Here is a 576,716-nt window from a genome sequence, read left to right as displayed (position 1 = left end):
AGCCACCCCTAGCAACAGATGCATTTGGAAATACCATACAGATGCTTCTGAGAGCTGGAAGTTGAGATGTTAGTGCAAAATTTGAGTTTTAAATTGTGATGGTGGTGTCTGAAAAAAATTATACATGATAATTAATGTCATGGGCTATACAAGGAACTCTGACTTTGCCAAAATATCCCCAGCAGTTAGCATGGTCACTAAGCACAAAAAGACCAAAAATCAGCATTAGCACATCTACATACACACACCCAAGTCCAGAACATAGCTGCTATATGGATGGGTTTAAAGTGCAATGAGAAGTCAATACAAAAGGAGTCTGTTTGCTATCTGTTCTCTTTTCTGAGAACATCTCAAGAACACTCAGGGAGAAAGATGTAGACTGGATTAATTACATTGGTAACATCTGTCTCCTCCAAAAAAAAGCCCTCTTTCCTAGGGCAAATGCAGAGTGCAAAAGAATTTGCTGGCATGCAAGTGTAGCAGAGCACATAAGGAATAAATTCGAAATTTGGAAAGAGTTACATTTCTCATGCATGCACTGTACTCTTGTACATAAACAAAGCACGTACACATACACAGAGCAGTTTTATAGTGCAGGAGATGCAACTAGAAGAGAGAAGAGGTGCAATTTATGAAGAAAAATGTTAATCCTGCAGAGGACTGAAATTAGTCTGCTGTGGCTATGAAATGGCTTGCATAGAATAAAGCACTTTCCAGATTCCAAACCAATTGGCAATTCCGATTCCAAAGGCTATAATTAAAGTTCAGCTTCACTCTGCAAAAAGTAGTGGAGCTGGCACAGTACTTGTCATGCTTTTAGATTATCAGGAGAGCAAATATGACAGAATAAGCAAAGAAAAATCTATGGAGAAAGAGAAAGTTGAGACAGTTTTTAAGATTACTGAATTATGAATTACTGACAGACAGCTGAACTCCTAAAAATCCCACTGGGGCAGTACAGGACAGTCACTATGGAAAGCATGGATAACGCTGATTGCTTTTGAAGAATCTTGCCCATTGAAAATGTAATACAGGAAATGTAGAAAAAGTCATCAGGCATGTCGGTAAAAGCCAAAGCTACATGTGATAAATACTCAATGCAAAATGTGAGCGTGGTAGAATTCTGTGGGTTTATATAGGATCTTCACACAACTCTGAGACATTAAAACTGGAATAACCAGGACTTTTGCAGTGTTTAAGTTTTAAATTGTCATCATTTTCAAATTAATTATGCAGTAACTTGTTGCAAACTTCAGTAAGTAGCAACATTGCAACAGTTTAAGTTTATACTAATTCTTAAGGCATAACAAAACCTTCTCTTGAATTTAATAGACTTAAAATGAGATATGCATGACATTTTTACAAGTTCATTCTATTATCATTTGTGTTCTATTATCATTTGATTATCATTTGATTTGATTATCATTCTATTATCATTTGATTTCTGTTAATTCTGCAAAATACTTTTCCCTAGATACAATATTTTCATTTAAAAAACCCCCAAACCTACTAATTAATGTCTTTTTTTTTAAGCAATCTAAACTCTAATCCTTCCTATTCCAAAATAAAACACATAATTAGCCATTGCTTATCTACTTGAAAATAAATACAGCTCAGCTTTGGCAAATTGAAAGGTTAGTGACAGGCACCATGAAATCTAATCCTTATAAGAAGTCTTTATCAGTATAATAAAATGTTTCCATTTTTGTCAGACCCTTTGCTATATTGTTATGTACCTTCACCATCAGAATATCAACATGCAAGAATAAACTTCTTAATAATCTTCATATTATCTGTAGCTCCTTAAACAGAGTCTCCATTTTTTCAGACTGAAAGCTTATTCTTACCTTACCACACATCTTTATTGTCACTGAATTACTGTGGCCTGATTAAAGTTTAATGACATGGCTACTCTGGTGATGAGTCTCTAGAGACCATCACTTACTGACAGACCCATCTAAGTTTCAAAGACAGCAGAAGTGCTAAAAGCAGTAGCTGTACAGTACAAGTTAGAAGCACTGCCTTCTTGGAAGACATGCAGTGCAGCAAGCACAGTCTGAGCCTCTGATGTTATTCACACACTGCTCAGGAGGCTGCTGGCCACAGAGAGCTCTTAAAAAAACAAAAACCCCCAAAACAAAAAAAACCCCACACAACAACAAAAGCCCACCACCTAATGAAGTTAGATTAAAAGTTACACAGATCTTGATTATCAATAGCTAGAATTTCTTGAGAGGACTTCTAAGAGCTTTGTCTTTTAGAGCTCCACTTCATCAATTTGAATAGCTTCTTTCTCACATAACTAATTTCAGTTGTACTATAGAAATCTCCAAAGTGCAATTTAAAAAAACATTTACAATGGCTTTCTGCAGTTACTGGCCTTATCTTGTTCATTCATACTAGAGCAAACTAGTGAAAAACTAGCCTCTCCAAATCTGTGACAAGATCCCCTTCTACAGCAACTGAAAACACTAACCAGGATCTGTTAATGCAGACGCAAATTTTTACATTTGCATCAGAGAGGATAACAATGGTATTAACATTACTATATTCTTAAAACACTAGAAAGTGGATTCTAGTGTTTTAAGATTCTTGTTTTAAGACTTCCAGCCCTTCACCTAAACCAAATTTCTTAAGACTCTGAGAATCCCCAAGTACTGTCATCTGCCAGGACAGCAGACCTTGATAATGCCTTAACGTAACCACAAATAAAGAAAATTCCAGGGAAAACAAAAGAAAAACAAACAAACAAAAATAGACCTAAAAAACCCCAACCCATCACCAAACTAGGACTCATTAAATACCTTCTGCAGATTTACTCATTTCTGGGAATGCCTAGCCATGCCAGAAATCTGATTTTGTCCTGTTGTGCATCTTATTCCTTTGTCCTCCACAAATTCACAACATACAACATGATCAAGACTTTGGTCAAACAATTACAACTAGCATTCTAAAAGCAGTCTGAATTTATTGTAGTCCAAAACTTTCTGCAGACAAAAATAATGATTTACCATTTCTCTTTGTAACCTTCTCTTCCTGTTTACCAAAAAGCAGGGGCACAGGGGGAAATAAGGTGTTTCAAAATTTTTCATGAAAAGACAAACATTATTATTTCACCCATTCCTCTTTCTATCATAAGCAGTTCATCCAATTCAAGTGAAGTTGCATTGAGCAGCCACATGAATCACTCACTTATCCCTAGATGAGTTTTCTTATATTTTTAAATGAAGCATCTCTGGCTCCCGCTAATTCTGCATTTAGTAATTAGAAGTCAGATACATAGCAGAAGTACATGTGCCTTGCTTCATTTTTATTACAGTTTCCTATATCAAAATGTAACTTAAACGCTGAAGTTCAGATTCACGGACAGAAGTCAAAAAGCATATATTCAAAAGCAGAGATTTGTGAAATGAAACACCTGCTTTCACATGCAGTTATGAGATCCTAATGTTGATTTTTCCTCATAAAACAGAAAATTTCAGGACCTCATCAAGCTCTAAACACTCCCCCCTTCTCCCCAAATCTAGATAAACTCTTTTATGCTCCTTCAGACCTATAAATGAAATTGCCTTTGCCTTCTTGAAACCTTCCCAAAGTGTGCCTTATTGTTAAAGTTATACATCTGTCTTATTCCTAGGTTGCTTACAAGCAACTTTTCATTCAAAAGTGTTTAAGCTCTTGCAAGTTTAGGCTTTGGTGCAATCCTGGTTCTCATGGATATCAAAAAGTTATCCTGTAACTGGCAATTTTACAAGCTTTCTGATAAAACACAGAGGATTACTGGTTCAAGGACTGTGTTATTTAAATATCCTCAGAAAACAGAGTAGGCCTGAACTACGTTAAATGGGCTGTGCAGAGAGGCTTTCATACCTGTGGCTCAACTGTACCTGTTACAGTGGAAATACACATTTCAGTTTAACAACTGGTATTTATGATTCTGGAAATACCATTAGCTACTATGGTGATGCAAATTGATTTCATAGTAATTTTGAAACAAACTTTTAACTCCATAGGATTTTGTACATGACTGTAGGCATCTATTTACGATCTCCCCTCCTGCAGCTATTTAAACAACTGTACCTGGTAATTTAGCAGCAGAAAGTATAAAAAACAAGAAAGGTCAGTGTTTTCACATCTATTTCAGTCCTTCTGGCTTGCACAAGGTTACTAGCTTTTTGGTATTCTCTTGAGAGTTCAGCCAGAGAAGTCCAAAATGAGATTGAAGGACAGTGTACAGTCAAGAAGAATTTTTTTTTTTTACTTGTAGTAGCTGCCCTGCTCTTTTCCACACCTGCATTTCATTGTCAGTATATCCTGTCATTTATTCAAATAGATTGCATGAGCAATTTCTCACATTGCATCTCATGAATATATAATCCACCCAGAAAATTAACACACAGCAGTTGGTGTATGCCTACATGAAAAATCTACCAAAAAAGTAAACCATTTTCCTTCACATTTGAATTGTATGTTCTCACCATGCAATTTTAATGCCTCGATAGCCATTTTAGAAAGCACAGAACACTATAGCTACAGAGTACTGCATCAAATCAGACTTTCTGCATTATCATTTGTCTTTGAAAGACCATTATCATTGGTCTTTGAATTTCCTTTTTCAGCCTCTTTCTGACCTCTTCCAATTTTTCTTGTTTTCTCCTTGCCTGTCCACATGAGGAAAAATGGATAATTCTTATTCATAGCTGCTATGAGGTCTTTTTAGTATGTCTTTGACTTGACCTCTTCTTCTAGGGACATACAAAATATAATTCCTATTTAAGAACTAACTGCTCCCAGCACTTGAAAATTTCACCAAAGAGAACAGTCAAAAATATGATGCCTGAGGGAAACACTATCTTGGAGGATCACAGCTAGAATTAAGATAAAACTTCCAAAAACAGTTTAGTAATGAAAAATTCCAGTGATTTTCAGGAAGACTCAGAATTCCAGATCCCATTTTCAATAATTATTCAGAAGAATTTTAAAATTCTATGTATATTCTCAAAACAAAGCTGACTCATATAGTCACTGTCTTTCAAGTAAGTACCAGCACTTTGAACAACCTCTGGAGTTGTAGGAAGGGACAAGAGTGAGCACGGAGCAGTTGTACAATATATTCTCACAGCTCATGTGACATTAAGTTTAGAGGCTCAGAGAACAGGGGGAAGCCAAAAGCATCTTTTCATCTTTATCCAAAAACCCAGGACAGCATAGATGAACTCACTTTAGATGCCTAAAAGATTTCAGTTAATGCTACAGAAGATGGTTCATTGCCTACCAGCTGGTTATTATTATCAGCTTCTAGCCCAATTCTGAATAAAAGTGAGTGCATTAGTTTTGACCTAAGAGGAGCTAAATGGCTTAGTTTGTGTTTATTACAAACACCAGCTTCTTTCCCTGTGGAATAATACAGTTGAGATCAGCTGAAACACTCTTATAGGAGCTCTCTAGTTTACTGGAATGAGACTGACAACAAACCATTCAGAATTTCAAAAATCTGGGAATAACTTGAATATTCTTGATTTATCTTCCAGAATTTAAATGCAATCTCCTTTCCCCTTCTCTTCCGGGAATGCAGTAGGCTGAAAAGAGAGTATAGGTTTGGGAGCTAGAGAGAGACGGACAGAGCAGGTTTGATATTTAACTTTGTATATATTAACTCAAAAATTTTGAGGTTATGTTAGAAAAAATTATCTTTGTAGTTACAGATATGCATACAGATGAAAAATAAATACACCTACCACCCATGTTTTATGGTAATGATCTGCATTTATTAAATGGGGATCCATGTCATGCAGTCTGGAGCTAGGTGACAAACAACACTGATAATTCTCTTTTGACTACATCCAACAGCTATCTTTGTCAGACCATATTCCTCTCAAGCTTCTGGCCATTGCCAGTGAGAACCTTGTGAGCTAGATCTGTTCTAATATAAATTAAAATAAGTCATGCTACTTATTTTTTGCAACTTATTATGACACCTCTTCAACACTGGTTTGTTAACTGAGGGTGCTTTAGTCACAGCCCAAATACCCATCTCAAAGGGAAAAGGCCTTTGACTGACAGAACAAGATTTTGTAATTAGATCACCAAAACTGTAAAAAAAAAAAGTATCAGACAAGAGGCTCTTTGTCCAAAACATATTAAACCTAACCACCTAATCTTCAACACAAACAGTTTAACCAATGTAACTCTACAAGCAAAACACACCTGATATTTTGGGTAAGAGATGTGTGTCCATCTATGGTGTCAGAACTCAACCAATGTATTGAACAACTACATAAAGAGAATTATGCAACTTCATCAATAACCTGATAGCACATGAGGTAATAAATTATGTATAATAATCAACTGCACAGTAACATAGTGAACTGTAATATCCATTTCAGTAAACAAACATCTAGTAGACAAACATAAACCATGTTAGATGATTTCTATTTTAAAAAACTTTTCAAAATAACCACAGAAAAACCATGTAGCACCCCTTTTACATTCATTGGAAAAGGGAGTTACTTTAGTTGTAAAGGAATAGCTACACATTCATCAAGACAGTAATCTGTGTGCACACACCAACTGCACAGCAAACATGGACAAGGAGGATAGATAGAGTTACACCAAAAACATTGTTTGATTAACACTAGTGCCCAAAGGCCTTTATTAGGATTAGGACCTGGTTGTCCTAACTGGATGAAAAATTTTATTATGCAAGAGAGATGATCCCTGTATTGGGGATTTGCCAATATCATATTTATTCTGGAAATATGATACCTCTGCCCAGAAAATGCTAAGATGTTGAGAGCTTTTTTCATCCTGCTTTTGTAAACATGCACCACATGCTAAGCTTTCCAGCTCTATTTGTAATTAGGAGAGTTTTGTAAAAAGCAGCTCATAGGACAAGCAAAGGGAGGTGAAAAGCAAAATACTGTTTTCCCCAGTTCCCTACAACTTTACAAAATCAGTATAGACTGGATATATTTCCTGGGACAAACCAAGTCATGCATAAGCACAGTTTTCAAGGACAGTTTTTTACTGCAAGTGAACAAAACTTCAAAGCCACAGAAGTACAGAATCACAAAAAGCACAAAATCACTTAGGTTGAAAGGGACCTCTTGAGATCACTTAGTCTAACCCCCCTGCTCAGCAGAGTCAGCTAGAGCAGGTTGTCCAGGACCATGTCCAGAGGGTTTTTAATATTTCCAAGAATGGCTGGAGCCAAATCAAAGTCTTAGTGTAAGTTTGGCTCCCTCTGCCTTTTCAGGAATGATTGACATATTTTCTCATGTGACAGTCAGCTCTGTTTGGTACTATTGTTTCAGTTTCTGTCAGCTCAAACTAACAACTCTGCACCAGTTTATTCTGCCCATCTTCCCAACAGAAGGGCTGATTAATTATTTTGGCTTTTTATAAAAGTCTAAGCCAGCAAAATCTTAAGGCAAACAATTGGAATAGCCTGTATCCTTAAAATATAAGAATACTGTATTCTCTGTCCATGACTTTCTGTTATCCAGTATGGGAACAGTGTCCTAGGCTGACACGTAAAAGACAGACTGAGCTAACTAAAATGCCACAGTATTCTCTTCCTGTTGCCAATTCATATCTAAAAGTCGAGGGAGAAATACACTCCCGGTGACAGCTCTGAAATAAGTCAATGTGTGACAGTAATCAGTTCTCTTCTGTCAAGTCGGGTTCCAGGAAAAAGGAATAGGTTTTTTAGGCTATGTGCCAACATTGTCAAGGAATAAGAACAACAGCACAAAGTAGTACTTGGCTATTTCCCTCAAAAATAAAGACTATGGGCTTTCAGCAAAGAAGAGAGCCAGCTACCTGAAGCAAAGAAGTTTCTGGTAGATTGTGAAGAAATCAAGCCATAATGGCTGGCTCAAAGAAGGGCTCTGAAACAGTGAGAAGAAGCAATAGATGAGCCCATGTCTGTAGAAGAGAGGAGGAATCAAATTACAAGATGAGAATCAGAGGGCTTCACATCAACTATAAGGATGTAATAAAAATCAAAGCAAGAACCAGTATGTGAGTAATCTCAGTGCTATCTGCTGGAGTAAGGGACAGATGAGCGGCAGTGTCTATGATGGAAAAACAATGATTCAGAGCCATATCACATCAGGGAACAAAAAACAAATGTAAAGGCGAGACTAAGCAACAAATATCCCCACCTCTAATGAGGGAGAAACCTCTCTTCCTCTTTTTCTGTCACAGAGCTCTTCCCCCTGACAACTCACAAGAGCAGACAATCTGAAATTAGAGTGGAAAACCTGTTATGAACTTCTGGAGTACAAACATCACTGACAGAAAATGGTCATTTCCTTTCTCTGAACTGTCCCTAGCTGAAGGTCTCTCTGTCCTTTTCCTTCACAACAGAAGCACAGCATCTCAACAATACTGAAGAAGCTGTTCTGAAACCCAGAAACAGGAATGTGAAAACCATAGCTATAAAGTTAAAGGACTTAGAGCAGAACAGTTGAGAGGGCAAAAGTAAAGGGAGTAAAAGAAGTAAGGGAGAAAACAGAAAAGATACAGAGAGAAAAGAATGGCATGCTGCTAGGCAAAAGGAGTGTAACAGAAGAGTTAAGGATGGGAGATGGTGTGAGATAGTCAAACGGAACATCTGTAGGCAAGTAATGTCTGAGTCTCTTCTCCAAAATCTGTGAAGATAAGTAAAATATAGTATCACAGGGATAAGTTAACATTAACAGTCTTACCCTTGGTGGTGACAAGGTTTAAGTCACTACCACACATAAAACCATGATACTAAACAAGGGATACACAGAATGAAGAGAGGCTGCGATGCTCAGGATGTGTTCAAGGGAAGGCATCAGAGAGGTCAGATGAGAAATTTGAGCATATTAATGACTGAAATAGACAGCCATGTTACATGACTGGTAGTGTCTGTGTGTACTATGTCTATGCGTGTCAACAGAGCCAAGCACAGCCCCGTGATCAGTTGTACTGTTTAATTGTTAGTGTTTTCTGTTCAGAAAAAAGCCACACTGGATGAGATCATGCTGCTTTAAAAACTAAACCTATTCTGTGCCCATGGGGCCAGAGAACAGGCCTGGACTAGCTTTAATTACTAGCCTAAATGCAACCTAAGACACACCTATGTAGAGTCACAGGTGGACTCAATCTGAGGTAATAGTAAATATCTGGGGAAGAAGAAATGCTTAAACATTGACAGAAAAAGGATAAGATAATGACAGCGAAGGAGGAGCAGACAAGCTACTGAATAAGTAAGAATGTGTGAAAGATTAGAAGCTCGGTGGCAACAGCATTGAATTTATCAGTGTGCTGTAACAAGGAAGAGAAAATAGGATACTTCAAATACAAAACTGGAGATTTGACACAAAGTCATGTACAAACAACTTAGAGAAGATAGGTGAAATTAAAGTAACTGATCAAGTGGAAGCTGATAGAAAATATTAAGCACTACATGGGTAGGGCAATGGTGTCTATTAGAGAAGAGCTGATGAGAAACAGAGTCAACAGGGCTGAGGGACAGAACAGACCTGGGAGTCTGAGTTACCCCAAAACATGGAACATGCGTAGAGAACTGAGGAGGAGGAAAGGGCATTACAGCCTGTTTCCAGGAATGAAGGGGTGCAAGAGCATTGGAAGAGCATGAGAAAGGTATGGCACAGTGCTGAGGGAGTCATGTCAGAGGGCTGACATTTAAGTATTAAACAGAGTGGGTAACATTTCATGCAGACAACCAGTTTCAACGCTAACCTGGGCTTGCATTTAAGCAGCTGAAGTCTCTGGTTTGTCTGGCTCTAGATTTCAGGAGTTCCCACTCACTCAGAGCCTGGAAAGATTCCTTGGGTCTCTGTGCTGTTAGATGGGCTGGCTTTAGGCCAGCATATTTCAAGTGCTCCCCTAAGAGGCTGCTGTGTCTCTTCATTTTCCCAGCTTCTCCACTTTCCATTTAAAACCCAACACTTCCCATTGCTTTGATTCCCATTTACCCTTAACTGCCACGATGTAGCTATCAGCCTTGCCATCTCTCATTTGTCACTTCACAAGTTGACAGATGACTGTGACAACAGCAGGGATAATCCATATCCTTAGCGCAAAATCTTAAGAGATATTTAAAAATTAACATGAAACTTTCTCCTCTTGGTTATGCAAAAGTCACCAAGAACAAACCCTTCAGGTAGCATTTCTTAACAATTAAAAAAAGTGTTGGTTCAGTACTTAAATGATACCATGCCTCTGGCTGTAAAGTTGGTTTAAGAAATTTCTGCACTGTAAATTGGAACAGAGAACAAAACCTGATTTAATATATAAAATTCCCCCCACATGCCCCAGGCCCTTCCAAAAACTCACTAAACTTCATGATTTCATAATGTTGTGCCAAATAAAGGGAATAGCAAAGTGTAGAAAAGACACAGGAATGGCGCATTTAAAGGACAGAAACACCAAATCTTTCTTGCAGAAGAAAAAGATGGTTGTCAGTGTCGATTTAGTTGCCCTCGCCACCTGCCCTTCCTCTTTGTCTTTGAATTCACTCAACAGATCTCTGAACACAGCAATGACTAAAGAGCAGGGCTCACCATACATCAGTCAAGCTTCCAACAGTATTTGTGGATATGTAGAAGTTCTTGCCATGGTTTTACTGCTGAATTCCTCTGTCAAGCACACTGTTTCCTACACAACTAGGAGAAATAAAATACTCGTCACCTAACTGGACAGAGCAGACCTTGGGCTCTGACCTAGATCATAAATGTATTGAAAACAAATCTTAGCAAAAGGGGGATCTTGCCAGCAGCTACAAGGTGATGACAGTTGTCTCCAGCCCTGCAAATTTCACACCTGAGCCAAAGGACTCCTACTGAACCCAGAAGGCTCTGCATACGCTCTAGCTCAGGGTTCACAGATAACTTGTTTGTGCCATGCATCACCTGTGACTCAGATGCTTTTAATCTCACCTCTCTGTGACGAGAGACCAATTCTAATAATTTGTACTGCACAGATTCAGACGTGGGTGCACAAACACAAAGCCAAGCCACAAGACATTTAGTATTTTCTTGAAAAGGAAAAAAAAGAAAAAAGACTGCCACAAGTAACCATATAAAACAGTCTAAAGGTGCTCAAAACAAGACATAAGTTGTAGCTAACTAAGCAGGCTCCTTTCTAAATTCTCAAGTCTCACATCTAAGACAGAAAGAAAGAAACCCTCGTCATTTAAATCACATGGCTTACAGGGCTGGAGCTCCAAGAACATCATGACATTCATAACGAGGAGTCAGCAACGATCGCCTGTTTCTTGGAGTCACCCAACACCTCTTTGTCACGTCCCAGTTCCCACACCACAAACAGAGCACACCACCAGCAACTTCTTCAGGCGTCCTGAACTGGGTGCAGCCCTCTACATCGCTTCAGCGAAGCGGAAACCCCGATCAGCTGCCTCCTGCCTGCCTGCCTCCCGTCATGTTCCGGCTGGGCACCCGCTGCCAGACAGCGGTTTGCAGGTGAAGAGTCCCGGGGACGGCGCTGCCGTGGGTGACCGCCGTTCGCCCGGGCCTGAGGTGCCGCTTTCGGACCCGCCGCAGCGCGCACCGCCCCGGGCCTGGGGGGGAGGGGGGCCACGCCGACCCCGGCCCGCCGCCACCGCGGGGCCCGGCCGTGAGGGAGGAACGGGGGAGGCGGCTGGGGCGGGTAAGGGAGGAGTGAGGCAGAGGGCAGGGCCGGGAGGCGCCGCGCTGCAGCGCGCCGGGGCCGCGCTCTTGCTGCCCCGACACCGCCGGAGCGGAGGGTCCCGCCAACGCCGCCGCGCCCGCCATGGCCGGCCGCCCCCAGCCCGCCGCCGCCGAGCCCGGCCGCCCCCCGCCAGCCGCTCCCAGGTAGGGCCCGCGCCCCTCCCCGCGCGCTGCCGCCTGCGCGCGTGGGGCTGCGCCACGTCGCGAGGGCTGCCGCCGCCTGTGGTGAGTAACGGCTCCGGGTGCCGCCTGCCCGGCGAGTAACGGCTGCCGCCGGTCCCTGCCCGGTGAGGAGCGGCGCTGGGCGCCCGCGGGTCCCCGCTGCCTGCCCGGTAAGTAACGGCTCTGGACGCCCGCCGGTCCCCTCCCGGTGAGGAGCCGCGCTGGGCGCCCGCTGCTGAGTACCTTACCGCGGCACGGGAGTCGGGAGCCCGCAGGGAAGGGGTCCCCCCCCCCGCCTGAGCGCGGTCACGGAGGAGCGGGGACACCGCGGAGGCACCGCGCTTCGTTTCTGCGGTACCCGAGGGGGAACGCGGCCAGGTGGCCGCGGGGAAAGCGGGTGGCGGCCGGCCGTGCGGAGCCGCTGCCGGCGGGAGCGGCCGGGCCGGGGCTTGGGGGCGGAGGGAGCAGCCGAAAGGGCACCGCAAATTCATGCTCAGCTGCAGAGGGGCTGGGGATGTGCTGCTACCTGCCAGAAGGTGGTCAACCGCCATGGCTTTACTCCTACACGAAAAGCAGAAATTAAAGGGCTTTTCTTAAAATAGGAGAAAAAATTGATTTTGTAATCTAATTTTGCTATAACAGCTGGTTTTCATACCATAGCACCTTAAGAGAGTCAGCAAGTTAATTACTGCTTAATAAAAGCACAATATCCTAAATGTATTAAGTCACTTCAACACATGTACACTACCTGGTAAATCAGATTCTTTCACAATGAAAGAAAAACCTAAAAATCACTGTACTTTTATTATCCCAGCTCCACCAAACATGTATTTATAGCACTCTTGAACAACAGATTAGAGCAAACTTCCTTCAAGACAGAAATTGATGCACAAATAGGAGTAGCCTACCAGAAATGCAAGATGTGGTTAAGCATAATTTTCAACAATCACAATAAATTGTATTTTGATGCTAGCAGGCAGTATTATAGAAATTGTACCATTTAAGTATGATACAGACTATCAGAGATAAAAAGCATATGTTGTAAATTATTACAATTTGGTTTTAGTTGCTTCCAGTGCAGTGTCCTAATGAGAGATGAGTGGTAAAAATGATAGAAGTAAAGTTCAGAGAAAACACAGCCTTAAAAGGACAGTAGTAAAACAATATATAACTACCTGAATACTCAAGAGGAACTGGTTTGGGGAGGGAGGAACAGATGATGACACTTAAGTGGATAATAATTACTTGCAGGAAAAATTGCTTTTATTTACTTGAAGGAAACAAAAAGCTTTAAAGCAACCCCTCAAAGAAAATTGACTTAACAGTGTTTCATATCAATAAGCATTTACTGACCAAAGCTTAATAATGTTTTTGCACTTTGGTCTGAATTGCCTGATCTAGAAATAGCCCTTCCCGATTTTTTCCGTTAGCATTCAGGGGGAAATGAGCAGGATTTCACTTTTTTTGTTTTTGTTAATCATGACTAAGTTTTCTACACAACTTTTACACACTGAATACCAAGGTCACTATATAAACTTTAGTCTTTTATGGGAAGCCACAATTTGAAAGTGAGAGGGACTCAGAGTTTAAGATCAGGGAGACTTTTAGGTTCTCTGATCTGACATCCTATATTTCACACTCTACAAGAAAAATTGGGTAGAATGCAATCTTGACCCCAGTAACCTGGGTCAGGATAAAACAGATATTCCAAAGAGACAGTCTTAAAGATATTAAGAATTAGACAAGCTGCTGCTTTCCTTGCTTATGGTCTTGCTTTCATTTTTACACGTTTACCTCCTCATAGGCATGCAACCACCTTCCAACTCCACACAATTGTTGCTAGGCTTTTCATCACCATATAAAACTGAGGAAACCAGTCCTACTCCACTCCAGAGCTCTGCCATCTGGTCATCTCTTCACCCCAGCTAGGCCTATTACCCAGAAAACATTCTCTATTTCTGTAGCAAGGCCAAGGCTTATCTTCTCCTGTGAGCAACATACCTCTTTTTTATTCCTGAAGAGCAAGATGTTTTCTCTCTGTAGCTTAAGCAAGTCAGACTTCCTTGCACCAAGAACTACAGTTCTCTTTTTCATCTCTTTTATCTCCTGCAGCTGGTGTGTTGACAGCTGCTTGTTATTTGTTAATCAAGATAACCCTTTCTTTGCTGAACAACTATGTAAGCTTCATACTTTCTGTCTGTGAATAAGGGTCAGAGGACTCCAGGAAAGAAGGTGACCAGAACAGTGAGTAATTTATTCAGGCCATTTCTGTCTTCACCAGGAAACCTTGGGAAAAAAGCACACCTGGGAAGCTGTGGGACAAATAACGTGTCCTCGTATACCTTCAGCTCATCATGCCCACCATACAATATTTGGGCAACTTTAGTTGGGAACTAGTTACAGCAGCTGTTGAGAAATACAAACAATGAATGTTAGCATTTAGGAGTTAGCTTTACAGACCTTACCAAAGGAAGTTTTCACTGTCAAACTGTTATAAATCAAATAGTATTTCGCATCTTCCCTACAGAATCACTTCAGGCGTTGGCCTGTTTCTGTGGCTGTTCATGCCTGATCTTACTCACCTACATCCAGCTTCCTAAACCAAGGCCGCAGCTCTGCCCACCTTGCTGAGTCTCCTGTCACACACTATGATTACTACCTGAGTTCAGCATAAACTCAGGGTGCACGTTAATTCCTGCTCAATACCTTCCCTTGCTTTGGCTTCTATATCTGAAGGCAAAAACATAAGCCCTGGGTCTGGATGCCTGCAGCCACTGTGGAGGACAGCAGAGCAGGCTAGTGGCCTTTGGGCATCCACTGATAAATCAATGTTTCTGGCAGTAGCTTCTTGCAGTGAGTGCTTACCGTGGGGATCAGATGAGCAGCTGCAGAGAACTGCACAGAACTGGTAGCTGTCACTTTTTCTTCAAGCAGCTAAAAGACATTTTGGTGCACATTGCAGTTGGGAAGCTGGAACTGGGTTTATAAAGATTCATTGTTTTTTTTATGGTGGAGAAACAAAACCACATTGAGACCTTAAATATACCAGCTTGTACTTTGCCTCTTCAGGTGAGAGGCAGGAAGAAAAGTACTTGATTTTTTTACATATGAGCCAGGAACTTCTGTGCTTCTGTCCCCTGTGTAAGCCAGTGACTATTGGGATGCTGTTGCACAGCTGCCTAAGGACATACAACTACTCCTTCCAGTAAAACTGCAGTTTCTCTGCTCAAGCTTATGAAACTAAACCTATACACATATGCAATTTTTGGCGAAACCTGTATATCTGAAAGTAGTCTTAACTGACAAATAAGAGTCTTCAGACACATCTTTTAGATGGGCACGTGCTTTCAACACACCTTTTGTGTGAATACTGGAAAGAAAAGGAGGGATAATAAGTGTTCTTCAGTTCAGAATTAGAAGCAGCACCAGGGCTTAGAAACAACATTGGACTGAACCATAATTCAGAAGAATTAAAATGCATATCCACCCAACAGAGATGAGAAGTAGCAGCTTTTATGTTTTAAACAGTGAAAAGACAAGCCCAGAGAATGTCTGGCTATTTCTCAGAAACTTACTCTCCATGTAGTACAAAAAGTTTTGTATCACCAACATGAAATGAAATATCTTTGCTACATCTCAGTAATATCTGGCATGGCAGAGAACTTAGGCACATAGAATGTCTAAGAAAAGCCTTTCTGGTTTTATAGGGTCCTGTTGGAAACCAAGCATTTTTGACATTTGATGAATATGCTAGGGCTGGCCACAGATGCCAAGAGGTAAGTTAAGATATTCAAAGCTAAGAAGAGATCCAAAAGCTGCAGCTGTATCAGACCTTTCTTACAGATGGTAGGCATGTGGCACATGCTCATTGCTGTTGGTAACTTACACAGTAACACTAATGTCACAGACTTCAGCTGACAGCTGTTCTTGTGGTCCAGCAAAGCAGCCCATATCTTGTATAACAGAGAAAACAGATTTGGTGGCTTTGTACTAAGATGCTTTTAGGAATTAGTGAAGTAAAACTTTGATCCTTTAAGGAAACAAAATTGCAGGCAAAGACCCAAATTATGAAGTTCAACAGTCACGGGACTAAGCTAGAGATAACAGTTTCTTTGAAGAAATCATTAAAAAATAAAAATAAAAAAAATAGAACTGCAACAAAAAAAAACCCAAACCAGAACAGCAGCACATAAACCAACAGGAATCAGTACTAAGAATTTATTTTGAACAATTGTCAGTGATGAGTGGAATGAAATAAGCAAAGATAACTACTCAGGGAGTGATGGGTGGTATTTGGTGAGACTGACCACATAGCTTACAGATCTGTTGTCCATATTTTTCCACCTCTGTGAGTAAAAGAGGAACAAATGTATTACAAATCTTATTTAAATAAAAGAGGGCAAATGAAGAAATCCCCTGAACAAGAGTGTAATGTCAGAACTTTCATTATCAAGACAACTGCATGCATTAGAACAGTAGCTGGTGTCATATATGAGGATGAAATTTGTTTTTCTGTACTCGTGCAGAACCAGTACTGCAGCCCAACCAGAGGAATCAGTTTAATACTTGCTGGGTATGCTTTTCATTTGCAAATTAGCAGATGAATTTACCAGATGTTTTGAGTGGAGTGGCCAGAAAACTTATCTAATGCGATGTGATAATTTTGGATATTCACTACCTTCTTACAATGTTAGTTTGATTGTCAGTGGTGGGAATTCTTGAAATGACATGCTGCATCCTGTTTTCATGGGGAATTACTTTAAACAGTTCATTAACCTGGCTAACCTGTGTTGTCAAATATAGGCAACAATTCTCAGAGATGTTTTACTTCAGTGAGGGAGGTCAGGGGAGAAAAAGTCCAGCTAAAACCAGGAGGAACTTAAATTGTCAAAGGTCATAAGTCTGTGGATGAGGAATCTGATCCCTTGAGGAGTGGGACTGTGGGTGACAGGAAGAGGGAGACTTGCAGAAGTAGTAAAGAAATGAACTATATAATTTCCATGCTTTGTTTCACTAACCCAGTACGCACTATAGTGACAAAAACCTATTGCTTATTTCCAGACTTGCATCTGCACTTCTTCCTTTATTTTACCAATCTCGTCTGTTTTGAATTCTTTAATCCAGGCTACCCTAGCCTCCCACATGAACTTCACACTTCTTTTCCTGAAAACATCCATTAATCTCCTCTTTCAGTTCCTGCTCTACTCCCATACCTCACTTCTTCCCTTTCTGACTGCAGTGCCTGTGATAGTGTCAGTCACTGTTCACAGTGCTGCCTATATGTACCAACCCTTCTTCTTCATCATTCAGTCCTCTCCTCTTTCAGATGTCCTTCCCCCAGGATTGACTTGAGAAATCCTAACAAGTATCAGTGGCAGTGTGAAATGTCCATAATTTGTTGCTATGCTGTTCATTTTGTATATGATTTAGGCTATGACCTCCTTCCAGTAATTATTATAAGCACACTTATTAGGTTAGCAGGGTTTTGCCATCTCCTTCCTCAGCCCTATGTTAATTACTTTACTCTTTCTTGTTACCTGGAGTTTGTTAGGCTACACCCTGAGTAGAAGGGAAGGAGGCATAGTTAGGCTGGTGGGAGCCTTTATCTGCAGTGTGAATAAGGAACACTAACACTAAAACCTGCTTCAGGTCACTCCCTCATGCAGCTATCATTCCCTAGCAACCTGGGTCTACGAACATTGTAAATTAGAGCACCCTCTAAAGAACAGTATTTTAAGCCGTGATTGGCACCTGAACATCCAGAAATCAGAACAGTAAGTCCCATATTCAGACAGCAGGGTGTCTTGTGTGCTAGAGGTGCTGAGGAGCAGGAACAGGCTGATAGGAGAGGCTGAGAGAGCTCACTCCAGTGAGGGTGCCAACCTGGGATCACAGTGATCCCGGCAGTGGTCCCTCCAGGTACACTGCTATATATTACATTCATTCAAGCTCAGCTGGAATGCTGCAGCTGCCTCTCAGAGACAGTATTTATTATTTAACAATGGGGAGACAGCTTCAACGTGAAGGACCAGGAACCCAAGCGCTAAGAGCCAAGTAGTTTTGAGCATTTACCCAGAAGTGGAAAAGCCAGTTTTAGTTTTCTCTTGGAAGAAGAAAAATGAATTAAACTTCTACATCAAAACAATAGCTTTAATTACCAACTCACTGGATAAAATGCAGCAGCAGCTCCTCCTCTCCCTGCATGTTGTGCAGGCTCCTGGCTGTGCTCTCTGGGGAGGAGCAGGAAGGGAAAGCCTGCCTAGCACCAGCAGGGACAATGTGCCTTGAAACACTTTACATATATCAGGAGCTCAGTGTCAGAAACTTGTGGGGGTTGTTTCCCAATTTTTTAATCACCTCTTGGCTTATCAATGGATTAGATAGTGCATGTACAGACTGCATGTACAGTACACCTTCCTCTCCTCCTGCTTCACTGAAAACAGAGGGAAAAAATTATACTAGATATTTCTGTTTTTCTTTTAGTAATAAGTACAGATTTAGTATGTGCAGATTAATACTATGATTGCTAGGATTTATTTGGTGCCCAGTATGAATTTTAAACCTTCTTTTTTAGTCCTGTCAACCTTGGATTATTTTCATTAATCTCTTTAGTTTACCTCATTAATTTTCTTCACTTCAAGACCTGCCTGATTATTATTAAATATCTGGCTGCTGCCAATGCCCATGACACATAATAGGTAGTCAGTGTTTTTTTATCAAAGCTATGTTTTCTCTTGGTTGTAGCATCACAGTTTATTATATATCTAATTATTCTTGACTGCTACGTAAGAAAGTTTCCTTTCTAAATCTTGATTAAATTTAATTTATGGCTGAAAGAAAAAGGACTTTTTAAAAAATTCTAACACAGAACCTGATGCTGCAGTGCACATTTCTCAGCTAGTGAAACTCAAAACTGGTCAACAAGTCCTGTATAACCCTAAGTGGTCACTTTTAAGACTGGGACCTACCTTCTACGCTCTGTTCTGAGCTGGCTCCATGTACTCGCAATAACCAGCTTCTGAGTATTACAGGAGTTTTTTGTTTTCTGGAAAAGTTTTGATTTATTATATGAATTGCTGAAAAACTGGCATTCATTGAACTAAGGCATCTCTGTGTTACAGTTAAACTTTTTAAACAGAAAGATTCACACAGTTTAGGATGCCTAGACTTGGTTAATAGTTTAACTTCCATGATTGGCTTTCCCAAAGATAGACCACACACCCATGTGGTGGGATGTTGTATATAGAGTTAGTTATTTAGTAGCAACTATGTAACCAGTTAGATTTGTAGGTTTTTTTCTTGCATGGAGGTTAATTTTCTTGTTGGAGTGGCAGCACAGGGTATATGGGCTAGGTAAGTCCAGAAAGCTTGAGTGTACCCATTCAGCCCCCGGACAAAACTGTTGTAAAAGTAAGAGTGTTCAGCAGGCCAAGGGGGGGTGCAGTGCTTGTCTGTGCAGTAATCTTAAGTTACTTGGGTACTGTAGTTTCACTTCAGCGAAGGCTCAGTTTACTTAGAACATCATATAGGACTGGACTTGTATTTTCTTTCAGCAATGAAAAACTTAGGTGGTCCTCACGTAGTCCTTGTGAGATTGCATAGTTATCACCATTTCATATACCAGGCACAGCGCACCTCCACCAGCAGTGGAGCTGTTCATTACATGCAGTGGCTCTTCAGAATATTAAAGGGAGAAAGAAAAGGTGTCTCTTAGTTTTCAGAACTGTGTTTAAATTAGGTCCGAATCCTTTTCCCCCAAGATTCATTTACAACTGTCTATGCTATTTCAATTTGAAAAGGGAAGAGATCAAATCAGCAGGGTAACAGTTCAACAACGTGCTTATAGATTGTTCTTCTTCTGTGTTGTCAAGGCAATGTCTTCCTTCTCAGTGAAAAATGTGTATGACCATTGTAGACATCCAATAAAAATGAACAGCTCATTTATTTTTAAAAGGAAAAGATTTGCATGCTGTGATATTGAAATGAAAAACCCATCATCCTCACACAAATTCAGGAATAAGATCCTCCCCTCAACTAGAAAAAAAATTGTTTCTTGAATATGTAAAAATACAGAAGTAATAGCACGGCTATTAAGGAGCTTAGTTAAATGGTCACATTGTACCTGCCAATAAATTCAATCCTAAGCATAATATATGCCATAAATTCAGTGAAATCCAATGGTCACGTTATTCACATTCTTAAAAGTCAGTAGCGTATATGAACTGTATCAGTGGTTTGCATGATGTAATTTAAATGTTAGTATAGTTACCAAATACAAAGTTTTGATACTTTTAAAAGTACAGCCATATGTCTAAGATTATGGGAATCAATACTGTACATTATGGAACAGTACATCCAAGTATAAGAGAGAGGTGTCTTTGGGTACTACCATCAGTAGCAGATTTTTATTTCATACAAGTAAAATTAATTCATAGGTGAGCAAATATTTGCTGACTGCAACAGAGGATTTTTCTCATTCAGAAGGCATTGCTTTTAAGGTATCATGTATTAGAAAAGTAATTGAGTAACTGCTGAAAAAATATAGATGGACTATAAACAAATAATACAAATAAAAATAATAATCTAAATCCAGTAATTTAAAACAACAAAAAAAAGAGGCCATATGACAAGGTTTACTTTGACACGGATTGCTTTTGGGTACACAGAACTAGACCTCTCTATTATACTGTATCTTTCCCCAGCTGAAGTTGTTACAGTGATCCCCCCACTAATAAAACAATAGTAATTTTGCAAAACCTGGATTTAAGTGTATACCTCTTTTTTTGTTCCTTTGAATCAAAAGAACTTAGACTTTGCAGTGCTGATCAGGTAAAACCTAAACACACCCAAAGACATGAAACAAGAGGCAACCTCTGCTCTTAATGAAGTTAATAGGAAGAGCATGGCTGCTGCTAGGCTCTGCTGAAGCAGGGTAACATCCCTGCCCCAGAGACAGTGTGCACCTTCAGCTTCCTTTGTGCTGTGAGTTATGGTCATTTGGCACTTTTGGGTGCATTACAAAATACAAAAATTTTATGCTGCCATGTTATTTTTATTTTTAAAAAACAAGCATGGACAAGCTAATGGTTGTGATACAGATGGTTGATTTAGATACCCTTTTTGTTCATCACGTACGATCCAACTACATGGTCAGCTTCACTGAGGTTATTGTAGGATCATTCCTAGACTATGGTGCAAGTGAACTTGTCTGTATGTGAACTAACATCTAATAGAAACACTTCTATCTGCAAGGACCAAGCATGAAAAACAGCAAGTGCATCAAAGAGCAATTTAATGTCTCTCAGATTCCCTGCAACCAAATCTCCTCTTGATTTCTGAGTGGATAACTGAAAATCCATGTCTACACATAGTCTGGTCTATATTTTTGCATTAGGTGTAAATGCAAGAATACTAATTTAGCAAGTACTAACGTAATCACGCTGCAGGTAATGATAAGGTTATCTGAGAGATTAACCTGAGCTTAGTTGGCAGTGCAGATAGTCCTGCTGGACCTTGTGCATCCCAGCAAGAACAAGTCAAGTATTTGAAGCCCAGTTATCACAACAGTTTCATAGTTACTCTGAAGTTCATTCCAAAGCAGTGGCTGAAGAAGCTCTGCAGTTTATCTACATCATGCCACCAAGGAAAAAATTTAGATTAATTAAATTAATAACTCATTGATCTGATTCACTTTTAGACTCTCAGAGGTAATGTCCTATATTCCTTATTTATAGTTAGAAAGGCAGTAGATTTTAGGGGGTAGAAAGAAGAAGGATTGATCTTGCCAAAAAACCCTCAATCATAATTTCTTGGACTGAAATCTCATGCTTTCCTTATGCTGGTATAAGCTGGGAAAAAATTGAGAATGTTGCCTTTATACCTACCACTCAATCCTGTTAATCACATTACAGTCCATGGAAAAAAAATTTCACAAATTCAAGCAAGCTAAACCAAAGACAATGTTTGTACTGTCTCGATAGAATTACATAAAAGCATGTTTTATCATATTAGAAGCCAAGATAATTAGAGGCAGCTTCATTTTGTTCACATCTCTGACAGTTGTTATGCTTTTAAAAAACCCCATACTTTTAAACAAGTGGGGTTTGAGGCCTTGTTTTCTATAAGTTATCACAGATTGCTATTTATTGACATATTAAGCATCGAAATTGATGCGGTTTGTGTTCCTTTGGGATATTAGTAGCAAATCGTAATTGTTCAGGAATATTTCAGGCATGCAAATTATGTTAGAATAAGATTTGTTGTGAATAAGCAATGAAAGAATGTATTCTTTGGCATTAAAATAACTTCAGAATGTACCCTGACATTTTAACTAGATAGTTTATGAATATAACTGCAGGTGGTCATAGAAACAATACTGGATTAAAGAGAATAGGAAATTTCTGTGAATATTTTAGATGAAGACACTTATTTTTAGACTATTGTTTTACTTTTCTGGTATCATTAGTTAAGGTAAAAACATATTGGTTTCTGAACACTATTCTAATCCTAAACAATGTTTTGAAAGATTTAGCAGGAATCTAAACCAATTTGGCTGTCTTTCAAATAAAAAGGGCTGGAAACCAGAATGGAGTTGAAGAAATAATACATTTACTAGATAGGTACTTTTGAAAGTACTTTAGATACTGTTAAATATTTACCATAATGAAATAGAGTTTACTAGGGACCAACATCACAACTACATAGAGTAGTTTTGACCAATTGTTTTTTGAATATATAGAAGTGTTGGTGAAGCTGCCTGTCCAAGGAAATGAATGACTATAGACTATGAATTGCCTTCATTTTTACAGCTGTAGAAATGATTTTACAATTGGGTAATGTTATTTCTGAGAACTGAGGAAGAAGGATAGACTCTCCATGGAAGAATATCTACCAAAGCTTCCAGCTTTGCTCACAGCAGCAAAGTCTTGGTTATCTCGGGGGTGGGCAGAAGGGAGGAGTTCAAGCAGGTGGATTCAAAATACCTGCTTAGATCTTCTGTTCTGCCAAACAGAAGATCAAAACGTCTTTGGTGGCTTGCCAAAATATCTGCAAGGCACCATTATGTTGAGGATGAGGGTGATCTGACCATTCCACTTAACACGCTACCTCCTTCATGAATTAGAATAACCACACAGTCTAGCATGTTTATTTGGTGGTAGGAGGGATCGTTCTGCAGTAGCACTGTCCCCGTGTTATAAAAGGCTTGGCATAACACCAGTTCAGCTAGTTGTATGCCACACAGATTCCTGATAATAGGATCATCTCACCCTTTTCTTTCTCCCTCTACTCTGATTGACTTGTATCTCAGAAGTACCCAAAAAAAAGAAAAAAAAGGAAAAGAAAAAGAGGTTGTCATGCTTTACTGATTAGTTCTGTGGCTTACGGGTGGCTGGGGAGTCTTCAGGCATTTGGAATAAATATTTTATTATAATTTCCTTTAGTATTCAGAAACATTAACTTCTGTGATGTGGAAAAATGCATCTGCAACTACGCTATGCTGAAGACAATTCTAGGATCTCATGATTTGGAATAAAGAACACTATACAGCATGATATTATATCCTCTCGGCTGGTCATATACATGCATACACATACTTTTTTTCCAAGACCTCAAACGGTTCCATAATTCAGATTCTGTGTTTAAAAATTTGGTTTTCCGGTATCACCAGTCCCTTTTCACTAACAGCTTTGCCCTTTACCTTTTGTAAAGTAGCTAAAAGTGATTCTGTGACAGTAGGAAATTCCCAAGCTTCTCCCTTAAATGTCTGGGGACAAGTCAGCCCTTTGTTATTCTCAGATTTCCAAAGCCAGATTTATTATTTCTGAGGAGAGCTGGTACAAAGAATTTCAGAAAGTCTGCCGAACATTAGAAACATGTGATCCAAAACATGAAAGTGATGTTCACCTTCCTATCACACACATAATCCTGAGTACCTACCACATTTCAATTACACTTTTACAGTCTATTTGATTTGTAATCAATCTAAAAAGGAAAACACTGGAACAGCTAGCAAGTTTTGATTAGCTACATGCATTTTCTATTCAAATAAAATCATGACATACACATTTACTTCTAAGTTACGAACATCTTTGTCACATTTCTCTTCCTTTCAGAAATACTTAGTATCTGTCTTGAATTTGATTAATGAAAAGCTTTTATAGAGTAGATTTGAGATCTTTAAAAGGTAATCTTTAACAAAAGTTGTCAGTGAAATACTTGATTGCACGTGCTGCGCTTTGAGGCCTGTTTTGTCAGTATTTGACTATTGTTGCTTTAATGCTCAGAATCAGAAACGCACTGCATGGGTCGATTGCAGAAGCTGGTTGAGAAGCTTGAGTGTGAAGTTTGGCTATATAATATAAAGAAGATGCCAAAAAATACTTAACAAACTAGTTAAGCCAAGATTAACATGCTCCACATGAAATCACCCGTTTCTTCCTATGTCATGTTCCACTGGTTCTCCTGAAATGTCCACCTGACAGTTTGTGCATAGCAAAAGGATGAGAAGAGCAGTCAGAGAACACAAGTTGTTTGTTAGATACAAGAAACATTTAAAACAGACTTTTAAAAATTACCCAGTGGTTTATGGCATGAAAGCCTAATTTGCAACATTTTTTACTTCATCTTGAAAAATGCTGAGAATTTCCATTTCTAGTTGAAATCTGTGGGAGCTGCTTGCGCATTTGTTATGTATTTAATTTGGACCAAATTTCACCAGATTCCAGCTGTGTCACAATGGTTTTTTCCATTATCTTTAAAAGAAGTAAGATCAGATAACATCGCACACTTGGAATATTACACTGTGCTGCACTAACAACATAATCTATATTAAAAATAGGCATTGCCATCAAAAGTGCAGTAATAAAAGTTGCTTAATAAATACACAATCATCAACATTCTTGTTTGAGAGGAAAAACAAGCATTTCCTCTTTGTCCTCCTTTCTACAGCACAAGGACAAGTGCTGTTGTATAGTACACCTACATATGCTAAGTGAATAAGGGATTTTTTGTGGGACATCTTTTTAGGAATATTGCTGATTTTATATTGCTTCTTGCTGACTTAGTAGGCTTAAATAGTAGCAAGCCTATTGCTTTGCTGTAGAGGAAATGAAACTGCTGTATTCTGTTGTTTCTGTAATACCTGTGCCTGGATATAGGGAATTCAGTCTGTATCTCTCTAAAATCATCTTCCTGATCAGCACTGCCCACTTAAGTTATGTACATACAGACTAATTAGTTTGAAGAATCCTTCCTTTAACAAGATTTCTTATCTTTTCTGCAGTCAAACCCTCAACAGTACCTTATTTTCCCACCTAGCTGGCACTCCAGAGCTGAGTATAGACTCCTTGCTTTTCGGGCAGAAAAGCAGTCTTGGCTATCTTTCAGTCCATCTCTGTAAAGTGCAGCCCTCCCTGAATTTAAGGGCCTGTTCCTTAATCTTTCTCAGGTTCAGTCATTCTTCCCCATCAGACCTTGTCTGGTCCCTAGTTGTTGACCCAGGGCTTCTTTTTATACCTTCTAAAAATCTTCCAAATCAGGAACTTTTCAAAAATGATTGTTACCAATACTGCATCCTACATATCATTCCAGGCATTTTCTTTCATTGCCTTATGCACTCTACTAGGAAGAGATGTCATGGTTCCTCATGTGCTTTTTCTGTAGTCTCTTCTGACCAAGGTCCAAGCCTGTCCTTTCTAGGAGGTTTCCTTAGTAAGTAGCCATTCTACCAGCATAACAAAGGTCCACCTGGAATTGTCCTAAAGTCATATCAAATCCAGGGATAGGAGGGAAAAAGGCAGGATGCCTATCAGCTGTATGCAAAAGCCCAGTCTATATTGGGTTGGCTCTCTGTCAGTAAACTACTGAAATATAGTTAATCATCAAACCCCCCCCCCCCAACCCAATCATCTGTCATTCAGCTCCTGATTACCAACTCTGATTTGATTGTCAGCTCTTTTATGAGAGTATACCCTGCCATAACTATTGAATGTGGAGAAGTTTGTCAGACTTGCACATAAATCCTTGTTATATTTCCTTTAAGAATTCAATCAGTAAATAAAGGAAGGAAGGAATATTTCTAATTAGATCATATAAAATTTAGTTAGTTTGGTTTACATTTATTCTTCAGTAAAACTTCTCTGTTCTTTTATAATATTTTTAAAACATGATTTGAAAGAAGGCTGATCATTGCTAATGCTTGCAGAGACTTCTAGATTTGTTTGCTTTTTTTAATTTGGAGCAGAATAAAGGGCATTCACTCTGTGAACATGGAAGGAAAAGGCTTTTTTATTGCATGGTGTACCATAGTATGGGTTGTCTTTTCTCTGCTCCTGTTTTTCATTAGCATGTAGCTAAAGACCTGGCCTTTTTGCAGCTGTATCAGTGATAAAAATGAAATGTAGATCAAGAGTACGCAATAGACATTATGAAATGAGCAATCTGAATATAAAGCACTTAAACTTCTACTCTTTTTAGTGCACTGATCTGTAAAACTAGCAACCTGTACCTGTTAGACTGCATAGACACTCAGGTCTGATAATGACAGGAAGTATTCAGTATTTTAAGTTCCCAGTGAAGTCAATAGCAGCCAAGGGAGACTGAAACAAGTCTATGAATACCTTACAAGATCAGCCCCTGATATTGCCAGTGATTATATTCTGCACATGGGTTTCAAATCCATAACAAAATCAGAAAGACATTTGTTTGAGGTATTTATAGAGAGTCTGTTTGACTAACCATCTGTGCTCTGATTGAAGTATACACATGGTCCAGACTGAATAAAAACCAATTCTGTGGATTAAAATAGTAACTTTGACACTGTTACATCTAAAGATTTTACTGCTAGTGACATTGTTGACCTGTTTACATGTAAAGGTAAATTTTCAAACTGTAAAATCTGAAAAGTAGCATCAGGAAAGAGTGTGACTAGTCTGTCCACTTCAAAAAGGCTTTGAAGTTAAGGGATGCTGTTTGAATGCTGCATGCCTTTCAAAACTGCTGCTTGCTTAGGGTCTGGATTAAGCTAGCTGCCTTTCTCAGTTTCTGAGTAGCTTTTGGGTTTATTTGTGAGTGTAAAGGTAAGAATATGCTAAAGTATTTTGCCATGCTTTCACTTGTCTCATATTTTTATTTTAAAATGAGATTCATTCCTTTTTTTGTTGTTCATGGTGTTCAGTACAAATATTAGCAAAATATTAGAAATGTAGCCGACTATAGCTTGGAGTTAATTGCACTGAGAAACCTCACTGTGTTCATTCAGTTTGTTTCCTTCATCAAGATTATCTTTTTCATGGATCAGTATGTTTTGTATGTTCAAAATGCTGAGATTAGGAATCGTAATGAAAAGATGAAAATCACTAGGCTATAATGGGATTGGTTCAAAAAGATATATAATGGTCACTTATTCATTGAAATTGCTCCTTAGGAACGATTATTGAACAACAAGGTTTTGGAAGCTGGTTATGTTCAAGATGGTAGGAAATTGAAGTTTCTGATATTGTTTCCCAAGATTAATTTTCTGTAGTGATAACCTGGGGAATTCTTTAAATTACCTCTTAGTTGATGTAGCACCATCTGCCACATCTGCAAAGAAGATCATTATTTTTAGGAGCAGCTGTGTTTTTTTGATTAAGTCTTGAGTCATCAAGGTTGGTATTTTTTAATTATTCAATGTAGGAAAATAGAAGCAATTGTTTTGCATTTTGGTCAATAATAAAGGATGTATTGTTATTACAGTTAGTGCCATAAACCTCATAGCTATTTACTACAGTCCTCTAATTTCCACGAAATCTGTTTGCATTCTTCGTGAGAGCATTTAGCTTTGTAGGAAAATTCTTTGTAGGAAAAGTCATAATTCATCAATCAGGTAGACAGCACCTGGTGGCAAATAAGTGACTGTGGATATTCTTCTGTTAATGGAAATATTAAAGTGAAAATGGCGTACTTCTTAACACTGGGTCATAGGTCCAGGTTCCCAGCTTCAGTTTCAAAAGCTGAATTGTAAATTAGGATCTCTCCCACCAAAGGAAAAATCCCCAAATGAGCCATCCTTTAACAGAGATTCCTTGTTATGCCTGTGGCCTTCCGTGATAGCTTTAAATCAGATGGGCACATCTAAGTCAGATGAGCATTCTCCATCACATAATAAACAAGGGGAGCCAAGCAAAGGTGAGAATTAGGACCTGAAACCTTCAACAGCTTGCTTTATCTTGTAGCAAAAAAGCTCCAATCTGTTGCAGATGCCTTGAAAGACTAGTGCTTTGTGTAAACTCTTAATGTGAAGCAACAAGTATAGTACGTGAATGCAGAGCTATTAGTTGATGACGAGATGGCTACATCTCTGCAGCAGTTTCTTTCAGCCTCCTGCTGTGGAGGAACTAATGAGAGCAGGCAGCTTCTCAAAGACAGAATAGTTTTTCCCTGGGGAGTTAATGAAAAGTAGGTTTATCTTACTGACTGCTACAGAGTGAAGGTGGCAGAGCAGTATGGCCTGAGGGGGGTCTCTTAAGAAATCACATACGTGTTGAAAATTAAAGCTTAGAAAGGGTGCCCACAGGATAACGAAAGAGAAGAGGAAACTTTGATCTGAGAGATGAGATAATTGAAAAAGAGATGTTGAAAAGCCAAACCTGTGTTCTATGTTGAAAGAAAGATCTATGAATCTGAAGGTATCTAAAGAGAACCTCATACGCTGCACCTCCTTGAGTTGTGGAAGACTCAGGTTTGCAACATTGGATGCCCAACCTGAAGAAGCTCACCTAGGTGCTAATTTTTCCATCGGTTAGTATGTACTGCTACGTATTTACTTTGTGTGATACCTAGAGGTGTTCATGTAGCTGACCATCAATGGTGGCCAAGGGGTGGCGGTATGTGTTTCTCTGTACTTCTTTTAGAAATTGCGTACCTATAAACTCTCAGAGGAAAAGGCTGTGGAGTCTAAAACTGTTTCCTAATAATTTCTCTCATAATTTAGCATGTCTTTGTTAAAATTATTCTGCTTTTCAGTGACCGTGAACACTGCCTGCATGAACCTGTTTGCAAACAGTGGGCTCCTGGAGTTCATATCACTAGCACAATGCTAGAGTTGAACTGCAATGCAGCATGGAGAATAAGAGTTCTGCTCTACAGTTACAGCACAGGAAACGTGAACCCTAAGACAAAAAAGAAGCTCCTGAAAGTGTTACAGATACTCGTAAATGAGTTGTCCCTTGTCCTGTGAAACACAGTTGCTGATTTTACCTGTGCTCTGAGTAATCAGCTGGACGTGAAATACAGCTCTGAGGACTGGGATAGCTGACAAGAGAATTTAGGTTTACCAGATTTCAGTAACACCAAAGACAGTTGTTGCCTGTCTGAACTTCAGTCTGAGATGAAGCCTTTTCTCATTCAAAACATTTAATGGCATTCTACATTTATTTCACTCATCATGTACTTTTAACAAGCTTTTCTATATTTACAAATGAAAAATGGGTTTATTTTGGAAAGAACACATTTTAAAGGATTAATAAGATTTTACAGATCTTTTTGCTTTCCACATGACTAGGAAGACAGCTTACTTCTGTATGGAACACATAATGTGCTACCCCTTGCTGGATTATCATCCAGAGATAGCACATATTTGTTAATACTCCAGAACATGACTCCTCAACTATATTTTCCAGCTATGTTTTAATGTACTGTTCTATTTGTACTGTTTAATTAAGGTCCAAAAAGGCCTTCAGTTAGTGGCCATACTATCATCTTAGTTGCTTTTAGACTCAGCAATGCTTTTTGCACTAGAAGTTCAGTTCCCTGCACACAGTATAACTGAAAGCAAATAGTCATTATCAGCATATCAACTCCCTGTAGGGCAAAGCAGTGGCAAAGCCACTCAGTCTTCCTCTCAGTGAAGAGCAGGAGAAAACAATGGGCCTTATACTTCAACCTGCAGGTCAGACTTGATCTGTAATTTACTTTTAGATTGCACAAGTGATGCATCTTATAAAAAGAGGCAGTGTGCAGCTTCTGCTGGGAGTACTGAGTTGTACCTAGTACAGAGGCTGCATCTAAATGTGGACTTATCAAGGAGGCTACTTAACTTACACAGTATTTGACCCTCTGAATATGAGGTTCTTATTTTTAATGAAGATATAAAACCAGAATAACTTCATGTGTTTAATGTCCCTCATTCTGTTAAAGAACTCTGTATAAGGCCTATAAAATGCTATTTTGCTTTGTCAAATCCCAGAGAAATTACTGCCCAGAAGTGTTACTGTTTATCTATATAATCTGAGCAATGGAGCAGAATTTTGTAAACAGACAGAAGTCTCCCTTCTAGATACAAATGATGCTGGTATCTTAGAGGGTATTAGGTGGTATCACACTTCTCAAGTGAAGTCAGTTAACCTTCTGGTCTCACTTGTGCATCTGTATTCAGTCATCCCATGCAATTCATGAAGCTTCCCCCCAGTTAGCAATTAATAAGTGCTAAGGTAGTTTTATATTTTTCATTCACTCTTCTAATTCCAGCACATATAGATACTTTTTTTTTTTAATAATTATGGAATAGCACCACACACATCAGCAAAATTCTTACTGACAAAGTTACTTATCAATGGGAGTGGATATATTCGTAACTGGTCCTGAGCAGTATCAAGTGAAATATACATACATGAATCTTTGAGAGAAAGGTAGCCTTATTGATGTTTGACTGTGGATTTGGGCAAAAAGTGAAAGTAGCCTCCTCTTAACATATTGGCTTAAGCTCCAGTGAAAGTGACTTATGAAAATGCATTTTAGTTTTTAATTGAGCATACCAGGAAATTGCACATGGTCTGTTATCCCGTTGGAACTGATGAAAGTTTATTAGTTAAGCCAAGGTAACCTGGTCGCTTGTTATGGTCTATCACAATGTGTTCCATGTCTTCTCATAGATGACTTGCAATAAATTAAAAGCACTCTAGAGACCCAGTTTGGGAAGCAGAACTTGATCGTGTAGGATACTCTTTCCCTAGTACATTTCTGGAGAAATAGCCCTTTAGCACTGTGTGGTCTTTAATTGCCATCACATCATGTCCAGAGAGAGAAGCGTCACTAAGCTTGCGACAATTTGATTATTATATGGTGGGAGATCTTACAAGACTGGCCTGAACTATTCCAAAAGAAAAGTGTGAGGGGTGGTACCAGCTGTGCATGCAAATAACTTGGCTGGGGGAGCTTGTTTTTATGGTTTTGTATTTCACATCTGCACAGTCCCAAAGTAAATATAGTTCTGTTGTGTACAACTGACTCGCAAAACAGAGTATGTGCATGACTTACCTTTGCTCTAAACCTACAATGTATCAAGCTATTCCATCTAGATTACAGAATTCAACCACTCCTGTTGTGTTTTTTACATTTTAATCGCTACCCCTTTACTTCCATCCAGGCAGGTAAAAATGCAGCAAACGTTTATTTTGCCTACCAAGCTGAATTAATGCAGCAAGTATTTCATTTGCTGCTCCAAGCTGCCTGCTTATGAAAACTACCTAGTACCACTTTTTACAGTGTCATTCAAGACAGGCGGATGTGATTATAGGCAGCTATATGCTATCCTCTAGTCTTCAAAAGACATTGGTCGGCTATTTTATATCCAAAGTATGTAGCTCAGGAGAGTCTTCCAAAAAGGGAGAATTAATAAATAGACTAGTAACGTCAGCAAGGAGAGTATAGACAGCTTCTTGTAATCTAAGTTACATCTCTTTACTGAACTGTATTTTGGTATCATTTGAGTTATCTATGTAGCTGAGTCACCGGAAAGGTTTTTGGGGGTTTGTTTCTTTTTTGTTCTTCAGCAACTTTGAATCTCCACTGATGCATGAAGTCCCAGAGCACCAAGGCAGCAGCACGGACAGTTCGGCAAGCAGTTTGGGAAGCTCTGTCACAGCATGTAAGAAGGTAACTTCTAAGTTTATGTTATATTCAAAGGCAGATACATCCCAGGTTATAGCTTTGCTTTTTAGCTTTTGCCTTTATTGGCGAATACAAAATTTAACTGATTGCTAAAAAAGAAAAGGACTGATACAGAAAAATAAATTCTGGGTGCTGTTATGGTATCTTGCAATTTTGTCTTCCTGGTCTATACTTGTCTGGTCCCAAAATATATTATATATATATGGGAGATAAACTTCCCCTGAACATTTATATTTTTCCTTATTATCTGACAGGAAGAAATAAAAGCAGTGCAATAGCGTAAATAGCTTCAGAACTGCTCTTCAATAGGTGGCAAGTTTCTGGGACCCAGCCTGAGGGTCCAGAGCTTTGCTTCTCTCAGGCCAATACAATGGAGGGTCCTTCATGAAACGGCTTTTCTGCCTTCCCTAGTATCTAACTGTCTAACTGGAAGGGTTTCAGCAACCCAGGAGGTAGTATAGATTTGACCGTTGCTGGTTTTGTTGCCTCAAAATGGGTTTATATGTAGTTATTTATATATAACTACATATGGGGGGGGGGGAGGAAGTAGTGCCTGTGTGTATATCATTAGGAGTCAGATATTCAGATATGACTGACATTATTTTATGCATGTACCTAATTTCAGTACAACTGAGAATACACAGATGAAGACCATGGATGCTTCCTTTTATTCCTCCTCCCCAGGGTCAGATTATGGTAGTACAGTCCAAGGGAAGGGGGCACTACCAAAGACCTATGGAGGAAGACAGGCCATCTTTCATCTCTCACTTTGCACTAACCCTCGGACCTCTACTGTCTCCCACAGGCATAATTCTAGAGCTGATAAGAAAGCATTTGTTCTAACACAGGAATGTTATAAAACTTCACAGTTCATTCAGTTTTCCCATAATTCTTACTTTTTTTTCTTTTCCTTCCACTAGTAATAATAATGCTTTCCTTTTTTTCTTTTTTTCAAACTAACAACAATACATATTTATATATGTAAGGAGAGAGAGAGAAAGATAAAACATGTAGAAGATAAATATTTATTTTCCTCATCCTGAAAACCACACTGTGGGTGTGTGGCGTGAATATTGTCTGTCTACAGAAATTTTTTTAAATGTAAAATCATTGATATAAGAAAGAACTCAACAGACTGATGTGTATGCTGGGACTGGGCTTCTTCAGCTCACCCCAACATGGCTAAAAGACAAAGTGTCAATATTTCATTTGATCAAAGGGTTTGTTTATTTGCAAAATACCTGATTTTTAAAAAATGCTGCTGACTGGAATCTTCATATAGGCAGAAATAGGCAGAAAATCCATTGTGTGGGAAAACATCTTAAATTTTCATTTAATCTCAGAGTTATCTATTTTATGTAAGACTGAAGGACAGTGGCACAGCACTGAAAAGTGCCACCACTGTGTTTATAAATGCTTCCAGCTTGGTCACCTTCAGAAGCACCACTCTTTTAAAGGCTAGCCTTTACCACATGATTTAGAGCTGCTTCACCTGTCTGATCCCTTACATTTGAACTTTTCATTGTAAAATGAGTCGATTTTGATTGTCGGCACACAAAAAGAAGTGATTCACTTCTGCCAACACTTCTGACAAACAGCAGGATATTTTGGGCTTCTTTACAGCATTGTCACTGAATGTGTTACCATTCTTTTTTTGTGTGGAAAAGGATAAAGAATTACCAAAAATAGGCCATTACCTTCTCTTTTAGCCTCTGTTAGTTACAGTGTTTTTTAAGTCAGGTGTATAATTGGTGGTGGAGTGAAACACTATGGGTTCCTGCTGCAAGGGAACAGTTTAAACAGTTGACTTACAGGTTTGAGTAATTGTATTTGGCATGAATGGCTCCTGTCAGGAACCATATGAGATGTGGCCTGTTACTACATAGATGAATCTGAACAAATGCAGAAGATGTGCCCCTTGATATCTCGTCTTATTCTGTATGTCCCACTTTCATCTCTTTTTTGATGAGTAGTAATTAACCAAAGCAATTAAGATGATCAGCCACGAAGATGCAGATGTTTCATTTGCGGAGCAGAGCCTTTTTAATGTTGTCTCGGTTATAGATATTTACTGTAGTTTAATGTCTTGTGATCTAAATCAGGGAGCAGGAAGCTGTTACACTAAACTCGTATGCAATATTTTCCTCTGGGAAAGAGTGACTTTTCTAATCCACACTCTGCTAGAGGCTGATTTAGTTCATTGATTCACAACACACTGAGTAATGCTGACGGCTGAGTCTCTAGATGAGAGTGGAAAACTTTTTTTTAGAACCATGAATTACTGCTGATTTCACATTTAGTGCATGATGCAAATTCATTCTGAATTATTTTCTGAGTGTGATGATCCTACTCTGAACCACATATACAGCAGTATAGTGTGTGCAGCTGTTACACATAAGTATGGTCAATGAATCAAGTTCTGCTTTCAATTGTACCATTGCAAATCAGAAGAAACCTTGCTGAATTCAACAAAATTGCTAACAATATATGTCAGCGGGATTGGCCCAGAACTTGTTTCAATTAGATAAGAATGAAGAGAAGTACAAGATAGGTGGAGGGAATTTTGGCAAGTGATACTGTTTGCCTTAAAAGTGCAGGCTATATAAAAGAAGGATGCTGACTGACAGCTGAAGTAGTACAGGTTTAGGTTTCTTATCCTTTGGTACATACCAGCTCAGTATATTTTGAAAATATGCGTAAATGCAAAAATGGCAATCAGAATGTACTGGTAGAGCTACATCTCTGAGGAATACCAGTTCTCACATTGCATTTGATTAATTAATTAGCCCTGTTAATTTAGGCCAGCTCCTTCAAGCTTATACACTTTTGATCATTGCAGTCATACATTATTTTACTATAAGGACTTCAGTATATTCCTTTAAAAGCATGAATATCCCAGCAAGTTTTAATACATATGCAAACTCCCACTTTATATAAACACATGCACCTACTTAACAGGGAGAATTGCCTTACAATAGCAAGATGCTGTAAGAAGTATTACATTCATTCTTACTGTATGTTTGTCTTTGACAGTGATAATATTGTTGTCTGTTACCAAAGAAATATGCCCAAAAGCTCACATGGCTTCTAGATATGCATTTTTGCATAGCAGGTATGTGTAACCCTATTGTGATAAGCATTGCGGGGTGGCCCAAATTATCCTTTCTCCAAAGTACTAATGGGAAGGTTCGGAGCAATAACATGGCTGTAATGGTCCTAATGCAGAAATTTGCATTTCATAAGGTAGTGTTTAAACTCATCCAAAGTTTAGCCCTCATTCCTGCCACTGGTTACTCAAATGTCACTTTCCGTCTCCTGAACACCATTCAAATATGTGTAAAACCAGACCATACGCAAGGAGGCCTCTCCCACATGTTCCTGCATGCCTCCCTTTCCCACAGCACTGTCTTTTCTGAGTAATTTTGAGAGGCTTTCCAGATGACTTTGGGTCACTGTGTATTCCTTAGATTGCTGACCTCCGCCAGCTTCTGCTGCGTGGACTCAGGTGTATCTGGTTTTGTTTTTCTCACCTGTCTTCTTCAAATGCAAATTGCTGCAAATTATTTTCTCCAACCTCCAGTAGTAAAAATGTTATGCCTATTGCACCCTTCTTCACACTTCTGTCTGCATTCTCAAGTGCATGTGCAGAACTACTTATGCACACATGAGAGCAGAATCTGGCCCAGGGAAAACATCATCCTACTAATGTTGTTCATCTTCTTGAGGTTACTTAAAAGTCACATGCTGTCCAAAACTTCCATGTAATAATTTCTACCCTTGACTTCAAAGTCTATTATGAAAAGCTGCATACAAAAGTTAAATGTACTATAAAGCCTTGCAACTTATAAACCACCCTGGAGTGACCCAAGCTTGGCAACTATGACCTGACCTGACTGAAACATTTGTTCAGGAGAGTTGTTTCTTCTGCTGGTGCTTTACCAGTATTTGCTTCCTGACAAAAACATCCTCTGAAAGAAACATAGAGCTACCAAGGGTCATTTAACATCCCACAAAAGGAAAACTAGGTGAAGTTTGGACTGCCCAGCTCATTTCATGTGTTTATCATCTACAATATGTAACTGCTATGATCTAGCTGTTCTGAAATGTTGGGTGTGCACACCAAGTCCTCATGAGACAAAGAGTAGTACCAAGGATTTCTGAAGCTTGTTTCTGCATGATAATTTCTGTCTATTCCAGTTTCTCAGAAACTGTCTGAGATTTGGGAAAGAAAGATCTAAAGTGATTAAGGCTGAAGACAAAGACACTGTGATTTTTAAGGAAATGAAACAAGACTGCTTGTTACAGCAAAAGCTATTTAAGCTAAAGAGAACTGTTTCCTATGTATGCAAAATTATGTCTTAACAGGTAATTAGAACTTCACCCTTGAGGATGAGAAGATCTAGAATCAGATGAAATCTGAAATCATATATATATGTAGATATATATGTGTATGTGTGCGTGTATGTATATGTTCAATTCTTTATGTCTTCATAAAAGCCTCGGAGGATGGTAATTTTGGAAAAGAAGAAAAAATTGCTTAATTCTAGATTTTATCAACCAGTTTATACTGGTTCAGTATTTCCACATTTGAAAACATTTCTTAAAAAAAAAAAAAAAGAACCGTTTATAACACTAACAGGAAATTGTTTCTTTGGGATATGAAATATATTATTTTCCCCATTTAGTATCAGTGTTAGTTATGGTGACAGGAATCTTTTTGCACTGAGGCAGGAGGTTATAAAATTTATTGAGTGCAGAGTCATTCAACTAGTAAACAAGATTAGCTAGCAGCCCCCAAGAAGAGACTGGTGTTGCTGTGAAGCATTCATGAGCCTTTGTCATTCTCAGAACAAAGTCTTTGGGCACAGTGCTTTTTCTGAGTATTTTGTGAACCCTAAATTTGTATTCAGAAACTCTTTAGAAGAAAACCCATAGCAGGGCTGGAGTACTGAGAAACAACCACCACAAAGGTGCAAAGCCTTTGTGGAAGGTACCGAAGAAGGGCACTGAAGCAGGCCAAACTTATGGACTGTGGTGATCCCCATTACCTCCTCATCCATCTTCTGCTGACTTTTATTCAGAAATCAATATAGAATAATACAAGGAGTGCAGTATTAACTATCTAACTGGCTTTCTGCCAGAAAGATAAAAATTAGAGTGGGTGTTAGTCTGTGGGTGGTAATAAGCTTACTTCTGGATTGCCCCTGAGTATTAGAAAATTGTGTCAACTGGCCAGATCAGCTTTCCACAGTCATTCATCTTCCCTGAGAAATGAAGAGGCCTCACAAGTTCTTCTCACTTCTCTTCCTAAGGAAGGGATCTAGGCTTATGGATCAAGTGTTCCCGAAATAGGACAAAGGTGTGTTAATGCGAAACATGCAGTAAGGTAAAGGAAAGTACTGTGGATAGATTTTTTTTTCCCGGTAGAACAACAAATTTATATTTTAAAATATCATTATTAAAATAAAAGGCTAAAGAGCTAGAGTACAGCCTATTTCCATGTAATGCAAGAATTGCAAGAAGTACAAATAAAATATACATCCATTTCACAAACATACTTCTTAACATTGCTGCCTGGGGAAGACGATAAGCCATATAAAATGTTCTATAAGTAGCATCATTGTTGCAGCTATGCTTTTCCTGCTGTTACCTAGTTGTTTTAAAATACTAAGGGTCCCTCTTTTTCATAGAAGAATATTAGTGCAGAGGCAGCAAGTAAGGAAATCATTTTGATCTAAGGATCAGACTTGCAAAACTGGCTTTGCCTGTTTATAGTCTACAGATATCTGTAGCCCCATTTTGGTTTTGTTTGAGCAAAGCTTGTGGCATAAGCTGTAGGACTGAGTCAACACAGAGAGATTAAACGCAAAGTTTTGGTCTCAGGGTACTGACTGAGCTCAGTACTCATTACAGCAGGTCTTAAGTACTTTAGCTTCTCAGAAAGCAGAAAAATGTGTTTAAGAAGAAAGTTTGTAGGCTAGGCAGTCCCAGAAATGAGGCTGCTGGCAGAATGAATAGTACTGATCTATTGTGGCGAGAGATACAGTAAATCATAAAGGCTGCAAGTTTGTGCACTCTGGTATGATTAAATAGTTTTCCCAACATCTATGTTTATCACTTTATCACAAAACAAAACTCCTAACAATATTTTCCAATAAAACTGTTGGGTTTAGGCATCTCCTTCAAGTATCTCCAAGGATTTTCAGTTCTGAAAGAAAATAGGCTAATACTTTAGGGGATATATAAATCACTTGATTTAAGGTGCATTAACTGGACAGGTCCAAAAGGAACAGTGGTCCCAGTCTTGCCCCCCCAAAATTTTGTAGGCAAGATTTCCTTTGAGTTACAACAGTAGAGTTCAGCCCCCCAAAGCACAGTAGGACTGAGTACATTTTAAAATTATTTTAACTATTTTTAACTATTTTAACAGATTCTCTGCAGTAACAGTCTGCTAGAATCAACAGACTACTGGCTGCAGAATCAGAGGACACCATGCCAAATCGGCTTTCTGGAAGACAAGTCAGAAAGCAACTGTGCCTCAGTAAGTACTCACTGTAACCTCCTCTGGGGAAAAGTCCATTGAGAGTTATTTGGGTAGGGTGTGGGGCCAACCACAGTACATGTGGTTTAAAAAAAGTCAATAACTAACTGACACTGAAATTATAGCAATCTATCTGTAGTTTCTGTAATTTCCAGCTTTCTGTTAAAAGCAAACATACAAAGCAAAAACGCATACAGATTTCTATACAGAGCACATTAATAAAGATTACTGCAGAGGTTTCCCCACATTTGGCCTTCAGACTTTGTGGCCCTCCGTATTTTTTTATGTTCATAGTCTGCAGCTGACAAGAGAGAAAAATAAGCCAAAGAGAAAATTATTCCAAACTGTAAGTTGTTAAGCGGCAGGTTAGAAAGAGCAGATGTTTAAAAGGCTGCTCAATGTTCTTGAAGGCATAGAGATACAATTAAAAAGAAAACTCTTTCCATATTAGATGAGAAGCTTCTAAAGAACTCAAACAGAATTATTTTACATTTGAAATGAAATTTAAGTCTCACTATTGTGGGTTATAATGCAATTAAAAACAGCTTTTGGTTAAGAGCGTACATGAAGAAATAGGAGTTATTATGTTGCTTTACACACTATCTACATAAAACTGGATGGAAGTACATTGCTGTGATTGTAATAGTGTTTTATTTGATGAAGGACTTGGGAGAGCAGATCCTTGCTCGGAATCCCATTTGATTGCTACTCCCTGGCCCCAGTGAGCCAACAAGGGCTTTAGAAAAGAGCAGTTTTATCTCAGGCGAAAGGTTTCCAGCACTGCTTGTGCTGCACACAACCTAAAGACCAGCTGAGGGCTCTTATGGAGTCTACTGGGATTCCCTCAAGGACATGGACATTTCAGGTCTAGCTGATGAACCCAGGCGCCTGCTATCAAGAAACTGAATCTCCATCCCATAGTGGTGATGACTGGAGGCTGTGTGTCTTGCCTGAGGGTGATGCAGCATGCTTGAGAACAGCAGAAGTGATACAACAGTATAATTGCAGCAGTTAAAAGTTAGGAATATGGTCAAAGGTTATAGGGCTCAATTCACTGTCATGCTGTCCACTGGATTATCAGTTTCCACAAGGCAGAGTGAGCAAAATACATAACCTCATCAGAGTGTGCTAGTAAGCAACCATATAAAGTATAAGGTGAGAAACTAAACAGACTCCTATGTCTATTTTGGATGACGCTGGGTGGAACAAGGAAGGGGATAGTAAGGAGTAATGTTTAGTGATACTAATTTCCTAGATTCACAAAACTAGACAGACAGCAGTCTCCTGTTCTTTGAGCATTCTGCATGTATTCTCCCAAGCAAAAGGGTTGCAGTATTAGGAAGTACATTGTTCAACTACAGCTGAAATGCTGTCACTTGAACAGTATCCTGAATACATTCTTAGCCAGAACAGGGTCATCAGACAGGTAATCAGTGGTATCCTTGTTGTTTGATATAGGAAAGGATTACTACTTTTAATGCAAAAAACATTGACCACAGTCACTTGGTTTTACTATTTGGTATTTCATATCCTAAAAAAAGGCTTATTTTCTCAGATGAAATGAGTACTCCAAATAATAATATGAAAATGAATTATGACTTGCTTTTTGATATGTTGAGCTTTGACTTTATTCTTCATGTTTCTTCGAATCTTATAGGAAATTATATCTATCTCTGATAGGATGGAGCTACCAAGAAAAGACAGCTTGTTAAAGCAAGACTATACTCAGATTTGATAAAAATACCCAGTATAGCTGCTTGATACACCCTTTTCCTCTTGAAAGCACAGATCAGGTTTTATCTAGGCGTGGTCAGTCGCCTTGTAGGGAAAATAAGCATTACTCTTACCACTCTGCAGTTGTGAGACAAGAGGCAGAAGTACTGAAATGACTTTTCATTACAATCCCAAAAGGAGATACTGAGATAAGGGGTTTCAGCAAGTCACAGACCCAAATCTCACATGTGATGAATGCCCACAATTTTCCCTGGCAAAGTCATGCAAGGTGATAATTTTCTTATAATCCCCTCTTTGTCAGACAAGACAAGACAAAGAAGACAAAGCTCTTTCCTAAGAAAACAGCTTGTGTTACTATAGAGTGATGGTGTAGTTCTGCTTGTAGGGAGAGGGTGGGCAAAGGTGCTCCATGAGGCTTCCAGGATACAGAACTGCCCCACAGTTCCTAAAACCATCCTAAACTACAAGACCCTGACTGACTCCTTTCTTACATGGGAGGAATATTAGGATATGCTTTGAAACAAGGTCTGCCAAGTCATCTTCTCCCATCGCCTACTCCTTGCATAGTGTGCATATAGGACAGTCAGCTTTCCCTGTATGGCTTTCTGAATACAGTGCCAACTTTACACACACAGAAAGTTTCGCAATTTTCGAAGCAAAATTTTAGTACCTAGTTGATTCTGCAATTTATAGTTATCACTATAGAAGAAAAGAGATTATATTGAAATAATTTTTTATTAATGAGATTGAAGTGGAATGCACAATAATATATTGAGTTAAATTAAAATATCATGTATAGAGACCATTAATTTAGAAACTAAAAAATTAAATATTATTTTGGAACATCACTGTTTACATCAAGAGAAAAGGCGTTTGGTGGCCTGGAAGCTTAGTTCTTGATCTGTCCCTGGAAGTTATGCTTTTGAGTTACTGTTAAATAGTTACTCATAATCTTTTATGAGCATAACTGACATTTTCTTCGTATTCCTGGTTAATTTATTCTGAGTGGTAGTATAGTACAGAATTTTAATTTGAGTGCCTAAAAAGCTGCACAACTAATGTAAATACAAACAGTAAACTAGAAAGCTTTAACATTACTCATCAAACTTGATATGTGGATCAGTGTGTAAGCACATTTTTTTTTTTTTCCCCCCAGAATTGCTCTACCCACCTTATATACATAGGTGGTTCATTTGGCTGTGCACAATACATGAGCAAACCAGGGAACAGGGAATACTTAACCACTGTGCAAGGCTTAAGCATTAGTTCAGTATCATACTTGGAACCTGCAAAGCATTTCATTGAGTCCTTTCCAATGACTGACACTAAACAAGCAGAAGCTGCAGGAATGAGGGAGGAAGAAGGGTATGAACATGGAATAGTTTCCCCAGTTTCTCAATTAGCAAGCAAACCAGACTGCCCGTAGCAGACAATATGTTCTATCTTCTCTTTCATGTAGAGGCTTTTATAAATTGCTGTTGCCAATGGTGCCAGAGATGTTTTAATCAAACTGCCTCTGAAAGTTGTCATTAGGTTTGCAGAAGGAAAAAAGAAATCTCAAATGTACTATATCATTAACAGTTGCTTTTCCCAAAGATAGCTGGTAATACATTTAGCTATAGTGTTCAGTTTTCATTTGGAAGAGTTCATGTTTAGTTATAAGGGGTCTAATCTTACTGTAACTAAAAATGCAACAAGACCATATGAACATAGGTTTTGTAAATGTTATATTCATTATGTCCCATTACAGATTAGCACAGTTAGTACAAGTAAAAATAGACTCATGGCTGTCCTACATATGCTCACCAAGTATACTAACATTGATTTATTAAAACACTAAGCATTTAACTCAGTCATAGCAGACTACTTTTTCAAAGAGAGAATTTTTTTTAAGCAGAACAGGTATTTTGGTACATGTAATAGTCCATTCATTTCCAAACCGGTTAATGAAAATGTAGCCATTATGATATGAAAATAATAAATTGTGTTAGAGGAACAGTATTTCATATTTGCTTAAGTTGGAAATCTCCTGAGCTCTGAAAATTGTTATTTCAAATTCTGGTAGCCCACCATAATAGAAGAAATGCTAGTGTGTTCATATTTAATCCAATGTTTCTGGTCTTCTGCAAAGATGAACAATAGAAATCATACAGAGAAATAATAGCGAGATGTGGTGTCTGTTCTCCATTTTTATGCCAACTTAGCAGTACGTTGGTGAGCTGTCTATGAAAAGAAGTGTTATATGTATAATGAATGAGCATGATGTGAACAGAGTTTGAAAGATTGTCTTGTCCTAACTTTCCTTTTCTACTTTCTGTACATACTGTTTTTGTCCAATTCTGTGTTTACATTTAGGAAATCAGATTAGGTACACTGGGATTGAGTCCAGGGGAACACGGCTAACTGTCTTATGTTATTAGGGCTTTCTAGGGAGACTTCCTGCAGAGGCTAGGCAGGAAGGGGCAGCTGAAAGAGATTTCTGTGTTCTTGAAGTAAAGGCACAGTGGGAGAGAGTGAAGGTAAATCCTAGGTAGTAGCACTGTTTGTTTTCATTTCTGTATTGGAATAAAACATCCTACCAGCTCTCTTTAAAACATCCCTGAGTTGAAGTGTGCTACCCTCCTTATTTCAGAAGACCCTATCTGATTTTGCCATGCTGTCTGCTTAAAAAGGTTAAACTCCCTCAAAGAACTTCTTCTTCTACACTGATGTTTTGAGTGTTTTTTTTCCTCTTCAGAGACTATTTGAGTAATTGCTAAATATTATATTAAACTTAGTTCAATTAACAATTATACTCTTTAGCAGCAGTTTACTGCTGCAGATTAGAATACATAGTTTCATGCTAATATCATAATTAGATAGTATAAATTTTAAAGGTCATTTAATTATAGAGGTCTTGTTTTGTTTGTTTCCACTGAATGATAACTTCATCAAAATCCACCTAATAGAACAAAATACATGGATTCATGAGACATAATCATTCGTAAGCTGCACATAGTGACTTATAAATCTAATTAAAATATCTGTAATGTGACATTCTTATTACCCCAAGGAGATACCTCATCAAATAAATGTAGTTTCACATAAATATATATACCTTTGTCCACTCCATTATTGCCAGCTATCTTTCTCTGGACCTACATCAAATGTTCCCTGCTTTGGATGCGGTTTTAAGCAAACCTCATTTGAAAAGAAAAAAACTGATAGATACGTTGTCCCTACTTTCCCTCCAAAGATCTAGATTATTTAATTACCAGTGCTGAACATTTGTGGTTGGCTTATGTTAGTAGAAGTTGAAGAAAGTGGAAAAGTCTTAATCTTGCACACAGAAAAGTCATTTATGATTCTTCTTAGAAGTTCCTAAGATTTGACATTTTCTTTCCAATGCCTGTGCAATAAGCATCAGCATGATTAAGGTCGTATTGCCATGCTGCTCAAGATGTATCTTAATTGTCTTTTAAGAATTCTTGATGAAAAGAGTTATTTCGAAAAAAGTACAATACAAAACAAAACCAAAAAAAGAGATGGTATTATAGTCCTGCAAGACATTCAGCATTCATTTACCTCAAGATGCATAAATCATAGCAGTGAATTTTCCAGAAATGCTCTGGACTTTCACACTCTAGACCAACAACAGATAGAAAGGCACTAGAAATTATATTTGCACTGAAAAAAGATTTTCTCTCAAAATGGACCCAGACTCCAATAATCTCCCCACAAAATGCAACCTCATGCCCTCTCCTTCTTCACATGACCATCCTGTCCCAACATGGAGGCTGGGAAGCAGGCCTTGCTGCTCCCCACAGCCTAACAAGGAATCAAACTTGAGAACCACTGATCTAGGAAAATACACCCTTCCCTTCCCAAGCAGTGTGCCTCCATGTGAGGGGTAATGGGATTTCCAGACTTTGGCAGAAATGCTGCAAACGTTTTGTCAAGTATCCTGGAGAAGTAGAAACACAAACTTTACACCATTAAATGGCAGTGATAGATATGGAAGGCGGAAAATCCCTGCTTTTCAATTAAAACAAGGCAATAAAAAACAGTGCTCATTTCTTACTTTAGCATAACAAGATACCACTTTTTAAAGAATCAGGATGTGTCAAGGGCCCTAAAGCTCATTTTAAAATCATTTTATGTCTCCCTATAGCTGGAAAAAAAATTGGCTTTGCAGGCAGATGGGTGAGAGAACAGTTTCAATAAAGGATTTAAAGATTTCAAACATTCTTGAAATAGTCCAGCAACTTTTCTGCTTGCAAGTACTCCTACTCTGTAACAACATAAATGCTCACACCAGAATACTCCATACAAGTATGCATATAATGTAGGCTATATGCATAGACATACGCAGTTGTATATTGGTTAGATCCAGCCCAAGGGAGCAGCAGGAACACATTGCCAGAGTAGAGGGAAAGGGGAAGAACAGCAGCCCAAACTTCAGTCAAATTCAGTCTTGTTAAAGTACCCTCTCATTTAATTGTTGGCTGCTTTTGTCTGTCTCCATGCCATTTGCACTTTTTCTCCAAGTCATCTGATGAGTGCTGGTGGTAGAACAAAGGAGAGTGGAGGACAACGTGACTAGGGAAGTGGGGATGGTGGAGACAGTAACCAGCAACTGGGTGGGCTTATGCCACATGGAAGAACCCTAATCCATCCACAGCACAGGAGGAGGAAGAATTGCAGCTTGGGGTTGTTAGCTGGTTAGTGGAGTACAGGAGAACATACCCAGTCTAGGAGACAGACGTTAGCATCTCAAGGAAAGGAAGCAATGCTTATATTAGTGAAGGGTGGCAAGGCTGTTGCTTTGGTGAGAAATAAAACAGATAGTTAAGAAAGCAAACAAGTGATGTAGTTATGGATCACATTGTCTATGATCTCTCTGTTTACTGAGGTAATGAAGAATGTCATTTTGCCATTATAACAGCTGGATTTTCAGAACTGGCTGCTTACCTTACTACTGCATAGCTTTGCTATCCTAAGCAGGTACCTAAGCATTGTCAATTTCATTGCAGTTTAGCCATCAAGCTTTTAAACAGATTCAGGAGGAGGTTAAGGATGCCATTAGGCACTAATTTGAGCTGGTCAAATCAGGGCTTCTGTGGTCTCACCCCTCCTCCAGCCCCTACTTCATCTTTTTTACTGCCCTGGCATTTGTACAAACATGCAGTAAGTCGGTTCAGAGAGAAAAGTAACTGTGAAATTAAGAAATTAGTTTTTCTGGACAATTCTTCCTTGAATCATCTCATTGTATTGTGAGACAAATGCCAGTGCTCACTCAAGTGATGGAACAAAAACATCCAGGAAACAGCTCCCACAAATTAATTCAAACTGAATGCTAACAGATGCAGAAAGGAAAATCCTTGGCAAGGTGTATTTTGAGGGGAAAAAAGAGAGCAGCTTTCAGTTGAATTAAAGTAGATTATGAGTGGTTTTCATTCATTTCTTCACCCAAGTCTTTTTAAAGATTTGACACTACATATCTTTAGATGTTTAGGTACAAATATACATATTTGTATTTAACATCAGTCTTTGATACTAGAATTACTTCCAGGTAACTTGCTAACAATAGTGCAGACACTGGGTCAGGGTGTTGAAATGCAAGCACTGGGACATTTTGTATTTCTTAATCAAGGCCTCTATCTCCAGTATATTCTCCAGAGTCTCCAAAGAATGAAAGCATGCCCTTACTGAAGGGTGGAGCTCTAGTCTTACAGGAGTTCAGAAAGGAGGATGTTTCTTCCCAGGATTGGTAGTAGTCAACAAGGCTCTTTATACAGCCAAGTATGGAAGTGCAATCTTGAATCCCAAAGGAGGTTTTTTTTGTTTGGTGGGTTTTTTTAAATCAAAACCATATGTGTGTTCCTGAATAGTGACCATACATAGCTGAAAGAACTGTTTTGTTTTATTGTGTTTGAATGAAGATTTACATTTCTAGTAATCATAGCAAAGTCCTATTTATCTGCATAAAATAGACAGACCTACATGCTAAGATGTTTGCCCTCCCTCATGAGGTTGCATGCACACTCTCAGCAGTATGTCATATAGACAGGGGATTACAAGAGTGTTTATTTTATCTTTCAATCAGTAATTACTCAACCATCTTCAAGAACAGCATTGTCTCTTTCAGAAATCAAAATCCATCTGTTGCTTTCCAGATCTAAGCCATAATTACTAGAGGTATTTTTAGTTTTAAGTCCCATCTTCCTATTCAGCCTGACGATACCTTAATTATATCCTGACAAGGAGCAAGAATCAACAACTGCAGGCTAAATTGTGGCATTGAGTCTTAGTCCTTTCTCAGGCATGTGTGGGTGTTCATGCTGCTGTGCTAAGGAATTGTACCTTCCAGAGAGCCCCTCTCTCACATGCAGAGAGAAATAAAAACCCCTCCTCTTCACCAATTACTCTCTGCCTTATGGAGCCCAATGCAGGCAGATTGAGCACTAGTTTAAAAGACCACTGAAAGGATTACTTGTATAATCTGTAAAATATGTTTCACTTTTTGCTCTTGTACATACTTGGCTCTGAAAAATGTATCTTCACATCTGAGCTAATGTTAAGGCAGAAATTAAATATGCCCTTAAAGGGTTGTATTTCCACATTTTCAGTACCACACAAGTATTTTATACAGCATCCAAAAGCTGCCTCAGCTGCCAAAATATTCTGGGGTGAGGAAGATTGACGATAGATTTTCTTCTCTTTCCTTGTAACTTCAGACTTGGACTCTTCTGTCTGGATCTCCCATCTTCTTTCCTGTCCCTCTGTGATACTGTCATACAGCAGTGTTTTTCCTATCTGTATTTAAGAGAAGCGGATGCTTATCCTTACCCTGACAAAGCTATAAATAAACACTGGGAGGATCAAGTGTGTTATTGCAGCTGTATCCCCTTCAGCATTTCACACTGGCATATTCTCAGTGCCTCCATGGTCTGCTTTATCAAGAAATGGGATTCTTGTGCTACCTCCAGAGTGGACATCTATAACTGCTTGCTGCTGTTATAACCACAGGCTCCCTCTAACATGAATTGCAGTGTGAGGCTTATAGAAATTTGGTAAACATTAAGTATACAGGGCACCAGAGAAAGCAGATGGTGCATGTGGCATAAATATTTATTGGCATATTTTCTTTAAGTCATAAGTGACAATTAATTACATCAAACCCAAAGGAATAAGCCTTAATGGGAAGAAAATATTCACAGCTGTTTTTGAAGCAACGGATTATGAAGAGATGACTCGGAATGATTCATTAATGCAGTCCAGCCATTAAAATAGGGATAGTCTCTAAAATATCAAGACCCATAAATCCACCAAGTGATCAAAGATATGCACCTTCTGAGGAGTAATTGGAACTAAATTTCAGGTACATTACTGCTAAAAATGCTGGAGGGAGAGCAGTATAACACATCTTTCTGACAAAGTATAATGTGTACCTAAAAAGAATTGTGCCTGGGCTGGGGAGACACAGTAAAGTCACATCAGGACCTTATTTAGGTGAACTTGAGTGACTCACAGAAGATAGTATATACTGGGTTGTCTGCTTCTGGAAATGCTCCATTAGGGCTTGCAAGGAGAGCAGTTGGAAACCTCATCTGCATGTTAGCAGTTGTGCAGCTCATGGGAGAGATTTTTACATAGAATCTGAAAGGACTAATGTGATTTTTATGGCTGTCCTAGTGAAAATACAGGGCAAGAAGGGGAGAAAAGACTTTCTCCACTCACAGCTAGAGAGGGAAATTGTCACTCTCTAATCATGTGAAAGACTTTGTAACAGAAGGAAGGCCCAGACTTGGCTTGAAGTTGATGTTTCCCCAACCTGCCCTGCATCCTGTTGAAGTTCTGGGCAAAGAAACTGTCAGTAGAGTGCCATGGTCCTACTTTGACAAGGATGGATTTTTTGATCAGGTTTGCAGTAACCTGATCTCACTTTGGTGAGATAAGGAAAGTACCACCGTATAGCTGAGGGATACCTGTCATGAAGCCTTTTGAGTTATTTAGATTACAGTGCAGAAGGTGTGCCTGAGATTCTTCATACTCTGCGGTTATCCCTTGTAAATTCTCTCACTTGTGTAATACTGCTGCCTTACACTTCCATTTGTGTACATCCTTTTGCAAGCAGCTACGTGGCATATCCAGTACTTCCAAATGAATATTTTTATTTCTACATTTCACAGCTGGTTCCTCTGCCAGAATCATTTTGGCAAGCATGGAAATTAATGCGAGACAAGCACTGCATCCAAATGTTAATGGATAATTAGCTCTGTCTTCCAGAAGATGCTTTTTTATTCGGAGTCGCTATCAGGCTATTCCAAACACCTCATATAAGACATATTCCAACTCAAGATCCTCTTTAACGATTTAAATATAAAGGATTAAATTCTACCATGTCTGGAGGAGAGAGCTACATCTCTTATACCATTCCCAGTCTCCTATCTACCAAAAAGTTGAGCTATGCATATTCATGATAACTGTTAATGACTCCAAAAAGAAGTGATGAGAGCCAATGGCAGGGAAAATAAGTCACCAAAATTTAGTCAATGGGGGAAAGGAAATTGTAATCTAAAAGCAAGTAGCTGCAACATAAAAGCAACAACTGGTAATTTTCAGTTTCCTTATTTCTTATGAAATATCTCAGATCTCTACAAAAATATGTCAATCCTTATAACACATCCTTCTTCAGTAGGCATTTATCTCTATGCTCAGGGAAGGGAAAGACTTGGGAATTACCCAATTACTTTCTGCCATCCTATAACAGCACACCAATTCAACAGCAAGGCAGGAAACAAAATCCTGCCTGCTTCCCAAAGAGACTCAGAGGTGGAGCAACAGGAGGCTAAATAACAGTAATGACAGAAAAAAAAAAAAAAAAAAAAGGTGGGAGAACACTCTATAGACTATTACCTGACACTCAACAAATTTCAGCTAGCAGTTTGTGAACAGTTGGGATCTCTCTCTTTCCCAGAAACCATAGGAAAGTGTAATTTCCTTTATACTGTAGGTATCACAAGCCTCACTGCTCTGCGTGAAGGCATTTTGAAGAAGCACAGTATAAAACCAGAAAGAAGCTGAATGAAGGTCACATGTTAAGCATTATGAAACTCTATGCACAAGAAAGCCACACGTGCACACTCCTACTTCAGATAATCCTCATTTCCTCTTCATTAGGGTGTGTGTGACTGCACAGTTATATCTTTAAATAGCTGAGAAATTTGTGAGTGGGCCTGAAGTGAGTGCAAAGACCGTCTGCCCCCAGGCAGCTTGTCTAATTGCCTCTGTTCCAGTTCAGTCTGCTGCTGGCTGCAGCAGTAAAGCTTCTGTTAAGTAAAATGAGCAGTTGTTTATTACACAGATAAACACACATGCCCAATGACAGTGTAAGTGAGAACTTGAAGAACGTACTAGGGTTGGAACTTCTGCGTAGCTTTGTGCTCTTAGCATTCAGAGCATGAAATCTAACTTCCACTGTAAGTTGCACCTAATTGCAGTTGAGTGTTTTGCGCATAGGTGTTTTCTTCTCCAGAACTCAGGACCTTGTATAGACAATGTTTATGTTCATGTGCCCTTTGAACTGAAAGGTCCACTACAGCTGTCCATACAACATCCATTTTACCATCACAGTGTTAGCATATGGCTTTTTTTTTTCCTAGCTACACTAAGAAAGTTACCAGGGGTAAGCAAAAGCAGGAATAGAGATTTCTGGTTTGTAAAGATATTTACTTTCTCAAAGTATCAGCGTAAGTTAGATAACAGTCAGGAACCACACCACATAGTGTTACTGAAATTACCTAAAATGCCACTCCTGATAGTATTGCAGGAAACTGGCTCAGGCTGAGGTTTCTAGCTCCTTTTCCAAAAAGATCCAATCCAATCCTCAACTGGATGCCAGGATTTCTCATCTCTTTGCTCTTCTGCAAAGAAACTGGGAGCTACAAAAGCCCTGACTTTAATCATCACTGTAGGAGCTTCCAGACCCCTTTCTGAAATATGAGCCCAACGTAGGGATGATGCCACAGAAAGCATGTCAGGGAGCCTCACAGTCCCATTTGCACCACTGCTCTGGACCTACAGGTTTAAGAAGGCTCTGAAGAAAGCAGATTTTGTCCGGGTAGAAGCTTGTCTAGGGGAAGAAGAAAGTTCAGACCAGAAAATCTTTTTAATTTCCAGCTTCCTCATTTCAGATACAATAAATTGAAAGCTAGGAGATTCTTGCTTTATTTAAGGGGTTTGTTCTAAACCCCTCAAAAGCGTTATTCAGATATTTTTTCTCCAGCCACATATACAAATAAGTATGTGGAATGAACAACTCATTTTTTAAACTGCAGAGCTTAAAAATGGTAATGATAAAGCTAATAATCCAATTGACTCATGGACAGAAAGATCTTTATTTCTGTCTGCTGTTATTTAACTTAGTAGAAAACCATCCATGATTTCAGCAGCTGTATGGTCTGGCTCTGGGAATACAGAGCTTGTGAGAATGGGAGAGTGTGCAGAAGTACAGGCACCTCTGCCTGACACGCAGGGATTAGGGATGGTTTTGATAATTCTGATGCGGTGGTTGCCTCCTCCAGATTGTAGCAGAAGATGTTTAACTGAGATATTCCATGCTGTTTTTAACTGATGGTATGTGGGTAGAGTCATATTTTTCTAAGTAGTTTTTCTGAGCATTTGGGAAAATCAATATCAAATCCACCAAAATGAGGTTTCCCGGTTAAAATCTCTCTATGTATCATGAACAGTTTATAGAATTTCCCAGCTTGCTTCTTAAACAGTGTATTTGGGTAAGATAATTAATTTCATATCTGTACCTCCCCGCCGCCCCTTTTTTTTTCTCCCCTGAAAGGTGCTTGAACAACTCTGTGAGAGGAAATTATTTATCTTTACTATTTCATACTGGATTCTGGAAATCAATAGATCAGACTTCAACTGGGGCAAGACCTAAATCTGTCAAAAACTACATGTAATTAGGCAAAACATTGTCCCAATGCAGCTGTGGATTTGTGTGCATAAAAATAGTTTGACAAACTAGTTGAATTAGATTTAAATTAGTTTGATTAAATATTTTTTTAAGAATCAAGAGAACACCTAGTATTACAGCCTCAGTAAAGAAGCATAATTATGGTTTCTGGTTGCCTGTTTACCAACAGAAATAATTTCAGGCTCAACTGAGAGCAATGAAAGAGCAAATTCAAGTTGAGGGGAGGGTAAATAAAGGAGAACTGGGGGAAAAAGTAAATTTCAAAGTTCAGTTAAGGCTTTCTTTCTAATTATGCAGTGGCATTTAGGGTTTTGAGAGTATATATTTAAGATGTCAAATTAACTGACTTGAAGAATCTTTTTAATGTGACTGAACAACACAGTCTGCAAGCATGGTAGGCATGGTGATTCATGATTTCATTTTCAAAAAATTTGTGGGATCCGAGATGGTGGTATCGTAGAAGACACTTTTTTTTTTATGGATGCTAACACAAAGCAGTTCTCTAAAAATAGGCAGAGAGAAAGAGAGGGCAGCACCAAAGTAAACCCCTATTTATGCAAAAGCAGATGGACCTACAGGCCCACTCCTTTGAGGGACACATTTGGCAACAGAGCCTCCCCCAATGGCTCTGAGAGGCTTAAACAGAAAGACAGAGGAGTCCGGTGTCTTGAAGGAGCCATGTCAAACAACCTCCCACAGCAACAGACGCCATTAGCAGAAGTTGAGCATTGGGCTTCAGCTTTTTTCAAGCCAAATTTTAAGCCCTGATGGTCTGTGGGAGGCAGGTGAGAAGAACAAAGAAGACTGGAGGGTGGGTAGCTTTGATAAGGAGGCAGACTGTGTTGCCACCAGTGCTGACAGTGGGAGAAGGAGGAACTGGTGCTTCTGCCCCACCAGTGTTCTTCTTGTGACTCCTGCAGTTTGCAGGAGTCTGGTATCTGATGTGCTTGACATGCCACACAAAGCTACCATTCTGCATGCTAGAGATTAGATCTTCATTTCCAATCAAGACATAGCTTCTGAGTACACGTGGTCAAGGTCTCCATGTGACAATCTGTAGTCACTTTCAAACTTGCTGGATGATATCTAATTTGACAATAGGCCAGACATCCCAGAGGTAAAAGCTCCTACAGGTTTCATGAATATAGATGAAACTGGGAGACTGTAAGCGCACCAGCTGAGTGTGAACTGAAACCTTGCTTATACTACAGGGAAAAAGAACAAAGCCACGCCTTCATAAACACTCTACTGAAGGGAAAGTGGCAGTCAGAGCTTACACCTCAAGATGCTGAAAAATTAACCTTGAAATGTTAATACATAGGTGAGGTTGTTTCAAAAATGAGTCCCGTTGTCTGACTCAATTCTTTCTGGGGTGCCATGTCGCCACAGGACTTGCTTTTCAAGGCCCAGGATAGTGTTCCAGGCGGTGGCATGGGGCACAGGATATGTTTCCAGCCATCCGGTCGATGCTTCCACCATTGTAAGCACATAGTGCTTGCCTTGGCGGGTTTGTGGGAGCGTGATATAATCGATCTGCCAGGCCTCCCCATATTTATATTTCAGCCATCGCCCTCCATACCACAGAGGCTTTAACCGCTTGGCTTGTTTAATTGCAGCGCATGTTTCACATTCATGGATAACCTGTGCAATAGTGTCCATGGTTAAGTCCACCCCTCGATCACGAGCCCATCTATATGTTGCATCTCTTCCTTGATGGCGTGAGGTATCATGGGCCCACCGGGCTATAAATAATTCACCCTTATGTTGCCAGTCCAGATCCACCTGAGCCACTTCAATCTTAGCAATCTGATCCACCTGCTGGTTGTTTTGATGTTCCTCAGTGGCCCGACTCTTGGGTACGTGAGCATCTATGTGACGTACTTTTACAACCAGGTTCTCTACCCGGGCAGCAATATCTTGCCACAGTGCTGCAGCCCAGATGGGTTTGCCTCTGCGCTGCCAATTGTTCTGCTTCCATTGCTGTAACCACCCCCACAGGGCATTTGCCACCATCCATGAGTCAGTATAGAGATAGAGCACTGGCCACTTTTCTCGTTCAGCAGTTTCTACCACTTGTCGTATAGGACTCCATACAGCAGCTTTCCATCTCCGATGTTTTCCTACAATACGACAGGACCCATCAGTGAACAGTGCATATTGCTTCTCATTTTCTGGTAGTTTATTGTACAGTGGGGCCTCCTCAGCACGCGTCACCTCCTCCTCTGGCGATATTCCAAAATCTTTGCCTTCTGGCCAGTCCATAATTACTTCCAAGATTCCTGGGCGATTGGGGTTTCCTATCTGAGCCCGTTGTGTGATCAGTGCAACCCACTTACTCCACGTAGCATCAGTTGCATGATGTGTGGAGGGGACCCTCCCTTTGAACATCCAGCCCAGCACCGGCAGTCGAGGTGCCAAGAGGAGTTGTGCTTCAGTGCCAACCACTTCTGAAGCAGCTCGAACCCCTTCATATGCTGCCAATATCTCCTTTTCAGTTGGAGTATAGCAGGCCTCAGATCCTCTGTATCCCCGACTCCAAAACCCAAGGGGTCGACCTCGAGTCTCCCCTGGTGCTTTCTGCCAGAGGCTCCAGGTAGGGCCATTCTCCCCAGCTGCGGTGTAGAGCACATTTTTTACGTCTTGCCCTGCCCGGACTGGCCCAAGGGCTACTGCATGAACTATCTCCTGTTTAATTTGTTCAAAGGCTTGTCGTTGCTCAGGGCCCCATTTGAAATTGTTCTTCTTCCGGGTCACTTGATAGAGAGGGCTTACGATCAAACTGTAGTTTGGGATATGCATTCTCCAAAAACCCACAATGCCTAAGAAAGCTTGTGTTTCCTTTTTGCTAGTTGGTGGAGACATGGCTGTTATTTTGTTAATCACATCCATTGGGATCTGACGACGTCCATCTTGCCATTTTATTCCTAAAAACTGGATCTCCTGTGCAGGTCCCTTGACCTTACTTTGTTTTATGGCAAAGCCGGCTTTCAGGAGGATCTGGACTATTTTTTTCCCTTTCTCAAAAACTTCCTCTGCTGTATGGCCCCATACGATGATGTCATCAATGTATTGCAGATGTTCTGGAGCTTCACCCTGTTCCAGTGCAGTCTGAATCAGTCCATGGCAAATGGTAGGGCTGTGTTTCCACCCCTGGGGCAGTTGATTCCAAGTGTACTGAACGCCCCTCCAAGTGAAAGCAAACTGTGGCCTGCACTCTGGTGCCAAAGGGATTGAGAAGAACGCATTAGCTATATCAATTGTAGCATGCCATTTGGCTGCTTTAGACTCCAGTTCGTATTGCAGTTCCAGCATGTCCAGCACGGCAGCACTCAGCAGCGGCGTGACTTCATTCAGGCCACAATAGTCTACTGTTAGTCTCCACTCTCCATTAGACTTTTGCACTGGCCATATAAGACTGTTAAAAGGTGAACGAGTCTTACTGATCACTCCTTGGCTCTCCAGTCGATGAATCAGCTCATGGATGGGAATCAGGGAGTCTCGGTTGGTGCGATATTGCCTCCGGTGCACCGTTGTGGTAGCAATTGGCACCTGTTGTTCTTTGACCCTCAGCAACCCCACAACAGAAGGGTCCTCTGAGAGACCAGGCAAGGTGGACAACTGTTTAATTTCCTCTGTCTTCAGGGCAGCTATACCAAAAGCCCAGTGGTACCCTTTTGGGTCCTTGAAGTACCCTCTCCTGAGGTAGTCTATGCCAAGGATGCACAGAGCCTCTGGGCCAGTCACAATGGGGTGCTTTTGCCACTCATTCCCAGTTAGGCTTACTTCGGCCTCCAATACAGTCAGCTGTTGGGATCCCCCTGTCACCCCAGAAATACGGATGGGTTCTGCTCCTGTATAGCTTGATGGCATTAGGGTACACTGTGCACCGGTGTCTACGAGAGCTTTATACTCCTGTGGGTCTGATGTACCAGGCCATTGAATCCATACAGTCCAGTAAACCCGGTTGTCCCTTTCCTCCACCTGGCTGGAGGCAGGGCCCCCCTAATCCTGGTCACAATACTCATTACCCGTTTCTTGTATATACGAGTCAGGAGTTTCTTCATTATAATCAAGAGTAAGATCAGCCCTTTTACTCTGTCTGGCGAACTGTCCACTGGAAACTGGAGCAGCAATTTTCCTGGAAGAACCCCCTTTGGTGATTGTTTTTCCTTGCAACTCACGTACCCGTGCCTCTAGGGTTGAGGTGGGTTTTCCATCCCACTTCCTCATGTCCTCTCCGTGGTCACGCAAGTAAAACCATAGGGTGCCCCGTGGTGTGTACCCTCTATATCCTCTCCCTTGAGCAGAGGAATGCTGACTCCTAATAGTTGAGACACTGGTCCATATAGGTGGGGAGTAGGACATATCTTCTTCGAGTCGCTGGACCTTCCGGGACAGTTTCTCCACAGCTGAGACAAGGGAGGAAGAGATACTTTCTTTGTATTCCCGGAGGTTACTAGCAGCTTCATTCACTGTTGGACCATCTCCGTCTCTCCAGGTCAGTATTGCCAATGAGTTGGCACACGACGGTGGTGCGTTCCATACCAACTTTCGCCACATAGGTCTTGTGCACTGGACCTCATCTGGATCTGTGGGTGACCGCACATCGTCCAGATCACCATAAATCACTTCCAGCACAGCTAATTCCCTCAGGTACTGGATACCTCTCTCTGTGGTGGTCCATTTCCCAGGGCAGTATACAACATCTTCCTTGAAGGGATACCTTTCCTTTATACCTGACAGGAGTCGCCTCCAGAGGCTGTGGGCTGGTTCCCCTTTTCCAATCGCTTTGTCAATGCCCCCTTCCCTAGAAAGGGATCCCAGCTGCTTGGCTTCCATACCCTCTAGTTCCAGGCTACTGGCCCCGCTATCCCAGCATCGGAGCAGCCAGGTGACAATGTGCTCCCCTGGACAACAGCTGAAATCTTTTCACATATCTCGCAGCTCACTCAGGGATAGGGATCGGGTGGTTTCCGTCTCATTTACGAGTTCTTCGTCTTCCTCTTCCTCTCTCTGTGATGGCCCTGCTCCTTCATCTTCCCTTTCTAAACGAGCTGACTTTCGCTTCCAGGATTTCTTTTTATGTATAGGGGCGACTGATACTGACACAGGTTGGTTCTCTGTCTGAACCGCAGTGCTTGTAACAGAGTTGTCCGGAGCAGCTGCAGCCGCAGTGCCTGTCGCAGGGGGGGCTGGAGCAGCCACAGTGCCTGTCGCAGGGGTAATCAGAACAGCCGCAGTGCCTGTTGCAGGGGTAGTTGGAGCAGCCGCAGTGCCTGTCACTTTGTCACCAGATCTTTGAGGGTTCTGAATAGTGTTGAACAGGGCTCGGTAGGCATGGGCCAGACCCCAGCACATTGCAGTGATTCGTGTCTCCCTAGAATTGGCAGGGTGACGGCATACTTTTTCCAAATATTCTACTAATTTTTCAGGATTCTGCACTTGTTCAGGGGTGAAGTTCCAAAACACTGGAGGTGCCCAATAACTTAGGCATTTGCCCATGCTATCCCACACACCCTGCCACTCATAACTATCTGGCCTTGGGGCAGATCTCTGGATGATATTCTTAAATTGCTTACTAATCTTGGACAAGATCGAAACAATATTCCCAAGCAATACCAATAGAAGTATCTTAACTACCCAAGGATGTTCAAGATACTGAAAAGTTATTGCAATGAAGGAGGAAGCATTGTAGAAGAAAGTAGTGAAGGTACAATTCTGCATTTCCTCCATAAGGTAATACCCGACATACAATAACGGTTTCAGTACAGCACTTAGATAATACCAAAATAAATCCAAGATCACTGTTTTAATAACAAATTTCACAGGCAAAACATCACCAATTAAAGCAGAGCACAGAAACAGCAGCGATGTCCTGGCCATCTGCCAGCCCAGGCGCATGGCCATTGCTGTTATCAAAATGTTCCCAGGCACAGCAGAATAAGGTGATAAGCAGCACAGCAGCACGGCAAGCAGCGAAAGCAAAAAGCAGCCACTAACGAGCCCTAGACTCTAATATACAGTAAGGAAAGCAAGCCTTATGACAAGCACAGAAGCCTGCTGATTAATAGCTAAACAGCAATAACAGCTATAAATTCTATCATCTAGCACATTCCAATCAAATCTGCCATTATCTCAAACCCTTTGTGCCCCACATTGGGCGCCAAAAAGAACTGTCGTGGTTTAGCCCCAGACGGCAACTAAGCACCACGCAGCCGCTTACTCACTCCCCCCCCACCCTCGTGGTGGGATGGGGAAGAGAATCGGAAGAGTAAAAGTGAGAACACTCGTGGGTTGAGATAAGGACAGTTTAATAGGGAAAGCAAAAGCCGCGTGCGCGAGCAAAGCGAAGCAAGGAATTCATTCACTACTTCCCATGGGCAGGCAGGTGTTCAGCCACCTCCAGGAAAGCAGGGCTCCCTCACGCGTAATGGTTGCTTGGGAAGACAAACGCCATCACTCTGAATGTCCCCCCCTTCCTTCTTCTTCCCCAGCTTTATATACTGAGCATGACGTCATATGGTATGGAATAGCCCTTTGGTCAGTTTGGATCAACAATCCTGGCTGTGTCCCCTCCCAGCTTCTTGGGCACCTGGCAGAGCATGGGGAGCTGAAAAAAGTCCTTGACCAGTGTAAATACCGCTCAGCAACAGCCAAAACATCAGCGTGTTGTCAATATTATTCTCGTACTAAAACTCAAAACACAGTACTACACCAGCCACTAGGAAGGAAATCAACTCTATCCCAGCCGAAACCAGGACAATAGGTAAGGAGACTTTTCTAATCCCAGCACTCACATAGCCAATCAGAAAATCAGCTGTTTTCCAGACCACTTCGTAAGGACAAGAATACGTAATATTTCTTCTTTTTCAAGTAATCTTGCTGCTTCAGAGCTCTACCTATTTATAACATGTCTAACAGCTGGGGCAGAGCTGCCCTGGAATTTGTAAAGCACACGTGAGCGGACAGATGCTATGCAAGTGTCGTTCAGCAGAAACAGTGGTCAGTCCCAAAAGGTTTAGTTTAAAATGACTGAAGCTGTTGGCAACTATATGTTATCTTTATTAGAGAACTTTAGTCAGAAATCATGAAGAGAGAGATTGGTGAGCCACAGCAGGAACAAAGCCCACAGTGAAAGACTGAGCTGGTGAAGTTGGGCAATTAGCCTTTTATTTGAAGCATACTGTTAAGAGGGGACACACAAAGCAGGGGACATCACTGCTGTTCTGGGCTAATCCTCAACTCTGAGAAGCCTGGCACTGACATTTCTGTTTTTCTGCTTTCATGTTACTGTTTTTCTAGTAGTTTGTGTCTGATCTTCATTGGCCTTTGTGTAACTGAACTAATGTAGGTTAGTAGATTTCAGGCTGTATTTAGAGACTATGAATTGCTGAATTTAGAGGCTATGCCATGTGTTGTGAACTCAATGTTTAGGACAGGGTATGTTATCTTCTGAATTGCAGTGGAAACCACTAGCTAGTTGCTAAGAGTTTGTTTTATGTGAAAAAAAAGTCTCCAAAGAACAAACTTGTTCAGTCACAGAATAAGTGGATTTTTTTATTTGTACTGTAACTTAATCTAGAGATTTCTACCGGGTGACTCTGTTAAACACTGACAACAAAGTGCATGAAGCTAAGAACGCTGTCACCAAACCGTATCCATTATAAAGCTGTAATTTCTGTTGTTTGTAACACTGGCCAGCTGTAGCTAGATCTTTTGTGTGCAGAATGCAAATAGTGTTAAGGGAAGCATAAGGCATTCCTTTTCAGAGGGGAGAAAACATGATGGTCTTGGTTTAAAAATTTAATCTTATGACCCAGGAAGCAAGAAGAAGCACTGAGGCCAGGATGGGCTTGGTGGGGAAAAGGAAGAGTTTAGGGCATTATCCTGATCAGTTAGATTTTACAAACCTGATTTTTATTCTTAATGTCTATATTGATGTGTATTTATCATACAACTGAGCTCAGTCAAAACCCATCATCAGACCTGTGTGTTTCCTTCGTTATCTCCCACCTCATTTTCTCAAAAGTGGAGAGAAAGTACAGAAATGTGTGCTTTTACTACAGAAGGATCTCACTAACCAGTGGAGCAAAGGGGCCTGTTTTTAATCTAGAGACAATAGTTTCTGACCCACTGGATTCAGTCCTGAAATCCTTTCTACAGAAGGCTTTGAGTAGAGATTTATCAGGAATCGTTTCAAGAGGTGTGACAACCATGGAGCTGCTGATTTTGTCTGCTGCCCCGCAAAGTACCACCTCCCCATTCCTTCTTCACCCACTGTAGTGCACAACAAAGGCACCCAAGACCAGGGGTCATCAATATGTAGCAGACCTGCCCCACTGTGTGGAAGACAGTATGAAAATGAGAAACATGGGCTAACTATTATTCACGCTAACATTATACTACGAAAGAGGGAAAAAAACCATAGTGGATATCATAATGAAGTGATAAACATTATTGAGTAGTAGAGGCAAGGAAGAAAGAACTAGCTCACTCCGTTTAAAAAGAACGAATACACTTTTCCAGATATTGCTGCTTTAGCTTCATATCTAACAGCTTATATCTAGTTGTATAACACACAATTTACTCCTTCTATTCAGCTAGTAGATATACTTATGCTTTGGTAAGACTTGCTCATTCATACACCCCAGAGACGTGGAGCAGGTGGAACTTGAGTCTGATCATTCTCTCATAGTCACTGCTATGGAATATTTTCACTTGACATCTTTGTTTAGCAAAATTATTTGCATTTTTAAATTAGGCTTAGCAGCATTTACTTCCTCATCTTTCTCAAGTACTGAAAATGCCTGTAGAGCACCACAGAGCTGTTTGACATGCACAGATAAGCAGAATGGATTTAAATACTTATAACTTTTTAATCGCCTTTTTTTGCTTCTACGTGACATACAAATGTCTTCAGGAAAAATAATTTATTTTTATAGTAGTTTAGAACAACAATGTACCAAATGAGATTATCTAGGTGTGTTTAAAAAATAGTAGGCAAATACTCAACTGTCCCAGAAATCTGAACATTCATTTAGTAATGCACCATCAATGTTGTCTTCTCCATATATCCAACATTGTGATAATTCCCTGCTTCGGTTGCTTATAAGATTAAAGAATACATCTGTTTGGCTTTGTAGACTACAGACAGTTACATTTCTTGGCTTACTGAGACTGGCCTGGGCAGAGACTGCCAAGACAATCGGAATTTAGGGCTGCAGGGAGTCAGTCTTTCACCTCAGTTTCATTGTTAAATAGCTAATTTTTCCAAACCATTAGATATTTTACATTCTTTGGTGCAGTTATTTAGCAGAATCTGGCCTATAGTTAACCACAACAGTTAAAACTTCACGGCCTTTTGACAACTGAAAGTTTCAACAATTTCTATGAAATCTTTTCCCTAGAAGTGTCTAAAATTTGGAAGTACTGTTTTATAAAGTTTTATCTTTGTCTTTCTGGAGCAACCTGGTCACTGACATATTGTTCCAGACTGCTGATATTTGGGTAGCAGGCATCAGCCTGCCCTGCTGAGCAGGAGATCAAAGGAGGCAGGAGAAGGGGAAGGAGCAGGACTGGCTTCTGTGCAACCCACAAACTGGTCTCAGGTTCATACTTTTTATTTTGCTGAGGAACAAATCCTCCTTGAAAATAACATCCCCTGCAATGGTCTGATGGAACCATAATTTTTCCGTACCAACAATCTTCAAATACAGGGAATGGGAAAAGACAAGATTAACTTGAACAAAGCTAAATGATGGTATCAGTTATGGTTTATTGGTTTATATTTATCATTGTTTTATTCAGACTGGCCTTGAAATCAGATTTCTCAGTTTTGTTAACTGTCACAGTTACATTATCTAGTCCTCTGAGATTCTACTTGACATTTAAATGGGTACAGGAAGAAAGAAAATAAATAAGCATAAGGCCTAGCAAAAAAGTAATTTAAGGAGACTAATGCAGGCACAAAAGGTTTTACAGAAATGTACATTAACTTTGTAGACTTGCACAAGCAGTCATACTTTCTATTCATTCTGCAGCAAGAACTACTTTTGACCCCAGTCTGTAAATTAAAATGGTGACAGAGAAACATAAACTTGTTAATGGTAATGAGAGACAAGCAAAGGGTAGAAATATTAGGCTGGATATTGCTTTTGGCCTTGATGGATGCAGAGTCATTTCTGTGAAGTAAGTTTTGCATCCAACATGTGCATATTCATTGGGGCAGCCACTGAGTCGTTGATAACAAGATTCCTGTTAAATGCAATGAATTTGCCCAAGACGTCAAATTTCTGAAGCTGCAATGTAGGGAAACTTCTACTCCCCAAAGTCTGAGTCACAGTGAAAACCCGATAGCAGCTTTTCAGCACATGAATCAGAATTATATTGTACAAATTGTACTGAGAGGTGCAGACATATTGGCCTCAGGTGTCAGTTATGAAAGTTTTCTTTTAGTAAATAATTGTGGTGAAATGACCAAAGCCACAAGCTTCCCAAAAAATTCACACAAGCAGCCTCCTTTCAGGCAAGTCCTGCCAAACCTAGATGCTAAAAAAATTCCTCGGATCTCCAAAATTATGAGGTAGGTTTTTTAATTATTAGCTAAAGGGTTATCTCATGTGACATTTTAGAACATTTATTTAGAAATCATCATTTTACAGCTATTTTGTTTGTCTTTCTAAAAATAAATAAATAAATAAATGGTATTTGAAACTCTGTTGGGATTACAAGACTCAAGAAGCTGCAAGTTTAAAGAACAGAGAGGTCAATAATTATGGGTCCTTACAGACAGGTGTTCTATATATCTCTCACAAGAAGTCCAAGAGTTTTTATTTGCCTTCACATTAGCATAAATAATTCAAGTGAAAATAAATACAAGGTTCTTTTGGGGAGCTTTGCAGAGCAGCATTTTGATAACCATCAGAACAAATGATCTTGTCATACAGACAGAAAAAACAGGTGGCTGCATTGCTAGAATCTGCTGGAAAAGGCATTTTATGCCATCCTAATATAAGTCAAAAATATGTGAATGTTGCCGGTCATTTTCAAAGAGACAAAGCTCACAGAAAATTTCTGGACAAAATATGGCATGTTGCCACTCCTTTGGTATTTCCTGTGGGTTACAGTTTCCTTTGTCTCAGATGCATGGAGTAAACCAGTATTTTTTCCTAGGGCTTTCACTGACTTCAGTTCCTAAGGGAGCATGACATGCAGCTGTACGTTCTATGAAATAGACACTTACCATTTCAGTGAGTGATGCCTTGGAGTAGCTATATTTGGTTATTGTGCTGTGGGGAAATTATGGTGATCTAAACTATCTTTCTAAAGGCAGGAGACTCTGACTTTGGTCTAATAAAAGTTTAGAGCAACTGTATTGTTTTTCTACTTTTCCACAGATGAAATTAGGATGAGAATAGGGCTCAGAATTTCAAAACTGCCGTCCCATCAGAGTTATTGCTGAGAGCAGAAATGAATGAGGTCAGACACTCCATTAAATCCTTAAAAACAACTGTCATAGCAATCATAGTTGCTGCAAAATTTCAGAACCTTCTTCACAAACTGTATCTTCACAGTTCTACATTTAAAGAAGGGATAAAGTGTTCAGTGGCATAATAGCATATAAGAAACAATACACATCCTGAGAACAAACAATACCGGCCCAAAATATAGAGGGGAAACAATGTGGAAATAAATGCCAAGCCTTTAATTTCTCAAAGGATAATGCTAAATAATGAGAACATCACTGCATTAATGTAAGATGCATGTCACTCACATTAGGCACAAGGAGCGAGGGAAGATACAAACAAGCACAGTCAGATGCATATTGATGCAGATGCAGATAAAAATCACATTGTGAGAGTTTCATACCTACGTCACCCAAACCAGGACAGAGAGGAGACAGCCAACTGCCCTGACATACAGCTGCCTTCCTGCTCCCACCACCGGACTCCTGTCAGCAACAGATGCTAACATTTAAAGCAAACGAAGTAACTACTGAGTGTAATTGGGGAAAGCTTAAAGTGCAATGAACAGCACAGTTTGAACTTGCCTTTCCTGCTGTGGAGATACAGTCGCTGCTTCAGTTCTTTGCCCTTGAGGACTGCATTCTCATCAGCGCTTCGGCTGGTTTTATATACGAAACTACTACCAGTCTTGGGCTCAGCAGTCACTCAGCCTTCCTAGGCCACACAGTTGTATCCCACACGTCCTCAGGCTTAGGCATTTAAACTACGTTTTTCCTTTGTACCCAGGAACTGCCTGCTCAGAATTATTTTCTCCTGCGATGTCTCCTGGCGCCAATTATCTTTTTCACTTCTGTTTGTAGGAAATTAAACAAGAGTTTTATGGGCAGATTGCAGTGCAGTCCCAAACCAGTTATTCCCTCTCTCTCTCTCCTGGGCTGTCTGAATTGGCACCTTGCATGTCTAAGTAGACTTGCTGTTGTGACAGAAGACAGGAGAGAGGGTGGAGAAAGCAGAGCAGCACAGACCTGGGAGACACCTATAAAGACTCTATAAGCTCAGTTTCCAGACACCATTTACATACTGACATACCAACCAGAACAGCACAGAACACTGTGAGTTCTGCACAATTCCCCTGCAAATCCACATACGTACACAGAAATTTAGCCTATGCTGAGGTGTATGGCACCAAACCCAGCTTGGTAGTGACACCTAGGCCAAAGCTGATGAGGATCAGCTGTATGGATACAGTGGTAGAGTGGCAGGGATGAAGTGGTTTGTGTACCTGAATGTTGTCCTGCCACCATCTTGGCATTTTGATACTGTCTTTAGCTGCATGGCTGTAATCTACCAACTGACATAGATTAGAAACAAAGAAACCATGTTTAAGAGTGTCCTTTAGATTACAAAGTCATAAACTGAAGTGTTAGAAAATGGCAGTTATACAGTTCTCTGCTTCTTCAAAATTCTGTACCTTTTTGCAGTCTTCCTGTTCATTGAATCATACGAGGTAGAATTAAGGTTGCACGAGCCATCTGTATATAGTTCTAATTTTCAAGTCTTGTCTCTTCAGTTTAAATTCCTTTCTTTTAAAATAGATATTGAAATTTATTTGGGAGGATGGTATATAATGTATATGTATTTGGATTTTATGGGGGGAAAGAACAAACACCTCCTGTAGCACTTTAAACAGCTGTTGATCACAGTCCTTTACAGTGCAGAACACAAGACTATGGCTCTCACTTCACTTACCAGAGTAACTATATCAGTTAGGTGCAAGGGACAGCTATTATCCCAGTGAGAGGGAGGAATACAGTGGATTTTCAATTCAACTTCTTTCCTAAGAAGAAGCTGGAAGAACTCATGCTTCATTGGAGAAAAGGGACCAAGCATTTCAAAGCAGTTTCTCTTCTCAAAATCTGCTAGCAGCTCCTAGCCATTACAGCACTGTGCAAGAAGCTACTACTATTGTGGCAGGATGAGCCCAGCCTTAAAACATCTCTGCTGAGTTAGTATTTTGACATAGAAGAGGATTGGAAAACAAACAGATTTTCTTCTTAATTAAAAGAAATAGTAGTTTAACAAAAAAACCACAAGCTAGGGCTTGTTTTAATCTTACCAAAAGCTATAAGATATTTTGTAGGACAAAGAAAAAGCCTTTCTTTACTGTCAGGCATTTATACAGACAATAGAAAGAGGCATTAGCACTTCCTATAACAGAAAAAAGTAGTTTTGCAATCTCTTATCTGGGGAAGATAGTACAGAACTGATAAACACTTCACCCTAGACAGACACTTGGGAGAAATACACTTTTTAAAAAATTACTGTTGTTAGTATTATACCTCTGAGACAGTGTTTCTTTCTTACCATCAGTGTGCTTTTTTATCTAGGGAATATTAAAATGCCAGTAATACCAACCTTGGTTAATACAAGCTGAAATGAAAGCAATAAGGAAAATATAGACAATACCATATCTCTTTGCTTGCCATTCAGCTGTTTGCCAGCATCAGTACTCTGAAAAAAAAAAGAAATTGCTTTACTCTTCCAAAGTCAGAGAACAGTGTTATGCTTTTAGCGATTCCCTGAGGCCATCTGTCAATTAGTAAAATCTATTGTGTGTATAGTACATTATATCCTTAAGTGCTTTATAAATAAATTATTTCTTAACATGTAGTTCTTTTAAGAAGTAATATTCTTCATTTGCAGACAGTGGATGCTGAGGTGTCTGCATAGTTTCTACACCTTCTCAAGAGTAGATTTCAGGACTTGAAATTGTTGATCTAGAGAACTTACTCCGTACACCTCTTACCAGTCACAGAAATTATCATACAAAATAGGGAAGAAAAAAAGAAAAATAGAAGTTTCCCTATTTGCTTTTTATATGGTCCTGGGAAGTAAAGGCTTCTTCAAGATCAAAGCTCGGCAATTTAGTGATGATAATCTGCCTGGTACTGTCCTAGTAGAAATGCTTGGAGAGTTCTATGAAGAGGAGGCTTGGGGGTCAGACCCCAAATTGTGTTATTCATGTACAAGAATCTACATAGTCAAAGGGTTGCTATGTAGAATGTGATTGTGTATTAAATGGTTTCTGGATATGAAGCATACTGCTTTCTGCCAGTATTGAGACTCTAGGTTTGAGTGCAGTGGTACATGTTCACCAAAAGAAAAGTCTTGTTCTCACTTGAGCAAACAGGATTTCTACACTGGAAACACTACTGAAACAAAAGTAGATATTAGCATCTAACAGGGAAGTTGTGGGTGACTATCTCACTATGTAAAGCAAGAATTTGGATGGTGGTTTTTTTTCCTATTTGTATTATGTAACACCATTTAATTTTTGTTGTTTTCTCCCCCCAAAATAAATATTTCCTAAGCCAGAAAAAAAGGCAATATCTTGATGTTTCTGCATGGTTTCTAGACAGTAGCTCAGTATGAGTGGAGAGCAGACACATTTTGGAAGTGAAAAGATGTTTGTGGGAAGACAAGGGTGTGAGGTGTAAAGGAGAAGTGTATGGGAAAGGACTGACATTTAAAGATACTAGGATTAGGACAAGGTTAGGTTCTAGTTAAACTAAGCTAAAATACATTAACCTGCATCTGATCCAAAGGAAAAAAAGTTGGAATTAAATTGAGGTTAACAAATGCTGACCAGACCTTGGCTCTTTCTTCATAATCTATGCAATATTTCCCTCCTACAGATTATGAATTATTCTGTAGTGTTGTTTTGCGTTGTTTTGATGGAGGTGTCTCTGATAATTACTAGAAGTTCATCATGCAATGCAAACTAGTGAGAGCTTAAATTTTATATTATGTAAGCAGAAAACAGTGAGAGATTCTTCAGATGGATATTTTTCTCTTTGAGCACCTCTAGCGAAGTATGTCCAAGAAAAATATCCTCACAGTGAACTTCCTAGAAGGTAGCAGTAGTACAGAGCCTGCCAGGATGGAGCTGTAGAGTTAATTTATGATTCCAGTAGCCATCTAGTCCCACCTCCTGCTCAAAGCAGGGCTAATCTCAAAGCAAAGAGCAAAATGGAAAAAGTAAATGAGTTCTTCAGTGTCTTTCACCAGTGCAAAACTATTTTTGTGTAAAAATTGCCTGTAATTAAAACTGCAAAATCCACAGAACAGGAAAATGCTAAGGAAAATAAAAGACGCTAAGAAAATGCATTGGCAGTGTAATAAATCAATGTCAATGGAATTTGACAAGTGTTTTTGGAAACTTGATTCAGTACTGCTGTAGGTTTTATAAGTTCGTTGGGTTCTGAAAATAAATAAATAAATAAATAAATAAATGTAAAAAATAGAATGAGACTTCAAATAATAGGTATTCCTGCTTATACTGTTATTTCTTCTACTGAGGCATTAGTGAATTATGTGCCATCCACGCCACATGAAATAGAGATGATGATTTTTTGGCTGCTCAGAAAGGGAATACCTTTAGGATGTTAGTCGGTGTCACTGGCAGGAGTGTCAGTGTATAACACAACAAAGACATGTACCATTGTACCAACACGTAGGTAGCAACCAACAAAACAAGGTTTACCAGAGAGTTGAGTGTTTGGCTGGAAAGTATGCCCAGACACGACTGCTCCTATGCAGCTTTTTCACAAAGCTTTCACGTTGAATCCAGTATAAAACTAGACCTTACCACTCTGGCATGGGGGCTTGGAAACAAAGCTGTTAAGTAACAGCCCTACCTTCAGTACAGTAGCGAACATGCTTGAGAGGACTAGAAACTGGACTGATACCTTCCAGCACTCCTACCCTGGTTGCCAAATTAATGGTCGCCTAAGCAAATGCACCTCCGTGTACCTGCAGACTCATAACCACGTATTCACTGCGGGCATTGGGCAAGAACACGTGCAAAATCAAGAGCGTAATTTTCTAATGCTGTGTAATAACTACCTATTGCTGATATGTAAAATGCCTACGTGTAAAATCCCAGCGTAAAGTAAGACAAATTTTTGTCTGTATAATTAACTGTAGCATGTTTAGGACATTGCATAACTGCCACATTATATTGCTAGAGGGTATTTTTAATACTTTATAGCTTAGAAATTTTTAGAACTATTTCTTAAAAAGTTAGCCAGACATAAAATGCAGATGACAATGGCATATCTTGATTGTTGACATTGTCACGCAGAGAAATATTTTTCCTAAAATTGTAAAAATGTTAGAAAATATGTTTTTAAGTTCATATAAAGAGGCTATTAAACTTTTTAAAAGGGCAAAAAGCTTTCTTTTTCAGTGGGGTTTTTTTGGTTTACAATGGGAGCTCTGGATCGATCTTTCCATCTGCTGTGCTGGCTGTTACTGCAGATGGTCATAATCTGTACATATGGTCTGTGCACATATAAACTGAAATCAGTGTTGTCTTGGGGTAAAAACAAGCACACAACAGGAGCTCAGATGCCTCACACAACAATATTGGTGAAGGGGATAATTTAGAGCATTTTATTTTTCTAGAGGAAATTTACATACAATTAGGGAAAGAAACATTTACTATTTGCTGGAAAAGAAAAAAAAAATGACTCAGCACTTAGAAGGTAAATTCTGAATCTGCAGTTTATTTGGAATCAGGTGTTGGCTTCAGCTCAGCCCTGAATCTGTGCCAGGTTTTGGTTTAAATTGAGACAACACCAAACTCTCACAAACTTCTAAAGAGATATCCGCAGCGCTCAGAAGTAGGACAGTCAACCTAGCTTTGGAGTCCCTGCTTCTAATTCAAAAATAAAGCTGGAGGAGGGATTTTCTTATTTCTGAAAATTAGAAAATGGCCTCCCAATCATGTAAAAAAATGAAAGTCTTCAGAAATGAAATGGTCTTTAGATCTGAAGTTTCGGTTTAAGTCAATCTCGCTACCATTAAATGGTTGCTGAAACTCATAACGATCAGAGAAGGGGCCAAAGACCTTGTCATTAAAAGTAGTACTTTCCAGTGAATCACATGTAAACTTACTAGATAGTAAGCTGTTCTGCCACCTATTGTAGTGCCTGGTTAGCACTGCTGAAAACTTCTGCTTGCATATTGGCTCATGAAGCAAGGTTAAAAAAAATTATTTCTATAAAGTCTTAAACTTCTACTTAGGAAGTTTGGAAAGTTAGGAAAAATACTACAATATTTATGTGATGTGGAGAAAACTCTAAAAGCAACTCAGAATTTGTTCATATATCAATACTTGCACTTATGAAACATTTAGCAACAAGTGCCTGAAAAGAAGAAATCATTGGAAAAGCAAGATATGAAGAGTTTATCTGATACACAATCAAATGCATTTTTAACATTTCCTCCATCTTTTCTAATATCCTCTGTATTACAGTTTATTGGCAACATTTGCCCATTCATCAGACAAGCTAATCGTCAGAGCAGTGTCGTGGTTTAGCTTCAGTCGGCAACTAAGCACCACACAGCCACTCACTCACCCTTCCCCCCGGTGGGATGGGGGAGAGAATCGGAAGAGCAAAAGTAAGAAAATTCGTGGGTTGAGATAAGCACAGTTTAATAATTGGAAAAGGAAATAATAATAATAATAATAATAATAATAATAATAATAATAATGAAAAGGAAAACAACAAGAGAGTGAGAGAGGAACAAAACCCAGGAAAAAAACCCAAGTGATACAACCACTCACCGATGCCCAGCCAGTTCCTGAGCAGCGATCGCTGTCCCCCAGCCAACTCCCCCAGTTTCTATACTGAGCATGATGCCATATGGTATGGAATAGCCCTTTGGCCAGTCTGGGTCAGCTGTCCTGGCTGTGCCCCCTCCCAGCTTCTTGTGCACCTGGCAGAGCATGGGAAGCTGAAAAGTCCTTGACCAGTGTAAGCCCTACTTAACACACTGATGTTTTAGTTGTTGCTATCAACATTATTCTCATATTAAATCCAAAACACAGCACTCTACCAGCTACTAGGAAGAAAATTAACTCTATCCCAGCCGAAACCAGCACAGCAGATAAAGTGATGCCTCTTACTTTTGTTCCTTTTTTCTCCTTTCTTAATATTTACTCTGCTATTCTCTTTGCTAACCTTTCAGTCTTCCTTGTACTAGGAAAAGGCTTCACATATTCAGCTTCAAGGCTAGAAAAGGAACATATATGGAATTTAAAAGAGTTGCTGCCATTCTAATATGGTTTTATAAGCTACTGTTTCTTTTTCTCTCTTATTACAGGTTTGTTTTGTGAATTTAGATGCAAACAGAGATGATTGCAGCGATGAGCAAGTGAAACAGGTAACAATTTAGGTCTTAATAGCATGCTCAGTGGGTCTCATCAGGTACACCAGGACTGTCCAATACAAACGCAGATCAAAATTCTATGGACAAATCAAAGCCAGCCCTAGATTTTTAACCCTTACAGAGAGCAATGCATCAGGAATCTGAAATTTTCTCAACACCAGGCCATATTTTATAGCTTTTCTTACTCCCATCCCAGAAATATCTAACATTGTTGCAGCCTGTGAATTCAGAGCAGTTATCATGTGAGTGGACTTCTTGCTCAGCCTTGGTTTTATCAGAGAAGTGAACATGGATATGTCATACATCCAATTTTTTAATTTGACATAATACTACATAAAAATAATTTCTGATGTCTCTCTTTCCTACTGCCAAAAAGCCTTTGAGGATCTTCTACTCGTTTAGGTCTTATTTAGCTGACCAGTCTTACTCAGTCAAACTCCAGATAGTTTGATTATGCGGTCTTGAGGAGGGGTCTAGATAAAACAGAACTAAAGGTGTGTTTTACCTGTTTAACTGAAAGTTTGGAGGGTAGAAAAAAGGGATTAAAAGAAAAGAAAAGAAAAGAAAAGAAAAGAAAAGAGCTTGGTTATTTTACAAACACTAAGACAAACTACATCATGATATGCTATTTAAAATACATACCATTCCAAAAAAACCTCAAATCTGAGGAAGTCACATTTTAAAGATATGGCCTGGTGTCAGTTTTGAGTTTACACCTTCCTTTATCAGTTCATTTTCATCATCCTGGCTTGGTGCCTATGATCAACACAGCAATATGGCAGTAAGTGAACAAAGGTAGGATCTCCTGACAATATCCAGGGAGTTCCTCAGTAAAGCATTACAGTTAGTGTGCTGAAACCACTTTTAGCTCATGGGAGGACAACCAATGCTGGGACCTTGTTGCCTCCTGCAAATCATTTATTAGCAGGAACTGTTTTTCTCTGCTGTTTTCTGCATCCTTGATCTGTGAAAATTCAGATGTCAAAAATAAATTCGGCTTCTTGCAGCAAAATGATTTTTCTGTTGAATCAGCAGGTTGACTGTGTGGAACAGACTGTGAGGTTTAACCTTATTGAATCCACAGAAGCACTGGTTATTTTCTAATAAGCAATGGTTTTACTGTTATTTACAATGTTTATTAAGGAACAAAAGCTATAGCAAGTCATAAGGAAATACCAAAAGTTTCTCCCTCAATCTTAGAGACAGATATCTGTAAAAGCCAACTTAAACTAGCTTTATGCAGCTACCCTTTACAATGCCTGGAGATTAGATTACTCCCTCACAAGCACAAATCACCTTTGAAAGTAGCTGCATGATTTTTACCTATCAGCCCTACAGCTGTGGTGCATTCACCGCCCATGCGCTTCGCATAGCCCTAAGCTCTTCCTTCGCATCAGAGCCCAGTCGGCTCCACGAAGTGCTGCACCTGGACATGCTCACAGCTGGCATGTGGGGGGACTGGTAATGGAGAGACCGCAACGTTTGGCCACATTTTAGAAAGGTAGTTTCTGGTGCAGAGTCAACACATTTATTAGCCATGACTGGGAGATGATACTTTTCTTTTAGTTTTCAGTGTAGGAAATAAAAATTCACTGCTAGCACAGATACTCTGTATTCTTCTCTAAAAGGAAACTCACTCATCACAAATTTTGTGTATAATAGGCAGTTTGTGTAAATTGGCTTTGAGTGGGGTGGATTTTTATACAACACACTGATGTGGTGAAAGCATTCCATAGAAGAATTTTAAAGATGTTAGCTTAGCTGTTGTTCATATGAAATATGTAACTATTTACTAATAGGTACTGTTAGGATTTTGCATTACCCTTTGAACCGTGGAATGGGTAAAATGGGGTTTTTTTGGAGTAAAATAATCATCTTTCCAGACTTTTCCCTTTTTATTCTGAACAAAACGTAAGGAACTGAAGTAAAAGATATACAAAATGCCATGATTTCCTACCTAAGAAATCTGATAAAATGTGGCAATTTAGGCAGTAGAAAAATAGCTATATGTAGAGAAATGTATGATAACAGAAAGGTTATAATTTGAAAAAAGAAAAGGATGAGAACTTTTTTGTACTATACTGAAATGTCAAACAGAATTGAAGCACTGAATTTAGTTATGTCAAATATAAATACTTAGCCTCATCTGAAGATCAGTCTACAGAAAAATTAATTGTTCCCCAAAATTGAATTAGATTTGCTAAGCCAGAAAGTTTTATTATATCTAATTCAGTACTAATAACAGTACTGCAAGCTTATTATTTTGAAGAGGAAAAGGAAAAAGTGAGGTATCATTGAATTGCATAGTAACTGAAGCATACAGCTGGGTGCCTGAGATCTGCATTCCCTTAATGGCTTTGCCATTTGATGGGCTGTGCTAGTGCATAAAATGGATGTGGCATTTACTCCCTCTGTAAGGGGTCATCCTTGATTCCCTGTTCATAAAGCAAGCACACTGAGATCCTTGGCAGAAAAGAATTGCAAGCACTCTTAGAGTAGGTATTGTCCTTTTGGTCTGGCCGTTGTACACAAATGAGCACAGATGTCTCCTGCCCATCCGTCACTGGGGACTCCTAGCAGTATCGTAATACAAATCTCCTATGCTACACAGCATCATTGATGTTGTGACTATTACCACTTTTGGCTCTAGCAAATACATAACGGGTAGAAAATGGTTGTCTCATTACAAATGAAAGGTCATGAAGGTGTCCAGTAGAACAGCAAAGAAATGCATATTTCATCTGTGTATTAAATACTTCTGTTATTCCATGTTTAGTATTGCATCAATTTGATCAGCAATTTCCAGATAACTTTCCCTTTAGTTTCTTGCTTGTCATATGCCTGGAGGAAAACTGGAAGATTTGCCCTGTTCTCATTACCATACTTACTGAATCTTTTCTGCTTTAGACAATAAGAGACACAGTGTTCTCAGTCTCTTAGAAACTCACTTGTAATAGGAAGGCCAAGCATTTAGATGCACAAATACAATCAAGCTGTTTAGCACATGACAATGTAGGGGTTGACAGTAGATTGTCCTGCTGGACAGTTGTGCAGAAGTTTATACTGTCACTGTCTTGCCTGGTGGCTCAAAAGAAAGAATGTGCATTTTAATGCTGCCAGTTCTATTTTTAATCAACTCAAAGTAGTAAGTTCAAGCAAGCTTTCTAAAGGGATGCCTATAAGTGGTATTTCATTTTGATATTTATGAATATAACTGTGCAACTCAGACTTCATTACCTAAGAGCAAAATCTATCTTTCATACTACAGAGGCTGATCAGCGTCTCTCCAAATCTCCCCAAACTCATCAGTTCGATGAATGTACAGCCACCAAAGGAAAATGAAATAGTCCTGCTGAGTGGATTAGCATCAGGAAATCTTCAGGCTGATTATGAAGTTCCCCAGGTAGGAATCAAATTCATCTTTAAGATCATATCACGCCTGTGAAGGATAGAATTTGGAAAAAGGAAAAAGGAAGCTGAAAGCAAAGACCTTGCACCAGTTTAAGAGATGAGTGGGAGTTTGCAAACATAAAAAATAAATCTGTCTAACGAAAGTCTGTTAAGTGTGTGTGGTGGTGGGGGGGGTGACACAAAGATAGGAGAGAGATCCTGCTATTCCCTGTAGATCCTGTGGATGTCTGGGTTGCAGCTGATAATGCTTTAAGCCATATTAGCGGTTGATCCTTCAGGGAAGGCAGGCATTGGTGGCAGAGATGATTCATAAGCCCAGATTTCAAGAGTAGCAGGAGTCAGAAGGGCAGCACAGAGGGGGAAAAGGAAAGATGTAACACTTTTTCTGTGCGCGTAGCTAGATCAGGGCACAGCTCCTACAGACTCCCTTTCAAGTGAAGTCTTGCTACTTCCCACTTTTGTTCCCAATCCATCTTCTCCCACGCGTGCACCTTGGAAAAGAGCTGACGATAGGACTTGAAGATCCTAGAGGCTACTGTAAGCCTGAATGTGACAATGGAAAATACCAAGCTACATTAACCATATCAGAGCTGATGCCTCATTTAGCTTCTGTCAACTTAAAAAGTAATTAATGAATTAATTAAAACTTAACATTTAAAGGAGCTAAAGGCAAAGTTCTCATGCTAACTCCTTCACTCCCATTATTGCCAATGAAATGTTCCCTATCTGTGATCTGGAGGCCAAGAATTCCTTGTACTGGCACCACATAGATAAAGGAAGCAAATGATAACATTTGCTTAAAGGCATTTTAATACATAAGTTCCAGAAGCTTAACTCCTTATTGTAATAAAAAGCTTTTTCTTCCTTTCCATTTTTGTCATACTTTATGCCTGTTCATGCCTGTGTAAAGAAAGAGAATGAAAAATACATTGGTATTTTTTGGCCTGATTCTGATCTCATTTGGCCAAGCATGAGTTGGGAACAACTTCATTAAAACTGCAGAGTTATCCCGGAGTACAAAACTTTCTCAGAAAACTTAAAACATGAACAGCTATCTCCATTTTTATCTGCTGCAGAAAAAAAAAGCAGAAAACTTTTTTTCCACTGAAATTAACCTGTATACAAAAGTCTTCATGAAGCAGGCCCTGGAACAGCTATATTGCAAAGATCATTTAATTTTATGTTATACCAATAAGCTGATCTTTAAAAAGAGAAATTGCCTGGTTATTGAGCTTTCTTGCCACTTGTGACTAATGGCTGAATTTAGAAATATTTAAAAAAATAAGAGCACAAGCCTGTGGTGGGAGCAGTGGAGCTCCAAACCCCAATTCCCTGGGGGTAAGCTGCTGCAATACACACAAGGGTGTTTTGAGGCCCGAACAAGATGACTCAAGTACCCAAGTCATTCCCATCTCCAAAAGACTGTGGCCATTGAGACTGGCAGCCTTGTCAGAGAGGGTGCAGGCAAGAGACAAATGAGAACTAACCTAAATTTCTGTCTTGTAAGATGAGTAAAGCTTTGCGTTGAGACTGGGTAAGATTTGTTGGCCAGATAAGCACATGCTATGTTCATCTTCACATTTGTTTGGCTTTCCAGAGAATTTCATTTGTAAGGAGACTCGCATAGTTTTCATACAAGGATTTTTATTCTGCTCCCCCTCAGCCCTTTTCACAAGTACAACCCTGCAAACTGTGGACTGGAGAAACAGCAGGGGAATGTTTGATCTAAGGCTGCATCTGTTTTTAATAACGTTTTTCACAGTACGGTGTATGCTCAAGTCTGATTCAGCAACAATTTCTTAGCAGCCAGTTCAAAAAAATCTAGCTTTTCTGTTTTAACACTAATTTATCCAGTTTTCTGTTCAGACACATTTTTTAGGTGGAAAGGAAGAGCAGACTAATAAAACATGCTATTCCAACATAATACTCATCCCACTCCCTTTATTACTAGATATTTGCTTTGCACTCACACTGAAAGACAAAAGATCTAGGATGGGGTTACATTATGCTAGATACTGTGCAAATGCACAGGGGGTCCAGGGCATCTTTTGCATAGCTTAAAATCTACCGCCTCAATCCAGAGTTATTCCACACAAGCTGGCTCCTTTCTGGGGGCCTGGAGTTAAAGCATAAGATCACAAGCTGCAAAAGCTTGGCTTTGCTTCAGAGTACATCCATACCACAAACGTAGTCCCATGCAGAGATATCAACTTAGCTCTGTGGTTGTATAAATATCCAACAGTTTTAATATCAATAAAATGAGGATAACAAGAGTTCCTTTCTCTCAGTTTCTGTCCAACTTTCAACTTAATTGTACAGCTTCTCTGGGTAAGATAGTTTTATATAAAGGCTCAGCACAGTGCGCAGTGGAGCCCCATTTCCAGTGGGAGGTTATACTGGCCTGAAATAATGGGGCTTTGGGCAAATAGGTAATGAGAGGAAGAAGAGCAAAGAAACAAAATAAAACACTATTTTAAAACAGTCTGTAGGAACATCTAAAGGTGACTTGCTCTTAACAGGTCACCTTTAACAGCCAGTATTTACAGGGCTGCCTTCAAATAAGCATTGCAACAGAAATTATCCTGACAAGGAAATCATGATCACAAACGATTCCCTCAAGAGACAGGTAATACTGGGTGGTGTGAAGCCATTAATAACAGTATGTCAGATGGCTAACTCTGACATGGCTAAAAGCAAATAAGCCTCTGTCATTAAAACAAGAAGTTGATTGAAAACAACCAACTTGGTAATTTCAACAAAATAAAGATGCCCCTGTGATACAGCTGGATTCTCTACTAAAACGCTTGTATAACAAAAGCTGTCAGTCCAAACGGTCTTATTTTGGCATATATGTAACTGCACACTGTGTTTCAAACATCTAAATGACAAATTGTATTGCATCTTTGCAACAGAACATTCCTAAGATGTTTATAGAGAGGGAAGCTTAAAATAAGTTTTATTTTTTAATTAAATAACTATTTGAGATTCTTTTCCCCTCTAGTGTCCTTGGCTGGCAGATGTCTGCTTGGTTCAGTGTGCAAGGGGGGACAGGAAAAACAGCGCAAGCTGCATCATTTTTGAAATAAACAAGTTTCTGATTGGACTTGAGCTCGTTCAGGAGAGACAGCTGCAGATAGAAGCTCATGTCTTAAAGCCCGAGGATGACACAAACTGCTCAGTGTCCTCAATAGAAGAAGATTTCCTTACAGCATCTGAGCACCTCGAGGATGACAACGAGGCTGATGAATATAAAACTGGTAAAAGCAATGGGACTGAGAATAGTTCTGCTGCTGTTTGTACTGCAAAACAGCCATGGCAATGCTCACAGAAATTGCACTTGATGATAATTCATGTATGTATTTATTTGTAATTTAGCAAATGGACAGCCATTCATATTTTTAAATTGTTGCTCAAAGACAAGGATGCATGGTTGTGCAGTAGTTTTACAGAGCAGTAATGCATTACACAGTTGTGCAGCCTTCTTCTTTTTAAAGTTACAGGGTACTCTGCAAAAACTAATTTATTATTTTTCTTTTAACAGGTCAGGAAAAATTAAGTGTTTCAGAAGCATCTTCAGACATCAAAAAAAATAAAGGAAAGGGATTTGAAAATCTCCACTACAGAAAAGCCAGGTTGCCCTTCATTCTTGAAGGGAACTGCATTAATAAAGATAATGCAGCTACTAGAGTCTCTGAAGCTGTGAATGTTGTGGCTGAAGATGGCATCTCACAACCTGAAGATAAGTCAGACCAGGAAATACTGTGGCAGAAGGAATTAGCTGGAAGAGCTACTTCTTCCTTTAGTACTACTAATTTGACTAGTGAGGTTGAAAATTCCTGCTCAGCGCATGTGTTAGAAGATGTACCTTTAACCAAAATGGCTAAAGAGGAGCTGGGGCCTCTGTATGACCCAACAGCAAAACACAACAGTAAGACAGACAGAGAGGATTGTGCAGGTATCAGGAAAACTGATCCTCCCTCACAAAATGAGCAGGCAACTACAGGTCAGTATGCCACAAATTTAGCAGAATCTGTTCTGCAAGATGCGTTCATTAGACTGTCACAGTCTCAACCCACTTTTAGTGAGGAGGCTGCAGTCAGCATCTCCGTAGGAAGCTCCTGTAAGTCAGAAGACGTATCTGCTTCCCGATCGTGGAACGAACTTCCAAAGATCGTCATAGTGCAAAGTCCAGACAGTTCTGAAAATATATCTGACTGGCCAGGGTCTGCCTTCCCCAACCTGTGTCACTGGACTGAATCAGAAAGTTCTGCTGAAGTTTCGGATTACTTTGAGGAAGAACATTCAAATGGACACAGCCAGAGCACACTGGAAGTGGCTCTGGCTTGTGCAGCCACTGTTATTGGAACCATTTCCAGTCCCCAGGCTGCAGAAAAATTCAGACGGGATCAAGAAGCCGCAGACTCTAAAAGTGCAGCAGTTGGTAATGAAAAGCTACACACAGCATCTTCACAGCTCCTTGGTGACTGTGCTGGCACAGAATATTCATTTCCATCTGCGCTGTGTGGCATGACACAAGTAGCAAGTGCTGTAGCCATCTGTGGTCTGGGGGAAACAAAGGAAGAGAAGTACCCCACAACTTCGAGTGGACTTCTGTCTGCTGCTCAGACTTCTGCAGCCATTACTCTTCATTGTAGCATAGCTATAGGAAGCAGCATGGAGAAGCTAAATGATAGCATTGCAGAGGCACTTCTCAAAGAGGCATCAACAATTTTGACAAAACCCAACACATACAAAAATGTAGGGCATTTTATGGAATCCATAAATGGTAAAATTATTGAGACAGCAGCAAGGCCACGGATTCCACACACTGATGAAGTAATCAGGGATGAACTTGCGCAAAACTTATCCAATATTATTCTACGACATTCTATTGAAGAGGTTAGGAAGAAGAGACAGCTGCACCCCCGTTCAGAAAATGGCTCAAGTACACAAGACATTTTCATGGATACTGCAAATGAGTTGCTTTTTAACATAATATATTTCACTTGCAAGAAGATGAACGACATAAGACAAGTTGAAGAGTGTTCTCCTCTCTTTTCCGAGGGCACAAAAGCAGAGAAAGTAACAAGAGCAGAAGGATGGTCAACACAGGCAACAGCACGTGAAACTTCACACAGCCCCCTTGATCGCTCTGCTGTTAAGCCATTTGGTACATCCTACAGCACTAGTGCTAGGAAAGATCTTGGAAATGTCACAAGCACTAGGAAAAGTAATATGAAAGATGTAAATAGCAAGGAAAGTACCACACTGAATTCAGAACCAACAAGTAGAGCTACAGGGCATAACGCACTTGTTGCAAAAACATCTCCCAAGAAAAGATACCTGAAAAGAACTGCACGAGACTGTTACAAATCCCCAAATCAGAGTAACAATCATCAGAAGAAGAAAGACTACAGATCATTTTCAGACAGAGAAAATACCCTTGCAAACAATGAATGCAGGCATGGTGTTCAAGAACAGCTGCCTTCCGGTGCCACCATGAATGAAGAAAACCAGGCCAAGCATAAGTGTGATGCTGTGCTAAATAATGATGTTCAGGTTAGCTTGTCCTTACTAGGAAATCATGTCTTGCTTCCTTCTCAGCCTGTGCTACAGGTAAAACATTCAAGGGATACATATTGTATAACAGATTTTGCAGAAGAATTGGCAGAAACAGTTGTCTCTATGGCAACAGAAATAGCTGCCATTTGTCTTGAAAATTCAAGTGGAAAGCAACCCTGGTTCTGTGCATGGAAGAGAGGCAATGAATATCTGGTGGCCCAGAGTTTATCATGCAGAACCATGAAAAGGAAAAAGGAAACCCATGCTAATGGTTCAGTTGTTCGGAAACACAGGGCACCTAGACTTAGTGAGATCAAAAGAAAAACAGATGAGCATCCTGAGCTAAAGGAAAGATTGATGAATCGGGTAGTAGATGAATCTATAAACCTTGAGGACACACCAGATTCAGTCAATATCTTTGCAAATGAAGTGGCTGCCAAGATCATGAACCTCACTGAACTCTCTATGGTTGATAGCATCTGGCAAGGTCCAAACCACCCCAGGAACAGGCTGCACTGTGAAAGATGGAGCCGAGCCAAGGCCTCAAGCTGTGAGAGCATACCAGAGGAGGACTCGGATTCCAAAGCCTCTTTCAATACCCTAGGCCTAATGAACACCTTTGGTCAGCCTGTGAGCCAGACAAGTTCTGTCTCAAAGCAGTCTAGTTGTGAAAGCATTACAGATGAATTTTCAAGATTTATGGTGAACCAGATGGAAAACGAAGGAAGAGGTTTTGATTTACTACTGGATTACTACGCAGGAAAAAATGCAAACAACATCTTAACTTCTGCTTTGCAACAGGTAGCCAAGAAAAATGGTCATCTTAATGTAAGACCAAGTTGCCCATCCAAACAGTCCAGCACAGAAAGCATAACAGAAGAATTTTATAGGTATATGCTAAGAGAAATAGAAAAGGAAAATAAAGATAACTTATCTTCCCCTCGGAATTCAAAGGACTGGTGTGGCAGTTTGCTACCACCCTCTTTACGATCACCTTTTTGCTTTAGGCAGTCGTCAATGCCTGACAGCAGATCATCAGGCTCTAGGCTAACAGTTAATATCCCAGTTAAGGCAAATTCATTAGATGGATTTGCCCACCATCACCAAGATTCCTTAAGCGTACAGCCAGTCAGTATCGTGGCTTCTTCAGGTCTTTGCAAGTCTGACTCATGCCTGTACCAAAAATGCAAGACTGACCAGATAACAAATATGTTGATTCATGAGACATGGGCAAGTTCTATTGAATCTCTAATGCGCAAGAACAAAATCATAGCAAATGAGGCAGAGGCTGCAGAGGCAGACCAGTTTCACAGTGATTCCCCGCCACATGTGGAACAATACGCAAACAGACTGGCTGCAAATATTGTTGAAAGTGGTAAAAATTTAATTGTTGTCCAGCAGGATTCCTTTGATTATACAAGCCGAGAACATGTGCTGGAAAGCAAACATCCCCAAAGCACAACTCAAATTCCATCAAAACCCAAAAGGGATGGAGTAAATTTGGATGAGAAAAAGGAGCATATGAAGAGCCCTGGATGCCTCCCTGCAGGTCAGCACAGGGAAGTGCCTTTAATTCAGATAGAAACCGATCAACGAGATGAGCCAGATAAAGACTCAGAGTCCTTAACTTCATGTGGCCCTTCTCAAAAGGAGCATCAAAGCAAAGAAAAGGCTCCAGAAGCTTTTGATGGGAAACACATGGTTTCCAGTTCCCTACTAAATAGGTAAGTGACAAAATAGCAAATCAGCACATTACTTTGGTGTTTGTTTTAATTTCCCAAGAAAAAACATTTTGATAAAGGAAGGAGATAAGAAGAGAAGCACTTTTAAAGAAATAAACAGGTTAAGTTCTGACTACAGATTTCTAATGTCATAAAATCACCCAATCATATATCACAGTGCCAATTTCTGGAGCTAACTTACATTGAATATGACAATACTATGGTTCTGAGATTCAAATCTAATACAGACAAGTAAGTTTTCCCTCTACAAATATTTAAGTCTTCCGTAGTCAAGACAGGAAAGATGGACAAAATTTGAACCTTCATTTAGCGCTGGCTGGTATCTCAATTAAAAAAAAAAAAAAGCGTAAGTGTAAAACAGAAGATAGCATAATTTGAGCTGTAGTTCTCTGCTATGCTTGTTCGTATAACTAATGCTTTGTGTACCTGGAAGCAAGACCAGACTTCCAAGAGCTTGAAGTTCAGCTTTGTGTTTACAGTCTGGAGCTACAAGTAATAAAAATTCTTTAGTGGAAGAAATAAAATAGTAATTAAAAGCACCCCTCACCTCCTTTGGTTCAAGACTTCTCTGGTAGAATTTAGATAGAGAAAAGAATAAACTTTCATTTTATTTTAATTTCATTTCATGGAGTTTATACCACAGTTTACGACCCTCTCCTTACAGCTGTACTTCTTTTGTTGAGAAATCTGCAACTTGCTTTGGTTAAGGCAAAGTACGAGAGTGCAGTGCAAATGTAGAGGATTGCCGTGGATGCTATGAGGTTAAGAGCAAGGCTCTCTCTCAAGGCATTGCCGATTTTTAACTATACTTCATCGTATCTGTTACTTTAATGGTATCCAAACTGCCAATCACTTGGAGCATTGCAGCACCCTATTATCTCAGAGTGCTAGAAAGAGTGCAGGTGCTAGCATCAGAAACAATTTTGTGGCTCATTTTATTCTAGGCATTGCTCTGTTTTGGCTTTTGACAAAGCTCTGCTTGAAGTGACGAAGCATGTACTTTCCTGTGTATGGTAGCAATTAGGTGTAATTAACAGTGTCGCTATTCTTTCATACTGACTCTCCCCGACTAACCTTCCTCTTCCTTCAAACACAACCTGCTTTTAATAAGATACATTTAGAAATCTACCTATTTGGAATCTTGACTGTTTGAAAACGAAGTTATTTTCATGCAGTTTATCAGCCCTTTAGTAACAATTTTTCTACTGCCTTTGATGCGGAGTTCCCAAAGTGGCTACGGGAAGTTTAAAGCAATAGGATTGGTAGGGCAGAATTAGTAACCAGAGGCTACACCTACATGCACATTTTGGTTCAGCGATGCAGTGCAGTTCTGAATCAACTTGTCTCCATTTCCATGCATTGGCTCTGTTTGCAGCATGCAATGCAGATTTATGTTAAAGGAATCTCAATTAGAAGCTGCACAAGTGTGTACCAGATGTGGTCGTACCCCTACTGGGAAGGCAAAGCTTCCAGTGGTTCTTCACATGGATTTGAACCACTTGTGGCATGGCTGTCTGGACCAAGTCTAAGCTGAAGTAAAAACCTAAAAATATATAATGTAGATATAAAAGCGGCAGCACCAATTGCTTTAATCCACTCCTACTGCATGAAACTACTTGCTAGTGTAGATGCAGGCACATAGGACTCCAGGCAAAATATCAAGCAGACATATAATCAATTAGGGGGAAGGAAAAAAAAAAAAGCTGTGCAGGCCTGGGGAAGAGGTCTTCAGCAAGGAAAAATAGTTGTTTCTTGTATGTAGGCAGTGCAACAGACCCAGTCCTGTCACAGATCCGCAGAAGCTGTTCCAACTGACTGTTCAGAAGTAGGGAACTGTCAGTTCAAAGCATTGCTAGTCTGAGATGTAATTGCATAATGAATCAAACAAAACCCAAAATGCCAAGTAACAACGCCCACAAAAATCTCTTGTATTTTGGACTAACCTGCCCTGTATTAAAAATCTGAATAACACCACTACCCTGCGACCTAGCTGCTCAGTGCCTTCATGTTACTACAGATGATGAGTTTTGTACCTGAGGGGTCAGGGATGACAGGCATAGTTATTTGACAGATGTTGACTGCCTGGTAGAGCAGTGGCCCTCAGGCAAACAAGTCCCTTTCTCCCTGTACAGGAGGCTGCCTCTCTTTCTAGCATCCAGCATTAATGCAGCAACTTCTCAGTTTTCCTGAGAGTGAGAGCATGGCAAAAGAGATATCCACAATGTATTGTCTCAGTATATTCTTAATCAAGTTAATTGCTTGGGAGCAATCGAATTTTTGGGGTGATCTCTTGCTCTAACTGAAGACAAGGTGCCTCAGCCATAACTATAGATAGAAGTCTGAAGGCAACAACTTCTCTAGAGGGATCCTGCAGAGGGTTGCCAGTACACATTACATCATTGTTTTAATCACAAAGTTGCAAATGCAGACCATCCAGTAAATATAACAAAATTACATTTTGCTCTAATTGTTATTCTAGTGCTGCAGCAATATAATTAATTCTTTCTTATCATCCAAAAAGGGAGGGGGGGGGTATTATTATATACTTTTCTGCTTGCATATCAAAAGTCCCATGGTAAGTCTCACGAAGTCCAGTTTGGCTCTGAAAAGTTACCATAAATACAGTTTTTATTTTCTGTTTGTGTGCGCATTTGTGGGAGTGTGTGTATATGTATATGTATATATATATATGTGTGTCATATAAATATGTGTGTGTGACATATGTCAAGTGTGCAGAATTATAAAGCAATTTTCCCTTAACCCTGTATTTTCTAAACTCAGTCTGGGCTCCATATTCAGTCTGGTTTCTGACTACCTGTTGCACACCTACCTAGAAAAAGAATACTTTGTCCTTCCCCAACCTAAGCAGCAAAGATCCTAAGATACGCAGAAAGCTAAGCATCATGAGTGATTCACAACCCACAATACTTTCCTACTTTTACTTCTAGACCTCTTTTGAATCTACAATGCTAACAGAGTAGAAAACCCTGGCAAGAAACTTATTCACCCATTAGTACAACAAGGATTTAGTGACAATATATATTTCCAAGAAATGCTGTCATTCTCCACTAACATATAGCACATATTTCAACCACTGATTGACTGAAGTGCATTAAGCAATAGGCCTATGCAGTGAGCAATTATTTTTGTACATGTAAAATCTTCTTGTACAAGTTAAACCTTTTCTGTGCATATTTCAGTATAAGGCTTACTTTGTTTTGTGTTTGTAGCAGTCATAAGAAGATCCTTTTTTAAGAGCATCTCAGACCATATGTTCAACTGGACTTCGTGTATAAATTATAAGATTGTCCAGTCTCTTGCATCTGTATAATTTTGCAGCTTGGTTGCCTTTAATGAGCAGCATTGTCTGGAGATTGGTGGCACCAGTTTGTTTGCCTATATTACAGTATCATGTGCCTTTCTTATCACCCTACCAGCAACAGTCCTCAGAGCAAACCGGATGCTGAAGTCATAGAAGAGACTAAAACAGCTGAAGAATTTCCAAACCATCTCAGCAGCAGTGAAGAAAGCACTGGCAGCTGGTCCCAGCTAGCTAACGATGAGGACAACCCTGATGACACAAGTAGCTACTTACAACTCAGTGAGCGATCCCTGAGGTACCCATATTGTCTGTTCTCAGTATACAATAGGGTCTAATCAACCAAGCCAATGATTTGACTACCATGCATCAGGAATGAGGGTCAACACCTCGAGATTTATTCAGAATACTATAAAGAAAGCCTAATGACAGAGTTCATCTCTATTTTTAAAAAAGGAAAAAAAGTTAGCCACATTCTGGTTCTCAGCCAGGTCTTTATGTTATTGGTGAGCAGCTAGATTCAGACAAAGAAAAAACTTCCTGGCACCACTCAAGTGCCTCAGTCCTACAGTGAAAGGGCCATCGGACAAGCTAATTGCTATGGCCTTTCCTTTGATTTATGTGCTACTATTTGCATAATGTTTATTTTGGCATCTCCTTAGCTGAGATTGATGTGACTGCTATTCCCACTGGGTATCTGTGCACTGAGAGCAGAGATAGAGCCCTGATCTGCTTAGACTGGCACAAGGGAGCAGATCAACAGAGGATGACCAAGTTCCCCCTGAGTAGGCATGAATTCCAGAGCTCCCATTGCAACGTGCTGCTTTTTGTTCCTATTCAAGTCAGGACGTGTTTAAAGATGTTATCTAGTCCTTAGAGGTTATATAAAGTGATGTTACTTTGACTTCAGCCTTTTCATGAATTAAAATTTAGCAAGGTTTTTTCTTCACGTGCTCTTAGATTAGGTTTTAAAATATTGTCAAGTAATTACATCTGTCTCTTGGGTATTAAGACGACAAGGAGGGAAGACAGTATGGTAATGAAGCAGGGAAGAGAAAGAGGCTCTGTCAGAGCGCACTGTTGGCTAGTTGAAAAAATACTGAACAAAATCTGTCTGTCAGCGTGGGTGAACATTCATCCCATTATTACAGTATCAACCTTTAACAAAGTCCTTGGTCTGAGAGAGCTAATGTATTGTGCCTTTTGGCTCTGCATTGAAACAGAAAGTCTGAATGCATGGCGTGCTGACACTGACTCAGAAAAACCTGATGGGGAAAGGAACTGTCTAGTCAATCCTTCTAATGTAAGGAAAAATACTGTTAGTTGCTTTTCCAGTAAAAACTAAGTGATTCAAGTTGACTCGCCACACAGAACTTGTTTGTGCTAATTGACTTGCAGCCAGCAAATTCACAGCCTGTTCATCAGACTATTACAATATCTGCATAAACATTCACTGTCAAATTTATAATGATGTTATAAAGTGAACTGGTACTATTTTTTCCAAATAGTCTCAGATGTAATACTTCATTCCTGTGAAGAAACCCAAGAGAATACTTCTACATATTACTGGTCCCAGTGACCACTGGCTTTAATTAAAACCTCAGTCTTTCAGAGTAGTCAGAAATATAAGGGGCCATCACTGTACCTGTGGGTTCCATCAGATCCCTGATAGTATTTGGGGTATGATGTAGTACACTGAAACTGCTGCTGCTTACAGGCATGGAGTCACGCAGGTAAGTACTATGGTGGGCAACCAAATGCCTTGCTATAACTCACAACATTCAGACGTAGCTGAATCTCTGCAGATTTTTTCCAGGACATCTCTGTACCTGATAATCCTTCTTTTCAAGGACTCATGCAACTGTTTTTATGTTTGAGGCCAAATGTTCATTGCATAAGCCATTCACAAGAAGAGAGTCCACTTTTTTTTCCCCCCTCCAGTTTACAGCATCACTTGATACATGCTCCTTCTAGAACTATTTTAATAAAAGCCTCATTATTTTGAGCAGATCAGTGTACTTCATTCTGGGAACCACTTGCCTAGCACAACTGATTTTGTGGAACTCTGTGTAACAGGGGGCAGCCTCCTCACTTTGCTTTGTACGTAAATAAATTTAAAAAAAGATGTATGGAGGCATGTTCAGTGCAGCTTGGCACTAATATTCAAACTTTTGCTTTGTCAGCAATGGCAACAGCAGTACAACTAGCAGTCTTGGAATTATGGACCTGGAAATTTATCAGGAGAACATGCCATCTTCTCCTATGATTAAGTAAGTAGTCACTGAAGTGAGACTTGATGTTTAGTCGAATTTTAACTGCAAATCATTTACGCCATCTAAAATGTGCCAAGCCCTGCTTTGCACCTGCTGCTGAGCCTGCCGTTAGTTTCAGAAAAAAGCACATGCAGTTGTCTGTGCAGAGTGACAGCTCTAGAAAGCACTAGTGAAAGATTATAGGAAAGCCCGCCCAGGTGGATCTCTCAAGACAATATGGATCCACCAACCGCTCTGCCTAAAAGACAGTTTTCTGCGGTATCAGTTTCCCATTGTGTGAACTTTCTTCTCCGAATAACTTCAAATATTCAAACTTCAAAACTTCAAAACTTTACTGTAATAGAAAGTAAGGTCAAGCAAATAAGGATCAATTAAAGTCAAAGGAAAAAAATACGATAGTATTCTTTCCAAGAATAATAATAATTTGGCCCAAAGTACATCTTACCTATTGTTTCTGGGCATGTTTCTACTGAGCATGCAATAAAATTATAAAGGGATGTGCAAGTACCTGCCTAAAGATTCTGGTACCCTGAAACCTGGTATAACCTGCGAGCTGGTGAATGTCACGATGCAGTCAGGGCATGGCCACTGCAGAAGTGTATGGACTGTACATCACACGTTGAACAGGGGAACTTTGTGAAGTCGCTGACATCAGAAAATCTTCACAGCTCATTGCCAGACTATACTACAACTTTCAAGAGGCTCCTTTTTTGTAAGAAATCTGGGCATTCATATTTCTGTAGAGATACATCCATTCTCTCTCACCTGCCGATTCAGAGACTAGCCTTGTTAAAACATTCCCATCTTCACAGCAGGCAGTGATACCTCCTATACACATTCCTAAAGATGACCCCTCTCCCTTATCTTTCTGAGGACCAAAGGGATAAATTTCTGACACCCCTTGTGAGCTTTCCGGGGCTAGTCTCAGGTGTTAGCCAATAGGTGTGAGAAGTTTCTACTGCCACAAATCAAAGTCAAGGCACAGAATACATCTGCTGTTCAAACAGAAAACTGGAAAAAAATCTGATGGGAAGGAAGTTATTAAGCACCTACGATTCCAAGTCATGATGAACCATACATTGCATGCTGCCATTTTACTTTCCTCTCACATCTTGCAGTAACCACTGCACGAGTATATATAATCTTGATTCTTTGAAGCCTTGGGGGAGATTCTGAAATCCTGTGAATGAGGGTAGCAAGAGTAGCATCCTTCCACGCTAGAAACAAAATCTTACACTTGCAGCGTTCCCCCTGATTGAAGGCAGAATGGGACAGTCTGAAAATGTGTACTGTAAGTGCTGTCCCTCCAGGAGTGATGAAATGAATGCAATCACTGTGACATCAATAGTGAATTTGCAGTCTCCTGCCACATGTACACGAGCATGGATATTGTGTTTAGAAATGGAAGCTGAAGCAGTGACCACATGCCAGGAGCTTGTTTCCTGTAGTTTAACAAGAAAGAGATGGTAGCTAAGAAATGAAGATCTTTGGAAATTTTTGCACGATGTAAACAGAATTTGTTTATCCAAACAGCTAATATATTTAAAACCAGCAGTAGTTGAAGTCATTGATAGTTATGATTGTATTTAACTATGAAAGATTAAACCAGAAAGCAAGACTGGAAAAGATTCAGCCAGGGAGTATAGCACTGCAAAATACAGGCATTGGAGATTCAGTATTTCCCCCCAGGTTATGAGACTTGCTGTGTCTTACCACAATGTCATTTGCTTGTCATTATGTACACTGTAGATACACAGATCCTGGTGAAATGTAATACACAGTGTAACCAGTACAAGTACTTCATCCTGTTATGGGAATAATGCTGCAATTCCCATAACTTTTCCTGATGTACAGATTAAATAATTGAAATATATTCCACATTTTTTCATCCTATGTGACTTTTTTCTTGCAGTTTTCTAGGTCTTACATTGAGGGAGAAGTTTATCCATCATGAAGCAATGTTGTAGGCTGTTCCTAAATATCACTAATAAGCTTTGTTGTTGTTTGTTTCTAAGTGAATTAGTAGAAGAAAAGGTTTTCCTTAAAGAACAGACAGAAAATACAGAGGGTAAGTTGAACCATATCAACTAAAGCATACAGTTTAAAGTTAACACAAGTAATTGCACAGTAACTGTTGGCATTATTTTTCCAGAAAGTACTTCTGGGCTTTCAGTAGGAACAGCCAATTGTCAAAAGGACCTACTGGTGATAAACTTTGATCTGGAACCAGAGTGCCCCGATGCGGAGCTGCGAGCCACCCTGCAGTGGATAGCCGCTTCTGAACTTGGAATTCCAACCATCTATTTTAAGAAATCTCAGGAAAACAGAATTGAAAAGGTAGTATTTACAGAATTGGGCATACTATTAATTCACTTTAATCACAGTACCAGTTATGATTTATTGAAGTTATTGAGCTTAAAAGCTGATGCAAAAACATCTTCATTACAGCAACATGGCAATGCTACTGTTTATTACAGAAAGGGAGGAGAGGATTAAATGTGTCAGAATGTAAGGTATGTGAAAGAAGACATTTAGTACTATGTCCATGGCACAAAAAATAGTATCACCGTGAGACCTTCTCCAAAGCCTCTATAACATGCTTTGATGAATCTGTTCACTTTTTCATATGAATGATGCATTAAGTATCAATACCTAAGGCAGAATTAACAGAAAGAGTCCTTTATGTGGCTGCATTTGAAGGGTTGCAGGTGGCTTACATGGAGTTTAAACATGTAGCTTAAAAAATAAAAATAAAAATCACTCCAGTGTAGACATCACAAAGTTCTGCTACTCGGTGACAGTAAGAGCTGACTATGATGCAAGACGTAAGTTGTACTTAAGATTTTCAGCTTTGAAATTCCGTAGTCGTTATGCAGGTTCTGCCTTGCCTGCAACACTGATTGGGGGAGCCTCAGGCAGGTCTGAACTTGTGCATGGCTGTTCATAAATTGCTACAGCTGGGGGTACAGCAGGGTACCACAGGGGCCTGACAGTTCCTCCCACATTTATACAAGCTCTACCATGGCCAAATGCACTGGCTTTATAGTCACTTTGTGCTGGCAGAAGATTGCTGCTCACCAAGGAATAGGCCCACTGCTCAAATGTACGGAAGAGACTAACTGCAAAATAAAGATAACCTATATTAGGTCAGGTTCAGTGTCTTGCGTACCAAGACTACAAGGCTTCTGCACCAGAGCTGATCGAAAGTTCAGAGGATAGGCAGGATGGACCAATCTGTGTGGGCATATCCTTATGTTATTATTACCCTGAGAGACAGTTTTAGCCCAGGCAGTGACCAACCAGTGCTTTCAGTGGAGCCATATTTGCAATCACACATCTGTTACTTGGAAAATTAGACTGACTGATTGAAATATTTTGCATCATTGTATGGAAATTATGAAGCACCTTCCCTGGCTTAGCAAAAAAAAAAGTGCTATGTGTACCAGTACTCTTTTGCTCCTGCTCAGGTGTAGCTTAGCCTCTGCCAACCACCATTTTGAAAGCAGAAATCTGTTTCCAGAGAGAGGCAGACATAGACTACCAGAACTAAGAAACCTTCCAAGGTATTAGTCCAAGCCAGAGCACCAAGAGCAACACCGAAGTCTAAAATGGCCACAAGAAGGGCAGACTGTTTCTATTCCTGAATGATTAGTTAGTGCTCCGTTGTAGACACCACCAGACACATTTGGTGTGTCTACAACGGAGCAATAACTAATCATTCAGTCTACAATGTTGTAGACACCACCACCTACAACATTTCAGGAATAACCAAAACAGCCCCTTTTCCAAGGTCAGCAAGAACGGCTCAGACCTTAAGGCTTACAAAAAGTGTCACAGTATTCAAATCAAATAATGAAAAAAGTGTTACAAATCAGTATTTTGGTCTTTTAAAATAAAGTCTATGGGAAGATCATTTTGAGTAGCAGAGATATTGTTTGATTTTCTTGAGTACATGCATTTGGGAATCATAAACATAATTTAAAATGCATTCAGCAGCAACAGTCCAAATTGCATCTAATTAAAGAAACAGCTGTCAGCTTTACCCATGTGCTTTGGCAAACAGTTAATTCAATTGCAAAAATACACTAGAGAATAATGAAGCACATCCTGCCTACAACAGTGCTCTTGGAAATCGCGTGCCTATTAAATATCATTAAAATACATATTAAAAGTTTAGGCTTCAGTATGTAAATAGCAAACAGCTACACTAACTAGACACACACAATATTTTCTTGTGTGGTTTAAAACTGGAAACGTAGAAGGAGCAAGCTAATTAGATATTGATTGTGAAATTCAAAGAAATGAAAAGCTTTGATTTTCATTTATGTGCTTCAGAAAAAAATGGGACCAGATGTATGACACTGTGAAGCCCATTATTAAGTACAAAGTGGACAAAATTCAGGATTTTTTACAGCTGTTTAAGAACATATATTTAACCTCTGGTTTATCTGGAAGTTAAAAAAAAAAAAAAAATTATAGATCCTCTCTGTGATTCAACCACAATTGTGGCAAATGTCTTCGTGTGACAGAAGTTTACCCAGAATTCCCTCTCACCAGTACTATGTGAATATTTAAAATACTGTGGGATGTATATGTGGAAATACAGAAAATTACATATAAATTAAAATATAGCTAATGGTAATGAAGAGGGATTTTTTTTTTCTTTAAAATGGATAGTCCCACTTCCATTATTTTGACAGCGAGTTGTCGGTAACAAGGAAAGTTGTGATCCTTTATAAAGCTCACTTTCACTGTTCTTACTTTCATTGCAATAAATAAGAAATAATTGATGAGAGCAGCTAATTTAGAAAATGTCATGAGATCCGCCTAGTCTTTGGGAAGCTATGAAACTTCAGAAATAAAGTTTTATAAATAGAAAGAACCTTTACATTGCTGTGCGGTGAATTGTGTCCACTCTCATACAGCAGTGCATTTACAAAGGATGGTCTTACAGCAGTTTGTGTGTATTCGTTTAACAAAACCTTAGCAAAATGTTAACCAAATCTTAAGCGTGTTTTGTTTTGGTTTTTTTATTTAGTTTTTAGATGTTGTGCAATTAGTTCAACGGAAGTCCTGGAAAGTGGGGGATATCTTTCATGCCGTGGTGCAGTACTGCAAGCTCAGTGAGGAAGGCAGAGAGACACCAAGCCTGTTTGATTGGCTTCTCGAATTGGGTTAAGAAAGTTCACCTGTTCAGCATTTTTGTTTTATTCCAGTTTAAATAAGCAGTGGTTTGTGTAACGCTCCGATTTCTGAACATCACTGAATAAAATGAGCAAAGATATACAAACTCTACAGCACACATCCGTTCCACAACTGAACAAGGAGCAAAGTGAAGCCAAGGTGTATTGTATCTTTCTGTGTCATGAGGGACTCTTGCTATACTGTGCTATAGGATGTACTGTACTAGGAAGGGATGGATTTTTAGCCTTCTGAATTAATGGACTACACGTTAAAGGCTTAATTATCTAATATGTTCCATTTTCATCAATTTGATTAAATCGATGGGCTAAAATGGGATAGTACACTAACATTCAGTTTTAAAACACCAATATTTGTACAGTTTAACTATTAGAGCCAGTGTGTTCCAGGATGCCTAGAGGCACCCATGTCCCTAGATAAATAATTTTTTTGTTTGTAAATCCCCATAGTCTGCTAAAGGGTAAAAACGTCTGAACACTTAAGAACTTTGCAGTTAGGCAACACAATAAAAAGCTGCTGAAAACACATTTTTAGTTTCTTTCCCTGTGATTGTTGCTCTTCCATAGCTGTTTCCCATTCCTGTCTTCTTCTCAAGGAAATAAAATCTAGACTCTGAGTTATTACCCTTAAAAAACTCATTCCTTTTCACTTGGAGGCAGTGCACTTCAGTATAGCTACACCTGGTATATCCCTGGACACAGCTCTGCAAGTCGGCAGCAGGTTTCTCGGCCCCAGCCCACCACAAACCTGCCGCGTGACCTTGGGCGAGTCATTTCACCTCTGTGCCTCAGTGTTCCTACCCGCTAAGAGGGAGTAATGATAGTACATTTGTTACCTAAAGTGCTTCTGTTTAAAGCACTATGTAACATGCTACATATCAGTTAAAAGCAGTGGAAAAAAATACTATTTTAATTTTAATCAAATCAATTGTTAATAAGGTGATGAAATGCATATCTGAAAAGAGTACCATCGCATTATTAAAATCTTAATTTTTGTAACTTACAAGAAAGCAAAATGATTATTAAAGTTTCAGCAGATATACTTGTTCATTTTGGATGTAAGTGTTTGGACTATATGTGATAGTTCACATTACTATAACATTTATATAACTGTTTGATAAGATATACTATGGTATCGTCTTGTTGAGATGATCTGTTAGTATCATGCACTTAATGATACATTCTCTTGACTCTGCCAAAGAGTTTGGTTTTGAATTTAAAGGCAAACATAACTTATCACATCACAGCTCTTCTGCCTTTTGTTTCTTTGAAAATATTTATCTTTCATCTCTCCCTATCCAAATAGCATAATAGAAAACCTGCCTGCTTTTCCCAATACAATATTTAAAAGATGTTTTATTTTCCATATAACAGTATATGCTTCTGTAATATTTCTTGAAAAAAAACCCTATCCTTTTGCACTGAATATTTTTGAAAACTTTGAAGTAGTTTTAAATAATTTATGAAAAAGAGCCATGTTCTCAATTTTATCTTTAAAACCATTCCTATACTTGCATGATTGCATCACTCATTTGTTACGAAATACAAATTGTTAGTGAATCAAAATCTAACGTGGAACATTAAACAATATGAGTAATTCTACATCTACTCTGCAGTACACACAAAACAGTGAAGGTCACTTTACTGTCAAGATAAAGGTCAATTTATTGCATACACTGAGCGTAACTGTGCAGTCACTGAGCCTGCTCCTAAGAATTGCTGAACATCTGTAACTCCCACCAACATGAGTGGCAACTCTGAATGCTCAGCAGTTCTGAGGCTGAAAGTTAATAAAAAGCACCAAGTATTGTAGACTAAAAGTGCTTTGTTTGAGTTAATGGGAAAGTGTATTTATTTTTAAACCAAATACAGTTAGTTGTCAGTATACAATTTTTTGCTGTGATAGAATAAATATTTACTTATCCTACAAAGCACAAATATCATGACAGAATTGTAAGTGTGATGCAGCTTCTCTGTACAGTAGTTCTTAATGTTGCAATTTATTCAGAAATAAATTTGTGTTATAATGTGTGTCCTCTTTGCCTTCCTAAAAAGTTCGTGAATGTGCTGTGGTTTTTCTGACCTATTAAATGCTACGTGCCTGCCATCCCCGTATCTTCTCAAAGCTCTGCTTCTGAACGAAAAATCTGACCCATGGCCCTAACCAAAACAGGGCAGAGAAAGCTCCAGGTCTTACCTCAGTACCAAAACTGTGGCTTTACTCAGGTTCCACAATTCGTTCAAGTGATACAAGGCTAATCACAACATTTTTAGTATCACAGTAAAATAAAGAGAAATTACATGTTCATTGCCCAGAATTAACCCCAGAATAACTCCTAACATACTAAATATCTATTAGTGCTCACTCTAGCTGCTTTCAGTACCTGCAAAAGTGGGGAGAGGGGTGGGAAGACAGAAGTTCAAGAGTTTCTTCTGCTTATTTAAGTTTGCACACATATTTACTGCCCTATTGCCTAGGTGTAAAGGTATTTCTACTGCTGAACAGAAAAGGAAACCAACATTTAGCTGAGTAAATCAGAACAGGACTTGTCCACCATTAAAAAAGGCTGAAAAAAATTAGTCAACTTTAATTACACATAAATGAGAACTTCATACTACATACAATTTTAGGTAAAAATCTGAGAGTAAATTATGTGCAGTTCAGCCTCTCTGTATACATGAGCATGATGCAGGTTGTTAATATCACGAGCGTGTGGAGAGGGTGGCTGTTCACTATCTTTCCCAATACAAAAGCTAGGACCCAGCAAATAAAACTCTTACGAGCCAGATTCAAAGCAAACAAAAGGAGGGGATGCTTTGTCAAATGAGGATGCAAAACTTGTACATAGGTTCAAGTGGTTCAAAAGTTCATTTGCTGCTGCACACTTCCTTTCTTCCTTTTTTCCTTCATTCACCACACATACTTTGTTCAATCCTACCCTCTTTGCCTCTTCTGCCAAGGCTGCTGGAAGAGACCAGTCAGCTCTGCTCCTTTGCTACTCCACTGCAAAGAGCAACTGCAGTTTCAGGTGCTCTGCTTGGAGGTGGAGAGCTCTGCACAGGCGAAACCTGTTGGCAGTTGCTGGCAAGAGGTAAGCCTGGGCAAGAGCTCATTGCACAGTGAATAACTTGCAGGAGTTCCTCATCCACTTCTCAGTTTATGTCATGATCCTTGGCTCCAAATCTTTGGTCAGTAGAGTTTCTTCATGCTGGCCATAACCTTTGGGCCAGGATTCAGAGTTGGAGTCACCACCCATATTATTTTTTTTACCTCAGGTGAAAATGGGAGAATGAGGGATGAGCAGAAAGGAGTGGAATGAATGGAAAGATGTGGGCAAGTATGAAAGGAGGCTGAGCGGGATTTTAACTACAGCATACATGCAATAGTTAATAGCAATGCAGTTCACAAATGGTTGCTGGTTTTATCCAGAAATACCAAGTGGGACATTGTATTACAATTAGCGAAACTGGCATTTTAACTCAATACTTTATTATACAACAAAAAAAGTAATACAAAAGTACTCAGAGCAAGTGCATAACACCACCCCTTTCACACCTGAGAGTATTATAAGGCTATATTTTTTTATTAAGAGGGTTACAAGTTAAAAATGACACACAAAGAAATGGGGCCATCCTACTGGATTCATTCACACTAATCATGATTTCTCTCAGGTGACTGAGATAACAGAGCCAGACTCTTCTTAGTGGTATCCAGTGAAAAGGCAACATGCACAAATTGAAATACAAGAAAACGTTCCATTTAAATATAAGGGGAAAAAACCACAACTTTTTTTACTGTGAGAGCGATCAAACACTAAGCAGGTTGCCCAGAGAAACTGTGCAGTCTCCGTCCTTGGAGATATTCAAAACCACATCAGTCCTGGGCAGCCTGCTTAGTTGACAGTGCTTTGGGCAGGGGTGTTGTACTAGACGACCTCCAGAGGTCCCTTGCAACTTCTACTATTCTGTAATTCTGTGATTCCATATCTACCAGACATCAGCAAAGTCAAAGCTATCAAAATCTAGGTAACTTTTCTACTTCAGCAAAGCTGAAGGCTAACAAAGAGGGTAAAAGAAAGCAGATCTGAAAGACTGAGTTTATTGGCTATGAAACTCACGAAGTAGGCATATACCAAACTGGATCTTTCCTCCTCTTCAGTCAGTGCCATATTCTACAGGTGTTATCCTTGCTCCCTAGTAATAAACACACATTGTGAAAGAATCATTTAGCTGTATCACACAATTTATCCCTTTTTGTTAATACCTACATCAACAATCTACCCAGAATGCTGAGGAGCCACAGAAATATTTTTCTGTCCATGACTAGCAAGAGACAGCAGAACCTACAGCAATATTTTTAGATGAGATCATCCTGCATCCCATATTTTGGTAGTTCAGTCAAAAGACTGAAGCAATCGCAAACACTCTGTTCACGTCTTTTCCCACTCCCATGACTTTTTTGTCTGAAATGAAGGAAACCTGAACAGAGTTCAGTGCCAAATACACAAAAGGTGTGCTCCCATTTAAAAAGCTTTGCCTTTTGCTCATGCAGATCTCCCTCACTGCAATGCATTGTGACAAAGTGGCTTAGTCACTGATCTGGTGCTAGTATATGCCCACAGGAGAGATGGTAGGGTATGCCTGTGCCTTTATACAAGTTTGTTCACGGCCATATTCACTTAAGCCTTAGTTTGAAAGTGAGTTTCTAGCTTTTCTTGACTACATTTTAAGTCACTGCTGCTACCTGCATTTGGGATATGGCCCCAGGAAACTTTTCAGACTCTCTATTTTTTTTACCATAACAAGATTTCAAATGTCTCTCTCAAAAAAAAAAAAAAAATTGGAATATATTAGTTACCTGTAATGATTATATCACCTTTGTAATTGAAAGCGCAGGAGAATATCTCATCAGTGTGACCCTCTAATATCTGAAGGCAGTGTCCAGTAGCAGCATCCCAGAGTCGAGCTGTTTTATCAGAGCTGGCTGTTAGTATACGATTGCCTTTAGGGTTGAAACATACCTTTAAAAAAATATAGAAAATAGTTATATTACTTAGTAAGTCAATATGCCTAGAAAAGGAAGCATATCTAGTGATTAAAAGATGAAAACAGAAACGAGCAACTCTTGCATTCAGCTTTTCAGCTAAAATTCAGGATAGTATTGCACTAGATTCACCCTGGCAAACTTTTGTGGCTGAAAACTTTGTGTATGTACAAAGGTCTACATACACTGACCTTACTATAGGTTCAAGACTTCAGAATATTATCCCCCAAAACCACAATTGCTCTACAACTGTAACAACTTTATTTAAATGTTATCATTATTCCAACATAAAATTTATACATATTTTATAGAGTTCCACATTAAATACCATATGTCTCTATAATATCCAAACTCCCACTGAAGGCAACTTATTTTGTAGTATGTCTTCATATTTGTTAAAGATTCATTGCCAAAATTGCATGCATTTCCAGATAATCAGATATATTTTATAGCACTAACTGGACAGTACTAGGTTTATTATATAATGCAAAATTGTTTAATTACTGAGGGCAAAATGCCTGTTCCCCAGAAATCCAATTTCCAAGTAATAATCTTCCCAAGTGATCACAGCTACAAAGAACATCTGCAGAAATAGATTGTCTTTTTGACATGCTCCCAGATGAGCAGATTCCCACTTCCAGCAAAGAAATCATGCCAGCACTAAGGACCCTGATGGAAGCTGTCCCTAACCCACCCACATGTCAGCATGTATTCAGACTGCATTCCTCAGTGCATCTACACTGAGTGTGAAATATTGCACTGAGAATATTAAGTGAAGAAAGACTGGCCCTTCTGAACTTAATATTCTCTTAGTGGAGTGATTATAATAGCCAAATCAATACAATGGATGCACGTGAGTATTGTTCACTAAGAACCATCCTAGTTTCAAAATATTAATATTTCAATTACAAAATACATCAAACAAAAGCAGCACAGACTTGGCATACTAGCCTGGAAAGTAGTGAAAACTACCCATTTGAAAGAATAATGAAAAGCTGCAAGCACTAAATAACGAAGTTTGAAAAATACGTACAATTTTGGAAGTAAATAAATGTATTTGGAACTGAAATTTGGCATTCAAAATTGAGTCAGACAAGACTTCCAGCAAAGTACATCAGCACACTCCTCATGACTAAGTGATTTTTGAAACAGGCTTTATACTTCCAAGTCCCTTATGCACTTTGAAAATTAGACTGTGCATGTATTTTGCCACAGAAATATGTTTTTTCTGCTCCGTTCCGTAAATCGGATGTGCAGAGAAATGAAAAAGAGTAAAGAGGAGCAGATCTGGTAGAAGCAAGCAATAAGGGTGATGGTAAAAGTCTCAGAGGCAATGGCCTTAAGATATCATAAAGAGACTAAAAAAACTTGGTTTTATCCTGTCAGAGAATCTGGGGACTCCAAGGGTGTAATAACACAAGTACAATTTAGGACAGGTCAGACAGAAGCTCCATTAACTATGATCATAGTGAGAGAACATTCAGACAGCATCACCCTCTCTTCTCCCCTGTTCTCTGCCAAGCGATTGCGGAGACCCAACCTATATACTGTTTCAGAAAAAGGAAAGAGGTAAGGAAAAACAATCATTTCAATGTTAAAAAAGCCAGGTATCCATCCCTGACAGGGATGAACTTCCTAAGTTTCTTGCTAACTGCCACAATTCTAAGGAATCAAATAGTAAATAACATGACAATATGGAGAGATGGGTCTTGGTGGACCCTATAGGAGTGGCACACCCAGTATTATCTTAGCTCAGAAGTGGGGAATTGGAAACAATCATTGCCTGATAGCTTTTAGTTGAAAGGAATGTTCTTTTAGTAAAGATAACTTCTTTGCCAGACCTCTCACTCTTAAATATTAATGATTTTACCACCACATTCTTTAACAGTATTCCTGTGCCATGGAATAAATGCTGGATTGGATGTCACATGTAATCAAATAAAAAAAGGTGCAAACCACAAACAACTTACCGTTGAAATTTCACCTCCATGCCCTTCTAGCTTTGCAATGCACTTTTTTGTTTCTGCATTATAGACTCTTGCTGATCCTGTTGCAGTAGATTAGGAGCCATTTGTGATTATTATGCTTAAGCATGCATTTCAATAAGAACATTTTAATAAGGTTGTAAGGGCCTCATCCTCAGGTTTGATTTCAAAAGAGATAGAAGACAATCTTAACACAGTTTCCCCCAAGGATAAAGTATGTCAATAATCTGATTGGAAAGGTTGACTTCTTAATGGTTTCTTCTGGAAAACTTCTAAAAAGTGAACACAAATGTCCACATAGAACATGGAGCACTGAAGTCTGTAGTTTCAGAATGCATGTACAATATATTCAGAAAGCTTTCATTGTATGTCAAATATTAATTCTATTTAATAAGATATTAGTTATATTTAATAAGCTATTGATTACATTTTAGGAAACTTTTTACATTGTCTTCTGTCTTAATTTAGCAACTACAGCAAATCAGATCTAAGTAGTGCGCCCCATCCAGTCTGGTATCCTGTTTCTGAAAGCGCAAATCAAAATACTTAAGTATGTAAAAATAATATGGTATTGTCATTATGCGCTATGATTTAACACTGCAGGTGAATATGAAAAACTATTTATTGTGATTCCTAAAAAAATAATAAGCATGCAAAAATGCTGCATACCAATAAGAAAACAAAATTTCTTCTTTCATTACCTCTTTATTGTGTATTCTCTTGCTGTGCATTTGGAAAGCTTAGTAGCAAATCCACCATTAAAATTCCAACTACTTTTTTAATTTAAGCCTAAATTTGAACCATCCAAATCAAACTTCACTCAAAAGCTACTTACCTAAACATTTAAAATGCATTTCCAGCCACAAGTGAAATATCTCCCTACAAGTTTGAAGTTAAAGGGGAAAGACGTATTGAGTTGATTAAGGTGTGAAAAATAAAATTTTCACTGAGGAAAACTTTTTAAGTTTAATGCCAAACTTTCTATAATGCAACAAACATTGCTTGATCTATAGTTTTGAGTCATGATACTCCTCTTTCATCAAGCTACATTCAAAGCAAAACCAAAGGAAAAGGACAAAGGTGTTTTGTGCTACCATTGCAATTCTTATAGCAGTCCCCGTCACTTCACTTACCATCAGCGGAGGCAGTTGCAATACGCTGGCCAGCATAATCAAAGCAGACATCCAATATTTCATCACTGTGACCTGTTAAAGTTGCTATATGTGTCCCAGTCATAGCATTCCACAGCTGCATAGATAAATAAGGGTAATTTTTTTGCTTATTTTGACTAATTTACTTGATAGATATCTAGTTGATCCATAAAGCAACATGTATAGGCCCTTTCTGATGTCTGACTGAAGGTATTAACATGAAACCTGGATATAAATCAATAAAGAGTCACTGTTTAGTCAGTTTAATGAAGTCCTATATATTTTTTATTTCAGTGTCTTGATTAAACGAGCCTTAAATATACATATAGTTATTTAACTGGACTTCACTGAAATGAATAAGCTTATAGGTTTTGCATTTAGTTGTAAAATCTTTAATGAATTACATGTAGTAGTTTAAAATAATGCTCTTCCATTTACAAAAGATACATTTTTATATATCAAGTGGCTGTATTCAGTACATACTCAACCTTCTTACCATGCATGTTTTGTCCATTGATCCAGTGACAATGAGAGAACAGTCCCAGTTGAACTGTGCACTACTGATCTCTCCTCGGTGACCTATTAAAGTGTGTAACATCCTATAAAAAACAGAATTTACATTTTTAGTGTGTATTTTGATACACGCATATAAATTATAGGTAAGTTTATAAAGTGGTATAGTTAAGGTGTCAAGTCTTCACCATTTTATCCATTAAAGCAATTAAATGGAGTCGTACAGCTCATTTAGCATTCTAGCGCTACATCAATTCAATGTTTTCTCTTTGAGACAAAGAGGCAGTAAGGAATAAAATGGAAAAGTCCTCCTTTCTCTTTCAAAAACACTTTACTGAGTATATTTCCAGTGAAATGTGATGACTTTCCAGTGCCAGGCACAGATTTCTTGTCTTCATCTACATACAAAGCACATACAGCAAGTTTTTCCACGTTACTCTCCCATTATCCTACTTTGGTGAACTGTAAACAGTACATCTTTAAAACTCCATATAATCTAAACCTTTTATAAACTCCACTGAAGATCAAATGGAACTTAATCAGGTACTTAATGTGAACACGTTCCCAAGTAACAAGCAAATGACGGCCAAACTGAAATATGATTTCTAATCCTCATTAATCCTAAACTTCTTGCTGCACAAGGACTGACAATACTAGTTCTATTGAATTCTTCAGCTGAATAGATAGGGTAAAATTAGCCATTATTGCTTCCTACAAATTAATGGCCTAAAAAGCAATGAACCCTAAAAAATATTATTTTTTATATATATATATGTGTGTGTGTGTGTGTGTGTGTGTGTCTGTGTGTATAAAAGGATTAGTAAATTAGGATATTATCACAATGCTAATGTAACGGTATCATTAATAGAAAACTGCTTTAACTAATGGATAAACTAACGATTAGAAAAACAACTAAATGAGTTTAAGTAACTGAAATATTTTTAGTCATCGCATAAGATATAGAAGGGTGGCTAAATTAATATATATGCTAAATGAACAGCAAAGCAAATCTCCTGAACAACTGAATTTTCTATTTGTTCATGGTAAGAAAAACTTGATTATACTCATGTCATTTTATAGAATTACTCCTTTTACTTTCTAACAATGTAAGGCCTGCACTGTTGTAATTGTGCAGACCTTTTTACACTAAAACCAAAAATCAACAAGCAGAAAACTTGTGGAAGTTTTACCAAGTTTTCCAACAAGTGGAAAACTTCTTAATTTTGTGAACATATTATTTGCCATCAAGACTGCTGTTATTGTAATACCTAATACCCAAAATACCTAATTGTGGAAAAAGTTTTAATTTAAAATTTAAAAGCTTTAATTTCCAAATTTTGAAAAGGCGGTCCAGACTTCAAGCTTCAATGTAAATATACGATCAATAAGAAGAATAAATAGCAACATGTGGAACATCTCACAGAAACCACAATATAGCAGATACACAATTAGAAAGAACCCAGAAAACAGGCTTGTGAAATGCCATAAAATTTTTCCATTTAAATTATTTAAAAAAACAAAACAAAACAAACCCAGCTTCAGTTATGATAATACTTCTTTAGCCTTCAGTTTCCAGTGAAATGTAATATATGGATGCTCTAATATTTGCACCATAATTGCAAGTAAGAAGAAGCTGTCTCTCTCTCTCAGCATCCTGGTGTCCAGCACTCCTGACCCCAGTTACAGGCTGTTGATTTGTCAAATGAAGCTGTGAAGACACCTTCAACTAAACTATAGCTGGCTGTATCTGCCATTGAGAAATTATTGATGAAATACAAACCTATATTACAAAAGCATGTTCCCCCCCCCCCTTTTTTTTTTTTAATTTTAACATCTTATGAAGAAAATCTTGAACCTTCTTGAGACTTCTTGTTCCTACATCAACTTCCCTCAGGACAATTCTGGATACCTCCCCAGAAAAAAAGTGAGGAACACAGACAACCATCAGAGTCAGCTAGCAAAATTAAAAGAAACTTCAAGTTCAAACTCAAATTTGGAAATACATGTTTCTCATGTATTTCATATGTTGAAAGATGGGCACACACAACCTCACCTACAAGATTTTTGCAAATCTACCTGAACCTGCATACAGAAGAGTATGATTTGCTCACAGTCTTTCTGACTGCAACTTTTCATTATTACTAAATGTATACATGCCCAACTGCCATCTAAAAGGCTGAATGCTGGCCCTGGCACAATTATATTGCCCACTAGCTAATTACCAGAGCTGCCAGTGTTTAAACGAGAATTTTCTTCTTCATATTCCACTTCCTCGTATTGACCCTGATGCGAAGTCCACATTCATTTCTTAGAAAAAAGGAATGCTACAGGAAAATCCCAAGACTTTGACTTCACTGTAGTCTCAGACAAGAAGCTGGAAGAAGAAGCTGTTTTCAAACAAAAATATTTGCAAGAACACCAAACTGAATAAAGTTGAATCCAAAGGTCCAATTTGCTGAATGAGTGCCTCCTAAGTATTTACATGCCAAACACTAAACTGCTGATGTTGAATAAGCTCAAAGCTTACAGGATCAAGCCTTAAATGACGTACTATGTGTACATTGTTTTTTAAATCACATGATTACTCTCATTTTGAAGCTATACATATTGTTTATTACCCCAAGATATCACTATACACACACTTTCCTTTTATATATAAATTTCAGAGATATTTCCCTTGCTCTCACAAAAAGAAAAAAAAGACATGACATCTGAAAACATAATAGAATGGAACTTTGTCAGTAATCAGGGAAATCATTTTATTGTTCTACTTATACTGAGTTTCCTGTTGAAAAAACAAGTGGATTTCTCAGGACAATACGACAAGTTCATATTTAGCTACTACAATACTATTTGTTGGTATCATAATCAAGATGTTTTGTTCTCTGCAGTCACAGGGCCAAATTTTCTCCTCTTTATAAATTTATACTGACATAAAGGAAAACAGACCCTCTGTGGTTTATAAACACAATGTGACCAGACTAATTTTCTATGACACAGCATATACTTTCTTTCTACTTAAACAGTCTGTTCCATCTAGAAATTCTAGACACCTTCCAAACCATGAGTTTCCATGCTGATAAAAGATTTTCCTGTTTGGAGAATTCATCAGCAAGAAACACAGGATCTGTCCGTTCTGTCTGCCTCCTCAATGCTAATAAGATGGAAATTTAGAACAAAAAACATATACAAAAGCATTTTGTGAGCAGCATTCCTTTTCAGAAGAACAAAAGGAACAGGAGTAACAAATGATAAGATGAAAGAACGCATACTCTAAATGAATCAAAAATACAAGGTCTGTAATTTGTAGCTCAGCATAGTCTCTTTCATTTGTCATTAAACCATGCAATGTAAAATGATATTTATTAGTACTTTAGTACCTGCCAGTGCCAACGTCCCACACTGCTACTGTATGGTCAAAGGAGCCAGTGATAATCCTATCTCCAGTGGTGTTGAAAGACAATGCAATGATTTCTGCTGAGTGCCCCTGAGAGAATTTTTAAAAAGGACTATGAGAAAGCAAATTATGACTTTTCCATTAATGTAGTTCAATATGTAGCTTTTTTTCAGCAGCATAATCCTTCTATAACCCTTCAATATATTCTTTACTGTCTTGTCCAATATATCATAATTTTGACAGAAAGATCTACTGGACTGTGGAATAGTCAATATCCCAACAACTGCAAAAAAACAGGCACATCACTTAAGCAGTAAGCAATTGTCCAGTGATGTCACCAGTGCATATTTTCCACATTTGATTTAAAAAGAGTCACATTGTTCACCAATACATATGGGAATCAGATGATTCATTTACAATAAACTACAGTACAGCTTGTCATTGCTGTTGGTGGAGAGGCTTGGAAAAATGAATGTAAACATACTTATAAGCAAAAGATTCACACATTCCACTGTTCTTTGCTCTGCTCAGGGCTCTGAGGAAGAGAAAGTCAAGGAGGAAGAAAATGCCTTCCCCGCTCTATAAGCCACATACACCAAAGGAAGCTTATGCACTACCTGTTATTTAGGAAATACATGAGAGAAGTGCATTGAAACAGCACAGGCCAGTCTGAACCTGTGGAATCCCAGCAAGCCACATAGAGCAAAGAGACATCACAATCTAGAGGTAATTGAACAGCTTTCCTCTGCTGATGTTTACAGAAAGAAGATCCACACAGATGAGTGTCTGACATTAATGTTCTCAGACTTACTTTATGTTAACGCAGAGAAAGCCATAATTTACGGTGTAGCAACATGTTTTAATGAGAAATGGGAGGCATTCTGAGCTATAGCAGTAATGTCACTGAAATGAGAAAATCTGTCTTTTGATAAATAGGCCTTCTTATAAAACACCATAGCTTTATCATTCCCTTCAAGATTTCTTGATCTCTTTTGTAACTGCAGTCACTGTGGGCCCACCTCGTAACAGAAACCCTGCAAGTTTTGAAACTGTTGTAATGGTTATACTGTTATTTATCTCAGTTAGAAAACTAAGAAAGCAAGGAACACCTTTAAAAACATAAGGAAGGCAAACGTACACTTAAAGTCACTATTTCTTCTCCTTTCTCTATATCCCATAATTTGGCAGTGGTATCCATGCTTCCAGTTGCCACTAATGTGCTCTGAAGATTAAATGATAAACATACCTGTAGCAAGAAATGTTGAATGGGAAAAGTGGGAAAGGAGAGTATTTATATACATTTTCTCAAAAACAATGAGTCAGGATTAATATTTTTAAACAAGACAAAAGTCTGACAATATTTTATGGCATACAGAAAAATTGCAGAGTTCTTCTAACAGTTCAGTAGAAGAGCAACAAATCCTTATCACATAGCTCTGGATGACTACCCAAATCAAATGGACTAATTGGCTGCTTTGCAATGGCAATGCATTAAAAAGACTTACTGGAAGATTTCCTGTATTGCTTTCTGAGCCTGGATTAAAATTAACTATTTAGGTGCTTCATTTAGTGTCACAGGGAGAAATTATTTAGTTCACAAAGTTTTCATCAAAATCAAGACTGAAGCAGTTTGTTAATTTATTAACAGCGCATACCTGGCAGAGAACTACATATGCAGTATCAGTAACTGTAATACAATAGATAAACTAATGCAATCTTAATAAACAGCTACAAATTTCTAAACTGCCTCCTATAACTCCAAGATGTTTTAATCACACACACACTTTCACACTCTTGCATGCACACTCATTCCCTCTCATGAGAGAGGTTACAAGGGCAGCCCCCTTTCCTAGGAGTATGTGTTCCCTACTTGCACCCATCTCCCCTAGGAGACACGAGTGCTCTAGCTTTTGTTGAACCTGTGCCACTTCCTACAATCTGCTGATCCACACGCCAGAGAGAAGGCATCCAAATTCACACATGCACATCTTACAGGGGGGACAAGGGGGCCTTTTTGTTGAATCCCTTACTGACAATCCACTAGCCGCATGCAGATTCCTCATGGTGTCTCCAAAAGGAAGGCTATGGTCTCTGGTATAGGCAGAGATTGTGATGCCCAGGGTGACTTCTGGAAGCACCAGAGCAGGTTTTGACAACTACTGCTTTCAGACTAATGTCTCCCCCACCCTGTTATAAATTGTGTTGATTCTTTTATGCTTCTTTTCAGGCTTTTCTACTTCTTTATTTCAAAATTCTCTTTGAGATTCCCCAGTTACTGTTCAATCTGACTAACAGTCCTCCCTAACAATATCATTTGGTAGGCTTCCTCTTTAACTTGATCAGTTTGGGGCAAAGACCCTCCAGACAGTTTTGTGTACCGACAAACACACTCTGTACACTCACACTTTTATCTTAACAGGTGTCATTATCTAGACCATTTGCCAAGGGCATCCCCACAACATCATATTTATTTATGAAAAAGCAAGAACAAAAGCTCAACAACTTCCTTAACTTATTTTGCACATTAAAAAATCATGTAGTCATCTTCCCATTCTCTGTAATTATTCAATATGATTGTTCTGCTAATAAAGGAGGTGTCATGTAAAAAGGAAAACAGTAGCTGAGGTTACTGGTGCATTTTCACTATGTCCATTTCTTTTTTTTTCTTTTTTTTTGATACTGAATAACTATGGACATGCCCTTGCCAGCAATGTATCATATGCAATAATGGCCTTCTTCAGAAACAGGTCTCATTCAGAGAAACACATAATTTTCTGCCTGCTATTATCTTCTATTAATTACTTGCTAGCACAACTCATAACATTTTGGGTCTAATCTAACCCCTACAGATGTCAGAAGAAATTGAGAGGCCTTGAAATATTTAGCTAACTGATTTGTGGAAGCAAAATCACTACAGCCTGTCTCAATAAGCAAATGTGTTCTCCATGGTAAGGGATAACTGTTTCAAAGTATCCAGAGCATCAAAAACCCACTAAAACCAACCTCACCTTCCACCAAGGTAAACCACCATTTTCTTACACTAGTTATAGGCCTCTCAATCTACAAATTAAATTCCAATTGTTTCCAGAAGCAGTTTCCAGAAATGCTTTATGTAATAATGATTGTATAGCAATTTTTGTTAAAAAATACATTCTGTATTGAAATTAAGAGTTTCAGTGGATTTGCCCTGATCTTTTAAATCAGAATGCTGTGCATCAAGATATTTGCTATTGCTAATAGGACTCCTAGTTCATTGGAAAGGAAACCAACCATTTTTAAGCTTAAACTGTTTTCAATTCATATATCTTTGACATTGCAGCATCCCACATATTCCCAGTTAACACACTTAAAATTTCAGAAACTCATTCTTCTATGGCTCCAGTTGGTCCTGTACGTGAAGTACAGATCTCAGCGTGAAAGACAGCAATACAAGCAATGCTGTTCTTGTGTATTTATTTCTGCAAATATGAGAGGCAATGCAAGATATCTAGAAAAAAAATGGGATATATAAACAAATCAAGGAATAAATACTTGCAATAAATTGAAAATTATGATTGTTATGGTATTTTTCAAAAATGTTTTAATATTTAGCAAACAAAGGAAATTGGAACAAACTAAAAATAAGTTACTTTTAAAACTGTATACAACATTTTATTCTATTTCTTAAGAACTGTCAGACTATCTTTTCTTGCAGTGCAGAAATGTTAACAATGTCTGAATGTGTGAACGGATGCAGCAGAATAGCTGCCCCTTCCAATGTCAGCTCACAGGGACTTGGAACGCACAGCCATCAATGATGGTGTGTGGAAGCATAAAGGAATAAGAAACGTCCATCAGTACTCACTATTTCTGCATTATGTCCTCTGAAAGTATGATAACATTTTCCTGTTTCTGTACTCCACAGTTTGCAGGTTTTATCAAAAGATCCAGTGGCAATCTTGTCACTAAATGGAAAAAATCCTGTCATTTTTATTTAGAAAAAAACTTCTGACTTCAAAGACATTAAACTCACAGAAACAATACCCAGTCATTGAAGCTTCCATGCATTTTGATGCATTCTGCCACACTACAAGATCCTGGAGCAGGATTTAACAAGCAGAAGTTACATTAAGGGAAAAAATTAGCAGACATAATTAGTTTCTGAAACAGCCACTGTGCCTATCTATTAGCACAGAAGTGTTCATAACTGATGACTAACCTACACTAGGGATGAGGTTATCTGCTGTACTTCCAGATGTATTTAAAAGTTATGTCATTTCATGAGATAACATCTGTTTGTTTATCAACAGTTATAAACTCTTTTTATAAAAAGTAGTTTATCCAAATTTCAGAGGTCAAACTCCACTCCCACTGAAGTCAGTGGAAGCACTGTGACAAACTGCAGTTAGAGCAAGACTGAAGTGAGGTACCCAAAAAATGTAGCAAGGGACACTGTATTGAAACCTAAAGATTAGCAAGAAAAAAAAAAGTTCTTTTTTTACCGTACTTTTAATTTAAAAGTAGCTCAAGGTTCTCATCAGATTTTTGCTTGCTATATATTGCTTTCCACTTCTATGTTACAGTCTAGTTATTGATATTTGCACAGATTTCTGTCATACATTAGTTTCCTCAAAGTATATAAAAGTTTCATTAATTGCTTTTTCAAAGTAAAAAATAATATCAGAATTTAAGGCATCGATATAGCGACTTCTAAGTTGGATAAAGGCTTTTCATTTAGAAGGAAATGATGATGCGTAAAATAGCATAAGAACAAGTCTTTAACATTTATTTCCTGATGTAACCATGTATTGCTTAACTGATAAATGGGACATCTGACAGTCAAAGTAGTAATGTGATTCAATATAAAAATAGGAATTAATTTCTCTTATTTTGCAGAGAAGTAAATTATTTTACTTACACACGACAGCTTCCTCAGGAAGCAAATGACAATGAAACTTCAGTAGCTAACATGTAATTCCCTTCACCTAACAGGTGGCAATTCTAACCTAGGGCAAACAGTTATTGCAGAAAACAAAACATGCACAGATTCATATTTGACATTCGTATAGCGGCACCCTGTGGATTTTATAAAAATTACGCAACAGCTCTGACACTTCTCAATCACGTCCTAAATAATAATAAATGTGTAATACCAAATGGAGAAATCCACTTTTGTTACGATAGAAATGTTCTTTCTCTTTAACTGAAGCCAAACGGGCTGTCATAAGTACTTATATCTCACATCATGTACAATCACATAGAGGCAGTAAAGAATGATTAACTTTCAGAACACAATCTGATCATGTAGATATTATTGAAATAAATCTGTGTTTCAATATATTAAACTGACTCATATATGTGTTTTTCAAGACACTGAATACATAATGAAATTTATGCTTTGCATTTCTAAATTCCATTTTAAAAAATTATAGCAGAAAACATGCTTGAATGTATCTCTTATACAAACTATATACAGTGTCATCCCATGGTGATTAGCTATAATTGAACTTTACAAATTCAGAATTTGAACTCTTTCAATTTGAGATAGTCTATTTTATGTTAGTTTGAGTAACAGTTCTGTATTTGCAAAATAACATGATAAGCAATTTTGATGTATCTCAGAGAAAATATATTTACCCATAGGGATTATTGAAAGCTATTGCATAGACAACGTTTCCATGTCCCTCCAGCGTACGTAGCTCTTCTCCTGATGCAGTATCCCATACTTTGCAGGTTCTGTCATAGCTTCCAGTGATAAAGCTAAAACAAAGAAATTCATTTCCGAGTACGGTAAATATCTTACTGGTCCTGGTGCATAGTCAAATGAGTTATTTCCATGGATTTCAGTTAGCACTGTCTCAGACCCTAAAGATCTTCTTTCTTTCAAAAATATAAATTAATGACCATAGAGGTTCCTTTTCTTTTTTAAAAAAATATTACTCAAAAAGAACTTGTTTCTAATCTTTAATGTATTTCAACTAAAAAGCAAGTTGCTGCTTTCAAGACATGAAGGAAAAAATGATTAGGCGTATGCCCACAGTGAAATCAATTAACATGAAATTCCACTACAGTAAAAGTCCCAAATGAATTTATGTCAAAGACTCATTTAGCTTTTAGTAATATTCACTTTATTGCCATAAAGGTGCTTCTCTCTGAAATATGGTAATTGTCAACAAACTATCACCTTGGAAGAAAAAAATTACATAAACTGTATCTCACGGGCTACTTTTTTGCATCTCCCATTGGTTCTCCCACAGAGGCCTGAAATCCAATCCCCAGTCATGCTTGAAGCTGCTTATAAGCAGCTCAGCTGAATTCTTTTTCCAGCAAGGTAAGTGCACTGAAATTCCCTTACAATTCAATTTACAAATACAAGACTTCAATTAGTGATTATGTATTTTGACTTTGAAAACAACTTACCGGGAACCAGATTTGTTAAATGCTACGTTAGTCAGTGGCAATATATGGGCTCTAAGTACCTGAAATAGAAGTGGGGGAGGGAGAAGAAAACAACATTTGATGCAATTAAAAAAAAAAAAAAAATTGCTCAAAATACTCAATAGGTTAATATTTTCTCCTCCTATCAGATAAGCTGTTACAGCCCTAATACATTAATCCCTAACTAAAAAATCCCCCATGCCTCAGCAGGTTATCACTGCACCTATTATATAGTATTGATTTCAAATTTATATTTTTCTTGAATGAACTGTCTTTTCCCACACGTTTGCTTTTTCTCCACCTTCTCTGAGACCAGCAAAGTAACCCTAGACCAGAGCTGAAAGAGCAAAACCAAATGAGCGGGGATACCAGGCCTGGTGAGATTACTGATTAAATAAATCCCAACTAATATTAAGCCTTATATAGTGGATCAAGAGATCCAGCTGAACCGAATATTTTGCATCTTTTAGGTTATGAGATACTTTCAGCTAGTATATGATTTTGTTTTAAAAAAACAGGAAGAACAGAAATAAGCTACATCTATGTCCTGTGAGGTCATGACAAAAAAGGCATGCAGAACCATAACAAAGATACTTATCAAGACAAAATTCAAAGAGGGAATTTCAAATTTGATGTCTGCCTGTATTGTCTACGTTATGAAGGTCACTGTTTTTCTAACATTGCTTCTAAGGTCCTTTAATCAGACAGTATATATGTTTAATGTAAATTACCTCATACCCATAATAATACACATTAAGGTTTATTAAACATAGGTGAAAATGGTTTCAGATACTGCCAATGAAAGTCAGCGTGCCATGATACTTTGAAAATTACAAAAAAAAATATAATCTAGTTTGTGTTTGAATAAGGTGGCTACTGTATAACAGGGTTTGCATTTGAACAACTATCACCTATTAGAAGCTGGCTTCTGCTCGAGTCTAAAACATAATAAAATCATAACCTGGGAAATCACAGCAATTGCTGTCAGTGAAGTAAAGGGATGTTAAAAATACAGCAGTGGTCCACTAGGTCTTCTCTTTAGCATAAGAATGAAGAAGAAATGATTTATGAACAATGCCATTTAATCACTGACATATTACCAGAGCTTCAATTCTGTGTTCTTATCTCTAGCTTTCTCAGCTGCCTGTCTCCAAAAGGAAAATGAAAGGAGGTCAGAGATCTTCTACTCAGAAGAGTAGGAACTGATCAAAATGGAAGAGAAATAACAATGGTCAAGTGAAGGACTGAGAAAGAGAGAGAAACAGAAAAGGTATTTTATGTTAGAGAAACAGCAATTTCTGTTCTCTAGAGAAAGTAAGACAAGTTATACTTTCAGCTGCAGCAGTGGGAATGGGCAAGCAAGACATGGAAATGACAAAAATATTTTGCTTTTTTTAAAACAGCCACAGTATACAAATATCTGTGTATGAGAATGGATAATTACGGAAATTTGATCCATGACATCTTTAGGGCTACATGCAGGCAGCTCTGAACAATAAACACCTTTAACAACTATGAAAAAAAGGGAGGAAAATGACATGGGTTTATGTTCAATTTCAGATCACTGGACAAATTCTGTTCTTCCCAGTGCTTCAGTGTCTTCATCCACAGAACTCTAAGCCAGCAAGAATTGCTTGTGCAAATGATACAATAATCAACCCCTAAAGCAAAATTAAAAAAATGTACCTCGGTTCTGCAAAATCTGCTACAGCAGTGCCTACAATAAAAATCTGCAAATCACTACAGTATACCATTGCTATGTAATAGTTTAAAACCTGAGAAATTGTTACAAAAGCTTGTTTCTCTGCAGGGTGCCTAACACGACACCATCACCACAATTACTGGAAATAACAAAAAGATGGGTTTATACACTCATTTAAGATTATGCTCCAGTGCAACAGGAAAAAATATTCATTTCCAAACAATGCAAACACATGGAACATCATTTTGAAAGAAAAAAGATTCTCATTCCCACCCACCTCTTGTATTTTATTAGTATCTCAGAAGTACCTGATACTCATTTACAAGTATTAAATGGAACTGAAATATAAAACAAATTCTTTTCACACACTTCTAACTACTCTTGAGTGAAGGAAATAAGCCAGCACTGACTGGATTTGCCTGCTTCTAGTATTCCCAAATACAGAAGCTCAAATGTGGCACTATATCCAACCAAGAAGAAAAGAAGAAATACATTATTTACACTGAAATTTAGACAAGCATTTGATGATTTGTCAGTCTCTGCGATAAACAAAAAATTTTAAAAGCTTGTGAAAAGCAAGGCATTATCTCAGGTGAGAGCATACCTTAAAACAGAACAGAAACTTTTAAAATTTATGATGTCTTATTACATAGCTCTGTTTTCAAGGTTAAATACACAGATCTTTGCAGAATTCACCCAGATGCGTACTGTTGGTCAAAAGAACCCAGGTTATATCTAGCAACATGTAAGGGGGGTTTTTTAGCCAAACAAACCAACACAAAACTTCTCCCTTTTCTCTCTAAATTTAAGGTACCAATAACATAGCACTGACCAGCAATTTTTAACAGCTACACATTGCCATCTGCTGACACAATAAAGATACAACACTTAATTATTCCAGATTGCAACATGCAATTTCTGGAAGCAATTTTATTTTTATTTCCACAATTAAATACAATTAAACCTATTATCTTCTGATAGACTGAATCCTGGATTTGAAGTCCTGAAAGGTCTCTCTAATAATTGTTCTTAAAAATCTTACTCATTTAAAATAAATTTACAAGGTGCTGTCTGCAAGCTGAAGATCAAACTGTCAATTATCAAACTTAACAGTAATGGCAGAAAGTAACAACAACCAATATTTTATGTAGCAGAATACCTAAAATAAACACAATTTTCACAAAATGAAGAACAAGTAGACAAGGGTATGAAAATATTTTGGGCCTTTCCCAGCGGCTAATTTACTTGGGGTCTATTTACAAGTTTTGTTTAAACATAACTATGGGTGTTGCTGTTCTACAGAGTCTTATTTTACAAATAAGATAATAATTTATCTCCATCCAAGACACACCCTTGTACATAAGCATGTGTAAACAGTGTCTAGGAATAGTTATACCTCCCAGCCTTTTGGGGGAATTCCTGGCAGACATAACCAGACCAGACTCAGTCACTCTAAACAGTGTAGAGGTGATTGAAAAGAGCCAAGAAATTGGTCATAAAGTCTAAATTTTGCTCTTGGGCACAATATGCAGCAGTAGAAACATACTCACAACATCACAACTAAAACCCCCCAAAATCCCCCAAATTATTTTAAAGATGTCTCTGACCTTAAAAAGATGGAACTTGTGATCCTCTTTTTCCCCTAGCTTCTCTTGCAATCTTTGTACTAAATGTATGACGTGTTCCTTGCATGAAGCTGTGATGAGAGGTTCTCCTTTTCGAATTTCTTCTACTAAGGCTATGGCATCTGTGCTATTTATGAGAAAAAAAACAACAGCCACCACCAAAAACACAAACCCACCAGATTTCATCCTCTGGCAATAACTATGATTATAAAAGCAATAATATTATTTACTTGCAGAGAAACTGAAGTAAGCAATTCAATGATATGCGCTTATCTCATTCTGTAATGGCTCAAAGAAACATGGATAAATCTTTCTTGGTTTCTATACTTCCTTCCCTCTCTTACTAAAGTTGTTCAGTAAGATTTAATTTTAAAAAATTTTAGCTTGGCAAGAAATTTACCTTTTCAAAGGGTTTCCACAGAGGGTCAAACGTGGGAGATGTGTATCCAAAACTTATAGTTTAGGAATAAATATCTAAATTAAAGTGGAATTTCATAAATTCCCAATGAATTGCCCATGAAGTAGCAGCAAAATAAACTATATATGGAAAGTGTTAAAATTATCTCTGTCTGTGGCTTCACAAATCTATGCCTGTTCCTATAACTCTTAGTTATGGTAATAACTACCAAAATGTGGTCCACAGTCTGATTCCTGGCCATCCATGAGAAAATGGGGGTTAACAATACCTGGAAGTCAAAGCACCAACATACACTTAAAACTGATCCTAGCAAGAAAACCTAGCATTTCTGTTAGTTTGTAAATTATTGCAGTCTAAAGGGGATTTTCTATATCAGTCCTCTAAATGGGAGCCACTAACATCCCCATAAATTAGTATCCTCTCAGTGTTTATACTCCTGTTAAGTAATACCAGAAAACTTACTTCTTTCATAAAGTGACTCATTAGGTTTTATGCAGAGTACTGAGCTGGATGTTTCCAGGTAGACAAAAAGAAATAATTTATAAATTTGGATTTTTCATCTTGCATGTGCAGCCTACATTGTTTACTAACTTTGGCCCACATGCAAGGACTCTTCCATATCAATGTTGATATTAAGACAATCACATTACTTCATGCCCTTTTGCCTAATAAACTCCATGGATTTGGGCAGCTTTATTTAATGGTGGCATTTTTTTCCTCTTTCCTGAAGCTATTCCTACCGGCTGAGTAGAGTATGTAGGCTAGCTACTATGACCAAAACCATATTAAGGTTCTCAGCTTTCTTTTCTTTTTCTTTTGGGTGCCGAGAGGAAGACATTAGCTGGAAGAAAGCAGAAGATATAGTTTGCGAGCTGCATAAATCCCAATAATCTTTCCATGGTGTTTGATACCAGCCAAAATGTTCTGTCAAAAAATCCACAAGATATGACAAGCAAATTTGAGAAGTGTTCCATACTTTTTATGTATACAAATAACTGACAAGAGGAAATGAAGTAGAGGGAACCAGACTTTTCTCAGTACTGCCCACTGAGAGGACAAGCATAAAGGAGCACAAATGAAAAAAAATTCCATCTGAACACAAAAATACACTTTTTTGCTGTGAGGGTGATCAAACACCAGAAAAGGTTTCACAGAGAGTCTGTGGACTCTCCATCTGGGAGATATTCAGAACCCAACTACACATGGTCCTGGTCACCCTGCTCTAGCTGACCCTACTTTAGATGGTCTCAAGATGTTCCTTCCAACCTAAATGATTCTCTGATTCTGTGACATACCATTATATTCTGTCACTGAATGCACAAAATAGCCAGTCAAATAACCTTTCAAGCACTGGTGCATAAATTATACGTAGCAGTATTAAAGCTAATTCAGCATAGTAACTTGTCAAGTCAACATTCTCATTACAACAAATTCATCCTGTTCCTCACGAGGAAGACATAAGAGAGTTTCAGGCTAGGGCCTTCCAACTGTCTGAAAACCAGAGCCAGATGTGACTGAGGATTGTCCTCCACATAGCAAGTCTCACTTGCTTCCTCACGAAGTGACCTCTGCCTTCCATCTTACCTAATGATATCCTATCAAACTTAAATCTAAACTTGACTTTGAAATACATTTTATTTTTTGTTCTTCAGTTAGGCCAATCCCTGATTTTTAGATGTATCAAGCTCCTGCAATTTCTTTCATCATCCGTAGGAGACTAGAAAATCAGATTATGCACTCTTACTTGTTCTTTCAAAAGACCCAACTGCAATTAGTTTTGCAACAAAAGAAACCAGAAAACTTCCATTACTTGCAACAGAAGCAGATACTTAGTTTCTCCACACAAACATATGGGAGGGACACAAACATGGAAGGGAATCACCTAGTTGCCTGTCTTGCACCACCTTACCTATGGTGGTTATGAGGAAGAATTAATTAACAGGAGAGATCCAAACTGATGTCTAGTTGTTATTTTCAGTGATTTCAACAGAGGTCATTTAAACCAATGTAACTGGGGGCTGAGTTAGACACAGTTTTTGAAAACATTCTGAAGACCAGAAATACTATTACAGGACCTAAGAACTAACTGTCATTCATTACAACATTAAGCACTGTTCATTTCTGCTAGCTTTGTACAGGCATCTTGATAATCATAACTGATAATCATAAGCACAAAGAGGCTTCACCTCTGAACAGAAAAGCATGATGGTAATAATCAGCTGGAATGCAAGATTCTGTGTTTAAAATAGTAGGAGAATGATTTCACTATGTTATTTTATTTTTTGTGTGTGTATTTTAGTGAACAAAGGCATAGCTGACCACAACTATGTTTAAAACAATCAAATAGAGTTGTATCTGAGCATGCTATAAAACAGCAGAGAGTGCTGTTATCTGAAATAATATACTTACTCAGGTCTAAGATTGAGTAGATCTATAGATCTGGTCTTTGTCTCACCACCTTGTACATATTCCAGAATAATTCCTTTAAAAAAAAATGTGATAAAAAGGTCTTAATTAGATGTCAGGGAATTTATAACACGCCCTGTAGACTGCAATGCTTCCACTTCTATTGCTCCACTGACTTCAGCAGACCTACTTCCAGTTCTTGAAACTACAAGGAGGTTGGCTGTTCTTGCTGAGAGTTAGCAGGGTGCTGAACAACTCTGATGTTTTTCTATAATAAAAGATATTAAACATTATTATTTATGAGCCATTTTCTATTCTGGAAATGAACAAGCTCTTTTTTTGCCAACAACTTTTTGTATGATTTCATCAGCTCTATTTTCAAAGAAGCTGTCCTGAAGATACATGCTGTAGTTTGGTGTTCCAAGAAGCCTGGAAAACATGTTTTACAAAACCTTTTATATGTATTTCAGTGTTTGCAAAGGCCTGTATGCAGTAATGTATAGAAAATCGTAACACACTTTCAATTTCTAGGTATGCTCTGGCACCTCTGCACCTTCTACTGAGATGAAATATTAAAATGTTTAACCGCATTGCTTCCTGTTTTGAAACAGTTGTTAAAGAGTTCTGCTCCTTGGTTTTCTGTGGGAAAGGATAATTTAGATGATTTTAATGTCATTTTGCATTTTACCAAGTCTGTAAGAAAAATATTTAATTTGAAAGAAAGATCTGTTATTACAATACACTTCCTGAGCTGGCCATCTCCATCTTGTTTCACTTGTGAAAATTCATTAAGTCTCCTGACTGAGTTCATAATGATAAAGACCACTAAAGACCAATAAATGATAAAGACCACTTAGCAGAATAGCTTTTCAAAGCACAGTTCTGCTCAGAAAAGTCACAAAACAAAGAAAGGAAAAATAAGAAATGGGGCAACCTTTTGCTAAACAGGCCTTTTGATAACACATATACATTTTTTGGTGCCAACAACTGCCAATTTTGACTTTTTAAACTCCTTACTGCAATGCGAATCAGACTGCCTTGATTTCAGAATGGTAAGTCATTACAGCTCCAATGAGCTGCTTCCAGCTGGAAGTCTCCCAACCAACGCCAGTGCCAAAATACCCACACCTGAAGTCAATCCAGCTGCAGCTACGCAATCCACCAGCTTACTCCTGCCCTAGCCCATGACAGAGGTGAGGAAAACCTCCATTACAGGAGACCCCGCCACACACCCCGCGCCTCCCTGACAGAGGAGCCCACCGCACGCCCAACGGCAATCCCCACGCACGGCCCCGGCCCCGGCCCCGGCCCCGGCCCCGGCCCCGGCCCCGGCCCCGCCGTGCCGGCACAGCCCCTGACGGGGCAGGGACCCGGCCCGGCCTCCCCGCGCCCCGCTCCGCACCCGGCGGGTAGTAGCGCAGCAGCAGCCGCCTCAGCCTCATCCTCCGCCGCCGGCCCCGGGCTTCGGCCCGCTACCATGGCAACGCCCAAACAGCGCCTGCGCGCATGCGTCCCCCTCAGGCGGGAAGGGCCGCTAGGCGCTGCGGGTTGCCGGTGTGGCAGCCTCCAGTGACGGCTGAACGGCTGGCGCGCCCTCAGGCCGAGGCGGCTGTGTCAAACACGGCAGTGCCTCTTCAGCCCCTCGGCCCGGCTTTTGCCATCCACACAGCTGGAGCGGCAGGGAGGCCCGGTGTGGAGAGCTGACTGCCGGCCCACGTGGCTGCGCAGCCAGGGCCGGACGAGGACCCGGCTGCGCAGCCGAGGCCTCCCCTGAGGGAGCAGGACACCGTGAGCTTATGTGGCAGCAGGGCACTATTTTATTTCCTACTCTCAATTCTTTTCTATGAATTCATAATGTTCAGGGCTTTTTGCTGTTATTTTATTTCAGCAGAACTATCCATTATAACTGCAAGATGGTACCAGAGTAGTAATAGCCAGCCAGAAGCCCATCACTATTTATAGAAACTTAGGTTTGCTTTCTCCCAGATGCATGGATTTATGGTTATCCCCGTTGAATTTTATCTACCTTTTATTGTCATTTCACTTAGTAGTGCAAGGCTTTTCTACAGTTTTCACAGTCAGCTCGACTACCCTGAATGCCATCAGCTAGAACTGCTCGCAGTGTAATTCATACGGCAGTGCAAGGGCTTTAATTTATGCCATAGAAAGGAAAGTATCAGATCTTCAAAGGCTAGAGTGCACTAAAAATGATAAAATTCAGAGTGCTAAAGAGCCACAAGTAACGGCATAACAAATATATGAAAGCTATTTGAAAAGCAAATAGTCAATTACTAAGGAAAGCAGGTAAAAATTTTAAAAAAACAAACTAATAAGCTTAACTTTTAAAGAGAAACTCGGGACAGATACATGAGTATGAAAATACTGTTTCATCAAAGACAGAAGAAAAAATATATTTGAAAAGAGATAACCAACATGGAATCATTAAAAGATAATGTATTAATAGAACTAAAAATTTGAGTCAAGCTTTATGCAGAAATGACTATAGAGCATCATAGGGGGGAGCAGTGAACACATTTTCATTTAGCAAATCTCCTCATAGCCCACATTGTTGACAACGGGTCAACAGAAGACAGTCTCAGTCAGTGTTTAACAATACGTGACTTTTCCAAAAACACCCATATGGCTCCCTACAGCTTCACTTTGAAGACAGTCCTTTGGTTTTTGAAAGACAGGAAGTAAAATACAATGACCAATTCCAGATTTACTTTGGGACATGACTGGGGGACAAAGTGGTCTCTGGATTTTTCATTCCCATTTGTTTGTTGAAATCTTTTGTCGTATTTGTATGTGGAAAGTCTTGAGGCAGATAAGAAATATTTTTATTGAAAACAAATAATCCAAACAGCTTTCCAACTGGATTGACTTACTTGGACCAACCCTATTAAAAAATAACTTTTTGAACAACCCCTTGTCTTGGTGGTCTCCAGTTTCTTAACAGCTTTTTGTATTTGTTTAGCATAATATGTATCCACCCAGATTATAATTTCAGAATATAAATATTTTTCTGTTCTTTTAACTTAAGTGACGTGAACAACGAGCATGGCATGGACACTGCTTCCTGCATTAACACCTTCTTTGTTCTTCATAAACATGAATTCGTGCAGCCTTTCTGGTGCCTTTAGTATTACTTAACCCAACTAGATGTGCTACATTTAATTTTTTAAGTCAAATTTAAAGGCTTGATACTTGTCTACAGCATAAATGAGGAGTATCTGCAGTTCAGCTATAACTTATGTAGTAAGCATCTCATCAATTCTGTACTTCAGGGTTGTATTTGCATCATTGAATCAATTATTGCAATATTCTTGAGCAATCATTTTTTCAAGGTTTTGCATATCATATGCCAACAAGCTTTTTTTTGTTTGCTTTTCATGAGACAGAAAGGGAAAATGCGGCCCCAGCCTAAACAGGGGAGAGGGAAGTGGAAAGGCTGCAGAGCTCCATGACGCCAGTACCAGGCGGTTTACCACATTCTGTCCTCAGTTTTTTTGCTGTAAATCTCCATCTGAACATGCACGCCTCACAGCTTGTCATCACCTGGGTTTAAGAGGCAATAACGACACCGGAAGATGATAAATCAAATCAGGCCTGAGCTCTTGCCTCCTTTCCTTACTTCTGTAAGCAAAAGATTCAGGAGCAGTGGAGTCACGACACAAGTCAATCCCTCTTAGCTCTGTGCCTGCTATCCAGACTGTCCCAAAGGGGCACTGGCATGATGGCCTTGTTTGCCCTGTTCCTATATAGTAACTAGAAAAAATTGCTGGCCACCTGAGCAGGGGACAAAGAGCTAACACTATGCTGAGATGAAGTTTTTCCCAGAGTGCCACCCAGGACAGGCCTGTCTGCAAGATAAATATATAGTAACTAACAGTATGTCTTTCTGAGAAAATAGAACCAGAGTTGTAGCCCAGGTAGGATTACCTAAGGAGACTTTAGGCAGCAAAGGTAAAAACTGTAGTGAGGGAGCAAAGGGAGGGACTTAAACATAGCTAATTACTTGAGGACTAGTCAAGCAGCAACTCTGATGATACAGCAGACTGAGCTGAAGTCCATACCACTAAACCTTGACTGTTAAGCAGAAATGCAACTCTTTTTCAAGTTCAGGGAAATGGGCAACTAGTGTATACTTTTAGAAGGAAAATTTTTAGACTACTGGAGCAAAATTGTTGCCCTGATATTTTTTATCATCCAAAGAGCACACACAACCTCTAAGCCATGAAAGGCCAGCTTCAAAGAATCTGCATACACACCACAGAGTTCAAAAATATCTACACTGGAAAGAAAAATTACATGCTGAGACATTAATCCAGGATCTGCAGCAATTTTTATCTCTGGATGAGATAATCAGCTTTTATGTATAGAGATCAAAAGTATTGAGGTTATTAGCCTGGAAAGGTACCTTATACATCAGTTGCTCCCTGTGCATTTTTGCTTACGTCAGCAGTTTGCAAGGAGTGGCAGAAAGTTAAGATACTATAAACCTCACTATCAGTCAATATTCCAAAGCCTTTGAAAGGCTGCAATATACACTTATCTAGAGTGCTGGAGACAACTGTGTTGGACAGCACGAAGCAAAATTAATACAGTTACAATGAAGAGCTTCCTTTTGAGAACCTTGGGTTCTTCCTGCCAACACAGGTTCTGAAAATCTCTCTTTTCTTGAGCCAAAGTACCATCCTAAGAAGGATAACAAGAAGAAAGTGTTTCTGACTCAAACACACTCTCGCTTGCAGAGAAGAGTGGGTTTTAGGCTTCCTGATTTAAAGTTGTATCATGACCCACTTGTTCTGAAGTAGGTCAGTCTGTGGTATGCTGAACTAAATCAGAAAGGCCAGCCCAAGAGTAGTCTGAGTTAAGGGAAAGATGTAGAAAGCCACTTCCTATTTCTGTTATGTTAGAAATGGGTGCAGTGAATTTTTACAAAGGGGAGTTTTTGCATGCTGTCCTTTCTCATAATTGTCAAGTCTGTCAGATGCAGAAGGATTGTGCTCTGATATTTCCTTGTTTCTGCTTGGTGAATTAAATGGGTTTAGGTAATTTTTTTCAAGGTTGTTTTATTCTGGTGTAGATAACCTGCTTCCCCTTGCCTGAACAGACACCACTATACACATAGACTTCTCTGTGCATTGTTAGAGCTCCTTCTCACTTCTGTTCTGTTATTTCCAATATTAATCATGACAACACAGACATTAAAAATGTTAAAACTATATTACTTGTATAAGGAACATGATCTTCTGGGAGTTTGCTGTTTGCTAGGTAAGAGCTATTCTGGGAGAAAGAGCTGTCTGTGTTATGGAACAAAGTGCTCTCTTTCCCAAAGGTTACTTTTTATCTTTGCATGGCTGTTTTCATCAATTTAAAGTTATCTCGAATAAAAACAAAAATTAGTAGCTGCTATTTGCCTAGAAAGTGTGTCACCTACAAGTTTCTGTTCACATGAAGAGATACATGTGTTTTTTACCTACAGTGAGATAACAAGTACCAGAAAGGAACAGTAGTTCTCTTCTTTGCTCTTTTCTTCCATCTTCCATTCCTGACAAACTGCTTACATATCCCATGCAGTCAGGCAAATTCCCTACATTCTTACTTGTTTCAGTCAAATTTTCACTTAGCTGAAAAAAGTTTTTCCTTGCTGTCCACTTTTTAAGGGAGAGCCTCTCCTCTTAACCTTGCCAAGCTGATGGGTAGACCTGACAACAAAAAGCTCAATGCAAAAAAACCCCAATAAAATACATTTATCTTACCCTCTCTGAGAAGAACTCAGAAATGCCTTTAATCTTGCTTTCCATGGTCCAGACTGTAGGGGGCTGAAGACCTTTTGGTTAAGGAGAACTCTGTATCATCCAGTCAAGACAGCAAAGCTATGGTATCAGGTAATTACGCAAGTTTTCTGCAGTCAGATTGTCTGAGCTGCAAGATGAAAGCCAGTGAGTTATCCGGATGCACCTAGTAAGGAAAATAGAGGAGCACTTCTTCTACATATACCTAACACACAATTGAGTCAAACCACTTTGAGTCAGGAGGAAGCAAAAAGCTCCTGACAAATAACAGGATTTCTAGTAAGTCTGTAATAGAATTGAAAAAGATAAGTAGTGAAAGCCACTTTATTTTAGAAAGCACAGCTTCATTAAAGTGAAAGTGTGCTCATCTCACCATTGTTTTTAATAAAAAAGTAAAAATAACTCATTTGGGCTTTTATATTTCATTTTTGTAATGCCAAAATTCAGTAAACATTTCATATAAACCATCATGTTTTCTACATATCTATATGCCTTCACTAAGTGTGGTAGTCCTATTGCGTTGTCTCTGTGTTTCTTGTTTTCTAAGTTTCTTTACCATCAATTTGATGTACTTCATATGGATGTGCAGAACAATATATACGTATATCATCCATTCATTGTAATTAGCATTAATACAGCACTACCCACTTTCAAATTCAACAAACATTTTTGCCTACTCTCCTACCAACTCTATAGCATCCCTGTAGAGTGAGCAACTCTGAGATTTGGAGTATCTCAGATATCTTTGAGATATTTCTCACCAGGGAGCCCAACTGCTGGGCCACACTGTTCCTGTTTCCAGAAGCTGATTTGTCTCTCTCTCCCTCATTCTTACCATGAGCACGTCTGACGAAGTGAGGTATTCTTCACAGGCTGAGAAACCCCCAACTAACAGAAAAGCATATCTGATATCTTATTACAACTATCTATGTGTGTTCTCATTCACCATGGCACAGGAAACAGTTAATGTTAGCTCTTGAGCAAGCTAAATCTTCACTGAAGCTTGTGGGCCATTACATCCATCTCCAGCAGGAAAGAAGTGAAGGAGAAAAAAAACCTATAAACCAAACACAGAAAGAACACACACATCTTCAGCCTCAGCTAGAACAGCAATTTTTTTCACTGAAAAAGTGGCTCAAGATCATAATTTCTGATAACTGAAAGTAGTGTTCACTGCAAGAAACATGGCAATAACCTTCCCTTTAAATTTCACAACTACAGCTGCTACTCAAAAACGTGAGTCAGATATCAAAACATCATACAACTAGCTTAGGTGTGAAAAGCTGTTGAGATGTTCTTCTTCATCTTTTGTTTTCCAAGGCTTTCTCCATAATTTTGAGGGCTAGAAAAAAGAATCACTGTGAAGCTTAGATTTTTAGGTAAATCAAGATACTCCAGGAGATGGAGCTTTGTGAAAACCAAGTACACTGGAATGCATTGTATCCAAAGGTCACACATTTAACCAAGAGGTTAGGTTTGTAAATTAATACATGTAGGAATTAATGATATATTTAGTGAACCTTAGTGATTGCATCTCACATGTTCCTTGGACACCTCTCCAATAAGAAGAATATTAACAATTGGGAAGGAACCAAATTTAACAGAACCTGAGATACAGACATTTTATCCACAGAATAGATACCCATACAAAGTCAACTCCCACTTACATCAGTCGCTTCTGAGAGTCGGGTAGCTCTTTCTCCTTGGATTTTCATATCCCTTTGCTGGCACTGTTAGTCTAGGAAAATCTGCCATGTGCAATCCCTCTTTTCCTCACTTTTGTATGTGCAGCTGTGTGGTCGTGACGGTAGATAAAAATCCTTCTAGTATAGGACATGCATTGCAAGTGTATCCAGCATTATTCCATATAAGGACATTATATAGAGCATATCTGTTTTTTCAGGGGATCTCAACCCAGACTATCGATTGTCTCCTTGATACAAGGAGAGTGGAAAAAAAAAATTAATAGAGTTTTCAGTTTAAAGTTAAGGAGTAGCAAAATTTCAGGAACATGGAAATGTAGATGCAGATGCTTACAAATAAAATTGTTACTTTATTTTGTGGGTATAACTGAAGTCATATAGGCAAAACTGTAGAAATGCTGTTGTAAATTTAATAGTAACAATTAACAATTGTATTTTAGTCTCTACTTTTCCTGTGACATATTTGCTTCTTAATCATACAGTATTCTAAATTTCATCTGGTGCTTTTACATTAAATATGTATGTTGGATTGCATAATCTTTGAATAATGCTATAAATTCAAGGAAGCTAAAAGACTATTAAACAAGTGCCTGGTTTTATTTATGTTAGTAGCCACATGAGCAATACACTATGCTTAATATATAATAGCAGCCACAGCACCGTATCTATTGTATATCGTATTTACATGTTCTAATGCCAGCAACTCTTGGTAAGCTTTGACTGGAAGCTATCTGCAACTGATAATGTAGAAGGAACAAATACAGCAATTTAAAAACCTTTAACAGAGTTCGGACTGCAATATGGACAGTTAAGGCTGACACCTCCCAGAACAGAGCAACCACAAGATCATAGGTACATAGATCATAGTTTTCCATTTATGTACCGTCACACAACTATAATCGCTTAGTACACTTAGCAACACAATGCACTGGTTTTAGTCTGAATATTAAAAACTTCTTTTATGATTCATATTTTGGCAAAGGATGTTGCCTGTAGCCTGGTATTTGGAACAAGACTGCCAGAGTGCAACACAGCTGAGAGCTCAGCATACAGAAGGCTTGTTACAATTGATCATCTGTATTGTTTTGATGTTTATCCAGCTGGGTGTATGCCATTAAAATCAAGTGACAGTGTCATAAGCCTAAAGCCCTTCTTGGTTCATGGATTCCCTGATTCACTTCTCAACAAAATTACAGCTGAACAATGCATTCCAGTACATCAGGAGTGAAGTTCAGTTACATGTGGGCTCGTTGGTATTGGTAATTGAAAATAACTGACCAATTATCAACACCCCTATGAAAGAGCTAAAAGTGTCATTGTCACTAAGGACACCCAGTAATGCTTGGTTTTCAGATATACTTGAAAACATGCATACCACAGGCCAAGAATGGCCTTCACCCATTTGTCTCTTGGGTTTGCACATGCTTTGCAACCCCCCTTTGCGTGGAAGGTGGAAAAAAACAAGAGATGAGGAACAAAAAACAGTCTTCAACTGATAGTTAGGAGCTACCATCAACTGAACAGTAATTCAACAAATAGCTTGTTAGTACTTGCCCAGCAGATGAGATGTGGCAGGTTTTATATTTTAACAGCAAAATTAAATCAGCAGAAGGTTTGCTATTCCTTACAAAAAAATCACTGTCCATGCAATGCTAAGTTATTTTGTTGCTTTGTGCTGGAGTGGGAGAAAAAATATTAAGAAATTAATAAATCTAATTATGATTCCATATATGAAAAGAAAGTTTTCTGTCAAAGATACCAAGCTGATGAAATGCTGCAACATCCTGACTGGGAATGGTGTGAGACTACTTTAGGAAAAAAAAAAAAAGGAATTAAAAAAGAAGCAAAAATAAAAATTAAAAAAAAAAAAAACAAAAAATAACAAAACAAACCAACCAACCCACAGAAAGAATATGCACAAACAGGATTCAGTAATAATACTCCAGCAGGCAGAGGAATCACTGAGGACTGGTCTCAATACAGTGAGAGCAGGAGACTTTGGAACTGAAGTATGAAGTTGTGCTGAGACTTTGAAGGGAAAGCTCTCACACCCATTATCTAAATTATATCCAAGCTGTAATAAAAAGCCTTGTTGGCATTTTGCAAGAAAAAATAATATTTTTTTTTTTTAATTATATAAATGGAAGGGGAAAAGTCCCCAGATGACCATCTAATACTGCCTCTCAAATTATTCAACAAAATTGCATATGCTGAATTAGGAGCTGAGCGCCGAAGATATAGAGGAAAAAGAAACTTACCTACACAAATGCAGAAGAGCCCCACCAAAGTAATCAGGATTCAGGTTTTCCTAGAAATAGTCATGATTTTCAGAGCTGTCAGAACTTTTAACTGGACACTTAAGGTTACTTACAAAAATGTGTCTCTGATCTGATGATTTTGGAGATACAGCACTCGCTTATAATACCTATTTGTATCCTCAGGAATGCATGGAAGGACATGCTATTTTTACATGGAATTTCCTACCAGTAACATAACAACCTTATCAATCTATGTTATTGAGCAGAGAAACCAATTTTCAATTTTTTTTTCCCTCCATTGAGGTTGGTTATAAAAAAATATTCAACTAGAATAAGAGGAACTAAAAAAATATCCCACGAGTCATAGCTCTGTGGATGAAGCATCCAGGGTTTTGTGGCGATGGAGCCATGGCTGACAAGAAGAAGGACAAGTTACAGAAGCAGTACAAAAACTTTTAACAGGCCCGACCTGGGAGTACAAAGAGCCACCCACAGAATTTCACACATTGGTCTTCACTTTCTTATTTTGCTCCCCTGCTTTGAATTCACTAGCTTGGACTCCAGGCTTTTCTGCACCAAGTTCATATACAGCTCTGGTTCCTAACATCTTCACTGATGCCTGCCTATTCCCAAGGTAGGTTTGGGGAACCTCACCTTCTGACACTTTTAACATGAATCCATTCATTGTGTCCGTACCATTTTGTTGGTGCCTGATTTAGCGTGCGAGCTCTTCGAGCCCAAACAGGAGCCCGCAGTAGTGCTAGCAGGTATGAGGCAGAGCTCTGCAGTTTTGCCTAGAAGTTAGGGGAATCTCCAGGGAATGCACTAGGTAATTACTCCTCCCTAGAGGGTTGATAGCTTCTTACATGATATCCTTAATATCAGGGACATGGAATCCACCTGCTGGAAATTAAAGCCAATTAATCTTGCTCCTTCAGAGCTTCACCCACAGAGAATTCCCAGTTCCCAGATTTGCAGAGCCACAAGCAGATTGCTTAAGTTCTAGCAAGTTTTGAAACTAGAAAATAACAGCCTTGCACTCATGAACACCATTTAAAAAACCCAATACCTCTCAGCTCCTCTCTCAAGGACACAAAAAATGCTTTACATTTAAGTTTAAATTAAATTAAAATTAATGCTTCTGTCTCTATGACTAAAAGGTACCAAAAGCCAAGGCATGGATTTATCTGCAAGACTCTGGTACTGATAATGAGAGGACTACACCTACACAGCCTACTTGGTCACATCCCTGAAGTCCATGTGGGCCGTGTAATAGTACCTAAAAAGCTGAGCAGCCTTCCCTATTCAACCTGCACCCATGTCCTACCTGCCCCATAAAGTCCCATTACTTTTATCAGGCATCATTTGTACTGCAGTAGTGTCTGCAGACCTCCATTGAGAGATCCTGTATCAGGAAAATCTCATTATGCTAGAAGTCATAGGATACTACAGGAAACGCATAAAGGGGAGGAAAGCACTGCAAATTTCTCCTCTAGAGATAGTCCTTTATGTTGAGAGCAGACTGTGTTACCATAACGATAATCCTTCTCAGTGAATGAGCTAGAAGCTTGCCCTGTGACAATATGTGTAAGTTTTCTCCTGAATAAATAGAGAAACTGGTAAGAGAAATTCTTTCAAGTCCGATTAAGATGAAGTTGAGCTAAGAACAGGTCTTCAGGTTAAGAAAAAGCTTCATATATAGCAGCTGTCTGGGGGAGAGGAAGGAATTATAACCTATGGAGGTCTTAGCTACCCATAGGGCAAACAAAGTGAGCAAAGTGGAAAGTGGCTTTAACAGGTGTGAATACATTTGTGTAATTGTTTCAGCTGGAGGCTTATAAGCAAAGAAATTCATTTCAAGGGGAAGTCACCTTTTTCAATTAAAAAATAAACATATCACACAGAGAGTGCAGATTTTAACTTTTTTTTTTAAACTCCAATTTCCATTTTTTCCACAAGCAGACTTTGTTTAACAATAGTTCAAGTAGTATTATAATGCTAACTACAGTTAAAAGGAAACATTTTGGCACAAGGCAGTGCCAAAGAAGTAACAAAATAAACAGGATAAATAACCCACTTTACACATGCTGAACAAAACAAAAATAACATGCAATAAACTTCACAAAATTCAGACTCTGTACAACAGCTTAAGGTAGTCCTTACTAAATAGTACTCATCATATTATTAACATACACATATTAGTAAAAATAGAAACTATACAAAATGCTTAATTCAAGCAAAACAGAGATGCAATATGAATCAACTCAAGAAGTTCAACGGTTCCAAAGAAGCCAGAGATAGTGGTGAGTAAGCACACAACAGTGTACAAGACGACAATCTCAACCAAGGGGTTGAACCTAGTGGTTCTTCAGCCACGTCTGTGTTCAGTTCCTTGCTGGAAACCGTATCACATTGACATCTTCTTGAGCTTATGGCTGTTAAAAGAATGAGAGAACACACATAAATAATTACTTCAGCCACAGGTCAATTATAGGTTTCTCTCTCCAAGATATAGCACCTCCTGAGAGAATAGCTCAGGTAGAAAAAGGGACATGTGACATGACTCTCCCTGAGAAGGCTCTAAAAAGGAGTAGCCATGTCTGACAGGAGGTGGAAAGACAAATGTGTTCCGCATTGCTATCAGAAGTGGCATTCAGGAGATGTAAGAAATGGGCTTTCATACATTCTGTTTTCATCAGCCTAATAGTATTTAGATTTTAAATTCCTACCTCAGGAAAAGAAGATGCTTCTTCACCCAGCCTTCCCTAGGATTTACACAAGCATTCAGCCCGCTGTAGGTATGGAAACTGGAAAAGAAATAAAGATAAAGACATCAGTAAATCACTAGAAATCCCTGCTAGTAAATACTGTGGAGATGCATTTGGCCAAAAATATGCATCATTGTTACTCTATATAATAAACAATAGCAACTGCTTTTGTAAATGACAGTTAGATATGGGGATGCTCCACAACCCCTCCAATACTATATGAACAAAAAGAAACACCTAATGAAATGTAAATGTAATAGCTGCTTCAGTCTCAGGGATCATTTTTTGCACCATGAAGTTGTGTTCAATTTATTTGAACTATTGAGACAAAGAACTTTGCTGGATGCCAGAAATAATTTGTGAGAGTAAGCAGAATAGTTGCTGTGAAGCTAAGGTGACAGATAAACATTTAGGAGGGCTAAAACCTTGTGGAAAAAAAAATCCGATCTCTGAGAATTAAGAAAACTCTTGTCGCTTATGTGTCTCTTAACAGGCTTTGGCAAGGGAACATCCTGTGTTGGCTAGAGTGGCCCTCAGCTGGAGACAAAGCATGCCTTTCTTTGCACAGCTGACTCCTAAAGAGTCAGATTTATTATTTACATTGTACTGCTGTACTATGAGTTAGTGGTCCCTATCAACTAGAGGCTGTGAATTTTGTTTACAGGTATTACATGCAGTTTATTCAGTTAACTTAATGTTTTGAGAAAGCAAGAAAAATCATGCTTATAATGTTCAAATCATTGTTTCTGCCCAAACAGACATCCTAAGGTCAATACATGTCAGAAAAAACAGAGGATATTCTGAAAAGTAACTTACATGATCGCATGGATATCACAGACTTCACTGGAGAGTTGTTCAGTATAACCCTTTAGGGCCCATCGAGGCAGACGCACTTTGGTATAAGACAGGCAGCAATCCTGGTTGCTTTGTGCTGGAATGAAGGAAAATGACAAAGTAAATAAACCCTATTTGGACCACGCTGCTATGCTGCCTAGGGTACTCGCTGTTCAGCCCCCTGACTATCCAGCTCCCCATCAACAGAAGAGGAGGATTAGGCATCATACTTTGCTGAAACAATTCCCTTCCACCTCAGCCTTGTCCTGCTGCCAGCATGCACACCTTGGCGTGGCTGGTGTGCTGCGGAGCGGCACCGAGAACCCCTTCCTGGGGCCAAACGCCCGAGCTTACTCACCTTCGGAGGTGCCGCACAGGAGCAGCGCCAGGAGCCCCAAAAGGGAAACCAGGACAGAGCTCTTGCTGCTAAAGCCAGCCATTTCCACTCCACGCAGCAGCTGTGTTCCAGTGAGTGCTCGCCTGCTGGTCTTGCTAGCCTTGCCGCACCTCCACCTGCTTATAAAGGGGTGGCAGGAGCTGCGGAAATTCACACACGGGCGGGTTCCACTGTCATCAGCGGGTTTCCCCACGGCAAATTCCATCATGCCCGATTCGGCCCCAGCACACCTTCCTGGTGCTATAACCAGAGATAACAGCATGCTGGGGAATTTTTTTTTTTTTTTTAAAGTAGGTTAGAAGATTCAGCCAAAAAGAAAAGGAAATAAAAGGCTGTGAGGTGGTGGTTCTGTGGGTGAAGCATGTGTATTTTTAGGGGTAGGAGTGTGGGTTGTGAAATGAGGAAAGTCAGATGTAGGTAAGTCTCGATGTTACCTACAGAAACTGCGTATCTGCTGTGCTCTAGTTTAATAAGCCCAGCTTGGGGTCAGAGGGATGGGGGCCTGACCCAGCCAGATTCATTTCAGTATGGCATGCTCACAGCAGCTGGGTAGCTATCTGCAATAATAGCAAAGCACTACATTAATATTTACTGGTTGGCCAACACAGTAACATCAGGCTTTCCAGATTACTGCTTTCTGAGCTCTAGATTGTAGTAATGGTGGGGACACATGAGCAACATAGATTATTCATGGAAATGGGTTTCTTTGCCATATATATCTTTCTTTGCCATATATTCACTGCCATCACTATCTGCCAGTTTGTTACACATCTGAACTATTTCATCTGAAACAGGTTAAAAGCAACTTGAAATGGGGTCTGTATTTTCTACTGAATCTGTACTGTCCAGAATGCATCAATGCTGTTTCATAAGCAATAGCTGTATCTTGTTACTTTCCCATGCCGAACTGTACCAGCGTACTGTGACTCCTGAACATTCAATTAAAACACACACAATCTTAAAACTGCCTCGCATGGCTCGGGAGAGACCCCCGGCAGAGAGGCTCTGTTGTCGCTGCAAGTACACTGTTTGAACTGCTACTGAAGGCTGTTACTTTCCAATGCCGTTTAGTGACCTGTGTGAAATGAATGTGATGGCTGCAGGCCATGTCCTGGTCAGCTGTGTACACAGGAGCTGCTTCCAGCTCCAGGTAGTTACAGAGTAACCTAGGCTTTAAGTAGCTTCTCTTAAGGTAGAGCTCAGGGACACGGTCATAGTGAGTTCATAATTACATACCTTCTACTCTTCACAGATTGCCAGTACCTCTCACGAAGGGTGCATTCCTATTATTTCTCCCTAGAAATGTAAAAAGTTTGAACTCTAGAACAGATTATTATTCAGAGAAATTAATTTCTCTATTTAATAGCCAGAATTTAGGGAAGCTCAGATGGCTAGGGTACATATGAGCGGCCTTGCAGTGTGCATGGCGTCACATATGTTGGAGATGCTTCTCCTCAGAGCCACTGCCATTGGCCAAGGAACAGGGGAAGAGGCAATAAAGATCCCATGCCCTGATGTATGCTGCTTTTTGTAACTGCTTTATGGATCATAGTGAAATGCCATAAAAATACATAAAGATCAATGCTCTCAGTATGCAGCTACTTCTGAACTGTTTTAAGGACTGTCTGTAAGCATTACGCAATGACACAAAATAGCTAACTAGAATGATAACACCTGAAATGGTGGAAGTTTGGCTTGATAGCTTTTTCCTTTCCATAAAGAGAGGCGTAGTTAAACATGAATCACTTACAACTATTTCTAGATTGACAGGTATCAAGAAGCATCAGATTGGCAATAAGCAATTCTCTATCTCCCCCATCAGCACCACTTTTTTTTTTTTTAAAACTGGCTGTCCAGTAACAACCTGGTATTTTTCATTTACTTATTATTTTTTAAGCAGAAGTTCACGCCATCCAGTCTCTATCAAGCAACTGCCTTTAAGAAGGTATGAAAATTAGGCACTGGGTTATCAACCCACATTCCTCCACTTCCACCCTCCTATTTCACTCTACTGTCGATACTAGGAAAGTCTCCAGCTACTTTAGAAAGAGAACTTTCTAAGATTGTCAAGACAGGAAGTGTATCTTCTTATCCATGGATTAGTATCAAGAGCATCAAAAGCACTAGGCAAAAAATAATTTTAAAAGTAGCTAACAAAGCCTTCTAAAAAAAGAGATCAGTTTGTCTCCTGTCTTGCTAATGTACTTGTTGCTCCTGAAGTTCCCCTCTCCCCCATTAGTTTGGAGACTTGAGACATAACCGATTAGGATGATTATAATGTTTATTAGGTAGCGCATATTTTTTAAAAAAGCTAATACCTTAATTGACTAATAAAAACACCACTATTATTAGCAATTTTACTTCACAATTATATCACTTCAAGTAATATTGAGTTACAATTCTATTGATTACTATTAGTATTGATACAGTGGTTACATTAATATATTGGTTAAATTATTATAAAGCAAACTGAAAAATCACTAGTAAGTGCTATTAAATTGCAATTCTGCCGCCTTGCCTCGTGCACTGAGTATTAAGGTGCAAATCTATCCTTCCTTACAAGTTTATCCCTTCTTACTCCCCCCTCCTGCACTGTCTTTCAGACATAGACCTGGTGGAGAGTCTGGTGGGTTGTCCACAGGGGTTGCCCCCTGCATCCTAGGGAGCTTGGGCCCACAAGTCAGCTTCACCACTGCCTGGAGGCAGCCACATTCCTTCTGTCACAAGATCCTCCCATTTCTTGCTCTCCTTCCTCATTTTATACCTCCTTCCCCATTTTTTCCTTTTCTTGAACCCACCTTTTCACCATCCCTGCATCTCCTTCCCTCTGCCCAAACTCCCCCCAAATAAACAACTCACCCCTAATTCCTTTTCCTCATTGATCCCAAACCTATTACACCCGTACCCAACTTTGGTGTTTCTTATGCCATTTCTTAGGCAATTACAGCTTAACACGTGATTACTGATACTGTTATCTAGATGGAGGTGGCCTTGCATTTCAAGTCTCCCTTCTGACTCTACAGCTCTATTTCTTCTCCATTCAGTGCTTTTTGGACAGAATCTTCTCAGCTGAGCTTTGACACCCCTACCTACTCCTAACTAAGCACAAGCAGTTTGGATACCAGAGCAATGACAACACCCAGTTAGTGCTCACCCCATACTTCTGCCCTTAGGCAGTTTTCATCGCACCTCTGGTTCCCACCAGAGGCCATGGCTGGTGGTGTGCCCCATGTCGCAGCAGGTCTCTTGCTCACGGTACTCATTTTATGTCATGGTTTGTTTGATTTAGGAAATGAGGTTAAGATTTAGATTTAGAACAAAAGCCATCAGGAGGGCCTCAACTTCAGGAGCACTGTCCTTTTGTTTGTACTTAGTGTGTACAAAGTACCTTCAGTTTATTTGCACAAAGTAATTAAATAAAAATCAAAAAAGGTTTAATACAAATGGCTGGAGAAAGTTGCCTGCTAGGTCCTGATATGACTCATGACCATATCTTATCAGTCTTTACTTTTACAAGTCCATAATGCAAACAGAAGGCAAAAAATATAAAAACAGGGAGGTGCTTATGTGTTCAAGGGAAGTGATTATTCCCTGCGGACAAGGGGATGGTGACTGTTGTCCACCCTGACTCAATGAGACTTTCATCCTGGTTTCCCTTAGCACCTGCGTGACCAAATGGGGCCATATGGACTGGATGGGGGACTGCAACACAGGTGAAGGACTGGGCCACGGGGCTCCAGGGTGGCAACCAGCACCGCAGAGTCTGTTCATGGGCCAGTTTCGGTGGTCATTGCAGGGCCAATACATTGTGTTTAGTGTTCTAATACTGATGCAATTAGGAGGCTGCACATGAAGTGGGGGTCAGCTAGAGAGCCGCCAGGTCGAGGGAGGCCATTACTTCCCTGCGCTGGGGCCCACGAGGCTGCGTGGGGAGGGCTGTGCCCAGAGTCTCCTCAGAGGGGCAAAGCCGAAGCACAAGAGGCAGCAGCCACAAGTTGTGGAAAGGGAAATTTTCATCAGACATAGTGAAAAACTCTCTTCATAGCAAGGAGGGTGAAGCACTGGGACAGGTTGCCCAGGAGGGGATGTGAAAGCCCAGTTTGAATACCCTTGGAGATACTCAGACCTCAACTAGACATGTCCCTGCCCTGAGCGTGATCTTACACTTGGGTTCCTTCCCAAGCCACTGTCAAGCCCACATTATTTTTTTCTGGTTTTGTCATGTCTAACTCTCCTTTTCTTCTTTTAGTTTCCTATCTTATTTGTCTCTTCCCGACTTTCCTTTGCTGTAAGTTTCTCAGCTTCCCACCCTTCTCTTTTCCCTCCTTAGATCCCCTCACAAACCCTGCTCTCCCTCCCTGTTGCTGCACTCACAGTAAGACAATGCACCAAAACACAGATTGACAAAGTTTTCGGCCCCTCCTAAACCTCCCCTCCTGTTGTTCCAGGGGCCAGAGGGAACAGGCCAAACACCTCCTGTATGTATTATAAAAGATGAGGCAAAGGTAGCCTAGGTTCCAGTGCTGTGAAGCCGTTCAGTTAGAACTGTGAAAGGAGAGGAAATGCATCACAGCAAAACTGAGCCTTTTCCAAGGTAACATTGGGAAACCGATAGTTCTGAGCAGTTTGGGGATGTTAAAGAGGAGAGCTAGGGAGTCAGACTGCTCTCAGATACTGGCTGGAAAGCTACAGCCTCTCTGTCCCTTCTTTCCCTGGTCACCAGGCTGCTGTCTCCTGGTAATATGCTTCCTCTCTTTTATTCCAAAGGGCTTTTACTCACAGAAATACCTGCTGAGAGTCTCAAGTGAGTGAGCGCTGAAGGGACTTAATAGTTCAACCTGGATAAACACCCCTGTACCAGTGGAAAAATGGGCATTATTTCTGGGGGATGGGATTGCTCCATCACTCTTCCCATTGAGGAGCAGCACAGAAGCAGACCGCCTGTTTTCCAGGTACACGTGGAGTTGTGTCAATAAAGCTATGTCTGTTTTCATGCAAAATCTTGCATATGAGAAGCCATATGCACATGGAGAAGTCAGAACTGTACATGATTGGGGAAACAGTTTGGAATGCTTTGAGACTCTGGCCCCACAATGGTAATCTATTTGACTATGCAGCTCTGCTATGAGATCCCAAAACGGTTATACAGATGCAAGGCTTAAAACACTCCATTAACTTCTGAAGAGAGATAGAGAAGGAATTTCATAATCATTAACTATTTGATTGATAGACTACAGCTTGTAGTCACTTCTTTATCAGTTTAGGTCTAATATTAAACATGAAAGATTTTAAAAAAAACCCAACCAAACAAACGAAAACCAAACCATCTCTTACCTACCCTGATGTTAGATGCTGTCTAGAATATCTTTACCTATCCCCTACAATAAGACAAGAAACATATTGACAGTTTTCAATTGACCGGCAGCAATTTACCAACATTCCCATTTTTATTCATCCTTGCAAAGAGATGTTGTTTTATTACATATTACTGACCATGTCCAAACTGCTAAAATAAAGCATTATAGCAATACAGCTGATCAACCAGGAAGGACAGGACCAAACAGGGGAAATTCCCTTCTGTAATTTCCAATGGTTTAGGACACCTTTGACAGAGCAAAGAATCGGAGAAGGCACTAGTTCAAAGGAACAGGGCTAAATGCGGGGATTTAATCATTGCATATCTCTGATGATGAAATACATAATAAATCCCAAGCACAAAAGTTCCATCGGTAACTTGCTCAATATCTCTGGAGCTTTAGAAGCTGTGATGCAATACAGTGATTTCATGCAGTGTAACACTTGCATGACTGACAAAAATCCTTATCTGAAGGAAGAAACCAATTTTCACTAATTATACGTTGCACTTCATAAGGAAGAGATCTACAAAAACTATTGAATGACACTGTTTTGATGCAATGATGGACAAATTATATGCCTGTTGGGAGAAATGAACCTCTCATCTATCGAAAGTGCAGGTTATGAGGAGGCTGGTGCATCTGCCTGGAACATCCCAGCATCCATCCTATCACTGCTGGTTGCTTGCTGCTACATACATACAGGAGCTGAATATCTGGTGTTCTGAGGGCAGATTTCTCTCTTTCGGAATTAACCCTACTCTGTCTATAGCCCCTCGTGGTAGCCAACCACCTTTTCACAGAAGTGGACCTCTCAAAGTTGAAGGCAAAACCTATAGTTGGAAAGAAGGATGAAAATAATAGTCAAAAGAAGAAACAATTAAAAGTTGCCTACCAGCTGAGCTCAAGGTTACATTAGATTTGCTTTATTACAGCTCTTCTCCCTTCCAATCTAAATTTGTATGTGCCTTTAGCATAATAAACACAACAAAAGAAACATTTCAACTACTATGTTTCTGACCGTTAAAGAAGTCGAGAAGCGCCAATTTTCTGCATAACTTCTACAAAGGTGGTGAAGAAGGGAAGGAATCACTTGAGAGGATACAAGATGTATCTCCTGCAAGGGACTGAGACCACCAAGTGTCATTTGCGGACAAAAAGAAACCTGCTTACAAAAAGGAGTAATGTGATTTACTATGGTCTAACATCCTGGAATCTTCACAAAAAAGGCTGTCAGCAACCTTTTAGCACTAGGGTCTAGCACTAGAGTTTTAGCACTAGAGCACCCATTGAAATTAAGCCTGAAGCTTCTGGTTTTCTATAGCCCCCACCTCACCACCTCTACGCATGTCGGTTAGTGCTTCTCCACTGCTGTGGTGTGGCTGAGAGTTTCTCAGAGATGTACAGATCACAAAGAAGGTCTGGAAAAGAAGAGTGACTGGGCCAAAATCCGCAGCCTGAACACCAAGGCACCTTCCAGTACTAAGAAATGAGGGTTTGCACTTAAAAAATATTTAATTCAGAAGGAGGAGAACAAGATAGTATTCCTTGGCAATTATGAGAGAGATATATGTGACCTTTTCCAGACTTTGACAATTAGTAGACAAAAACCGAGGTGGGAAAAAAACCCCTGGCACTTAAAAATTTCATTAGAAATGCAGTTTTGGGTGGGCTGAAGCTATTCATGACATCAGTTGAAACATAGTGAATAGTTTTATCTAAAAATTAGAATAATTTAGAAAATGTGAAGCTTCTTTTTATCTTGTGTTCTATATTTGCTTCCTTAAGTTGACCTAAAACAAATAAAACAAACCCTAAAAAGAAAAGAGAAGAAAGAAGAACTCAGTGACATGAAGTGGTAAAGTTTTAAGTTGACGAAGAGAACCCATTGACTGAAGGTTTTACTAAGTCACGCTTGACATATAGAGCACTTGATCACTCTGGACTACTTAGTACATGATTAACACATGGCATTTTGTCATGTATTACTTGAAGACTAGCTTAAACATATCCAGTAACACCTGCTTATTTTGGATTGCCAGACAAAAAACAAACAAGTTTGTTTTTAATAGATAGTAGTTAACACTATTGAGTGGCTGTGTCATGAACATTGGCAAAGTAGCCATGGACACAGGCCTTCTCAAGGCAAGTGCTGCAATCACTGTAGCTTTTCAGCACTGTGCAATTATGTTATAGGGACTTTCCTGTGGGGAGATTTAAAGCATGGTTTCCCAAACCAGCCAGCTTGGACTTCCCTCTGTCCAAGAGTCTGGCTCTTTTTCCAAGGAAACCACAGCCCTGGGTCTTTCCATCCTGACTCTTCCAGGTTCTTTTGCATAACACAACTGAGATACTGCCTTTCTTATTGTCCTATACCCTTGAAACTCCTTTTCTGGACCTTAGTCCTCACCTCTTGATTTCTGCAAGAGGCATTTGGGGGCCCTAACAAGGGCAGTCTTGCCCTAGCTCCCATGAAGGAAATGTCTGCCAGGGTCATTTTTCCTCTCTTTCTACAAGGTTCCCCTTGGCTGCTTCAAGCATATCTTGCTTTTCCTAATTTTCAAAGTCTTTCTCACCTTACTGCTGGCCCAGACAACTCTAGTCAGCCCACTGGACAACTCCAGTCAGCCACAGCACTGCTCTCTTGGTTAGGCCCTTGGCCAGGGCTTTAAGGAAGGTGCTGTTCCCAACCACGCAGGACTGCTCACAAGCTTCAGGGGCTCCTGTAAACAGCAAGGGCTTGTTCTGTAAGAACCAGAAAAGCTGCTCAAACACAAGATGTTTTAAGCCAAGCAATATGGGCTTGACAGAAATCTGCTATAACAAAGTGAACTGTGTTTTACAAGAACATTTTCGCCTCGAGTTACTAGACTTAGCCTTCCTCACATCAGAGGACGGTCCTTTTTTTATTCATGTTTGTACACGACCTAGCACACTGTGAGACCTGGGAACCAGGGCCAGAGCTTCGGGATATGACACATACACTGTAACTGCTGCCTTTGAAAGGACTAACAGGAAGATGAAGGCACGTGGAGAAAATCTTGGACCACTAAAAAAAAACCCCATTATTCTTCATGAAGGGGACAAAACCCAACACACTGTTGGGGAAAAGAACAAAAACAGAACCCCCCCCTCCCCTAGTACACTGCAAGTGTTTGGTGACTGTTATCCAAACTCTTCTGAGCTAGCAAGAAATCATGGTATTAGAAGAATCCAGGACATTTTGAGTACAAGAATTTTTACTGTCAGGCAAACACTATCAGCATGATGCATTTATTTTAAGTGCCTCTCAAATGTTATTAGAGATTTAACATTAAATGAAGCATCCAGCATGTGCGCTTGTCAAAATGTGGCAAACGTTCTTCCAGCAGGAATTTACACTACCTGGGCTGTTGCAATGACTCAAAGCCTCCCACAGTGTCTGCAATGAGATGCACCTTGAGGGCAAAAAAAAAAAAAAAAAAAAAAAAAAAAAAAAGGTAGAGCAGAGGTGCTAAGCTGAAACCTCCTACACACAAGAGTTGTGTAAATGCAAATTTGCATCTCTGAAACGAGATGTCCATCCATGACGACAAGGCAAAATCTGCCACTAGTGGGAGGTTTGTAGGATAAGTGTACAAGGAAACACGCCTCAGAAAGTGATCTTCCAACACGAAAAGTTACTTAGAAATCCTTTCAGGTTTTTCCTTTCGTCTCACTTTGGCAATCCACGGTAAATCACCATTAGTCACTAAAAGTATTAACCAATTTAAATGAGACTTCTTTGACCTACATATCATTTCCTTTTTGTTACTTAACTAGAGATGAAGAAAGTATGCAATCAAAGAAAGGCTAAAGCACAAGCTAAGAGTGTGCATTGAATTAGATTGTATAGCATCATTACAAAAAATACAAATAGGATGGCAAAGTCACCAGGTCCAATCATCAAGTAGGAAATTTGGACATATTGGGCTTTTTGGTGCTGGGATCTGCATACTACACGCATCCATCCGTGACTGCAGTGCCCTCCAAATTCTAAAGGTGAAGCTTAATAGATTCTTTTATTCTCTTCCTCATCTCCTAAAAGCATGGTTTTTACTCATTTTTTGTTACAGTGTTGAACAATGATTGCACTGAATTAAAAAGATGAGTTTTTTCATTTCTACCAAAAAAATCAGCAAGAGTTGGCACAAGCTCTATATCCAGATACTACTTGCCTCGTGGACTTTAGCTGGCTCATTGGTCATGTGGAGCTCATAGCTGTCATGGGAGTGATCTGTGGTTGGCACTGATGAGAAAACAGGCCACAACTTTTGGAGCATTTGGTACTTTATGAAAGCGATTGTTTCATTCTTATATGTAACATGTAGCTCATATCAAGGAAGTGTTAAGCAAAATGTTCTTATTAGCCACAGAAAATACACGTGTTTCTCCCAGCCACAGTTTGCAGAAGTGAAGAGCTCAAAGCCAACTTGTGAACCACACTGACAATCTTAAAGTGATGGTGAAAGATAGCTTTGCAGTCACAGCAAAATTTCAACCACTTCTTTCTCGCCAGGATCATTTATCCTCCAGTTCATCCAGAAATACCAAACTGCTGTTCTTCCTTTAAACACTGATGGCTTCTATGCCATTAGAAGAGCTGACAGACATGCTGTGTGTGGGGCGAAGGGAAACTAGAGCCCAGTACACCCACCCACAGCCAGTGCTTGCATGAAAGTTGGCTGCGGACCTACAGCAACCACCACAAAATTTTAAATAAAAGGAAAATCCCCAGAGAATCCCACTGACAAAGTAGTAGTTTCTGTCCTCCACTGATGATCTGGAAGGAAAATGTAAGGAAAACAAAAGGAACTACTTAAGGTATAACCTATTCTTCTGTAAGCCTTTCTGCCCTGCTATGACATTCATTGAATGCAACAGGACGACTTTTTCCAACTTCCAGTAAACTTTGGATCACACTATTTTTGGATTTCAGTTCTCTTTTAAAAGTTTCAAGACAGTATTTTGCTATTGGTACAATTGCAACAGAAATAAATTTGGCTGCTAGGACTAAAATATACCCCGATGCCAAGAGGGAGACCATACATAAGATATAATTTGTCTGCTCAGTCCTGGAAATGTTATCATCTATTCAACTTGCTTTATTTTTTGTTGTTGTTATTGTTCAAAAGTAGTTTTGAACCATAAAAACCAAGGTTGAAAATGTTAACATTTAATTTTCCAGCATTCTCAGACATATAAATCAAAGAGGAAGACACCACCAAGCTTACAAACAGCTTCAGTTTGAACAATGAATTTTGTAGCAGAACAGTATCAGCAGATGCCTTCACATGATGGACTGTTTTCTGGCTCGGCTCTGTGGCTCCGCTGGACCACACTGCTTTGCACCCCTCAGCTGGGAGACCAGAGTGTGCTTTGTGCCAATCAGAGTGAGAAAGTAAAAGGGAGATCTTGCTCAACTAATAAACCTCAGACAATGTGAAACACCTTTATTTGGAAACCTACCAAAGTCTCTTGGTAGGTGAACACCAGGTATTCACAAGAGACACAGAGCAAATCAGAGAGCTGCAATGCAGGTCACTGTGACGCTAACAGGGATGTCATACATCCCTGTAAAGTCTTGGCAATGCTCCCAAGGGCACACCCACTGTAAATGGGATGCTACTTCCCCCGCCTCTCACAACTATGGAGTTGTTGACCCGTCACCAACATTTAATTCAACAATGAAACTGTAACTAAAAAGAGGAGAAAATCCAGCCAGTGACTAATATTGCAGAAAGCTGAAGATACTGAAGTTTCTTTGGCCAATAACAGGAGATCAAGAGGGTAAAGGACTCCTTTCAACCCAGCACTGGCCCAAAGTTAGCAGTGTACAAAAGGGGACATAAAGCATGGTTCTGCAAGCAAAGTAGGTTCAATCGGTCTTTATAAACTCATCACAAAACCTTTACGTGCTCCACGCTGTGTTGGTAGTACATTATAGCAAGAGCTCCAGGCCTTACTTATGCAAACATCCAAGCGTGCCACCACTAAAATGTTGCCTGTAAGAAAAAAGAATTAACCCCCAAAATGTCCCAGAGTGGTGATTAATGACACAGCTGTTAGTTCCAGATCCTGCACTGCTACCAGCATCCACTACCCTGCACTGTGCAAATGGCAATGCGCATTCTAGTGACATGAGTAAGAAGAGTGACTGGATAAAAAGGAAGGGCATTAGCCTTGTGTAAGTAGCAGTGTAGTGAAAAATAAGGTTATGTCATTACTTTTTAGTAAGGAAGTACTCATAAGTCTACATTTAAACTAAGTACCTGAAACATTAGTTTGGTTGAATGTATTCTCTAACTTATCCCTTGGAATAATGCACTTAGTACTTTCTAGCTAAATATTCTAAACTGGACTTTGCATAAGCATTTGTCTCAGATGAAAAGCATTCAAGCCCAGCATGTGAATGTCTCCCCACCTTGGGAACCCTGCATGAGTTTCAGCTGAGAGGCAAGTATAGAAACCCTCACCCACACACCATGGGGTTCAGGCTCAGACTGCAAATGGCAGCTTGCTCCCAAAATGGGCATGTAGTGCATGAGAAAAGATTAAGATCTGCTTATCCATAAATCAAAAAGTGAACTCGCCCTGTGAATACTCCTGGGTCTGTGGAATCCAATAAAGAGGCAGTTTAATCTTCTTAACTGCCATTGCAGCCTTTCTGTGCGTGGGTTGTATTTGACCACCAATTGAGAAAAATCTCCGGTGTTAGCCACGGTAAATTTTCTTTGCTATCACTCTTTCTTTAAGGGAGTACAGTACACATTCTTCAAAAAGTATAAGCCTTCAGTTTGATTTGCAAAGTCGCTTCTCCTGAGTTAGGCAGATGTCAAGAAACAGATGTGATTTGGGAGATGAAAGTCAGTGCCTAAGTCAGCACCCAACCAGACAGTTCGAGAGAAAGAGACACATACCTCACACGGCCGAGGTGAGGCTCTCAGCCTTGGTGCCATCCTGTGAAGCACCAGAGAGCAGAGAGAGCAGGAGGGGCAGGAGAAGGTACCGGGGTGACAGAGGTTTGCAATCTTGTTCTCGTACTGCCTTTCCTTCCCCTTCTCAGAATTTTCCTGTCTCCTTGATACATTAGAGACCATATTGCATTAACTCTTTAGGATACACTACTACTATAAAACTCACCTTTTCTCCAGGTCTTACAGAGTTTTTCCTTTCCCATCTGAACAGAATTGTGATGCCAACTATAAACAGATCTCCTAGCCCACCCTCCAAGTAGAACACCACTTCTGCTTCTGACCAGACTACATTCAAACTCAGCGTAAATAACACAGTCCCCTTCAAACCCAGTGACTAAGCTTTGCTGCAGGCAGCTTATCACATAGGGCTCAAGTTGACCAAAAACTTGCATAAGCCCATCATAGTTTTACTGCCTTCCATTTGGCATTCAGATGTGAATCTGTGAAAAAGGATGAAATTTTAGGTACAAAGGAGATGGACTAAAGAGTGTGTGAAGAACAGCTAATAGAGGATAAAAGAGGATCTGAAAGCAGAAAAAACAAATATGAATAACTGGAAGTCACTGAAATCATTCTTTCTCATTATGACATTACAGGAAAAACATAGTTTTGGGTTTTTTTTCCAGTGCCGAGAAATTTGAGTTGGATTCTTACTTCAGATAAGTCAATGCAAACCCAGAGTAATGCTATTCACTTCAACAGAAGTTCCCTGCATTTTAGCAAGAGCCCTTGAGAATAGAATCGAATGCAGGTATACACAGTCTCCTCTCAGATGGGCTGTCACATCCTATAGCTATAGGTTCAATTAAACATGCAGTGAAGTAGAACCAAAATAGCTCTGGAATCAGTGTCAGACAGTGACTGGCGGCTGGGAAAGCGCCAAAAGGAATTATTACATCCCCTTCCTGCATTAGTTTCACATACATCACAAAAGCTCACACGAGTATACAGCAGTGTCCCAGGCACGATTAGATGGATGGACAACATGGTCGACAAACAAATGATAAAGGCAATAGGCAGGGATGGCCTCTCCATCATCACTAATCCCGTAACTTTGAGTGCTGAGCAGTAGGAGGCAGAAAGGCTGCAAAATGTGGCCCAGGATGAAGGCAAAATACTGGCCTATCTGGGCAACTCATCTGACCCAGCAGGGAATTTTGTATGTTTTTCTTATTCATGCATATCTCCCTATTCCAAAGTTACTGTACCATTTTACTGTATATGAACTAAGAAGCTGCCTTCCTCTGAAATTATTGGATAATTAACTGTTATTTACAAATTTATCATTTTCCTACTGTATTGGTCACATTCCTAAGTAATTACTATGTCCTTCATTCCAGTCCTATATGTTGTAGGACTGGGATGGGCATGGATCTAGATTCTTAGGTACATACTTTTTGTGCAAATCTGTACATTTCAGATAGTATCCTTCACTGTTGTGAGTCCCTCAGGATCTTCTGAAGATGACTATAAGGCTGTCTCCATCTTCAGTAGGACTGTGAGAACCTGTCTAAGCAAAAGACCTGAGAAATTTCCTAACAAACAACAGTCAAGGGAAAGCAGAGCAGAGTGTTTTACTTTTTAAACCTGCTAGAATAGTATGAAACCCCATGTATTCAGTGGGGAAACATTTAAACCTTATAACACTGGTATTTGTTCTCCCTCATCTCTGTCATTACCCATGCACAGCTACTGCTCCATCTTTAATATAGACCAGTTCCAGGCACAGGCAGGTCCCAAGCCACGTACACAAAATTCTTTGAGAACAGGATTAGCTCCATTGCTTTTGTGCCAGTTAAGCACCAAACCCTTAGTTTAGGTCTCAACCTACTGCTGCATTTAGGCAAGGACAGGCCAGGATTATCTGGCTGTTCCTTTAAGGGTGCTGAAAGTGGATGCTGAAAGCAAGCCAGCTGGAAATGTTTTCAAAGGAGGTGTCATCAGGGCAAGCTGAAATACCAGAAGAACAGGAAAGGCACAAAAACCAAGTAGAGTCCAGTATCTGCAATACACGAAGGACAGCCAGAAGAAAGACGAGATACTAGAAGGGGACCTTTCCCTTGGAAGTAAAAAAGGAAGAGCTCCAGCAGACAAGGTAAGGTTATATAAGAACTTCAGAAATCAGAAATCCTGCAGTGATAGGTGAAAGAGGGAGGAAAGAAGAGAGCAGTCTGGTGGGGAACTGGGGGGCTGGGTCAGGCTGTGTGGGAGAAGAGCTGGCAGCTCCAGCATTAACTAAGAATTGATGGGAGAAACAAGAAGCAGAGGAGGTTTTGCTTGAAAATGACACCAAGGCATCCCACCATCTCTCCAAAAATGAAGAAAAACGCTAGAGTTATAAAAGACAAATTGATGATAAGGGGCGACTGAATGGGAACAAGTTGGATCCCCCTTAAGCAACAAGGTACAGATCTTGTTGTCAGAGGTTTGTGGTTATGCATGCAGAAAGGAGCAATTATACCAGCAGCCAGCAGAGCTGAGCTGCGGCTGCAGCAGAGCCCTTCACCATCGGCGAAGGGCTGGGGTATGAGGTGAGCACACACCCCACTGCGGACAGAGCAGCCCCCACCTTCCACTCTCCACGGGCAGAGCGGGCTGCCCCTGAAAGCCTTCAGCCCACTGCATTTCCCAGCTCAGCACCAGCGGCAGGTTTTTCCTGCACAGCTGCTTAAATGAGGTGGGAAACCTCTCGTCTGACTTACCGGCCAGCCTAACACAGGTGCCTCAAAGAGCAAACCTCCAGAAAAGAGGTCTAGCAGAAAACCCCAAGCAGGGCACGTGCTGCGGCTGGAGTGATGCAGTGACCAGGGCACACCTAAAGTTTTTCTGTATATAGCTCAAAACAGAAATTACTGCACACGATGGCAGAACTCTGCCACAGATGGGCAGCATCAGAGGTGCAGCACACAGCATCCTACAAGCACAGCAATTTGCCCCACTCACCTCCCAAGGTGCAGGACATTTTGAAAGGATCCGTGAGACCTGCTGCGTTTGTGTCATGCAACCTGCTGGGGCGAGAGCAAACATGGCAAGACCTGAAACAGATTGGGGCAGAGAATCTAGGCTGGCAAGTGAAAAATATAACCTGGCTAAGTCACAGACCTAACTTGTACAAATGTACTTCATTACAGTGCTAGAGATGTTCTTCATCCCTCCTCTTCTTGATGCCTTCCTCAGAACCTCTCAGTACCACATGAGGCATTCATGTGGCATTAGGGTGCTGTAACACTTGAATGATTATCATGTGAAAGGAGAGCGAGGGGATGTTATGGTGACTGAGTGTGATCCTGGGCAGGGCCAAAACTGGTCCTGCCAAAGCCATGTCTGCAGCAGAAGCTATTACAACAACTGGGAGGAATGAGGGGCAGAAATGCTTCTTTCCTTGAGCACTCTGAATGTGTCTCACATTCCTCCCATACACATTTTTCCTTTCCTGGGGTCATCTTGCCCTCTAGTGGTTCACACTACAGAGCTGACACAGAACTAAGTTCATTTCTGCTGTGAGTCCTGTAATGTCAATGGTTTCAGCTGTTATGCATAAAACTAAATAATTCAAATTCCCCTTGATCTGCACCCATTTCTTAGTGCACCAGACCATTAGTAAAATGTGCCATCATGGTGTGAAGTTAGAAAAGAAGATGCATAATGCCTGCTGCCTTATATATTATATATCACATCCTATAAGAGGATTGATCCTCTGCCCATCCATTCTGGAGTGATGTAGTCAACAGGTACATGAGTATTTTTGGCTGGTTTGGAAGAGATCTTTCTTCAGCTTTTACAAAAAAGTTTGAGGAAAAACACTGCCTGCAAAATACTTAATTTTTAAGATTAAAACTTTTGCCTGAAAAAAACAAAAGTTCTCAGGAAGTAAATAGGTAAAAGTCAAAAGCAGAGTGATGGAAATCCCAGCTGGTAACAAGCACCCTCCAGAGGGCTCCAAAAGATAAATTGTACACCTTTAGATTCCTGACATTGCCTATACCAACATGAATATGGAGTATAACTTACTGTCTGTTTCCTTTGCGTGCCCCCCATTACACCCATTTTGACTTCTCTTTGGGCTTTGTCCAGCAGAGTTGCAAAGTTTAATTTATTCCATAAGTCTCAGCTAGAGACAAGAACAAAAATATCTGCTTCATTTCATTTTAGTGTGAACTATTACCTTCAGTGACCACAAATTATTTTTATAGATTGCAAATAGGATGTCTGTATCCAAACTGGACTTCTGATGCAGTTAATTCCAGCCAAGGATCTGGCTTGACATCTGTATTTATTTCTGTATTTATTAGTGACTCTCATCTGCTAGGCTCTAGAGTTACCAGCTCTCCGTAACAGAAAAGCCATGCACGTCTAGGAGGCGAAGGAGAAAAAACAGCAATTGTGAACTAGTTACTTCTCATTCAACAAGGTGCTTGGCTGTGATCAGTCATGGTGTTGAGTGAAATCTCAGTACTCAGCTGTCTTCAGGGACTTTTGTCTAGAAAGGCTTTTCCTGTGGTTAGCTTGGTCGGTGCAGATTGAATGGCAGTGTAATTCGTCTCCCAGTTAAAGATCTTCCAAGTCATTCTTTATATACTATCTACAAAGACAGAGAAACAGCAGACAAATGTAAGGAAAAGCTGTTCACTTTAAAGTTATGAAGAAAAATGTTTTCCAACTGCCAGCCTCTAAAGAGCACTCCTTAGCATTAGAAACCACAAAATAAATATCAATTACAAGACATCTTTGCGCTTCTGTGGGCAGTATCATACTTCTAACAAACTTCCTCCTCGGCTTTGCTGCAGAGGCCATGGGCTGCTGGAAGCAAGAGAAAAGCAACACTTGGACTTTTCCCACCCTGATCCTCTGCCTCTACGGATTCTTCTACATGATGAAACCATCAGAACCTTTCCTAACACCCTATCTGACAGGACCAGACAAAAACCTGACCATAGATGAGGTATGGTTTTACGCTGCCTTTTCTTTTATATGGAGCAGCAAAAATAAAAGAGTAAAACATTGAACAAAGTTTTTAAACAAAGATAAAAACCAAAAAAAGCATAACTGTAATCAGCTTTGACAGGTTACCATTTGCAGCAGATGGCATAAATAAAAGATCCATTTAATGGATCTAAGATCCATTTGTCTGCTCAACAGTCACATGCCGCTTCAGTGTGGTTATATATTTTATGAATTCCTTCAGAGCAAAAACTTCCCTCTAAAAGCCATTTAAAATAAATGAACTTCCTTTCCCCAAGAACAACACAGAGATTTCCTCTCCTCTTCTAGGTTACCAACCAGATTTTCCCAGTTTGGACATACTCCTACCTTGCACTCCTTTTCCCAGTCTTCCTGATTACAGACTACGTGCGCTACAAGCCCATCCTCCTCCTCCAGGGCGTCAGCTTCATCGTCACCTGGCTCTTGCTCCTCTTTGCACACGGAGTGGTGGCCATGCAGGTGGTGGAATTCTTCTACGGGATGGTGACAGCCACCGAGGTCGCCTATTACGCCTACATCTACAGTGTCGTCAGCACCGATCACTATCAGAGAGTGACGAGCTATTGCAGAAGTATCACTCTTGTTGCAGCCACTGTTGCCGCCGTGCTGGGACAGCTGCTGGTTTCCTTAGCAGATGTATCCTACTTCCACCTTAATGCCATTACTTTGGCTTCCGTGTCCCTGGCATTCGTGTGTTCGTTTCTCCTCCCAATGCCTCAAAAGAGTATGTTCTTCCACAGGAAAGATGACTCAGAAACTCTCCCAGGACCAGATAAAGTTGTGGCTACAGTCAGCTCTGACAGGCCACCGAGCTGCCAAGAGGACAAGGGCTCTGTATCTGCTGACAGGGGACCAACACCTGAACAGCAGGCCGATAATGCCAAGCCCCAGAACCATGTGCTCAGAGTACTGGTGCAGCTGAGCAAGGACCTGAGGGATTGTTACAGCTCCAGGAAACTTCTCTACTGGTCCCTGTGGTGGGCTCTGGCTACGGCAGGCTTTAACCAGGTTCTGAATTATATCCAAGTGCTGTGGGACTTCAGAGCTCCCTCTCACAGCTCTGCAGTGTACAATGGAGCTGTTGAAGCAATAGCAACTTTTCTGAGTAAGTTAGTGTCTAAGCATCAATCACAAAAGCAGTCTCTGAAATTTTACTTTAGAACACTTTCAAAGTGCCATTCCATTGCAGACACTCCAGGAAGCCAGTGTATACACTGTGCATTCAAGACCTAGTTCTTTGATGTACAAAACAGTTCCAATGCAAGCTGCGGTATTTTTCTTTAGGACTAGGACACCCAACTTTATCCCAGCAGTATGCAGAGAGCATACAAGTCACACAGACTTTACATCGAGCTGCTAATTCCATTCAGAGACACCCATGTTTCTTTGGATGAGGTGGTGGGGTTTTTTTTTTCCCAAACAAGTATTGCACAGTTCCCATAGCAATGGTATCAGCTTACACAGATGAGAGAAGTTTTTCATAAGTATTTTACACAAAAAGAACATAATCCTCTCATTAAGATCTTTTTCTAGTGAAAGACTCTTGTGCAGCAGGATGGAAAGAAGAATTTTAGTCATTCCAAGACACAGAGATTTGCAGAAAAAAACCTTGTTGAATTCATTATGCTACTGACGTTAACCATTACACTTTTGGACCGGAAGCAGGTGCCCACACCACATAAGCAAAGTAATGTTGTCGAAAGGTAACATCAAAGGATACCACCGTGACTTGGCAGTGTTTCACATATTCATATTGTGCTGCTGTGGAGAACTTGCACAAGACATTGGGGTGTGATCCACCAGGGAAAATAAACATGACTATGTCATACCTGGTCATTCAGGTTACCCTTCAGTCATTAAGGAGAAACAGATACTTCTAAGATTAAAAATTACTCTCGTCTTGAGGTAGGCAACTAAATAGACCAACTGAATCGTGAATTAGAAGCACTTAATTCCTGTAGTGTCTACTCCTTGGTGAATTCCTCTTTCTCATGGAATTGCCTATTTCTCAATGTAGAGGTATAGGAGTTTTAAAATTGTATGAGACCCCTAAGATGGACAGTCAGGTGGCTTACTTCGCAACAGATGCGTCTTTGTAGCAGGCCCACCAAAAGCAAACAGTGCCTATCCTTTCTCATTTCCCTAAATATACTCACTTGATACCTCACAAAACTCCCTTTTTTGACAGCTTAGCCCCTTTATGAGCTGCACAGAGCTAAACTGTTAAGACAGAAGGTTTACTAGCTTAGCTATAAATTAAGCTAGTAGAAGCTGGAAGAATTGTTCTTCTTGAGCTCCAAACCATGTTCCTAATTCTCTCCCTGGAGATACATGCTGGGTACAGACAGCTAAATAATGAATCCTTCTACATAACAGTTTATCCTGTGAAGTGGAATGAAACATTAAGAAAGGAATGGCAGAGACTTGATTTATGCAGTTGTCTAAAAATTACCAGTCATCTGCACGATTTCAGAAGTGATTAGAAATGCTTTCAAAACACTTCAGACCTACTGTGCTTCATTATTCACCGTTGCCTTTTGGCATGTGAGGGTGGCAAGACTTGATGATGTAGACTATATCACCTATAGATGCAACATTTACATGTTTTTTTCTCTTTTTCTAGGCTCGGTAATATCTTTCGTAGCACAATATATGAAAATTAACTGGGACCTTTTTGGAGAACTGGCTTTAGGAATCTTCTCTGCAATAGATGCTGGGTCTCTATTTCTCATGCACTTCACTACCAACATCTGGGCATGTTACGCTGGCTATCTCATTTTCAAAGCATGCTATATGCTCCTCATAACAATAGCAACGTAAGTATAAAATCTTGTGGTGCTGCTGTTATGCACAGAATACTAACCATACTTTACATTTACTTTGGGCATCCCTCCTTTTACTCAGAGGTAGCTGATCTAATGCTAGACATAACTGTTTAGGTAAAGACAAGGACACTTAAATGTCTAGTTATGTTGTTTTCATTCTTCTGAGCAACCATAGAAGAAAAATTATCAAAAGGACATGGAACATTTACCTAGGCAGAAACTAAACAAGGTACAAGGTATCTTTATTACTGAAGGCAATGGTAACAGCAAAACATAGAAGCTATTTTCATCTTTGCTGGCATGGAAGATGCAAAGTGAACAATAAGGACAAGCATGCCTTGACAACCATCCTTTAAGATCCCTTTATTCCTAGACCACCTTGCTGATTTATTCCTAGACCACCTCACTGAAACGCAGACAAGATCTCACAGGACACGAAGCTATTCTGTTGTCAGAAATAGAAAAATAAAAATAATATAAATAACAAAGTTAATATATAATCTGTGTAGTAAATATGAAACATTTTTATTACTCCAGTCATTTTATTGATTGGAATGTCTTTAGACATACCACACCATTTCATGAACAAAAATACCAGGTGCATTTTTATGCCAAAACCAAAAATTTTTCAGATACCATTTTAAAAAACTGGTAAAACTATAATGCATGACAAGATTATGCCTATCTTGAATGAAGCCAACTGAATCCTCTATTTTCATTTTGGTGGATTGTTAGTACACTATAGTGGATCACACCTGGACTATTACAACATATTCTACCAAAAAAAAAAAAAAAGTAAAAGCTTGCACAAAAAAACCCTGCTAAAAATCAATGAAAAAAGTACTACAGGAATAACAGCCTTTTGTTCAGATAGAAACTTGGGAGGTAAATATTGCAAGGAAAGATGTTCTGATTATTGTCAAAAAAGATATTGCAAGGAAAAATCTACAGGCTCTTGACAGAAATAAACAGTATGCTACCTGCACTGTCAAGCCTCAAAGCAAAAAGTGATTCACACCATCACAGAAAAGTTGGTTAGAAGATACCCGTAGTGACCTTCTAGTCTAACTTCCCAGCCAGGGCAGAACTCCTGCCAATGCCAGATCAGGTCATGGCTTTATCTGGCCAGGTCTTTGAAAGCCTCCAACCATGGAGACTTTACAACTTGTCTGGCACAGTCTGTGAAGGTAGAGAAGGAACAAAGGGGAAGGTTAAAGGGATCTGATATTCTACCAGATAAAGCAGATCGCCTCATAACATGGTTTGGAAAAGCAACACAGACAAGTACAAAAACATCAAAATAGATGATAGTCAAGACATTTTTTTTAGAGAAAGCAAGGAAGCAAACAAACAAGTGAAGCACCATTTACTCTGTCCTTGAGATATCATCTGCATGAATCGTTTCTCTTCATCAACTAAATGGAAAGCAACAGCTTTTCACCCAGTGTGAAGTAACTGACCTGCCAGTCTCACATTAGATTCCAGATTGCAGTCAATCTGAGCATGGAACGCTATGCCTTGATGTTTGGATTCAACAACTTCATTGCACTGGTGATTCAGACCGTTCTTACAGTAGTCGTCGTGGATCCAAGAGGCCTGGGACTGGACATAGTGACTCAGGTAAGTGCTATTAACTTACTTTCTATTTACTGCTTAGCCAATTCATCTTCAAAAGTTTACCAAGAAAGAAATTGGTATGCTAAAGGACAATTTAATTCCCTCTTTCTTCTATAGAAATCTAGACATCTTGCTCTTCCCTTGTGTCAGCCATCACTCTTCCCTTTTGCCTTTTAGTGCAGCATTTAGAATTACAGATGCTGGTCTTTGACTTTTTAAAGGCAGATAACACCAGAACGTAAATAATCAGGCCCTGCTATCTGACCAGCTTTTGCTAATTAATAGGACACTGAATAACATCCTCTCTGCCCAAAAATTCAGGCTCGTTTTCTCAGATGCAGAATCAACATAACCACATGTTGTTAGGGGAGTTCAAGACCATGAGACACAGCCTGGATTATTGGAGTTATTTCAGCTCAAGAGAAAAGGACACCTGCCTTCTAATTCGAGCTCAGGAGCAAACCTGGTCTGTATCTCAACGTGAATAATAGAGTTTTCTGCCCATAGTTTGGGCACTTAATTTAGGGTGGGTTATCCTATCTCACAACAGTGTCCCTAACTTCAGTCAGCCCAATTCCACTCATGTTGGAGTCAACTGAAATGTACTGACTTCTGCATTTGCTCAGATGGGATTTCAGCTGGGGCAGCTTCCTACCCCACAGATTTGAAGAAGACTAAAGCTATTCAGATATTCTGCACAGAGAAGGCAAAAGTTACTTTAAAAGATTAAATTAAACACTACAAATTAAAACTTTAAAATTAAGGACAGCAATATGTAGGACTTTATAAATAGCCTTCCCACTGTTGTTGGAAATATTGATACAAAGTCATGGCATATTTACTGAAGCCACTGTGATGACAGCACTGAAATGTACAAGTAGGAGCAAAAATGGACCAACTCAGAGTCTTCGCTTACATTATTCATGACTATGTGGGCAATGAAGCTACTTCTACATTTTGCACTAATAGAAAAAAATCCTGTTCCTATGCCTCCCCCCTCTGATGTTTATTAAGAAGCATAAGGATTGGAAGCAAGGGGTAGTTCTTCATTCCTCAAAGATCTGCTGTTGGCTGGAAAAGCTAGGATTTTGCTTAATCACAAAGCAAAAACTTGAACATAGAAAAACTGTGCCAGAACACAAGTAAACAAAATAATAGAGTGTCTGTCATCTCCAGAAGCAGCAGCATTTCCCTACTGTGTTTTTCATTAATTCTTCTGCCTTTTTCTCTCCCCCTCTCAGTTTTTAATTTATGGCAGCTACTTTGCAGTCATAGCTGGGATTTTCTTGATCAGAAGCATTTGCATGCTTGTCTCAAGCAAATGCAAAAGGAAAATAGCAAGATCTTGCAAAGAGCATCTGAACCATGCTGGACACGAATCAAAAGAGCAGATTGTAACTGTCTGTATGACATGGCTGTAGGAGTCAGGCAGACAAGCTCACGTGGCCAGGCCCTCGTGGGAGAAGAGCTCCTACTGCAGCATGCAGAGGACAGCAGTGCAAGATGAACATACAACACAGCCCTGAAAAGCTACGCTGAATCATTACAGCACTTCATTACAACATATGCCAGCTAAGAGATCACCATAATGGCACTGTGCCAAGAAGAAAAGATAAGTTGCTTTAGATCCTTATTTACTTGCCTATAAATAGCTTAACAGCAGTAATTTATACACAAGAGCCGAGCAACCACCCTGGCATCTCACCGTGCACGATGGTAAAGATCAGAGTTCACCCTACCTTGCTTGTTCTAGCTCTTGTATACGGTGTTGGCAAGCTGTTTCCATGCACATTTGCTCATGCATGTGGGTGAAGGCTCTATCCCCGCCTTTGCACATACCTTGTTCTGAACCAAGAGAGAAGGGATTGTGTTTGCATCATTATATTCTTTCCTACCTAACTACAGGCAATTTGGTGACGGACTCCTCCCTTCTAATTTAAAAGCCCACATCAGAAGCGGGCCTTTTGCACACAACAGTGCAGAAAAGCAGGGTTTGCACAGCCTGTCTGAGAAGGTTCACTAAAACACTGCTAAGCCACAATTGTTACTTGGCCCACATTTGAAAGCTGCAACCTAAACACTGTACTGAGTCCATAGCAATCTCAGCCCAGAAGGGAAAAACTTCGGAGTCAAAACAAAATGAAGGAGCCCCACTCCTTTCCTTGTGCTTCCAGTAAAATTAAATTCAGGACTGACTGTCTTCCTGTTTCAACAGGAAAAGAAAAAAATATCAAAGGGATTGATTAGTATGGACTAAAACCAGAGAAGTACGCTGTGGAGAAATTTGGCTGATTCCACGCAGGAAAATTCCAGATTAACACGACTATCCAAGAAGATATATAACTGAAACAAAAAGCTAGCATCATGTGTGCTTTTGAGTGCCAAATGAGGGAAGTCCACTGACCTTGGCCAAGGATTTGGCAGGGTCGGCATCTCAGAATTTATCAAGAAGCTTCAAGGCCTATGGCTAATTTAGCCCAGCACAAAGGACAGTTAGTCCAGAAGAAAAAAGATACTATAAATGAGTTTGCATAGTGAAAGCCTAATTTAATATAAATTATATCCATATGTTAAAGTTATTTCTGTACTGCTGTTTGCTTCTAGCTTCCAATACCTACATCTAACTAATAAAAATAGAAAATACTTAGCATTTACAGAAGAATATTTTTCTTGTAGAGACACAAGCTATCATTTGTACAGACATATGTGCTTTTCATACAATTATCACATGCTGCAACTAGACAAACTGCCCAGAGTTGAGAGCAGGCAGGAGAAAAGCAATTTGTTTCAAGTCACAAGAAGAATTGGTAGGATTTGACCAAATGAACCCAGCTAATTTTCTAGGCTTTTTGTTTACTGTTGTGCATTGTGTGGACATTCTCTGTTGTAAACTGGCTTTAAGCAGAACAGCTTAACCAATGCAGTTGTAAAAGCAGGAGATGGACTTAGTCTCCTCTAAGCACTGAGTATCTTTTATTACTGCAGAACTGAGGGCTCGATATTCCTGCCTGAAGAAACAGGGACAAAGTGCACTAGAGAAAAGACTATTTTGTTTTACTTTTCCTTGTGAGTAGGAATTTCTTTTGAGGCATTTAGTTAAAGAACTAGGTGCCAGTCCCGGACTAGAAGCTAACTAGAGTTTGTGTTTAAATGAAAAAGAGGAACTTGGTATTTCCAGCTCCACAGTCTCAAACTGCCTTTGGTACAGAAAGTTAACAAATATTTCTATGTAGCATTTGACAAAAGGAAAGGAATCAGCAACATGTGAAACTTTTTGCTATTGTAAAACAAATAATGGCAGTAGTAAGCTGCCGGAAAGGAGCTAGAAAAACTGGTAGAAATAACCATAAAAATTCTTCTGTTCTGAACTGGTCAGAGCTCACTGCCTTCCATGTATATAGGATGCCACTAAGGAGCAAAGGAGCCAAGCAGACACAATGTATTTGGTTTGCAGCTGTAGAGAATACTATCTTCAGAAAAACACATAAGACTTTAAAAAAAAAAAAAATATTCTTATTCTCTCAAATTTCCAAAAGAAAGATTCTGAGGTTGGGAGTTGGGGGGAGCACTGCGGGGGGGGAATAGGGAAGGAAGAGGGCAGCTCTTAGGAGTGTTAGGAAGGACATGACACATTGGAGGCAGAAACAACAGCAAGAGAAAGGTAAGGCCTTACATTACCCTGGGTTTTCAGCTGCAAATCAGAATTAACCTAGCAATCAGTTAGAGATTTCATCCAAAACAGTAAGATGCAGACATCTACCTGTGTGTTCATGTACATACACACACACTCTTTAGAGATGAGATAGTTGAGGCTTGGCAGGTTATGAGCGAGGCTGGAACCACAGGCTCTCTAGTTCCGCGGGAAAAGGAAACTCTGAACAAATCCACCTCTCCTTGCAGCATTTATTATTAAGTGTTTATCTTTCTCCCAGCATGCTAACGGATTCCATGTAAATATGAAAATCCAGAGCTGAGCACATCGCCCCCCATAGCTACAACCCCCTCTAAATACAACACTACCTTTGAAACATTAGTGGTTTGGGGCACAAGTCTTCCATGAAGATACAGTCCAGCAAGCTGATGAGGCCACTTCTGGCCAACAAGGCAGCATACAAATTGTATCTTTGTATTCAAAGCAAGCAGGTATTAAACCAAGCACTGTGTGTGCTACCAGAGAAATGCTAGTCAGCAGCCACCTTTCAGCAGGCCAGTAGACCTACCCAGCAGCATCTTCCCCATGGTTCTTCTCCTTTCTCAGAAGCCATTGGTAAAGAAAGAGAATGAAACACGGAGGCAGAGGCAAGCCTGGCTTCTCTGAACACTTGCCTGCCTGGTCGCACTACGCTCTAGAAGTAGTGTGAGGAGTTTCCATACCTGTGGAAAAAGACCAGGCTCTGTCCAACTCACAAAGCTGCTCCGGGTAGCACTTTGGGCCCCTCCTGCCAGGGCCGCAGCGTTTGCTCCCAGTGTCAACACACATCCCACCAGCAGGCTTCAGGGTCAACTCCCTCCTCTGATGAACCTGGGAAGCTGGATGGAGCCCAGTCTAAAAAAATGGGTAAAGGAAAGCAAAGCAGCAGCATTTCTCTGAAGCAGTTCCGTTTTGATTTTTTAGCTTAAAAGCTAGATTTAGAAGCTGCTTATCTTCTTGTCCATTTGCCCTTAAGTGACAGATTGGTTCTTACATAGAAGTAATTCCTGGCCAACTAATAGTACGTGGTATTCGATGTCCTACCTCCCTGCACCCCCAGCAAAGCCAGGACAGTTGGCAGAGACACCATGAGCCCAGAGGCCACCGCACTGTGCACAGGGGAGGGTCAGTGTCAGCCCAAACTGTAAAATGGGTGCTGTGCCTTACCCATGAATCAGAGACCAGAGCTTTTAAAGGTATTTATTAACACAAAAATGCAATCAAGTCTTTGCTTTCTTGCCACGTCAGTTTTTATTAATCATTAGCTACTATGAGTCTTAAAGCTTTATCTTAAAATTAGAACTCAGTTTGCTGATGAAACCTGTAAAGGAGAAACCTTCCCCTGCAATCTTCATGGATAAGTTCTGCAAGCAGAAAGAGCTGTGATGAAGAATTATTATTATTATTATTATTATTATGATGTTAACATTTTACCAAGTTTAGAAATAACTTTTAGGAAACAAAAAGACACAGAAATTTCTTACTACCTCCAATCCTAAAGGGTTGTTTCTGACTTCTACAAGAGAGAAAGTCACCCTAGGAGGAAACTGCACATGAATCCACAGCATATCCACCACAGCCACAGCTTTGACAGGTAATTTATTACCTTCGGAGTTATTTGGAAGTGTGCTGGCCACTCACTTGTTCAGTGCATTTGGAAGGGATGCAAGATTTATGCTGATGTCATTGATCCGTCCAGGGTTTAATATATTTTTCTTTTGAAAAGATAACAGATATCAAAGGATTTTAAAGCAGATATAAAGAGTTAAGGATTATACAGGCTATTTTTTGTATATAGATGCAATGATTTGTAAGAGTAAGATGATAGTCAGAAGCAATCATTTGAAATCAAGTTTCAGGGTTAGGGTTGGTTTTTGTAACATTCCTCTGAGGTCATAGAAATACTGCCTTAATAACATACTATTTATGCTAAGTTTTAATAAAAATAATCTCACAGTGCTAGTAGAAGTACTTTTGATAAAGTGCCTACTATAAAATGGAATTCAACAATTTAAGAAATAGCTTGTAACAGCTTGATTAAACATTAGTCAGTGCTTTGCTTTCATTCTTTTACGGTTTCAGAACATTCTTGTTTCACTTGTTTTCCAGGAACAGTGGAATTGACTTTCTAAAGCAAAACAAGTAAAATAAGGTTTAAAACCCCAAACCTCTATAGACTTTTTTTTGCTGCCAACTACAGTGAAGAAACAAGTCCCATTCTTTTCCTTTTGATCACTTGCAAAAGTGAAGTCAAGATTCCTCTTTTCTAAGTCTGAGCAGGTACCATGAGCAGATAGTTTCTGCATCTTTATTTACCTACTCAAATGACTGGAGTGCAAGAAATATGATGAGTATTAAAGTATTTCGAAGAAACCAAGTTCACAATGGTTGCGAGCTGGCTGGTGGCTTTTATTGTCTGCAAAAAGGCTTGCACTTCTATTGTTCCACTTGGCTCTCAGGCTGCAAATCAACAGAAAAAAGCCTCCTTGAGCATGCTGAGAATGAGCTTTAATCTCACAGTTTGCCCACTCATTTATTCAGAAATGAGACTGTAATAGAACTTTATTTTTCCACTACGATACGTCCAATCGATTCTAAGTATGTCATTAAGAACAACCTTCGATAGACGATACAGAGACTGAAGTTTACCACCACCAATGCACCTTGATCCAAGTAGTTCATTTACAAGCTGCATCTGTGATCACTGGCAGGTTTAGTGAAAGAAACATTAGCTGAAGTAGGGCTAGTTAGAAAGTAAACTTACTCACACATTAATTTTTACCAACTGCGAAGAGCATCTTTATAAATTCCTGGTGTGCTCATTTCTTCACTACCTTTTTTTTAGGTAGACTATGGATTGCTGGAAGGGAGCCATAGGCCATAGCTGGATTTATCCCACGCTGATCATCTGTGCGAATGGATTTTTCTCCACAATGAGGCCATCAGAATCTTTTCTCACTCCTTATCTAACTGGACCAGACAAAAACCTAACGATTGAAGAGGTATGTAACTAGTCTCTTAAGTAATAATTAAAATGCTTAAAGCATTAAAGTCTTACAGCAATAACTGAAGGGGAGATAAAGTGGCTAATAATACAGGTATATTTTATCTAGAGACTCATATTGAAGATGCTTCTGGAAAAGAGTAAGGACTCACCTTTTTTGCAGAAGGTTAAAACTTTAAAGTCCCTACATTCTTAGGACTTTGAAACCACTTTGGTGGTTGTTTAAGAAATGGATACTTTCAGCAAAATCAGGTCAGCTAGTTCCTCTCCCCACCTAGAACCCCAGAGAAGGAGCAGCATTAAGATTTATTTATACTTATTGTGGAACTGATTACACTGACAGTGATGTAGTGATTGCAAATCATAAGAAAACCAAGCAGACTTCCCCTTATGAGCTGTTAGATTATTACCTATGTTACAAGATTGTTTTATGCATTCATTACCCTCTCAAGGTCAGATTCACATACCAAAAAAATTTTTTTTACAAAAGCATGCACTGCAAGTTTCCTTGCTCTGCTCTTCTGTTCAGCACTGGCTCCTTCAGGAGTACACTTCCCAACAAAAGGGGACATAGTTAACAAGTGGCTGAGTCATGGAGCTAATGGTATAATTAGAAAACACAAGCTTAGTACACCCACATACAGCTAATACAAAAAACAGTCATTCCTGATGTGCAGTAGCAAATGTTAAGGCAGAATCTGCTAGCATAGTGTGAAGCCAAGGTTTCTTCCGAAAAAAGGTATTTGTGGTTTGGGTTGTTGTTGGGGGGGGGCCCCCCTTTTTTTTTTGTTTTTTTTTTAACCATAAAGGTAATTTTCTCTCTTACATGAAATACACAAATAGCATGATAGGATGCCTTAATTCTGATTTCAGCAAGAAACCTTAACTCAGAAATAAGTGTAGTACAGATACTAGCTCTTTCAGCCAAACTCACCTCTGGTTAGCTAATTCCGTAAGTTTCAGTCAAACACCTACAATTCTAATTAAAGTTCAGAGAAACAAAAGAATTCACCCAGAAAGATATAGTGAACCTGCTGCTCACCATGCAACTCACTCCAGTACCAGTTCAGAAGTAAGAAGATAACCAGCTACTATTGTTCCTCCAGCATTTGAAACAATTCCTTTCTAGTCTAATTGCCTAAGCGGAGAATGAGCAATCATGAATGGATACCCTAGTAGGTCCAGCAATTACTGGGTAAGACCTCCCCAAAACCAGGCAACTTGCACATCACAAAGTGAACTTTTTCTGTGACTGTATCTAAAAGAAGAGGATACCCCTGCTGCAGCTGTAGCCAGGCTGCTGGGCAAGCACTGAGCTTCAGTGGCGACAGTAAACAGCACCTTCTAACCTGAATGCAGATCAGTTTTAGAAAAAGAGAAAGAATTTCTTTTCAGAGCATCTATGCATTGAAGGCCAACTGAAACTTACCAAACTACTATCCCATAAAAGACTCACTTACTTCTTACACATTGAATTTGAAGAAAATGTAGGTGAAGATAGCATGGTAACAGCTACACACTCACTACGTGCAGTTCCAGTTCCCCCATCATGAGGCGTATGCATTTTTTTCTAATTCTAACAAAGGAGAGAGGTGACCAAAGGTATACAATGACTCATGTAAAAGTAAAAAACTAAATAGGCATTCATTTTCAGCTACTGTGGAGAATAGGATTTGATGTTAGACAGACTTTCCTCTGACACAAATGCTGTTATAACCACTTTGAACAGCTGCACATCAAAATCTGCCTTCTTCGTAGGTCTTTACTAGAATTATTTTTTTAAGCCAATCTACCTGTTTATGTAGTGGAGCCTACCATCATTATCTTTGCCTCTTAAGGAGTACATTTACAGTTTTGTAATTTAAGGCAGTTTAAATCTGCACAATTCACACAATTCAATGTTTCCTGTCACCACAACTGTGTTCCTTCAATACCATCATCAAAAAGCTTCAAAACCAACATTTGAAATGTATTTTTAGAAAGTATTTCCTCTTTTATTCTTTTCTAGGTTACCAACCAGATTTTCCCAGTTTGGACATACTCCTACCTTGCACTCCTTTTCCCAGTCTTCCTGATTACAGACTACATGCGCTACAAGCCCGTCCTCCTCCTCCAGGGCGTCAGCTTCATCGTCACCTGGCTCTTGCTCCTCTTTGCACACGGAGTGGTGGCCATGCAGGTGGTGGAATTCTTCTACGGGATGGTGACAGCCACCGAGGTCGCCTATTACGCCTACATCTACAGTGTCGTCAGCACCGATCACTATCAGAGAGTGACGAGCTATTGCAGAAGTATCACTCTTGTTGCAGCCACTGTTGCCGCCGTGCTGGGACAGCTGCTGGTTTCCTTAGCAGATGTATCCTACTTCCACCTTAATGCCATTACTTTGGCTTCCGTGTCCCTGGCATTCGTGTGTTCGTTTCTCCTCCCAATGCCTCAAAAGAGTATGTTCTTCCACAGGAAAGATGACTCAGAAACTCTCCCAGGACCAGATAAAGTTGTGGCTACAGTCAGCTCTGACAGGCCACCGAGCTGCCAAGAGGACAAGGGCTCTGTATCTGCTGACAGGGGACCAACACCTGAACAGCAGGCCGATAATGCCAAGCCCCAGAACCATGTGCTCAGAGTACTGGTGCAGCTGAGCAAGGACCTGAGGGATTGCTACAGCTCCAGGAAACTTCTCTACTGGTCCCTGTGGTGGGCTCTGGCTACGGCAGGCTTTAACCAGGTTCTGAATTATATCCAAGTGCTGTGGGACTTCAGAGCTCCCTCTCACAGCTCTGCAGTGTACAATGGAGCTGTTGAAGCAATAGCAACTTTTTTAGGTAAGGAAAAGATCATTAGCAACTACTTCTAACCCATCCTGTGCTGATGGCATTCTTCAGCAATGTCTTTGGTGCCATTCTGTTTATTTCCTGTGAGGACCAAGGTCAACAGCAGCAGCCTCCAATATGTAACACCCAAACAAATAGTGTGCAAAGCGTTTTTACTGTACAACTTTACCGGTGGGATCTTCAAAAATAATCTGTAAAAAATATATAGATATAAGCTTTTCCCTCTTAGGGGAGCCTCATTCCACCGAAGTGTTTTAAGAGTTTAAGTTCACAGCTCTGTTTAGACCATGAATTTAACTCCAAGTAAGCAGTTCAAAAACCCTGTGCAATGACACCTTGCCTATTCCTCCCTCAAATACACCTTAAGCTAGGTGGTTTAAAAATGAAAAAAAGAGCATACTAACAGATACACTGCTCTAGATGGTCTGTTTAGACAGTCAATTAAAGATCATTTCAGGATGAGTCCTCCTGAACAAATACTCTGTGGCTGTGTCTGTAACCTGATCAATGCTTTTGCCTCTGGATGTGACATCCAAGGAGAGGCTGAGAGCACTGTAATTGTTTAGCCTTGAGAAAACAAGGGATCTTATTAATGTGCATAGATACTTGAAGGGGAGGAGTAAAGAGGACGGAGCCAGACTCTTCCCAGTGGTGCCCAGTAACGGGACAAGAGGCAAGGAGCACAAATTTAAACAAAGTTCCACTTAAACATACAAGAACATTTTTATTGTAAGAGTGATTTAACACTGGAACAGGTTGGCCAGAAGTGTGGACTCTCCATCCCTGAAGATGTTCAAAACCTGAACACCATCCTGAGCAGCTTGCTCTAGCTGACCCTGCTTTTAGCAGGGCTAGGTGATCTCTAGAGGTCTCTTCCAACCTCAGCCATTCTAATTCTCATTACAGTTACTTGGTCCATCCAAATGACATTCCCCTTTGGCCACAGAAGAGAAGGCATATGGGTAAAGTGCACCTGCTTTATTTAAATAGCTGTACAGTACCCCGATGGAACCTCATTTTTAAGCTCACATTTACACAGCTATGTCTCCTCCTTCATACCAGGAGCTTTATCTCACATTTCTACAGGGAACTCTCAGTGTAATCTTCCTCCCCGCAATCAGCATGAAAATGCATTTTACTGAAGCTACCCCAAAACTTCTCAGACTACTGGTTTGAGCAGTATTCCCCAGGGCTTTCTTGCTTTTACACCCTCTGGCACTTGATACTATTTCAGAGTACAGAAAGCACTCACCGTACTAGGAATCTCTGGTTATAGCACCGATGGACCAAAGGAGTAGGCCTGCTATGACTTTTTGAATTCTGATGAAGAGCACATGCAACCAGCAAATGAAGTCTAATTTTGCACTAGTGTGCTAGCCTGCCTGAAAACACCTGAGCAACTGGTACTTTCTGGACTCCAGTAACTCACTGCTGTATAACCTGCCTGGACCAGACTTCTCTGTGCATTTGAGCTACTAACCTCAGCATGTTGTGTTTCAAAGAGCTTTCATAAACCCACAGGAGCCTCTGTGCTAAAGGAGCATAAAAAAAAAAACCAAACCACACAACAAAAAAACCCAAACAACATTGCTGGATAACCTTCTTACATCAGTAAACGGTATCTCTCCAGTGTTGCGTTAAGAGTTACTGTCATGTAGGAGTCTGAGGAGTGGCTGAGGGGGAGGGAACCCTCCCGTTGAGTCACGAGGTTCAGACAGGACCCCCTTGCTTTCTAAACTCCTTCTCAGAGAGGAGTCTAGGTGCGGCTAAATCCAGTCCTAGTCTCAGACTTGGTCAACGGTTATTTTCTAAGGACTGTATATGCAGCCATTCATCAGAGTAAAGGCAACAGCGTTAATTTAGACGCGCTGCACCCCCCAGTCTAGTCGTGTTGCATGGACTATCACGGCCACATTAATAAAGAGTGCAGTTTATTAGAGCAACAGATACACAGATTCTTTGGATTACCAGTGATAAATTTACTGTCTGCAAAGCACGTGCAAATACCAAGAGTATGAGTGACACTGCCGGCTATAAATGCGTTAAAGATGATAAAGCAACTCTAGAGAGATTTCTAAGTTTCCCGGGGAGGCACTTGGAATAACCAAGTGTTCGACTCTTACCCAAAGGCATCCCGATGGGGGGGAAGAGAGGCTCAGCCTGTCGACTGATCCCAGAGGTCAGCGTGGTACGCGATGGTGTCTTCCCTAACATTCGCTTTCTCTTAAGCCATTTTATACTATCTTTCACCTTTCGGGTGGAGCTTGAGTGACTCTAGTCATACATCTTTGTTTAGGATTGGTGTAAAGTTTTCTCGCTTCGCTTTTAAAGGTATAGGCTAGGAAAAATTCAAAGCGCAAGCTCAGTGAGGAGTGGTCGCACCTTGGAGGCAGGTAGCTTTTGGGATGGAGGTGTGTTTTGGTATTATAATGATGTTATAATGAGCAAAGTTCATCAAAGGACAGCATTTTGTCAGAAACATGACAGACTGTTGGCCCAGGATAGCAAATGTGCAGCTTACTGGTCACACACAATACCTTTGAGTTCCCATTTAATTGCAGAGCCTGGCCGCAGCATCTCCACACCGCTCCACTCTCCGAACAGTACCTCCTTAGAGTCAGTACACCAAGCTTCCCTGGCGTCACTGACGTCTAAGGTTACAGGCCTAGGGAACTTCCATGGAATGGCCTTGCATGTCAGCTGCATTCCACCCTGGAATCTTCTTCAATGCTGTACCTTACCTAAAAGTGTGAATATAAGTTTAATTTCTAACTCACCTCCAGCTATTATCCCACATCCAGAATTGAGATGGGTAGAAAAGTAAACCTCATCATTATTGCAGAGATTAAAAAAAAAAAAAAATAAAAAAATCAAGGCACTGGAGTTTGTTATACCATATTATGCTCAAGTAAGGGCTTTTACTATATGTGATGGTCCATAAAGCATTGACAAATGCAGTTTCATAAGATTTTTCACCAGAAACTGAAAAAGATGCTTTCATAAAAAAACCCAAAGCATGAAGGAATGCAACAGATTTTCATTTCATAAAGATCTTTACATGAAGGAATTAAACTCCATTGTGCATATTTTGGCAGAAGATGCTTGGTGGGATTGTTGTTCTCTGCTCACAGTTGTCAAAAACTGGAGTAACAACAATAGACTGTACACTGCTGCCTCCAGCCTTAGGCATGAGGCTCTTTCTCAGAGTACTTCAGTCTGTAAAGGCTCTGTAAGCAAGGAAAAAACCCAAACAAACAGAGGACTCCCACACCACTAATAGAAAATATAAGCCACATCATCACCAAAGCCCATTGTGGCCGTAACAGTCTCAAGAGCTCCTAGCATGATCTATTCACACAGTTATGCAATGGCTCTAGAAGGATGATAATGTTTCAGAGTTTTAATTATTACTTTTAAATTTTTAGGTTCAGCAACATCCATGGCAGTTGGATATGTCAAAGTAAACTGGGATCTTTCTGGAGAACTGGCTTTGGGAATTTTCTCTGCAATGGATGCTGGTTCTCTGTTTCTCATGCACTTTACTGACAACATCTGGGCATGTTACGCTGGTTACCTTGCATTTAAAGCATGCTATATGCTCCTTATAACAATAGCAACGTAAGTATAATACACAACTGTTCTAATTAAATTGATTTAAATCAGTAAGTGTCACACTTTTAAATTTATCAAAATTTTACTGAAAGTTTCCCTAGAAATGAGATTTTTAAATAGGTCATGACAGCAGCACATATTATTTCTAGCTTATATAAAACTATGCTTGAAATTATGTGACCTAACCATTACAGTAGGTTACTCCAAGTCAGAAACGACCTTACTCTGCATTTAGCTGTTCAATGATCTATGTACAAGTATTCTCTAAATGATCAAACTAACATACGCAGGTCTTTATTTAGCAAAAATATCCACTCAAATAAGTAAAAGGTAAGTAGGATGCACAAAAGTGCCAAAGCCAGAAAAACAAGGGATTTCTGCCAAAATGAAGCTGTTAAAGCTTAATAGCCAAGACTGAAGAGACTTTATCCTATGAAGAATCTACTGTGCACATTAAATTCTTCCCAAACTTCCTCCCATAAGTAAATTGCAAGCATCCATGTTCTCCATAGTTTAGTTAACCTGTACATTCATTTTCAGGTTTCAGATTGCTGTCAATCTAAGCATGGAGCGTTATGCTTTGATGTTTGGCTTCAACAACTTTGTTGCACTGGCGATTCAGACAATTTTAACTGTTGTTGTAGTAGATTCAAAAGGTCTGGGACTGGATATCAGCACCCAGGTAAACTACATTACTTGCACTGCTCCCAGTTGCCTTACTCTCCTCCAAAAGGGGGTTCTACTCCAAGATTAGCCTTTGGGAAGATATTAGGTAATGGGCTAGCTTTGGACAGTTACTCACTTGAAAAACAGGTTCGTTTAAAGTGAACTGGCAGTAGCTACTACAACCTACTTATCCTCTAGTCCTGCCAATTTTGCATTTCTGCAATAATCTTAAGAATATTTTCATAGAGCAGAACAGAAAGACCATCACCTATTACTCAGTTTTGTTTTTTTATTTAAAGGCTTACTATTCACAAGTTTATTGTCAAAATACCCTGAACAGAAGCAGGAAGCAAGCTGAAAGGCGATCTATGGGTCTATTACTAGGGTAATTCTAAGTTAAAGATGCATCCAATGAAACTATAAGTTACTGTAATTCTGAAAATTAACTAATCTCATGATTCCCCACTAAATTTCTAGATTTAAAGTTTAAACTTACATACTGAATGAGGTCCAAGTCTCTAGCTTTCATCTCTTCAGAGAAGAGCCAGAAAGTGCAGGGCAGCTGCCCTTCTCCCTTACTGAGGTGGGGAGAGGAAGCATTTAACAGTGTATTCTCTCCACCTCCTTTTATAACCGCAGACTTCCCGCAGTACGAAGTCAAGCAGCCAGACTTCTTGAATTCATTCAAGATGGGATCATTTTGGGGCATGGGTGACAGGGAAGGGAAGGTGGCAGTGGAGGGACACTCCTTAAGTTATTACCTAACAGCAAAAGCAGTTTTTGACTCTCCCTCCTCCTTCTTCCCCACCTCCATTTCCCAGTTTCTCATTTATGGCAGCTACTTTACATTCATAGCTGGAATTTTCCTGATCAGAAGCATGTACACCCTTATCTCCATCAAATGCAGAAATACCGGTGTGGCTGGTGAAAGCACTGATCATTAACAAAGGAGACAAAAAGAATAGCTGCAAGCAACAGTGCAGAAGGCTGCATCATCTGAACAAGGAATTAGGAGAAAGTTAATGCTCAATCAAGCAAGACTGGTCAATGGTGAAACAGGCTGTTTATAAGCCTACAGCATAAAGAGCTTTGTCAACAGGATGATGTATTTTGGCCTGTTTTCTTCACCAGTAGTTCTAATACCAAACAATCCTCAACAAATCTTCTATTTCAACTCAAATTTAATGATCTGATACCAAAACTTCTATTAATGCTCAATAAGCACAACAAGCAAGTGCATACAGAACACAGGGATGTTATCTCACTGCTGAGCAGTGCTTACACAGAGCCAAGGCCTTTTCTGCTCCTCACCCCACCCCACCAGCGAGGAGGCTGGGGTGCACAAGAAGCTGGGAGGGGACACAGCCAGGACAGCTGACCCCAACTGACCAAAGGGCTACTCCATACCATATGGCGTCATGCTCAGCATATCAACCTGGAGGGAGGAGGAGGAAGTAGAGGGACGTTCTAAGTGATGGCATTTGTCTTCCAAAGTAACCATTATGCATGATGGAGCCCTGCTTTCCTGGAGATGGCTGAACACCTGCCTGCCCATGGGAAGGAGTGAATGAATTCCTTGCTTTGCTCTGCTTGTGTGTGCGGCTTTTGCTTTACCTATTAAACTGTTCTTATCTCAATCCCTGAGTTTTGTCACTTTTACTCTTCCAATTCTCTGACCCATCCCACCAGGGGAGAGTGAGCAAGGGGGAGTGAGCAAGCAGCTGTGTGGGGCTTAGCTGCCAGCTGGGGTTAAACCACAACACTACGGAATCTAAAGAAGCAACATGATCTGTTGGAAGGCTTGCCACAGAAGCCTTTTGAAAACTTAAAACTTTTTCAACTGGAAGTTGTGAAATGCATTTTTAAAGCAAGTTAACAAATAGCAATAAACCAGTTTTTTCCAAAAGACACTACTTCTGTATGTTCAAAGGTAGGTTACTACAATGCTATATAGCATAGCAATACTGTGGCTTTCATTTACAAATGGCCAAATACAGGCATTTCAGAAATCTGAAATGCACTACAATGCACTCCTCAGAAATCTGAGGTTACAGGACTGTAAGGAAAACACATCATTATATATGCATAAACTGCTACTGATGCAGTGACTGCTTTACTGTGAATTTGTTGAAGATGTACGAATACAACACACTAACCTTCCCTTTGAGTGTCTGTCTTGATAATTATGTCTGACAACTGCTATGACCCACACACACTTATCTTTGGAAGCAAAAAAACCTCCTAAAGTTCTTATTTTTAAGCCATGAGGAAACACTTAGATTTCTATACAAGGCACTCTTACTTAAATAACACCACTTAAAAGTTTAGATATAACTAAAGCTAACTAGGGAATGTTCTTTCAACTGTGTTCAATAACGTCCACTTTGGAGTCAACTATATCAGATAGCAAATTCCATTGTGTTCCTTTACCACAGATTTGCCAAGAGTCAGAAGTAACTAATGTTTCCCCCAGTTCAGCTCACAAGAAAGTAAAAATCATTAACTCCTTTAAAAACATACTTTTAAAAGCTGCTTGAGCTTGCCTTTATGCCCCAGTAAGTTTTCCCTTCAAGAGGGCAGAATACTTGCATCATCTATAGTTCTATTTCAGGAATTCCAACTAAATTTAGTCATTTTCAAATTAATTTCTTGCCTCAGCATTTGTTTCAACACAGCGCTTGGGAGCTTGTGGCCATTAAATAACTTTGAACTGCAGAAACTGGGCATCATATCTGCCTTGTAGAACTCAGGATGTACCTCTTACAGCATCTTCTTACACACATATTAGGAGTAAAAGTATTAATCTAGAAGGTCTCCAAATTAATTTCTGTTAAGAGGGCTAAAGTTAAAGTGAAGTGCTTTGATGCTAAAGCAGAAGAGGATACTGAAAAGCTAGTGGAAGTATAGCTTTTTGGCAACTATGCTAGTTGCATGAGCAATTGCGTGAACAACTTCAGAGATTCTAAGAAAACATTTGTAATCATGGGTGAAGAATTCATTTTGTAAATATACCTATTTTAAAAATCTAATCAGCAAAACAGCTATGGTGTCAGTTTCTGCTCAATATAGAGACTCAAAACAATACAAGATCTTCAGCCACTTGTCTGGAGTTTGACAAACTTAAAATTAGTGAACATACACTAAACAGATGTGGTTGTGTGTAGTAAAAGTTGCCAACCTTTTATCTACATTCAAGCTGGTTATGAAAAATAAGGTATTCCACTATTTCTGCAGCATAATCTAAAACTGCATGCCTTGCATACTTAAATGAATTTCAGTATCTCTTAGCAGTAATCAGCTTCATTTGATTCAGAACAACAATTTCAATAGATGCTGATCTCATTAGCTCTTGCCCAAAGCTTAATTTACATCAAAATTTAGGTGAGGGGAGCACAGGATTGTTCTTCCACAAGGCTATTCCTCATCTCATTGGTGAAACATTTGGCTGATCCGGTCCAATTCCCTGCAATAAGCATATTTAAGCATTCCACAAGTCCTTCTGAACCCTTGCAGTTCCCCACTCTCTATTGCCTTTATGTGTTACTATCCCAAAACAGGTAAGGTCAACAACAGGGAAAAACTACAGCTATTTATACTATGCTAAAAAAATGGTGAGAGCAAGGGCATCTCTAACATCCTGGAAACCCTCAGTTACTGGGGATTTGTTCAGTGAATTTACCAGAGAATCTTGGGAATTAAACCATACACCATACTCTATCCAGCAGTCCTCATCAGAAGGCAAAGACAGACTTCGAGTCTGTTTTAACTTTAAATATGCCAACAGGACAAAACCAGACATTTCAGTGAGGAATGCTACTATAAGCAGTTATTATATAAGCTGCCTGTCCCCTGCTTTGGGATGTCCAAAGCTTAAAAAAAAAGCTAAGATACAGAAATTACTACCATCCCATAGGCTGGCAACAGAAGCCAAAAGCACTGGCATAAGAGTGTTTTTACAAGCAGTGGTCAAGTCTTTCAAGCTACCCTAGAAATAAACAGATCTAACATTCAGGCAGTCAATTACAAGTGAAATGTCTTGCCTTCCAAGAATTTTCACATTTGTCTCAAATGGGCTTGCACATCTTTCTCAAAAACCATCTGACATAATCTGATCTTATTTACTCCTGTTATCCTGAAAGCTGTTAAGAGTTTTATTCTCCAGCTGGTCAGAAACCTTTTTTTAAGCTTGCAGTTTATGTACTCATGATATATTTACATTATTTGCTTAGTTCCAGTATTACACTTGAACTTAAGCCAAGTTATCTCTCTGTTTAAAACACCATCACCAACTACTTTGATGCAGAGTTATACTTGAACCTTCTTACTATTACAGACTAGACAAGCTGGATGTTTTTCCGCCCCTCTACAAATTGCATTCTAGTATGACAGGAAACATTCCAGTAAATAAAAAAGTAATTGACAAATTTAATATTCCACATGAGGTCTTACTAATATATATCAATTTTTAAGAAAAGAGTGCTATTACGTCTGTGGTACCTTGGTCTGCTATTACACATACTGTTCTGATCACAACTAAGTCTTGTTCAAAGACTGTCATTAGCTACCCATAATTACGTGTCTTTTGCAGCTAACCATTTCTCAAGTAACTACCCTTCTCTGTGTTTCCAGTGTCCTTCATTAAACAGCTAGTCTGTCAAAATAATCCAAGTTCACTTAACATTTTCCTGTTCGATAGGTCACTTCACTTGAGCTAGAACAGCAAGCTTAATCACAAGGACAGAGAAACATATCCAACTGAGGCATGCGAAAAATTTAAGCTTAGCTCACCTTTAAGCATATTGCTTTTGATAACTCGTCTGTGTATGAGACTCATAATATGTACATTTTAACCCAATAAAATGTTACTGCACAGAAATAATGCTACACAATTGTTTTTTCTAATATTTATTTTTTTCACCTGCAAACTGTAGCAAAACATGATCAGCTTTATTATGCAGACAGGTATCCCTCTAACATTAGAGATTTAGGCATGTATAAATAGAAGAGCTCTTAGGAAAGGAAAACATTTTGAGAAATGAACAAACCTCCAATTTAACTTCATGACTTCCAATACCAATGGTTAAAATGATGTAGCTCATTCATTCCAAGAGATACAACAGCACCTTAAAGTGGCTGATCTATTTCCCAGTAACATTTTTCACATAACAATGTGTTAAAGTTACAAATACTGATATGCACAAATAGCTATTTTCTAAGAAAAATATGTACAGTACTGCAGCATAATGAATGTGGTATCTGCAATAACTTATTAGCCAATTTTAATATACATGATACCGCTACTTTTTACCTGCCAGTTCACAGGTTCAAGGATGTTACCACAGCCCTCTGTTTTGCACGTTATTACCTGGTGGGGGGGTTGATTTTCTTGGGTTTTGTGTATTTATTTTTTTTTAAATTTTTTTTAAAGGTACACAATGCAGGCTTTTATTTTTACTTCTTAAAGACTTCTTTTGTGTTTAAAGCTAATATCAGTGAAACAAGACAACAGTGCAAGAGGCGCAGAGATGTTATGTGACCACATAAGAGTTCTTTTGGGTAAAGTGTCTATAAGGCTATAAGAAAGGATTGGTTGATGAGCTTCCTGTTGGAAATTGTCCTGTTGGTGCACCAGCCTAGGGGAAAATGAAAGAAGAAAAGTAAGACAAATATTTTAAGATTTTTTTCTCCATATTGTAAATCATAAATGCAGGATATATAAAAAAGAAAACAACCTATTAGGAAATATTTCTGGTTTATGTTGCAGGGGTTTTTTTGGTGGTTCTCTGAAGTTGTACTACTGTAAGAGCATGGTATACAAGTACCTCTGTTTTGATTTGAATAGCCTTACAAATGCCATGCAATCATAATAATGAATTGTATTTAGGAGATTCATATGCTGCCTTCCCTTACTTGAAGCAAAAAAAAAAAATCTTTGTATGTCTCTAAGTTAAGTGTTACAGATTATGCCTCTTCAGACATACAGAAGTTATTAATATCATGCAACAACTCACTTACCATAAAAGGGTTACTAGATACTCCAACAGCTGCAACTTGTCCAAAAGGAGTTACTACAGGCTTTGCCTGTCCAAATGCAGCAAAACCTGCTCCTTGGAAAGATAAGTGAAAAAGATTAATACTAATAACCAATCTACAAAGATTTCCTTGTTGCAGCTCCCCCACAAAAATAAGTGGAAGCTTGGACTGCACAATCAGGAGGACTGATCCCACTTAAACACTATCAGGAATGTAAGCGTAACAAAAAAATATGGGTAGGCTTTTTGTTTGTTTTATTTTCAACTGTTCAGAACCAATAAATTTCCAATTTCTACATATGCACTTTTTTCAATATTATTTTATCATTTAAATTTAGGGAGAAAGTACTTTCCAATTTTCTCTTGCCTGTGTTCTATGAAGTTAGAGAAGGTGTTATAATCTGTTGCAGACACTCCAAAAATGAAGACAAAACAATCCTTCTTGCATAAAAAGCCTTTAAGCCTGGGAATACTAATAATTTTAGTATCAGGTTATGGTAAAATTTCAGTTATGTCACTGCACACAGCCAAGTCAGAAAGCTCAACTACAGAGCCAAAACAGAGTGTGGGAACCCCTCATCAATATTATCATCAAGTTCATATAGAAATAAATACACACGCATTATTGCTAACTTACAGACAGATCATTTTCTCCATGTTTCTGATTTAAACAATATTATCTAAAACGTGTAGACCTACCATTTGGCTGCTGAGCAAAAGCAGTCTGTGGAGGGAAAGCTGCCTGGGTTGGGAACGTGGGCTGCTGGAAGTTGCCACTAAAACTAGTAGGAAGACTGTAGGAGGCCGGAGTTCCAAATCCTGCAGGCATGCTCATGGATGCAGTACCAAATGCTGCTGATAGGCAAAAGAACACTATTCAATTATTTGTAAGAAATAACTTTTTTAATGAGACAAATTACTATAATGCCACGTTAAGAAAAGTCTCCTAATGCCTCAGTGGCCATATAAAAGTCAGGTTCAACTTCTACAGCCACTGAACTGATTTGTTAGCTTGGATCACCACCAACTAGGTGCATAATTTACTTTTGCACTTTAAAAAAATTAAAGAAATCCTTTAAAATTTACTAGATACAGCACATTCAGATATACTTTCTGAAGAGGAAAATTTTTTTTTACATTCTCTACATTATCATTTACTTCCCCCAGAGTTTTTCTGGTAAAACTGTACACATCAGAAGCAAGCACTTTCAGGCAGCATAAGCCCCTCTGTTTTTCTCCTTCTGAGAAAAGCATGAAGAGATCTTCCTACTTCAAGCTGCACATTACAGGAAGTTAGAAGTCAAACAAAGAAAGTCATAAGGGATACATGCATCCCCTCTCTCTTCATCCCAATCTTAATGTCACTTTAAAGGAAATTTTCACCATGCACATTATTTGCACACAAAGTTCCTATTGCAAACGCTCTTACTGTTGAGGTAAGACTTAAAACAAAAAAAAAAAACCACACCCAAAACTTTTAATCTGATTCTCTGCTGAACATTTCAAGTAAAAAAACACACAGCTCATACACTATTCCACATGCCTTCAGCAAATAAACAGGAGCATATCAAGTGCAAAAATGTAGTAACAAAACCATTATTCAGTCTTTTGGGAGTTATTCTTGAAAGGAGAAGCATATAGAAGGTTTTTTTGTACAAATACAGACACTGGGCATTTTATTCTAGTTAAACATTAGACAGGACTTCTGAAATGTTACAAGTTAGATTTTATGCAAGATCAACTTTAAAAAAATTAATATATTTAATGAATATAGCTTAATTATCAGTTGAAAAATTTACCTCAAAAATATTCAAGGCCAAGACATTATACATACATAAAATACTGACAAAGTACACACTAAACTAATGTACTAACATTGTTGTCAAGTTTACAGATAGCAGAGAAGCTATTCAACAGGAAAACTTGCTAAAACAGCAAACAAAAGCACAACAAAATGAGCAGTGACTTGGGATATCCCAAAAGGCATCAAGCTACTGTTGGTAGAAACTTCAAGAGTCACTCAACTTGCTAGCATTATGTTGTGACCATGGAGGATATCAATAATGGTTTTGTTTTAGTTGCTTAATAGGTTGCCTATGTATGCTCTTCTCTCCCTTTGCCCGCACCCACTCCATTTTAAAACACAGAAAGTATTCCAAAATTCTATGTGCAGAGAACCAGATAGCTACCAATAAGCTTTTACAAGCAAGAACAATTAGCCACAAGAAACTTGATACCAAATGTGGCCACCTACCAAAATGAGCCTGAGGAAATATGTGAGAGTGCATTGCTCCCGAGAGGCCTTATGGAAGCCACAAAGAGACCAGACAACGTCAAATCATTTATACACTCTTGAACAGTCATTTCTTAGTTTTTCATATATATAATATACACATGTATATGTACCAAACAATATGCCCAATCAAATAGCATGACCAGCAATAGATTAAGTTAAGAAAACCATTAGAAATAAACACTACAAAAGAGATCTCCCATGTAATAAATAGCAAAGTTCATGCAGAAAGAAAGCTTATCATAAAAGGACAAGCTACAAGTTTATACCTTACACTGAAAGGGGTAGAATATTATCTTTACTTATAGTCATTATCTCTGTTACCTAGTACATAACATCAGTATAGCTGCCAAAGGGTTGGAACCTCTGCAAGCCAAGGATAACAGTTTAGAAGGTGGAAGGATAGAGTTGCCATATTCGAACAAATTTATCTAAAGAGGCTACAAGTTCTCAGCAATGATCCAAAATAGCACAATTAGGAATGAGATTAAAATAAGGAAAAAGATATTTGGGGCATTAAATAGCTGAATAAGTTTAACTGCATAATACCTCAAAAGGGACTGAAAACATAATTCATTTTAGTAGAGGACATGAATTTGATCAATTCAGTTTTAACTCAGCCTGATCAGTTTAATTAATCTACTTAAAACTTTGAGCAAAGCACAACTCAATGTTAAAATGCATACATCAGCAAACTTAAGTCTGTGGAAGTCCAGTTAATAGATAAAAGTGCCAAAATTTAGCAGTGCCTTTGGAGAGGAAAATTACCATAATCTAACAGTCATCTAAATCCAGGTTCAGTGTTTCAAAGAAAAGTACAAGTGTGCTTTTTAAAAAAGTGATTAAGTTTTTGTCTATGGAATTATGATTCTACAGAATCCTCCCCCAGAAAATTAATGTAAACCATGAGTGTAAAGATTATATTTAAACATATGCTTTACTGTTACAAAAGAGAGAAATAAAGGACACCCCCAATGTACTGAAAAAGTGGACTGGTGAGGAGCTAACAGCCCAAAAGCCTTCTTTCCTGGTTCTAGCCCCAGCTCTTTGGTTTTGAGGGCCTTCAGGACTTTGAAATAAAGAAAAAAAAAAAGATAGTGTACCAGCTTAGCAGCAGGGCTTTCAAGATCCCTGATTTTAGGGCAACCTGCGATGAAGCATGTTTCAAAGCCAAGGTCTTGGAAGGTACCCAACTGGTAATACACAGACTACAAATAACTTAGGTAGTATGAGAAGATCTTAAACAGATAATTTTGACATTTTTCATGGCCACCATTTGAAATCCTAGGATTGGGCCAGAATTGGGAAACTAATGTCCTCAGCCCAATAAAAAAACATCACTTATCTCAAAAAAAGAAAAAAATTAAAGTTGATTTCTGCAGCCTATTCATAAATATTATACTCTACATTGAACACACACACCACATGTCAAATAGACTAGAGACAGATAATACAGAAAACCTTGAAGGAACAAATTACACACTATGGAGAAAAAAAAAAGAATCAATACAATCCTTGAAAGAAAGTTTCTCAAACACTCAGGGCGCTTTTTTCCTAACCTGTTGCTCCTCGGCTATTGGTCTGGAATGGATTTGTTGAAGGTGCCACTGGGGCAACAGGGGCAGCTACAAATGGATTTGTGGAAGGTGTTGCTGAAAGATTAAAAACATTTTATTTAAAGTCTTTTAAAAATAGTCAATCTGACTCACATTAACTTTATACAGCTTTTATACAGATACATAAATATCTAAAATTACAGGAAAAATTAGGAATTGATAATAAACTGCTTAATTTGAAATGCATCACAACAACAGTACTTTTTTGGCATCTTTTAGTAGCTTCAATATCACTAGTGTCAAAGTATAGCACTATCAACTAAAACTTAGTAAGATATTTGCTTACAGTTCACAAAAGGTGTTAGTAACACTTATATACCTCCAAATGGAGCAGGCACACTCGAAGATGCAGGCTGTGTCTGTGCAGTAGCAGCCACAGGTACTGTTCCAAAAGCATTGCTGAAAATAATTCATACATTCAGTGAAGTCAGAATTGCTTGTTTAACAATTAAATACAACTTACAATTATTGTTGGCATGTAAAAGAACAGAAAAGGAACGCCTACGTGCAGTTTGCAAACTGCAATGTAATTCACTGAGGCCAGGAATTGAGCCCCTGATGCCAGGGTCAGAGACTGTAACTAGTGCTGAGCAATGAAGTCTTCTCCAGCAACAGCAGGAGAAAGAATATTGAACAGAGGCCATCAGCATAAAGGTTGCAAAGCAGAAGCTTTTGGGGCACTTGCAATACCAAGCAGAGCTATAACAGGCATTTGGTATTTATTACTTTAATGATCTAAAAAAGAAGTGGTTGGCACCATTTACATTATAAATATCTGAATAATTTTTTTGCCAGGGATGATGCTATGATTTTCAGTATGCATGCAAGTATTCTGTACAGAAAAGTGTTACCATCCAAGAGGTTTAGCATGTAAAGACTAGAAAGGTGCAGAACATTCTGCTGACAGAAAGTATTCTTAATTTTATCTTATAATATCCTATCAGACAGTACTGCTATTATTTAAAACAAAGGATGCAGTTTCAGTAGTACCTCTAAACTCATGCAACATTTCCCCATTTAGATAAGAAATAAAACCAGAGTTGAGAAACAGCTTCGAGCTACTTTTCTGCATGTTGCTGAAGTCAATGTAGAAAGTCAGCTACTTCTAACAAAAGTACCTGCTAGCGTTACTGGTGGAAGTATATGCATTACTAGAGGTTGCTGTGGAGCTGAACACACTGTCCAATTCTGCTAGAGCCGCATACTTGTCTGAAGACGCACTTGACTGATTTGGGGCTGACAATGCAGGACCTGCTGGTGCTGACACTACTGTACTGAAGCCACTTCCTTGCTCACTACCACCTAGAAAGAAAGAAACTAGATTAAAAGTGATGAAGATGGTTTCACTTGCTGCCCTGCTAATGTTGAAAACTAGATGAAAGTTCATGTCCAGTTTAGGTTTCGGACTTAAATATTACAAGTATGCACTAGGGCATACAAGGAAAAAAAAAATGTTTAACAAGCCATTAACTATTAGCAAAGTGTCATATTTCTATAGATATTCTGCAGCTCCAGAGAGCCTCTGGTTTCCCTGGAAAATGAAGACTCAATACTACCGTCATTTTCAACTAGAAAATTTAACAAAACATATACTCTCAAATTATCCATTTCGGAACAAAGCTCTACATTACAAACCAACAGAAGTTTTTATACACCATTTGAGAAGAAAAAAAAGTTACAGAATAACTAGTTTTTTTCTCCTGAAGTTAAAATCAAGTAAATCCAAGTATCACTGCTACTAGTTTATAAAAAAACTAAAGCCAAATCTTTGTGGCAGAGAGGTAGGAAAGCTACTCTGGCAGTTCTCCATAACAACTGTAGCTCTCCATTCAAGAGCTTTCACTATAGGTTTTAGCACAAATATAAAATATATATTTATATTTTTATATATTTTCACCATTACAGTAATAATTATTTAGATATTTCCACTTGAGTTATTCATCTTGATAGCAAGTAGGTTCCCAAAAAGCAGTCTTCTGATGACATCCTTTTGGAGTGATATTAGTCTTAAAACTTACATCTTTCACATTAAGCGTACACTGACATGAAATTCTACTGATAACTTAAAGAAAGGACATTTTGAAATACGGTTACTACTTTGACATGCACAGCCATCCTTGTGGTACGTATACACATGTAGAATAAGCACACCAAGAGTAAAGTTTAATACCTTGCCCTGCGCTGAAGATATTATCTAAATTAGCAAGAGCTGCATATTTGTCAGCTGACTGGAGATTCGGTTTATTCACTGCAGCTTTACTGGCTGCAGTTGCTGTTGTGTTGCTCTGAGAAGCATTGAAGGCTCCAAAATCAGCACTGGAGGATTTGGGGAAGTTATCAAAGTGAGCAAAGTTAGCATTCACTGATCCAGCGCTTCCACCTGTAACAAATTAAGTTAAACATGATCAACACTCCAAAGCTAGAGAAAGTCTCTCCAACTGTAACTGATGGCACAATAATCCCACCTCTTTGCAGTTACAAGAGGCAACATGTTTCCCCCCCCATCCCACACGTTTAAGAGCCTTTCCCATTTCCTTCAAAGTTACACTGGGTCATCAGAAAAAAATTTTTTTTTTTTTTAATGTTTTTCGGTCTACAGATCAGGGACAAAAAAACCCCAAGCTTCAACAGCTTAAATCACAGTCATAATTTGATCTTGAAAAACTTTATGCTATTTATTAGCTGTTAAAGTAATTTCAACAATAATATTTTACTAGAAATATAAGTATTTGTCTGAATCTTTAATATTCAAAATACAGAAGCTTCATTTTCCTGTCATATGTGTCTAATGAATAGCTACCATTTGCATTACTTAATGGTACAATGTTTAACCATTTCAGATGTTAGTCATCATTCTAAGCAAAAAACAGTGCCTAGAATTCCAGAAATAGTATGATTCCATGCCAAGGTTGAGAGATAGTTTGCTTCTCTGTTCTCAGATTTTTAGACTACATCCAATCAGGAAAGAGGTGATGGGGAAGACACAAATGCAGTTCTTTTTGTACCAAGTCTCCACTGACATCAGAGATACATAAATCAATTTTAAAAATCTGACTTCGGTCCACACAACTGAACTGCAGTTCAAATATGAAACCAAGAGCTTCCATCTCTTCAGTGTCCAGACAATTTAATCTAGGCAGGTCACATACTTAAATTTAAATGAGTTGTTCCATTAAGTGTATCACATTTTATAACAGTTGGTTGAGGATTCCACTCATACTACAGAACACACAACTTTAATAGCATAATCAAGAAGTTAAAACATACGCAACAGTAAGAATGAAAATGCTATACTACAATGGCATAAAATGAAGCAAGCTGAGTTTTCCACTGCGTGGAACTTACTGTGTACAGCCTGGAGAGGAAAAGCTGAAGTAAATTCACCAAAACTGCAGCTAGATGAAAGCGTTCTGAACGCTGGACAGCCAGAAATTGTGTGTGGGTTAAAGTTAACATAAGAAGGGAGAAAGAAAATTTGAAAAAAAGTTTAAAACGACACCACACTCAAAAGAAAAAAAAAAAGGAAAAGAAAGTCAGTCAGCCAAAGATCTAGACAAACAGCAAGTGTAAGCTCAAGCAGAAGTTCTAAAGCATGATCAAATTAAAGGAAAGCAAAATAAATCTTAGCAATAGGCTCTACACATGAAGTCAAACATACTGAAGTGTGTGCATATGTTATACATACACAGACACACACTTTTTTTGGTACTGTGAGGTGCTTTTGGGGCTACCGAAACGCTTCTCTTACAAAATAGAGAGTCAATTCAATATTTATCAAAAGCAGTATGGTTTACTCTTTTCATAGTTATTTCAGGTGTAGAGCTAACAAACACATAGTGCCATAAATCAGACTTCTGAGTAGCATTAGGGGAAAAAAAAAAAAAAAGAAAATCAACACCAAACAGAAGGAATTCATTTTGAGTTTCCCCAGAGCTTCAGATGGCTTGATTGCATTAAAGCAGGCAGATGCAAGAAATAAACTCAACTTAAGTACCTTCCAACATAAAGGTAAGGATTATTTCAATTAAGTATTAATCGAAAGTGCTAGGAGTTCTACCTGTATTTTGGGGCTGAAAAGAAGACTGACTTGCTGTGGGGAAACCTCCAAAATTACTCGAGCCACTAGACTGTCCAAATGCATCAAAGTTTGCAAAACCTGCATTTGCAGAGTTCTGCGCTGTAAATTGCAAAGGAACAAAACATGTTAATGGATATGGGAAATAAACACAAAACCAGATGTATTAACTGAATTCATGGTCATGACAGCCTCCGAGGGTTATGTCCTACCTTGTAATTTATTTTTACATGAAAAAATTATACATGATATTCTACAACTGAAAGCTGTCTTTGAACAAGCTTTCATGAATCACCTTCACAGAGCTGTACCAGTTAATGTTAATTCTCTCCTCCTCACACATGCTACTACTCACAACTGCATGACCTGATGAAATCCAGTTCAGCTTAACCCTAGTGTTTGCTATGGTGGCTGGTCAGAGAAAAACAGCCAAAAAGTACAGAATACCAGATGTATACCTGTAGAACCCAAACCAGGTATCATTCTAAATGCTAGTTTCCAAAACTAGAATTTGTGGACTAACAGAACATTTATTTGGGAATAAAAATTAGAAAGTATTCTTGTAATATATTGACAACTTGAACTCCTCATATACAAAGTGCTTCTTCCTTGGGTTAATTTAGTTTGGCAGCACTTGAATAGTTTTGGCTAGGTTTATAAATTCATTTCACTGAAAAATTGAGTTTTTAAAAAACTAAGCCAGAGTACAGAAATATGGAAAATCAATACCAATGTCAAGAAGATAGCATTCATAGAGTGTATCCACAAAATAAAATCCAAGGGAATTTCAAATAGAATTTCAGTTTTCGCCTTCCTTTCGTGCCATACTATAGGAGAAAATAAAAGTTAACACCCATCTAATTTCAAACAGCTGGACATTCAAGCATCTATAGATTCAACAGGAATTGCATGCCTAACTGATAAGCTCCACAGAAAGTCTTAAACACTGTTATAAGCAAGGAGTAAGGGGAAAAAAAAATGTTTTTAATCAAATGCAAAACAAATCCGTATATATAGGTAACCTGAGTTACCATCTAAAGAAAGCCCACAAAACACTTTCTAGAATAACAGATGTAATATACTATATTTTTAGGTCAGGATTTGTTTCTTCTGGAGGGATTTTGCAGATTAAGTATATACAAAAACAATAAATTATGCCGATTGTTTAACCACTGTTACTTAATAGCCAGATAATGCTAATAAAGAGTTGCATTATTTCACTTAATTTCCATTAAAAAAGCATCTGTACTACAGATTTATGAGCTAAAAGGGCATTTTTATACAAACTACTGTATTCCACAATGCTGCTAATATAAATTTAAGTGCAAGTATTTCCCTTCACAGGGGATACTGGGAGAGAGGGTGAGGTTCGACTCTCCTTGATATCACTTATTAGAAGAGTGCATGCATATTGGGCTTACAATGCAGAGTTTTGGTAGTGGAGGGCTGCAGGGGTGGCCCCTGTGAGAAGAGATCAGAAGCTGCCCCCATTTCTGACAGCCAGTTTCAGCCGGCTGCAAAACAGAACTGCTGCTGCCCAAAGCTGAGCCCATCAGCAATGCTGGTGGCACCTCTGTGGTAACAAATTTAAGAAAGAGTAAAAAAAAACCAAACCACAAAAAACACCCCCATGCACCAGCTGTGAAAGAGAGGAGTGAGAAAAATGCAAGAGAAACAACCCTGCAGACACCAAGGTCAGTGAAGAGGGAGGAGGAGGATGTGCTTCAGGCACTGAAGCAGAGATGCCCCTGCAGCCCATGGTGAAGACCACGGTGAAGAAGGCAGCTGTCCCCCTGCAGCCCGTGGAGGACCATGGTGGAACAGATATCCACACTGCAGCCTGTGGAGGACCCCACACCACAGAAGGCAGAGATACCCTGAAGGAAGCTGGAGCCTGTGGAAAGCCCATGCTGGAGCAGGCTCCTGGCAGGAGCTGTGGCTAATGCAGAGGAGCCCACACAGGAGCAGGTATTCTGGCAGGAGCTGTGATCCTGGCAGGGGGCCCACACTGAAGCAGTCCATGCCTGAAGGACTGTACCCCATGGAAAGGTCCCATGCTGGAGCAGTTCTTGAAGAACTGTAGCCTGTGGGAAGGGCCCAGATTGAAGAATTTTGAAGGACTGTATCCCATTGGGGGAGGAGGGATCCCACAATGGAGCAGGGAAACAGCATGAGGAGGAAGGAATGGCAGAGATGAAGTGTTATGAACTGACTGCAACCCCCATTCCCCTTCCCCCTGCACCGTTCAGGGGGAGGAGGTAGAAGAGTCAGAAATGAAATTGAGCCTGGAAAGAAGATGGTTTTAATTTTGTTTTTATTTCTCACTATCCTACTCTATTATTAACTGACAATAAATTAACTTAATCTTCCCCAAGTCGAGTCTGTTTTGCCTATGATGGTAACTGGCAAGTGATCTTCCTGTCCTTATCTTGACTCACAAGCTTTTTCATCATATTTTCTCTCCCCATCCTGCTGAGGTGGTAAGTGAGAGAGCATCTTGGTGGGCACCTGGTGGCCAGCCAAGGTCAACCCACCACAGCATGAGAGTCAACAAGAACAGGGGGGGAAGAAATCAATGAGAAAGCAAGGTCTTGGGAAAGTTCTGTCCTAAAATTTTCACCTTTAAAGTGTGCAAGGAGAAAAAGTTGACACAAACACATTCTACAGACTTCAACTCCAGGTTCCACAGTTTGTTTTTTTGTTTAAGCCAGTAGCTTTTTAAGAGGAATAGATTAAGAATTCAATTGCACCTTGCTTTAAAACGAAAGTGATGCTTTCATCCTGAGGCATCAGTTGGATAGGAGCTAGATACTTGGAGACTGATGTTTAGTTGACCAAATAGGATTAAGTACATAAATGCCACTCCTGGAATTGTGACAAAATTTTTCATTTTAACTACTCACACAAACAGAATACTATGTCAAGATCTTAAATTAAATATCTTTTGAGTCTAGATTAAAAACTGGAACATATTATATTACAGGCCACTTAAGAATTTTATTGCATCAACTGACACAAAGTATGATTTGCAAGTGGGCCCATGTTAAAACGGTAGAGCTATAAAGACTCTTCTGCAGAGTATTCAGATGTTAATCTCACTTTATTTTATGTGGTAAAGTTTAAACCTATGTAAAAGTGGCACAAAGGTAAAGACCAGGTAAGACTTGTACTTTCCTGTACCTGAACAATATGTAGACTGGCAATTCCAAAATTCAGGTCTCCACACAGAAACCCAAGAACAACCATAATTAAGTTAAGGAACTGCAGTGGATTGCAGATTGGCATGGATTTACAACTGCTGTTGTGACTGCTGATCAATGAGGCAGTACAAAAGCTAGCTGGCTAAAGCTAGCTCCTGTATGACAGCACCAGTCATGGCAATGCAAGCTGCCTGTACAATCTTTGCATAGTTTCTTCTGTGAGGTTTGCACTACCTAGTGTGGAATAAAGGCATGAAACATTGCAAAACCAAAAAACCTAAAATAAAGTCCACATATATTCAATTACAAAATTGAAAATAGTTATCTAGAAGACAATAACTATGTTGTACTATTTTATTTCTTCCAGGTAAAGCCTCACGGGTAACCCTTTTTACCTGTGATAGAGTTGTGCTGTCACTACACCTTTTTGAAATCTTTTGTGCAGGTCTTCTATTCCATTAGTTTATAGAAAGTCTACATGCCAAAAATTTTTATCTTTTTTGTCACTACTACCAGTCTGTAAACTACAGACAGAGAACAGTTACCTACCATCTTCAAAATCTCATCATTTTGCAGAAGTTATGGAACTTTGTAAATTAAATACAGACAGTAAATGTAAGGTCAGCATGTTTCCCCTTCGACATGCAACAGTGTCCTGAGCCAGCTTAGTACATTAGAAAACTCAGAAAAAAGGAACATATCAAAAGTTGCACTTCCTGCATAACTTTCAAGCTTTACATCTACACTTTACAGATCACAGCACAAGTTCGTTAATATTTTTCTGTCACCTGCTGTACTCAGTTGTGCCTTAATTGCAGAAACAGTAACTGATACTGGAAGACCTTAAATTTGATGGTGCTCTTCAGTGATTTCTTTAGTTAACCATAGTGTACATGAAGGGAAAGAGAAAAGTCCATCCCCTGTAGGCATAGCTAAAACCAAGCCCTAAAACAAGAACACCAGACCATAAACTTTGAGAAAGTAGTGCTGGACTAAGTGCAAGTTCTTCCATCCTCTGCTGTAGTGTGCAATTACTAACAAAAATTACATGTTTATACAGCTCCTTAAATGAGCATTTAAAACTCAATTTTGCAAAGCTGGTGGACTGATCAACCCTCCTTGTGTTCCAAAGGGAGGAGTCTGTAACATTTCATTATTAGTTTCAGTTAACACTACCCTGTGGTTACTGCACACAGAACAAGCCTTACAAGTGTTCTACCCTAGCAAGTCAGAAAACACCTTCAGATAAAACAGTCTGCAATACACATTCAACTATCACATGCTCAGAATTAGATTTTTGTCTTTTAGAAACTGATTTACCAGCCCTAAAACTGTTTTGGGTTCTAAAACTTATGGAAAGGAGTCATGGCAGTGACCACAATGGTTAATTATTGAAACAGAAATCTAGTCAGTACAGCTGAGTATTCCTCTCAATTTTGATTTTCAGCACTTATTTCAACCAGAAATTAACAGACTCTTTCATAAGATTTTATTTATTCTGAAGTGTTCGTATTGCTTTTTATCCTTTTAAAAATTACCCAGCAGAGATGCAGTGGAATTTTATCTAGATTTGGAACACAGTATTGAAATATTGCTTTAATGGCATTTTCATCTCCTGAAACCCACAAAGAGTAATTAAGCATATATAAATGTAGAATCATTCAGCAACAAGTTTGGAAAGAATAAGTTATTAGAAAGAATTAAATATTTTTTTTTTATTTAGCAGCCTCTTCAGTAACACTGTACAACATTGGCCAGTCAGCACAAGTTCTCCCAGTTAAATATACCTCCGAAAAGATTATTAACATGAAATCATCTGTTAAGGTTTTTACAAAATACACTGCAATGGCAATTCTTATTCTGTATTACTGAATTCAGCCAATTATTTAATTTTTTTTTTTAAGGTTAACTTTGAGAAAGCCTTGATACTTTGCTCAGTTCCTCAGGTGTGCCTTAAGTCCCCTCCATCACACTTCCTCTCAGCTGCTAACAATTTCAGGACTGATTTGCAAGACATATCTCATTCTTGTTGGCTTAGCAGCATCACAGTTTCTCTCAGAAAAACTAGATGAAAAGCCTATTCAGACAAGGCAGGCAAAGGTACTTTCCCACAATTACAATGCAAGCTAGCAACAACATACTTCAGTGACCACAGAATCAACTTTTTCTTTAGGACAGACTTCTATGGCTCAAGATCTTTGGCTGAAAATAAACCCTGAGGGCTCAATATATTTTAGTGAAGTCATTCTTTAAGAATTCAAGGCCTACTCCCATCCTCAGTCAATACATGTGCTCAAAGCTTGTTTATTCTTCCTGAAACTATAGAATACTACCCACATAAGTAGTATTCAGTTTTCAAATAGACACACACACACAAAAGAGGAGGTCATTCTTTAAAACGAGGAAGCCTTTGTTTTTCTTTTAACAAATTGACAGTTAATGTCAATGCATTTGAACTCCCTTAAAGTCTCTATATCTGCTTTCTTTCCATGAATGCTCTTCCTAATAATTTTCAGAAAGAAAATTGAAGGTCTAATATCAGCTTCTCCCTACATTCTGTTACTCATCCTCTCACTCTCCCCCGAAGAATTTAAAGTTCTAGTAGTAGGCAGAAAGTCTAATCATACATATAATAGAAAATAGCTATAGCAACTCCCACTTCAGAAAGCAGGATTATCAGCCTTTGTGTCTTCAACCTTTCTTTAAAAAGATCTAAGGGAAATCTTGAGCAATACAACATTTTCAAGGCACAGAAATTACATATACCTCATGAAGAAGTTTAAAGTCATCAAAAATTAAAACTACATTTGATACATTTAAAAGGGATACACTGCTCAGAATACTTACCTGTGTGACTGTTGAAGTGTGCAAAATTAGCAAAATTTGCTGTAGCAGTTGACTGAGGAGGAGCAGCAGCAAAGATATCTGAGCCAAGGTCACTGAGGAGGTCAAATTGTTTCTTTTCTTGTTGCTGCTGTCCTTGAGATCGAACTACAACAGGAGACTACAAACAACATTTCAATTAGCTAATACAGAAAAGCTGTTATTTTAAACTGACTTTTGCAAAATACTAGAAGGATAGCCTATGCATATTTCTTTAAACAAGCCATTTATTCCTGAAGTTTAAGATGCTGTATACTGCACAGACCCTCGTCTTACAGTATGAGGAAGACTATTTATGCTACTATGGTGGCTTTTAAAGGAACTCTGCAGCAGATTTCCATGGATTAATAGGGTCTAGAAGAATAAAGTAGCAGCAAATAAACTTCAAAATTATGTATTTAAAACTGTAAATACTGTACAAATACAAGCAATAAAACTTAATTTTACAAGTTGGAAAATAGTTATTCACTGCATTCTGAAAAAAGTCTTTAGAATTCAGTATAGGGAGAGAAAAATTGAAGAATTTCATAGCAAGGCTACAACTCAAACTTCTACTGTTTGAATCTTAAGAGGCCCATTCAAATGTTGCCTGTATTCTAAAGGTAAAACAGCTTTTCAAAAAACTGTCTTCCCTCCAAAAGCTAAGTACATGATGCTGTTTGGCTTTACATAACAGCATACAGACACTCCCTGAAAGCCACTTGATAAGACAGTTACAGAATGCATAGCAAGTAATAATGAACATGCATGCTTTTCATCCACATATTCACTACTAATCTCATGGTTAACAGTATCAGCCGTTTTATTGTTTTCAAATAAAAACAACCACAAACAGGAAGATGTATCACATTAGGTTCAAACTTCAGAGATATTAAGCAAAAGATAATCATAATTCAACTTGTCAATCACACTGGAAAATTCTGCCTACTGAAAATAACCATTAAAAAAATCAATTTGGTCAACAGAAACAAGCTTAATTTAGAACCTGATCTGCAAACACCTGTATACTTCAACAAAATAAAGTTGTCTTTAGTGACCATGTTATTAGGTAACAGTTGCTATTGCAAGAATTCTTGTGTCACTAAAAGAGAAAAAGTACTGCTGAACAGTTCTGTGCTCTTCAGCTCTGTCATTACTCACTTGACTAGGTGTGCCCTTGTTTAAGTGCAGTGTGGGTGCAGCTTCTCCCAAGAGAGATTTGAGTGGCTTCACCTCAGGCGTGCTGCTTGTACTACTGGCAGAAGAGCCCGATATGGATGCATGGACTGATGCCACCACCTTTGCTTGCTCTGGAGGAACATACCTACATTCAAAAAGAGCAATGGTTTTTACAAGTTTAACATGAAAAGTTCTGCTCAACATTCATAAGACTCAAGCATGAGAACTGGTAGATCTCAGCCTTGCTATTTTAACCACTGACCCTGGGATAAATTCTATCAGTAGTCTGCAAAATACCCATTATTTAAGTATGCCAGATTTTTTTTTAAATGGACTAGAATTCCAAGTCATCAATATTTTATAGCACTTATTAAATACAAACCACACATGTCTTCCACCTCCTAATAAAAGCCTGCAAAACCCTTACTTTACACTGTTGTTGACATCCCCTTAAGCCATTTCTGTTCCATCAGTATGAACTACACATTGAGAAACTTCTTTCAATAGTTTGGCTTCCTGCAGGAGCTCTGAATAAAGTCCAGAAATAATTTTACTTTATAGAGCTGTGTGATCTAGTCCAAGAGCACACAAGAAGGAAAGCACACTCAAGAATGTGAGGATAACAGTCCATCTTCACTTCTTGTCATACAGGCAATCTTTATAATTGTAAAGCTATCTTACCATCTTTTCTTTTCATATTTTTCCTGTAGAAATTCCTTTACTTTCTGTGGATCCCTGAAGTCTGGAATTGCTGATGATCTATCATCAAATAGGCCTAGCCAAATCTGTTTGCACACCTTATAAAAAAACAATCACAGATTAATCAGAGAAAATATCTTAATTCAAAACCTATTTAAGTTTATAATTGTTAATACATCAAACCATGAAAAAGTGTGGCTGCACATTTTTGTTCCAGACTGAGCTGCTTTAACAACTGACTGGTGCACCATGTACTGGTCTAAATACTTAAAGTTGAAAGACCATCTGTCACAGCAGGGCAAGCAAATCCTAGCATCCAATTTCACCATCAAATACTACTTTTACAAAAAATTTGTAGTATGTACTCAGGAAGGGGCAATGCACCTGATCTTAAAGCACTTGCTTTAAAGGCAACGCACTTGTGATCTTTAAGACTTTTCACCTATTTCTGTACATCCCCTTACCTGTACTTCAGGGTTTAAACTGTTTCAACAGATTCCATATGCCATAAGCCCCAGATGGTAGCTTTTAAAGCTTATTTATACTCATAATTACTACTTGAGTATAGGAACTTTTTTTAAACAGCCTTTCTTGCCATGATGCAGTTTCTATGGTATCATATACATTTAATTTGAGTGAGGGCACAAGAGAAGGGGGAAGTACTCTTGCTCTGCTTTAATTTTCTAATTGTAGTTGTGAGTGAGCAAAAAGTTGAAGCAATTGCAAAATTCTCAGTATGTTCAGCTTCAATTCCTGACCAAAACAAGAGGAAAGGTGACTGTTCTCAAAACTAAACAAGACACAGGAGTTGTCACACTTAAAACGTTTTCTTTAAGCACTTAAGGCTACTCTGCAAGTAACCTGGATATGGACCCAAACAACATACCAAACATTATCTACCCTCTAAAAACAGACTCTGCCATTTTAGAACATGTTTCTTCTAGAGAAGTGGAGTCAAAAAAGCTTTATTTTTATGATACATACCCTTTCTTCCCACACCCTTTCTGAAATAGTCCTGACTATCCCTCTTACATGCCTCCTACAAACGTTGCCCTCTATCCCTGCAATAGTGTCAGGTTTTCAGCATTGTCCCCATGACCTTTGGAGGAAGCACATACTCTGACAAGCAAGAGCTGCATAAACTGATTGCCCTGAAAGCTGGCAAATCAAGGTAGCAGCTGTGATATTTCCACTACATCATCTTCCCCAGAGAAGTTTTCTTCTTCTTTACCTGGCGAGCTATCTTCACCAAAATTGTAGCAACTTAGCATCTTCGGGAGCACTAGCTGTCAAATGTGATAAATCTTATAGGTCATTTCAAAGATTGCTCAGGATTAGAGAGATTAGACAGACAGCATAAGTATGTATTTCATACTTGATGTCTTGATTTTATATAGCCTGCTTGCATGTCCAACACTTCACCGTCCTCATTGTCGTCTACCGGCTAGAGACAAACGACAACAATGGGAAACAGATCTAATGATCAAAGGATAGCTCTAAATTAGTGATTTAAATACTCATCTAAAAATAAGATCAGTAGTTCCTACTTCAAAGAAACTCAGCTATTCAGCATTCATTCAGCAATTGTACTCCACAAAAGGGTTAAGTTCAATGCACTGATTTGAGTTTCCAAATTTAAACAGTCATTATTTGCAGTATGGTAGTAGATGAAATGAAACTGAAGCTATTTAATACTTATTCATACAAAGTTAGAAGATGTAATCTTGGTCAAAAAAGTCACAAGTCTGTTCTAAAATAAAAGCCAATAGCATGAAGCACTATTTTAATAGTAGCAATCTTTCACATAAGCACTACTTTTTGCTGACAAAATTTATGAAGTCAGAACATTTATGGGTATAGCTTTAAATATCTGCAGGGGATAGTCTGATGTGGGCCAGCAGTAGTATTTCTATACTTAGATTTGTGAGTGTAACTGTACCAACTAGTAGTCATATGATTGCTAGGAGCAAGAGAAGTCCTGTTTATGGCTAGTTACAGAATACCTGGCAGCAGGAGTTGGTGGTGTCTGAATCTACACAGTCCCATTCCACCCCACGCTCCCCCCCACCCCAATGTCTGTATTGGGAGGAACATCAGGAAACACTGAAGAAAAGAAAAAGCTGTGCCTAATTTCAGACAAGCAGAAAGACAAGTGTTAGAACAGCCCCTACGTGATCCCGCACCTACCAGAGTAACACTCAGGGCTGTACCATGATGATCAGTTTGCATCCAGCCTGAGATGTGCTAAGTGAAGGAAAGAGGAGGTCCTCTTCCACACCCATATCAGGCCATTAAATTACTCCCCCTTCTCCTACCACCCAAAACAAGTCAGATCAAAGAAACTCATCACAATTACTATGTCACTAGTAGGACTGAAACCTGTACTGAGATCAACTCACAGCAACAGTCAAATGACAATCCGGTTTTTCACCTTTCTCCCTCCCAGTTTTCTGCTTCATCTTCACCCTGAAGTGCATAAACATTCAGAGGGGAAAAAGAAAAAAAAAAAGCCAACTCCACGTCAAGTAGTCTCAAGCCTTCCTGACCACTACAGGCAATTTCTAGGGGAAATCAGAAAACAAGGTCCTGTGTGACTTCAGATCATTTAGCAGCCATGCAGCTATAGTAGATAACAGTTCCATGAACACGCAAACAGGTATGAAGGAGGACTCTGCTGTCCAAACTCATTGCTGGTTTAAAATCATGCAAGCTTCTTAAAGGCATAAATTCTTGCATTGCAATTTTTGCAAACCTTCAGAAAGCAGGCTTCCAAAAGCATTTCCTGGAACAACTCATTTCTTCTAAATACTTAACACAAAAGCAGTAACTACTGAAATATGCCTTAAGTCACTATTACAACTTAATTAAACCTGCCAGGTACTCTTTATTGGTTCTCTATTACTGGTAGCAGAGAGAACAGTATTACTAATGGGCAACACACAAACACCAAGCAAAAGAACCTAGACTTAGTCGCACATGCTTCAGCAAGAAGTTGTCATTTTAACAGAGTTTGACAGTAGTAGCTATACAAACACAGGTTAAAACATTTACCACATCAGAAATGCAAATTAAATTTCACATCAGTTTCTTTAGGTGAAGACTTCTCACAGAAAGTACAATTTCTTAGAAGTCTTAAATACAGACAAGTCCTTTAGAAAGCCAAATTTTAAAACTTTAATATCACACAAGAAACTACTAAAAGGCACAGTTTTGTCTATTTCTGTATGAAGTACCACACAATGCTTTGAACATCAGGACCCGTTCCAAGCAAGCATTCAGAACACAATAAAAGGCCCATTGTCTTTCCTTGTTTGCTGGTGACCTGTATGCTCTTTCTAGCTATACTTTTGTTACTATCATCTGACTTGACAGGGATCCACAATACTGCATTGATTATGCTTCAAGCGAGCCATAATACACAATTTTCAGCTATCTACAAAAAAGAAAATGGCAGTGTGCTGTGCAATACTATAGGATAAAATCAAAATTGGAAATTAAAATTTAAAACTATTATTGTCAGAGACAGAACTCACATCATCATACAATTGTTTTTTGAAATAGTTATCTTTCCATAGTCTTAAAAATAAGTCACTAACAGTACTGAATCTTCTGCAAAGAAAAGTTTGCTGTGAGAAATGTGAGTATTTTTACTGATCAGGCCATCACATTTTTTATTTCAAGGCTATTTAAAAGTTACTCTTATGATAAAGATCAAGGAAATTTATGCCATACAACTTGCTGTTGAGTTACGGTGGGGAATGATCACTCAGCATTTACATATTTGGTACCCTGATTATTCCCCACTAATCACAGCTTTTAAATCCACTATCTGAATTTGACAGCACTTGAAATACTAAAAGATTAATGGTAACAAAAAAAAAGTGGAAATGTAGAAAAATCAGATTGGCAACTTTAGTTGCCAGTACTTCAACATGAGCTTCAGTTCTATGTTCTGTCTGGCCTGACAGCTGCCTAGGCAAGACACCTGAACAAATTAGCACACAGTTATTCATAGCATGTGCTGACTCTTGCCCAGCCATTACTTGCAGGACATGGGGAAAAAAAGTGCAAAAAGGCAGTAAAGGGCATATAAATCTGCACAAAAACAAGCTTTAAGCAATCAGTCACTCTACTAAACACCAAGTTTTCTTCTTAGTTTCCTAATACAAACTTACTATTTGAGAAAAAAAAAGAAGAGAAACAAGGAAGTAATTTTCAAAAGCAAAAATTCAGAACAATACGTGCTTTGAGAATTTGAATTTGATATCCCAAAGACCATGTATTTCAAAACACCTCTCTACTCTAACTACTCCATACATAAATCAGACTTGCAGAGCTGATTCGTAATATGCTACTGCCCAAGTTTCACGATACATCTTAAGTTCCATTTTAACAGAATTACTCATTCTTTTGCTTTTACAGATAATACATGAAGAAGCATCCCAACTCACCATAAAGTTACACATTACTATTAAGGTACCGGGCCTAAAAATTCTATGGCTTTCTGAAATGCTTCTACATCACACCACCTTCTTGGGGATACTCTGGTTCAGCCATTTAATATTAATATTGTTCTTTTTGCAACAGCAGCACAAATAAGCCGCTACTCAAAAGCTCTGTTCATTCACCAAAAGTCTTGCTATACTCCTCCTTTTGACAACCAAAGCTCTATTAAACAAAATGCTCTGCTTAGAGAAGAGCCTGGCAAGCTGGGGCCAAGAGTAAACATTCAAGTTATGTGGAAGCCCCTAGAAACAGTGGAACATATCCAACAATCCATAATCATTGTCCACTGTCCCTGAAAAGTATAATTAGTCCATGTCCTACTGGTTCACCAATGCAGCAAGAAGAAAAAAAAGACAGCATTGAAGTCAGAATGATTAAGCATATACAGCATTTGAAAGTACTTTTGTTGAAGGGTTAACAGAAGCAAGACTTTGAAGTTTCGCCTGCCCCGACTACATTGTGGGAGCTGCAAAGTGACAAGACAAAGCAAAGTTTTATCTTGTCAGATAACACCAAGTGGAAAACAAGATTCAGCAGTTATCCTCATGAAATTTAAAAGTTCACAACTGGTTTGGGAAGAACAGTACCTGTTCTCTGCCAACAAGCTCCAATCCTGCAAGGGATGTCATTAGACATTTGGCAACTAGATACTGGGAAGTTCAGAATTAGATCAGTTAAGTACAGCATGAAGCAAAGAGGGAAAGAGAATCATAACCAGCTTCAACCTACTCATCCTGACCTAAATAAAAACCCAGGAGGTAACAAGGCAGAAACTGTGAGTTGCCATAACTTAAATATATCTTTGAAAGAAGAAATTGGGCCAAGTGCATATTGTATGTTATAATAAAGTCTTTACCTATATTTCTCTTCATACCATTGGTTTCCCTGAATATGCACTCAACACTTATTCTGTTTGAGGGAGAAACTGTTTTTCATAGAATAACTGCATTTACCCACCTTGTTTTCCATACACTATTTACATTTGTAGTCCTACAGTTTGAGTAATTACTCGTTTTCAGCTTTAACACAAAGGAACAAAGAACTCATCCCATTCATTGCAAATGTAGTACTTCACAAAACAAAGTTGACCAGAAAGGCTTCTGGTTTAAAACCCAGCCTCATAGTGACATTTCATGCTTTCAGGAGTTCCAGGCAGGGCTCAAAGGAACATAGATGTACCTGTTTTCCACGAATGTTTAGCTTTTGGTTTTGCTTCTAGATTTGTTGTCATGTTTTGGGGTTTTTTGTGTGTGTGTTTACAGAGTTGGGAAGGTGAGGAAGGACAGGAACACTAAAAAACTGCTAATAAAGAAAAAAACCTCAGCAGTACCCATCAAATTTTGCAGAAAGCCTGAGGCAATCTGAGGTTTCAGTTATTTCTATTCCAATGCTACATATTTCAACTACCAAACAACACTTGACCATGTCCTAACTATTTCACTGATACAGATCTCCAGTGTGTGTGGGAAGGTGGATATTGGAGAGACAAAGGCCATCTGCTTGCACAACGCATTGAGCCACCACACTTTAGAAACTCCTTTTAACATAGTTGTGCTAGTTAGAATAACAAAAATTCAGTTAAGCCAGCAAAATTAAGTTTTTGCTTATGAAGCCACCTTCTCTTATATGCAGTGAAGGCAGCACTGCAAGGAAAAGCTACAATAGGACAAGTTCTGCTGGTAGAAGCTGCACTTCAACTAGAAAAAGCATACTACTAGACCTACAGCAATAGAGCACTTCTTGTTTAGACCCAGACATACCATTGCATAGGAAGATTACACATGTCAGTCCAGTTTAAAAAGCTCTAATGAGATATTACCTTTCAGAAGTCTAGTAAATGCCAAATTAGATTTCTTCTTCTCCCCCTCCCCCCCAATAAAATATCCTCAGTTATGCACCAAATGTAATGCTGACAGTGCAAAGAACTACAGATTACCACACAACAAAACTATGTTCCAAAACATAACACTCACCACAGGAAGAAAGATTTGGAAACAGTTCCCTTATGTAAGCAAGTTATAGCTTTGTTTAGTAATTCAGCACTTCTGATGTCAATATTATTCATTAATGTCTGTAGGTTAAAAGAATTTTATAATGCCAGTATACTGATTTCAAAGCCAGTTTAGGTCCAGAAGCTATAGCTGCTTTCATAAGCACAGAGTCCAAGCTAGTAAATCCTGCTAACAAAGACATTGTTCTATACACAATCAGCTCATGTATCTCTATGTCGTATTAGCAGAACCAGGGATGTACTACAAGGACACCTGACTGCACAGCTCATGCTGTCAGGACTCATCAGCTCCAGCTTAGTACTGCTCTTTCCACTCCAGGGTTTCTAGGCCACATTCCACAGTAAAGGAGATTCTAGGAAAGCATTTTGGTCTGAACCAGCCCCATACTGCTACTAGTTCTGCAATTGTAGGTTCTCCTGGAAACTGGTAAAACACTTGCACGGGTGCTATCAAGAATCAGGAAGACTGGCACAAAAACAAAATTAAGCACTGATAAACTAATCCCAAGCAGTTGAGCATACCCGCATAGCATTCTACTCATTAGCTCAGGTAAACATGATCTTTGCCCCTCGATGAACACAGATTTTCCAAATACAAGACCATCCAAATCATTTTCTTCCACCATATGCATATTAGAATAGGCTATTTGGAAATGTCATAAAACATATGGCACTTTTCAAAAGTGTAGTAGAAAAATTAACTATGTAACTGGTTTGCCTCATAATACTATTTTTCAGCTTCAGGAGAAAGCTTCTGAATAAATATTCACAGCTATAATGGCAACATGAGATGAGCACCACCTCCTCTTTCTGCAGCGAGTTCACTTTCTACTATCATTGCTCTACTGAAGCAGAGGCCTAATCAACGTTAGCATCATTTGATTATGACTATTCAAACAGAACCATCTCCATACCACTCTCCTCATTATTCCTAACATGAAAATACAGTGTGAAAACACACTGCTCTTCATGAAGAGAATGAGGAGGGGGGAAATCCTACCCAGCGAGTCAGAATTGCCTTTATCCTTCAGAAGGACTTCAGAAAGGACTTGAGGAATATCAGTTTGAAGATGTCTCCATTCTTGCTGCAAAAGTGAGCTAACCCCAACATTAGCAAAACCACAGTCTGGACATCTGTTTACACCTACAGATGAGTAAGCAACACCAGAATATAGATGTTTTCTAATACAGTAAGAATATTTAAATCTGTATTTGAAGCAATAAAAACTCATCTGAAAAAAGTTCAAGTTACCTGTGCCAGAAAGACATTCCTTGGAGGTGTATAACCAGGGAAGAAGATGGTGTCTCACACCTGAGAAGAAGCTGCTCTGAATAATCTTTTCCCAAAGCAGTCGCTTTGTGGAAGTCTTGTAGTAACTGAATGTTTTACCCACGTGTGCCACAAAGATGACAATTTGTGACAACTGGGGAAAAGTTACTATTTCGGAGATTTGGAATTTTATTTTTTTTTTTAAATTAAGAGAATTTCAACCTCACACAATACATTTTGCTTATAGATACTTTTTGAAGGAGAGTGGAAAACTACTTCCTCTAAGAACAACTCACCACCTTAATAACTACCTTATCTCAGGGAAGCTTTCTTGCTATTTTCCTTTCTATTCAAAATAAGTTCCCTATTGTACACCATGATCTACCCATCTGGAAGCAAGAAAGCTTACCACAGAGGCCTTGGCCATGTTGGAAAAAGACTGGGAGGACAAAGTGGGAATGAAAGTCTTTTACAAGCTACAGAAAAATGGAAGTTAAACATACTAGATTGCCAAAAGTTGAGGTTTTTATATATGTATATATAGCTGCAGAACTAAAACAACTGAATGTCACAACATCTAAACAATTCAGTGATGGTACTTTGTTTCACATGTCCACATTCTAAAATGTTGGACAGTTCCACGTCTGAACAAGTTCATCCTAGAAAATTTAATTTCTTAATATATACACAAGAACCACCTATGCTGAAGAGCAAGCTAAGCAAAGAAGGTTTTTCGTGAGGTCAGACGAACTTCATCTGCCCAATACTTTATCTTATCAGCAGGTGAGTATTCCAAAGTCCAATACCAGCAAGAGAAAGCAAAATGCTTATTTAACTACTGCAACATACAGAATGACAAAGTGAAAACACACTTAAGTTTTAAACTTCTAACAGTGTTGAAAACAGTATCACTTCTGTTCAGTATTTCAGCACCTGTTAAATCTACTATCTGCAATTACAAACATCTATTCAGTGTTACTTTAGAATTAAGGCAATGCACTGCTACCCAACAACCCAAAACTAAACTCAGGAAGACATCTTCATTTATAAGGTAGCTCATTTAAATCATTGCAGTACTTTAATTGGAGGAATAAGTACTACAAACACAAACTGCTTTTGAAACATAGTATAGCATTGCAGAGATCTGTGAACATCTTTTATGTCAATAATAAATTATGTAACAACTAAATCATTATGATTGGCAGACTACTCAGGTCTATAATGAGAAAGACAACTACACTAATCAGCTGAGTAGGGATCACTTAAGGTTTCAGATCAGTGAAAAATGAAACTGGTAGCATACTGTAGCCCTTGCAGATTCAGTGCAAAACTGAAATTAAAATAGATGTGGGGAAGGAGGGAGGGACACACACACGTTTTCCTTTACACTTGTGAAGCTTAAAACAAAACTGGAGTTTACAAACTAATCTTATGGAAAGAGACTCCAACATACTATATCTGAACCCACAAAAGATTCTCCCTATGCAAAAAGTCAGCAATATGCTATATATATATGTACACACACATACATTTATGTACATATATATACGATGTTATACAGCTTTAACATGACAAAACAATTAAAAAAAACCTAGTCAAAGCCATTAAGAGTATTTTATAATGTCTGGAAGAATTTAGACCTTGTTCCAGCTCTGTCTAGAGGAATCATCTACTAACAGTCATTTCAACAAATAACACATTTACCAGGACAGAAAAAGAAACTGCTACTTCTATTTTCATTCTTCAACCTGATAGTTATGAATGGACCAAGTTTAAGAAAGTTAAGTATCAGCATTTTAGCTCATGATGGTATTTATCCCCACAAAGTTTCACAAGAACATGTTAAGACACTCTGTAGCCTCCAATCAATAGTTCTACTAAAACAGAATACAGATCCAATCAAAGTGAAATAGAACTTTTTCCAATTCAGAACACAAGCAAAAGCTGCCTCTAAAATCCTCAATGCTATAGCATGGTACCAAAATCCTCAATGCTATAGCATGGTACCAAAATACAAACTTCATCCTCAAATTGAAGACAGCAATAGCCACATCCAGGGTTTACATGCTCCATGTGTCCCCAGTAGAGCCAATCCAACATTTACCTAAAATTTAGTTTTCATCTATTTAAAAAAAACCCAAAAACCAAAAAGGCAGTACACTAGAACTTTTTGTCTTCAAAGCTGTCCCAAGCCACTCTAAACACATAGACACTTATTAGATAATGATCCTTAGAGGAAAGAAATTCTCCCTTTCCTTCCTCTCTTCAAGAGCCTTCAACATTGATATACTTTCGTTAAAGAAAGAGGCTATTGAAACTACTAGAAGACTTTGACACCTACTTCACCTACTCTGAAGAAATACAGATACAAGCAACAAATTTATTTTTGTCACAGTACACTCTTTCAGGAAACACTGCTGCAGTCAGTCTCAAGGTCTGAGCTTGCAGGAAAAAAAAAAGAAGAGAGATGCATATTGCCTTACACAAAAGCAAAAGAAAACCCAATTCAGAAGCACTGATCATGCAAATCTAGATTGTCTGGGTTAGGCAATAACATGTAACATTATGATGATCAGCTACCTAAGTGAAACGAGCTGTTTAGAAGCATCACTTCAAATGATGTTGGCTTCAAAAGACTGTCTACTTTTTGCTACCAAAAAAAATCAAGTTTTCCTTAAGTAGTGTTTTAAAGTTTAATACTAAAGCACCAGAACCACTTGATGTTCTCCAAATAATACTCACTTCATTTCCATGTTTCTGCAGAAATTCTATTTCCTGTTGTGTGAAAGTAGTCATTGAAATTGACTTCACTCTGTGGGGTGGATTCAAGCCCCGTCTAAAAGCAGAAGCAAGAAGTATTTTGTCAGTATTCAGGAAATATGTCATCATACAATCACATTTAACATTACAACCAGAAGTCAGTCAGTTTTAAACTCAGGAGCCATCTCTGTAAAACACACTCATTTTGGTACTGCATACAACTTAAGGCTGTGTAAGCTCATCCCAAAATAACATTCAGCATGCAAAGTCAAATAATTGAGCTTTAGGGGAGACCAATATTTATAACTGCACATGCAAACTCACTCTGACCCTTTCTATACAAACTTATGAAAACATAATTAGACTTTTTTAAAAATCCTAAACGGCTTCCCCAAACTTGTTCACCCTTGCCTCTACCCTGCATCTCTCAATCTTGGCCCCCTGTGTTGTAGTTTTCTTTCCCTCCGACTCCTCCCTCACTTCAACCTATTTTTACTACAACTTCTACCCAACAACTAGATTTCTTCAAGCTAAACTCCCCAGCTCAGATGCTTTCTCTCTGGCTTTAACCTATATTTCCTGTTTCCTCCCAGAATCTTTTTCTAGTTTACTTTTTGCCCCTCCATCCACAGGTCTGTATTCCTCCTCCTGAACACTACACAAGCAACAGCAACAAAAGCAAAAAGACAATTGTTTTATTGTGCTCTCAAATGAGAGATACCATTACTAATGCAATAGCTCAAAACTTCAGCAGCTCTGCCTTAAGCAAAGATTGGCACCATTCTCACATCCACGCCACAGACTGCTGCAGCAGAGCTAACAAACTCAAAAGTCACTTGTGCTGCCAAAGCCTGACATTGTCAAACCCAGTTCAGTCAAAACCTGCAAGCATAGAGAAAAATCCTGCTGAGCAACAGTGTGAGTATAAGAAAAAGCTCGCTTTCTTTTCAAGCCCTTTCTTTAAATACATGCTAACTACTGCTTCTTTTGCCCACAAATACTTACAATTAAAATCAAGCCATGTTTTGCTCAATGGAAACAAGAACATTACATCCTACATAGTGTCTCCACTGTTTGACATAACTCAGGCAATACAATGGGGTTACTTTAACACTCAATCAGGCCTGGATTTTTGCAATACCATCTTAAAAAGAAATTAATATACATTAACTAAGAGATATCAAAGAACACTAAATTCTGTGGTTATGTATATGAGGAGAAAGTTTCCAGAAAGGAAGTTGGGGGAAACTTTCCGGGCATGTAATATGGGGCTAACAAATTGCTGACAAATCAACTGATAAGAGTTAGCTTTATTGTTTATATTTGTTACTTTGCTTTCATTAAATTTGGTTCAGATTGCTTTTAGGAATAAAAAAACCCCAACAACAACACCAAAAAAAATCACTAACATCCAATTTAAGACAACTAGTAGTAATTATTCCAAGAACACTAAACATAAATTAAATTGTTATCCACCAAAACAGCAAACACAAAAATCTGATGTTCCAAATATTAACACTTTCCACTCAACTTTTAAATAATGTTTTTAGCACTTTGAATTCCGAGTAAGTATAATGGGAAAAAAAAGTTGTTGTGCATTTAGCTTGCAAATTCACCTTGACACGTAAATTCGCACTATACCTGTAAGACAATTCTGATCCTATGTGAAAAAAATTTCCACATTTTTAGTTAAAAGTTGGACACTGATTAGAACACTAAGCAGTAACCTAAGTTTAGCCTAAGTTTCATTTAAAAAACCCAACAGATTTAAGACACGCAATGCTTGAAACACTTGGATAAAAATAAATGATTAATTGTATTTTGCCAAGAAATGCAATGAACCTAAGAGCACCTTAAAAATAGAAGTCATATACAAACCTACTGGCATATGAGAATTAATTTTACAGAATGCTGTTTGCTCTAAGCAAATTTTTCAAATCTGAGTGTCTAAAATTAGACTTCATGGTTCAGCACCTCAACAAGGCGGCAGAAGTTTTATTAAGGTTAGTGAGAGAGGTTTCAAGATAGTTTATTCAACTCAACCATCAGCAAATTAATTTGTCTCAAAATGTTTAAATCCCATGGTAAATTGAAATTAACAATTTAACATCTTTCATCTAGTTGTAAATCAAATCCACATTTACATTACAAATAAACAACACTTATTAAGATACTGTACTATTATCTAAGACTTTTTTGAGGTAAATACTCATTTTAAGATGATGCAACTTCAAAAAAATCTGTACGATTTCTAGGCAGTTAAAATTCATTGTTTCAGAGCTGGTGCTAGTATTAGGTTTGGTTGTTTGGTTTGGGGTTTTTTTTTTTAAACACCTTCTTGGTCTGTGCATGTGAGTAATTACATTTCACAAAGCAACACCATAGAACTGCGTATTAAGTAACGCCATAGAAACAAAGTTGGCATCCACCTGGCATTTCACATAAATATGCTCTATCAAATATTATATGACAATCACTGTCCCTTACTTTTACAGTAAGTATAAGTGGTTCTGTCTACCTCAGTCTGTTCAATTTACTCTCCTCCTATTAATTAAGAAAGAGGCCCAGTTACATACTTGTAAACAATTTAATGACTGTTTTAAAAGCTAGGGTTATTCACTAACACATTCACATGTTTTTCAGCACAGATAGTGTATCTAAACTTTCACACTATCTTCTGCTGGAAATTAATTTTTACAGGAAGCATAGTTTAAGTGCTATACTGTACCTGTGTTTGCTATTTAAAGGGACTGCACAAGTTATTTAAGCAGTACCTACTCTACATTGATCTACTAGGGCTCTTCAAAGCATTTACATCAGCAAACGTGTATCTTCAGTTCCGTTAAGCAGCAATATTAAATGTACTGAAAGCATAGACTAGATTCTGTTTAGCCTAACTAGAGACTTCCTACATGCTTCTCTCTCCAGCGAAGACTGCTCTAGAGTTTTAAGGTTCAGGTTATAAACTTCCCTGATTTACACATTATAACCATGATGTGGGATAAGATGAATTATCATTTCTTTTACACCCTCCTGCTAACAGAAGATTACATGCCCCACTCCTAAAGGTCAGATCACAACACAGAAGTGTCACATGTCTTGCATTATGAAAGAGAGCATGTCACCACACTGGTGGTTCAGGAAGATTGGAAGTTCTGAACATAACTTTAATAGCCATAAATGCAAAGTTTAGTATCAAGCTGCAGTACTATACATACAAGTAATTTTTATCTTTATTTAACATAGCAATGGGTTGGAGGAAGCCTATGAAAAGCCTCCTCTTATGCTAAAGCAGTGTAAGAAGTTGGACTGGAACAAGGAATTCAAGACAAGAGGCTGTATTATACAGTATACAAATACAACCCAAAACAAATGCATTATGTTCCTTGGATAAGTTACTTTGATTCTACCATTAGAACAGCTAAAACCCTAATATTTTTTTTTTATGATTTCTAACTAGTATGAGCCGCTTTCAATAACATTATACCCATGAACTGACTAGAATCTCCCTAAAACAGAGCAGTTGCTGGATTTATGAAGCAGAACTCAAGAACCAAGCCTAAATACTAAAGCTACTCTTACTTCAAAATCCTAAGTTATTTTATACCCTTCCTTATCTACAGAGATTACTTGATGACCCAAATGATTCTCACAAACAACTCATCTACATATGGGGGAAGCTTACTGGTAGACAGCCAATTATCCCTTATGCGGAATTAACAAAACCTTTTTTTTGGGGGGGGGAGGGGAATGTATCTCCCACTTGCTTTGTTTCTTTCCATGTGTTTGTCAAGTGTTTTGCACAGTTCTAACGCTTTACAGTATTCCCTATTTAACAGGAGACAAAATGGATTATAGTCCCTTAGTCCAAATTAATAATGCCTAAATTTAAATTGACCCTGAACAAGTATTTGCAACCTGCACCCATGCAGCTGCTACAGAGTTCCTGAGGAAGACAGCAACCAAACACTACCTCAGCACTTAATCCAGATCACAGCTATCTCCTAAGAGGCCCTTGGGAAAGATGACCGAGTAAGACTATTCTGTCATCTACACTTATCCAGCACACCACAGCTAGAACATCCCACACACGGCTCCTACTCATCACTGCCAACTTCTTCATGCTCAGCAATGGTTATTTCTGTGGAATAGCACTGTGACCAGAACTTCCAGCTATGAGACTATCCTCCACTGACCCTTCATTGAATCAGTCCAAGCTTCTAGTGACACAGCCTATCATAGGGGCAGCTACAGAGAACATGAGATCTCTGTTCTTCAGAGAGCATTGTTAAAACTGGTGCTCTCACAAACAAAGGAAGCTTTAAGGCCACTGACACAAGATTCTGAAGTCTGGCAATTGAAACATTAAACATTCAAAACACTGTCAACAAGCACTGAACATTTGTTACTAACATAATTTAGTAGCAAATTATGGTTGAACTTGTGATTGTTGGCAGAGCAGCCATTCCTGCATTCATCTCAAACAAATGTTGGCAAAGTTGTCTGCAAAGGCCAAGGCTGGAAGGGGGGTGTGTGTGTGTGTGGAATTAAAGAGTGGGTTCTGCTGGGATAGAGGGTCACTTCTGTAGGAGAAATGGTGGGCAGACAGCTATTCAACATTGCTAGTGTCCCCCTGTATCAGATTCGAATGTGATCTCAAGTCTAAGCCAGTAAAATCTGATCCCTTAAGAAGCAGGAAGTTAATGAGGTAAGTCAAATGCCAAGCCATCATAGAGCACTCAACCATCCCCAGGTGTCTGGAAAACAAGCTTTAGAAAACCCAGTGTCACAGCATTCGTTATTATTTCTATGGTATTGTTATTAGCAAAAGAGAATATAGGCAGTACTGGCCACTCCTGATACTTGCAGGCCTCCCTGGAGACCCTCCACCATCTCACAAGCTCATTTATTTTTAACAGCAAAAGGCTCACATACACATTTAGAAGCACAGTCAAGGTTAATTTAACTTTTTTCTTAAAAAAAAATAATTCCTTTCTGAACTGCATAGTATTCACTGTGGTATAGACATTTCCTTTGCTCTCCAGCCATGACACTGAAAACAAGAAATATAGTAATATAGGAAACACCCTTCAAAAATACATATATATACACACACACACCCCACAAACAGAGCCATTTTCCAAACATGCTCCAAAGGAAAAAAAGGACTGGAAAGTCATGCCAACACAGCCAGAATCACCTTCACTCTAACACTGTTTGTTTAGACCATTTTAATTTCTGCAAAACTTCTTTCAGGGAAAGGGACAATAATTTACCACCACTGCAAAGATTTATTTTTTAGTTTGTTACTAAAAATAGTATCTGCCATCAAATACTCCAATCTGGCTGATACAGAAGTCTCTTAACCAGGAAAATTTTAAACTTAAAATTTCAACTAGTAATATTATAAGCAGCCAAAAGAAGGCCATGTGATCTGATAATGGTAAGAAATAGCAGAAAAGGGCTTTAGCATTCCCCACAGTAACCATATGTTCCAAACATTCTTTGTTGCTCCTTCCTGACACAAGCCAGAAGTGCACACATCTGAAGAGACTTCCTCAGTAAGTTGGAAGAGAGGGAGTAAAGAGAGCAGCAGTGAGGGAAAGGGTAGAAGGAGTGTCCTAATTAGGACATTAGCAGATATTAAAAAGAAAAGTCAAGATTAAATAAAAAAATTTCTATAGTACAAAACTTGTGGAAGTGCACTCTTAGTCAAACAGGAATATTTTCCATTTGATAATTTAAAAACATGTTAATTTTATGAAAGGTAGGAGCAGGCTGACGAGGACTGGTACAGAAGTGCTTGAAAGCAAAGATATGCACAGACAGCTGAGAAGCAAGGCAAAAAGGCATTTGATAAGACAAAGGGAAGGATGTCACTGTCAGCAAGACACATGGTAGCATCCAGAAACACAACAGACACAGCTACCAACAGCAGAATCCTTTCAACCAAACAACTTCTGTCAAACCAAAAGAATGTCTCTGCCAACATTTCCCAAGATGCAGTTTTGTCATAATAAAGAGAAATCGTCTGGTTTTGTATTACTGTAATACTTGACCCAAGAATTGACTGTAATACTTGACTGCTCCTCTACAGCATCTCCTCCCACTCTCGGGGAAGAAAAGATTGTGTGTGTATTTATACATATCCCATATTTTTGTCCAACACCAAAAAGCTGAATTAGGCACAGCTTGTGTGATGCTAGTATGCTTTTTTCCACATGAAGAGAAATTAAACACAGGGGACAAGCAGAGGTATTTTACGAGGAAGCTACTATCCACACCACTACCCATCAACTTTCTCCTGCATGCACCATTTTGCACAGCAAAACTTTTGCTCGGGCAAACCTAATCTGATGAGAAAACTTAAAACCTAGGTATTACAGAAAAGGGCCTCATCTATGTTATTCGCACTTTTAACTTGCCAAGACTCACCTTCAACATTAAAGTCAGAAACAGATCTTTTTCGCAAAGTCACTAGTTCTCTCATCATTTTTAGCAGTACTTGAACAAGCTAGCCATAGTATTTTTGGAAACAGTTAAGAAAATGGTAGTTTTTAAAAGCCAAATCTAGTAATAAATAGCATCGCTCTCTTTCTACACATAGAATCATTAGTGGAAATTAATGATGGATCCAGAATGAAGAGTTTTGGATTTGCACAGACTGTCCTTGCCAGGATAATGAATAAACATTTCAGAAAACTTGCAAAAAACCCAGGTTAGACTTCAGTTTTTAAAAGTTTAGAGTCAACTGTATCTAGAACAACATGCCTGTCTAAGATGATACCAATGTTAGCAACCACTTTTAATTAATTCAGCAACCTTTCTGAAGGAGACTTGTTAGTATACTAGTATTTTAATCTGGCATTGGGCACTTCACACTTGAAAAAACTGGTCTATTGGACTCCAAGAATACTTCCTGTACCAGATTAGAAAAAAATTAATTAAAACAAGAAGCAAGACATTCACATAGCATACAAACAAGATGAAGTAATAAGATTATTAAAGCCTTACAGTAAAGCAAGTATTATGAGGTAGAATGCAAGCAGCCATTAAGCACTACAGAAGCAGCAGTACTTTTACACTTATTTGCCATTATGGGGTTTCTTCCCAAGTCATTTCCCTCCACTGTGGAATTCTACAGTGAAAAGCATTTGGAAATAAACAAGTTGTATGAAGGACTATTCTGACAGAAGTGTTAAAAATAACATTTTCTAATTATGAAACAGACATGACCTATCTCTACACTAAGTCTCATCACTGACAAAAATATCCCACTGGCTAGGTTCTAAGGTGTTAACCAATACATATGATCTTGGACACACAATTTATGAAAGCATTTCCAAGTCAACATGAAAGAACGAGCCCAAATTTATTTCAGAAGAAAGCTTCAAGTCCTCTTAACAGTCCTTTACTCCAGCTTTAAGTGTAGGTGTTACTAGCTGTAACAACTAAAAGTGTTGTTTGTGGTTTCTTTTTTATAGCAACACAAAAACACTGCCTATTTAGAATGAAAGAGCTATTTGCATTTTATTAGAATACCAATACATTAACAACTGTTCTTCAGAAAAAGCCTTCCTCCTTTAAGCATGTTAACATCCAAATGATGGCCAACTTAACAGCAAGTGACAGCCGTCCCCTGCTTACTAGCTATTTCACTGCATGTACATCCTTTTGGTTACTGTAAATTGGACTATGGACTTTAGTAGTCCATACCTCCCAGCCAACAGATAAAAGGAACAAATCCTACTGAACCCATGCAAAACATCTCAGCAGCACTCATGATATATTTGTCTATTAAGGTCAAGAAGCCTAAAGAATAAAGGAAAATATTCTCATGGAGCAGTTTCATCATGCTCTCAGTTTAACCAGAAAGAACATGTGCAACCATTAAATAAGCTATGTGCAGTAGCTTAAAATAGTTTCACATGCCAGCACAAATAACAGTTTGCTAACAGAGCAAACAATAGCCAGAGCTGGCTGATTAAGTAGCATGTATATGTCAAAAACTAGAGTCTCTTTTCAGTTCCACAACCTGAAAGTATTTTCAGTATTTGCGTCAAGCCTGTTCAAAAGTCTACACAAAGTAAGAAGGAAAAAAAACCCCAAGACTAATCAGCTGTCTAGTAGTATAAAAGGCAGCTTGTTCCATGTAAATTCAGCACAGAACTAACGTGTTTGCTTTGGTTTGAATCTCAATATAATTACCAACTTTGTTCTAAAACACCAGACCTTACTTGGAAGGCCTGTGTGGGGTACTTAGTCCTTCTTAGTAAGGGGACAGAAATTAGTTCAGGCTCCTGAACGCCTTTTATGAACTCAACGCTTACAAACACAAATCTGTATCCTTTGACATACTATTTATTACTTACTTGGGCCACTCTTTGATTCTGCTCCATTCCATAAGCACAGTGCCACAGAAACAAACAAGCAAACAGATTTAGCTACAGAAACAGTAACACTGAAGACAGTGGGTTTTTTCCCCCAAGTTATGTATATGTAACTGAAATTCAGAACTGACTGATCTCAACTCTTAGTTTCATACACACTACCGCAGAGGAGGAAGGGTGGAAAAGGGAGGGGGAGGCCCATGCAGGAATGAGGAACAGGAAAAATGCCATCCACTTTATCAGAGCCAATCCCTTTCTAAGGTTTATATATATAGGAAGTAATAGATGTAAGAAAAAACCTTCTACTACTTTTTTGATCAAGTATATTAAACTATGAAGGCTCGAGTTTATCCTCTAAGCTAGAGTTTAGAGAGTTGTCTTACAAACTACTATCAAGCACAACTTGATACACAAAAGGCTAGGCCGGTGATCTAACTTAACATTAAAGTAAGACTGTTAAACGTTAAACTCGGTATTCACAATAGGGTTAGTCTCCCCCACGTCTTCAAGAGTGTAATGAAAGTGAACTGTTCAGCCATGTGCCCACCTTCCCTTTCCACAAGTATTCTCCGAACACTTCAGTAACTAGACCCTCAACGATCTCCAGGGTGGTGGTGCTCCCCGCTTCACGTGCGTGCCGTAGGCAAACGCCTACACTCCCTACGTGCAGGAAAACGCCTCCCCAGCAGCAGCTACAGGACGAACTCCGGACTGCTGCTGCCCGCCGGCCTCCACGGCTGCCGTGCTCCCCAGCCCCGCACACACACACCCGGCTGGCAACCGCCATCTCCCGGACCGGGGGCTCCGACGGGGATTTTTAGCGGATAGCCCCGGGAAAGCCTCCCGACTGCCTTCCCCTCCCCCGGAAAGCCCCCCGCCTGCTCCCCTCCGACGTGGCTGAACCAGCAGCCCGGCGCTGCCCTGCGGCAGGGAGGAAGGGCAAACCCAAGGGGGGAACGGCCGGCGCAGCGAAATCAAGGGCTAGGCGCTACGCCCCGCGTAGCGGCTCGCTTCGCCGCCGCCGCCCCAGCAGACGCGTCTCCCGGCGGCGAAGCGAGCCCAGAGGCCGGCCAGGAGCGGAGGTCACCCCGCCGGCACCGGGGCCGCCCTCCCCTCCCGGGCCGGCTGGAGGGATGGAGCCGTAAGCCCCCCCCCGCCCGCACTCACAGGATGCCGGAGCAGGAGGTGCACACGAAGCTGCCCACCGTCATGTCGGTGTAGGTGGGGCCGCGCTGGTCGCAGTCGAAGCACTTGCGGTTGGGCGGGAGGCTGCTCATCTCCCGCAGCAGTTTCAGGTGCTTCTCCTCCTGCTTCCGCTTGGCGCTCGCGGCCATGGCCCCGCCGGCGAGGGGACGGCCCGGCACGGCGCCGGGCCCCGCTCACACCCCGACGGCGGTGGCGCTCCGGGGCCCGGCCGGCGGGAGAGGGGGCCGGGGCGGGGGGGGAACGGAAGGGGAGGAAGGGGCGGGGAGGGCAACCGGCGCCCGCCGATGAGCCGGGGCGGGAGCGCGGTCACCGCTCCCGCCGGCCGGCGGCACCGCGAGAGAGGGCGGGGTCGGGCCGAGGGCCGCGGCGCGGAGGAGGCCGGCGGCACCGCCAGGCCCGGGGCGGCTGAATGACGAGCCCAGGCGGAACCTGCGCGACACCTTTATGAGATCAGAGAAGGAGATGGCGGCGGCGGAGCGGCAGAGCCGAGCGCGCTCGCCGGCGGCAGCGCCCCCTCTCGCGCGGGAGGACGCACTCCCCTCCCGCCGCGACCCCGTCCCGCGGGAGGCGGCGCCGCCGCGGGGGCCGTGTCACCTGGCCTGACCCGGCGGGGCGGGGGGCTTGCTCCGAGGAGCGGGGAGAGACGCGACCCCGGAGAGAACGTCGCGGGGGCGGGGGGAGGCAGTCCTGTGGAGAATCCTAATGGAAAAATCTCAATAAAAGGTACGGTTCGCCTCTTCTCAGGGAGGAGGGGGTCGCCCCCTCCCCGCGGCGTGCTCCGGGCGGGCTGTTCCGCCACGCCCTCCAGCGACGCCCCCGGGGGCGCCCTCCCCCCCCGCCGGGTGAGCGCTAGGCGGGGCCGTTGGGGGCTGCGGCCGCGGGTCTCCACACGCCTCTCAGCCCCACGCGGTAAGGGCGGGCTCAGGGCAGCTGGGGAGGGGAGCCTTTTCCATAAAATGGCAAACAGCGACCTCGCCCCCCGCCCTAACGCTCCCTGCGGCCCTCTAAATTGCTCTCGTGTCCCAAAAGTCTGAAAATTCAGTCATGGGAGCTCGTGAGAGCGGAGGCTGAGGCGAAGGCGGTCTTGTAGGAGGCTCAACAAAGCCTTGCCAAACCGCCTGAGCTGGAAGCGTTTTCCCGACAGGGCTGCCAGGGGGTCCCTGCCTGCTGCGGTGTGACTCCCAGGGGACGGACTGGTGGCTGTGGTGCTTCACAAGGGCTCAGTGAGAATTGTCAGTGCGATTTTCACAAGGCGGCGGGACTTGTGAGGAGAACATTGTTACGGGTCTCTGTCTTTTTCGCTACGGAGATGGAAAGTGCACAGTTTCCCCTTGGGAGTTTGGCTGTCGGTGCCTGACTGGACACTTTCCTCATCAAAGGAAAGAAAACAGAGCCAGCAGTCACGTATATCTGCTGATATCCTTGAGGAAACCTTGGCTCTGGCTTGAACTCAAATCTGCCACTGATCTACAACATACGCATTTGTTCTAAGCTTACAAAGGTGCCTAAAGGAATATTTTTCAACAGAGCACAAAAATAATTTTAAAGGAAAAAAAAATGCAATGTACTTTATAATTTGGTGATTTAATTTGCAAAACTGCCTAGCAACACTATGTATGATTAAAATCTTTTAAGGTTTAATGATTCCCAATGCTGTGTATTTAGGGTCAAGTTTTGCACCTCTGACGTCAGTACATATGTTAGCACTAGCTTTTGCAGGAGCAAGATCTGATCCGCTGTATTTTCCTCATAGTTTTAGTTAAAAAGACCTAGGACTAGGTGTTCCGCATCAGTAATTTGGCATTCCTCCTCTGATTCCTCTGGATGTGCTGATTTACATGAGCTGATCAACCAGTCCTAAGTTTTAAACCCAGAGTATAGTGCACTGATCTCAAATTTTTCTAATACGGATGGCAGGAGCTGTTCATAGTGGTCAGAGAAAAAGAAACATCATAAAGTAATTAAATAATCACAAATGCTTAAACAGCATTCTTAAAAGTAAACATGAAATATTTCCAGTCTTGTAAGGGCCAAATTCTCACTGCTTCCTCTAATTTTTCACTTCTCTCTGAAATGCTGACATTCTTGTATTTCAGATTTCAATTTTTTTGTCCTGTACAAAACATGCTAACATTGGAGATTTGCCAATGACCTAAAGCAGATGACCTAAATTTAGAAAAAAAAAAGTTTAAAGGTTAAAAAACAAGGTTTTTTCCTGGAATATACTTTGGAGAGCAATGATTGGCCACAACACCTGCTGTAGTAGAGACTTGCTACATAGAGTTGGGTTTTGTTTCATCGAGAGTCAAAGGTGCTTTGTAATTCAAGCGAGAATGTCCAACTTTAATTGCTTGTGTCACGAATGTACTTACATGGATAGTTGTTAATAAAAACGATACCATTGTCATTGAAGTTGTCATTGTCATTAAAATATGGAACGGAGCTCCCAGGGAAAATCCTAGTACTGATTAAGTCAATCACGCAGTTCAATAGGAGTCTTATGGATTTCATATTACACTAGAGCAGGCTCTAAATTGTTTCATGAAGAAAGTTCTGACATTATTCATGGTCAGCACCAAGATGGGCTTACGCTAGTAGATAAATGACCTTTATTAACATTGATTTAGTTTAGAAATCCCTTTTTAAAAATACCAAGCCTCTCCATTCTATATCTTATAAAGCCAATTTACCCCAGGAAACTACATAAAGAGACTTCAGAGGGTTGTGTGGATACACCCCTTTACAAATATCCATAAGCTCTGTGGGATTTGGATTCTTTTAGAGACTGTGAGGACACTGCTCCAAATCCTGGGTTCCTACAATCAAGTATCTAAATCTTACCATCTTGTTTCCCATAGGAACCGGTGCTTGAGAAATACAACTAGCTATGTATAAATGTATGTGTTACACTGTTGACATATATAGGTCTGAAAACTGGCTACATTAACTTCCAGCCCTGTTTCACCTCCCCGCAAGCAATAATGTAACTTGTGCTGCTCTTCCACTCCCTCCTTTTCTATTTTTTGCTGCTCACAGCTAGCGTTGATTTCTTCGAAGCAGATGGCTTGTGTTTTCTCTAAATTACTGAGGGAAAAAATCCACAAATAATACACATGAATAAAAACTACTCTTCAGCTTTACTCTTTGGTTTTCTTTTTACTGATATATTTTTCTGTTTCTTTATCCTAGGACCTGAATTTCCTTTCCTAGAGATTCTCTGTCCAAATTTGTTCTTCATTCTCTCCTCCTAATGACCAGGCTTTTGTGGTTGGAAATATACTGGCCAGCTGTTTATTCCAAAAGTGCTTAATCCCTGCTGCACCTGCTACAGCTTTTAGCACTAAAATTAATTTCTTAACAAGAGGTAAAACAATGATTTCTTATGCTTGCAACATTTCTCTTTACATAAAAACCAGAACTTAAAAGTTAGCCCAGTCATGGGTAATAATTTCTGAAAGATGTTGCTTCAGTAAGCTCTTAAATATGGGCTAATAGGGTATAAATCATAATATACAAGCACATAATCTAGGGGACTTATTGTCAGGACCAAAAGAAACAAGATCCTAAGAATGTACATTTGGGAGATGAATAAGACATTCTCCGTTTGTCACTAGGATCAAGGTCAATAATGTCCATTTTAAAGCAATTAACCCAGCAGGCTAAGTGATGTGAAAATTATCGTGCTGAAAGACTAATGGGCTATTAAATCTATCTTGCTTCACTACTGATGGGCATACAAAATTAATCCTGGGATTAGGTACATCGGCTCTGTGGTAAACTGCTACTGCAATATTTGTATAAGAAGGGTCTTCTGAAAATGGTAAGAAAGAACACAGCAAGTGTATCTGGCAGGAATGTTCACTGATACGCTCTCTTAAAGATTCAGTCAACTGAGCATAAATTAGCGTGTCTGTGCCTGGCCTTATTTAAGCAGTAGCTTTTTGTTAATGAATAGATACATTTTAGTAAGAGATCAAAACAAGAGAAAGTCATAGTAATGTTTATATAAATCATTATTGATTGTTGGCAGTTATTTAAATCTAGAAAATTTAACTGCAGGAAATGGTCAGACAAATATGATTGAATTACAAAACTGGTTTTATTTGAAATGCCATTTCCCTTTCACATTTCCCACCCACTGCTATGACGTTAACATAGTAGAAAAGGTAAATGATCGATAGCCCTGCCTTCACCCATAACAGCTGTTTGTAGGAAACAGACCTCACAATAAAGAGAAAGGCACAGTCACATCAGCTTGGGTTTTTTGTCATGCACGTTAGTGGTCTTTATTTTTTTAAAAATGTCATGTTTTATTAGTGTGGCGTACACCTAATTTGTTTAGAGTAATGTAGGGTAGGAAGTGATTTTCAGCCACCACAGCAACAAAAGTCTGCGATTCAAAGCAGAAGTGCTGGCTCTGAGGATGACATGGAGGAGGTTGCAGGTATGGGGTGAGAGACAAAAACAAGAGCTAGCAGAAGAGCGGGAAGTATCAAAAAGACCAAAAAACATAGACAGAAAAAGCAGTTCTTCTTTAGACTCCTCCTTCAACAGTTTATGACCTATCTACTATATCTTTATTGATAGAACAGCTTTTACAGTTTCCAGGTGAGACAGATGGAAGCTGTGTAGAGCCAGGTATCAGGCATTAATAGCAAGACACATACTCTCCTTCCTGCAAAGTAAACTAGAATTTTCCTCTTAATCTGAACAAAACAGACAGGTTTTAAGAAGAGGACCTTAAAAGTGTAGAATGCCTTTCCAAAGTTAACACAACTGATCAACATCAGAGATGGTTAAAAAGCCGCAAGTATCTTTCCTCTTAGCTTAATGTTCTGCTCTTGATGATAATTGCTAAGAATGAAGGTTCCATTGTAAATAATAATTTAGATGAGCTTCTTGTAGTCATTAATTTTTTCTAAATTGTTTGAGTGGAAAATTTGAATTGAAATGAATCAAATCAGTGACATCCTGAAGTTAGTGTTGTTAAAAATTTGGTTCCTTTTGTCTGAATTAAATCTATTACCTTGTCGTTCAATTGAATCTACTTGAGGTTTTTCAATGGGAAGGACTGAGATTTCCTGGATGGACTCTCATGTAGCACTAGTTATCCTCTACACCTACCTCTTCAATTTTTCAAGTTAACTAAACTATTAACATCTCTCCCATGGAAATATTCTCCTTAGGCTTTCATCATCTTCCACTTTTGTTTTCTTCTCTTAAAACTAAAAAAAAAAAGTACATCCATTGATGAGATAAAAAAATAAATTCTGTTATTGAATTTTAGCTGTTCAGAAAGTTGTTCAGAAGAGTGAGCAGCTTGTGTGTTACTTATATTGTGCTTACAGATGTTAACTAAACACTGTGCTCTCCTGGCTGGACTGGAACTACTGGGGGACCTTGTGAGCCTGTCTTGCCTAAGATTCCAATTGTTTTACTGTCTTAAGATTTACAAGTCTCTTCAGGCACCCTGCTCAGTGAAGAACAGATTTTATATTTTTTCAGTGGGGGATTTTTGAGTGCAGGATTGTCCCAGCTCATAGCATAATCCAGTCTAGTTCAACAGGAGGTTTTCATATCCAGGGAGGACATTTCAGCAGATTGACTTGTTCCAAAGTTACAAGAATTTTTCATTTTTTAAATTTTAGTGAGAAATTTTGATAGCTGAGGCATTATTCTCTTCCTGCTTTCTAGCCTGGTCAGTGATGTTGAAAGGTTATCAATATTTCAACCTTGCCCCTTTATTTGACACAGCTCTTGAATTTCCATCGTGCCTTAAGTGTACAAGATCATATTCCAGTTTGTAATCACAGACTAGGTAGCAGAAAGAACATGCCTCTATACAGTTGCAGTGAAGGCAAAAGATCTGTCATAGGAATATCTTATATGTGAGGTGAATGTGTTTTATTTTTAAGTTAATCTTTACAGTACCTTTATTTTTAGGGTATGTGCCAATGTTTCTGTTACTGATTTTGATTAGTATTGGTTTATCATTATTCTATAAGATCCTGCAGTTGAATGATGCTTTATAAACTGTACCACAAATCACAGGACTTTTTGTAAAATGATTGTTTCATGCATTCTTTCTGAGGAATATTCCAGAGGAGAGTGGAACCCTTTAAACTGAAAATGGAGTATATTCATATTTGATCCTATAAACAGCAATAGAAAAATAATGGTAAGCCATATCATATTTTCCATTTGCTGGAACTGCCCATGGGAATGTTAGCAATACACAAAGCAGCCTAGAGCCTATAGGTAGAAGAGAGAGGTTGTGAAACCCATATGGATAAAGCGCGAAGGAAGCAAACAAATGACCTTAGCAGACAAAGAGCTGAAAGACAGACCTTGATGGTGAAAAAACAGTTTAACTCTGCCTAACTTTTGGTTCTAAATTAGAAGAGGGGTGACAGAATCTAAACAGATATTTAAACCACCAACAATTTCTGTGGTATTTGGCTACATGAAGTACTAAACCTGGAAATACTCTCCCAGCTCTCTGACCAGGAACAACTTAATTTTCACATTAAAGTTTATATAACATAACTTATTTCTTGACCTGTGAATGAGATTTGTATTGAAAGCCCAGCATATTCTCAAGTTCAATTCTTCAGTACCTTTTCCACTTGATGACGAGCATTTCCTGCCTGTTTTCTGTAAAACTCCCATGGGAATGAAGGAGGCCTTTGTTCCTTTCCACTAATGAATCTAAATTATTGATTAGTCAGTCTAATTTGTGGAAACTACTATTGGTTAGTGCTGTCTTAGAACTGCCTTAGTTCTAAGCAGTTCTTAGCAGTTCTTTTCTTCACAAAAAGAATTACAGGTAATTTGACAAGCATCTTCAGTGAGGGAAACACATATTAAAATAGACAGAAGTAATATTTTCAACCAGTGTTCTTTTATTTGCCCGTGCTTTATGAAACTCACATATTCTCCTTCAGACTTCCCTAAAATTTTAATTCTTTTAATAAACATCACTTGAGGCCTGAACACTAGAGTAGAATTAACCCTTCTGACAGGCATCTTTCAGTGCTTGTGGTAATCCTGAAGCAGTGTTTACAACTGGAATCTACACACAGAAAACAGGTCCAAAACTTTCTAATTCTCTAAGTCAACCTGAATATATAAAGAATGAAAAAGCTCAAAAAGGAAGGAAAAAGTGGGCTGAGTTTAAGATGCCAAGACAAGCCACAAAACGCCTATCATGCACTCCATTATCTGAAACACTGAGATGGTAAATCAGTGACTCCAATATAGTAGTGTTTGAATCTTGCCTGATAAACAGTTTTGTACACTGCACTGAACAAATCAATGAATATAACAAGTATCAGAATAACTAAAAATAATGGAAACATCCATTTGGATTTGAAGCAGGATGAAAAAGAACAGTATCTTGGAGTAAAGCAATGGAGATGGATGTAACAAAATAGGGAAATTTGGGAAACAGAGCTTTCAGATGTCAGACATTCAAACAGAATAATAAGAAAATAAGCTATGTAATGTGAATATGGGAAAATTAAGTTCTTCAGTCACTCCGTTTCTGAAAGAAAATATTTTAGAAGTGGACTACGAAAGGAAACCTGATCCTTCAAATTTAGTGTAATGTTTCTCATTACTGTAATTTTAAAATCTGGGATATTGCCACCAAGATTTTTTCCATGAATCCCTGAGAATTTGTCTTGTCCAAACTGCAGAGAGAAGGGCTTTATGACTGGTAGTATTAACAGGTTAAAAGTAAAAGCACTAACAAGATGCACAACAAACAAAAAACCCCCGGAGAATGTAGCACAGGCTAGTGCAGTTGCAGTGAATAGATATGGATAATCCCTGGTAGCTGCAAATATCCTCTTAAGGGAGGCTTTCTGCAGGAGAAGCCTAATCTCAATCCATACATGGGAAAAATACTGCTAAAACTAGTAACATTTTAGCACTTTCTCTCCATGTCATTTAGTTTGGAAGTAAAGGGACAAACCCTCAAATTGTTGTTTATAATAATTAATTTAATAAGAAAAGTTAATCCTCTGACATTAAGGCCTCTTTTACATCCTGCTGTACAGCAAGAGCACCTGCAGTTTCTTGACTTGAACTGACTGTTTTCAACATTGCAAGCCATAGTTGTAGATACAAACAGCTTAATATTTAAGATTTCTTTCAAGAATGCATTCTCTGGTTAAGTGGCAATGATGGGCATGTCTCTTTGAAAAAATGTGTGTGAATTTCAATTGAGAATGCAGATTTTGAAAGCATTTCCCAATTAGAAAAACTCTTTCTTAACCAAGAAGAAAAAGAGAAATGCTCTTCAGCATGTGACTTAACCAAAATGACTTGACACGAAAAGGAAGCTTTTTCCATTACATGACAGGAATATTTAATATTTATGGGTTACATGCTTAAATAAATTAAAAAAACCCAAACCCAAAACAAACAAACAAACAAACCTCAGAAACTAATTAACAATTAAGGCATGGTAGGCATAGTAATATTCCACATACTGTGTTTTGGCAACTGGAAAAGAGTAAGTCTTCACAACATTATTGCAGCCTGACTAGAACAAAACCTTGTTTTGGTTTGTTTTTTCAGTTTGGTTTGTGGACAAGGGAGTTAATGGAAGAGACTGAATAAATATTCTGAAACAGCACAGTGAATGAAAAGTTTGGGATAATGTCCGCTCAGAGCAATTATTAAAGTGCAGCGTCTTACTGACATAAACACATGAATTTGAGAAATACAGCCCCTGATGTGCAAGAGATTTTTAAACAAATGAAAAAAACTAAAAGAAGTTCCTCCAGACTACCATGGATGAGGAAAATTGGCAGGGAAAAGGAACCTGACAGTTAATAAATCATCACAAATATGGAAACAAAAGTATTACAGAAGCTATTAGGTAAGCATAATATTTCTTACAACTTAGGACTTTTAATCAAGTCTCTTGTAATTGTTAGAATTTGTGACACTGTTAGTATAATTTCCTTAGATCTCTCTAAGTTTACCCTGACTTTCCTAAATTATCAAGATCCATTTTATGAACACACAGGGGTTGTTGCATCCTGCTCCTCTTTGTTTGGGGCTGTTTCAGACCTCAGTACTTTACTGCTTAAGGTCCAGCTTTCCAGTTTTTCACGTTAAATGTGTTCATAGCCAGCTTATAAATATTGCTCTAATGCCAGAAGTACCCTTCAGCTTATTTTTCCCTCCCTGCATGTACCTTTGTGCACACAGATAACTGCCCAACTGAAATGTCAACACATGCAGGCAAGAGATACAGGAGGTGCGTGCCTGGCTGTGCTGATTAACTAACAGCTGCCGTTCAGTGCTGCGCAGTGGGCTCTAGGTGCAGACCACAACTTTGGTAATTCAGAGTTAGGATTATGAGTGTAATCATTCAAAAATAAAACAATTTAAGCAAAGTAATGATTAACAGAGAAAGGTTTCATAGTAATTAATGAAAAGTTTCCATTGTTACTGACCTAGACATTTGCCAGGATAAACTCTTGTTTACCAGGGTACACTCCTCTTTCCATCATTGATAGAGGTCACTGTACAAACCCACCTGTCAAAGGGTTTAATGCTTTCTATTTCATTCTCATTATAAACTGAGAACATAACAGTCCATGAATTTTTGGAGTATTGTCCACAATCTCAGCTTTGCTCCAAAGTACCATGTGTTTTCTTTCTTTGCTAGAGCCTCTTAGCACTGCCAGGCAATGGCCGCAATTGCCCTCGATCCCCTCTACAGCCAATTTCATCCCCTTGTATAATGAAACCCAATAACCATTTGTCAATGTGAACTCTTTGGAATGACATCTTCATGTTAAAAGGATGTCTTCTTATTCTTCAAAAATGGAAATTATGTTGAAGTATGAAAAGCATTCATTGCAGGTTTCAAAAAGAATCTGGTAAGAGTCAGATAATTCAGCAGTGGATTCTGTCACTAGTGGCAAATCCCTTCTGCAATAGGGGGAATTTTTCTCTAGAGGAAAATTTTGAAGCTTATTCCAAATTTTATAATACATTATTATTATTATTATTATTATTATATTTTTGTCTAGTCCCTGATGTTTTTGGTTACTAGGAGATGATGAGTATAGTATTCCAGTTAAGAAAAAAATGTTCAAACTTGTTATTTTTAAATTGCCCGCTTTTATCTCTCACAAGGTAATGAGATCAACCAAATTCAATCTGATCCATGATCATCTCCTAAACACTTGATCTTACAGCCAAGCTTGCAGTAGGCAGTTGAAATAACCAATTAAGAACTGACAAGTTCAAAAAGAATCTTTCAAAAAAATAAACCATGAAATAAATTACCTAACTCTGAAACCTGGGAACAATCAACAGTTTTGCTACTAGTCTAGATTTCCATGAACTTCAGCAGCCTGCCTGCTGTTCATGCGGCACACAGACTGAATCAAGGAAATTATCACAAACCTCACTTTGACATCATGCCTGAAGTCACAGGACACCGAGTGTCAGTGCAGATTCCCAGCAGCTGGGGGAAAAACATGCAATGCCATGGGTCTTGAAGTGAAACTATATGGGTATGTGCATCTAGGGTAGGTTCATCCTAAAGTAATAAAAGCAGCAATAGGAGCAATAATGAATTGCCATGTGGGGATCTGCTAAATGCCAATATGAATGTCGTCTTTTTTTTTTTTCCCCCTCTAAAGTGTCGTCCCATTGCCTGGCGGATACAGGTTGTTGAACATATCTGCCTCATTGAAAACATGCTGAAACAGCATCACATGATATTTGAGATAGAAATATTTAACATATATTTCTACTGCAAAAGAAACATAAAGGCAAAACTGAACTGTACTCTGATATTATAAACAGAAAATGACAAGTAAATCACAGAATCGTATAGGTTGGAAAAGACCTTTAAGATCATCGAGTCCAACCGTAAACCTAACACTACCAAGACCACCACTAAACCATGTCCCTAAGCACCTCATCCAAATGTCTTTTAAATACCTCCAGGGATGGTGACTCAACCACTTCCCTGGGCAGCCTGTTCCAATGCTTGACAACCCTTTCAGTGAAGTAAAATCTCCTAATATCCAGAATCACTAAATCCTAAATATCCTAAATCACTCCAATCTAAAACCATTAGAGCCCTAGTGATGAAAGCCTAATCAAATTATAAAAGTAGGTCTACTCAGCTCATTGTCACAGTCATTACTTGAAGCAGGTCTGTGTTATGGATTAAGCAACCTTCAGATACATGCTTTTAGATGAGGCAACCATTTTTTTCAGATGGACTATAAAAAAAAGTTATTTTGTAAACATTTTCAGTTCCTATCACTTGAAATTAAAGAGAATAATTTCCATTAGCGTTCAACGAGCACTCAACAAATGAAACCATTTTCTCTCTGGACTCTTTTCCTCCTTAAACATTCTCTGATGTTGGAATTATTTCTACAAATCATTTTGTTATGTAAGCATCCTAAGCACTGATAATTTTGCCAATAACTTAGAGGATAAAGCTGTGCCTCCTAGTTCTTTCTATTGAAATTATCATTAAAGTAACCAAATTTCCTTACTGGACCAAGCCAGAATTTTTAGAAAAATTATTTCCCTCTGGTGGTGGGAATGCTTCCCCCTGGTTAATCCTCTGCTCTTACAGGGCTAATTCTGTAACACTTCCTCAGTTTCATTAGTATTTTCATAATTACATAGGGCTGCCTCCATGAAGGAGATACTCCACCAGAACAGATTGCAGAATGGTATCTTTGAACTCCAGTTACTCTGAATTTTCTCTCATAGGTTTAGGTCTAATGTAGGACAGTGGTGCTCCACTAGTGTGCTTCCTTCCACCTCGAGGAACACGTAATGATTTTTCATTCAACTAGGCTTAATTATTTGTTTGATCTGGCAATATCCCCTGCATTACCCAAGAAATATTAATCACAAATCTAGATATGTCCCCACAAAACTGTCAGCTCAATGTGGCAGTGGGTCTGTGATCACTTACTATGTACTGCGTAAATGGTGGCACCGTTCTCTAGAAATGGTCAAATAAGCAAGAGCAGAACATTTCAAAACTTCCAAACCTAGAAACGTTAGAAACTGATCTCCCACATCAGTCAAAAGTATTTCTTTTCTCACTTCTCTAAGGTGGAAAAATTGCCAGTGGCACTTTCTTCCCCCCACCTAAGTGCTAGCCACAGCCTACAGAAACAGACAAATACACTGGCATTGACAAACCAAAGATTTTATTCAATACTTATCTAAATATGTGTGAATCATGAAACTATAGAATCTGTTGCCAGAGGTGGAGGACTATAGCTAACTATTGTCTCTCTCTACTGAAACAACTTGCATTAAATAGTGTTGAAAAGTTTCTTTGAAGCTGGACATCAAAACATTCTTTCAGAACTTTTTTTTGCAAGTATGCATGTTTTTAAGATTTAGAAATGCTACATAAAAATTGGCCAAGTCATTTGAATGACTATTGAGAATACCTTTTTTTAATAGGCACACCTACCTATTGATGTGATTAATTTTGGTTGCTTATATAAAGTACCAAAATTAAGTACTTTAAATCTAAATCATGCCTTCAGGACAAAGAGTATTAAACTACAAATATCAGGTAATGATTAATCTAAAATATGTTACTCAAGTTATAAAAACAAATGTTGCTCTGATTTATATAAGCATCCCAGTCTAATTAGGGGAAAACTTAGGACTGCAGAGCTATCAAGATGCCCTATAAAGGGGAACTCTCAAGCACATTTGAAACTCGATGAAATTTTCGTCTCATTGGAATTAAATGCAAAATTCTCCCAACGTCAATAAAATCAAGATTTCTTCTGATAAAGAACACTGGTATAAGAACAAGTGAGCACAACTGGCAATGAATACTTACAGAGGTAAGGCATAATTTTTAATTTCTGTATCAGAACAGTGAGGTTCTGTAATTGTCCCCAGCTGGAGCAACAGGAGCAAAAGATCTAATGCTTCTAAAATGGAGCTCAATCTGTTTAGGAAAAGGATCACATGACATAGCTCTGATGGTGACGGATTGTCTTCATGATCCAGGAGGTCCCTGATAGTTGTACAATACCTGCAATGTAGTAATTCAGACAACATATTTGAACATAAAACTGGAAGTTGAAGAGCATAGTCACAAGCATAGCTGCCAGACTGGCAGAAACATTACACTTACACAAAAATAGGAAGGGATGATAACGTTTACCTTCTCCCTAGAGCTACCCTTTTCCCAAAGAAGACCAGCCCCAGTTTTTAGGTGCACCACGAAGAGCTGCATTGCAGTATGCCCTGTGATTTAAAGAATCACCAACAGCCTTCAGTGCTCTGATTCTGTCACACAGATCAACTGTGTTTCCACTATGCAACTTTGTACTATGACAGTGGCTATTTACTGACCAACTGGTGACCATTTTATCTTCCTGATTTATCAACAGTTCTCAGCTGAAATGGTAAACACACAAAACTAGTGCCATTAGATCAGTGGAATTAATTTGAAAAGATAAAAACAATCTGCCTTTAGATGTTTGCTTCTCTACACTAAATGCATCTCTTTAATATTAAACTTCAAAGCTCAGATGTAAGAGAAACCAAATAGTTTAGAGCCTGTTTAAAGTTTACCACAACACTCAGTAAAGGACAAGAAAAAGTAGGGCTCTTCTAATGTTTCTGTACTGCATCATCCCTCTCCCCCTGCCCTGCAAAAAAGAATGACAACACATCTTTTGATGTTTTGAATTCCTCATGGCTTTTTATAGCAGCATAACACCAGAGCATGTTATTTAAATTTTTGATTTATCATAAAAACCAAAAGAGTTTGATGTAAGAAATTTCAATAAAAGCTTTAACTTTTCACCAGCAATTCCAAACTCTGAATTAACATGGAGATAACTGTAAAGTGATTGTATTTTAATCTCCTGCCTTTAAGTCACAGCAACAATTAACACAAGAGTTATTCCTGGACTTCTTTTTTTTTTTTAAGAGAAAATGACAGCAAAATATCTGGTTATTGTATGCAGAAGAAGCTGCAGTTGAAAACAAGGAGATAACACAGAGTGTTCAGTCACATTACTGAACAGCTTGAGACACACGAGCAAAAGCACATACTGAGAACAGAAGCAACTTAACAAAAGTGCATAAAAGCATATGAAGAAGTTTTTCTCCAATTACTTAGCTAGGACCAATACAGTAGAACTTCTCTACCCTTCTCAAAATAAAATCACTTAAAACACTTTCAAGAAAAAGACAAAGGATCTGGATTACAGAAACTGAGTAATCCAAGACTATTCACACATTGAGTTTATTTAAAATTTGGAGTAAAATCAAGTCTAGACCAAAATCAATAGCAAAACTGCCATTGCTTTTAATGGATTAATGACTAATAGTCCATTTATTCCATAATTCAACTTATATCTACGTCTAAGCATATTAGCATACTTATGTGAATTAATACAAAGATCAAGAAGGAAAAGAAAGCTAAACAAAACAGTTAGCATATAGTACTGTACTTTTGTCAAAATGTAGCTGTTAGTACACACATGACATCACCTTTTAAGTTAGTGCAGAAATATTGTTATTTGCGTTCCGGTTTATCAATTATAATTTTCACTTTAAAAAATCTTTATTATAAGGTTTGAATGAGTTAAAGGAAGGATAAATGCAAATACAGTAACAGAAACATCTGCATCAGATAAGGTTAAAAAGTAGCATACAGAAAAGCATAATCAAAGTTGACTCTTGAGATGATGTTAACCTATCCTAAAATTCCATAAATGCTAAAGAACATATCCTTTTCTACTGTTAAGTAAGTTTAAAAATATAATATTCATAACAATAATCAATGAGTTGTTCAATGGGTTGCAAGAATAAACTGTTGTGATTCTTTTCTGTCAGTCATTATCGACAAGCTGCTTGATCTATTTTCTCTGAAAGATAAATAAAATGTGATTTTTAAGAGAGGAACAACCACTGGGAGACGTAAATGCACTTGTACGCAGCACCTGGGTCAGAATCAATGCAAGTAGCTTTCAAAGTACTTTTCGGACAACAAAACTACTATGCAATTTCATGAGCAATGTTTCTAGTAGAAGAAAACCTGGCATTTTCACCAGACTTTGTAGATACTGATTTCTGTAAATCTAACCAGTCTTTTAATGCCACTTGGATATTGTTTATGGCTACTGATTCAGGAAAAAAAAAAGAAAAAAAAGAAGTTATTAATCTGAAGTATGTAAATGATCCCACTACTACAATGGTAAATCCTTAAATATATGCCTGAGTGCCAGAAATTAAAGCACAGATACCATATAAAATGCTTTTCTGACCTTTGGAAGCTTGAAAATAGGAGACGTTTTCTTATATAAAACTCCTTTTTCACTCACACCTCCATAAAAACCCAGTCCTTTCTTTCCATGTCCCCAAACTGTCTTTCCATTTGAGCTCAAGATACTCCATACCTGTATTACACAATAAATTGATTTATCTTGCATTACTCAGTTTTTTTCCAGCACACTGTTCAGTAATCCACTTCCTCTAGGACTTATGCCCATATTGCAAACTGTAAAGCCACAGCAAGCAGATATTAAATATTCTTTTAAGGTAAACTGCCAGAAAATTGCTTTGTTCTCTCTCTCAAAATACATCAACATGTATATAAAAATAGTAGGTAGATCAAACTTTGGATGCAAAAAAACCCACCTTCACTATTGTCCTTTTAAAATAGGTAAAGGTAAGAGAAATATCTCATCTGGAAACTAAAAATAGCAGGAGTAATTTCTATCCTCTTTTCAGATTTTGCTACTATTCCCCTGGAATGTAGTGACCTTATTGGCTTTGCTTATATAAGCAATAACAGATTACCTAGCTGGAATTTTTCACTTAACACAAGCAATTTTATCCTAGACTCTTCTTTCTGCTCTCCTTTTTATATTCAAGCGTTCACACATGTAATCTCCCATGCCAGAATGCAGAAGAAAGGTTTCGCTGCTATCCAGCTACGTAAGTGTTTTATACACACTTAAGGCACAGGTTACACCAAATACTGATGACACACACGGATTGCAGACCACCAGTTCTTCTCCTTGAATACGCTAATAAATCTGTTCCCATCGAATAGACCAGAGTCAGAACTTATTCAGGGAATGCGCCACCTGCGCTGTACCACAGATCTGCTTAGCAGCCACGACTGCAGCCCAGGACCTTTCGCTGCCAAGTGTTCTTCACATAAATCCATCCCAGGGGCTGAAGGCAATGGATGCATGTTACTACAGACCGTAACGTCAAACCTGTCTGAATGGCCACCTGCATATTTTTTTCCCCCCAACTAGTGAAGGCACATTTCCCTGTTGTCTTTTTTCACAACCAGTGCTCACAATGGGATAAGGCAGGAAACACTTCTTTAACCACTGTCCTACGCCCAGCTTCCTCCTTTGAGGGCTCAGTCCCAGTTTGTAATAGACTCTCACTCAATTTTAAAGGAAATTACTCCAAGAGAGTCACAGTCTTCATGCATCTGTTGTCTTCTGGTACACATACTGAGTTTCTATAACACTTAATAGGAACATCATGCAGGTACCTGAGTTATTCCTAAGTGACTTTCCATTTACTTGGAGTTACATTAGAACAGCTACAGATGGTGCAAACAAAACAAACACTGATTTCACTGAAGTACCTGAACTAAACAGGAAAAGTACCTGAAAGAGGGAAGCGGGGGGGGGGAAGAGAAGGCTGTAGCTTGTCTAATAGCCTATCATTAAATCATACTCTCCAATTTCTTTGGGTTCAGGCCTTCATGATCCTTATTTTCACTTATTTCTAGTTTTGCAATAGAGAAATTTTTACAAATTTTAAAATTAAAAATGCACCCTCTTTCAAGCGTGCTCCAACAATAGAAACCAACGTGTATGGCAAATAAAATTTGTATGCAAGCAGTAAGACCTCAAAAGTGCCATCTGCACTTTTTTTTTTTAATTGCATCACCAACAGTGTCAATATCATCGACACCACATTTGATGTTTTCACAAGGTCAAGGACAAATGAATCCAGATGCAATCTAAAGACCGATGTTGCATATGTAATTCAACTCATCTTATTAACAATATCCTTCAAACAATCTCCACGGAAGCATTCATGAAACCTTTTTCTATACAGCGAGATTTTGTCACACGGTATTAAACATCATCAAAAATGGTCTCCTGTGATGTATGGAAAAACTTCTCAGCCAAAAGGTAAAAATTCAGAATAAGAGTACTTATGTTTAGGAAAATGAGCAAATACTAAACACTGTGCAAAAGGAAAAGACTTTATTTACTTTAATACTGTATTCGATTTCAAAATTTCAAGCACTGAAGATCAGAAAACCAAACTGAATTTTGCTTTCCTAAACACATCTATATTCAGCATGGAAGCCATTAATTCCTAAGAGAAACCAGAAATGTCTTTTATCATCTAGTTACTGCTGATAGCCTTTTCAGCTGCCAATCCTTGTTTGGGTTTCGAGTAATCCCAAGGTCTCCTGTTCTCTGTATACCCATACAGTTTCCGCAGTGCCACGCGAGCAGCTTCTTCCTCTGCAGCAAGCAGCGTTTCACCAGGACCTTCAGCTATAATCTTCTTATCGCTGGGGGGGGGGGTGGGGAAAAAAAAAATTAAAAACATTTTCGTCATGAAATGCTGAGCACTACTGTGTATCATGGATAAGGCTGCTAGATTTTTTTTTCCTCCAATGTCTGTGAATACCAAAGATAATTTCTGTATACACATAAACGTAAACATTTCCGTTGGTCTTTCCTGCAAAGATAAGTGACTGTACATTCAACAATGGAAACTCAAATCAGAAATGCGTCCATTTCCTGGAAGAACACTATTCTGTTCCTTTAGATTCCTAACATATCATTGATTCTTTACAGTGTTCAATTTGTTAGCCCTGTTAAAAATATGCGGATTCGTTACTCTGGTTAGCTTAAACAAAGAAGTGAAATGCTTCTGTCTTTTCTCCTCCCCTGGTAAGAAAGCATTTTAAAACTTCTTCAAAAGGATTCACAGAAAAGTTCACTATGTTATGAAGTATGTCCTCAGCTCTGTTTAATCAACATCTACGGGCACTGAACAGGAACAGTTCGTGAAAGGACACCAGGGATTCCAGAAGAAAAATAATCAAAGTTCCATTCTTTTACATAAAATAATAAAATCTTAGAAGGCATATAAACCAAAGCCTGATAAACTAGAACAAGTTAAGGCAATCTTCCCATGCATTTATCTGCAGCTCATTTAGCAAAGCAACAATGATGTGGGTTTTGGTGGAAGAAGGTCCTGTCCTGCTCCAGAGGAGCAATGTTACCCCTCAGCAAGAGACCAGGACAAGCACTGACGACGCCCGAGGCAAGTGCACCAGGGATGACTGGCACTTCCTAAGTCTTGTCAGGATACAGACACTCCTCTTGCCTAGTTCACAGTGCCCGTGATTTGAAAACTAAAAAGCTTCTCTGGAATACAAAATAAGTCTCTCCAATTCCAGCTCCCTTGATGTTTACATCTCCTTACCCTTTCCTAAACCCTGGATACAGTTGTGGTCTCTCCAAAGCCATTCAGTTATGCTATCTGCAAAGTTCCTACATCAGGTCACCCAGAATATACACCCAGACTCTTTCGTGAGCCCGATTTAGACTTTGAAGCCCTTTAGTCAGAGACCGTCCTTTTATGCATCATTACAGAAAGCTACGGCCAACGCTTAAATGGCTGATTTTATATGGAAGTCACTGTAAGGTTGCTTTTCTGTAATAACTTGACCAAAGAGCACGAGTAGGAAAGTAAAAGACCATCCTCCCTCCTCCCCTCTCCCCCAGCTTAAATCCATTTCACTTTAAATTAATATTGTACTAACCAGTACAACCCAACAAAGTACAGTGGCAGAACCGTGCTGACTCCCAACTGCCTGGTAATTCTTGGTTCTGGAGAAGAGATATTCCTCTTGGTCAGTTCTTCCACTAGTAAGCCCATAGGATTTACAACTTCCCAGATCTCAAACAGGTCTTTTCCAATCAGTTCAGGAATAAAAAAATCCTAAACAAGAATATTTAGAAGTTACAATTAATGGGATAGGTAATGAAGGCTCTAGCTTCTGGTGTTTCCTGATAAAAACACAATATGAAGAGGCATTAATACAGTTGACAATAAATTGCTGAAATGAATGATGAAACTGCCTCAGTGCTCCATCACAGCTAAGCACAGCTAAGCAGCGTTGCTACGCTCGGCAGCTCTGGTTCCAATTTAGCCACTGACAGGATGTGCACCTTGGGCAAAGTCAACCACCCAGACCTAAAGAAGGAACAGCAGCCGCCTGAGGGAGGAGTTATAACAACACTTATGCAAAGCTCTGAGCACAAGGTAAGCAACTCAGTGCTGCTTCCAAGCAAGAAGTTGTACATCAGAAGAGTTCTGCAAACAGGTTGAAGGGAACGTGCAAACCCACGGGACTTTCACCTGTTCCAATCACTCTCTTGCCTGTTAACTGCTACTTGTCTCACAGAGACCTCTCAACGGTCTTGTATCAGAAATAAGACTTTAACAAACATTTCTCCATTGCAAAACTAGAAATAAGTGAAAAGGACAACTGAAAGGACAGGAGCTGCTAAAACTACTTTGTTACACTGCATTTTAATTGAATATTTTTGTATGAAATAGCTTTAGGTGCTTGCACTCCTACATGCAAAACCTATGAACTCAGCCCCTGCTTTATATAAAACGTTTTTTTAAAATAGAAGATATATGTGACCTTACATGGAATAATTCCATTATTTGATAGTATAGTGCATGCAATATAACGCTTCCCCTTAGCGAGTGTCAGCAAATACTAAAATATCACCATTATAAACCAGAAGTATATGATTTTATGTACTTGACCAGCCTGTGCTTCTTAAAGAAAAAAAAAAACCCCAAATAAAAAAACCCAAAAACCCACAACCCCAACCCCCCCCAAAACCCCACTCGACCACCACCACCAACTAACAGATCTCATTGTTAAATTGTCTTGTTACAGGTATTGTCAAACTTCTGCCAATCTCCCTAGGTCTCTGGCCATCAAGGTACAAGACAATATTTAATTTTTTTGCTTTTTTTTTCCCTATAACTTCCAAGACCCTTAGATGTTATTGTTGTCAGTACAAAAATATATGGTAAGTAATGACTTACCCTGACAAAGATGCCCGTTTTCTCAGGCCCGCTGCTATCGAGCAAGGCTCCTATTACAGCAAAGAACGTCCTCTGTAGCACATCTGGTGGGACGGGAAACTCTTTGCAAAGTGTCAGGTCCTGTATAGACAGGTTTTGAGCCACGTAAGAAACAAGTTCCTGACTGGTAAGAAAATCAACAAGTGCTCCTATCCCTTTTGCAGGTAAAACTGGGTAGGCATCTTCAAAGCACTGCGTCAGGTAAGAACGTGAAAAAGACATCCCTTGTTCAGCAAGTTTACTATTATCTTGTAGATTAAGAGCAACCGTTTCTTTGTCTAGCCCAAGTTCTCGGCGTCTTGCCTCTTCACTTTCAATATAACAAGAATTAACAAACGCAGTCTTGAGAAGATTCAAAGAAAAATTTTCATGTAACCGGTGGCTAAAAGCTTGTATTTCTGCATGGTAATCCCAGTTGGGCTTCTCTGATCTACAGACGTGGAAAAGAAAACAAATTCAGAAACAGAACAAGAAGTTACCCGTACTGCAAGCACCATGCCTTTCAGATGATCGAAAGGAAATGAAAAACTGAATTGTTTTTGAAGATCAAAACCAGGGTTCAAAAACCCTAGTTTGTCAAACACTGTCGATGCGCGCATCGCCCTTTGCCTGCCACAGGACGGGCCCCCCGCCATGTTCAAATCCGGGGCTACGCTGACCTGCGGAGCTGAAAACATTCTGCTCCGAAGCGTGACGAGAAGGTGCTTAAGCGGCTTGATTCTACCTATTTCTCAGCCTGTTGCACCCCCTTCCCCCGAGCCCCGCCGACACCGTCTCCCGCCCCGCCGCCCGCCCTCTCCTCACGGCCGGGCCGGCTCTCACCGCCGCTGAGGGGGCGCCTCCAGCCGCTGCTGCTCCAGGTAGGCGCGGAGCCACCGCTTCTTGTTGCGGGGCGGCGCAGTGCTGAGCACGACCCGCCCGGCCCCGGCCCCGGCCCCGGCCCCGGCCCCGGCCCCGGCCCCGGCCCCAGCCAGCAGCCGCCGCGACGCCCGCAAGAGCAGCCGGGCAGCCATGGCGGCGAGTGCGGGTGGAGGAAGAATCCGTCCCGTGTCCCCTCCGGGAAACGGTCCCCCTCCCCGCTAGCTCCGGGCGGAAGCGTTCCTGGCCGGGGACAGTACCGTGCGGACCAGCAGCGGCGAAAACCACCCTCGCGACTACCGCTCCCGGCGGGCCGCGCTGCATGCTGGGAGCGGCCGCCGCGGGGGCGCAGCCGTGAGGCGGGGGCCGCAGCCGACAGAGCCGCCCCCGCCCTGGCCACGGGAAGCGGGGAGCTGCAGCGCCGGGGCTCCGCGTCCCGGGTCGGGCCGTAGGGGCATTGCGGCACGCGAGTGGGGAGCGGCGGCTCCGGTCCGCGACCATCTGGCCGGGCTCCCGCCAGCTCTCGGGGAAAGGGCCCCTGGGAAGCCTCGAGCAAAGCCGCGTCTTGATCTATGAGCTGGCAGCTCCTTCAGTTGCAGCGAGTCGCAAGCCAGCATCCCCCGCCGAACGTGCCCGAAGGCAGCAGTGTCGGGCGTCCCGCTACGGGGCGATGCAGGAGTTGTGCAAGTCTCACCTGCCGAGGCGGGGCGTGCGCTGGCCGGGCCTCTGCCCCCACCCGCTTCTGCCAGGAATCCACTCCATGTAGTTTTCTTCCACTAACCGCTCAGCCGCCACAGTGCACAGTTTGAGATGTTTTTAAAATGTGCTCTTTATCTGTTATTTGGGTTTCATTTCCACTTGCAAGACCACGTCTGTTCCCTTAAAAGAAGCTTTATTTTTTCCTATTACCCATACAACTCTGTGAACTAGTCGCTCTAACCCTCGTTTGCATCATCAGAGTTCATACAGTACACCTTTAGCTTAAAGGTCACGGTATAAAATCAGTGAAAATACAGAAAATGTGCAAAGCAGGCCCTTCCCTTTGTATTGTCTTTCACTAAGAGACAAAGGCACACACTTTCAACATTCACGGTAAGAAAACATGCACAGCAAATGCCCTGAATAGCCAATGGAGTCACGTAACAAACGGTGAACAAAGCTCAAAAACAATACACGCAACAGCCAAATCCAGAAAAGCGCAAGGAAGCAGGCACAGCAGCCTGTACAATAGTGCAAAAGCCACATAACACCGGGTACAACACCCTATTTAACTTGATAGCACATGAAATGTATGAGAGCAGCATTCCTTAACCAGGCACTCAGCAGCATACATATCAAAATCCTCGGGGCTTCTCGTGCTGCTGCTCCGTGAACAACCTGTCCTTACCAGGGTGCTGCTCCACCACCGCCAAACCCGAGCGTGCAGCCACCGGCTGCCCAGGAGTGCCAGTCACCCCCCCAGCTGGTGAGGGTCTCTCTGCACAAAGGTAGCCCTGGTACTGTTCCGTGGCCTCTGCTGCTGCAGGGTGAGCCGAGGACATTGCTGAAAGAGGCCCCAGGTCCTTCTCTTCTGCAGCCGTTGGGTACCATCACCTCTTCACCAGTCTCTGTACTTTTACAGCCCAGAAATGGTCCTGCACAGTGGTCTAGGTCTAGCTGTTCTAGGAAAGGTCCCCTTTGAAGCATTGTTTTGATATCATTGCACATTCTCTCATACACTGACACTATTAGTTGTTTCATATGCCCCCCAGGGAAGGGGTTGTGGCTGCTACAGCACTGTGCATGAGTGGAAGTGGCAGCTGCAGCCATACAGGGGCAGGAAGCCACTAATTCGCAGGGAGGCTAAGGTCTCCCCAGCAGCACTGTGTGAGGCTCAGCACTCCCTCAGATAGTAGCCACAAAAAATGTAGTAGATTGTGGGACTGAACAGGGGATGTTTAAACTGGTGTTTAAACGTGGGGTGTTTAAACGGTACGTGGGGACACCAGGCTAGCTTCCCATACCTGCGTACTCACCACACGCACCAAGAACAATCCCACAACATGCGGGGGATGGTAGCCTGTAGCAGGCTATTGGATGCCCACCTGCTACTTTTGAGTTGTTCAGTCCATCACTACTACTTACTTCAAAGACTGATAGTTTAGATGAACCCTCAAATAAATTTTCTTAAAATAATATTAAACAATGGTTTGGGAATTTTTCTTGAGAGAGAGTTTTATTAAATATATATCAGTATCTCGTACTCCATAATCTTTTGATCACTCATAGACTTGACTTGCTTAAAAATGTATTTTATAGAAAAACATCTTCAAAATTAAAGCTAAAAAAAATTACATATTACACACCTCTGGACAATCTGCATGTTAGCAAAGAATACCTTTTATTATTTGACCTGAACATGTGCTTAAACAAGGAACATACTCATGAAACAGGACACACTCCTTGAATATGGCACACCTCAAATTACTCAGACTAAAGGAAAACTACTGCAATCATGTTTAATTGCATCTAACAACAGAACAATAAAAACTACTTTTTACTCCTTTGTTTTTATATTTTGTCCAAACCCATTCCATTTGTTCTCTTCCCACCACAACAAAATATCCAGTGGTTATTCCTGTAGATCACTGTCCTTACATTGCATGAAGCAAACTTCATATCGGCTGATCCATATTTACATTGAAGCATGCAAAGGAGGATACTGCAAGTATTTGCAATGCAAATCTATTAAATACATTATAACTGAACAACAAGGTGTCCCTTTAACACTGCAATTCTATAGCCTTTATCTGTGGTGGAAGTTTCCAGTGTATAAATTATAAAACAGCATACAGTTCAGAAACAGAAACAAAGAATTTCGCAAATTGTATTTTCAACTATTAAATCTTTCCAATAGCCATGTCTAGCGCCGAAACCAAAGCCAGCTATTGAGTAGCCAAAAAGCTACAGTAATCGAATACATGATCATTTCCCTTTTAGCACGCTCTTTGTTTTCTTCTTCCAGAAGTTGTAGACGGCGATTAAGTTTGATTATCTAAAAATAAATAAAGGCTTTTAAAACTTCATTAAAAGTTGCCAGTCTTTCTAGAAGCCTTGAATAGCCATGTAAAATTAGTATCTCAGACAGATAGATTTTAAACACTTGATAATTTGACTTTCTATCTTCAATCGCTAGTGATGGGATCTTGCTGTCCCTAGTAAGTAGGAACAGAAATGGAGTCTGACTCTCCAGATTCCCAGAACAATACAGCATATGTGAGGGCAGTCCAGCAGGGGTACAGAGAGGATCTCTCATCATATCTGTTATGGATACCTTTGCAGCCACACAGAAAACCTGTTCCCCCATTTTACCACTACAGCTTTTTCTTAATATTATCAATTACTGTGCTTTACATACCTGTCTTCTTAAGGAAGCAGCATCTACAACTGTCATGTCATCTGGTGTTCCCTCAAGCGTAGTGTCCAAGTTGGAAAGACCATATCTATCAAATAAGGGAGATAGCTTAGCTGTCTCATCCATGCAAAGATTAGCAAGTACCACATTTTATCAACATACAGTAGATGTATTTTTTGGTGGTGATGGAGAGAAGAATTATAAAACTTTTTTTCCAGCTTTTACAGAGTCGTCTATATCAATAGGAACCTAACTGAATAAAGCACAAACACATATGAAGTGGGTAGGTGCTTGACTGAATCTGGGATTATTGCTCTCCACACTTAAATATTTTTGAAGATTCTCCACGCAGACAGACTTCTTGCTGTCACTTGGTCTCTCAAAAGACTGTTTCCAGTTATTTAACTGATTAACGAAACCTGAAAATTGCCTGAGCTAAAATGCCAAAGTTGCAAGAGACCTGGCAACAGATTAGAAATAACCAAATGAAGACTTGGAAAGAATTGGGTGTCTTATGCTCGGTACCTACTTAAATATCCCAAGCGGACACTTACTGAGATTAATGATCTCAGTCACATTAATGTCAGTATTTTAGGCAAAGAACCTTGCAAATAAAGAGTCTAGTGCGGAGTCACTGCTTGCTGAACTTTGCATGCATTAGAAAGTTTGTTCCCAGAGCACCTCTCAGTTTTCTTAATGTGGCGATTCAGAGAAAGCATTATTCTAACTCCAGGGCAAGTGAATTAAATATGGCACATTTATTATCAGCTGGGAAGTGGCAAAAAGTCTACATAAAGTATGTGTTTTGATCATCCAAATGCTACCTCTTAACCAGATTCTTTTCCAACAACTAACAGGTAAAAGTAGTTCCTGATGCTGCACCTACCACTGAGTTTCTCACTTCCTATCTTAAAACCCCAGTTTCCAATATTAGTTCCCCTTGACTTGCTTTCTCATTAGGACATATGAACAACTGCTGCAAACAGCTTAGGAAATGGAACAAAACAATGTCAAGGTTACCAAATTCGCAACAGAATACACCTAAAAGAATGTTTAGCATTTAATGACAGTTAATGGTCAACTTTGACTAACATGAATACGAGTAGAATTCCTGAAGCTTGCAGAATGCACTTAAGTGCAGATACTACTTTTGCACTGCATGTTCTTTCATCACTTTCAGCAAACGTCTGTAGAATGCCCTCAGCTCAGGCAACCTCCCTGCCCCAACAGACAACTTGTCAAAAGTTTCCCTGTATCATTGTTCATTAATATATTGTTTCTAAAAAAGAACTGCTGTTTCTAGATGAGAGTTGCATTAGTCTGGACTTAGATAACAATGAGATCCTTGAGCAACACTGTATAAAAGATAGGAAGTTAATTACATTTTGATCTGTGGTTTTTTGGGTTGAAGGGTATACAGGGAGAGGGAAACCTTCTCCAGGTGAGATCAGGATAAAAACAGCTTTTAGTAAGGGAACAGTCACATAAGCAATTGTCTGTCAACAGTCATAGCTGTTTCAAAAACACAGTATGGGACAAAAAAAAAAGTTTTGGCAACTCCTTTTGTTAGAAAAAGATTTTCTCATTAAAGCTATTATAAATATTTTATTCTAAGGAGACTTCAAACATTCACTTAACTATAATTTATGCTATTTACTACTTGTAGTTCTTTCAGTTTGGACAACATTGAAAAGACTGAAACTGTTGGTGGTTTTTTTTTTTTTATTTCCTCAGTGCTGTGAAGCTCACATTGCTAACTCAGCAAAGGTAATTTAAAATAAACCCAAGTTAATTATAAAACAATTTGAACTTTTCTACTGTTAGAAAAAGTCTGAAGCTTTGCACACACACAAAAATAAATCAAGTTTTCCTTACTACTACAGGTCCTCTGAAAACCAAAGAGATTTCTGAGGAGGGTCTTTCTGTAGCCATTTTTTTGATTTGTAGTAGATGGTAAAAAAATTAGAAAATCCCACCAGATCCACAGCAGAGCTGTCTCTCACCATCTCTTGGGAAAAGCATAGAGGCTCATAATTTCAGTGAGATGGGCACACATCCTTCCCAGGTCACATAAATTTAATATAAAGTCACAGTATATCACTGCTGCTCTACCAACTTCCAAACCATTCCAGGTATTAAATCAAGAGGGTTACCAGCAAGAAATCCCTTGGGATAATCTCCTGGACCATTACAAAAACTGAATTCCTGAGTTAGAGGAGAATCACCTGCTTGAATCCAGTATATACTTAAGCACAAATGTAATCTCCACTTCAATGAAAACACAGAAGTGTAGTAGTAAATAAGAACAACAGATGTGGAAGGACTATTTTTTTTCCTTCATCCTGACCATGAGAATACGTGTCAATCTTATATCCAGTTCCACTGAAATGATGTCAGTCTGCCAAGATAATGGCAGTGACAAGGCATCCAGCTACAACTAACAATCACAGGCACGTTACTGAGAAGACCTGGAAAAAATAAGGTGGTGCAAGGCCAAATTTTCTAGCAATAAAAATATGAAACTCACCACTAAATAGAAAATACTTGAAGTATACTGCTAATGTAATTTAAGAGCCTCCCCTCGCACATTACTTTGAGTTAGAATTCTGCAGCACATTGTATCTATTAGACAAGTAAGGTCTTTGTAGGTGACTTGGATGGGTAAGGAATACAGGCCTGAAATATCTCAAGAGTTGAGAGGGAGGATAGAAATGAGCATTGTTTTAAAATAAGGACACTAGAAATAGGGAAACAGACTTCTGAATTTTAGAATCTAAATTAGTGGCTCATGACTAACAAACAAATACTCTTTACCTGGTGTTGTCATGATGAGGGTTAGAGGAAGTGGTAGCAGCTGACCCACCACGTAACACTGGCCTACAGCAGGTTTTTGTAGATAGAAAGGACATGACAGAAACAGGAAATGACAAACAGAGATAAGAGGTAAAACACACAGAACAAAGGAACATCAAAATACTTCCACTTATATTGTATAATGTTTCAATACAATATAGTATCTATTTATTTTGTTGTAAATTGCACTTTCATATTTCTCTTATTCAAATTTAATCAACACTGAATGTTTATGCAGCTAAGACATGTAGGCAAAGTTTTGATGATATATATAGGTTCATTTATGGAAGACAAACTGTTGGAACAGAGATTTGGGTGGAGGTTATCAGCCTTATAAAATAACCATGGGAAATCTCAGGTTTAAAATAAACCCCTCCCCCCCAAACCAAAACCCCACCCAACAACAACTGAAAAAAATGTATCTACACATGCTTATAAAAGTCTTTTTAATCATCCTCTCCTCCCTCTAGGGAAAGGGAAGATTTGTCTTTTCGTTATTCATCTATGCTAGATGTAATTCAGAAAACCTGGGCTAGTAGCCTAAGGGCCATATATAGTCTGAAGAGAGATAGCTCTCTCCAGGAAGAAGTGACTAAAAGCTTTGAGTAGATGGTATGAACATCCTTATAAGTGTTGCTCTTTCAGTTTCTTTTCCTTTTCTTTTTAGGCAGAGAGGAAGAAAAGGTAGAACTTTTTAAATTGCTGCAACTATATAATATACATTAACTTTGCAATAAGAAGTTACTGTGTCCCTGTTTACAGAATACGTGAATACCAGCAGTACCTTCTGACAAAGCTGGTACTATGTCTTTTTAGTCCCTCTGGTAATGAAGCATTAGTGTTCCACATCTATGATGTGTAACAAAGTGTTCAAGAGCCTGAGACCTTTTTTCAATTTCGTCCATTTTCCCAATGCCAACAGGAGGTACTTGTACCATGCATTTAACCCATGTATACTCCAGGCTATAAAATTAAAGACAAAGAGAATGCAGGTATGAATATCTTTACAGCAAGCACATATAGGAGGCAGAGGCTTGGTGCTGAGGTGGCCGGGAGGACACTGTGGCCTGGCCTGAAAACGAGCAAGAACCATGCAAAAATACCACAACCACTAGTTTAATTTTAAACGATCAGGATCCTTAGGAGCCTGGAGCCTTAGCAAACTCTGCTACCCGATACAATACTTACTGGGACTAGGTCCTACTCTAATCAGCACTGTAAGTGCATACCACAGTTTTTCCGTCTAGCATGTGAGATAAGCCAGTATGATGTGTTTTACAAAACAGAAACCCCCATTCCCAATACATACAATAAAAGAATATTCTTACCTAAATGCATGAGGTCTTGCAGAAAGTTATCAAAAAAGGTATTCCTATTTTTTAATCAGAGAAATAATTCAGCTAGTCTAAAGTCTAGTCTGACAGATGCTACAACTAAATACTTTAAGAAAGCATAAGAAGTTCAGCAAACAGCAGCTATAGAACAGGTCACAGAATTTCTCGGCAAACATAAGTCACCTGTAATTAATTGGCAGATATGTGAATGCCAACTTGTCAGTACCCAGCAGGCATTTCCCACGCCATCTGACACAGGACAACGTTTGGATTTTGTGTAAGGAGAACGGTAAGTCTCAAATGATCTCTGAACTCTTGGCCTCTGTGGTATTTTGTGGCAAAATTTTACAGCTGTTGTAGAACTAATCAATACTAACTAATTCACACTACCCTTCCCAAGGAAAGCTACAGGCTTGGAAGTAGCTGAGGGCTACAGCAAGGAACAAAACTAGAGCACTCTGGGATCTGTGCAAATCAGGAACTCAATCTAAACTAAAGACAAGTCTTTAATCCCACTTCCCAACACAGCCAGGCTGTTAAGAAGCTGCACATGATTTCTTCCTTTTCTTTGCAGTTCACATTTTATTTCTTTACAGGTGGACCCAAAAGGATCACCAGACTATTCCCCTGCCTCTCCCACACTTTTTACTTGCTTGGTTTTATATATCAACAACAAAATTCATTATATAGATCACAGTTGCCTCATAACTAAGATCACCTTACCCCAAAATCAGCAGCAAGTTTTTTGGTAAATACAGAATGCACAAGTATAATGTAGTCAAGCTATTAAATACATGGCCTTCTTTAAAAAACTGAGTAAGAGTACATTAAAACTTTGAATTTTCTGGCTACTTCTGTCAATTCCATCCTAAGCATTAATACATGATCAGAAGAAGCCATAACTCCGAGGCCATGTATACTCAACACTTAACTATTTCACTGCAAACACAGTGGCAGCCTGAAACATGAAGGGAATGCAGAGTAATACAATTTAATAACAGTGGGAAGACAGGCAATAAGGCAATGACCAAATTAATCTGGTCTGTCTTCCTCTGCTTAGAGCAGAGAATGCAGTGGAAATACCACAGTAATGATGCAATCATAAACACATGGTCTGGGAGGAAAACAACAAGGTGTGGACAATCTAGGTACCTGGATCCAACTTCCATTGTTTCTGTGCATGCACACAGGGGACTAAGGCCAGCACATTCTCTTTGTTCAGCAGAGGTAGCAGCTATGTTCACCTCTCACTGTACTTTAAAACACCTCTGGAAATCTCAGAAAGGCCGTAAGAATGAGCACTAGGACTTTATGGATGTGTTCTGGACGTAAACTGGGTAAGAAGCTCAGCTTCTAAAGTACAGAAATGATTGGTGCATTGAAGAATCAGTGACTGGATGAAACCGCTCTCCTCACTTGTCTCGGTGCTATAAGTGGTTACTTCAATAAAGCAATAAGCTCCTCTTTTTCCCAGGCTCCTTCACATTTGCAGACGCATTTAATTTTCTTCTGAACTATATTACCCCAATCCAAAGTCATGTGTAGCCCTCTTTGATGGTCTTAACTCACATCCCATTTTATTTCTACCATGAAAAATATCATTAACTTGCTTAATATAAAAAGTGATCTCATAACACCTCAACATATGATTATGTGGGTGAAGTTTGGCATTTAAGAAGGATAGTGGCTCTTTAGAAAGGGCTATCCTGAAGAAAGGAAATAGTAATAAATTTCCATACTTTTTTTCTCCTAAATAAAAAAGGTATTGACCCAAGAGATGAAGTGTTCAGATAAAGTACAGATTTCGACACAACTCTATTCAGATATGAAATTGCCTTTTTTCCTGCATTTAAGACATCACTAAAATCTCCTTAAATGTAGGGCTTTTTTTTGTTTTTTTGTTGCCTAGAGCATAAAAGATCAGTCTTTAAAAGACGCTAGGTATAAGCCCTACAGTCATTCGACAGAAATTGAAACAGAAAAATGGTTAGAACTGGAAAACCAAACTGACCTACTGTCCTTGTCCAAGCTGAAGGAAATGCAAGAGTAAACAGACAGTGTAAACAGTGATCATTAAATTGTTGCCCATTTAAATAACCCATAATGCGAGCAGTGCTGGCTAAACTAGGCATAATTTGTTATCTGCAGCAGTACAATCAGTACCTACCGTTAGCAGTTTTAGTAGACTGGAAAATATTTTGGGGAAAAAAAAAAAGGCAAGCCATGAAACAAGTAAAAAATATTTCCAGTGAGTAACACATAGTCAGATCTTGTTCATTTTAAAAGATCTCTTCTAGTATTAAGTATATAATGTTAAAATAGATAAGGTTTTGAGATACAAAGCACATTACACAGAGCAAAAGAACAGAGTGCAGGTTTGGAGCAATTTAAAATGAACAATATTTTGCAACCATGCAAGTGGATCATCCAAATTTCACATTCCTACGCCAGCTGTAGAGTAATGGTGGGTATCTAAACACCCAACCACAAAGAATACACTTTCATCTTATTGAAAAGTTCATTTTTTTGGTACCTATTTGTTCATCGGTGATTAGAAACAGGTTTCCCATTTCTTCTAGGAAGGTTAGTAAGAACACCTCAAAAATTAACCCAAACCAGGAAGAGTAATGCAGCTTTTGAAGTATTCAGAACCCTAGAAATTTTCTGATAATTGAAGTAAGTTGAAAGTGTATGCATGCATATATGTATGTTTTCCAGAATCCAAGAAAACATGGGCAAGAACATGCCTAGTGGAAGCCAGGAATAAAACCTGTTAGCTTCACTGCAAACTGGGGAAAGGGCTAGAATGTCAGTCTATATTTTAACAAGAACTCTTGGCACAGTATCTGTAAATCCTATTATTCACAGATAGCAGAATTCCTCCTGATCTGGGAGCTTTGATTTTGTAAAACAAAACGAACTTGTAATTCCATGTGATTTTTAATATTGACAAGGAAAAAAGGTATTGCTGTCCAGCTGTTGACAGGCATCAAAATTTTAACAGCTACAGCCTAGAATTTCAGAGTCAGGGTTAAGCATCCAACTTGCGGAATTTCAAGGGGAACTATGCAGCTAATTTCTTTTTGGTTTTTTGTTTGCTTTTTTAAGTCCCAGGTTAAGAACATAAAGGCCAGCAAGACTGGAGTTCTATACAATTCAGGAATGTTAATATACATACTGTCAGGTCAGCAAACATAGTGAGCTACGGGAGGTGCCAGTTTGAAAAGTGACTGCAAACACACAGACATTCACAATAAGATTGGCTTGATAGTCACATTTTATTACCAAAACAACTAGAAAGCAAATCATTTAACTTCACACTACAAAATATTAAGACTGCTGCTGGGATATTAGCAACCAGAGGCAGAGGGCAAATTTCAAAGCACTTCCTAGCACAGGCCACACTGAAGGGCTGCAGGAGGAATGAGCAGTTCCTCCCAACGTTCTTGCCAATTGTCTCCTCTAATTCGACCTCTTGGCAAGCCCTAGAGGTCTTGGCTAGCCCTACACTGTAGAGACTAACTGTGTGCAATTTTTACCTGAACCTCTGTGCTAGCATACTCCTGAAATGAAAATTGCTTTTGGTAAATTCACCTTGCCATTATTAGTCTTTATAAATGTTTTTGTAGTGTTAAACATGCCATTCTCATAATGCTTAGAAGTGCCAAATCAAAACAGTCCAAGGATACATCAAGTGGGCAAAACTCCACTAAAGGAATTGGAAATCACAGAATCATTTAGGCTGGAAAAGACCATTAAGATCATCAAGTCCAATAGCTAACCTAACACTGCCAAGTCCACCTCTAAGCCATGTCCCTAAGCACCACGTCTACACGTCTTTCAAATACCTCCAGGGATGGTGACTGATTGCCATGAGGCTTGTGTTGGCTCATTAGCTCTCAAAGTATCACCTTATCCATAAAAACAGAGACAGCATTAATCAGAGGAGCAACCAGCTTCTCAGTATACATTGCCTTTCTTACTCTCAGCATCCAGCAAAGTGGGCACCATCAGTCATGTATCAACCAGAGATAACTATTCCTGATATAAACTGTAACAGACTAAAGTCTTGCCATGTTATCAAAAGCAGTGTCTGCAATGCCTTGCATAATATTCTACCCTGTTTCTGCACATTTGTTTTAATGCTTTATGACAACATCAACCCAATCTTATTGATTTGCACCATTGCTCACCAACAGAAAAGCAGAAGACAAGGCTAATAAATTTGCAGGCTCAAGGTCAAGTATTAATTGCAGAAAACACTGACAATCTGGGAACAGCAAAATCCCTTGAAGTCAAAGACTAACACTTCCTAGTTTGATTTTTATTTGGAAGGAAATCAAAACAATGCTGTATTTGACTGAAACAGAAGCATTTTGAAATGTGAATTTTGGACAATTACATTGCTTATGAATAGTGAAAGCAAAGGAAAGCAAAAGCAGATAATTTCATCTCATTATTTTGTAAACAGAAACCAAATTCTACTAAAAAGGAGGAAAAAAAAAAAAAGCAGCAAAAGCTGGCAGAATCAGTGACAACCAATCACCTGCGGTTTTCATCCAGCACATCCAAGACCTGCTGGTAAGCCCTACGAGTGGAAGACTGGATAAACGACAAAATGCCACGAGCAGAGTAAAGATTAGTTCCATCTTCAGGTAACATATTGGGAGGACAGACACGAGCCTGTTGCAGTGATGGTGTCACACTGTTTGTACAAGCATAATAAATGAAGAGAGAAATACTATAGTCAGATTTTAAATTAAAAAAAGCTTTTCAGATAGACCCCATTCCAAAATGCTTATTGCTTGCTTTTGGTTTACCCTTCTCCCACCACTATAAGGTAACACTCCCAAATTCTAGTAGTGTAGGGATCATTAGCTACATTTATATATGTTCTTCAGAAACAAACGCAAGTAATAATTCAAGGACACAGTTTTGATCTGTTATACAAGTTAGTTTTAGAAAGTCCTTGTCAGCTAAATCTGTGCCTGTTGAAGTCAGTATTCAAGTCCTCACTGACGTCAATGAGAAAAGTTTTTACAAACATTGGCATTTCAAAAAAATCCTACCCATAATCTCTTTCAAAACACAAGCCTTTTTCAATAAGGAGAATCTCACACAGAGCCTCTTCAACAAAAATTCTTCTTCAAGATATGACTAAAGATCAAGATAGTATTTTGATTTGCATGTGAACAGAGTTTAAAGGCAACTTGAAGAAATTCCAAAAAAAGCACAGAATTCATATCCTAGTGACAACAAATTACATGCTCTGAGTTTTTGACTATGATGCAAAAATATTATTTAAAATACACAGGATTGAAATTCAAACACGACCATTTCGATTATACAAACCTCATCTCTATCAGACAGAAAATAGCTTTGATAAACTGCCTTTGATTTGCTTGTGTTTCTTTACATTCAACCTGACTTTATTCACATTGTCCTTCACACATCAAGATATTTTTAATTTTTTTTTTTTTTTTAAATCAGGAACTTTAATTAAAGGTGAGATGCTTTTTTAATAGGAAGTAATTCGTGTTAACTTAATTGTAAATATTAACACAAATGCAAAGCAAAGTGTGAGTCACTGTACCCTTTACATCTTGGGATAGTTTTTATTCCAAGATTAGCATCCATAATTCAACATATTTCCTTTGATCTTGCCATTTCTGCTTTGCTCCAACAGTTTCTGGAGTTAGCATTCCAATCTTCCCACTTTTGGCATTTTTAAGAAATTAAGCAAAGCATTAGTGGCTGAGTGCTTGGAAGCTGGTTTCATATTTGGATAAGGTCTAGATGGGTCATAATTCTATGGATACTCTTATTTTGAATAGAGTTGCTCTGTGACTGGCTGGCACCAAGATCACAAAACTGAGTAAGAAAGAAAATTCAATTGAAAAGACAGATTCAAAGCATGTTACATGGATGTCACCTCACCCACAGAAAAGTTCAGCCATCCTGTGTTTCAAAAGACATGCAAAGACAGCAGTGGCTGGTGCTTGACTGATATTGGTCATTATTTATTACCTAAACTGCAAATATCTTTTCATGCTGCTGTAGAGCACATTTGGACAAGAGAAAGTAAAAAGGAGAAGGAGACATCAATAAACATCTACTTCACTTCTTTACAGCTTTTATCGTTCTCCAAGACTTGTAGGATCCATCTTTCTTGTACATTAATGATGACTTCTACTTGCAGTCAATGGTAGTGGTCACATCCACACATTTTACTCTTGAATTGCACTGGAAATGCCAATATTCACTAGAAAAATATCAAGAAGCAGGGGCAGGTATGGAAATATTGCCACTAAAGTGAATTTATGAGAATTTCTACTTGTTTGTGGATTTGCTGGCTTGAGGGAAATGAGGGAAGAGGTGAAGGCTTGAACTCATAGTATGTTTTATATTAAAAGTAATTTTTCCTGTTCATCACTTCAGAGATTTACAGAATAGGCTGAAAGACAGCTTAAAAAAATGTAACAAACAGTATTTAGACATATTGCAAACTAGAAGATATTGTGGAATTCCTGTTGTCCAGAATGGTATTACTGTAAATACCACAGTAATGTTATTGGCATACAAAGTCTTTTGTAGATACTGAAAAAAAATCCAAACAACTATTTAACTAAAGCTGCACAAAATTCTCTAGAAGAAAGTTACATGTGCTGATTAAATGGAAAGTGTATACAATAAGGAAAAATCAAGGTGGACTTCAGAACCAGGTAATTCCTAACCCCATGGTCTAGTCCCTGGACTACTTTATGCTCATTGTGTTATAGGTGGCTTGTAAGAAAAGGCAGTTTCAAGAGATTACTTCATTCATTTAAAGATATTATTTAATTCTTACTTAAGAGAATATTTAGTTTCTTAAATTATTTAATTATTTAAGAGATTATTTAAATCTATTTGCTCCTGGATATGAGCTAAACTGTACAGCTACATGAAATTACTCAAATTTTCTCCATAAAGGCTATTGCTAATTTTAATAGCCTTCTAAAGTGCATAGTTTGAGAGACCTCTCTCTTCCTTTCTGTCTGAAGTGAGAATAATTCTATGAAGGGCTCAAATGTCAGGATTAAGGACTATGGGGGCGGGGAGAAAAACCAAATAAGAAGCCAAATTTTTCTTCTATCCTCCTTTTTCAGGATTCAAAATTATTGTCCTGTAAACATGTGGTAGTCCTTTGGACTATGTCAGAGACCATGGAGAAGAAATACTATGAAGCAAATATCTGATATACAAATCATCAAAGATGACATAAGAAAAAAAACCTCTAACATAAGGAAAATTCTCTAACATTTAGTATGACTACTTATCATTAGACACTGTGGCTATCCCCCTTCTCTCCTGCATTTGTAGTTAAATGGTCTTAGTCCTAGGTGTAATTTTGTTTCAAATTTCTGAAAAGAATTCTTATATACAGCTCCAGCCACTTATTTTAGCACTCCCTGGTTACAAACACCAGTCAATTCCAGAGTTTGGAACCAAAACAAACAACATGGAATTACAGAAATTACTACTGAAGAGCACAGTAACATTCTACTATATGCAGAGTTTTTAGCTTAGCAGTAATCTCCCCTAAACCTTCTCAAAACATTTGTGATGTACACAGGGTTTATTTCAGATATTTCTCTGTTCTGGAAGTATCAAATGAGAGGTAAACAGATTTAACTAATCAAGGTTACTTTAAATTCAACCACATAGACAGACTGTATTCTCATTAAAGACGTGGACACCATTATCTTTTCCCCCACAACTTGCATGAAGAACAGAATTTCTCAAACTGTGAAACTGAACTCTCTAGAGAGATGTGCTTTTCTAAGGGAAAGGCTGGAGCAGAAAAAAAATTAAATGCTGTCCCCTTTTCCATGCACTTGTGGTGGTTTGTTGACTTCCAATGCAGAAGTGGAGTCCCTGCATTCAACATTGGCTGGCAATGGCCAACAAAAAGCTTTGTTTCTCCAGCTATTCAAAAACAGCCAAAGAACAAAGAATCAAACAAACTAAATCTATTTTGAAATTTAGTTTTTCTTTACCAATCAGTTCTTAGTTGAAGCTGTCTCTTTCCTTTTGCCGCCAGGTATTTTTCCCTATGTTCTTTACACAGGGAAACGATTTGGCAAAGTTTGAGAAACCCTGAAGCAAAATTAGAAACCACACATCCAGTGTAGCAAAGGCTGTTTCAAATTTTATATTCTAAACTACAGATACTTAGTCAGAAAATTAGTATTGCAGAGAGCTACATAATTAAACACACTCTTGATTTTCATATACCAGGTAACATTTAGGCTTACGTGCAATCCTTAGTTGAAAGAAGTGACTGGAACCGTGGCATTTTATTTCTTGGGACAGTATCTGATCTGTGCCACCTTGAATAATAATTGTAATCTTTTAAGTAAGCATCCTTATAAATAGAGGGATTGTAATTTAGAGAGCTGTCATTATTGCTACGCAGATAGATAGTTATTGTAGAAGCAGGTGCCTACTTGTTAGTCTCAGTTTTTTTAAAACATTTGAGAATTACTGTCTTTAGTGAAGCCCAACTCCCAAAAAATTCTTGGAACTGTCTCTGCATGCAACTGGATGACAAGAAGAGAAAAACAACAGAAAAGAAACAACTATTTGTACCATGTAGAGAACACTGTGATAGGGAGCCCAGCCAATTCTTTTGCTTCAATCTGACAATCTATTCCAGGATGTTTAATTTTGTCACTTTGTAGGTCAAGCACTGGAATTTTGCGCACTACATCTGAACATTTTGTCCAAGGAGGACAACAATGTTCCAGATTAAAACTTGAGTATTATAGTTCTATTTAGAAAACAAAGGTTTTAAAAGGCAGTGCACCATGTGCCTTTTCAATGGGGTCCTCATCACAGCATCCGAGTAGACTATCATGCCTATCAGGAAGTTGAACCAAGAAGGTAAGAGAAACAAGCATTTAAAAAAAAAATATATTTTTTGGATAGGAATTAAGTATTTGAAGTAAAACATGGACTCCTTCCTATTTGAAGATGTGAAACAGACTCACACAAGTACAGGGATAAAGAGCTGATCTTTGTCAAGTTAGAGTACCATAGTATTTGTTACTGCAGAAGTAAACTACTTAGAAATGATATGAACTTAAAAGTCAAGCCAGTTTTGATGAAGCAGCAATGTATCATTACAGTAATTAGAACAAAGATTATTTCTTTCAGCCAACAACACTGGAAATAAGAACTTTAGGAGCAGCTGGTTTCTTGTGTTTTTGTACCACTGGAAAAAAAATAATATTTCTAGATGGTAAAGAAATTTCAGCGTGACAGAAATGAGGTAACAGGTGTACAATTACATTTTCTGTAGTGCACAGAATACATTTGTTGTAGAATTTATCTACTAAAATGGTCTAATTTATCAACAAGAAAGCTTAACTTAGAAGACATGCATCACATTTACCAAGAACTTCTAATAGAAATAGTAGTCTATGAGCTAGGTGATACCCAGTACCATCTGAGGTAGCATAATTTACATCAAGCAGGTTGGTTTGCTTGTATTGCCTATTTTGAGCTATACAATAACAGTTCCACATGGGTAGCTTCTCTCCACAGTGAAAACAGAATGCCACCTTATCAACTTTGTTTGTAGAATCGCTACTTCTGGTTTTATTTACATGAAACTTGCAATTTTTTTTGCAGTTTACAGTCTATGTCCTGTGGGCCTAAATTGTGAGGAAACAAGAGCCAAGAGATACCTTTTTCACCAAGTACAAAAGACTTGGCTTTCCTGCATTTGTGTGAGCCATACAAGTTCCACCTTGAACATAGTGTTTTCGTAATCTGAATTCACATAACTTTCTCTTGAGAGTTAGCCAGGTACATAGTCACATTCTCTACTTGGAGATTGACAAAACCTGTATGAGGGAGAAATGCCAGACTCAGCATCACTGAGAATGCCACAGTATGTTCAAAGTTATTTTTTTTGGATCACACTGAGTCAGAAGAAGAAATAATGACAGAAAAAGAAGCAATTTCTAGGAACCTCAATGATTTCAAAGCAGATGATCTATACATTAGGCTCAGCATAACTTCTGTCATAAGAAAACAAGTACTTGAGAGGACAAGAGACAAATGAAGTTCTACTAAAATACGTTATCTGCAGGTCAGGAAGTGTGGAATGCTGCAGTGAAGAAAGACAGCTTCTTCCACATGGGCAGCAGAGAGCACAGATACTGCAGGCTCAATATTAGCTAGCTGTTATTTTTCATACAAACAAAAGAGAGAGATCCTGGATCGATCTAAAGTTTATATAATTTTCCTAAAAGACACTCACAATGGAAACTGCTCGGCATCAGAATTTTAATTTATTTGACAGATATTATGCAGGCACTAGCATGGGCATCAAGAGAGGAAAACTAATCTTCAGATGTGTCATAATTTCCTGGCTTTTGTAAATGATAAACTGAGTCACGCAAGCTACCAGGTATATGTTCATTGATCACATCCTTTTTCAATTTACAGATTCGTATTTTATTGCTAAGCCTCTGAAGGACTACTAGTAGATTAATAAACTGTGACAGCAAATAATATTCAGACCATTTTAAACCAGAAATTCTATATATAGCTACTGAGTGACAGCAAAGCACACAGGTGAGTTTTACAGATTTATGATTTTTGGATTCAAGAAGTCCAAACATATGTGAGAAATCTTACAGCAACTGGATACATCCAGTCAGAGCTGATCTTGCCAGTTTCTCAGATGGCTGGCTGGGCAGACACAGCCCATGACTTTCAGAAGACCAGACTAACCTGGGGAGCAAGGATAAAGTGATTTCCAGGAATCGCAAGAATTCATATACCATCTAGTTTTCCTTTAAGTCCAATACATCAAAGACTGGCAAAGCAGAGCTGGTAACATCAAAGGGGTAAACTTTTTCACAAGCAGCTTCCATCTCATGAAGATCATCTATTCCAGCATGCATCATGTGCAAACTATCAGATAGGCAAGTGAAGGCCATTCCTGCAGTGAAATTCTAGTATGACCAGTCCAACAGGACATAACTGGATGATCGATACCACAGGGAACTTGGGCTCTTAGTAGGCTGCTAGAACATTTGGAGACCAAGCTGATCAGGAGCTTATGGATGTGAATCTGGTTTTACCAGCTCAGTGAATATCTATGACACAGAAGACTTGAGTACCTAGACATGTGCAATCTGTAAGCTTGTATGAACCAAAAGCCTGATTAAGTAAGAAGAGGAAGATATACAACAATATTTCCATGAAGATCTGGAGGAAGAGGAGGAGAATTATAACATGTCTGGAACATGCATCAGAGAACATTTCACCCATTTTAGACAAACTAACAAACAGGTAGACAGGTATGTAGTACACATAGTACCTCCTAGTGCCCCTGCTGTAAATAGAAGATAACAGACATTTCTAGGACATAATTCACTTGATCTATTTTAGACTAAAAATAGGTAGACCCTAAGTAGGTCATGCACTTATTTCCCTCTAGGTACTGAAAATTAAGTTTATGGTGATTTAGCAATAGTGTTATACAGTCTACATTGGGACAGATTAATCTCATCTTTTAGGTCTCAAATCTAAGATCCTTTCAACAAGGGAAAGTATTCTTTATGGTAGCTGTATTAGGAATCTTTTATATATGAGTTTTAAGTGTTACATTGCAAAAACAGTTATTGCCAGGTGGAAAGATGCTGTCACTCAGAATAAACCATGATTAATCAAAGACTATCATATCTAATAAAAATATACAGACCTGTATGTCTTCAGAAAGCACCGTAAGAATTGCTACCTCAGATGGTATCAATAGATGAAGTTTCCAATTCTAAATGCTACTTGCCATTTTGGTCTCAAAAGATTAAGATATATACTCACAGATTCCAATACATTAAGTACATTGATACCGAAGAAAAATTACTTATTCTAATATTTATGAGAAATACACATATTCCATTTTCTATGAATGAAAACCATTACATAATATCAATAGTGAGAGAACCGGGAACATTTTCATGCACAAAGAACTCAATTTCCTGAAAATTCAGGGAAAAAAAAATATTATACCAGCTCAGAAACTGAAAAATCTCCTGAAGTAACAATTCACGATAACTGGTGAAACCAACTGTGAGCCCACAAACACTCCCACCCATCCACTGCAAGAAAATACTTCACAGAAGAGTCACTTCACTAAACAAAAAGCAGAGAAATTAAGAAAAATGCTGGCCTTATAATATTTAAAATTATGTACTTGCCACAACATACAAAATATTAGTTGGAAAAAACAAATAACAAGCAGATAAGGAAGAAAGGAAATATGTAACAAAGCTGTAGTTGTGTCCCTGCACCCTGTTGCTCTACTCACATGGAATCATTTCGGGCCAGCTGGCCATTCTGCCGAGTAGCATTTTCACTCATGGAACGTTCTCTCTTCAGTCTTCCCACTGAGCGGACCTGCGTAAAAGGGGAGAAGGAGGGAGATAAAAGACGGAATTCCAGGAGACACTTGATAACTTGCATTGGAGATTTGTAAGTTAGATCTGCCCTCAGATACAAAGGCATGTTTTCATGGGTTTCACAGTGATTAGGAGGAAAACAACTGATGACAGGACCTGATGCTGGTATTTGTAAAACCAAGGTCCAAACTTACTGCAATCCTGTCATTATCTATCCATATGATCTCATGCCAAAAGTATGAACAAACAGAATTTTGAATATGTAAGAAAGCAATATTATGTTTAATATTAATTCCTATCACCAGAGATAAATATATTTCTACTGTATTGTATAAGTCTATAGAATATGCAGCTTCAGAAATATTTTTCAGTTTTTAAGATGTCAATTACACATCATCCACCTGGATGCCAATGTTATACCATTCTTTGAAGTTGGTTTTCAGAGGTTTGTTAAAACTCACTAATTCTATGTGGTGTTATATCATCTGGCCATGAATTCCAAAGGTTAACTATACATGTTAAAAGAATCTTAGTTTGTTTTCTGATAACCTGCAAATTAAAAAAAATCTTGCAGCTTTCTCTTCAATCAAAAGGATTTTTTTGTTAAAAGTATTTTGACTAGTTCTAATTATGACTTTATTTTTGTAAGTACTGTGTAAGCTTACTGAGCATGGCAACCCCTAGCCATCTGCCAGTTAAAATATGGAACTTCAAAGTCATAATTAGAACCACGACAGTGCTAATAAAAATATTTTTATATTTTCCCAACTTATGTTAGCACCAAGTAGATCTGCACCACAGTAGAGACATCATTGGTCATTTCACTTTCTTTAGTAGAATGCTTCTCAACTAAGGAAAAAGCAAAATAAGTACTAGCCTCTTCATTTGGAGGTGTCTGCTGTGGAGGTTTTTCTAGGTCCAAAAAATCTAGTGGTCGATCACTAAGAGAAATAACACGGGGAGGAGTTTTCAATGCCAGTGGTTTGAATGGAGTAGACTGAAGAAGGTCAAGGTCTGGTGGTCTGGAAAATGGAATGTCTTCACTATTACCTGCAAGAACATCAGTTGTCAATAGAAAGCAAGCTGTTCTGAGGCCTGAGGACTAATGCTGAAGTTCAAAAAGATATCACATCAGTTACTTCCTCTGACTATGCCAAATAATTACGTATACCTTTCTTCAACACGGCTTGTATGTTAAAAACTATCGTTAAAGCTCTCATAAATACCACATTTATTGACACTTATTTGAGCAGTTTCTCCAAGAACAATGATCCTGAGTAATCCTGAGCAACATCAACTGTTACTGCAAGTGAGGGCACTTTTAATCTGAAGACAGTCCTATTAAAGGTGTATTTGTTTAGAAATATGGTGAATGGGTATGTGAAGATGTCACTCTTCCAAAGCATAAAATATATGCATGTCACACATTTTGCAAATTATAAGGCCTTCAGCAGTTCCTGGTCTGTCACTGTAAAGCCCATGATCAGAAATACTAAAGAAGTATTGATAGAGTCCACCAAATAATAGACAGATCCTTAACATAATTAGCATTCTGATTATAATAAAACACATTTTGCATGGCTAATATATCGTACATCCCCAAAACCTGTTGTTACTTTATAGTTACTTTAGCTTATAGTTAATTAAGAAAAATCAGGTGTAAATCAATAAATATTTTTTTTTCTCCAGAAATAGTTTAGTAAGATGAAAAGTGAGCAATAAACTTCCTGTTCATAATTCATTCGTTAACTGTCTCGACTACAAGCTATCCTAAAACTACTCATGAAACATTTTCAGAGTTTAAGAAACTTCCTAAGTCAAAGTTGATGAGCAATAACTGTTTGAAAACCAGAAAGCATTTTGCAGGTTTTTCTTTTAAAAATATATCTATATTTTTGTCCATCCAGAAATTTGGGGAACTAATTTAAATTTTCGCCTATTTTTCTTTTATTGAGATGCAGACATACCTGCCACTACAATCCGCTCTGGAACCTGCATAGTTACACTGGCATTTGGAAATCCTTCTTGGATGCCCTTCTCAAGGTCAGCATTCTGAGGAGCTACTTTGAGTTTTTCTGGGACCCTCATGCGCTGACTGATTCCTTCGGTGTATTCCATTTCATACTGAAGGCGATTAATTTCTGCCATCTCGGCAGCTGGAGATGGGAATGCAGCCCCACTCATTCTGGCAAAAGAAAACCAAAAGCTTTAATAGCAATATAGGAAACCAGCAGAAAGTGCATAAAGGAAACTCTTTGTTCTCATTATTAGGCGAGTGGTAGATGATCCTAACTGAACAGACTTATTTAAAGAAACCAATTATACAATAAAATTCATAGGAAGTGTAGTCACAAGGAGCTGAAAGTTGAGGGCAATGACAGAAGAACAAAGTGATGCTTTAGGCAATGCTCAAAGCTGCACTGAGGGTCCTCAGATTGAGCTGTGACAAAAAAAAGTAGAAATTCTGCATGTAATGTACTATTCCTGCACTGGCTGGCAGAAAAAGAAAAATAAACAAACAAACAAACCAAAAAGAATTGGCAGCATTGGTAGGAAATCTATTCAGGATTGGTAAATAATCTGAAATATTGATCTGTATTTACGCAGATCCAGTGTACTGGTATTTGAGAAAATGGATGAAGTCTTACAAGACTGCATGTTGACGTAGAAGAACAAAAGAAAATGCTCAGCTTGGGCAACAGCCTTCTGCTCGCTGTCAGACACCCAGATCTCACTCCATCTTATGAGGACAAAGTTCCTTATCAACAGCCTGTCAAATCAGCTTGAAAACCTAGCATATTCATAACCCATTCTCAATCACAAGCAATTCTGTAAACTTCTCACTCCTGAATTTTTCTGTAAATGAAAATCTTACTTTTGCAGAACAGATGCAAGATGGGCAGAGAGAGAACAAGACTTTATTTACACTTAAAAGGGTTTGCCAATACTTTATATATACATTTTCCTAGAAAAGGAGGGGAATTTCATATGAAGCAGTGGGGGAATTTCCTAGAAACTGGGCTGTGATAAACTTACTAATATGGCAATTGCTGGGAGCCATATTGAAGACAAAGACCAAGATAACTGGGTTTTTTGAGGTTAGGTTTAAGGTTGAGAGAAAAAGAAATCCGAGAGCTGCACTTGGAGGTAGGCTGGAAAGGGGCTGCTGATGGAAAATGTGGGCTTGAAAGGGAACTCTGATGGCTGAGAGAAGTTGTTCACCTGGGCAGTGGCTAGTGGACCTTGTGGATGGCTCACACCGAGATTATGGTTATGGGCTCGGTTAAGAGAGAGACATCCTGGAGCTGCAGTTAGAGCGGGCTGGAAAGGGACTCCCAGAGGAAACTGTGAGCTGCAAGGAATACTCGGTCGTGAGAAACTTTTCTTCCAGGCAATGGCTGGGGGGCCTTGTCAACAGCTCAGACTGAGATAATGGTTATTTTTAGGTCAGGATTGAGACAAATATATATTTCTACGCATATATGTACACACACAATATGTAAATATAGTTTTCCTGGCAAATTCGCCTATGGGAAGCATAGCTTACTCCAGCAAGAACTCTTTTAGTGGTATTGCTTGAAGTAGTTCCCTAAATGAAGTAATCTATCCTGGCAAAAAGGCGGGGTTTGCCACTATAATTGCAACTACATTCTTTTACTATTTTTGGCAGCAAGGCTACATCTGTTGTTGTGTGTGTGCTTTCATAAACTGAACGTGCAGCTTTGCGAACAAAAAACCTTGGTGCAGACCATCTACGTGGCAGGTGAGACAGACCACAAGCCTTTCCTCCCACCATCACTCAAAAACAATACTTTCCATATTTATCAACAAAACCTCAAACTAATAGTAACCTTCAGACAACAGAAAGAAGCACACAGAAGGATCTGAATTGTGTAACACTATATTAAATGCACTCATTTAGTATATTCAAGATGTGATCCACTTGGCAATCAATCCTGGGGTCCTCTGTTATTTTCAGGACTTCCTATCACCACAGATCAAATGAAAGAATCTCATTCATCTCAAAGTCTCACTGCAGCACAGTAGGAGCACTGGGGGTCAGGGAGAAGGCAAGAAGGTCACTGTTCTATGTAACCTTAAAAAAAAAAAAAGTAAAGGAAATACCTGAAGTGATGCAGATTTAATCCATCTACATTAATTCTTATGGTCTGTATGTATCAAGTGAAAGGAACTGGAAAGTAAAGGAACTTTATAAGAGTTCAAGAGGTGCTTAAGCAGCTCTGTCACTTCAAAATTCTTGACTTCTTCAAGATTTGACTTCGGAGTTTTTTTGTCCCTGCGCTTTGGTTTTGCAAGCTAGATTTGTCCCTCTTGCAAGACATTGGCTAGATCAGCCAGTGACATGAAAAAAGTACACAGTCTTCTGACATTTCCACATTCCAAAAGGTGCTTTTCATTTCAAAACATGGTCTATGACCAGTAAAGGATTTCCAGATCGACAAGAGTAAAAATCATAATGTCAATAAAGAGACCGAATTTTAAGAACTTAAAGTACCCAGACTCTCTACTGGCAGCAGCTTAAAGAATAGTTATTGCTCACAAGACTTGACAAAAGGTGTTTCACTGCTTGTTCACTTTCTCATTTTGAAATACCTGTACAGCTCTAATTTTCACAATCAAGTACCACTACACTGCAGCAGTGTTTACACCACAGCTTCCCTAAAGTTTGGCATTGCTTTTGTACATAAGACTGCATGACAACTGCTTTCCAGCGGTAAGGTAAAACACACACAAAAAAGGACAGCCTTAGAACAGTTGCTTTATACACTATTTATAAACCAAATATCACTGCGTGGGTTTAGCTGTATTTGCCAAGGACCTATAGATACAATACCTCAATGTCTTCCTACTGTTGCCTACTTCTTATCTACTTTGCATCATTGAGAATTGTATTTTCTGTCCAAGTGATTTCAATTTTTACCCCTTTTTAGAAGAGAACAGTAAAACAAGAAACGGTGAGATTTCAGCAACAGAAAACTTAAAATATTTAAATGGGGCTTGTTAACAAAACCCCCAACTATTTAAAGAGAAGAGAAATCAGTTATGTTTTCTGCAATGTTCTTGTTACACGAAGCATTTTACAGAAGACATTAATAATAAATCAGGGAGAAGGAGGACTTTAAAATTGATATTTACAGAACTAAGTAGCTGTAAAGAGGCATGATAACAGAAAAGAAGTCTGAGAATGATGAGACAATAAAAATACAATCACAAATACAGGATAAATAAAGGACAGAGAGCAGCTGAAGCACAAATGAGCATCAGTGGCATTTAATGAAAGAGAGAAAGGAAGGAGAAAATCCAGAGGACGATAAGGGAAGAGAGAGCAACAGAAGTTATACAAGGTGAATTTTAAGTGTTCAGAAAGACATATGGGTACCTCCTTCCCCATCTCCTAAATAGGAACAGCAACAGAAGAGACGGGGATGAAGCAATGCGTATGAATCTGAAAGATGACTTTTTGTCAGCATTCTGGCAATAATCAGACATTGGCCATATCTGTGCTGCAACCAGGAATGTTATGCACAGCGTGCAAGTCCAAATCTGAGATATATGAAGATGAGGACTGGTAACAGTATAGGTGTGCCAGCACTGAGATCAGAGCACGTTTTACAGCCTACACTGAAGGAAGTGTAACTTCGCCAGCTACATTACTGTTTGTTCCTGATGTGGCTGCTTTACAGCTAGTCTGTTCAAGTGCACATAAGCTACAAAGTCCTCCTTTGGCAAGTGTCTAGATACCCTTTGGCAAATAAAAGGGGAAGAGAAGGACTTAAAGTAAAGGACATGTATTATAGGACCCTAAAACTGTCAGAACATAGAACACAGAGGCATTCAGGATCAGAGGCTATGAAATAACAAAGCACTAATGGAATAATTTGAGGGAAAGGAGAGCTAGGTGTATGCTAAATGCTGAAAGCTGTTCTGCATAGTACAGTTACATGTGTTGAACTTTTAAAATACATTACCTCCTCTCCTTAGCACAAGAACAACATGAACAAAAAAATATGTCTTGTATCAGAAACAGTGTGGGCAGCAGGACTAGGGAACTGATTGTCCCCCTGTACTTGGCACTGGTGAAGCCACACTTTGAATACTGTGTTTGGTCTTGGGCCCCTCACTACAAGAAAGACATTGAGGTGCTGGAGCATGTCCAGAGAAGGGCAGTGAAGCTGGTGAAGGGTCTAGAGCACAAGTCTGATGAGGAGTGGCTGAGGGAACTGCGGTTGTTTAGTCTGGAGAAGCAGAGGCTGAGGGGAGACCTTATTGCTCTCTACAACTACCTGAAAGGAGGTTGTCAAGAGGTGGGGGTCAGTCTCTTCTCCCAGGTAACAAGTGATAGGATGAGAGAAAATGGCCTCAGGCTGCTCCAGGGGAGGTTTAGATTAGATATTAGGAAATTTTACTTCACTGAAAGGGTTGTCAAGCATTGGCACAGGCTGCCCAGGGAAGTGGTTGAGTCACCATCCCTGGAGGTATTTAAGAGATGTTTGGATGAGGTGCTTAGGGACATGGTTTAGTGGTGGACTTGGCAGTGCTAGGTTAACTGTTCGACTTGATGATCTTAAAGGTCTTTTCCAACCCAAACAATTCTATGATTCTATAATATTTATTATACATAAACAAGGCTATGGGATCACAAAACACACAGGGCTGCATTCTTTCAAGTTTGTTTTACTCCAGCTGAAGGTTTTAAACACAAAACACTTTTTTTTTTTTTTTAATAGAAAAAAATACTGGAAACATTAGGAGGAAAAAAATTGTCACAGTCTGACAACCATTTCTCTGAAACACCCAAATATTCACCGTGTTGTGACAGCATTAAGAGCATTTGGCAACAGACCCAGTCAGCTCACGTCAGAAGAAGGTGAAAGGGGAACCGGGCACTCAGGAGAGCACAGGAGCCCTCGGCCTGCTCAAGCGCTCCCTTGGCACTTGCGACCACCCCGAGCGTCCCGTCAGTCCCCTCAGCGGTCCAGTCTCCAAAACACGCGTCCAGGGCCGCTGCCAACCTCCAGCTGTGGAAGGCGGCTGCAAGTGGCACTGGTCCCGCTACTAAAACGTTTCCAGTAACACGCTGGGAACACAGAGCTGGGAACGCCGGGAGCACTGGGCGTGCGAGACCGGGCAGCGGCAGGTGTCAGGCAGCGACACCCGGCACCGGAGGGAAGAGGCGGCCACCAACAGGGCGACGGGCAGAAGCGCCCGGGGAGCCGAAGGGGTCCCCCGAGGCTGGGGCGGGAGGGGGGCGCGGAAGGCAGCTGCGAGCTGAGGCAAGCGGGGAGGCACGGGGCGAAGAGCGGGGCTGGGGCAGGAGGGGGCCCTGCGCCACGGGGGCCGTGGCGGGGGGGAACAGGGCTGAGAGGAGACACGGTCGGGGGAGGGGACACGCGACACAGGCTGAGGGGACGGACGGCTACGAGGGCGGGGGTGTACAAGCTCTTGCCCGGCAGCCGGGGACGCCCCACACCGGGCAGAGCCCCCTCGGGATAACCTGCAGACGCTGCCGCCAGGCCCCGACCGCCCGTACTCACCCTGAGCAGCGGGAAGGCGGCCGGAGAACCCCTGCCTGCCCCGGCCGCGCCGCTCCTGCCGCGCTCCGGACCCTCGCGTTGCCTCCCGCGGGCGGGGGGCGGTTAAGCGGCGTGGCGCGCCCGCACCACAGTCCTCAGGTAAGACGCAAAGAACGGCCTGCTTGTCCCCATCGGGCTCCCGTAAGGGCTGCCGGGCCGGGGACCGCGCGTCATGTGACCGAAAGAGGGCGGAAGCGGCTCTCGCTGCTGCCTCATGTGCGAAGGAGCCGGAGGGCATCCATTTTTAGTGAGGGAAGGCGGGGGCCGCGCAGGCGCGCTGGGAGGTGTGTCCAGGCCGTGACGCAAAGTCACCCGCGGGGCCGGGCCCGGCGCGGAGTGAGGCCCGGGGCTGCCCTGCGGGCTCGGGAGGGACGCTTGCAGCCGGCGTTGGGCCCTGAGCAAGCGGCGCCGCTGTCACGGCGACCCGCGGGCCGGAGGGAGCAGGTGGTCGCCGGCCCTGCTTCCAGCCAGAGCGTGAAGAGCTGCAGTTAGTGGCACGGGTCTCTGCACGGAGAGACTCTGTTTAACTTATCCCGGAAGCTGGTCATCGCCTTCTCCCAGTCTGCATGGAGGGCAAGCCGCTTGCATTAGTGCGGTGCTGCCCTGGAGCCGGGGCGTTGTACCTCCGCGGCTCCTGAGCTGAGCCTCGCAGCAACTGGTGGGGCCCGAGGGGAAGGGACTTCGGGCAGCGCTCACCGCAGGTGCCGGCAGAGCCAGGACCCTCTGCTCCAGCGCCTGTGCCGCTCCTGCTGCCCATCGCTGCCGACGGCTCGCTCCTGCTGAAACCACTCCTTGCAACCCGTCCATCTCTTTAAGTGGTGGCTGTCGAGCAGCAGAGCTTCGTGTGGAACACCCGCACTCTCTGCTTACATCTTTTGTGCTGTGGTGGATTAACGTACTGTTGTAACATGGAAAGTGAAGATCTAATTATGTGTTAAGTGGGTGGAAAATCTGGCTCTGTAAGATGAACCTGGCACACCACCCTCATGTGCAAGGGCAAAAGGCCAGTCACTTCAGGGCACATTTTCTCAAAGACAGGTAGTTGCCTAGCTACCACTCAAAAGCAACTGCACACTTCAAAAAACCCAGCTGCTAGTTAAGCTTCACATTTTAACAGCTGGTAAACTTCACAAAGGCTGTCCTGTTACACAGTGTCTTTTCTATGTCAATCACCACCCCATTAGCATTACATAAAATTTGTCAGCAGATGTGGTTGACAGAGCCATCCATTTCCCATCCCACTTAAACCCAGCTTGCATGTCAATTCTGACCGGCAGAGCACCATCTCCTGATGTCTATAAAACACTTCCAAGGGCCCTGTTAGGTGACCCTTCCTGAAACTGGCTCTCACTCACAGCACGGGCTGCCCAAGAGCAGCTGTTTCCTTGTGGTGTGGGTAACTAAATTTTCCAATTCCATACAGAAAAATAAAATGAAAAATGCTATTATATACAGCAGATAATTTTTTCAAAGAGAGAAAAGTAGCCTCTGAGCTTTCCCTATGTTTTGATTTATGGTCACAATAATGTTTTGGAGGTCAAAATGAGTAGCAATGCCAGAAGTACTGATGTGTATATTGATCTAAGGCCCACGACTTGCTAATTCAGTTCTTTACAAATACCAACAGCACTGTTTTACAAAGGCAAGTGGTCTGAAATATGATCTCTTGCTAGATAAAAATAAAAGTTGTGTAACATTGAGAATTATGCATCATTTGCCTTTAGATATATGATCTTACATTTGGCCTCCTTGAAACACAAATTGTTGGCCTGAGCACATCTTACCAGGCAATCCCCATCATTCTGTAGGATAGTCCTCCTCAGTTTTACCACTTCTCCAGGCTCTAAGATTTACAAACTATCAATAGGGATTTAGTATTAAAAAAAAAAATCTATAAAAGGTCTAAAACTGGTTCTTGAAGCACACTAGAAATACAGTCCTTCTCCCATGATTCCCCATATATAAGTTTATGTTGACATCAATTATTTAACTATTTTTTTTTTTATTCCATTGAATATATGATTGCTGTTCATAAATTGAGTGGTCACACAATAAAAGCAGTCACAGACTAGTCACCTGGGTTCTTCTAATCCACAGGAAATTCTCCAGAAGAGCCCTGGTGGTGATTTCTAGTGTAATATCATGTCATGAATCACCACTAGTAGATCATGACTACGTCAGCCTGTCCAGGCCCCATGTATTCTGTCAGATCTCAAAAAGAATTGCATCAGGCTGTATCCTCATTGCTTTCCCATTTTTTCATTGTGTAGAAGTCCTAGCACAAATAATTTTCTTCAACAGTTTTCAGATCTTTCTGCAGATATCCTTGATTTTCTTGTTCTGTGATTTAAAAGGCCATCCTTAAGAATGTTGCATACAACCCTGTTCTATCAGTTTGATTTTTCAGATATGTCTTCCTTATTTTCACACTGAAATCTTGATAAAAATTTTAGGTGTGTCCTTTTCTTTCTGCTGCACACAATCTGCATGTTTGTCTGTCTGTGTGCACTTACAGAATACCTCTGGGTACCGTCTTCTGTCTGAGGAAACACTACAAGTCCTACTCTTTTCTAGTTTTTACAGGTTTTGGCTTTTTTGGTGGCCTGTCCTTTCCTTTCTTGAACCTGGAGTTACATTGGTTCCCTAAGCAAATTGTGACTGTCAGCAAGCTGCAAGAATGGCTTCCTTCCACAGAGGAAGACAATCCCAGCCCAGGAAGGACAGTGATCTCTACAACAAGGGCACAGTCCCACCATGCTGGGCACAGCAACACAGACCTGGGCCAGTGACAGCAAAAGGTTCTGTTGACCATCCAGCAGCCATCAGGCAAATGCAAGGTGACAAGTCAGATGCCAGGTCAAAGACAAGTGAAGAAGTTGGGAGCAGCAGGGGAGAGGGCTGGGCATAAGCCTACCTACAGCAGAGCTCAGCCAAGGCCCGGGATGGAGCTTGGATGCAGTGCCTCACTTTGGGGCTGCTGGTCTGCTGAAGGCTGCCAGCCTTCTTCATCTTCCTAGTTTTTCCTCTGTGTCATCACAACCCTTTCTCTCCTACTATTTCTGTCAACAGCAACTTGTCACCCACCTGTGCTTCATGCATTTGAATCCAGCAGAAAATATGAATGAACACAGTAGAAGAGAAGAACATGGCTGAGTTGTTCCAGATTGAAACCAGTGTCTGTCACCAGCCCATCACAGTATCCTATGTAGAAATACGTCTAGGAAGAAAGACAGCATGCAGACATCCAGCTTGGGTATCTACACTGAAGTGCTAGACTTCTAGTGTAGTCCAAGTAGGAGAGAGCAACCATCTTTCTGAGGGCAAACCACCTACTGTCTTTTAATCAGGTGACAGGTTTTGGGGGGTTTTTTTTGGTAAATAATATTATGCATAGGTAGTGGAAAAGATCATTAGCACTGCAAAGAACAAAAAACCAAGTGAAATGGGTCTTTTATTTAGTCAAAATATTTTTATTTGGCTGTGTTTAGCAGAAGGTTTGCTTTCCTCCCCCCCCCACCCCCATTTACTCATTATTTCTGATTTCTCATGCTTCCATTCTTTCAGTACAATATATTAATACCTTGCACCTCTTCAGCACTTTCCAGTTAAGGCTCTCAAAGCATTTACAGACATGAGTTAACTAATCCTCACAACAATCATTAGCAGTAGGGAAGTAAAGTGATCTGCATCTGCAGAGAGAAGTTAAGATCAACTTTTTTTCAAGTTTTTCTTTGATTTTCAGTGTCCAGCTTGTATTATGCTGGGACTGATGAACATATGTATCCCTGCAGTTGTGTTTCATGCTTTTGAAAAAGACTGAGTTTGAGCACTCAAAATCTAAAGCTGTTTATGAAAATCTTTTTTTAGTAACTTGTTGAAGGCCACACAATAAGTGAGCAGTGGAATCCAAAACTGGGAACAAGGCATAACTTCCAGTTATGTGCTATACTATGAGACATAACTCTTTGTAACTTACCTTTGGACTTTAAAACCACAACCCATTCCCTTCTCCTTACATGTTATCCTCTACTGACCATTTCCAGCAGACTTGAACGTCAGGTGTTTACATTCTGCATTTTACTAGCAATTTTACATGAGGGTCTTCACAGTCATCAATTGTATACAGTATACAATGCCTTTGGGTGACTGTAATGAGCCTTAATGGAAAAAAAAACCCACAAAAACCCAACAACCTAACAAGCAACAGGTGTGGATTTTATCTTTGAGTATTTAAAGCAAACTTCAGAGTTTATGGAAAAATCTACTATGTGATTGTTTTAAGGAAAACACTCCCCATCCCCCAACCTGGTTCAAATGGAAGACTAAATATTAACTTGACATTAATACCTTCTTATCAGTAGTGCATCTGCATAGAGATTCTTCATAAAAACCTGCAAATTCACAATTATACCTTGCAAACAGAAGTACTATGACTGTTCAAGCAAGCACTAATTTAAAAATATCTATTCGGTTCATGTAAATGGTATCTTCATGTTAGCTCCATCAGAAGATACTGGCATGAAACACAGATGAAACTTTTTCTTAGTTAGGTTGCCACTGAAAATTCAAACAGTCAGACAAACACAATGCAAGTATTTTAACAGAAACAATATAAAATTTCACTGGCTTAAAAAAAGATCTAAATGAGAAATCTTGGTTATTTCAATGAATTGCTACACCCTACATTTAAAATTATGCATTTACAGAACTATTCAGGTGAATTAGGATTCTTCTATAACACTAAATACTGGAATTCTGATAGATTGTGCAAGTATTAAAAAAATATTAACATTTTAAATGTTAACATTACAATTTTAAATAGCCTTGCAAGTGCAATGTTATAAATATAAAAAAAACCCTCAGAGCTACAATTTTATAAGTTATATGAGTAAATGAAAGTGCTTTTCAAGTATTTATGTTCACTTACAGTTGGATTCTCTTGTATAAGTCAGTGCTCAGATGGTACAATTTAAATATCAGTCTTTTTAAAAAATTTTGGATGCATACATTTAACTGGATGGAATAAATGGTTTCATTTGCAGAAATGTGTGATAAATTATATTATGTATTTAAATATTTGTGATAAATATTTAAATATGGAATATTATAAAATGTGAATATTATATTTTTTGCTTTCTATTAAAAATAAAATAGAAAGAGATCACATCCTGATGGGTGTGTGATAATCTGATAATACCATGGGAGCCCTTGAGCCATACAGTAATTGTTAATTCCATCAAAATCCCCAATGATGATATGCTAAATAGTTGTTCTTCAGCAGGGACAAAAGCATGTGATCATAATAGAGGCCCAAAAGTGTCAACGTGCGAAGAATTTAAAAGATCTCATGATCTGTGTCAAAAGCCATGGAATCTAATGAAAACTATCCAAGACTTTCAATTAGTCAGCCCTTAGCCAAAGTCACTCTGCAGAACACAGCTAGTGCATGTCACCACTGTACTCTCTGCCCAGTGTGTGGTGTAGCTCCCTTTCTGGCTAGTCAAGAACCATTATTATTGCAGTGATACAAAAAAGATTGTATTCCTGTTTGCCAGCCAGAGTAATGGTGAGGTAAGTGGGGAGATACTTGTTTATTAAACAAGAAAACCAAACCAAAACAACCCTAAATGAATCATTATGTATTTAAAAGTGCACTGAAAATATTTCCTGTTGAACCCTATCTCTCATAAGTGCCAGATTTTCATCTTAAATTATATCCATTTTGAACACTGAACCTATGTAAGCTGGTATTAGAGCATTTAGTTTGTCTTGTGGTTTGAAAAGCACATGACACAAGGCAGCATTAACATCTTTCATTAAAGATCTGGCGACGCCATAGTTTTATCATGAAGATGCAGCTTAGAAATGACATAGTTCAGCAGAAGCCCCTGCAGACTGCCATAACAAGCTTTCTCCAACAAAGTGCTTTGTCATTTGCCAAAGACAAAAGTCAAACTGTTGCCCTACCTCACCACAGTGCTGCACCAGCAATTTATAATTTTCTTTCCAGATGCAGTTGGACTTTAATAAAATATAGCTCTTCAGCGTTAGGCAATTCTTTGTAATAAAAGCAGAGTTTCATGTTCCATCAAGAGTGACCACTGTTTAGACTGGTCTCTTCATGCAGACCTGACAACGGCTGATGATGTTTTCTAGTTCTCCTGCTTTCAAAGTCTGTGGCAGAGGTTTCCTAAAAGAAAGAAAACAAACATTTACTTTTTTCTTTAAAAAACAGGGAGAGATGATGAAACTTTTTATATGGAATTATGGACAACAACATTGAAATTCTTGGCTCACCTAAGGCATCTTTGTGCTACAGAATGACCCAAAACCTTACAAGGGGGGATATCTAAACTGAGGGGAATTACTAGGGGAGCCCCCACATGTTACGCAGGCAGTTATTGTCTCCTTGGGCACTTGCAGCATGGATGCTATGTGTATGGATGCAGGGAATTACAGTTTACCTGAACATTCTTCTTGGATTTAACGATGCCAACCAGAAGCTGTAGGAATTTGTGTAGTAGTTGCACGTGCCCCTGCCATGGCACTCTATGAATGGGATGGCTCGAAATTCTTCCAAACAAGATCCAGGAGATGCCAATGCTTGGCCAGAAGCTTCTGAGCCAGCGCTTGTATACTGTAACCACCAACACATTTTTTATCAGAACTTGTCCATCAGCTTTTAGTAAGCTGCAGGCAAAAAAAAAATCTCCTTCTAAAACATACCATATGTTCTGTGGTATATCTTGGACAAAATAAAGTGAACACAGATTAGTTTTATAAACTTATAACTAAGCACAGAAGCCTTATGAAAATTCAAGCACAGTTATGGCATTTCTTAAGTCCCTGCAAAGGCCTTTTTCTGCTCCATGAAAACGCATGAAACTGTAACCACTACAAAGACCAGAAAGTAGCTGGCTTCTGTCCAGTTGAGGACTACAGTAACTGAATTACAAATAAGCCAAATCCCCTATTTTGTGTGTGTTCATATTTTTTGTTGCATTGATTGCTTCTCCAAACACAAAAAGCAAAGAAGGCATTTTCCTTCTCTGATGTTGGTAAATGCTTGTAGAAATATCTCTAAAATAATTTATGACAGTAGAAAATTGGCTAGGAGATACCATTTGCATTTGCTGATGTTGGAAACAAGCAAGTGATTTTAACCAGATGCTGCAAAAATTATCTCATTCTTTTCCAAGATTATTGTTATTATTACTTAGGGCCAAATCCCAGGAGAGACAACAATTTTCACACTAGACCTAAAAGCACTTTACATCATGCAAAAAAGAGGGGTTTTTAATTCTGTCTTTTACCCTCATTTACCCTCAGATGTCATCCCTATGACATCTTTGTTATCCATGCCTGTGAGATGAAGTGCTACGTCCCCTAGTATAGATACACCCTTATTCCCATACTCAGTTCCCATCTTGCAGACACATTATGAACTTTCTTCACTCGTTACGGCAACGAGTTAACTGCCTCAAAATTGCTGAGGCAGTCTTTTGTAGACAGTGTACTGCATTTATTTTGATTTTAGCTTTCTGTGGAGTTCAGCCTCAAGATCTGATTTATAAAAGAACTGCCTGGCATGGAAGCAGGTCAGTTATTTCTGTTTATTTGCGTTCAGGACTGGTTTAACAACTCCACTCCCCAAACCTGTTTCCTAGATCTTAGCATGACACATGAAAATGAGAGCATGCAGTTATTTTTGTCAGACTAAAATCCTATGGTTCTCCTTTCATCTCTTCCCCTTTTCCTCCTGCCACCTGTTTTTAAGGACAGATCAGAACAGTTGTTCCTATGCTTCTGGCATTAAATAAGAGTTAATAGAATTATTGTTTACTTCTTGGCAAAGGAAAAAAAAAAGAATTTAACAACTATTAAGGAACAAATGAGCTATGAGCAGATGACGATACCAGAGAAAGTGACAGGACATAAAATTAATAATTAAAGTCTTTATATCCTTACCATAACAAAAGAAAAACCCTTCCAGAGAGATATCCAGCTGTCTGGACATGCAGGAACTACAGTTGTTTGGCTGTGAACTGCTATTACCATTGCAGCTCCTTCACAGACAGCACACCTGTAAGAAAAAACACACATGCATTCAGTGCAGATATGAGGGAAAACATGTAAGCAGACAAAAACGGTATTCCTGGGATAGTAGCTACCTAATGGCAGGGCTTACTATAAATGTTACAACTCACATAGGTTTTCTCTGTTTAATGAGGAGATAAGTAAATTGAAGGTAACCCAATACCTTGCTTTGCAATCTCTACTAGTAACACCAGACAACAATTGGTAAGAGATGGGAATTAGTCGCAGAACATTTGAGCTTCCTAATTTTGCCTTTATTGAAGTAACAAGCTAAATTTTACCTTCTTCATGTGCTCACTACTATATGTTGTTATGGTTTAGATCAAAGTTCTGTACCTTTAGTTGCTAAGATTAGAAGAAGTAATCTTTATTTCCTAAATGAAGGAATTATGAAGCTGAGCTGCTAGATTGCAACAATTGGGTAGGGCAGGCTAGAAGACAGTGCAAAGCTTGCCTTCCCATCTTTCATTTTGCTAGTCTTGGGTCTTTCGTGCTTTTACAGCTTTTCCTCTTAAGATGCTCTTCATCCTTCTCAGCTGTTCTAAAGCAATTAGAAAGGGCCACATTTGCACAAGGGTGTTTCATAGCAGAGAACCTTCAGCCCCAATTTACAATATTCTTCACCCAACTACAGTAAATGTATCACACATAATTGAAAGCAGAACTTGATTTGTACTGTATTCCAAATAATGAAGCTGTCTTTGTTTCATTTTAGAGTGCCTCCAATATACACAACAATAGTTTTTTTTTTAAAAAATCACTGCAATCAGTAAGACTGTGTGCCATCTTCTCAGCAGCTATGCAGATTAAGCCCTGTGGTGGGACCCTCACTTTAATCTAACTTTTCTTAGAGTATCACTGAATATCAGACATATTCAGGTGAGTAATCAAAAATCAGGTGGTTAAAAACAGTGCTTGTACTGTCTGAGATGGGCAGGTCTTTGCCTAAGATTTGCCATTCAAAACAATTTATGATGTCTTTGTGGTTCCAGGCCAGAAAAGCTAAATTTTTTTTTACACTCTTACCTGCTTATATGGGGCTCTAGTGCCCTGCCAGAAATCGGTGCCATGTCTACTGGCATTACTGCTGCAGCTGACAGCCAGTATGAATAGTCATTGCGAGAAGCAAAACTACAAACATCATTGGTGTTACAGAATAAGAATGGCATGGTGGTAAATCTCTGCAAGCAGCTACCAGCTGTTCCTAAAAGACAAAAGAGGAGAGTTTTGTGACAAATAGGAGATTATATTTAGTGTAGCCAACAGAAGAGACACATGATGGCATCCACCTACTATAGTGAGAATTAAAACAGTTGGTAACTATGGAGAGAAGTGTCTGTACAGTGGAATTCTACAAAAGCAAAATGCTTATGGTATATACAAAAATATGTATATAAAAAATAAGGGCTAAGAACAAAATCTGTTAAAATAGTAGTGTCTTGTTGAATGGTATTGGTCCTTGACACAGTGGGCAGGGATTCAGCTGCTTAAACAAAAGCTTCCAGTGCCATTTTTGACACCCTAAAGCATCCCATTTGGTCTCCAAAAAAACAAGATTCTCTCTCAGATCCCGTGTTGTTACTGTCAGCCCTGTGCAGATGTTGTGGACATTTATACTAGACATCTACCCAAAATTAACTGAATTCCTCTTCAAAAATATCTAGGGAATGTCTAGGCAAAAGGGAATATTGGAGTGCAGGAAAGAAAGGTGTCTTTCAAGCCATGATTCCTGAATTGACTCAGAGCAGCAGACCGCCCCAGAGACTGACGGTTGAAACCAATGTTCATCTTGGACACTTACTGTGAGTTTCATTTCATGAAGACAACTTAGAATTAGTGGGCTCTAAAGAAAATGATCTGAAAATTTTTACCAATACAGTACCAAGATCTTGTCCATGTGCTCGTTCATTTCCTTGTACAAAAAGCAGTGAATAGCCAACATAGATCTGCGATGTCCCATGTGGGCATGAGGGAATCTTTGTTGATTGACTATGCCGGGTAAAGATAAAACCTCTTCTTGTTGGACCAGCAATGATAGTACCTGGTGATCCAGGTAACCCCTGTAGACCTGGAAAGCCAATCAGTCCAGGTTGTCCTGTGGAGGGGAAAGAAATATGACTGCAAATATTATAATTTTGTTTGAATTTTTACTTCATTTACATTAGTGGAACCACTTGAAAACTAACAAAAAATTTACCAATCAGAAGATACATCTTGAAAATTGGTAGTATTTGTTGCTAGATGTATTAACTCCTTCAGACCTAGCTCAGGTAGCTTTACATTGCATAGTTCCATGGAATAGTGAGATATTTTAAAGAACCATGGCGATTTTTACCAAAAAAGTTGTAAAGTAAAAACATTTTATGGTGACTAAATAAAAATATTTAGTTCCGTTTTGATATCATATAAAGGCACACTGGTACCTAGGGATTTCAAATGGATAAATAAATGTGATTAATAACAGAGGAGCACAGTCAAGGCATGTTTTTGTAAATTATTTCAGTTGTGAACATTCATCTGTTAAAAGCTAAGAATGTGCTTACATGTGCTTGTGTCCCTAAAGCTACTGCAAATGTTACAGAATCTCAATACATGCAAGAGGAAGGATTTACAGAAATCAGGAATACAGTTTATCTGTAAATTCATTTGCAGAAATCAGGAATACAGTTTATCTGTAAATTCAGTAGTAGCAGTCAAACAGAGATGTCTGCTTTCCTGTACCTCTTTGTCCTGGAAATCCCCTGTCTCCTTTTGGACCAGGCAGTCCTGGTTGACCTGGATGACCAAAACTTCCTGGTAGACCTTTTACTCCTTTAGGTCCTAAATTGCAATCAAGAAAAAAACCAAGAATAATATAGCAGTAGTTATTCTAGATTTTAATAACTGTTAATGAATAAAGTTAAAATCTCCACGTAAATGTAGCTGCATTAGAATAAAAACATCAGCATGAATTTACTAAGTTTTGAGACTGTCTATAGTGTTACTGTCACCACATTTCCTGTCAGGAAGATTCCAAGAAAATATTGAATGTATTGCAGAAAAATATTATTCTTATAAGAAATATTTACAGAAAGCAAAGAGCTTTTTCTTTTAGCCTGTGTCATAAAACAGAAATATTTCAAAAATATAGTAACAGGCCATAATCATCTTGGTCACGGTTTGTAATCCTATAAATAATGCAGCTCCTTTGTAAAACAACTTTAAGGAAAGTGTAAAAGTACTGTTCTTTAGTGCCTGCTTTGTTATGCTGGAGGCAACTGTCATTCCTGAGTGGTGCATGCCTTCTGGCAAGCCTGCCCCCCTCAGGAGCTCCCTCCTGGGGTGGAAAGCTGTTGTATTGAGAAGGGTGGCCAAGTACCTGCTGCACATCCTACCTGCTCCTTGCTTCCCCATTCCTCACAGCCGTGGCAGGCTTCACTTCTAGTGCCAATGGAGCAGTAGCCAGCCTCTCCTTTCCCTTCCCGCCCCCAGACTATAACAGACACAATTACTTAGTAGCACATCTAGAATACTTCTACTACAAGTTGTAACTTCCCCCCCCAAATGACAAACATCCTGAGCATGGTTCTGGTTGTATGAAAATGGTGCATGTTTTGATCCAAGTTTACTTCTTATTCCATTATTTTGCTTAGGCTTATGTTGAAGGAGAAACTTACTCTCTGACTGTGAGGGTGGAGGGCAGATGGAATGGGACAGGTTATAAATACAAGGTTGTTAACAAGGTACAAAGAGCTATTTTTAAATATGGAGAGGTATTTTTAAAGACATGTCAATTTGCTATGCAGAAGCATGTTTTCCCACCAAACCAAAATGTTCCACTAAGCAGCACACACAAACACGTACAGAGATAAAAATATAAAGCACCTTGTAGACCAGGAATCCCTTGAATTCCTTGATCACCTGGTGTTCCTGGGATTCCTGGCAGTCCAGGAGGACCCTTGCTTCCTGGGACAGAGAATATTCTCTCAGGGACTCCAGGTGGACCTAGCAGCAAAAAGATAGTGAAGAGCTATTGCTTTATATGAAAAGCAAGCAAGCAAGCAAACTACAAAACAAAACAAACAGATCAAGCTAAGTCAGCTGGTATTAGAATGAGAAGGGTTGGTTACCTTGCTGGCCCTTTGGTCCCCTTGGCCCTTCTGCACCTTGTGGTCCAGGGGGTCCTTGATTACCCTTTTCTCCTAAAACAGAAGATTGGAGATACATCTGTCTGGTTCAAAATGTCAAAACAACCGTTAGAGTTTCAGAGGCTTATTTAAGAGTCCATGCAACCTTTCCTAAGAGTTACACAGCCTGTAGACTCATTTGAAATGCAAGAGCAGACTCTACGTATCTGTATAATCTATAGGCCAAGTGCAGTCAGTTTATAAGATGATGTTTCCATGCCTATCTTCATATAATGGCTAGTCCCATAAACCAAGCTTAAAATCTCAACTTCAGACTATGTCCTTTTTATCTTATGTGTTTTTGTCACTGAGTTTGCAGGTCAAGTGCTGCCTTCAGTGATGCTGTGCAGTTCAACTCCCTTTAAACCCTACTGTCAGTTATGCTGATGGCTGTTAGGAGGGTTGTATAGTTTTTCCAGTTTTTGAAACTTAATAAGCAATTCTTTTAACTTTGCAAAATATGAGGTTACATCCAGATTACTCTCCACAGCCCTGCTGGAAATTAAAAAAAAATAATAATAAAAGTATTTTTATCATCAAGTCAGGAGATTTGACTATGCCATGAAATTAGAGCTTTTTACTTAAGAAAGTGTAATTACTGTCTGTACAGTGACTTTTCAAATTAGAAAAAAATTAAAATACACAACAATTAGCATGGAACACAAACCAGTAGGTTAAAAAGGTAATGCCAATGTTGTGTCACTGTAAATCATGCAATTTAAAAAATGAGAATATTGGAGTAATGCAGACCTGCATCAGATTTAAATCACTAGAAAAATGTCTAAATTAAAAGGATTTTTAGCCAGCTACTTATCCAACTAACCCTCAGGAATATGAAATTAATGAAGCCAATACATTTAACAGTTTGCTGATAAACTGGTAGATTAGATTATAATTGGGACTATTCTTACGGCAAAGAGAGGACCCAGTGCTCTGTGTTGTACTTATGATTAAATGCTCTTGAGTTCTAGAGCAAAGAGGTTGCCAGAAAGTCACATCTTCTAGCAGTGGTGTGGCATTTCTAATTAGCAGACTCAGTCCCAAAGTCCTTACACATTATTAGTCACTAAGGATAAACTTGTTTTGAATTTGCCTGGAATGGAGGCCATTGAAATTTCAGACCTTCCTCACTTCAACATTAGTTTGGACATACCCATAGCATCTAACTCAAAGAAAATGCTCTCTTAGTGAACGCTTTCATTTATAGCTGACCTACACCCTGCCTCTGATGGAAAAGCCTCATGTCTCTGGGACGACACCTGGTACTATTACACACATACTATTATAACGCAACGTGTAAATTATTGTATTTGGCACACAGAAGTGTATGTAATAAATATACGAATACCTTTTACACCTGGGAATCCAAGATATCCAGGGTTCCCTCTAGCACCAGGATAACCTGATCGACCTTCTATTCCCTGCAAATCAGGGAACACAAATAATAAACAGGAAGCAGCATCCGCATGCTGCAATGAAGTACATTTTCTTTTTGTTCAGAATATTCAAAGCTTTATGTTGACAGAATGTGCTACAACTAGAATTATCTGTTCCATTTGTGAGCACGTTAGAAATAGTCATATAATTGTTAATATTATTCTGTAATTGGCCAAGGAAATGACATGCCAGAAATTCACAATAATTTCTTTTTGGTCCACTTAAGTTCATAAAAACTGCTTTTCATATCCATTTTAGTATCTTTTCTCTATTACCAGGGTTTTTTTTGGAGGATGTGGGGTTTTGTTGTTGTTCTGGTTTTTTTTGTTTTGTTTTTTGTTTGTTTGTTTGTTTTTTAATTGTCCTGGATGTTATTTTCATGGTAAGAGCAAAATTAACAATGGAGTAAAAAACAAGCAATATTCCTTTCACTGACTTTTGGACCAGGAGGACCAATGTTGCCGGCTGGGCCTGTTGGCCCTGGTATGCCATCTGCCCCTCTAACACCTTTACTTCCTTTCATGCTGGGAGTGGGAAGACCAGGAAGCCCTGGAAAACCAGGAGCACCTGTACAGAAACATCAGAGTAAGTAAAGACTACTGCCAACAGCGTTTCATATACATTACATACAATGCAGTACAACATTCAATGACTCTATAACGGTATTCATGTCTATCACCTCAGTGATTCAAAGGAAATATATCAATTTTTAAAAAATCAACTCATTTTTCCTAGCCTGCTAATTTAATCTGAGATCAGAGCTGAGTTCTTGCAGTACTCTATAGCACTACGTTTTTTTTTAATATTCTCGAGCTGTAGTTATGCCTGTAATCACACCCATGCTATCTCACTGCTTTAAAGCTGGATCTCAGCTGCCCTACAGACCACACGGGAAGAAAGCAAAATAATGCAAATCGAGTGGACTGCAAAGCTTAGCATTATTTTAATTTACATCATACTGCATAGATCATCGTGGTGTTTGCAGTGGTAACATTGTATTAACTGGTACAGGAACTACCTGTTTAATTATGAAGCTCTCTTGGGGGAAAACCCCTTTTGAACCTTGAGTTCTGGACAGGCTGAATTCTGCTTTCAATTATCAGTGTATAATTTCAGATAAATAAGGAGTTATAACAACACACCTGGTCTTCCATCTGCACCAGCAATACCTCTGTTCCCTTTTTGGCCAGTAATTGCCACGCCTGTTGCGCCTTGAAATCCAGGTAACCCCACTAAGCCAGGAGGTCCAACGGGTCCTTGATCACCCTGATGACCTTTCATACCTGGTGGCCCAGGAAAACCAGGCAGTCCCATGTCCCCTTTGATTCCTGCAAATTATAAGTATCACACTTGGGGACAGCTGTCAAGATGGTAAGACGATGTGACTACACAGAATACATGCATTTACTATACTGCAAAGGTGGAATTCAAACTTTGTTTTTAGTATGGAAAAGTCCCCAAAGCTACCTTGCTACTGTAAAGCAAAATAGTTGTGAGAAGACAGGACTCACTGTGAGGTAGTGTACACACCACTATTTTTTTTATTTTTTAAAGTTTTTTTTAAAAAAACTCCACTTCAGAGATTGCTCATACAAAGGAATAAACTTGAGAGAAGGGTAGAAAGACCAGAGCAGGGAATATTTCTTGATGCATGAGTAGAAGAAATGCTTCTTTGAACATGAGAACTGGCAAATCCTTTTAAACTAAATTCCAGCTAAAAGCATCAATACGAGTACAATAAGAGACTACTCCAGATGGATATTGTTCTAAGGTTAATCTTAGAGTTGATCCATATAGAGAGATCTATATATGGAGGGTATGAAGAGATAATTTTTTTTTTTTTTAAAGTAAAGTAAATCAATGGCTTTCTACCAGTACTAGAGACACAATGCAAAACCTAAAAAATGGGAAGAGTCCCCTCAGTCAACTGTTCATCAATATAAAAGGGATGAACAAAATTAAAATGCAATCACTGTAGCTTTTTTTACAGTATGCTTAGTATTCAGCAGCACCATCTCTTTTAATTAGAACATTCTGTTAATCAAATTATGTATCAAAATGAAATTTTGAAATTTTAGAAATTTTTAAAATTTTTAGATTAAAATTTTAAAAAAATTAAAACTTTCCCCAGAATTTTAGAATGTGTATCACCTTTGCAAAACCACAGAAATTAGCTTCTTTATTTCCCTTTTAAAACAGTCGTAACTTTACAAGCAAGAACTCTTGACATTTACTGTATAGCACCAAATCATTGATCAAGAGCACAGAATCACTCTTTGATTTTCTCTGACACTCTCAGTGCCATTTCAAGCATCCAAAAGCAGGAGGTGATTTAAAGATTACGATGATGATTCTGGTCTTTAAAAATTAAGCTTTTGCTTTCTGAAAAGACAACTCACCTCTTCGACCAGGAATACCTCGAAGGCCAGGGATTCCTTTCCCTGGTGCTCCTATAAAACATTAGGTAACATTATACTCAAAGTCCTGAATAATTGTTAGAAAACATTATAGTTGTTTAATATTTAATACATTTCTTCAGAATTCACTGAATAAAAATATAGATTTTAGTTGTATGTAAATATAATTTATTGGTTATTTCCACTTCTTCTATCCAGAAATACAAATTAAATTTGTAAGTTTTTCTTTCTGTCAGAATTCAGTAGAGGACTAAATCTATCTGTGGACATTAATGACATCAGGAGTGACATTTAAATGAAAGATTTTACAACCTAAGAGCCAGGTCATGAAAACCTTCACTATTCATGTAAGTAAACACTGATTCCTTTTATCTTATTTCCACATAAGAGAGGAGACTCCTTTAAAAGGATTTTGATTATTTTCCCCTCTTTGAGATTAAACACATAAGAACTGTTAATAGCAATACTTTGGCTCTTGCAGACATTAACATTTTTAGGGGAAGTTATGACAAATCACACATATAATAGAGCAGTGACATATGCATTTGGATTGTTGACAGTGTGTACAACAATTATATAGAAAAACCTCTGATTTATGTGAAAGTGAAAAACCTTCTACTTATAAACTTATCTTTGGCTCCACAGAAGCTCCTTATTAATCCTTCCCAAATAATCCTTATCAGTTTAACTAGGGAAAAAACCGACTGTAAAATAGAATGAAAATGGTGTTACCTGGTTCTCCCTTTACTCCTGGGGGACCAGGCATACCATCCTGACCTTGACTACCTCTTTCACCAACAAGTCCCTTTTTTCCAGGGTCTCCAACAGCACCTGTGAATTGTAATGGACCACAATATCATTTTCACATCTATTATTTTGCATTTCAAAGAGAGAAGATATGAGTCCCCTTTATTAAAATTTAATTAGTTCAGCTACTTCAAAGATAGATCTAACCTGTGTCGGTATATAAACATTTGTAAAGAGCAGCATCTAATTTTTATTGAGCTCACTGGACTTCGATGGATTTAACACCCCCACTATTTTCACAGGCAATAACTTTCTGTCTTTCAAATACATTTTAGGACCCTGCCTTTGATTAACCCATGCTGGTGGGAATCCATACAGGCAGCATGGTTTCTCTCCCTGGCTTTATTACAAATTCAAGGTTCCCTAAACAGGGAGTAGATTCTGATCTTTGCTAACTCTGCTGATAAGTCAGTGCAAGTTCACTAAAGTCTACAAAACTACAACATCATAATTTTGATAAGGATCTCTGAATATAAGAGCATTCAATGCTCTTCTTGAAGACGGTGACTGGCACTCACTTTAATAAAGTCTGCATTGTATACCTCTCTGTTGCTACATATTTGGACACTTCCCCTTACGTATATTTTGAATGGTTTGATCTTTTCTGTTGCTTTAACAAACAACTGCAACTCTGTCCCCTCTTTCCACTCTAATTCATTTTCTTCTCCTTCTCATCTAGCTACATCTTAGTTTATTGTTCTCTTTTAGGAGGCAGAACAAGCCTTTCTTACAATTGTGTGGATATCACACCTTGAGACCTCTCGATAAAAAAAAAGCAAAACGCAAAAAGCTTTACAATAGTGAAGCAAAATTAAAACCTCTTGCCTCAGCTGAACTGATAACATTGAAAATAGGCTGTCAAAGACCTTAGCTGGAACCAGGGAAGATAAACAAAGCCTTGAACTAACATAAACAGAGACTGCAACTGCATCAGTTAAATTCTAAAAAGCTCAGAAGAACAAGAACATCATTTGCCTCATTACAAAGAAAATAACAAACCAGGGGGCAGTGATTTAGGAGAGATGCTATACACCATACCAGGAGGGCCTGTAATGCCCTGTTGTCCTGGGTGGCCCTGCCATCCTTTAACACCAATATCTCCAGGAGCTCCAAGCTTCCCTGTAAGAAGAAAGAGTGTGGGAGAGGAGAAAAGGCATTATCACTAGATCCTTGGGAGAGGATCAGTCTGAGAACTTCTCTATCATTTCTGCTTTGGACAGCTGCAAAAGATCTCTAGCTGACGTAAGCTAGCCTGGCTGCACTGACTACAAAGGAGCTGTTTAGGTTTACAGCAGTTGAATATAAACGTGCCACCTCACACGCACCCTGTGTAGTTTATTGAGAAATTAACTTCTTCTAGAAGCGCATCAACATCTCACCACCCCTCCAAAACCAAACATACCTGGGATTCCTGCGCCTCCAGTTTCCCCTCTGATGCCATGTGGTCCTGGTACTCCCTTATGTCCTGGATGACCTTGAGATCCTTTTTCTCCTTTGCTGCCCAAAGCTCCTGGGAGACCTGGATCTCCCTGAGAAATAGCAGTTGCACACAGAGAGGCAAGAATCACGTTACATTAAATACATCACATTCCATATTTGAACAACAGAAAAATCATACATAATTTTAAAGGTTAAGTAAGTGTAATCATGGTTCATTATGATTTTCAGAGAAAAATCAAAGTAGACTAATATGAAGTCTTCTCATAATACCACTGATCCTTTAGACATAGCTAAGAAAAAAAGATCGCTAATCTGTACAAACCAACTCCAGTCTTTAGATGTTTTCACCTGCACATAGACTTCCCTTCAATTTTATTCTAACAGCTCCTCTTTCGATCCAAACATACATTCCTTACATAATATGCAGCTATACAAAATACCAAAATGCATATTTTTCCTTGAATTCCTACTGACTTTCACAACAGTAATCTCATTGTGGCTACCCAGCTAATACAGAAAATAAACAGATAATTTAGACAGATTACAGGAGTTATAGTACAGTTCACAGCCTCAACTATGTATTTCAGACAATCTCATATGTAAAAAGACTCCCAGTTGTTCAACACCCAGAATACGTGGAGTAAAATTGTATCCAATTGACCAAACTTAAAAGATACTGTTTTTTTCTTAGCAATATATGTTATGTTCAGTAATATATATTGCTAAGAAAAAAAACAATTCATCCTATGTAATGATATTACTAGACTGCCAAAAACCAACAGTACAATTTTAGATTACAAAACTTTCGCATTTGCTAAGATTATGTTTTTCTGTACTTTTTAACATACAAGCATTCCTACTGCTGACTTTAAGTGCAAGTCCTTGTTCTTAATGATTAGCAACTTTTACAGTTATTTTCAAGATATTCCATCTTTACAAATAAGAAATTCTTGCACCAAGAGAAAAATGAAATATAATGAACTAAAAAATTTCTCCTGAGTAATGACACAATAGGATTTTCATATTTCTTATCATTAACAAATCATCTACTACTGCAAACTCTGCAGCTCTTGCTTACATGTTCTGTTTCTATAGTCAAAGGCTCTGCTTATTGCCTAATATGACAATGTTTCCATTGCCTTTATACCTTTGGACCAGGTTCTCCTGGAGGCCCAGCAGATGGGTACCCAGGGTCTCCTTTGTCACCTGGAAAGCCACCATAGCCTGGTGGACCCGGGTCACCTGATGGTCCTGGAAAGCCTGGAGATCCTTTCTGTCCTTTTGGGCCTGGAAAAATACAGATACTGACACCATTCTTAAAAGGATCATAATTGCATACCACACCTCATGTTTTGTGAAGTACTGCTTGTATATTCAGATATTCATTCTTCATTAAAGATAAAGTAATTGACACAGCCAGTGATTTTATTTTAAGCACATTAAGAAGAGGTTCTTACATGTAACTATATATAAATTGAAGACATTATTTTTCATGTAGAAAGAGGGAGAACTGCATTCTGCAAGTCAAGCAAATGCTGGGGTGGTGAGAAGTTTATAGGTACCGCAAAGAATAAATCCCAGTCTAAGCATTGTGTAGTGCGCTTACAGTAACTGCTCAGATCTGTGCAAATGCTTCTATACAGCTCTATGAATTTCTAATATGGCTTGATAGAAAATGACCTGGAATTCCCATGTCCCCTTTGTTTCCTGGTGCACCTGGGAATCCTTGTCCTCCAGGAATCCCTGGAAGACCCATAAATCCTTTAACACCTGCAAGATGAAGAAATAAGTGTCATCTTCACATGTTTGCTTTAGACACTGGCTGGCAGAGCTGTCATGAATACAGAATCCTCTACTGCACAACTTGTCACGGTATCTTATTATTTAATAAATCAACATGTGGCCAAAGTGTAACTCTTCCTCTTGCCCCAGACACAGATAAAATTATAATTATTGTTGTCAGAAAGTCAAGGCAATAATAAGCATCTTATGTATCAACATTAACATTAATGTTTGTGACCACAGCACTTAGGGGCGGCAACTGAAATATACTTCTGCAAATTTTGATCAAAATCACAAATTTGTATTGACACACTGGACTCTCCTTTCATTGTGCCCCTGAGTTCAGTCTGGTTTCTGGGCATGCGTCCTGGTTTCAGCTGGGATAGACTTAATTTTCTTTCTAGTAGCTGATATAGTGCTGTGTTTTGGACTTAGTATGAGAATAATGTTGATAGCAACAACTAAAACATCAGTGTGTTAAGTAGTGCTTATACTGGTCAAGGACTTTTCAGCTTCCCATGCCCTACTGACTGAGAAGGCTGGACATGCACAAGACGCTGGGAGGGGGCACAACCAAGACAGCTGATCCAAACTGGCCAAAGGGCTATTCCATACCATATGACATCATGCTCAGTATAGAAACTGGGGGCAGTTGGCTGGGGGGCAGCAATCGCTGCTCAGGGACCCGCTGGGCATCAGTCAGCAGGTGGTGAGCAGTTGCATCACTTGTTTTTTCTTGGGTTTTGTTCCTCTCTCTGTCTCTCATTGTTTTCCTTTTAATTATAATTTATTAGTCTTATTATTTTATGTTATTTCAATTATTAAACTGTCTTTATCTCAACCCGTGATTTTTCTTACTTTTGCTCTTCTGATTCTCTCTCCCATCCCACCGCGGGGGGGCAGGGTGAGCGAGCAGCTGTGTGGTGCTTGGTTGCTGACTGGGGCTAAACCACGACAATCACATTATTACTTACTCATTATGCACTTCTCATGACTAGTATACTCAAGAGCTTTTTCTTATATGGCTTAGACACTGTTTCCCCCACTCACTTATCTTAATTAGCTTAATTTAGCTAAATTAGCACTCAGTTTAATGACTACAAGACCTAGTTGTATCTAGAATGTCCAGATGTCTAAATTCCAGTGTACTAGCAATGCCTGAACATTTAGGCAGGTGAGGTCTTATTTTCTTCCATAAAAAGTTAGGGAGTAGTGGAGCATTTGCAGTTTTTCCTGTGATGGCTACACTGCAATGACTACAAAGGATGTTAAATGACAGAATATAGCAGCGATGCTATAATGACATATAGCACGGATAATTGCCATCATGAGAAGAGCCGTTTTGATTACAAGTTTAAAATTATTTCTAATTGTCACCATTTTTATGTATTATAGTGTCATATAGTTTTCTAGAAAGAAGTTATCAAAAATACAGAATACAAAGAAATAAAGATGTTTTATTAGCTTTAATTTGAAAAAAACAGATGCATTATCTCACTCAAGGGTCAACATTGTGTATGATGTTATAGTAATGGCAGAGCAAAACTTTGTGAAATGGCTTAGGTAGGTTTATAATTTATGCAGGTTCTTTTTAAGTCTGCTTTTCACTGAAGACCTGGTAACTTTCAAAATATAAGCCAAACAAGCAGGCTTTGAAAAGGGAAATGGAATCAATCCAAAAAGAAAAAAAAGGCTTCTGAAATATTTTTGTGCACAATCGCACAGTGTTCCTATTTTAGAATTCTTACTTTTTTTCATAATATTGGGAATTCAAACTTCACTTTCATAAATACCATTTTTTATTCATTGGCCCCATCAGCTTTTAGATTTTAAAGTTATTATTATTCAAGATTTAATATTATTTTCTATTTATCACCCCAAACAATGGTCTATATTTGGAAAGAAATGAAGAATCATTTGGTGGTAGCTGCTATGATTTCAAATAGCAGCTTTTGAAATTGCTCGGTTTCAGAATTCTCAGAAAACCTTCAGAGTTCATACAGAGAATGTAGTGCTGCTGCTGGAGCCAAGTTTATATTGTAATTGAGGTATATTGAGGTAAATATTGAGGTAATATTATCTCTACCCTCCATGTGATACAGTAATTTTTGATATACATATTCCATACCTGGTAGACCAGGTATTCCTTGAGACCCGTCAAGGCCTGGGGGACCCTGCATACCAGCATGCCCTTTTTCTCCTCTTAGACCCATTCTTCCTTGAACTCCTAAAACAAAGTTTCATTAAAAAAAAAAAATATTACAAAACAACATCTTATAACCTAAGTTTTATGTAAAGTTAAGTTTTATAACTCTTAAAACTAGTGGAGCATAGGATTTTCACTCTGTGAACACACACAAACAAGACAAGCTCACAGTTAATGCCTTCTGTATTTCTCATATGGAGACAAAAATAAATTTCTGAAAGTTTCCATAGGAAAACATCTACACAAAACACCAGATAGCATTAGTTAAGCATGTACAACTCATATACAGAGAGTCTATATTAATATTGCAAACAAAGGAATTCTTCTGATAGTCAAGTATTTCTGAGAAGACTCAATTTCTTTGCAATCCAGCATCTAGTTGGTAAGCACACCCATTTCTGTGCTCATGGGCTACTAAATGTGTACAAACATGAATGTATAGCATATATGTATAGAAGCCTCCTAGTACTACCAACATATTAATACTGGTTTCACATTACAATAAGAGTTTAAGGAATATGGACTTGTTAAAATGGAAATAAATACTCAATGTAATATCTAACTATCCCATAAATAAAAAGGCAGTTACAGTGTTCAGCAATAATTATTTCAAAGCCATATGAATACTCTCAGTAGCAGAGTCATTTTCTTCCATGTTTTAGAGTCCACTGGAACTGCAACATAGATGACAACCCTAACCAGTTTTGAATGACAGAACAATGAATGTGTACCTTTTAAGCCTTGTTCTCCTTTAGTCCCAATACGAACCAAGGTCTCAGATGGTCCAGGAAAACCTTTATCACCTGGTTCGCCTTTTGCTCCAAGAAACCCTTTTCTTCCCTTTAGTCCTGGGAAGCCAGAAGAACCTGCAAGAAAATGTAATGAAATTTCTGAAGAAACCTGACTAGACGATAGCATAAAGGAAGCAATGAAACTCCTGTCTTCAAGGGTGACTACGTATGTAAATATACATTCCAAATCAACAACCTAAACTAGCTTAATTACTCCAATCAGCAATAAAACATCTATGAGCACAGATTATGGCAAGAGACGGTAATTATTTCTTATACTGAATATATGTATAATCTTATATCTGTTGAATAGATATAATAATAATATTTGGAACATGAATGGGATAGAAAAAATAGAGCAAAAAAGCTCTCTGCTTTTTATTTAGCAAATCACCAGCCACTTTTACAAACACCAATGAAACAGAAAAGGTGGCAATTCAAAATGGCTAAAAAAAGAATAAGTAATGTTGTCATTCAGTCTGTAGACTGCATATATACAGAAGTCAAAGATTTACCAAGACTCAAACAAATTCCAGTATGACATGCATACTCAGGAGTGATAACATACATCAAGATGGATCACAAGACTACTTCAGCATGGAAGTTCCTATATTCTAAGTAATAATGAAGGCAGATACTATGGCCACTTGCCTCTGATACCAGGATTGCCTGGTCTTCCAATCATGCCAGGGGGTCCAGGAATTCCTAACAGGCCCATTATACCTGGCTCTCCCCTTGAGCCTGTGAAATTGAAGCAACAGGAACGTATTTGTTAGTATTTGATCACTGAAACAGAACATTACTTCAGAAAACTACACATGTGCCTGTCATTTAAGTGTTTAATTGCCTTTTTTTTTTCTCCATTTCTATAACATACTGTTGAAGCCAGTTTTCCAGTCTTTAACCACATGAACAGCACTTACACACACAGTAACCCCCAAACTACCTAGATAGTAGCTGTAACAGCTTCTGTCAATGAATGAAACAACTGACAGTGAGGATAATGTATCTGAGATATCCACACAGGGATGGGAGACCTGTCACGGGATGTTCTGGCTCAGGAGCTGAAGGCCTGCTGGGACACGACAACTCCCCTCAAATGACATCAGAAACCTAGGTTTGCACAACTGAGTCAAGCGCTACAGGTTTGTCATTAGTGTTATAGGTTGTATATATAAAAAGGTATGTACCATCTCCTTCCCACAGAATAATGCAGGATTTGATAGCAATGAAAAAAAAATCTTTCTTAGAGATAAGAAGCATTACATACCTGATTTCTTTTATTCTACAAATCAAATTTAAACACATTTCTGAAAAAAAACCTATAGGGATTACCTACCTTACTTACAGTTAGCTCTGGTTAACGTGACAGTTGATCTGACTCAACTCTGTCAGACTCAAGATCTGAACTTGCTTTTTAAGAATAAGAAGATAGCATTAACAAGCTATCTGTTTGAAAAGGGATGCTGAGTAAGAACTACTAAACACTTTACACTTCCATTATGTTGGGGAGTTGCTTTGAATGTTAACTAGTTCATGTTCTACTGCAAGGACATTACTGTACAAAAACCAATGTAAGGCAGCCTTCTGTTCTCAGAAGACTGTTATAGAAAATTCTGTACTATGTCATGACAGCTTCAAGATATGCTTGTCATTTAGGGAATGATTTATTTGTTTTCCATATAGATCTCAATGATATATGAAAGCTGTTGATGGAAAAATATTTCAGCATCTTCAATTTGGAAAAGCATGACTGACACCTTTTTGCAGAGACTGACTTAATTTCTATGTCAAAACAAGTATTTGGGGAATCCTTACCTGGCACACCGGAGATTCCTGGCCTTCCAGACTGTCCCTTGGGACCAGGTAATCCTGTATTTCCCTGAAAACCTATTAATCCAGGTTCCCCAGGCTTTCCATAGATTCCTGGGATACTCAAGCCAGGAGGACCTAGTTTTCCTTTTGAACCTTGTGAACCTCTTCCTCCTAAGAAAAATGCATGACAGGGTAGTATGGTGCATCTGTCTGGAAAATAAACCTTCATTTCTATCTTGCCACCATGAGCATGAATCTCTTCTTGAACTTTGCCTGTTTGAGGGCTAAACATTAGATCTGTAAGACAACATACATGTTCAAGAAATCTTAAGAGTTGTGGTGGTGGTATTTTTTTTTCTTTTTAAGAAAAAAAAACAAAGGCGAGAGTAGACAATTCTGTTCTTTCTCAGGAAAAGAAAAAAAAAACCAAACATGAAAACCCACAAATTCTGCATTCATTCTCTTAAAAAAAATCCTTTTGAGATCATATATAGGAGAAGAACTGTGCTGGGTACCCGAGTGTGTTTCTCTTGGAACGGAAATCATACGCAGTACACGCAGTTACTTTTGAGTCCCTAAACTTGTTTTCTACCTAGCTGAGCTCTTCCTCTGTTTTGTTTCTTTATCAATCACATTGCACCAAGGAATCTAAGTTCAGCCCCATATAGGAGACATGGCTGAAATATCCTTTTTCCTGCAGAATTTGGGCCAGTTTGTGATTACTCTTTGTACTGTAGAATGGAATCTGAATCTTAATCCATCTTAATCAGTGCATGTGTTTCCTCCCATCTGCAGAAAGTGTATCTTGTAAATGGGCTTATGTTTTCTCACCTACTATCCTATAACCAATATCCAAAAACATCATCGGCTCTCTCAGGCTGTTGGAAGGCAGAAACAAAACCCAGACCCACCCAGCCAAATGGCACATGTGATTCAGAAGGTCCTACCTGGTGGGCCTGTAGCTCCTTGGCCACCTGGCAAACCTGGCAGGCCAATAAGACATTCAGCAGGTTTTCCTGGAAAACCTGGATCTCCAGGAACTCCAGGTGAGCCATGATCTCCTAAAAGAAAGGAGACTGGATTCACAAAGATTTAAGTAGAAGTTTCAGGCTTTGAGTGAGTATTGTTTGACTTGGCTTCCCTTTCCTTAAAATAACTTGCTGTGCTCCTTGAGCTTGTTTGACAACAGTACCTCTTAGGCCATCATCACCATCATGTCCACCACGTCCTGGAAGGCCTGGAAGTCCTGGAAATCCAGTGTCACCTTTTGAGCCAGGAATGCCATGACCTCCTGGTGAACCCAGTCTACCTGGCTCTCCAGGAATAACCATGCCTGGGTCACCCTGCAACACAGAGAAATGTAAACAATCCATGTGTACTATGTTTTGCAAATCTGCCAAACTATTTTCTCCACTGTGTGATCAATTAACGTTTTTTATTAGGGTAATTTTCTCCATTTCCTGGGGATCTTTCACATTATAATTTTTAATGGCTCCAATTCAGCAGACCACTGGATGTTCCTTATTGACCAGCTGCAGGCTCCATACCAGAGGAGTAATTTGTCTAGACAGCTTTTGAACTCTGTCTCCTAACTCTAAGAAATTGCTACTGAGCAATGCAAAACACTTCCCTCCATTTGGCCTTTACTGCATTGTGATGCTTGCTGTAGCTGTGAAAAGCTTTGGACCTGTATCTGAAAGTTTGGTTGAAGTTTGTGCAAATACAACTTTTCCTTTATTTTATACGATAGTCATATTTTAATAAAAATATTTATTTAAATAGTCAAGGTCAGCACCCAGATGTGTCTCGGAATACTCAAAGTCAGTTATTGGGGTTTTTTTAAATCATTCTTCTGAGCATTGTTTTCCATGAAGACTGTTATATCACAAATGTCCTAAGTCTATTCCCTGAAAGGGAAGTTTGAATTGTTCTTTTTGACTGACTAAACTGCTGGTTGTTTTGAGTACTAGCTTTGAGTACCAGCAAATCAGTATGTTCACAAAGCAGGTCAGTAGAGCTGAGCTTATATCAGTCACTGATGATCTAGTTGGACCACAAAGGCCACTCCACATCCAGCTGTTCTGTGGCATCAAACACAGATTAAATAATAATTAAAAAAAAAAAATCCACAACCCCAAACCCCACACTTTGTCATGTCAAAACCACACACAAAAGAAAGACATATGAGCACACAAAAAAAGAAATGCCACCTTTCAAAACATTTAGGTGTTATGTTGTTCAAATTTGAATTCTGATTACAGAGTAATCAAGAATCCTACATTTACATATGCCATCACTATATTAGCTTCTGTTAATCAGCAAGAATGGCTGCAGTATTACCTCCAATGTACTTCCTTTACACTTCAATTCAACAGAGCACGTGCTTAAATTAAATGCATACTTACTTGTCACTGACCTCCATCAAATATGTGCTTAATTGCAATTTCTGAATAGCCATCTTTTCAGAAGCTGTGGCCTTAATTTTTTGCTGTAAGCAATGCAATATCCTCCTTGTGCTCTAAAAACTGAAGTACCAAAACATCCCAAACACTTGGAGTTCTGAAATCCTGCATCTAAGTTTAAAATTTTGGCTTGAGCCCCTTTATATATAAACGATTTAATTTCATAGTTTGTGCATCACTGGCCAGGAAATATAGGAACTCCTATATTCCTTACACTTCTTAATTTATTTGCTCAGTGTCACGTTTAATGAATGGGACCTATGGAAAAGTCTGCGCTGTATTTCTAACCAAACCTTTTCTCCTGGTTGACCTAGGTTTCCAGCTCGGCCTGGATCTCCAATCTTTCCTTCGCAACCTGGTGACCCTCTCCCTCCTGCAAGTCCTTTATCTCCTGCAAAAGAAATTAAATGGCAGTACAGATGCTATGGTTATCACCTTATTTTACAAATGTAACACTGCTTGGTTACTTGCTTCAAATCAGTTCTGTAACATGTCAGGTGGTGGGGGTTTTTTTTGTGGTTTTTTTTTTGTTTTTTTTTTTTAAAGTGAAGCTATTCTGATGTCAGTTCCCTACTGTTTTCTTTAACAAGCAGCTTCGTAGTAGTTTTAGTATCAGAGCTTTCTCCTCTCCCCATCCTGATGGGATTATGAGAATAGTTCTTAATATTTTTAGTGTCCAAAGAGGGGTATGACTTTGCATGAGGAATGGACAAACTGGCAGTATGCAAAATGCTTTCTATTACCTGCACGTTAGAGCAGGTATAGCACTGTACATAACCAAGACTGATTAAAACCAAAGTACTGACACTTATAAAGCTCTGTCTCTGTAACACATATCCAGGTAAAGAGAATCCATCTGAAGTAAGTGTGGCACCCAGATGAGCTGCACCTGTTTGGGCAGTATTCCAGGAAGCATCAATGTCTTAAAATATTTTCCTACTGCCAGCTTTGATACTCGATTCTCTGAAATACTTCAAAAAGTTTCAAATTTGCAATTTATAAGGCTGAAGGCCATATTGACTAATGTTCATTGATTTTTTTTTTTTTACTTGTTGATTGTTTTTAATGTGGACTAAAAAAAAAATAGTAATGTTTTTGGGGTTTGGGGTTTTTTTGAAGAAGATCAAAAAGAGTATTTTACCTTTTGGACCTGGGTTTCCAGGAAATCCAAGCCCTGGAAAGCCTGTGTCACCTGTTGGCCCTGGATGTCCTGAATCACCTGGCTGACCTCTTGCTCCAACCCTACCTGTACAAAGAAAATAAGTAAACTGTGATGTATCCTACCACAGAACATCAACTTGTAAGATTAGGTGTTTTATAGTTTATCATTATTAATTAGGACACCACTGTAGATTATATTAGAACTTAGACACTATTTCTCCTACAGCAGGTTTTCACAGTTAAAATGGTAATTGTGTTCACAGTATCAAAGCAGGCATGAGTCTGTGACTTAAGTTTTTATCCAGTCTGCCCAAACTCCAGACTTCTAGGAACAACTGCATGCAGATACAAATCTTCTACTTGTTGAGAATATACAAACACACATCATAGGGGTGAGGCTTGGAACAGAAGCAACTATAAGAACAGAAGCTACCATAAAGCTGCCAAGAAATTTTCTTATGCTATTCAGGGCAGCTTTAAGGACTATTGTTCTACAAAACCAAAGCAAAGATACCTTACGGTTAGCCTGAACGTCACGAAAATGTCCTTCAGTGCATTCAAAAAGTCTGCAAAATTTAAAACACCAGCAACCAAAAAAATCCCACCTAGAACCCAAGCCCAAAACCCACCCGAAAAAGGAAACTCAGGTTCTTATTATCTTAGAACAATGGTTAGTAACAGTCACGTCAAAAAGGAATCAGGAAACTTAGTCATACAGTTACTTTTTTGACTGTGCCCCTGCAAAACATGAGAAGAGCCAAGGGCTTCAGGAAGATTAAGAATGCTTTAATCTAATTTTGTTCCTTCTCTTTTGAAGGTTGCAACAGTCCCAGGATAATTTAGGATAGGCTTTTGTCAAAATTATGCCAGAGGGGCCTTTCTGAATATACAAGCTGTGGCATGTGCACCAGATGTTTCTGGTTCTTGGAGGAACCAAGTCGTTAGTGTAGGACTGCTTGGAATCTCTGCCATACTGCACACCATGGACATGGCCCTGTGTGCCCTTCCTATTCACATCCACTTCCCCTAGTTTTCTTGAACAGGAATGTTACAGCTAATTCCATAGTTTCCATACCACAGAAATCCTTTTTATACTTATTTCAAATTAACCCAACAGTTTTATCTGGCCAGAGCTAGGAGAGAAATCCCAATCGGATTACCTCTGATTTTTACTGTATTTAGTGCAGATGTACTCACCAGGCACTCCTGGGGGTCCAGGTAAACCATCTGGTCCTTGAGGTCCTGGCAACGCAGGTAATGGAGTTATCCTACTGGTCTCTCCTTTCAGACCTTCAGCAAATACATAATCAAAGATTACAAAGGCTTATAGTTTGGCAATACATAATCTTAAGCATTTAAAAATATTAGTGATCAATCTACTCAGTTAAAAATGCAGTCTTCTACAGTTTCCATATTTCTGAAACTCCAACAGACTTTGAAAAGCCTTCAGATCCTGGCATCATAAAGCAAAAGAACTTTATTGACACCAAGACCACCTGCAGCCTTCTTCTCAGCCCTCCTGCAGTATATTGGAGACCCAGAAAAGGAAGCACAAAGTCAGCAGGAAAATGATGCAATTGAGAAATGCTTAATCTGCAACTCCATTTCATAAAGATTTAATGCGTATTCTCTTTAAGAAACCTTGACTATATCTGCTGTCCAACTCTGAGTTCTTCCAGATTATGCTTGCCTACAAATATATACACTGGTATGTTTTCAGCACTCAGAAATGATTAACTCCTTCATATTTTTCCCTGATGACTTAGCCTACACTGATGATGATGACTGGGTACATATTTAAAGACTTTTTTTTTTCATGATGAGGATAGTCAAGCACTGGAACAGGTTGCCCAGAGATGATGTGCTAACTTGGTCCTTGAAGGTTTTCAAGGCCCAACTGGATAAAGCCTTGAGTAACTTGGTCTGATCTCATACGTGACCCTGCTCTGAGCAGGAGTTTGGGCTAAAGACCTCATAGGGTCCCTTCCAACCTCAATTATCTCATGACCCTAAGACTTTTGCTATTATCTCCAGTGGGACAAAAGTTGGAACAACACTGTGGAATTCTCATCCCAAGAAAAACTTCCTATGTTTCATGAATTATGTCTTTGACTTCAATCTATCTCTGCAATTTCAATCAAGTGCTCTTTAACGTAGGTAAAATATGGTAAAATAGGAAGTTACAAACCAGCTTCTCCAGGTAATCCAGGTGGACCAGGTATTCCTTTAGAGCCTTTGAAACCTCTTATTCCTGGTGGTCCATATCCTGGCAGTCCAGGAAGCCCCATCTCTCCAGGAATACCAAGACTGCCAGGCAATCCAGGTAGTCCTCTATCTCCTTTTGAACCAGCCAATCCCTATTAACGATTACACGTGTGTATACCAAGCATTACTTGCTTTCCACACCTGCATTCATAACAAAATGCTTGATTCTGTCTGACTATAGTCTTGCACTACTTTAGCAACAGAGTAGCTCTGCTAATTTAAGAGGAATTTTTCCTCTGATTTACTTGTGATTAAAGGAATTTACATTTTAATATCAACAGTTACCAATAGAGGGCTATTAAGAGTGAAATAGTACAAATAAATACAACAGCTTGATTTTTCAGTCGCTGTGGCATTAAACTGTACACTTTTTTCTTTTTAAAACAGGTTTGGTAAAAAAAAACCCCTCAGCTCTGATTCTCCTCAAATACTGTCAAGTCAGGTTTAGAGAGTTGTATCTTAATCACTTTTACAGTTTCTCAGCCAACACAACACAACAATAATTGTTACTTTTTGTTTCTGCTGAACAAAGAGCTCTGCCTTAACGATTCTAGTTTTATGGTCAGTAATCCCAGATTTTGTGGTTTCTCTCAGCCCTGACTGAAGATTAACTCCTAAAGACTGAACAGGAATTATTTGAATTATTATTTCCTTTTAAGCATTGTAAGTAGTCAGGAAAACTGTCTTTTTTAAAAAATCATATTAATATAAATTAATTTATATTAATATCCAATATAAATATCCAAACTAACACCACAATAGACTGCCAAGGTTTTTCAGCAACATGTATCTACACTAGCCTCATCTCTCTGGTATTACATAAAAATATTTACTCTCATTCTTTCATACATATTGGTTGCTATAGCTGAGCATAGCACCCCCAAGTCAGGTAAAGGATATTCAGTAAAAGTATCTAAATAGATAAAACAGACTGTTGTACAAGATATAAATATTGACTTAGGTTTTCATGAATTCTATATTAATTGCAAACAATGCATACCCACCTCTTCACCTTTAGAACCCTTGGATCCTTTAGAGCCAGGTCTTCCTGGAAATCCACTTGAACCTTTTCTTCCTCTGTCTCCCCTGGCTCCTGGATCTCCTTGCTCACCTTTTGGCCCTTCTGGATACACATATCCTGGCTCACCTTTTGATCCTTTATGTCCTTGATCTCCTCTAAAACCTGGAGGTCCCTGGAAGAAAGCAATCAAAAGAATTTCAGTGCTAGACATATGTCAACTGTTTTCAAGCTTTCTCCTTTTAAATTAAATAAAGAAATTTTTAAATACCTGAGAGTGGTTCTCTTTATTCTCATCTTTATTCACTATAATGGCACACTTCAATGAACAGGGTTTTTTGGGTTTTTTGTTGTTGTTTGGGGTTTTTTTAATTGTTGTTTTGTTTTTTCTTGTTCTCCTGCCTTTACTCCTTTTGGCCCTGATTATCATTTCATTTGTACTACTATATGCAGGAATAATGCAGGATCATTTAATGAATCAGACTGGTTGTGCTTTGGCGGCACAAAAAGCAGGACAAGAAAGCGCCTTAAAATCTAATTAGAGATTTCTCCTTCACATGGGAATAACTCCCCAGGGACACTGTAACAGCCACAGTTGGCTCTCTTCATAGTTAACTTCTCTCCCTTCTTTCCGCCCTCAGGGTACAAAGTGTGTAATCTATCCTAGCCAAAACCAGTACAAGCTGAAAGTACACTGGGCTCTAGTGATCTTGGGCTCATAAACTCTTGGGAACCTTCTGGGAAAAACCTGTTAGCAGACTCTTTCATTCTGCATCTGTATGGCAACCACCACAATGACTACTTGTGCGTGACTTTTTTTATCGGACAGCACTGACTAATTTCCCACTAATAATTACTACTACAGGCACAAGTTAGAACAACCAAGTGGTATGTCTGTGGCAGGAGGTGTCAGCCTTCCCCCTCCATAATGTTTCCCAAGAGGGAATGTCCTTTGCACCTCTAAAGAGAGTATTATGAGAAGCAAGCTTCTCTGCACAGCTGGGGCTTTAGCAAGTCCTGAGTATGCTGGAAACAAGAGAAGTAAGAACTCTGATGATGATCACAGCACACAAAACTCTATATATGCTTTACAGCCACTGCCATGATTATAGAATTATGTAGATGAACACAAGTTAACTGTAAACTGCCCATACCAGGCAGAAGAAGCAGTCTAGCCATCATGAAATACAGCACAGGTTAATCACACTGCCTCACTGCCTGGGCTGAACTTCTTGCTGCACTGAGCAAAAGAGGCTCACATAAAGCTAGGTCAGCTATGTCCACGTTACAGTCTCTACCTAGGCCTCCCATGCAGACACATTCATTACTACAGAAAGAAAACTGTTGAGATCACCCAGTATGTAACACCAGCCATGAGGTTTCTCTGAAATAATTCTTGTGGGATCTGAAAACTAATCTGAAAAACTCAAGTCTTACTTGAACTCCTGGAAACCCCGGTGCTCCTGGAGAACCCGGAGAACCTTTTGGACCCGTTGTTCCTTCTCTACCTGCAAAAGAAACAGCATATTTTGTAAACAAAAATGAAAACAATGACATGGATTTTGACAAGCTCCGATAATCACACCCAGCATTGAATGTTTCTGCTTGTTACATTGACTGCATCATCATAGACTGACCTGGCTTCAGGCTCCACCTAAGCCTATTAGCATTCTGACTTCACCTCTTTCAGGCCTTGTGCTCATATCAGTGGATGGAGCTGCATCAGGCTCTCACACCCATCACAACCTCAGGGCTAGTTCAAGGACTGCATGCTGCAGACATGCCCATACCTGATTCTCGTGCTAAAAGCAAAATCATTGGCATTTCCTACTACCCTGTTAGAAACAACAAGATAATTTACCAGGCATGCCATCTTGGCCATGTGGCCCAGGAGAACCAGGAAGACCAGGTATTCCCGGAATATAGCTGCAATCAGTACACATGCAAGCTTCATCACCTAGAATGAAAATAATTAGTTGTTCCGCAGCAAGTCATTCCCAAGCTTAACTAACGTGTTACATAGTTTATTATAGAGGATGGCTAAGACTTTTTAGCCAGAGAACAGTAGGAACACAGCCTTAATTTTGTTGGAAGATCACTTCCAACACAGTACAAAATTACCTGTGGTCAGAACTGATTACATTTCATTGAAAATGCAGGAACATTCAGTTTAAATATCTTGATTTTTCAAGTCTAGTTTTAGTAAACCATTTGGATACAGTCACTCTACTGATAAGCCAAATTCTCTCAAAAGAAGAAAGGGACATAGGCTTCAAATTGACATGGCTCCATAACAGCCTGGGTGACTTTAATGACTGGCAAGTGGCAAAGAGATTCAGCAGCTCTTGTGGTGATACTTGCAGAAGCAACCTCCTCTCAGAGAACAACTGTTAGTGTTAAACATAACAACAGGAGAATATGAAAACCCTACCAACCTGTAATAATTGTTTGTCCCAGTGAAGATCTACACCCTGGCTGCAGTGCTGTACAACTGGTGTGCAGCAGTGGCACATGCACTGCTCTTTTAGCTGCTGCTTACTGTAGGGGGAGGAAGATATCTTGCTTTCCCTAATGAATTTTATTAAATCTCTGAACTCATCAAATAGCTTAAGAGGTAAATTAAATTCAAAATTTCATAAGGATCCGATAAGGTTACTGGATTGTACCATCTACTTCTGAGTGACAGTTTTCTGAAACTGACCTTTCATGCCAGTATCTCCTGGAGGTCCTGGAGGTCCTGTACACCCTGGCTCTCCAGGAAGTCCTGGTAGGCCTGTTTTAAATGTTACTCTACCTGTTAATGAAATGAGCATGGCACCATTGCATCAGCAGATTATTCAGACAATTCTCTATTTGCTAAGAGAGAAAAAAATTGCAGGGATGAGCTGGAGACAGTATTCTGATCCTTATGGGTCCCTTCCAACTTGAGATATTCTATGATTCTATGATTCATTTAAAAGATAGAACTATCTGGACAAATCCAAAACACCTGTAACTGGAAGTACTTGAGGATAAATATGGTAATGCCAAAGTAAATCTCAGCAGACTGTTGGATCCATCTGTCTAGCCTTTAAAAAGTATAGTCCATTCTGGGGAAAGTATTTCCATTTTATTTGAATCAACAGAAACATAATTTTTTCTTTTACCAGGAATGGAAAGGAAACTTTTCTTTTAATCCTAAATTGTTAATACTGCTCATGTATCTTTGACAGAATTATTCTGCTGTATTTACTATTACTTTGGAAAAACGGAACATGCATTGAGCTCTTCCTAAGGTAATATATTTGGGGGATAGATATATTTTTCAAAGAGAAAGAAAAGACAAGCACTACATTGGTATTGGTTCAGAAAGACTTGTTCTGGCCATACCACATATAAAAGAAACATGATGCTGTTGGTACTCCTAGTTAAAGAAGTATTCCTAGTTAATACATTTTCTAGAAGTTTTATAAACTGTTACTGCTTTATTTTCATGCTGCCAGAACTTCAAACCTGCTCTAAGGCCTACTAAGACCTCTGGAGGCAAGCAATTTCTCTAGCTTTCAGATTAGTCCATTCTGAATTTAGTTTTACAGATTTACTACAACTTTTGGAAGAATTAATTTTAAGAACAGATTTTGTCTCATTAGTCTTTCCTGGTTTTACATAACAGATTTTTATAGTCACAGTTATACAAAAAGGGAGAAATCTTTATACTGGGAAGTCACTGTATCTTCTCCACAGAATCTCATTAGCAATGGAGCGTAGACCTTCGCTTCATTAATATCCTAAAACAAAATTTCCAAATAGAAATTCTATTCAACCATATTACTCAAAATATACTCTATAAGTAATGTATTTATATGGTCTTATACATTAGATACTGAAATGACTCTGGATTTGTTCTTGTTCATTATATATACAGTACTGAAATGTCACCTGGTTCTCCTGGAGGACCTGGTAATCCAACAGAACCAGGTCTGCCAGTAATACCAGGTAGTCCTGGAGGGCCTACGATACACAAGCCAGTTTGACCTTTCTCTCCTTTTGTTCCTTTTGGCCCAGGAAATCCTGGGGGACCTCTCAGACCAGGTCTTGACACACCTAACCGAAGAGGAAAAAATACAAAAATGAAGTTAAAGAAATGGAATTTCAAAGCAAAGTAAGTATTCAATGGATGAGTGAGAGGAAAAACATACCGAGTTCATCCCACAAATCTTTATCTTGCAATATATTAAATAATCACAATGACAAGGTAAAGACATTTAAAAATGATCTTTAACCTCTGTTTAAATACTTGGCCCATCAAAGCTTTTGGGTGACAATTTTTTACCACTTAGAGATATGTTTAAAGTCATCTGAAGTTAAGATTTCGCAAAGCTGATTCAGTATAATGGGCAAAAAGAACAACGTATTTTATTGTTGGTACTGGACCATTACACGTACCTGGTCTACCAGCATCTCCGGGAGGACCCTGTGGCCCTGCAAAAGCAATGTATTTAGAACTTGAGTTAAACCACTGTATACTTTGCAGTCACTACTCATTAATACTGACTGCAAACTTTGGGCTTCTGCATTTTAAGCTTATTTTATCTTTTAAGAATTTGGTTTTGCCTGAGTAGGCATGTCCTACTTGTGCAACTGTTGCATACTGACAATTCTCACTGAAATCTGGCAAGATATGGATATTTATAACAGGTAGGAATAGGATCCACTGCATTTATCTTAGGTAGGGATGCACTCAATTACTTGAGAACAACTTACAGGCCTGCAAACTTGCTTCTTTTTGCCACTATTATTTGGTCTAGTAAATATACCACCTCTTAACAATGCATTAATACCTTTGCAAGGCTCAACTTCCCTGTTGTCATCCCTTGGAAGTATGTAAGTAGATTTATAACAACCAAGAGTATTCACTGAATGCAACACAATCACTTGGATACATAAATATTTGTAAAACTAGAACATCAAAACACAGAAGGCAAGGACTTGCTGGATAAGTATGAGATAGAGCCTACAAGATGCTGCCTCAGAGTTCAGCCCACAAGTCCTTGTTATATTGTAAGAGAGCCCAAATAATAAATCAGGACATTTTAATTTTACAGCATGGCCAAAATAAACAAAATAAAAACTTGCAGATCTTTATTATTTTGGAATGATAGGCAATAAAAATGGCATAAAACAAACTATGAAAGCTACCAAAAAAAAAAAAAAGAGAGAGAGAGAAAAAAAAAAAAGTGCATGACCAGAACAGGAGACTTACAGCCCTGACGGTTTGTCTATGGCATATACAAATAATGTGCTGATGCGGCAGTCCACCAAGGTCATGAGGCAGGATGTCAGTGAGCTTAGGTGCTCAACTCAATTATCTGTGCAAAGAAGTGTGCCACCTTCATTATTTTTAAGAGGAAATACAGCCATATATCAAAGTCTCAGGATACATTTCAATTCTGCAATTTGATGGGAGTAATTTGGAAATACTCTTGTCAAGGCAGAAGCAGGTTGCTGGGAGCTCAAAAACCTAGCCTGCAACAAGCCCTTTGAATGGACAGCTCTTGCTAAAGGATTCTAGTTTTGATGTCCCACTCACCAGGCATGCCACGTTGACCTTTTGGTCCTGGAGGCCCAGGGGGTCCTTCATCTCCTTTTTCACCAACCACATTATCATAATACTCTGTCTTAAGAGAAAGATAGTAAGAAAAGAAAGAATAGTAAGAATGAAGAGAGAAGCACAGTGCCTCATATTGAACATTTGGTTAGAACAATGTTATGATCTCATTCATAATTTTGATGTTGTGACACCATGAGACCTTTCTAATCACATGGTAATTATTACAAGCAGCCAGAAATGAAATTATAATTGTTATACACAGATAATGCCAAGAGACCTGTACAAATAGATGGGGCTGGGATTTTGGCCCAATTCCTCAACTCCCAGAGAACTCCTCTGCCTGCAGATGCAATTATACAGGCATGGTATAAATTGGAGACCCAATCACGAATATTATGGTAGCATGAAATAGAAAATATTCTTGAAAGAAACCTCTAGGAATCACTTAGTCTATTCCATTGGCTCGAAGCAGCATCAGCTATATCTCGACTGCTCTTTTAAATAATCATACATGAAAACAGACAAAAATCAACTACTTAAATCACATGTGCATTAAACAGTCATTCCTATAAAATTTAATACTTAATTTATTACAGTTTAATATCATGATGTTTCAAAGTTTCTATGAATGACAGGCAAAAATCAAAATGCAATTTGCTCTAACTATTTATTTATAACTACAAATTTTTGCTCTTCTCAGGATTATTTTGCATGGGCACCATTACTAGCAAATCATTATATTATAATAAAGTATTGTGCCTTGATATATAAACAGCACACTGAAATTTAAATGGACTACTAATGCACCAATTTTAAAAGGAATAAAATCTGCTTAAAATTAAAATTCAAAATTTTTACTTTTCTCCTATTGATTTTTTGAAAAGCAGTGGTTTTTTAGTACTCTGTTAATATCACAAATGATTTAGCTTTTTACAGTTATTTCTTTTGAACAATTTGGGCAGAAGGTTTCCATTAGGTGTGCATGGGGCCTTTAAGAAAGCCACTAGTGAGACAGCATGACTAGACAGAGAAATTGTACTCATAGCATCTCATGCTGTCTTTATACAGTCTTCTTTGGATTTTAAAATTAACACCACCTGTTCTGGAACTGATTAGAGATTGGTTTAAAAATTAACTCCTGTGAATTTTACTCCTGTTCTGTACAGTCCCATTTCCTAACAAAATTGCTGGAACTGAGTGAGGCCTGACTAGGCCCTGATCATGCATCCAGCTCTACATGAAGGAAGATGCTATCTCTGTGACACTTCCAGCAACATCAGTACTTTGAGAAAGCCATGCCTCAATTAGAGCATCACAGGACATCTGTTATTGCCTCATACAGTCAGTTTGGCTTATTCTTATTCTAATGGTTTGGAAAAATGGTATGATGAAGATAATTTACACTTACTCGACCACAAGCTCCAGGTGGACCAGTGTTTCCTTTCACCCCCTTCATCAGAGGACAGAGATGGGTTTGTTTATTAAAAATAATATATGACATGACATTTGGTACCCACTGTTACTTCAGTACATTGCTTATAACATTAAAAAAGAACTGCTCCTGACCAGTCCTTCACCACCCCCATCTCTGCTCCCTACACAACTATTCAGCCACATACACCAAAAACTACAGGAACACATCAGCAGGCGTAGATGGACACCAGTTCAAAAACATGATCTATTTCAGCTGATCCATCGCCTATTCCATGATATCATTACTTGTCATCTTTTAGGTGAAGTAAAACATATTGTATATACAGTGATAAATAAAACGATATATTAATCCCAAAACATACCTTATCCTCATCCTCAAAAGCAACAACAAAACCATTAGACAATACCTTAGCTCCTTGCCTGCCAGCCAGTCCTGGTTTGCCCTGTTCACCCTTTTGTCCCTGCAGATGACAGTAGACAATTTTATGAGCATTAATCTTTTAGCATTGTCATCGATAAGATCTAAAATGGAAAGCTTTAATCTTTCATGGCGATGGCAAGGTGAATGTGACTTGCTCAGGGGAAGAAGACTCAGTTTGGGGTACAGTTCCATGTCTGTGGGAAATAACACAGGTCTCTCATCCAAACCTGCCTTTATAACGGCACACTCCACCAATCCCAAAGTAGAGCTGCTCTGGATAGCACAAGTGTAGGAGGCTCTGGTTTGTTCTCCCTCTGCAAAATACTATTTCTGAAAGGGGAGAAACTGAACACAATGTGAGACTCACATTCAGCAACTCCCTCTCCCAGAACTTGGTCAGTCTGCATGATGGTGCTGATCTCAAGAGGTGTCAGCAAGACCAGGAGGGAAAATAGTGCAGACTGTTGCTAAGGCTTTCTGCAAGTGTATACATGCAAGGAAAAGGGACTTCTCAGAGGCTTGTGGAGTTGAATGCACTGCTAGTTAGTAAAGTTGAAATGGGAGCAGACCAATGACATGTCTTTGTCATGACAGAAAGTTTTCTTTCTGTTAGCTGAGGCAGTAGAGCTTTGTGGTCTGTCATTCCACGTTCTTTGTCAGACTGGAATGTGTTTAGACTGTCTGTGAAGGTTGTTTTGGCATGATGAAGATGATGTTTTAGTAAGATATATGTGAAATGGGCTATTCTGACAATAAGAATTTTGATAAGGTATTTGTAAGGTCACTGTGACCCTAATGATGTCATTAAAGAGGAAGTGAAGTAAATATATATGCTTTTATGTTTAACCAATTGAATACAGTATTCCAAATACATTTTAACAACTGTAGCTTTTAAATTAGTACACAAACAAGATCATTTTGTTTATAAAATGGCATATTTTAAGAATTATATTATGACAAGATGACAGTTTTAATATCTACCAGTTGTCTTGTTTCAGGCCAAGGCAGCTGTGACCTTGACAATAGCTTTTCTTTGTAAAAGATTGTCTTTGATTCTAGTTATTAAAAATTATTCATTTTGCTTCTTGATTTATGCTGAAGTGAAGGTATAACTTTTGAAAAAATTTCAATGTGACTAACCAGAATTAAACTCAGTAGAATTAATTTTGCATAACTTGGACTGTGTCTCAAACTCATTAGATAGTCAGCAGCAAGCAACAGGTCTTTTTATTTTACACAGAAGAGACAACATCTATTAACTGAGCCTCTCTCTCCTGCATAAATCTATGAGGACATGGTATGTCCCAAGGCCAGCTGTGTGAAAGGAAATGTTTCACAGTCTATGCAAATCAAATCAACATTTTCAAACACATTCTGCAATGGGAAAAAGCTGTGACAGGAAGATATGACCGTGATAAACAGATGACTATTAATCAGAAAGTGTTTAGAAGGCTTCCTTCATTACCGGTAAGCCAGGTGGACCTGGGGCACCTTCTTTTCCAGGTCTACCCTACAAAGGAAAAACATAAAATAAAATTAAAAAAATTAAGAAGATCAAAAGAGGCGTCACTGCATTCAAAGAGCGTAACAACTAAATGCTGTGCATGTAACTGTATTTTAGGTCTTTATAAATTTTGAAAAGCCATTAAGGTTATTTTTAAAATGTTCATTATTTCTAATCATAACTAATGTTCATAAAACTCTACAAAACCAGGAGTAAAATATTCCCTGGACATTCCTCCTCCTGTGGAGGATTAGTTGAGGCAGACACTTGACTAGCACAAAATGCCAGCCAAGTGCAGAAAGACTGGTGCAAAATCAGGTCCTTGCAGACCCAAGACAAACGATGAAACAATACAGCAGCTAGCAACCCTTCTAATGATAAGCATGGAAAGATAATGAAGAAAGCTTTTTCTTACAGGAAACGGCATTAAGAGATGACTTGAAGAGAAATTATTTAATGAAAAAGAATAGGGAGTACACTTCAAACGTATTGGAAGTAGGGCAGTAGATGGAAAAGAGAAAGTAGAAGGAGGCAGCATGCCAGAAGTATCTACTGTTTTTTATGGCACACAGCACATTAGGCAGCTTTCTGCTGGGGTCCTGGCATCTAGTGTGGCAACAATACATGTTAAGCAATTCATAACAACAACAAAAAAAGACAAAAGGAAGGGACAGAAGGGGGGAAAATGGGGAGAGAAACAGAATGAAATGAAACCATAATTCTGAATATGGATACCTTACTTGCCACCTTGAAGGCAGAAATGAAAAAGGAAAACCTGGTTCATTAAAATCCACAGCAGGAAGGTAGTGGTAAGATAAAAGTGGGGTGGAAGATTATACGCTCAGAACAACAGGGGAGAAAGTCCATTTTAGAAATTTGTTTTGCACAGAATAAATCAATTAAACCTAAAATAGTTTTGAAAAAGATGACCAGACCATGAATTACAGTGTATGCATCAGAAAAAACAGCAATACTCAAAAGATAGCAGAACTTAACCAAAGGTGATCTTCTGAAAGAGAAGGGGAGCTGGAATGATGTCGTCACAGGCTCAAAACTCACTTGCACAAAATAATCATTTTTTCTAGAATATAAAATCCAGAGCCATTTGATATTTTGTGCTCACTGATGTAATTTCAATAGCAAAAGGAAACATTTTGTTTTCATTTTAGAATAGCCAGTCAATCAATGTCTTAACACTATTTGTATTTCCTTAGCATTCTTCAAGGTCAATAGGCATAAAAGCAAGGGTGCCCTACTACTTCCTCTACAAAGAAGGAAAGGAGAGGTGAATTAAGAGTTCTAAAAAATACTGCATGACAGGACAGAGCTTTTGCAAACAGAAGACATAGTAAGGAAGAAACACAGAAGATGGAGGAAGAATAACACACATTGAATAGCAAGAACTTTTAGTACTTTACACCAGTAACTCAAATAGAAGTTAAAATTTTCATAATGTATAGGAATAATAAAAATAACAATCAAGTTGCTCTACAGCACCATCATTGTTATAGCACTATACAATTGAAGAAAGAGCAATGTATAGGTAGTACTGGTCTTGTCTTGCCACCTTTCCTTGTGGAATAAAATGTATTGCAACCACAAGAAGTATGGGAAAAGTTTCAATATATGTATGTTTGAACTGAATGAAATATTTAATTTGAAAATTATTTTTCTTAATATTGCTTCCAAAATGTATTTGGAATCAAAGTCTTTTGTTCAGAAAATGTCATAAAACATTTTGATTTATTTGGATATTTTAGGGTTCTCCCCTAATTACATATTGGTAAACTGTTATGAATTCATACAGTTTCAGTTAGTAAGAACCTGCATCTTTCATTGATTAGTTCTTATCTGAAGGTTTGAAAGCCATTTGAATGCATCGTGGTACCTTTCTATTTAATTCTCTTCAAAATATAGATATACTCAAGTAATGAGTATATATTTTAATGTGTATGCTTTTTAAAATAAACATATGATTTTTTCTCATGCAGCCATAAAATTATGTAACATATTATCCTGTTAAGAGAATAACTCTCTTATGACAACTTTCTTCATGTCTCCACATACCTGCTTGGTTGAGCATACTAATTAAAGTCAGCTGCCTTAAGTAAACTCAACATTTTTAATCCTCTTCTACATATACACTGGCGCTATAAAGCCAGTATGTGTTCAGAAGAGCACTTTTTTTTTTTTTTTACTAAGTTTCAACAGTAGAACCTTTACAGCAAAACAAATAGAAGTGCATCCACCATCAACTGACCTTCACTTCATGTACTCATGGTATGTGAGCCTACAACAACAGTCGTCTGACTTTCAGCTCTCTAGTCTGGTTTACTAGATGAAAGAGCTTTTGAACCTAAGAAAATTTGCTTTAAGTGGCATTGAAACAAAAACTGGAGAGCAACACTAGTGCAAAACTGCTTTTCAGGAAAGACTAACATATGTGTATTCAATTGTTTGCACATACCTGTGCTCCAGGTTCTCCTCGGTCCCCCTTTTCACTCTGAGAATCACCAACTGGCCCCTGTAACAAAACCACCCTCAAGATACACATATTTTGAGAGTCACATTTTCTAAATTAAATATCTCTTTTATAATTTTGTTATCTTTAAAAGAAAGTATAAAGTACAGTTAGAATGCTATTAATAAGTATTCTATTCTATTCTATTCATTAAAGGTTGGAATAAGTAGTGTAAATACTGGACTCTGAAGAGTAGCATTTACTAGGTGATGCTGCCTGAACAACTAGATTTAAGGGATTTACTTCTGGTCACTTACTGTAAACCCCATTGGCCCTGGAAGACCTCTTGATCCTTTTTCTCCTTTCTCTCCTTTCAAGTCCTATTACACAGAAAATTAAAGATTAATACGGTCTCTTGGATTTTCCTGTGCTTACCATAACACTCAATTTTACAAAGAGGAAATCCTTATGTTACCAGCAAGCTTCTTCAAGCAGAGATGATTCTACTTAAATGACTAAAAGAAACAGAAACTTCATATCAGCGCTCCTGCCTAAGTCTATGATGTTTGAAAAATAAACTGGCTCTGCACATATTTCTGAACATAGCAAGTTCAAAAGGACCTACCTGTAATTGCATGCAAGGGTACTGGAGTAAATATCCCCAGAAACAGCAACAAATTGCAAGTGAAAAACAAATAAACCTTAGTTGCTTCACTGGAGCTACAGTTACCTCCAATATGTAAATGCAGTGGCTACCCACATGATCCTTGCCTCTGTGGGCTCAAGATTAGACTACCCTGCTGTGTAGTACTATTATGTATTGGGCCACATCCTAAGGTCATTGTAAAGCCAAAGTTTATGGACTGCCTAATTATTACCTGGTTAGACTTATGCCCCAAACTATTTACATAAGGAGTTTTGAGGGGTTTTTAAACCTTAATGCCCAATGTCTCTGAAAAATTGCCATTCCCCCATGATAAACTGACACAGCTGTGACTGGGAAGTGCTCCAGGTGGTCCATATTTGATTTAAACAGGGAAGAGCTGCTGTGCCTAAAAGCTGAACCTTGCTTCTGCAATCTTTCTCTTCCCTCAATACAGTCTTGATGTAAAATTCACTTTTTATTTTAGCACATAATGAAGAGGGAGTTTTGATAACTCCATGGATTAGATGCAAATTAAATAAGGAAAACAGAGTCAAGGACAGGTTGAAGACTTGTTCTGTTAATATGTGAAGACTTAAAACAGTGTATCAATTACTGCTGTTTAAGTTCTATATAAGGACAAAATGCAAGAATTTTAATTCACAAAGCAATATTTAAAATGAAAACTGAATCAGAGTGTTTCCTTTCTCCAATACTCATTGTTTTCCCAACACTTTCCATGATTACTCGTTTTCCAGTAAAAACAATGAGAAAATGAACTATGAAATGTACATGAACATGTTGTAAGCTTTTGTGAAACTCTGGTAGCTCAGAGTCCTGATATTTTCAGTGACAAGGCCCAGAGGTCAACACAGCTGTGGCTTTGATAGCTATTCAGAAAATCCATGTTGATTTGGTGAAGCTAAAAGTGATTTACTTTTCATGTACTCAGAGATCCACAGCAGGTGGGTTACTAAGAAGCATTTAGCATTCCACTGGCATTGTGCAGGTGTGCATGTGAATACACAGGCCTCAGCTGAGCTGGCTGTACAGACACACTCTAAGAAGAGCTTAGTATCTAATTAAACAAGTATGAAAAATGTTAGGAAATGTTTTTGGAACAACGAAGATGAAAATGTCCTCTCAAAGTAAAACCTAATAAAATGGCTTATCTGAACGTGATGTTTAACAATTTTACTACCGTCATGTTGTCTGGTCCACTTAATGTCACAATAACAGTTCCTGGTGGTCCAGGGGGTCCAGTTAACCCAGTGTCACCCTTGAAAGAAAAAAGAAAAATAGAGCAATTACAAGCAGTGTGTTTTTAGTGTTTCAAATTACTATCGCTATACTTTTGACATAGTGAAAATTTTTCTGTCATTACACTTAGCTGTTAACACAGTTTACATTTCTTTTTGCTTGCTATTTATCTTCCAATAAAAAAGGTATATGTAAGACTTAAGACTACTATGACAACCTTCTCCTAGCTGAGAAATATAAAAACACATATGCTGATTTCTGTTAAAGTATCTAGAATTAGCTTCAATTTTTCATACTATTTATTTAGAAGTTACACAACCATTTTAACTCTAAATCAAATAAAAATATCTCGTTGATTATCATTTTTCTCTCAATTTGATTAAGTCAACCAATAAAATACATGAACTGTCTTTGGTGACATCCTCAAAACTGCAGTCTGTGTATTACAGAGAGATGACTGTAACATAGCGCTGAATAGATAAAATTAGCTTTCATGTGTCCTTCACCAAAAACATTAATATTGCAGTACACTTTTTCATTAAGGATCTTTTAGAACAGGGAAAGTTCTAAATGTGATCTTTCCTGTGGAGCTCAACAAAACAACATCCATAATTTCCAGTGATTTTAAACCAGTGGAATGCCCTTGAGTGCACTTGCAGCATAATGGCACAGAATGCATCACTCTTTCATAAGGAAGCAAGATGCTCCATGGTCACCTGAGCTAATGCTAATGAATAATCAATTCTATTTACAGAAATTTTTCCAGGAAACTTCTAGCACATTCCTGATAGTAGTTACAAAGTTAAAACCAGTCCCACTGTCAGATAGTGCTGTTTCAGTTCACAGCTGAATCTGTGCAGGTCAGTTAGCATAACTGAGATGCCCCAAGTTCTTGAAAGGATCCTGTAAGGACATTCAGACTGACTACACTGGTCCTCCAACTGCAGGCTGAAGTTCTGAGAGACAATATATGTATTTGTAGTCATTTCTAGCTTAATGTCAATTATATGAGATACAAAGTAAGAACATGGGCGACAAGTCATCCAATTTTTATTCAAAATCTGAGAAGTTTTCTAGCATCATAAAGGCTGGCACTGAAAAGATGTTGGCCGTAAGAAGTTGTGAGTCTACAGATTCTATATATTTACCAATGTTTACATGCTTAGATAAGCATTTAGGAACACTGTGCAAGTGATACATAAATGAATTTAATGCTATGTGTTAGTAAATATCAACTACTGGCTCCTCTTAGGTTTCTACCCTTCTGTGAGGAAGTTTATATCATTGTCTCTTATGTAAAAACAGTTTGTCCTTATATATTGATTGCCATGTTTCCATCTTCCAAGAAAAGACGTCCACATATATACTGAAAATTTTTATTTCACAGTACGTAACTCCCCAAACATTTCACCATAGTATATCAGAAAAAGCAGAAAACAGAAACAAAACCTTAAAAATGTTTTAAGCATTTTATACAATTACCTTTCTTCCTTTGGTTCCTATTACTTTCAGTCCCATAAGACCCTGTAAAAAAATCCCCAAATGTTATTTTTTTTTATTTTAAAAACACCTATAAAATGAGTTCATTGATGTTACACATAATAGGAAGTTTTCATTTTTATTACCAATCTAAGACTACCTTAGGTCCGGGAGGTCCTGCTTTCCCTGGCATGCCCTACAAAAAAGGAAAAAAAAATTCCTTAATTTAAAAAATTACAATCTTCAGCCCCAATATAGGTGTTTTGAAGTACCCAATTTACACGTGAGTTATATCACCATTTTTATTCTTTCTTCCACCTTTAAAACCACAATTTGTTGTGAGTGGGTGACACAATGTCTACAGTCTAGCTGGAAACATATAAATCTCTCTTACAGTTATACACATTAGTATTTAAAGTGAATTTACGGGTAATTATTTGAAAATTAAAATTTATGCCTACATGGACAAGGATGCCTCTGAAAATATGGAAATTATAATGCATAAAAATAATCAAAAGAAACTGAAAAAAGAAAATCAGATGTGTGCAGGAGAATATAGATTTCACATACACATGTCTCTAGACCTCAAACAAGTCTGGGAGAGTCAGGTACTTGTATTTGTGTAATTCCCCAGGTTTCTGGGAAAACCAAAGGTTAAAGTAACAAGTGAGACATAAGTTCATACTCACTGAAGCTCCTGGAGGGCCCTGAGGTCCAAGTTCCCCAGGATATCCTTGAGCACCCTGGACACCCTGCATATTAAAAAAGAAACAGGAATAAATCTCCTGGCAAGATTATGAGCAAACCACAACGCTAAGTTTATTGAACTGAATAACAAACAGAGGATGTCTCTGGATTTCCTTTTCATGTCTCAGGATAACACAGAAGTATAATTCCTCCTCGCTGTGTCATTGGTTGGCATATGTTTTGAAAGATAAGAAAACATACCTGTTCTAAAACTAAACTACTCAAGTGAGGATGTATGTCCTGTTTAACTGTGGGCATTCTCATAACCTATATAGTCCTATTGCTAGCCCTAATAAGCCTTTAATCTTTCAAATATTCTATGCAATAAATTCTATACTTTAAAGCTTCATTTTCAAAGAAATGGAAAATTAAAAATTTTTATTTTCCTTTAAATTTAATGTCCTCCATTTATTGTAACAGCCAAAAGAAACGTCTGCTCTGCCTTCTGTTAATCTCAGTTTTTAAAATATGGATCATACTGTCCTTTATTAGTACTCTAGATGTTAAGATGGGCTAATCTGTTCAATCTCACTTCATGGGGAATTTCTGCAGTTGGACTAGATGGTCATTGTAGGTCCCTTCCAACTGTTCTGTTCTATTCTATTCTATATGTAGGGGTGAACCCCTAAATCTATGACCAGTTTTTCTCCATTTCTAAGTATTGTTGTTTGTCTGCAACCTGACTTCCCTATCTCACTTTACTAACACATAATGGACACTATTGGTTCTGATAGCAAAATTAATTACTATTATCTTGGTGTACTCTGTTTTGTAAAGTCAGAAGAAAAGACTTTTAATATATTGTAGTAATTAGATTATATAAAGTTAAGAATTTTTTAAAGACACAGAATTATTTTCTGGTTTAGAAGTTAGTGAGATAATTGTAAAAAATACTATATCTATATAAAGTATCTAATATATTGAAATTATATAGAATATAAAAATAATGTTAATATATACACACACACATTATGTATAATGTGTTTTACATATATAGATTATTTTTATATCTATCTATCTATCTATCTATAAGTCACAGTCTGAATTAATACTGAATTACCTGACGTCCAGGCATTCCTGGCAATCCAGGATCACCTTTTGCACCATACCCTTGGTTATATCCATCTGCTGGGCATCCCTGGACGATTAGATAAAAAGAAAGATAAAAAGTTATGCTGTAGAACTCGGTAGTTGAACAAAGCTTCTAATACAGTTTGTAGGGAAATAAGCAACATCAGAATTGTATAATGATAGCAACAGTACACTATGGATAGTTCTATCTTTAAAAAAGATTTTATTAAACAGAATATACCTTTTTCAGGCATTCCAGTTCTCTGTCAGGAGCAGGGTTCATTTCAGACATACCTATGTTACTCACCCACAGTCCTGACCTTCAATTTTTTTTTGGTACTTTTTATCTCTTTAAAATAATCTCTAGTGCATCTGCAGATTTCCATATGAATTCATAAGCTGTTTGGGGAAGGGGCTTAGTTCTTTGTGTGCTTGAAAGGGTTAAATTAATTATGTGCAATAACAGTAGTTAAAGGGAAAAAAAAATTAAATACGGGGCTGTAACCCGGGCTGAATTAAATGTAACCCAGGCTGAATGCAACTCGTACAGATGAAGCACCAAAATTTGTGGTTGCTTCTTCTGGAAAGTCAACCTTCTGTTTCCCATGAATGGAGACATTAAGAACTCTTTTCCAGCAGTGAACATACACACGAACTGTTGATCACCAATAAATATTTCACGTAATATGGTGTAAATAACTGACCTTCTCTCCTTTGATGCCAGCAATACCCTAGGGAGAATAACAATCATATTATTAAAACAGAAAAGTAAAAGAGACAATGAAAGTACACATTCTAAATATTCTCTAAGTTCAGTGCTCTTGAAATGATTTATTTTCATGGACACGGTGTATAGCCAGGTACATGCTTACTGTGCCAGACTTCAATTTAAGAAGAAAGGGCATATTGTTAAAAAACAGTCCAGTCTCACAGTTACAACTCTACAAGTTAAGGCAGAACAGTTTTGAAGCCTGACCTTAATAAATAAATAAATAAAATCAGGAGAGCTGGTAAAGTAAAGATCATGTTTAGAAGTTATTAGATTTGAAGCCACTGGAACTTGACAGACAGCATTCCTTTTCCATTTGTTTAGAAGTTTCTTTTAAAAACACATTTCTACAGAGAAAAAACAAATCCTAGGGTTAAAGCAATGCAGCCAGAATGAGAAGTTCTGGGTTTAATTCCTGGTTCTAATTGACTTAATTAGGCCATATCCTCAAAAATATTTAGGCATGAACCGAAACTGCAATCTATTAAATATATATTGGACACCTGTAGAGCTGTGAGTGGTAAATTTTCATGAATACCCCTTTGACACACTAAAGAGCTAACACAACTCAATGAATTTGCATGCACTCATTAACTAAGAAGTTGAGGCCCAACATGCAGCTGATAAAGAATTACTCTTAACTTTGTTTTCTTTACCACATGGTTTTAATATTAATAAAATTATATTTCAACTGTTGTTAATACCAGCTAATGTGAGGCTTTACACTCCTTCAGTGAATGGCTTTATGTGGTAGAAATGCACACAATCATGAATTTCACAGACACCTACTGGAATGCCTGGAGCACCTCTTCTACCTGGAGGACCTGGAAAACCTCGATCGCCCTGAAAGTAGTAAGAGTGACTGTTAATGCATATTATTGTTTATTATTTGGTCTGATTTTAGCAAATGTGATTAAAAAATAAGTTTTTTATGTTACCATACTAAAATTGTGAGTTGCATTACCATATTTGCTAGAAGGGGCACAGCCTCACTGTATGGGTCTTGACTTCTATCCCAGACACCAGGCTTTATTAGGTGTGTCAGATCAGTTCACTGTTTCACTAGAAATATATAATTTTCTGCAGTAGGCATTCTTCTGACTCCCTCTTTCAGAATGCTGGAAGCATTTGCTCATACAGCAAAAGCAAACTAGTAAACCTGTAACTTAACATTAAGCCTTTTCTTTTAATTGCTTTCAGGACTTATTAATTCTCAACTGCAAGCTAAATACTGTTGAAATAAAATTAATTAACTATCTATCTCTTCTACAACCCGTTTCAACAGAAGGACGGGTTGGACAAAACTGATTAGGTCTTCTGGATTTAATGGGAAAAGTTTTATCTGTCAAAATATCAAACATTATTCTTAACTTTTTAGCAAATGCCATTAACATGTATTATTTAATTATCTACCTTACACAAAAAGGCAGCACTTTTCCTTCCTCTGGCCTCATGATTCAAATTTTTCCTAGTTGATAAAGTCTCAAACCAAAACAAATCAAAGTTGTCGTATACCACGGGAAAAATTCAGAATGATTTTTGGCCATTTCTAAGCATCGCCAAACACCATCTCCATAACATTCAGCTTGGTTTGTACCTTTGTGCCGTTGCATCCTGGAACACCTGAGCGCCCAGGAGGACCAACAGTTCCCGGTTCACCCTAAAAAGACATGCAAAATTGACACAAGCTTTGTTTTTCCACATTCATATTACCCTACAGCATCACTGAAAGAGTTTATGTTGGAGCAGTGTTTCACAAGACTTGACAGATTACCATGTGTTCTTAAATCATTACAATGAGTAGGAATTGCTGATGCTAAGATTTTTATCTCTAGGCTAATTGACAGAGACAATGCTGATGTTGAGACTAGAGTGAGCACATTGGGCTGAGGATAACTATGCACTGAAGACTGCAGTAAGAGATAAATGGTTAAATCAGTTTCGTTTTTACTTACTGGAAGGCCCGGGGGACCTGAAAATCCAGGTATTCCTGGGACTCCCTAATGATATAAAAACAGAGGAATAATATTAAGAAAAAGCTCATGATGCAGTTTTTCTTTTGATTGCATTCAGAATAATGAATGCAAGTATGATTCTGTCAAAAGATCATTATTTCCTTACCTCTTCTGACTGTGAACCAAGTATAATGGTAGCTTACGCACTGTTAACACAGACTGGTTTTGCCCACAGAAAAAAACCCAAAACAAGTCTTCATTGAATTCTAGTCTGACTTTGTCATAGCACACCCCAATACTAAACACATACAGCATGAACCTTGTACATAAGGTATAGCAAAACAGGCAAAAGTTCTAAAAAATAGATAATGCATGTGTATAGTGTCATAAATTTTAAAAATACTTTAAAATCATACATAATGTTTTGTTTATAATTTTCACAAATTATTGAACGAAGTTGGCATTTTAACACGACATTTAATACATACAAGTTTGTTTAAAATATAAATACTTACTCGGATACCTTTGGGACCAACTAAGCCTGTAAGCCCTGGAGAACCCTGGATCACAAATGGAAAACAATGTATTTCAATATAATTGAGAAAAAGCACATACATGTCACCAGGACATGCAATATTTTTATTATTTTACCAATACCAACATATGCACACAAAACTATATAACTAAATAAATGATTTGCCTATTACAGACACTAAAGCAAAGAAGCATTTAATACAACTTGCCTAAATCATGGCGTCTTGCCCTCCCTTTCAGTGTTTACAGAGGATATATCTCATCACAGGTCAAAAAAATAACAGTCAGGCTATGTTGAGAAAGCAGTTCCTATGGATCTGTTCAAACTGTGAGACCTGGAAGTGCTTCCCTGTAAGGAAGTAGCTGGAAGGCTCCCAGATATGGGTGATGTCCATGTAATGATCAGGTATATGCATGTACCAGCCACTCTCACTTGCACTGTTGTGCACCGAAAGGAAAGCCAGGAGCAGGCTGAAAGGGGGCTAAGCAGGATGGGAGAGCAAGGCTGAAAGAAGACAGCAAAGCATGCCACAGCACAGTCTAGACAGAACCTGCTAGAATTGTTTCAAGACACTTAGAGCTTTACTGATAAGAAATTTTATTGTTCCCAGAAAGGAAATGGGGAATGTACAGAACTGCATAGCTCCTAAAATCCTGGGAGACATTTCATTTAAGATAATGTACAGGAGTTGAATAAGAAAAGCTAACTGGAATACACTACAATAGATGGCATTCAGGCTAACAGAGATGTTCTTGCTAGAAAAATTATCCTTACTTTTTGCCATTCTTGCAGAAGTTATTATCACTTATTAAAAGGGAAATGCTCTACTAAACACTTTTTGATGAGTTCAAATAAATGGCTCATCAACATGTATGAGATCCACCATGAGTATCAGTTCCACAAAGTATTGTAAAAACAAGATAGGACAGAATAATGCAACAACACCCAAACAAATTAAAACTATAAAAAACATTTGTTTAAAGGTATGGATAAGTGCTGGAGCCACACTAGTGCAGGTCCTAGACATAATGAGATTGTGGCAGTACCTTCCTGATTTATACCGTGGCTGAGTTCACACCATATTTAGACACAAATAATTTATTCACCAGAGTCAATTTATCAATGACATTAGGAGTGCTGTCCCTCAAGACAAATATAAATAAAATGTTTTTTAATAAGCAATTTATTTGTTTTTTCTGCTTATGCAAGAGTCATTAAAAATTCATATTCGGCCTCAGTTTAGGCATACAGGAAAAAAGAAAGCCCAAGTCACCAAAGTCACTCTCTCCATACTGCAGGTATTTCCTAAACAGACCAAGATTTATCTTAAAAACCATCTTTCCCTTCAAATTTTCTTAAATGTATTTTTCATATTTGTCTCAGTAGTAGCTTGTTTACTCTCTTTCCAGCAATAGATGTCAGAGTATACTGTTAAGACAAAATTGAGGTTATGCTGCTAAAATCTATTTAGACCCATGTTCATTGCCTCTGGCAGTTCAGTCCAGGTGCTTCAGCACTGGCCAATGGACAACTGGCAACAAAAGCCCATGTTCATATCAGCTACTTCGACTCAGTCAAAAATGACCATTGCAGCTGGTGACCACACAACATCCCTCACCAAACAGGAGACTCTGAAACAGGTTTTGGTTTGGTTTGGTTTTTTAAAACAGAATTCTCTACGCAGTCATAGCTCACTTTCACAGTCAAGCACAGCAGTTTCTCTGTGTCTCTCTCTCTGTGTCTCACATACACACCTACCTTTGGTCCCTGTGGCCCTGGAGGCCCTTCTGGACCAGGAAAGCCTCTATGACCAGGTGGACCTGGAACACCAGGAAAGCCTTTTTCACCCTATAAACATTAAGAGAATGAAGTTCTTAAAATACCCATGAATACTGCTTTTGGTAACTTATTTCTAAGGCATTCATTACTTTCAGTACCTCTTAACTTCTACATATCTGTCAGCAACTGTGGCAGATATATTACCCTTGCCCATACTGACCTGTTTTTGTGGTCCCACCTATGTGCTGTCTAGGCCACATGGTACCACTGAAGTAACATGCTCATAAGTATGGCTGAAGATATCAGAAGACAACAGTACCCAAGATTTTGCAGAGTACAGAAGATGACTGGCAGCATGGAAAGTTTAAGGAAGCAGCTGATACATATTCCTTGTTCATATTTCTATATCGTGTTTGGTCCCTACAAGCAACACAAATCCAAATCCATCATAGCAGCCCTAATTTGTAGTTGGCAAACTTAATGACTGCTGCTGTACAGCCAGGTCAGTTCCAAATCATCAATACCTCTCTTCATGCAAGCCATGGAAAGAAACAGTGAGAGACCAATGCAACAAAACCAGATAGAATAAAAGAAGTTTGCTTTAAGTGACAACTTTGTAAAATTGTTCTGAGTCTCAGAGATTAAGACACCCAATTACTTTTTCATGTGTTTTTTAAGGTCAAATTCAAATAACCAAACCATGTAAAGGAAACACAGAATATTAAAGCTATACAAATAGAATACAGGAGGCTAAGTTACACTGGAAGGGCCATTTTCTGGTTTTTATTTAAATATAATGAAGATGTAAGTCTTATCTTGGTTAAAATATAGTGCTTCAAGCATACAAACTCACAGAAAAGGTGTTTCAGCTCTTTAAATAGCAGCAATTTAGTATGCCCAATTTTACATCAGTGAAGAGCTGCCTATTCAAGACCTTTTACATCACAGCATGACATGGGAAAGAGAGGATAGGGTTATCAATTCTCTCAGAGTCAATTTTCCTACTGCTTTAACAGGGGACAGTTATACAAAAAAGCATTTGAAATTCTGCTGTGCAGAAGTTCTGGTATCTTATTATTTGCTGTACAAGATAGGATCCAAAAGAAGTCTCGGGGAAGCCAAAATACCTTGGCTTGTCCTTTGACCAATTCTCGCTCCTCAAAATCCCACAAACTCACCAGATTTTAAATAGGTTCTAAATTAAAAAAAAAAATAAAAAAATTAAAAGATAGAATATAATCCCAGAATATTTTAACACAAATCAAAATAATAATTGCATTATGAAGTGTCTGTGAGATCTGTATCATAAACCGGCATAGCTTTTTATAACAAATCATTTATTTCATCCACCAGCTTCCCAAGAAAGGCAAAAAAGGATAATGCTATACCAAGACGTGCCACTGGAGGGGGTGTGGTACTAACTCACAGAAAAACGAAAGAAGTCCTTCATCTTCCTCCACTGAGCTTGCTACCCCCTCACTGCAGCAAGCGATGGGGTGCTCTCCAGATATAGAGCAGCAGCGCGCTCTCCTGACCGCTTCACTCCTCTCCATACAATACAGGCAATTTTATCCACACTTCCTTCTTGACAGATCAACATGATCAGAGGATTCTCAAGTTGGAGGATTTCTTAACATTGAACAGTTATCAAAACATACTGATTAATGTAATTGTCCTGACTTTCCAAAGCTGTCTGAAAAACTTCATCAGTGTAAACAATGATTAACTCTTACCTACAAATCGCTCAGTTGCTTTAACATGGAACTGATGAAGACAAGTTGCGGGTGTTCATTCTTACTAATATTTCTCTTTTAGTGGGCAGCTTATTTTTTTTCTAATTTTTCAATTGGTCTTGGTTTTACTGGTTAGGACAAAGTCAGGTTAGACCAAGTAAGAACATGAAAAATAAGCACTGAGATTTTCCTAAAGACATGAGTAGTCTTCTTTCCCACTTATGAAAATATATTTTAATAATGAACATATTTACTTTGAGAGAACTTTTCTCCACCACTGAAATGAAGCTTCCTAAAGGCAAGACTAGCAGTCTTTACGGTGGTGCAATATGACATTTTTTCTTGGTAATAAAAGTACAGGAGGAAAGTTGTGAGTAATTCTTTACCAGCCAGATGTGTCAATCAGTGGGACTAATCACAGCCCTAAGCCTATATAGACATCTGGAATCTATTTGATAAGGTTTAGCATGGCAATCACTGTGTCCACAGTTAGGCTGAATTACAGCCATGACTTCTTTAATAATGCCCCTTTCATTTGTGAATCAGTTGTTTTGCCAACTACAAGCAGGAGTTTGAAAGAATTTTTGGCATTTGTGTAATTCAGGTTTGTCTAAAAGCCACTCCAAGCCTCTGCCAAGCTACTGTTGGCAACAGGTAGAGCTGCGGCTCTGTTACTTTTGATGGATTTGATGCTGTTCTGTCACTGATGGCAAGGCGTTTGTGATTAGGACCCAGAAACTCATCCCGTGTTGGTCTGCAGATTTATCTGTTTGATGCCCGTGCATGTAGCTTTCCTTCAGGAACCAGAAAAGAGGGGGGAGATGGGCAAGGTCCAAAGATGCAAAGAGGGAAGCACTGAACATGACACTCTTGATGGCATTATGAAATCTGTAACAGGAGAGCTGCTGCCAGGGTAATGGTATCTGTGGGCATTTGTTAGGAGTTTGTGACAGGGACCTAGTGCTTCGGACAGTTGTTCTTTTGTTGGTGTTCAAACATCATGCAATGCTGTAAACAAACTAATGCATTTTAAAAAGATAAATTTAAAAGTCAACTTAGTTAAACAGTGTCCCCAGAGTTACTTTAACACATTTCTCTAAGGTAATGTATTCCTTTTACAATTCTCTGAAGACTCTGTTGACAGAATACCATCTCACAATAAATTCACTCACTATATCAACTCAACTAATGTATTAACAATTTCCAGGTATAAGCTAATCTTAAACAAGGAAAAATGTATTTGTTCTTACCTTATTACCTTTCATGCTATCACAAGCGCAGGGAATTTTACCTTTGCATACACAGCTCTGAAAAACAAAAAAGTCAAACTTTACAATAAAATTATATTTCTCATTGTGGTTTTTGGTGAGGGGCAAATGAGATCTCAGTGGTTTCAGTAAGATAATGATTTCACAGATAATAAAACTTAAACAAAAGAAGTTTGTGAAGAGTAGCAATTCTCAACAGCACAAAAGAGCTCATTATTCCTCTATACTGTCTTTTGAGACAGATAAGGGCACTAGTTTAATTTTATAGTTGGGGTAAAGGCCAAGAAGCCATGCTTAACACCACCAGGGTTATAATATCAGTATGAAGTGTAAAGTTCAAGAGTTTGGGCTCAGAGCACTGAACATTGATGATTATTTTAAAAACTTACTATAGAAACAAACACATATACTGATATTGTTTTAGATTAAAATAAAAAGAATATAATTGTAATCTATTAACCAATAATTTTCTGACTTTTTGTAGCTGCGTTCACCTCCTGACCCTGGCTCATGGTACCTAATACAATTACAAAGGTCCCTCAACTTTGTTGCTTCTTAATTCTGGAGGTTTCCTGAGCCAAGCTGTGTGACAGTGAGTGCCCTGACACAAGGATGTCCCCACTCCTGCAGCAAGTCCTGGGCTGTAACTTCTGCCATCATGTCCTTATCTTCAGGCGAGCCTAGAGTTCAAAGCCCTCTTTGGAGGGTTGAGTGTTGAGTCTGTGACCTCTACTGCCAGAGTATGGCATGGCTATCTGGGAGCAACTACAATTTGGGAAAATTCAATGATTAATCAACTATGAAGAGATATTCATATTCATTTTTTATTGGTCACACTTAAGTGAAAAAAACCAACCAACCAAAAAACCCAAACAAGGATATTCAGTATATAACTGGATAGACAGCATGACTAAATTCACTAGCTCATGTACTAGGTAGTCCTGGTGTCAGGGAGCTCAGCAGAGCTGCAAAGCACATTTGAGATCCTGGGTGAATAGGAGAACACTTAACCCTTCTGTGGCCTGTTCTTGCTACAGCTGTCATGCACTCAGTACCTGAGCCTAGCCCAGGCTGGCTGGGATAACTCTGCAAAGGACTTTTCTACACTCATGTAGGCATATCCTATTTCAGCAGAGTGGAGGACAAAAAAAATAATCCTTTGTTAACATAAATATTACACATACTAAAATATCGAGGTTATTGAAATCATGCATTTCATACAGATGTGGAGTAAACTGCATTTATGGTCCTTCTTTGTACACTTAAATTCTTTCCTTTGTTTTTGAAGCTCTTGCTGAATGACTTTTTCAATTGTACCGCTGTATAAAGAGGGTTATTTTTCAGTTTATCCTCCCACTTTAGTATATATGTTTATCACAATGACCATATACTATGGTATAGTTACAGACAATAAGAAAGGGACAAATATCACATATTGGTTAGAAGATATTTTTCTAAGTTGCATAAAATTCAGAAAAGGAGGAAGAACTGTATTTTTCTTACATGATTAAAGCCTTTAAGACTATTATATGAAATTTCTATTTAGATCTTGAAGACAGAATTAATTAACCCCCACAGCTGGTCATAATACAACAGCAGCACCATTCCAGTGGTGTTCTCAAAAAAACCAGAAAACAAAAGACAGAGGAAAAAAATGTTCTCCATTACATTTTAAAATGATAATGTCAGATTGGCATTAAATTTAAATTTTCCTGTAGCAATCTGTCTAGGTAAAACATTTTACAGAATCAAAAAGCATCTTTTCTTCCCACAAGCTAGGATCAATTTCTTCTATCTTTATCATCCAAAACTGAGGTACGTGGTATCAGCTAGCTGCCTTCATTTTTTACGTGGTTCATGGTGTTTGTCTCTTTCCACTGACCACACAAGGAAGCTTGACATCTAGTTTGGAACAACTCATCCAGTCTCTTTAGGTGCCTCTTTTAGGATGAAGGAAAGATGCTGCAAGTACTTGCTGTTCTCTATGGACTAGACAATTACTGACAGCAGGTGCCTGTGTTTTAGGTGGCTGAAGTTAGGTGAGATGACACCACCTATTAATTTAAAAATAGATGCAGGGGGTATTCCTCAAGTGAACAGCTATTTAAACATTAATTTACAAAATAAAACAGAATTAGAATCAGTTGGCCATGAAAAGCAAATCCCCCAAGAAATGATTGTGTCTGCATGTGTTCTATAGACAGATCAATAGGTGATTACTTGGTGTTTCAAGCTAGATTTTTAAAGAGTTGCAAACATTAAATATTTAATTTTTTGGCGTATTTAAAGAAGACTCTTTCTTCCCCTGATCTGACAGCTAGAATTCAAGTGGTACTGCATCAGAAATTTGAAAAACAAAGGTGTCATGTAAAACAGAAACCATGTGACTATGCTACCTCTACTATTATTTTAATCAATATGGTTATATCACCAGAGACACAAGAATAAACACTAGTACAGAATTAACAACAAACAGTATCCTGATTTCTTCTCGGTGAGGTCTATCAGTTTGGCACTGGATAATCTAAATTCACCAAGTTATATGACAGATATCTTAAGCCTTTAAGATATCAAAGGATAAAGTGACATATATCTCAGAATAATTTGGAATAGCCTGTAAGACAAACAATTTTCTTGTTCCCTATTCAATAACAGTACTTTCCATCCCAAAGTATTCTCTTCAAAAGAGGTGACACAGGTTATTGGTACATGTCTGCTAAGCAGTATACGAACTGTAACTGTTCAATGTTCAGCATCTCAAGGAAAGATGTAAACACAGTATACAATAAAAGTAGTCTTAAATTGCAGGCACTGCATTTTATTGCTGTACGGGGCTGGTGGGTGACTCAAGCTACCACATTCTTAAGGCTTGCATATGAAAATTGTAAATTAACTACAAGACCTATGAGACCCATTTACTCAGCAATCTCAACTGCTGAAGCAAAGATTCAGCTAACAGATCTAGTAGACACATGTCTGAGTCCAGGAAAGGTGCTGTTTACTGAGGAAAAAATGCTTACAGTATTCCAAATTCTCTGAATTTCTTCAGTGTACCTGGGAGCAGCATATCCTGGCTGACCATAGAAAGCTTTCCCGAGAAATAGCCACAGCTGGCTTCATCTCTTCCTAGCACCAGTTATTTACCAGTATAATTCTATAGACCTTAATGGAGTTGCACCTTATTTTTACCTGTGAAAGAAGCAGATTCTTTACAGTATTTGTATGCAAAGCACAGTTTTCAGGACATGTAGAGAAATCACCAACTGAAATGACTCTTCTGTAATAGGTATAATCTTCAGAACACTTGATATGTACAGATATAGAAGAAACTTTTTCTTTTATCTTACAATCACAGATAATTCAATGTGAAGTTAAATGCATGAACATGTAGAAACTTATGATGCTACATAACTAAATAAGGTTATTAAACTATTTAAAGGAAAAGAGCCCTTGCTCTTCAAGAAGTCAGAATGCTTAGAATGTTTAATTTGCCATTAGTAAGCTTTCAGATCAATTTAGGTCTTTTTGTGTACACATATCACTTTAAACTAAACTGAAAAGACCAAAGATGATTTTACATGACACAGTCAGTTAGCTGGATAATTCAAAATATTTTGGCATATGATTTTTACATAAGATTATATTCTGCCTTCTGTAAAGGAGCTTTGAACCAAAAAATCATTGCTCACTTATACTACTGGATGCTTCCACATCCTTGCAAGATGCCTGCAGCTCCTTTATCAAAGGACCATAACAAAACAATAGTATATTGCCAGGTTATAAGATAAGGAAATTGAATATTATTTATTAATAGCTTATTCAAAATCCTCACAATAATATCTACATAAGTAAATGCATTACCAAAGCCACAGGTTTACTGCATGTTTTTCAGTTTTGTGATTTTTTTTTTTTATAATAATCACCTACATTTATTTGAACTATTTAGATATGGTAGATGGCACTAGATTTTTGATCTAAAATCTAGGCCAAAGGATAAAGTCAGATCATTATATGAATAACAAATCAAATGAATTCACTGATGAACCAAAATTTAAAAATAACCCAACACCTTCTTGGAGTAATTTATAGAGGAGCTCTTTTCAAAAGTGTTTTGAGTTATAGTAGTAGCATTCTATGTTCTTTAAATAATTACAGTTGTACATGCTGAGGCACATTTTCTGCAGTGGTTAATGTTTTGTTCAGTGGGTGCAACCTTACTTATAACACTGAATTTCCCTTCCTACACTATGGGACTTGGATTCTATGGGGCTCTGATGTCTTCCTACCCCCAATTTAGTGACTAACTTAAGCATCTGTTTAAAAAGTGTTCCGGTCCTCTCCTTCACTGAATCCCTTAAACAAATGACTAAGAAAGAAGGAAGAAATAACATACTACAGACTACACTGTCACCTATATAAAGCTCAATGTAGATTCAGCATGGCACTGCTACTCCTACCATTGCAGTCATGGCAACTTAATTTGGAGTATCAGAGAGAATCTTACATAGCTCACAGCGCTTTGCCAATAGAGCTAGTTATATGAAGGATGTCAGAGAACGTATTCAGGGATGTTATCAAATGTGAATATGTCAAAGGACGTCACAAAGAGTCAATGTAAGGAAAAAAGCAAACAATGATAGGTGTTTCTATAAATAGCACGGGCTTTGAGTCCTGTCACTCACATTTGTGGGGCAATACTGTCGTACTGGGAATGATTTAAAGGCAGAAAGATGGGGAACAGAGGAAATGAGCCAGTGAGGGTGATGAGCCAGTATTCTCCATTGATCTTTTTTTGGAATGACATATATGATGACAGAACAGTCAGAGTATTTGTTTGCTTTTCCAGATCCAGAGAAGATCAGAGTAGGTCAGCTATGATTTCAAAATACATATTTGTATTAAAAATACTGCACCCAGGACAGAGAGGCAGCAAAGTGTGTTGCTGCAGGCAACGGGCACCGTATTCTTCAAGTATGTTTCAGATGAAGACTACATCAAGACCACACAGGATGAGTAATAAAGACATTCAGATGAAAGCTGAGATTAAATTAAATGTATTCTGTAGGAATATAGTAATCTGGCTGCAGTGGGGCTTAAGCTTACAGTTTTGGCCTGATTGGTCTTTAATTTCATGGGTGAACTCCATTGATTCCAGAAGTAAATCCTGGTTAACATAAATGAAAGATGACTGTGCAACATGAGGAATTTTAAGATGAATTAAAAGCAGTGCAAGTGATATCCATTAATTATTCTGGACAGTGAAAATAGCCCAGGTGTCTTCTCTCAAGTGGGTGGTGAAGCTGTCACTTTCCTTCATTGGTGGTTCTAATGACTGATCAGGCTCATTTTAAAAAATGCAAGCCTGATTTTTCATTTAAATTTGATCTTTACTAGCACCTCACCTATTCTGCCATTAGGTCTTTATCCTCTAACTTCAAGGATCACTAAATTAGAACTCCATCAAAACATGGAAAAAGACCTATTGGACAAGATCTATTTTTCTGTGATGCCACCTTTTTTTTTCTTTTCCATCTTTCTGCTCACTAATGGTCTCCTGAGCAGTCTACAAATATGCAGGTCATCACAGTAGTCCTTTCTAAGTGGAAGTAAATTATCAGCTAATTTCCAGTTTTCTGTAATTCCAATACTTATTAAAAATTACGTATCAGTGAGCCAGCTCCTTTAAGAGTCTTGATTATGAATTTTCAAGGGCTGCTGACACACTGAGATTTCTGAATTCTTCCTGAGCTGTCTCAGTGCAGAGCAATCACTTTACACATTCCAGCTGCGTCTATAAACCACAACTGAGCACACAGAATAATATTGCTCAAATAGTTGATGTTAACGTAGTGCTTAAAGCTACAAAGGGCCCATTTCTCTAATGTTCTCTACTACATGTTTTCTATTACATCTAATAAAAGTGGGTGTAAAGCATTATGATTACAGTAAGTGGAAAATTTTGCTTTAACATTTATCTACACTACAGACTTGTGTTGGGGCAGGTATGCTGCACAGAGATGTGAAATGCTGCACTTTCTGAAGGACACTATGGTGCTATCTAAAGCTTCTAGCTTGGACACAGTTATGTTTTTGCAAATTTATCCTAACCTGCTCAAGCAGAGGATCTGAGAGCAGAGCTGTATAGAAAAAAGTTCCCACTATGGAAAAGGCTATATAAGGAAAAAGGCTACATAAGGAAAAGGATGGTATATAGCACAGTCAGTAATTCTATCTAGACATGGTTAGTACATACGTGGCCCTGGCAGCATATTCCTCATGCTGCACAACTGTAAATCACCATGTAGCGTACAAGGTACTGGAGAATGAAGTCCCCTCACTCCAAAACATTGCTATCAAAACAAAATACCAGTCTCACAATTACAATCTGTATACTAGAAGTTTTTCATGCATTCTAAGCATCAAACATGAATTCATTAAAATTATCAAAGACCACGAAGAACTTCGTGTTTTTTTAGTGATTGCTGGACCAGTACAACAAAACCAAATTATTAAACCTTCAATAAGTATAGACAACATAGAGCAGAAATAGGAGATGATGAGATGAAGGAAAATATGTCAGTTCCCAAACCCTGAAACATTGTGTAGTCACTTGTGAACTGGAAGGCAGCCAGACATTCCTACCTTGGAAGACTCCTGTTAACAGCCATGTATGCTATGAGAATTCACCGCATTTTGCCTACTGGTTGAATACCTAGCACCTGACAAAAATTATTTCATTTTGACTTTCCATTATAAAGAAATACACGTGTAACTTTAACTAATAAACAACTTGGTCAATAATGTCTAACTTAGGGAGACTGGATCTCAAAGGACACAGTGGAAGACACCTGCTGTGCTACAGACAGTGTAGTTGTTGAATAAGCTCTATTAAACACTTGTAATGGGAACCTTGCTCAGGGAATAACTACTGAATCAATATCCCTCCTTGGTGACATAGGCCTTGTATTACTGGTTATGTGCTGCTTTCAGTGTGAGGTGCAGAAGAGAAGTCCTAAGCATTTACAATCATAGGAAAAAACCTTTGTAATACTTCACAGAAGCAGGATTTTGTGTCTAACTTAGAGACACTCAATTCGTGATCACACAACGTGAACACACAACATGTTTCTATCTGAGCTTGAAATAATTTCCTTACTTTCTAGCCTTAATTTTAAACTGTCAGGTGTTCTTTTGGAAGGTATTTGCTCTTTTATGTAATATAAAAATATATTTATAACAGTATTTGCAAACCAACTATGGTAAATGACTGGTATGGAGAAATGAAAGAAGCTGCTGTAGATGAACATTTAAACAACTTTCTATTATGCCAAGGGAACGTGTATGAAAACCCTTTTTTACTTCAGAGATTGAAACTGTTTTGAAAATCTTCTCTTAGTTTTTAAAGCAAAAACCTGTTCAGTAAGAACTTTGTATAGTAACAATTTTGTAGTGTTAGCCAAATCTCTTCATTATAACTATTCATATTTATCACAATAAAAAACCCCACTAAAATAAACCTTAAGTAAAACAGCATAAAACAGATGGAAACAAAATTTTCGTAGAACTTTTGGTATCTCTTGCCTATGTTTAAATGGAATAAATTATGTCCTTGGGGGGAAAAAAGAACACAACCAAGCACCAAAACCCAAACCAAAACAAAAACTGTAAAACACCCCGCAAATCTTTTTTTCTAATATACTTACTGTATAGCCTATCTTTTTTGCTGTGAATGAGCCTGTCTGTATGGAAGTTTCAAGAAACTACCATTAACATAGCAGTTCATACTATTCTTATGAAAGCACACCATTCTGCCATCTTGCTCATAGTTCCACATACAACTTCCATGGTGCCAACGATATTCTTGTCCAAGCAGATACAGTACCATTAATTATATGGAGCTTCTCCCTTCCCTCTGACTCACTGACAGTAAAGAATTAGGGAGTGCAAGAACAGCAGGGCTTAGCAATCTTCACTGTGCCTGCATGTTATCATAACTGTGTTAGGATAAAACAGGTAAAATGTTGTAATTTAGAAAAAAACCCAACACCTTGAGTTTTCACAAACTCAAATTGATTGTGAGCTCTGCAGTGATGACCACTAGGGCTTTATTGTAGAAGCTGTATCTATGTACGTAGAGCTGGCATGTTGTGTGCAGTTTTGGAAAACTGTAAGTTGAGGGTCTCAACTGAATCTCTGTTTTTTGGGTTTTTTTTAATTGCTTTTGGTCTATAAAAAGAAGATACAGAATTACTCCCTCTTTAAACGGAGAGAATGATGGTTTGCTTGCTTCTGCTAAAACACAGAAAATTTTGATACTTGTATTTATAATGACCGATATCTTACTCTACAAATAATCTCACTACAGTAGAAGCCACTGTGATGAGGACTATCAGAAACTGGACCAAACTGTTCACGATATATTCAGACAGGTAAAATCTCCAAAGGCAGACCCATAAACCCCATCTCTGTGGGTTTCTTCTCCTGACCTTGAACAGGACACGGGGACAAAAGAAATAAATATTCTTCCTTTCCACAAGAAAAAAAGATTAGGCAGTTCAGGCCACAGAATTTTGTTTTGTGTAGCAAACTCTTAAGGGTGTTTAATCAGCTTATTCATCCGTGCTCTTCCTTCCTAACAGAGGGTCATCTTAAAAGAGCAATCTAATAACAAAGAATACACGCCATTTAACTAGTGAAATTTTGCTTACCTACCATAATATGGTTAGCATTACATCACACAATTTGTACTTCTTCCCAACTGTTGAGTGTGGGAATGGTATTCACTATAATTGTTGTCTCCTCAGGCCTGTGTATTTGTACGTTCATAAAATTCCTGGTGTGCATCTTCTGTTAAGTGGTGCAAATAGCAATGAAAGCAACAGTAGCTTGTTCAGAGAAAGCTTATTGCACATGCTTTGGTTTCTCCTTTTTTGAAAGGCTCTGTGATTTCACAGATTTAAAAATTAAAAAAAAGGTCACTTTTTCTTGCAGCTTTCTCCAAAATGATCTGTGGAAAAATGCAGCATAAAGCCCTAGTTAAAAAGCCTTCATTGAACCAGGCCAAATGGAAAACCTGTAAACCTGTGAGACCCTATCACAAAACTGCCAAGTTAAAAAAAAAAAAGACAAACAATGAAAACAGAACTAAAAATACACTAGGTGTGGCAAAATGGAACTTTCTCAGTGCATGCACGAGAGACTGGGGCTGTAAACAGTTAAGAAGAAAAAAGCCTTTTTGTATTTTACTTTCCTTCTAGGCTCCTGTAATCCACGCCAACATACTGAGCCTTCTAGTATTACTTTGTTAGGCGGTAGGGTGAGAATGTGACAGTAAAACAGATGACCGGACATCCCATACTAGTTGCACTTAATGGCAAAGTATTTTGTTTCAAAGACATGTTATGCTAAATCAGCTCTAGGTATTGCAGAAGAGATTGCTAGCACAGATCTCAAAATAAAATGCTGTTACATCTACATGAAATGCAAAACAATGAAGAAAGAACCAGTGTTTGCCTGCCTACTTTGATCATTTTAATGATATTATTCAGTCAGCAAAATAACTTGAACTATAGAGGTTTGCTTAAATGTGTATTTACCTCGTAGATTTGTTAGAAAAAGGCTATACATTGTTAACAGTTCAGTTTTCACAGGTGTTTACTAAGATCACCTAAGGAGGTTCATCTTCTTTCAGTTGTACGATGCAGCAAATACATAAGCACACTTTAACATTTCGTGGCCTCAGAGCAAGCCTCCATGTGGTTTAAGACAGCAGAACTCCATGTATTTTGATGCACAAACATTAGGGCAATTCTGCTAATTTATGCTAACTCTCTTGGCCTAGTAGGAAAAGCATTGCTTTGCAGTGCCCTGACATCAGCCTGTTTCTCTATGGAGATGATAGCTGAATTACAACTAATTATAGAGGCAGTCAGGATCAGAACAGTCTAGTATAAATTGGGCCCAATTATCAAAGTAACACCCGCATTGGCTTCAGAGCTGGGATCATATTAACCAAATCAAAGAGAGCACTTCACAAAGGACTTGTTTTTCTAACACGCTCAGTGAACTCTCTTTTGTATATTCAGGTGCACATCTTCCCTTCTCAGCTGCCTTGTGCGACAAAGAACCTGGGCGCTTCCGAAGGCCAGCAGAGAAGGAAAATTCTCACTGTGACACTTCGTCCCTCCAACATTTTGATTCCTAGTTAAACAAAGCAATTCAGCCTGCATCCCATTCTTACCAGCCTTGAAGATGCTCATGGCTGAGCTAGAACACTGCATTTTTTCCTTCTAGAGCCACGTATTAAGATCTGTCTGTGACAGCAATAGAGTTTGCATATAATTAGGAAAAAAATATTTAATGAAGAAGAAAAGACTAGTTTATAAGTATTTGCATGTGAATCCTAACATTTGTAAAAAATGAAATTAATTGAGAAATGTGAACACTTGCATCTTAGTCACAGACAATAAGCATAAGTGAGAAAGGGGATGCAAAAAAGATCTTCTCAAGCCTTATAGTCACTGAGTTTGTTATCTCCCCTCCTTTGCCAGCAGCACATGATGAAAAAGTACAAAGTGCAATGACTGAGGCAAATACAGAAAATAGAGCACTTAACTTTATCCTATGAGCTAGTACAGTATTGCAATTGTATTACAATGCAAATCAAAAAATGGTAGTAACATGAGGTGCAGCTAACTTGCAATCAAGTTATCTTGCTCAAGTAGAAATCCTCTTGTATCCTGTTCTGAACACACGCTAACATGATGCCATCATAAAAATGATCAATGCTACTAAGAAGCAGTATCAATTCAGTACTAATGAACTTGACCTAGGTATTTTTCTTATTAGTGTCATTTGAAGCAGCAAATTTCAGGGAATATTTTTAGATTAGTGTTTAATTTCAAGACATACAAGAAGTACATGGATGGTATCATGAGACAGGACACACTCAGCAGAATTAATTGGATTGTACACGTGCATCAAGACAGTATCAGCTCCAGGTGCTGTTAAACAAAATGAAACAATGAGAAAGCAAATCAATTTTTTTTCTGAGAGGAAAAAAATAGAAAAGACGAATGAGAAAGATCTTGTTCCCTGAGGAAACATACTGATAATTTTTATTATTCTTCTAAAGTATTTAAATGAACAGTGGGAAAATCCGAAGAATTATAACATCAGTATTTGGAGTGAAGGAATACATCAAGCAGGCGGAAAAGCCTTTGACATGGGAAGATGCTACTTCTGCTGAGTTTTCAGAAGATGTGATTAGAGCATGCCAGTGGCCAAGAATGCAGATAATAATACTCCCTAGCAGGTGCCAGAAAGTTCACCCTCCTAAGGGCAGGGAAGTCTGGACTCTGTGAATGGCTGTGAGGACCAAAATTTGCTGTAAAAACAGTAGCAGGCACAAATTAATAATTTTCTTTCTTGTCTTTGGGAATTAACTACGTATTGAGTTATTAAGAGTCACACACTTAAAACTGTTCTATGTTGAAACATTTTTTAATTTATGCATACAGCAAAAATATTGCTTGCTGATCAAATATCAATTTATTTTCATATGAAAGTGTAGCATGATTTTAAAACACAAACAATACCCACTTCTTTCTAATGGACAGTCCAGCCAAGATGCAATGATTTATTCATCAATCATTTCATGTCAATTAACATTAGCCACTAATATTTAATTAGTTTAGATAAAATTGGTTTTTTAAAAAGTTTTTATTTTCTCCATCATCTAGAAAATTGTTAGACTTTCTCTTTTGAAAATATCAGCATTTTCATACAAGAATAGAAATGATGACATTTGAATCTTAAACTGATCTCAGTTAGCTGTTGCAAATCTAGTTTAAGCTAATCTCAGACAACATTTGAGATCCACTGAATTTTCAGAGCACCACCGAATCAATACGTTATGTTCAAACTTTGCTTAAACAGCAAGATTTCTGTAGAAGACACTTTGTACCATCCCAAATCCTGTCTTTAAGACCTAAGTGTAAACGAGGATCTAGTAATGACAACACTCTAGAAAACTGGTATCTCAGAGCTTCATGATCTACCTTAAGCAGAAAGGCTGCTAATGAACATGAGTCTGCAAGACTGGCAAATACTCTAGGATCCTACTGAGGTTGCTAAAAAGTGCTGAAATGCTTTACTGGGCCATATGTGGGGTCTTACTTCTCGGTACACCTCCTTTTCCCTTCCTTTGTAGATAAAAACAGGAAACAGGATGACAAGATCAACACAGCCAGAACAGAGGCTTAGAAAAAGAGTGTGTGTGTTGGGGGGAGGAGTTCCTGGTACACAGCCTGCACTTGTTAACAGCCATCCAGAAGCATACATAATGATGTCCACCTCTTAAGAGCTACAAGGGCAATGGATGGGAGGTACCAGCAGACAAAGAGAAGAACGGAATAAAGAACAGCAAACTTGGTAGAAGAGAGAGGCAAGTCTTGAGTCTATTCATCCTCCACATCTTGCTTTAGAGTAAGGATAAGATCTAGGCAGAGCCTGAAACAACTCTGCAGAAAATGTGTAATTTGCAAATAGATCTGCTACCTCTGTTCTACATAAGAACTAAGAGGTATTTTAATTCTGTTACAAATAAAACAATTAGATCTTTGTTAACTGACTAAACTTGACTGCAAGTTAGTTAGAGTGCCATGAAAGAAAACATGTTTGGTGAGGTGCTTATGCTGTTTCCAGACACTTTACCCAGAATGGGTGAGTGAAAGAGCTGCAATATTTTAGAAGAAACATTATTAGTAATTAGTCTCCTTCAGATAACTACAGCAGAATGTGGCTCTATTTTAGCAACAACAAAGTAGATCAGATTTGTTCCTTATAAAGGTGAACTGCAAAATGTTTTGATTGGCAGTAAAGGATTCTTACTACTGTGTTAGAGCTTTACTCACACATGCAAGGAGAGATTAACACTGTTGACTATTACGGGAGAAACAAAACTTGAAATTTATTTGAACTGGCAGTTTCCTGTGTTTAATGTCTATCAGAAATTTACTGAAACTGGCAGTTTTCTGTTTGGTAACTGCCAGAGATGTTGAGAGCTACACTGACCCATCTACCCTCACAGCTGACTGCTCTTCTCCCAGTTGGGAATGTACCATCTAAACATTATAACCAGACAGAAAAGAAAGGAACAGCAAAGACTACAATATGATCTAGGAGAATTTATGAACCAAACGGTGATGCACACTCATCATTAAACCTGAAAGACAAACTGTAGAGTGAGTTTGTAACGAAGGCAGCAGAGGTGGTCCAGACGATAAGTTGCTGCTCTGAGAGCGTTTACCTCAGAGAGCATCCACACCCAACACTGCTCTGTCCTTGCCGTCCACATCCACTGTCTCCTGCGGAGCGACGCGCTGCCCGCGGGACAGGCCTCCGCTGCCGCCTTCCAGGCTCGTGGCGGGACGAACCCCCCCCCCCATCCCCTCACGGCAGCCTCTCAGCTGGAAGCGCGCGAAGCCGCCCTGCGACCCGCCCGGCTGGGCGGCCGACACGCTGTGCTTCTCCTTCGCACCTGAGACAAGCGGTGACGAAATGCCCTGTGCGGGGGCCTCCCCGCCTTTACTTATCCCCGCCTGGCAGCCGCTCAGGGGTAACGGTACCTCACAGCTGGGCGAGATGTACCTCATCTCACCGTGCCCGGGTGCGATATACCTGAGGCGGGTGAGGCGTATCATTTTAGATACAGTAAATTCACCTTTTGTTCCTCACAACTTGCCAACGCCGAAATGCAGTGCGCTGGCAAAGAGGGCCGAGAGGCTAAGCCCCGCTCTGTCCCAGGTGACGCTGCAGCCGCCGCGGGACCCCACGCCACCGTCCCGCCGCGCTGCTTCAGCCCCTCCGCCCCGCGCTCACTCACCTCAGCCGCCGCGGCGCGGCCCGGCCAGAGCAGGGTGAGCAGCAGCAGCAGCGCCAGGAGGCTGGGGCAGCCTCTGCCGGCCATCCCCACGCTCGGCGCTGCCTGCGCGGCGTCCCGCAGACCTCGGCCCGGGGCGCTCGGACGCTGGCCCCCGTGGCTTTTGGCCTGGGGGCTGCTGCTTCGCACCCGCCTCGGCGCTCCCGGCGCCCTGGGGTGGGGACAGGGGCCGGGGCTGGCCGGGGCGGGGCCGGCCGGGCCACCCCTCTCCTCCCCTCTCCTCTCCCCCCCACGTCTCCTGCCTCGGGCACCGCCGGCAGCCACCGACCGTCCGTCCGTCCGTCCTCAGCGGGCATGGAGTGAGCGAGGAGCCGGGGGCTTTCCCGCCTGGGAGCTGAGGTGAGCGCCGCGGAGGGGCAGCCCCGGGCGGCGGTGCCTGGCGCTCGTCACGGGCCGTCCCGTCTGGCGTCGGCGCCTGCTGGGGCTGGGCAGCTCGCTGAGGGGCCAGCCCCGTCCTGGGACAGCTGGAGGTGTCCCAGGTTGCCGGGCTGTCTCCGTCCCCCGCCCGCTTCTCCCGCACTGCCGTGAGGGTGCAGGTGGTGGGCGCCGCCCGAACGGCCTCGGGGCTGCGCGGCAGGAGCGGGGACGGGGACCCGCCCGGGCCAGCCCCGGGCGCCACCCGAGCAAGGCCACGGCCTGGGCCTGCCCGGAGCGGGGTCGCCTGTAGCGCCCCGGCGGGGAGAAGGGGTCGGTTAAGCCGGGGCGGGAGCGAGGTGGGAGGCGGTAGCGCTGGGTGCGTGAGTGAGGCGGTACCAGGGAAGGCCGGCGGCAGCCCGGGCCCTCAGCGCCATTCCGCCGCAGCCCGGGGCGCTCCCGGGCACTGACGGGTGTGTTTTCCTTTCAGCAACGCTTTCCTCTCCCTCAAGTGTTTTCTTAATGAGACAGAGGAGACCAAGAAGTCCCAGAAGGGACAAAGTGCTGCCCACTGCATAAATGTAAATCAGTGAGAAATCAATGAGAAATGTTTCTCCCCAGGTTTCACACATAGCTTAGCATGATATAAAGGTTTTCGGAATGGAAGTGTGATTTGTAAAGTGTTGGCAATATGTAAAGTTTATCACATTTATGTTATTGACAAAAGTACTGCATGTTCAAGGTAACATCTCACCAAATAAAGTGCTGTTCTGAGGTGGCGCAAACTTGGAAAGTATGTTGGCCAGACTGGCCACAGCGATCTTACCTTATCTGTAGTGGTCGTGAATGCTGTACAGGAAATCCCACATTACAGGTTTTATTAAGCACTGCAAGTGATATGGAAAAAGCAACAATATACAACAATATAATGTATGTATATAAATCTATTTAGGACTACTCATAAGATACAAATCTAAAGCCTTTCATGAGCATAAAGCTAACCACAGAGCTTTGTAAAACTAACCACAGAGCTTTGTAAAACAGCTTCTCTTACAGGCATGAGAGTAGAGCTGGATCTCCATTCAGTAGACAGTACTGTCAACCCCCTATGAAATCCACTGTGAAAGCTAGTTAGTAGAGGCTGCTTTTCCCAAAAGTTTGGTACTAGCAGCAAGAACACATCTCTGGAAGAGCAGAGCAATATGTTCAGTATCAAAGATCTTGTACATCATCACAGATGTTATCACCTTGGCTCTAAAATCTCAAGCATCAGTGAGAGCAAGCTGGTATAGAGCAAAGTATAGAGAGAAAGGGAAAAAAATTCCCCTACTTTCAAGCCAGATTGATGGTGACCATGTAGAAGAAATAATATCTTGGGGATAAACCCACTAAACTGATACATTTTATTTGTCAGATTCCTAAACCTGTCGACTGTAACAGTGCTACATTTTTTACGCAAGAATACTATAAGAAGGACAAAAATGGGGTCTACAGTTGTTTATAAGCCATGAGCACCTATAAATTATAGGTACCTAAATCCACCACTGAAATTTATCATTAGAAGAACTGCTGTTAGACAGAAGGTAGCAGAGACTCATTTACGCAAAAGTAAAAACAAAAGGTGCAAGGTTCTCTGAGGCAACAGGGTCAGAGCAAGTGAAACTAGTGGAAGAGAGTGCTCAGTCCTCAGAAATGATGCAAATTTAGATGCGGAATGAACAGTGTGACTCTCACTGAGTAAAGAAGATAGTACTTAAAAGGAGAGCTCTTGAATACTAGGCCAAAGACATATTGGAAGAAACAGAAGAAAGCAGGCAAACCACTGTGTGAAATAAATGAATACATGCAGAATACTTAGTGAATGAAATACTGCTATAATGAAAAGATATTGAGTCAGTTTTCAAATGATGAAAACCCTGTGTGGAAATTTCAAAAAAAGAAGTCAGCAGCCTCAAAGCAAACATGGGAAAGTGCTAACAAGAGAGATGCAACAGAAAGAGCATTTAAAAAGAAGTCCTCTTCAAGCCCAGTCTTATCCCAGTACCACCTATTTCACTGACCTTGAGCAGCTGGCTGCTAAGTAGTATGGCCCAACTGGATGGTCGTTGTGTGTGTTATAGTTAAGAAACAGCAAGTAATGTTGCATTATGAGATTGTCACATAAAATCATATATGCCTTTATGTGAGTTTCTAGGACAGATACGTGACTTCAAAGTAGCATTGAGCTGGAACAAAGGTAAGATCAGCCACCGATGTTCTCTGTCCTGCTCATTGCTGCCATAATTGATGGCATCCATCCAAAGAAAGTCTGTGAAACCTTGATGCAGACTGTGTTGCTGATACCATTGTAGTCCATAATATCTTCAGAGAGCTACAAACTCAAAGAGCCGGTCTTGTCTGGCAAAACAGCTGGCCAGGCAGGCTTAACATCAGTTGTGTCAGAATGTATACTTGCAGCTGCCTGTAGAGGTACTTTAAGAAAAAACAACACACCACTGTATGAACAACAGAGAGGTCAACCTTAAGACTAGAAAGCAACTGAAAGCTGCAACAAATTAAAGTTTGGCTTTTTTCACAGTAATTGATATTTACTGATTTTAGCTTTGATTTTGTTTCCTCAGTTCTCTATGGTAAAACAAGGATAACAGTATTTTCTCTTTTTACAGATAAGGAATATTTTTGTGGGAAACAGTTGTATGAATTTAGTATAAAATGCAGTTTCACAGGACACTGTAAAATAAAAAATAGGGCTTAAGGAAAAGGATGAAAAGAGTATGGAATATATCCATCATGAATGAGGCAGAAATCCTATGGAAAACAGCATCTATGTTCTTGTACTTAAAATTACTATCCTAATCATATGCATAAAATAACACTTTGTACTCCTTATATTATTGCATTGGCTGCTGAACACTTCAGACTATAGGAAGCTTGTTCAGAAAAGGATGGGTTGTAGACATCCATGACAAAATAGCAAGCAGAGTGGTATAAGTCTTCCACTCATGCACTAAGTATGATTTCAAACTGTGTCAATGGGTTGGATCAAAATGGATTTTAATTTTAAAATAAAAGGTTCTCTGCTAATACAAAGCAAACGTACCAAATTTCAATTTTTTCTTCATTTTCAGAAGCTGTTTGGATAATTAAATAATGAGATGGATAGTGGGCAACAGGAACAAATTTCTGCAAAGTCTAACACTTTATGACTGGCTTGGATTTTCCATTTGAGGCAATCCATCCCTGCAGTATTTTATTGCCGCACAATCTTGCTTATATTATTTATATCACTAATGTAAAAAATCAGTGAGGTAAGAATGTAGGAATGTTATTGGAATATTATTATTAGGAGTGTTTTGTTGTTTTGGGGTTTTTTTGTTTTTGTTTTCTTTTACAGATGGGGAACTGGGGCACAGAAAGAGACTAAGAATTTGGCAGATGAATGCAGTACTGTACAGTACATGTAGGGTGTGATCTTGCAGCATGAAAAGTGGCTGCCTTTAGACTATTTATTTGTTAGTGCACGGTAGCTGACAAAGTCTCTTCTTCATACTGTGGGATATGGATATACTGTGCATACACATAGGAGTCAATATTATTTATAGATTAGTTCTGGTTAGAAAGATGTTACACTATCTAAATAATAGAAAGCAAGACAGTAATGTTTCAGGAACTGTACACCCATTTGTTTTACAAAGAAAAGATAGTTGCTTGAACAGGTATCAGAGAGCAGCCAGTTTGCTGCAGGTTTGCGTCCTTGCTCCCATCTCAGTAACTGATTGTCTCTGCTTACTCGGGAGACTTCTCCAAAGGAAATTAACCCCTATTAGTTCACTCTAGTCAGTGTTCAGTCTCCTCAGAATTAACCTCCCCACATTTGGAAGCCTACAGCACTAAAAAATAAAAGCCTGTGATAATCTGTGCTATGCTAGGAAAAGCCCAGCCTCTTAAGCCCTCAGTTTGAAATAACCAGTGTGAAGCATTTGCCAGATGTGCCTTATTCTAAAGGGTTACAGCTTTTTTTCTTATTTGGGGGATGTGAAAGTTTGCACAGGAGCTGGCTGTTTCTCTGGATTTGTGAAGCTTGAGCTTACAAAAAGGTTGGTGCAGCACGTTTGCACACAAAACTGCATATATGCTGTTGGACCCAAGTCAGAAGTCACAGATGCACTGTGTAGTTAATTTATGCATGCAAATTTTGACTATCTGGGACTGTAGAGGCCTCTGGTCAGTCCTGTGCTTAGGGCTTCCAGCTTCCTAAATCCTGACAAAAGCTGTGGAAAAAATGTTCTAAAAATAAAGATAAAACAATCTAGGTAGTGTTTCCAATGATTGTCATCTACCCATGCATATGGGTAGAACTCTTGAGCTGAAAATGCATATGGTTTATTCTGCATTCAGAGTAGTCCTCCTTTGCTCAGATGTATGCACAGACACCGGTCCAGCTCAGTTTGCAGAAGATACTGCTAACTGGTCTTGAAACTATAGCCAATATTTTCTTGATTTTTTTTTTTTTTAAGTTCATTAGGTCTTTACTGTAAACAGGTGTCACTTTTTTTTTTTTTTAGTGCCTTTAGCTAAAATGGTGGGTATGATAGCTTTTTAAGAAAAATGATGCAAGATGCTCTTAGTTCATTATTTCAAACACTGAGTGAAGACTATCTCTTTTCTAGGCTGAAATCTTGTACCCTTTTTATGTTAATCTGTAATTTCATATATAATCCCCTTGAAATAATTGGATTGCTGATAAAATAAAATGCAGCCGGAATAGGAATAATATAATGCAGTGTCAACATAAATCTGTGTAGTATGACGTATGTAAACGGTTAAGACATATTTTGGTTATCTGGTAATTATTCATGTTTGTACATCAGATGTATATTTTAATATAAACAGGTTCAGAGGGGGAAACAACAACAATATGGAACAGTGTTTATAGACCATCCAGAAACAGAAGGAAAGAGAAGACCTGCTGTTTAAAAAAAAAAAAAAAAGAAAAAAAAAAAGTGCTGCATATACAGATCCTCAATCAGCGTGAATGGCATTAACAAAGGATTTGTTTGAACGGATTAAGTGGCTTATCACAGCTGCCTGGTGAGTTTTACAGATCACTAAATTTTTTAACTAGAGTCACTGAGATATATTCTTAGCTATCAATTTAACAGTAATAAGAAATCACCAGTTAAATCATTTGTAGCCTGTCACAAATTTGATAAGCCTATACAATAATTTATTGTATTTGATTTTGATTGCTGGTCTAGAAATGTCTACCATTTAAATTTCAGGTACCAGACTACTTAAATAGTAGGAAACAGGAACTATAATTCTGAGTCTGTTTTAAGAGGAAAGATATTCCTACATTCTAGTGATGAACATATTTTGAGAAAAAAAAAGTAATGACCAACTCAGACTTGAATGCCTCTCCCAGAATAATTTTGCAGATGAGGGAGAATTATTAAAAGGCATGAAGAAAACTTTTAGAGAGTGATGGAAATACGTGCTAGCAGCTGTGGCAGGAGTTCTTTCTGGAGGAAAATGATCCTTAGGAGAAGATTAGGATCGTCGTGGCCCGGAACTTTGAGAGTGGTGTGTGGGATCAATGATTCCATCTCTACAATATCTTCTAGGAAAAGTCAATCCAGTTTTCCTTCTTTATAAAACTTCATGCACCAGGCTCTTTAGGAATGTAAAATTATGCTTTTCTAGCTGGGGACCTGGCCCAGCAAATGTACCTTGCTTGAACCTGACACCCTTGCTGCTAGGCAGTCTTCTGTTGTGCTAATATGCCTGAACTCTCCAGTGTCTTCTTCATGTTTATTTGGTTTGTGCAAACCCAGGCTGCTTGTTATTCATGTGTTCCCTAATGTAGCAGCCTTCTATCCCAGCCATCTCTCCAAGGTAGTTGTCCTTACCTTTTTTGTGCGTTACTTGTGAATGACTTACCTCTAACAGTCTTGTGCAGATTTGAGTACATAGGCAATGTCTGTCTGGCCTCAGGAGGCAGGGATTTTGAAATTACAAAGAACATTGTGGCAAACACATGCCTATGACTGGAAAAAGGGGAGACTGCAGTGCTGTGCATCAAGAACAGCATCATCAGATTGCCATTTCAGTTGTGCAAGGGCTTCATGAGAACTTGGCATTTTCTTGAATGAAAAATAACTCACACCTGGCCAACGTTGATATGGGAAAAAACATGTACAGAGACTGTCTGCAAGTTCAGAAGGTTAGAAGCAAAATGGCCTTAAATTAGTAACAATCACAGAACAAACCAATGCTATTGTCTGCTACCTGGTTGAAGTGTTCCTGTGAAGTTAAATCCTTTCTGCACAAACTTAGTTGATGCAGTAAAGGATGAACTACTGGGATGCACAAAACTTCTCCACCATTTACTACTGTAGCTGATCATCTGGCAATCTCACATTGTTTAATCAGTCCTTTGTTTCTCACTTAGCAAGAGACAGTATGAGCTTCTGTCTTCAGTTACCACTAATTATTTTCATAAATATTTTGTTTCTGTAAAATCTGTGTATTTGAAAAAAAGTAGCAGGCACCATAGGTTTAAAAAGTGTGTAGATGGCTAAAATATGTTAAATTTGTCAGTATTGAATTTATCAGTATATATCAGTGTGTATACAGGTTATATAATTTGCAGTTTGAATCTATGAATAATTAATAATCAGGGAGAGTAATCATGGGTTTGCTGGCACAGTTCTCAGTGCTCCAAAGAGTTGACCATGTGAATAACAAAGAAAAAATAGAGGTTGATTCAAGAGGACTTTGGGATATTTACTAAATGCCTAAATATTTGCAGGGTTGGAGTAATTTTGATATAGGCTTCACTGTAGCCTGGAGAATAATACGCAGTAGTCTATATGTTATCGCTGTATCTAATTTATCATTTCATATAATGAGTGAACACCTTAGTTCTCATTAATAATAATGTTAGTATTTTTTCCTGTATGTAGAATACTAAAACTTAGTATTTTAAATAATAAGTTACCTTATTTCCTGTATTGCTGCAGAAATTCTGGGCTACCTTTTTGTTTTACTTTATCCTCTTTTTTTGCATGCAGAAATCATAAAAGACATGATTTCAACTTTATAATCCATTACTAGCAGTGGTTGGCATGGAGCTGGGCCTCCCCAGCAGCTGCTCTGGAATCATGTGGCTATTTTGAGTGCTGCTTTGCTCCTTGCCTTCTCTCGCTCTCTCTCTGAGCAAAAGAAAACAGCACCAGCTAACTCATTTTGGGGCAGATGCAGATCTCCTCCATCTCTGCTCCATCTTCACCCCGTGGTGTCCATGGAGGTGCAGAAATCTGTCTGGAATGGTTCCCTCTGGCCATTCCTAATTGTGGGATTGGAAATAGGTTACAAGGGGAAGTTACAAGAACTGTTACATAGTCTTACTCATGCCTATCTGTTTGTACTCAGTCTCACAAATCCGAAAAGACAAATATATATAGCATGTGCTGACCATTTCTTGATGGTGCATACCCCTTATAAATACACTCTTTTACTAAAAAATCACCCCAAACAGGATTTAATCATGTGTACACACTTCTCACTTTTTAGAGGCTACATTTTTGTGAAGGTTGGATGTTGAAAGTTTAGTTTTAATTTACCTTTCTCCTTCTTTTAAATCAGGTGGCTGCTGATTGTTTTTTCAGCACAAGAAATTGACGGGGTAAGTGACATTGATATTTTCTTTAGACAGATGATAGATAGGATGGTAAAATTCAAACAAGTAACACTATATACACGAAAATGACCTATAGTTCTGTGGGAAACCTGTGGTGTTTCTTTCAGTATTTCTGCAGTTCTCACTTTCCTTTCTGTTCCTGTTGCTCAGCTTAACTATTTTGCAGTTTTATCCTTTGGGTTCTTCTAGATTCTGACTTTGGCATCTTTAGATGCTTTTGGAAAGCTGCATGTAGAAAAACCTCTCTCGTGCACTGAGTCTGTCTCCCTCCTCATGAAGTCCCTTCAATGGCTCTATATTATAGCATATATCATACTCATTCTAGCTTTCAAGCCCTTCTCTGTATGTTAGCTTAGATCTTAAACTGGCCTCCCTGTACGTTCCCATCTCTCTGAAGTCAAAATTTCACATGTAATATAGTCTCAATATCTACTTTATTTTCCTCTTGGTACTGTCCTCCATATTAACCTTATGTTTGCAATGCCCTCAGTGAAACTTCTTTCAAGTCTGTCCTCTTTGTTTCTTTCAAATATTTAAAAGCTCTTTTTTGTTTTTTTTTCTCCCAAGTCATCCCTTTTTAGTTGAACTGTTGAAAATTTAAGTACTTTTAAAAAATAAATGTGTTTGGTTAGAACAAAGGGTAACAGTTTGCGCGTTATTAGAAACTTGCATTCCATTGACATTCCAGTAGAGGCAAGTTTTTAATAACTAGGTGAGAGACTAGTGTGGAGTAGATTAGTAATTTCATGGGAAATCCAGGGTGTGAAAGAGAAGCAGTCTGTGAGAGAGACAGTCATACCCTCTTGTTCTGAGGCTTGGGAGTACCAGATATTCTAAAAATATTGTAGATAGAAAGAACATAATTTTTCCTCCTTATCTAATATTTGTCAATGTTTTCTCCCTGAAAAATTGAAGTATGAACCTATTGTGTTCTGTTGGTTATTAAAACCAGTAACAAACCAATGTTGACCTTGATAAAAGTGAAATCCACACTGCGCAAATATTTTCATGTTATCACTGTTGACTTGTGTACTTAAATTATTTTAAATCTTTTAAGTCCTTGTCATCCTTTTTGAAACCACTTTGATCATTTACATAATTTTGCAAAAAAAATCGTGTCACCTAGTGGACATTCCAACCATCTAAGTGAGCTTATAAATGCATGTGGTGCATATAATTGGTATATGTTTAATACTACACTTTGGGAAATAGGAAAGAATAATAAAATCATGTTCACTTACCACACAATAAATTACTGAATTTACATTTTGTTGTGTTTTAGTTTGTCCTTGAATATGTTTTTTTTCCTTATTGCAATTTCATGAAACAGAGTAGTCACTTCTTTGCTATTAAGAGGAGAATGATGGGAAGTTTTAATACAAGAAATAAGTACATTAGTGGTAGGCAATGCATAATTACACCATGCACATACTTCTTTTTTAATTTAATAGACAATTAAATGTAAGGCTTTATTGCTGAGTGGGCTTCTTGCTCTTCAGCCTTTTATCATTTAATCGTATTTAAACAATCTCTTGACCTAATGTGATGGGTTACAAATTTCACATTACTACAAATTAAATTCTGACTCCGTTAAAATATTTCTAGATGCAGCCTATTGCCTTACTTGTATTTATCTGTAATATTCAGCGTTACTTAACATAACTAGCAGGTAATGTCTTTCACTTTCTACAGCAACAGTAATAAGCTTTTGCTTATTGCTTCTACTTTGCCAGCATGTTTATGCTGATGAGAGGTCCAAAAAGGTTAGGAGGATTTTTAATGTAGTATTGATGTGCATATTCTATTAAGCAAGCATTGGAAAAGGTTCACGTGTGTCAAGCCTACACAATATTCTGATGTTTGCTGCTGTGCCAAGTTTCTTCATCAGCAGGAAATTTCCCTGTGGGTATGCAAAGGTAGCCAAATCTTTTGCCTTAAAAATCATCTAGTTGGGCAATATGTCCAGTTGACAATATTTGATGAAATGATTGTTGTCTGTTGCATATTAATAAATCCATAAACTTTTAATTTTTAGGGAGGGTATGCATATATTGAGCCATGTGGGGGACAGGACTGTTCGGTTTGTCGGTGCTTTCCAGAAAAAGGATCAAGAGTAAGTGATGATTAGAACTAAAGATAATTACTGTTGTAAATAGTATTCATTTTATGCACATTGCTGTTCTTTAACAAGTCTGAATATAGCAAACTAGCATAATTCTCTCACTGTTATGAAGTGCAGCTATCATCGAAGGAAGTTAGATTGTTTGTAAACAGGTTTGCTTGTAAATTAGGTTTGTAATAATCGTGGTGCCTTTTTGTGTTGAGGATTCTTTGAGATCAATCTAGTAGTTAGACAAAGGTCATTCTTGATATATATTAAGTTTAGAAATCTGTGCTCGTTTTCTATTAACAGGCTGGTTAAAAGAGAATGTCTATGCCATTTACTACTTCTATGAGAACTTAGGTGTTTCTTATTTGGGTTAGGTGATTCTGGAAAAGCTTGCAGACTTTTTATTTTACTAGCTTAATGCACTAAGTATAAAAAAACCCCAAACCTGAATTGTCTTTGCCTTATAAATAATTGTAAAACATTGAATGAAGCCAGGGCATTTTTGTATTATACACTAAAATTAGTAACTGTGCGTGTTGCTATTCGTTAACTGAAATACGGTCCAGTGATGACTAGTTTGTTATCTTGGCTCTTCCTTCTCAAAATACATATCTATATAGTGATAGCAAACAATTTAAACGTTATGTGAGGAAAGGACTTATTTAGATACATGTCCTGATTAGTGAACAACTGAAAAATTGTCAGTTAGTGATGGAAATGGTTTCCCTTCAAAGTACTAATGTTAAAGTTTAGGGTTAGAAAGCTCGAACATGGTGGATAAGTTTTTAGAAAAACTGCATGCCCCATTTGTTTCTGTACAACCTGAGTCACCACAAAAGCAAGACACCTTTTCTTTCCTGTACTTCTGCAGTTAGCTGCATGCTTTGCTGTGTCATGATCACTGTCCTGGTGTCCTTGGATCCTATCCTAATCCTCCAGGATTATGCCTATACGAAAGTTCCCCATGCTGTAGGATTTTCATAATAGGGGCCTAGGATGCGTCTATCTCTGTAACACTGTGTTAACAAAAGGGCATCCCAGGAAAAGTATTTTGACTAGCAGCGTTGCAGTGTCTCTCAGTGCTACTGAATAGACTGTTTTGGATACCAAAAACCTGATCTGAAGTGCCGTTTAAAAACAACTGACTTTGAAACTAGGGGAAATTTCCCTGATTCTGGTTCTCTCTCAGTAGCCTGGAAATTCTGAATTACGTGCACATAATCAGTCAATAATAAATACTCACTGCAGTTGTTATGGCTCTTTCCTAAGCTGTCCTCCTCACCACACTTAAACTGAACTATGATTCATTCATTTGCGGTTAGCTTTCTAAATACTTCCAAGGATCTGGACCTAAGTGCCAAGTAGAAGTGTAATAAACATTTCTATATAAATTTGATGTAAGTCTGAGAATTGTACCATTTTCTGAAACTGCTCTGAAATATGCTGATGGATAAAGTCTCTCCAATGTAATATGAATTTATATTTCATGCAATCATTTCTATTAATCAATATGCAAGAAATTGAAATACTTATCAGACCCTACATGAAATGTGGCTTAACTAAACACCACTTCAGATGGATTGTTGCAAGTATTTTCTATACTGTTGTATGGTGATGAATTATTTTCTGTAGGATTACTTAATCTTTTTTTCATCCTACAGTCCTGTTGATTTCTGAACTTTACTGTGTTCCGCCTTTACACTCTGACACACTAACTTTGCTTTCCTAGCTTTTGTGGAGACTACCCATTACAAAATAAAAGACTTGTTTATCTTATTGTTAGCTTCCTAGAATGCAAAACATCTGCTTTATCTACTTTTCTGTCTGAATCATGCTCCCAGGCTGGTTCCTCAGAGTTTTGTGTCTTCCTCGATCCTGCCTTTAAAGTGCAAGAAATAAATGATCATTGAAAGCCTCTGGCATTCTACAGTATGCAAGCCTAAAATTTCAGAAGTGTACAGGTTATTAAGTAATCCTTCTCTGTAAAGAAGTTGAGATAAGGGCAACAGTATAAATTTGGTTGCCTAGCACCATAGTTTTTCCTTTTTCCCTATTTAGCACAGGCTAGCTGTCAAAATTGAGGATGAGCTGGCCCCCTCAGCAAACATTTGCTGAAAGCACAACAAGATTCTAGAAAATTCATGTACTTGCTGGCAGAAGGCAATGGAACAATAATCTCATCCAGACCAGCTGGAAAGCCAACCTTACAGCAGACCTCAAAGTTAACAAGTCTTTATTTAGCTCTGTTAAACCAACTGCAGTGTCAGGGGCTTTTGCAGAGGCTGAATGAGAAAGGAAGCATCTGAGCTACATTGGTATATGTATTGAGTTACACTGATATATGTAGACCAGTCCACCTATTTTTTATTTTTATTTTTTGTTTGATTTTTAATCCCTTTTACCACAGGGAGTCAGATGTAGGGTATTCCCTTCATGATCTTCCATTGAACATGGTAACCTCAGACTTACAGGGGAGCAAGGGCAAATTGTCTCATTATTGTACTGCTAAGGTATCATCTATGTTAGAAACACACAAGGTCAGACCGATTATGAATTGATTTAACATCTTATTCAAACTCTTCCAAGAACTGCAACCAAATCCTTCATTAGACTAGCTGGAACATGACCATTCGTATGCTATTCTGAATCTGTTGTTGGCTGAATACTTCCAGAGTTCCAGTTTCAGTGGAAAGTTTCTGATAACTTTTATCTCCCCTAAAAAGTGCAGTCGGGGAGAAGCTATTTAGCAAAGAGCATTATTTGTAATACAGCCGGTGGAATGCATAGGAATTATTACCCATAGGAAGGACGCTCATTGTATCATAATGTAGACTTTGTGCTAGTTATGTCATAGGTCCAACTTACAAGTGATAGTTTAACATCTGAATAAGAACCTAAGCAGTTTGTTTTGGATGTTGCTAATGGTCACTTCCCTACATCCTTCTCCACACACTAATGAAAAGGAGTTTTTTAGAGAAGTCAGAATATCTGCTGATAAAACAGCAGTTGTATAGTTTCAAAATTAAGGTGTACCCATCTCAGAAGGGTTTCACTTTGTCAGCAGACTGTGAAGAAAATATTGTTGCTAGTTTCATTTGAGGGGTTTTTGTTTACATGTAAAACACTATGACAGGTATTTGATGACATTGCCATTTTATGGATTTTAGAATGTTACCTTCCTTTTTTAGACTTTGACTGGAAGCATTGCCCACTGGAAATTTAGGTAGTAAAGTGAACAAACAGGTTATTTCTATGTTTGGAGCAGACTTATAGTCAATCCATGACAAAGATTTCTACTAAAATTAAAGTAGAACAAAAGTCTTAGAGCTGATATAAATCAGCTTTGTTTATTTGTAATTACCAGTGACAAGTGAAGTGCATTCACATTTTGTAAAACTAAAAACAGTGTAAGCTGCATATGACATAACTGTAGCCCTTATCCTTAACGTCTCTCCACTAAAATAGGAAAAACTAGGGTAATAAGAGAATAGACACCTACAATTAAACTCCTAAATATATTTAGGTTTATGAGTTAAGTAGAATGGCTGTCAGGAGTGTAGTATACTCTGAAGTTTCCATAGGAAAGTAGTACCGCAAATCTTGCCCTACTGTCTTTGGCATAATGACCTTTCTTTCTATCCATTTTTTTGAATGCAGTTTAAGTATGATTATTTAAAGCTGTGGTTACCAGGACAGTGTAAGAAGACTGCGCAGCTGACTGTGAACGCAGTGGGAATTAAGACTTTGCCTTCTAGTTTCGCATTTGAAAACCTTTTAAATGTCAACATAGAAAACCTTTCTTCGTTGTAAGTGGACAAGATAATTGAGGTTTTAGCTAGAGAAAAGGTGATCATGGGAGTAAGAAAGGAAACTGCCATGGCCATACTTGCATGTATTGAAATTGGGCAAGTTGGAAGAAAAGTAGAAGCAAATAGCTGAACTTTTATTTAATATTTATATAAAACCAGTGTACTTATGCATTGGTTGCTATATTGGGTTTTAGAAGAGCTTGTGTACCTGTCATTTTTTATTTCTCTCAACCTTAGATAACTCTGTGCTATAAACAGATTTGCGCTACTATTCATTAGCAAGAAATCACTGTCTGAAAAACATTGTAGTCACTATTGGTAGTAGTATATCCCATTCTGATATCATTACAGTTGTCCACATAACAATGAAAGTTCGACTTCTGTTTAATTGGGATTACAGCCTCGTTGGAATTAGTTGTACATTATACTGTTTACCTCTTGATCTCATGTTACAACTCAATAGGACTCTTTCTTCCATAGGACACCATTGTGCTGTTAAAGCACATGTGCTGTTAAAGCTCTTTGCTCATACTGTGTGCTACTATACATATTCATTTAAGAACTACAGAACAGATAAATGAAGGGAGAAAGTAATTAGTGAAAGTATATACGCCAGTTAGCATTCTACATTATTTTTAGTGCCAGGCTGGAACAACTGAGACTTTCTCCTGCCTCTTCTTTCCCAGGCAAGATGTATGGTCCTCCAGCAGGCAGTAGCAGTCAATATTTTTCATTAGAGGCAAACAGCAACTTCATTGTTTTAGGTTTTTTTCCCCCTCTTCTTCTTTGATCTCTCATAAAGTCCGTGATTTTAATTTTCTCCTGATACGTCCAACAGACAGTGAAACCTTTCCTCCATTTCCTCCTCTTTCTCTAACTTAGGAGGTCATTTCCTTGATATCTCCTGCAGTGTTGTATCAGAGACCTCCAAAAATGCTGGCTGCTCTAACAGAATTTAGATAGTTAAAAAAATGTTTGCAGTTAGCACTGACCGATTGTAAACCTGTCCTGTGCCGACCCTGGAGTTTGATCCCATTCAATTCCTTTGGCTTTGTTTATAGAGTTAAGTAGATTTAGAAAGCAAGCGTCTATTCATGACCCAACCTGATCTAGCTTATATGAGATCATGTGAAATGCCTGGAGCAAAGTGAATAATAAATATAACTCAGCAAGACCGATGTTCATTCTTTTGCAGATGAAGCGAGTGGCCTATTTTCATACTAGTGTAGGAGAGAACCTAGCAAACAGAAATCTAAGAGGAAGGTCTCACATTTTCTGGCATATGAAGTGTAAGGAGTAAGCATTCACAAGAGATGCTAAGTCAGTTGGTTGTCACAGGTAAGTTAGAAAGTCAGCTGATGTATACTTCAGGGCAGTGGGGTAAGAATGGTGAGATTTAACTCTATAGTAGGTCTGTTTTCTGGCATCACTTCTCTTGTAACATCTCCCTAATAGATCTTGTGGGTTATCACACCTGCCTAGTAGGTCCTGTGGGTTAACTGAGTCTGATTTACAGCACAGTGTAAACTTACTTAAGATTCACTAACTGGGAAACTGCAAATTCTGTCTGTTTTGGGGAGTAAGAGGCATTTATTAAATCACACTTTTTTACATGTCAGTATGCAATGGCAGTCTGTCATTCACATGCAATATCCATCACTTGTATTTGAATTTTCAAGCTGCACACTCAGGAAATGAATATGTAAAAGCCATCTATTTGATCTCAAATACATGTGCTTAGTTGAATCCACTATCAGAGATGTACGCATACTAGCATATGAGGAAACACAGATCTCTCCCACTATTTGCCTCATATTTGTCGATCATTTTTCCCAGTATATTAGCTATGATACAGTTTTAAAATAGAAGATTCCTGAGACCAGTTATACATTTCTGTAGTATTTCTATTGCATTTCACTTACATTCGCTGAGAGCCATAGAAAAGCAGACCTAGAGAAATGAGACCCCTAAATCTATATCTGAAGCAGACCACACATTTTTTTTTAATAACTGGGCAGCGCAGTAGGCGGTTCTCTGGCTTCAGAAGTTAGGATTTGACCTGATAGGGAATGGAGCCTGCTTACCAGAATGTGGAATAGGAATAGGATCACTCCATTCTCCTCACTGTAAGGTCTCTTTGAGGCTGTTCTTCATATACAATGTCCAGCTACAGCATCTGTATATTAGCATTTTTCATGTTAGACATGTTTCCAAATTTTTCAAGAGTTTTGATGTTGTTAAATTATCCCTCCTTTTGTTCTTGAGCATCTTTGTTTCCTTAATATTTTTGGTTCCCCTGTCTCACCATAATAAAAATAGTGTTTTTCTCAGTTGCTGCAGATTGGCAAGCGTTTCCACATCAGGCAAGACAAAACTCTACAAAATCATCCTTTTTCATAGATTTGAATCAAACAAAAATTGGCAATCAGTGACTTGTTTCAATAAAATGAATAAGAGCAAAAGTTAATTTTATTTTGTTAGCTAATCTGATGTTAATTATTTGTGGTCTAAAATGCTCTATTTGCAGCTCTGTGCTTTCAACCATTAACACTGTTTCTTAGAGTTTCAGCGCCAAATTATCGCTTGTTCAGTGTTTGTTTAACACAATAGTGACACCCACTGGCTTATTGGATACTTTTTCTTTTCATGGTTCCACAGGGTTAAAACACAAAACAAAGTACACTGTGAAAAATGTTTTCAGCACTTCACTGTCATTTGTTGTGCTTCAGTGAAGTATCACTATGAATACTAAGCTGCATCATCAGGTACTATGTTCCTGTAGCATAGTGGACCATTGAAAAATATTATAAAAGGGCACAGAATTTTCCAGTAGTTTGCAAAATGATCCAGATGCTAAGAAAAGTCAAGCACTAAGAGTAACTATTGCGTTTAATCAGCTCAAAATCTCACTATGAAAAAGAAGTTATCTAATACTGAAAAGTCATTACGCAATCTGCTATTTCTGAACAAACTGAGAATAAAGTACATGCCATATATTAGTCTGACCCTCGGTCATTGTTTAACCCACAGTCACAGAAAAAATTGCTCTGTTAAGGACAAGAGAGTGGATTTAATGCCGAGTTGTGTGCTTTCTCTGATTTATCTCATCTTGATAAAGGTAACATTTAGAAGGTTTATTTTGGAGCCCTGACTTAGAGTGGAAAATGGTTTTGGTCCCAGTCCTACACAGTTACAGTGGAGGAGTGGAAACTTCCCAGAATGGACACCCCTACAAGCCCTGGAAGCTGTGGCTTTGCTGTGTAATAGACCTGCTCTTCCAAAAGAGGAGAGGACATGGGTGGAGCTTAGAGTAGCAGCAGATGCTCCCACCTCGCTAAGCAAATTACAGAAGGAAACATCTGTTTGCAAATGCCTTTGTGTGCACTCCTCTCTTGCCCCCAAACTGCTCTACTTTCCTCCCTTTCTCTGTCCTACTCCTGGTAAAATGAGAAAGACTGGTTAGAAGCCAGAGTCTAGTGCAGAATGAAAAACAGCACTATATTATTTGCCTACAATCTGATTCTGTGGAGTTGCTGGGCATTTTCCGTTTTCTTCATGTGAACAGAAGGTAAATGCATTTCACATATCACTGATACATCCACACAGCCTGTAACATAGGGTACTCAGGGCACTCTAAAAATCAGGTGCTCTTTGGTGTCTCAGGCAACCAAAAAAAGTAATTCCAAATAACCTTGTCCATTGCCTTTTCCAAACAGTATTAAATGCTTTGCTGCATGATTCTGAAGTATTTGCAGTCTTAGTCTTAGGAAGCATACTTAATTAAAAAAAAAATAGTCTTATTTTGTCAAAAGTCAGTTTCTTACTGCAGGTCAAGCCCAGGATATGCTAAAATAACAGACCATAGTCTTGGCATGGGTAGTTCCTGACCTAGACAATTAACAAGGCATTGAAATCCTAAAGGAATTTATTGGCATCAGATGGCAGAGCAGGCATAATATTCTGTTCATTTTAACTGAGCTAATTTGTCATTTCCACATGAGCATGACTACCTTCATCCTCTTTATTTGTACAGCTGTCCTGAGACTGTAATGCTGTGGTAGTCACATTGGATGGGCACAAATAATAGATGTGATAATAGATGTTATGACATGGTATCAGTTTGGTCTTAACAAAGCTCCCAGTCATTATCAGTCTCTGAGCTGAAAGAAAGAGAGACAATCCACCAGCTTCACATGGCATGCTAAAGTTGTTATCAGCTGTCAAACCTATTGTGAATTCTGGATTCAGTGACTGGTTTATGACTTCACTACCTCCTGCTGAAGATATAAACCATGGAGTCAATTAAATTCAGAGGGTAGCAACTAACGAAGACATTTTATCAGCCTAAAGGACTACATGTCTTGGAAGTGTTTATTGGTTAATTATGATGGATAATTACTATAGAATTCATACAGCATCTCAGCTTTTTTCTGAGTACTATCAAAATCATGTTTCTTCAACTGTCCAAAGGATATAACATGATTTGAAAATTATCTCTTTCAACTTTTGAATGCAGAGCATATACACTATGAATTAAAAATATTAAAGTTGCTGCAGAAACTTGTTGTCAAGACAAAGGCATTAGAGCATTAGTGAGAAGTATCTTATGCATTTTTTTTCCTGCTGATGAATGTTGCATTTTGCATGGTAACAGCTAGTTCAGCATACTAAAAAAAGTACCACTTCCAGTAGAGTGAATGGTTCAAACAATTGTATTTTACTATATTATTAATCTAATTCATTTCACTTTTCTTATACTCAAAATTATGCTTTAATTAAAATGGTTGTCCAGTCTTTTTTTATCAAGTATTTAAAGGGTGTAATAGCCGCTTTAAGAGTACTTCAATGAATAAATTCAGTTTTACAACAGAGGATGTGCAAGGCACTGCCAGTAGTCAGGCTGCAATTGTTCATGCAAGCAAATACTCAAGCAAATACACCCAGAATCCTGACTGTCCATTCATTGTTATCAAGGATGTGGAATCAGCAGATTTTAATACTAGTAGCCCTTAATTTGCATAATATTTTACACTGCTCAAATTATGGTATCAAGAAAGTTGTAACTGTTGCTGAAGACAACATGTTGATTTTTCCCTGGAATTTATGCCAGTGACTTCACTGGAAGCAGGATCAAGGTTTCAGTGAGAGGATCCAGTAAAGACAAATGGAACATGAGTTGTATGAGGATACTTTTTCAGGTAGTCCTTATTTGTAAGCGTAGGACTTCTTTTCCTAGCCTCTGAACTAAATTCCTGTTCGTAGCTTCAGGGCCAGTGGTGATCCAGTCCTGCTTCCAGTACAGCATAAGCCTATAATATGTTCCTGTTCCAAGCATGTAGTAAGTTACCTTCTCGTTACTCTGTTTCTTTGCTGATTTGATTGGATGATGCATACCATACATTTCTTCACTTCGTGTCCAACTGTCAAATCACACTGATTTTATTGACATATTTTAAAAGACAAATAGAGAATAAATAAAAAGAAAAAGAGGTTTAGGTCCCTGCTTGCAATTCACAAGATAATATTTTGTTCAGACAGATTCAGTCTGTTGAAATGTTTACACTGAGAAGCAAGCAATTAAGTTCCATTGCTTCAACATAATTTGACTCCTGAAGCTAACATGTCTGCTCACAATCACCTTTGATTTCTGTCATTTTGTTTTCCTTCAATCCATTCATAGAAATAAACATATGGTCTTATTTCTGTGAATGGAGGTTGTACTGAAATATCCTTTACTGCCCTCAAGTGGTCTTAGGGCCATATGCTTTTCTTGGGAATGCATGGGGCTCCATTTTGCTCTCTTTTTTAATAATATGGTATAATTGATGAATTCTGAAAAGAAAGCAAAACACTCTTCAGCTGGGAAACAAAACAAGTTATAGCTAAACACAGATAATGATACAGAATGAAAAAGATGAGTAAGAGAAATAAAGACCTGTAAATATGTAGATTTTGTAGGGTGAATGTGTAGACAGTTCACATGTGAAGTCTGATTAGAAAGCTTGCTTTATTCAGTATTTTGAATCTATGATTTAATAGTTGTTTAGCAGCACAGAACAAAAACTGCAACAAATCCAAAACAACTCCACACCAATGCTATAGACTGAAAAATCTAGTTGGCATGGGAAGTATTTTTACTTCAGGAGAAAATATATTACCTTGGAAAAGTTAGTAGAAATCCATGGAGATGGTACTGTAGGTACAGATACTCAGTTTAGAGCTATTTATAGATAAATGACATTCTGCAACCTCCCAAACCATTTTAATACAATCTATTAAAGTTGATACTTTATGTAAGTATGTTGGCTAATAACTATCATTTTTTTTCTGCAGAAAACTTCAAAACTTTTAAATAAGGCATTAAGATCTGAGAGTGATGATGGAAGATATGTGAGCTAGAAAAACAACATAATTAGCATATAGTGTGACTTAAAAAAAAGAGGGAACTCTCTCGATTTGTTCTAATTGTGTACTAAGTCCTTTTGTCTAAAATGAGCCATCACTTCTCTGGTGGCAAAAACATCATGCTCACTGGAGTATTATGCTTGCAGAAGGTGATACTTACATTGGTAGAGCCAGGAAGACTTGTGATTTATCCCAGGCATCTCAGAGAGGTGGTGCTGGAGACCTGATGAAGGTGAAAAGAAATTATCACCTTGAACAAGTTGTTAAATTTGAAGGTTGTGTTCCTGTAGCAACTAATGCATGGAACAGATCTGCAGGCTGTACAGCAAGCTGTTTTGAATCATGAGTATGTATACATTGTAAGCCTTGCTTTATCCATACAGTCATCTCTGAAATGCTGCCTGCTGCGAGGTTTACAGCAGTAGTCATTCACTTCTTTGGACTCTTTTCAGGGTCAGCCTGGTGAGCTGGGAGCTCAAGGTCCGATTGGGTCCTTGGGATCTACAGGACCAGCTGGTCTGCCAGGGGAAAAAGGACAGAGAGGTGAGAATGGGCAGCCTGGGCCAGCTGGAGAAAAAGGTGATAAGGTAGGAAACACCATAGACAGCTATTTTAGGTGTATACAGTATGTAATGTTAAATATTGGCAAGTGAAACAGAACTTGAATGATCAGAAAGTATTGCCAAACTATACTCTTGCTCACACAAAATCCTCACTGAAATTAGTTACAGCTTTCTTGAAAAAATGTTTCAGGGGATTTTTGCTGTGGATTGCAAAATTAGAATTGTCAGAAGACGTAAAATAAAATGAAACAGTCCCAGTCTCTGATTGTTATATACCATGGCATCCTCCTTAACCTCAAAGAGGGCTGTGGGAGGAATGTGGAGCTAGAGGGAGGAGTATGGTGCTGTACACTAAACAGAATTTTATTACCACTTATGGAGTATAAATTGCAGTTCAGGTCCGTATCTTTCATAGCTGTACAATCCCTGTGCTTGGCTCTTGGTCCTTTATATTAGTTTTAATGATCTAATTCCACTGATCTCAGTGGATGACTGAAATCACTAATGTCAGTATCTAGCACACCTGAAATGTAAGCGCTGTAAATAGAAATTGTGCTGCTGGTATTATAAAAACAGGATCAGGGTTGTGAAATTACGTACAGAATTATTTTATAAGTTATAGGCAACTCCCCCTTCTCTGTCATTGTATCATCTTTGGAGAATGAATGAGTACGAGAGTTAAACATTTGTCCTGTACTGTACCATCTGTTACATGGGTAGCTATTGGCACTAGTCTCCTGTTAAGCCATATAACTTTTTTCACGTATTTATTTCTGACAATTACAGCTTTTGATTCATATTTCAAACAAGACTGTTTCTTGTTTCTTGCTATATAGTATCACATCTTCTTGTTTTTCATTCTTTTTAAGAGTTAATGACCTCAGCAACTTTGTTTTTTCATGTCACCTGTTTTTAGGGCCCAACTGGAGTCCCAGGATTTCCTGGTTTAGATGGTGTTCCTGTACGTATTGAATAAATATTGCTTTATAAAAATTACAGTTTCTATAAAGTTATAGCAAGTCCTCTAAGAGAATAATACACTTAATAAATTGTTTGGCTTTATACCTTTGATATCATGTCACCTACAGAATTACATGTTTTGCAAAAATGTAAAATAGCCAGGTTAACTTCAACTGTGTTTACTATTGATAACAAACTCCACAAAATCCTAATGAAGTAAGTACATAATTTTCATGCAGGAGCAGGGCAATGAAGGTAGAGACTAGCCCATGTCCATGCAGCATATATCAGTGCTAGGATTAAAACCAATGAGTTTATTTTCTCAGGCTCTATAGCAGGCTGTAGTCTGCTTGCTGCATTCTTAACATCTCTGAAAGTACCTGTTTGATGTGTGTTTTGTTGTACTGTTTTCTGTTCAAATGTTCTGATTTTTGCTTGTAGTCCTTTTGCAGGGAAGAAAAGCAACCACTGAGTCCAGTAATTTTAACCTGAATAGGGACTGAAGAAGGAAAGTGGGTCCTAAATATATCTTTATAAGCATGTGATTATATATTTTTCTGAATGTTTTCTTCAGTGTGGAAATGTCTGTGGTAAAAGAAAGATAATATCTCTTAGATAGAGTATTTTGGAAAATGCTGTTTATTAGAACTGAATTCCTGTGCTGTTAATAGTTTCATATGGATCATACAAAGTTAAAATGTTGAATTTTGAAAGTGAAACAGAACCAGAAACTGAGTGGGTGTCTTAGCATCTGCTTGTCAGCTGTCCACACTTGACAATGGGACTGTTGCCAGAATGTCTGTATAATGTAGAGGTCGCAAGGCCAAAATTTAGCACAAAAAAGAAGCGCTCCCCAGAAATGTATATTATTTTTATGAAAAATGTTAATTAAAAAACAGTGTCCACAAATTGGGATGAAGAACCGTAAAGATAGGAGGAAGGTAAAATTGACAAAAACATTTCAGGTGAATGGCCAGGATACTTTCCTGATGATTTTTCAGACCCATCCCCCCCAAAAAAAAAATTTTGGGGTCAAAATTACTATTTGTTCCTTACAAAAATGTTTAATTCTGTGAAGATAATTTTTCCTCCAATGGAAAGATCATTCCAAAGGAAATCTCACTGTTTCTATTGCCTAGTGTCTAATTTGCAGTAGAACTAACCCCAGTCTGGACATTGATTAGTTCTTGCTAGGTTAGAAAATCACTTCCTCAATTCTTGAATGTGTAGTCATAACCTCTGCCATTACTGTGTGCTTGAGTCAAGCTGTGTCCTGTTTTTCCTTGTTTTGTCCTATCGACTAAAAAATATGAGGCTGCTTGAGATTACTTTTGTGTATTTCTTCAGCTTTTCTTTACAGCCACAAGAAAGATTGTAGTTAGAGGGCTAGAGTCTGCTTTCTCTGAGAAGATAGCACTTTTTGACTCAAGTGAGAGCTCAGTCTGGCCCTCTTAACCAGTGCTGTCCCTGTTATATTTGCTATGCATCAAAGAAAAAATATAAAATACTTATATAATTTGTTCTACATGAAAAAAATTCTATCGATCACAACAGAAAAAACTTTTCTAATGCGAAGAGTATGAAGCTGGGACCACTGTGAGATGTCCTCTGTTTCAGATCTGAGATATTTGTTTCTGAACTGTTCTGTTAATTTAAAAAGTAATTCCCTATTTATCATGATGTATCTCTAATAAATATTAAACTGTCTTTCAGGGATTACCAGGAGGTGAAGGACCCAGGGGCAAGCATGGTTTAGATGGCTGCAATGGCTCAAGAGGAGATCCAGGATTTCCAGGCGAAAATGGTTATATTGGACCAAGAGGTCCTTATGTACGTGAAAGGCATTCCTACTGTCTATGAATACTGTATATGTAGATTTCCCCTCCAAGCTAATGTCTCTTAAAATGAAAGGAGTTTTAGACTATGGCACTAGCTTTACACTGCACAATGAATTTCCAGGCATTCTTACTAAGGTTAATGGGAGTGAAGGACACTTGGTGCCTTAACAGATTAAGTTTAAGCTTGAATGTGAAATAAGTTCCTATATCCTTGAAGTATATATGTCTACCTTGAGAGTTAAATTCTGCTTTGTTTCCCCAGTGTGTAACCACACCAAAGCTAATACCATTTCATGGAAGTACAACTGAGAAGGAGTAGCTTGAAACCTTCATACCATTTATCAATACTTGAAGTTTCTTAAAAGCCTTAATAGTAGGGACATACCTGAGATGAATTAGCAGTAAGTGGAAGCTTCAACAAGTATAAGTCCTGTAACACTTGAAGATTTTTAGTGGTGGATCACACAAGTGTATTAGTAGATCTCTTCCAAAATGATGCTCTTACAGTTTCATGTGCTACTTTTTACACATTCATGACTGCTCTGTGCACACCTAATCTTGCCTGGGTGTTTATCTGTATACATCAAGATCATTTCAGTTAAAATGTTTAAAATCAGCACTTTAATATTATTTACTTTTGCTGTTAAAATGGAAAGCATTTTAAAATGGTTTAAATAGTTGTGTTAGCAGTGCTCTTCTAATGAAGATAAAACACAGATTCATGTCAGTATGGGATATGAATTACTGTAGCTCCAGAGAAATTTTGCTGAACAGATCTAGTCCCCAGTCTTTGAATTTTTGTGGAAACAAGTTTTAGTTCTGAATGATTAATAGATGATAAGTTGGCCTGAGAGCTTCCCTGAAATTTTCTAAATAAAACAATAAAAACAACTGAAATTTACATGAAAAGTCAAATGTGTTTAGTAGGATAAATAAGGTGCTGATTCAGCCATACGGAATCAAAAAATATGCAGTGGGTGCCAGAGTGAAAAGTTGTTATCAAAAATATAGCAATTAGAAAAAACATATGCTTTCAGTCTTGGACCTGTAATAAATGCTACGAAATACACAACCTGATAAAAAACTTGATAATAACCTCATTTGTTATACCTCTCAAAGTAACCCATTAACCCTTCAAATGGTAAAGTGACTTCTGCTCAAACTCTAATTTTGCCTGTATTTTGTTACTTGTTATGGCTTTCAAAATAGAGTTTTACCTTTTATAATTAGCCAAATGACATAAAGGAAAAATGAGACATGGGACAAATTACAGCATAAATCCTCACAATTCCAGGAGCATGCTCTTTGGCAGGCCTAGAAAAGTATTTGCAACCTACAAAGAATGGGAGACACAATAGGCATGTAGCCTTGGATATGCACACTAAAATTCCAGTGCAAATTAATTTAGCTACCCAGAAAAACAAGACACAGTAACCATATTTGCTTGTGTACAAGAATGCTATTCCAACCTCTCTATGCACATTGCCTGTTTTTAAATCAATTTGTTGCACCAAGTACCAACTTGACTATATATTACAGCTAACATTTTTATGTTGTTTATAATGTTGTCCTGTATAATTTTATTTAACACTATGTACATATTCACCAGCTTTACTTCTGTTACCTTGTAGAATCTGTACATTTACCTCACCCATAAATTGGAAAATAAAGTAGTTTCTATTTGTAAGCCCTTACCTAAGTCATGTAGAAGGTAACAAACTGAATCTAATATAGATGTTTTATTATACAAGAGGTCACATGTAAAATAACCAAAGACAAATATAACTCCCTAGCAGCTGTTGTTTGACCTGTAATTTGCATCCAGTCTCCTGTAGCTATATCCAGCTGCAGACAGCTGTAACTCTTCTTTTTATTGTACCATTCCAGGGATAAGTACTTTCCCTGTTTCATTCTGACTTCAGGATTTGAGCAGCCAGTGTATAATATCAGGAAACCAGTACAGTTTTAAAGTGGTTAAATTCTGTGAAAAACAGTATCCCATTTTATTGAAATCAATAGTTAAGTGGTTAATTTAGTTAAATTATATCCAGTACGTTCGCATCAAATTAGAAAACTTCAGAAATAACGTCTTAATATATCTGTTCTTCAGATATGTACATATCATGCTCTTAACAGTCAATTGAGCATTACAGTTAAATTTTGCAAAAACAATAATCTGTTCTGCTAAGTCAGATTGAGGTTTTGAGGGTGCTAAGATTGGCAAAGTTTTATAAAGAACTCCACAGCAAGTACCATGGGAACTTATTTTTTTAAAAAACAGGGCCTTTAGGCATCAGATTTTTTTTTTTATGAACTGTGAAACATATTTCCTAATAGATGGAAATGTTGAAGATTATGCATGTCCATACTTTCAGTTTTTTAACTGTATGCAGAACCACACTAGATTCTTGTAAATCACAGCATGAACTTTTGGAGAAGGCAGAGTGCTAATACTTAAAGCCACTGACTCACTGAAAGAAAAGGTAGGCATATCTATATACTTAATACTAAGGGCAAGATTTGTGAAGACTGTAGAATACTGAAGTACCCAAGAGCTAAGGAACATCTAACAGAGCAGGAGTGCAGAAGCTGTGAGGAGCTGTTTTGCTCAACTGTACAGAAGGCAATTTTACTTTTAAGGGTCTTGTTAGATAAAAGAACTGCAAAATGCTTAAACAGTGATGGTGGTTCTACTGGATTACCTAGTGATGTATGGGCACCAGAAAAGCACAGCCTGAGAAATTATCATTCAATCTCCATAGAAATGTAGGATATCAGTAAGTGGATCGTGTTTTAAAGGACTTTTTTTTCTTTAAAGGGAAATCCAGGACAAAAAGGAGAAAAAGGAAATTCAGCGTATGTTTCACATTTTGGAAAAGGACCTCCAGTAAGTATCCGATTGTGAAAAGAATCATATCTTGTAGGAAAACATGTATGGCAAATGTAATTGTTCTCATAAGTCCCCACCGTTTAATAAAGCCTGGTGCAAAAAAAGGTTAAAAGCAAATATACAGCTGGAACAGATAGCTTGTGATCTTAATAGCTGTAAAGTTAGAAAACACCCACAACAAAGCTTGTTATGATTCATTTGCTAAATGATTGTCATTACAGGGAGACCGAGGTGATCGCGGACCCCCTGGCATGCCCGTAAGTACAGTCAGTGGGTTCTATACATGCTTTTTGTCTTGAAGATCTTTCAAATTTTTCTTCTTAGTACAGTAAAGAAATACTGGGGTTTCTCCCTGCCTGCCTTAAATAGCAAAATTCCAGAATAAAGTCTTAACAAACATCAAGTCCCTATAGTCTGCCCCCATGACCGGTTCATGCTGGCAGAAAAGCAGCAGAAACAGACCATACCCATCTGCATTAGCTGTGCATTGAGCAGTTGTTGCCGTGGTATGCACAGTTTGCAGAATATTTTCTCTGTGAAATTCAAGATGTGTAGAGGTGTGACACCTTCTTTAACAGTATCTGGTGGATCTCCCAAGAACATGTAGCACGCTACCATGTTTTGTCTGTTTGACCATGTGAGAAGAAGAGAGAGTTTAATTTTGTTGCTGATTCACAGTCTTAATGGCTTTGGGTTCCTCTTATAACCTTCAAAAAAGTATTCACTGGTGGACTGTATCAAGTCTCCACACTGTAGGACGATTACTGACAAAGTATTCTTTCAATCCATTAATAACATGTAACTGTGTATTGTCCAGTATCTGTACAGTATTATCTAGAAACTGGTGCAGAGCTGCTCTAGTGACAGTGAGGTTTCAGGCATGGTATAAGCTTCAGGCCATGGGTGGAATGCAGTGGCCAGTAGACTGAGTCCAAATGATGCAGGCATTTTGGAGGGACTAGTTTTGTGGAGAAAAGGGTAAGCTCTTTATATTTTCACAAACAGACCTTTTACCATCTTTTCCAGGGACCTAGAGGGTCAAGAGGTACAACAGGCCCATCTGGATACCCAGGCCAACCAGGCTTGCCTGTAAGATCACCACAGTTATACAGCCTTGCATTTTCAGGATACGCATAAATTCTGGTCTACCAATTTTAGAACTTGCCTTAATGTGAATCAAAGCCTAGAAATCATTTTTGAGGCAGATGATAAAAAGAGATTTTTGCATTACCTTATGAGTTTGGAAGTTCAGGAATTGGAGCATGTGTTGTTCCTTCCCATGCCTGCGTGAACACGTTTCATCCTGGCAGTCTGTGGTCATGGAGGAATGCTGCTAGTGCTCTCTCCTTATTCCCCTTCCCCAAGGCCACCTTGTGGGAGACAGGAAAGTGAGAAGCCAGAGTTCATCCCTCCTGAAAGAAGTGACCAGGTGAAGTAAATTGCACTTTGGGATAGGTACATCCCAAGAGGAAATTCTGCCTCTAGGTGCTACTGGCAAGAGGAGGTAATTTTCAAAGCAAAGCTGTCTCTAAATCAGACATATTAACTTGTCTTCATTCTCTTTTAAAGGGTATTCCAGGTTACCCTGGCTTGCCAGGTGAACAGGTAGGCAATGACTTGTCCTGCAGTTGTTAGTGAAATAATAGAGTAATTTATACAAATATTTGAAATGTCCCTTATGGTTATTTGTTACCAAGTTTTTGAAAGGAGTTACTTGATTAAATTCTAATGTCAGCATTTTATGATTATCTTCAAACTGTGTACATTTTTTGTCAATTAGGGAAATCCAGGTATTGGAGTGGACGGACAAAAGGGGGAGCCGGTAAGAAAACAAATATATTAAATATATTATTGCTGTGTAGAATTAGAAGTATAATGCAATCTTGTTGTGTTCTCTGGAACCCATTCATTTGTGGCTGTGTGCTCCCACTAATCATGTTAGAATGGAAGGAGAAGTAATATAAGTTATTGAATCAATTAATTCTGTGCAGAAGTGATTCCTTCAGTGAGCTGCGTACAGGAATCAAGTGTATTCTGGAAGTTTTGAAAAGCAACAATATGTTAGTTAGCATTTACATATTAGCAATATTACCTACCTATCTAATTAATAGTAGCAATTACCTTCTGTACAGACACTGCCTAAATAATCACAACAGTACCCTCCACTAACAGTGGCTGTACCAGGTCAGTCACTGAATCTCATCTCTTGCTATGTCCAGCAACAGATGCCAAGGAGCGGGTGTAAGAAAAGGACAAGCACATAATAATAGTTCCTCTCCCAGTCTCCACTTATTAGCATACTCAGGACTTATAGAACCAATGTGGAATATTTTATTTTTCTTCTGTGAACTTGTCCAGTCACTTAGAATTTGTGCGAGTTTCTAACATACACAACTTTCCATAGTAAATCAATAATTTCATCTTTGCATTCACAAAGCCTTGTGCTCAAAGGCTTCGGTCTGGAACACAAGAGACTGTACGTACACACAAGAGATGTGACAATCCTGTAACTATCTCCACAGCAGACTCTGAGCAGGAGCCATGAGTACAGAGTTCTCATTTATTTCCTTAGCCATAACATTATTTTTAATGACTTAGGAGAATAGGAGGGGATTAAGATCGTCAACCTTGCTCACCTGGGAAGACAGTAGAGAAGCTTACAGATCTCAGTACAAACCTTTATTTATCTACAGGTATTAGTACAAGTGCATGTTCAATGAGTACAGAAATATGTAGTGCTGTAGTACAACAGGAAAACAGGCTGAGTCTCACTGAAACGCTGCATGGAACAGGATGTCTCTTTGCTGTTCCTTTGGCTTCCACAGGGCAACGTTGGACTTCCTGGGCCACCTGGGTCACCACTGTTAGTTGGACCTCCTGGAGCTCAGCTGTTCAAAGGAGAAAAGGTCTTAATTTGTCTTCATATTTAACTGTGCTCAACTTGGCAAGTACAATCCTGTGATGTAATTTTTGCAACGATGGCATAGGACAAATCTTTCTTTCTGTAATAAACCATCAGCTTCAGCAGAAATCCTGTTGTTCAGCACCCTTCCTAAAGGCTTTCAGGAGAGGAGAGCCCATATGTACTTTAGCTCATGTCCTTGAGGGAAGACTGTCTTGATGCAGAAAGGAGATATTGCCCTTGCTTTGGTTTTCTTCACTTCTTGTCATTAGCAAATTATATTTTAGGCATCTCAGGTAAAGTTGGTACCTCTGCTATTGAACCTCTTCTGTGGCTCTTCACTAACACTTTTATTTTTCAGATCTTTGGCAATCTCTTTGAGATTTCTCCAATGTAGTGCTTTGAACTATCAACCCTAACCCTTTTAGGGTGCTCTTTTAATATGAAAATTAAGTGTGATTTTGTTGTCTGTTTTTAATGCAAGTTCCTGTTATTTACTATACTACTTCAATATCACACCTACTGTAGCCACAGATGTGTACCTTAAAACATTAGAATGTTTGTTTAAAAAGAACAGGAGTTACAAAAATTGTATTACAGAGCCCTATATTGGAGTTTCTATGTCCTCAAGTCTGATTTGCTGGAACACACAAATGAAAAAGTGAATTTGGCATTGCCAGCCCCTGCAGCCTCAACTCAGGGAACCGATAAATTTCACATATTGAATCTTAGGCTTTGATTATGCAAATGGTTGCTATGTACAGGTGTACAGAGCTTATATAAACTTCCCATGTTACTGCGAAGCGTGACGTATGCTGCTGTGCAACTCACAACATGACCAAGACCATGTAGCCGGCCATGCATCCCATTCAGACTGAGGCTATGCACAAAAGTGTAGATTAATGCATGTGAATACTTTCATCAAACTGCTGCTCAAATAGAGCAGCAAACAAAAAAGAACTACTGTCATGCATGTTTGTAGGAACAAAGCCCCAATTAGCAGGTCCCTGCAAGTGAAAAGATACATCTATCTCACTCCAGAGTCGTCATGCTTTTTGACAGTGTTAACAGAAATAAAAATCAGCACATAATTGTTTTTCTTCTGCCTAGTACACCTAGAGGAACAGGCCCAGTGCTTAAGAAAATACTATTTAACAGTTGTAATTTAGAACAGGACTTAAAAAAAGTTAAACAGCACATAGGCATGTCCCGCATATTAATATCCACAAAAACTTTCCTTGTATACGTAGGGCCAAAAAGGACTACCTGGGTTAACAGGATACAGAGGGCCACGTGGACCCAAAGTAAGTAATGTGATTTTTTTTTTTTCCGCATGGTGCTGGCAAAGTCCTTCTGTGGTTATTAAGTTAATCTTTTAAAGCACAAGGTGATGGAAGAAATAACAGCATTTGTGCTGTGAAATTTAATCACCACCTAAATCAGTGTGAAAGCAAAAATATTTCAAAACCCTTTGGAAAACCTTTCTGAGTCTGTTTTATATGTACCTATTTAATGTTGCCTGGTAGTGAAAGGTCAGTATTGTTTCCAGTTGGGCTATTGACATGTAACAGACTGGGACTGTGAAGAAAATAGAAGCACAGATTATTTTTTCTCAAGAAGAGAAATAGAGAAGATCTGTATGTGTTCTTAATGGGGCATGATTTATGTTTCCCTAAGTATGTTAGGGAAATACTTTAACTTCACATTATGGATATCCTCAAGAGTAGAGAAGACAGAGGCACCTGTTTGGAGAAAGAGTTGCTCTTTGCTATTTATTCTACATTTTCTTTCTGTCAGCATGATTAATTTAAATATTGGTGTACCAGTAAGGAGTGTGCCAGTAAGGAGTTCATGGATGCTGAGCAGAAGCAGCCACAAAAAAAGATTCTGGAGTCTTTATTGCTGACAGATTTGGAGGAGGAAAATCCACAGGCAGGAAACTACCAGATCTCAGAAAAACAGAAGATAATTGGGGACAAAAGAATGAGTCTAGTTTATGTTTAAAACTTCCTTTGCTTTGTAGGCAGAAGAGAAGAAATGAGAAGCCTGAACATCACATTTCTGAGTTCTAAGTCTAGCACTTTTTCAGAAATTAATTTTCTATCATAAAAGGACCACTGTTACTTAGCACTGGAAAAGGAGACAAAACCGATCTTTTTATATCAGATTTACTTTGAAAAAGACGGGCTTTATATGCTTGCTCCAATACTAGCTGTCTATGTAGATAATAGTACACTTGTTAGTTATAAGCAGAAACTGAGAAATTGACTGATGCAGCCCAAAAGATGCCCAGAGCTTTTAAGGAAAAAAAAAAAAAAATTAAACTGATGAAAGCATATTAAGCTTAGAGAAGGGACCATAGCAGGTTCCTTGAATAACTGAAGCTACATAGGCACTGCTAGTGGTTCTGTATAAAGTAAGGCCCAGTGATTGAGCCTAGCAAGTGAAACAAGAGCCACTAACCTAATATATACATACTTAAAAAACATGCACAAAAAAAAAAATTATGGCAAACTTCACTGAGCATCTTGTTTAAACAAAGTATTTTGAATGCTCCAGGGTATACTTGGGAGAGGAGAAAAGGGTGAAAAAGGCATTCCTGGATTCCCTGGATTGCAGGTAAGGAAGTTGCAGAATAAATTACTGCACAAATTCACGATAATTAGGTTCATAATATATTTGGCAGTTTAAGCTTGCATTTCCAAGGAAGATTTTAAGGATTTTTTTAAACTAATCTGTCATACTTTCTGTATAGAATATTTAGGAGTCCTGCCTTGGGACTTACCCTGTCTCAGACTTAAACATAAGCTCATACAGACTTTCTGTCCTTGGAAAGAAAGTAAATCTGTAGGGTTATCCTCTAAATATTTAGAGCTGCACAAAGCTTCTCTGGAGTAGCACAGTACTAACACAGTAATTTTAATGTATTCCATGCGTGCCAATGGCAATTTTTTACAGCTGCTTGTGCTTGATTTGCATAACTGCTCACATGGAGCAACATGTCCACTACTGTGCTTGGTCCAATGTGGTAAAAAAAATTAAGTGAAGACCTGTCTGATTTACTTTGGTCTATAGTTCAAATTCATGCCCATCTCTCATATAAAGTATTTGCAAAGACTTTGCAAAGTTTTTTGGAAATATCCCAAGTAATAATTATCTAAGGAACATTAACTGCTCAGCAATTCTGAATAGGTGTAATTTTGAATAAGCTTTTACTGTTTCAGCTCACATTCTACTTGCTTTTATCAGGGTAATCCTGGTTCTTATGGACCTGCAGGTTTTCCTGGAATGAAGGTAAGAAGACATAAAGTATAAGTAGCTCCCTGGACAGTGGGATCAGTGAGATTTGGTTTTCTGTGGATTTGTGCAGATTTGGAATTTCCACATACTTGATAGCTCACGTTGCATTCCTTCCTTTCTCTTCTGCTACCTGTTGCCAGAGAAGTTGTATGAACTCTTTGTCTTTGAATTTCTGCCACGCTCTGAAATTTGGCTGAAATTGGCTAAGGGGATCTGAAGTTGCAAGCAGGAGGAAAAGCCAGTGGGACATGCATATAACATGACAGAAAAGTTACGCAGCATGTTAACTTTGTTTGCCATGGTGACACTGTTTGTGTAGTTTTGTGTTATATGCGGGTTTTGTTCATCTTTCTGGCTCCAGAAGTTCCAGTTTTGCTGTTAAGTCTGCTAAATGTTAGTTATTAACTTAACAACATCTTACTGGAGTAAAAAACAACAGATGTAGGTATATAGATCTACATCTTGCCCTTTTTCCTATCTCCTCTCCCCAGCTCATTTTCAAATCTAGTTAAGGTAATGATAATGCTATTCATAAATCACATTAATGTGCAGGTATTTGCATCTAGAGTTATGTTCCAGGTGACTTTTATCTGCAAAATTACTTTTTACTTCATTTTTTACCACTGCCTACCTAAAGAGTTTGAATACTGGATGGATGAGTATATTAGCAGATCATAAAATGAGAGGAGAAGCTGATAGGCAGCTGCTTTCCATACAATAATAGTTTAAGAAGGTCATTCAGCAGGCAGCAAACCAATTTCAGCTGTATTAAGCAGATAGTGTATTAGAGTCTGCTGGTATGTATTCCAGCTAGTTCTGTGCCCCAGCTACACTGAATCCGCTGACTGCTGTCTAAATAACCTGGTGATACGTGTTGTGGTTTGTTTTTTTTTTAACAGAAGAGATTCTATGAAACATACCATCTCTTGTACAAACCCAGTGAATTTTCTGAAACACTGTAGATGCTATTGTAACATGACAGTATTGTATGACTGCCTTACCGGTTTTTGTTCAATTAATTATATTAATGTCTTAACAGATTAATCACATTATATTTGTGTGATCCTTTCCAGGGGGAAACAGGATTTGCTGGTTTTCCGGGACAACCTGGCTATCCAGGCATACAGGTGAAAAAAACCCAACAAACACACATGCATGTGCACGCACGTGCACACATACACACTCCCCTATATAAATGCTAATGATTCCTCCCAAATGTACCTGCTTATCAGACCATTTCCTTTTATACAGTCGCAACTACTTTTAAGATGTACTGTTTTCATGATAGTCATAGTTACTGAATGCTGCGGTAGTAAATAACAATGTAAGTAAACATTCCTGCTTGGTGAATATGAGAGTGGGAATTCAATTTTTTGTACCATAGGAACTGGTTAATCCCAACTGCCAATAGTTATGTTTAACTATACCAGTATAGCTACCTAATCCATGAATTGTAGTACTCTGCAAGTTATTCATGGTTGAGCTGCATTCCCCAGAGAGGTATGCTAGGTAAAGGAACCTGCTATGTAGGTAACAGTATGATCCTATAAACTTTGGTCTATGAACTAGTATGATAATTGGCTCCAAATTAGGTGGCAAAATTCGATTTGGATGGGCTTGTTTGCAAGACTTACCAAAATCCCTTTGCATGTGTTCAGCCTGTTCACATAAGTAGATTTTCCAAGATGCTTACTGGAATGGAAATTGGACTCCTTCACACCAGATTTGTTTAAACATTTCCTACTTTTGCTCGCTTAGATGATGCTAGCCGTTTTTTATTTTACAATACATGCTGCTTTCCATTAGGGATTAGAAGTGTAGGTGTCACATCTGGGGAGCTAAGCAGTAAAAGGGGAGAATATTAATCTGAAAAGCATAGAAGAAATGCTTAATACAATTTCAGAAGACCCAGGTGCCAGTCTAGTGACATTTCAGGATATAAATTTATGGAATTCTCTTCTGCAGGCTGCAAAATCGATGATCGTATTGTAATTCTGGCTAGTGGATCATATTGTAATTCTGACTAACAACAAAAACTTGAATGAAGGGAACTATTGTATTTTCTATGGAATGTACAATGCTAAAGCACATTCAGAATGAAAAACCAGTTCTGGATGCCACTGTAGAAGGAGCAAAGCAGCAGTGAGTCTAGCCAGGGGAAAGGTCTAGGAAGTCACTGGGATAGGGTCCAAGTGGTCAGCAGTGTATAAGCAAGAGGAGAAATGAAATGCTGCAATGGAGAAGAAGGTGGGTGACAGGATCATCAGTAGAGACAGCAAGGTTGAAAAAGCTCATCATCAAAGTTACTAGCACAGTACAGAGGACAAAAACAATACTGCAGAAATTGTGACATTGATGAACTTGGCTCTAAATATTCGGAAATACAAAAGTCAAGAAGTGTTTATTTCCATCTGAAATAATCTTTTTGGAAAGCTGCATATAAAACAGTAACTTTTCTTCAAGCACAATTAGTTGCACCTGTGAAATCAGAGGAATGACACTCAAGAGATTTGAGCAAGAATCACCTCTGTTATAAACTGAAGGTTAAGATTGGAATATACTCTATGTAACCTGTGATGACAAAGGGAAGTAAACTGTGGCTGGTCCAGACTTGCCATAAGTAGTATACAGCTAAAGACACAGTTGAAAGCAGACAAATAAAAAGCAACAAGCAGGTTTTCAAGAAGCAGGTTTACAAATGAGAAATGACAAACACATGGAGTAAATAAGTAAAAGTACAATAAAAACATCTGTTTTAGTCACATGTTTGAAAGTTAGGACTGCTAGGAGAGTGCTAGATCAGCTTCTTCAGCCAAGATTTCATTTATGTAGTCATACTCGGGGGAAAAAAATCGCGCATGGATGTTCATTTTTCTCCCATTTGGCCATTATCAGCTTCACAACAATGTAGGATCATTCAGATACTAATTAGACAGAAACATTACATGTCTCATATAAACAGAAAAATCATTACAGTCCATCACTCCCCAAAAGTAGAATCAAACCTTAAGTGTTTTGTTGTTAAAAACTACTCACCCTGATGTGCATATTGTTTTAGTTGGGGGCATCGTTAACAAACTTGAGACAAGATATTGTATAGACAGAACAGTGCATTCTTCAGTCTCCATTGATTAGCCCACATCCTGAGAAGCCATCAGTTAACACTACAAACAGTAAGCAAAAAATAATTAATTGTTGGTAGATTATGCTAGGGAAAAGTTTGAATGCCTGCAGTAATGATTTGAAAAGATGAAATTACAATTGCTAATGCATCGCTCAAAAGAAAACGAATCAAGTATAGACACAATTTAAAAAAATCAGTTTAACTCATATAGATATGCAAAATTCAGAATGATTGCACAGATGCTGTAGTTTTGCTTGGGAAACAATTGGATAAATCTGATTGATTATTCCTGAAGAGTGCAGATCTAGCTAGACTGCATCAACTGTTCATCTGGCATCACCAGGTGTTGCTTATGATCTGCTAAAAATCACATAAACTGGAGGAACAAGAATATGATTAAAAACCCTCCTGAGAATAGCCCATCCTCACGTAGATTTTCTGAAATAAACCCGTTCAAAGAGAATCTAAGATGCATTCAGATTTAAGAGAAAGAGACTCAGAAAAAAAAAGTTGCATTCAAAGTAGATTTAATCTTTAAAAAATGTTAACTGTTGCTTAAAGCAAAGAATGGACTTCAAGGAATTGTTGGCATACCTTTTGACCCCTAAGTCTGGACATTGGCAACACTGTGTGGATCTTGAACATGAGCCAACAACGTGCCCTTGCTGCAAAGGCAGCTAATGATATCCTGGACTGCATTAGGATAAGTATTGCCAGCAGGCTGAGGAAGGTGAGTCTTGCCCTCTACTGAGCACTGGTCTCCATCCTTGTAGATATTCTAAAGCTGTCTGGACATGGTCCTGGGCCACCAGGTCTAGGTGGTCCTGCTTGAGCAGGGGGGTTGGACAAGATGACTTCCAGAGGTCCCTTCTAACCTCAACCATTCTGTGATAAATATGAAGAAACACAGAATGCCTTCTTCAGACAAAATACAAGGGAGAATATGAGTCTCATTAAAATAATGGTCTTTACAGGCAGTGCAAAATGTTCTTGGCCATTGACATTATATAAAGCTATAGAAACTTACGGAACAAATACAGTGTTTAATGCTTAATAGGGATATTGGTAAAACTGGTAAGGGATTATAAGCTTTCATTTTAAGAAGACTCTAGGTCACAGAATACAGTAGAAATATGCTTCTGTTGGAGGTTTTTTCTTTCCTGCCACACAGAAGACTCTTCTATGTCATTAGGGAAGACAAATTTACATTCCTGTTTAAAATAGCCAAAGATGACACAAGGATGTTATTTCATTCTGCAAGATACAGTAAAAGGAAAAAAAAGGCCAGCCAAAAGGCCAAAGGTCAGGAGGAGAGCAGTCAGTGACAGCTCCAGAACTTTCAAAATATCGTAGAGCTACCGATTTGAAAAAACAAACAAACAAAAAAACAAACAAAAAACCAAAACAGAAGGAGGCACGGACTCCTTGTTTTTACTTGTGTAAGAATGGGTATCCAGTTTTGCAGTCCCAGTTCCCCTTATCCGTGTTCTAAAAGGCCCTGAACTCCAGTCCCAGGAATGCAACCTCACTACGCAGTTCCCACATTCACATTCTTGGTTTCTCAGTTCCCATTTGCTGCAGAGAGCAGGGTTGATTCCTAATCTACAAAGCAAAAAGTCTAATACAATTTGCCACATAAAAGACTTCCCTAAAGTCCACTTCACTTGCAATTCTAAATATCAAAATCCAAGCTAATTTAGAAATCCTCCAAGCAGAAGTGATTTTCCTTGCCATTAGCAGGCACTTTTATGTTTCCCTGATGCAGATGTTCTAAGCTTCTTATAAGAGCTTCGAGTATCTCTTACCATCGATAATATCTGTCAGACTGTGAAACCTCTTTTGTTAATGCTTATCTGTCATCATAGAGGTAATTTCCAGATTCTGGTATAGAATTCTAAGGCAAGTTATTATAGCTTGGTTGTTAAATCAAAATGTCTCAATTAAATGGGTACTGATTTACTGTAATTGATTCATCTTTACAATACATGAATAAAATCAAATACAGCAGTCACAAGTTCTGAAGAGTCAAATAGATATGTGCGATAGGTATATTACTGTTTAGTCACTGGTATCCTGAAAGATAATGATTATTTTAAATCTTTTTGCCTGGTTTTAAATGCTATAAAGTGTCAAAATCAAGTTTCCCAGGTGATATGTGTCACATCCTTACATACCCCTCCATTGTTGAAATTTTCAGTTACATGCTAGCACACTGCATATTTGTATCTATCAGTAAAATTTATTGTTGGACTCTTACAGGGGGATCCAGGAGAAAAAGGGCCCCCAGGTCCTCCTGGAGCTGTTGGAACTCCGCTGCTTCCTATAAAAGGTTATAGCTAGTTTTAACTAGTCTTTCTGCTGTACAAAGTATGTAGGACCTATTTTGCTAAGGTGTCTGAAAGTGATCACTAGGGATTCAGGATCTTAAAACATTATCTTCCTAGTGGCCACATTCTGTGTTTGTTTGTGTCTCACTGATCTTACTGGAACTATGTTAAGCATACAAGTTTCAGATTAAATGTTTGCTTGAAAGATCTTTATGCATACAGTCACAGCTAGATCTGCAGGACTATCTCTAGTTATTGGACCTAAGCGTATTTAAGAAAAAGCTATGCTGGATATCCATGCTGGATAATGAATGGCAAATAAGAAAACCAGCCTTCCCATTGTAATTTAGAATTCCTATTTTCAGAATTGCTACAACACTGATTTTAGACTACAGTTAAGCTTCCTATTGCATAGCAGGGGTGAAATCCTGGAACTAGTACTCCCAACAGAATACCTGTCAATCTTATTACCTTCCTACCTAAACCTCAGGCTGGGTTTTTATGTCCCAGCTCCCTTTATCCCCATCTTTATCATCTAATTGGTGAAAAGGTGTGTGGAAGTTCTTACTTCATAGCAAGAGGCAGTGGGGAACAGCCAAGCCTGCTGCCTGGAAGAGATTTGCTTTGGCATCTCACACTTGGGGAACCTGTATTGTAAGAACATCTTAACAGAGAACTTATCATAAATGGTATTTCTAGTGCAGCAAATGCTGATTGTGAACACAGAAGTAAGTTACAACACAAACCCCGTTCAGCAGAACATACCCGTTAGATAGGGGCCTCATCCAAAAATCAATTAGTTTTCCATCGGCTTCTGCGTGTTTCCAGCCCATGCAACGAAAGACTTAACCCCATGCTTAATATCTCAAGTAACATTTAAAGTTAATCATGTGCATGGTGTGTAAGTGGATACATTCTTCAGAGAAACAGACCTTTATCAGAATTGTTTAAGAACAGGACTACTACCAATATTTTTTCCATTTATAGCCCTTTATAAGCTGATTCAGGTTTTCTTTATCACTATGTCATTGCAATTTTAAAGTTTATTCATTATAGCAATTTTGACAATATACTTTTTAAAATTTGGATAATTTCAACTAGGATGATTCTGAAATGACCTCCCTGTGTGCATTGTCAAATGTGCTTAACATGAGAGGCACATTTATTTTAAATGCTACATTTATTTATTTTGGGCAAACACTTGTCTCGGCATTCTGAAATATGTAGCACAAAGATACTACCACGGAGTGACGAAGAGTTAAAACTGTGCCCACAAAATGGGCAGGAATCCGTAGAAAAGTAACCAGATCCTCCCACCTTAAAATTAAATTGTTACACATTTTAAAATGTTTCATAAAGACAAAGTAAGTTACTGTATTTTACTTTTGTGTAGTTCCCAAATTATAATTTTGGTTGCAGTTTAATTTAGATTTAAGCTGTCAATTGCATAAGGTGTTCAATTCACATGTTTTTATAATTCTGTGTAGGTCCACAAGGAGATCCTGGATTTCCAGGTCCTGCTGGTGATATGGGGTCAGTTGGACCAATTGGTCCTGCAGGCCTGCTAGGAAGACCAGGAGATGATGGAACAAGTAAGAGAAGTAGAGGATAAAATGTGAACTATATACCAGTAGGAGAGAAAGCAGTTAAAAGAAAACTCTTCTTTGTTCTTGCTTGATGCAAGTTACCAACAGTAAGGATTTGAACTCTACAGAGTTTTCAATAAAAGTATTAGCTCAGCACTTAGCGGCCAAAAGAGAACCAAAATGATCCAAACAGAACATTAGGAATTACTAGAAAAGGAACAGAAGACAAAGCAGAATGCTACTATGTACTGTAAATCCATGGTATGCCTGTATCTGGAGTGCTGTGCTCAAAAATTCTATTCTCCATCTCAAAAAGATATAAAGGAAGGTGATGAGGATGACTTTGTTCTGTATAAAGAACTAGAATAACTGGGATGTCTGGAAAAGAGATAATGGGGAGGAGGAGGAAAAGAAGCATTTGAAGGTCTAAAGCAAGAACCTCTTTTCTGGAAAACCTAAAGATTTAGATTTAAGTCTTTGTTATATAGAAGCTCTTCTTCAGGACAGTTCTGAATGGTCTGTAATTTCCTTCCTGATATCTCGTAGTAATCATTACTGTGAAGCTGTCTGGGCTATATACCATTATTTTCTTTATAGGTTTGCCTGGCCTGCCAGGAGTAAGTGGGGCACCAGGACCTCAAGGTTTTCAAGGTGACCCTGGTTTCCCTGGAACAGGTGAATCAATCCCAGGAAGACCTGGATTTCCTGGACCACCAGGTCTACCAGGACAGCCAGGAAGACAAGGCTTACCTGGACTACCCAGTAGGTTCAACAGCAATTTATATGGCGAGAATATAATTCTGCATATTCATAGATTCATTGCTTTTGTTGGTCCTACAAAAAACATAGAGGTGAAAAGTGCATTTTGGCAGATATATCAAACTTTACACGTGCTGTAGAAGACATGTTTTTCCTATTAGTTGTCAATCAGTGAGATGTCAAGATTTTCATAGTTTTCTGGGTGATTTAAACGCAGAAAGTAACATATATGAAAAATGTCCCTAAAAATATATCACCTGAAGTTAAAAACACAGCAAATGGGGGAGGAAACCCAAATCAGCATGCTTTAGTAAAGAAACAAGAGTTGTAAAGTTCTACAGTGGAAAAAGGACAAAAGTAGTGGCAATAAAAAAACAATGTGTCAGCATCTACACTAGCCAGACGGACTCTTGTAGTATGATCTATAGCAATGACTTGCAAAGCATTTCATAAGATCTCTAGCTTTTCACGTGAGGATAACAAGATAAGGGAGAGGAGAACACGTGACCTAAGCTATGGAAACAGTCAACCTCATTTACACTAGCTGTACAATTTGTTTTTTCAAAGGTGTAATCTGTACTGACAGAGGGATCCCTGGAGAACCTGGAGCAAAAGGTCAGATAGGCCTTCCGGGAAGAAAAGGTGAAAAAGGAGAAAAGGGTAAGTGTGCCTGGTTAGCAACAATTTGAATATGAAACCTTTTCCAGATATGTCAGACCTAAATTTGCAAGAAGTTTATGTTGACTTGGAGGATAAGGCCCATCAAAGTGTGGAGTTAAATGGCCTGTTAGCATTGGGGCTTCTAAGTCAGTAGAGTCATGTCAGTGCAGCAGTTAGCACTGTAAAAAGAGACTGATACGCTTCACTCCTTTGAAGGCCATAATGAGATAAAATGGTCTGTGCACTGCTCACACAGAAAAGAAAAGGGCAGTGTTATTTTTTGTGTATTAATTTTGCAACTGTTTCAGTGTAATTTTGACACTTTCACGTAGGAAATCAAGGCCTCTGCTCATGTAGGGCTGGTCCTCCTGGTCCTCGTGGTATGCAAGGACCTCCAGGTACTCAAGGAAAGAAAGGACAAATGGGATACCCTGGAAGACATGGAGAAAAGGGCGACCCAGGCGTATCTGGTGCAATGGGATCACCAGGGCTCCCTGTGAGTAGTTTTCATGAAATTTGGTAAATAAATAACATCAAGTTGCCATTTACGCAGGAGGCATTTAAGCAGAGTGGTGGAGGAACTGCCCTGGAAAACTATCTGAAAGTTTTATCTACTTTTGCTTCTTACAGTCTTATTAGAGGATGCATTTTATTAGTTCCTATCTGATTTACCTTGCAGCAGTGGGCAGAGTTTTACACTGAGGGACAGAATCCCATGCTGTGTTTGTGGGGAGGTCAGGAGGCTTAGGAAAGCTGGTGAATGTTCATCTTGTTTTGTTTTGACTTGTTTTTACTTTTAGTTTTGAATACCCATTGATTTTCTTGAAATCATTGTAGATGCACAAATTGCTCCACTGAAGATGATTTTTCAGTTATTTCAAAGGAAAGCATTTCCAGCAAAACGTTATCAAGGCAAGGAATTGCATGATGTCAGCAGGTCAAGATAGATTTTATGTCAACATCCACCTGTGGAGGGCAGGGGGCGGGGCAGGGTCTGAAGAAAAAGGAACCCTTGATTTTATTCAGGCATTTCAAGTCATTTTCTTTATTCCTTTTTTATAAATTAATTGAAAAGCTTTATTTGATATGCTTAATTTATTTTATGAGGCAGTCTGAACATGATGTAGAGTCTTTCACTCCCACAGAGTCTGAAAGGCATTACTATTTGTTAGTGTTCATTCCTTTACTGTTCCATATTACTTTATAATCTCTCATTTTCAGTCACTACTCAGCCAAGTTCCTCAAGAGCAGAAACTGAATGAACTTTTTGGTAGTAAAGACTCTGAGTACTAGAATCGTTTGACATCAGCATACAACGTTTATTTTTTCCTAAGTCCAGTTCATTCCAGTGTTAACAAATCTGACATCCAATTTTTCATGGAAAAACCCTATAAAGATTTTTCATGGCAAGGTGAGGGGAATAATTAAGAAATATTTAAAAGGTACCTTTAGGTCAGATGTGTATGTCTACTTTAATATTGGCTGTCATCAGGATTAACAAACAAAATAAATTTGAACTCAAGACCTATATGTTTCCTGGGTCAATAATTTACTGGGTGATGCTTGTTGCCTAACTCAGTGAAACTAGCTATTACTTTTGGAAACAGACTTATTTTCTTTAATGTGCTTCATATAGTTTATCTGATTCCTCACAGCAATAATGTGATAGCAATAATTCCAAATACCACTTAATCTAACTGCTTTAGGAATACATTATAAGATGATTTATTGGACTTGCTGTGATTTTGTTCCACTTGTTCTGGTCTGGCATGTGGACTGTACATCCAGGATGCTGCATACGAAAATGATGCCAAATAGAGGGGTTTTTTAATATACTTCCTTATGTGTGAGAGCAATTTCTTCAAAAATATAGGTAGATATGCTTGACTTTGTGACTGTTCCATTATGGTTTTTTTTGTTTGGGTTTTTTAAGGTTTTGTTTTGTGTTAATAGCAGAACTCTTTTTCACATGAGGAGGAATTACTTAAAAGTTTCCAGAACATTTTATTTCAAAAGAAAAACAAAACAAAACAAAACCATTGTGAGACTGAAGGAAGGAGGTGGTGGTGCTCTGTCATTCTAATTCCAATGGTTTCATTACAAGCTTTGCATTTGTTTTTACTTTTCTTTTCTTAAAATCCTATTACCTGAGTGCATTATGTGAGATTTCAATCTTTTTGTTACTTTTGAAACTATGCTTTAGCCCTTGTGGTTCTGAAGTAAAGCTTGAAGCCTTGTTCTGAACACTTTGGTGTTCTTAGGTTACTTAAATAAGAAACAAGGACAAAGTAATCAGTTTGGAAAGAAATAATTCACTTTGATACAGAAGTGCTTTGGTCTAATGGATTTCCTTCGTAGATATACTTTTTCCATTTTTCTGCTCTCTTTTCTTCCCAAATCTCTCATTTTGCTTTTCAAACACTAATAACTGGTCACTGCCGACTTGAAGATCTAGACATTTCAACAAATAGTCACTGCTAGTTTCAGATACACCACATTTTTCAGAAGTCTCCTGCCTGTTTTACAATTGTCATGATTTACAATCACTTTATAAATTGTATTTTCTCCACCTATTTCTTAGTGAAAGATTTTGTATAACAGAGGAAACTGGCTAAATAATACCCCAGTTTTTCAACCTTAGTAGCCTTTTACTTCCATAAAAATTTCACATGGTAAAATATATTTACCCACACGTACTGTTGCAAGATCAGACCCTCATCAATGTTGATATGCAAACTGCACTCTGGAGAACTGAGAGCACAAATCAGCATAAAAATACAGAAAAGTACTTCTTTTCCCCTCTAAACCTGTCAAGTCATAGATTCTTCTGACAATACCAGGTACCTAACTAGACATAGATGAAATTTTTTATTGGCAGCTTTGTGAGCTTTCACTCAGCAAAAAAGCATCACTTACCTACTGCCATGTTCACTTCTGGGAGGACAGCCTCATCCAGCAGTCACCGCACTCCAGAGATTCCCTTCCTGTGTAGCCTCGGTGGATTGTGGGTTGAAGTCTGCAGTGGGAAGTGTTTGTGAATCGTTTCCATCTTAATATTCTTGCATTTACAGCCACAGCTGTATATGGCCATGGACCCAGTTTTTCTAGCATTACAATTTCTTATAGTTGTGTATCTGTGCATTTGGCAGAGTCAGGCTGAAAAGGCCAGGTGCCATTCACATACCTCTTTATAGACATCAGAAGAGATAAGCATTTCTTTTTGGCATGTTACTTTAATTGGTCTGGTTTTGGGAAACAATGCAAGAGCAAGAGATAGATACCTAATTTTCCCCTCAATTCCCACATTGATTCCTTGCTGGAGATAACTGACAACTTTTTTTTTTTTTTTTGGTCAATGGTAAGGGGACACCTGGTTCTGCTGGACAACATGGTGAAAAAGGAGAGAAGGGTGATCCAGGAAGAGTTAGAATAAAAGGTAAACACACATTTTATCATTAGCCTTTTTGTTTCCTACGCAATGCCTAGGCAATAGTGTGAGAAAACCATATTCATCTACTCTTTAATAAAGTCATTAGTTTAGTAAGTTACTGAAGCCTAGAGGTTATGTATATCTAAACTGCTTTCTTGGTACCATCTCATTTATTTTCTTCTTGCTAAATACAAGATCAACACAGTGTTTTGTGGTTTTTACTCTATAGTTAAGCCATAAAACAGTTTTAACAGCTTGTTATTAATGCTAACAAATGACCTTTCATGTCATGTGATTGATAATCAGGGTCTTACAGAGGTCTGTATACAATTATTGTGAAAGCATGAAGAAATATTATTGTACAGAAGCTACCTCCTGAACTGTCATATGCCGGTATCCCAGCCGTTACATCAACTTCAACCACCAACATCCTTCTTGGGAAAAACTCAGAGTCTCAATGGCTGTTCAGATTCCTGCTCCTATTTCTAAAAATTACTCTTGACCAGGCATTGAGGAGAAACAATAGGCCACCAGTTGCACAACTGAAATTCTTGTAATTAAAATAGATCAAAACCTCTCCACAGTTATGGTTATGATTTGCAAAAGCAAAAGAAACAGAGAATAACAAATTACAGCAATCTGGTGGTAAAGCTTAGTTAGGAATGCTAAACTAATTATTCAGACAAAAGATTGTCCATCTTATTGTTTGTGAAAAGTTAGCTTAGCTTTGGATGCCTGTGTTTGTTTACAGATGTTGGAGCAGGGCAAAACATTTGCTTTTTATTTGCAGAGGATTTCTTGATACAGCGAAATGAATCTTTGGGTTAGAAGAGTTTTGTTGTCCTTTATGCAAAAATTACATTTTCATAAATATCAGTGCAAGAGAAATCTAGGGGTAAAAAAAGAAAAAAGAAAAAAATTAAAAACCTTTTGGGAATATCAATGCAAATATTCTGCATCATATGGCATTGCTATATCCTGATGTCACTGAAATCAAGAATAAAACTCTGACTGATTTCAATAGCAAAATATTTTCACTCTGTATATAGTATGAACAAAAGCCACGTTGTTGTTGTGCCTGGAAACATGTCTTTTACAGAGAGACCAAGTTGTTCCATGAAGTGTCCAACTACATACTGCCTTCCTAAGCCTAAAATACTTCTTTAAGGAAATGTGAATTCAAGAACTGGAAATTATCATACAGATATGATGAATGGTTACACAACATTTACCTGAGCAGAAATAAAAAACCCCAAAACTTACTGAAAATATTATAGTTCATTTTTTTTTAATTGTTTTAAGGAGTAAAAGGTGAAAGAGGTCCTACTGGGGTTCCAGGATTTCCAGGCCAAAGAGGTAATGATGGCAGAGATGGGGAACTAGGATTGCCTGGGGAAAAAGGAGCTGAGGTACGTTTGAGTTTCTCAGAATTTTTTTCCATTTTAGTTAACATATTGTCTTATGAAAGAGCTATCTACTTAATGAAAAGTACCATTTTATTCTGAACTCCTGGTAGATTAATCACTTTTATCATTTTATGTTAGCCTAGGTCAAAAATCATAATTTTTATCCATTGAAAAATTATTTCCTTGGAAGTATTACTATTTATTTTGGTATTCCTGAATATAATTTTTGCATATACTGTTTGCCATTGTTATGGGATCAGGAAGAAAAAACAACCACAAAACTCTACCTTTGTTCCTGTTGCCTTTGAATATTTAAAACTACTAATGTCATCCATGTAGCACTTAATTGTGGAAGAGTGGTTTCTCCAGAGAATTCTCTAACATGGCTTTTGATAATCAAAGAGAGGAAAGAAATTAGGTCTTGCTATTTCTTATCAACAGTTTCTTTCTTTTAGGGCGATTCTGGAGTACCACTGCCAGGTGATAAAGGATTCACGGGGGTCCCAGGACTTCCTGGGGTAAAAGGACAGATGGGATTGCCTGGTTTGGGGTTTCCTGGCCCTCCAGGAGTCAGAGGTAGCCCTGGAGACTTTGGTGATACTGGTAATGTTGGGCCACCTGGTCCAAAGGGCCAGAAAGGTAATTTTGAATGTTTACATTAAGACCCAAATGACAAAATATACATTTGGTAGCATCCATTACAGTTTTGTATGTATTATATATAGTGTTATTCATTCACAGTGAACATAAATTTCGGCAAGCTCAGTGGTCACGTGAAATACAGCCACTGAAATGTACAATACTGTCAGCATTTAGCAGCAGACACTAGTGAGAATATGAATTGCTAGGGGCCTTAAACCTGCAAAGTGCCACTTGCACACTATCAGAGGAATTATTTTCTGGAGTGAGGAGTATTCCCGAGTGTAGAGATTTGCCAGGCAATGCTTTTTTGCTGAAGGACCAGGAAAATACAACTCATACGTAAGGCTTGGTCTGTTTTTTAGTTATAAAAAATTCCTACCAAAATCAAAAAAATATCTACACTGATAGCAATATGTGTGAACCAGAAATGTACATAGAATTGAGATTAAAATACTATTTCTTTCTTGCAACAGAGACTATTGTAAAGACAAATTTCTGTGGCAAGTAAAAAAAAAAAGATCTTTGTCTTTACAGAATACAACTGTATTACAACAATTTGAATCATTACCAATATTCTCTACAAAATAAGCGTCAAGAAAAATATGTTTTAAGATTCCCCATCAACCCTTACGTAATATGGAAATAACAATGTGCATAAACAGTCCCTTCTCTTTACCTTTGCACATCTAGTTGGTTAGTTCCACAGAAATATTTCAGTAAATGTTCAGACCCCATTTATTCTAAAATCAAATAGCCCAGTTTCTTTCTCCTTCTTGCTTCAGGTGAGACTGTCTGCATTACATTACCATACCCTGGAAATCCAGGTCCCCCAGGTTTTAAAGGTGTTCAAGGTATGTTTACAGATGGGAGAATTTTTGGTTTTAATTGAAATGGAGTTTTAAGTTGCTAATTAAAAAAAAGAAGCTATCCTAAAAAGATACACTATTACAGTTTTCAACAGATACATATCTCAAAATGTAAAATTGCAAATACACAGGAATATACTCATCTAACAGAATCAAGGCCCAGACAGCTGCAGTTTGCATGATCAAAAGGTGTGTAGGCTGCCTCCATAGAAATGACTAAATGAAGGTAGCTTGAAACTCTTTCCTGCCTCAATTAAAATGCATGAGAGAGTCTGTAAAATATGCAGATGGCTGGAGTTGGATAAGACCTAGAATATGTACATCTGGATACCAGGAAAAAAAGGTGCACGAAGCAAAGATATGTTGCATGTCTGTAATTTCTAAAACTATATTGCTCATGGTAAGTTGCAATTGAGCCCTAAAATCTGAATACTTATTACCATTACTTCAACTTGTTCAACTTGATTTAAATTCAAATAACTCATCCAAGAACTGGAAGAATGTTGCTTGTGATCACCTCCAAAACATTTGAAATACCCCAGAAAATCCTGACCGGAACAAATGGAGATACTGGATTTTCAAGCTGCTTAATATGATATTACACAGCTCCCTGATGTCAGTATTGTGGGTGGTAGCTAAAATTTATACAGACATGAAAGAACAGGGATTAGCATATTGAGCTCATCTGCACCATTCCGGAAGCAACGCATAGCACAGAATATAAGAATTTGAGTTGACACCTATCATTCACTAGGTTAATATTGTTGATGTCCTGTAACATTAAAATGTTATAGGAGATTTTTTTTTTTTCTAATTTACTCTGGTGATTTGCAGTCTGCTGTTTATGGATTAGGGAACAAGTCCATTTAGAAAAATAGCAACCATGCATGTGGTTGTGACTTGGGTGGTGGCTCTTGCCCAAAATGTTAGAAGCAGATGAAATCCACTTGTCTTTAAAGTACATTAATTTGCATGGGATAAAGATGCAATACTGTTCCTTAGATCACACATTTTAGAGTTCTGTCAGGTTTTGTGGTGGTTTTTGTTGTTGTTGGGGTTTTTTTTTCCTTTTTACTCCCCCCAACATTTTTTTTCTGTTTCCAGGACCAAAGGGTTTAAAAGGACTCCCCGGTTATCCTGGACCAAATGGCTTTGATGGGCAAAAAGGCCATCAAGGCAGGCCAGGAGCAGGAATCCCTGGGCCAGAAGGTGAATTGTGCTTTTCTTAATCCAGGAGACCTGCTGGTCAATCTGTAATGCATACGTGCAGGGTAAGGTAGCTACCATGGTAGAATAGAATAGGAAGCACATTTTGACGAAAGCTAATGGAAGAGGAATCTTTACCAGTTTCACTTTCTTTCCTCCAGCATTTCAGGTGCTGCAGTAACCTAAAGTTCAGTGTCCAGAGAGGAAACACTCTCAGAAAACTGAGAACAATTAGTATCATTTTAGCAAAGGGATTGAACTGGACAAGAATGACAGTACACAAGATAGATGCTGCCCCAAAGAAAACCACTGTCACTTCCCACAGGAATAATTACCTCCTTCAATCCTCATGTATCATTAGCTGTAAATTAGAAACCTGAAATTTAATGTATGATGTTATTTTTCTTTGCAAAGTGATAATTTAATTCTGGTTAAATCTGCATTACAATATTCCACAGTTTTGGAAAAAAAACCCAACAAACAACTTCTGAATTATGCCCTGTTTGAATTTAAAAATCATATCAACAGGCTTTCGAGGCAAAGCTGGTGATCCTGGTGATGAAGGTGAAAGAGGATCTACAGTTGATGGTAAAAATGGCCCTCCAGGTCCACCTGGCATAGATGGTCAGAAGGGTGTTCCAGGTGATACCACATATGGTCCTCCAGGAATCCCAGGCAACAGGGGACTGCCAGGACCCCCTGGTGCACAAGGAGCAAGGGGTGATCCAGGCATTCCTGGGCTTCGAGGTATGAGCCAGTTTTTATGAAGCATTTCCATGTGTTCAAAGGAGAAAATCTGAGTGAAGTCGGTCGTGATTCAGATAAAACTTACTCTTAACTGGATCCACAATGGTGACTGTGAATGGTACGCTCTATTTTTACATTTACATTTTTACAGTTAAGGTTGATCAGCCACTGAGGAGATCTGCACTGCAGGAAGGGGAAAGATGCCTTTACCCAGTCCATGGAGGAACAGTGCAGCTTCCTATTCTTACTACTGTTACTTGCTGCGTAGTGGCCATCTGTGCTTAGGGCCTCCTGCTCTGCCACACAGATAGTCCCTGCCTCAGATTGCTTACTCAAATCTGAAAAGACTGGCAAAAGGTGGGAGAACACTCAAGGAGAGAGGGGTGAATTTCTTTGCCCAGAGTTATGCAATATAATCCTCAATGTCTTGGGCACTACACTCCTCATTTCTGCAGGGTAGTTTTGCTGGTTGCTGCAGATGTCTCCACAGTGCCACTTCGTTCCCCCTTCATAGCAGATATTGCTGTTTCCTTTTATAGGTTTTCCTTTTGCCCAGCCCTAAGCAGACACACACACCCTTCTGTGCAGGGAACACCTATAGAACTGACCCCAGTGCTGTGTAGCTGGTGCAGTGAGCTCCTTCCATTCTGCTCCTACACATCAGAAACTAGCTTTTTGTGCCCTAAAGTTGTCCTCACCTATAGGTGACAGTTGAATTCATATTTGTTCCTTAAAGAACGAAGCTCTCCATAACAGACAATTCTAAATTGCAGAAAACTATCAGTTTTAACGAACTGTGCAAAAACTAGAGGATAAGTAAGATATTACAATAACTGAACATGTACATTTCAAAACTACAATTAGGAATTCTGAGGGATGGTGAGTAATGGAAGTAGAACTTCTTACAATGTTTTTTGTTTCCAGGACAGCCTGGTAGCCCAGGACGTCCAGGTGCCAAAGGTTTTAGAGGCCCAGAAGGTGATATAGGAGCACCAGGCTGTCCAGGCTTCCCTGGTCCACCATGTGACACGGGCTTACCAGGGCCACCAGGACTCAGAGGTGTCATGGGCCTGCCAGGACCTCAAGGTACACAATGTCCATCAGGTTGCCTCACAGCTCTAAGCTTTGCACATCTTTTCTAGCAGATTTAATCACATGATTTTTGTGGCTGGCATGACGAATATTTCCATGGGGGCTGCTCATTAGTGGGGGTGTACATTATGTTTTGCACATTTCCTTAAACTCAAGCAATGTATAGTGTGCCTCAGGTGTTTCCCAACTTTCCTTCCCTTCCCATACTGTTCCTTAACTGGCCATATCACAGCGTGTTCACTGTCAAGTAATGAACGGAAGAGTTATCTCTTATTCTGTTGTCCTGAGTAACTTAACTGAGCTCCTGTCATTACTGTGATACTTTTATTTTCCTTATTCTTAAATGGACGTGTTATTTAGGGAGAGCTAGGAGACATATATATCAAAAGTATTTACGAATTAGTAGGGATTTTTCACAGGGCGCTCCTACTGACATGTTGTGAACCTAAAGAAACACTAAAGAAATACAAGAAAAAAAACATTCCAGGTGAAAAATCTAGGCAGAGCCAGGACTCCAGCATGGTAGCACAGTTTCCAGGTTATTTTGCCGTGTTTGATGATATTCAAATTGATACCAAAATCTGTCACTTCCTACTTTCTAGATACAATTGCTGAACCCTTTTCCAGCATTTACATACATAGATTAAAGCTCTTTTTCTCAGGCTTACCAGGCTTTAAAGGTCAGAGGGGAAACAGGGGCCTAGCTGGGCCACCTGGAATCAAAGGTCTCAAAGGCTCTCCTGGCTCACGAGGTCCCCCAGGTCCTCCAGGCTCCCGAGGACTTCCAGGCCTTCCGGGCAATAAAGGACCACCGGGTTTCCCAGGACAAACAGGTATGTTAAACATCCTGCAAACCACCTCATCTATAACTTCTCTTGTAGAGGGAGCTATTTCTACTGCTGTTAAAGCTAGGAAGTACTTTGCACCCTCCTCCTTTTCCAGCTTTGAGAGTAAGACTCTGCAGCAGGGTAGAGGCAATAACAATAGCATTCTTTGTTCTTTCTCTTATAATAAAGACAAAGGGATGGAAATAGTTTGTTGCATCGTGGTGCTCTAGTTGTTTTACAACACTGACATATTTCCATGTATTATCATAGAATCATAGAATGGTTTGGATTGGAAGAGACCTTAAAGGTCATCTAGTTCCAACCCCCCTGCCATGGGCAGGCACACCTTCCAGTACACCAGGTTGCTCAAAGCCCCATCCAACCTGGCCTTGACTATTATTTCCTATTTGTAATAGGTTGTTGTTATAATATACTATAATAAGAACAACATACTTTTTATTACATCCAGACTATCTCCTTTACTGATGCAGTCTGTGATTGTATCCTGATGACTATTTGATTCTTGGAGAAGTAAGGAGGGGAGTCAGCGGAACTGCTACCTTGGACTTCTGGAGGGCAGGCTTTGGCCTGTTTAGGAGACTGGCTGACAGACTCTCTTGGGAGGCAGTCCTGAAGAGCAAAGGAGTCCAGGAAGGTTGGACATTCTTCAAGAAGGAAATCTGAAAGGCACAGGAGCAGGCTGTCCCCATGTGCTGAAAGACGAGCCAGCAGGGAAGAAGACCAGCCTGGCTGAACAGAGGGCTTTGGCTGGAACTCAGGAAAAAAAGCAGAGTTTATGACCTTTGGAAGAAGGGGCAGGCAACTCAGGAGGACTACAAGGATGTCATGAGGTTATGCAGGGAGAAAATTAGAAGGGCCAAAGCCCAACTGGAACTTAATCTGGCTACTGCTGTAAAAGACAAAAAAATGTTTCTGTAAATACATTAGCAACAAAAGGAGGGCTAAGGAGAATCTCCATCCTTTATTGGATTCGGAGGAAAACATAGTGACAAAGGATGAGGAAGAGGCTGGGGTACTTAATGCCTTCTTTGCCTCAGTCTTTAATAGTAAGACCAGCTGTTCTCTGGGTACCCAGCCCCCTGAGCTGGAAGACAAGGACAGGGAGCAGAATGAATCCCCCATAATCCAAGGGGAAATGGTTAGTGACCTGCTACACCACTTAGACGCACACAAGTCTATGGGGCTGGATGGGATCTACCCAAGGGTACTGAGGGAGCTGGCGGAAGTGCTCACCGAGCCACTTTCCATCATTTACCAGCAGTCCTGGCTAACTGGGGAAGTCCCAGCTGACTGGAGATTAGCAAATGTGACACCCATCTTCAAGAAGGGCCAGAAGGAGGACCCAGGGAACTACAGGCCTGTCAGCCTGACCTTGGTACTGGGGAAGCTGGTGGAGCAGATCATCCTGAGTGCCATCACACAGCATGTAGAAGATAACCAAGGGATCAAGCCCAGCCAGCATGGGTTTAGGAAAGGCAGGTCCTGCTTGACCAACCTGATCTCCTTCTACGACAAGGTGACCCGCCTAGTGGATGAGGGAAAGGCTGTGGATGTTGTCTATCTAGACTTCAGTAAAGCCTTTGACACGGTTTCCCACAGCATTCTCCTGGAGAAACTGGCTGCTCATGGCTTGGACGGGTGTACTCTTCGCTGGGTAAAGAACTGGCTGGATGGCCGGGCCCAAAGAGCGGTGGTGAATGCAGTTTACTCCAGTTGGTGGCCAGTCACAAGCGGTGTTCCCCAGGCCTCAGTGCTGGGGCCAGTTCTGTTTAATATCTTTATCAATGATCTGGACGAAGGGATCGAGTGCACCCTCAGTAAGTTTGCAGATGACACCAAGTTGTGTGGGAGTGTTGATCTGCTTGAGGGTAGGAAGGCTCTGCAGAGGGACCTGGACAGGCTGGATCGATGGGCTGGGGCCAATTGTATGAGGGTCAGCAAGGCTAAGTGTCAGGTCCTGCACTTGGTTCACAACAACCCCATGCAACGCTATAGGCTTGGGGAAGAGTGGCTGGAAAGCTGCCCAGCAGAGAAGGACCTGGGGGTGTTGGTCAACAGCTGGCTGAATATGAACCAGCAGGGTGCCCAGGTGGCCAAGAAAGCCAATAGCATCCTGGCTTATATCAGAAACTGTGTGGCTAGCAGGACTACGGAAGTGATTGTCCTCCTGTACTCGGCACTGGTAAAGCCACACCTCGAATACTGTGTTTGGTTTTGGGCCCACAAGAAAGACATTGAGGTGCTGGAGCATGTCCAAAGAGGGGCAACGAAGCTGGTGAAGGGTCTAGAGCACAAGTCTGATGAGGAGTAGCTGAGGGAACTGGGGTTGTTTAGCCTGGAGAAAAGGAGGCTGAGGGGAGACCTTATTGCTCTCTACAACTACCTGAAGGGAGGTTGTAATGAGGTGGGGGTCGGTCTCTTCTCCCAAGTAACAAGCAATAGGACAAGGGGAAATGGCCTCCAGTTGCATCAGGGGAGGTTTAGATTGGATATGGGGAAAAATTTCTTCACTGAAACGGTTGTCAAGCATTGGAACAGGCTGCCCAGGGAAGCAGTTGAGTCACCATCCCTGGAGATATTTAAAAGACGTGTAGATGTGGTGCTTAGGGACATGGTTTAGTGGTGGACTTGGCAGTGTTAGGTTAACTGTTGGACTTGGTGATCTTAAAGGTCTTTTCCAACCTAAACGATTCTATGATTCTATTCTATGATTCTATGAGTAAATGGAGAAATAGCTTCACATTATGTCTAATACTTATAAAAAAATGTGACCTTGGTCCCAAATCATCACTGGCTAATGGGCAAAAGTTCTAAGTAACTATAGCAAAATCCTGTTTTCCGCTGTCTGTCATCTGGACAGTAGGAGTCACGATTGCCAGTAGCCACATACAAAATCTGGTGGTGTTTTAGGCTATGCATTGTATTTAAGATGTGCTGGGGATAACTGCTTTAGTAGTAAGTGTAGCCTAAATCTCCAGTAGGGAGAGGGAAGATGTTTGCTTCAAGGCAATCTGGATTTCAAGACGAGTTTGATCTTGGCATGAAGCCATGCTCCAACTATTGGTTCTCTAGCTTTCCTAAAGAATCCTTCTAAACTTCCTGCCTTTTGCTTTATACTCTTCCTTAGAATATGACAGCAACAGCATAGCAGACTGAATATGTAAATAAAGCATTTAATATTACCAGGAAGCAAAGGGATTCAAGGACCCCAAGGATTCCCAGGACTCCCAGGAACACAAGGCCCACTGGGAATCTCCGGTGTAAAAGGTGAAGAAGGAGAAATGGGTCCACCTGGGCCTAGTGGAGAATGTGGGGATATGGGAATAAAAGGTTTGTAAAAATCCGCTTCACTCTGTAATTATGTTACTGCTATGTTTAGTTTTGTTACTACTGTGCTAGGAATACATTTACTTTTTCTTCTTGTTATAAGGTTGTATTCACTTCTGTTATCAGAGATACAGAATACTAAATCCAGTAATCTCACTTACAAATGCATAATGAAAAATAACTAAAGAAAAATTAATTCCACTCAGCTCAATAGGTGCATTTACCACTAAATCAAACAGATCACTTATGCAAACAAACCTTGAATTTTGTCCTGTATGCATCTGAAACTTTAGATTTTTCAAGTTTTCTATCATATTGTCTGTGTTCTTCAATCTATGTAAAACATACAGGAAATAATCTCTCTAAATATTAATATAGGAAAGAGAATAACCATCTCAAAGGTGCAATCACAGACAGTACACTGTGGAGTGGACAATACAATTGCCATCTTTCATATTTCAGACAAGTAGGGAATAATTCTGATTTAACATCACCTGGGTTACTACTGAATTAACTAAGAGAAGGATAATAAATTCTGTTAGCAATGAGCCTGCTGAAACAACTGAGAACTGCATTAGTATTTGAAGGCTTTCTCTATTAGGGAAGTCTTCACTAAAATAGATTTTCAGGACATGTCACTCATGAGAATTTACTTACCATATGTTTGGTTCAAAGGTGAAAGAGGGCCTCCAGGAGACAGTGGCTGTATTAACATCCGTCTTGAGAAAGGACAAAAGGGGGAACCAGGGTTTCCTGGTGAGAATGGATTTAGAGGTGAAAGAGGTAAGTTCATAAAATAAAGCCCTGCATACACACACATTCATCTGATATAAATCACTGGTGTTTTTCACAGGTTTGGACTCGTAGCTGCAGTAACATCCAGCAACCTTATTGTGTTTATAGATTCTTAAACTAGCAGGCTGTTTTCTTTGGACAATTACTAAAGGCAATACACAAAGTGTGAAAAGCATAGCCATATTCAAAATAAGTGTCAAATAATAGCTTGACTATATTGGTCATTATCTTGTTCTGCAATTAACTTCAGGTGAAAAAGGCAATACTGGTTTCAGAGGCACCCCAGGATTTCCAGGGAAGAGTGGTGTCCCAGGACTGCCAGGTGACCATGGTGACACTGGACTGATGGGGTTTCCAGGATCACAGGGTTTCCCAGGACCAAAGGGCTTTAAAGGAATTACAGGTTTTCAAGGACAACCAGGTGACCAGGTAAACAAAGTGGTAGTGAAATGTCCTGGACTTTGCAGTTATCTCCTGCCTCCAAGAAGTATGACGAAGGGTACTTCTGTGGTATTTACCCATTAGATGTTCCTCCTGAGAAGAGATTGTCTGTATAATAGGAAAAGTAAATTCCTTAATGCAACACTTCAATGCTTTGATTACATTTTAGTAGGAACTGTAGTCAGAGTCAACAGAGGGCCTCTCCCCTCTCTCCTAGCTGCATGTTTTGATTTTGTTGTAGTGCCACTTGGTGGAAGTCCAGGCTACACTGCACTAATTAGGGGGGGGCAAAAAAATGGATGCACAATCAAGTCTAACATTATTGCTAAGAACAGATTGACAAATCACTTACTGCAGAGATCATAACATAGCAACAGCACAAGTATGAAATTAATATATAGCTGCTTCTTCATATCTTGCTATGCAGAGCAGCCAAGGCAATAGACAAAACAAACCAAGTCGTCTGTGCCATACTGACAACTTGGACCAAACAGAACCCAGGCAAGCAATATTGCTCAAGAACAAATATACAAAACCACACATATATCACATATGGATATAAGGTAAAATTCTTCACTGGCTTGTATGCTAGGTAGACAGGCAGTGAGATTACATGAATCATAAAGCACAGTTGTTTTTTTGGTAAAGGGACATATGTTTGCTTGGCTTGTCTTATATTTCTTTGAAGAGATGATCTGTGTTTTGCTGATTATAGGTCATTATTCAAAAGGAAGAATAGAGAAATCTTTACGTTTTTACTGTTACATCACAACATATTTCTGGTTCATGTTTATAGTAAATTTTGGGTAACATAAAACAATATTTAGTACATTTTTATGGTACCTTTTAAATCAAATTACTCAAGCCATCTGTGGGGAATTTAAGCTGTTCAAGCCAAGAGTTAGCATAAACTATAAAAGCACAAATTCAAAATGATTAGCAAGTCTAATCTACAGTTTCTTGGAAGTGTTAGTGGTCAGTGTTAGACGTGTAACAAAGACAGCATGGTTTTCTGTTGAGCTTAAGATGCAGTTTTGCTATTCATATTGATTGCTGGTCCATTTACCAGTGTAAGAGAACCAAATGCTTTTATAGATCATTCCTGCTACACACATCATATGTCAAACATTTTTATTTTGTTTTTAAAAAAATTAGGGTAACATTGGCTTACCAGGAATCTCTGGAAATCCAGGACTGACTGGCCCAAAAGGATCTAAAGGTAATGAGTTTATATAGACATGCTTTTGAAAAGAGCAATATTGTTAGGATGCATATGCTCTGATAGATGGCGAGTACTCACTAGAAAAGGGAAAACAGGACATAAATGAAAATAATTAAAACATGAATGTCATTAGAAACAAGTCTGACTTACCTGAAGGCAAAATTTGCATTTCAGTATATTCTTTAACAATTTGTTCCTTTTAAAGTAGGTCTTACTAATTTAGAAGATAAATTTGTGTCAAATTTCATAGAGTTTAAAAATTCCATCAAACACATGTAAAAATCCACTCTTACAGATCTGTAAAATTTGTCAAATCAAGTAAGAGAAGATGCAATCATTTATGGTATTATGGCATGGTATTATACAGATATGTAGAATTTATAAAATATTCCAACATGATTTATAATTTCTTTTATATCACTTATTTTCCAGTGTTTTCTAGGCTATGATTTTTGAATTCTTGGAACTTCTGAAAGTGTAGTATAACAAATTAGGCAGAGTTCATACCCATGTGTGTAAAATTATTCAGTTGAAAAGATGAAGTTTTGCGTATTGTTTTTTGCATAGGTAGAGATTACTCTGAAAAAATTATCTATAATATTTAGATTTTAAAAAGTGTTTCAAAGAAATACAAAATGGTGTCATGCATCATATTCCAAATTTCCTTGGAGCAGGATTTCATTACTAATAAATAATGAAATTAAATCATTGCCTGGAAAAAAGCATTAAGGGGACAGGATAAATTCTTTTCTCAGTTACATTTTCCATTTCTTCAAAAATTCAAGACCTTCTCTGACAGGGATTGTATTCCCACAAAAAAGTAAAGAACAATACTCAATATAAAGAGAACTTTTATGAAATGTATTGAAAACAAATTTACTGAAAAAGTTTTCCTTAAAACTAAAGCAGGAAATAGCCAGTAAATGTGGGGATTGCTATGGCAGGGGATTTCTAGCAACACTTGAACTTGATATTTCCTCTTAACTCTTCACAGCAAAATCAGACAATAAAACATGAATAGGTAGGAAAGGTCAGACATTTGTACAGACAACGTCAGGCAAAATTGCTCGGAATTATTGATTCTGTGATAAACGGGAATTTCAGCACAGACAGAAAGAAGGGGGTGTGCTGGCTTAAAGTCCCCAGCTAGTCCCTAAAAGGTGTTTACTGATAAACAGACTCACGCTGTATTGATTTTGCACGTCCTCACAAACCTGTGTAAGGAGTTCTCTTTGTTTAATAATGTGTTACAGGAAATTTATGCAGTATCTTTCATTTTCAGTATATGCTGTCAGTACTGGGAAAGTTCCCATAATTTTTGGTTTTGTTTTTGTTTTCTTCATTATGGGAAATTTACATTAATACTGCCAGGAGTCATGCTAAACACAAACTGAGTTAGTACTTCAAGACAAGCTGAGCTGGCAGATAATTTGCATGTGCCAAAGCATTTTTCATTCTGTGTTCTCTCAGTCCCTTTTATAGCTGTTAATATCTATGAGTAATTTTCTGATCTTACAAAATTGTCCAGCTTTGGTTTTGTGGATGAAAAGGATACTTGTATGAAATGAAAGTCATTGTACCTCAACAGGCAAGAGAGGTGACCCAACTCCTCTGCTTGGTACACATGGTCGAAAAGGGCCTCCCGGAGATCCAGGATTACCAGGTACCTCTGTCTGATTGAAGAAAAAATTGGATTTAAGAACTTATTTTCTCTAAGTTTTGTTAGCGGAGAGGGAGCTCTGATTCCTGTGCATATTGAGTGGTATTTTCTATAGTTACAAACCCAGGGATTGGAGAGGCATCACAATGTACAATATGGATAGCATGAACATAGGAGGTAGAGTCTGCTGCAGCACCAGTACAGCACCAATGAACATACCAATACTTACCAGAATAAAACCTGGCTCGGCTATACCTTGCTAGCCATTTCTGCTCTTTCAAATATCACCAGAGATATCGGTATAATTCACTGCTAATAAATAGATGCAAGGATCTGAAGTATCTGAATAAAATTATTTTTCTAGTCAAGAAAGCCCTTACTGAACTTTTATATTTTTCAACTTATCATGAGATGAAGAATGGACAACTTTGAACAAATAAATGCTAGATTTTTTTTTTCTTTAAGGACTCTGTGGATTCCCAGGAGAGAAGGGTTCACCAGGTATTCAAGGGCAACCTGGAAGACCAGGATCCAAGGGTGACCCTGGATACCCAGGAATACCTGGATTTCCAGGTAATACCAGAGTTTAAAAAATAGTGCCATGTAACAGCTCAAAAGAGATATGAAACAGGAAAATGCAGCTGAGGAGGCACCTCTGTCAAGGAGGCACCTCTGTCGAGGAGGCTAGAGAAATCAGAGATCACATGAAGGTGTCTATTGAAAGCTATTTCAGTACCTATAGACAGCAGTAATAGTCTGCTCAGTCTCAGAGAGCAATATCTGTCACTTCTTCATACATACACTTTCAGGTACCTCTGATTAATGCAGTGTGCTGCATAGCATGAAAATAAAATCAACAGTTTAATAGATTTGCATATTCACAGATATTTTTGCACTCTCAGGAGCTACAGGTCCTCAGGGATTGCCAGGAGAACCTGGAGAAAAAGGGAAACATGGAATTTTGGGACCTCCAGGATTGCAAGGATTACCTGGATCCCAAGGCAGAAAAGGTAAACAGTATACAGTGCAGTTCTACTGGTAAAGTAACAGCACCAGACATAAATATCCTTTTAGTAGTGAAAATTAAAAAGGCCTAACTGTGAGCATGATTTTCATTCTCTATTCTCTTAAACTACTAGAAGAATTAAGCCAGTTCCCATCACCTTTGAAAAGTAACATAAATGCTACCTCAGAAAATTGGGCTACAATCTAAAATGAGTGAGGAAGAAGGTAGAAACAGATTCTAGCTCAGCTGATGTAACTGATAGCAGAAGTTAAGGAAAGAAAAAGGAGTATGAAGTAATTCACATGTGCACTTCAGTTATGCTGTGTTCTACCGTTTCACCATGGAGTGCCACTGTTACTCTACAAAACCAGCAGACTGCTATGGACAGTTTTGTCTTACAAATTTGTTTTAACAAATTTTGATAAGTTAACTTGGGTTGGTTTTTGTTGTTGGTTGTTTTGTTTTCTCCAAAACCTGACTTTCGGTGGATTTAACTTAGAAATGCTTCCTCCAAATCGTAATTTACACTTCTCACAATGATTGTTATGTTTAGATTGAACAGCAGTTCATCTATGCAGTTGTTTTTGTTGGAGAACTTTATTAACTTTTACTATACTCAGAATGATATATTGGAATTATAAGTTACATTAATCCTTCATAAAGAAAGGTAATCAACTATGTACTTTGTATCCTCTCTCTGTTATAGTGTGCTTCACAACCAGTTCCTGGACAGGAAGAATAATATTAGTGACCCATATACAGAAATCACAGTAAAGTAACACTTGGGGCTATGATAAATAGTTAGAGAGGTACAATAGGTTCACTTTTTCAAATTCAGCCTAAGGAAAAATTAAGAAGGCTTCTTGAAAACTACTGAAAATTTAAATGAAAAATGGAAACCATTTATGATTGCTTGCAGTAAATAAATGGTGCTGTTTTACACTGTCATGACAGATTCCTTGCTGGTGCATAACCTGCAAGAGAACATTTCATTGTTGCACACAATATTTGCTGTAACAAAGGCAAAGATTTGCAGTGACAGGGATGTCTAAATTGAGAGGGGTCAAAAAACCCAAACAAACATTCTTCTGGTGAAAGCTTCTTAGTAGCAGATGGACTCTTTCCTTCTTGTCGTAAATGGTAAGACACTTCTTTTCCATATTGTGCAGAAGTTATCCCAAGTCCTGCACAGGAAACGTAACAAATTAACACACGTGTTGCAGAGGGAAGTGTTCCGTTCCAAATGGCAATTCATTAGAGACCAAATTGCCCGCTAAGCCTTAGGATTCTATATATTGCCAGCATAGTTGAAAAGAAGGTTAACACCTTTGAAATTATACGCAGTAATGAAAACTGATTGGAATTTGTCTTCCAGTGTAATTGGAGAATATAGATCTTAACACTATTTTCAATAAATATTGTTAGTAGCATTAGAAGTGAAATGGTTAATTGGCTGTTCATAGTGAAGTACATGGCCTTGTTAGTCTAATTGCTTCTCATTTGCATTAAATGTCTTGTGCCTAAAGAAATTTTAGATTAAAAAAAATTAGTTAAACAGCATCTACCAAAGCATAATCACATTTTATTTATTACAGAGATAGTTTTACTAGTTCAGGGCTTAGTCTGGCAAGCCTTACTTGTGTGAGTAATCCTTGATGAAGCAAATAATATTAAGAACATCAGCAGAATTACTTGTGTGAGTAGGAGCTGAATTGGGCTGTAAAATACAGAAACAGTGGTTCATACATAGGTCAGCCAATTCAGCTGTACCTAGAAATATGGGACTATAGCAATCCAAAAATCTAGAATTACAAGTGCTGATATTATAATGGATTGTTGGCAAATGTGTCAGAAATTCCCTGGAAAGCAAGTAAACCAAGCCATCAATCTTGACTGAATGAGCTAAAGATCAAAAAAGCTTTAAATGGTGACCTGGGTGCCAAAAATAGGAGTTCATAATAATTTTAAAATACCACTGTTAAATTCCCCAAACTGGCATGCAACTCTTACATAAATTTGGAAATGGGAGCATGCCCAAAGCACAAGCAGGCTATAGAAAGCAGGACTGAAACTTAGAATGTCTTGAAAAGTTAAAGAGCAGTTAATTAAGGGCATAGAAGATATTACAGGTTGGATTACTAGTATCCCATATTATAAAGGGGATTACATAGAGAGTATATTATCAATGTCTTGCAGGTTTTCAAACAATCTTCTGGATTTAAAATTTTTCCAGACCAGTGTTTGCTACAGGCTGGATTTTTTTTTTCCTTTCTTTTCATTCCTTTGTTAAATTTTAACTAAAATAATTCAGCAGTTTCTGAGAACAAAGCTATGGGATTATTACTTTTGGTGTGTCTGTTAGAGAACTCTAGTGCCCTTTTATTTTTCTTTTTTCTGATGACCCATCTTTGAACTAGGGACCTTTAAATTTGGCAGGTGAGGCAGCTGATGAAGGGCATTTGTGTTGCTGTTCCTACAGCAATTTGTCCCTGCCAAATTTGACCAGCTTATAAACTTTAAAAAAATATATCCATTTATATGTGCTTAAGTAGAGCAAAAATTCTCACATGATTCATGCTCTGGATATACAGCAGATTTGTGTGCTGCAGGACATGCTGGGATCAAGCACAGGAACTGAAACAGAGAACCTACATCTTCTATGCCAGGAAGTAGCTAGACAGGGAAAAGGAAACAGACAGAAAGATAATTCAGACTTGTGGAAAAAAAAGCACTGCAACTGGACTGTGAATCCTACATGGCAGGCAGAGGAACTGGTGGGAAAGGAAATTGGGCAGAGATAAGCAGCAAAGGTGGAAAAGAGACAGACAGGAATAGGCACTGACAGTATTGTTCAACTTCTTGATGATCAGTGTCCACTCTAATCTGTCCCCCTCTGAAGCAAGAAGCATCCCAAGTCTATTCCTCTGTCTGAAACCTCTTTGAAACCTGTTACCAAATGACCCATCAGTTCTGCCAGATCTGTTCCTATCACCAGGTGATAAGCTGCTGTCTGCATTTGATAAGTGGACGTCTTCACATTTGATACTTCATCTATACAAGTTAGGAAACTATAAAATGCTAATGACATGGAGATACTTTTACCCTCCACGGCAAGCAACAAACACAATCTCAGATTAGTTCAACTTTAAAAAAAATGGATTAAAAAATGCCATCTATGTTTTTACTTATTGTCTTTTAGCAATTTTCAAAAAAGCACGGATTATAAAGCAAAAGTTATATCTGACTACCATTAACAGTCAGCCTGTGATCTGGTCACCTAGTGAACATCACTAGTTGATAGACAAAGCTGCTCTATACTATCACATGTCAGCATAGGTCTCAATTACAGATTTGTTGTCTTCAAAGACTTTGTGCTGTTCAGTTTAAAGAATTTTTGTAATAGTGTGATGCAAAAAAGCATAGTTTTCTGTGTGACATCTGCAGGACCAGGGAAAAGAAGCCAGGTGAAAATTTAGCTTCTTTCTAGTGCAGCTAGATTAAATTGCACTTACATTTGGAACAGAAGCTGTAAAAAAGTTCCAACTTTACAGTTATTTTAGATAGTGGCTGCATCCCAGTCATCTGGTCATGTAGCGATAACACAGCTAATTGTGGACTAGTTAATCACATGTAGCAGCCAAAACATGAGGTTCACTGTAGAGTAAGTTAGCCCATACTGAGCTTCCTGCTGCTAGCTGCAGTACAGAAATATGTAAAGGATTAAAAGGTTTTTTCTGATTGCTTTGATGTGAAACTGTATTATGATTGCTATTTTCAGATTTTTCACAGTTTGCTTTCCAAAATGACTGCATTCAGGTGCAATGTGATTTCATCTTCAGTTGCCAATAAGAATCAAATTCAGCAAATACCCTGTCTTGGTCCAGAATGTGTTGTCAGAAAAAAAATAGCATAAATTTTAATTGTGACTTTAAAAGATTATTGTGGCACCCAGTCATGCCTGCAATACCTCTCAGGTCTTCCTGGACTGCCCGGACTGGATGGCTTGGATGGACTAAAAGGTCAAAAAGGTTCTGCAGGAGCTCCAGGTAAAGAAAGGAAATAGCTATGTGGAACAGAAAATATTCTTTTAAATGACTGAATGTGCAAGGAATGATGCACATTATTTTGATATTTGCCTTGCCCAGAAGATACCATCATGGCTCAGACTAAACTTCCAAACAGAATCTAAAGTATGCCTAATGACACACCTGCAGTTATTTGTGGGGAAAACTTTAAAACTTCCATTACTCATATAGTTTTGTTGGAACCTTTCAAGGCTGTTTATAAAATGAAAATGTTGAGTGCAGATGATTCCGAGTAGAGTCAAGTCTCCAGGTTTTTTATATGTAAAAGATAAAACTAACAAATTAAAAGGAGACTTATGAAATCCCAGCCCCATTAAAGTCCATGGGAGTTGTTCCACAAACTTAAGAGGAACCTGGATTTCACTCACGCTGATCTATTTGCAACTTTCAAAAGGTACTTTTGAAGCAGTAATAAAAAACAGTGCTCACCATCTCTCTAGAGATTACAAATTTATGCTGGTAGAAAATTAAATTTAGGACCATGCAGTCAGTTTACATTTCAAGTTACAGACAATAATGACACCATATAAAATAACCCCTGAAGAAGAGCATTAAAGCAAAGAGATTACTTTCTTTGAAAGAGATGAATTAGGGCCAGATTCAACAAAGCTCTATCCAGCTTCCAGGAGAGAACCAGAAAAATAGCACTAGGCAACCCTTGCAAGGAGGAACATCTGCAGCTGGTATTTCTGCTCTGCACATCTGTATTTGTACTCACTGTAAGCTTTATGTACATAATTGTTTTCCTATAAAGGTCAAAGTGAAACAGGACCCCCAGGATACTCAGGAGAACTTGGACCAAAAGGAGACAGAGGTGAACCTGGATGGCCTGGTATTTCTATTCCAGGCCCCCCTGGAGAAAGGGGATTCCCAGGATTCCCAGGTAAGAAAGGGTTTTCACCTTAGTGGTGCCCTGCAGAGTTGAAATGAAGCTCATAGAGGCTCTTCCCCTGGTTAATATGAACATTAATACATACCCAGAAGATTCCCTCCCGAAAAATGTTTCTGTTGCAACAACATGCTGATGTTTCCTGAGTAGATACAGAGACCCCAGCATTTCTTGTTTATTACATTACAGGAGAGGAAAGAATGAGAATAGAAAATTATGGACTTGGACAGACTCAGGGAACTGCTAGGTGGAGTTGCCTCTTGGGAAGAAATTCCTGAAGAAAAAGAGTGCAGGAGATCTGGTGGTCACAGAAATATAGTAAATCTGTCAACTATTCTGATGTAAATGCAAGATGGAACTGTCTCACAAGATTGCTCTGATTATTTAAGAGCCTTGATGATACAGGAATTGCATAGAAATGGGAAAAAGCAAGTGTTTGAGGAAGGGCCACTAAGAAGGTTAAGAGCTTGGAGCATCTGTCATATGAGGAGAGGCTGAGGGAGTGGGAATTGCTTAGCCCCCAGAAGAGAAGGCTCAGGGGGGATTTTATCAATGTGTATAAGTACCTGATAGGAAGGACATGGAGACAGATTCTTCATAGTGGTATCCAGTGACAGGACAAGAAGCAATGGGCACAAACTGACATACAGGAAATTCTAATTAAATGTAAGGAAAAGTTTTGTTTTTCCTGTGAGGGTAATTGAATATGGGAACAGGTTGCCCAGAGAAGTTATGAAGTGTCCGTCCGTGGAGATACTCAAAACCCAGCTGGACAGAGTCCTAGGCAAGCTGCTCTAGCTGACCCTGCTTTGAGGAGAGGGTTGGACTAGAAAGTCTCCAGAGGCCCATTCAAGGCTAAGCAATTCTGTGATTAGAAGTGACATTAGCTTTACTCTACCAAACCTTGCCACATTATCATGTAACACACAAAGGAAAAATAGCAGAGGTGAATTCTGGTGAGGTGAATTATTCTAAGATGAAGACACAGTCATTTTTCTCAATTCAGTTACTACTTTGTGAACTGGGGGAGCCAACTGAACGGTGCTGTTGAGGAAAAAAGACAAGAAGTTTCATTCTGAGATGTATTAATACTGCTTGACATAGGATGGGCAAGGCCTCCCATGGTATAGTGTCCAGCTTTGACAAATTAGGGAGAACTCACTAGAGAGTAAATGGAAGGATGCAGTCGAAAACAAGACTGAAGAAACTAGATTTGATTTTCTGTAGAGAAGAGAAGGCAACAGAGTGCAACACACATGCTAACAAGCTGCAACTATTCAAAAGTGTTCTGTAGAGGATGGTAACCTGTAACTCTTCCTGCCTGTCACATGTAGGGGCACTAACGTCTTATTTTGCAAAAATCCAGATTACAAATTAGGAAAAAAATATATTAAAGGCTAGTAAGTTCATCTTGTTCACTAAGGTTTTTAGGAAATGGCTGAACTCACTTTTGCTAGGAACAATCTGTGAATACTTATCCAGTCCCAGGCAGAATGATTTCATAATCCCCACTCATCTTACATTTTTACCATTTCTCCCATAGTTAGAATTCAGGAGAAGGCAGCTATTTGTGGCAATATGCCAATGTGTGATGATGCATTCTTTAGTTTAAGTAGATTTTATGGAAAGAATTAAAAATTTTAGAAAGGTAACATTTTCACTTTTACAAGATGTCTTCTTTAGCCTAACCAGTGGTATGTTCAGTATACAAGTGAGAGCATACATTACCTCCATGACTTCAAATGTCAGCACTCTTTTAGTTAGTAACTTATTTCTGTAATCTAAAAAAAACTCGGATTTTTTTTTTCTTTCTTTTTTTTTTGTAAAATGTGATCCCTTAGGTAGAAGAGGACCTGTTGGACCCACTGGACCTATGGGAAGATCTCCTGATAGTGCTTCTCCTGGTCCTCCAGGTGATCAAGGACCACCTGGGTTAGATGGCATCAGAGGTATTAAAACCAAAAATACCAAATTCGATAATGTAAAAAGCCCCTGAGGCTACTAGGAGTCACTAGGCTGCTGTCTGTGGAACAATGTATAAAAGTGCATACCAATCAATACCTCAGTGAATACACAGAGAAGTGAACACTGGATAGATCACCAGAGCAAGGATAAAATACAGATCTCCAGATTCAGTTTTCTGGCCTGCATGGTAATTCTGTACAAGTCCTGCTGATAGAAGCAAACAGCAATAAGATTACTGGTCTCTCTTCCTAGCAAGAAGGATAAAACACATTGTCTGGAAGCCTGCCGTTATTGGTAAACCCACAAAAAGCTTTCCAATCTAAATCCAGCCTTGGAAAGCTAAAGCTGGCAACTCTTTTGTAAGCATTTATGTAGACCTCACTTTGTTACAAGCAGGGGTTGCCAAGGGATCCAGTCAATTCCTATAGATTCTGGTCCTCAAATGGAGCTCTTTCAAGTTGTTCTGACCCTTTACATTAAGTATTATCTGAACCCTTCTGTACCCAGTACGAAGTCTTACTTCCTATTGGAAAGTAGGGGATGGAGATTAGAAGGGTAAGCAACCCTATAATAAATATAGAGAAACAGTGTCCCAATGCATGTAACATTAACTTGCTGCCTTTCGCTTGCACAGAATCTACATAGTTTTGGGAGCTATTCCTATTATTGTCTTCCTTACAATGCCTTGGACAAAGGCTAATACTAATATTTCCAAAAACACGCAAGGGCTGTCCTACGTCCCAGGGAAAAAAACCCAAAGCAAAAAACCCAATGGAACATGGCTATTTTTAGATGTTTACACTTCGTGCATATATTAAGAATGAAGCTCTTTTACCATAGGTCAGCCTGGGAATCCTGGTCCTCCTGGAGAGACTATCTTTGTGCGAGGAGATCCAGGTGATACTGGTATTCGAGGGGCACCAGGTAATCCTGGGCAGCGAGGGCAACAAGGAGCCAGAGGTCTTCCAGGGAACCAAGGAAGAAGAGGCCCAAAGGGTATGATCTGAGGTGTTTTTAACTAGCATGTGCACTTTTATGCCCAGCCATATGCAACTGAGCCTTGTGCACAGGGGATTGCCATTGGAGACTGAGCCAGACAGGAGGGGTAGGCTGGACATTTCATAGCTCTGCCCTGTTACCTACAGATAAGATGGGGCTGGGGTAGAAGGTCAGAGTAGAGCCAGATTCAACAACTTGTTGGAAGACTCCCCCACCAACCTGAGAATAAGGCAGTAAAACTTTTGAGTCTGCCAGATAAAGCAAACCTTGACCTCTCTGCAGGGGTCTTGAGAAACTATGGAATATGCAGATGTGTTTGAACTAAACACAGTCTCACATCTGCACCATATCAATAGCTTTGAGCTTTCAACAGTCTTTAGTTTGAAAACAGGGATCTAGATACTCTGCTTCTTCCACGCACTGTAGAGAAGTCCTGTCTACACCAATCTCTTCCAATCTCTACAAAAAGAAAAGTCATAAATTTTAATTCAGTTCAAGACCAGGGAGGGAAGAGGAAAATGTGCATTTCTTTCTGAGAGACAACAGAGTTGAGCTGTCCCAAGCATTCTTTGTTACTCAAGCAGCCAGGCTTCATCTTATTTATGTGTTCACCTTCTTGGAATGCAACCACACGTAACTGCACAACTGTTTTCTTTCCAGGTCCTATGGGAATCCGTGGCCCACAGGGTCCACCTGGTGCTATAGGACAACCAGGAGACCAAGGTTTTCAAGGAAAACCTGGTCCCAGAGGTCCCACAGGTACTTATGAACCTGTTGCTCATTGTCACTCAATTGTAACTGTAATCTTTCTATTCGTATATAATCTTACTAATGTTTACTTGCATACAGACAATTTAAACAATCTCAGAAAAAAACCAACTGAATTGATTTCTCATTTGAGTTGTGTAAAAATTTCTGAACTATTTATTTGTTTCTAATGTCACCTCATGTAAGTGATTTCAGTTCTCATTCCATTCTTTACTCTAATTTACATGCCTGAAACTTCTTTCCACCTGCACCACAACGGCTGCAATCCAATTTCCATTTTTCAAATCCTTCAGGTTTCATAGGTAAGTTCATGACTATTGATTATTTTTATTTTCATGTGGGCTTCCTTCTGTATACATACATTCCACACTTATTAGAAGGTATTCTTTTCTTGGCTGCTAGGAATAGTAGATACTGCTACAACAACATAGTTCTAATAGATTTTTCACATAAATAAGCTAGCACTTCCAAGCAGACCAATATCATGATAATGTTACATTGAGAAGTCTCATGCTATGATGTCAATTAGACTTGTAAAACACACTTGTTTCAATTTATCATTTTGGTTTTTGGTTGTCGCACAAGATGCTTTCTAACCAAAAACTTAGCCAAAGCTTGAATCCTAACACTGGATTACTACAAACACTGAAGTCTTAATCTGACTAAATTGATCAGATTCTGATTCTGTTCCAAAATGCAAATAGCCAATAGCACCCAGTAACTTTCAATACATAAAATGTGGCTATTCTTTATTTTTTATTATAATTATTTTCAGTGGGTATTGTGGGTTAGCTTCTTTGGCCTAACTATTGATGCAGCCACAGAATAGGCAAGTACTGTAAATTTTCATGTGTGCTAAGGTGCTTGCAGTGAAGTTGGGTAGACTTTAGGCTGTAACTCAAATCAGTTTGGGGCACATTAAGACAGAAACTGTACACCAAATATTTGAAACATAACAGCTAGCATATACTTGCTAACACATGCTTGCCATGCTGTTAAATGCTGTGCTAAAAGACTAAGAATAAAGTTAAAAGCGGTGAGACTCAATAATTCAAGATTTTAAAATACTTAAAGTATACACCTGAACACCAAAACTAGCTAACAGTTATGTTGATTTTTCACATGGGAGCTATTAACCAATCTTCTAATTTACTTTCCTATTACACATTCCAGGTGACCCTGGTGAACCAGGAAAAATAGATGATTCATGCCCTGCAATCCCAGGACCTCCTGGGGAAGCAGGGCAAAGAGGAGATGATGGTTCTGTAGGATTACCAGGGCCAATAGGCCACCCTGGACCCCAAGGTAAGCTTGTGATTTGAAAGCTTGGATGTCTATTTTAGCCATTTAGACAACAAATCAAAAAGGGTCAGAGTGTCAGTGTTACTTCTGTATGTTTTACCCTGTCTCTTTCCCTGAAACACTTATTAACAGTCTCCAGAAACATGTCGTGGGCTGGTTAATGCTGAGGATGATGGATCAGTATAGCTGAACCAGGCTGCTTGAGCCTGCCTGCACTGCATTCCCTTTTCCTAGGCCAGAGAGGGCAAAGTCATCAGGCACTGTTGAGAAAAGAGTTCTTCAGAGGGTATTTTTCCTTTTTACCAACAAATAAAACAGCAATGCCTCAAACCACTCCTGTGGTTTAGACAGGTTTTATTTGGAGGATGTTAAAAATATACACGCTTTAAAATTTAGCAATAATGAATCACAAAGCTCTGCTAACCAAAGTCCTAAGAGGACACTGAAGTCAGAGAGGCGGCTACAATAGCACTTTTTATCTGTTAGAACATGAAAAAGTTACCACAAAAGAAACTGACCAAAGACATCTTAAAAAGAAGTGATGAAAGACTGAAACATTCTTCTGATAGATAAAAAGAAAACAAGGGTGATGCCGGTACTGATGATTCCAACAGAGTGGCCATCTTCATAGAAATATAGCGTAGCATGTTTGTGTAGTGTCTTCGGTTTAGACAGTGGAATCCCTCATGTGGTTTTAGATATTTCCTACTCGGGAAACTGAAGTTTGTTGTGGTGGCTGCACTGGACATCCAATGTCTCTAGAGAGAAAATCCATTATTTTCTCCCAGGATTCCCTGCAGTAGTCACTCCCCTCATGAAAGTGAACACAAGGCAATTTTCAGTGAACTATCTAGTTTTACATATATTAATTGATTTAGCCAACTAAAAGGCGCTTCTGGGGTTGAATTGCTGTGTTTCCATTATATACATCATTAAAACAGTTTCTGTAAAACCAGATGATACAATGACACATACCTGTACTGGTTTTATGAAAGAAACACTTAGTAATGCTTTTCCTTTCATTAAGATAGCAGAATTCCAGTTTTGTCCCAGCTTGGAAGGCAAACTGGAAGTTTTACTGGCAAAAGCAATGTGTATTACTAAAACTGCAGTGTACTTGAGCTTTGGCAAAATAACTATGCTACCGACATTTAAAAGCTGTTAAATTGTTTTCACTGGTTTAGCTTTTCTCAATGAATCTAGTAAAAAGTAACATGGGGAAATTTTCAATGTTGTGAGACAACCTTGAATTACTCAGTCTGCAGGTTAAATAGGAAAATTTGCAAGGAATGAAACACACACCATTAATAAGAAACTGTGGTACTAGAGAAACATACTTATCTGAAAACTGTTTTTTACCAAAAGAGAAGAAGCACTGCTGAGTGCAATAATACCTGACAAGTGTAACTTCATTCAGTTAAGATTATGTTTAAAGTAGGCAGTGAACAGGACCGTCACTATCTGTGCCCTGTATATGAGACTTATCTTTTACTGTTCTGGTCACACCTCATTATCTGCTAATGTATAAAAATGCACGTACATGAGAGAAATATAAAAAGGTGAGGCCATCAGGAGCCTAAAAATGTCTTTACCCTTCCCCACTGGATGTAGGCCAATCCTGCAGTCCCTCCCTGTTCTGTAAGTACCCTAATACATGCATTACTTCACAGGAAGTTCAGTACATGTTTAAAGACTTTGCTGAATTGGGTCCTAAAAGATGGAGGCCTGCCATAGGATGACTTATAACTCATTACACAGTACAAATACTGATGGCAATTCTGCAAGAGGCTTGTCATGATAATGTTTGTTAGTGCTTTGATTTCAACTGTAAATCACACAAGTTCTGTAGAGAGGACATAAAACCTTATTAGCAGTCGCTGTTACTAAAGTTGTGCATCTGAGCTACTACTGTGGTCACAAGGTGAATAAGTTGTAAAGAGAATTCCCAGCAGAAAGCAGTTCTGCACCTCTCTGTCCTGAAGCATCATTTCTTGGTGGTGTCAGTTCTGCTGACTGGCCCTTTGCATGCCATGTGTGTTTGGACAATGCATAACCTTTAAATGCAGCCATATGAAGGGAAAGTGCATACTTTGTATTTATCTAGGAAGAAAAGGTGAAGAAGGGTCATGTGGCCTGCCAGGTCAAGATGGCTTACCTGGGGCACCTGGACCACCAGGTGACCAAGGGATTATAGGAGAGCAAGGATACGCTGGGCCACAAGGTAAGAATGGAACATGACTTTTGGGGAGAGATGTGTGAGATGATGTATAGACTAAGGTTTCTCTCTACTCCCCCAATTCACACATGGATACATCCACCTCTAGCTTGAGATACCATCACAGTTCTTTCTCCCTCTCAGTTCAAGCACTGATAGTGACATTTGTGAATGATTTAATAACACATAAAAAGACCTATTGGAAGAAAATTTATCTCAGCATCCATTATTAACCAGAAAGACAATTAACCACACATGCTTAAACACCATATATCAACAGGTATGCACTTCTGAGTCAAGGCTAATGGTGCAACTGTCTGTGAGTAATTAAAATTGTATTTTAACTGTGACTGCTGTTTAATAAATTAATGGTTTAATACATATGTGAGGAAAGGGCATCGACTGTTACTGCAGGGATTCAAATTCAGTCCAGACAAGTCATCCTAGTGAGCAAGTCTGGGAGATCATTGCCCAGCTCGGTTCATTTCTTAATCCATACAGCACAGGACAGAGGCACAATAGAAAAGCCAACTGTCAAGCATTCAGTGGCAATCTAGTTCATTTCTCTCCCATAAGAAAGATAACAGGAGTCTACTGGTATCTTTATTGCCCATGACAACCTTTATTGCCCATGTGAAGTTGTATTATATTCAGTCAGGAACCTCTTACTGAACACTTAAGTATAGTAAAAGATAAAAGTGCACACTAGCTATGTGTTCATACAAGTAAATTTCTTTTACCTTTTCTCCTATGGATAAGGTCCACCTGGCCAGACTGGTATCCCAGGACCTCCAGGCCCCCATATTAGAACTGCAAGTGGATTCTTGCTTGTCCTTCACAGTCAGTCAGACAGAGAACCGCTCTGTCCACAGGGGATGCCAAAATTATGGACTGGCTATAGTCTGCTGTACCTGGAAGGACAAGAGAAAGCTCATAATCAAGATCTTGGTATGTATTGTAGTACATAATTGCTCTCCAGTTAAGGTCTAATATGGTGTGATCTATACAATGAAAGACAAGTCAAATGGAGCACACTACAGAATCATCAATTACTTATTTTCTACAGACTCAAAACTATTTACACTGATTATAATGAACTTGGTTATGCTGCCCTATTATGTGACCCATTATAATGGCTTTCTGCTGCTGTGCAGTTGCATGAAGTAAGTATTTCTGCCTCTAAGTAATTTTGAATAGAAGTTGGAGAGATTAGTGGTTTATTTCATTCATCCTGGCTAGTCATTTTGGGCTGTCTTTGAACTCACTGAAGAGATTTTCCTAGATCAGGAATCTAATTTGGCCACTCTGAAATAACTCCCTGGAGCATCTGCTCCTTTTTACTTTAGAGACAGCTTGGGAAAAAGAGCTGGTTACGTTAGGTGGTTACAGTTGGATAGTATAAATAAGCTTTACAAATAAAATTATGCATCATGGGTACAGTAGAATTGTGTGCTTTTAAGAGTCAGAAGCTAACATTTGTTGGAAAAGACAGAGCCAAGTTTCTCCCAAAGACAGCTCCTTTTGGTGTCTTGGGTCATTTCTTCTAAGTCTTCTACAATTCTGACTAAAATTAGCTGTCTAAATAAGCCACCTGACTTGCAGCCTGAGAAATTGATTGGCAGCAATTTGCACAGAAAAAAATTCCTAAATTCTTGTTGACTTGTTATACAAGAGGCAGAGAAGTCTCCTAGGAGGAAAGATCAAGGATCTAATAAGCTGGACAAAAAAAAGAAGTGCTTAAAAGAGCAATAGAGATAGGTATTTTTAGTACAGCAGTGTTGTTTTGAAATGGTTTCACTATTGTGTGTTTGGCATTCCCCAGGAGAGCCAGTTGGTAACAGAATGCCTTATAACAGCAGTGAAAGTAAGATTCAGAGAAAATAAAGTCCTTGTTTCCTGTGACCGGTGTGTTCTTTTTGCAGGCACTTTCCTTACTCAGGCTGCTCCAGATTCTTTATTAGTACTGGAATGGAATATTATCAGTGATAAACAAAACTGGCTTCTGTATGGAGATGTCACATGTCTTTAAAGAAGGCATTAGGGTTTGGGGAAATTACAGAAATAATACATCACACATGAAGTTCAAAGCAGAACATATATGCAGTGATTATTATTGTTAACTAAATAGGTCATCACAAAACTGTTCTAAATTCAGTTCTGGAAGAAGAACTTCACCTCTGAAGCATGCTGAAGTATGCACTAGTCACTTCTTAATTCCCACTGATGTCTGCCTGATGAGAATTTTGCAGGATTGGCTCTGCAAAATCCCTCAATCCTTTTATTTCACTTTGAGAGTCTGTGAAACCTTTCTGGAAGGCAGTAGAACAGCTGCTGAGATTTCAGCTTAATGCACTGGTAGAAACGGCTTGTCATACTTTACAAAAATTTTCTATTTATCAGCATTGGCATTTGGTTTCTCACTGCTCCTAATGAGTTTGTAAATAGCTAATCTCTCCTTTTAAACCAGCCGCCACCTCTTGCCTAATTTATTTTTCAGCGTTGGCACAGCTAAGGAATTTGTTATCATAACTGTTTCCCATGGTGACAAACTACATCATGTTTAAATACTGGGTTGTGACACAATTAAATATTATTGGTCAAAGAAGATACTTATTGGTAAAAAAAGTTTCTGTTTTCAATATAACTAGCCATTTTGGTAAAGCGCCTGGGAGGTTCAAGATCTGTGAATTAGGGAACTCCTGTTAAGATGTATAGTTTTGCGGCAACATTGGCCAGAATACCATTTTGAACTTTCCTAAAAAGAAGGATAATTTTCATCATTTATTATTATTTTCAGGTCTGCCAGGATCTTGTCTTCCTGTGTTTAATACCATGCCCTTTGCCTACTGTAATATCAACCAAGTTTGTTACTATGCCAGTCGAAATGATAAGTCTTACTGGTTGTCAAGTGCTGCTCCTTTACCAATGACGCCACTCTCTGAAGAAGAAATACAACCATATATAAGCAGATGTGCTGTATGTGAGGCCCCAGCCCAAGCGGTAGCAGTTCACAGCCAAGATCAGTCAATTCCTCCCTGCCCAGTGAACTGGAGGAGTCTTTGGATAGGATATTCTTTTTTGATGGTAAGAGTCTGGGCACATTATCATATATATGTTTCTTTCGTACAGCTTTTGTGTTCTCAAGGTTCAAAGATTTTTAGCTCTGAAAAGTAAGTAAACTATCCAATGTCTAGCAAACATTTAAAAGGAAAATTCACATAAAGAAACAAGATGAGGGTTAGTTCCAAACTGCAGAACCTGGCTGTAGCTGTATATACTAAAGTTATAGCCTTAAGCTACACATTTCTTAAAATTACAAAGATTTGGCTTGCTTGTCTTTATTAAACAATGGGATTTTCATGTACAAAGACACACTTTTCAGAATTAGAGGTCCAGGTCTTTTTAACACCATCCTCTAGTTACATTTGCAGCAGTTTAGATAACAGCATTGTTTAGAATCAACCCAGCTTACTCTTTTCTTCAGTTTGATAAACACAAAAAAAATAAGTGAGCTGGCTCTAGACTTTTGAGATTAACTCGTTACAGAGCAAATTAAGATTTTCTCCAGCAAAGGAAGGTTACTCCAACTTAAGATGACCAAAAATAGTACAGTTAAAAGCAAATAAAGTCAGAAGAAGACAGATTAACATAATTTACCTATTTTTCATGTACAGTTATCAAGTTCTTTCATTGTTCTTTCCAGCACACTGGATCTGGTGATCAGGGTGGTGGACAGTCCCTTATGTCACCTGGAAGTTGCCTAGAAGACTTCAGATCAGCACCATTCATTGAATGCCAGGGTCAGCGGGGAACATGCCAATTTTTTGCTAATGAATACAGTTTCTGGCTAACAACCGTGATGCCCGAATTGCAGTTTGCATCAGCCCCCCTGTCAGGAACTCTTAAAGAGGGACAAGAGCAGAGGAAAAAAATCAGTAGGTGCCAGGTATGCTTGAAGCATGGCTAACAAACGAAACAAAAATGAACAGCTAGAGTGAGACTTGCATAAGGATGAACAACATGCTAAAGGTTTAAAGAGTATTTAATATTTGAATATATTTGAAAGTGTGCAGCACTGTTCTTTTTGTTTGAATGGATATGTAAGACTGAAAGATGAAAGATCTATTGAGCCTCATCCACCCATGTACACACATCTACAGGTAGTAAAATCTAGTGTAAATGACTTAATTCAAAGAAATTAAACTCTCACGTTGGAGTCCACTGCCATAATATACAGGTAACAAGGTGAGCTTGGAGGGTTGAATCAAGTCAGGAATACCAAGGAAACCATACCTGTTGTGCAAGACAATGGAATTCCTGGTAGAAATGGCATTTACAACAGGAAGAGTATGTGCATTTATATGGCATATTATAAATATTTATCCTTATAGATATAGATCTGCAAACATACAAATGTCTTGAAGCCCTATAGCTGAATTTCCCAAGCTAAAGAAACTTGCACGTGCTGTTTCTGAGGGAAGGGGAAAATGTAATTGTTAAAAAACCCCTTATAATAAAAACAATGACTATCAAAGTCTTTTACCATTGCAGTACTGAACCAAACTGCAAAAGAACTGTTAATTGGGCTTTCATAAGCAACAAAAAGTTGCAAATCCATTTAACAGCAGATTATGTAAGAAAATATTATGTAAGAAAATTAGCTGAGATAATGAATCCTTAAAAAGCTATATTTATATTCGCAATTACTTTCTAAGAGTAGTTAAATTATTAAGCTCCAATCCAAGTAGCTGAAGAAACAGAGCAGTTTCTAATATTAATTGAAAAGAAATAGTAGTATGGTGATAAAATGGGTGAATTTATCTGAGTGATGAATATAAGAAGTGTTAGGACAATTGTCTAAACTTGAGGCTAATTTTGTTCATTTTTTGCTTCTTTTTTTGTAAACACACCACCACAAAAAAGAACCATCACCTTTAAGATCCTTATGGAATCAGAGCTCTAGAGATGCTTTTTATTTTTTAAAGCATTGATTGTTAAAATGTTTATAAGCTAAAGCACTAATCACCTTTTGAAAAAGTTAAAACACATTTATACCTCTTTCATTCAGCTATAAAACCAGAACTATTAAATGCATATTTGAATCATGGTGAAACTACTGAAAACAGATTGCAAATGGAGAATTCATCATGTGCAGAAGGGCCACAAATGTTCCTTTTACCACTTAAATGAGCTACGTTTTACTAGAATGGAATAAAATGGGTTTTTCCAGCACTTTTCATTTCAATTTGTGTTCACTGAGAGGTGCCCCTAGCAAAAGGATTTTCAAGGAAACAGAGATCCACGTCCAAGAGTCCTAATTCAAAGAAAACTCCCTCTGAAGCCATCACGAGTACAACAGGCTGATTGGCCAATTTAGAAGTTGGATACACAAACTCAAAGAGCAGGAAAGACAGACATTCCAGTCTCAGCCAGGGGAAAACAAAATAGTCAGAGAGTAAGTCCATTCAAGTGTAAATACATCAGACTGTGCAACTTCCTTCTGACAAAACCAGCCAAACCTCTCCGATCTGCTGTGCTTACGTGATGGTCACCTAACTCTCCTGCTCTTTCAGCTGGGAGAGGGTCAAGAGCCCTCTTGGGGCACGTCCCAGTCCCCACCTGTCTCGGGGAGCATTTCCCTTTTGGTCCTAGTGGCCCACTGGGACAGGGCACACCTCTCGGTTCACTCTTCAGCCATCCCAGCTGCATGCTTCAGATCTGGCATGCCACAGTCTTTTGAGGAGGAACTAATGCCTACCGTTGAACTGTATGAAAGAATTTAATCTCCTCCTGCTCCAGACAGCATCCCACATGCAGGCGAGACTGGCTTTCTGGTTTGAAGTAAAAACCAACATCTCAGCTCTGCAAGGTGCTGAGTAGCTTTGGAGCTTACTCCTGCGAGAATAAAGCAGCATGTGGAGAGGAGCACCGTGCCGTAGTCACCTATTCTTTAAGGTGTGCAAACTGTATTTCCAAAAAGACCACAGCTGAAACCACAATGGGCGAGTAGCTTCAGCTTATGTTCACAGGAGCAGACAAATACCCCACTTCCTTAGGTGACGTCCCCATTTCCTCAGTGGATTTCAGTAATTCCACATTAAGGTCTCGTTTACGAGCTTTTCCTGACAGTACTCACCAGCTCCTCCGTTACTCATTTGCAGCCTCTTTTCAGGTAGAAACTCTCTGGAGAAGGGCAGTCGCTTTGCTAAAGATATTTACAGTGGGGCTTTTGGTACTAACTGCACTTAGGTAAACAAAGAAAACCTTTTACACTATGTTATTGCAAACTTTGTCATAATAAGACAAGTTGAAGACAAGAAAGATGGAATAAAATGGGACTTGGAAGTGGATCTGTGTTCACCTAACTTGACAAGTACACAGAAAAGTCTTAAAAACATCTTGAGAGAATCAACAAAAAAAAAGACCCAATAATCTAAATAAGTCATTTCATGGCATTTTACCATCTTGCTCTTTATTTAAAAAATATCACGTAAACCAGTCATGTTTTTCTATTATTTTGATGCAGAGTTTTTGCACCTGTGCCAGTTACATTTTACTATGTTCTACAAGAACATATTATTTAGGAGATGTATTTTTAAGCTACCACTGATAACTTAAATATTTAATAGGTGTGTAAATTCCCATTTCATGCTTAGCTGACTCTGTAAGGCATTTGTCAAAAATATTGTACTAATTCAATATGAAGTTGCAGATAAATTGCTTAATATTACAAAGCAAGTAAGACAGACCAAAGTATAAAGCAGCATATGCTTTAATTCTGCAATCATTTGTCCAGTGACTTTAAGCAGAAAAATAATCGGTGAATTATTCATAGGGGACCTAATTATGAAATTATGTGTGAAAAGGAATAGCTGAAACTGTTCATGAGTAAAAGCACTCCTAAAGGCAACGGCCTCGTGCTAGTCCTTATAGTCCAAATGACCCCTCCTGTTGCATTCAGGAGCTCTGGATCTTGTGTAGGCCCAGTAGAGAAGTGGATTTTATCCTAAACAGCAGGCAGGATATTAATAGCAACACAGAAAATTATGCTGGCTGCACTCGGAGGTCATTGGCATTAGAGCCATTTGGGGTGAACTGCCCTGGAATTAAATTCAGAACCCGTGATTTACAGTGAGGAGACTTGCTTGCCCTTCACCCTAGCAAACCATGGCATCTGTATGGCTAGGAAGCAGGGAAGATGCCTGGCTCGAACTCATGGCAAATCCTCAGGGCAGCTGTCAGATCCTTCTCTCTCCTTCACATCCCTCCGCATCAGGATTTCTGGAAGATAACTAGTGGAAGAAAAATACTGCATAGCCTGAGCCCTGATCTGCTGTTAAGAAATGTGGCCATTTTTGCTTCATTTGCTGTTTTTCATAAGACAAGGAAAGAGATGCGCAGGCCCAATACTGACAGTGTCTTTTGAACTGAATTTCATCTTTTGGTGTATACAGACCATGTCAAAAGGGAGAGACTAAAGCAAAACTGAAAACTGGTATCGCTGATTTTATCACAATGGTGCTGTATTGTAAAAATGGTATTTTTAAAGTGTACTTTAAATTCATTTGTGTACAGTAGAATTTCTGGATTTGAAGTCCACCATTCACATGCTAAAAACAGGTATCAGAATGAGATAACAGAAAAGATGCTTAAACTCCAAACAGAGAAGGTGTTTAGCTGGGGCCTGCGAGCAGACCCAAACTTGCAAATCCCTACAAAAGAAGTGCACCTGCCATGGGCCAGACCTGCTGCTCCAAGTCCCCTGCTTGTCATGTGCCATCATCTCAGCAACATCACGTGTCTAGGAGCTGTTGAACTCCTGTGGTGAGTTGGCCCTGGCTGGCAGCCAAGCACCTACCCAGCTGCTTCCCCCGCCCCAAGCAGGACAGGAGAGAAAACAGGAGGAAAAAGAGCAAGAAAACTCGTGGGTCAAAATACAGACAGGGAAATCACTTACCAAGTACTGTTGTGAGCTAAACAGACTCAACTCAGGGAATTTAACTTAATTTATTGCCAATTAGCGTACATACTTAATTACTGATTCAGGTGTTTTGGGAAACAAGTTGACAAACCTTAAAACACCTTTCCTCCCACTTTCCCAGGCTCAACTTCACTCCAGACTCCTCTCTGCCCCCTTGGTATGGCTGAAGGTTACACTCAGTCCCTTCAGTGAGGCAAGAGGTGGCGCGAAGCTTCGGGGGGGGGGAGTGGGTTCCAGGTACAAAGTGGTTTTTCTCTGTGCTGAGCCTTCCTTCTCGCTCTTTTCCTGTGCTCTGACATTGGTCCTCCACGGGCTGCAGTCCTTTTGAGAGAGTATCTGCTCTGGTATGGGTCCTCCAAGGGCTCCAGTCTCTTCAGGGGTGTGCCTGTTCTGCCATGAGCACCTCTGCCTCCTCCTGACCTTGGATTTCTCAGATCAGAAAACTGCTTAAAGACTCGTTCCCAGAATCGCATTATTATGTGCAACAAGTTTAAGCAAAACTGTTCCAGAATTCTTCAAACAACCAAACAACTCTTTCCTACTTTGGCTGGTTCATAAGCACCAGAGAAACAAACAAACAAAGTATCAAAACAGTTAAAAACCATAGAATCTTATAGTCCATGCATTTTTTGCCTGTGTTTAAGGAAAATTAAACAAACCTTTTATCCATCAACCCAAGTTGTTGTTTACTTGTTTGAAAAAGATCCCCCTAAAGTTTCAAAGCACACTACTGAGGAAAAACGAAATTTGATCTGCATCATGCCTTCTGCTCGCAGTACACAGCTGAAGACTGCCAGTCTGCAATGACTGTGCAAGCTCTCTAGCACAGCATGCAAGACCACATCAATCCTCATCAATTCTTTAAGTATTACCATGATCCAAATTCAGGAAAGAAACCATACCCATCTGGGGAACAAACTTTCTGTTGTTCCACATGGACCACTGTAAATAACGTCACTTTACACTGACATCCCAGACTGAAGCCTGGCCTTTTCAGGTCTTACAAGCAATCCTTAAGTAACTTAATCGAATTCAATTATGCCATACATAGAAAAAGGCTGCAAATATGAGGACTTCTGTTCTAATGCTTTACACATATTAGAACTGTCTGGGCAAGAAAGAAGAAAAAAAATTCAGGACCATGGGGAAGATTTATAATGGGGAACAGTTTGCAAGAAAAAGGTTTGCTCCAAAGCCAGCTGTGAAGAGGAGCAGACAGGCAAGGACAGAGCTGATCTACCTTCACGCTGAAATGATAAAAAATTTCTGACAAGAACTCTGGCAAAAACTTTCCAGCAGGTGAAGCAATTGCTTCATCAAAATGAGGATCTATTTCATGACTGGATCCTATTTCAGAAATCAGCATTTTAAACCAACCAAACAACAAAAACAGCCATTGAAATTCTGCCCACCTTAACCAGCTGGAAAACTACCCAGGTGGAAGAAAAAAAAAAAAATCACCATCAGCATTCAAACAGATACTGCTCCATATTCATACTTAACAGCTTTCCCCTTTTTCTAGTGGCTTCAGCCAGATGTTCCAGAAGGTACTGGAAGTTCAATTAGAGGTGATATTTTATAAGTGTAAAGGAAAAACCAACTCCACGTTCATCATCCTAGAATGAATGTATTAAACAAACATGGTTCCTCAATATAAGGTAGACAGCCTTCAGCATCTAATACCACCTCATAGCAAATCTCACCTTGTGCTTGACCACACAGTGCTCGACTGCTTCTCAAAAGATGATGGGCTTGGGCTTCATGGTCTTTGAAACTCCACAGACTTTAATGTTTTCCACAGATTCAGTGAAGCAGAAATGCAAAACACTGAGACAAAATTCTCACCAATTCCTAAACCAATGTATGTAGTAAGGTACCACACTAATGAACAACAACTGTGTATTGCCCCCGAGTGGTTTACAGAAAGATTTGGAATGAAGCACTCAAGCCCCAAACTGACATCATGTTCAGCTTGGTAAAACAAAGTTTCAGTACAGAAAAGCAAGGTCTTTTTCAGAATTTATAGTCTTCCATGCACTGATTACAAATACCACTCCTATTGTAGACAGATGCTCCTTCTTACACAATTTAGCATGATGAAGACAGAGGTGTTTTCATTAGAGTGGAGACTGAACTTTCTCAGAGGCAGAAAACAATTAATTCTCATGGGAGCTGAAGAAATCTACATGAAATGGCTACTCTGAGGCAGATGCAACTGTAGTTTGTTAGATTTTGCATACTGTATTTTAAAAATGCTAAAGCAAATTAGTATTTCCAAATGTTTTAATTTTATTGTGCTTAAACACTTAAGATGCATGTAAAAAGTGAAATACATGCAATAAATGGGACCAATGTTATAGAACTTTTGGCCATGCATAGGTAGGTTGTATCTCTGCATAGATAATGTATGCTTCCTGACGATGATGTGCAGAAACTGAGAATTTAAGCATCCTGCCTAAAGAAGTGTTTTATCACTACAGTGCCTTCCAGATTAAACGCATCCCTGATCATTTACCCTCTGTCCTACTCATTTCACTTACGTAATCCAATTCAAAAATACATTTTTATAAGCTAACTGCTCATTCTGGATTTCAGGTCTGTAGATACATGTAGCAGTGAAAAAGGAATGAATAATGTATTTTTAATACAATCAGAAGCCTCAGCTCTAAGCAGCAGCAAAACTCAAAACTATCATAATGAAAGAGAGCAATGGATAACAAAAGAAAGTTACTTTTGTCCTGTGGGCATTTCTAATCACTGAATTATTACATAGGAGAAAAGGCAAGTCATTTTGCCTTCGTTTGGTCAGGATAACTATCTTGGACTAACAATGCTCATAGCTGCTTTGCTCTGTCATCTGCAATTTAAGTTCCTTAATATATATATAAAAATAAGAACTAAGACGTCTGCCATAAAGACTGTCGATACAAAGACTTTACCTCTATCAGGTATGCTCTTTCCTCCTTTTTTAGCGTAAGAGCTATCAAAACTGGGACCTTCTTCAGCTCAATCAAAATAGTCTCCTAGCAAGGTCTGTTTTAATAAAGAATTTCCTTCTCTCCCCAGACACATCATCATTCCACAGACTTTTATATATCACTAATTTAACGAATCAATTAGGCTTTTTCTTCCTTATCTGCATATATGTGGTATGAACAAATTATATCTAATGATAAAAGTTAAATTCTCCCTTTCACTTTCAAATAAAACCACACCAAAAAACGCAAAGGCAAAACTTTTCTAAAGTGGGCAGTCCCTTCACTGTCTCCTACTACACCCTTTATACCAATGGAGTTCTTGGAGTGATTCTTAAGGGATATGTGAAAATAAACAAGGTGGCATTAGTGAAACTTCTTAAAACAGACCGTGAAAATTCCATTTTTGATTTTCACCAAACAAGCAAGGAAAGGTAGCCATGGAAAGGTAGCCAAAGGTTGCTTGAAAGGTAGCCATGGAAAACAAAGCTTCAGGCAGAACGACTTACCCTGAGAGGAGGCTGGTACAGCAGAATCGACATGCTCTCCCCCTAAACACCTCCCCTAGCACCAAGATGTCAATTTAAGGGGGGCAGGACAGATTTTGATCTCATTTACAGCCTGTCTTGAGAACACTGCTTCCACCTACACTCACCTAGCACAATCTGTCCTGCTGTGGTGTGGAACACGTATGAATACTGTTTTCTCAGCAATTTAAAGGGCATTTTTCCCCCCCTTAGGAGAAGTGGTACTGCCAGAAAAAAAGCATATGTACACAAGAATATATAATTTGCCTGTGCTCAAAGACAAGACAGAAGAGGGAAAAGAGTTTTAAGAGTTAAACACACTGTTCTTTCACCACATCTTAATTCTGGACTGCGAGAAACCCCTATTTATTAGCAGTAATATGTTAGGTCATTCAACCATTAAATTTCAAGAACTGTTAACAAGTTAACAAGTCTGCTGATTAGGATTAATTAAGGGGGTGGAATTTCTTATGTGGTACCTGATCACAGAGTTTAGAGGAAGTACGAAAAATTGACAAGAAATCACAGCTCCTGCAACAAAGGAATCAAACTTCAGATGCTAAGATATTTTATACAAAACTGCTTTTTCTTAAAGAATCCTTACTTTATGTAGAGTTAGTCAGGCACTAAACAGTCTCAGAAAATATGCAATGTGGAATACTCATCTATGCAGATTGCCCTTAATTTTTGTCCCTGAAGAGATAAAGTGCACCAGAGCATATGTTAGGAATTCATCTGCAACTTACATCTACCATCATCAGTGCTCTGAAACCTAAACCAACGGGGGTTTTTTAATGGTAAAAATCCTACTAAGGAACCATTCTGTTAATAAACTTTCCAAAATACTTTAAGTACTGGAACTTTCCAATAATCAAATCCCAAAACTTCCACTAAATTCAAAAGAAACAAAATTAGTCCCAATGTAATCAGTCTGCCCCCTCAGTATCACAGGTCTTCATTTCTAACAATATGGTTGCAGCTCTGTAATTTAAAATATCCGCCTTATTAATTACTATAATGAAAAAAGACAGTTTTAAATGTAAAAAAATTATTTATTTCAATTTTTTATACAAAAAAGTCAAAACAGCTGAACAATTCTCAGTACTGACAATTTTTGTGACTATTTAATGGCAGGCATGTTTAACCTCACTTTACAAAAACAAGTGCTTTTAAAACTGTAATCATGTTTTTGATTTTACTTAAGTTTTTTTTTTCCAACTGATTAGTGGCTAATCCAGTGGTTTTAAGTAATTAAAATAACAGAGCTTAACAAACACACTAAGTTACACTGAAACTTTTGACCAAAGCATTAGAAGATTAGTCTGAGGAACCAATGCTACTTCTTCCTCATTTACATATTAATATTACCCACTGAGAAAAATATGCAAACTGTATGCAGTTTTTTGATACCTATTTTTAGTGAGCATAGAAAAGTTAGCTAAGAGTATCTGCTATTTTATTCTATGGCTACTGCATATACAGAAAAACAACCAAGACCAAGAACACAACAAAAATTAGCATTCCTTATGTACTAAGTGTCTTAGAATCTGTCAGAAAACACTTTGCATAATACTGACTGTTCTTACACTACATGAATGAGTATATCCAAAGTCACATTGCAGTCGTGTCTTTTGGCTCTCAGAACCTTGAACCACATACCTGGCATAACAATACTGTGCTGCTGCTTGGCATAAAAATCAACAATAGGTATAAGAAGGATGGTGAAAGTGAGAAAGGCACAGGAGAGAAGTAACAACAGTTTGTGCATTTTTCAGCAAACAAAAGCTTCATTCCAACCAGAAGGTGTACTCTTTATTTAAAGAGCATAGTAAAAAAATTAGTTTCAGGATTTTTTTCTGTATGAAAAATAGAGCACTATGTTTTTACATTCAAACTATAACTCCATAGAGAAGTAGACTTCATAAAGCACAGACTGGTGATCACATGTACCTGAAAAGAAACCACGAAATTGCTCATCCTAATGCTCTACTAAATTAGTGCTGAAGAGATTCCAACCGTTCTGTGCCAAAGGCCAATAATCAAATTATTCTTCTGCAATCACACCTCTTCAGGACTGAAAATAGTTACAGAGGAGCGTCCCCAATTTCAGAAGAATTTCTGCTATTATGAGGAAAAAAAAGCCTGGGCAATGAGTAATTCTTGAGTGATACTAGAACAAAAAATCTTCAGGTTCATTAGTTAACATTACTGAATAGGCAGATGTGCCACAAGCAGGACAGCCACTGTGTGACAAGCAGCGACTGGAGGGTCTGTCCAAAGTGACAGCTGAGCTCTGTGGTCTCCTGTCAACTACTCTAGAGTTGGGCAGAGGAATTCTTGCTAGAAATTGAAGAATTTAAGGTAGTCTATATTTAGGCAAGATCTCCACAAGTCTGCCAACTCTTACTGCTGCTCCTGGACATCAAATGAGATACATACAGAGAAATAGTAGAATTTCTAAAGCTGCATGAACAGCATATACATGATACAATTTCCAATCTTTCTTAAAAAGGGAAATAGATGCTTTGAAAAAGTATAAGTTACTAAATATTCTTTGTATGGCATATCCACCTCCCTTTCCTAACAAATTATTTCAACTCTAAAGGGAAACATTTTATTTAAAATATAAATATTAAGAAAGGCTTTAGGAAATAATAAGTAGTTACAACTCATTTTTATCACATACAAGCTCTAGATAAAATGGCATGTTTTAAGGAAGACTGCAACACTAAAGGTTGTATTAAGTAATTCCTTAGGGTAAGGATAGCTGCAACTATTTTTCACAGTTTGCAAGACTGCTGAAAAGCTTAAGCCTAAACTCATGATCTAGCTGTTGTCATCAAAGCAGTCTTTTCAAGTGACATTTCACATGCCAATCCCAAAAACAGTTGGTCACCATAGATAAACAGAGACAAGTTTGCAAGGAAAAATTGCATAGTTTTACAATTGTATTTTAAAAAGTAATGTTTTTTTCATCGGTGATGGATGAAGAAAACTTGTTGTCTGAGAATACCAGCAGTCAAAAAGCCAAGGAATTCTTGAAGCTACACAAAAGAACTTAAGAAAAAAGACAGTTTGGTAAAACCATAAGTCTTCTTCCATATTTAAGGTACATTAAGATGCAGACTGCCAAAAATCACATTTTGATTCCTAGCTCACACTTTTTATGCAAGTTCCAATTTTGAGCCTGAACTCACAAAATCCTCTGCAGTTTCGCAACTAGTAGTAAAAAAATTGGAAAATTACAAATGAATCTGCATATTACAAATAATTCTGCAAATATTTTGGTAACTCTGAACAGCACTTTACAATTTACATCAACACCTGCCAATTTCATTCTCTCTCAAACCTATGAAGCCTTTGCCTTCTTATTTCCTCTTCTGAATGCTGCTCAGGTGGAAACCAAAAACCATAGGGTCGCCGCTCATTATTGTACGTTGCTCCATCAAAATCTACAAGACACAGTGAAAAACAACTGTTATTTTGTTCTGTAATGAGAGAAAAATGCACATACATCCTCTAATCCAAAGCATCATGACACAAAGGAAACAGGGAGTTGAATGTTTCCAATTCCGATGATTTCAGGGCAATCACAACTTCCAGCAACTGCTCCTAAAGACACTGAAAAAAAACCCCAGACAACACACAACCACCAAAAAAACACACACACAACCACCACACAAAACCACAAAAAACCAAACCAACAAACCACAACCAGGAGAACACCCAAACATCTAACAAGTATTAACCTGGAGTTCACATTTTTCACAATCCCTTACTTTATACAGTAAACTCCAGATTGTTAAACTATTTAAATGTCCTCAGTAGTTACTTCTGGCAAAATAAGCTTTTGTTTTTGCTGTTAGTATTGCAGTCCAACATGTGCTGACCCATAGCAGATGCACATACAACTCCCAACATTAGTTGGCAGCAAGCAATTTCAGAAATGAACTACACGTGGCAGCTCCGCTAGAGAACTGTAAGCAAAGTAATCTGCGCAGAGATAGCACACCAAGACCGAAGGTTCTCTGCCCTGGCACCCCAAGAGAAGACAAGAACAGGCTATTCCAGCAACTCTTCAGAATTCACATTAAGTCATAGAGCAAAGAAACAATTAAAAGGTTGTGGTTATACACCACCTCAACTGAAGGGCTCTGGGAAGCAAAAATGAGAGACTGCCTTCTGAGCATAGGTACAGTGTTAAGGATAAGCAAATTAGCTTTCAAAGGTAACACAACAGCCTTGGTAACATTCAGTATTTTTTAAACTTTTGCCTCAGGATCTCATTTAAATTAGAAAAAGTGAATATGGAAAACCAAAAGCAAGTATTGTACTATTATGTTAATTTTCAAGATGAATTTCCAATACAGCTGTATCCTGTATCAGAAATTGTTTGTAGCAAACACATAAGGCCTGTTTACATGACATGAAGTCAGGAAGTCCAACTTATGAAAAGGCTCTGTTAGTTTCTGATCCAATTACAAAAGCATTTTAGTGTGTAGAGTATTCACCTATAAATGTATGAATTTGTGAAAATATATTAGAACATGTTCATAATTTTCCTTTTGTGTTTGCCAAGAAGTCAAACTCTTGGAAAAGGCTTCCAGAGATAACTATAGCTGCTCAAACTCTGATAGGCAGCAATATTAACATAAATGTTTATAAAATGAGATGCACTGTTTAAAAGGACTTTTCAAATTCACATTAACATACAAGAAATGAATTTAATATATATGTTAGTATTTTATCTTCAGCTTGTCCCCGTGTCTCAACTTGCTAGAGACAAATTTGAAAAATGTTTAAGCTGTTACTCTGCCTCTGAAAATGCTACATCATTATTTGTCAAATATTGTTCAAAATATTATAGAAAGCTAACATATATTGTAAGTCATAGAGCTTGGCACAGGTAATGTTAACTACAATGCTTCTCAATTTTACTTTTTTTAAGTCCAAGAGCAATCTCCTTGTCTAAAAAAAAAAATAGTTAATATAATCTGCAGCATGGGCAGAATGGTTTTCATTAACAAAAATATATTAAGCTGAACTGAATGTTCATTTACTACATTTATTTTCCCTCATTTTACTTTGTTTCTTATACAAGAAGGTTTGTTTGAAAAGAAAAAACACATAGTTGCTTTACTGTGTCCTGCTGACCACAAGCTGAGAAAACACACTGGCTTACAATATTTTGTAACCCAATGAACATTCATTTAGAAATTAAAGAACCCAAGAGCTTCAAATTGGAAGGCATAAAGCAAGGTGATCAGCAGACATCAGATCCTTTCATGATAGTGCAGAAATATGTCTAGACAAAAAAGTTAAAAGGCCTGAGAAAGCTCAATGAATCTTTTAAAGTCAACATTTATCAATTGTAGACACATACTGGAACAGAAATGAGTATATATGTATTTATCTTATTCATCATCTATGAGTAAGTAAAGAAATTGTTAAACAACATGGAATTCATTATAACATTCTCAATTATGTTTATGTTGTCATGGCAAAAAAAATTATGAGAAAAATCATTGTGATTCTTAATTTTTTTTAATGGTATGTAATATCTGGGGTGAATAAATGGAAAAGGACCTTCAGCACCTGAAAATTCCTTCAGCACCTGATCTACATCAAGATTTACAAGAAGAACTGCTTGTATAGTAACCATAACAACAATTTTGGAAAGAAAACTGTAGAACACTTTACGCTGACCCATGAGACCATTTTTACTAGTTAAAAAACCCAACACACATTTGTAGATTGTTACTCAAATTTGCACCCTTTTTCTTGGATCTAAACAATACAGAAAAATAAGAACTATTGAGCACAAGTCTTCCCAAGTCAAAAGATATAATTAACCAGGGGATTCCCTCAAGAAACTAGAGAGTTTATCATACTCTCTTGGTTCCAGTCAAGTTCCAAGTTTTGGAAACAAAATACTGGCATGTTCACCACAGTCATTTTAAAGATGCAACTGCCCAATCTGCTAAGGCAGAAAGAAAAAAAAAATCTTTATATGAGACTATTAGCCATACATTATTGGATATTGGAGACTTTGCACTGAAAATTCTGCACCTGATATTGGTTCTTCTGATTCCTAAGAAAAACTCGTTTTATATCTTAAGTTCTATTACCTGCTTTAATTTTTATGGTTAACAGATCACAAACAACCAACTCTCTCAATTCTGAAATTCCTGAAATTCTGATACAGCAGATACTCATTGCCTATAAAGATCTCATTGAATGGTATTTCTGTTTTAGAACAAGAAAATATATTCTAAATTCTACACAGAGACAGCACATAACAAAACCAACAATAAATTCAAGGAGTTAAGACTGTCTTACTGGATACCAGTATTTCAAATGAAAGACTTAACTCTACAATACACATATATTTCAGTTCTGTTCTCATGTAATTCTGGGCACTACTAACTTACAACAGCTGATAATGCCCAAAACTTCCTTAGAGTCTTTATGATAGTAGAAGGAAACTTAATAAATGTTTCAGCGTGCCTTTTGGATTAATATTTGAGACATTTATGAAGTAAACCCTGAACTTCCATTTCATCACTGAACTGATGCTGAATAGTTCACCTCACTTGTAACAGGTCATTTGCAAGTAAAAGATTATTTCAAATTAAGTACTATCGCACTGAGTGCTTTTATAGGACAATCAGGAGAGCAATAGATCATTATTCTTGTTGATTCTTCAATTAAATCACATTTATTTTGTTAAAAGGCAAAACTGATGAAAACTTGAATATTAAAAAATGTTGCCTTCTGTTGTTATACCCATCGCATGATATATTTGAAAAAAATAAGGCATAATCACAACACAAAATGTAAGATTTTTTTTATTCTTCCATATGCTATGGCTGTTAAAGCATAGGCAGCTATCACTACTGGACAAACAGCAGGAGTTTCTAGTGTAGACATTCACAGCTCACGTTATACCAAATCACCAATATGGTCAATCTCCAGAAGTGCCCTACCCACCAGAAACTAATTCTAGTCACAAAAAGAAACAGAAGAGATGCCAGCAAGGAGGCATGAGTTGATCCTGTCTAGGCTTAAGACTTATCTTTTCCAAACAGTTTCACATTTGAAGCATCATTTTGTAAGATCTAATCATCTTGTAGTGAAAAGCAAAGAAGCTTGAGAGTATTACATGCTGAATTGTTTTAAGCAATTCAGAGATGCTCGAGGAGCAATTTAATTGTCAAATAATACAACTTATAACCCATGGAGATCCATAGGTTTTAGTAAAGGATGCCCAAGATGACAGCTGCAGCTGGGCCACCGTTTCTCTCCTCCTTCAAGAAACGAAACAAAAGGAGAGAGGGCACATATTAGCTTGCAATATTAAATTCACACTTTTAATCGTGCACATAAGACTCCACTAGCAAGCAAGAAAGTGGTTAACTAATGAGATCTTAGACCCTTGCACTGCATTTCAGTGAGGAGGGTGCTCCTGCGGGGCCTGGGGACATTGCTCGCTCACCCAGCAGATGGCACCGGAGCCACGTAGGCCGCCACGGAAATTAGGACAAACTCCAGCCAACAAAGCATTCCGCCTTGTAAGCGGAATTAGGGTTATTTTGAAACAGATGGGCTCTAGAGAAGCTGCTGCACTGAATATTATAGAGCTGTTTATTGTCTGGCTGGTTTGAAACCAGGGATTATTTGCCACCAATCTAGCACTTTCTCTGTCACATCAGGTTTCATCAAAAGGAAAGCAAAGTGAAAGCCACTGGAATACAATATATACTTTTTTCTTTACTAAACCAGTCCTAAATTCAGAACTTAACTTGCTATTGTGTACGGTGCTTTGCAGCAGAATGTCTGTCCTGACAAGACCAACTGCATAACCAACATCTTAACCCTGAAGCTGAACAGCTAACACAGCTATCTTCTATGCAAGAAACCTCTAAATTTTGCCTATCTTGTTATCAATAACATGTCTAGTGTTTTTCTCATTTTGTGCATCTGCAATATAACGCTGTCTCCCTTGGACATGCACAACACACTCTTTGAAGCTTTTCACTGTAACAGTGATCAGCTCAGATCTTCCCCAGATCTTCTTCCACATTCTCAGCACTTCAAATACTAAAATACAGTTACCAAATGCATGATCTAGAAGAGCACACAGGAGGAGGTGAAAAAACTAACATTGTTAGTGACAACAATTCACCACTTAGAATATTTCAGTGGAAATAGCAAAAAAAAACCAACCAAAAAAACCAAACCAAAAACCAAAACCCCAAACCAAAGACAACTCCTGTTTCCCAAAGAAAGCACACAGGTGGAAGGACATACTCAACATCATTGGAATTAGAACTTCTAACTACCTCAGTCTAACAGATAATTCAGAACTGCTCTTCTGAATATGACATGTGAACCTCCAGCCAAACCCACTGCAAATGCAAGCAGACCACTCCACAAAGCAGCATATAGATTTCACAGAAACACCAGAGATTGATGTGGCTGTGGCACAGCAAGCCTTGTTCGACAGCAAAGCAAAACTTATGCAGCCAGCTGGCAATGCAAATGACCCATCCATTTAGTCTTCACCTATACACTGCCCTCTAACCATCGAGATCAGATGTAAGGACAATTTGAAACATGCCATCCTGTCAGTGTAATAATAATACCTGTAGAATGTGTGTGAAGTGTGCATTTTCTGCTCCTCTGCATGAAATTCGGCATAAGGAAGAAAAATCAACCAGTCATCTTACAGGGTGAGCCAAACAGACAAAATCTCCACGTGGGGTTTTAGTTCTGCTTGTAGTACAAGCCACAGAAGTGTTACATCAAACACACTTGATTTTTCCTCCTCTCTGAAGTAATGGCCTTAGTTTTAGGTTAGGTAATAGGATTTGCAAGAGTTTCTGTAAGCTTCAGGAAGAATTTATCAAGCTACCAAACTGTGGAATTCTGACTGGTAGAAACATGCAATTAGGTCCTTGATAAACACTGATGCTGCTAGATAAAAGAAGGTGAGTGTAGCAAATAAGCAGCAATGGTATTACAATGCAGCACGTCTGTATTTCTTTTTCATGCTAGCTTTAGTTGTGTTAAAGAACTATCTAGAATATTTCAGCTGAATAGCTTACAATTTTCAGTATCACTATCTGCCCTGGCACTGGTGAATGTGGTACCCATACAAAAAACAAACTGTACAAACACTTACGTACCCATACAAAGAACAAACACTTCTCATTTCCAAAAAACTCTTACTTTTGTAGGCGCTTTGTTGTAGAAGATAATCACAGACAAATGACAATCTCTTTTCAACACAGTGAGGAGCATACAGCTAACCAAAACGTAGAGAGCCCTGATCTGGATGAAAAGACTGGCCTGTGCCAAGAGGAGAGCCCTTAACAGGTGCCACAGATATAATCATTTAGTGTCCAAGCATACACAAAGATAATCTTGGCTTTGATTCTCCCAGCCTTTGAAAGATGTGAAAGACAGGAAGTCTACACTTAGCAGAGCCGAGGTTCAGGTATAATATCATAGTTCATAGCAAACTCATTGTGGGATTTTCTCTTCTTTTTCTTGAAACAATGTTCTCTGCAACCAACAAATTGCTCACTCGAAGGCTGTCAGCTTAGGTCCTCACAAATGCAGGACTGTTAGGATCATCTCCTGTAGACATCGCCATTTTATACAACTTAGTTGCTTCACTGCATCTTCTGTATTATCATGTCATTTGATTACAGAAACAGATTGTCAGCATCTGTACCTATGTCATTGTCAAAGGAGTAAGAGAAATGCTGTATTCATGGGCCTAAGAGCTCACAGATCTGGCAAGCTCTTCCAATCTTTTTTCTAGGAACTGTTTCGAGTCTAAAGATAGCTTACGTAGTCACCAAAGCTAGGATGTGTGTTCAGCCCCTTCAAAACTTTCTTCTAGGAAATACAGACAGTATAGAGCATCTGTCTCTCTACCCTTAGGTAACCTTCCTGTGGGTCCCAAAAAGAAGGTTACTTTTCTCTTCCTGAAATAAAGAGAATGGAAATATAAAAAAATGTATGGGAAGATGACCACAGACAGAACCCTCCAGTACAGACCTCCTCAAGAGATGTGCTGTTATGTCCTTTGGAGGTCCCAGAATGACTTCCTTCAAGAAACAGATCAAGATTGTTAAAATAGGTGAGAAAGATTTATAGTTTATTTATCAATACAACTAAGCAACAGTGGTTTGAAAATATATGATCAAATGTTGTAACAACTTAGAACACTTGCTTGGCTTTCCTTTACACCAGTTTCATATAATGTATTTCTTCCATAAATAGTATAGCCCTGCTAACTATGTTATAATGCCAGGATATAATTAAAGTTCACAAACTGCTCTTGGGCATGCTACAGATTACATACAATGTACTACATTGCTGCATCTGTGGTATACACCTGACTTTTTTAATACAAAATACCAATGTTTAAAGTGTTCTATTTGAGAAAATGGGAGTTCTCTCAGTTTATAAACGTCCAAACATATATTTTTTCATGCATAATCAACCAGATATTTTTTAATTGGAAGAAGTAAACTGGAGGGCAGGGAGAAGCTAGAGTTAAATGCCCAGTGTTGCTATTATACCTTTCATATCTTCCAGCCAATTTTAGTAGTCAAGTCTTAAGGTTAGTTTAACAAACTACCTTCTCATTTATTGAGTTGTACAGAGAATCCTAAGGAAAGGCAGTGCATATGCAACATCATTTTTCCTCCTCTCATACTTTAGAAGGACAAGGAGGCTTCCAGAAAGAGTTGGGGCAAACAAAACACTCACAGCAGCCTTTCCACTGTTTTATGTAGCACTAGAAGCCAGACAGGAACTACAGTTGAAAAAACTATAAAATGGCAAATCTGCTTTTATTCTCTCATCTCCTTCCCTCTGCAAAATGCAGACATGCTATACAGTCTGACAGATTCGGCTTTTAGCACTTATCACTGTCCAATTTTTTCCTACTCAGCTCCAAGCAGACCACATTTAATAGCCTATGCTATTGTTTCTAACACTGCCCTTTAAGTTTCTGTCAATGTATGAAAGAATTTTGTCATGCTATGAAGCAAACTATTCTTCCTGGTGCTGGTGCCAACATTCCTCCTCTACAGACTTGAACATAACAAACTGGTGAAGAACAGAAACTGAAGTCTAACTACTGTTTCTGTGTTGTGCTTTGGAACGGCTGACAAATGAAAAATCAAATTAGCAGGAAATTAGTTGTGGCTAATGAAGCTAGAAGGAAAGTAACATACAATGAGTCCAGATACAACTGGATTGTTAGAAGAGCAAGCGAGATCCATCTTGAACACAAAGTCTCTCTCTCTCTCTCTCATTTTAAAAGAAGATATTATAAAACTGAGAAATACACAAAACCATTCCCTCCAAAAGGTCTGATAATTTGTTTTGGTTAGGAGAAGTGATGGCTAAGAGTTAATATGGGTATCTTAATCCCTTCATACATGACGATTTTAAACTTTATTTTTATCATGCCTCAAAGTCTCATCTTTGCTGTATCCATATCACCAAAATAACAAACTCTTATTAAAGTAACAAAAGTTGTTAAAAGCACATTGGTAACAGTTTTAGAGTAAAGACCATCAGTCACTGCCTCAGAATAAGCCAAAAGCTTACTGCACACTCAGATCATGTGTTTGCAACAAATAATCAACACTACAATGCAGAAGTAAGAGGATATAGACCACTGCTGGACTGGATGCCCTTCAGAAAAGAATTAAGAGAGTTAGTTTTATAGCTACCTCTGGCTACCATTTAGCTAGATACTGAAAATACTACAGGAGAGATGACATAAAATAATCTCACTGGATTTTCCAACCATCTAGTAATTCTCCAGATGTTAATTCTCCTAAACAAGGCTAAACTCATTATTAAACTTAAAATGGCTGATATATAAAATCAACTACATCTTTCAGTCCCAAGTATTGAAAGGGATTTGCTAACCAACTCAAAAAAACCCTTGACCTATATAGACGTGCTATTTAACCTATCTTTAGGCTAAGACAGACAGACATCTATTCCTCTTCAGAGTAGTAAGAAGAAAGCTAAGAATAACTTCAGTTATAGTTTCAGGTAGGCTGTATATTTATCATAATCTAGTAGAAGTCTTTGTTCAGCCGCAAATAGCAAGGTATCCTTTTCCTTATTTCTTTAATTTATGTTCATCAATTTCAAGCATCTGCAATACATCCTTCATGGAAAAACTAGAATCAGAGACCTCCTGTTATTCCATACTCCTTTCTATGCAGTTTCTTCCCTTAGTTGTTTAGTGCATATTCACTAGTGTTTAGACATATTTTCCAATTCCATCCTCCAAGTGATATTTAGACATTCATTACTTTATAAAATTACTTACATGACTTATTTTGCTATTCACATGACCTGTATTTTATTCTCCTGGACTGTTTTTACACAGTTGCACAGATCAAGATTTACACAGTCGCAGAGATCAAGTAAAGAACACTGTCAAAAATACAGTGACGTAAAGCCCTAAAAATGAGATCTAAGACAAGGGGTAGAGCAAGAACAAAACAAACAGGATAAGGAGTTACACAAAATAGAACTGAAACGGCTGAAAGTTTCTCCTGGCAAAAAGAAAGAATAAATGCAAATTAAATTTCATCACCCCTACCATTGCTTACAATTATGAAGTTACTCACAAGTTATGTCCTTACCAGTGTAAAACATGCCTATTCTTTGCAAATATTTTTGTGTGATGTTCCAGCACTTGGTTCAATGCTTCTGAATTGTAAAGCTACAGGGAAGTTCTGGTCCTTTCTAGATCCTAAAAACAAGACCAGAAAAAAACCTAACCACAAGGGTCCCCTGCTCAATAGTTAAAAAAAAATACTTACATTTCCTTGATTAACTTTAAATACTTTAATAAAAAGTCCCTTGTTTGATATTGCTAATGTGCATGATGACTTGGTAAAAAAATGAGCCTAAAGATAACATAACAGTCTCACACTAGGAGGCTTACTCTTTTTTTCTGAAACCCACACCCTGTTCCTCTTTTTATAGCTTGACAAAACTGGTTTTAAAACCAGTTCAACTAAACTGGTTTTAGCTGCTATCCTCCTCATTCCCTCGGAGATTGTTCTGCAGCTTAATGCGGTTAGCTGCTAGGAAGATATCCTTGCACTGTTGTATAGTATTCTTCTTCCTTGGTCATTAAACCCTCTAAAAATTCTTTTCCAAGTTCTCAGGTCTTTCAAGTTCTTTAGCTAAATCTATATATAATTTGTAGTTTAAAGTGATATGATTGTAAAATGAAGCATAGTTTATTGCTAGAACCATAGAAACCAGAGCTACAAAGAACCTCAAATGATTATCTAGTCCATCTTCATGCCCTATGGCACAGGCAGTTACCTTTGTCACGTTCATGAGAAACCTCTGTTTAACCTCAAAACCCTTGCAGGATGAAGGTTCCACAAAATTGTTTGGCAATTTATTCCATTACTTACCATTATTAGCATCTAACTTAAATTTCCACTCATAAAATAACACCTTTATTTCTTCTTTTATAAATTGTAATAAATTTACATTCCCTTCCTCTCTGCAGTTACTTTTAATGTATTTGAAGATTTGTGTATTATCAGGTATCTTCTACAGACCAACTGCCCTCTGCCTCCTATCTCATACTATATGTTCTTTTCAGTTGTGTTTTCTACATCCCCACTTAATTCTTACTGCTTTCCCCCTCTGACTCTCCAGACGCTTCCCATCCTTTTTCAAAAGAAGTGCTAAAAACTTGATGGCAGTGCTACATGTAAGGTCTTACTAATACTGAACAGCACAGAAGCATGTGTTTGCAGATAACATGCCTATTCACAGATGCACAGTGAGGCAAGTGTTACATAACATGACGTTGTTCATCCATGTTACGTCATTGGTTGTATCTACCAGCATGCAGAACTTGAAAACAGCATTTCTTCCATCTTTGTTGAGACAGCCTTCCAATTTGCCAAGATAACTCTTACTTCTCATCCATGTTCCAGTGTTTCTGCAGCCTTCCTGAACTGGTATCAGGAGGTACTTACATTGCATTACATCATCCAAATTACAAACAAAAGTAGAACTGCACACAGGGCAGACCATTGCATATAATCCATACTTCAACACATGCTTTTCTAGTTAATTTTACACCCACCTAACAGTTTAATCAATGCTGTATTTCCATTGCTTATTTTTGGAATACTGTGCAAGACCAGCAAAGGCCACACTAGTTTCACACACAGCCCAACTCATATGGTTACACAACTTGTATCTCTTTATTCAGACTAGTTTGTTATGACTAGTTTTCTATGACTAACTGTCATAGCAAATCCATACAGTCTTGTTACTTACCTACCTGTAACTTTTCCAGGCTTTTATAGTATGTTTTTCTGGAAATTTAAGCTACCTGGCTTACATAAAACCTTGGCTCCTTTCGTCATCCCAGACGAACACCATGTTTACCCCTTCCTGGTCTACTGCACCCTCACAGAATATCTCAGGCTGGAAGGGACCCATAAGGATCATCGAGTCCAACTCCCTGCTCCTCATAGGGCTACCTGAAACTAAACCATATGACTAAGAGCATTGTCCAGATGCTCCTTGAACTCTGACAGGCTTGGTGCTGCGACCGCTTCCCTGGGCAGCCTGTTCCAGTGACCAACCACCCTCTCAGTGAAGAACCTTTTCCTAATGTCCAATCTGAACTTCCCCTGACACAGCTTCATTCAATTTCCTCATGTTCTATCACTGGTTTCCAGAGAGAGGAGATCAGCACCGCCCCCTCCGCTGCCTGCCTTGAAGAAGATGTAGACTGCCCCTCAGCCTTCTCTTCTCCAAGCTGAACAAACCAAGTGACCTCAGCCGATCCTCTTAAGTCTTGCCCTTGAGGCCTTTCACCATCTTGGTCACCCTCCTCTGGACACACTCTAATAGTTCGATGTCCTTCTTCTATTTGAGGCACCCAAAACTGCACACAGTACTTGAGGTGGGGCCACACCAGTGCACTGTAGAGTGGGACAATCATCTCCCTCAACCGGCTAGCTATACCGTGTTTGATACACCCCAGGACACGGTTGGCCCTTTTGGCTGCCAGGGCACACTGTTGACTCATATTCAACTTGCCATCAACCCAAACCCCCAGATGTCTTTCCACAAGGCTGCTCTCCAGCCTCTCATCCCCCAGTCTGTATGTATACCCAGCATTACCCTGTCCCAGGTGCAGTTGCTCTTGTTGAATTTCATACAGTTGGCAATTGCCCAGCTCTCTAGTCTATCCAGATCTCTTTGTAAGACCTCGGCCATTCTGCCATTACATGAGATGTCATGGTACTCTGAGCATCATCCCAACAAAATAAACAGAACTTATTATGAACAAGGACATGAAATTTGTATAAGTCCATTTCCTCCCAATTCTTATGTCTCTGAAATGTATACTGCATTGTGAAGTTATGCCAATTTTCCACTTTGACCCCTCCTCCTCTTTCAATTTTATGTATTAATTTGTATTTTTATTTGACTATTCCCCTTGTTTTTTCTTGATCAAATTTCTCAAGACAACTAAACTGGTATTATTTCCTTGAGGTTTGGTGTTAGAAGGGCCATTAAGAAATGACAATTTTTAAACCCAGAACTTAAATATACTTTCCTCTTTACGGAGCCTATTTTAAATTATTAATACTTGTTAAGATCTGTATTATCATCTATTAAAAAAAAACTTGAACTAAAATAACCAGAGCACTATGGAGACCACTTGCTCAGATCCTAAGATAAGAATCTGACAACAGCTTCTGCTTTAACATATCCAAAATTTCCTGTTGAGCTCATGCTATGTAAGAGATTTTACAGTTCAGTTTATTCAGTTTTTAACTTGTTCATCTAAAGAAATAAAGTGGAAAATGAAAAGGAAATCTTTTTATATTCATCTTCAAATAACTGAAAAAGTAAAAAGTGCTACCTAATGAGTCTTAGTAGCTCCAAAGTCATGAATACCATAAGGATCAGAAATAATTTTGGCAAATTATTTAATGACAAACTGTAATCCCTTTATTAAGTAAGGCAAATGGGCTTTGTTTTTCCATTTAAAACTGTTGTTAAAGGTATCCAGAAACCTAACTGGGTATTTATTTTTTTCAACCAAATTCTAATTTTCATCCAAATGTTGCTTCACATGAAGTTGATTAAAAAAGTACTAAATACATGCATTATTAATCCTTTATAGTATCATCAGTCATAGCAATGTGTTAAAAAACTAAAACGTTTAAGCTGTATAATTACTTGAATGAATAAAGACAAAAAGTACCAAGTTATGCTGATCTGAATCACCATTTTTCCCTCTTTGAAACTCACTCAAAGCTAGATTTAAAGTATTTCAGGTTCATCAAACCTAGGTGCTAGCCACACCTTTTCAAGTAGTACAGGATACAAGTGGTACTACACATCCTCTGCCAAGTCACTGAAAGACTTAACAAGTGCAGACATTCACTACCACCTTGCAATGCTCCAACTGTGAACCATATCTGAAATACCTAACTGAGGCTGTAATATCTCATGAACCTTTTGCAGAAAGGATCATACCTGTCTGTACTTAAGGTTGCTAAATATAACTAACTGCATTAGCAAAACTTCTTGAGCTAATGAAACTAAGACTTTTTGATCAGAGCTGGCTCATGTCCAACCAGCTTTCAGGGCAAGCTGAGCTGGCTCATGTCTGTCTACAAGATTGCACAGTCGTATTAGATTGAATATGAAAGACAAAATTGTCCCCTATGTTCCTCTTGAGCATAATCCTAAAACCTACTGCTGCAGACTGACAACAGCAGGTAATCTATGTAATGCTCAAAATAATTACAGATTTGTTTTTAAATGCAAGCTAGAGACTCCAGATAGAAAACAAGAAGTATAGAAGAGAAGCAAAACAGAACGCAGTTGGCCTTAGGACCACAAGGATGCAGCCACGACGCTGGCCAACAAGACATAATATGAAGATATATAGTTTTCTTGAAACTACTAGAAATGACTAATTTATTCAGTCAAATATCAGAAAAAGGTTCAGAACATCATTTTTAAGATAATCCCAATGAACAAAATGTAAACTACACCCAGTCTACAGAATTAATCCAATGATAAAACAACAAGAGTTAAAATAGTGAATCATGGGTAAATCCAAGATTAGGAATATTCACTGACCTTAGTTTACCACTAAAAGCATCCCCAGACTAAGTTTGCTAACATTCATAAGAATATTAGTATATATAAAATCACATTTGGAAAAAACACACTTTGTTTTTCCTTTACTGCATTTCTGCTTGCCTAACAAAGACGCACAAAAACAAAGAAACTCTGAACAATATCCATTTCCCAATGCCAAGACTAAGAAACCCAGATGGATGGATGTAGACACCAATGCAGACTGGAGCCACTCCGCAGCAACTACCACTTTCTCCAAAGTGGAAGAGTGCTTTTATGTAGCCCACACACAGCTTCTTCTAATTATGCCCACAGCTGTTAAGCAGAACTGCCTGTTCTCCAGCAAGGTGACCTTGCCAAACCCACTGTGAAAGGAACAACATTTGTTCCTTTAAGAAAAAGTTGAAGTTACTGAAGGGAAAAAAAAAATATCCGGAGACCACTGAAGTCAGTGAAAAGACTTTGAAGTCAGTGAAAGACAGTCCCGTTTGTATCACTGAGTCTTGGATCAAAACACCAAGAACAGCCTCTACCTCCACATGCAAACCATGCTTTTATAATAGATGTAGTGTGAATGTAAGAAAAACATCTCTAGCTACAGTCAAAGATTTAACTATTTCTTTAACAAAGTGTTTTCTTCCTATTTTAATTTTCTTTGGCAGTTGAAACGTTTACAAGAAGGAAACCATCCAAGAGAAAGCTGCATTGGCAGTACCTTCAAAAATGTCTGCATATTTAGGAAGTCACAGAAAAAAATAATCAACATTCTGTATACATTTTAGCATGAAAATCTGAATAATACTTTGTGTCAGTACTATATTTTTTTAATGCAAACAAAATTAATCATTATTGAAATTCTTCTCTCAAAATCTTTTGTAGCAATAATCAGAACCTAAGAACAACTATGTCACTGTCAACTTGTTGCCTGAAGACCAAAGGAAGTTAACCCTTCAGACAGTGTTTCCAAAAATACCCAACAGAGTACCAAGCATTTGATGGAAAGAAGGAAAGATGTGCTGCATTGCAAAAGAGAGCCATCACCTCCAGAATGTTAAATACTGAATATAGTAATCTCAGCACAGTGCTATAATCCAGGGCAAATTAGAGAGAAGCAAACAATACCAGGACAAAACAGAGAGCAAAATAGCCTGGAAAGGCATGATGCATTAGGATGTCAAACAATCTGAAATTATGTTCTAAACTATTCTCAGTGTACTAGTGTCACAATGCTTCAATATTTTGTATTTTCGTACTTTTTCACATTAATGATAAGTGCAAACACATTATCAGTCACGTGGAATGAAGCCCTACTTTCAAATTAATAGTGTCTGTCTTTTTATCCCTATACATACAACTCAGGAATGCTGCATCCAAGCAAGCCCAAAACCTTAGGCAATATTGTATGCAACAATGGACAGAACTTTTTCAGGTAAGACAGATGAGAGAAATGGGGAACACAATCTCATTTATTTGCGTAACCCACTTTTATCAACTTTGTTTGGTACTTTGGATCAAAACCTAGTTTCTGTTAATGATTATTTTAACAGGACACATTTCAGCTCTTCCAGTTTACTAATAAGCTGTTGAACTAGTTTTACTCTGTATGTAGAAGTGTTTCAAAGACAAGAGAAAAAGGATGCACACAGAACTCCTGAATAATGGGCAAGAAGGGAAGTAGAAAAGGCAAAAAACCAAACTACTAAAGACCATAGTAGCAGTTTGCACATCTTCTAGTGTTGATTTGTCCATCAAAAGCATTCTCTTAGTACATTTTACTCCAGACATCTGAAGGAATGCTCTCTACACACTACTCCTGAAAGGAAATCGTGCCTCTCCTAGAAGACTGCCAAATTGTCTGCATGGATTCACATATAATAATAATAATAATTATAATAATCCTAAAGACAGGAGAAATGAAGAAAAATGTGTAGCACTGAGGACAAGAGGAAGAGACAGTGGAAATAAAGGAGAAACTAATTTCCCCAGTTATGCTAATTCTATGGAATTCTTTACACAATTTAAAATCTTGAACACACTATCAACATTGAACAAAACTGTATCAAGTACCCCTATGTCCCTTGAACCAAGCACAATTGGTCCTAAATTATTACCTGCGCTTTAGTATCTGAACCAAGTTAACATTGCTTTAAAAGTAAAAAAAAAAAAAACAACACCCACCAAAATACTCAAAATGTAAGACATGAGTGCATTCATTTTTTTAAGCACAAAGGCTAAAGGAGACAAGTCTAAACCCAGTATTTCCAAAATATTTATGCACTATTTAAAGATAAATAGCGGTATCTTTAAAGGTCAAGTGTGTACAAAGCTTAAAACAACTACTATTACATGTACTGTAACATTTCAGAAGGAATTAACTAGACCACATTTTTTATTTAAGACCTCTAATCTAGACAAAAAAATACAGCTTGTTGACATACAAGTACATGAGACCTGAATTTGAAGGAGTTGCCAATTCTAGTTGTCCATCCCATCTAACTTCCCCTACTGCACTGCCACTGAAGCAGAAATAGTTGAACTATGAACAAAGATGCTCCTGAGCTCTGAATTTTCAGTCCAATATTTTTCATCTAGTCCAATATTTTTTAGGCAAAGTTAAATGAACACCAGTTTAGATAAAAAAGGGCAGTAACTGCTTCAGCTGTCTTAACCTAACCTGTTTGCCTGTGTAAATGGAGGTTTTCCAATAGAATGATTTCACTGCTTTACAGAACTATTCTTTACACCACAGTATTTCATAGGTGCTAATTGGTTGTGGTTCTAATTTTAAAAGATAAGCCTGTGGTGAAAGGCTTAGTGGTGCTTTGTCTTACCTGTCTGGTGAACTTTTACCGCCATTATCAAGAGAATAAGGACTTTTTTGGTTCTAATCTTCAGTAAACATGCTTTATCCTACATCAACCACTATTTTTACGAAGAGACAGATGGAAGAATATTGCTATACATTCATTAAACATTTATAATAGAATTCTTGCTCTGCTTCTTGTTGCAAGCGGTCTGCTACTTACACTGAGCATACACCAAAACTTTCTGTGTGGAAATGATAAAAATTTACTGATTTAATTTCCTGGAAATTTGCCTGAAGAAAGTGCTGTGATCCGGATCATAGAGCATGGTTGCAGTTTTAGAGAGATATTTAGAAAAAGAGCTCTACTCGAGGGGGAGAGCTTTTTTTCCAAAAAGTGTTGCTGGGTACCTTGAGATCATACATATTCTGAATTTAAAAAAAAAAAAAGTTCGAAAAAAGTTGGACTTCAAGAATCAGATGCAAGTCCTAGCATATGACTTTATGAAATGTGTTTTAATCTGATATCATGCACTGCACATTTTAATATAATCTATTTTAAGACATTTCTCCAGAAAACCATCATAGTCAAATGCAATGACTGGCATTCCTACAATTGCAGAAGGGAAAGATAACACTGACTGGAAAATAAGTTGAATTATATAGCATTTCTCTATAGTCTTATCACATCAGTTTCATTCTTATTACAATGTTCCATGGATTTGGCAAATTTCACAGACTACTAATAAAAAGCCCAGTCTCAGTAGAAGAAAACAGAAACGGGAACCCTTGAAAATTCAGATAATAGGTAAGCCAGATGCCTAGATATTTCCTAACTACACTGCAAATATACCTATGATTAGCCCATATTTGGCCATCTAAAAACTTTGAGTGGATGGGTTGGGGTTTTTTTTGTTTTGCTTTAAATTAGAATTAAAGAAATGCATATATAGACAGTTTCACTATAAAATATAAGAGGAATATCTATATATGTATACTTATAGGTATTTCTCTTTAATCACAAACTATAAAGACTATCACCTACATGTTTAAAGAACGTAGTCTCAAAAAAAAAAAAAAAGAGGAAAATTCCTTTGTGCAGAGAAATGAGCTTGCACGGGATTCTTAACATTATTGAGCTTGAAAGACGGACACTTAGAAGTTCAACTCACAAAAAATCCCAACACCCACCACAACAAAAATCCAAATCCACATCCCACACTAATCGAGATATTTCTTCTGAGCAGAATAGCAAGTAAACAATAGATAAGAGATACGGTATACTGGGGTTACATTAAGGACAGCTGCTAATACTAGTATTAAATTGTCCTGGTTTCAGCTGAGATAGAGTTAATTTTCTTTATAGTGGCTAGTATGGGGCTATGTTTTGGATTTGTGCTGAAAACAGTGTTGATAATACAGAGATGTTTTAGTTGTTGCTGCACTAGTCAAGGACTTTTCAGCTTCCCATGCTCTGCCAGGTGCAGAAGAAGCTGCGCAGGGACACAGCCAGGATAGTTGATCCAAACTGACCAAAGGGCTATTCCATACCATATGACGTCATGCTCAGCATATAAAGCTGGGGAAGAAGAAGGAAGGGGGTGATGTTTGGAGTGATGGTGTCTTCCCAAGTAACCGTTACGCGTGATGGAGCCCTGCTTTCCTGGAGATGGCTGAACACCTGCCTGCCCGTGGGAAGTAGTGAATTAATTCCTTGTTTTGCTTTGCTTGTGTGCGGGGCTTTTGCTTTACTTATTAAACTGTTCTTACCTCAACCCATGAGTTTTCTCACTTTTACTCTTCCAATTCTCTCCCCCATCCCACTGGGGGGGAATGAGTGAGCAGCTGTGTGGTGCTTAGTTGCTGGCTGGGGCTAAACCACAACATAAACAAAAATGGCAGCCATATATTCTAACTTCATAGTAAAACCATATAGTTTAAATATCAAAGGCTATGATTTTTTTAAATCCAAAATTATTTTCCTGACTTAGCTAAAGGAAGAATTATTGCAATTTGTAACCAATACAGAATTATGAGAATAAGAATGAAAAAACCAAACAACTTCGGAGAAAAAAAATTAATGCTCTTTAAACTGATTCTTGTTTGAGACAACAACCTACCTAAAACTGGGAATGGAAAGAATATAAATAACAGTTCCTTTTAGTAAACAGACCTAAATCATTATGACAGTTTGACAGTCTTAAAACTGATGCTACATAAATTGTTGTGGTTTAGCCCCAGTCAGCAACTAAGCCCCACACAGCTGCTCGCTCACCCTCCCCCCCCAGTGGGATGGGGGAGAGAATTGGAAGAGCAAAAGTAAGAAAACTTGTGGGTTGAGATAAGAACAGTTTAATAATTGGAACAATAATAATAATAAATTGTAATGAGAAGGAAAACAACAACAGAGCGAGGGAGGAACAAAACCCAGGAAAAAAAACGAGTGATACAACTGCTCACCACCCACCAACTGATGCCCTGCCAGTTCCTGAGCAGTGTCTGCTACCCCCCGGGCCAACTCCCCCCAGTTTCTATACTGAGCATGACGTCATATGGTATGGAATAGCCCTTTGGCCAGTTTGGATCAACTATCCTGGCTGCGCTCCCAGCTTCTTGTGCCCCCAGCAGAGCATGGGAAGCTGAAAAGACCTTGAGTAGTGTAAGCACTGCTTAGCAACAACTACAACATCAGTGTGTTATCAATATTATTCTCATACTAAAATCCAAAACACAGCACTATACCAACTACTAGGAAGAAAATTAACTCTATCCCAGCCGAAACCAGGACAAAGTCCTTCCTGCTCTGGCTCCTACATAAATCCCATAAACAAGCCTAGCAATTTATTTTGTTGCATTAGATACTAATTATTATTATTATTATTATTATTATTAAGAAACTTTCAGGTTCTAGAATAAAAATAGAATTGCAGTTCAGGAATGCCTGAATGTAGAATAAGCAGAAATGCAGTACCTTTATGGTGGGTTTAGATAACCCATGTACAGGATTATAGAAGAGTAACTACTGAGCTTAAATTCGATGCACGTCGTAATACAAATTAGTTTTCAGTTGTGGACAACTGATACCAGGAAATTCTGTACTATGCCACTAATTCTTTTAATAGCTTAGTAGGATACTAATGCAGTAATTTATAAGAATTGCAATATTCCAAATCTGTAATGGTACATTTTGTGGCCTAAAAACCCTAATAAATGCGTATGTCCAACTGGAGGGGCAATCAATTGAAATTACTGCAATACTTTTTTGTCCAAGCTACAGAGCAACTGTGATGGTTTAAATGTCATAGCTGGGGAAAAAAAAATATTAATAAGGAAAGAGAGTGGTACCTGTTTTTACATCCATTTAGCTATCTATTTCAAATTATTTTATGTAATTTTTAGTCATGTTAAGTACCTGTTTCATCATCCACGTAATTGCAAGCAACTGTGAATGTCATGCTTTAGGGAAAAACATATCACGTTCAAAGGACAATGCTCATTCAAGCTAATTATTTTTTCAAACTAACTGACAGGGAAGAATATCCTAATTGCTCATTAGCACAGTAAATTTCATCTCATCTTGCATCACTAAAACAGGTATGATCAATTACATGCTCTATATTACTTTCTTTGTGAAATAAGGCATCTGCCTATAGGCAAGCTTAACCTTTAAGCAGCTTGTTTAAGGAAATATTTTAAGAGTTCAGCTCTAAAGTCTTGCTTTTCCAAACTAAAGTGCTCCAGCAGGTAGGAGAAAGAGGTGCAAAAATTAAAGCACTCCTGTGAAACCACTGAAAACATCATCTATATATATTTGATCACACCAAACTATATTGGAAACAATATACAATGATACATTTTCCCAATTCACTTATCTGTGAGGCTTGAAAACTACAACTAGCACTGAAAACAGACACTATTATAGTCTTAAGAAATGCTGCCGTCTCAAATTGAAGTTAAAAATGTGACTTGGTATGCCACACTTATCTACCAGTGAGATATACTTAGAGATGCTATTTAAATTCTATCTCATGTTTCATCAAAGGGCATTCTCCAAATAAGAATATATTCCCTCTTTCAGTTGAAAACTTAGCTTTGTCCAAAAACAACAAGCAGGGAAAAAATACTTACTTACCTATAGTGATATAGATTATTTAAGGCTACAAATGAAAGCTGCAGGTGTTCCACGCTGATACATGAAAGCCTTTAAGGTGTATACTATCTAGTTATTTATATTATCATAACTGTTATTTAACATATGTATTCTGTTTCCTTGATAGTTTTAAAAAACCACAAACATGACTCATTCTTGCAGATAACATTTCAAAATGCTTAATATTAAAAGCTTTGAAGGATTTCTTTCTCAAACTCAATGTTAAAAATGATGTAAAATGTCATGTAAAAACGACAGTAAAATAAAAAGCATCCTTTACAATAAAGCTCATTTTAGACCCATTCCTTCCCAAAATCTAGTACTTACATAGTACAACATATTGATATGACTTTGTTAATTTTTAAAAATTCCTAAGACAGCATGAACAGTAACTAATTCACCATCTTCTGCTGACAAACAGAGGGACTAAATGCTATTTTATTGATTTACTTGAAAGCTAAGATTCTCACTATCTTCTAAGTTTTTCAGTACAGTTTGATTGAAATGGGACTGCTCAGATTTCAATAATTTCTAAAACAAATATATTACAGTAATAATCTTGCTGTAGAAAATGTGGGGGTTTTTTTTTTTAGAGTTTCTAGCTTCACAATGTTGAGGGACAGTTAGACAGAACTATGCTTAAAGAATAAAGGTGAACACAAAAATGAAGATAGCTAGAAAAAAAAAATCACTTAAACCCCCTTAATTTCACTAAAAGTCTGCACTTCTGCCTCCTAGGCAACTCTCACAATAGATGCAAACTTAATAAAGCAAAAAGCTGTATTTACTTTAAAAAATATGTTAATGATTTTTTCAAACTGGAAAAGCCTTTTCCTATCACAATCTTGCTTCATCTGCTGCCTTTTTAAAACCATCTTCCAGATAACATGACATGTTCTTCGTAATAAAAACCAGGATCACAGAAGGTGTGAAAGTAAAAGTGATGATGATTTGTCAAGATATTCATTTTCATATTTTGCCTGGTATTTCTCTGATAGCCATAACACAGTGGTATAAATTAATTTTCTGAGCAGAGATTTATGAATGGTGCTCTGCATTTTAAGGGCTGCAGTTACAAGTAGAGGCTTCTATATCTTTTTCCTAACGAATGCTTCCTTGCACCCAGGAAGATAGAATACCGAGATTATGAAAAAGGAAAATTACATTGATAAGATATTCAGCCAGGTTATTATTTTTGTTAAGATTAAATGTTACAGCTTTATCAAATTTAAAAGAAATCTTTCAGATTTAAGTTAAGGAGCACCTAAAGCCTTTGGCTGAATTCCCAAAAGAATCCATATTGACATGCAACAAATTAAAGAGGAAGCAATGTTTGATATGAAAAACTATCTCAATACCAGACAACAAATACTATGCTCAATTCTGCCCTTTATTTTATCACTTCAATATAAAAACGTTGCATAACTTTTGGATGTAGATTTTACACATGATGCTCTAATAATGTGCTGTCATTCCTATTAAACAGATTTTCCCTCAAGTCTTGAGGGAAAGCTGAGAAAGAGATTCTACAAAGTATTCTTTCCTTCTTGATTTCACTTGCATTATAAAAAGATAAAATATATCCTAACAAATGTATTTTATACCCATTTAACTTATAAGTTTCAGTTAAAAACAAACTCCATTTTTCTTTCTAAACATTTCTATCTTTTTTTTTTTTTTTTTTTGTCTTTCAGCTAGCTAGAATATAAACTTCCTTTAAGGTAGAAAAGGACAGTGTGAAGAGTAAGAAATCAGTACATTGCTTGTCAATTAAATTTGTATAAAAAGCAAAAATATACACACAGACAAAGTTTAAATATTGGCAAAATCAATTCTTCTATTATAACACTTCATACTACTTTTTAGAGTATTGGAAGATTTTTTGGCACAGCAACTTAGTTTACTTAAGGGTTTTTTGTTATAAAAGCATTTCTTTTACTATAGTAGTAGCAAGGTAATCAAAAGTAAGCATTTATGAATAAATGGGATTACACTAAGAGAATGATACCACATCCTCGCACTGCATTCTCTGAAAATTCTACCAGGAAACTTTCCTCTGTTTCTGAAGATATGCCCAAAATACTGAAAATAAATAATGAGCAATACATCCTCCTCCCCCCCACCCCCCCCAGTATGAATCACAACTTAAAATATAAAATGCAATAAAATTTCTACCTCTTTCATTAAGACTGTTCTGCACTGCCCTTTCAAGCTGTTCGTCTTCAGTAAGCCCACCTGTATAATCATAATAGCTCCTTGGCGTTCTGTATTGATAACCTGGATAGCCATAATACTCTGTAAAATGAATACAAAATAAAGAAAAATAACTGCTGCTACTCAGTAGGAGAGTGTGAAATCAGATATTACCTTTATGCTATCTTTCTTCCACAAATTATTTTAATTTGGGAAAGAAAAAAATTCTTAGGATTCAATTACTTATACAATATATGCCATGAATCAATTTCTAATTTACAAAGCCAGACTATAGTAACAGGAGAGAGAAAAACAACAGAAAAAGGATGGATCAAACATCTCAGTTTTTTATAACTGTTATAAAGAAGTGTCATAGAATTGCCATTATTAAGAAGTTTCACAGAGAAATTGAAAGACACTTTTCATCAGCTCCTTTTAACGTTTAATTGTCAATACCTGGGCACCTTATTAATGTCACTAGAACAGCAAGAACAAAACAGGTAGGCGTCAGGCTTTTTCCCACCTGTCTCTCACTTCCCCCCAGTGTCCATAAACAATACATGCCAATGTCATCATAAATTCCAGTAATGTTTGGACCTAGAAAACACATGGGAAAAGATTCCTGCAAATTTTTGCAGTAATATATACAGCTAATATTGTACTATTGTACAGCTACATCTGCCCTGGAAAAAAACCCACCACACTGTGGATCTCATCTAATGTGACACTGTATATTGCCTGCACTACTGACAACCAAGAATTTCTGACCATTTGCAAAGTTTGTCAAAAGCAAGCACAGACAAACCATCATCCACCCAAACACATGGGATTTAAAAGAAAAAAATTACTTGGCTAGAGTATTGAGCTAGACGCTCTTCCTTTTAACACAATCTGATCTTGTCTGAGCACAGAAAATCTAAACTGAGAAAAACTAAGGAGAAAAGTCCCATTTTTCTATTCCATTTTTGCATCTTCAAAATACAAAGCTTTGGTAATATTTTAATTTCTCTTCCAGACAGCTGGACAGGGGATTTTGAAGAACCAAAGCACAGAAATGTAGCCAGTTTCTTTCAACTGACAGAAAATGTACACAAGTTTTTCAAAATGAAGTAATTAGAAATATTTTTCTATGAAACAAATACAGCATGCCATTTCCCTTTATCTTCAGATTATTAGCATCAATGATAGTCTTACATTACTTCATTAGTTATATGTATTCCATGTGTAACCTTCTTGCAGAGTTTCTGTGATTAGTAACAAGCACAGGCTATGAACTGAGGACATATAAATAATTTCTTTTAAAAAATTATTGTGTTAAAGAAAAAAATCCCAAGCTTTAGAATCTTAAGACAGATAAAAATAGGAATACCCTATCTTAAAGTTATACAGGAAAAGCAGGAAAAATTGAACAGAGTGACTGCACACTATTCTATACAGGAGTATATATATTCCTCTGTGTGTATTATGCAAGTATACCTACATATATTTTATATACACATGTATGTGCACATGGATGTATCATTACACACACACATAGAGGAAAAATGTTATTCTGTCCATTTGCAATTTTTTCCATTTTGGAACATACAACTGACATGGGGAGAATTTTCATACATCTGCAGTGAACACTGTATTATCCTCCAGTAACCTGAAATTCTGCCATTTCTCAAATGGTCAGCAACTCCTCTGGTTAGAAAAGATTATTTTTATTTTTTAATCAGTACGAATTACAGTCATATTTTTAACAAACTTTAAAAGCCTTTAAGTAATACTGACTACATTTAAGAGACATAATTCTGCAGAAAAATGAAACTGACTGCAGGATACCATTTAGCTGTTGTATATATACACTTTGGATGCCATCTTCATGTATTCCCCTCATTCCCCTCTGCATTACGTTAATCTGAATGAACATTTTCTCAGCTATAAATTTATTTTCTGAAGGCTTCAAAACTGCATGCATGAAGGCTATAAAAATTCTGGTACTAAAAGCATGAAATTATCTGATGAAAGAAAAAGGATGTCGTATTTTAAGTTTGTTCTATTACTGTAAATTTTTGTATGTTTGATGTTTTACACTGTCATCAAGTTGTAAGTGCTCAGAAAGCCATAATCTTTTTTTTTTTTTTACAACGAGTTCGGCACCATCGACATGTTCAAGGTGTTCCTATTAATCAAAATAAGTGTCCTAATACTTTATTCATGAACTGCATTTAGAAAACCTAATTCAGTTACTCAATACTAAATGTGTTAAAGTTACACTTAAAATAATATTTTTCTTCTAAAGCTGTTTCCTTGTACTGTTTCATAAAATCTGTTCTGACCATAACTTCATCTATTTTTCTATTTAAATTGGTATTTAAAGGCAGATAGTAATAAATCAGCAATACCAGAAATGAGAAATTAATCAAGGTAAGGATGTACTGTATATGCATCATTAGCCTATGACACTAGAGAGAGTTTTCTTAATCCACAGATGGCCAGATTTATTACATATATCATACACCAAGCAAAAGGTTAAATCTTCCATAAAGACTTCTGCAAATAGGATGAAAGACAATTACAAAGTATATACACAGGGAATTAACATAACAAGTATATATATTTTTTGAATTGCAGTTATAATTCATTTTAGAGAAATGAATTTAGTACCAAAAAAAAAAAGTAGTTACATCTAAAGCCAAGCTTGGAAGACATGATAATTCAGGTTAACCCTCTCCTTTATCTCCCTTTTGTCCACAACAACACAAAGCAACACATGGCTACTGCCCAAGACATTGAAAAAGCCCCAGACATCTTTGTTGTCAGCATACTAAAGTTTTTTTTCCTCCAGTGCTATGTAGTCCCCCATCATGCTAGATATATCATACGAAATCTCTTCCCTTTTTGCTGCGTAGGAAGAGCTGGAAAAGTAAAGGGCTATTCATAATCTGCTCCTATTCCCCAAGGGTGGTCTTTTACACCCACCCAAGCTCCAAACAGCTGGTGTTTGTACAGTGGCTGCAATAGATTATGCAGTTTAAATGTCAAGTACAAATTCTTATCTTCATTAGCCATTAAAGTACCTTTTCTGATATAAATCTTTAGAGTTTCCACCCACCCTGCTATACTGGAATACTGAAGGAAGATTTAGTCTCTATGACTGTGGAATACAGAGCAATGCAAGCAGCACACCCAGGCCCTGGTGGACTGAACAGTACCTGTAGCTAAGTGAACATCTTTAACTGGGCTGAGAGTGCCAGTCATGGAAATAGGTAGCTCATGCTCATTACATAGTCTATATTCACATTGATTTCATTTCACAATATTACTTTTGTTTTATTTCTTTACTGGCCTTTACATCAAGTGTTTTTTGACTTGAGAACTGGGATAATGGAAATCCTGCGTAAATATACTTTTAAGTTACAACAATCCTTGCTGCTGTTGGTAAGGAACGTAGGTTAAGATCTTTTGGTTAGGAATTACAAAACAAAAGCTTCAAAATTATTGAAGGGCCGATGATTTTGCTTGTGGGAACTATTTAACATAATAATAAAATTGAAGGTAGATCATGGAAAACAAAATCCATCACAGAGAATAAAAGCAGCACTAACCTTGGATCACTGTGGCTCAGAGTAAGCACATCTCACTTACACAAGATTATAAAAAATAAAAAACCCTGCATGACTAAACGTCAGAGAACAGTAAGAATGATCAAACATATGAAATAGTTTTCATATAAGCAACCATATAGACTACAACTTTTCAACCAGAGAGAAAAGATGACTATGGTGAGTATAGAACTGAAGTCTACAAAACCATAAAGAATATGAATAAAGTACGTAAAGAATGAAGCTTTGGTCTCTCTTCCCAGAGAAGGATTAATGTGCATCAAATGAAATTAGCAGCTAGCAGGTTCAAAACAAACAAAAATGACAGATTCTACACCAGGAAGTAAACTGTGAAATTCTTCTTCTGTGACGTTGTAGGTGTTAAAAAAGTTCACGCCGATTCAAAGAGCTTTTGACAAATTCATGGAAGAAGAATCCATCACAGGCTATTAAAGACAAAATTCCCCCACAAAACTTTCTGCTGAAAACATCTTTAAGCCACAAGCCACCGCACACTGGCAGATATCTGAGGGAGTTATCACTATCTATTTATGCTGTTCTTACAGCAGATGCCTAGGAAACAGTATAAATTACTGAAGAGATAAGATACACTAGGCTATACATCCCTTAGCTTCGATCCAACACACAGCCCTTCTCACAGCTGGCTCCTCTTCTGTCCCTCCCAGACAAGGCCTCCACCTATTATTTCTACACACTCCACATACGACGCAATGTTCCGCACGAGAAGTGAATCAAACGTGCTACATTCGAAGTATGCTAGTATTCCAACTACCCACCTATATACTGTGAAGATAGCTGTGAAGATTCTGGTGAGAAGTGGGCTTTTTGCATGTAAATTACTTGATTTACAAAAAGTGTTCAAAGGAAGAAGTTCCTCCTTGGAGGGGGGAAAAAAACATCCTAGAATGAAATAGATAAATTTGCCAGATCAGGGCAGATTTACCAAGGTTCAAAGGCCTGCTTTCAGTAGACACAATTTCCCTTCTGCTGCCCCTTCTGCAAAAGGGATGGTATTTCCATCCCTTTATGAAGTCATGACCTTAATTTGAGGTTTAAAGCCTCTTGTACAAAATACATCCACACAGTTCCCTAAAAAAGAAAGGCGAGACATGGCCAGAGAAGCAATATAAATTTAGCAAGTATATGTATGTGCAGAATATTTTGTATATTATATATGTTTCCATTTAACTAGCTCCTCCATAGGTTTTCTATCATTAGCAAAATGATGTCCCTATTTTTAAAGCTGGAATAAGTTTTTAGGTAAGTGGGTGAGAGTACTTACCTGAATAGTAGTCCCTTGGCCTGGCAGGGTCAGTGAATGAAGAAATGCCACCTAAATATAAGAATAATGCATGTAGTATTAGAATAAAATTATGACATTGTCTTTCTTTGTAAAATACAAAATCAAATTTAAAGCACTCTTTCTTTCAGAGTCTGTTTCATAAGACACAAATATGAAACAACGGGTACCTATGAATTTTTTTAGCATCAGTGAAGAGAATTTAGTATTGGTAAGCTTGTATGTTGTTCCAGATTTTATAGTAGTGTGCTGTGTTTAAGCAACATACCCATGTAGCCTAGAAAAATGCAAACCAACCTAACAAATGTTCTCCAAAACATATAATGAATAATTTCTGTACTGAGATTGTACATTGGTAAAACCGGGTTAAAGCACAGAAAACCGAGGACTGGAATAACACTCCACTGTTTCTGCTCTGCTACACAGGGGAAAGATGACCTGTGTACTGGAACACTCCTTCCTCCAGGTCTTAGTCACACAGCAACCTTCACAACAGCAGGATCTCCACAGCATGTTTCACTAACAGTACCATGGGTTTTATCACAGAATCCTGGAATAATTCAGTTTGGAAGGGACCTCAGAAGGTTACTAGCTCAACTCCCACTCAGAGCAGGGTTAGCTATGAGATCCGACCAGATTACTCAGTCAGGCCTTCATCTTGTCAAGACTTGAAAACATCCAAGGATGGAGACTGCAGAACCTCCCTAGGCAGTGTTGATCCGATGCTTGACTGTCCTAATAGTCATCAGATAGCCCCCCATGTGACAGAAACATGCAATATTAACATTGAGCTAATGTGACACTTTATGTCTGTTTACTCCAGCGGAGGAGGAAATCTGATGCTTCAGTCTCTATTTTCCCACTTAAAACTGCTAAACATATATGACTTACAGACTACCACCAAACAGCAATAAAACTTCTTGTGAAAAGCATACACACCTGAACAAATAATTTCCCACTATACAAACACCATATCCATGGTCAACTTGATGGCACAGTCATGAATAAAGTACTCAACATATTAAGTAATCAGACATAAAAACCAAATATTCTGACAACCAACCCCAACACAGCTGTTGTGACAGGGCTTAGACTTCCAATTAAAACACTGAAATTTATGGGACTGTTCATATAAGAGTTTGCAGGGCTGTATTTAAAACAATTGTTAGACTAAAGATGTCTAAAGATACAATCTTATTTTTAAAAATAAGTATTACTACAATATGAAAAGCTGTAGTAATACATTGTTGGAAAGCTTGAGAATTCTGGTAACAATTTCTCAAGCATCTCACATCCTTTTTCAAACTGTAGGGACTTCCACTAGAATGTACTCAAGTAGTAGAAATCAACATGGAAACATACTGTGTTCTGGCATATTTTTATGGCTTCACCACACTTAATTTAAAGTGACATTTTCATTTACATCTTATGTGAAACATTTTACTCTAAATAAACATTTAAAAAGAAGGGTAAAAGGTATTCCTCTAATTAAAAATACCTGAAAGACACAGTTACTGGTTCTTATCATCCATATTTAAGAAAAAAAAGTTGATTTTTTTCTTCTGCATTCACTTAAATAATCAGCATACCTTTAATTGCCTAAAAACTTACTGGAATGGCCTGAATTTCTATATGCAAGACTTACTGAATTTTAAAAATAGAAGTGTCTCTTATGCAGATTTTACAAATTGAACAAAACTATATACCTGCACAGGCTTTCATGATCTTTTGCAGAGGTCCCATAGTGTACATCAATCCAACAAGAATCCCGGCCAGATGCCCACAAAAAGAAGTCCTACAAAAAAGGAAAACCTTGTGAGTGATGGAAAGGAAGGCTTTTTTAGTAGGGATCCAGAAGAGGGAGTGCAGAATTTGTTGTAACTGAGAAAGACCCTGAGTGAGAACAACCATAGAGAAATTACTTGCCTGCAAGGACATAGTGCCAAGTTTTCTTTCTTCATAACTACCATAAAATTGCTAGGTATATACAGTTACAGAAAAGCATCTAACAAATATCCTGAAGAAGCTGGAAACTAATTGGAGAGATCATTTTAATTGCATGTTTAAAGGACAGAATACCATTTCCCTGAAAGCATTTAAAGTAAAGACTTACTGAAGTAGGAAACTAGTTTTAATCTATAAAAAAGTAAATCCACAGAATTGCACTGAAATGTCTAGGTAGGATCTACCGAAACCATTTAGTTCCAAGTGAAAGCATAAATACAGTACTTTCTACTGCACCATCAATACAATCTTAAAATAAGTCTGAGATAAGCATGAATGCAGATCTGTTGCAATCTTTGTAACACAATACCTTCAAAATTAAAAGAACAAGTAAAATGCTGAGATCTAAATTCTTTTGTATACATACCAATGATTTCTTCAAAAAAAGATCATTGCCAATATGCATATAGAATGAAAAGGCTCTAGAGTCTTTTAAGAAATCATCAACATGGAAACATATGTTTACAGTAAATAAGGAGATTTGCTCCAAGTATTGCCATGGCTATGGGGTACTCTAAATTCATAAACTAATTTTCAGCATTCAAATTAAGAGTTAAACTCTTGTGTGTTTAATCAGGTTCAGACATTAATTAAGAGTAAAATCTTTTGAGTTTAATCAGGTTTAAACATTATTTGTAAGTTGTTCACCTCTATTATGAGGTTAGAGAAGACAATACACTAAATATTAAGATTTCCTAGTACATGCAATTTTAAATAACTCAGTCCACTGGATTTATACTGGTTGTCCAAAGATTCAAGTAATATGAGCTTTTTTGCCTTTTTAAAGCAGAAATGAAACCTCTGTTTAAAATAAAAATAGATTTAAACATTATATTTTTTACATTCCAGTCAGAAATCCAAAGGAGTTACACAGATGATAGCATATGCACTCATGACAATACAACTTCCAGGCATCACTGGTAAAAGTATACAAGAAAATGCATGTGTCACTAGAGGGAGATAAAGATCAAATCGAAATTCACTCTTTTGCCACATACTTAACCACAAACTTGTATTCTGCTATGTAGAGCTGCAGTTCTCTCCCATAAGTAACCAACAATTTTTTTAAGGGCAACACATAAATGCTGATGTGAAAATTTATAGGTAACAGGTGGTTAGCAAAATAAAGTATCTATAAGGAACTAATTTTCCAAACAGATTTTTCTGTTTCCAAACAGATTTTCCAAATTTGTGAAAAATACATGCCTGACTTGGAAAATGTCTGTACACAGAAAACATTCAATACTTCGAGATGCCTTACTCTAGAAATCACAACATGAGATTGATTCACCTATGTTCCTGGCAGTATTTCAAACAAATTTTATGCTCATCTTGATTTATCTGAGCACAATACTGTTCCACAAAACCCAAAATCAAGGTCTTTGCTTGCAATACAGTGAAGCTGTATATTTACACAATATGAATAATAAAAAACCTTCAACTTTAAAAAGTCTTTAGGGGGATAATTTCCACTTCATGTCTATTGAACAGGTTAGTGTACTAGATGCCTAAACACTATTGACTGTTTAATTATAAATTATATTCAAGGAGTAGAAACTTATAATGAAAATGTTTACACAGGGTTTTCTAAATGAAAAATAGTATCAGACACACTGTCACACATATATACTATCACTGACATACTGAAAATGAGTACATTTGATAAATCACATCAAATTTTCACCATATGCTGTCATAAAATTAATTTGAGTGTGATCAACAGTAGCATCTTGTTACTTGTAATTACTAAGGGAAAGCAATACTGTAGAGTACAAAAAGGCAGCTTCCCTTACATTAGCAAAATGCTTAATGTTACAGCCAAGTTAAGCAAACACCACTTCATTTTAGAATGTGTTATACTGTAATTTACTCAAGTAATTTAATAACTTTTTTTGCTAACGGTTGGTATCATTTATAGTATGAAAAACATCTTTATATTTTCCAAATGTAACAACTAAAACATACAGATAGTATGCAATTTTGTATACAAAATAGTATACAAAAAAAAGCAGTTTTATTACAAACTTTTAACATTGTCAAAACAAATAGTAATAATAATAATAAAAAAGTCTATGCAGCAAATTCTGAAGTAGTCAACTTGTGTCTTTTCCAGCTGTTTTGAGGATCGGTAAGGTTCCAGAGGACTGTAAGGGTACTTCTAAAACCATTATTAAGCGGGGTGGGGGGGGAGGGGAAGAAGAGAAATAGAGAAGGAGGCAGACTCTAGTCAGAGGACTACAAACTAATCACTACCTTCTGTTCCTAGATAAAACTATTTGTTCAACAATTACTAGGACACATAATTTGTGGATGCAACCAAGGTAAGAACACCAGAAGCAGAAAAGAGATTCGTCAAGAACAAATCATGTCAAATCAACCAAAATCCCTCCTTTGACAGGGCAACAAGCCTCATAGAAAGGGAGAATTAGCACATCACACATGCTGTAAGAATGCAGCACTATCTCACAGCGTTTGTCATAAAGAAGGCTTATAAACCTTAAACTCCATAACTACACTAAACAGATCCCTAAGTGGTTGGTAAACCTGACTTAATACTTATCAGTCATTCATTATCAAACTTAGGATATGAATCAAGTGGATTTCTGCAAGAGTCTATTCCAAATATTATTCACAAATTACAAGCTAAGGGAAGCTGTATGGATCACTGGAGATGGCATTACAATTTAAAGTGACCTTGACAAAATGAAGTAATGGTTTGGAAAAAATAGGGTGCAATTCAATAAAGACAAATATGGAGTTCTGAACATACCACAGAAATTATCAACTACACAAACATGCTAGAAGTGACTGGCTAGTAGGAGAGCTTCTGGATAGAAGCTGGGGCACAGAGTGAATTCTACAAAAAAACACAGATCAACATGTCACACCGCTATAGAAAAGACAGGTATTTTACTGGGAATATGTAAACACGAGCACTATCTGAAAGTAAAATGAAGTAGCCTTCCACTCTACTCAGCAGTGGTCTCAGCTGGAGAACTAAGCCTACTTTTTGCATACTGCACAAAAAGAAAAGCAACAAAAAACCAGAAAGCCCACAAAACAACTTCTGAGAAAAGACTGAAGGGATCACAATCACTTAAGTCTACTGAAGAATTCTCTCACAGATACAATAATCTTAATATGTGGGAAAGACTGTCACAAATAGGAATGAATACACTTGCCACATTCTCTATCCATAGGATAAGGAGTAACGGACATTAAGTCACAGCAAGAGTTTTAAAAACATTTAAGAACAGACTGCCTGGAGAAACTGGGGGTTCTCAATCTGGATGAGGCAGAGGCCTCCCAGATCCTGCTGGGTTCAGGGCCAATTCTCTCCCATGTTTGCCTCTGCTTCGCAAGGGAAAATGAGAGGGCTGCTAAGACCCTGCAAAGAGCAATCAGAGTTTATTATAGTGATGATCTTTAAAAGTGCATTAGACTAAATATTGGTAAGTATAAATTATATATACACACACATATATGTTTGTATATAAACGTATAGATGTTTGTGCTTCTGAAGTTGTCAGAGCATTTGTTCTGAGATCAGATTCACTCAGATCCCCTATAATCTTTCTTATTTTATAAAAAAGTAGACTGGAATTATTAAAGTAAATTACATAAAATAACTGCTTTACACATGCAATTAATGTTCTTCTATCCACATGCCTTAGTCCAAAGTGGATACTCCTATTTCCAATGAACTTAAATATATTTGAACAACTAATCCTAAATAACACTTCAATGTCACTCTTATTGACATTTTATTACATTTTACAGTGAATTTTAATTTTCAATAGATTGCCTTTTTTCAAAATTTGCATAATGGATTTCTTGCCTATGAGGCTAAGTTTTATCTGCAGACATTAAAGTTAACGGCAAAACTACAACTGTTTTCACAAGACAGGATTATATGCAAAATTTAGAACTGAATGTCATGGATTTTGGCTGAAAAGAAATTATAAACAGTTTACAAAAAGCACAAAATAAGTTGTGCAAAGAAGTCTTGTACAAGCACATATTACCAAGGCTCTTTTCATCTGTATTATAAATTCCACCATTCTTTGTCTAATCCAGAAACCTGAGGTTACTCCTATTTTCTGCTTTTTATATACAGTAAATAATACTGGATATAATTTAAAACTCTTACAATATCAGCGATAAAGCAACCTCCATTATCAACTGATTCCAAAATAAGCTTTTTACACTATTCATAAGAATAGCAATGTCTTGACTGGAATGTATATTTTACTAGGTAAAAATTTACTATTATTTTTCAGTTAGACAAATGAAGAAACATTCTCCTGATTGCAACATGATAAACTACTGCCTTTTTCCCTGCTGGTTAATAAAGAAAAATTGACAGATAACTTTTTTTTCACAGTACAATTTTCAGTTCCTATAATACAAGCTGAACTTTGAATGGGAATAAAAACAGGGTTCTTGACTTGTTAAATTGCATGTTTTTTCTCTAAATGTCAATGAGCTTTATCAATATTAACTAATGTTCTCCCTGGTACAAAGAAATTCAAATGATGTCTCATTTAACTTTTTGTCTGAAAATGTAGATATCCCCAGAGATCTTACTTTATCCCAACCATTCACTTCATACTAATGATAATTATGCAATATGTCTAAATACTGTTTCCTGAAGACATTTGCCATCAAGCTGATGTGCACATTACTTCAGAAAAATCTTCTAAACGGAATTAATTATACTTTTTCATTTGGCTGTGTAATTGCCATGAAAACTGGTATCACTAGAGGGAAAACCATTTGGACTGCATTTGCTTTTCATGTTATGAGAGATTCTGACCCAATGTTTACAAGCCTCTCAGTATTAATTTTTACATTAATATTGTTCCAGTATCCTTTCAATGAATTCAAATCAGTTCCTCACTGTTGGTGAATTTGTCCTGAATTGTTTCAATTCCATGGTGTCAGTCACCTGACAAATGAAAACAGAGCAAGAAAGTCTGCACCTATCACTTAATTTCCACAACTTCTTCCCTAACAGCAAACCCCAAAGTCTGGCAGGCATTATTATTTACACATGCAATTCTACCACAGGACAAAGCCACTTATTTAGCAACAAAAGTTTGTCTTTAGCTTAAGCTATTGCTGCAGTCTTTCGTGAAAAGATCTTATTTCCATGCATCTCCTATTCCAAGGCTAGGCTAGGAAGCATGCATTCACTGAACAACCAAACAAAGGAATAATATCAAAGTGATGTACTACAAGAATCTAGACCAACTTCATTTTTGAAAAACAATTTTTTGAGACCATGGGAATCAAATCCATGTATTTATATATAGTTTACTTCCAAATTAACACAAGCACAGTCACCTGCACATGACAATTTAAACACTTTGCGACAAAATTTAATCTTGCTTAGAAAGTAGGCCATGTAGTCAATTTACCAGTGCTAAACAATGTACCTGAATGCAAATTAAACCAAATTAAATTATTTCATAAGTAAAAGTCAACTTTTGGTTGATCGGTTGTTCTTAGCCCTTTTATTCCTGAGGGACAGTTCTCATCAATAAACAGCATAATGAACAGTTCAAGAGTAAACCTGACTGATAACCAGTGATGACTCAGTGATATGCCTAAGCATTAAACAAGTGAGAAATTAAAAAAGCAGATGACATAGGAAAATAGATACACACAAAAGATCTCATGAGGTTAAGTGTATTAGAGCTGTGCAAAATACTTGTATTCAAACCAGATGCTGTAGCCAGGGTTGAGACTGAGAAGGGTACAAGGCAAAATAATAAAAATTTAAAACCAGATTTGTCAAAATGTTCTTATATTTTCAAATATATATAAATTAATTTTTGTGGGGTTTGTTTTTGGTTTGGTTTTTTTTATATATATATAAAGCTCAGTATTCCTATTATGTTTACCTGTTTTGACCATGATCTGCTTTGAGATTTTGATTTCCCATGGATCCTTGAACCCAAGTGAAATGAAGCAACAACTAATTGTCATTGTTGATTCATTATACCTTACAACTGTGTAACATGTCAGCTATGAACGCTTATGACAATTATGTGCATCTCTATTGCCAATTGTAGTTCTGTTGCTGTGCTCTTGTTCTTGTGTGGGATAGTTCTCAGTGTGCAAAGTCTTCTCTTTTTTTAAGATGAAGAACTCTAATAAGCATCTTGAGTTGCCAAAAGAAGAAAAAAGTCAACAGAACTGGCTCAGATCAACACTTATCAATATAGTTTATTTAGAAAAAGTCATTAAAAGAAACTTGGAAACAAACCTAAGGCTAGAACTAATTTAGAAAATAGAAAAAAAGTCAAGTAAGAAGAATTATACACTTTATGGATTGCATCATCCACAGATCTGGAAAACTTTCAGATGCCTGAAAGTCAGTAACTATAAATCCTACCAAAACACAGGCCAAAAGGAGGCCTAGAGAAATGCCTAAGTCAGTTTTCAGAGATGCAGTGAGCTACAGAAATGTTAGACATCTGAGATTCTCCAAACTATTTCTGACAAACTGCGAAGAGAGCAATTCTGGACAGTCACAATATCAAACCTCAACATTTCTGAATGCTGAAAAAATTACATCCTCTACTCTTCTCCATTCCTAGCTTTCCACTCTCCCATTATTTTCATCCTTTGTTACTCTTAACTTTCTGAAAAAGAAGTTTGAAAAAAACTGTAATGTCCCACTTCCAACCCCAAAGTGTGTTCTTTGTCAATCTGATAAATATTTGTGTTAGTTCAGAAACAACCTGCAGGATAAGCTTTTCCTTTTATGGTGAGTATAGGTAAAGCACCTCCATGCAAAAGGGATACAAGGCTTAAGATACCACATGCCCAATTATGGAAGAGGCATAGAGATTAAACATAAGGTAACTTTTCACATGCCTGTTCTTCCATCAAAGAAATAATCCCAAGGATTGCTATAAAAAGGCTACATCTCAATAGCCTTACTTTATAGAAGGCGAAGGTTAGAAGGATATTGCATGTCTTTTAAAATTTCCCCATAATAAAAATGTTAATGAGAAAGAAAAGAATTCACAGATGGCAGTAAAACCCTAAAGCCTCTCCTAGCACACAAATCAAAGTTTGCAATAGCCTCAGTATTACTTTTGACTCCTTCAGGGGTTATGGATTCTCAGGTGATCCTGATATATCATTCCACTAAGGCAGATCCAAATTTATTGCATGTCTTTCTGACTGGACAGCATTTTGCCCCAATTACTGACCTCTTATCTATTCAAAACTAAATTATGCAACTTGATCTACAAAGGGACACCATTTAATCAGACAATTCAAATATTACAACATGCCCTGAGCACGCAGATGAGCATGTAAGAGCAGTGGTCTGAGAGCTACAATTGTTATGGTTCATTTCAAGGCATCTGGCAGTTACTAATTAAACATGTTGTGTTCTGGGACATGAATTTCTGGAGATTACCACCTGTTTTCTATGGTCCCCATTATCATTTAAGTGCTGTGAAATTGTCCTATCAAGATTGCATGTAACAATGTAGAGGTTCTTTAGACCAGGCAGCAATCTAAGCTTCCATAAAATTATGAAAAGGTTTTTGACATTATTTCTGGACCTTCTATACACTTTCTACCCCAAAGACATTTCTGCAGTAATGCAACTGAAAAACAGCAGCACCCAACCACTAAACTCATGTTTTTCCTCTACCAGATACAGTATGATATGTTCATGGTTTTACTTCAGACATCATGTTCTTTCATTATTCTTTAATAATAAAATAAACAGTAGTATTAAACAGATCACCAAATAAAAACTATGTTCAGCTAACACGACAGTTAATATTTTTCAGAAAAATGTTTTTAATGCACTGAAAACTTTGGTTTTATACTTGTGGTAATGCCATGCAAGTGACCTCTCAGCTCACACTTCAAACTGCATGTGAACAGAGCACTCTGCAGTTTTGTCTTTTAACCTGGGATTCCTTGCTGCAGTCAATCACACAATATATCATAAAGCAATAAAACCAGTGTTTAACATAAATAATATCTGAATTCTCATTCTGATCTAGGAAACATTCCATCAGCTGTATCATAGTATCTGATGAGGAATATGTCAGTATTGCTCCCCTCTTTTTTTTTGTTTTAAATCTTTCTGAAAAGTGGGAAATTGTATATAAACTGTGATTTGGGAGTTTGTAAGTCTGGTGTCTGTACTTCGCATATATTCTCCAATGAGATTGACAGTTATAAAGTATTATACAAGAAAATTACCAATTTGCAACTAGAACTCCAGAAATCAACTGCCAAAGAAGAGAAAGGCACTATTCTCACAGAGGTAGGGGCAGATGAACTGTGCTGGCAGTACTGAGCACATAGGAAAATTGAGGGAGACGATCAGCAAGACTGCAGAACAGTGAAACTGCATGAAATTTACAGAATACTGGATGATAGTTTTATCACAAATTACAGGAGTGACTACAACAAATGGACAGAAGGGACTAGGACAGAAATAGCAAGCAAACAGTGGAATGCTGTTTTGCTAATGAAGCCCTTGGCACTACAGTATATTAGTTTGGTTACTTTGCTGAAAACGCATGTCCCTTTTCCTTGTCCATCAGCTTTTGTTATCTTCCCTCAAAGACTTAGTAATACCTTCTAGGCACTGGATTTCAGGTTTTTTATTTTGAAATGTGCTCAAAATAGAGGGCGTTAAGGAAAAAAGCATACTGTAGCCTCAACACTTAACTGTAGCCCCAACACTCCATTTGGATACCAGATAACACTACACATACTTCATAATACCTTTCAAACTACTTCAGATAGCCCAAATCTCTTCTCCTAACTTTGAAATATTAAATGCACTTACCCTGGGGAGATTAAATGAATAGCCACGAGTTCCACCCAACAAGCATATTTACTGGATATCTGCAATCCAAAGACACTGCTGACTCTTCCTGGATTGTAGTGGTTGTTAAGAACTTTCAAAGCAAACAAGACTCCTGCAAACAAGAAGAAATCACATAGAGAGAGAAGTACTTGTACGGAAATAATAAATACAAACAACTTAACTACTGAAATTGAAGTACCATGCAGTTTCACAGGACCATGAAGCATACTGTCGCATGCCAGAACAACAGTTCTAAGCTGGTTTTTTAGTGATACTTTTCAGTAACTTAAAAAAAAATGGTTAAAAAATTACATACTTGTATAACAGCCAATTCTAAGTTGCTTTTTAATACACCTACTCACTGTAGCTATTCAGGTATTCAAAACAATACAAACATAATTTTAAAGTGGGAGTTCTAGTTGAAATAATTGACAAAATTAATGAACTCAAAAAGTTCTTTGAGTTGAGAAAAGCCATAACTGAAAACAAGACAAACAGATGCATGTCAAGCTCAACAGTAGGCTCAAATTCTGAATTAATGGAAAAAATCACCTTATATATACTCCAGAATCACTTGTTTCTGAAAAAAAGTAGATAAATCACCTTTAATCACAATAATAATTCAATTCTATTTGACTGCAGCTGTTTTATCATGCAAGCAATAGCAAATATGACAGAACAAATTCACATAATTCATTGGAACTTCCAAAATGTTTTTGAAAAAGTTCCTCTCAAGAGAAAGCACACACAGTTGTTTGGGGAAAAAAAAAAAAAAATCTGAAAAATCAACAAGGAAAAGATTTGAGACGGAAAAGATAGCAGAGTTGAACATCAATACAAATATACTAAATAAAAACATGAAAAAGGTTTCCCTCCCCTTCTAGTACCATAGAAAACAAGAGATAGCAAAATTCCTTAATCTATCCAGTGACATAAATATTGTTATTCTAGGATCAAATATAAACAGGAATGTGTGTATGCACACATACACACATGCTTACACTATTTGCTGCTGATAAAACTAGACTTGTTCAGAAACTATAAATTTACTAAAGGTGAGAAATATTCAATAGCAGCAGCAGCAGCATAGTTTAGGAGTCATCTCCATCCAATCCACCCTTGGCTCACCAGAACCCTGTCTGTACAGCTTCAATTTCTTTCTTTTTTTTTTAAAGTTTTAAGTATCCATTGGAACTGCCTGACCTGGTGTATTGTCAGGTTCCACCCAGGGGAACAAAGGAGCACCTCTGTTTCATCCATTTAAAATAAAATAATGTAAAAAAAATCCAGGCACCCTAAAACTCTTAAAACCTGGTACAGTGAATGGGTCATAAATACGCATACAGATTGGCTCTTAAAGAAACCGTTATTATCAGGAAAATACTCATATTTTCTTCAACAGCTGTTCCATACACATGCCACTTGCCCCAACTGAAGAGGAATTACATGTGCTGAAGGTCATGGTGAGAATGCTGAAGGTTTGGAAAGATCAACTATGGATACTAACTCTGTCAGAGTTACTTTAATCTGCTGCCCGAATAATGGTCAAATGCACGTGCACATAGGCTGCAGTCCCACATTTCCAAGCTTGGAATACCTTCTGCAGCACCTTTTGAGTAAGTCATATCAGAACAGGCTGCAATACTCGATGCTAGATCTGAACTATCTATCTTGCAGAACATGTAAATTAAAATCCAATTAGGTAATCCCTAAATTGACAAAAAGCTTGACTTTTTGTCCTCTGCACAAATGGCTTAGTAGATTAGAGGCTTAGTCTCAGTCTCTTTAGGTCACTAAAAAAATCCAAAATATATGCTCCAGCCAATGCTGTACTATGGCTGACGTGAGCCTCTTGCAAGGAATGAAATGGGGACCCCATCTGACCCATCACCAATGCTTGCCCTGCCTGCCAGCACCACTGCTTTTCAGTAACTTGGTCCCTTTCGCCATAAAGCATGGGAAGCCATAAACCTGCATCACCTGGATGATTATATCACTAAATCTAACTTCCCTTCTGTTGGTTTGAGGAAAGGGACATATAAGTTGCTATCTGGCTAAGTGAGAAGCTGGAGACTAATGTGGTGAAAAAAAAAAACTTTACAGTGAAATCTCAACACTACCCAATTATATGGTAGTATTATATTCCCAGTTATATAGTACAAAGAAGTTCCATCATAAATTCTTGAAATATTCACCCTTCTCATTCCTAGTACGAACTGGGTTGATACTAAGCTAAAGTATGGTATGGACCGATAGGAACATACAGGAAAAACCTCACATGGATGGTGCATTATATAAGCGAATATCCAAAACGGATACTTCTTCACAACTTCAAGGTCTCAAATTCTCATCCTACAGTCTAAGATGACACAAGAAAAGAGGTTCAAAAAGAAGCCTGATGGCAGCACCTCCCAGTTGTTCACAGAGAATAATATTACAGAGCACACTTCCCCCACGAATCACCCAGCAATAGTTGGAATACCATATAAGAGCTAACCCTAGAAAGTCCAGCTGAGACTGGACTGAGTGCACATATTTCAGCCATTTTACCGCTAATAATAAGTATTCAGTAGGGTTCTGCAGTCACTGTTAGGGAACAGCAAGAGTGAGATGCTCCGCAAAGGAAGGCTATCCAAAGGGAACAGGGAGGCAGGCAGGCGGCAACCTCCCCAGTAGGGGCCCAGTCCCATAGTCCTTGAGCAAAGTGCACAGGGCAGGCTGGTGACAGTAAGGGGAGTTGGCCAGGAGCCCAGATCACCAGGCACATCTTCGTGACAAAGCAGGGCCAAAGGAAGTCAGGAAGTGAACTCAGGGCCCAGGTCAGAGAACCACATGGCCAGGCGCAGATGCAATGTAGCTCAGTGTCCTGGTTTCGGCTGGGATAGAGTTAATTTTCTTCCTAGTAGCTGGTCTAGTGCTGTGCTTTGGACTTTAGTATGAGAATAATATTGATAACACGCTGATGTTTTGGCTGTCACTAAGCGGTGTTTACATTGGTCGAGGACTTTTTTTTTCTTCAGCTCCCCATGCTCTGCCAGGTGCCCAAGAAATGGGAGGGGGCACAGCGAGGATAGTTGATCCAAACTGACCAAAGGGCTATTCCATACCATATGATGTCATGCCCAGTATATAAACTGAGGGAGTTGGCCAGGGGGTAGCGATCGCTGCTTGGGGACTGGCTGGGCATCAGTCGGCGGGTGGTGAGCAGTTGTATCTTTTTTATTATTATTATTATTATCCTTTTTTCCCCCTTTTTTCCCTCCCTTGGGTTTTGTTTATCTCTCTCTCTCGTTATAATTCATTATTATTGTTACTATTATTTTGTTCCAATTATTAAACTGTTCTTATCTCAACCCATGAGTTTTCTTACATTTGCTCTTCCGATTCTCTCCCCCATCCCACCAGGGGGGAGTGAGCGAGCGGCTGCATGGTGCTTAGCTGCCAGCTGGGGCTAAACCACAACACTCAGACAGAGACAATGCAGAGGGCTTGAGCTTAAAAGCAGCTGCTGAGCAATGGCGGAAAGGCCCCCAGTGGGGCTTCTCTCAGCCATCTCACACAACTCTTTCCCCACCTGAGGTGGGTCGTAGCTGCCCCATATCAGAGCTGTCCTTGAGCGCAGGCAGCCAAACCCCTCAAGGGAAGAGGCTGCACTCAAGGCCCCTACAGCCACCATAAAGGCCAATATTAGAACTGGGCATGTCTCGTTACCAAAGGGTCTGTGACCAGAGAATACCTGAACCTCCAAATGAGCAACTACCAGGATGTTCCAACTAGTACCAATCTGAATACCACTGGGAACCCTCAGAGGTGTTGAAGCACCATTCTCAGAGGTTGAAAAGCTAGGCAGTTCTAATGCTAGGTCCCACTGACAGCATTAGTACAGCATGTACCCAAAGTACATGCTTTAAATTAAAAAATAGGATAACTTTATTGACATAACTTGACATAACAACCACATACATGCATATGGATGTACACCTATCCATTTTCTGCATTCAAATATTGCTATATAGTACCTATAAATATTAATTTTACGTAAATTGGACCAGCTACGTGTCCTACCTGAAAAACCTACAGCACAATTCATTTCATACGAAGGATCATCCAGAATTTTCGCAAGCATTAATTCCAGCACCATATAAACAACTCCAATCAGCACTGAAAATACTGCAATTACGTATGCAAACCATATGCTCTTAAGCTTTTTTTCCAGTATTATCCCCTTCCAAAGCATGGAAATCATGTTGTAATACAAATGCCAGTCATCTGCATGGTGGACAGGAGAAAGCAGTAAACGCTGCCAGCTCTTTCTGTAGAAGCCTTCATCTACACTGATACACACTTCAAGCAGTGGCCTCACAGGATTCAGAAAGAGAAAAATATTCAGTGCAAGTACCCCAAGGGTAACAGGAGGAATGTTCTGGAGTCCAACGTGAAAAATTTCATAAAGCAGAAGAAGCAGTCCAGCATTGGCTCTTCTGTGCCTTCGTTGCATCATTACTTCTTATTCAAAGAAATGTGAAAATTATTCCAATTTCTAGTCTTTTGTTCGAATTCAAAACCATACAAGTTTTGGAAATTCTGAAAGAAAAAACATAACTGCATTATTATACATGTACAGTGTTGTTTTCAAGCTCATCACTGCTTTTTTTTTTTAAACACAGCTAATTCTTCAAGCTAATCAGCTGAGACCTCTTTTTAAATCAGAACAAAAATTCGAGTGAGGAAAAAAAAAATCACAATTTTTAAATTGGTATAAGACACAAATAAAAGGGATTTATACAGATAATCCAGACAAGCATTGTGAGAAAAATGAGTGTGCAACCTCTCTTTCATGTCCCTGGACAGGCTTTACTTCATCTATAAAATTCCTGGGTGTTCTAGACATGTTCTCATCAATACCCTGATTCACTCACAATTATTCAAATTTCAGGAAGGAAACCAGTTAAAAATTCTTCTCTAGAGTCTCAGTTTTCAGGCTTCCCATTTGCTACATACATAATTTTTTTCATGACCATTTTTCCAATTTTACAAATATTCAATACAAGCTAAGAATAAAAATCAAAAGGTACAATTTCAAAAACTAACAGAGACACAGCTAAGTACTCCTAAATGTAAGCTTTGCAAACTGTTATTGCTTTCCTAGTGACTAGAATTCAAAGTTTGTTTAAAAGCATGCGGCAGGGGGACGGCAATTGTAGGAGGAAAGCATATACAACAGCAGCACGTAAAATTTCCAGACAGTTATAGCAAAATATTCATCTCTGCCCTATTTATGCCAGATAAAATGGAGGATACAAAAAGGCTATAAAAGTTCTAGGTTTAGCTAGAAATAGGGTTACTATGACAGAAACTGAGAAAGGGCATCAAGCTAACCTGTGCAAGCCCATAAAGAGAGGAGGGAGGAAGCTGCATTGGAGAATACAGCACAAAGGTGATGTGGGGTTTCTAGAGAGTGGAACCATCTGCAGAAGACAGGAAGAGACAATGAATTTCAAGTAGCTTCTGAGGGCTACTTCAACTTGGCCAGTACTATTTTTAGTTTTCAAAACTCTCTAAGGTGACACAACAATAGCGTGGCCACTCTTCACCTCTAGGATGCCAGTTCTTTGCTGAACTACTGAAGATACGCAATACATTATTTCACACCTAAGTATCAACTATGTGGAGCCAGCAAAATATGCCTACTCTTCAAAACTTCACCATCAGGTTTCAAATGAAACGTCCTGAAATATCTAGATATATACAAAATTCTCAACACCTCATTCACCCCCTTTTCCATTATATTAAAAAATAGTTAGAATAAGTTGCTCATATACTAACTTTTTATTTAGTTTAAATTCCTTTCCAATTAATCACATCAAATGCTTCCTCTGTAAACATTTTTATTAGATAAACAAGCAACAACCTAATTCTTCTGGAGGACAGCAGAAAAAAAAATGACACCTTTATAAGGAGAAAAGGACAACAGCTTAAGATGCAAAGTTGAACATTCCTAATTATGCCTATTAGGATTTACTAAATTGCACATTTCTACAGACCACTGGTATGCCTGCAAACACTTTACTAAACATGTTTCTGTAGGTCTTCAGGGTATCATTAATAATTTGATCAGGTTGCACCGCACAAAGTAAGTGAACACACAGAAAAGAAGGAAATAACCTCTGAATGGTATTATCCTATAACAGCTAAAGGAACTATGAAACCTGCACGGGGCTGAACATCAAAGAAGATCATCTAGGGGCCAGCCTACCTCCTCCACTTATATCTAAGTGAGAGAAGCATATACTTCCATGCTAGTTCACACACATAATTAATTAATGCCACTTCTTAAAGTTTTTCTAGTCTCTGGATTTCTCTTTAAATTGCATTTATGCTTATTATAGCACTTTAAGAGAAGAACAAAAAGCCTGGTAGCATCAAAGCAACTGCAGTAGAACAAAATGCAAGTAAACGTATTTGCTTCGTTAAAAGGAAATTCACTGCATTTTTTCCCATGGTCTAATCTCAGAGATGCTACATAACATCTAAGTCTTGCCCAAAACAGAGTAGAAACAGCAGAAACACGCTTTATACCAGGTCTCTTGAACATATAACTAACTACACTGGTGCCTTTAAAAACCAGTTTCTAATCCTCACAATTTAAATACAGAGACCACAGCTGTAGTCCCTACAAAGTTCAAATGAGCTAAGACCTCTTAGAGTGCAAATTGATTGTTGCAGATGATAATTAACATTCTCAGCCTTTGACTTTCTAATGTCAACATTACAAAAAAAGTACTTAGATAATCAAAAGTTTAATCAATGTAATTCTCTTTTTCCACACTACATGCTCTGATACCAGGTATACCAACATCCCCAAACTATTCTTACATGCATCTGCCCAAACCTCTGACTTTTCTCATACCACTGACACAGCTAAATTTTTTCCCACCACAAAACAGTTGACATAAAAACTGTTAGAATTCAAAAGTCAACATCATTTAAACCCAAGTTATGTGGAAACCCCAAAATCTTGCTATACCACATTGTTCAAATTGCCAAATACTACAGTCTTACTTCTTAAAGTTTCTGCCCCTTTTGATACTCTTTAATTCCCAATGTAATTACTTTTACCATACATGCACCTAGGAAAAGAAACCCTCATACAGCACTTATCTGTACAATAATCATGTAACATGACTGAGATTAGTCATTACAGTAGTGCTATGTATTATAAATCATTCCCATTATTGGGAGCAATCAAAAATGCCAGACAAGACACATTAGGCATTTGATTATAAAGGAAAAAGATATAAGAAAGAAAACAGTAGTTATTTGAGAGCCTTCTGGAATGCAACTCACTTAAAACATATAAAGCTTTCAACCATTTGAACATTCTTCCTCAGCCTCTACTCTGTTTATTAGAAGTCTAATGAGGCTTGAAACAATGAAGCACTTAGTCCTTTTTCTTTTCTGAAAACATGCCACCCACTTCAAAATGTACAAATTTCCAGAACAGACTTGAAATGGACATTTGTCTTGCATCTAGGCTGCCACGTGTCTGCATTTTTGTCACCTACTCAAGATAAATGTCTGAACCAAACATTCTCGGAATTTGTTTGTTTGTTTTGTACTAATCAAGTGCAAAGCATTCAAACTTTTATTTTTACTGTGACAACCCCCCTTGCTCACTTGGCAAGCATAAAATATTATTACTTCATATTACTGAAAAATCATGTAATCAGTATTTTAGTAAATACCAGTTAAAATGAAATGTTATACTGTCTTTTCCTAGAGCCATAAACTGAAATTAGATGAAAAGAATCTCCCTGTACCCTTGCTCCCCCCAAGACAGAACTAGACAGAACTACCCTGAAATTTTGATTTATGTATATGTGAAGCAAAATCCAGCCCATTGCCCTTCTCCTTAAAAAAAAAAAAAAAAAAATCACACTGATGTAAGCCTAGATTTTTATGAATAAATGGAGACATATAACATCTCATGCCCACCGAGGGTGAATGCAGCCATGATCTACAGATTTCGTCGTTATCTGCATGGCACATCCTGATCTTCAGATCTGTCACCGACCTCTCTAGAACTGGTTTGTTCTTCTGGTTGCTTTGCAAAAATTATTTGTAATGGAGGTACCTTAGCATTGTATAACTCTCCACTGACAGAAAAAAATCCCAGGCTTACTCTTTCAGTTCAGATCAGGAGTATGATTTTGAAGTTAATTTCTCTATTGTCCCCACTGACTTCACTATGGTTCACATTGTGGAGTGGCCAGCGTGTGCATGAACTAGTCTCTTTTCAGATGAAACTAAACCAGGAGATGTGTTCCAGGAAAGAACCCAGTGTACTCCAGAAAAAAATTGGTCATTCAGCCCACGTGTCCACATTAGAGCTAGACCAATGTAAAAAAACACTTGAAACATGTAAAGGGTGAATATCAGATCCTGAGCATAAACCATTTCACATTACAGATAAGCTTCAACAGGCCCACACTACTTGTCTATGAAGATACAGTCTCAGGGTACAAACACTTACCCAAGCAAAGAATGAAACAGAAACTGTTTTTAGGGCAAAAGAAAAGTCCTACAAAGGAAGCAGAAGCAAACAGTAAACCCTTTTACTATTGCCCACAAACTTTGGAGGGGGGTGGGGGGGGAGAAGGCATAACAAAAAAACACAATGCAAGAAAAAACTCAAAAATTTGAAACATAATTAATCATCCTGTTTATATTTAATATATATGCAAGGAGAAGGTCAACCACAGCTGTCAGTTACAATAAGCTTTGAAATGTATAGCCAATTACATAGTTCATAACAAAAGACAAGGTTCTGACATAATTATAAAAGTAATTACTTCATAAAGGATGACTTCTGGATTAATCAAATGTGCCTTTAAAGGGCATAATGTGCGTTCACTCACAAAGGAATACTGAACTTCAAACTGAAAAAACACAACATTTCAGAATTTGGTATGAGAAGTCATATATCTGTAATACAAATGTTTTTAAATAATTTAAGTCAGTAACTACCTTGCTGAAAGGAAACAATACAAAGTTTATGCAGTCATAAAATGACTGCATAAATACGTCACAAAGTTGTCTTTTTTTTAACACACCACATTTTATTTTAAATGTCCTTCAAACTTTTCTGTGAGAATAAGGAAGTTCCTCTGCCTCTTATGTTTGCTTCAGCATGAAAACTGAAAATGTTTTATAGTTCTTTAATCCTCTTAAGCACTACTAAAAAGAAGCCCTTAATGAAATTAGCTTTTAAGCTAACAACTTTAACTTAAAACTGAAAATTGTGTTCTGAAGGGTGTGACAATTACTATTCACAATAAAATATAAACATCTTAAACAATATATGCCAAGAATACTTTTGGACACCTTATCCCAAAATAAATGAGAGCTTTCAGAGGAAAGAACAGAAGGGACTAGGTCAAATCTCATACTCTGCCTCACATCTTAAGTATGAGCATCTGAGACACCAAGCATTTAGGCTTTTAATTGCCTCATCAGTTTGACTACTGCTATTTAATCTAAAATGAAAAATATTTAAAGGCTGCAACCTGACCCTCCTTCAATTAAAATACAGAGTTATTCAAATTGTTTCATTATAATTATTAACTTGCAATATCACTGGAAGTTCCGCCAATTTGGGACTCATGTTTTCATTCACAAAAGATAAATCAATTTACATTATATATTTATCATATATTTAAATTTAATTAGAATCAATATACAAATCTAAACATCAGAATGAGCATCCACTGGGTTTTTCTTTAAGGCTTATAATTTAAAGACCAGTTATATTCCCTGTCATCATTTGAGACTACTAACATTATCTCTAAAATGTGCTTAAGATAACTATATTTTACCTGTCCACCTTCATTTCCTACATGGCACCCACTTCTAATTCAAAGTTGTCAAATTATTCAGTCGGCTACAATGACACTGAAGTCACAGCAAGCAACACTTCCTTATGTCACGCAAGGACACAGCATGTAGAACCAACGAGCTTCCTTAGGCCGCTCTCGGGGAGATATAAACTTGACAGTTTTATTTCTCACAGAGGTCAGTCTGATTGTCCAAACAGTCCTTTGGTTCTAAGGAGCTACTCCACCACCACCTACTCCAGCTAGCATCAGCTGTACGTTTGCTCGGTCAGAATTTCCCTCAACACCAACAAAGTTGACTAAGCATGGACTGGAAGACTCATTCTGGAAATCACACCATACATTTCAGACACCGTTCAGGATCTATACAGGAGCTAAAACAGCAATGTGTTACCACTGCTTTTTTTGCTTAGAAAACCTAAAAGCAACACAGAGATTGTTTTCTCTACCTCTAAACTTATATGCCACATATAATGAAACAGATAAAGCATTTTTCACCAATCTAGAAAGAAAAAGGAATATGTCAACAGATAATTTCTTTCTTTGAAGCACGAGCTCTTGCTGAACCTCTGTGGTCAGTTAGCCAGAATTACTTTATCAAAATATTTTGAAGGGAGATAATGGACATATTAAGCCCCTTCCCAGTTTTGTGGAAGGAAAGGGACAGGGAAAGGTTTGATAAATACTCTTACTATCCCCATCTCATAATAGACAGTAATTAGTAACTACCTCTCAAAATGCTAGGATGCCTCTACACATAATTCAAGTTAGAGAAGTAATGTAAGTATTTATAGCTGTATCACTGTACTGGTGAAGGTGAGGGGATGTCACAGTTGAAAAAAATAAAAATACATCAGAACAACAGTGGTCTTCAGATCAAGGCCACAGAGTTTTAACTTCACAGATGTTTAATTAGGGTCCGGGGTTTGGGTTTTTGGTTTTCTTTTAACCTGCTTGCAACACTTACACTTGTATAATCCTAAAACTTGGTAATGATACCAGGAGAGCGTCCTTCATTTACCTCAAGAATTTTGTAATGTAATTAAAATGAAACAACCAATGCTTCCTTGAGTCCACTTCAGAAGCGTGAAGCACAAGTGCTCTTACAAGTTTAGCATCCTTAGTTTGTGTTGCTTCGAGGGAAAATGTCTGTAGTTTGTAGGAGAAAGGAAGGACAGGAAGCTTACTTTCTAATGAAATCCATTTTAAATAATACTGGTTAAGTATACAAACAATTCAGAAATATACAGTTGCTAATATTAGTGTTCTGTTAGCTCTTGTCAAGACCTCAAATCTCTTTGAATTAACAAAATGCAGCTCCAGGAAGAACATCATTGCACTACCTCAGGAAATTAAACCAACTCAGGTATTATTAAATACATTTTATAAACACTTGAATTACTTAAAACTTGGTATTTACACAAACACAAGAAAGTTTACTAAATACAGCTGAGGTACATTTGTCACTGCTTCTCCTTTGATACAGGTGCAAGTTATTTGCAGGTTTTGGGGTTTTTTGCTTTTTTACCATTTTATCACTTTAACAAGGAAAGAAAGGAATATACTTCTGGTCACATTTAAAAAAAAATTAGTTGATTATTTACATAATTTGTAAAAAATACTGCTGAAGGGAAACAGAATAAAAAAAAATATTAACGGACTTACTATGCAACGCATATTAAGGTGTCACTGCATTTAAAATGAATTTGCTGCAGTTTACTGTTAAGACAGGCATATGTGGGTTTTGGACCTTGGGAACCAGCACTGTCACATCCCCACCGTTTTTCACGTGACACGCTACTCTTTCAGGCACAGTTCCCTCTACCGTCTCAAAAGCATTTGCAAGAGCAAAGTCCTACGGAGGGGGAAAGGGGGGGATTCTAAGAGTTGTTAAAGTGTGAAATACTAAGTATTTTTGCGATTTCTGAAACTCACATCAGCTTCCAGCGGCGCCTGACAAACTAAGCTCGGCGGAGGGCAGCTTACTAGAAGCCAGCTCCAGAGAGCTAACGGTTTCAGAGAAAGCCTTCCCCAGCGCAGACGCCTCTACAGTGCTTTTGTTTCGATATAACGGACAGCCGGCGCAGGAGGGCGGCGGTTCGCCAGACACGACACCCAGGCCCGGGCTGCGCCCCTCGCGCCTCGCCTCACGGCCGGCTCCCGCCCTCCGCCAGGGAGGAGCGGACGCCGCGCGCCAGGACCCTCACACCGCCCCGCCAGCCGCCGCCGCGGCTAGCCCGAGCCCTGCCAGCCCCGCAACGGGCCCAGCCGGGGTGGGCTGAGGGTGCAGAGGGGCCACGCTCGCCAGGAGGAGGCGGCAGGGCGCCGCGGAGCTGGCTGGCGCCTCCCCGTCCCCGCGCGGCGGCGGGCGAGGGCACCAACCGCTCCGGCAGCGGTGCGGGCCCCCTCCCCACCTCAGCACTCACGTTCTCCGGCGCGCGCGGCACTATCCCAGGCCCTCACGCCACACCACGTGACGCGGCCGCCACTCAGCGGCGAGAGAGGCGGCTTCCAGACCCGCCCTCGGTGCTCGCCGCGGCCGCGCATGCGCCGGGAGGCGCCCGTCCCGTCTCGTCCCGGGCGCAGTCTGTCAGAGGGGCGGGGGCGGGAAGGTGGGCTGTGCGAGGGGAGTGGCCGTGCCCTCGGCAGCGCGGTGAGGGCGCGCTGGCATAGGCGTTAAAATTGACGCAGAGTAGCCGGGCGTGGGGAGTAGCGTGGTCCCGGGGTGGCAGGCCGCGGCCGGCCGACACAAGGCCCGTTGCTAGTCGTGCAGCGCCGTGTGCCGCCCTGGCCGTCGCGTCGCTCGGAAGGGTTCCGCCTAGGAGCCGAGGCAATTACTGAGGAGTGGGCGAGTGCCTTCTGTTAGTTTTATCTGCACTGCAGGCTGTGGAACGGTGTTGAGGTGAATACGAATCAGCGAAGATAAGGGGGTGTTTTAAGAGCGGGCGAGGAGCACACCGGATCCTAAGCAAAACCCCTCAGCGAGTACGTTCTGGTGAAATACCAGCTCCGGGTGATAAAAGGTGCCCAACTTCCCAGTTGGAAGGCATTGAATTCCGTTTATTTTAATAAGGTCTGTGAAAATACAGGTTACTGGTACTGCTTACCATTAAAATGCATAATTGGGTTCCCTTTGAAAATGCCTTGCTGTACATGCACAACAGTAACTAGTTCTGTAAGTTTAATAGTTTGACCACTTTATTTTTTTTCCAGCATTAAAGGCAGTTAGATGAACACATTAGTTTTAATTGTGTAGAGTACTAGTCACTGGTGTTAAGTAGTATTCCCCAAATTTGATACAGATACCTAGACTGGGAGCTTTGTTATTAATACTCAGTAGAGAATACATTGAGCAAATTATAAATGCCTAAAATAATAGGTTATCATAGAAATGTTGGCAAGCTGATGGTGCAAATATATGACTAGAAATGAATCATACAAAATCCATAGCCAAAGCTACATGTAAATGGCCCTATTTTGCTGTCATTTATGTGGCACTTAGGTTTCATAGAACATTTTGGCAATTCATACAAGTATGTCATAGAATTTATAAGAAAATTGTATTCTGCCTTTCCAAAAACAGCACACAGCTCAGCAGACTGGCAGGCATGAAAGGGGCTGAATTCCTAGAAATAGGGTGGAGATCAAGTTAAAGGAGCACACTTTGCCAAAACAAGCAACTTCAGCATAGTCCTCTCTTCCAAGAACGAACAGAAGCCAAAAGAGGAGGGCAGATTCAGTGTGTGCCACCACTTAGACACGTTATCTTAAGCTCCTTAGTTTTGGCACATTTAGATCTGTTACCTCAATTAATGCTTCTCATAATAATGCATAGAAATCACAGGATGTGGGAGTTATAAATGCCTAGACTGATAGATTTTCTAACATACACCAGGTTTTCTATAATTGACACCATTTTCTGTAATAGCATACTCCATTTTCATGCAATCATAACTTCAGTCCATAATTCTTAAGAATGCAGTATTTATTGCCTGAGTACAGGTCCAGATCTTATTACTGGATGTACAAGTTGTGAGGTTGTGGCTCTGTTCTGGGACCTAGAAGATCTGGTTTTCATTCCTGGGTCACTTCCTGGGTCAACCTGAGCAATCATTTATTAATACTCCATCTTTTCAGGCCCTTATTGATACAGCAGGGATAATAGAAGTCACAGGAACAATAGGAGGCTAAGTAAATGAATGATGTGTTCAGATGCTATAATTAATGGGCCACATATGTAGATAGATTAAAAAAAACCCGCTGTTCTTGTACTTTTTACCCAAGTGTGGGATTTGACACCCGTTAAGTTCTTAAAATTTGTTTTTTTCTTGTTCTACACAAATTTTGCTAAAAACCCCCAGATTTTCTGGATTATTTTATACTTACATAAATAGCTGGTTAGGAAAAAACAACCCACTTGCTGCTCTCTTTCTTTAATCTCACATCACCACTTACCTCATGGTTTTCTTTTACCCTTTTGTCTGAATGTTCATTTTTCTTATCAATAAAATTGAATAAAATGAGAAATACTGTTCATGAACTACAACTTTTTTAATGGAAAAATTCAAAAGTTGATGACATTTATTTCTTTAGCCTTGCTCATACATGTCCCATATGTGCGATTACCCAGCTTTCCTCAACATGAAAGATGTTCTTGAGTAAGAATAGCAATTTAGTTCAGCTGAAGGCCTGGCACATAAAAGGTTATGTTCATGTAAGACAATACCCCTTTCCATTTAAGTGACTATTAACAGTATAGATTCTGTTTCCTAGTTATGGCTGGCCTGATCAGAAAGAGAATTCAGTACTTGGAAAGAAAGTAAGGAAGAAATAAACAAAAACATTTTCATAACCCATGTACACTTAGCACAGGAATGACGCATATGGTTAGCACTGCTTACGCCTTACTGCTAACTATATAATCCATGTAAATATTTATAATACAGCTATTATCAGTGTAAACATACAGCTTAGTCATATGTTGACCCGTAATGAAAAAGTGACATTGAGATCTTTCCTTTGCTTAATAGCACAAGGTTTCAACAGGTTTTAGGAGCAGTAGAGCAGGTCTCAGAATACTCATTTTTCTGAGATTTATACTGAGGCTTTTCAACATGAAATAATTGGGAAGAAACAGCCTGCTGTGGAATGCATGGATGCAAATTAAATCCATATCTGAAGGATATTTTTTTAATTAATGCTGGGAATCTGATAGCAGCATATTTGAAAAACTGTTTATGTTAATCTTGAAGGAACTAGTTAAGACTAGCCTACAAATGTAAGAATGTCAAAGCATAGTTATAGTAAAGGAACTGACTTTCCTAGACTCTCAGTACGTGACAGTATTTACAAATAGTAGAAGAGAGAATCAGTAACCCAGAACTTGATAACATGGAATATTATGAGTCTGTCAGAAAATTAACAAAGTACAGATGATTAAAGGATTGGTTTAAACATGTTATTAGTTTATATACAGCTATTGAACCACTGCTACCATTCTGGTTCTGAAAACAACTTTGGAAACTGTGGACGCAAGCCCTTCTGAGAGATACATACAGAAATATAATCTGGTAACAAATGTTTTGTATGAATTCAGGGCTTACTCTGTCAGAGTCTTTGATCTGACATTAACTTTGTCTTTGCTATGTAGCCCACCCATACTAACTTTTCCTTAGCTGGTGGTGTACTTTCTCCAGTTTAGCAGCCATCAGCACCAACGCTGTAACTTTATAATACAGTATGGACAAATGGAGTGAAAAATGTAGATGCTTTCTCTCCAGCTTATAGAGATAAAAAGGAATATATCCTGGAGGTTCTCGATCGGTTCACATCGTCTGCCGGAAGGAACAGAATAAACATCTGGTGGAAAATAAGAGAGTGCATTGGTCTTAACATGGGCCGGAAGAAACGGACTAACATCAAAAAGGTTTCATAACACTTACAGCCAAAGGGGCCTTTGATCATCTAGTCACCTCCTGCTTATCCAGATACTTCCACATTGTGTTGAGAGACTTCAGTTAAACCAAAGCATTTTCATCCTCAAAAGCCTAAGCTGTTGTATGTGACTAGAAGAGAATATAGTAGACCAAAAGGCGATGTTAAGGAAATTAATGTGTGAAATATGCCAGAAAGATGCTACCAGGCAATCTCTCTACGCAACTAAAGGGCTTTCTAAAAAAGATAACAGAATCAAAGAGAATGTAATTTGAGATCACTGATGAAAACAAACTATAATGCAAAAAGTTATTGGTTATGGAATAACAAGACAGTAACCTTCTGTCATCTAAAATTGATTTTAAAATATGTATATGCAAGCATTTGTTTTCATTTTGCTTGACCACAGGAATGTTAAGTAATCATTACTAAAACAGTCTGAAAGTTGTTAACCATATAATACTATAGGCAGAAAATACTCTGTTGAATACAGTTCTTTTTTCGGTGGCAACATAATTTACATCTCATCATTTACAGTTTATACAAATCGTGAAGTTAAAGTATATTCTGCTGCTGGCAGGGAATTTTTGTTAATACACAAAATTTTGTGATTATTTCCCATTTCTATAAAACGTTCCCATAATGTTTTCCTTTATGGAAACATGGGTTTTGATCCAATTTTTAATGAAATTTTGACTGCTTTACAGTAAGGATGTATCAGTATTCTAGTGACATCTTTGTGTGCTCCATTGGCCTGCAGGATGCCAGGACAATGGAAGCAATGTGCTCCCCCAGGGAGATGAAACGTCGATTTGCAGTACTCCCAGGTTCCCAGCTCTCAAAGTTGGGCTAATCCAGAGGATACTGGAGGGCTTTATCTGGCACTCCTTGTAAAGAAGGACTTGTCAAAGTAGTAAAGGAATTTCTCCAGAAATTACATTAAGCCCCTTTTTGGAAGTCTTTTCTTGCTCTGTATTTTCTCATGGACATACGAGTAGAATTCTGTTTTTTGTCTTTCTATGCTAACCTTGGTTCTACAACATAGATGCTCACTGACCCAACTCATGTCCCCTGCAGAGAGGTTGAGGGGCAGAGGCAGGGGTGGGGAAGCATTTGGAAGAGGGGCTGATACCAGTGGAAGACTGGTCCTAAAATTTTACTTCACTATTCAGTCTTTTTATTTCTGTTTTCATACAATGAAAGAAGCTGTATTTCCCTTGGAAGTTTGAATCCCAGAAGTAGTGAGGAGGCATAGTATGTCATAATATTCATAATATTGAAATGGGAGTTGAGTATTTGGTTTTGGTTTTTGTTGTTTTTAATTTAATGGGCTTTCTAAAGCTGTCTGTAACATACTACGTTTTATTTAACAAAACTAAGCCTAAGGTAGGCATCTGTCATGGCCCAGAGTGCACTCATAATTGCCCTGACCAGCCTCACCTGGCTCCCCCTACCCACACTCCCTGCCCGTGGGCCCAGGAGCCCCATTTAAGGTCAGCCCCAGGGGGGCTGTAGTGGTGTTGGTGTCCTGCTCTAGCATAGCCTTGCCCTAGCTATGGGCCCTGCTGAGCTGGGCCTGGCCTGCAGGCTGATGGTTCAGTCTGGCTGTCCTGGCACTGTGTCTGGTCCTGGCCTCCCAGCTTTGCCTCTGACCTGCCTCATCAGCATGGGCTGCCCTGTGATCTGGGCTATTGGTTGAACCCAGCTGCCACCCCTGGACCTTTTCTGTCCCTTGCTCAGGTACCTTGGAGCTGGGCCCCCTTCACATAGGTTGTTCCAGAGTAGGAAAGGGGCAAATATGATATTCAAGACAGTGAATCCGAAAGTGGCAATTCAAAATTGGTAAGCTCTATCAAAGTGTTATTTTAATTGTCTTCATTATTGGTTCTGTTTATAAAACATTCAGTAGAAATTACAAAGCTGCTGTAGAAAGGGGAAAAGTAAATGAAATGAAGATCAAACTGGCTTTATAAAGCATTTTTAGCACAGAAAATAATGTATGAATTATAATCAAACTAAGTCAAACTACTGAATATCACCAAACCTGTCAGCTTGTGTTTTGTAGCTGGGTGTTACTCAGGTTCAGCTCAGCAGAAACTTCACTCCAACACAGCAAATCAGAATTTTCTGGCAAATATATTTTACTTCATCAGCTACTATAGATGGGAAACATAGACAAGCTTGCAGGTGCACATGGCTTTATTCAGATCTGAAAGAGAAGCAGTGTACTTCAAAATTAAGTAAAAATTGAGGGCCATTTTTCTTGATTAACTTCAGAGCATACTGGAAGTTGCACATAGCAGCTGAGTGGAAATAACTGGTGGGTCTGCTGGGGATGATGCCTTTTCTTGTGCATAGAAAATAAGCATGAGTCTTTAGCTTCGTTTCAAATAGCAAGTTCACCTCTGTTTTTGTGGTAGTGCTGCTGCAGCCATAATGGTCTCCTCGGGACAAAGACAGAAGTGCGTAGACAAATGTAGTACCTCTTGTTGGTGGCATCAAGTATAGATGGAAGCTCTCCTTCAGGTCTGGGATAGCAGTGGGAGGTGCCTCCATGTTGTACTTCTGTGACTGCCTCCCATGACATGCAGCTGAGGCTGAGAAATGGCCTGCCATGCTGCAGTCACCGTGCAAACAGCTGCAACAGGTTGCTGTCCTACTAGTCTAGTTTATTTTCCACTCTGCTGAAGATGATTGCCTGTCAATCCTCTGCTGATAGAGCTTTCTAATCTTCTTTAAACAAAATCACAAGGCTAGGGGATTGGGATCAGATTGGGGCTGTCTCCAGGGGCTGGGTGGGGCTGGAGCAGGCAAGATTCACATCATCCTCTACGTGTGCTTAGAGGAGGCAGTGCAGCTCCCAGCTAGAACAAGTAATAGAGCCTCAGGCTGTCCTGTCCCACAAGCCATGTCCACAGCAGGAATCTCACATTTCAAAGGCCACCAAAGCAGAGGTTGGGGCAGAGGGCTTGCGATTGGCATGGAATGAGCACCGACAAGGGCATAAAGATAGGACTCGACCATCTGCATGGGTGTTTATGTGAACTTTCTAGGACTTGTTCAGGTTTCTGGGGATCTTCCAGCTTTCTAGGTAGAAGGGCAAGTTTTTTCGCCATTAGTGAGATGAACCCTCCCACTTCCCAGAGTCAAAGAATTCCCATGGGGATTGCCCTGGGGACCTCTTCCTCCCCTCCTAAAAACTTGTGAGAGTCTATCTGCAGGTTTTTCTTTCAGCAGCTGAATAATATATATTCTGCTACCTGTCACATTTATTTTGATTATTCATTCTGTGTTTTAATTTTGATCTGTGTCCAATGAGCTTGAGAAATGTATTTTTTAATCACTTTCCTTGTTCTCTTTACTGGCTTTCCATCTGTAAAATAATGGTCTCTGGCAGCTTTTTGGCTTTTGGCGTCACGGTACCTAGTTCAGTTACAACAAGGTGACTCAGCGTTCTGCACAGCCGCTTGTGAAGATTTCAGCCAGGCCTTCACTTGATTAATGAGCATTAGCCTATTCTCGAGATAAATTCATGCTGGATTTTGCCCAAGGGCTACAGAATGGGCACTCCAGGGAATTTAGTGGAAGAAATCTGTACTTAAAATTACTTTTCTTTGAGATGTGTTTACTTAATGATTGCTTGCTTGAAGGTAATACCACTGATAAGGAGGAAAAGCCAGTCAAAAACGTAGAGAAGTACATTCATTAGATTTTTTTTTTTTCTCCTGTTTGCATATTAAAGCCAGTTTTCTCTTGGAGGAAAGATTATGTGGCAGACCCTCTACTGGGCCAAGTCCCTGAGGTAGGTGGGAGCTCACAAGATGTTAGCTTGCATGTGCATGGTGCCTTTCAGCAGTGGCATTTTTGACACTGGGGACTTGGCAGTAAGCAGTAGTGCTCCTCCTGCCCCTGCCAGAGCTGCTTTCCTCAGTGATGACTGGCATATCCATGTTGGTATTGATCACCAACCACATATATGAGCATGTTTTTAGTTGATTTCCTGAAAAAACAAATGTGTGGCAGCTTTACCAACATGCTGGCCTCCCCCAGTAACTTCTGAATCAATTGACCAGTTTCAGTCTCGTCTGCCAGAAGTGTGGGTTGCTCACGGGCTGCAGGTCCACCACCTCCTGCAGCTGCCACTCACGGTCAGTCTTTTTGGTGAGGAGAGCTGCTCTGTGCCATGTGATGGGAATGGCCAAGGGTGTGCGTGCAATCCCGGAGCTGATCTCACATACTGGAGACATGGCAAAAGATACCAGGGTTGTCTAACAGGCCTGTCCAGCACGGATCGTTTTCAGCCATGCCCTTTCGGCAGCTCGGGGGCTGTGCATTGGTGGATTTGTGAGTAAGCTCACACAGCTTTACCTGCCTGTACCATGTGGTGTTTCTTTTCCAGACAGCAGGTCACACAGAGATGGGTAGGAGACTTTAGAGAGACCTGAAACCATTGGGTTGGAAATGGGAAGCAGGGAGGGAGAGGGGTAAACAAGCAGTATGTAGGGAGCATGCTGGGTCGCTGTGACAGTGCTATGATTGAACTGGATATTCAGAACAGGAAATCAGGGTTAATTTTTCTAACATTCATGAGTTCTATATTTATTTACGAAGTTGAATACCTGTTTTGATGCAGCAGTGGGGGGGTGGGGGTGGTGTTGCAATACTTAGCAAAAAAAAATCTACCAAGTATATAATCTGTGCAGTATTTGAGTGCTTCTGTTGGTGTATCGGAGAAGAGTGTTTCTCTGAAGGAATCATATGTGATTCTGCAAATCCCAGGTTCATTTGCAGAAGGAGAAGAAATAAATGGATGTGTGCACAAAAAAGTCAATATACTGAAATGAAGAAAGCAACAGAAGACAAAACACAATCTGTGCGTTTTTACAGTATCTGTCAATCTAAAGTAATAATAAATAAGTAAACAGAACCTTTTTAATTCTTGCCAGTTAATCTGTTTCAGGGCTGAATTAACTAAAGCATATCCCTATGAAATAACCTTCATTATATAAATCAGTGTGCTGATGGATTACTGAGTTTGCAGCCAAAAAACTGCACCACCATAGGTGTGAAGTTTCCTGATCATCTAATAAATTGATAACTTTGAAGCCTAGTTGTGACAATTTAAATGTCATCACTATTAAACAAGTTGCCAAAATGCAAACAACCATCCTAAGTCATTAAAATGTAATTATAAAGGACAGCTGGGTCTACTATCAATCTGGCTGTGGGGACTCATAATGGGGAAAAATATGAAACTTTCACACAAGCAGAATGAGACTGCTGTATGTGCCAACCAGAGCCTGCACGGGAAGCAAGTAAAACATGTATTTTGTGCATACACAGTTACTGATGCTTATAGAAGGCTTGCATTACTGAGATGGACATAGGAGTCAGTGACAGCATGACATCCAGCAAATGTCTTCACCTTCTCTCTGCCATATATGAAAAGTTCTTTTGCTTATTAACAGGGTAGGCTTTGCTAATGACAGGCAGATAGACCGGGTGGCAGTTACAATCTAGCGGAAATGACTGTGAAGTAGAACTAAATTTGCTCTGTTGTGGAATGGCAGCACTGGTGTTGTAAGCCCTGTTTTGAGAACCAGCTGGACTTTAAGAGATAATGAAGGTTTGCTTTTTGCCTGAGAGTAATAAAGAGAAAAGTGACTATCAGGCTTTGCAGGCATGGACCTGATATGTTTATGAAAGCTGTGTTTAGTCATATTGATAACTAAGTTCTGGAGCTTTATTTTTTTGTTTATTATTTGCTTGATACTTATTTACTTGATAATTTGAAATGGCCATGATGCAGACAACAAGCCCAGTCCCTGCCCAGGACTTGCAGCTCCTGCTATGGATGGTATAGCTCTAAATTCACATTGGTTTCAGCTACATCCCAGTAGGTTCTGTCTGTTATTCGGTGATGCAGCATGTAGTTGATTAGATTTACTGCTGATATGTACAGTGGAAATGGTGGAAGAAGATAGAACTGTGATACTGCTTCATTAAAATAGTAACCCCAAAAGGCCCCACAGTCTTTTGGTGTATTATTTATATGTATTATGGAGCTACAACAGCTGCTAGCTTCCATAATTAAGCTCCGTTTTCTCTAAATGTGGCAGGAAAGGTGAAGTAAGTGGGAATTGCTGATAATGGGTAAAATTCTAAAAGAAGTATCTTTTATGTTATGTATCTTAATGCATTGGATAGCTACTTTTTTGAGGCTTTTGCAAAACTAAATAGATAATATGCTAGCATTCATACTTTTATTAATTTGAAATAGTGTGATTCTTTTTCCTGTACATCAGCCTATAGCACATCATTCTCAAAAAAAACAATTGAGTATTTCACAAACAATTCCAAGGTGTGTTCTAACTGATCAGTGTTCCTAAAATATTTAGGTATCAAATTCTCCATGTATCTTTTTCTACTATGAAGTAAATTCTTGTGGTGCCTTGGGGCATTCATTGTGCTGAAAAACTTGTTCATTTATTCTCACTAAGAAAAGTGTGCTATTGCATATGGGTGTTCACAAACCATTAATTTCCTTCCTTTTGTATACTTGGAAATGATATAATAACTTGGTGTACTAGTGTAACTATCTACCTTTCACTTTTGTAAATTGTAATTTTTGTTTTGTTACAAGAATCAGTTGGTATGGAGCTTAGAGAACCATTTAAGATTACAAATTATTTCTAATGAACAGATTGTTTTCTGATGCAAATGGAAAGCCAAGTTGAGAGAGATTTTTTCTTTTTTTTTATGCAGAAGGATACAGCCTCTCAACAGACTTTGTCCTTATTTTTTGGCAGATTTGGACTGTCCTACTCAAAGGTATAAACAAGGCTCAGCCTACCAACAACAGAAATGGGACACTAACCTGCCAAATACAGGGAAATGAATAAACAGAAGAACAATAAAAGTCAGTAAAGTAGGAAATCTCGTGCAGTGTGAATGATTTCTCATATAGCATAAGCATTCTGCTGTTTGTTTCACACAGCTACACTAAGGATGAATAAATTTCTGTCACCAATGCTGTTATGAAAAGCATGCAAATTCCAGAGATCACACTGGCTAATGGATGGAATGGTTATTTTGAAAGGAAAAATAAGCTTTCCTATAATTTCCATTCATGTCCTCACAATGCGAGATGACAATTTACTGCAGGTTTAGGAAATTAAAATAAAATGTTAGTTTTCCAGGTGCACTGAAGAGGTTTTGAAATTAACTTAGCAAGGGTGAAGCTACATGGTATTTCTCACTGCACAGCGAGAGTCAGCAAGATGACACTGTAAAATATCCTTAGTAATAGTCAGTTAGAAAGTCTGCAGGGGATAAGGTCAAAGAACGGTTAGCAGCTGACATCAAATCAGAAGCCAGATGTGCTGACCCTTAATCATAGGCTTTTGCAGGCTTTTTTGGACTGCAATTCAGCATAACATTATTGAATTCACCTTTAGATTAAGCTGGTCTGCTTTGACATATACAAACCCATATGCAAGTTAATGGCTGTGTCATCCACTTAATTATGCAAGCTATGATAACAGATCAGTGAGGTGACCTCTGCAAGCACTAGTTTTCAAGGTCCTTAACCATTTCCATTTTCAACGAACAGAATGTGGCACTCCCCGTTTATGTCATGTTGGAGCATTAGTTTTGTGAATCCATGTTAAACCTGGGAACGGTAATATGCAGACATGGTTTTCTTTTTTTCTTGCAAGATTACTTAGAGCTATTTAACTCAGCACTATATTATGATGACAGTCATCTGCTCATGTACTGATGCAAAATCTCTGGCTTTGCAGAGAGAATATTCTTGAGACAGTAGTCCCAGCAAAGGCATGGGTATTACTCAGTAGAGTGAAGTTAAGCACGGTCAGAAGTTTCTGAAGGATTGAAATCTCTTAGAAAAAAATTACATTTTCATAAAGGTCAGGAGATGACAAAGTTAAGATTATGTTTGCAAACCCTACCTGTTCCTTGTTGCTTATATATGATTCTGCAGTCTTTGCTTGCGAGATCATTCTGCAGAGAATTTTTGCATTAGAACTGAAGTGAAAGAGGGCTTCACAGGGTGCAATTTCTACTAGTTTAACAAATATTTTTGGGTTGTTAATGTAAGCGTAAAATAATGATATATTGATGTAGTGTTATCTTTATTCAGAGGATATGCTTCTGACTTGCTCACTTACACAGTGCTTACTCAACAAACTGCATAGTAATCGGTAGTATTAAGGTCAATGGCAACAGATCTGTCTCTCACACTGTGCACTAAAGATGACATTCACTGAATATTGCACCAGTGTAGAATCAAACTCATTGCTGATTCCACTGAAATTACTTCCCTTTCATGCAACTGTGGGAAAGGATTTAGCAAGGAGCTGGCCAGTGGGTTTATGCCCTTTGCAGTCTTCATTGTGCATAGTCCAACTCACATACTGAGTAAGGCAAGTATGTGAAAGAGATGGTGGCATTTTTCTTAGATTGAGTAATATCTGACCCTCTTCCCAGTGAGGTGACTTCAGTGGGAATTGTGTGCTCCTACAGTGAAAGATCTTGATGGTGTCCATAATGACCTGGAAACCCACATAAAATGTTATAATCACAGCTATTAGCATAGTATCCCAGTTCTCAGATACTGAAGCCGCAGAACTCAGTGGTCTGATCTCTCCTGTTCACAAGGCAAGGGGAAGCATATGTATGGGCCAGGCTTTTCCCATGTCTGATTTTAGAGTCCATTTCCTGTATTTCTTAGCTCCTATTTCACTCTTACTTTTGTGTGTTATCCTTTGTTCCTATTAACTTGCTGTGGGAAAGCACAGTGAAGTTATTTTAACACTTAAACCTGAATTTGTGGTCCTTCTAATTTCACCTTTCTAGTTTCAAGCCAACAGGTTTTGGTGGTTTTGTTTGCTGCTCACAGGAGTTTCATCCAGGAGATTGGTCACTTCATTTTAGAGGAATCCAGCTATCAAGGAAGACTGTCATCACAGATTGAAAAAGTGTCTTGGCTATATAAGGCTGCTTCCACAGAGCCAACTGCAGTTCTCCAGTTCCCCTAACAAGCCTCTACTCTACTTTTTGGTGACGGCTTTGTGCTTCTAAACAGGTATATTTCACTAGCAAGTCTTAAGACTTCAAAGTATATACCTACTTCATGTAGGCATGCTTTCTCTTTGAGGTCTGATGTGCAAAACTCATAGATATAAAATACGGGACTTACAAACCATGGGGTAGGCATCCATGCTGTATTGCTGCTTTGTTGGGGTAAGAAGCACTTTGTGAATCTTCAACTGGATGGCAGAGGTAGACATTGCAATCCAATTCATCACCTGTAATCCTCATAAAGAGGACACCTACAAAGTAACCGATGGGTTTATTCTCATTAAGTGACTGATGCCAGTATCAGAGTCACCAGGTTCAGCTGAGAGGGAGGGCATGATGAATGTCTTTTCATCCTGTGGCTTTTAGAGTTCTCTCTGGCAATAAAAGAAAGGTAGTGACAGTAATTCCTACCAAAACCAGAACAAGACTGTAGGTGACTGGTGAAGCTGTACTCTGCTGTAGCACATATGTAGCTCTGCTGCAGGACCTTGGTGCACCTGTGCTTAGGACACTAATGCTGTTTAGCAAGCTGGACCTATGTTTTCTACCAAGTTTGCTATAGCACTCTAATGTAACATAAGAAACTGGATATTCCACAGTAGCTTAATTAAAGTTAAAAGAAGACATTTGAAGTTAGTTAAATATGAAAGTATGTCATAATGAGAATAAATTCCTCTGGGGTATTAATTTTTTTATTACTTTTTCCACCACATGGACAGCTTTGGACTGGAGGTTAAGAACAAAAGCTGGATGCTTCTGCTGAAATTCTCCATATAGAAATAATTACTGAGGGCAACATTTTAACTTATCTTTCAGTTCCAGACTTGACAACCCTTTCAGACGATTAGGGGGAAGCAGACCTCTCCATTAACTTTTTTCAGGTTATTCTGCAGACTCAGGAAGACATTATTTATACTCTGTTCATGTATTTAAGTTGATCTTTGTCATTGTGCAGCCAGAAACATCTGTTTTAAACAACAGAAGCTGAGATGATTAATCACTGTGCTATAGGAAGGAATTAATTCAGTAACAAACTGCATAGCTATAGAATCATGCAATAACTGGAGCCTTGCTGATAGCATGGATAAGTTGAGAGTTTCATTGTATTGAGATGTCAGTCTTGCATCTGTCATCACTGCTAAATAATTTTTAAAGGCTTAAAAAGCCCCCAAGAGGTATCCTGTCCCTGTATGAAATTCAAAATTCATTTGTACCTCTCTCCTGGGTGCTGTTTTTAGAAATAGCAGAAGAAACAGGCAAATCAGTCTAGCAACTATATTTGTGTTTATAGTTTAATCCTATGAAAGGGGAGAGAAGTAAGGCAATTGTAGTCATCTGCAGGAGTCAGAATATCCTTAGTAGTATGTTCGGGTTCTCTTTTTGGTAAAAATATTCAAATTGGAAAATTGTGTGATCCTTAAAGATTTCTGTCTGAGAAAGCAAGCAGAAGAACTGCAAATGGACACAGAAGGGTGTCTGGAGGCAGCTTCTGTGAATGCTGACAGTAACAACAAGGAAATGATAGGGTGCAAAATATCCTGAATAAAGTCAAATATTTTACTTCACGTTATTTACACTAGTTTTGTGCTTGTAACATGAAACAATAAATACAGAAGTGATCCAAATGGCTAGATAAATCCAAATGGTGTAAACCTGGGGAGATCTTGGGTGAGAAAATAAGTGAAACTGCTCTGTATTTACTTGAAATCTGGTCCTTGAACTAAGGGCCCTCAAAAAGAAAAGGAGAACAAAGGTAGGACTCCTGCAGGGAGTAGCCTCATATGTAAAAACTACATAGAATGAGGAAGCCTCAGCTTTGTGTTCTGCAACTCACCCCTTGACTTTTAGACCTTTAGCTCTGGCTTTCTTCAAACATAGGATGCAAAGTCAAGAGCATGGTCCTGCCAGTCTGTGTACTGGGCTGAGCAGTGCTTCTCCTAATCACATTGTAGTTACATGAAGGGAAGTGCTGAAAATCAAACAAATGTAAACAACCTATTTTACCACTTGCTCCCCCTTGGGCTCCGCTGGCTCCTTTTAGTCTACCTAAATCCATCAAGTAATAAATGTTTTCTTCCTGTCTATATCAGAGAAAAAAATGCAGATGTTATCCACTTTGAGACTCTCTTCTCCATAGCTGGTCTCATGTCTTGGGTGAAAAACAGCTACTTGTTGTACTTTCAGTGTAAACACGAGCATGTAAATCTGTATAAGGAGACCATGGAAACAGGGTGCTCAGGCTCTCTGTTTTTCTGGACTGTGTGGCAAAGATGGTGTGTTCTCTGAATCTGCTGGCTACTAATAATCCCCAGTAACGCTTTGTAAAAAATAATCTAATGCATGTAATAACATAATAGGAGGGGAGAATTTATTTATGTAAATTAACTAAAACATCCTCAATAATTAATGTATTAAAGTGGTTAGAAAAGCTAGCAGAAGATAATAGGCATGGAGACCTTCTGTTTGTCAGCAGAGACTGTTAAATGGTTGAAGCTGCTGTAGCACGGCGCATGCCAAATAGATACAAAATAATTTTCAGCACTAGAAAATCACCTGATAGCAGTAACTCCAGGAGCAATATGTTGTATTCATGTATTAACTTGTTGTATGTATAAATACTATTCTTTAATACTTGTGTGTGTGGTTGTGTGTGAATGCATAGCAAAAGAAATAAGAAATTTACTTATTTTACCTATTAGCATTAGCGTTACAAATTACTTATTAGCATTTTCATGGACAATCTTTCTTGCAACAAACTTTCTCTGTTCTCTTTGAAATTAGAATTAGGCACCTGGATTTCTTTAAAGATCTGGCTCTCAGTGTCCAAAGTTAATAAAAAATGTTATTTTGTATTAAGAAAATGGATGTCAGCTCAATTTTTTATTTAAATTTATAGGAGCAGTCTGTGAAAGAGGTGGAAATCCTGCTCTGTTTGTATTACCTATGTCATGCTGAGTACAGTATTAGGGCAGCAAATAGTTTTTTCTAATTTTAGCATATACACCAAGGAGACCAGATGCCATTTAGTTTAGATAACTTGGCTTAATTTTTGGGAAAAGCAATTGCTCTTGATAATAATAGCGGCTAGTCAGATTTTTTTAAATTTATAATTATAGCTGTAGGGTTTGTTAAGATGCAGGTCTTGGGGTGAGTACAGATACTGGGTGCAAAACAGGTGAGAATGGAAGAGCCTGAGAACTCCCATACAGAAACAGGAGAGCCCCTTTATCCTAATTGTGTAACTTCAGAGGCTGCATGAATTGGACATGACATGGTATAGGTCCTCTAAAAGAGCTACCAGAATTAAAAAAATTAAACTCTTGAGTGAGTGTTTGATTTGTAATGTTTTCCTCCCAGTTAATGGTATCTCTGTCTCATTCTACTCAATGAGATATTCCTTAATTCAACTAATACCGCTTTTCCAGATAAACATATGTGCATAAATTAATATTTTATTTTCTTTCTGTATATGCTACACTTTCCTTTCTGCTGGAATATTTTCACTGTAAACAGAAACAGTTTACCTTGGCCCTAGAATTGGATCTCCTCAGTTTACTAATGAAACAGAGTTTGAACTGACATATATTAAAAAAATTATATTAAAAAAATGAGCTCAATAATTGTTTTATGGCTAGATCAACACTGTACTTGGATGACAGGCTGTTTCCTATCTTCTTGTTTCTAATATTCAGAAAGAAGGATATCTTTCTCTATTATTAAGATCCCAAAAATCTGAAAAGAGAATTTTTGGAAGGAAGTTCCAGTATCTGTTAAATAGCAATTCTTCAAAGTGCTTGCTAAAAACAAATTATGTAACAGCACTGTTTGACAGATTTATTTAGGGATAAACGTACATACTGGTTTGGTAAACAGCTTTTAGTTGCATACATTCAAGTTGCCTGCTTTGCTGATAAAAGACAAAAATTTTATGATAGTCCTGAAGTCATCTCTAATTCAAACCACCTCCGGTGGAGGATTGAAGATGAAAAACAAAACCCATTATTTTATCACAGTCTTTTTTGAACCTGGTAGATCTTAGAGATGTAATAAACCAACTCTGAGTATTTCAGTAATTTGGTCTATATACAACTCTACAATAATTGAAAAAAAATCTTAGAAATTTTAGCTTACAAGGCAAAACTGCTGGCTTTCTGAAACCAGTGTCTAATTTTCTTGCTCAATTCTAAAACATTTGACATACTAAAACGTAAATAGAGAAATAATGTTTTAAGAAGGCAGATAAACTTAACATTTGATCTTCACATTTGATTTTCTTGCTCATTTGTATTTAAAAAAAAAAAAGTTACTATTACCATTACTAAATCCTCCATCAAATAGAGCAGTTTCCATTGATTGGAGTCCCATTGATGCGTGTGTTTCTGGAAACATAATCCATATTGTTTGGCATTCCTGAACTTCAAAACCCCAAACCCCATTAGTTCACAACCAATTAGCTATTAATGCTTAGGGGCAGGTGCCCAGTCCTGAGTGACTGATGCCATTTCAGGTGCTCAGCATATCCAAAGTGTTTGCACAAGACTGGTGGATGTCATCCATGGTCCACACAGGACCTTGGTCCTTCTGGAAGAGTACCTGCAATGGGTCTTCTCTGCACCTTCAATTAGCTATTAATGCTTAGGGGCAGGTGCCCAGTCCTGAGTGACTGATGCCATTTCAGGTGCTCAGCATATCCAAAGTGTTTGCACAGGACTGGTGGATGTCATCCATGGTCCACACAGGACCTTGGTCCTTCTGGAAGAGTACCTGCAATGGGTCTTCTCTGCACCTTCAGCTGAGTCTATAAAGTATTTGCAGGAAGCAGGATCAGCAGGCATTTTTGAGAATGTTCTTGCTCGTGACCTATTAATTAAATTTGAGCATATTTAAGCAATAATGGTAACGATGTTCCAAGTAACTAGCAGTTATTAACTTCCATTAGGCTGAAACCAGTTTCTTCAGCGATGTCCCCAAAAATGACTGTTCTAATTTGGCATGTATCATTTAAGTAGTAATTACTGTGGTAACATTTTAAATGCATGTGGTGCCTTCCATTTTATACAGCAAACCTGCACTAAGTAGAAGTTGAGAGAAATTGATGGCTTTGACTAGACTATTCAGAGCAGGCTAGAAAAGGAAACATTTGAATAGTGGTAAAAAAGAAAAATTTAGTTTGGGTTATTTTTTCATGGAGACAGGACTCAAAACAATTGATCAGATTTTGTCTAAGATTTCCTAAACTTGCTTTTTGTCTGAGATCAGTCATGAAAATTTTGAGCCCTGAAAGTACAAAGAAAATTGAATAAGGTGAAAATGGGATTTAAATGCTTCCAGTGCTTTCCTTTGCATGATAAAATATATGAACTTGCAGGCATACTTACTCATCAGTGGGCATGCAAATCCTCCCCAAATGCAAAACCTTTTGGCAACTGGGGCAAACTAAAACATAAAGCATAGTAATTAACATGCATAAGTGTGCTTATGCCATATTTTTGTATTTAAAGTTTAAAGAGGGCTCTCTGAAAAACTGCAGCTAATGACCTGCACTTGAATCAGCTACAGGTGCATCTAGAAATCAAGGGAAAAACAGACTTTGGATGACAACTTCTGCCTGAGCATTTTACCATACAACTTCTTGATCCCATTATCCCTTATGGGCGTAATGGTTAAAAATGTAGTAGAAATCTGCAAATAGGAAGAGGTAACAGGTGAAGACTGCTAACAACTGCATCCAGTTAAGGTGATTCCAAGATGAGTCCAGTTCAGACCATCCTAGAAAGGCCATTTGCTATGGAAGGTGTCACAATTACATTTTCTGGGGTATTGATTACCATACGCAAAGGCTTTTTGCATGGAAGGTGTAATGAAAAACTGTATAAATAGTGAAATTACTACATCAGTGCTGCTTGCATCACACACTAGCACATGGATATTTTCTGGGTCTTATCCCAGAAACTGCTGAGGTAGTATGGTTTAGGAGAGGTATGGGATTCTAAGCAAGTAATTTAATTTGTACTTTGAATCATTCTCTGCCCAATAGCTCTTTTTAAAAAGTCAGTGGATTCCTTACTGCAGTAACTTAAAAGGATATTTGGCAAGTTCCTAAATGTTCCTGTTTGAATAATGTAGAATTAATATCACTGTTTACAACTCTGTGTGTTTCTTAAATGTAGAAAACTTTATTTTCCAAATGTGCATATGAATTTCTCTGGATGAAGGGAACTATTTTGTCTTTTTTTCTTTGGTATATTAAAATGGTACAATGCAGTAACTGTTGCAAGATGGAAGGGGATGTCCTCATCTGCACTGCTCTAACTCTGGAGACTACTCAGAGTCTGGACTTGATGCTACCTCTCTTATGCTATGGCATGTTGTGTCCAGAGGATTACTGAGATACATCCTGTTGAGCTTGTGCTTTGAAATCTCAACATTTCTTTAGTCTGACAAACCTTTCTGAAAGTTGGACTCCACTGACCATGTCTCACAGCAAAAAAAAAAATCAATAAGCAGTATATACAAAAGGGATAATAGGGATTTAGCAGAACGTAAGTTCCAAAAGTTGTCCAAAGAAAAGTAATGGTGCAGTATCACCAGTGTGATCTCAAAAGACATTACATGCAACCTAATACTGTAATTAACTATTTGCAAATCGTGAAGTTTTTGGGATGGACTTATGTTGGGTCTTACCGGCTAGGAAGTGAAGGTTAATAGATTGTTCTTCCTGACCAAGAAGAAGCTGAAGCATTGGAATAATAAGAATTTTAAAATTGGAATACACTTAGATTACTAATCCCCCATTGTTTGCCATGAGTATGAATTTTCATTAAACTGAGTCCAAAATCTAGTTCTGCAGTCCCCTTCAGTTGATGGTGCAATGTTGTTATTGCAAATTTTGAGTCAAATAATGGCTCACAAATAACGGTAGTTCTTACAGAACTTTGTCGTACTATAGGAGGCTGTGCACAGCCTAGGCTATGGATTCAAACATGGAAAGTGTGAAGAGTTATCAAAGAACTCTTACAGGATCAAGTGAAATTAATCCTAAAAGCATAAGCATGTGCATGCTGCATCATACCAAGGTCCATGTAGGCTGCTATTTGATGAGAGGCATGTACAAGAATAAGACCCATAAATAGTGGCACTTACCCAGAACACACTCCCAGCTTCCGCAGGTCTGTACCTCATGCGGTTCCGGAGCTGGCTGTGCTGTCTTCGTATTACATGGACAGACTTTCCGCAAGTATTTGTCCACTGATTTTTCAAGTCACAGCATCCTGTGGCAATGATTTCACAGGTTCATTGACATTGTCTGAAGAAGTAACTTCGTATTTGTTTTGAACTTCTGGTTTTAGTCCATCTCCTTTATCTTTTGTATTGGAACAATCAATTCTTTTTCACCTTCTCTATGCCAGTAATGACATTTCTGGGCATCTCTCACATCCTTTCTTAGGCACTCTTTTTACAGCCTGAAAAATCTTAGTCTGCTAGCTCAGTTTGAGCTATCTTTGATCACCTACTCTTATAATTTTTCCAATTCTTTAATATTGTTTTCAAGGCTAGACAGTAGAATTTTTCCACAGTAGGCAAGGACAAGGTGTACAATAGATTATAATTCTAAAAAAATTGTTCTCTATTTTGTTTTCTCTCCTTTACATGATAATTCCTAATGTTCTATTTGCTTTTTGACTGCATAAGAGCATTGACCTGATGTTTTCATAGAGCTACCTCTTACAATTCCAAGAGCTTCTTCAAAAGTAGCCATAATTAACTTAGAGCCTGTCACTGAATATGTAAAGTCAGAATTACTTTTTCCTGCTTGCGTTTACGCTTACCATTTTATTGCCCAGGATCATGTAGTGTCATGAGGCTTTTCGGCAACTCTTTGAACCTTTAGTAATTCCTTGAAAGAGCAGAGACTAAGTAAGCGTGTTCCATTTATGATCAGCAGGCCATGATTAAGCTTGATCCTATCACACAAGTGAAAGCTCAAGGAACCCTGAATCACAGCTGGAGCCTGTGAAATGAGTCCATGCCTTCCCAGGTTGATAAAAATCAATAAATGTTGTCCACTATCACTGGACATAAGTTGGGTCTTTAGATAAGCTCAACTGCTAAACTCTTTGAAAAACACAGTAATACTCCTTTTTCTCTGGAAACCATCACTTGCTCTTTTGCTCTGTCATTTTCAGTTCCCCATTCCTGATTAACACAACTGAGAAATCTGTAATGATCAAACGCCAGCAGCGCATCCTGCTTGGAAGTAATCAGCCCTGAGACCAGACTGCAGCGCAAGGACTAGCAGCAAAGACAGCCGGTCACAGGCAGCTTCCTTAGGGCCAGAGGAAGGATCTCTGACTTCATGCTGCACACTTTCCATGCAGCTTCTGACACAGTGGACCCCAAAGTATAGTTAACCCACCCCAATGGCATGTAGTAGGAGCAGATGGGTCAGCACAGCCCAGGTCCATTCACTCCCCTCCAGCAGAGTGAGCAGGCAGGTAGCTGATTCTTGCCTCAGAAGGCTCTCACCCATGGGATCCTGTAGGCATCAACACCTTTTCTCTTTTTCTTCTGTCATTGCTAAATACCACTGCGGGCAATAACACGCACATTACCTTCTGCTTTATCTATCATTCATGGTTAAACACTGTGACACCTAGAAGAGGAAATAAAGCTGACTCTGAGCAAGACCAAGACTTGCTGCTATCACCAAGTAACCGTGGGCAAAACCTTTTATTTGGCTTTCATTTTCATACCTCTTTGGACTTTGCCACAGTGGTAAAAAAACAAAACAAAACCCCATGGACTTATGAAACTCCCTCAGTCAAAAACTGCTTGAGACCATTGCTTTAAGCCATGCACAGACAGAAATTATTATAAATTGGATAAAAGATTCTATAACTTCCCTTTTGAAATTCATGCTCCAGGCAATTTTGTCTGTGGCGAAGGAGACAGAATTAAAAAAAAAAAAAAAAAAAAAGAAGAGTCTGTGAAGCATCAAAACCTTTTCTGAACATCTTACAAGATGGAAATCTAAAGCTAATAGATGCAGAGCTGAAGGTTGATCAGTGTAGTCTGGGAATTATCCAAAAGTATGCTTAGCTTCCTGTTAGTTTAGTGATACTTCAGTGGGATATCCATATTCCCCAACGGAAAGCATAGGAATGACATTTTATCTTTTCTGGCTTCTTTAAACAAAGGCATACAAAAGTACATAGAGAGGTAGGGGAAAAAAAAAAAAATGACCTGTATGAATTAATAGTGTGTTTTTTAAGATGAAAGCTGGTTAATTGATCACTAGAACATAACTTAAATATTTCATGTAATTAATGTATGTGCTCTGTCTGAATGCTGATACGAGTAAAACTGTTCTACATGTGAACTGGAGAATACACTATAGAAACAATCCTAATAAGTGAGGTATGGAAGTGATGACTTAGACTTTTCTAGTTCTCATTACTGTGATACAGTGGAATACAGCTGCTAACAATCAGATATGCTTACTGTTCATAATGTAATACATTTGGAGATTCTAATTAGTCATTCCATATGTGTTCTTGATTTGCCTCGGAGATGACAGTAGAAATCGGGGATGTAAGATCTGTTGTTTTGCATTTCCACTATAATCATTATATTACTACCATTCCTTTAACAGAGAAATTAAACAACTTGTTAAGTAATGATTTAACTAGTTTAGAGTCAACCACACTATTTTTGATGGAGTTATGCAAGTTTCATCCCTACTGTTGAATGTAGAAAAGTAAATACTACAAATGAGCTTAAACGAATAAAATATGCAATCAAATCAACCTTGGAACGAGGGCCAGAACATAACTGTGTTGATGTGATGGGAGCGACAGAGAGATGGGTCCTACTCCATGGTGCCCATTGTCAGGACAAAAGGCAATGAGCACAAACTGAAATACAGGGAATTCTGTTTAAATGTACAAAGAATCTTTCTTGCTGTGAGGGTGGTCAAACACTGGAGCAGGTTGCCTAGAGAGGCTGTGGGATCTCCATCCGTGGAGATATTAAAAACCCAACTGAACAAGGACCTGAGCAACTTGCTGTGCTTTACCCTGCTTAAAATGGGGGCAGGGAGTGGACTAGACAATCTCCAGAGGTCCCTCCCAACCTCTCCTATTCTGTGATTCTGGTTTCTGTCACCAGCTTGCTCTGCTCACCTTGTCTGGGTGCAGTAGGAGTGGGTTGCTATTGGGGAGATCACTGCCCCTTGGCACCTGGCTCCCCTTTCCTTGCAGAGCAACTTGTTCGTCCTGCTCCTGGACAACTCGATTCAAACTCAGAAGGAAATGGAAGAAATAATGCACAGAAAGTTTTTATTTCCTAACCTGTTATTTTTTCACGAGATTATGCCCAGAACTACGAGTTTGTTTACAGCTGTTTTAACTGAAGAGTTGGATGTCGAAGATGAGATCAAGTGTTCTAGGAGCAGCTGGGAGTGGGGGTTAGAGTAAGCAACGTGTTGGTCAGTTGGGTCTGGAAGGTGAATTGACAAAGCTGATGAACAAGAGTCATGCTGCTTTTCTTACAGCGATGCAACTTCACCTTTGGGGAATGTTTCTTTTGTTTTTTATCCTTGTGAGTGAGACTTTCAGTGGACCCTAAAAGTCTAGAAGAAAATAATAACAAGACTAACACCCTTTTAACAGAACAGTCAGGTACATAGAAAAGTGAGCAAAGTGCATAGAGATGTGTCAGAGGAGAGAAAGGTTAGAAAAAAAGAGCAAAAAAAGCGGATGACAGCAGAGGAAGAAAAGACCAACGGCCTATGACAGTCACCTGAAAAGATAAATGAAAAGTGGGGTTTTTTTCTTACTGCATTAAGGGTGCATGTTTAGTCTTAACTCCTACTTTCACTGCATTTTTCATTCAAATGTGAAAAAAACCCACAAGGAGCTAGAAATATAATTTACCCAAACCCTCTTTTTTGCAGCTAGCTGAGAGTCTATATGTGCACAGGTAAAGGTGGCTTCAAGAGAAACTAGTCTTTGTTGTAATTTAGAGCAGCACTACATCTTTAATTACTTTTGGATGCTCACAGTGGCCTTCCTGAGATGCCATTCCACCAACGCAGCATTACCAAAACACAAGTTTTGATTATCTTGTGGCCATTACCTGTCTGCTCTGCCAGGTTCTGTAGTGACACAATAGGAACTAATTGTTTCAAGCACTTTATGGCTCATGGGATTACCCTATGCTAAATTCAACTTCGACTACTAAGGCAGATAAAAAATGGGAACTTTGATCCCTATCTGTTCTGTTATACTCCTTTCCCTTCTCTACATCATATAATTATGTTGTGTCCAAAATAATAGTTAGTTCCAATATATTCTGAGGTGTGTGATCTGAACGTGGGGATGAATGGTTCTGCAGAACCTGGTTGTATGGAATTTAGGATTTGGACATGGATACTAAAATAGCAACCTCCATTTCATTCATGTTTATTGAAGCTGAATTTATTGTATAGAGAGACAGCAATGTAGTGTGATAGCCATGGGTATTTATACAGGGAATGAAATGTCTTGATTTTCTGCCAGCATATTCTAGTATGTGCACCCCTTTGCAATTAATTGCACAGCCTGAATTCTCAATAGCTCACTGTCAAAGCAGGGGGGAGTATTTAAATAGAAAAAGCACGGGTACTGCTGGTGTGCTGGTGTGCACGCTTATGTACCTTACAGAGAAGTGCAGTACTTCAGAGCTTTGGAACTCAAAGAGCAAGAAAACAATTCCAAGATGTGGTCTGGTATGATGCAAACTATCTCTAAAAAAATAATTTTCAAAATATGCTGGAAGTATTAGTTATTGCCTGTTATTTCTGCTGGACGAAGGACATCATTAATCTGTATATAAAATTTGAAAACACTTCTGGGACATTTACTGAATCCCCTTGAAAACCAGATAAGAACAACCAAATGTCATTGTATCTGCAAAATCAGTTATTGAAGAGAATGTTCCCAGGATGAATGGAGCACATTTAAATACACTGCCCACATACTGTGGAATGAAGCTGCGTCAGGGGAGGTTCAGACTGGACATTAGGAAAAGGTTCTTCACTGAGACGGTGGTTGGTCACTGGAACAGGCTCCCCAGGGCAGTGGTCACAGCACCAAGCCTGTCAGAGCTCAAGGAGTGTCTGGACAATGCTCTTAGTCATATGGTTTATGTGAGGAGCAGGGAGTTGGACTTGATGATCCTTGTAAGTCTCTTCCATCTCGAGATGTTCTATGATTCTGGGACTATCTCCTGCTTTTACCCTCAAATCCATGTTCCCTTGTGCAACGCAATGCAAATCAGGTGGTTATTATCCTCCATCAAGAGATCATTCCATTTACATGTGCATATCAGTGTATCACTTACTGAGGAAGGGGCAGAGCAAATACAAGTTATTATTTAATATTAATAACCTTAACTACTATGCACAAAATATTTAATTAAAAAAGTGCTACATATATTCTGTGCACAAACATGCATTCCCATGCTTGTGGAGGGACAAGGAGAGGAGGTTTAGAGGCTATCCTCTTGCCACAGGACCCACTGCCTTTTAGCATGTCCAGTGCAACATGTGTGATGGTGACGGTGCCCTCCACCCACAAAACATACCTTGTCCTTAATGACGGCCACAATAGCAGATCTTAATATGCCTTGAGGCTGCAATTCTGTCCCGAAGCTCCGTGGCATGGGCTGGGGGAGCAATTTCCTGTCATTCTACTTGTTGAAGATGGAAATATGTTTGGTTTGTAGTAAGCTTTATCTTAAGGTGTGTATAGCGGATTTATTTTCAATACAAATATTTTTTTTTTGTCATGACAGACTACAGTGTGGGGGAAAGAATGAGATGATGATATAGGTTATTGTTATAGCGTGGATTATTATTATTATCTTTCCTTCTCATTCCTCGTGCCTTACCAGCTAGACTCTGCTCCTACATTACAAACTGTCATCCTGTGTTTGGTAAACACCTTTAAACAATGCTCTGTTTTATGGTGTTATCTATAGGATAACATGAAAGGGTGGCTTGCAGTGCTGCCAGTTGTCCTCTCTGGGTTCTCCATGTTTTTCTGCGACTGTTTCAGGGGAATTTTTCACCTTTTGACCAGCTAACTTCTCATCTCAAATAGCTGTACAACCATGATCTCCATGACAACAAACTTTGTAATGCAGATGCATTAGAAAAGCTTCTAACTTATTTGTTCCATGTTTGGACCTACATAAATCCAAACAAAAATATCATTTTGTATTGCATTTCAACCTTAAGAGTAGGTACGAGCACTGCTATCACGCTTTCACCTCTAACCAGCTGGGGAGCAGCCTGCTCCAGCAGGGCCATGCCAGCAAAGAAAAAAAAAAAAAAAAGAAAAAACCAGAAGATAAAACCTACAAGCAGGTCCTCTCTCCTGAATGCAAAAGAGGTGGACTGGGACCATTTTGAACTGCCCTGGAGATGGCAGCATTGAGCAATTTATTTTTTAGACTTGGCTTGCAACACTTGTCTTGTTTCCTACTTAAGAGGTAAAAGTTAGGCGTACGGTACATTTCAGCACTGTAAATAGCAGATGACGTTGAACATTCAGTTTAATTTAGCATATAATGGTTCGGGGAAATACAGCTAACTGCTTGACACTACGGGGGAAAAACTCTTCTGGGGACCCTTCCTCGACCACCCTGCCGCACGCCATGCAGGCAACGCCAAGCCTCCTGCTCCTCGCCAGGGCTTTATTCGGGGAACGACCGCACTGGCAGCGCAGGGGACGCGCCGCTTCAGGCCACGTATTAGCCGGAAGCGGTTCCCGAGAAGCGGAACGAGCCCCAGCCGGCCGCGGAGGGCACGCACGCCCAGCGCCCTGCCGCCGCCCGCCGGGCCCCGCCGCTCCCCGCTGGCCCCGGGCGGCGGGAACCACCCCATCGCCGAGAGCCGCGGTCCCCCGCCCCCCTCACGGCCGCCCGCTCCGGCGGCGAGCGCGGGGCTGTCTCGCCCTGAGGGGCGGCGGTTAACGGCGGCGGCTCCGCGCTCGGGCCTGCCCCGCCGTGCGGGGCCGGCGACGAGGGCTGCGGGAAGGAAGGCGGGAGGAGGCGTTCCGCCTCGCCGGGCCCGCCGCGGCGAAAGCCGCCACACTGCAGAGGCTGCCGGCGGCGGTTATAAATAACACGCCGCTGAATGGCGTTTACGCCTCCTTACTACGCGCCGCGCCTCAGCCTGGCCGGGCGCCGCCCCCCGCCGCCGCCGTGACGGACAGGCGGCGGCACCAATGGGGGCGCCGCCCCCGGCGGGCGGTGCGGCGCGGGGCCGGGCCCGGCGGTGGCGGCCCCCGCGGCCGCGCTGAATGAGGGCAGGGAGGGAGGGCAGGGAGCGCCGGGGCGGGCCGCGGGACCGCGGCGCTGGGCTGGCCGGGAGCCTGGCGGCGGCGGCGGCTCCGGGGATGGTCCACGCACTGGCGCCGTCACGTGTTGTTCTCCTTGGAGTGAGCCTGAGCCGCGGCGGCGGCGGGCGGAGGGGGCTGGACTGGCGAGCGCGGCCCCCGCCGCCTGTTTTGGTGCGGGGCGCCGGGAAACTCCGTGAAGAAGCCGGCGGAGAGGGTATCGCCGCGGCGGTGCCCGCTCCCCCGCCGGCCTGGGGCACGGGAGGGGGCCGCGCCGCCGGCCGCTGAGGCGCTGCCGCCTGGAATGAAGAGGAGGAGGAAGAGAGGATGTTCCTTCGGCACTCGGGCTGCCTCCCCTCCCGCCGCTGCCGGGCTGCGCCGCGTGTGGAAATGGCACTTTCTCTGCCTAACGAGATGGGACTGAATGGGGTCGCCAGCCTCCTCCGCACGCACGAGCGGGAGAAGCAGCAGCAACCTCAGCGCTGATATTTGGGGAAGGGGGGGTTGTGCTGTGGGCGGCTTTTTTTTGGTTTTCTCTTTTTTTGGGGGAGGGGGGAGAGGGGGGGAAAGCGGCGTGTATTTTTGGGTGCAAACCCCGGACTTTGCAAAACAATCTCCGCCCCCAAGAGGATATTTAATCTGCAACAGAAATCGCTACTCGCAGAGGCAAACTTGAGACGGGGAAGGGGTGCAGGGAGCGGAGGAAGGGGACCCCCGCCCCGCTCCCGGCCCCAGCGGAGCCCGACCCCTGCAAGGGAAGATGCGTTTCTCTTTCTCGGCGGCTGCTCTTGGGACGAGACTTTCGTCTGGACTGATCGGGACTGGACTTTTTAAGGACGCGCTTACCCATCTAAGGGCGATTTGGGCATAAACAGCAACGCAAACTCTGATTTGGTGCTGGAAGCTGCCTCTGCCCCTGAACAGCTGCTCTCACCCTGCTTCTGTCCCTCCCCCGTCCCATTCTCAAAAGAGGATCCTGAGCTATTTTGCTTCTTTTTTCTTTTTCTTTTTTTTTTAAATTGTTGTTGCATGAATTTTATTTTAGGTGGTTGTCTTTTTCGGCTGGCTTGGCTGTTTTGGGGTCTTGCGGACTGCTAGCTGCAGTAACAGCTCCACCACCTCTCATCATGGCTAGCCCCACAGATAATAACGAGGGCTTCTTCTCAGATGTCAGAAAGGTGGGTTACTTGCGCAAACCCAAGAGCATGCATAAACGCTTTTTCGTGCTGAGGGCAGCCAGCGAGTCTGGACCCGCCCGGCTGGAGTATTACGAGAATGAGAAGAAATGGAGACACAAGTCAGGGGCCCCCAAGCGCTCCATCCCACTGGAAAGCTGCTTCAACATCAACAAACGGGCTGACTCCAAGAACAAGCACCTGGTGGCCCTCTACACCAAGGACGAGCACTTTGCCATTGCAGCTGACAGCGAGCCTGAACAGGAGAGCTGGTACCAAGCGCTGCTGCAGTTGCACAACAGGGCCAAGGGCCACCACCACCTCCATCACCATCATCACCACCACCACAGCGATGTCACCTTTGGAGGCAGCAACGCGGGACTGGGGGAAGCAGGTGAGGACAGCTATGGTGAGGTAGCCCCTGGCCCAGCTTTTAAGGAAGTTTGGCAAGTAATTCTGAAGCCTAAGGGCCTAGGCCAGACAAAGAACCTGATTGGCATCTACCGCCTGTGCCTGACTAACAAGACCATCAGCTTTGTGAAGCTGAATTCAGATGCGGCTGCTGTGGTGCTGCAGCTGCTCAATATCCGCCGCTGTGGTCACTCCGAGAACTTCTTCTTCATTGAGGTGGGGCGCTCGGCTGTCACTGGGCCCGGTGAGTTCTGGATGCAAGTGGATGACTCCGTGGTGGCACAGAACATGCATGAAACCATCCTGGAGGCCATGCGAGCCATGAGCGAGGAATTCCGGCCCCGCAGCAAGAGCCAGTCCTCCTCAAACTGTTCCAACCCCATCTCTGTGCCCCTTCGCAGCAGGCACCATGTCAACAACCCTCCACCCAGCCAAGTGGGGCTCAGTCGCCGGTCCAGAACTGAGAGCGTCACGGCCACCTCTCCTGCCGGTGGTGGGGGTGGAGGTACGGGTGGCAAACCCAGCTCTTTCCGGGTTCGAGCGTCGAGTGATGGGGAAGGCACGATGTCGAGGCCTGCCTCCGTGGATGGTAGCCCAGTTAGTCCCAGTGCCAACCGGACCCATTCACATAGACACCGTGGCAGCTCCAGGCTCCATCCTCCACTCAACCATAGCCGCTCCATCCCAATGCCTTCCTCGCGCTGCTCTCCTTCAGCCACCAGTCCAGTCAGCCTGTCATCCAGCAGCACTAGTGGCCACGGCTCCACCTCGGACTGCCTGTTCCCACGAAGGTCTAGCGCTTCGGTTTCCGGCTCCCCTAGCGATGGCGGATTTATTTCTTCTGATGAGTATGGTTCCAGCCCATGTGACTTTCGCAGCTCTTTTCGCAGTGTGACTCCAGATTCATTGGGACACACCCCACCGGCTCGGGGTGATGAAGAGCTCAACTACATCTGCATGGGGGGGAAGGCCACTTCCTCTTGCTGCAGCCTGGCAGCCCCCAATGGCCACTTCATCCCACGCACCTGCCACCCGCAGCAGCAGCCCCGCTACCCTACTACGCCGTGCTGTCCTCGAGGTGGTAGTGAGGAGGTTGCCGACTTGGAGAAGTCATTCAGGAAGCGGACTCACTCTGCAGGCACTTCACCAACCATCTCCCACCAGAAGACACCCTCACAGTCTTCGGTGGCCTCCATTGAGGAGTACACAGAGATGCTGCCTTCTTACCCCTGTGGCGGCAGCCGGCTGCCCTCCTACCGGCACTCAGCCTTTGTGCCCACTCACTCCTACCCAGAGGAGTGTCTGGAGATGCACCACCTGGACAGCGGCCATCATCGGACCAACTCCGCCCCGCACACAGACGATGGCTACATGCCTATGTCACCTGGTGTAGCCCCTGTGCCCAGCGGCGGGGGGCCCCCCAAGGGTGGTGACTACATGCCCATGAGTCCTAAGAGTGTGTCGGCCCCACAGCAGATCATCAACCCTGGCAGGGGGGGCCGCCACCCTCCAGCCACAGTGGACTCCAATGGCTACATGATGATGTCCCCCAGCGGCAGCTACTCCCCCGACAGCGGCTCTGCGGGCTACGGCAAGATCTGGACAAATGGCGCTGGCCACCACCCGAAACTCTCAGTGGAGAGCAATGAAGGGAAGCTCCCCTGCGGTGGCAGCGACTACATCAACATGTCCCCAGCCAGTGGCTCCACCACCAGCACCCCGCCTGACTGCTACTTTGGGGGCGTGGGGCAGCCGGGCGTTGAGGAGGCCGCCACCGCAGCCCACCACAAACCCATCTACTCCTACTTCTCGCTGCCACGCTCCTTCAAGCACGTGCACCGCCGGGGCGGCAGCGGGCCGGCAATGGCAGGCGAGGAGGGCAGCCCCCAGCCCCGCATCGCTCTCGGCTCCGGCCGCCTCCTCTACACCGCCGAGGACTCCTCCTCCTCCACCAGCAGCGACAGCCTGGGCGGTGGTGGTGGCGGTGGCACCGAGGGCGGCCCCCTGCCACAAGCGCGGCCTCCACGCAAGGTAGACACGGCCGTGCAGACCAAGGGCCGCCTGGCACGACCCACGCGCCTGTCGCTGGGCGGCCCCAAGGCCAGCACCCTGCCGCGGGCCCGGGAGCAGGCGCCGCTCCTCCTGCCCCCGGAGCCCAAGAGCCCCGGCGAGTACGTCAACATAGAGTTCATCGCCGGCGAGAAGCCGGCCTTCCCCTCGGCAGCCGTGGGGCTGGGCTTGCCGCCGCCGCCGGGCAACGCGGGCGCCGAGGAGTACATGAACATGGAGCTGGGACCGCCGCGGGCCCCCTGCCCCGCCGGCTTCGCCGCCGCGCGGGCGGCCCCCGCGGCCCGGCCCGGCCGAGGCGCGGCCCCCGGCGGCCGGGACTACGTGACGATGCAGCTGGGGGGCGCCGCCGCCGCCGGGGGCTCCTGCTCGGACTGCGCCGACAGCCCTTCCCCCTGCTCGCCCGCCCTCCTGCTCAGCTACGCCGACGTGCGGGCGGGCCGCTCCGCCGCCGAGAAGCCCCCGCCGGCAGCGACGACGACGGCTTCCCCGGAGCTGCCGCGGCCGCCGGCCGAGCTGTCGGCGGCGCCGCCGCGCTCCTCCTCCCTGCTCGGGGGCCCCGGCGCGGGCAGCGCCTTCACCCGCGTCAGCCTTAGCCCCGGCCGCAACCAGAGCGCCAAGGTGATCCGCGCCGACCCGCAGGGCGGCCGGCGGCGGCACAGCTCCGAGACCTTCTCCTCCACGCCGAGTGCCGCCCGCGGAGCGGCGGGTGGCGGCGGGCTCGGGGCGCCTTTCCCCTGCGGCGGCGCGGGGGGCGCCGAGGAGGTCAAGCGCCACAGCTCGGCCTCCTTCGAGAACGTCTGGCTGCGGCCCGCCGCGGGGGAGGCGGCCGGCGCCCCCGCCGCCCGCCGGGAGCCGGGGGCCGCGCCCGCCCTGGAGAACGGGCTCAACTACATCGACCTGGACTTGGTGAAGGACTTCAGTCACCGCCGCCACCACCACCTCCACCCCCCCGCCGAGGGCGCCGCTCTGCCCGGGGGGAAGCAGCCGCCGCCGCCGAAGCCCCCGGGCCAGCCTCGCGGGAGCGGCCACTGCAGCGACGACTTGAGCGCGTACGCCAGCATCAGCTTCCAGAAGCGGGAGGAGATGTAGGAGCCGGGCGCCCGCCGGGGAAGGTGAGCCGGGGGCGGGGCGGGGAGAACCCGCGGCTCCGCTCAGGGAGTTGAACGGCCGGGGCGTCTCTGTGAGGGGAGAGGGCCGAGGCAGGGGCCGAGGGGCGGCGGCCCGAGGCTGCTCGTTGTGATTTCTTCCCGTGGGGACTGCCAGCTCGCAGAGCGTGGTACGGCAGGGCGGGCTGGCGGCGTGCGGCATCCTTCCCCGGGAAGGCTTTGGGACATGCCGCAGCCCGAGCAGCGGTGGCTGTGACACGTTGGGTTAGTTTCCTTGTGCGTTTTGGCTGTAATATCTGCAGCCTGTTTTAGTGGCAAAAGCACCCGGGAGCACAGCATCCCTGCGGGTGTCCCAGCCGCTGGCTCTCACCTGCACGGGCCGGGGGAGTGCTTCCAAAGCACGCTGGATGCTCCTGTTGAGGCGGGGATACGATGCTGTGCTTACCGTGTTGCTGCATTTCTTTACTTTTCAGAATTAGGTGTGCTTCAAAAGTGCGTATAGGGGGAAAAAAGTGAATTAACTATAGCATAGGGCTGGAAACAGGAAACTCCCATTGTAATCCTAGTTTGGTCAGTAATCAGTCTTACGGCCAAGGGTAAAGCAGTCAACCATGCCATGCGCGTGGATGCTTTCCCATGTGCAAAACACAGCTAACGGCATGTACCTCACAGGGCTGTGATGAGTGTTAATTCAGTTTTGTTTGGAAGGTGCTTTGAACTTGAAAAACGCTTCATAGCATTATATCTGTCACTTGTGTTTCAACTGATACTAAGCGTGGCTGTCCCATGCTCACAACAGTGTTACAAACTGCATAAGAAACGGGCCGTATGAACTGTGTCTTTGGCATTGACCGATGTGTTCTATATTTCCTTGAAACTTTTCATTTTTAGTTTGGGAAAAACTTCTGCCAGGCTGTTGCACGTTGATTACAGGTGTGTAAGAGGAGTAGGAGTGCTGTTGCAAGCAATGTGATGTTTCTGCTACATGGGAACTTCATGCAGCACATAACAAATATATCTTGTTTAGAGCTCACAAAGTACAGTGCGCCTGTTTGATGAAAGGTGAAGACCATTTTGGTGCAGACAAGCACTAGTAGATAGCTACCCAGTGAATATTGTTGCGACACTCAATTTTAGCAGTTTTCTACATACTTGAGCAGCAGCAATCACAGCAGTTTAAGTAGTTGTTATGAATATGTGCAATGACATTAGGGGATTAATCTCATACCACTGTTTACATCATAAGTGTAATAAACTTACTGTTTGCATTGCTTGTTTGCTCAGCTCAAGGGAAGGCTGAGGGCTGGTCTTGGTATGATGCCTGGGATCATATGTTCACCATTTTTGTATGTTTTCCATCCTTATAACCTGAACAAAACCAAAACAATCTTTTCACATTTGCTACTTAGCACTTGCTGCTGTTGCCTGTTAGAGCAATGCAATATTAGGTGTTAGTCTTAGGTGACCTATGAATACCAGGTTAATTTCAAAGTTCAAGGTAAGGTTTAAGATCAGTGCAGATATTGCTGGTCTGATTCAAACGGTAACTGGTAGGAAATGATTGTTTTTGTGGATATCCGACAGGAGCGTGCTGGCTGTCACAATGCATTGTCTGTGACCAGACTTATACTGCCACACCCTTTCTCTGTTCTGGGATGTGCTTGCAAGAGCCCGTCTAGACTGTCTTCGAGATGCCTCTCGTTACCCTGGGAATCTGTATCTGCCTAAGGCAGTGTTGGTGTTATGAACTCTTCAGGAGGGGATTTTTGCCAGAGGATGCAGCATGTTGTGCTATAAGTCACATTGCTAGGAGCATCACTTTTTTTTCCCCCGTTATGTGCTAAGATTGGGGGAGCAAGTGTGAGAGAAAATCCTCTGTCAGCGTGTGGATAAATAATAAACGTGAGTGAGAGTATGAGCATGCAGGTTTGGGGGGGAGCAATGTTGTAACTGTTTACTTACACAAGTTTTTTCAAAATGCGCTGTTTACTTTTGCTGTAGACAACTTACTTAATTGATCTGCTGTGTCATCTTCAACATAAAAGCTGTGGCAATCTTCTCCATCATGGTGGTAGGTAGGTACCTGCTGTGATTATGCTGTTCAGTGGAGGATCAGAACGTGGAAGACCTGATATAAGAACATGCTGAAAAATATTATGCAGATGTTTTTCAGAGCAGCATTGTGAAAGGTAGTGTCTAGTAGAGTAATTGCTGTTTGAAGTTGGTTCTTATTTCCCAAAATTAGGATTGGACTGAGCAAGCACAGCTTCTTCTGGGAGGCAAGGGAAGACTCAGGCTATAATTATATGGGGAGTTTGTAGCCATGGCTGTTCCCTTTCCCATCCCACTATAAAGCCGTGTTAGTTGCTTGTAGCTTTCTCGGACATTAACCCTTTGGACGATTTCCCAAGCTAGATATCTTGCCATCGGCTGAAATTTTCCTCACAAAATTCAGCCCGACTAGCTTATCTGTTGTTGAGTGTGTTAAGGAAAAAAACCCCAACAACATTTTATCTGTGTTAAACGATTTTTACAGCTGTTTTTTGACAAGTCCTCGTACCTTTCTTGCTTTGGAGCTGGAACTTAGGTATAGCAGGGGAATCGGCCCATGTAGGTCATACCTTGTGCCATTCTTGAGAAAATCTGCCTGGAGGTGAGTGATTTACAGGCCTGCAAGCAGTCTGTTCGCACATGCCTGAAAAAGTTGTTGAGTACCTTCAGCTAAACCATTTTCCTGAAAACTCCATGTGCAGTGAGGGTGCTCCAGTTCCCTGAAGCTTTGCATGCCCCTTCCAACAAGCAGCCGAGCGGGCTGTGCTGCCTTGGCCAGCTTCCCCCCATGTTCCTCCTGGCAGGTGAGGCTGTTCAGGCTCTGGCTGGGAGCGGGGAGGCTGTGGCTGTTGTTTCTCCTGTTGGTGTCTGAGCAACGTGTAAGAGGAAGGAAAAGCTACTTGGTATGTTTGCAGGTACGGCAGAGAGGAGAGAACATCTGGACCTGGGAAGGGAGAGATGAAGCTGCAAGTATCAGAACAAGGGATGGGGAAGGCTGCATTAACTACCCTTTCTTTGCTCTCCATCTTTCGTGGGTTATTGTTTACACTTTTAATCTCAGAAGTGGCAAAGGGACTGCATGTGCTTTTTTTTTTTTTTTTTTTTTTCCCCCTCCTCCTCTCCGTAGAGCAGCCTTCCACCCCACCCCAAGGCCAAAACTATCTGGATAACTCTTGTTTTATCCATTCTGGAATTTTCTGTTGTTCCAGACTACAAGACGAGGACCCCAAATGTTGGCCATTAATCTCCTAATGGGTAAAATGATTGTTGCTGTTTTGCTGCAAGCTAGCTGACTCTCCTCCTCTTCCCTGCTCCCCTGTCCTCCTCCTGAGCCGCCTCCAAGTTGCTCAGGCGTTACATTCTGAAGTATTTTTAACCTCTTTCAAATGTACTTATTTCTCCTAACATTAAAGATACTGGCTGAAATAATCACATTGTTTTCCAAATTTAATTAAAAAACATTTCTTTCGCACCCACAGCATTCCTTTGCACTCTCCAATCCCATTGCCTTCTCTGTCATATATTCTTTGCTGTTTCCTGACAGCTGGCCCTGCCCTAGCCTTTCTTGCTCTCTTCTCTCATCCTGTTAAAAGTGCAGCAGTTTCAATGCAGTCATGCATGCCCCCCTGCACAAACGCTTCTACTTCAGAGCACTGGGTACTGGTGTGTGTGCCTAGCCTAGCCCGTGACTCTTTGGTCCTCTTGGATCCTCTGATAAGTGGACTGTTATACTGTAGCTGGAAGGCCACATTGCTGCAGCAGCCATATCATGCTGGGAAACACCAGCCTATGACATGGAGAAAGTGAGGCGAGAGCTAGGGAGAGGGGAGAGCAGTGTTGCTGTAAGGGTTTTCCTCCTGCTTAGAGTTTTGCATGCACAGATGAGCAGATGTTGTGGATAAGCTGTGGATCCTGCTTTTGGGACTGCTGTGAGAAGAGAAGGCTTCTAGAATGAGCAGGAGTTTTGAAGATGAACTGCTGATAGCTTGTGTTCTGAGTGTATAGTCAAAAATTATTCCAAAAAGGAAACCATTAGACGTTGGCTCTGGAGAAACAGGAAAGGTTGTAGTAGGATAGTAGCATGAATCCAGGTATGTGGCTTTGATCTCTGGAGCTTCAAAGCAAAGCCATTACTCCCCTCATTTCCATTTTGCTGATGAGTCTGAGAACTCGTGAAAGTGAGTGCTAATAACACCAAACAGAATATGTGTAGTATGGGCAAGTGGTAACTTGGCTCACTGCAGCTTTAATGATGCCTATTTTACCCAGTGCATGGGTGGTTTGGGTTTTGTTGGTGATGTAAGAAAATGGAATACAGTATAATGAGAATACAGTACAATGGCATCTATATGGTTGTTGTGCCTTTTGTCTGGTTCCAGTTAAAGCAAAGCACTACTAAGGGAAAGAGCTAAACATTTGTTTGGGTCTCATGAAAATACACGATGGTAAACAGAAAATTACTCATGTAATTGTTGTATAATATACCTGGATTTTTTTTTGTTGGGACATTGCTTTCTTTTTTATTTTATTTCTTTCATAGTTTTCAATAGTTGGTTTTGTTCCTCAAGTTAAAAACTTACAGTGGAATGACTGAAATACAGCAAATGCCAAAACAAGACGTGTACAATTAAAATAATTTTTGGGGGGAAGTTGTTTCCAGAACTGAAAGAACGGAAGTTTTTGTAGTTTTGGGTCAGCACCAAGGTAAATACCAGTAGGTTATGAAAGTTTTCCATGCTTTATGGTATTACTGTAGACAAAACAGTGCTTTTCTTACTGTATGCACACACCAGTTTTTCCCCATACCTAATTATTTGGCAAAATTGAGCCTGTGTCTCCACGTACTTGCGTATTTGCAGTTCTCCTGTTTAACAAGACCACAAGCTTATAATTAATGTTTTGGGGTTTTTTGAGGGTTTGTTGGGTGTTTTTTTGTAATCTAGACAGTAGATCAGTTCCTTTAATCTAGCTACATTAAATTGTAGTATTGATTATTTCCCCACCTTGATTTTAATGACAAGTTTCTTGGGACTTTTCTTTTTTGTTTTTCTGGCTTAAAAATTGGAACTGTATGATTTATAAACCAATCAGTCAATTATGAAGTACTATCTGGACTTTTTTAGCACATAGGTTTCATATTTAGTCAATGTTTAAACTGGTTTCTGAATGTGGTTTAAATTTGAAAATGAAACAGGACATTGCAGGGCAAGGATGATGCTCATTTTTAACTAGCAACTGTGGAGAGATCATATGTTTCCTTAGATAACACTCGTAAATAGAGAATTACAACTCTTAAATAAAATGCAGTAAGCAGCTGTGGAGTAGGAATGTTATTTGACCAATATTTTCAGTATGTTGCATTGTTTCAGGAGTGCTTTATAATAGCTGAAATTTTCATATTCATTAGGACTATACAGTTTTCATGACTTTATACATACGTGAATGCAAGTACTGAAAGTAAAATGTACTTGAATATTCTTTTGAACAAGTTGCACTAACTGTATAATAGCTTGTTTGTGAAGAAAGTGGGGTATTTTTTTCCAGTTTATTGAAGCTCTGAAAGTGGATCTCTTCAGTACTGATTATTGTGCAAATAAAGTCACTAGTGAACTTAAACTTTAAAAAAAAAGTATTTTGGTGTCCAGTGATATGGAAGAGAAATAGATATTCTTTTCCAAAACTAATTTGATACTGGATTTAACCTCTGTGTCAAGTTTCATTGAAAACTAATTATTGCATTTGATTGACAGAGTTATAAAATATAGTAGTCTTAAGAGATAGGAGGGAAAGGGGGGAAATGCTGTTCACGGGACCCATGCTGTGGCTAGAAGAGAGACTATGGGATGCTGACATAAGATAATGGGGAATTAGAGGTACAGGCTGGGGCATAGTTGTAGAAACTAGGATGGGACGGAGATGGAAATGAGACATAGAAATTACTTAGGGGACACAGAGAAACTGTGGTATGATCACGTGGGTGGAGAGAATTGCAAGGTGTTCATGATCTGAAGGGAACTGGCATGGTGGTACGTGAAAGTTTGAGGATGAGTATAGAGAAATGTGGAGAGTCTGGATATATGCAGGGAGTTTATTCTAGAGGCGCTCATTTTGCATGGTACTGCAGTCTTCTGAACGTGTTTTTACTTCTATGTTTTTCTTTTGATCTTTATTATGGGGATAGACAGTCTGTTTAGAAAGTGCATGTGTTCCTTACTTGTGATTAGACTGTTTTTTTTGTTTTTTTTTTTAAATATTATTTGGATATTCTGCTGACCTTACAGGATGATGTGCATGGTAAGGTAAACAGAATTTGCCTCCAGCTCTTCTTTCCTGAATTCTTTGTCTTCTAGCATCCCTGTCACAACCTTGTTTTTTATAAATACCTTGTTTTTATAAAATACATATAATGAAAGGAGAACTATATTCACACTGTTTTTTTTAACTGCAGTGTTTTGTTCTTTACACTCTACTACTTGGACAGTTATAAATTCGATTTAAAATGAGGTTCATTAATTTCATAATTTGACTTCGGATTAGTAAGTATAGATTCCCGTAAAATTGTTTAGTTTAAAGAATATCTTGTAAAAGAAAATGTCGAATGGCAAAATTATTGTGGCTTGTTACAGGAGATCTTGTGGTTTTCATTTTGTGGTAAGAGCTGCAACACAAATATATTAATATTAAACACATCTGAATTCCCAATTTGTCAGAATGCTAAAAGCTGGCTTTTGGTCATCTGTACGTAATCTAATATGTTAGAGTGAATAGCATTGTTCTATTTTTACATCATTCTGGGTTTTCGATAAATGGTCATCGTGATAATTATTATTCTGAATACAGGAGATAAGAGGTAGTAAAGGAGAGGTGTCGATAACTTAAAAAAAAAAAATTCTCAAGTTTAACAGCTTTACTCTCCGCTTACAGAAATGATGGGGAATATAACAAAAGCCAAGGTGTGAACAGATAAAGGAGATTTAAATAAGCCTGGCACTCTTAACTAACTAAAAGATGTCTTGATATATATCTCTCTGATCATGTTTGACATATCTAGGTCATGTTCTCTGAAGACTATTATTAACGATTTAACCTTGGGTAATTGCAAAGTGTATTTTCTTCAGAGTAGTTTTTGATCAGGTAGGTGAGACAGTGAAAGTTTGTGTGTGTTCAACTGTTTGTAATAATTTGGGAGTCTAGTTAAAAGATCTGATGTCAGCCACCTGAGCTGTAAGGTGAAACATACTGTTCCCGTGGTGTATCACAGAAGATTTGCCTGTGTACATTTTGTCAACTGTTGTAAAATTCCATTTTTCTGGAAGCTGGGGATGTGGAAGAAATGACCTGTTAAATTTTCGAATAAGATATGCTTCAGGAAGAATGGAGTTACGTTGTACACTTTACAGCTAGTAGAGCTGTTGAAGTGTACTTGCACATTTGAACTGTCTGATGATACATGTTATAAAATGCAGGAAGGTAGTAGTCTGGGACCATCTACAATTTTAATTTACTGTGGGTTTTGTTGTTGTGGTTTTTTTTCCCCCCAGTCTGTGTAGGTTGGATATTTGTAACCCACTAGGGCACCTAAGCATTGGACAAGCTTTCTTTGAAATGTAGAATCTGTGTGAATAGAAAAAATGTGAATTATCTATCAGCCTTGGTTATTGTCCAGTTTCAGTGGTCTGGCTTTCAGTGTGGTGCGCAAATATTTGTTAAGACATAACTATGGGGCAGGAACTCCATAAGCTGGCTTTGCCAGTCAATAAAATACATAACGAGTCTGTGAATGGGAGCTTTTCTTCAATGGAACAGTTCCCTGAAGGAGTAAAAAGCTCAAACATATGGAGTGGAGGAGACTAAGCCAGTGATTGTATGGGTTCCTTCTGTGCTTACTTCACTGAATTGTAGACTTTAAAAAAAAAAAAAAAACCAAACCTAACCCAAAGCTGCCCTTCATTCTTCTCACAAGATCCTGGACGTCTTTACCTCACTAGTAACATCCATGTTTAAACACTGTACCCGGAGTTGTGGAGAAGACACGTCTTGGTCGAGAGAATCAAAGAACCTCAGAAAGTGTAGATGGAGGTAGAAGATTGAGTTCGTCTCTCCTCTTACGGCATATCTCATCTGGGGTCTTGCTGTTTATCAGTTTTTAAGTGACTGTAGAGGAGTGGAAGGCAGGTGGGGAGCTCAAAACGCTGTGGCTGAAGCTGTGACTTGCTTGCTTCAGTTCTGACTCAAGCTTCCCGTGCCCTGCGCTGTGTCCGAGAGATGCAAAAAGACATCTAGAGCAACAGCTAATGTGTATCAGTGAGGGAATCTTTTAGATTAAAACACTGGATGGTAATTCATCTTCAGCATGAAGATGAATTTCGAAGAGAAGATTGCTATGTTAGAAAATAACATTTTAACCCCTAGAGAACAGGGAACAAGCAACAGGGGAGACATCTTGGCTTCAGAGACAAACTGGGAGCTTGGAAGCCATCTGTATGCTCTGCGCACCAGGGGAGTGCTGGTGCCCAGGTATAAGTAGCATTTAGTCATTTTGCTGAAATACCTTGAAAATTACTAGTGCAAGGAGACTATGGTCTTCCAGTAACTTCCCAGTTCTGTGCAAGTGATGGACAAGGTGTTTGGGAGTCAGTGTCAGCAGTGATGCATATGGTATGCAAGAGTCTTCATACTGATATTAAAAAAGGAAAAAAAAAAACCTTCTCTTTCCTGGAGAAGATACAGGCGCAACAGAACGTCTTTTGCTGTGCCTGCACCTACCATGACATAAGGCTGGTAATGTCTGCTGCCTGCCCTGGCATGGTACAACGTGCATTTTCATGGTACTCGTTCTCTAATGGTGATACCCAGAGAAGTAAAGTTTGGGCACTTCTGCTGAAATGATGCCTGCTGTTCCATTTCTGACTCTTGCAGGCACTGTAGGTAAATGATGGAGATGTTGGCTGAATGTTCTCTGAAAGATGGGATTAATTTTCATTTCCTCAGAAAAGTTTGTGCTGTCATAATTACTGATTCCTCTCCCATAATTCCTGATCACAAATTCTGAATTATTTGTTACTTCAAAATAGCAAAATCATCGAATCATAGAATAGTTTGGGTTGGAAGGGACCTTTAAAGGTCATCTAGGCCACCCCCTCCCCCCACAATGAGCAGGGAGATCATCAACTAGATCAGGTTGCTCAGAGCCCTGTCCAACCTGACCTTGAATGTTTCCAGGGATGGGGCATCTACCACCTCTCTGGGCAACCTGTTGCAGTGTGTCACCACCCTCATTGTAAAAAATGTCTTCCTTATATCTAGTCTAAATCTACCCTCTTTTAGTTTAAAACCATTCCCCTTGTCCTGTCACAACAGGCCCTCCTAAAAAGTCTGTCCCCATCTTTCTTATAAGCCCTCTTTAAGTACTGAAAGGCAGAAATAAGGTCTTCCGGGAGACTTCTCTTCTCCAGGCTGAACAACTCCAACTCTCTCAGCCTTTCTTCATAGGAGAGGTGTTCCAGTCCTCTGACCATTTTTGTGGCCCTCCTCTGGACCCGTTCCAACAGGTCCAAGTCTTTCCTGTGCTGAGGGCTCCAGAGCTGGATGCAGTACTCCAGGTGGGGTCTCACCAGAGTGGAGTAGAGTGGCAGAATCACATCCTTTGACCGGCTGGCCACGCTTCTTTTGATGCAGCCCAGGATATGGTTGGCTTTCTGGGCTGCGAGCGCACATTGCCAGCTCATGTCCAGCTTTTCATCCCCCAAGTCCTTCTCCACAGGGCTGCTCTGAATCCCTTCTTTCCCCAGCCTGTATTGATACCGGGGGTTGCCCCGACCCAGGTGCAGGACCTTGCATTTATGTAGCATTTATGGAGCAGAATGTTATGGAACAGTAAGGAAATAAACTAACAAGTTGTTTCGTCAGTTGAGGCTAAGATGATGTTCTCTTTTTTTTTTTTTTTTCTACCGTGGAATATATCTGTGAGGATTTTCCTTTCATAGTACACTTGTATTTCATGGAAGTGACCAACAGCAGGTAGCCCAGCTGCACAGTCCTTGAAAGAGGTAGGACAGCTTGCCCAGAGGATTTGAAATGACTCGTAGATGTCAGTAAGGTAATGTATTGCTTGTTTTGGTGGGAACAAAGATCTGTAGGATGGCTGCGTGAAGGGAAAAATGAGCAATACTTACCTTTTTGCAGTGATGGTAAACTGAACCATTTCCATCTGGTGAAAATGAAAGTGACTAATTGAAATCCTTAGGAGGATGAAAATATATTCTGGACAGGTAGGAACTGCTTTGTTAAAAGTGAAAAAATTGCCTCTCTCTAACCTGCTACATTTACTCCATTTCTCTTTTTGACTTCTTTGCTTGCAAAGCACAGGCACAGTATACCATCCCTTCATGCTTTCCTGTGTTATGGTATTTTTAGCACTCGATCCACTTTTGATTTTCTGTATTGCAGAACAAAGTTGCTTGGTTTTTTTTTTAACTAGTGGCAACTAAACTGTAGAAAAATAATGTTGCCCTTTGAAAAACAAAGGGAAGTGCACGAGTACTAAATAGTTAATTGCTTGATCACATACATAAAATGAAATACTGGTAAGGAAACCCTAGCATTTCTAGAGCTTAGATGTACTGAGAACGATTACAAACAAAGGGAACTTGGTATCTACTGTTCAGGAATCTCAAAAATCAGGCTGGCTGGCACATCTAGGGTGTGGTCCTGCAAGGCATTTGGGCAGATTTAAACAGCTTGCTTTACTGAAAAGGGTGGTCTCACCTCAGCTGCCTTTACTCTCATCTGCATGCTCTCACTGTTTCTCTGTGCTGGTTCCATACAAGTAAATGGCAACTATAGTTAGGCTGACGTATTATTTAGTAACTGTTTGTATTTCCTCATTTTGCACATAATGGCATTCAGATTTCTGAGAAACAGCAAAATAAAATGTATAAAGAGGCATTTAGTTTGTTTAGGAAGCTGTAGGTTGAAAACTGTAAATATTTTTCTCATTGAAAGTTAATATTTGTTCTAGTGTCAGTATTTTGGAAATAGTCTTGTATTTTGTTGACTTTATCATCATCTGGTGAACATGATGCAGAATGGTCTTGAATTCCTTGGATATCTTGGTATGGGTGGATAGCCATGTGTGATTTACATCTATCTTACCAGTTTGAGATGAAAACAGAGGCAGATGAAACTAAATAGAAGAGCAGTGATGGAAACCAAGCAGCTCCAAATTATCCCTCTTCCTTTTACAACTGCTGTGTGCACTCCTTCCTCCCACGGCTGCTTCTTGGGAGCAGAAGTTAAAAGAACTGGTATCTGCTAGCATCAGTGCACTGTGTGTGAACACTGTAGTTTAAACAGGTAAATGGTGAAACTTTATTCTTAAATGGATTAACATAGCTGATCAATTTATATACAAGACAGTCTTGAATACTTTAAACAATTTAAAGGTTCTTAAAAATGAAACAAAACTCTCAAATACATTTAATTCTTTTCTGTATGAAACTTCTTTCCCTAGCAAGCTCTGATACAAGGGAAAAGCCCTTCTGAAGGTGTGCAGGCATGTAGCTAGGGCATGTTTTTTCAGGCCTTTGAACTAGGTTAGGAATGTGTCTCAAGATGGAAGAATGAATAGTTACTTGGTGCTTTCAGCCTCCGGGCTTGAAACTCGCAAGAGGAATGTTATTGTGTCTTCAAAGCCTGTTTCACACAAGTCTTTGTTGAGCAGGAACTTGGAGAGTCTTTGTATTATCATGCACAAAACAAAAACAGCCAGCCACCCAATTTGATCTAATTGGGCGGCGGTGGTGAGATGTTCCTTCAGTAGAAAGGCTCTGGAAAATGGGGTGCATATTTTTAATTAGGAAATACCCTTTGGAGCAAAGGGATTGCCTACACAGACATTTACCAGCTTGATAAAACTCTAATTACACTGATGCAATTCCCCATATGCATATCCCCTCTTTTCCCCTCTCTATGTAGTGCTTTCCCAGGAAGAGAGCAAATATTTACAATTCTTTTAAATTCTGTTTTGACCCTGAGGGTGGTGGTAGCACATCCCTGGAGAAGGCAAGCTGAGGTTGAGAAAGCGAGGTGGTTCAGGTTGAAGTAATTTTTATAATGCTTTCTCAAAAATAAACCTGTATTCAGGACTAAATGTGCTGTAATAGACTAATATTAACTAAATTAAGACAGGCCTTTCAATCAACATAACTATCAAGTGTTTAGAGGAAATAAAACCATTGCTCTAGTGAACATGATTGGTGAAGTATCCAGAATCGGGGTTTGAACTGCTAAAACCTTATTTTTGAGAACAGCAGCTGCTTCAGTAGATATCTAGAGAAATTTATTTTCATTTTGGGATATGAGTAGCCTAATTATATGAGTAGTTTATTCAATGTTGAGTGAGATCAACTGATACTGAAAAGATAGGAAAATGGATTTTCTTTCTAAAGTTTTTTAGTTTAAAAAAAAAGTAATGAACAATACTAAATCTGAAATTTTGAAGTCCGTAGTAGTCAAGCTCACTCAATTTCACCTACTAAATAAAGAGGAGGCTTTTAAAAAAAAAAGAATTGTCTCTAAATGCAACGTTTATTTTGTTAAGCAACTTCCTTATGTGTTCAGGATATTTTGTTAGTTTTTAGTTAACTGATAACTAAATACAGTGCATAGTATTTTACAGTTTCATCCTGGTTTTCATTCCAACACAGCTTGAAAAGTCATAAATATAAAATTTAACTAGCTAGTAAATAGTGACCTATATTGGTCATTAATTTTATGTCAAGAATCTGCATAAACATACACTAACAGTATTGTCTAACTAGGGACTATACCAACTGCTAAATTAAAAGGTTATATTGCAGATCGGCATGATTTAGTGGTTATCGCTCTTTGAGAATGACCATTAAGATCATAAAAAGATGTTTCCTCATTTGCTAATCTAAATTTGATTATTTTAATCACTTTAATTTGAATTAATCTGCTGTGAAGCCAAGTGTCAGTATATACATGATAATTAAATATATTTGAACTGATATGATTGTGCAGAAATAAAGTGTAGGCACAGAAAAGACCTGGTTACAGGACCTCATCTGATCCAGACGAGGAGCAGCAGACAATACATGAAATGGCAGGAGGTTGGGAGGGTGAGAGGAGAGGACAAAACCACAAGTACAGAGAAATGGTGGTTAAATGTATTGAAAGGTAAGAGTGACAGGCGGGCTTTGTAAATTGGCTGGACAGTTAGTGAGTGGGTCTTCTGTAAGAGAAGTTTCACGAGGTTAGAGAAGGCAAAGTTGTAGGAAGGGGTAGAGGGGCTGAGTAAGCAGCAGAAGAAATTGGAATAATGGTGGGAAGCTTATATTTCAGTTGATGTAATTGGGCTTTAATGGCTTAAATGATTCATGATCTTTTAGCTTGATAGGCGGTTATAAAATTTTAAACATAGGTATGAATAAAGTTACTTAGGCTGATAACATTGTGGGATTGCAGGAGTGGAAAGCATTGATGTGCCAAGAATTGTTAGAGGAAAAAAATGGTATAAGATGTTGGTCACATTTGTGTAAACATATTTTGGAGGAAGGTTTGAATGATGATCCTTCTGCATGAGTGTGCTATGAAGTATTTCTCATCTTGGCAGGGAAGGGGGGGAATCTTCAGCTGATGTAAATTGCTGTACCTACTTGAAGTCGATGGGACTAGGGCAACATGCCTCATTTTGGAATGTGTCGCTTCAATTTTTTTCCGTGTGCTGTTACTACACTGTTCTGTTTGAATTAATAGCAAGTCCCCATAAATTTTAATTAGCTATAGTGATGAGTTAGTTCTAAAATGCTACAAAATTATCTGTAATTTGATGTCTAATTTATCTCCTACCTTGGGTATTTCATCTTTTCCAAAAATTCTTTTCCTGAAGATTGGTGAGATGTTTGATCTGTTTTGATTCGAAGCTTGTTTACTTCTATGTTTGTTAGAGTAGCTCATCAGCTTTTATTCCTTTATCAAATAACTCCTGTGATGTTAATTGTGCTTTATGGATTTGGGTCACATTTCAGCATTTGCATTTAGGTTGAAGGAACAGGTAGAAGCAAAAGACTATTAGCAGGACTGCTATATGCTTAGAATAAACAGGACTACAGAATACTTAATGATAGCCTTTGCGTTATAGGACTCCTGTTGTTTCTAGAGCTTTGCAACCTGTTTGTGTTTTTAACTGATACACTCTTATGGTAGCTTCTTACTGATCTTCACTGTAACTTTTTGAAGGTTTTTGTTTTGTTTTTGTGAAGTCAGGAGTGATACAAATCACTATCTAGAGTCTGTTTTCATGCTGCTGGCTTTATCTGCATATCCTATAGTCATATTTGCAACTTCTACCGTTGTTGCGACTTTCTCTGTTCTGAGTCTTTAGGCTCAGTTCATGCAGGTACATATGACAGATTTAAGGCCAGAAAGAGCTGTGATAAGTACAGGTAATCATTCCACTTTAGAAACAGAATGCAGAGCGCAGCTTTGCCATCAGCTTAAAGTAATTGAAGGCCACACTGTGGTTGCTGTGTGCTTGACCACGTGTTCCTCTGGAGAGTTGGTTTTGGCATCACCTGTGGTTGCTCACAGGGGAGCACTTGGAAATCTATTTAGGAGGGAATGCTGGACCATTTCTCTAGGCAGCAGCTTGCTCCCAGTTTGGTTAAAACCAACTGTGAAGCGTCATCTGCAACATTCTTTCAGGCAGAATTTAAACTTCTTTTTTGCCCCAGTCTGGACTTGGGTTATTTAAAACTTCAAGTAGAACACCTTATGTGATTAGTGCCTTATACTGTCGTTGAAAGCACGGTTGTCTTGGCCTACACTACTGCTGCTTCTGGCCTGGGTTCTCCTTTTTGCCAACTGCAAAAACTGTGTTTGAAATTGCCTGCCTGCACAGTTGCTGTGAAACTGCTTTTAGTGAGGTATGAGCCTGACCAGCTGCGAGCTGGCCAGAACGAGCTGTACCAGCAGTCTCTCAGCCCCAGAAGCCTTCGCAGGTGTGCTGGGTTAGAATCAGAGAGGTTTTGTTGAAATGGATTTGCTTCTTCACTCGCCCTAGAGGTACTAGTTTTAAGTGTGAATGCAGTGTAGGTGTATTTATGCTGTTGAAAAAAAACACTTCTCCATTATGGCTTGTTTTGGTTCAGGTGAAAAATCATAAGCTGTATCTGAGAAAAGGCGTCTCTTACTGGCAAACCTACTGCTTTAGTATTCATACTAGTTTAGCTGTCTGTGTTAGTCATCTTCTCAAACAAACCTTTACCACCAAAACCAACATCCACACTGACAAATTAGCCTTTCCAGTTCAGATAAGGTTATATGTATGTGGAAAACATTTTCAGGTGAAAATGAAAAATATATGTAATGGCTTCAGACAGCTGTCTTTCAGACCTTCTGATATAGTTACTCAAGATGTCATATGAGAAACAGGCAGGATTCCCACCTTTCTGCCCCCAATTCTCGTTCAAATTTAGTGATTATAGGAGGATTCAATAAGTAACTGACTACAATAGGACACATCAGTCTCCCTGAAACATTTCCTACTGATCTCATAGCAACTCAGATGAGTCTGGGGAAGAAAATTTTTGTTCTTTTATTAAAAAGTCTTTTGCATATTGTCCACTGTGCTGTGATACAAAACTGAATGTATGTTGTCTGGCAGATGCATGATTGTAAAAACAAAACTTGCTTTTAACTATTTGTTGAACTTCGAACATTATGATCTATGTTAGGAAGTAACATCTTAAAGATAGCTCTGCCTTTCTGCTGCTCCGTGCAACATTTCCAGATGTATTTGAGTACAGTTGGAGGATTAAAATGCTCCGAGAGCTATTACAGTCATCTGTAGCTTGGCATTTTTTTTTCTTTGCCTCAATTTTCTGTAGCTTTCTGTTTTAAGCCTTATTTATTACGAAGTGTTATTGCATTCCGTTTGTTTTTTCAAACTACCATGTCATTCATTTGGCAGGAGAGGGGGAAGGTTAAAGTTCCTCCTTACCTCCTCCCCCTCTCTGCAGTGAAATTTTTGATTGTTCTGTTTAATGAGTCATTTTCTCTACAGCTGAAGTTAATTTAGTGGCTCATCCAAACAATGAGTATTTTCTGAGCAAGGAAGTGAGGGAAGTTTAGTTCTTTCCCCTTTTTTTTTAATATAAAGGTATGTCTTGGATGTCTCCAAATAAACATGGAAAAGAACACAGACACAGGTTTCTTACTTCTTTGGAAAAAGAACCTTAAATGTCGTGTTGTATGAGCTTGGCTTACTGTGCTGAGGTTATGTTCCTCCTCTTCATAGACTCATGGAAATCCACTGATCCAGATGGATGAGTGGTTTTCTTCCACCTTAAGTAGCTCTGGCAGTGCAAATATTTGGCATCGTCTAGTGGATGTGTTTGTCAGTCAGTGACAGGATTCCCCCAAGTTCATTTTGCTTCAGCAGCTGAAGGTCACACAACACACTCTTTTCAGTTGCCATCTGGCAGTTTATTATTAGCAATGTTATGGAAACCAGAAATAAGAAAAGCTGGACCAAAACATTCAACGTGTAGTTTCAGATGTTCCATGCAAGCTCAGTTCACCGATGCTGTGTGGTGGCATCTCCTTTCCAAAGGCCGCCCAGCCATTTGGCATTTGAAGCAGCTTCACCTTCTGCTTGAGACACATCTCTCCAGGGTTTCTTCCTTGTATCCGCATATGCCTTTGGATCTGTTTGCAGTTTGAATTGCAGTGCCGTAGAAAAATAGGCTTAGTTTTTATTTTTCTGTACCACAGTTAAATTTTTAAGCCACATAGTCCTTTGTACCGTTATCCTGAAGGCAGCAGGAAGAGATGACTTTGCTAATGTGTTTGCAGGTAATGTGTTGGAGGTATTTTATAATTTAAGAATTGTTAACAAAACGTCCATTGACTTCACTGGAGCGGAGTTTCCTCAGTACTGTAGACAGAGTAGAGGGAAGTAGGTAGGGTTTGCAGTGCTGTAGTGCTGCTGTATGTTCAGAAATGCTGTTTTCCAAGGGTTCTTTATCAGTATTTAAAAGCTGATAGTGAATGCTATTGAACTCTTATTTTCTCTAGTTTTTTCTTTCCTGTAGAAGTGTATGTGTGCATTGGAGTGAGAGTTGTGTGCTTTGTGATGTGTAAGCCAATCTGCCCAAGAGCATTGTTTTCCAGAGAAAAAGGGTAATCAAAGATTTGAAATGAAAATCACTTGTGAAATATTTCTGACGTGTATGTCATAGATTTGTAAAATCTGTTTTATACTTCTGTTTGTTGAATATAGGGTGTTCTGATTTGGCTGAATAATACCAAGTTATTGTGTGTCAGTGTCCTCACACACAAGGCTTTGATTAAGCAAGAAAAAAATGCTACGATGTTAAAGGCTGGCCTATGTACAAACTTGCACAGAGAAACAAAAAGTGTGAATTAAGAAAGTTAGCATTTTAATACAAGTGTTTTAATATCATGCATAATAGTGACTGGTCTGGGCAAAAGGAGACGATGGCATAAAGTGAAAGATTCATTTAGACCTTTGGGGAAGACACAGAGACATTTCATAGCAGATCAGGGTGCGTGGTGTTTTTGTGGGGGTTTTTTTTGTTGTTGTTGTTGTTTTGTTTTTTTTACAACTGGATATAATTTTAACCAGGGTAAGTTCAGTGACTTTGTTTGCTTATGTGGACCGCAGGTATGAACAGCTATTCAAGATTCAGTCATCAGCTCAAGTTCCGTCTGACTAAACCAGATTTGCCCCCCTCCCCCATAAGCCCTTTACGGTTTTGATCACAGTGTATGACATTATATTCTTGTGTTGAATCAGGCTGCTGAGCTGAACATGCTGTCTGATTTGGACCTCTTCTTTCCCAGGAAGAGGAAAGGGTTACTGGAGCAGGTGCGGTTACATACGTGCCTCTGAACAGCCTCTGGACAAGGGAGAGTTTGTGCCCTGTCAGTTCAGAGCATGGATGGGACTGGTACACAAATACCTGTGTGAGGCTTTGGGCATGCTTGTACACCATCCTTTCACTGCTACTTTTTAGACTGTCATTTTGAAGAAGCGTTCTTACGCCGCTCCCATGCTGCCACCTCCTTCGTCCGAATACAAGCATTCCTGTAGCTGAGCAGGCAGCTACATCAGGGACCTCATCCAGGCTAAAAGTAACATGGCTTGGGGAGGGGAGAAATCAATTTTTAATTCAGGTTCAATTCATCATGCTGCTACGCAGTCCCTTGTGCTTGGGCAAAGGAGGGGATGCTGTGTGCAGTGGGGCTATGTAAAGTAGGTGGGAATGCTTACAGCAACAGGACAGTAGACATGAAACCATGATCATCTTCTCCTTGAAACATTTTCATTCATTTTTCAGAGTGCTTATTTCATTGGGGCAGGACAGTAACTGTGCCTTGAGGCATTATACTGGTGGTGTGAAGCAGAAGGGGCTTGGTCTTTTCCTGCGTTAGGATCACAGAAACTTTCTAAGTCTAATGGCTGGAAGTGAGCCTTATGCACAAAGGTTCTTTTGTTTTGTTTTTGTGTAAACCCATTTGATGTTAAACAGCCAAATCTCATCCTTTATGGTTAGTCTAGTGCATTTTTTAGAAGCTTCCGGGCTTCCTGTTTAGCTTTCAGCCCCTGCTCCAGAAAGGTATGCATCTCCTTACATGGTCCAGTCTCATACCTGCTAGGTCAGGGGTACCAAAATGGTGCTGGGCACCTCTTGTTAGAAACCTGAATTTCTGCTTAGGAGTGTTAATTACTCTAGTGATTTTTCTGTCTTTCAGCTATAGAGAGTTTTGTGGGTTTTTTTTAAGAAGAATTCCAGTTATTAATAGAAATGGGAGTGATTGTGCTGAATTATGTAGCAAGATGGGGGTTTTGTTGTTGTTTTGGTTTGTTTTCCCTTGAATAGCTATCCTGAGAGGGTATCTGTCTTCTCTCTCGGTGCTTGTGGAAGCATACAATGTCTTGCTCCTTGGGAAATGTGTCACACTAAACTTTCTGTAACAGTTAGCTAGTAGAACAAATACAATGTTTGAGGCTTATTCTGTAAGCCTGTCATTATCAACAACAGATGAACTGGTAGTTTACCTTGCCCAACATATGACTTCAACATGCAGGGAATAAATAAGTAATTTACTTTGCTGTTAAGCAGTAGGAGGGGGACACTTTTTTGTGCCACAAGGCAGATTCTAGGTTGTTTTTCTCAGCTCTACAAGCAAGTATTTTAATTTGGACTTTTTACCATCTTACTACTTATTTGAGAGTTAGGAACAGATGTATGCTTAATTGTTTTTGTAACCAGGATTAAGTGATTAAAACTCAAGGCATTATTTCAAAGAAGGAGAAATAAAGATTTTTCCTCATGTTTCAGGACTAGAAAGATAGAGGAGGGGAAAAAATCATGAACTTAAAAGAAAAACCTTCTGGATCTTTTCAGGAAACGCCAAATAAAGAGCAGATCCCAAAGACCAAAGTTAGTTAATGAAAATTTTTACTTAAAAAGGAGAAATCTAGAAATTAATGTATGGGATACCTGGTGGGTGACCTCTGTAATGGGCTCAGTGGGCTCAGTTTGGAAGCAATAACCACATCACCTAAGGCCTCTGGCCATGAAGGAATTAATAGAAGCCATGCTACTGTAACCCATTGCTCATCATCTGACCATACAAATGCTAATCTGGTGCATCATAATAGTGAGGATGTATTTCTAAAGCTTTAGATGATGGTCACTTTAAAGACAAGTGGGGGAATGAAAACGCCCAAGTGCAACTCCAAGCACTCTCTTTTAATGTTGTGTGTCCTGCACTAGTCTGCTAAGCATAGTTAAAGGTAAGAAGCCTCGCTGTTCGGATGGAAGTTCTCTGATGTGGATGTAGGAAGGATGTTGAATAGTTACGCAATTGCAGCTGTATGTTCATTAATTAATGAGAAATAGCTCGGCTGTGGCCTTTGGTAACTTGTATATGCGGCTCATGACATGTTGAGAAATATTACGCTGTTATTTCCATGTGCTCTGATGTATCTTGTCTCTTTTTTTCCCTATAGGTCTGCGGGGGCAGGGACTGTCGTTTTATTTTGTTTGTTCAGCGGCCAGTAAAGTGAGGCCTTCAACTGTGACTGAGGCTCCTGTATGCTGTTGCAGTGTAAACAATACGAATAATCATTATCACTGGTTATCACTTCAGTTCCTGTACAGCACTGGCTGGGCGTTGTCCAAATATGTAACATTCTGGCACTGCCGAGATTCAAAGTCTTCATGAACCCCAAATCAATAAGCCTCACCTTGTTCACAGAACTCGAGTTGTCAAGCTTTCTCCCCCTCCTCCGTCCGGGCAGCTGTTTCTGCCGAAACTTGTCCAGAAGTGCTGGCACTAGGATTTTTTTCAAGCCTGCATCATAAAGGTTGTAACCAGGAATATGATGTATATACCAGCTTCCTTTCCTCTGTATTTAACTTTGAATTGCATGTGTGATTGCTTTCATTGCACTGTAATCTGTCTTGCTGTTTCTACTTGCTGATTGGTATTTAAGAGTAACAGCAGTCTTCTTAAAAAGCACATCTTTCATTATTTAATAAGAATTGGATCCTTTTTAACATCAAGTGATATTTTGTTAAAAAGCAAATGACAGATGATCTGTCTTTTTTCCCTCCCCACAATCATTACGTGGCTTGTGTAGTGAGCTCCATATACCTTGTGTGAGCTACACATGCAGCTTCTTCTCAGTGCAGTGGAGCTGAGACAGCTGTGGTCGTTCCCCCTAAAACAACCTGGAACTGTAGCATTTTGAAGAGGGAGGATAGTTTCTAACTCTTGAATTTTATGACCCCAGTCATCTAAATTTAAATCTTCAGTGATTTCAGGGATGATGAAACCAGATAGCTTGGGAGGTTCCTCTTTTGGGGGCACCTGAGAGAGAGCACCAGCCAGACAACTGGTACAGACAAGCAAAAGGCATCGAAACGCACAGCGCAATCACTCGAGCCGTGCTGGAGGGAGAGCTATATTTAACAGATACAAGTGCTAATAATGAGACTTCAAAGCGAGCACACCCTTTCCTTCCACAGCTGTGCTCTGCCATGCAGAAGAGACAGGGTAGTTTTCCAGTGGAAGTTTGCTTCATGTCTTTGCCTTGGGGAAGAAGTTCAGAGAGCTCTGAAATTAGCTTAGAATTTCAGAAAGGCAAAAGGGAGAGAGGAGATACGAGGGTAATTACGAATTTTGATGCCAAACCCATCACCCTGAAACAGAAGATTTTTTTAATTCCATCTTGTACTTCAGGGGATAAAAAGGTTTCGGGGTTTTTTCCTCCCCTCTGTGTTTCCTTTTACTTTGAATTTTTACAGCTTTTTTTACCCACTGCCAGTAAAAGATCCCCTCTGTTTCTTGCTGAAAGCTGTTTGCTTAGCTTTATTGCAGCAGAAATAGACAGTTGGGCTATCTTTTTGGACAAAACATTCACAGTCCTTCTATAACTGAAGTCCTTTCCATAAGGTAGGGTATAGCTGTGATTCTGTTTATTTTCGAGTGGTTTTTCCCCTCACATATGAAGCCATAAACTGTAAAGGGAACTTGATATACTTGTACTGTATTTGCAATTTAGATTGTAGAGAGTGTTTTGGAGTGCACATGTTTGGCTGCCAGTGAAACCACTGGCTGTGAGTCAGAAGGCACCGAACGTTGTTTTCAAAAGTGTCCTTAAGGATGAGGTCACGTAAATGATGGAAAAATATTTCAGAGTGTTCTGAGAAGCAGTAGAAGGGTATTTCGTATCCTGTGAGTAGGTGACCTGAGGGGCCGGAGGGTACACGTCAGCTTTCCTAGCCTGTATCAGTCTGATAAACCATTTTAGAGGAACTAACAGGGAATCTAAGCGTTACACTTGTGTGGGGCAATTTAAGGCTGGGAATTACTGGAGACTTAGTTTTCTATGCAGCTTTCCTTTTTCTTTCACTTCAGCTGTGGTCCCATTTCTTGCCTTTCTGAGTTAATTTAAAAATATTTCTAGATCAACCATTTAACTTTTTTGTGTCGTTTAGAAACCATCAAATATTTACTTTTAGATATATTTTGTTGTGGTGGAGTTAGACACTTAAGTACCTCAAGTCAAGAACTGTAGTGTCACAGACACCATAGGAAGCATAGGAAAGCTGTTAAATGAGGTTTATTTGCTGCCCGGCTTTGCTTCTGCTTCACGGATATGTTTTAATGAAGGACTAACGTGGCTCGCTGAGAGGCAGAACAAAAATACTCTTTTTGGTGCTACCTACTGCGCTGGTTTGGATCCTAAGCTGGAAACGTGTCACTTGCAAGTGTTAAATATGAAGAAAATACCTTGTTGACTCTGAGCTCCGGGGCCGTTTTGTTCCGGTCCCTCTCCCGAAGCTGCGGTACGTGAGCGCAGTAAATGGGGCAAAGTTCAGTCCCTCGTCCTGAGCTCGCTGGTGCTTGCTGCGTCTGCTCCCTCCCGCCAAATGCGATCCAGCTGCCGCCTCAGCAGAGCTGGATTGCGATTTCTATGCCTCATCCTGTTTATTAAGGTGTATGCTGTTAATATTCTAGGTTGTTACTATTTTAAAAACGTTATTACATGCTAAAGCTGGCTGGCAGGACAACTGACAGCTTTGTTTTTGCTGCTGCTGGAGAGGCCAGAAAGAGTTTTGAGCAAGTAGGAGGTAATCAGCTGTTGGAGGAAAACCTGTTCCACGGATAAACTGAGGATTGCATTCTCCTGAGTCAGCACAGACTTGAGTGAGCACAGTGCTTATAAGCACTAAATTAACTTTTCTTTTTAGAAGTGCATGTGCAATATTTTTTTAATTATCACTGGCAATATAGATAGTGTTTCTTTTGCAACTTGGCAATTTGTTTTACATTGTACTTCGTTTTTCTTCAGACTTTTTAATTAGTATCGCATGCTACAAAATGCCACTTCCTTAGACCATCAAATCTTGTATTTGTTTTGTGCAAACCACGTGGCTTATATTTCAGTAGAGCAAGTGACAGTGTTATCTCTAGTAGGAAACTTTAAGTGCTCCACCTATGTGAGCATAATTCATGACAGGATCTGTGCCACTTGCATGTGTAGTCCAAGCGATGCCTGTAATGCTAAGGGTTTGTTTTGTTTCAGTTGCAGAAGCGTCTTTTCAGCAACATGTACTGGCACATCTCTGTTATGCAGTCTCCCTAAATGTTTTATAGGTTTCCTGAGGCTTGATAACTAGGATGTACTGATCTACCAGCAAAAACCATTATCATTTACCTAAGAGGTACTCTTAAAGGATTGACAGAATGGTGTAGTTTGATCTTGCTGAAAATTCTTGGATGAAACTGTTTTAAGTTTACTCCTCTATACTGTATCCATTACCTTGTAGTCAAGCATGACCAATTCATAAAAGATGTAGAATAATAGATAATAATCTTAGATGCACTAACCTGTCATCATCATGTGCCTCATCTCCCTTAATAACTTAATGCCTTAATAGATGAAAGTCCCAGTCCAGGGAACCTCAAATTAATAATTGGCTCAAATGGAATAGAACAGATACAAGTGAAAACACGTAAACACTGTAGTCAACTGAGGGTAAATACATCTTCCATTCTGATGTTCAGTCTGTGATTTGGGACTAGACTGACCACTGCAAAGTGACTTCTGAAGATGGGCAGGATGGACTGTGTTCAGCTCAAACATTCCTGGGGCAGCCTTTCAGAGCCTCTAAAATGACTGTGAATGTTTCTTTGGTCACTGTGGATAGAGGTATAAAACAAGAAGTATCAAAGTTGTAAGCGCAGCTTTAAGACAGTATGTTAATTTAATTTGTCAGCTCCTCAGTTTTCTCTTATTAAGTACTGTTATGTTTTAAAGGGAGTTTAATATTTTTTAATGGCAAATGCAGGTTAGAGAAACCAAAAGATTTGATCTAATGAATAGAGCAGAGAATTGGGAAGAGGAGAGAGATGAGCTGTAATGTTTGACACATAGCCCTTGCTTGTCTTAAACAGATTATAAATGATGTTATTTATTGCCTCTGACTTATGTGGGGCAGATTGCTTTTTAGGGGAGGACTAGATGTGTACATGCCAAGGTAAATGCGATAGTAGTCTTTTTCTGCTTTACTAAGTTAAACAAACTTGGGATGTGCAGGGTAAAGAACCAAAAACCTGGCTTAGCAGGCGCTAGTATCGCAAATGTGTGTATACTGGCAACTTACTCGCTAACAAGTTGTTGTTGCATATACAGGTTTCAAAATGTTTTGAAAATAGGTTCTCCATACAAAGGTTGTAAGGAAAATAAAACTTGAAGAACTGAAATAGAAGCTGTGTTAAGGTTTCAAAGTAAGAGACTTGTCTCTTAAGACTTAAACTGTTCATAAGGAAAAGACAGCAGACATACTGTGAAGTTAGCAGTGGAATTCTAGTGTTTTCTTCATGTTATGAAATTGCATCTAAGGTTTTCTGATGTCATGTGTGATCGAAGTGCACAGAACATCTAGAGCTGGACAAGGTAGGAAAGAATTTGTAGGATGAAAGGAACAGTGTTTGAGAATGGCTTAATTTTAATGAACTATTCGCACCTTTTGTTTAAAAATGGAAACAGACTTACTCTGAGTGCAAAGCTTATTTAAATTGTACGGAAAGTGGAAGATAGAAATTTGTATAGGTAGGAATGTTTGGGTTTTTTCCCAAGAGAACTGTATCCTTTAATAATGTTAAAAATTGTTTTTACTTAAACATTGAGGCAAAGACCTTTCCCTGTTTAGAATCGGAAAATAAAAGCATATTATGTGAAGAAACAGTGATGCAGCTGAATTGCTCTTTCCTGATACTCGCCAGAGGAATTTGGAGCTGCTGATTCTGTGGTCAAGATTGAGAGGCTGCAACACGTAGCACCATGCAGCTTAATGCTTCAAGCTATTCTCCCTTAAGTAGGCACTGCAACAGCATTAAAATCTACTTTGTAAAAATTCCTTATTACACAAATCCTTCTTTTTTTTAATTCTTCCCCAAACTTACTGATGCTTTCCATGTTTGATAGCCTTTCATTTGCTTCTGTTCTGAACTCCCCCGCTCCTTCCACAGGGTGGTTTGCCTTTTTCACCTGCTTGGGAGACTGAAAGGCAGCTCTGACTCCTTCAGAAAAACCCTCTGGCCACTCAAGTTGGTAGAGGAAGAGGAGAGAAGCTGAAACTAACTCCCACTTCAGCTTTCAGGCAGGAAAGCATCGGAAGGAGATTTCTTTATTGTTCTGTGGAAGTAGGTTACTAATAGCGAAGTCACTGAATACTTTTCTTTCCATTTAAGAGTGGAAGGGTTTCTTGGTTTTGATTCTTTCTCCTGGAGTGTTTTTTAACATCGAGCTATTTGGTGACAGATCTGTGGAGAACATGCCAGTAGTTTATTCAGCAGAGCAGCAGGTTGAGAAGAGCTGAGAAGAGTGACTGCTTTGCATAGCTGTCTGCATGCTCACAATTTCTGTACTCTGCACTGGACAGTCCTGGTATTGAAGGGAGGGCTTGCTGTGATCATTGGTAATCAGGTTCAAAAGCTTCTGTGTATTTAGTGTGACTTTGCCATACCCATTACTGAGCATGTTTTGTTACTTCTGACTGGCTGACTTACAGGAAAACAAAACAAAAACCTGCTATTTAAGAGACAGTGCACAAAAGTTTACAAGGTTTTTCATTTGAGAACCAAAAGTAAGTTTTCTTCTTTTATAGATTTTCTCCTTTTATTATTCATTATGTCCCGCTTTACATTCATACTGGGGAAAATAGAGTTAAGATGATGGAAACTATTCTAGAGGACAAATGGCAGACTAGGCTTCAGCACACTCGACGAAAGTGCAGTGCTTCCAGCAACATTCAGTTGCAGAAGGTAACACCCCATTGGTACCAGGTACTCCAGAAGCACTTGCTCTGGGCTGCTACAACGTTTCTTAGCATTCAAAATATCAAGAAAAGAAAGTCAGTACCCATCCATCACCTGATCCCAAATGGAAGATTCTTAGAGAATAGGGGTTTCTGAAAACAGATCTGCTGAGCAGAACATTCAGAAAATCCCAACACACACATTAGGGGGAGGATGGAGAAAGTAGATTTCAAACCTATATCTGTTGGAATCAGAAACTCATTTACACTCTGGAATCTGGAAGTCAGTGGGGTTCTTTTGTTTTGGCGAGGGGATAGGGCATTTTTTCAGTAAGTACGGTATATGCTAATTGTTACGTGCAATGTATAAGCATCTTTGAAGATGAAAAATACAAAACGAATGTGATGTTTATATTTGTTAGGAAGCAGTCTGTTCCAACAAACCTGAAATAGACTCCCAGGTCTACTAGGTATGGCTAAAAAAAAAGCTTTCTCTTGTACAATCACTGTCTAGTCAACAGAATCTGATGAAACTAATTTTTAAAATTGATGATTTTTTTTTTTTTACCTTTACAATTGCTACTTTTACTACATGAAGTTTCTGTAATACATTTTAGGGGACAGCCCTTGGCAGTGCTGCACACGATAGATGATGATTCCTGTGGTGGTATAACAGTGCTCAGGATGCAGCTGAGCCAAAATACTTACTTTCTTGAGAAGATCTTACATTAATCACAGAAGTTCTTAAGGCTTTTGTTTACAGCTACTGGTTAATTTTCTTGTGTCATAAGCTGTTGTAGCCCTCTAATTTGAGTAAGGTTTTGTTTAATATCTGTTGGTATTGCGGTGATTCAGCTTTGCCCAAATACAGAATTCTTTAGCAGAAGAATCCTGCTTTGATCTTCAATATGATTTTTAATTAGAATAATCTTTTTTCTCCAATGTTGCTTGGATTTTATGTTAACTTTTTAAAAGGTAGTTTTGAAGATTTCCTTGACAGTCATTTTTCCTTGTAAGGTAAAAGTGAGGACTGATAGCTGACAGATACAAAACGACATTAGGAACCCTGCTGTCTGGTTGTCATGCTAGAGTATCACCAGAGTTGGTGTTACAAGAGATCTGATTTCCTCCGTAATAGTGGTCAGGTAGCTACATCTATGACCAGTCTACAATTCTATGAACAATCCATTGCAGGTTTTGTACTGTTCTCAGTTATCAGTTATGGGGGTGTGATGTGTGTGGGTTTGGTTTTTTTTTTGTTTTGGTTGAATTTTGCACCTGATTTCTGTCCTGCTTAATAAATCTCTTATCTCTGGTAATCTTCCCACAATGACAAAACTAGCTCTAGTGGTCTTGATTGATCTGTGTTGCCTTCCCTGTGGCTTCTAGACATCACTCAAACCAACAGCTCGATTTGTTAACTTGCACCAGCCTCAAAATAATTCCAGTTCTGATGAAAAACAGTATTACTGTTACTTTTGGGTAGTTAGATGCTGTGTCAGTGCTGAGGAATTCCAGAAGGCCATCACGTAACTAAGTGGGCAAAAACGCGGTAGATGAATGTCAGCATAGGTAAACATAGGTTTTTAAACATAAGTTTTTTCCAGTAAGGAAAAAATTATACTAAACCATGCTTGTGTGATGTTGAACTCAGAACTGAGGGTTGCAACTTGGAAAAGAGGCCTTGTGGTTGTCATTGACAGTTCTCCAGAATCATTGTCTGCAATGTGGAGCAGCAGCAGCCAAAAAAAAAAAGCCAGAAAACCATGGGCAGTGCCTTTTGGCATAATCAGAAAAAGGCACTGAGGACAAGAAAAAGGTGTCATTTTGTCAGTATTGAAAACACTTGCGTGCCCACCACATTTTGAGCACAGGGTGCAGTTTTGGTGTCCACATCTTAAGAAGGAACAGTTAGTACCCTTAGTTTAGGAAATGTACAGAGAAGGGCAACCCTCAGTCTAAGGGGATAGCATCACTGCCTTGTGTGGAGTTGTGTAATTTAAAAGGCCTGATTTAGAAGATGAGAGGCTGAGAGGGGCAATATGATCAAGTTTTACAAGATCGTGGAGGTGGTGGGTAAGGTGAACGCAGAACTCTTGTTGACAGAGACCTTGCAGTACCAGAATTACAGGACACTTGATGAAACTGGTTGGGAATCAGTTTAAGACAGATTAAAGAAAGTATTTGTTTACACAAAAGGTAGTCAATTTATGCAACTTGCATGTTGGATGTTTTGAAAACAGGCCGTGTAGGCAGGTTCAAAACAGGGTTAGGAGAGTTCATGGTCAGCAGGTAGAGTGTGAGGGGAGTGGACCACAGAACATGGTTTACGGGTTCTCTCTAAAGAGCACCTTTTCTGCCCTGTTGGAGGCACATTCTGGACTAGATGAACCATCGGCCTGACCCAGCTGGGCATTTCTTATATTCCTGAGCTCTCAGGCTTAGTGGGATCTTTTTGTCATTCACTCAGAATTATATTCTTATTCACAGCAGGGTTAGATGGGAGGCATGAAGCTTCCCTCTTTTTCTTCATGTTCAGTAAGCTGCACCTCCAAGGGAGACTGTTGATCTACTTGCTTAAATTCATCGGTACTGCAAGCTGAGATGGCTATTGTTTCATAGTAAGCTGGAAAAAATTTCTTTCTTTCTAGCCAGGAAAAAAGTACTGGGGAGTCCATCTGGGAATGTGATTCATCTGGGTCACACTCATCATTTTCCTTTCAGATTACAAGGAGAGGTTTAGGATAGTGCTCAGCTATTAGTGATAAGATTTTATTTAGACATTGCTGCCTTCAGTTTGTGGTGGTAAGCAGGTACACTGCTATTTATGTAACAAGACTCCAAATACACTTTTTATCACTTCATCGGTGTGACATATTCCTTGGTATTTGGTTATGTCCCAGTGTGCTTTGAGAAATGCGAGTTGTTCTTCCCCTGCCTCATCTCAAAGTTACCAATGCTACATATTCATGTGGTTGGACCAGTGGCTGGACCTTGCTCGTGAGCGAGAGTAAAACCCACAGCTAGAAGGCATTGAATTCTAATCTGAAGAATGCGAGTAGGTCCTTTGTTAGAGTCTAGGATAGTATATTACACTATTTCCAAGTAAATGTGTTTGTTTTTTTTTTAAATCCTCACAAAGTTAACTTCAGTATAGCAGTGGCTTGTAGGGTGGTAACCACTGGTAACTGGAAGACAGTGAGCCTAGTGCTGTTAGTGGTTTTCTTTGTTATATTTTTAGAATTAATTTGTGTGGAAATCATCTAAAAGACATTAATAAAGAGAACTTGGAGTTTTTGCATAATTTTAAGACTGGAGAGACTGCAAGGCTGAAAAATGGCAATTTGAACAAATGCTAAAAATGGCATAATAAGAAAAATAGAAAACATGGTGAGGGTATTCCTTTCAAAAGTGCTGGGTTTTTTTGTTTTATTTTTAACTTCAGTTTCTTACAGAGAAATAAATGTCCCATTTTTAAGGTAATGTTCTACAATGTGTTTTATCCTGCAGGAAAACTTCATTAATGAAAAGTGGTAGGTTATATCTAAATCTGGACACAGTTGGGCTTTACCTTAGTCTAGTGTCAAGCTGCTTGAGAATCTGTCACTAAGAAGGCCATGCTAGCAATAGTTATTATTCATGTGGATATATCCATCTGAATTTTTCTTGCTGGGGCATAGTTGTCTTGGAAGAACACTGAGTATGAGCCCTGTGAAAGCTTGTCCTGCTTTCTTCCTGCCTTCCCTGTCCCCTCTTTCTCTTTCCATAACTCTGCAGTAAAATTTGATAGCTCAAAGTGTAAATTAATCTTAAGTTATATGAAAGTCTTTCCCTGAAAGAGACCATAAATCTCAGCAGTACACTTCTACTTCTTAGAATACAGAAAAAGAGCCTCTGTTTGGGGACGGGGGGGGTGTTGATTTTTTTTTTTTTTAAATACTGAATAGAAGTGTATAAAGTAAAGCTTGCTCAATAACTTCAGAACCAACCAACCAAAAATCTCCCAGCTTTTCTTCTTTGGCAAAGAGAATACTTTCTTAATAAATTATGAAATACTTACATTAACAATGTCAATATTTACTATTCTATGAACAGTCTTTAATATTTACTGTTTGAGCCAGCTCTGTACCATTTTCATTCATTTTTGAGAGTGTCTAGTGTTTCCACCTAATGCAGTGAAAATACTCTTAAATGTTGATACTGTATTTAGTGACCAAAATAATCTTTTAATTTGCATTAAATGAGTTTGATGAGGTTATCTAAAAGCCATTCTTGGTGGGTGGTAAAAAAGCACTAAAAGAAGACAGAGTGGTTGGTAACATGATGAGCACTGACACTGGAGACCTGAGCTTAGAAGTGTTAGGATTTTGGTTGATTTGGTTCCAGTCATGGCATGCAACAGGGAAAAACAAACATATAGAGAAAACCTCCTTTGCTTTTTGTCCCTTTGTAGGATGTGTCTGCCTGAGCAACTCTGCCAAGCTTCACTTTTGCTGTTCTCTTACCATATTATTGCTCTAGTGATGGGGGAGGAGGATGATGGTGATGTAGGTTGTTTTGTGACTTCTTTTTGCTCCCTAGAAATTATCAGCTGTAAGGAGTGAAGGAAGTGGGCCGGGAATGAAGTCTTCCTCAAACCTGTTTGGTTTTTTATGGAAGGCCACAGTATAAAGCTCCTTAGATTGCTTTGCTGGTCCATTGGTAGCCCTACCACTTCTTCAAATATTATATTGCTACAGTTTGATCTACACAGGTGATGGCTGGCCAGTCTCTGAGGGTAACGTGGAGTCCACCTCTGTAGCACAGGGAAGTGTGCAGGGGCCCACCTGAGCCTGTGTGTTGCATACAAGTATTCAGGGATTAATGTCAGCATCTTTTGATCCAGGGGAGCTGAAAGTACATGTCTGAGTATGCTTTGATGGAGAGAGCATTTAACAAATGCAGCAAAAGAGGAAGTGCGAGAGGCTGAGATTCTCTCTGTGGCTAAGTAAAGCTGTAAACTGCATACCAGCAGTGGTGAATTCAGTGCTCTCAATATCCATTCAAGTGGCCTTGCTACTTAAAGCATAGGTATTACTCTTCTGCAGATGGGTGCTTACAGGTAATGTTACAGCCTGATCACTACTGAAAGAAGAGAGCTAGAGCTCGCAGCCTAGAAGACTGTAGCAACTTCGTTCAGTTCTCTGTTTCTATGAAAGTTGGCTTTTTTCCCAACTGTATTTGTAGAGCAGAAACTGAAATCCAGTCCAACTTCCTAATATATATGTATTCCTATGAGCAGTTGGATTTGAAGCTTTGCTTGGTTATTTAGCTTTGAGAGGTTGGCGAAAGCTGTCCGAAATACTCTTCTCTAATAATGAGGTAATTGACCGTAACGTAGCATGTCGGGAAGGCTTCCTGGGCAGCTGCACCCTACAAGCAGCTAGAGGCATAAGGAGAGGCAGTGGAAAACATGCAGCTCCAAACCAGACAGAAAGAGGGGACAGGCAGATCTACTGTCCCCAGCTGCTGCTGCAGGCTGCAGTACATTACCATGAACAGAAAAGATGCAGCTTGGTATCAAATGTAAAAGGAGCCTATTAGAAAGGGAGAAAAACATCTGATAAACTGTCAAATAAGCTGTATTCTGAGTTCTGACTAGTGCGGGGATGGCAGCCTATCTGTTGCATTTGAGGTTAGAATGGAGGAATTATTTTAATAAAAAGATGAAGTGCTGAAGGCTACAAGCCTCTGTCTGCAGGCTGGATCCCTGTCCTCTCTCTATCACAGGTTACTGGTGCCGTAGAACTTTAAACATCACAGTATTCCCATGGCAGCATCGCTAATCCAGCTGCCACAGTTAGGAGTGACCGTAGCCCTGTCACATGCAGAGATTACTGAAGCTACTAGCTAAAGTCTTGCCATTGATATTTTGCACAGTCAGCTTCTCATCCCTGAAGTTCTGTGAGCAGAAAATTCCTGCTGTTACTCTTGGAGAAATACGTGAAATATCCACATAATATCTTCAGCCTATCTGTTCCCACAAATCACGGAGTGCTTTGATGGGCATGGTTGTTCTTTCCTGGGTGTTCTGCAATAACATATTCATTATGAGAAGGCTGAAGTCATCTTGTATAGTTTCAAAGTTAAGTTTAACACCTCCTTGGAAGTTATGTCAAACTGTGAGATTTGTGGCTTTTTACGTTTAGCTTAAATTGTCTGCTATAATTGGCATTTAGACTAGTTATAGAAGGGTAGCTGGCTCCGCATGAAATTTTGTATTTCATGTTACTTAAAAACATGCATCTGTCTTTTTGTCATCTCAAAATCTGCTTTGCAGGGTAAGAGTTATTGGCATAACTCTTTAATTTACTTCTTTTATTTCCTTACTTGAGTAAGAATGAGATTGGGCTCCTCCTGCATCTTCTTACTTGGCTACACACTTGTCTTGACACCCCACCCCCCGATGTTGCTCAGCTTGGCTTCTAACTTTAGTTTCACATAAACAGCCAGCAGTGAAAACTAGAGGTATTGGTTTTCATTGAAGCAGATAGGAAAATTCCAGCAAACATCGAAGCTCTGCTGAAAGACACACACACAGCTGTGCTGCAGAGTACACCCTTACACTGTGCTGTTGGCGGCATGTCGACTTGATGTAGTCTTTTCCCCAGCATATTGTATCTCCTAATTATAGAAGAAAGCAATGTCATTACATAGTTGCTTGACTTTGACTTTTTAAGAAAAATGAAAATATCTGTATGGCCGTGATGTTTAATATTGATAGTTGTTCTCAATGCCTTGTTAGGCCCTTTGGGTGATACAGAAAGAAAAATTAAATTGATTAATTCCTTCAAAATATTCTGTGACTGGTGTGAAAACAAAATACAGTGAAAGTTAGAAGTTTACGTCTTTTTTTTTTTCCCCCAATAAATGTTTCGTATTAACTTGCAGTTCAGTTGGACTATCTCAAGGTTAGTTGTAGTCTTTCCAAAATTACAAAAATAGATACATCTAGAATGATCGTTCCGAACTGATGTGCAGGGACATGCAGAAGAGCCAGCAGGCTGTTAGATATGCTTTGAAATCTGAAGTAATTATAGCTGTCTCTCTGAAGTGTTGCATTCAGTTTATAAGCACTCTTATGGAAGGATATTGGCAAATGCGTGTAGATATATCATGGAACAGTTAATGAACAGTTAAAGGATGGAGGAGAATGTTGGGAAGAAGCACTGCTCAGGAAAGTTAAGATACATGGGTGTCAGGTACTCATCTGATGTGAATCTTGATGCTTTGTTTAGTAGTGACGTGAACTCATGTTGTTTCTTCTTAGTATAACTTAGAGCTCTTATCTTATTTCATGCAAATGTTTGCATGCTTGTGGTAACTAGAAAAATTGCAGCATAATGATCATATTAGTGGCATGTATGATACTCTTGCTTGTTCTTTATTATATGTGGTTACTATAAATATCTTGCTGTACATGAAACAGAACTAACACCATCTTTTCACTTTTTTGAAAAAAATCTCCCTCATCGGATGATTATGCACTGTATTAGAAAACCTGATGCTGTGGGTTTTTAATATAATGTAATTCTTCCTTTGGAAGAGCTATCTGGCTTAGTTACACTCTGTTCGTATGATCTTTGTTCAGTTGTAGTGTAGAAAAAATTGTTAGTGCATACCAAAACATATAGGAGGTGCAGCAAGGTTTCTGAATTTGATTTGCTGCAGCTGCTGTGCAGTGGTTAATATGTCCGGATGTTTACCAGCTGCTGAAGTGTGCACATAGGCACATGCGCACACGCACCCCAGTTTAACTTCGTGTTGTAGCCTAGGGCTTAGTGCTTGTCTTGTGGCTTGAACCTGAGTATCTGCTTTTTCCAAAAGAAAGGTATGCATGAAATGATGGAAGAAAACTGTGAAGCAGAGGACTTGTTAGAGTTGTTGTTCTGCACTGTGAATAGAACGTGTTTAGTAATGGCCTTTCAAAATTATAATCAGTATTTTTCACAAATGATAATATAATTAAAAACGAAGTAATCCATTCCAATATTTTTGACTTCCCACCACCCGACTGATAAAGTTTAAAAATAAAGTAGCTGCTGCACAAGGAGCTGCACGTTGTGGAGCAGGGAGTACAGTTAGTTTCCCAAGCTGGAAAGGGGCCAAATCCACAGAAGGTGAAGAGGGGCAGGCGGGGCCTCTCTGCTGTAACTTAATCCGAAGAACAGATAAATTCTGTTCAAAGTCAAAGCAAGTAATGAGTTCCCTCCTGGTATTCCAGTGTTATACAGATTTATAAATGGCTGCTGTTTTCATGTCGTCTTTACAGCCTGTAAAATGGAGGGGCTTGAATTTTTTTTTTTTTTTTAACGTGTGTAGACACTAGATTAATTTTTTGTATTTTATGCCAGCATATATGGATACTAACACTTTATTTGATCTTCACAGAAACAATTGCCACCAACTGCAGAGAATGGTTTAAAACTATAGGAAGGCCAAATATTGCTTAACATAGTTTGATTTTAGTATTGGATATACCAGGGCCTCTTCTAAGCTTTTTTTCTGATAAAGGTTAAAATCATGGAAAGGGAGAGTCAAGTTATTGTCTCACAAGAGACCTGAGCCTCTATAGAAACTATCTTTTTATTAAGTTAAAATAAAAACTATATTAAGTTATTAAAATGAACAAAACTACTAGAAACATTGTTTGCAAGTGAGTTGCCAACTCAATTAGTTGATAGCAGTGGCTTATTTTGTAAGGTGGTAGCTGAGATATTATTAGGCAACTACACATAATTTTGGGATACATGGGAAAGAAAATCATCGATTCCTGTTGACTTCAGGTAGGTTTGCAAACAGTGGACTGATATTATTTATGAAATGTCTGAAATCCCAGCTGTGAGTTCTGTGTGGATTTATTTATGAGAGTCTGCAGACATACAGATTATATCTGTGGGTTTGTTAACCACGTCTGTTTTCCCCTTTTGGGGAAACCTAGCTTCTTGCCTAACCTAGCTTCTTTTGGATACTGCTATAGTGCAGGTTACAGAATGATATTTGAACACTGTTTTGTGGCAGGTGAAGGCAAAAGGTAAGCTAGCTCTAAGTACTTAATATATTTTGAAGCACTGTTGATCACACAAAGACTGCCCCTCAACTGTTAAGTGATTTTAGTGTTTCTGTTTTATCTCAAAAGGTTAGCCTGTAAGCTGCTTCAGGACAAGAGTGATGAGAGCTTTGAAAGCTTCTGGATCATCTGTTTTAAGTGCATTATTTTCTAGTGATTGATAAATCTGTGCACATAATTTTTACCTGTGGTTGGTACTGACATGGAAGATGGCACGTACTGTAGACATTTGAAGGAAATGCTGAAATAATTCTTGCTGTATGCTAACCTTTATCAACAAAGTAAGAGTGCTTGGATATGTTGAGTTGTGTGTGTGTATATGTATATACTTACATGTATCAGTCTGTGTGTGTGTGTACCTATGTGTGTATAGAGAGAGGGGGAGAGAGATAAAAACTGTTTTGTGGCAAATGAAGGCAAAAAGTGGGCTAGCTCACATAAACACACATGTATAAATGATTGCAATATCAAGGTTGCTTGCGTGGTGGTATGGGTAATCTGTGCAGTAGAGTGAAGCATGCCTTTTTCTCCCTGCCACCTAACAGCAGTAACCTTTCTAGTTGCTATACCCTTTGAAGTACCCTATCTGCTCAGACTGCAGACAGAAGTTTAATTTGCATAATATTGCAGGAAGTGTTGTCCTTCATTCAGGCACAACATGTTTTGATTTGTATGGAGAATATTTTAAGGAGTGGATGCTTTAGAAATATAAACAATTAGAAGAGGAAAATGCAGCTGTTTTTCTATTACTATTTAATAGTATGCTCATCTGTGGCCTCTAAGTAACAGGTACTTGTTTACATACTACAGAATATAGATTATAATTTTATAAACATATTGTTTATAGTTGCATTTTGGTTTCCTAAATAAAAGAAAGAAAAGTGATATTGGCTTATACAAATACTTGCACTAAGGCACTGAAGTCAAAAGAAGCAGCTGCTATACAAGGGTGGGAGCGGGAGAGTCTGTGCTTTGTGGACTGCCCTTCCCATAGCTCAGGTACCAGCTCTCTTTATGCTCAAATCTGTTTGTTACTACTAATGACTTTTGCTTACTAAATTTAGAGTTTGTTGTAAATGAGGATTGCAGCATTGTTTTCCTGTAACCGAATCTGATTTGTAAACCCTTAAGTGAAGGGGAAAGTCTTCTTTAAACCTTTTAAAGCAAAATGTCAGTAGACATCTGTGTTCTTCCCTGGTTTAATCACTACATCTAAATTGCAACTGTGGGATGTTTCCAAACCCCTGTTCTCCTTTCTTATATTTCCATTAATTTTGTGATCTCACTTTCAATGTAGCATGGCTTTGTTTAGTGAAGGGGGTTAATATTTTCTATATTTCATATACATCTTGTAACTGAAGTGGCCAGTTCAACATTTAAAATATACAGCTTTGAAATCTTACAGGTGTCTGAATATATTACTACTTTTTGTTGTCATAAGATTGCTCTGACTGAAAGAACAGTGCAGAAAAATTCCGTTGTTTACTCCTCTCTTGAATGGTTAAGCTGAGAAATAATATAGCAGCAGCAAGGAGGCATCTGAGCACAGAAAAGGAAATAAGAGTATGGAAGCATGTGTGGATGTATTCTTAAGCCTGTCTGAAAGACACTTGACAAGTAAAAATAGTAGCAAAAGAGGGGGGGTTGTGGTTTTCTTTTAATAAAAAGCTGTGTTTACAGTTATGCAAAGATTGTGCTAGCAAAAATCTGATTGTCTAAGATGAGCTAGCTTTAAAATAATCATTATGTTGTGCCCTATAAGGAAGTTTAGGGTATTTTAGCTAAGTTGCTTATTCTTTTGAAAATGTATATTACAAGAAGATTTTCATTTTAAAAGTCATATGAATGTCTATATTGTCTATATTTTGGATGGTAAAATAGCAGAACACCTAATCTGCTCATATTTTTGACAGCTTTTAGTGCTTAAGGCTGAAATTTCCCATGCTTGTTACCAGTCCCCTCCAGTCGAAATTCATTGGAAAGCTTTATCTAAAAGAATTTAACCATCCTCAATGAGATGAGAACACCACTCCTTTTTCATCCCTTCCAACCAGTACTTCGGACAGCTCTGATGTTTTGCAGATTTTGAAGTGACCTTGAAGTTTGGAAGGAAGCAATCGCTACATTTCAGGTGTTGTATTTGTTTGAAAGCCATGCTTTGTTATGTCAATACTTGAAGTAACTGAGAAATGCCAAGTTGCATTTACAGTAGAACTTGCTACACCTTTCAGTTATTATTTCTAAAAGCTGTGGCTCCCATGGTGTCTGCTTCCACGGACCCTGATGCATCTTTTCCTAGCAACTAGGACTTTTAGCTAGAAGAGAATCACAGACAAAAAGGAAAGTTTGAAAGGCTGTTTTACCTTGCTGAAATACCAGGACTGACTTACAGAAAGAAAAGGTTTCTGTGTTTGTATTTCATCATATTGTCTCTGTAGAACAAGATGCCTACAGATGCTGCAGAAACTCTGACTTCTAATTGTCGTGATTCTTAATTAAAATTAAACATTACATTAAGCATTATGCATAGTTGGTAACTAGAAATGAAATAAGTTTGAAAAGTTGAAAGGAATGTTTTTAAAGAGAGATGAATATGCAATTATTGAGACTGGAGAAAATGTAATAGAAAACAATAATTACTGATATAGGATGTATCTATCCATAGAAAATAAGTGTTCTTTGTTTTTCCCTTCTCCTTCCAAGCTGATTCTTATTTCTAAGAGTCCTCAGAATTTGAACTGGGAATCATAAATTGTGTCTGACAATATGGAGGTTGGGGGGTGGGTGGGATCTTTCGTTTTTTAACTGAGGCAGGGAGCTGTCCTGGTTTTGGAGTTTTTTGTTTTTTCCAGTAATGCAACTGAACTTCTTTTTTTTTCATGCTACTATAGCCTACTTTAGCTCCTTTTGTATATATGCATACTTATAGGAAGTGGTATTATACTCTTACATTTGTACAATGCATGTGATAAGTAGAAAACTCGTTGCAGAAAAGTGTGATAAGCAATATACCTTCTGATAAAATTCTAAACTGCAAGATATTTATATTTTCAATATGACAACATAGTTGCAAAGTTGTTTTCTTTTGTTCCTTATGTGATTTGAAATGATGAAATGTACCTTCAAAAAACCACTTTAATAATATGAAAAATCTGCTTTTATTGGAAAACAGATGGACAAATTAATGTAGACTGAGATCTCTTTGGTTGCCGTGCTGTGTATGTTTTTCTTTTTTCCCAAAAGACCACGAAAATGGAAGTTTTATAACAAAAATACTAGCTTTATCTTAATTAAAGCCTTCATTTAACAGAACTGGACCTAAAATTAGACTTAGAGTATTTTTGGCTCTGGCATGAAGATACGGATGGAAAGTAGAAGTCAAGATACTTTCTGCCATTCTTCATGTGTTCTTACTGTAGCAAGGACATTCAGAGTCCCTACCGCTGGAGCTGCAGGGAGTTTCCAAACATATACAAGAGCTTAAAAAGCAAATCCAGTATTCTGTTGGATAAGGGGAGGTATCCAAGGAGAATTTCATATAGACAGTTTCTGAAAGCAGAAAAGGTTTTAAAAGGGACCATGCTGTAACGCTTCCTTACTGTGGAGCATTAGCTTTGGAAGTAACTTAGTACTAGGTATCATCAATGGCATAGCTGCTTGGTTGCAGTTTTACTGTGGTTTGGGTTACCTTTATAACAAAGAACAGAGTGACGAGAACTTTCTTGAAAATTGCACTGTTGCTTGTCACAACCACTGATATTTTATAATTATTTTTAATTTTATTTTAGTTATTTTATTTTATTATTTCCCTCTGCTTTTCAAGCTGCCTTCTCCCATCTCAGGCATATGTTTGCTCCTTGAAGTATAATGCAGGCTTCTGTTTTTTACGTTATATCTATAAGGCTGAATGGAGCATGACCCTCCTTGTTTGACCTCCTGCATGTGATACACAATTCATTAAATCTCATGTAATATTTAAGAATTTAATACATTCTTTGCATAACATAACAGTAAAAGTACTGACAAAACACTGCTCCAAGCAAAACTGCTTATACAAACAGATGATCTGTGAGCAGTGGAACTAATGAAGCCCTGTTTCCTATAGATTTGTCTTACATATATTAACTGGCCCTTTCGTTCCCGCAGTACACCCTCTGCCGCTTTTCCTCTGCAGTATCTGCCAGACAGTGCTGGGGCTGTTGAGGAGATGGGGGGGGGGGGCTCATGGTGGGTGCTCACCAGCCTGCTCTCTGCTCTTTGTGGAACACGTGGGTTAAGACTGTGCCTCAGAAAAGGAATCCTTTACTCAGTCATGAGTTTTTACAAAACGTACAGCAGCTTAGCATATCTGAAATGTTACATCTTTGCCAAAGTTAAACTGAATTTTACATCCTGTTTAGAAGGTCTGCTCTTTATTCTACCAATTACACAAGCTCCATTTCTTCAGGAAACCAGACCAAAGAAACCAGCGCAAGCTAAGGTTTCTTGAGTATGGCACGACGTATTTTGTCTTCTTGGTGACCATGTTACTTGTGCTGTCTATACCCTCCTTTCCTCTCCTGTCACTTCATTGTCTTTGGGTTTTGTGCTGGCTGTACTTCTACTTTGCAGCAGATGAACATCTTTGCCCCTTAACTGGCTTATGTTTAGCTGCCACTGAGCAGTCACTCTGAAGGAAAAGAAAATATTTATCTGCCTAGAATAGTTATTTTCAGGATATTTTAGTCAATGGCTTTTCTGTGGTATGGCTGAACTCTAACATAGACTTCAGTAGTGGGATACACAGTTGTTAGAAGACCTGATGGTGAAAGAAAGCACAAGGTAATGTCCGACTCAGTAATTTGTCTTGAGGACCTTTACTTCTGTATCCCAAAGTTCATCCTTTTTCCTAATCCAGCTTGCTTCTCCTTCTAGCACATTTTAGTTTTTGAACTGCTAAATGCTGAAAGTATGCCTAGTTTTGGACATCAAGGAAACTATGTTCCATCATCAACACTAATTTAAACAGTACTATAGTCAGTAAGACTAGCAGTTTCAATAGCTACTTGTCAGATACTATTTCATTAAACCATTTCTGAAACCATTATTGGTTTCAATAAAACCATAATATATAAAACCATAATATTATGCTTAACTAGCATAATATTAAACTTCTTCATGTTTCAGGAAGAGACCTTGTTCTGTGTAATGTGTGTTTTGAGTAACTTTTTGAATTGAGTTGATATTAAAGGATGATTAATATAATTTATGTTGGGGAGAGGTTTAAATGGAGCATCAATTACTTTTGTAATCACTGAGACTATCAGCAGTCCAAGATAGTTAAAAATTCCTCTCTTGGTTAAGAAGACAGGGTGGATGATGGTACAAGTTCATGTCGTAGGTTATAAGAACATGAAGAACTTTCCATTTTATGAGATTATATAGTGCGGTCATACAGTGTAATAAGGCTGAATTTTTATATATTTTGTCAAGTTTAATGTTTAGTGGATGTTTTCAATCATTGACTAACCAAGACATCTTAATGAGATGTGATATCATGTACAGATCCTTTTGTGTGCATGCTAAACCTTTAATCTGTATTACTATATGCTTTTAATTTTCAATTAACTTACACTAATAGCTTCTAAAGGGTTATCGTTAATATTAGATTTGACAACTGATGGAAGATTTATGTGTCACAATAATACAGTATCTATCATCTAGTGAGATTCTTACCGATACGTTGTGAACAACTTTCATTATATGGGAAAATTTCTACTTTGCATGTTTTTAAAAAAATTTTAAGTAAGAATTATTGAATTAAAATGTCTGACTGCAAATTCTGAGATGAGAAAAACTTTTACCTACTTTGACTTTTGCTTGTGTAATTATACAGTTTCATAATGCTAGATTGGTGTTAAAATAATATCAGTTAATTAACGTGACTGTTGATTAGTTTCCTATTTGAAATCATGGCAACTGAATGAATGAAGATTAGTCCCTTTAAGCTGTTAGTAACTTTAAAATATAATATTGGCAGTCATTCAGGCTTTTAGGATTTCACTGAATGAAACTCCAAAGAAACAGCAGTAAAAGACTTGGTTTGTCTGATTGGTCTTTATAATTTGGATTTAATTAACAGCTGTATCCAAATAGGGCTCCCCCCTCCCTGAGAGCCTACCAGGTGCTGCTTCCTCTGTCTATATACTTCAAACTTGAGATAGCTCCATTGTTTTGAATCAGAATTACATTTCCTTTGTGCCCTTTCATCACCCTATATTTACTATTTCCCTTTTACTGTGGTTTCTGGAAATAAATTGGATGACAATTGTTTTGAAAACCTTATCTATATACAAACAAGTATTTAATTGTTTAAATGGTACAATGAATAGTTTAGCCATGAAGTACCTCAAAGCTTATTAAAGTGCTCAGCATTGTTTTTGAGGTTAATCCCATCACAGTCCAGAGTATCTTGATTGCTAAATCAGTGGGAGTAGAAGGGTAGAGCTCTTGCTCTACCAGTAAAGGCTTATTTTCTTATATTGGAATTTTTTTTCTTTTTCCAGCTAAAAATTCTATTTGCATGTAGAATTTACTTAATTTTATAAATCTGTTTTAATGTGGAATAATGTTTGGCAATATATACAGTCACAAAATTCTCAAGTGTTATTTATTTTCTTAAGCATTGATACTTTTGCCTCCACGGTCACGCATACGCGTTCTTGTAGTTTAAGACCATGTAGTAAGAAACTAATATTTCCCACATAGAATGTATTCTTCTTCAGTTTGTAGGCAGTGTTCAGAGAATGAAGCATTTTCCCAGTTCTTTTTATTCTCATCAATGTATGGCTGGCCCAATGTTTTATTTATAGCACCTTGTCCAGATGCTGCCCTGCATCTGTCGCCAAGTGGCCACTGTCAAGACACTTATCACCCTGTTGTCTGGCCCCTGGCACAGTCTGAACTGTTCTGTTGGGTAGCAGTTCTCATCGCACAGACAAGACACTGAGATACGGGAAGATTAAGGCACAAACCTAATTCCCTAGATATTACAGTGGCTGTGTGTGTTTCAGACATCATGACCTCCTCCTCCTCACAAGAAAATTTCGTGTAGAAAAATAGATGAGGCAGATGTTTTATCTGTTTTACGTGAGACCAACACAAAGTAACTTGAGTAAAACTATACAGAAAATCAAACCAAGAAGCAGAATTAGATTTCAGGTCTTTCTGCATCCAGTTTTATGCTTGTCCACTTGCCTCTAGGTTGTATACCCCAACCACAACTCTTTATTGCTGAAGAGCTTATGAGCATGGCTGATGCTTCGGATTTCAGTTGTCAGCTTAAGTGTCAAAGGATTCTGAACATGAGGTTTGAAGTGCTGGGAAGAGGAAAACGCCCTATGACTCCACCTAGAGAAGTTTTGCAATTTATAACAGAGAGAGAGAACGTAAAAAGGTCAGGTCAAATGAGTGCAAATTACTAGAAATAAATTGTCAATGTATGTGGATGTACATGAAAATACATTCCTATTGAAACAACTTTATGTCAGGTGTCGTAGACTTGTAAGATTTGTTATCTTCTTGGTCTACAAAGGAGAAACCAATGGGTCAAAGCAGTTAATGTAATTCATTTGTTGTCAGACTGATGGTGGTATCTTGTTGAAAAGCTAAATCTGTGGTTAAATAATTGTTTTCTAGTCCAGCTTCAAGTTGTAGCAAACTTTACTGTTGTTTTTTGCCTTTTACCAAAGGCCTTCTCCTTTTACTTTAATAAAGCACTACCTCTAATTTGTTTTCAACTGCTATTTCTGCTGTATGGTGCAGTTTTTGTATCAAGGCATAGCAAACAGTGTCAAAATAATGGATGCTTTGCTTCTACCTTGGCTTTCCAAGCTTCTTGTTACAGTTTTGTCAACTTTATGACATTTCGTTTGTTCTTATCCCCTCCTCTGTTTTCTTGGCCTGTTTTTCAGAATGTATTTTCCAGCACTTCCTTATTATCCTTTTTTGATATTTAATGCGCTGTTGTTGGAAATTGAGGAAGTGTTTCATCCAAAATCACTGCAGAACTTCCTTCCCACGCTGCTGCCAGAAGTGCTGCAGACTAGCTACTTAATTTGCACTGGCAGAATTTCAAAGGGAAGGTCAGCTGGCCAGGTTATCCCCCTGTGGGGCTTCTGTATGTCTTCCTTTTAAATGCCATTTTTCTTCTCTCTGTTCTACTTTTTCCCTTTACTTGTCCATTGGGAGGAAAATGGCTACAGCTAAGCTGAATGGTGTGAATCCTGGCTTTAAGGTGGAACTCTCACAATTTAGTATGTATCACAAGAACAGTTTCAAGGTAGTTGAGGCTATTTATGTAGGGTTTTTTTACATGTTGTCAGAGAAAAGTAAATCTGGGGGAAAATGAGCATTATAAAGTTGGGTCAGAAAAGCACAGGAGAAAGTGGCAACGTTTGGCTGCAGGAATGGGGAACCAGACCATAACGCATGTGAAATACAAATTCATGGAAGGATAATGAAAATGAAAGTTCAACAGCTGAGATCTGTTCTGATTATGCGGTAGCTACACTGGGTGTTATGTGTTGCTGAGCTCCACTGCTGATGTAATTCAGTTGATACAATATGAGCACAGCTTCAGTGCACTCAAGTTTGGTCAAATTTAATTGTGTATGTTTAAATCGCTAACAAGCTGAGGGTGTGTGAGTGCATCTAAAGACACAGGTCATCTGCTTTCCCATAGAGAGAGCAGTTGTAATGATTCCCAGCATTGGTGAGTTTTACTGAATTCCAAGCTACCATAAAAGTAATTTAAAAAAAAAAAATTGTGCTAAGAAAACTCCTTTGAGAAACAAATTGCATAATGAAGTTGTGTTTCTGGATTCCCCTTATTAATATGGTTGATATATTGTTATATGTTTGATAAAGATAAATCCTGAGCAGTGTTTTTCTCTTTCGAGGGTACCACCATACAAAGTGCACTTCACCATTGCTTTCTTGAACTGGGAGAGGGTTACTGGGTCAGCAGGGGAAGCGTGAATGCCCCAAATTCTTCAGGATTAGACTCTGAAAACTTGGGTGAACTGAACAGTATAAATTCCAAAATAATGAATGACCCCAGTCATTGAATTTGCAAGTTTCTTGGAATCTTAAAAACAGAAGCAATGTTGTCCTGTGAAGGCTGAAGCTATTAACTAGATGATACACATTTAGGCTTTGATATCTCTTCTCATTATTGCAGTCTGGGGGAGGGGAGAAGACCCTGGGCCAGCGGTGGGTTTATCTGAGGGACATCAAACACAAACAATGCTGCCAAGAGTATTAGAGAAGCATTATGAGAAGATTTGGAATGAACTTGGAGTATTGATTCATGAGATCCTGCATTCCCTGGCTTCAATAGTAACATCATTATTTTCAGTCCTGAAACAAAGGGAATTTCTCTTTATGTAAGCTGGACTCAACCTTTAGCTGAATACTCAGCTGGACTTTTAGTAAAGGAAGGGGAAATATCCAGACCTTCAGTCCTTACAAAATTGGAACAAACAAACATGAGAATCCCACTTACAATGTAGCACTTTTTAATGACAGATACTCTTCCCATATTTTCCATTTCATAAAAACCAAAAATCTATGGGCTACATCTTGTTTTTTTGTAACTTGCAACTGTTGGACAGTTGTTTTGCTTTATTGTTTAGCTGTATCACTGCAAGAAAAGTTGCAGAATTTCTTTACAAAAACAGACCATTGAATTTAAGCTCTTTCTTTCTAGACTTAGTAATATCTTGTTTCTTTTAGTCTTCAAGAAAAACAAAAACTGAGTAACTTTTTTTCCAAAATTGAAAAGATGAAATATTTAATCAGAAATTCAGTACTTGGGTCAAGTCAGTTTTGTTCAAACCCCTAACTGCTGCTGATTTTGTGTAATAGAGCAGGAGATACCTTAAATATTTTTTCTACGTACAGACTTGGTGAATTCCTTTTTACAGTATCCTTATATACCAGTGCAGAGAGCTGGCTTATATACCAGTGAGGAGAGTTTCCTCCTCTTTACAGGTGGAAATGGGCAAATCTGACCTCCAGCAGTGTCACTCTCCTGTGCTGGGTGCTTGGGGCAGGCAGTCCTTGGCGTTCCGTCTGTGTCAGCAGCCTTGCTGACCTCAGTGATGGGTTGCGTTTTGTCTTGGGTGAGTTTAAATCAGGTTGACATGCTGTGAAGTTGAAATCAAACATATGAATTCTTTGTTGGGCAGAAGCTCATCCAAAGAACGTGTGTGGTTTAGTTTGTGTTTTCTCACTGTACTTACACCCGAGGAAATGGGTTCTTAAATGTAAGAACCTGGTTCTGCTCATCATCTTATTTTAAAAATCTCTTAGTTTTTGATTTTTCCCACTTTGTCTTTCTGGGGAAAAGAGGAAAATCTTCCTCTGTGGTGAGGATGACTTTTTTTCAGTGCTGTAGATGAAGGGAGGGAATTTTGTCTGAACTCATAGCAGAAAGACTGTACCATCTATTACTGGTCCTTAGGTTCCTCCATCAGTGAATGATTACCTATATGAAGAAGAACAAGGGGATGAAAACACTAAATCCAGTTACTCAGCCTGATAGGAAAGGACTTGGTGAAACCGAATCATCAGTAATTCCCCCACTTACGACATTCACAAGGAAGCTGAAATAGGCATTTTGGGGTACAATGAAGAAAAGCTTATCTAGGCTTATTAAATGTAGATTATAGCCTGTCAAGTTAAATAGCAATGTTGTAATTACCTTGTTTAGTTCTATTTTGAATTCCTTTTGTTAGTACTCAGGCTGCAATTAACATACTAGAGCAACCATTTTTTCTTCTTGGATTCCTTTACTCTTTCAACGGTCCACGTGAGACTGGGGAAACTGTACAATGTATATGCATCTCTTTGAAAAGAAGTTATTTGAGCTAGTTTAAATTTTGGTTGATGTTTTTAATTTATCCGAATGGGATACTTCCAATATCTGTGCGCACGTCAGTAATGTCAGGAAATATGTAAACAGACACTACTTACGATCATCAGTATGGTGAACACAAAAACTTGTGGATAAATTCAGCTTTTAAGTAGGTGTGCACTGTTTCATTATAATTAGATGATGACTCATGCAAATGTCACCAAGATGAGAGCTGTAAATGAGCTTTTCGGGACTACTTAATATGTTTACTCTGTGTCAGATTTCTAAAGACACTTGGTTATACCTGCCCAGACGAGGGGTGCCCAGGCTGCATGCAGACCTCAACTTGTGAAATTCTGCACGAGTCTGCTGGTGTATTTTAATAATGGCTATCTTTTTATTTTGAGCTTTTGTTCCTGAGCTTTTTATTTTTTACTAGGTAGATGTGTTCATTATGCCGTAAATCACTGTTTAATCTACACAGAATAGGATACTTTATGTGATCCTAAATCATTTACTTTTGCATTTATGCATTTACTTTTAAATGCATTTACTTTTAAAACCTTTTATTTATAATTAGTAACTTTGACAGGGAGTCTTCAACCAGTCCTTGTTGCTCATTGTTTCAAATGAGATGCTGGTGGGATAGGTACAGTTTTGGAGAATACATTTGGTTTAGCAAGGTTGATGGCAGAGTTGGGAAATGATCCTGCTTTGGTAGATCTAGAAAAATCTGCAGTTTCTTCAGTCGGGAGTCATCTTTCCATCGACCTGGCTCTGTTACCTGTAGAGTTGTTTCCTAAGCAGATGTCCAGCTAACACTGGAAAGGTTTCACAGTGTGCTAAGCAGGTCTGGTGTTTGGGTGCTGCATTTTTCCCTGGCATATTAATCGGTGACAAAGTAGTTGCATTTATTTGCTGAAGGGATCATGGAGCTTCAACAGCAACTCCACATTATTTTATTTGTTTTGAAATGAAATGACCCTTTGGAAGGGCATTTCTATTGGTGTTTTAGGGACAAGACACATTATTGGCCCTTAATAGCAAAGAGAAGTTTAAATTGGTGACTGGAAAGTCTTTTGCTTGAAGATCGCTTGAGTTTTCACTTCTGTTTCTTTTGATAGATTGTTCCTCCTTGGTTACTTTTCAAAGAGAATGGATTGTAAGGAAGGAGTAAGGATTACACTTTAAGTGTATTTTAACAACGCATCTATTTTATGTATGAAAATTCTGTTAACTTCAGGAAAGATATATTAAATTGTCTAGACGCTCTGCTCTTAGAGAGTTCAAATTTTAAGTACTCTTCTCCTTCTCCAGCTCCCCAATAATGGAAATAAAATGAAGTATCAATTTATTTTTAGTTACTGGATTTAAGAATGGGACTTCAGCTGTAATAGGAACTACAGCTAGCTGTGTCATATCCAGCCTGGATTAATAGATTTGAGAAGAAAGCACTGCCAGCTGGAATGTTGCATGAGTGTTATCTGCATGTGTGTTGTAACAGATGTTGAGCAGAGACTACTTGTCAAAGGTACCTTGTAGTAACTTTTAAAGATGCTTGTTTGTTTCAGTACATTTTCTTGCATCACTAATTTTTTCCATAAAGTCAACCACAAACTGCATTATTGGGGACTCCAGCTGAAATTTGTGGTGAATAGAAAATAGATTAAACACAGGTTTTCCCTTTTCTCTGGTTGCCAACAGCGATGTCAGTAGTTTTAATGATCCTTACCTCAGCTCGCGGCAGTCCTCGCACTCTCTATTAAAACACTTGTCTTCTGCACTGTTTTTATATGTTGTTAAGGAAATGCTGATGGCCGTTGATAAGAAACAATGAGGCATCCAGCCGATGACTTCAATTCGAATAAGGTACTTCCGCCTTGAAACATACTGTAATAGTTCACTGAGGAGAGAAGAGATTCAGATTGTTTTGTCAAAAATTTAAGAAACAATCTTTTCGGTCCAGCAAAGAGCATTCGTATGCTAAAATTGAGGATGGGGCTTTTGTTATGCACAAAGTTACGCACAAACAGGAATTCCCTGGAGCCAAGGCCTTCTAGGTTGACTGTATTTCCAGTGACCTGGAGGAGTGGCTTTGCTCTCAGAATGGCTGTTTTCTATGCATCTTTGTGCATTCAGACAGAACAGGCACGGTTGTCCTGTAATAGTAGCACAGGTTGTCATTCTCAGTTACACAATTTTTGTTTTGTGGAAAGAGATTTGTCAGAGGAATTGGGGATGTGAAAACAAATAATTGCAATCGATAATTTCAGACAGTCCATAGCAAAGGGTCTAAATTTTTTTTCCTTCACAAAATTAGAAGAAAACAAAAGGCATCAATATATTTTTTTATCAAAGGGTGACAAATAGATTTCCGTGTTGTACTGATAAATATCCTGGGGGTATGATTACAAGCTTGAAACTGCTCCATGCCCCTGTGTCCTGTCATACCTGCAGTTGAAGTTTGTATGAAATACAGCCTGTACCAGTTTGTGTCCTACACGATTCTGGCTCTTCATCCCAAGTCTCAAACGCTTGGATATGTCAGCCTGCTGTGTTTTTTCACTGTTTTTACACATGCGCAGACTTTAATATGTGAGCATCTGGGTTTCTGTAACTGTGGGTTTCCTCAGTATTATTTTCTTAGTGAATTCCTCTAGGAATTGTTTTGTTTTTCAAATAGACTTGTTACTCTCTTTCTTCCTTTGCTCTTCTGACTTCTGAATCCAGGAATGAATGCCTGCTAGTAGTGGTTGCGATGACTTCTTGGCTGTATTGGTTGAACTGGTGAGGAATTGGATTGGACAGGCCATTTTGTTCAATACATGATGTATTTGAGTTTAGATGACCTGAATACTAGTGAAGAGGCGTAATACTTGGCCCTGATACTGCAAATTATTGTTTATATACTTAAAATCTCTTAGCAGAATAAGGTCTAGCCATGTAGAAAAGCTGTTACTTGCTTTGCTTCCGCTTGCCCTGTATATGCAGGGCAGGGCGGGCCGTGGGGCCCTGCCAGTGGGCACCTAACTGTTCTGGCCCTGCTGGATGGGAGCTGGGTGTGAAACACCCACCTCAGATTTGCAGCACGCAGATCACGCATACTTTGCTCCTCCGTTTAAATGAAGCCATTTCTCCTTTGTCGCTCATCTTTATTAATAAAGTACGGCATTACTGGCTAATTTTAGGTCCAACAGAGTTGAAAGCTGCAAAGCTATGTGAAGCTGTATATAGATATTTGGGTAGGAACATTCCAGTAGATCGCAATGTGAGTGCAGAAGAAAGTTGAGAGTAAATAAGAGATCTGTGAGATAATTCTCCAGGGAGTTTTCACAGCATACCACACATCATTTGCAGGGATAGGCTTTCCTTTCACTTGAAGGACCACACAAAGTAAATTCTGTTTCTTGGGCAATTAAAGAATATAGGACAGGAGGTCTTTTCAGTTTTTTTACTTCAGCATGTCTATGGGAAGCCTTTATTTGTACTGAGGAAAATGCACTGTTTACCTATCTTTTCAGGAGCATAGTTAATATCAAATATAGAAATAGACACACTTTTATGTAAAATCTAAGTCTTGCTTCATCAGATTTTAGGCGAAACTCCTGAAATGTAAATGATGGTAGTCCACTAACCCCAGTTAAAACAAAAATAGTATTCATTTCACTGGTGCGTTGTTCATTCCCCACTGGGTATGGCTGCATGCAGCTGTAGTGTGAAGAGAGGAGGACGGGGCTGTGGTCTGTGGTGGCTCGGGGATTGCATGCTTGCGTGGCCGCCCCGTGGGCAGCGGGGCTGACACCGGCAGCTGGCGGAGGCGCGCGCTCTGCGTGCATGCGGCCAGCCATTGTGGCAGGGCCTTGGGTACAGCGGGGAGGCACCCCGTGGCACCCTGGTGTGCGACCTCAACCCTGCGTCCTCCAGCAGGGACACCACTCCCCGCTGGGGGCTGAAGCATCTGCCGCGGGATTGCCGGCAGGACACGAGGCAGATCGGCACCGAGAGCGTCCCACTGTGCGCTACGTCGCTCGTGATCAGAGCCCTTGTACTGATGACCTGCCTGTGTAAAATCAACTGACAAGCAGAGTTGAGAGGAGTTGTTGACAGAGACAGTTGCACTATGTGCTGGATCAGGGAGGCTAGAGCCAAGAGATGAGGAGGACTTGGTAGGACAGGGTCAAAGGCAGCTTCTGACATTTGTTCCCCAGTAAGCCTGTGCTGTGCATTATTAGGGTTGCAGGACCTCGTTATTCACCCAGTCCTCTCAGAGAAGCAGAATGTAGATAGATTTATGGACTTCAACAGGATTTTCTGGATAGAATTTTTTTTGTAACTTGTATGTCAATAGGGAATGGTAATGCTGCACCCGTAGTGCTCCATTCCTTGGTCATCCTTCTCATGCAAGCCGTGGCATTTGCAGGTGGCCAGGAAGCCCTACAAGGAGGCCTGACATCGAACGAATCTTTCTTGTAGTGGGCAAAACCACCAACAGCAGGCTAATGGTTTGAGCTTTTCTTTCTCTTGTCACAGGAGCTTGTCAGAGTTAATCAGTATGGACACTTAAATTGTTTCTGCTTAGGTGAATCTCATGCAAGTTTTAAATGTATTTCTGACTGCTTTGAATTTTATTGCCAACATCTGTTTTAAGTGCTTTTGGGATTCAGATGCTTGAGTACAGTTCAACTGTGTATGCCATAATTTTTCAAGGTGCTAACGTTTTCAGTTTGAATGATAAATCTTTAAGGAAAAAAAAAAGAAGGGGAGGGAAATAAGTACAGAAAAGCTTTTAAAGTGCCCATGATGCTAATTTTCTTTCTCTTTCAATTTCAGAATGATGACCTATACAACCTCAGCAAATCCTTCTTTTAACTCATGGGTATCAAGACTATAAATGTTTCATGCTATCACAACTAGGACCTCACCTCCTTCTCCTCCTCTTCCTCTGTAAATGGGTACGATGCATCCAGTTCAGTTTGTTTACTTTACACAAACCTCAGGAGTTAGTTGACTGAGCTGCACATCCTGTGTTGTGCCAAGCAGAAGCACTGTGACACCTGGACAATGAGTCTCTCTTACTTCATCCTCTACCATAAGGACTTAGCTGGCCACAATGAACTCATGTGCCCACCACTACGTCATGGTGAGAATGGGTATTTTACTAGCACATTTACACAACTTCATTTGCTGCTGAAAACCTGTATGACAAATCATCATTGTAAATTATTACATACAAAACTTAATGTTGGTTGAAGAGTATTAAATATTTAACATAGGTTTTGATTTATACATGTACTTTTTTAATTAAAATGTAACTTTTCCTACAGCACATCTTTTTTGATGTGGAACTGAGGTATACTATATTCTGTTGTAAACAGAGTGGGAAACCTGCTTAAAACAAGGCTTCTAAGAATAGAGTAGGGTACTATTCTTGTTTTAAGATTGTAATTCAGAAAATAATATAATATGCGTCATTGGTCCCTGGGCCTTGATTGTACAGTCATATTTACTGATACTATCAGTTGTAAGATAACCCTGATGTTGAGTTCTTTCCAAAAGAAAAATAATTTTGTACTCCTTGTAAAATAATAGTCTGTATTAACTACAATGAAGACAAACATTACTGTACATGGTATTTACAAGTGTCAACTTGAATTCATCAATTGCACAGGAACTGACAAAAAAAATCAGAAAAAAAGAAATCAAAGTCTTCCATTGTATATATTGTAAAGAAAAAAACCCAACCAACAGAAAACCACAAAACAAAACGAAAACAAAAAAGGGTGAACTTTTCAAATTGACTCTTTCCCTGGAATGAAAATGTGGGTGTTTGTAAATTCTGGAAATCTCTTTCTATATGTAATAAACTAGATACTGTTTTATCTGCTGTAGTGTTTTTTTTGGTTTTTTGTTTTCTTGATAAGCTGTCTCAAATATCTCAAATTGTCCCACCAGGCTTCTTTGATGTTTCCATTGTGTGTAATTGAGAATAGCTGTGGATCACCATAGCTTAAGAATAAAGTCAAGTGTAATTAGGTGTAGTAGGGAGTATGCTTCCTTGAATTATTTCACTAAAGCTCTTGTTTCAGTTTTCTGGAGAATCCTCAGGATACAGTCCTCCTTCCACTTAAGTTGGTGGAAGAGTTCACAGCAAGTGAAATCACTGGAAGCCATAGCAAGACTTCAGCACGAAATTGAAAAAGGACGGCCCAGATGATTGTCTGGAAATCAGTGCAAGAGGAAGGATGAGGAGGAATTCTTCTGCGACTCTCCTGTGCTCCATTCTGGTTCTATGCAGTTAGAAATTCTTTTGTGCATAGCATTTGCAGAGCCTTAAGTCTTTTTGGGACTGGAAAAATACTGAGATCATGGATTTCCAAGTAAAACGTTGTTGAAGTGATAACTGAACTCGAAGCCATGTCAGGTCCCTGTTGGTCCCTCCTCCTGCTTCTGTGAAGCAACTCCATGGACCAGTGCACATTTGACAGGATTCTTGTTATCAGGAAAAGGCAGGCACTCAAAGCACCAGCTCTCCCTGCAGGAAGGCTGTCAAACTCTCAAAGAAGGGGTTTCTTTCCCCTGAGATGTTGATGATGTCTGGGTTTAGGCTGTGGTTAATGCAATGTCCTCTTCTGACTGCAGTATAGATGAAGGGGCCATTGCACAGCTATTTTTCACCTCTCCTTTTGCTCCTTTTCCCTTAGATCTGCTGGTATTGCACATATATAACCACTTTGACCCTGTCAAGTCAAAATACTCACTTAAGAAAGGACTTGCAGCTTAAGAATACTTAAATCATTCCAGATCACTGGGAGCAATTGCATGAGTGGTGATGCTGGCAGATTTGAGGATGTTGTTGCATGGTGAGGCAGCAGCCTGAGAAGGACCTGCGACTGCCCAGGGTGCTGCCTTTGGAAATCTTGGCCTTTGCCGACAGAACAGTCTTCTTCCAAAGAGGTGATACCAATCAGTAAAAGACATGAGGTTTTGCTTCTTTTTTATGGAGGAAGGAGCAAGTCGATCCACAGTAGCTTGCCTATTACTCTTGATGAGCATTGGTGTGTATTTTTCCAAAGAACTATTAATATCTAAGAAGGCAGCACTTGCTTTAAAAGAAAGCCACATGCATCAGACCAGTATCTAAATTTCTAAGTTACCCATTTTCATTTTATCTTAAGATCCTTTTGTTTGTTTTTTCTTTTTTTAATGGGGTTTAGTTGTAATGAAAACTTGCGTATGTTCTGAAGTAAAAACAAAACCAACTCGCCTCCAACCCCTTTGCCCACAGCCTTCTCCAGCTTAATGAATTAACATAAATGTTCGCTGTTTTGATTTGGTTGCTAAATATTAGCCCATGTTGATGTTGAAGTGCCTTGGATAGAACAGTATTTTATGGCCATTGTGCTTTGCATTGTTTCAGATAATTTGCATGCTCTAGCAATTACTGAAATAATAGGTTTGTAGGTACTGGAAGCTACTGTTAGGTTTTAAAAAGCATTAGTGAGTACATTTAATCCTGGTAAAAGTATTTCACAGTGATACATCTATGAGCAAATTTTGGTTATAAAATATGAATTTTTAAAAATTGTAGGAATTGGCAATGGTCATTACAGAAGGGAATGGTGCAGGGAGGATAGTGCTGATCTGGTGGGTTTCCATTCATGTTAATAGTAATGTACAGCCAGAGAAACAGCTTGTTAATGATGTTAACATGCATTGTTTTTATGTTAATAGTTATTTTTTTCCTAGTAAAATTAAACATGCCTGTTTTAGCAAATGTTTTAAAAAGGCTTTTGAAGCAAAATGCATTCATAACCAAACCTGAAACTCTTCATTCTTTTCTTGCATAGATTGTTATTCTTATAAATTGCAAACTTCAATAAATAGACCGTTATGAACCGAACCCTTTTAAATTAAAGCATAAATGCCTCAAAAATATAGTACTATACTCTCTTATCCTTTTATGAATTATTTTGTTCTGTCTGCCACAGAACAGATTATCATTTCTTTAAGTTTCAAAATGAGCAAATGGGATCAGTCCTATATCAACTAGTAAAACTCAAATGCTCAGGAGTTTATTTTGAATTTTTTTTCGAGTGGAATTTTCTGGTTATTATTTAAGTTCCTTTCTGTCTCCATTACTGGGACAGCTTCAGTTTTCAAAAACTCTGTACTGAATGCATTTATTAGTGCTATTGTTTGAAAATGAATGGGGTTAGAAAAACCATTTGAAGCGGTCTCCAGGAGCATAAGCAACACTTATACACTTGGGTTTTTGCAAGGACTGCTGTGTTCAAGCTCAGTCTGATGCTGAGTTGGCATGTATGTTGTGGAACTCTAAATAAATTTTCATCCTGCTAGTCTTTGATATTAACCTCTTTAATTAGTATTTAAAATGTCATATGTCTCCTATAGTGTTTATTATTTTTTTTTCCCAGCAAAAGTACAAATTCAGAAAGCAAAAAGGAAACTCAGGCCATGTTTATAAACATATTCTAGTGCTGTAGCCTTACTTTCTGCATATTTAAGAACTAAGCATCCGTGTCCATCTTGCTACCACCTGACTTCTAGCTCAAGCTATTATTCCTGCCCTCTATTACACTCAAGGGCTGTGTAATTAGTAGTATGTGCTTAAATGGGTCCTATCAACTTAGCGTCTGCCATATTTCAGTTGCATAACTACTCTGCAGCAACAGATTAATGCAGCAGTATGAACAGCCTTCACATTTGCTTTTGAAATGATTAGCCGAAGCTAGTATTTGGTAGCAGCTTAAGTACAGCATGTCAACTGTTAATTGAATCAATCTGGATAGATGTTTGAGTGCTTTGTTCTGCAACTTAATACACCCAAGCTAGCTTAGTTTAAGGAAGCAATACTGAAAGTAACGAAGTTAGGGCGAATCTTTTGCCCATCTCTTGTGTGACCTCCAACCCATCTTTGGGTGCAGCCGATAGTTTTTTGGGTTTTTTCAGCCTGCAAGTCTTGAGGCTAGTTCACTGGTGTAAAGTGACGGTATTCACCCTTGTCTAGTTCACCCTATATTTGCCTGCTTATTAGTAATTTCATGAAGCTGTGACTTTGAAGATACCATAAATATGTTGTTTGTGAACTTATCAGATGCCCATATGAAATTCTTCAGGCTGTAGGATGGAGAATGGAAAAGAGTGGAAGTGGAAGAAAAAATTCAGGACTTTCAGTTTGTAGAAAGGCTCTTTCTTTTTTGTCTTTGTAACTCTAAGGCAATGCTATTCTCAAAACAGATGAAATGAGGAATCTGAGATGGGGAGGACCATGATCTGTCATACTCGCTTCTTTCCAAATGTATATTCTGAAAGAACGTTTATACATAGGAGGAAAAGGTGGAGGCTAATCAATGACTACTTGAGAAAGCAGGTGTTATTCTAACTTTGTATTTAAATACTTTCAGGTTGGAAGTTTTGTATTCTACATTTGGACTAGCAGTAACGAGATATTCAAATGTTAGAATATGCCTGCAATGGGCAGGCTCAGGTGTTAGAGAAAACAACCCAAGAGCACTGCATCTGTACTGGAAGACAGAGTAAAGCTGGGTGCGAAGCCTCTCGGAGGGAGGGAGGGAAGGAGGCGGAACTCGAAAACCTTGTGCCTCGCGAAGCTCGCTGGGAACATGTTTTCTGTAAAAGGTTCTGTGCCATTCTGAATTCCTGATCTGAATTGGTAGATGGTTTGAAAATTGATACTTCACATTACCCAAGGGCCATGGAAAAGTAACTGCTGGGAAGTCCGCCTAACGCTGCACAACCTATAGAAAGGCTGTGTTTGGTGGGTATCCCTCTGGCTGCAAGGATCCCCAAGACTCCCATTTCTGCTGTATTAGGATACTTGACAGTTATATTTGGAGAGGGACAGTAAGAGAATAAAATAAAACCTATATACTTTCTGCAGATTAAACCAATTGAATACATCTCAGAGAAATCAAGTTATCTGTAGGCAGATAAACTATATTGAATCAGAACAACAAGAAAAAGAGTTACTCTGTGTCATGGCTTGAAAAAAATGGTTATGCTTTTTCAACTACTCTTAGGCCCTGCTCTATCTGTAGAACTTGAAGCACTGATTATTTAGAGGAGAGAGACCTGACTGGAGAACTCACCTACTATGTTTGTGGAGGGTACAGTGTTGCAAAGAGAAACCATTAAAGCAGCAATGCTGCTACAAAATTGATAAAAAAATGAAAAATACCAGATGATGTCTTTGATATTTTTGCCAGTAATTTTTGAAAAGGAAAAGTTCTGCCTTACAGCTCTGTTCCTGTCTGACTATCCGAAGGCTTGTGGCATTACAGGATATTGTATGCGGCAGTCACAATCTCTGCCTTTCTTTGATACTTTGATTTTTTAAATTTCAAAATCAGTCTGTCACGGTGTGGCTGTTTGATGTCATGATTGAACCTTCCTGGTGTGGAAGCAGGGCTGAAAGTCCCTCCTGCTGCGCATAGCTGTGCTGTACAGGGCCTGGCGGGGGGAGACTTTCTGAGGGGCCCTCGAGTTCAACTAGGAAGGGATAGCTCCTGTCTCTTGTTCTCTTGTTTTTTTGGGGGGTTTTGTTATAATAAGTAATTATTAATTAGACTGAATAAAATGTCAGTTATGCCATGAATTAATTATTGTCAATTAAATACAATAAAGTTGAAATGTCAGGGGTTTTCTCCTCTGTTTATTGCGGACAGTGGTACTGCCCTGTTAGGTTTCCTCACCGCAGTGGTAGTGCTCTGTTTTTCCACTTTCTTGAACATTAACTGAAAGAAGAAATGATAATTTTAACCATTTATCAATTTACTGTTTCACCTTCAGCTGGTGAATTTAGAACAGCATTTAATTTTTCTTTAAACTGTTTGGAAATTTGATTAAGGCAGGAGTTTGAGAACAACAACAAAATTTCTCACATATCCTTCTTCTCTCTGCAGTCAGTTGACGTGGGTGCAGGGCAAACTTGTCATTGTTTTTTTCCTCAGGCCCTATCTTCTGAAATCAACAACAGGTTGTTGGCTTTTGTTTTTAAAAGGCTGATGGAAATAAGGTGAGTGTCCAGTTCCTGTGGTTGCAGTCTCAATCCAAAACATGGATTGAGCCCATGAAGGGCCAAAAAGTGGTTATCTGTCCTTTAAATATGAATATGACTAACTTCAGAGAAAAAAGGGTGTCCGCTAACAACCTTTAGATATTCCTGTGGTTTCAATAACTAGAATTTGATTATCTTTTCTCCAGAGCAGCCTGAAGGCCCAGTGCACTGAATCTGCATGCTTTTACCTCCTCAGAGGAGGAAGTCATTGCTGTCCTGCCCAGCCTGCCATTTTACAACAACATCTGGCTTTCTGCTGCTGCATGGCGGAGTAATCTAGCTCATCCTGTCAGTGTGCCTTTTTCAGTAGCATGTTTTGCATTAATTTCAGCTTCTTCACAGTGTGTCTGCAACAGCCATGATGCAGCCTGCTGGTGGAGTTCTTGCCAGCTTCCCTTAGTCATGCAGTCCATCTCCTTCATCCACACAGTTGGTGTCACCTCAGCGGGATCCCACAGGAAAAGGTAATCTGAAATTCTCCTTCCTAAATCTGCCAGGAAACAATTTGCCTGAGCTTCTTCCTTGTCAGGCTTTCTCTGTGTGAAGTGGCTTGGTAATCTCTTGGCTCATCACCAGTCTCCCAGTCATGTGGCTAATCCTGAGGGTTGTCATCTGAGGTGAAAGATAAGGAGAAGGGTCTGAACATGACACATGTATGTGAAAGATCAAGAGACTTCTGCCTGCTGTGTTATTTTTAAAATTGGAGCTAACAATGAGACATGAGTGAGCTGTTTGTTCTTACCTCTTCCAAAACATTGTATGAATGTGGGTAAATCATTTAATATTGCCTTAGTTTTGTGTATGCAAAATGAAGATGATTTTTTACTTTCTTCACCGAGTTGTTAGGAGGATTAAGTAAAGAATAAGAAGTACTTGACTCCTGTAGTGTTGGGCAACATAGAAATACTTGTTAAGAAAATACATAAATTTTGTTGTTGCAGAACAGTAGTACTATCCAGCCCATCTTCTCTCTCCAGATTTCAGTGTTCACTTCAATGCTTCCGTTGTTCTTTTTAATAACATCTTGCTCAGTCAGAAGACTTGGTTGCTGGAAGGTTTTATTCTGTGTTTAGTCCGGCAGTCCCTTCCACTCTTGAGTTTCATTTTAACTGTTGCACAGTCAAGGTGTTCTCACCAAAAGATAAGTGTTTTAAGCCAGGTCTGCAGTACTCAAAAAACCTTCTCTGTAATCTATTAATGGAAGTCGCACTTGACCCTGACTCAGGAGACCACTGCTATTCAGGAAGACCAGTGCAATGCCTGCTGAAGATTCATTAAACTGATCTTTACTAAACAAAGCCTATAAACTAAATACAGAAGCTTAAAGCAAGTATATCCTTAACTTAAGAATGGCTCTATACACATATATAAGTGCTTTGGGGTGTCTGTGTTTGTTTTTCCAGCAGTTTCATTGTGAGAGCTAGGAGCTCTATGAAATGAAGATCTTCAAAGCTTCCTTGAAGATAGGATGCTCTTCTCCACTAATGTCTTGACTTTGTGCCTTGCCAAAACAGAAGCTTCTTTTAGTCACAGTGAGCTAGTCTTCTTCCTCCTCTTAATACCTCTTCCCATGGACGCTTCAAGGAGGAAGCTTCTTATTGTTGAGCTCCTCATCTCTTCACCTTACTAGTGAGCTCCTCATGCCTTCCTGAAACTATTTTTCTTTGCTTTCCTTTTTTCTGTGAAGCACTTTTAGCACCTGAATGTTCTTTGGCCACTGTATGCTGACTTTGGGGACAGTGCCGGCTTAGTGAAACCTTGCCCTCTACACAGCTGCTGCTACTGTGCTACCATAACATGCCAGCAAAACTTCCTGGAGACGTACTGTGAGCGGTATCACTGAATTGACTTGGACTTAAGTGACCCAACAATAGGGGAAAGCGTGAAATCCTTAACTTGAAATTGCCACTGAAGGCAGTGGATCCTGAAACTACAGCCTCTCCATTTTTACTGTGAGTAGATGGACTTGTAACATTACATTTTTGGGGGAAATAAGACTTTTCCACATTATAGAATTATTTTGGTTTCAAAAGGCTCTATCCTCTCTGGTATCTTCAGCTAGAAATGATCGCCTGGTGGAATACTGGGTGGTTTTACCTGATTGAGTAATTTAGTTCCTGATTAGATATGTGGAATAATTTGACTTGAAATAAGACCTCCAAAATAAAAAGTGAGCTCACTTTTTTTTTTTTTTAAACCCCCATCATTTAGTAAATACAATTTAGAACATGATTACACAAGTGACAACGCTATTCAAAAGGTGGAACCTTACAGCATGAGACATAGCAACCTGTTAAACTTATTCTGGCTTTAGAAGAGAAGCAAGAAACTAGAAGACTAACAGCTCAGAGAACGTGCTACTTTCTTTTTGATGGGGTCCAACATGAACTTAGTGTTCGGATCAGAGTCTCTTTCGCACAATGTGTTTGTTACACACCTTGCTAGCTGGCAGTGCAGTGAAATTGTTTCCTAATGAAACTTCCATCACTGTAAAATAATCGCATATCCTTGCTAAGCAAATAACATTGTTATAACTGATGTGGGTTTGTCAGTCCATTTTCTAAATAGTGTTGCTGTTTAAGCAGGATGTTTGTCATATATAACAGCAATATAAATTGATACTGAATAGATTAGATCTTTTAAGGAGAGCTGTGATCAACATCTCTATGAATTTAATGGTTTTTTTGGGGTGTTTTTTGTTTGTTTGCTCGGGGGGGGCGCTTATTATGTCTGTGTGCGTGCAGAGTAGAAACCACTTTCAGAAGCTTGTCAGTGAAGAATCAATGATTGTTCGCATCCCAATAGACATTCAGATAGGTGCTCTCTAATAAATTCATATTTGATCTTTGTGTAGACACTGCAAGTGTCACTTTCCAGCAATCAGCAGCTCTTCTAGTTCCAGTGATTGCCAAAGTTATTTTGGGAAATTACAGGAAGTACATGCTTAGTCTGAAAATAGTTAAGGCCAATTCTTAAAAAGAAGAGTTAAGCCATGAATGACTTACAATTCACATAGATAACTGTCATTATATTATAATACTTCCCTAAAAAATATTTCAATAGCTATAATGAGAAGGAAACAAGAAATGAAACTGAAAGGAAATTAATTAAAGTCCAATGTGCTCAAATTTTCCCTTTATCATCTTCGCACATTTTGTTGTTTTCAGTATTTCTGCATATTCTTTTTTGAAGCAAACTTTACCCAGCAAGCAAGAGTCAGATTTCTCATGCCTATCATTTGCATTCCTTGGTTTCTTCTGTGTTGTTTTCTAAGCTTGACAGAGATAAATTTAGATTGACTTTCTTTGATTTAACAGCCTTAGTGTTCTAGTCTAATTCCACCTTTAGTATACCTATTTGGTTCTATTGTGGTACTGCAATGCTGTCTCTCTAGGTGTAACACTGTATACATTTTCATTTATTCTGAAGGAAAATAATTCAAAAACAAAATTGTGAGAACTCTTAAGGCTGTGCCTTCACAAACAGGCTTTACCTCCTGTGCTCCGTGACAGGAAATGAAAGGTCAGGAGAGTTAAAACAGGAGTGCTGATTCTGCTGCAGTAAAATACAGTGCTTCCATACGATCATAATTTTAAATTACTTCTCCAACTTTGTCACTGCCAAAATTAATCAGGGTAATGTATGGCAGAGTGAACTGAAATACACAAACACAATAAGGTCTCCTAAGACAGGAAACCAAAGCGTTCATTTCTGAGAGGAAGCTGAATTAACAGAAGATAATTCTCTACCATACAAAGTAGTCCATAAAATATTAGTGTGTTGTTTTGTGTTGTGTTTTGTTTAAATAGTGAGGCTTAAAATGAGGCTGCTGAAAGGAAGTGGGAGTTCAGTGTCATAAGGATTCTTTCTTTGGGGGCGAGGGGAAAAAATTGTGGTTCCCTGTGAGTTTTTTTATATGATAATGGGTACCGTACACAAGTTGGTGTGGGAGTATGCTGTGTGCAGGCTTCCATAAACCAACGTCATGAGGCACACAGCAAATAAACACTTTCCAGATTGTAATTATTGTTTAGTCAATCCCCTGTTTTAGAGCCCGTTTAGAGAGCGGATAATAGAGGTAACCCTTCCTCACACCAGCAAAATTTGAAGGAGCTGAAAGCTAGGTGATAGACTCAAGCTTAGACACCTGTTTATGCAGGGAAGCAGTGGGTTAAAAAATGTAGCCAACAGAGATTAGAAAGAGCCTAACAAAATCCACAGTTGTGATCTTTGCCCATGGAAATGGCATGATCAAAGTGGAGCTTGGATGCTGAACTTAACCCCGCTCACACCAGAGGGATGATCCTCTCCTGACTGGCCTTATCTGATCTCCCCTCAGCAGAAGTGACCTCAGGAGCAAGGCGCACCACGTCATCGGAGGGCTCAGCCAGCGGTCACTGCTGGCTGTGACCATGCCGTTGGCCCTCCCTGTGGAGCATGCATGCTTGCAAGGGTGATGTGATGGGTCTGCTGCCCAGGCCCAGGCAGTGGCTGCACCCAGCCCTGCTCTAGTGGGAAACCATAGTGGGAAACCATCTGAGTGCTATTAATCACTCATCCCTGACACATGGAGTTAGGGCCACCGTTCAGGTGTACAGTGGTAACGTACCTGAATAAAACAAATGGGAATTTGGCTGCAAGCTTCTGAATGCCTGCCTTGGTCGCAGTAGCAGGCAGAACATGTCATGACTAAGTAAATTCCAGCAGCCCACACAGTCAAAGTGGTCCTCTTTCGGTTTTATAATTTATTAATATGTTGCTGGGAATAAACATAGGGCTTGTGTGCTCCAGGCAATGTTTAAAGCTCTATCTTGCTCTTGTTTCACTGCATAACAAAATCCCCGTCACAGATGGTAGCCAGGCCAGAGACAAAGCCTATAATGAATTGATGTTAATATTTTTTTTAAACACATACAGTTAGTTTTTTTCTAAACATTTCTTTGTTCATACCTTCACATGTCCCCATGTCCTCTGCACCTGTGTGGAAAATCTGCCGCTGCTCCTAGAGTGACGTGACCTAGATTTCAAACCAAAAACTGAACCCAAGAGGTTTTCAGCTGTAGGCTTACATTTTCACTGGAACTGAACTTTCCCAAAAGTACACTGGCCTTGATCAAGGTCTGGAATGGGTGAGCTGAGAAGGGAATTCTTGCAACTCAACCCTGATTTTCAGATCCAGCTAGCATAATTATAGTTTAGCTACTGGCCAGTAGTACTGCTCTGGATAGCATCAAAGCATTCTTGTAAAACATTTTGAACTACTCCCAATGACCACTTCTGTGGTCGGTATATAGTAACTTCTGAGCACATATTCAACTGTGCCTTGTCCAAAGAGTTATGCAGTTTCTATATACAGACACCAGCACAGATCTGTGTGAATTACCCATCTACCAAACAGCTCAGTTGTAAAGACTGGATAATTTGACTACCCAGGCATTGTGGCATCCATTGCATAAGTGTACTTCAAACACTGTCTGGAGTCTGTGGCAGCTTCCCAGGCGGGATCTATCATATTGGCTAATGCATCCAGAATGGGTTGTATCAAAAGCTTTAGCAAATCAACACCTACAGAAATGTAATTTGACTTTAATCAATTTTATTGTTGGAGAAAAAGAGGAAAACATAGATAAAAGCTTTAAGAATACAGAAAGGAAAAATGTAATTTGTAGGAAGCTAATTAATTTGTTTTTAAGATGCATTTTTTCAGTCCTTTGGTGGAGTGCAGCTTGTTTAAAGAAACTGACTTGCTGGAAGGAAAAGACAGCGTCCACAGCAATGTTGTTTCTCTCTGCAGAGGTTAGTGTAAATTATTTGTATTTATTTTCTTCTTCTCTAAGGACCTAAAATACACTAAGGTTATTCAAAAGAAAATAAAAAGAAGGAAAAAAGGGAATTAGGTAGAACTGTAGAAGATAAGGAAAGAGGAAATGGGAAAAGCATCAGAAAGTGACTGTGTCTAACAAAGCGTGTGTGTGTGTATATAAAGTGTAAAAAGTGTGTAAAACCAACAAAGGCTCCAATAGCACTGACTGCAAGCTAACCAAAAGTCACAAATCACCCTTGAAAACTCAGTTCTATTTTTATCCCACAACAGCCTTAACATCTGTATTTAATAGACATTTATTCATGAGTGAATTACGTGAAGTGATGATTTTTGTATGGGGTTCAGGTTATGGTTTGCTTTATGTTGTAGTTGTGATGCACATGCTCTATGGGATGTATTTAAAGATGAATAACTGTTGGAGGAAGTGTTGAATTATTTGTGTTTCAGAGTATGTTAAATATTCACCCAGGACTCAATTTCAGTAATAGACCTGTTTCTGTGAGGTGGGGTACAGTACAGCAGTTTCTGTTGAACCAAGGTAAGTTTGGAGTTATTTTCCTGCAGGTGATATTCATCCTGGATCTCTATCAGTGTAAAAGAGGTCAGTATATGATTCTAGCTTCTATAGCAGGCTGCTTAGTAAATTAGATAATCCTCTTCTATTGCTGTTTGATTTGAGGGATATCTATTCTGGAAAAGACAAATACAGATAAATCTGCCTACCCATTTAGATGATGTCTGAAGAATGTCTATGAAATTAAGAGGCCAAATATTTACATGTAACTGTAGTCATTGCATATTGATTCCTGTTCATATTTATAATACTACGTGCAATGAAAGAAATTAAATAATGACATTTCCTATAGATGTATGTAAGATTATCATAGCTGTCAGCCAGCCTATTCTGATAATACTGTGAATCTGAGCATTCATTTTCAAATGCTCTCCTTTTCCTAGTTTTCTGTCAGCTTGCTACTGCTATTCTTAACTCTTGAGCAGTCAGCATTTGGGTTGGAGGAAGATGAAAAGTAGGTATTTCATGTCCATGTTTCTTATCGAGGACAGCTTAAAAGCTGGAGAGGTGCATCTGAACATTTGTGGGAAAAACTATGTGAATACAAATCAGAACTAACCACTATGAATTTTCCATTTACTGTTTTTAAAACAGGTGAGATTTTTATAAAGTAATTAGGAATTACTTTAATATGACAGACATAGAAAGTATCTTTATTTCCAGCTTTTAGAATTGGCCTGATTTCCATGGGTGCAAGGTAATGACAGATGCTATCTTTTACATTGGGCTCTGAGGTTATGGCGCATTTCTGAGAACCAAGCCATTTGCTGCTACTTCTGCGCTTCTGAAACTAACTTCTTAAGGTATTCAGGACTATAAAAAGTGATTTATATCATTCCCGGATATTGTGAATTATTTGCAAAAAAATTGTATTCTCAGGAAAAATATTGCAATTCTTACAGCACCATTAAAGAGGAACAGACCTAAAAAAAAAAAAATCATGTTTGCATGAGCTATCATGCATTGTTTGGGGATTTAAATCTGTCTTTTTAAAATTTTATTACAATTTTCAGTGCTTTTTCTGTTTTGTTCTGTTGAAAGGATATAGTGCTGATAAAGAAACAACTCCTTCTCCTGCTTGGTATGAACTCTTGCCTTTAAGTTAATAATACACATATTTGAAAGTGTGTGTCTGTGCACATACATGTGCATGCACATAAATAACAATTTTTGAGAGGGAAGGGAATGCTGTGAGAACCGCCTCAGTAACTTTATGAACTTAAGTGCTGACTGCTCTTAAGAGTTATGAACCTTCTGTTCTATGGTGAGCATTGCTGTAGGGTCATATTACTATTCTTTGTGCTGTATATATTTCCTTGCCTTCTTGCAATAAAAAGAACGCCTGCTTTTATTGTAAGCATTTCCAATTTGTAACAGATCAGTAACCCAGTGTTGTTTATTTGGCAGGGTGAGGCCATCAAGACCTATCCTTTATGGGACTTTCCAGGTGATTTACTAGCTATGACTTTTCCTTCATATCACACTTGAAGTTTCATCAAAATAATTTGGAATGTACTGAGACCAAATAAATGGCATAGGCTAAAGCATCTGTTTGCCAAGATAACCACACTAAAACTTGCCAAACCAAACATTATCATTAGAAACATGGCTCGACCATAATGCCTATCTCTGGAGAACTGGAGTGGGAATGGTTTCATGGGAAAAAGTTTGCTCAACAATATTATGGGCTCATAGACCCTGCATTTGGGGAAGAGACAGCATACCTCATTTAAGTAAGTTTAAACTGCAGCCGGTACTATGGGTTGTGGCTGATCTTTATTACCTGCTGTCTTTTCAGATTCTACTTTTTTATTTTTTAAATGTTATCTCAAGATAATTCCCCCTCCCCCCTTTTTTTTCTTTTTTAAACTTGTTTCCCCCATTGATGTTTTTGAGGATTCATTAGATAAAGCAAACTATAATTCCATCAAAGACTCTTCTTCCATTTTGCCTTTGAATTTTGTGACTATAGGATGCCTCACAGGATATAGAGCTGATTCTTGGCCTTTACAGTGTTTGGGGAGTTTAGCTTGAAGCATCATTGCAGCATTTGAAATTAGGGAAAAATAAAGGTTACATGATGAGATTGTTGGAAAGGAAGGGGGAAGAGATGGACTGGGTGTTGGGCTTATCAGTTTTGCATTCAGTACTGGCGTCAGATTCCCAAATTTAGTAGCATCATCTAAGAACAGCTCATACCTTTTAAGTGGCTTAAAGGCTGAGGCTCTGAGAGGCAGTTTCCTCACTTTTAGTAATCTACCTGAAATTTGTTAATAGAGTTATGTCAGTTATGTGTGGGAATGACAGGCAGGGAAGATTCCTCAGCATCCAAACCTTGCCTAGCCCCACAGAAGAAAACCAGCCCAAGTTGATAAAGCCAGGTGCTAATTTAGTTGAAAAGTCTTTTCCCTTCATTTTTGTGAATGAAACACTCAGGTGAGACAAGTGAGGAGGATAGTGGCAGCAGGAAAGCTATGTGAACAATTTGTCACCCAGGGACTGGACTGCAGTAGTGCAGATGCAAAGCATGAGATCAACAGGATAAAAAGGGATTAAGTAATCAGGGTAAGTTCCTTTTCCTGATAAACTCCATGGAAACTTTGCTGTTGTTTCCCCTTGTTCTTTAGCAAGGAGAGCTACGATTAAACAGCAATGCTGAAGTTGTTTCTCCCCTGTATGGAGTTTGTTCTAGTAGGTTCTGAAGAGGGAGAGGGGATGATGAAGCATTAGACTGCCATGCTTTCAGCTGGCCCTTCCTGTCCCTTTCATTTAAGCTTTTCTATCAAGGATTGTCCAAATATATGCCATCTCGCCTCATGAATGCATCTAGTGTTTCATTTTGTCCCTGGTTCAAATTCTCAAGTGGTTTGCTTCCCCCCCACACCCCCACCCCCGCCCCAAGCATCAATGCAGCTCATGTTTTGTTCTTCCCATAGTTTCCATCACACTTTGACAAATTTTGACTATCCTTTCACCAGCTTTATTGTCACTTGTCTCTGTATTACTGTTTCTCTGCTTGTCATTTAATACTGAAATACTAGGACATATAAGAACATGGGAAATGACATATATCACCCAGTTGTCATGTGTGGAATTGTAGCAGCTCTGTTGCACATGATACAGTTGTAAATTAAAATTTTCCATTGACCTGGAGCTTAGAAGGGTATGCTCAATACAGTATTTGCTTAGTCAGTTTTGCTGCTCTTGATATATTTATATCTGGGGGTTTTATATTCCTATTTTTTATTTCATTTTGCTATTCCTAGTAAAAATCAATTTCTCTGGCATGCCCTTGCCTTTATGGGAGGTGACGTTTGCAACCATTCTTGAGATTGGGTGAAAGGTTTTGATTGTAAACTGATTGGCAAAAAGTATACAAAATCCTGCATGTTTTATCTATCCAGGAAGTTATGAAAGTTGACTTTTCTTAATATCAAAGGAAAAAGGAGAAAATGATGTCTTTTAAAAATGGCTGTATCTGAAATAATTCAGGATAGGAAGGTTTTATGAGACCTGCCTGTAATTCTGGGATTGATGTATTTATCTCTTTGAAATTTAACTACAGTCAAGAGAAAAATTAAAGATTATGTAGTTTTGACAATGTAATACAGAGCTATTTTTAGTAACTAAAAAAGCTTGTCAAAAGCACCTACTTTCCACCAGGACTAGCACATTGGAGCAAATATGGGATTTGAATCCAACCCATTTTTGAGTTGTGACAGGCCCAAGATCTCTCTAAAAATTTCGAGATCTCAAAAGCTTTCTGATTTGCTTCAGACTTTACAGGTTAGTTCTGCCTTGGCATAAGGTCTAGAAATTTCAGACATGTTGGTGTTACTTTGCTGAAGCTGAGACTGTATGTGTCAAAATCAGCTTTCGAAGGGAAGGACTGTTTCAGCCTTCACTATGGAGAGGCTATTGTCTCTTCAGAATAAAGTAATAGATATTTCAGAAGTGCTTTGAAGTTGTGCCAACCTCCTCACAGAGCTGTGAAATCTGATACCTCCGCTTTTAAGCTATTTGTGAAAGTACAAACTGTAGTACTTGTGGAATTCATTCACTGACTTCCAAACTTGAGTCTGGCCTGGGAATGGGAAGAAAGAGTTTAAGAAAAAGGGGGGGAAAAAAGACTTCAGTAGTATGTGGCAGTTAACTGTCAACTTTGGCATCTTTTCAGAATTGCGGCTTCATGCTTTCTAGAGATAAACTGTGACTTTTCCCTAAGGTTTGGAGGATTTTATTTTCTTTTCCACTGAAGCTCTTAGGATTGTATGACTGTAGGAACTAAGTGAAGTGCAGAACTACCAGCAAGATGCCTGCCATGCTCTTAGATAGTTGATTTAAGGTTGCAGAACATTTCTTGCAGCTTGTTCCTGTTTACATTAGTTTCTCAGTATTTTCCATTTGTAAAACAGATAAATAGGATCTCTGTGTCCATATTACCATGCTTTGTCATGTTTTATCTGGGTTTGCCTGAAACCTTTTGTCTCATTAACAGGTGAATTGAAGATTTTCTGTGGGCTCAGAGCATTCCTGCGCACCCTCTGTGACAGAGGATCTTGTGTAAAAGCGGAGAAGGAGCAACCCTGGGAGCAACTGAATCTTGAAAGAGTCAAACTTTCTTATCCTTTTCATTCTCATTAGAGCTCAAATGTGAGCAGGCAGCGAGGCCTCTGTTTCTGCTGTGCAGCCTGTTGCTTTTGTTTTATTTCAACAGAATTGAAGGAAAGTATCCACTTATGTCTCTTCATAGTGCTCTCTGGGCTCGTCTTGACTATGCAGTATGTTTGAGTCATAACTTCAGTTTCGCCCCAGCTCAAGTCTTGTCCAAATGCAGAAACCTTTAAGATGAGGATGGTGGTGTTTTTACTTGAACTGACTGCCTTGTCTGGTTACATAGGCTACAGCTCGAGTTAACGCAGTTTGTCAGCTGCTAACACAGTTATTCTGTGCAGTAATCCAACTCCTCTCTGCAATGCAAGGGTTATTTTGCAGTGCGGCTGCTCTTGGCTAAAGATCCCAAAGAGAGGGCATGCAGTGAGAAATGAGCATGGATTACTACTTTGGGGGGAAAAACCAAAAGGAAAAGGTGCATTTCTACTTGCTGAGGACTGATATGACAGATTTCATGGACATATAGGGAAAAGTCAGAAAGCTCAGGCTAAAACTGAACTGAAACTGCCAAGGAAGGAAGAATAGCAAGGAAATACTTGAGTAATCAAGGTGGAGGAAAGTAGAAGTTTATTACTTAATGTGGAAATGAGCAAATAATAGATGATCTATTTGATGTCTTTCTCCTTTCAACCACCATAGAAAAGGTGAATTATGACCGGATGCTTAAAACAGTTAATTTTAATAAAAATAGGACTGAAAAGGAACAGGTCAGGTGTACTTGATAGATAAGAGAGATTATGCAAGTCAGCAGGACTTGATACGATATCCTGTAATACGAAAAATTTGCAAATGCTAAGCTATCTGCCATTCTCTTTAAGAAACGTGGCGTCTCCTGATGATGTCAAGAAGGCAAATGCATTACCTATGTTTCCAAATGCAAGGGCAGCTGAGGGGAAGGAAGCCATGGGGAATTTAGAGAAAGCTAATGCTTATTCAGTATTGAAAATGAATAATGGCATAAATCATTAGATGATACTTTAACAATCTTTCTTGTCCTTACAAATATGATAAATAACTATCATGGTGCCACTACGTACTGGTGCTACTGGTCTAGTAGATTTGGTGGAACCTATTTTCAAAGGCAAGCTAGGACACAGTCCCACATGACATTCTTGTAAGCAAATTAGGCTGGTTTTATCTATCGTAAAAACATGGTAAGGTGGGCCACACAATTGACTGAGACATCCCAGGATGAATGGGCAAATGGGGATTTAGAATTTCTAATCTGAAGACTGTCCCGGGAGGTCATGATGACTTTGCTGCTGGAATCTTTTAAAAACAGTGTAGATATATGGCACTTGATTATGCCTCAGAGGTGGGATATGGAGTAGATGGTTTCCTGCGCTTCCTTCCACTTGTCTCTTCCTGTGACTCTGTGACGTAAGGCTAACTGGGGAGATATTAACTCAAGTGGAAATAACTCAAGTTAACTGTGCACTGAAGACACAACCCTCAGCTTAATAGATGTCATTTTAAAACCTGGCTGGAAAAATGTAGTTTCATATGTGGTAATAATGTCCCAAGAGGACATCCCAAGATGAATGGTAGATTCAAGAATGATGTGGATTTATTGGAGAGGCTCCAAAGTGTGAATGATCAAATGACTAGGAAACAAACCTAGAAGGCGGACTGAAACAATTTGCATTGTGTAGAGAATAAAAGACCAGAGGAAACATTACAAGAGTCTTCAAATACAGAAAAAGCTGCTGTAAAGAAGAGCAGTACGTTGTTTGCAGAGAGTAAAAGCTCTGCAGTAGATGGAACAAGAATTAATAAAACTAAATTGCAGCAGAAAAGATTCAAAGAAGGCATTAAAAAAAAAAAAAAAAAGAGGGAGCCCCCCAACTATCCAAAGCAGGGATAGCAATGAACTGGAAAAGATTGCTTGGGTGATTATGTCATCTGTGATGAACTTAAAGAGCAGGTTAGAAAAATATCTCTCAGAAAGGACATGGAGATAGTTGTTCCTACTTTGGGACCTGGGGTGGACTGGATGTCCTTTCAATGTCCCTATCTGATTTCTTTTTCAAAGATCTTTTTTCTCCTGGGGAGGAATACTTTGCCTTGATACTTGAGGTACTTGGAGATTAAATTTATTAATTTACTTTTAAAAATAGAATTGTTACTCTCTGTTCCTACCAAAAATGTCTGCCTAGCAAGTAGGGAAAGTAGCCAGGACTGCATCCAAGGTTTTCACCTTTCTGTTGCCTGTTTGTCTGTGACATGGAATATGTGGAAGATAATGTGTCCTCTACCCCATTACAGCTACCATTGCAGCTTGTGTATGGGAAGAAAGAGATACTGTTTCTTTGCATGAGATACTATGAGCTGTGAACAGGTAGGCCATATTGAATATCCAGACATTGCAAATGAAACTGTTTTATGCAGTTGTTGTGTACGTGGATTCCTAATTAGCATTTGCAATGGTTCTTCAAATAACACCTAGACTTGTGTTAATTGCATATATTTAGATTCTGTTGCAAGTAAAATCCTCCCATAGCTAGAGCTTTTGTCTAAATTTTCATGGTCTTTTGGGTACTAAGCTGTTGGAGAATGTGTTGTAAATTAAAGAAAACAAACCTGGATGCAAAATGTAGCTCATATTTAGGCAATGTCAGATAAGTCTTCTGAGGCTAGTTAAAAACTGCAAAATGATCTGTCATTTCTGTTTAGAAGTTCAGAAGGAAGCAGACAGTTTGGATCAGGCAACAGTCTGCAGTGATATGTCCAAAACAAGAGCTTTTGTTCCAAACTGGGCTGATGCATGCCACCAAATATGCCAAGAATGCAGGGCCGTTTGTGGTGCTACTACAGATACCATCACTGGAAAGCTAAGCACCCAAATTCCTGTTGAAATAACGTTGCAGTTAAGATGAAGGCAACCAAAATAAGGCAAATCCAAAGCAGAAGGATGCCATTGCCTGCAAGTACACTAATGTTTGATATAAAATGATCTCTGTTTTTATTTGAAATCCATCATTTGCAGACCTCTCCCTCAAGCCAGTGCATTGACTCAGGCAATTAGCTGTGAAACCTTCCAGGGTCGAAGGGTCGAGGGTAGTTACGAGAAGGGGGTTAAGAATTTTTGAATCAGCTAGTGTGATTTCAGTGAAAAATCTATGAAGGCTGCATCCCTTACATCAGGAAATGGTGTTTTTCCAGTTTACATCATTTCCAAAGTAAAACATACCCATATATGTGAAAGCTCTGTGTGTAAATATGTATGAATTGGAGTTGTTGTTGTACTGGCTTGTGAAAAGGCTCTATCAATTGCTCTGAGCAATTTTCATACCCATTTCAGTAGTATTTTTGTAACAGTACCACAATTAACAGTTAAGATTGCATTCATACTTTAAAGTGGGGTTTATTTCTTGTTGTTAGGTATGAAAATAGTGGTTGAACATAACCAAAATAAACACTGTTCTTAGGGAAAAGTTTATCTTTCTGGAAAATTGTATGGAAATGAATGAATTCCTTTGGGAATTCAAAAAAGTTAAGAGTAACTTTCTTAAATTTTACAACTTCTGTGTAACACTTGAATCATCAGGACATTTTGGTGCTTGAAGCTTTAGGCAGGCATAGATTGGAATCCGCTCCAATAGGCTGACTACCTTGAAAATAATTTAAATGAGCAAAATTTCTAACATGACACATCATTAGTAGTAGCTAAAGTAGCTAAAGAATTAAAAAAAACCCCAAACTCACAGAGCACCAAATCTGCCAAATGGCACATCTGACACTTGCCAGTCTTGGAATTAGCTCCTTTGAGCAGCTGGTAGAGTTCATCTTCAGTAAAGCAAATACTTTGCAGAAGCAAGTTTATTTTTTACCCCAGAATTTGGGGCACAATAAGGAGCTGCGTTTCGCAGGACCATGAGTCAAGAGGTTGGTCTGTGTCAGGATCACCATCTGCTGATGTTTGTCAGTGTGCTGTAGGGGAGGTATTTTTCATGACCCATAGGGGTGAGCTAAAGCAAATCTCTTCTGCTTGCTGTGGGTACCTTTTAAGAGCTAATAAGCACAACTCAGCACATCTGGAGAGTAGGTGTTCATAGCTATTAAATGCCATGGTCTTGGCTGGTTACAAGCTCTCCTTCTGTTGGAGGGAGGCTAGAGGGGCCCCTGGCCTGACCCAGGCTGGCACTTCTGATGCTGGAAATCAGAGCGTTAGAAGTCTGGGTGCCTGGAGGCTACCTGAACAGGTTTCACAGAAAAAATGGCCTGGAAAATACTGATTAATATGTAAAAACAGGGGGCTGGCACCCGTGGTGAAATGGGAAGCAAAGCAGATTAAACTCCCTCTGGAAAGATCAGTTGGTAAAGGCGATGATTTGGATCCCAACCTGCCCATTAACCCATCTAGAGGAGTCACTGCAGAGGATTCCCCCAGCCTCTGTTTTGATGAAGTAGTTAAGTGGTATAAAATCACAAATTCAGCACAACTGGTATTTTACTGTTTTTCATTCAAACCATTTTTCAATTATGCTTCTTTTCCTTAAGCTCTTAATACATGTGTCAGATGAACAGATTTTCCTGCCTTTTTAAAAGGAAACTGTGCTGATACTAAGCAAAAAATTTAGGGAAGAGGGACAATTTATTTCCAGTGTCTTTATCTTCCATCAGTAACAAGATGGATAGTAAAGTATTCTCTGTCTTTGCAGAACTGAGTTTGTGTTTTAATGGATAGGTCTAGTCAGAGCTAAAAGGAAATTTTACAATTTTTTTTTTTGTAGAGAAGACTCCCAATGCTAATGAGCAGCCAAATCTGTCTTGGGGAAACAGTTTGTTACTAAAAATAAATTGCAGCCTAGCTGTAACTAAAATCAGATTGCAGAAACCAAGCTACTCTGATTCCTGATTTCTACTGCAGAAGGAGATGAATCTATTACAAACAGCTCTGATTATTACATATTTTAAAATGTGCCAACTGAGCCCTGTTTTGAAATTAATCCACTTGTGAGCTTCTATCAAATACGCTTACAGCATTCTCCGGAGATTTTCTTCAGACTCTCCAAAGCCAGTGAGGAACCAGTTCATAGTTATGAGGCCAACAGGAAAAACAGTGCACACGAGCTATTTATAGAATATGAAGCAAAACAGTGTGATAAAGGGCAAATGAAAGCTTTCAACGAGAGGCTTCTTTTCATTCCCAGTCATGTGGTCTTTACATGCAATTTTTTTTTTACTATACAATTTAGCAGGGAAATTAAATCACTTGACAACAGCCTTTTTTCTGGTTAGAAAAGAACCTTTCAGTGTTTCTTTACTGTTTATAATACGCTCACTTGTGGCTGTCGCAGTTTGAGAGGTTTTGTTTGCAGAAGTTTCTGCAGGGGCCAGTACTTTCCTGGCAGGTGCCGGCAGAAGTGGTGACCAGAGGTTGCCCCAGGGAGCATTCGGTGTTCGGCTCTGAAAACCACTCTGCTGCCCAGGACAAAATGCAGAGTTCTTACGCATTAGCCTGAGATGTTTGGGACAACAGGACAAGGATCTATCTCCTCTGAAACTTTGACATTTAAAGGCAGTAGTAGAAGCAAGTAAAAGGGAAGCCAACCTTTCTAATTGCTTTTGTGTGCCATCACTCACTGAATATAAATGTCCTTGTTCCCTATTCTTGCCCTTTTGTTCTCAATGCAAAGAGCAAAGGACATTTCTGTCCTGGGAGTTTATCAACCAAGCCTCATGCAGTTATATTTTGAATATATTTCTTTGAATCCTAGTTTATTTGGGTTAGGTATCTCTGCACTCCATCTCCAGGGGCCCCCTTTAAGCAATTCTGACCTTGAAAAAAAAAACTTTAACCTGGGTGCCAATTTGTGGCTTAGCCCCAACACTGTATTCAACTCTTTCAGAAATGTAGGAGTTGCCAATTTTTTGACATTCACTTAAATTAGATACTTTACTGCCTAACTGTGATGCCTCCAAGAAAGGGAATGGTGCTGAGGAGAAATTGCATGAACTGTGTCCCGGAGGTCCAGGCAGATAAAAATAGGTGGCTTCTCAGATAGATTTTTTGTTTTCTTTCCTTTTTCTTTGTGTCTGTGATAAAGTTTGAGGGAGGATGAAGAAACTGCATAGTTTATCTCCCAAATATAGAGAATGATGATGCCATTTCAGAATATTTCACAGACAAGGTGATTTATGGCAGCAGCCTTTTTTTCTTGGACATTAGCAGCACATTTGCAGGTTTGCTGAGTGTGTGCTACCTGAGCTCCACACCACTTCGGTAGATCAGGCCATCACCCAAACTGTCATGTCTCACCTTTACCAGATTCGTCTTCAGTCCTTGGTGCTCATGTGTTTGCTTAAGAATATTAATACTTCACAGATTCATTCTGCATTGTGACAAGTGAAAGAGTGGATAAAATATCAAGGCTTTAACACCTAGTGATGCTGTATGGGAGCTAAACGCTGCAGCTTGGAAGCTGGGTAGCAAGGATCAACGAACATGATACATTTATCTGTATTCCCATATGTGAGTCTCTCAGACAATTTCACAGATTTGCTAATGGGAACAAGGCTTTTCAGTAAAGCTTCTTCGGGGCCCTTACAGAGATGTGAATGTACTCCAAAACCTTGATGAGTGATAAGAGGAAACACTGAAAGACAAATTTCCACTGCTGCTTCTCAGACACATGAACTCCTTCATAAGTCAGGAGTCACTCTGAGTTTAAAGAAATCAATGCTGGCTTCCTCCCAGGACATGAACTCTTAAGAACTCTGTTTTATGTGTGTGTGTATATATATATACACATATATAATGTTATTTTCAAATACCCAGTGTAAATGTAATGGAGTTGCAGGAACAGAGAATGGAGGAGAACTAACTCTATATCCAGCGCATAACCCAAACACTGCCACTGAGCTGATCCCCAAGAGGAAGGCAGGGCAGTAACGCAAAGCCAGAGTTGAGGGGTTGGGAGCTGCCCTACAGAGCTTGGTCCAGTCTAACTGCTAGAAAAATCCCCACCTTTTCCACTCCTCTAGTGTTCTTGCTGCACACTAAAACTGACCTAAAAAAAACCCCCAAGCAAAACTGGAAGAAAAAAGAAATTGGAAAGTGTGGAGGAAAAAGAGAGTTATTTTCAGCAATATATTCTGTGGAAGTTTTACTTTACTGGGCAAAAATAAAAATGGTGATTTTGAGCTTCTGAGATATGCCGCAATGGCTTGTTGCAGTTGTTCAGATATGTCATGCTCCCATTTTCCTCCACACCTTGAACTTCCCAGTCAGACTAACAACATCCCTGGTGAGACATTGCCTTTCCATCCAACAGCCACAAAGAGATGAAGCAGAGGAGCGAGTAGCTGCTTTTGTGGATGGTTGTGGAGCATGCCCAGCTCTGTTGCGTGAGGTGGGAAGGTGTTCCCTCTCCGTCATGCCCTGTGCAAGAGCAGCAGGGTCCGGGCACCTCGGTCGCAAGAAGTGGTGGCAGGTGTGCAGAGCGTGGGTCCTTGGAGCTGCTGAGTTTGGCTTTGCTTCCCTCAGGTAGGTGTTTCTGAGCGTGTTATGAAGTCTCAGCTCATCTGTTCCTGTCTACTGTGGCATCGCTGATAGTTTTTCACTTGTAGTTATTTGTGCATGAAGCCAGTACAGCTCTCCTCCTAAGTTAGGCTATGACCAGAGCTACAGTCAGTAGCTTATAGATGGAAAAGCCAAACAAACCCGCACATGCTAGTTCCCTTAACAGCAACCTGGAGCAAGGGTGAGTCCAAGAGAAGGGCTTTAAAGCTCTGCTGTTGGAGCACAAGTGGACACAAATCTGCCTCACCGCACTGCCTGTCTCAGCCTGAGACTTGCCTCTTGTTAGCATGGAACAGTCTGATCCCATTCATTACTGTCACCTTCAAATATAAACCTGCTGGAACAGATAGCTCTTCACAAAGCCATCCTGTACTTCCACTATGTGCTAACAAACAACAAGACTGTGCTTGTAAGAGCACACCATAAAGTGGCAGAGTGTTGGGTTTTTTTTTTAGGAGGGACAAGAGACACAGGAGACCAGCTTAAGGATATTCAGATCACAAGACTTTTTGATGAAAAGAACATGCAGCTGACTGCATATGCTATTCCAGAAAAATAAACACCACTTGTAAACATCTAGCCCTCTTGCCATCTCTGAAGAATTTCTGCCAGCTGATGTAAGTATCTGAGGAAGAGTTTGGAAAGCTGTCACCCATAGGCTGCCTCATTTGTCTGTCGGCAGGTCGAAACGGAGCAGCCTGCAAAATCTGGGGCAGGGGAGAATAAGCAGAGGGGACTCTCCTGCTCCCAGTTCTGCTGGATCATGTGTTGTGAGCCACGCGTCCTACTGAAGTACATGCAAGAAGTGTCTGCACAGGTACACAATTTACAGTAAAGGCTTAAAGGATGAACCTTAATGGGCACAGACCTGTTTTACTGAAATTACCTCCTAAAACATGGGATTACATTGCATGCTCTTGTGTGCTCTCAGCTGTCTAAAACTGGCTTTTGTCCTGACACTCCAGATGCAGGGTAGTCCTTTGGCACAGAAGGGCATCCCCCAGCATAGCCAAGGGAGACCGAGTACCTGGCAGAGCAGGGACCTGGCTGGAAGGGCACCCAGCGCACAGATACTTAGCTGAGCTTTCAGCCCTAGGAACTCTTTGGACTTGCTATGAAGTAAAGCAGCCTTTACTCAGAGAGACTTCTCTGGCACAAAAGCAGCACTAGGACTGGGAGACTGCCAGATCTGCAAGTTTTACTGTTAACAGACATGTTTTGAAGCAAGCATTGATTTGTAAAGTATTATGTAAAGTGATAGGTCTCTTTCCTGAAGAGTGGCTGAGGCTTCAGAGCAAAGCATTGTGCCTTCTATGTATTTCTCTTTCCTTCACTGTTACTGTTATAAAGACTACTGCAGGAAGAGTTTTGGTTTTGCTGTAAGAATTCATCTACTTCTGCCCCTCGTTCCTCATCTGAAGTCAGTGACGTGAAAGTTCAGGTAGTTATCCAGGTGTGCTTACCGAATTTCAGGTCTAAGAGTTTCCAAAATACACCAGGATTGCTGGCTTTGGACCCCAGCCCACAGACAGATGGGATTCTTATATAATGTGTCTGATTCTCTGCATTGTTACCTCCTTTTTCAGTGCTTTGCTTATACTGCAGTAAGACTGAATTAAGCTTAACTATATCATGAGTCATACATGAGCACACATGCAGGTCTGTATGTACATAGAAACAGGGAGAAAGGAAATACACTATGATACTTAAAGTGCTTAATATCTATATGTTTGCATAACAAAATCCAGCCTATTTCAATTTTTACACAGACTTGTCTGATTACTTAATCCAAAGCCTCATCCTACACTCAGTTACTGCCGAGGTGATCCAGCAGGCAGGAGGTGAGCTGAGTTGTGTTTGGTTAGTCCCCATGCAAGTTGTTCTTTCCTTCTTTTCTTCCCCTGCTCTGCTGTTTGCTTGCTCTTCTTTCTTTTTTGCTTGCTTTCTTTTTTGCTGATAGTTTTTTGTTTTGTTTTGTTTTGGGTTTTTTTTTTGTCATTTTAGATTATGAGCTTCTTGGGTCAGGAGGTTCTTCACCTACATATTTACATTGCACCTAGTAGTACTGGGCTCTGATCCCAAATTTGGGTCTGTGTGCTACTGCAATATAAATAATAATAAGCGTTGCTGCTTTGGCATGCAGTCGGGTTGGAATCACTGCAGCTCTGCTATGCTTGTGGGCACTACCCATTGCAAGACTGTTTTCTTAATTTTTGCCTGAAAGTTATGCTGTGTACAGTACAAATAACCCCCAGCACAGCAAAATAATAAACAGCAACAGCATAGCAAGAACTTTCAGCTGTGCCAATGGTGAAAGCATTTTCTTGCAAGAGTGCAAATGTGCTGTAAGCACTTCTTGGTTTGTTAGACATCTTGGGATGTGTAAATATAACTAATCCCATCTAGGTTATCATAAAGGAAATTTACTGATGAGTCCGAGGTCAGAAACCCCCTAAGGCTCAAAGGATAAGAGAAACAGGTGCTTTCCTGGAGCCTTAGAAGTTATGCTACAATTAGTTTCTTCCTTTCCTTTGGGCTTAATAATATACTAAAGTTGGTATATTATAGCTATGGTAACATTTATAATAAGAAAATATGCAAATACAGCAGCAACATAATTTTTCCAGGCTGCTTAGCAAGTAAATGGCTGTGTACAGAATGGCCTTCAATCCCATGAATATCTTTCTGTCAGAGACAGCTCCTCTTACTTATGACGGCAATAAAACTACTGATTATTATTGGACAAATTTCCCAGACATGAAAAAAAACTTCAGACATTTTACTTTCAAATCTTTCAGTATGTAACAAAAGGTTTGGGGTTTCCGAAGTTTAGTCCCTGAGGATAAACAAATAAAGTTGTAAAGAGCACACCTTGCTAATATGATTGCTCCTTATTAGCATAATAGTTTTCAAATAAACAACCTGCTAATGTCTCTAATAAGCAATTACTCTATGATGAAAACTGCAAATGGAGCCCACTGGTGGGTAACAGATAACAGTAAAATCTGTCAATAAAACAAATACTGTTCTGCCTGAACAGCTCTCTTCTTTACTCCAAGAACAGAGCTGCCTAGGTATTTTTATAGGCTGATATTTGACAGCCAGACGTGTTAAGCACTGCTCTTCTGATACGTTGCTATGATGTTGTGTGGTGTCTTTACTCTTTACAATGTTAGTGTTATAGCAAAATAAGGCAGAGATCTTTATTTAGGTGGAAGCTACCTACTTTGAGTACTTGAGTCAAATAAAACCACCGTAGGATGAGTGTTTGGCCAAGAATAGTGATTTGCGAGGTTATTAGTTTTCTTTCTTTCATAAACTGAAAATCATAATGAAAAATTTGGAGTCCATCCTATCTCTGAAACATGCAAATGAATGGAAATTGTGTCTCAGCATTCTTTTCTTCTTGCTATTCTAAAACATAAAAAAAATCATTTACAGCGGCAAAGAAGTGTTAAAGATATGCAACAATCTCACTTTCCCAAACACTGAAAAGTGTGAAAAAATTTCATAATTTTTCAAGCATAGTTGACAAACTATTTTCAAAACATTTGCAGACGTAATTTACATACTTGCCTAGTTGCTTTACCATCGATTAGAAAGCTGTGTTGTGCTTACTGTGGTCTCTGTATTTCTGCAGTCATTTTTCCAAAATCATTTTGCATATGTTCTCTTAGTTTTCAGGAAATAAGGATATGGAATTTGAGAGGGTCGCAAATCCCCAAACCTGGTTCTTTCCGAATTCCATGGTGAGTATTAAGTTTTTATTTTTTAACCAGTCTTATCTTTGTTCCACTTCTGGACTGACATCATGGTATGAAAATGCAAGGAATGTACAGTAAAGCCTGGTGTGGGAAGAAGATCTTGGCAGAGGGATGATTAATGGTGTCTAAAAGAGGGAAAACAGTTATGTAATAAATACAGCCCATGAGATTCAAACTGAAGAAACCATCACAGGTGCAGACTGTAAACAGGCCCCAGAGGAAAGAATATTGGTCTTTTAAAGGTGGACTCTGTAAACAAACAGATGAGGCATAGGAAATATCCTTTCATATAAATTTTTATGGTACAAATCAGTACATGGAGCACATAAGCACCATAAGTGTTTATAAACTCAAAGAACATCCGTACTGCAGTAAAGCAGCACAAATAGTGCTGCGGTGTAAATTTATATAGCATGGGGAAGATGTGTGGTCTGATGGCTCAGTTTGTTTTTTTGACTTTCGCAAATGACATGATTTCTGCCTCTCTGGTTTTGTTTTGTTCCATTTAGCTGCTCTCAGCTACATAATTGTTCTTTTAGCTTGTAAATATTATGGTCAACCTCCAGCAAAGTTTAGATGAGGCCAATCAAATGTAAACAAGTGTGTCTGTGCCAATGATGTGAGTAAGCAAAGCCATCTCTTGTGGTATTTCCTCCCCCTTTTCCTAACTCCCCTGGGACTGCAAGAGCTTTGCAGAGCCTGCTGTGGTAGCACACAGCCTGGAGTTCAGTTTAACTGCCTGTCTGGGACTTTTTTTCTTTTTTGGGGGGGTATTTGACGTAGGAATTATACAGTGAAATGAGAACAATGGACCAGAATAACTTCTGGGGAGTGTCCTCGCATCTGTCTATGCTTCTGTCCCTGGCCCAGAGATCACTGTCTGCAAACTAAGCACAAAGTTAATACAGGTGTAATGTGCAGTGCCGAGGG

The 576,716-nt window shown here is 39.0% G+C and overlaps 12 protein-coding genes across 34 annotated transcripts; 5 read left to right on the top strand and 7 right to left on the bottom strand.

Annotated features, from left to right (window-relative positions):
* Positions 1-11,796: 11,796 nt before the first annotated feature.
* Positions 11,797-91,230, top strand: SPHKAP (SPHK1 interactor, AKAP domain containing). Its single transcript, XM_072867957.1, has 12 exons — positions 11,797-11,849; positions 31,679-31,781; positions 38,227-38,337; positions 69,679-69,738; positions 73,013-73,147; positions 76,157-76,412; positions 76,697-80,441; positions 83,897-84,076; positions 85,962-86,048; positions 88,067-88,119; positions 88,204-88,388; positions 91,090-91,230. The coding sequence occupies exons 2-12, from the start codon at positions 31,698-31,700 to the stop codon at positions 91,228-91,230; spliced, it is 5,037 nt and encodes a 1,678-aa protein (XP_072724058.1). The 5' UTR covers positions 11,797-11,849; positions 31,679-31,697.
* Positions 91,231-94,856: 3,626 nt separating this feature from the next.
* On the bottom strand, positions 94,857-117,449 carry DAW1 (dynein assembly factor with WD repeats 1). The gene is made up of 13 exons (XM_072867616.1): positions 117,313-117,449; positions 115,914-115,986; positions 113,069-113,213; positions 109,742-109,800; positions 108,959-109,081; positions 107,187-107,286; positions 104,481-104,588; positions 103,326-103,432; positions 99,929-100,031; positions 99,415-99,529; positions 98,267-98,343; positions 96,111-96,273; positions 94,857-95,446 (listed from the first exon to the last, which is right to left on the bottom strand). The coding sequence occupies exons 1-13, from the start codon at positions 117,350-117,352 to the stop codon at positions 95,412-95,414; spliced, it is 1,248 nt and encodes a 415-aa protein (XP_072723717.1). The 5' UTR covers positions 117,353-117,449; the 3' UTR covers positions 94,857-95,411.
* A 10,630-nt stretch (positions 117,450-128,079) lies between these two features.
* Positions 128,080-129,714, bottom strand: CCL20 (C-C motif chemokine ligand 20). Its single transcript, XM_072868966.1, has 4 exons — positions 129,633-129,714; positions 129,257-129,371; positions 128,402-128,479; positions 128,080-128,107 (listed from the first exon to the last, which is right to left on the bottom strand). Exons 1-4 carry the CDS (start codon positions 129,712-129,714, stop codon positions 128,080-128,082), a joined length of 303 nt encoding a protein of 100 aa, XP_072725067.1.
* Positions 129,715-146,812: 17,098 nt separating this feature from the next.
* LOC140654313 (thiamine transporter 2-like) lies at positions 146,813-152,866 on the top strand. The gene is made up of 5 exons (XM_072867478.1): positions 146,813-146,962; positions 147,292-148,108; positions 149,627-149,819; positions 151,307-151,448; positions 152,687-152,866. The coding sequence occupies exons 1-5, from the start codon at positions 146,813-146,815 to the stop codon at positions 152,864-152,866; spliced, it is 1,482 nt and encodes a 493-aa protein (XP_072723579.1).
* A 5,122-nt stretch (positions 152,867-157,988) lies between these two features.
* On the top strand, positions 157,989-166,320 carry LOC140654299 (thiamine transporter 2-like). The gene is made up of 5 exons (XM_072867461.1): positions 157,989-158,138; positions 160,149-160,965; positions 164,400-164,592; positions 165,127-165,268; positions 166,074-166,320. Exons 1-5 carry the CDS (start codon positions 157,989-157,991, stop codon positions 166,194-166,196), a joined length of 1,425 nt encoding a protein of 474 aa, XP_072723562.1. The 3' UTR covers positions 166,197-166,320.
* A 4,307-nt stretch (positions 166,321-170,627) lies between these two features.
* Positions 170,628-207,749, bottom strand: AGFG1 (ArfGAP with FG repeats 1). Of its 6 annotated transcripts, none has more exons than XM_072867523.1 (14): positions 207,313-207,749; positions 197,738-197,831; positions 187,191-187,306; positions 186,492-186,654; positions 185,316-185,472; positions 179,251-179,370; positions 178,539-178,610; positions 177,364-177,573; positions 176,312-176,495; positions 175,513-175,592; positions 175,137-175,229; positions 171,984-172,139; positions 171,268-171,353; positions 170,628-170,885 (listed from the first exon to the last, which is right to left on the bottom strand). In XM_072867523.1, exons 1-14 carry the CDS (start codon positions 207,477-207,479, stop codon positions 170,826-170,828), a joined length of 1,758 nt encoding a protein of 585 aa, XP_072723624.1. In that variant the 5' UTR covers positions 207,480-207,749; the 3' UTR covers positions 170,628-170,825. The 6 variants fall into 6 exon arrangements, with proteins under 6 accessions (XP_072723624.1, XP_072723622.1, XP_072723623.1 ...); XM_072867521.1 differs by having other exon boundaries at positions 171,268-171,359; positions 207,313-207,748; XM_072867522.1 differs by having other exon boundaries at positions 171,268-171,359; positions 171,984-172,136; positions 207,313-207,748.
* Positions 207,750-224,620: 16,871 nt separating this feature from the next.
* On the bottom strand, positions 224,621-228,596 carry MRPL44 (mitochondrial ribosomal protein L44). The gene is made up of 4 exons (XM_072866688.1): positions 228,391-228,596; positions 227,530-227,998; positions 226,223-226,401; positions 224,621-224,959 (listed from the first exon to the last, which is right to left on the bottom strand). Exons 1-4 carry the CDS (start codon positions 228,579-228,581, stop codon positions 224,788-224,790), a joined length of 1,011 nt encoding a protein of 336 aa, XP_072722789.1. The 5' UTR covers positions 228,582-228,596; the 3' UTR covers positions 224,621-224,787.
* Positions 228,597-228,716: 120 nt separating this feature from the next.
* On the bottom strand, positions 228,717-256,267 carry MFF (mitochondrial fission factor). Of its 8 annotated transcripts, none has more exons than XM_072866689.1 (9): positions 256,019-256,263; positions 250,430-250,647; positions 249,340-249,512; positions 248,372-248,460; positions 244,302-244,376; positions 240,554-240,712; positions 234,635-234,697; positions 231,824-231,908; positions 228,717-231,460 (listed from the first exon to the last, which is right to left on the bottom strand). In XM_072866689.1, exons 2-9 carry the CDS (start codon positions 250,644-250,646, stop codon positions 231,329-231,331), a joined length of 993 nt encoding a protein of 330 aa, XP_072722790.1. In that variant the 5' UTR covers position 250,647; positions 256,019-256,263; the 3' UTR covers positions 228,717-231,328. The 8 variants fall into 8 exon arrangements, with proteins under 8 accessions (XP_072722790.1, XP_072722791.1, XP_072722792.1 ...); XM_072866692.1 differs by having other exon boundaries at positions 231,354-231,477; positions 256,019-256,267; XM_072866690.1 differs by lacking the exon at positions 234,635-234,697 and having other exon boundaries at positions 256,019-256,260.
* A 5,895-nt stretch (positions 256,268-262,162) lies between these two features.
* COL4A3 (collagen type IV alpha 3 chain) lies at positions 262,163-326,225 on the bottom strand. The gene is made up of 53 exons (XM_072868491.1): positions 325,898-326,225; positions 323,482-323,573; positions 312,553-312,609; positions 309,549-309,638; positions 307,771-307,815; positions 307,256-307,300; positions 306,898-306,960; positions 306,090-306,143; positions 305,236-305,262; positions 304,521-304,598; positions 303,403-303,465; positions 302,874-302,909; positions 302,717-302,758; positions 301,176-301,253; positions 299,649-299,711; positions 299,338-299,394; positions 296,832-296,876; positions 295,353-295,406; positions 294,920-294,961; positions 293,491-293,578; positions 292,347-292,382; positions 291,840-292,004; positions 290,623-290,715; positions 289,783-289,878; positions 289,359-289,429; positions 287,908-288,096; positions 286,827-286,995; positions 285,836-285,928; positions 284,619-284,723; positions 283,771-283,868; positions 282,208-282,358; positions 281,963-282,076; positions 281,019-281,186; positions 279,852-279,941; positions 279,141-279,275; positions 278,332-278,430; positions 276,102-276,191; positions 275,569-275,708; positions 274,384-274,510; positions 274,020-274,100; positions 272,907-273,005; positions 272,157-272,207; positions 270,900-271,085; positions 270,194-270,324; positions 269,669-269,741; positions 268,264-268,335; positions 268,019-268,138; positions 266,876-266,974; positions 266,037-266,249; positions 265,181-265,358; positions 264,026-264,140; positions 262,522-262,694; positions 262,163-262,247 (listed from the first exon to the last, which is right to left on the bottom strand). Exons 1-53 carry the CDS (start codon positions 326,223-326,225, stop codon positions 262,163-262,165), a joined length of 5,352 nt encoding a protein of 1,783 aa, XP_072724592.1.
* A 5,635-nt stretch (positions 326,226-331,860) lies between these two features.
* Positions 331,861-403,034, top strand: COL4A4 (collagen type IV alpha 4 chain). Its single transcript, XM_072867171.1, has 47 exons — positions 331,861-331,957; positions 334,514-334,553; positions 336,604-336,681; positions 347,345-347,479; positions 348,372-348,416; positions 350,129-350,245; positions 353,072-353,140; positions 353,365-353,400; positions 354,170-354,232; positions 354,713-354,748; positions 354,924-354,965; positions 355,969-356,049; positions 357,296-357,349; positions 358,605-358,664; positions 359,295-359,339; positions 360,419-360,472; positions 364,729-364,798; positions 366,284-366,388; positions 366,980-367,144; positions 367,709-367,801; positions 368,134-368,297; positions 371,165-371,237; positions 372,534-372,640; positions 373,093-373,276; positions 374,062-374,130; positions 375,250-375,354; positions 375,880-376,098; positions 377,023-377,184; positions 377,853-378,023; positions 381,225-381,368; positions 382,041-382,148; positions 382,411-382,589; positions 383,757-383,820; positions 385,412-385,486; positions 385,949-386,056; positions 386,386-386,493; positions 390,464-390,535; positions 391,329-391,457; positions 393,305-393,412; positions 394,269-394,424; positions 395,088-395,186; positions 395,489-395,497; positions 396,369-396,500; positions 398,602-398,718; positions 399,472-399,660; positions 401,510-401,796; positions 402,416-403,034. Exons 1-47 carry the CDS (start codon positions 331,902-331,904, stop codon positions 402,677-402,679), a joined length of 5,046 nt encoding a protein of 1,681 aa, XP_072723272.1. The 5' UTR covers positions 331,861-331,901; the 3' UTR covers positions 402,680-403,034.
* An 8,227-nt stretch (positions 403,035-411,261) lies between these two features.
* On the bottom strand, positions 411,262-464,735 carry RHBDD1 (rhomboid domain containing 1). 10 transcript variants are annotated; one of them, XM_072867718.1, is made up of 9 exons: positions 464,632-464,703; positions 460,846-460,893; positions 457,692-457,780; positions 456,378-456,896; positions 452,292-452,424; positions 443,158-443,246; positions 441,434-441,484; positions 436,523-436,642; positions 411,262-413,647 (listed from the first exon to the last, which is right to left on the bottom strand). In XM_072867718.1, the coding sequence occupies exons 4-9, from the start codon at positions 456,811-456,813 to the stop codon at positions 413,529-413,531; spliced, it is 948 nt and encodes a 315-aa protein (XP_072723819.1). In that variant the 5' UTR covers positions 456,814-456,896; positions 457,692-457,780; positions 460,846-460,893; positions 464,632-464,703; the 3' UTR covers positions 411,262-413,528. The 10 variants fall into 10 exon arrangements, with proteins under 10 accessions (XP_072723819.1, XP_072723817.1, XP_072723816.1 ...); XM_072867716.1 differs by lacking the exon at positions 460,846-460,893 and adding an exon at positions 463,173-463,354 and having other exon boundaries at positions 464,141-464,681; XM_072867715.1 differs by having other exon boundaries at positions 464,141-464,681.
* A 27,437-nt stretch (positions 464,736-492,172) lies between these two features.
* On the top strand, positions 492,173-548,206 carry IRS1 (insulin receptor substrate 1). Of its 2 annotated transcripts, none has more exons than XM_072867367.1 (2): positions 492,173-496,390; positions 516,501-516,635. In XM_072867367.1, exon 1 carries the CDS (start codon positions 492,750-492,752, stop codon positions 496,365-496,367), a length of 3,618 nt encoding a protein of 1,205 aa, XP_072723468.1. In that variant the 5' UTR covers positions 492,173-492,749; the 3' UTR covers positions 496,368-496,390; positions 516,501-516,635. The 2 variants fall into 2 exon arrangements, with proteins under 2 accessions (XP_072723468.1, XP_072723467.1); XM_072867366.1 differs by lacking the exon at positions 516,501-516,635 and adding an exon at positions 547,158-548,206 and having other exon boundaries at positions 492,174-496,390.
* Positions 548,207-576,716: the final 28,510 nt, after the last annotated feature.

The sequence above is a fragment of the Ciconia boyciana genome, chromosome 7 (genome assembly GCF_034638445.1).
Source record: "Ciconia boyciana chromosome 7, ASM3463844v1, whole genome shotgun sequence".
Classification (NCBI taxonomy): Eukaryota; Metazoa; Chordata; class Aves; order Ciconiiformes; family Ciconiidae; genus Ciconia; species Ciconia boyciana.
This window is presented reverse-complemented; position numbering and strand designations above follow the sequence as displayed.

What these genes read in the sequence shown, in the direction of transcription:
- RHBDD1 (XM_072867713.1), bottom strand. Translation starts at nt 456,813, where the DNA reads ATGATGCAACGAAGGCACAGAAGAGCCAATGCTGGACTGCTTCTTCTG. An exon ending in TTGTGCTGTAGGTTTTTCAG is followed by an intron (nt 452,425 to 456,377) that starts GTAGGACACGTA and finishes TCTTGTTTGCAG; the next exon opens with GAGTCTTGTTTGCTTTGAAA. An exon ending in GCCAAGGGACTACTATTCAG is followed by an intron (nt 436,643 to 441,433) that starts GTAAGTACTCTC and finishes TTCATTTTACAG; the next exon opens with AGTATTATGGCTATCCAGGT.
- SPHKAP (XM_072867957.1), top strand. Translation starts at nt 31,698, where the DNA reads ATGCATGAAGTCCCAGAGCACCAAGGCAGCAGCACGGACAGTTCGGCA. An exon ending in CTGATTATGAAGTTCCCCAG is followed by an intron (nt 73,148 to 76,156) that starts GTAGGAATCAAA and finishes TTTCCCCTCTAG; the next exon opens with TGTCCTTGGCTGGCAGATGT. An exon ending in CCATCTTCTCCTATGATTAA is followed by an intron (nt 86,049 to 88,066) that starts GTAAGTAGTCAC and finishes TTTGTTTCTAAG; the next exon opens with TGAATTAGTAGAAGAAAAGG.
- LOC140654313 (XM_072867478.1), top strand. Translation starts at nt 146,813, where the DNA reads ATGGGCTGCTGGAAGCAAGAGAAAAGCAACACTTGGACTTTTCCCACC. An exon ending in AGCAATAGCAACTTTTCTGA is followed by an intron (nt 148,109 to 149,626) that starts GTAAGTTAGTGT and finishes CTCTTTTTCTAG; the next exon opens with GCTCGGTAATATCTTTCGTA. An exon ending in GACTGGACATAGTGACTCAG is followed by an intron (nt 151,449 to 152,686) that starts GTAAGTGCTATT and finishes TCCCCCTCTCAG; the next exon opens with TTTTTAATTTATGGCAGCTA.
- MRPL44 (XM_072866688.1), bottom strand. Translation starts at nt 228,581, where the DNA reads ATGGCTGCCCGGCTGCTCTTGCGGGCGTCGCGGCGGCTGCTGGCTGGG. An exon ending in GAGGCGCCCCCTCAGCGGCG is followed by an intron (nt 227,999 to 228,390) that starts GTGAGAGCCGGC and finishes CCACGTCTGTAG; the next exon opens with ATCAGAGAAGCCCAACTGGG. An exon ending in AAACGGGCATCTTTGTCAGG is followed by an intron (nt 226,402 to 227,529) that starts GTAAGTCATTAC and finishes ATTCTTGTTTAG; the next exon opens with GATTTTTTTATTCCTGAACT.
- COL4A3 (XM_072868491.1), bottom strand. Translation starts at nt 326,225, where the DNA reads ATGAGGTACATCTCGCCCAGCTGTGAGGTACCGTTACCCCTGAGCGGC. An exon ending in TGGCCAAGATGGCATGCCTG is followed by an intron (nt 289,430 to 289,782) that starts GTAAATTATCTT and finishes TTTCTTTTGCAG; the next exon opens with GTAGAGAAGGAACAACGGGT. An exon ending in CAGGAGAACCTGGTCCAAAG is followed by an intron (nt 274,511 to 275,568) that starts GTATAAAGGCAA and finishes GCTATTTCTCAG; the next exon opens with GGAGATCCAGGTCTCCCAGG.
- COL4A4 (XM_072867171.1), top strand. Translation starts at nt 331,902, where the DNA reads ATGGCATTAACAAAGGATTTGTTTGAACGGATTAAGTGGCTTATCACA. An exon ending in CTGGATTCCCTGGATTGCAG is followed by an intron (nt 358,665 to 359,294) that starts GTAAGGAAGTTG and finishes TGCTTTTATCAG; the next exon opens with GGTAATCCTGGTTCTTATGG. An exon ending in TGGATCCCAAGGCAGAAAAG is followed by an intron (nt 386,494 to 390,463) that starts GTAAACAGTATA and finishes AATACCTCTCAG; the next exon opens with GTCTTCCTGGACTGCCCGGA.
- CCL20 (XM_072868966.1), bottom strand. Translation starts at nt 129,714, where the DNA reads ATGGCTGGCTTTAGCAGCAAGAGCTCTGTCCTGGTTTCCCTTTTGGGG. An exon ending in CCTGTGCGGCACCTCCGAAG is followed by an intron (nt 129,372 to 129,632) that starts GTGAGTAAGCTC and finishes CCTTCATTCCAG; the next exon opens with CACAAAGCAACCAGGATTGC. An exon ending in TGTGATATCCATGCGATCAT is followed by an intron (nt 128,480 to 129,256) that starts GTAAGTTACTTT and finishes TTTCTTTTCCAG; the next exon opens with TTTCCATACCTACAGCGGGC.
- IRS1 (XM_072867366.1), top strand. Translation starts at nt 492,750, where the DNA reads ATGGCTAGCCCCACAGATAATAACGAGGGCTTCTTCTCAGATGTCAGA.
- DAW1 (XM_072867616.1), bottom strand. Translation starts at nt 117,352, where the DNA reads ATGAGGCTGAGGCGGCTGCTGCTGCGCTACTACCCGCCGG. An exon ending in ACAAGTTCCATCTTTTTAAG is followed by an intron (nt 109,801 to 113,068) that starts GTCAGAGACATC and finishes CTTCTATTTCAG; the next exon opens with GTACTTAGAGCCCATATATT. An exon ending in GCTTTCAATAATCCCTATGG is followed by an intron (nt 107,287 to 108,958) that starts GTAAATATATTT and finishes TTTTCCATTTAG; the next exon opens with TGACAAGATTGCCACTGGAT.
- AGFG1 (XM_072867521.1), bottom strand. Translation starts at nt 207,479, where the DNA reads ATGGCCGCGAGCGCCAAGCGGAAGCAGGAGGAGAAGCACCTGAAACTG. An exon ending in ACCTCCTGCTCCGGCATCCT is followed by an intron (nt 197,832 to 207,312) that starts GTGAGTGCGGGC and finishes TTCTGCTTTTAG; the next exon opens with ACGGGGCTTGAATCCACCCC. An exon ending in TTTTGCTCAGCAGCCAAATG is followed by an intron (nt 171,360 to 171,983) that starts GTAGGTCTACAC and finishes TATCTTTCCAAG; the next exon opens with GAGCAGGTTTTGCTGCATTT.
- MFF (XM_072866689.1), bottom strand. Translation starts at nt 250,646, where the DNA reads ATGAGTGGGGCTGCATTCCCATCTCCAGCTGCCGAGATGGCAGAAATT. An exon ending in CTGGCCCGAAATGATTCCAT is followed by an intron (nt 244,377 to 248,371) that starts GTGAGTAGAGCA and finishes TTATTATTCAAG; the next exon opens with GTGGCACAGATCAGATACTG. An exon ending in CTTTCAACTAAGGATTGCAC is followed by an intron (nt 240,713 to 244,301) that starts GTAAGCCTAAAT and finishes TTGTACAAACAG; the next exon opens with TGTGACACCATCACTGCAAC.
- LOC140654299 (XM_072867461.1), top strand. Translation starts at nt 157,989, where the DNA reads ATGGATTGCTGGAAGGGAGCCATAGGCCATAGCTGGATTTATCCCACG. An exon ending in AAAACCTAACGATTGAAGAG is followed by an intron (nt 158,139 to 160,148) that starts GTATGTAACTAG and finishes ATTCTTTTCTAG; the next exon opens with GTTACCAACCAGATTTTCCC. An exon ending in AGCAATAGCAACTTTTTTAG is followed by an intron (nt 160,966 to 164,399) that starts GTAAGGAAAAGA and finishes TTAAATTTTTAG; the next exon opens with GTTCAGCAACATCCATGGCA.